This window comes from Pleurodeles waltl, chromosome 2_2 (assembly GCF_031143425.1).
Source record: "Pleurodeles waltl isolate 20211129_DDA chromosome 2_2, aPleWal1.hap1.20221129, whole genome shotgun sequence".
NCBI classification, from domain to species: domain Eukaryota; kingdom Metazoa; phylum Chordata; class Amphibia; order Caudata; family Salamandridae; genus Pleurodeles; species Pleurodeles waltl.
The window spans coordinates 572,550,260-573,126,975 of record NC_090439.1 but is presented as its reverse complement, the minus strand read 5'-3'; positions in this window follow the sequence as shown (position 1 = coordinate 573,126,975).

The following is a 576,716-nucleotide window of genomic DNA, read 5'->3' as shown; positions in this document are numbered from 1 at the left end:
TGACCCTAGTGAGGAATCCCAGGACAAGGGCAGAGGAACGCTACAATGAGGCACATGGGTGAACTAGGAGGATAATTGAGCGTACTTTCGGCCTCCTCAAGGCCAGGTTCCGGTGCCTCCATCTGACAGGTGGCTCCCTATACTACTCACCGAAGAAGGTGTGCCAGATCATCGTGGCATGCTGTATGTTGAACAACCAGGCTTTGCGACGCCAGGTGCCTTTTCTGCAGGAGGATGGGCCTGATGTTGGTCTTGTGGCAGCTGTGTAGCCTGTGGACAGTGAAGAAGAGGAGGCAGAAGAAGAAGAAGATATAGACAACCAAAACAACATCATCATGCAATACTTCCAGTGAGACACAGGTAAGAGACTGGCACTGCTCCTCTCATATCAGACTACTGTAGGACATTGCATGATTCTGCCTTTTTACCTCTGTGTATGGACCCTGACAGTTCACTTTGCCTTTACTTTTCACAGATATGGGTACCACATTCTGCCTTCTGCTATGTTTACTGCTTGCCAACAACTGTCAAACATTGGTATGTGAAAATGAACATTAACATAGATATTTGTCAGAGAGGTTGTAATAACACACTTGTGAAAGTACAGACTGACTCCAGATCGTTTTGTGATTCAAGGGTGTTTATTTAAGTGCTATTCAGTGGAGGGGTATGTGCAATGGGCTGGGGTGATGGTGGAGGAATGTCCATGGTGGAGTCCAGTCTCTTTCTATCACAGGTGCATTGTCCAAGGGGGCATAGGAAGTGGAGTAATGGCAGTTCAAGGTGGTCAGGGTGACAGAGTAGGACAGAAGGGTGACAATCTGGAGAGTCTTATTTCCTGGCAGGGGTCTTGGCAATGTTCTCTGTCTTGTGCTTGGATCGCAGAGACAGTTTGTGGGGTGGTTCTCCTTCTGCAGGGGGGGGGCACTGGTGGCCTGTTGGTCCTGTGGCGGGGCCTCCTGTCCACTAGCGCCGGTGGATGTGGAGGGCTGTTCATCGTTCAGGCTAGTGTCAGGGGCCCGTTGTTGTGCCACTGTCTCCCTCATGGTGTTGGCCATGTCTGCCAGCACCCCTGCAATGGTGACCAGGGTGGTGTTAATGGACTTCAAGTCCTCCCTGATCCCCAGGTACTGTTCCTCCTGCAGCCGCTGGGTCTCCTGAAGCTTGGCCAGTACCGTGCCCATGGTCTCCTGGGAATGGTGGTATGCTCCCATGATGTTGGAGAGTGCCTCGTGGAGAGTGGGTTCCCTGGGCCTGTCCTTCCCCTGTCGCACAGCAGTCCTCCCAGCTTCTCTGTTGTCCTGTGCCTCTGTCCCCTGAACCGTATGCCCACTGCCACTGACCCCAGGTTCCTGATTGTCTTGGGTTAGTGGGTTTGCCTGGGGTCCCTGTAGTGGTGGACACACTGCTGATTGACGTGTCTTGGAGACAGTGGCATGGACCCGCTGGGTGGGTGCTGTGGTGGTGTTTCCTGAGGGGGGGAGGTTCAGTGGTAGTTTATGACTGTGGCAGGGAAACCGACTGTCCAGAGGTCACTGATGGGCCGGGCTGGTCATCTTGATGTAGGCATGCAGAGCTGCTGTTGTCACTGTGGGCCTCTTCTGTGGGGGGACTGGATGTGGCTGGCACCTCCTGTCCGGTGACGTTGGATAGGGGTCCTGTTGGGGTGTGAGTGCATTGTTATTGTATCTGTGTGTGCCATCTTGTGCAATGGGGGAGTTACCCTCTACTCCTGTGTTTGCATTATTGCCTTGGCTCTTGTGTGATTGGTGATTTTGTGGCCTGGGTGAGTCTGTCTACTGGACATGCTTTGGTGATGGGTGTCCATGCATTGGTGTTACAAGCAGGGCTTAGTTTTGGGATGTGTGGCTTGTGATAGTGGGGTATCTGTGAGGTGTTGGGGTGATGGATGTGAGGGTAGGGGTAGTAGTTTGTGATGGCATGCAGGTAGGGGGGGTGTTAGTAATAAAGATTTGACTTACCAGATTCCAGTCCTCCTGCTACTCCTGCGAGGCCCTCAGGATGCATGATCGCCAAGACCTCCTCCTCCCATGTTAGTTGAGTGGAAGGAGGTGTGGATCCACCGCCAGTCCTCTGTACGGCTACCTGGTGTCTTGATACCACAGAACGCACCTTCCCCGTAGGTTGTTCCACCTCTTCCTGATGTCATCCCGTGTTCTTGGGTGCTGTCCCACTGCGTTGGCCCTGTCGACAATTCTCTGCCATAGATCCATCCTCCTTGCAATGGATGTCTGCTGCACCTGTGATCCAAATAGCTGTGGCTCTACGTGGATTTCCTCCACCATGACCCTGAGCTCCTCCTCAGAAAACCTGTGGTGTCTTTGAGTGCCATAATGTGGTGTGGGTGATGTGTGAGGTGATGTTTGTTGTGCTGTGTGAAGTGTTGTGTTGGTGTGTGTTCTTTGAGGTGCGTGGATGTGGTATGAGTGATGGTGTTGTGTGTCTGTGGATGCTGGTGTTGTGTTTGCTATTCTCTCTCTCTCTGCTTCTTCCAAAAATGTCATTGTAAGGGGTTGTGGGTAATGTGGGTGTGTGTTTAATAGTAGTGTGTATGTTTATCAGGTGTGTGTATTTTGAATTGTCCAAAGTGGTTGTGTTTTGTAAATTTGTGTGTATTTTGAATGCAGCGGTGTGTACTGCCAATGGATTACCGCGGTTGAAAGGCCGCTGCGTTGATTCGTGGGTTGTGATAGTGTGGGAGTATTCCTGTCGCCAGTTTATCACTGACCTTTGGTGTGGCGGACTTGTGTGGGTGTCTGCATTGTGGCGGATTACGAGATGTGGGTTGTAATACCTGTAGCGGATTTCCGCCGCAGCCACGGTATCTTGGCGGCCGTCAGCACGGCTGTAAGTAATGCCACGGCTGCCAGGGTTGTAATGAGGGCCTATATGTGCCCAGGGCCTGTAGATTAAATGCTACTAGTGGGCCTGCAGCACTGATTGTGCCACCCACTTAAGTAACCCCTTAACCTTGTCTCAGGCCTGCCATTGCCATGCCTGTGTGTGCACATTCACTGCCAATTTGACTTGGCATTTAAAAGTACTTGCCAAGCCTAAATCTCCCCTTTTTCTAGATATAAGACACCCCTAAGGTATGGCCTAGGTAACCCATAGGGCAAGCTTCTGTGTAGGCAAAGGCAGGACATGTACCTGTGTAGTTTACCTGTCCTGGTAGTGTAAAACTCCTAAAATCATTTTTACACTGCTTGAGGCTTACTCCCTTCATAGGCCAACATTGGGGCTGCCCTCATGCATTGTTTGAGTGGTAGCTGCTGATCTGAAATGAGTAGGAAGTCATATTTAGTATGGCCAGAATGGTGATACAAAATAATGCTGACTGGTAAAGTTGGATTTAATACTACTATTTTAGAAATGCCACTTTTAGAAAATGAGCATTTCTCTGCACTTAAATCTTTCTGTGCCTTGCAATCCATGTCTGGCTGGGTTTGGTTGACAGTTCCTTGTGAATTCACTCAGACACACCCCAAACACGGGACACTCAGTCTCACTTGCACACATCTGCATTTTGAATGGGTCTTCCTGGGCTGGGTGGGTGGAGGGCCTGCCCTCACACAAAGGACTGCCACACCTCCTACTGGGACCCTGGCAGACAGGATTGAACTGAAAGGGGACCCTGTGCACTTCTAAGCCACTCTTTGAAGTCTCCTTCACTTCAAATGCACTTTTGGGTATTTAAACAGGGCCTCTGCCCCTACCAACTCAGACACTTCCTGGAGAAGAAACTGGAACCAGAACCTGCATCCTGCCAAGAAGAACTGCCTGGCTGCCCAAAGGACTCATCTCACTGATTTCTGTGAAGAACTGCTGCCTTGCTGTTACCCTGCTGCCTTGCTGCTCTCTGGCTGTGGTGAGAAGTGCTCTCCAAGGGTTTGGATAGAGCTTGCCTCCTGTTCCCTGAAGTCTCAGGACCAAAAAGACTTCATCTCTACAAGAAGGACTCCTTATGTGGCAAATGCGACGCACAGCCTGCAAAAAACGACGCACAGCCTGCAGCGTGCAGAAAATTTCACTGCATGTCGATCCAGAATGACGCAGCCTGACTTCACAATAGGAGGATCCATGCAGCCCCAGCCCCAGCGCAGCAAATGAAAATTCAATGCACGGCCCACTGGATCAACGCATAGCCGAGCCAGAATGATGCAGCCCGACTTCCAGAGAGGAATCTACGTAACGCCTGCCGTGTGGTAGAAAATTCAACGCAACGCCCACCGGATCGACGCACTTCGTCCTGCCAGCGCAGGAAATCCATTCATCATCCCCGGGGCTTCTCAAAACCCCGCAACCCAAACAGGATCCATGACCGAGTGCCAGAAATCGTTGCACAGCCGATCCTGTGTGAAAACTAAATGACGCATCGCCGCGTGCGGCCCGAGAAATCAACGCACACCCCTTTGTTTCCACGCTGCTCTTCCTCTGCGGTTCTTTCCAGGGATTTTGCACATGAACCAGGTCGTTTGTGCTGGAAAGAGACTTTGTTTGCTTTGAAAAAGACTTAAGACACTTTGGGGGAAACCGCCCAAACACCACCCCGCGGTCAAATGACCGCGGGGAGCATTCCAACTTTCCCGCTGGGCCAGCGGGCGATCTTCAAAAGATCGCCCGCTGGCCCAGCGGGAAAGCCCCAGCAAAAATGAAGCCGGCTCTGAATGGAGCCGGCGGATTTGCTGGGGTGCGACGGGTGCAGTTGCACCCGTCGCGATTTTCAGTGTCTGCCAAGCAGACACTGAAAATCTTAATGGGGCCCTGTTAGGGGGCCCCTGCAGTGCCCATGCCAGTGGCATGGGCACTGCAGGGGCCCCCAGGGGCCCCACGACACCCGTTCCCGCCAGCCTCTTCCTGGCGGTGTAAACAGCCAGGAACAGGCTGGCGGGAAGGGGGTTGGAATCCCCATGGAAACCGCCGGTTCCCCTTTTCTGACCGCGGCTTTAACGCCGCGGTCAGAATTGCCCCGGAAGCACCGCCAGCCTGTTGGCGGTGCTTCCTCTGCCCTCTGCCCTGGCGGTTAGAAACCGCCAGGGTCAGAATGAGGGCCTTTATATCACTTTTCAATGATAGCTCAACCTTTACTTATTGCATTTTAATCATTTTGATCTGCATCTTATCAGATAAATATTATATATTATTCTAAACACTGTGTGGTGTATTTTTGTGGTGCTATATGGTGTTATTGTATGGTTTATGCACAAATACCTTACACATTGCCTTCTCAGTTAGGCCTGAATGCTCAGTGCCAAGCTACCAGAGGGTGGACACAGGATAATTTGGATTGTGTGTGACTTACCCTGACTAGAGTGTGGGTCCTTGCTTGGACAGGGGGTAACCTGACTGCAAACCTAATACCTAATTTCTAACAACCATGGCAATGTGTGTTTTTTCCGACCCCCAAAACTTTTTTTGCCTGTATCAAATTATTTTTTTAGATTTATGAGGGCCGTGCCATAGAAAAACACTGTGGCAAACTCAACTACGCCATGGAGATTGCCATCCTGCAAACTGGGAGTAGCAAGGAGACCACCACATAGGTAGCGAAAGAGGAGAGAGTGTGTATTTTCTTCCAGCAAATCTCCCTCATCAACCTCAGGGAAGATGAGGTGATAAAATTCTATAGGCTAAGGAAGGAGTCCATCATAGGTTTGTGGCAGAAGATTGGACCAAGCCCAGCAACATTCCTCCATAGATTAAACTAATGGCTGTCCTACACATGCTGGCCCCTGGGTCATTCCAGGTCACAGCAACAAGAGTGTCAGGAATATCACAGGCAGCCTTTGTCAGCCTTATTTCCCACTGTCCTAGATGCCATCATTCACCTCACACCACCATTATGGTAATAAGACTGCGCGTTTACGGCAGCAGCACAACCGAATGTGGGAGACTGAGTCCACTCCACACCGTTTGGAAGCTGTTGGCCTATCTCCTAGCTAGCCTGCCATGCCTCAACCAACCCTAGAAAGGAGAAGATGATTTGTGGCAACCTAAGCTAGACACTCTGGGGGTCATTCCGACCCCGGCGGGCAGCGGGCACCGCCCGCCGGGCGGAAACCGCCAAAAAAACGCACTGCGGTCAAATGACCGCGGCGGTCATTCTAACTTTCCCGCTGGGCCGGCGGGCGATCTCCAAAAGATCGCCCGCCGGCCCAGCGGGAAAGCCCCTGCAAAGAGGAAGCTGGCTCCGAATGGAGCCGGCGGATTTGCAGGGGTGCGACGGGTGCAGTGGCACCCGTCGCGATTTTCTGTGTCTGCAAAGCAGACACTGAAAATCTTTGTGGGGCCCTGTTAGGGGGCCCCTGCACTGCCCATGCCAGTGGCATGGGCAGTGCAGGGGCCCCCAAGGGCCCCACGACACCCGTTCCCACCAGCCTGGTTCTGGCGGTGTAAACCACCAGAAACAGGCTGGTGGGAAGGGGGTCGGAATCCCCATGGCAGCGCTGCAAGCAGCGCCGTCATGGAGGATTCCCTGGGCCAGGGGTAAACCGGCGGGAAACCGCCGGTTCCCCTTTTCTGACCGCGGCTTTACCACCGCGGTCAGAATGGCCCGGGAAGCACCGCCAGCCTGTTGGCGGTGCTTCCTCTGCCCTCCACCCTGGCGGTTTCAAACCGCCAGGGTCGGAATGAGGGCCTCTGACTCCTCAGGGAAGTCATGGAAACAGATCATATCCCTTTCGCCCAGTTACTCAGTGACTCACACCTGCCAAGGCAGAACACAAGATGCAAACTGACTTTCAATGTATTTATTGAAGCAGTTGCAATCCTAGCATGAAAAGCATGAACTGTGATAATTAGGCAGATGAAACAAAGTACGGTAATCATCATTACAACCAGTCTAAAGAGATAAACAGCCCAACCATTTTGTATGATTCCAGAGAGTCTAGAGATTCCTTCCCATACCCTATGTCTAGGTGTGCAAGCATAGTGGTCTGTACCCTTCTGCCGGTCCTGATCTAAGAGAGTAACCCGACCCCATACGTGAGTAGGATGAGAAGGGTCTGTCTGTTCTCTGAATGGCAATCCTCTTGGGAAGCTGAAGAGTCAGAGTCAAGATCAGCAAAGCTATGAGTGGAATAATCTGCGTCCCAGGACAGCCAGGACTGGAATTCCCTCTGCCCCCCTTTAGTCCTATGTGTTGTTTATACTTATACGGAGTCCTAAGAGCAGGCCTGACATACTGATGTGTCTAGGAAATGGGCACTGATTCCTGAGCTCTTGGAGTGGCAATACAAGTTTGAACAGGGCACAAAGCCTTGAACAGGACATAAAGTGCGATGTGTACAAATGGCTGATAAAATGTGCAGCGCGAACAACAATGTCTTCTTGGAAAGAAGCAGCTGATTAAAATAAAAAAATAACAAGCTAAAAGCTTGTTGTGCTAGAAAATGTGATATGAAATTAACAAAATGCAGACAAATATAAAAGATGCAGGCTATGGGCCTAATGCTAAGATAAGGGTGCTCAACCTAGGATCTAAAGGGACCTACAACACCTCCTCTTCTCCAAGACAACAACAACAGCTGGAGACCAAGTAAGGCTTTTATGCCATTGCAGGGTTTCCACATGTCTTGGCGGCTATGGACAGCACACCTGTTCGGCAATAGGAAACACACTTATTCTATCAACGTCTAGGCCATCGTGGATCTTCTGGGAAGGTTCACCGATGTGGTAGCAAATACCCGGGGGCACACATAATGCATACATCTTCAGGCACAGCATCATAAATGAGCGGTTCCAGAAAGGGTGACATGGGAATGGCCTAATTGCTTGTAAGTAAATTTAAACTATACAGTACAACTAAAATTGAAAAATGTATAACAGAATAGCCGTATCCATTTCTGTTGGCAGAGCTAGGTCCATATGTATGTGGGGTGTGCTTCCAGATTCCACCATGTATCATGGGACATAAGTAATGCATTTCTATAACTCTAATATGTCAAGGAACACAAAGCACCTTTGGGTAGTTTTCTGTGTCAAAGCATGCAACCTTTTGCAAAAAGCTGTGTTCCTACACTGTGTGCAAGGGGGATGTCCATTGTGTGTTGTGTTGGTGTTCCGTGAAACTGTCCTGGATGACAACATATGTCATCTATACCAAACAAGGGGAATCCGGGAACGTGTTCAATAAATATTCCTCACCAGCTGATGTTTAAGAAGGATCAATAACTGTAGTCGCTGAAATCACTACTGCTTATTATATTTGCTTCATTCTGTGACACACGTACATAGTTGACTATGCCTTTAAGGGTTATATATGTGCAAGAATGTGTCTTTTCATGCAGAAACAGCAATCTGCATGCAACATAGGCACCATGGTGCAAGGGTGCCTATGTTTGTGCTAGCCAGCCCATTGTAAGGCAGCACAGGTTGAAAGGACATGAAAGTGTTTTGTGGCCAAAATACTAGGCAACATTGCCCTTTCCCGGTGATGCAGTGCAGTATAGATATGTGACTTTATGAGCTTCACTGTGCCACCTTCCAACATTTCTGGCCCCTATTGTCATGTGTACATAATGGGAACAATGTACTGCAACATGTACCTAATGATGTCACCTACTGACTTTCCTACACTTATCTGTCTATGTCAGTAGCCACAGAACATCTGTGAGCAGTAATCTCTCACTCCACTCTGTGTGAGAGAATATAACCACATCATCTCTAGTGATTAACAAAACACGTCAAAACCTATGTGTAAGCCTGAGAATTCAACATGAAATCAAAGGCTATACAATTGATACTTGTGAGATAAGCATCTCCTTAGGGATGTGCCTACTCTCGGGATCAGTCAAATGTCCACATTGTGAATGGTGTGCTAACGAATACCGCTGTAATGAATAAGTGTGTCACATAGCAGAGTAAACATGTATGTTGTACAAAGTTACAGGACAAACATTGGAAGTAGTTTATGCAAAGAATATGTGCAGCATGCAATGTAATTGTAGGTCCCAGAAAGTATTTCAAGTCTACATTGTGTAACTTCTTGACCTCCACAGTACCAAGCAAATACATGTCTCGCCCGTACTGACAGTGTAGGTACACACATAAACATAGTTAATAAATCACATTTACATATGTAAGCAATGTGATAGTTCAGCAGTTTTGCGGTGTCATTGGCCCAAATGAAATGCTTATCAATACTGCAGTCTGAAACTCACAGAGTCCAACACAAGGCTGTGAAAAAGGTCAGACATCAGTCAAGAACATTGATTACAATACAACCTGTTCAAGACATTGGAGTGTACACATGATACCAATTTTAACATTCAGAGGTATCAGCAATTATGACAGAGTTAAGGCATAGAAGTATTGGTTGCCCTACAAGTTACAGTCATACACATACCTGTTAAAAACAAAATTATTGTTTCTCCTTTTTAATAAGACATGTTCTAGTAACTACATCAGTAACCACATAAAGATGGTCCATATTAGAAGACGTGTGTCAATCAAAGTGCACAATGAAACATTCAAAGTTAAAACAATAGCTGAAGCGTGACTTTAAATTGAATACAAATACATGTTACATGCTAGAATTGCGCCACATGTATGCATCTAATCACATGTGAAAGGAAGTGAACATATAAACAGCAGTGTCACTGTCATATAGGCCAGAGTCATCCTCAGTGGTTTTACATTGACATATGTATGAGTGAGTGTCTGATATGTTGTCCATGTCATTACCTACCTAGAATGGACAAATGTTTAAACAATCCGATCAATAATATGTCAATAAACACATGTGGTGAGTACATTTAACATGGAGTGAGCAAGAAATTCCCCAAGTACCCATCACAGTAAGATACCGGAGAAGCATGAAAGTCAGGATGTAGAAGTGTCTAAAGTATCCGGCCATGGTCATCATTCCAGAGAACAGGAATAGACGTGTGCAAAGCTTTATCAAAGGGTATATGTAATACCTAATGTAAAATACTGTACGAAATGTGTATGAGTAAATCTGTACACTATTGTACAGAAATGTTGCTGAAACAAATAGCAAAATCATTTACATATATCATGTCTTTTTCACTTTCAGCTGACCAAGGATTTGGTCTGTAGCCTTGGGTCATGACCCCAATTGCACATGACCCAGAACACAACTACAATCAGGCACTGATGAAGAACCACAATATAGTAAAATGCGCATTTGGTGTGCTAAAGTCCAGGATTAGATGCTTGGACATGTCACAAGGCAGATTGCTATACTCGCCCCCTGTGGTCTGCAAGATCATGCTAGTCTGTGCCATCCCACACAACATCTGCATAAGGACAGATGTCCTGTGGGACAATGAGCCAGATGATCAGGAGCAAATGGAGGAGTGTGAGGATAAGGAAGATGGAGGGGAGATAGAGCACACAATGGCTGGTAGTCGGTGACACAGCCAGATTGTGCAAATGTGTTTTGCTTAATAAACTACAACTGTTATAGTCAAGAACTGCTAAAAAATTAAAATGTTCATCATTAAAATAAATGTTTGATTCCAATATTTGTGTATGCTTTTATGTAACAGTCACAATAAACATTCAGGCACCCACAACTTTTCAACTGGAAATAGGGCTCAACAAGTTACAATCATGTCTTCAGACCTGTTGTGCAACATGGGTCATGCCTCTCTTTAATCCATTCCCTTCAAACAGAAATGGAATGTGATGCTGTGTGGAGCATTAAAGGGACAGGGCAGGCATTCCACATTACCAGAACATGCATTTCAACACACACTTGAGCAGGGGCAAGCTTCTCAGCTAGCATTCTTGCTGTGTTCTGTATCAGCAAAGTATGGTACATATGGCACACAGTGAAGTTTGGAACATGAACTAACAACTGCAATACCTTTGACAAATGTCACATTGTAGTGTGTTTCAGCAATGTGGTAGCATGCAAATGGCTGCATTTTCCCTAAGCAGATGTTTTTTCAGATACCATCAGATATAATGAGTGACAGTTGTCATGGACAAACAGGGCGGGCCTAAAATCTGATTGTCTAGAACAGCATCCTGGGTGGCCACTAGATTGTATGTTGTGTGGTGGGAGTAGGTGCGGTGTGATGACAGGAGGTGCGAGGAAGATGGGCAGGGATTTATGGTGGGTGAACAGTTAGACGGAGGTACATTAATGGATGATTTAAAAGTCTATAATGAGATGGAGACGACGAGGGATGAAAAAGCTGCTGCTACCATTACATTAAGTCATGCGGATCCCCAGTGTGTCCTTTGAATATTGGTGCCCCAGCCCTGGTCACAGCATCCCCATGGCCACACCTGGCATGGTTGACAAAGGCCTAGTGTCATCTGATGATGTAAAAAATATCACTTGTAAAGAAAGCATGCATGCATGTGGGCTTTCCTAAAAAAACAACACATGTGAGACAATTCCTGGTTACATTGTCACACATACCGCATCATGCTACATTACATAATTGACACAATATACAGGCATTGCACAGCAATGCAATTAGGAATGAAGATTATTTAAAACAATATGAGCTGATTACAATGTATAGTCAATAACTAGCCAGAGCAATACGAAATCGCAGATGTGTGATGCTAACATCTGAACATCTAAAGAAGGCTGAGATGTCAATAGTTTAATTTCACTTGGATCAAAAGTCAGACAAAACTGTCTGTGTATGCACATCCCAGTTTTTAAATGGTCACATTGACTGTTTTTGAGATGAGGTTACCTTTGCATGGCAATAGGCATTTACCTAAGAGCTGAGTGTACAAGTGTATAGTTGTGTCTTTCACAAATCATGTCTCATCCCCAATGGAAGATGTAAGTAGAGTGTGTGCCATTACATATGCCTGTGTGAGGCAATGCACTATCCTTGGACCACGAGACTCACACAAAGGTCTGCAGTCAGAGTAGAGGTACTGCTACTAAGGTTGACTGGAGTAAAACATAGATCATGTTGTTATGACTGCATTTTGTCATAGTAATCTCACCGGTTAATTTGACTGTTTGACCATGTAACACTGCAGTTATACTTAAGGGGTCAAAGTCCTATTAAAAAGGTCTGCTTGTGTGTGACACACTCACCTCTGACCCACACCATATTTCCAGAAACATAAGTTCAATGATGATACCATGTGCAAAACATGTGTACCTGTGGAAGTCATACACAAGATAAAGTGTGCAATGTGTAACAGTGCGCACATGCTGAGATTGTATGGGGTTCTCTGTGTGTTCAGCTTCAGGCCCTCTACCACAGCCCAATGGGAATGTAGTTACAAACAGTGTGCGATGACTTACTGTGCGAGCAGCACCTCATGATGTCTGTTTCTCTTTGACATGTATAGAATACAGTATAGTCTACAAATTGTCCTCTGAGTATAAGCAAATGGCCATATAATAGGCATGGCCACAAGGTGCTGCATATATTGTCTCCCTCTGTCTCAGCTATGTCTGAAGGCAAATTGCTAAAATAGCTACTGTATCTTTCTAAACACTTCAAAATCATACTTTTTGTCCAGTGTCAGGCCTGCATTGGTTGCTTAGGACAAATGCAGGTACACTTGCACCATGAGGAAAGGTTGCAACTGTAACATGCAGGAACATATGTGATATGATGTTGCATCTTTCTGCTAACCAATATATGCTGTGAGCCATCAATGTGTGCTGCTGTACATAGGATACAACAAAATGTAAAGTAGCAAGAACATGTTGAACCTAACTCCATGTAATGTCACTCCCGGCAAGTACTATGGGCCATATTTATACTTTTTGACGCAAAACTGCGCTAACGCAGTTTTACGTCAAAACAATTAGCGCCGGCTAACTGCTTGGTGTGCGTGAAAAAAAACGACATACACCAGGCAGCGACGGCGTAGGGGGATATGGAGCTTGGGCGCCAAAAAATGGGGCAAGTCAGGCTGAGGCAAATTTTTTGCCTCAACCCGATTTGCGCCATTTTTTTCAACTCCCAACCCCCATAGAAATGACTCCTGTCTTAGCAAAGACAGGAGTCATGGCCCCTTGCCCAATGGCCATGCCCAGGGGACTTCTGTCCCCTGGGCATGGTCATTGGGCATAGTGGCATGTAGGGGGGCACAAATCAGGCCCCCCTATGCCCCCCCAAAAAAGGGAAAAAAAACACTTACCTGAACTTACCTTAATGTCCCTGGGATGGGTCCCTCCATCCTTAGGCGTCCTCCTGGGGTGGGCAAGGGTGACAGGGGGGGTCCCTGGGGGCATGGGAGGGCACCTCTGGGCTCCTTCCGAGCCCACAGGTCCCTTAACGCCTGCCCTGAGCAGGCGCTAAAAAACGGCGCAAAAGCGGCCGTACGTAATTTTTTTTGACCCGCCCACTCCCGGGCGTGAATTTTGCCCGGGAGTGTAAATACGGCGCACATGCCTCGGAGTCAATTTTTTAGACGGGAACGCCTACCTTGCATATCATTAAGGCAAAGTAGGTGTCCACGCTAAAAAATGATGCAAACTCCATGGACTTTGCCGCTAGACGCGTCTAACGCCAAAGTATAAATATGGAGTTAGTTTTGCGTCGGAATTGCGTAAAAAAAACGACGCAATTCCGGCGCAAACAGAGTATAAATATGCCCCTATGTACTGAAGCATTTGCAGGTTTTGGTATTGTTTCTTAGCAATTTCATAGATTTCATTCTGATGTGAATGGCTAGGTACATGTAAAGGGAAAGAAAGCTCTTTCAGTTGCAAAGTAAGGCTATACAGTGATTTGGTATATATTGTGTCACGCTGAATCAATCACACTTGTCAGGGCTACTCAAGCTGGACTTATCATGCTCAAACTATAGGGAAACCGATATGTTAAACACATTTAGCAAGCAGCATTGTGCATGCCCCACACAAAATATACCAGATATATAGGACAGACTGCAGATGTGTCTACCCCACAACATTTCATGGTGGGATTGTTGACCTGTTTATTATGCAACTGAATGTCTTCCGGACATTCACAGGTGTCATAATGGTTTTACATTACATATATCATAATCTTAATCAGTCAGTTGGATGCCGCATACACTGTACATTAGCTGAGCCAGCCAGTGTCTGTGCTTCCCTGAATGTGTAATCCATCAGTGACACATCTTATGACAGGAATGCAGAGAAATGGTCTGAATGTAGGTATTGTACATAATAGGGAATACAATAGTTGTGATCATAGGCATAGTAATGTTATATTTCACACGAAAATCAGCAGTCTCTGCAGCTAAGTTCATCTAAGCATTCTGCAAATTGCCAATTACATATCTACACATCTCAATATGTATGTGTCATCGAAAAAATGACTTGGTTCAGCCAAAGGTCAACACTAATAAGGTTATCATTCACAAATAGGCACACTAAAACCACTGATACATCACATAATAGAAAATTAACCTGTCAGGAAAGAAAAGCGAGATCAATGTTTTATTTCCTGCACTGTACAATTCCCTACAGTGTATCCCAGGCAATATGCCACTTGCTTTGGTCAGAATCCACACATCAACCCATTTTCTTGTCGCATTGACCCTGTCGCATGGGTCGTGAACCATTCATCGGTCCCAGGGCATTGAAAAAGCATTGTGGCTAATGCATTGTCCATTAATCATGCTTTGGCAATTTCTGTACTGATGCATAAGAAAAAACGATGCATTGTAACAAATGGGCAGGATGCAGCCAGGAAGTGATGCAATGGGTGTGGTAGGCTGCAAGCTAGGAAGTGTGAAGTTACTTTCACTTTCTCTTACTCTCTGTTAGTCTGTGCTTGGTGTTGGAGGTGTTTAGAGAGTGTGCCAGTAAAAAAAAGTGGATTTTGGTCTTGTCAGTGTTAGGTGTATATTTTGTCTCTGTCTGTCATATGTTTGGTCAGTGTCATTGTCTGTTTACAATAATTGTATTTGTGTTGTTGGGAGCATGTTTTTGGGGGTTTTATTGTTGGGGTAGGTTTTGTTGGGGCATTAGTTTTGGGGGTAGTGTTTGTGGGAGGGTGTCCATAATGTCTAGAAGGGGAAGGAACCTTTGTAAGGTGGAGTTGTGGGGTTTGATATGGTTGATAGTCCATTACCTCCCAGGGATGCTTGCAGCTGGTTGCAGGGTGATCCAAGGCTACCCTGCCAAGGGGAAGAAAGACAGGTGGGAGTGCATGCGCTGGCACCATCTTAAGATTTTCTTAAGATTTTCTGAGTGGAACATACTACCGTCCAAACAAGGCATAGATGGGCAGATGTAATTTCCAGGGAAGCAGATGTTATAGACTACCTTGGACTACAGCTTGGTAGACCAGAAGGTATGTATATCTGTTTTATTTACCTTTTGTGATGTACCTTTACCAGTAATGCCCAACATAACTATGGAATGCTCCTCATTTGTGTGTTATGCAGTGTGGCAGTGTTCATGATTTATATGATGTAAACTATATATAAGGAGATGATGTAAAGTAATAGCACTTAGTGAAGATTAGAGTACCTACATCATTGAAACGTCAAACAAGCATATTGCACAATTCCCTTACCCTGCCACAAGTGCCAAATCAATAGTTAATGGGTTGTAGTATAGCTGAAAACCCAGAATTTAGGGCTGTGTCCTGGGGATGCAAAGAATGTTCCTGAACACACATAGTTGAAGGCTAAGCTGCAGATCTGTTTTGTCAATGCTTGTATGTGTACTCCTCAAAGTGTGCTGCATTGTGGTGCACATGTATTCAGATTGCTATGTCTCATGAATATCCACATGTGAAGCTCTCTGTGTTCTTCAGTCGAACATACAGCATTTTACATACTGAGAAGCCAATCAGCCTTACAAAAAGCTGGAATGTACAACAGCTCACTACAGCACTCAATACACCAGTACCAGTGCACACATCTATGCCTTCTATAACTGTATCAGAGCTGTATGTCTGTCCTTTTCCATCATAAAAACACTTGAGAAATCCTAGGGTCAAACATGTCCTCCATGTTTCATTGTACAGTGAAGTCTGGATTTATACTGCTCTGGGTGAGGACAATGCCTTCCAGGACCCCAGTCCCACCAATGTATATTCTAGGTACATGTATCTTCCATTTTGATGTCTGTGTGTGATCTTTGTAATATGTTATATTGTGATATGTTCTGAGAGATAACACTCAGCTACCACCAATCACCTGACAGTCTGTGAATCTGAACTGAACCTGCCCACAGATCTTTCAGTGATGATACGTGAGTAAAATATCTGATACTGTAATGTGTATGTAAGGAGGCCCACAGGAACTAAACATGTTGCTTTGGGCACATTGCCCATCATGTGGCACAAAGGGGGTCATTATGAACACGGCGGAAACAACCGCTGTGTTCATGCTGGCGGTCAAAACACTGACCACCAGCGACCCCGGAACCCCGGCGGCCACATTATGAACTTTTCTGTGAGCCGGCTTATTTGTGCCCGCCGGCTCACAGAAAGGCTTGGCCGGGACATTGACGGTGGCTCCACATGGAGCTGCTGTCGATGCCTCTGTGTGGCAGGTGCAGTTGCACCCGTCGCGCAGATCACTGCCCGAAAATCTGCCCATGCAAAGTGCATGGGCAGTGCAAGGGCCCTCAGGGGTGCCCCGTGGCACCCCCTCCGCCAGCCTTTTCCTGGCGGGATATCCCAGCAAGAAAAGGCTGGCGGGAAATGAAACATTATCCGCAGGGTAGCGCTGCTACCCTGGCGGATCTTGTTTCATCCCGCCGCCAGGCTGCCTGACGGCAGGAGCCTGGCAGTGGGTGGCGGCTGCCGCTGGCGACCGTCACCATGTTTATTATATGGCGGTTCGGCCCGCCTTGATAATAGTGAGGGCCAAAGTCTACATGTGTTTCATAGAAACATATAAAATCGTACAACAAATGGCAGATACCCAGTTATTCTGGAGTTACTATATGTGGAAGCACAGTGATTTTGGTTTTGCTAAGCAAGTGTGTTTAGGGATCATTTGTGGATGTCAAAATCTATGCATGACACAGGGCCATATGATGTGCTATATTCCTACACAGGCACTGTCCCCAAAACATGGACAGGATAGGTATCATGGAATCTGATTCAAACGCTGTGTGACTATGCAACATATGTAGCATGAACAGGCAGCATAATGGCTTCAGACATGCTGCATGCTTTTGTACTCTCCAGATAAGATATTTCAGTTATACAGGTTATAAGGGTGGATTAACATACCTGCTATGCTACACATAATGTGTTTTTACAGAACTGTCTCTGTATTAGTATGAAAAAACGAAATCAGAAATTTTAAACATATATGACCATGGCATCAGGGTTTCTATCACAGTCGAGGCAAATTTGGATATGGTTGTTGCAGCATGTGTTTTGCCGAAGGAGCAAAATATTCTTAAATAATGTCTTTGCCCCACCACAGACAAGACATGGCATACCTACATGTGTGCCTGTTCACCTGTTTGTTCATTATTGTATGGACATATAGTTTTTTGATGTGTTAGCCTACTCCCAAAGTATTTGTGTTCTAATCCAATCTCAGTGGTACTTGAGCCTCCCTCAAAGTTTTGATGCTAGGGTCTATGCATCACATGAAATCTCTTTTTTATATTGAGGAGTGCCACAACACACGCTACTGAAATATTATGTAGACTTAATGATGTAGTCATCTGAATGCAAACTTGTGGTAATGTGTGTACCTAGGCTTGTCTAAGTATGAAACCTAATGATTTTCCCTACAAGTCTGAAACTGGAGAAATGTGTTACATTTCTGTTCAATTGCCTGATCCTCAATGTTAGTAAGGTTACACTGTCATGGGGCCCGATTCACAAAGGTAAACTTAGCCCAGAAGTCTAAGTGTACGACATTCCGTATTCACAAAGGTACATTGTGAGTAGTATCTTTAAGTCCACACTCGGGGTAGACTCTCCGCCCCAAGCATGGAGATTCCGCTCATCACCTTGCATGGAATATCCACACCCAGAGTGGAAACTTCGCACGTGGAGTAGATCTCCACCCAAGTGCGTAGATTTTGCCCCAAGTGCATAACTTCTACCCTGAGTGTGGACATAAAGATACTTCTTGTAACTTACCTTTGTGAACACTGAAAAGAGGTAAGTTAGACTTTTTGTCTAAACGTAGACCAAAATCTAACTTTACATTTGTGAATCAGGCCCATCGTCTAGAGGAGGTGCATAACAACCCCCTATGCATCTATTATCTATCAGACACAGAGTAAGTGAAGGCAGCAATGTGTGCAGGCTTATCATACTCCACATGGGGTCTGTAAGACCAAACTAGAAAGCCTGGACTGTATCTCCTTATCCACTTTCACTTATATGGATGATCAATAATCATCACGTTTGCATGATGCAACTCTACATTCTATATATGGTAATACAGGCCCCTGAGTCCACAATTAAATATTGATTCCATCATGACTGTGAATTTTAGTCCTGTATGATATGGTATTTAAGTATTTGTGACTAATGTTACATTTTGTGCAACAATACAGATAGCGCCTGACTCAGTTTTCCTGGTTCATTTAGTGGATGTCCATGTAGTGAGAATATATTGTCCATTTATCCATATCTGTTGCTGGCGTTGGTTTGCTCACCGGCAGATGATTGTGTTACAATGTCAGACTTTTTCTCACACAGATCATGTACATGTACATCATATTCTAACTATTTTGAAATGTTTTCACTCTAGTTAATATGACAGGTGACAAAGCATGTACGTTCAGGATGAGGTGTGAGCGTTCCCAGCATAAGCGCAATATATCAAAGGCATAACGGGAGATGCATAAATTGTATGAACATTCAAAGGCTGTGGGGTCCCAGGATGTTGCGAGACCAATACCAACATCAATGCCAACGTCTGCCAGTGGCCAGGACATACCAGGGCCAAGCCAAATTACCTACACCTCAGCCACCTGTTCCACTGCCAACCCCTGCTACCACACAGCTGAGACAAACATGGGCAAGGAGGCCTCGCAAGAGGGAATTGGTATTCCACTACACCATTATTCATGAACTGAGAAGAGTGAACTGTAAATTGGACAGTATTTGGGAGAAACAGGCCAGCCTGCAGATGCACATGAGAAACCTAGACGAGGCAAGGGAACAGATTTCCTAACTGATTTGAAAATTTTTATTTTTCATGTTTTATCCAATATATTGTAGTGTTCTAGTTATTTAGATGTTAGTTAGTTAGTTAGTTGATAATATGGGTTTAGATAAGGTATGTTTTAGTTTTTTAAGATATTTTATAGGTTTTTGTTTTTATATTTATATGTTTATGAGGTTTTAGTGGGTGGGGGGATAATGTTTAGGCTTTTGAGACAATAAATCAAAACAAAAAAATCAAAATACCAATGTAAATATATATGTTCAGATTTTAATGTGTAGGTAGCTTATATACAGTTGTAGTTTATGTTTGTATTGTGTGACTCTGTGTGTTAAGAGGATTAGTGGGTTAATGTTTAACATGTCAATTGTGCCTAGTTGTTAAGTTAGTGTAAGATAAATTACATTAGAGTTAGGTAGTGTTTAGGATAGTTAGTTTAAGATCCATAGATGTTGTTAGATTAGGTTAAGTATAGTTATGTTTAGGTTGTTTTTAAGTTAGGTAAGGTAGTTTAGGTAGGTTTTGTCTTTTAACATAACGGTATATCTAGTACATATTTTTCTACTTTCAGAACCTTGTCATTAATGCATCATTGTGAGTTTCTGCCATTGACTATGTTGAGTTGAGTGCATGATGCTGCTATTGCCGTGCTGTTTTTATATGTATATGTGTTTTGTAAGACAATTGTGGTCTACATGTCTGTATATCACATTTGAGTCACCTAAGGACAATTTAGAAAATCTGAAAAAATTGTGAGTGGTCATTTTCATGTGATTTGACGCACAGGCCAGAAAAGGTTTTGTGGCAGCATATTATAGGATACAGGCTATGCTGGGACACACACTGGTGTAAGCCACTGACACACCCTTGCACAAATTAGCACTTAGGTACTGGTTGTTAGTTGGCTACAACTCATGTATGTGCCACCCAACCTGCCTGGAGAACATCAATAATTCTTGGCATTGTGTACTTGCTAAGTGTGGCACTACATGAAAGTGACCAGGTGCCCCAATTTGCAATGTATTTAACACATGTGTCTTCCATTTCTTCTTGGCCTGCAGAGGTTTTGCTTAGTTGCTGGGTCTGTGATGTGGCTCCAAATCAACCACAGGTGTGTATATTTTAAAAATGATGCAATGTGTGTTTACACTCACACTCAATACATGTGAGGCCTCTCAGGGACAGTGGGACACACAAATCCTACGTATCCCAGTGGGCATTTCAAAAGTAGTTATCATTACTAAATGGACCAGTAATAATGCATACTGACATCCAAGGTGTTTGGCTTACCTTGTATATCTTTGTGTAGCATAGATATGATGCTACATTGTAAGACATGTGGGCATGTGAACCTGCAAATTATCAGTGTTAGGATAATAACAGAGGTTTAGGGTCTCTTAAGTGTAAGCATTGAGGCTGTCATATGTGCTTGTTGAAGTTTACGTATTCCTACAGCTTGTACTTTGTGGATGAGTGGAAACATAATCATTGGCTGACATGGCTCACAGGCCCCATGTGAACCATGAACACATTTGTGTGTTTAGTCAGGCCTTTTTAATGTGGGTCAGTTCAGTGACAGAAGCTTAACTTCACACCATGACTTTGAATTTGTAGATAAGATGTTCTGCAAAATGCAATGGCAGTGGATATACATAATGGATAGGCAGGTACTCTAAGAGCAGGTGATAGTAAATGTAGCTCATTCTTTTTGAGATGCTAATATGTAGGTTCCGTATGTATAAATAAACCATGGTATAGATTCTCTTTTCTGAATGAGACAGCCAACATTTAGGTGTACAGTAGTGTATTTGTTCACATCTGTGGCTTGTTCACCATGTGAATATATACTTTGTTTGAGGCAACAACACAAAAATAGATAGTCAGCAAAGGATGTCTGACAGAGTCCATTTGAGAGATATGTCATGTGACATGTATAGGTGTTGATAATTTCAGCGAGGATAAACAAATTGTCATTAGAGAAGTTAGGCCATGTCCCAAGTCCCCAGGTGGATAAGATTAACAGGTGCACAAATAAAAAACCACAGTTCTCGGTAACAAAAGAGGTAGCATGATAATAGACACAGGACCAATGGAGAACTGTCTGGGGGGCACAGACAAATGTTACTTTGCAGTTTTCCTCCAGAAATTAGAGAAATCCACATCTTCATCCTCTGATGGGAGTTATGCCTCCCCTGCAGTTAGTGGTGTTTGTGTGTGGGAAGTCTAAGGCACAGACACACTAGAGGCAGAAGATATGGCTCCTCTGTCCCCAGCAGCATTTGCCTGAGCCATTGAGACAGCCAGTCAATTCCTGACAAGGGTCTGGTGGCTGGCCAACAAAGCAACAACTTTGCGATTGAGGTCACCCATTACTGTTTTTTAGGAGACCAACCTGCGCTCCATGGATTGCATGATGTTACGGATGGCCCCCAGCGTCATGGATAGTTCACTGATGTCAGAAGTAGAGGACTGATTTTGTTCTCTCTGACTCATGACATTAGCAATGTCAGCCATACTATGGAGGCAAGTGTAGGTGCCTTTTAAAACCTCAGATGTATCCTTATTTGGACTAAGGTACCTACAGGATCCTTATAGGGTGACCGCTTTGGTCTCCATCCCCTTGCGCACCTGATCAACCATCCGCTGCTGGACTCCTACCACTAGCCTTTGGAAGACAACTTGGGGCCCTGCGAGTCTACAGCTGTGCTTGGACTGGCAGATGGGGCATTTGCTGTGGGTGGTGGTTCATCTGGAGGCCCTGCAACTCTATCATCCCTTATCAGGTCCTGAGAAGGAGATTCTATGGAATGTAGGAGTTCCTGGAAGGTGTCATCATCCATGGGAGGCAGAAGCTCATCACCAACAGATGGGTCATCCAGGACAGGCTGATGTAAAGAAGCTGTTGTTTATCCATTTGCAAATAATGATATTGATTTTTTTAAAGTTGCTCTATTATATATGTAAACTATAGTATGTTGCAAATTGATTTTTTGAGTATGCATTGCTACAAATGAAGCCAACGCAACCAACCCAACCAACATTAGTTGGCATATTAAATAGCCCGTTGTGCTACCATTGCATCACTTTTTGTGAGGCAATGGCAGCTCTAAGCTCAAAATCATATCTATTAGGCCACACAAAGCCACTTTGTGTGGCTTTAAATGACCTCATAGATATGGAGTAAGGCAAGGCAGTGTAGGTTGCTGTGTTGCCTTAGTCTGCATTAGGGAGGCCTTCCATGGCCATTGCATTGGATGTTCCCACACAACACCCATGGATTTTGACACATCCCCAGATTTACAAGAACTTACAGACCTGCCAAAAACGTATGTCTCCCGAGGTGAGGGGCAACAAAGAGGGCCATATTTATACTTTTTGACGCACAACTGCGCCAACACAGTTGTTCGTCAAAAATATTACCGCCGGCTAACGCCATTCCAATGCGCCATGCGGGCGCCTTATTAATGGAATGACGTTAGCTGGCGCTGCGGACTGGTGTGCGTTAAAAAAAAAGACTCACACCAAGCAGCGCCGGCGTATGGGAAAATGGGGGTTGTGCATCAAAAAATGGTGCAAGTCAGGTCTGAGGCAAAATTCAGGCCTCAAACCGGATTTGTGCCATTTTTTTTTTACACCCAACCTCCATTGACAGGACTCCTGTCTTAGCAAAGACAGGAGTCATGCCCCCTTGCCCAATTGGTCATAGTGGCATGTAGGGGGGCCCAAATCAGGCCCCCCTATGCCACAAAAGAAATCGGAAAAAATACTTACCTGAACTTACCTTTACTTCCCTGGGATGGGTCCCTCCATCCTTGGGTGTCCTCCTGGGGTGGGCAAGGGTGGCAGGGGGTGTCCCTGGGGGCAGGGGAGTGCACCTCTGGGCTCCTTCCGAGCCCACAGGTCCCTTAACGCCTGCCCTGACCCAGGCGTTAAAAAACAGCACACATCAGGCTGTGCGCCGTTTTTTAAGGCCCACCCCCTCCTGTGCGTCAAAATGACGTCAGAGTATAAATAAGGGGCACAGGACTTAAAGTCATTTTTTGGAAGGGAACGCCTACCTTGCATATAATTAACGCAAGGCTGGTTCCCCCTTCCCAAAAATGACGCACATGGTGGAATTTTGACGCCCGCGGGATCGGGCGTCAATGTATAAATATGGGGCAGGGTTTGCGCCGATTGTGCGTCAAAATTTTGGACGCACATTCGGCGCAAACAGAGTATAAATATGCCCCTTATTTCTCTTTGTTTTGTCCTCTTTCCATGTGTGCTGCAGTCTGCAAGACAGATAGAAAGGATTGTTTTTGTGCTGGAAGAAGCCCCTTCCTGCTCACTAAATATTGAGGCCCATATTTATACTTTTTGACGCTAAACTGCACTAACGCTGCCTGGTGTGCGTGGAAAAAAACCACGTAGACCAGGCAGCGCCGGCGTTGGGAAAAAATGACGTAAGGGCGTCTTAAAATGGGGCAAGTCAGGTTGAGGCAAAAAAATCGCCTCAACCCGATTTGCGCCATTTTTTTACGACGCCCAGACGCCATTTCATGACTCCTGTCTTAGTAAAGACAGGAGTCATGCCCCCTTGCCCAATGGCCATGCCCAGGGGACTTGTGTCCCCTGGGCATGGTCATTGGGCATAGTGGCATGTAGGGGGGCACAAATAAGGCCCCCGTATGCCACCCCAAAAAAATAAAAAAATATAAAAAATTATACTTACCTGAACTCACCTGAATGTCCCTGGGGTGGGTCCCTCCATCCTTGGGTGTCCTCCTGGGGTGGGCAGGGGTGGCAGGGGGGGTCCCTGGGGGCAGGGGAGGGCACCTGTGGGCTCATTTTGAGCCCACAGGCCCCTTAACGCCTACCCTGACCCAGGCGTTAAATAGTGGCGCAAATGCGGGGTTTTTTGCCCCGCCCACTCCCGGGCGTGATTTTTGCCCAGGAGTATAAATACGACGCATTTGCGTCGCCGTCATTTTTTTAGACGGGAACGCCTTCCTTGCATCTCATTAACGCAAGGAAGGCGTTCACGCAAAAAAATGACGCTATTTGCCCATACTTTGGCGCTAGACGCGTCTAACGCCAAAGTATAAATATGGCGTTCGTTTTGCACCGAATTTGCGTCGAAAAAAACGACGCTAATTCGGCGCAAACGGAGTATAAATACGGGCCTGAGTATTCAATGTAGACATCCCTCGCACCGTGGGGCAAGTGCGCTTGCATTGGCACTAGGCAGTCCATTTTGCGCATGCACAGGAGGAAAGGACAGGAATGCTATGTATGCTATAGATACAGCACATTCTCCCCTTTCACTTTGACATAGGGCAGCGCAGCAACGTGACTTTCTGTGCTGGCCTGCGCCAAATCCCCATGAAAATGCCCTTAGGTACAAAATACATTTGACCAACATGCCTATCCTTTATGTCAGATCTAGGGCTCATGCCAAAGCTCACAAGAGAGTACTGATGAAAATCTGTGACATTTACCTACCCTGGTTGCCAACACGATTAGGCCCACACAGCTCATCCTCGACACATCCCCCAAACTGGACAACTGTCTCATCCTATCCCTTCACACTTCACTGTTTAACAGCCTCCTGCTTTGACATGGGCAGCATAGACAGACTTGTGTGCATACACCTCCCTCCTGACACCTGCAACATCTTCTGCCAGATCCACATCACATGTCAAATGTAGTGCACTAATGCCATCTACTGCATCCCTTCCCAGCTACTACACACATACAACACTATCAAAAAGAAGAAGTACATGACTTTCTCTCAGGCTACCTTGCCACACATACCTCACCCCTCTCCTCCTTGAGATCCAATGGCTCCACCTTAAGACCCACTGCAAGTTTAATGTGCTCTAGGGAACTACAATAACAGGGCCACAAGATCTAACATCATGTATGCTGCAGACAAACAATCATGGAGCACTGCTGAGCATCAGCTGGATTAACCGCCCCCCACAATATTAATTTGTAAACAACAGGTAGTAATGTTGAATCTATCATGGCATACAACATGTGTGAGATCTGAGCCAGGACATCAGGACAACTATGTGCATTGTGGGTTGATGCTATTGACTGTACACATGGCTGTTCTCATGATCCTACTTGGAGATTCTCGACATACTGAAGGCCTGAATCCCCTCTCAGGTGAAAAGTTGATTCTTTGGCATCTCCATTCCATTTGATTAGTTCACACTCTGCTTTTGACTGCACAGCCCCAAGACAAACACCTTTGCCTCATGGTGCAGGGGGCCTGTATTGTAACAGTCAGTCTGGGCATGTTTCTCATGTCCATGCATGAAGTGCTGCTCCATTACAGGTTTTTTGCTTTGCATTGTGGGAGTGGTAGTCCTGGTTGCTTGTGTCACTCATGTCTGAGCTGGACTGGACTGGACAAATTGTCACTTTTCAAATTGACTAACATTTCAGTAATGTATATGTGGACTTGTTGGGTGTTCCTGTCCTGTCCCTTGGGCACAATACAGTGCAGTGCAGTAACATGTTACTGCAGTGCACAACATGACACAACACATTTAAACATATTGTTCATTGTTGACTTGCACATCATCCTGGACCTTACCTGTGGCACTGCCCTGTCTAGCAACTCCTGCCACCAACTCTTTAGGGATAAGTGACACTACCTGTTCCTTCAATAGGTCTATTTCCTCCTGGTCATCTGGTTCTCCTGTGGTCTGCATGGCTGTTCTCAGGTTCTTTGGTAGTTTCTTCTTTGTTCTTTGCTTATAATCTTGCCTGTTAGACCTGACATCCTTGGTGTGGTTTCACCTACGTTTCTGCCCTCTGACCTCCTCTTTCTCTGACTCATTTTTGCTGACATTTAGGAATCTGTGCATTTTACTACTGCTGCCCAGTGCTAAAGTGCAGGTGCTCTGTACTCTAAAAAATGTTAACATTTGCTTATGAATATTTAATTTACTTGTAAGCCCCTAGTAAAGTGCACTAGATGTGCCCAAGGTCTGTATATTAAATGCTACTTGTGGACCTGCAGCACTGATTGTGCCTCCCACTACAGTAGCCCTTCAAACATGTCTCAGGCCTGTCACTGTAGAGCCTCTGTGGGCAGTTTCAACTACTGGAGTAAATGGAACTGAAGAATTTTTGTATCTGTAGCAGCGATTGCATATAATAATATATTGTGTATATCATGAATATGTCATGATTTGCCTATATGACAAATTTAAGACGAGAACTGTGTGGTAAATATATGAAAGAAAATATTTGTGAATGAACTGTGTGAATCTTCACTTTTGGTTGTGTACACTGGTTCCAAACCACTTGATGGGTTTGGCTCTTGGCAAGTACACCCTCTTGCCAGGTCCAAACCTTCCTTTTTATAACATGTAATGCACCCCTAAAGTAGGCCATGATTATCAGCAGGGGCAGGGTGCAGTATACTTAAAAAGGTGGACTTGTACTTTTAAGTTTGACAGGTACATGTATTGAAAACTATTAAATCCCTTTTTAAGACAAGACCTATCTCTCCCATAGGTTAACATAGGGGCGGCCTTGAAACAACCTTTAAGTGTAATTTCCCATTGGGAGCAGAGGGAAAATTGAAGTTTGGTATCTTTAGAATCACAATTTAAAAACACATATTTGATGCGACCTGCTCTGCTGTGCTGGCCTGCTGCCTCTGGTAGTGAGAAGGGCTGAAACCTACTCGACAACCTTTAAACCCTCAGTCGCTCCAAGGGCTCGTTGCTTGCATCCTGTTCTCAAAGTCTCAGCGCCATCAAAGACTTTGGTGGTCATTACAACCCTGGCGGACGGTGTTAAAGCTGCGGTAATACCGCAAACAGGCCGGCGGACAAAAAAAGGGAATCATGACCCTGGCAGAAACCGCCAACAAAGACAGCCACTTTAACACTCCGACCGCCACAGTGGTACAGACAAGCAGTGCGGCGGTTACCGCCAACAGACAGGCGGGAGACAATGTACCGCCCACACTATTACAACCTGCCAATCCGCCACCTTTTCCGGGGCGGATTCACCGCGGATAAAAACACGGCGGAAACAGCTTTTGCTATGGGAAAACGCTCACCTGAACACATCCCACGAGGAACGAGGACACCATGGAGCCGGAATTACAAATCCTACCTGCCCTTGTTTTTCTGCTCCTTTACGACCAACAGCTACGTAGGCGCAGAAGATACCGGTGAGTACTGCACCTACGACACGGGGAGGGGGAGGCAAAAGTTAGGGGGACACCCACCAAACACCCCCACCCTCGCATATCACAACATACACACCAATGCAGTCACAAAAATCACAGTAACAACCCACAATCTCCCCAGAAGAATGCAAAGACAATGCGAAATTCGGGCAAACATTGTAATGTGCCAATATACATGTCATAAAAAAATATACAGATATATATATCCCAAAATCACTCTTATTTACACATACAATCCGAGAAGTAGTGCAGATATGTACACAACAATGTCCGTGCACAAACAGTCCAAAAATGCATGGGCTTGGCCCACAATAGATACCTGACCAAAATCGGAGAGAACACTGCCGGGGCATCAGATAGAAACACTACAGGCACCTCAGGGGGAAGGGAAGGGGGGGCACCTAAGCCAGATGAATGCGAAGCCAGATCCACGACGGGGCTCCATGTCCACTGATGTATCCTGGGGAGTGCAAAGCCACAGTCTCTCAAGTCTCTACAGTGGGTGGTTTGCCCACTGTGCCATCCTGGGGAGTGCAAAGCCACAGTCTCTCAAGTCTCTACAGTGGGTGGCGTGCCCACTGTGCCATCCTGGGGAGTGCAAAGCCACAGTCTCTCAAGTCTCTACAGTGGGTGGCTTGCCCACTGTGCCATCCTGGGGAGTGCAAAGCCACAGTCTCTCAAGTCTCTACAGTGGGTGGTTTGCCCACTGGGCCATCCTGGGGAGTGCAAAGCCACAGTCTCTCAAGTCTCTACAGTGGGTGGTTTGCCCACTGTGCCATCCTGGGGAGTGCGAAGCCACAGTCTCTCAAGTAGATGCAGGTCTCCACTGGTTCTGGAGGGGGACTGGTGCCCAGACTGGATGAGTCTCCACGTGAAAGTACCTGTCCTGTCACTGTCCCAACATGGGATAAGGATGCCTGATGTGGCGGTCCATTAATTCCTACATGGTGCATGCCCTGTTCAGCGGTGCTTTGCCATGGCGGTTCTGGACTGTTCAGCGGTGCTTTGCCATGGCGGTCTTTGCCCTGTTCAGGGGTGCTTTGCCATGGCGGTTCTGGACTGTTCAGCGGTGCTTTGCCATGGCGGTCTTTGCCCTGTTCAGCGGTGCTTTGCCATGGCGGTTCTGGACTGTTCAGCGGTGCTTTGCCATGGCGGTCTTTGCCCTGTTCAGCGGTGCTTTGCCATGGCGGTCTTTGCCCTGTTCAGCGGTGCTTTGCCATGGCGGTCTTTGCCCTGTTCAGCAGTGCTTTGCCATGGCGGTTCTGGACTGTTCAGCGGTGCTTTGACATGGCGGTTCTGATACGGACATTGGTGTGTGGCATGATGATCTCTACACTGGGCATTGGTGTGTGGCATGACGATCTCTACAATGGGCATTGGTGTGTGGCATGACAATCTCTACAATGGGCATTGGTGTGTGGCATGACGTTCCATCATTGCCCAGCGGGGCTGTGGCATCCTGGCCCCTCATGGGCTGTGACTCCGGCGGTGGTCTCTGGACCAGTGACGATACTTGGGCCCTTCTGGGCTGTGACTCCGGCGGTGGTCTCTGGACCAGTGACGATACTTGGGCCCTCCTGGGCTTTGACTCTGGCGGTGGTCTCTGGACCAGTGACGATACTTGGGCCCTCCTGGGCTGTGACTCTGGTGGTGGTCTCTTGACCAGTGATGATACTTGGGCCCTCCTGGGCTGTGACTCTGGCGGTGGTCTCTGGACCAGTGACGATACTTGGGCCCTCCTGGGCTGTGACTCTGATGGTGGTCTCTGGACCAGTGACGATACTTGGGCCTTCCAGGGCTGTGACTGGCGGTGGTCTCTGGACCAGTGACGATACTTGGGCCCTCCTGGGCTGTGACTCTCGCGGTGGTTTCTGGACCATTGACGATACTTGGGCCCTCCTGGGCTGTGACTCTGACGGTGGTCTCTGGACCAGTGACGATACTTGGGCCCTCCTGTGCTGTGACTCTGGCGGTGGTCTCTGGACCAGTGACGATACTTGTGCTCTCCTGGGCTGTGACTCTGGCGGTGGTCTCTGGACCAGTGACAATACTTGTGCCCTCCTGGGCTGTGACTCTGGCGGTGGTTTCTGGACCAGTGACGATACTTGTGCCCTCCTGGGCTGTGACTCTTGCCGTGGTCTTTGGACCAGTGACGATACTCTGGCGGTGGTCTCTGGACCAGTGACGATACTTGGGCCCTCCTGGGCTGTGACTCCAGCGGTGGTTTCTGGACCAGTGACGACGGTGCTGGCGGTTGTGTCTGGACCACCGGAAATGATGGCACACTTCTCCGCCGTGACACTCACAACAGGCTGGGCAGACTTCCTCTGGACCTTCCCCACCTTTGTTGGAGTTACAGCTGACTCACCAATCGCCTTCGATCCCATGTCACTTGTTGTCCCACCAGGAGTCTTAAGATGGTCTCGTCATCCACTCTCCATTTTCAGAGCCTCTACAGGGGGTGGGCTGCCAGTGCCTTGGCTCCGGGTCCTACTGCCTGCCCTGGTGGCCGGTGCACTCCAAAAACCTGGAACACGCACCACTGGTACTGGAGGCTTTTTGGCTGAGGCGCTACGACGGGACTGATGTATTGGAGGGGGGAAGTGGGGGCAAAAAGGTCAATTTGACAGAGGGACAGTTTCTGAAGGACACTGGGATGGGTAGCTGGAGGGGGTCTGGGAGTGGAGGAAGAGGAGGTGGTTGTAGGAGGTGTCACTTTTGCTGTTTTGGGTGCAGGTGCAGGTACTGGAGGCTGTCGTGAGGTGGATGGATGTTGGGTGAGTGATTGCCGGCGTTTGTGTACTTTGGGAGGGGGTGTCACAGACACATTGGGAGAGGACACAGGGGACGTGTAAATGGCAGTGGAGGTGGTGAGTGCAGGTGAGCGGCTTGTGGTGCTGGGTGTCCTGGTGCGAGTCCTAGTGCCTGTAGATGTGGTGCATGCAGGTGTGTGTGTAGACGAGACTGGCAGGGAGGAGGGAGAAGAGGAGGAGGGGGACACAGGGAGACAGTGGATGTTGCTGTGTCTGTATGTGGGTGAGGCTTGCGTGAGTGCATGTGGTGTGTGTGGTGCCTATGTTTGCTTGAGCTACTTTTGTGTGTTGACTTGTGTGCATGCTGGTCTGTAGGTGTGCTTGGGATGGGCTGGGGTACAGGAGATTGGGTCTGGGTGGAGGAAGTTGGAGGGGGGAGGCTAGACACAGGGACAATGGCTGGCATCAGTGCTGAGGCCAGAGATTGCAGGGTTCGCTAAAGGACAGCTTGATCAGAATGAATGCTCTCCAGGAATGCATTACCGTGTTGCAACTCCCTTTCTACACCCTGGATGGCATTCACAATGGTAGACTGCCCAACAGTGAGTGACCTGAGGAGGTCAATGGCCTACTCACTGAGGGCAGCAGGGGTGACTGGGGCAGGGCCTGAGGTGCCTGGGGCGAAGGTGATGCCCACCCTCCTGGGTGAGCGGGCACGGGGCGAACGCGGAGGGGCTGCTGGGAGGGCGGTGCTGGTAGGGGGGGTGGCGGCTGTACCTGTAGAAGTGGGGCGCACAGGTGGTGCTGCCACCACAGGGGAGCTCCCATCGGCGTTCGAGTCTGTGTCGCTGGTTGGTGATCCGGTGGCCCACGTGAAGCTCCCCTCGCCCTCCGTCCCACTGGTGCATTCAGAGTCTGTGGTGTGGCCCTCCAGGGCCATGTGGGATGCAGCTCCCTCATGCTCCGGTGCCACTGTACCTCCTCCTGATGATGCTGATGTACAAAAGGACAGGGAGAGCAGGAAAAGGGTGGGAGACAGAACAAAGAGAGTTTTAGTGCATGGCATGCCGCTACCGTTGGCGGACAAGACAGACGCAGCAGCCCCCTGCATTACGCCGTGCTCCTGACCTCTGCACATGCAATTTCTGGGACATGGCCTACATGGCAATGGTGGAAATCTGCGCACATGGATGCCACAGGGGCAACTATAACTCAGCTTGGCACTCTGCTGAGGTGGGGTTGAGTGCCACATGGCCTACATTACGGAGGGGCCTTGCCTACCTAACTCGCCCTGGCCTAGGGACACCCACAGCCCACCTCCCCCACCCAGACCCCTCCACTGCACACAAAGTCTGCTGAATGAGGTTGTACTCACCCCCTTGTGTCTGCTGTGATGTCCTCAACCGCCCATCCAACTCCGGGTAGGCCACCGCCAGGATCCGGAACATCATGGGGGTCATGGTGCGACGGGCACCCCTCCCACGTTGGGAGGCCATCCCCAGCTGAGCCTCCGCCGTCTTCTTGCTGCAGCGGCGAATGTCCTCCCATCTCTTACGGCAGTGGGTGCCCCGTCTCTGGTGGGCCCCCAGGGTCCGGACCTCCTTGGCGATGGCACGCCAAATGTCCCTCTTCTGGTGGGCGCTGGCCTACATGACATGCACAAGGAAAGAGGAACAGTCATTAACAACTGCACCGTCAATGTGAGTGGCCCCCTCCCTACTCTGGCCATGTGGCCCATTCATTTCCATGCATAACTGTTCTATGTACTCTGCCCCCTTCCCTCTTCAACCCTGCCCTCTCCACCCAGGCCTAGCCCATACAACGTGCTCCCTGTGTACTAACCTGTTGGTCTGGAGGACCGTAGAGTAGCGTGTACTGGGGGAGGACCCCATCCACAAGTTTCTCCAACTCCTGTGCAGTGAAGGCAGGGACCCTTTCCCCAGACGCAGCAGCCATCATCGCTTCCAGACCGAGGTCACAGCAGCACTTGCAGTGTAGGTCCTCTCCTGTCGAAGGTCAGGTATCTAGTGATTGAAGAGATAGAAAATGGCGGTGACGTCCGCAGCGGTGACGTCCGCGGCGGTGAGTATCATCACCGCTGGCGCACCTGTTCATTGGCTCCAGGGACCCATAGGGTCCAATGTTAACCAATGCAGCATTGCGCCGCGGTCTACGACCGCCTACCGCGACGGTGTGCAACGCCAGCGCAGTTACCCCACAATCCCATTGTCCCAGTTTAGAGGTCAGGCAGCCGCCATTTCAGGGGCCTACATGGCTTCATTTACTACTGCGTCACGCATAGCTAGGCCTATACTCAACACACATACAGGAAGGGTATTTTGTCTGGTGTAGTCTTGTGTGTAACTGTGGGTACATACCTGGAGGAATAGTGACTGGTTCTTCGCTGTTGTCCTTCTTAGGCACCGTCAGCTGGGACATATGAGAAGATGGCGGAATCCTCCGGTGTACCGACCGCTGGTGGACTTGTTGACAATGGAAGAAAGACATTTAATCGTCACCTACCAGTTTGACCGTGCCACAATCCAGGAACTATGTACCCAGTTGTAGCCAGACCTGATGTCACCAATCCGCCATCCGACTGGAATCCCCCCTGACGTGCAGGTGCTGTCAGTGCTCCATTTCCTTGCAAGTGGGTCTTTTCAGACAACAGTGGCCATGGCATCAGGGATGTCCCAGCCTATGTTTTCCAACGTGCTGTCCAGAGTGTTGTCTGCCCTGCTGAAACACGTAAGGAGATACATCATTTTGCCTCAGGTGGAGGATTTGCCTACAGTGAAAGGTGACTTCTATGCCCTTGGACATATCCTGAACGTCATAGGTGCCATTGATGGGACCCATGTAGCTCTGGTCCCCCCCGCAGGAGTGAACAGGTGTACAGGAACAGGAAGAGTTAGCATTCGATGAATGTCCAGATGGTCTGTTTGGCAGACCAGTACATCTCGCAGGTAAATGCAATGTTCCCTGGCTCTGTGCATGACGCCTACATCCTGCGGAATAGCAGCATCCCTGATATGATGGGTCAACTCCAGAGGCACCGTGTATGGCTATTGGGGGACTCTGGTTACCCCAACCTTTCCTGGCTATTGACCCCAGTGAGGAATCCCAGGACCAGGGCAGAGGAACGGTACAATGATGCCCATGGGCGGACTAGGAGGGTAATCGAACGTACCTTCGGCCTTCTTAAGGCCAGGTTCAGGTGCCTCCATATGACAGGTGGATCCCTATTCTACTCACCGAAGAAGGTGTGCGGCATCATCATCGCCTGCTCCATGCTCCATAATTTGGCATTGCGACGACAGGTGCCTTTTCTGCAGGAGGATGATCCAGATGACGTTGTTGTGGCAGCTGTGGAGCCTGCAGAGTCTGTGGAGCCAGTGGACAGTGATGAGGATGAAGAAAACGACAACAGGGAGTCAGTCATACAGCAATATTTCCAGTGACACACAGGTGAGAACATTTTCTGGTTTAACATTACATTAACTTTCACACGTTTACCTCTATCCTGTACCTACATTTCACTCACTATTTGTTAATTGAGTTGTACCCTTCCATTTCAGTTTCACAAGTGTGTTAACCTACGTGTCAACTGCTTGCATCCTTGAAGGAGCATGTGATGTGTGACACTGGTATGTTAGCCTTACAATGGGTAACCCATTATGACACTGTAATTGATAATACAAAGTTCCAAATCATAGACTGACTCCAGATTCTTTTTGGCTTTCAAGGGTGTTTATTTAAGTGCTAAAAAAATCAAGGAAGGTTGTAAAATGGGGATGGGTGATGGTGGAGGAATGTCCATGTCAGAGTCCAGTCTATTAGTCTCACAGGTGCACTGCCCATCTGGGCATTGGAAGTGGAGCTGGGGCAGTTCCAATCTGGACAGGGTGACAAAGTGGGACAGTGGGGGGACAATCAGGGTTGTCTTATTTCCTGGCAGGGGTCTTGCCATCTTGCTCTGTCCTGTTCCTGGATCTCAGGGCCCGCTTGCGTGGTGGTTCTCCGTCTGCAGGGGATGGGGTGCTGGTGTGGTGGTCCTGTGGCAGAGGGTCCTGTCCACTAGCGCCGGCGGAGGTGGTGGGCAGTTCGTCGTCCTGGCTAGTGTCAAGGGCCCCTTGGAGTGCCACGGTGTCCCTCAAGGTCTTTTGAATGTCCGTCAGCACCCCTACGATGGTGCCCAGGGCGGAGCTGATGGTCCTGAGCTCCTCCCTGAACCACAAATACAGTTCGTCTTGCAGACGCAGGGTCTCCTGCAACTTGTCCAGGACTGTCGCCATCGTCTCCTGTGAGTGGTATGCTCCCATGATGGAGGATAGGGCCTCGTGGAGAGTTGGTTCCCTTGGCCTGTCCTCCCTCTGTCGCACAGCAGCCCTCCCAGTTCCCCGGTGTTCCTGTGCCTCCGTCCCCTGGACCGTGTGCCCACTACAACTGCCCCCGGGTCCCTGTTGTTGTTGGGGTGGTGGGTTAGCCTGGGTGCCCTGTAGTGGTGGACACACAGCTGATTGACCTGTCCTGGGTAGGAAGGTTTGGGCCCGCTGGGTGGGTGCTGTGCTGGTGTTACCAGAGGGTGGCAGCTCGGTGTTGGGCTGTGGCTGGGCAAGGGGAACCGACTGTCCTGAGGCCCACGATGGTCCGGGCTGGTCATCAGGATCCAGTGGGCAGAGCTGCTGTCGTCACTGTGGGCCTCTTCTGGGGGTGGAGTGGTGTTGTCTGGACCCTCTGGTGTGGTGACGTTCCTTCGGGTTCCTGCAGGGGTATAAGAACATGATTATTGCATGTGTGTGTGTAATGGTGTGCAATGGTTGGGTGTGCGTGATTCCCAGTGCAGGCATTCCTGTGTGGGGGCCTGTGTGGTGATGGTTAGGGGATGTTATGAGTATGTGCAGTGGGCATGCTTTAGTGAGGGGTGCCCATGCTTAGTTGTGTCATGCAGGGCTTGGTGTTGGGATGGGTGCTTGGTGTCATGGGTAGATTAGTGAGGATTTGGGGTGATAGGGGAGGGTGTGAGGGTGGGGGTGTGTGATAGCATGCAGGTATGGTGGGGGATGTGATAGTTAAGATTTGACTTACCAGTGTCCCATCCTCCACCGACTCCTCCGAGGCCCTCAGGATGCAAGATGGTCAGGACTTGCTCCTCCCATGTTGTTAGTTGTGGGGGTCCGCCGCCAGTCCGCTGCACCGCGATGTTGTGCCTGGAGACCGCTGAACGCACCTTCCCCCGTAGGTCGTTCCACCTCTTCCTGATGTCCTCCCTATTTCTTGGGTGCTGTCCCACGGCGTTGACCCTGTCCACTATTCTGCGCCATACCTCCATCTTCCTGGCTATTGCTGTGTGCTGTACCTGTGAGCCAAATAGCTGTGGCTCTACCCGTACGATTTCCTCCACCATGACCCTGAGCTCCTCCTCGGAGAAGCGGGGGTGTCTTTGGCGTGACATGGGGTGTTGTGTGTGATGTGTGGGGTGGTGTATGTGTTGATGAGTGTGGTGAGTGTAGTGGTATGTGGGGTTTTGTGTGTGGATGTTGTGTGGGTGAAGGTGTTGTGTGCCTCTGTGTGATGGGGTTGTCAATAGCTGTGCTCTCTCTCTGGCCTTCTCTTAGAATTTCTGATTGTATGGGTTTGTGGGTGATGTGGGTGTGTATTTTATATTGTGTTGGGTGTGTGGGAGTGGTGTGTGTATATGTATCAGGTGTGTGTATTTGTAATTGTCCAATGTGGCGGTGTTTTGGAGATGTGTGTGTATTTTGAGCGCGGCGGTGTGTACCGCCAATGGAATACTGCGGTTGAAAGACTGCCGCGTGGATTCGTGGGTCGTAATAGCATGGGCGTGTTTCTGTTGGCGTGGAGGTGGAGTATTTGTTTCCGCCAGTTTTTCGCTGACCTTTGGTGTGGCTGTGTTGTGTGGGTGTCTGAATTTCGGCGGATTCCGTGATGTGTGTCATAATAGCTGTGGCGGTCTACCGCGGCCGCGGCGGTGTATTGGCGGTCTTCTGCACGGCGGTAAGCGCCTTATACCGCCAATGTTGTAATGACCCCCTTTGTGTCCTCCTTTTTATTACTCTGCTGCAGGAGCGGTTCTACAAACCCCAGCGTGTTCCCAGTGCTTTGCTCTGCATAACGAAGCACTTTGCTGCAAGGATCGAGTACTACACTTTCACTGGAGACAGCACTTTCTTTTTAAGTTGCAATCAAGATCAGCGACACACAATTAAAATCAGCGCATTCTACCCTAGCCAATGCAGCAGGACTGGGGAAAGCCTCCCAGCACATCCCCTGCGTTGCAATAACAACCGGGTTTTCCCCATGAAGACACGTCAGCAGAGACCACACTATATGCACTAGAGTAGCGTGAACTTATCGAACCTTCTTTGACCTCCGAGGATAGCATTGCACGTCCTAACACCACACTGCTTGCAGCAGGAGGACCGCTCCTGCACCAAGAGGTTCTGTGGTCACCCCCCGCCCGCACGGCAGGCAAGTAACTTTCACCACCGGTCCAGAGGGACCTGTGGCTCATTTTTTATTTGGGTGCACCCATGAAGCTTGCTCAAATACAGCACACATACCAGTCGATCTCCCTGTGGGATCCCTGCCAATCACCCAAGCCTAGTGAGAACACAACAAGTCAGTGATCGCAAGTGCTTTTCTAGCATTCTCAGGAGCAAACAGATTTCTTTCAGTACTGTGATATTACATGCATACTTGAAAATGCTATAATTAGCAATATACTGGTTGGATCTTTATCGTTTTGGTCTTGCTTTAATCAGATAAATATTTTCTATTATGCTAAGCTGGTGTGGAGTCTTTTTCTGTTTCTTTTCACTGTGTTACTGTACTTACATGTTACACAAATATTTTACACATCGCCTCTTAAGTTAAGCCTGACTGCTCTATGCAAAGCTACCAGAGGGTATGCAAAGGTTGATTTAGGGAGTGTATCTGACTTAGCCTGACTAGGATTGTGGTCCCTACTTGAACAGGGTGCATATCTCTGGCAACTAGAGACCCAATTTCTAATATTGCAGTTTTTTCAGCTAAGACGCAGTCCTTTTTGTTTGACCAACACTGTTGATCTTCTCCACTATGAACTGCCAAATGGCATTCTTTTACTCTAATGGCAATTTCGAGGTGACAAAGAGAAGGTGTTTTTTTTTTTTTGCTATCTCAGATATTCATATTTTGTTGTCCTCCGCACTTAAATTGCTCTTCCTCTTCCCCTGAACATCTGTCTGGACATCTTGGCTGCCCATCAGGTTGTTTGCCTCACTGTTTGAGGTTGCTGCTCCCTCCATTTCTTGCATTTGTTGGTAGCAAAACATTTTTTGAGGGAATGCATTGTGTTTTTTAGGCTTTTCCAATGCTCGTCGCAGTCCAGTGTAAGCTTTGCATCACTTTTGGGGCACATGTGTTACAACACTATGCACAACCCTTCCCAGTGATGTGTCAAAATTTTTGATGCAACCTGGAACCTTCCAACATGGTGTAGCGTATTGTAAATACAGCAAAGCCTTGTTGCATGAAAGTGAGGCACCTAAGCGCAAGTTTTTCTGATGCATATCTGCAGCGATGTGTCCAATTTCATAAATCTGGGCCTCAGTATTTAAAAACACTGAGTCGCCCCAAGGGCCATGTGTTACAAAGATACTCCAATTAAACCATAAGTAACTTCACTCACCATGTGTGGTACATATTTTTACCATTATAATCATCTAGAGATGGCAGCTCTAAACCTTTCATCAGGGGACACAGCTTGTGCTGAGCATGTATATATTTTTTCACTGTGATGTGATTTAAAAAAATATGCTGGGCGTTGCTCTTGAAGCTGTGGGGTTGGGGATGCCTCCTCATTATGCCTCAGAGTTTCATTGGAGCAGCATTACATTCATGCCAGCATTATGGAAATTGACGAAGGATGCTGTGGTAGTCTCCAGAGTGCTGGTAGTAGAGAGGGTTCTTCCGCGTCAGAGTGGCAGGGATGGACGTGTGTGGTTACCATGGTTTGCGGGGGTTCGAGAATGAGGAGACGGGCGGTGGAGCTGGATGGGGGAGACGTTTGTACGGCGTTTCCTTTACCTAAAATAAACAGTCTTTAGTTACACAACTGCCTTGACGTTGGAGTAATTCCCCGGATTCTACACTGGCGACGAAGGGAACAACGTAAAACCCACTTCTGGGTCTCATCAACGTCTCAACAACACGCTCATATTGTCAAAGAGTGTCGTAACGGTATATGGATAAACCAATCGCTCTTTTGCTTCTTCTACGCTCTGTGAATATCAGAAAAGGAAAACGGGACACAGAATTTTCTTTCCCAGGCAGGTTACGACTTACTTGTAACGGTTTTCTTTCTGCACGCAAGTGTGCACGTGCCCCTTCAATTCCAGCTGCTCTCGCTTCTGGGCTTTCAAGAGCACGTATTTGACGGCGTTACCTGCTGTGCACTTGATATCATGGTAATGGTTGAAGGACTAGTCACTTGGCGGCATAAAAACAAATGAAGGACTAGTATCTCCTTTTTCAGTGTTGTTTTTCACTTATTTTCTTCTGCTTGCATTGCTTTTAAGGCATATTATAATTTTTTTTTCTTTTTGTTTTGTTTTTTGCTTACAGTGTAGAAATGTAATATTGTTTTAACACTATTTTTTTTAATACATTGAAAAATTAAAAGGAGAAAAAGGAGGAAAAAAGAGAGTAATAAGGAAGAATCATTCAAGAACTACAAGTTGGTCGAACTTATTTTCTTCCTTGTAATCTTTAGTTTTTCTAATGGTTTTCTTTCTGCATGCATGTGTCTTGCATTATGCCGAATGTTACGGCTCCTCCATTCTTCTTGGCACATCCAGGTGATCCTCCTATAAAGTGGGCAAAATAGAAAAAGGTATTTGAGAGATATTCTAGGGTCTGTGGCACCTCGTTGAGTGTGGAAAGAAGAACAGCTCTCTTACTTCACTGTCTTGGAGCTGAAGGTCAAGAAGTATTTGATAATCTCCCTGATGTACCTTATACTGAAGCAGTGAACTTGAATGAATATGAAATATGCTTGAGAAAGTTGGGCTTGCATTATTTGCCTAAAGTGAGTACCATTCTGGAAAGGTACTATTTTGGAAAGAGAGTTCAACGTGAGGATGAATCATTAGAACGTTATATCACTGACTTACGACGCCTAGCTTCTTTTGCAAATTTGGCAATCTGACTGATGGGAGACTAGGGGATCAATTTATGCTTGGTTGCAATATTGCAAAGGTTCGTGATGAACTCTGGTTAAGAGATGAACCATCATTAGAGGAGGTTCTTAATGTTGCCAGAAAGGTTGAACATTCATTAAAATGTGTGGAGGTAATGAGGAATTCTTCTGATAAAATGGGAAAAGAGCCTAACCAGGAGGTGTTGGTAATCAAACGGGAAAAGAAGAAAGATAAAAAATTCTTCCCCTTGCCGGACAAAAAGGGAGCGGCGAAGAGGTGTTTCATGGTGTGACCGGGAAGGACATTTTGCCAACGACAAGTGTTGTCCTGCCTTGAAAGGGATTTGATCGTTTTGTAAAAAGAAAGGTCACTTTTCAGCGGCCTGCAGGGTAAAGAAAACCAGGCAGGCGGTGAATGAGGTCGCTGTACATGACAGTGAGCAGGAGGATGACGCTGAACTGGGTTGTGGGCAAATAATATTGCAAGTGGGGACTGGGAAAGGTCCTTCTGATTTTATTGAAGTGGAAGGAAAGAAAACAAATGTTCTATTTGACTCTGCGCAAAGATTACTATCATTGCAAACAAGTTTTATCAAGATCAGTTGAAAGGAAAGGTCAACTTAATGAAGCCAGACATTAGGCCCTGTGCTTATGGCAGAGAGCCTATTGAACTCCATGGCTACTTCATAGGCCTTATTGAGTATGAAAGACGTTATACTACACGGAATGTTTATGTGTCAAAAAAAGGGGATAGCATAAAAAGCTGGATGCATCAGAAGGATTTGGGTGTAATGTTAGACCCCAATAGCTCTCCGCCTTTCATATTGAAAGAGAGGCTTGACGTTAAATTGGTAAAGGATGGGGAGGATGATGTGTCTCTGCGGGACAGATTAAAGGCAGAGGGGGTGATTCTCACCCTGGCGGTCGGTGTTAAAGCGGCGGCCAACCCGCCAACAGGCTGGCGTTAAAAAATATGGGATTCTGACCCTGGCGGGAACCGCCAACACAGACAGCCACTTTAACACTCCGACCGCCACGGCGGTACAAACAAACAGCGCGGCGGTCACCGCCAACAGCCAGGCGGCAGCCAATGTACCGCCCACACTATTCCAACTCACCAATCCGCTACCTTTTCCGGGGCGGGAGCACCGCTGAAAAAAACACGGCGGAAACAGACTACGGACGGGAAAACGCTCACCACTACGCACTCCAGGAGGAAGGAGGACAGCATGGAACCCGAATTAAACATCCTACCTGCTCTCGTCTACCTTCTCATCTACCACGAGTACGAAGTCCGGCGCAGACGACAACGGTGAGTACTGCACCTACGACACACGGGAGGGGGAGGACGAAAGGTTACGGGCACACACATATGCGACCCCCCCCCCCCCCAACTATGTACACACCAATGCAGAGCAACAAGTCACAGTGACACCACCCAAACACCCCTGAAAAATGCTAGGACATAATCAAATTTGGAATAAATATTTATGTACCAAAAAGCTCCAGAAAATTATCGTACAACCATGAAAGATATTCACAACAAAACTAATGACATACACATCAGTGTATAACTGAAGTACCAAGTCCTGCACATCCTACGAATTCATCATGTCCGTGGGCCAAAGTCTTGAGAAATAAGGGCAAAGCCCACACAGGAGACCTGAGTCCTTTGGAGAGAACACTGCAGGGGCATCAGATGTAAAAACTACAGGCACCTCAGGGGGAAGGGAAGGGAGGGGCACCACAGCCACATGAGTCCACGACGCCAGATCCACGAGGAGCCACCATGCCCACTGTACCATCCTGGGGAGTGCAAAGCCACAGTCCCTCAATGTCTTTACAGTGGGTGGGCTGCCCACTGTACCATCCTGGGGAGTGCAAAGCCACAGTCTCTCAATGTCTCTACAGTGGGTGGGCTGCCCACTGGACCATCCTGGGGAGTGCAAAGCTACAGTCTCTCAATGTCTCTACAGTGGGTGGGCTGCCCACTGGACCATCCTGGGGAGTGCAAAGCCACAGTCCATCAGGTGGATGACAGTCTCCACTGGTCAAGGAGGAGGCATGGTGGGCACAGTGAACCATAAACAGTGATTGAGACAGCGGTGCCCAGCGGAGCGGTGCTTGAGAAGAAGGGCCCAGCGGAGCGGTGCTTGAGACGGCGGTGCCCAGCGGAGCGGTGCATGACAGGAAGGGCCCAGCGGAGCGGTGCTTGAGATGAAGGGCCCAGCGGAGCGGTGCTTGAGACGGCGGTGCCCAGCGGAGCGGTGCATGACAGGAAGGGCCCAGCGGAGCGGTGCTTGAGATGAAGGGCCCAGCGGAGCGGTGCTTGAGATGAAGGGCCCAGCGGAGCGGTGCATGACAGGAAGGGCCCAGCGGAGCGGTGCTTGAGATGAAGGGCCCAGCGGAGCGGTGCTTGAGATGAAGGGCCCAGCGGAGCGGTGCATGACAGGAAGGGCCCAGCGGAGCGGTGCTTGAGATGAAAGGCCCAGCGGAGCGGTGCTTGAGATGAAGGGCCCAGCGGAGCGGTGGTTGAGACGGCGGGGCCCTGTTCAGCGGTGCTCTTCTGCACCGCGGGCCGTGTTCAGCGGTGCCTATCTCCACGGCGGGGCCCTGTTCAGCGGTGCTCTTCTGCACCGCGGGCCCTGTTCAGCGGTGCTCTTCTGCCCCGCGGGCCCTGTTCAGCGGTGCCTATCTCCACGGCGGGGCCCTGTTCAGCGGTGCTCTTCTGCACCGCGGGCCCTGTTCAGCGGTGCCTATCTCCACGGCGGGGCCCTGTTCAGCGGTGCTCTTCTGCCCCGCGGGCCCTGTTCAGCGGTGCTCTTCTGCACCGCGGGCCCTGTTCAGCGGTGCCTGTCTCCAGGGCGGGGCCCTGTTCAGCGGTGCTCTTCTGCACCGCGGGCCCTGTTCAGCGGTGCCTATCTCCACGGCGGGGCCCTGTTCAGCGGTGCTCTTCTGCCCCGCGGGCCCTGTTCAGCGGTGCTCTTCTGCACCGCGGGCCCAGTTCAGCGGTGCCTATCTCCACGGCGGGGCCCTGTTCAGCGGTGCTCTTCTGCCCCGCGGGCCCTGTTCAGCGGTGCTCTTCTGCACCGCGGGCCCTGTTCAGCAGTGCCTATCTCCACGGCGGGGCCCTGTTCAGCGGTGCTCTTCTGCACCGCGGGCCCTGTTCAGCGGTGCCTATCTCCACGGCGGGGCCCTGTTCAGCGGTGCTCTTCTGCCCCGCGGGCCCTGTTCAGCGGTGCTCTTCTGCACCGCGGGCCCTGTTCAGCGGTGCCTATCTCCACGGCGGGGCCCTGTTCAGCGGTGCTCTTCTGCACCGCGGGCCCTGTTCAGCGGTGCCTATCTCCACGGCGGGGCCCTGTTCAGCGGTGCTCTTCTGCCCCGCGGGCCCTGTTCAGCGGTGCTCTTCTGCACCGCGGGCCCTGTTCAGCGGTGCCTATCTCCACGGCAGGGCCCCGTTCAGCGGTGCTCTTCTGCCCCGCGGGCCCGGTTCAGCGGTGCTCATCCAGCAGGTCAAGGGAGCCAGACCTGGCCTGGACTCCCGGCTCAGTCGCCCTCGGACCGTGACGTTTCTGGACCCTTCGGGGACGGACTCCTGGCCTCCTTAGTGTCCTCCTTCCCAGCTGGGATGTGGCATGTGGGGTCCACCTTCTCCGCGCTCCTGCTGCCCTTCCGCTCCTTTGATGGGGCTCTCGGGCCCTTGCCTCCCCTAGATGGTGTGGGTGGTGAAGTGGCCGCACATTGCTCCTTGGGGGCAGCCCTGTCGGTCCTTGCACGGCGGCCCTTGTTTTTGCGGGTCCTCTTGCCGGGGGGGGGGGGGCTGGACGTGTCCTTGCTGCTGATGGATGTGTCACTGCTGGCAAAGGGTGGGCTCCAGAGCCCATGCACAACAGTGACACCCGAAGCTGGGCTGGTGGTGGCTGCGGTGCTCTTGGGACTCTTTGAAGATGGATGGGGGAGCTCATCTGGGGGAAAGAGGTCAAGGTTAGCCAGGAAAAGTTTTTTAGGGCCAAGGTAAAAGGTAGGAGAAGTGGAGATGGAAGTGGAGGTAGAGGAGGTGGTTGTAGGAGAGTCAGGTGTGCTGTCATTGGGTGAAGGTGCTGGTGCTGTAGGCTGTAGTGAGGTGGATGGCTGTTGGGTGGGTGGCTGCCTGCGTTTGTGTGTCTTGGAAGAGAGGGTGACAGACACAGTGGGAGAGGACACAGGGGACGTGTAAATGGCAGTGGGGGTGGTGACTGCACGAGTGTGGACTGTACTGGAGGGTGAGGTGGTGATGGAAGCACTGGCTGATGTTGGGGTGCATGCAGGTGTGAGTGTAGACGTCACAGGGAGGGAGGAGGGAGAAGAGGAGGAGGGGGATACAGGGGTGGCAGTGGCTGTTGGCATGTCTGCATCTGGGTGTTGCTTGGGTGAGTGTTTGTGGGATCTGTGGTGCTTGTGTTTGGATGAGCTGCTCTTGGGTGTTGAGGTGCGTGCAGGCTGGTCTGATGGTGTGGATGGGATAGGCTGAGGGACAGGAGACAGAGAAAGGCTGGAGGCAGTAAGAAGAGGGAGGCTGGAAACAGGGACAATGGCTGCCGTCAGTGCTGAGGCCAGAGCAGTGAACGCTCGTTGATGGGCAGCCTGACCCGAATGAATGCCCTCCAGGTACGCATTGCTCTGTTGCACCTCCCTTTGCACACCCTGGATGGCATTCAAAAGGGTCGTCTGCCCAACAATGAGCGTCCTTACCAGGTCAATGAGCTCCGCACTGAGGGCAGCAGGGGCAACAGGGGCAGGGGCTGAGGTGCCTGGGGCGAAAGAGACGCGCGCCTTCCTGGGCGAACCGGCACGGAGCAAAGACTGAGGGGCTGCTGGGAGGGCGGGGCTGGTGCGCTGGGTGGCGGCTGTACCTGTAGAGGCGGGGGGCACGGATGTTGCCGCCACCGCTAGGGAGCTCCTGTCCGAGGACGTGTCGCTTTCGCTGCTCTCACCAGCGGTCCCCGTCGTGGTGCTCCCCTCGCCCTCCGGATCACTGGTGCCCTCGGTGTCTGTTCCTGGGCCCACCGGGGCCTTGTGTCCTGCAGCTCCCTCGTGCTCCGATGCCAAATCTCCTCCGCCTGATGATGCTAATGCACACATGCACAAGAAGATGAAGAGAAAGGGTGGGGGGAGAAAAAAGAAGACCAGGTTGAGTGCATGCAATGTCAACACCGTTGGCGGAGAGGACAGACACAGGAGCCTAATGCACTAAGCCGCGCATTCGGGGTACACTACTCAGTACTACTGACTAGGACAACAGGCCAAGAGACGTCAAACGCGCACATGGGAGATGCAGGACCTTCAATGGCTGTACTTGTCACCCTACCGAGGTGGGGGCCGGGGGCACAGGGCCATGCCTAAGGGAGAGGACTACACTACAGAAAGTGCCCTGGCCTAATGTCACCCACAGCCCTCCTCCCCCACCCAGACGCCTCCACTGCGCAGAAAGATAGGAGAATGTGCTGATACTCACCCCCTTGTGTCTGCTGTGATGTCTTAAAGCGCCCATCCAATTCTGGGTAAGCCACCGCCAGGATCTGGGACATCAGGGGGGTCATGGTGCGACTGGCACCCCTCCTAGGTTGGGAGGCCATCCCCAGCAGTGTTTCTGCGGTCTTCCTTGTTCCGCGGCGGATGTCCTCCCACCTCTTGCGGCAGTGGGTGCCCCGTCTGTTGTGGACCCCCAAGTTCCGAACTTCCTTGGCGATGGCACGCCAAATCTCGATCTTCTGTTGGGCGCTGACCTATTTGACATGTACAGGGTGGAAAGGAGGAATTCATCAATGACCTGCATGTTAGATGTGATTGCCCCCCCCCACCAACTTTGCCATATGGCACATGCTCTCATGTGTCGGGCGTTGCACTCCTCATTCGCCCCCCACCCCACCAACTTACATCCACCCCAATCCACACAGGCATAGCCCATTCCATGTGCACCCGGTGTACTCACTTGTTGGTCTGGAGGACCGTAGAGTACCGCATACTGGGGGAGGACCCCATCCACGAGCTTCTCCAACTCTTCAGACGTGAAGGCAGGGGCCCTTTCCCCAGTCGCAGCAGCCATTGTATCTTCCAGACCGAGGTCACAGCAGCACTTGCAGTATAGGTCCTCTCCTGTGGATGATCAGGTCTCGAGTGATTAAGCAGATAGAAAATGGCGGTCACGCCCGCGGCGGTGCGTACCGCGACCGCCGGCGCACTTCGTCATTGGCTCCTGAAACCCATAGGCTTCAATGTTAACCAATGCGGCTTTGCGCCGCGGTCTTCGACCGCCTACCGCCACGGTGTGCCCCGCCAGCGCATTGACCTCACATCCCATTGTCCCACTTCACAGGTCAGGCAGCCGCCATTTCAAGGGCCTACATGGCTTAATTTTGAATGCGACACACAGGCCTAGGCCTTGCATTGCCACACATACACGCCTTTCAACCCATTGCCATTCTTTAACTGTGCAAGCTGTCTGTACGTACCTGTGGTTTGGCTGACTCTGTGCTCCATGTTGTCCTTCCCAGGCACCGTCCGCTGGGACTTGCGATGAGAAGGAGGAATCCTCGCGTGTACCGACCGCTGGTGGACCTGTCGACAATGGAAGAACGCCAAATCATACTACGATACCGACTTGACCGAGCCACTATCCATGAACTGTGTGCCCAGCTGGAGCCAGCCCTGATGTCCCCCAACCGCCAACCCACAGGGATTCCCCCTCTGGTGCAGGTTTTGTCAGTCCTCCATTTTTTGGCAAGTGGGTCATTCCAGACCACAGTGGCCATGTCATCTGGAATGTCTCAGCCTATGTTTTCAAAGATTTTGAGTAGAGTGTTGTCTGCCCTGATGAAACTCATGCAGAGCTACATCATTTTCCCAGAGGAGGGTGACTTGCCTACAGTGAAGGGTGATTTCTATGCCCTTGGACATATCCCCAACATCATTGGTGCCATTGATGGGACCCATGTGGCTTTGATACCCCCAAAAGACGATGAGCAGGTGTACCGAAACAGAAAAAGTTATCATTCGATGAATGTCCAGGTGGTCTGTTTGGCTGACCAGTACATCTCCCATGTAAATGCCAAGTTCCCAGGGTCAGTGCATGACGCGTATGTGATGCGAAATAGCAGCATCCCCTATGTGATGGAGCAGCTACAGAGACAACGTGTGTGGCTAATAGGTGACTCTGGTTACCCCAACCTGCCTTGGCTACTGACCCCAGTAAGGAATCCCCGGACCAGGGCAGAGGAACGGTACAATGAGGCCCATGGGCGAACTAGGAGGATCATCGAAAGGACCTTTGGCCTCCTGAAGGCCAGGTTTAGGTGCCTGCATATGACTGGGGATCCCTGATGTACTCACCAAAGAAGGTGTGCCACATCATCGTGGCCTGCTGTATGCTTCACAATCTGGCATTGCGACGTCAGGTCCCTTTCCTGCAGGAGGATGGTGCAGATGGTGGTGTTGAAGTAGCTGTGGAGCCTGCGGAGAGTGAAGAGGAGGAAGACTCAGAGGACGACACAGACAACAGGGACAGAGTAATAGCACAGTATTTCCAGTAGCACACAGGTAATGATCACCCATGCCATTTTACATTTCCTGAAAGCCTCCTGCATCTCAACTTTGTCGGTTTCCCCCCAGACCTATGGACATGATGTTTGAATTTCCCTTCCCTTTTCTGTGCTGTATGAGCCACTGCGTGACCTCGGCTTGGTTGGCCCATGGACTAATGCTAAGTTACCTCGGTATGTGTAATTCACAATGTTCACAATACGTAATTGATATGTAATGTGTCATACATTTGTAAATAAGACAGCCTGAGTCCTGATTGATTTCAGTGCAATGTGTGATTTATTATTAGTGCATAGATATTGGTACATGATGGTGAAACAGTGATGGGTGGGGGTGAAGTAATGTCCATGGCGGAGTCCAGTTCTCAGTCTCACAGGTGCATTGTCCATACGCCTGTGGCAGGATGGAGCAGGGGCAGTTCAAGGTTTGACAGGGTGGCCATGTGGGACAGTGGGAGGACTTCAGGGGGTATGTGATGCTGGCGGGGGACTTGACATCCTACTCTGTCGGTTTTTTTGATCTCAGGCTCCTTTTGCGGGGCGGTTGTTGTTCAGCAGGAGGTGGGGTTCTGGGGGGCTGTCGTTGTGGTGGGGCCTCCTGTCCACTAGCGCCGGCGGAGGTGGTAGGCTGTTCCTGTTCCTGGCTAGTGACAGGGGCCCTGTGTGATGCCACATGGTCCCGAAACGTGTCCTCTATGCGGTTCAGGGCCTGGACTATGCTCCCCATAGCGGTTGAGATGTTGGTTAGTTGGTGACTGAACCCCATGTAGCGTTGCTCCTGCTGTGCCTGGATCTCCTGGAACCTGGCCAGTACTGTCGCCATCGTCTCTTGTGAGTGGTGGTAGGCAGCCATGATGGTGGTGAGGGCCTCTTGGAGAGTGGGTTCCCTGGGCCTCTCCTCCCCCCCCTGTCGCACAGCAGCCCTCCGAGTTGCCCTGTTTCCCTGGGCCTCTGTCCCCTGGACGGTGTGCCCACTCCCACTGCCCCCAGGTCCCTGTTGTTGTTGGGTTGATGGGTTACCCTGGGGGCCCTGTAGTGGTAGACACACCGCTGCTTGACCTGTCCTAGAGACAGAGGCATGGGCCCGCTGGGTGGGAGCTGTGCGGTTGTTCCCAGAGGGGGTTGGGTCTGCAGTGGCCTGTGTCTGGGTGAGGGGAACCGACTGCCCAGAGGTCCCCGATGGTCCGGGCTGGTCGTCAGGTTCCAGGTCGACAGAGCTGCTGTCATCACTAGTGGCCTGTTCCGGGGGTGGGATGGACATTTCTGGTCCCTCCTGACCGGTGTGTTGTCGTTCGGGTCCTGCATGGGGTAAGAGGGTATGGTTATTGTTTCTGTGTGTGCATTAGCTTGCGTTTTATAGGTGCCCTTGTCCCTCAGTGCTGGCATTCCCTTGGGGGAGGTGTTGTGAGGGTGTTTTGTGGGGGGGGGGTGATAGGTATGTGCAGTGGTCATGCTTAGGTGATGGGTGTTCATAGTTTGGGGGTGGCATGCAGGGGTTGGTGTTGGGTGGGTTGTGCTGGGGAGACATTCTCAGGGAGGATGTGTGCTGGGGGTTGGGGGTGAGGGTGGGGGTTAGCATGCTGGGGGTGGGGTGAAGTGGTTGGCCTTGTACTTACCAGAGTCCATTCCTCCGTGTACTCCAGCGAGGCCATCAGGATGCAGGATGTTGAGTACCTCCTGCTCCCATGTTGTGAATTCGGGTGGAGTGGGTGGGGTCCCCCGCCAGTCTTCTGCACTGCGATGTTGTGTCGCGAGACCATCGAGCGCACCTTCCCCCGTAGGTCGTTCCATCGTTTGCGGATGTCCTCTCTATTTCTGGGATGCTGTCCCACCGCGTTGACCCTGTCCACGATCCGCTGCCAGAGCTCCGCCTTCCTCGCTATGGTGGTGTGCTGGACCTGTGAGCCGAAGAGCTGGGGTTCCACTCTTATGATCTCCTCCACCATGACCCGGAGTTCTTGGTCCGAAAAGCGTGGGTGCCTTTGTGGTGCCATGGGGTGGGGTGTATGAGGTGTGGGGTGGTGTATGTGATGATGTGTGTGTTGGTGTGTGGTGCTTTGTGCTTCTATGTGGTGTGTGTGATGTTGCGGTGTGCCTCTGTGTGTCTGGCTATCTATTCTCTGATGTGTGTCTCTCTCTCCTTCGTCTCTGGTTTTTGTTGGCAGGGGTTTGTGGGTGATGTGGGTGTGTGTTTTATATGGTATTGGATGTGTGGGAGTGGTGTGTGTATGTGTTTCAGGTGCCGCGGCGGGGTCTACCACCAATGGAATACCGCGGATGAATGACCGCCGCGTGGATTTGCGGGTCATAATGGGATGGGCGTATTTCTGTTGGCGTGGCGGTGGAGGTTTGGTCTTCTCCAGTTTACCGCTGGCCGCTGATGTGGTGGACTGCAGTGGAGGGCGGATTTTCGGAGGTTTTGCAGTTGTGGGTCAGAATGTCCGTGGCGGCTGACCGCGGCCGCGGCGGTATTGTGGCGGCCTTCTGACCGGCGGTAAGCGGCTTTTACCGCCGAGGTCAGAATGACCCCCAGAGTTTCCTGATGTTTTTAGCAATAAGCTAGGTTGTTTGAAAGGCTATAAACATAGGATTAAGTTATCCCAGCATGCTCCATCAGTATGTAGTAAACTGCAGAATATTCCCTTAGCGGTTAGGCAAGAAGGGAAATGTGAGTTGGAAAAACTCGAAGAACAAGGGGTCATTGAGAAAGTGGACGGTACACAGTGGTTAGCTCCAATCATAGTTGCCAGGAAAGCAAATGGGAGTGTGAGGTTGACCTCAGGCAACTTAACAAATGTGTGATTGTTGATAAGTATCCTCAACCTAATATTTCGGAAATGTTGATGACTTTAGGTGGGGTGAAAGTTTTTACCACTATTGATCTTGCCTCTGTCTACCACCAGATTCAGTTGGAAGAATCATCAAAAGATCTCACTGCCTTCGTCACTCCATTGAGTACTTTCAGATATAGAAGGCTACCTTTTGGGTTGGTTTCAGCGGCTTCAGTTTTCCAGCGTGTCATGGAAAACCTGCTTGGTGATATAAGTGGCATAGGGGGCGTATCAGGATGACATACTGGTGCAGGGTAAGGATGAGGTGGAACATGTGGAAAGAGTAAGGATGGTCCTTGGGAGGTTGCAAGAATACAACCTCACTGTTAAGATTGATAAGTGCAAGTTTGTTAGTCGCACTATTGATTACTTGGGCCACACTTTAACAGGGGGTGGACTAATGCCCAAAGCAGAGTTGGTGGGTACCATTCAGAACTTGGTGCCTCCTGTAAACAGAGAGGAACTTATGAGGTTTTTGGGAATGGGAGAGTATTACGGTAAGTTCATTAGAAATTTTGCTGATGTTACTGTAAATATACGACGCTTGTTGAAGAAAGGGGTTGAGTTTGAGTGGGATGTGGAGTGTGAGAAGGAGTTTATGGAACTGAAGAGCAGATTGTCGCTGGCTCCCAAGTTGAAAGACTTTGATTTTAAGAAATGCTCGATATTGACCATATATGCAAGTTTAAAGGGACTGGGGGCGGTGCTCCATCAAGAAGAATGGGAAGGTTGAGAATCGAATTGTGTTTATTTCAAGGAGTTTGAAAGGGGCTGAAGTGCGTTATTCTATCAAAGAAAGGGAGGCTTTGGCGGTGTACTGGGCCATCAGAAAACTCAAGAAGTTTCTGTGGGATAGGTCCTTTGTGGTACGGACGGGTCATGAACACCGGAGGTGTTTAAATCCAAAGGAATTGATGCTGTGTCCAGTAGAATTACTAGATGGATTGTTGCTTTGCAAGAGTATGATTTTGAGGTGAGATATATTCCGGGGGTGGACAATGTTTCTGTTGATGCTTTTTCCAGGTTGGTGTCTTCTGAATACATTGATACTCAAGAATGTTGTGATGAGTCTGATCAGGAGGACTGTGTTTGTGAGGTTGGATTTGAGTGTATATCTGAACAACGTTGGTGGGATGAACTCAATTCTGATAAAACCTTAAGCGCTTTGAGAGGTTTGCTTGAGTCTGGATGGAAACACAAGGGCCAGGGTGGTTTGGAATGTAAAAACTTTTTCACTGGTTAAAAATCAACTGGCGACTGAAAAGGATTTATTGTTCAGGGGTACTAGACTAATCCCTCCCACTAGCTTGAGAGGGGAGTTGTTAGAACAAGCACATAAATCTCATTCAGGAATTTCAAAAACTAAGGAAAGTTTGCGAGTGTTGTATTGGTGGCCTGGAATGGATATCCAGACCGAAAAGTTGGTAAGAAACTGTGTGCAGTTTTCTCTGAGTGATAGGTCTTTGAGGACTAGAGTCCAACCCATGGTGCTGAGGAAACATCATGTTGGTCCTTGGCAGGATATATCCTTAGACATTTTAGGGCCAATATGTAGCAGCAATTCTCAAGATTATGTGATTGTGGTAATGGATACCTATTCTGGATGGCCGGAGGTACATTTTGTGGGAGGTATTGAAACTAAGGCTGTCACCAAATTCTTGAAATACTTATTTTCAAGGGAAGGGATTCCTGAAACGTTGTTGACAGATAATGGTATGCAATTGGTGTCAAGGGAGATGGAAGAATTTTTGGTTGCTTGTGAAATTGTTCACAAAAAGTGTGCATTATATCATCCTGAGACTAATGGCATGGTGGAAAGGTTCAATCGAGTTGTGAAAGAAACTATGGCCCTCATTACAACATTGGTGGTAAAAGGCGCTTACCGCCGTGCAGAAGACCGCCAACACACCGCCGCGGCTGCGGGAGCCCGCCACAGCTATTATGACACACATCTCGGAATCCGCCGAAATTCAGACACCCACACAACACCGCCACACCAAAGGTCAGCGATAAACATGCGGAAACAAATCCTCCACCTCCACACCAACAGAAACACGCCCATGCCATTACGACCCACTAATCCACGCAGCGGTCTTTCAACCGCGGTATTCCATTGGCGGTACACACTGCCGCGCTCAAAATACACACACAGCTCCAAAACACTGCCACATTGGACAATTCAAAATCCACACACCTGATACACATACAAACAACACTCCCACACATCCAACACAATATAAAACACACACCCACATCACCCACAAACCCCTACGACCCAAAATTAGAGAGAACGCCATAGAGAGACAGCACAGAATAGAGAACCCCATCACACAGAGGCACACTACACCATCACCCACACAACATCCATGCACAAAACACCACATACCACTACACTCACCACACTCATCAACACATACACCACCCCACATCTCACCAACACCACCCCATGTCACGCCAAAGACACCCCCACTTCTCTGAGGAGGAGCTCAGGGTCATGGTGGAGGAAATCCTACAGGTAGAGCCACAGCTATTTGGCTCACAGGTACAGCACACATCCATAGCCAGGAAGATGGAGCTATGGCAAAGAATAGTGGACAGGGTCAACGCAGTGGGACAGCACCCAAGAAATAGGGAGGACATCAGGAAGAGGTGGAACGACCTACGGGGGAAGGTGCGTTCCACGGTATCCAGGCACCACATTGCGGTGCAGCGGACTGGCGGCGGACCCCCACCTCCTCCCGCACAACTAACAACATGGGAGGAGCAAGTCTTGACCATCTTGCATCCTGAGGGCCTCGCAGGAGTCGTTGGAGGAACGGACACTGGTAAGTCAAATCTTAACTTTCATATCCCCCACCTTACCTGCATGCAATCACACCCCCCACCCTCACACCCTCCCCTATCACCCTAACTCCTCACTAATGTACCCATAACACCAACCACCCATCCCAACCCCAAGACCTGCATGACACAACTAAGCATGGATACCCATCACTAAAGCATGCCCACTGCACATACCCAGAACACCCCCAACCATCAGCACACAAGCCCCCACACAGGAATGCCTGCACTGGGGTACACGCACTCCCAACCATTGCACACCATGAAGCACACACATGCAATAATCATGTACTTATACCCCTGCAGGAACCCGAAGGAACGTCACCACACCAGAGGGTCCAGACAACACCACTCCACCCCCAGAAGAGGCCCACAGTGACGACAGCAGCTCTGCCCTACTGGATCTTGATGACCAGCCCGGACCATCGTGGGCCTCAGGACAGTCGGTTCCCCTTGCCCAGCCACAGCCCAACACCGAACTACCACCATCTGGTAACACCAGCACAGCACCCACCCAGCGGGCCCATACCTCCCTACCCAGGACAGGTCAATTAGCGGTGTGTCCACCACTACAGGGCACCCAGGCTAACCCACTACCCCAACAACAACAGGGACCTGGGGGCAGTGGTAGTGGGCACACGGTCCAGGGAACGGAGGCACTGGAATACAGGGGAACTGGGAGGGCTGCTGTGCGACAGAGGGAGGACAGGCCAAGGGAACCTACTCTCAACGAGGCCCTCTCCTCCATCATGGGAGCATACCACCACTCCCAGGAGACGATGGCAACGGTCCTGGACAAGTTGCAGGAGACCCTGCGTCTGCAGGAGGAGCAGCATTTGGGGTTCAGGGAGGAGCTCAGGACCATCGCCTCCACCCTGGGCACCATTGTAGGGGTGCTGACGGATATTAAAAAGACCTTGAGGGACACCGTGGCACTCCAAGGGGCCCCTGACACTAGCCACGACGATGAAATGCCCACCACCACCGCCGGCACTAGTGGACATGACGCCCAGCCACAGGACCACCACACCAGCACCCCACTCCCTGCAGACGGACAACCACCACGAAAGCGGTCCCTGAGATCCAGGAACAGGACAGAGCATGATGGCAAGACCCCCTCCAGGAATTAAGACAACCCTGATTGTCCCCCCACTGTCCCACTTTGTCATCCTGTCCAGATTGGAACTGCCCCAGCTCCACTTCCAATGGCCAGATGGCCAATGTACCTGTGAGACTAATAGACTGGACTCTGCCATGGACATTCTTCCACCATAACCCATCCCGATTTCACAACCCCCCTTCATTTTTCTGCACTTAAATAAACACCCTTGAAACACTAATAAAACTGGAGTCAGTCTATGATTTTGAACTTTGTATTGTCAATTACAGTGTCAAAAAGGGTTACCCATTGGAAGGCCAACATACCAATGTCACACATCACAAGCCTTTCAAGGGTGCAAGCTGTTGACACGTAGGTTACCACATTTGTGAAACTGAAATGGAAGGAGACAACTCAATTAACAAATAGTGAGTGAAATGTAGGTACAGGATAGAGGTAGACGTGTGAAAGTTAATGTAATGTTAAACCTGAAAATGTACTCACCTGTGTCTCACTGGAAATATTGCTGTATGACTGACTCCCTGTTGTCGTTTTTGTCTTCCTCAGCTTCATCCTCATCACTGTCCACAGGCTCCACAGGCTTCACAGCTGCTACAACACCGTCATCTGAATCATCCTCCTGCAGAAAAGGCACCTGGCGTCGCAAGGCCAAATTATGGAGCATGGAGCAGGCGATGATGATGTCACACACCTTCTTCGGTGAGTAGAATAGGGACCCACCTGTCATATGGAGGCACCTGAACCTGGCCTTCAGGAGGCCGAAGGTGCGTTCGATCACCCTCCTAGTCCGCCCATGGGCCTCATTGTACCGTTCCTCTGCCCTGGTCCTGGGATTCCTCACTGGGATCAATAGCCACGAAAGGTTGGGGTAACCAGAGTCCCCCAATAGCCATACACGGTGTCTCTGGAGTTGACCCATCATATCAGGGATGCTGCTATTTCACAGGATGTAGGCGTCATGCACAGAGCCAGGGAACATAGCATTTACCTGCGCGATGTACTGGTCTGCCAAACAGACCATCTGCACATTCATCGAATGATAACTCTTCCTGTTCCTGTACACCTGTTCACTCCTCTGGGGGGGGACCAGAGCTACATGGGTCCCATCAATAGCACCTATGACGTTGGGGATATGTCCAAGGGCATAGAAGTCACCTTTAACTGTAGGCAAATCCTCCACCTCAGGGAAAATTATGTATCTCCTTACGTGTTTCAGCAGGGCAGACAACACTCTGGACAAAACGTTGGAAAACATATGCTGGGACATCCCTGATGCCATGGCCACAGTAGTCTGAAATGACCCACTTGCAAGGAAATGGAGCACTGACAGCACCTGCACCTCAGGGGGGATTCCAGTCGGATGGCGGATTGGTGACATTAGGTCTGGCTCCAACTGGCTACATAGTTCCTGGATTGTGGCACGGTCAAACCAGTAGGTCACGATCAAATGTCTTTCTTCCATTGTCAACAGGTCCACCAGCGATTGGTACACCGGAGGATTCCGCCATCTTCTCATATGTCCCAGCTGACAGTGCCTAAGAAGGACAACAGCGAAGAACCAGTCACTATTCCTCCAGGTATGTACCCACAGTTACACACAAGACTACACCACTCACAAAACCCCTTCCTGTATGTGTGTTGATTAAAGGCCTAGCTATGTGTGACGCAGTAGTAAATGAAGCCATGTGGGCCCCTGAAATGGCGGCTACCTGACCTCTAATATGGGACAATGGAATTGTGGGGTAACGGCGCTGGCGTTGGACACCGTTGCGGTAGGCGGTCGTAGAGCGTGGCGCAATGATGCATTGGTTAACATTGGACCCTATGGGTCCCAGGAGCCAATGAACAGGTGCGCCGGCGGGGATGATGCGCCCCGCCGCGGACGTCACCGCCATTTTCTATCTCTTCAATCACTAGATACCTGACCTTCGACAGGAGAAGACCTACACTGCTAGTGCTGCTGTGACCTCGGTCTGGAAGCGACGATGGCTGCTGCGTCTGGGGAAAGGGCCCCTGCCTTCACTGCACAGGAGTTGGAGAAACTTGTGGATGGGGTCCTCCCCCAGTACATGCTACTCTACGGTCCTCCAGACCAACAGGTCAGTACACAGGGAGCAAGTTGGATGGGCTATGCCTGGGTGGAGAGGGCTGGTTGGAAGAGAGAAGGGTGCAGAGTTCATCGAACATAAATGCATGGGAATGAATGGGCCACATGGCCAGAGTAGGGAGGGGGCCACTCACATTGATGGTGCAGTAGGTAATGACTGTTCCTCTTTCCTTGTGCATGTCATGTAGGTCAGCGCCCACCAGAAGAGGGACATTTGGCGTGCCATCGCCAAGGAAGTCCGGACCCTGGGGGCCCACCAGAGACGGGGCACCCACTGCCGTAAGAGATGGGAGGACATTCGCCGCTGCAGCAAGAAGGCGGCGGAGGCTCAGCTGGGGATGGCCTCCCAACGTGGGAGGGGTTCCCATCGCACCATGACCCCCCTGATGTTCTGGATCCTGGCGGTGGCCTACCCGGAGTTGAATGGGCGCTTAAGGACATCACAGCAGACACAAGGGGGTGAGTACAACCTCATTCTGTGGATTTTGCGTGCAGTGGAGGTGTCTGGGTGGGGGAGGTGGGCAGTGGGTTTCCCTATGCCAGGGCGAGTTAGGTAGGCAAGGCCCCTCCGTAATGTAGGGCATGTGGCACTCTACCCCAGCTCAGAACAGTGGCAAGTTGATGTATAGTTGCCCCTTTGGCATCCATGTGCGCAGATTTCTACCATTGCCATGTAGGCCATATCCCAGAAATTGCATGTGCAGAGGGCAGGAGCACAGCGTAATGCATGGGGCTGCTGCATCTGTCTTGTCCGCCAACGGCAGCGGTATGCCATGCACTAAAACTCTCTTTCTTCTGTCTCCCCCCCATTTCCTGCTCTCCCTGTCCTTTTGTACATCAGCATCATCAGTCGGAGGTACAGTGGCACCGGAGCACGAGGGAGCTGCATCCCACATGGCCATGGAGGGCCACACCACAGACTCTGAATGCACCAGTGGGACGGAGGGCGAGGGGAGCTTCACGTCGGCCATAGGATCACCAACCAGCGACACTGACTCGTCCGCCGATGTGAGCTCCCCTGTGGTGGCGGCACCATCTGTGCGCCCCACTTCTACAGGTACAGCTGCGACCTCCCCTACCAGCCCCGCCCTTCCAGCAGCCCCTCAGCGTTCGCCCCGTGCCCGCTCACCCAGGAGGGTGGGCATCACCTTCGCCCCAGCACCTCAGGCCCTGCCCCTGTCACCCCTGCTGCCCTCAGTGAGGAGGCCATTGACCTCCTCAGGTCACTCACTGTTGGGCATTCTACCATTGTGAATGCCATCCAGGGTGTAGAACGAGAGTTGCAACACGGTACTGCATTCCTGGAGGGCATTCATTCTGGTCAGGCTGTCCTTCAGCGAACCCTGCAATCTCTGGCCTCAGCACTGATGGCAGCCATTGTCCCAGTGTCCAGCCTCCCCCCTCCAACTTCCTCCACCCAGGCCCAATCCCCTGTACCCCAGCCCATCCCAAGCACACCTACAGACCAGCATGCACACAAGTCAACACCCAAAAGTAGCTCAAGCAAACATAGGCACCACAGGCACTCACACAAGCATCACACCCATACAGACACAGCAACATCCACTGTCTCCACTGTGTCCCCCTCCTCCTCTTGTCCCTCCTCCCTCCCAGTCTCGTCTACACACACACCTGCATGCACCACATCAACAGGCACTAGGACTCGCTCCAGGACACCCAGCACCACAAGCCGCTCACCTGCACTCACCACCCCCACTGCCATTTACACGTCCCCTGTGTCCTCTCCCAGTGTGTCTGTGACGCCCCCTCCCAAAGTACCCAAACGCCGGCAATCACTCACCCAACATCCATCCACCTCACGACAGCCTGCAGTACCTGCACTTGCACCCAAAACACCTAAAGTGACACCTCCTACAACCACCTCCTCTTCCTCCACTCCCAGACCCCCTCCAACTACCCATCCCAGTGTCTGTCAGAAACTGTCCCTATGTCAAATTGACCTTTTTGCCCCCCCCCTCTCCAATTCATCAGTCCCGTCGTAGCGCCTCAGCCAAAAAGCCTCCAGTACCAGTGGTGCGTGTTCCAGGTTTTTGGAGTGCACCGGCCACCAGGGCAGGCAGTAGGACCCGGAGCCAAGGCAGTGGCAGCCCACCCCTTGTAAAGGCTCTGAAATTGGAGAGTGGACGACGGGACCGTGTCAAGACTCCTGGTGGGACTACAACTGAAATGGGATCGAAGGCGATTGGTGAGTCAGCTGTAACTCCAAAAAAGGTGGGGAAGGTCCAGAGGAAGTCTCCCCAGCCTGTTGTGAGTGTCACGGCGGAGAAGTGCGCCATAATTTCCGGCGGTCCAGACACAACCGCCAGCACTGTCGTTACTGGTCAGGAGACCACCGCCAGAGTCACAGCCCAGGAGGGCCCAAGAATCGTCACTGGTCAGGAGACCACCGCCGGAGTCACATCCCAGGAGGGCCCAAGTATCGTCACTGGTCAGGAGACCACCGCCGGAGTCACAGCCCAGGAGGGCCCAAGTATCGTCACTGGTCAGGAGACCACCGCCGGAGTCACAGCCCAGGAGGTCCCAAGTATCGTCACTGTTCAGGAGACCACCGCCAGAGTCACAGTCCAGGAGGGGCCAGGATGCCACAGCCCCGCTGGGCAATGATGGAACGTCATGCCACACACCAATGTCCAGTGTGGAGATCGTCATGCCACACACCAATGTCCAGTGTGGAGATCGTCATGCCACACACCAATGTCCAGTGTGGAGATCGTCATGCCACACTCCAATGTCCAGTGTGGAGATCGTCATGCCACACACCAATGTCAGTATCAGAACCGCCATGTCAAAGCAATGATGAACAGTCCTGAACCGCCATTTCAAAGCACCGCTGAACAGGGCACAGACCGCCATGTCAAAGCACTGCTGAACAGGGCACAGATCGCCATGTCAAAGCACCGCTGAACAGGGCACAGACCGCCATGTCAAAGCACTGCTAAACAGGGCACAGACCGCCATGGCAAAGCACCGCTGAACAGGGCACAGACCGCCATGGCAAAGCACCGCTGAACAGGGCAAAGACCGCCATGGCAAAGCACCGCTGAACATAGCAAAGACTGTGTAGGTATGAATAGGCCGCCACATTAGGCATCCTTATCCCATGTGCAGCTGGGACAGTGACAGGACAGGAACTTTCACGGGGAGACTCATCCAGTCTGGGCACCAGTCCCACCCAGTACCAGTAGAGAACTACATCTACTTGAGAGACTGTGGCTTTGCACTCCCCAGGATGGCACAGTGGGCTAGCCACCCACTGTAGAGACTTGAGAGACTGTGGCTTTGCACTCCCCAGGATGGCCCAGTGGGCAACCCACCCACTGTAGAGACTTGAGAGACTGTGGCTTTGCACTCCCCAGGATACATCAATGGGCATGGAGCCCCGTCGTGGATCTGGCTTCACATTCATGTGGCTGAGGTGCCCCCCCTTCCCTTCCCCCTGAGGTGCCTGTAGTGTTTCTATCTGATGCCCCGGCAGTGTTCTCTCGGATTTTGGTCAGGTATCTATTGTGGGCCTCGCCCATGCATTTTTGGACTGTTGGTGCACGGACATTGTTGTGTACATATCTGCACTACTTCTCGTATTGTATATATAATTATGACAGATTTCGAGATATATATCAGTATATTTTTGTATGACATGTATATTGGCACATTACAATGTATGACCGCAATTCGCTTTGTCTTTGCATTCTTCCGGGGGGATTGTGGGTTGTTAATGTGATATTTTTGACTGCATTGGTGTGTATGTTGTGATATGCGAGGGTGGGGGTGGGGGTGTTTGGTGGGTGTCCCCCTAACTTTTGCCTCCCCCGTGTCGAAGGTGCTGTACTCACCGGTATCTTCGGCGCCTACATCACTGTTGGTCGAAGAGGAGCAGAAAGACAAGGGCAAGTAGTATATGGAGTTCCGGCTCCATGGAGTCGTCGTTCCTCGTGGAGTGTGTTCAGGTGAGCGTTTTCCCATAGCAGAAGCTGTTTCCGCCGTGTTTTTATCCGCGGTGAATCCGCCCCGGAAAAGGTGGCGGATTGGTGTGTTCTGATACTATGGGCGGTACATTGTCTCCCGCCTGTCTGTTGGCGGTGACCGCCGCGCTGCTTGTCTCTACCGCCGTGGCGGGCGGTGTGTTAAAGTGGCTGTCTTTGTTGGCGGTTTCCGCCAGGGTCATAATTCCCTTTTTTTGTCCGCCGGCCTGTTTGCGGTCTTACCGCCGCTTTAACACCGTCCGCCAGGGTTGTAATGACCCCCTATATCTCTGGCTAATGATAATCATGTACCTTGGAAGAAGGAGGTGATTGGGAAAGGTGCGTGAGTACAGGTTCACACCTCATACGGTCACAAAAGAAACTCCGTTTGTTCTGTTTAGGGGTAGGCAACCCAGTACCATTTTGGAACCATCTTGGGTTAATAGATACTTGAGTAATAGAGGGTAGAAGGTGATCTCCAAGGATTGGTGTGCTAAGGAGGAAGCTGTCCGAGAAGCTAGAAAGAGGCATTTTGATAAAAGGCAGGCTGTCAAGGTGACTGAGGTTGGTGTAGGTGACTGGGTTAAGATAAAATTACCAGGTGTGAAGGGAAGGGTGAGTAAGTGGTCGAGATGTATGAGAGTGATTAAAATGTTCAAAAATGCTGTGAAAACAAAAGATCATCGTATTGGGAATTTGAACAGAGTTGTGAATTGCAGCAGTTTGATGGGTCGAAGGAAAGATGGACTTTTGATGGAGCGAAGCACCTCTCCAGATAAAGGATTGGAGGTCATCAAAAGGAGCTCTGGAAGGATCAGTGGAAAACCAGCTCTTCCTAAGTACTATGGGCCTGATTCTAAGCTTGGCGGGCGGCGGGAGCCGCCCGCCAAGCTGGAACCGCCAGAAGACCGTACCGCGGTCAAAAGACCGCGGCGGTCATTCTGGGTTTCCCACTGGGCTGGCGGGCAACCGCCAAAAGTCCGCCCGCCAGCCCAGTGGGAAACACCCTTCCCACGAGGAAGCCGGCTCCGAATGGAGCCGGCGGAGTGGGAAGGTGCGACGGGTGCAGTTGCGCCCGTCGCGAATTTCAGTGTCTGCAAAGCAGACACTGAAATTCTTTGTGGGGCCCTCTTACGGGGGCCCCTGCAGTGCCCATGCCATTGGCATGGGCACTGCAGGGGCCCCCAGGGGCCCCACGACACCCCATACCGCCATCCTGTTCCTGGCGGGCGACCCCATGGCGGATTCCCATGGGCAGCGGAAAGTCGGCGGTACACCGCCGGCTTTCCACTTCTGGCCGCGGCTGTACCGCCACGGTCAGAATGCCCGGCGGAGCACCGCCAGCCTGTTGGCGGTGCTACCGCCGACCCCGGCCCTGGCGGTATTTACCGCCAGGGTCCGAATGACCCCCTATATTTTTACACAGAAGTTTGATAGTCTTAAAGTTTCCTTTTAGTAATTTATGTACAGTTCTTTTTATTGAAATTATATTTCTTATTGTGTGTGTTGAATGTTATGGAAGGGAGGTGTGTGGTAGTCTCCAGAGCGCTGGCATTAGAGAGGGCTCTGGCACGTGAGAGTGGCAGGGATGGACGTGTGTGGTTACCAGGGTTTGCGGCGGTTCGAGAATGCGGAGACGGCTGGTGGAGCTGGATGGGTGAGACATTTGTACGGCGTTTCCTTTACCTAAAATAAACTGTCTTTATTTACACAAATGCCTTGAAGTTGGAGTCATTCCCCAGATTCTACAGATTCTTTATGAGGGCAAAGGTGTACAATATAGGAATATACACTCCCTATGAATCTTCCTCATTAATCGGGACAGATGGCCTCCAGGATTTTAGTTGTGTTAATAGATGTTACAACGCTTCAGAAATTTCACACATTTTTTTGTAACTTTTATTTTTGTAAAACATTTCTTTGGAGTGAAAGCCTTCCTCATTACCACCTTTGCCTCATTAGTCGTTAGCTCTCTTCTGGTATAGTCAAGCTCCAAAGAGAGAAGGCATTGCGCACACGCCTCTGATAATTACCCAGCCCCGGAACGTGTTCCCAATTCTAGTGAACAAAACTGTGCTAGCCACATAGAGTAAACCTGAATTATGTTTGCTTCCAATTATTTGGACAGCTATGGTGCAGAATTTGAGACTGAACTGCAGATCGTTAATAAAAATAGAAAATACATAGTTCTGCCATAACCTTTGTAATTTTTGTTAAAAATTAGCAGGACTGGGAAATAAGTGACAGGGGAAACAAGAAATGGGGAAGTGATGATGAAATGAATCCATAGGGCGGGAGGGGAGGAAAAAAAGTACCTCAATCTGATAGTAAAAAATGAGTGGATCCTATTCGCTTTTTGTTTTTTTTGTTAAGGAAAGATTGCTGGAAGCGACAGCACGTGCACTGCCTCAGATGAGATCTGAAAATCAGTGCTTCTACACTTTTGCTCCGCTGTTGGAGGAACCCAGAAGCGTGTTAGTCTAAAGTAGCTCTGAGTTCATGGTTTCCTATTTCTGAAGTAAAACACAGAACTAGAAGTAGAAGCAAGCTGCAAAAAGAAAATATTCAAAATTGGGTTAATAGTAAAGTTGGATTTTAAGTCATAATTCTGATATCAGTTTTAGAAGGTTGTCATTGTCTTGTACTAACCATTCCATGCCAGCAACCTGTATCTTGGGTCACATGACGGGGTGTAGTTGGCCTTTGTGTATTTCTCCGAGACAGGCAAGCAATAGGGGACAGGATGCAGGCAAGATAAGCTATCATGACAGGATGGGGGGAGTGGAGCTGTGCACATCTCAACTAGCACTTCAAAGGTACTGCATCAGCTAACACACAAAGGGGGTCATTCTGACTTTGGCGGGCGGCGGAGGCCGCCCGCCAAAGTTCCCCCGACAGAATACCGCAGCGCGGTCAAAAGACCGCCGCGGTAATTCTGAGTTTCCCGCTGGGCTGGCGGGCGACCGCCAGAAGGCCGCCCGCCCGCCCAGCGGGAAACCCCCTTCCACGAGGATGCCGGCTCCGAATGGAGCCGGCGGAGTGGAAAGGGTGCGACGGGTGCAGTTGCACCCGTCGCGATTTTCAGTGTCTGCTATGCAGACACTGAAAATCTTTGTGGGGCCCTGTTAGGGGGCCCCTGCAGTGCCCATGCCATTGGCATGGGCACTGCAGGGGCCCCCAGGGGCCCCACGACACCCGTTCCCGCCAGCAAGGTTCTGGCGGTCAAAATCGCTAGAACCAGGCTGGCGGGAAGGGGGTCGGAATCCCCTGCAGTGCCGCCATGGAGGATTCCTCAGGCCAGGGGAAAACCGCCGGTTTCCCTTTTCTGACCGCGGCTTTACCGCCGCGGTCAGAATTGGCCTGGATGCACCGCCAGACTGTTGGCGGTGCATCCGCGGTCCCCGGCCCTGGCGGTCTATGACCGCCAGGGTCGGAATGACCCCCAAAGTACTTCACCATAGCCTTTTGTGATTCCAAGCATCCAGGGACCATGGCAGGAAGCATGAAATTCCAGACACTTCTGTGGCGGGGAAAACTCCAGAGGTTTCTTCCACTTCAAAGCTCACACCAAGTATAAAATTAGGACCATCCAACACACTCTTTTGTTCATCTTTTAAACTATGTCGAACTCTCAGAGAACTGCCCTGCTGCCTGTGGCCTTCTGTGTACTTCAGAAGACTGCTCTGTTGCACCAAGAGGACTGCCCTGCACCTGGTGATTGCCTTGCCACTTGAGACCTGCTTTTCCGCTTGAACCCAGGACTTCTGGAATTACTCCAAGGGCTAGTTGGCTGGCTTCCTGATCTGAGCCTTAGTGACGGAAATGTCCCCAACCATCTTGAACTCACACTTGGGATCAGCCTGAGTGAGTCCTGACCCCTCCAAGAAATCCCCTATAGTATGGGGCCCTAGTCTATTGGTGTTAAAGGTGATCAGATAGCCCAATCCAAAACTCAGGACACAAAATATTTTCAGTCAAAAAGTGCCCTGACAAACGAAAGGAGACTGTGACCTACCTGCTTGGCAAGGTGCCTCGCTGGTCGGCCTGACTTTGTGATAGCTGCCTTCTCCACAGCAGCAAATCATCTTCAGCAGCTCGTGGCAGAAAGGGTATGTGGTCTCCTGGTGCCCTTGTTGGCAGCAGTCTGCAGGCTCATCCAGCGGTTCCCATACAACAACATCTCCTGCTCAGATTTTCTATTCCCTCAACAGACTAGCAAAATTCTGAAGCATTTCAGCCGCACTCTTGAAAGACTTGAACATTTAGAGCTTGATTTAGACTTTGGCGGATGCAGGTACATTCATCAGTATGGCAGAGTACTTTACTTCCTCCATACCAAATGTCCTCTGCCTGGCAAATTTAGAGATATCCATGGGCCCATGGACATCTCTCAACATTGGCAGGATCCGCTGTGATTTTAGTTACTGTCAATATATTAAAAGTTTGACTTTTAACATATTTTTTTGTTTTCAAAAACAAATTCCCAATCCAAGAGCCCTTTCTCCACTGGGCTATTGGAGGAGTATGTCAGAGATGGAGATGGAGTAGTCTTTGTCACTAGTATAGTAATGATCTGCCCCTCTGTAAATCAGGTGGATGGACCTTCAGTTTGGCAATGGTGATAGAGCACCCTCTCCGCCAAACAGTAAATCAGGCACTTAGGCCCATGTTTAAGAAAAAATGGAGCATACGTTATGATGCACCACATTTCTTGCACTCCCCCACCAGCACTTAATGACACCATGGTTGAGCCGTATTTATAATACGGCGCAATATGGTGGTCGTTAGCACAATAGCATTAAAATGTTTGGCACTATATTGATGCTTTGCTACACTAGCATTACACATTTTGACTCTAGGTCAGCAAAGTGCATGGAGGCTCATGGGTTACTACAGGAGCATCGTTTTAATGCCTGCTTTGAGCACTCTTTAAAAATGATGCCAAAAATGGCACAGTGGAATCTTTTAAATGTCACTTCTCCATTTTTGCTGGCCTCCTAGTGCCAGAATGTCCCCCTTGCATACATTATGCCTGGCACAGGCATAATGTAGTCCAAGGGGTTACAAAGTGGTGCAATGCATGCATTGTGCCACTTTGTAAATATGGGGCGGCAGAAAAGCCACTTCAGCACCGCCTTAGCATCACAAAATTGATGCTATGTGGGCGCTAAGGTGGCACTAGAGCTCTAAATTATGCCGCTTAGTGTCATATTACCGGCTCCCTAAATTACTCAAGTGACGTCTTAATGTAATTTATATTTCCCCAGAACATTTAGGTAACTCCGACATGTAGTAAAAAACATATACTGGAACTGAATGGTGTCATTCTGGCTTACAATTACACCATTTTGATAAATTGATTTTGGCGCCGGGTTATTAATGGGTTTTATCTCCTGGCACAATCTTTAAAACTGGTGCTATTCCTTCTGATATCAGATTTTGATTGGAAATACATATGTACCTGTCATTTACAATCTCCCACAAGTATAGCTTCTTCTGTGTTATGTAAAAGTTCATGCTGGGCTTCCAATGACTTCTAATGGTAACATTATTTTCCTGTATGCACACACACAATTTGCTGGTATGTAGACCCAGACCTGGGTATATAATGCGTAGGCCTGTAATCTTGGTTTACATACTAATATTATAGTCAAAAGTAAATGCTCAGGTTAGCTTCCGCTACTTGAGCTGAGAGGCATGCGCCAACACGTGCAGCTGTGTGCGTGTATTCTGAAGGTGCCCCTCAATTCTCATCTACCTCTTTGTTCAGCTTCTCTTATTGTCCTGAGAGCCAGGATTCAAGGACTACAAAGCTGTGCCTACATTAATGACACACATTTGAATAATAGAAATCTACTCAAGGTTGTCTTCAGTTCTTTTGTGATTCATGACAACAACTATATATATATATATATATATATATATATATATATATTTTTTTTTTTATTATCTTTCTCCCAGCGAGAATGGAGTGCGGGACCTTTTCCACCCGTTCAACTATGGGAAGTTCTTGATACTCTAACATTTGCGATTCCAAATGCTCATTTTCCTCAACTATGCTAACGAGGAAGCGTCTTTCGTTCATTTCTTTATCGTTGTATTAAACAAAATGGATTGCAACGATTCACAAGGGTGAAACCATTACAACTTTACATACACAACATTAATACTGGCTGGTGCGAGATAATCCTTAGTAAATTATGACTTTAACAATCAATGAAAAGTATACTTTTCTGGAAAATAAAATCTGCATCAATCCCAATAGCAGTAGCTGATTCTTTTTATATCTAGGGTATGCAGAGGTAAATCACGAATTAAGCACACTAGCTCGGTTAACCAGTTACACCACTGTCCAACAGAAGAGTGGACAACTGGCTGCCTCGACCTGCTATCCTTCTCCCCCCGAGTCTGTGTTTCTTTCTGGGGTTTTTTAACATAATTTGCTGCTTTTGTGTTTCATTCTTTGAAACTTTCTATTTACGCACTCGACCGACTCCGTTTTGGGGCCTCTTTTATTTTTACTTGAAGCTTAGGTTGTTGGGGATAAAAGAAAGTGTTTTAGGGATGAGACTGTCTGACTGATCAAACTGTCCGCCAATACCATCTAAAGACAATTGACTGTGGATGAAGGGACCTGTCCCCCCTCTAAGAGGAATTCAGTATGAGCTAAAACAATGTGTACAGTATAGAGAAGAATTTGGACTGCCGCCTCCGTAAATCATGCGGGATCATTTTCTGTACAGAGAGGAGGATCCACTGGAAAGTCTTTCTGTGGAGATGGTACAAGACTCTCCTCTCACCTAAGGTAGTGATGAATGAGATAATTGAGAATTTGTCATCCTAAAGGAACATAGAAAATTAGAAGAATATGTATGTAACGTCTTTCATTTCAATTTCTTGTATATTCTAAAATAGAGCATTTGAAAATGAATGTGATGCACAGAGTATGATAACATGACTGATAGCTGTAGCAGACGTGATTTCAGTAGATACATTTAGTGAGTGCTGAGGAATTAGATCTCTGCGTATTCAACTACTTTGGTCCCCAAGAGTGATGCCACATGCATTGGCATCTGGTTAAGACACCAGAGTCTCCGACAGTTGGGTTGGCAAGAATTTTCTGAGCAGCTTTTGAAGATGCTCAGAAAATGGGTGGGCCGCATATAGAGCATAAGAGGTGCCATGCTTGAGAAAGGCATGTACGATGATTACCTCCATTTATTTTTGTGTGTGCTTGGTTCGGTTATGCAGTCAGTGAGGTGGGCACGGGTAGTCTTGTAGGTCAGGTGGAAAAGTAGAACAACATTTGTGTGTCACCTAAATATAAGTGGTAAGAAAAATCCAAATTGCCTGTAATGTTGGAGAACAAAGTTATACACAAGTAATATAGAAAAAAAGAGGTTATGAAGAAAGTATTGTGAGAGCTCCCCTGATAGAAGTGCTGTAGGGCCAGAAGTGTGTGGTGAAAAGCCAATAACCCTGGCTGCTGCTGAAACCCTCAAGGTCACCAAGTGTGACTCAGTATCCTAAACTTGGGCTGTTTGTGACATTTAGCCTAGGTTTAACGTATCTGACTGATAATATTTCAAAGTTGTAGAAATTGCACTAGGAGCTGGACCACATCAAATCATGATTGGTCCTCTTGAGGAGTGTGTTGAACTGGCTACCATAAATGTGTTAAATTACTCACTTCCCAATTTGTTTAGCATATGTCTCCCCAGTTGACATTTTTGACTCTCATTTTGTTTTGAGGTTTGACTTTGGTTTACCGTGAGGTAACAGTTTTTTTTTTCTCTACCCACAAATTAATGTGCAAAATTATATATGCATAATTTCCTATCTTGGTCTTCGCTATCTCTTAGGGGCTCAGTAGTCTGTGGCACATTGATAAGAATGCGGTGGAGTAGAAGAAATATGACACAAGGAAAACACATCGTAAGGCCTACATATGGAGCCTGACACCTGTAGCTTTCAAACTCGCAGACAAACGTGCAAAATAAACCTTTGGACAGGCTTGTTGACTAATTAGCATTGACGTGCCTGCAGATGGCCTGTCACTGCTGCTTTGATAGGGTGTGAACTACTGCTTTCAGAGCAGAAACACTGGCTTGGGAAGGAGTGGGACCCAGCTTAATCTAGGCAGAGAAGTGTCAGGAATTTCCCTAAATTAAAAGGGACCAGCAAAAAACACCAAAAGTCCAATCAGTAAAGCCGGAGATATGCAATTTTCAAGGTTTAGTTAAAAATAGTGTTGAAAAGCACAAAGAGCTAGAGGTTGTATTCTGGTTGTGCCTGATCAGGATACAGGCACAAGTTTAAGTCGACTGTGATGGAGTGTGGGCTTGATAGAAGGACCAAGATAGTTTCAAAGAGAAATACAATTTAAATCCAGGCTGTAGAGCATTGCACCGTGCAGTGGTGTTCCCGAGGAGTGATACGAGGGCCACATCAGGAATGTGTTGCAACCCAGCAGTTCCCATGAGCTGCGAGGGCTGTGATGTGGGCTTGTGTCAAGACTGTGTTGTGCTGCATTGGTTCCGATGAGGAGCTGTGAGGGCCGCATTGAGGATGGATCACACAGCTGTGGTTCAGATGAGGTGCGATGGCTGTGATGTAGGCTTGCATCGAGAATGCGTCGTGCTGCGTAGATTCCAATGAAGCACTGCAAAGGGCTGCTTTGGGATTGTTTTGCACTGTGTTGGTTCTGGTAGAGACCAAAGCTAGGCTTGAGAGCACCTTTAGCCCCATTTCCAAGAGTCCAGGACCAGAGGAGCACCACTTGGGGGGTTATGACCTACAGCAGGCAGATTTTAGGTGCAGTGGCCAAAATGGTAGGAGCCATTTCTGTCCCTGAGGCTCTGACCAGGAGGCCAGCCAACTCACCCTTAGAGTAGCAGGGCAGTCCTTCTTGAAGCAGAGCAGCAAAGCAGTCTTTCTTCTGAGTCTTCCACAGGTCCAGAAGTCTACTGAAGATTTGGGTCTGTGTGTCCAATATTTATACCCAGTGACAACTTTGAAGTTGGAGAAGCTTCTAGAGTGCTCACCTTACAGAGGTGTCTGGAGTTTCTTGCCTCCCTCCCCTTGTCCCAGCTTGTCTGGGGCACAAAAGACTAGCGTGAAACACTTTGTAAGTGTGCTAAGGCAGAGTTTTTGTGATGTGCAAGTGAGATAGGTGACAGTTCTTCCACCCATCAAGTCAGAGATGACTCATCCTGCCAACTCCTGATCCCCCTTTGTCTCACTGTCTGGGAGTAATACACAAAGAGCGACTGCCAGCTGCATCTAGTCATGTGACCAAGGATACAAGCTGAAGGCATCAAATGGTTGAGACAAGAAAACGCCAACTTTCTAAAAGTACTTTAATAGAAAAGGGGTATGGCCTATAAAACAGCAAAGCTATGTCAATCAAACTACACAAAAGAAACATGAGCCAACACTGTAATTAACTTGGAAAAAAATATTATTTACAATGAGAAGGCAAAACCATTTACCTCTCCCTAGCATTAATACATGACATTTATCCAGAACAATTGTAATTGAATAACATTCATTTCTAAAAGTGCCCTTTTTAGAATTGTGATTTAAAATCCAAGATTACTATTAAAGAGAGTTCTAAATTACAATTCTTTAGAGACCAAACTAGGCATTCCTATATGCTCCCAATGGAACGTTATCACTCAATAAATACAAACTCTCAAGCATACAACCACTTCCTCAGAGCCAGACCTATTATTTACAGGTACGCTGAACAAACAATAACTCAGGACTGCTATGGGCACTTTCTTCTTTCTCAAATTTGCAAACTTGTTTATAGGTTGGTGGGAGGAACAATTGTTTGAGGGCACCAGAACTACTGAAGAGATAGAACAAGCAGTGATGTGGTCGAGGTACATAAATTATTTGTTTATCATTTGGAAAGATTCAAGAGAGTCTGCAGAGGATTTATTTAAGAATTTGATCGGGAATAGTTACAACCACACTTTCATGCATACCATCAGCAGAGAGAGGATTTAATTTTTAGCTGTCAAGATTGAGATCAAGGATAACAAAATACAAACAAGCTTGTACAGGAAGCCTACAGTTGGCAACAGTTCCCTATATGCCCTCAGTGGCCAACCGGATACCTTGAAATGGAGAATTCCATACAGAGAAATGCTGAGGGCTAGAAGGAACTGTAATACTGAGGAAACATACAAAAGGGGAGAGAAGATTATGGGAGCCAGATTTAAAGAAAGAGGGTACCCGCAATGGGTCCTCAATAAGACCTTAACCAAAATAAAAAGCTTAAATAGGGAACACATTTTGTTCAATAACAGTAAGGAAGTAGATACTAAAAACCCAAGACCATGAGGATGATAATGACTTACAGTAATAGTTCCAAGAGAATACAGAGGATTATTTCTAATAAATTGGGATATTCTTAAGAGTGCATCCATTATTGGACACACAATCAATGAGAGGCCTAGCATAACATATGGCAAGGGGCACTCTCTCAGGGACAAGGTGGCACACAGCAACATTACCAACACCAAGCAGCAGAATAAAGTCTCCGTGTTTTTTCCCATGTGGTCACTGCAAAGCATGCAAAATCAGCAGCAGCAGAAGGGAATATGCCTCTCTACATAGGGGAATAACAGGGCTTTAACACAATTTCTGACCTGCAGTTCTCAGTTCATTCTATACATATTGGAATGCCCCTGTAAAGTCTGATATTTTGACAGTACCACACAAGCAGTAAAACAACTAATTCTGGGACATTTCATGGCTTTCTCTCACTGTGAACCCTATTATCCTGTGGCCAGACACTTTAAGGAGGCACATTATAGTGATCGTACTAAACTATTCTTCTTTGCCATCCAACAAATACCATGTATTTGGGGTGGCAACAGAACACTGATGTGAGGAGTTTAAGTACATTATTGATTTAGATACCAAAATCCCAGCAAGATTGAAGTTCGAAGAGGAATGCTGTGAACATTTATGGGATGGTTAATCAAATTCTGAATCACCTAAACAACCAAGTTCTGGTTTGAATTGTATATGCCCTCCTTTGTTCTATAATTCAGAATGTTAATCAAGGTTTTTTTAATGTTCAATTTTATACTATTTAATTGCAAGAGGAAAGGAAGGGGATATCTGGCTGCAGTGCATGAGTAGTTGGATGGGTCTCCCCTACCCTTTTCTTCATCTACACATGGCGGTGTAATGCAGCACCACACAGATAAGATTTAGTTTTTGGTTATAACATGGATGCTGCAACACTGTGTTGAAACTGTGCTATCCTAATGTTATAGTTGAACCAGTGAGTCACAATGATATTATCTGTGTATGATTCAGCTGTGAGACTTTTTTTCCAATCTTTCCCACCCGGGCATGTTTGTTCTGTTACCCTTTTTACATCTAAACATGCTAATGATGTGGCATTCGTGTCCACTTGGGCTTGACTGAACCGTTCGCTCATTTTACTGGGTTAACCTAACTTAGGGACCATTTTCTATTCTCTTGGATATTGTCTCGAAATTCTGGAGCTTTTCAGTCAACTACATGAAGCATCTTATGTGCATCATTTGCGGAGGAAGGGACGATTGCCAATTCATTGCATATTTTCTGTTGACTTTGAATATATTTCACATTGTATTCAAACAATGTCATTCAGGAATGCGAAACTGACTTATGTTTATCTTCTGGGACTAATCGCATATTGAAATATAGAAATTGAAGAGACAAAATTTCGTTTTTTTTTAAATAAAAGGGCTGCAGAAGAAGGCATGTTTTTTTACAACTGAAAATGGCGTCAACAAAGGGTTTGCGGTGCTAAAATCACCATCTTCCCAGCTTTCAGGAACAGGGAGACTTGAATCAGAAAGCCACATTTTCCAACACAATTCTGGCATTTTACTGGGACATACACCATTTTTATGATTTTTTGTGCTTTTAACCTAGTTCCAGTTAGTGACAGAAATGGGTGTGAAAACAATGCTGGATCCTGGAAAGCAAAACATTTCTGAAAAGTAGACAAAAGTCTGAATTCAACATTGGGTCATTTGTGTAGATCCTACAAGGTTTTCCTACAGAAAATAACAGCTGAAATAAAAACATATGGAAATTGAGCTGAAATAAACAGCCATTTTTCTCCATGTTTTACTCTGTAAATTTTTCCTCTGATGTCAGATTTGTGAAAGCAATATACCGTTACGTCTGCTGGACTCTTCTGGTTGTGGGGATATATAGGGATTGTAGGTTTATCAAGAACCCTAGGTACCCAGAGCCAATAAATGAGCTGCACCTTGCAATGGGGTTTCATTCTATACCGGGTGTACAGCAATTCATCTGGTGAAATATAAAGAGTGAAAAATAGGTATCAAGAAAACCTTTGTATTTCCAAAATGGGCACAAGATAAGGTGCTGAGAAGCAGTGCTTATTTGCACATCTCTGAATTCTGGGGTCCCCATACTAGCATGTGAATTACAGGGCATTTCTCAAATAGACATCTTATTTACACACTGTCTAACATTTGGAATTAAAAAATGTAGAGAGAGACAAGGGGCAATAACACTTTTTCTGCTATTCTGTATTCCCCCAAGTCTCCAAATAAAAATGGTACCTCACTTGTGTGGGTAGGCCTAACGCCCGCAACATGAAACTCAATATCGACACATCACATTTTTATATTGAAAACTGACGTGTTTTTCGGAAAGTGCCTACCTATGGATTTTGATCTCTAGCTCAGCCGGCACCTAGGGAAACCTTCCAAACCTGTGCATTTTTTAAAATAAGACACCTATGGGAATCCAAGATGGGGTGACTTGTGGGGCTCTCACCAGGTTCTGTTAGCCAGAATCTTTGGCAAACCTCAAAATTTGGCCAAAAACACTTTTTCCTCACATTTCGGTGACAGAAAGTTCTGGAATCTGAGAGGAGCCACAAATGTCCTTCCACCCAGCGTTCTCCCAAGTCTCCTGATAAAAATGGTACCTCACTTGTGTGGGTAGGCCTAGTGCTCGCGAGAGGAAATACCCCAAAACACAATAGAGACACATCACATTTTCCCAAAGAAAACAGAGCTGATTTTTTAAAAGTGCCAAGCTGTGGATTTTGGCCTTTAGCTCAGCCGGCACCTAGGGAAACCCACCAAACCTGTGCATTTTTTAAAACTAGACACTTAGCGGAATCCAAGATGGGGTGACTTGTGGGGCTCTCACCAGGTTCTGGTATTCAGAATCCTTTGCAAAGTTCTGGAATCTGAGAGGAGTCACAAATTTCCTTCTACCCAGCGTTCCCCCAAATCTCCCGATAAAAATGGTGCTTCACTTGTGTGGGTAAGCCAAGTGTCCGCAATAGGAAATGCCCCAAAACACAACGTGGACACATCACATTTTCCCAAAGAAAACTGAGCTTTTTTTGGGAAAGTGCCTATCTGTGGATTATGGCCTCTAGCTCAGCCGGCACCTAAGGAAACCTGCCAAACCTTTGCATTTGTGAAAGCTAGACACCAATGGGAACCTAAGATGGGGTGACTTGTGGGGCTCTCTCAAGGTTCTGTTACCCAGAAACCATTGCAAACCTCAAAATTTGTCCGAAAAAATGCTTTTTCCTCCTATTTCGGTGACAGAATGTTCTGGAATCTGAGAGGAGCCACAAATGTCCTTCCACTCAGCCTTCTCCCAAGTCTCCCGATAAAAATGGTACCTCACTTGAGTGGGTAGGCCTAGTGGTCGCGGGAGGAAATGCCCCAAAACACAATATGGACACATCATATTTTCCCAAAGAAAACAGCTATTTTTTGCAAAGTGCCAAGCTGTGGATTTTGGCCTCTAGCTCTGCCGGCACTTAGGGAAACCTACCAAGCCTATGCATTTTTTAAAACTAGACACCTAAGGCAATCCAAGATGGGGTGACTTGTGGGGCTCTCACCAGGTTCTGTTACCCAGAATCCTTTCTAAATCTCAAAATTTGGCAAAAAAACACTTTTCCTCACATCTCAGTGACAGAAAGTTCTGGAATCTGAGAGAAGCCACAAATTTCCTTCCACCCAGCGTTCCCCCAAGTCTCCCGATATAAATGGTACATCACTTGTGTGGGTAGGCCTAGAGCCTGCAACAGGAAGTGTCCCAAAATACAACGTGAACACATCACATTTTCACACAGAAAACAGAGCTGTTTTTTTAAAGGTGCCTAGCTGTGGATTTTGATCTCTAGCTCAGCCGGCACCTAGGGAAACCTACCAAAACCTGTGCATTTTTGAAAAACAGACACCTAGAGGAATCCAAGATGGAGTCACTTGTGGGGCTCTCACCAGGTTCTGTTACCCAGAATCCTTTGCAAATCTCAAAATTTGGCCAAAAAAACACTTTTTCCTCACATCTCAGTGACAGAAAGTTCTGGAATCTGAGAGGAGTCACAAATTTCCTTCCACACAGTGTTCCCTCAAGTCTCCCGATAAAAATGGTGCCTCACTTGTGTGGGTAGACCAAGCACCCGCAATAGGAAATGCCCTAAAACAAAATGTGGATGCATCGCTTTTCCCAAAGAAAACAGAGCTGTTTTTTGGAAAGTGCCTAGCTGTGGATTAAGGCCTCTAGCTCAGCCGGCACCTCAGGAAACCTACCAAACCTGGCATTTTTTAAAACTAGGCACCTATGGGAATCCAAGATGGGGTGACTTGTGGGTCTCTCACCAAGTTCTGTTACCCAGAATCCTTTGCAAACCTCAAAATGTGGCCAAAAAAACATTTTTTCCTCACATTTTGGTGACAGAAAGTTCTGGAATCTGAGAGGAGCCACAAATGTCCTTCCACCCAGCATTCTACCAAGTCTCCCGATAAAAATGGTACCTCACTTGTGTGGGTAGGCCTAGTGCTCACGACAGAAAATGCCCCAAAACACAACATGGACACATCACATTTTCCCAAAGAAAACAAAGCTGTTTTTTGCAAAGTGCCAAGCTGTGGATTTTGGCCTCTAGCTCTTCCGGCACCTAAGGAAACCTACCAAACCTGTGCATGTTTTAAAGCTAGACACCTAGGGGAATCCAAGATGGGGTGACTTGTGGGGCTCTCACCAGGTTCTGTTACACTGAATCTTGTGGAAACCTCAAAATTTGACCAAAAAAATACTGTTTCCTCACATTACAGTGACAGAAAGTTCTGGAATCTGAGAGGAGCCACAAATGTCCTTGCACCTAGCGTTCTCCCAAGTCTCCTGATAAAAATGGTACCTCACTTGTGTGGGTAGGCCTAGTGCTCACGAGAGGAAATGCCCCAAAACACAATATGGACGCATCATATTTTCCCAAAGAAAACAGAACTGTTTTTTGCAAAGTGCCTAGCTGTTGATTTTGCCTTCTATGTAAGAAGGCATCCTAGGGAAACCTACCAAATCTGTGCATTTTTGAAAACTAGACACATAGGGCAATCCAAACTGGGGTGACTTTTGGGGCTCTCACCAGGTTCTCTTACCCAGAATCCTTTGCAAACCTCACAATTTGGCCAAAAAACCCACTTTTTCCCTCACATTTCAGTGACAGAAGGTTTTGGAATCTAAGAGGAGCCACAAACTTCCTTCCACCCAGCATTCCCCCAAGTCTCCCGATAAAAATGGTACATCACTTGTGTGGGTAGGCCTAGCGACTGCAACAGGAAGTATCCCAAAATACAACGTGGACACATCACATTTTCCCAAAGAAAACAGAGCTGTTTTTTGGTAAGTGCCTAGCTGTGGATTTTGATCTCTAGCTCAGCCGGCACCTAGGAAAACCTACCAAACCTGTGCATTTTTAAAAACAGACACTTAGGGGAATCCAAGATGGGGTGACTTGTGGGGCTCTCACCAGGTTCTGTTACGCAGAATCCTTTGCAAACTTCGACCAAATATAACACTTTTTCCTCACATCTCAATGACAGAAAGTTCTGGAATCTGAGAGGAGTCCCAAATTTCCTTTCACCCAGTGTTCCCCCAAGTCTCCTGATAAAAATGGTGCATCACTTGTGTGGGTAGGCCAAGCACTCGCAATAGGAAATGCCCCAAAGCACAACGTGGACACATCGCATTTCCCAAAGAAAACAGCTGTTTTTTGGAAAGTGCCTAGCTGTGGCTTATGGCCTCTACCTCAGCCGGTACCTCAGGAAACCTACCAGACCTGGCATTTTTTAAAACTAGACACCTATGGGAATCCTAGATGGGGTGACCTCAAAATATAGCAAAAAAATAAAACATTTCCTCACATTTCAGTGACAGAAAGTTCTGGAATCTGAGAGGAGTCACACATTTCCTTCCACCCAGCGTTCTCCCAAGTCTCCCGATAAAAATGGTACCTCACTTGTGTGGGTAGGCCTAGTGCTCGCAACAGGAAATGCCCCAAAACACGACATGGACATATCACGTTTTCCCAAAGAAACAGAGCTGTTGTTTGCAAAGTGCCAAGCTGTGGAGTTTGGCCTCTAGCTCAGTTGGCACCTAGGCAAACCTACCAAACCTGTGACTTTTTTAAAACTAGACACCTAGGGAAATCCAAGATGGGGCAACTTGTGGGGCTCTCACCACATTCTTTTACCCAGAATCCTTTGCAAACCTCACAATTGGACCAAAAAAATACTTTTTCCTCACATTTCGGTGACAAAAAGTTCTGGAACCTGGGAGGAGCCACACATTTCTTTCTACCCAATATTCCCCCAGGTCTCCCGATAGAATTGGTACCTAACATGTTTGGGTAGAACTAGTGCCCGCGAAAGGAAATGGCCCAAAACATTATCTTGACATGTCTAAATTATCAAATATAAAACTACCTGTTTTTGAGGGAGGCACCTGAATTTTTGGTCCTGGGCTCCGCAGCTATACAGGGAAACCTGCCAAACCCAGACCTTTCTGAAAACTAGACACCTGAGGGAGTCCAGGGAGGTGTGACGCGTGGATCCCCCAGTGTTTTCTAACCTAAGAATCCTCAGCAAACCTCAAATTTAGCTAAAAATTAAATATTTCCCATAATTCTGTGTGGGATCACTGCACCGAGACAAATTTCCTACCACCCACATTCCCCTACTTGTGTAGGTGCGCCAAGTGCCTGTGGCAGGGAATAGCCAAAAACATGTTGAAATTGAGGGGGAACCAAAGCGGGTCCAAAAGGGCAGTTTTAAAAAAATATATTTTTAGGCTGACAAGTGGGGCCGAATTTGTATCTGTACAGATGAGACAATGCTGGGTGGTAGGAATTTTGTGGGTTCCTGCAGATTCCAGAAGGTTCCATCACAAAAATATGGAAAAAGTGTGTGATTTCCAGCAAAGTTGGAGATTGGCTGGGCATTGTGGGTACGAAAATGGTGCAGGGTGCATGTGAAGCACACCACCTTGGACTCACCCAAATGTTTAGTTTTCAGATGTGTCTAGGTCTTGTGGATTTTTCTACATTGCAGCGTCCCAAAGTCCAAAAACCGCAGCCCTCACCATACCAAGTGGGATGGTTTTGAGAGTTAGCCAAGCTCTAGTGGCCCAAATGTAAAACCAAAACCCCAAATAATCAAATGTCCTCTTGCTTGCCATGGGATAAGATGTTTTAGTGTGCGAGGGGAGAGCTGAAACACTGTTACCCACTTCAGTTGGAGTGGGGGCATAACCATGCCCATACTGGTTGGTAGCCACCACCACACTATTTTTTGCTTTTTTTTAATTCCCTGGCATCTAGTAGACTTTCTGCCCCCTCTCCCCGGGGTGTGGATTGGGGGGTAATTTAACCCATCTACCCACTGGTGGGCAGAACAACTTTGGCCCCATTTATTTGGGGTGGGGGTATGGCCATACCCCCGCCCTCTTATTTTGAAAAAAAAATCTTCCCTGGTCTCTGGTGGGCTTTCTGCCCCCCTTGGGGGCAGATGGGCCTTCCAAAAATAGGCTGATCTGCCACCAAGGGGGGCAAATATGGGCAACATTCATGTGCCCCCATGGGGAGCGACCCTTGCCAAAGGGGCTGCCCCCCAAACAAAACACACACATACCCACACACCAAACCCTGGTGCCTAAGTGGTTTCTGCCCCCCCTAGGGGCAGTTCAACCTAATAGAAATAGGTAGAAATGGCCTAAAATACATTTGCTCTCTAGGGGAACGACCTTTGCCTAAGGGGTCACTCCCCTTGTGTGAAATTGATGCAAAAAATGAAATTCCCTGGTGTCTGGTGGTTTCTGCCCCCCCTTGGGGGTAGATTGGCCTAATAAAAATAGGCCTATCTGCCCCCAAGGGGTGCAGAAATGGCTTAAAGATAATTTTGCCACCTGGGGAGCAACCCTTGCCTAAGGGGACGCTCCCCACATATAACAAAATATAAATAAATTCCTGGTGCCTAGAGGTTTGGGGGCAGAAACGGACTAGAACAAATTTTGCCCCCCCAAAGGAGAGACCCTTGCCTAAGGGGTCGCTCCCCACATAAAAAAAAATCCCTGGTGTCTAGGGGTTTCTGCCGTTTCTGCCTCCTGGGGGCAGATCGGCCTAATTATTATATATATATATATATATATATATATATATATATAGATATATATATATATACACACACACACACACACTAGTCCCACCATGCAATTGATTGGTAACCCAAATGGGAGCCTACTAGGGGGCATGAATGTTATTGTGCTGGTGACTATGTGTGCTTTAAATGGACTGCAATTATTTTTTCACCTGTGATCAAGTTGGTGATGAGTGAAATCCATCACTTTTGCTGCAATTAAGGTTGGAATGTTACCATCCTTGTGAGTGCAACTCCAGTTCCTGTGAAAAGGAAAACTGTGAAGATATATTGGCAGTTTGGTTCTGCCGCGGAGGAATCACCGCCAATAAAGAGAACCTAGGCTCTCATAAAAGAGGACCAATTTTGAAGACTTGTGAGAAATGATTTTGGAAAGACTGCCGCAGTGGATTTCTGCGGTTATGGATCCTTGCAGCATTGAAAATATGATTGGCGGAACAAGGACTGGTTTTAATTTAATTGAGATACCCACTGGGAGGTTTGAATGGATCCATGGAGGACTACTAGTCCCAGCATGCAATTGATTGGTAACCCAACTGGGAGCAAACTAGGGGGCGTGAATGTTATTGTGCAAATGGCTGATGACTATGTGTTGCTTTAAATGGACTGCAATAATTTTTAGAGGCGTGCTCAAAGCGATCCGTCCCTCTTCTAATCTCTATTTGGGGGATTTTAACCACACCCATGTTACGTCAGTCACTTTCATTGGTTCGTGGGCTTGCCTTTTAAAATCCACCTGTTTTAATTTGTGAAAGCATGCATACGTCATGCCTTTTCCAGTGTTTAGCCCTCCTCGAGAGCACCAGTAGACTACCAGAAACATATGAGGCTCCATGTTTTCCGTATGGTTTCCGGACTACTTTTTCTCTTTATTTCGCAGTGTTTTACATAGCGCAATTGTTTTTTTTTTCATTTAATGTGGCAAGAAAAGTCCGGTTAGGAGTGTACAATGCTAATAGCTCTAACTTGACTAATGCAAGACCTATTGCATTGCAAATGCTTGTTTAACCTGTGATCAAGCTCGTGATGAGCAAAGTGCGCCAGGTTGCCAGAATATGAATAAAGGTTCAAATGTTGCCATTTGCCATTTGCCATCCTTGTGAGTGCATCTCCTGTTCCTGTGAAAAGGTAAACTGTGTGTGTGTGTGTATATATATATATATGTATATATATATATATCTATATTTCTTATACTTTCTTCAAAATACCGCTCTGCCCGGCGTTCTCACACAGGCAGCAGAGACAAGGGTCGAGGAGCCCCTTATTGTAGACAAACACATTTCCACTTCAGGAAAAAAGTCTCTGCCACATACGATGTCCGAATCTTATTCTTTTATTTGGCAAACAGCAAAATTCAACGTGTTTCGGCAGTCCAGCTGCCTTCCTCACGAATAATCCTTACTTTTATTTCTACAGTATTCCTATATATTATTTTCTCATACCACAAACATAAAAAATTGACTACTTCCATTATTGCATCAACGGCGGCCATCTTTAACTTTCACATTAAACGGAATCAAACAAATAGTTGTAAGTTCATTTTTCAACTTATTTTTACAATGTTTTCTTTTATCACCCCTTAAATGGAGTTCTGCGTCATTTACCATTATAATCCAATTACATTTTTCATGACATCGTAATCCATAATCTTATCTTTATGTTACTTATATATTATCCAAATAAATACATACCCATATAAAACTATTCATACATCAGAAATTTGTTAATTGTACTTCACCTGTATCTTTTGTGATACAATAGCTCTTCTGCTTTTCTGGTTACTTATTCTATAGTTTTAAGATACAATAGCTCATCTGACTTTTCAATAGCTCATCTATAAAGACAATATAAAAGAGAAAAAATGAAAGAAAAGATTAGTATATATAATTAATTAACAAAGTGCCATGATATAACTAAAACAAAATTTACTGAAACCAGTTCTTTTTCAACAAGTTACTCTTTTTCAATGTCAGAAATAATTTCCTATTCTTATACCCCAATGGTTCATTGACTATTATTCTAATTAAGTAAGTGCACTGCTAATTCCTCATCCTTGTTAAGTCCTTCCGGTTCCATGGTGTTACAGTCAATAACGAGATTCTAATTTTCTCAACTCTAATGTTCTATTTACTCCTCTTCCATTTAACGTTATCCTATCTTATACCATGGATTTTAATTCACTCGCCCTGTTACCATGACACTCTTTAAAATGTCTGGCAACAGGGTAGGATCTGTCCTCATTCTTTATGGCCCTCATGTGTTCCAATACCCTCTTCTTGGCCATATGTATCGTACTGCCAATGTAAAATTTATCACATGGGCACTTTAGAGCATAAACACAGTAATCTGATTGACATGATAAATGATTCCTAATCTTAAATGGTTTCCACCTGCCCTTGAAAAAAAATTCTTTACAATTATTGCTATGTTTACATGCTTTACATTTCCCACAGACAAAAAAAATATATATATCTAGTTACAAAACCAAAGGTTACAAGCATATTATAGTTAGGAAATAGAATTTTAAAAAAACATTGAAATTCACTGAAAAAAACAAAGGTTACAGGAATTTTATAGATAGGCTTACATCTTAAATGTACACAACCAGTGAAATTCAGCAGCTATAGTTGCCTCAGCTACTATAACGTGCACCCCCGTAATGCACTGCTTATGACATCACATATTACATCACTCATGACATGGTCAATAACATCACTGATGACATCTTATTGGACATCAATGATGGCATCATCCACGAAAATGCTAATACATCCACTAATATCCCCAGTCAAAAAATAATACACCTCTCAAAGAGTCACTCTCTCACCTGTGCACCACTCATGCTTTCACTCACTCACCTATGTACACACTCATACCAACTCAATCTCCCAACTACCTCTCACACATTCAGTTGCTTACCCATACAAGCACTCAAACAAAAGTAGTTCTAACTCCTTATACACTGCTCTAGCTTGCATTTTATTCTCCTTTAATTTATTATAACAGTACTTAAATATAGCTTGTTTGCAACAATCAAAACATTCTTCTACAAATGAATAAGCTGCAAAATCTCACTATTTATCACTGTTGTGTGCTTCAGTTGAAGACACAATAACAGAACAAGTTTGAGCTTTGTAGTGAGTGCTTCTACAGCATATGCAAATACAGTCTGGTTTCTCCAGACTGTTTAAAACTTTCTAATTTCTTCACAAACATTATCCACAGTAATATATATTTCCGGTTCTGGTACACCTGCAGATTGCAATTGTTCATTTTCCATGCATTCCTCTTGAGGTCCAAAGAAATAGAAGTGCACATCATCACAAATATTTTCTAACTCTGCACTGTTCCATACAAAAGAACTCTGTTCATTTCCCCTAAACACACTGCAGGAGACTTCACATGGTAAAGTCTCCTAACTAGAGTATGCATGCATGACTGGTGTACAGCTAACATGTTAAAATGATGACAGGTGCTTTCACGAACTATTTTTTATAAACATGCTAGTGAATGTCCCTGTAGATTTGTATATTATGTATATTTTCTTACTTTACATGGAACTAGTCTTTGCATAAGTAAAATTTTCTGTTTAAGACTTTTGCATGGAAACTTTTGTAAGAAATTTCTGAGTATATCAATTGATTCCTGTCAAACAGAACAAATACTGCTACAATTCCACTTATACACAGGGCCTTGCGTATGTCTTCCCTTAACCCCATCAACTATGACTTGTTCTACATTTCTAGGAACCATTATCTGTTTATCAATAGGAGAACCATCTTTTATCTCATAACAGTGTTCAGATTCGTCAACTGCCTGCACTAGTCTGTTCTCTTGCAAGCAGCTTTCTTAATTAAAGAAAGGCTCAGTACTAGAAGTATGTATCCTTTCCCCAATAAAACCTTTGCAAAAGTTGGTTCTATTTATAAGTCTTTTCTTTAGAGTTTTTTTTTCTCATATTCAACACTATTTTATCTAGTGTTTTTATTCTATTCAAAATCAAGATAAATAGCTTTCTCTTCAGAGTAAATGCGTTATCAACTATACTCTCAACTTATTCCTCTTGTCTCACAGCTTCTCGCCTTCTTTTATACTTCTTCATACTTCTAATTAGATTGTTGATTACTCTACTACGAAACATTCTGATTCTTATTTCCCTTAACTGTTGTTGCCTTCTAGTTAAACTTTGTAGTTCAATGCAGGTTTTTTCACTTCTAACATTATGCCTGTTTACTCCTTTCTTATTTGATGTCAAACTTTGTTTCCTTTCCACTTCCTTTTGCTGGCTCTCAGGTTGACCATGTACTATTTTAAGAAATGTCTTTGTTCTCTTACCAGCAGCTTGTTTTACTTTCTGTACTTTTTTTTCATTTTGACCCTTTTGTTTCTCAGTTGTGTTGTTGTCTATGTTTCTTTCTTTTCTGAGTTTTTAATGGCATGGTAAGTATCTCCTATTAAGAAGGAATCAATATCTGCAAATAAAGAGAAAACATTGTATTTCTCTTAAATATCTAGAGTAATATATTCTATTAATTATGAACATTATATTTCTATCTGTTTCTCCTCAGAACTAACTTTCAGACAGCAGCTTCAGCAATGCATGAATATATCACAGTGAGCTACTATGGACCATGCCAAATAGGATACCCACAAGGTAGCCTAAAGGACACATAGTTGCATTTAAGTCACACATAGTTTAGAAAGGGGTTTTACGAGCCAATTTCAGTCACTAGTGAGAGAGCACAGAGAAAATATTCAGTAATAGGCCTGATCTGTGATTGAAGTCGTTTTTCTCTCCATATGTGAGTAGATAGTGTGAGTAAGTTTGTGTGAGCTATATTCTTTAGCTATGCAGCTCTAGGAGCACTATGAGATATTTTACTATATCTCCCGGTATGTGAGTGATTGTTTTAGTACCTATTCCACTCAGTTACTATCTCTCCATGACATCACTACCTGTGTTAGAGAATACAGAGCTATGTGACCGTCTGCCCAATTACCTTTGATCTTTCCGGATAGTCTCTGTTCCTGTTTTAGTACTGAAGTCACAGCATGCATGCTTTGAAACCATGAATGTCAGTTCCTTGGTGTATGTCAAAGGGTATGTAGTGCTTTACTTAGGAGTGTGAAAGTCCTCAACTAACCCTGTAAAAACGAAAAGTATGTTTGCCAGTCACTGATGTCTAATGCACCATGGTTAATGGCATAACTACAAATTATGACAGAAATGACATATTTCCAATTTAATGTGTTTGGCAGTTGAGAAAGAGGTTTTGCAAGGTAATTTCAGTTACCAGTGTCAAATGACAGAGAAAGTGTGGACGAATAAGCCTCATCCATGATTGAAGCAGCATTTCTCTGCAAACCCGGGTAGATCATATGAGTACGTGGCTACGTTTCTGAGTGAATGCAGGTGTCTACCTTTAGTAGTGCTTTGAGAAATGTTAGTGCATCTGCCAGCATGTGACTGCCTGATCTGAGTAATATGTTGTAGGTATGCCATTAAGCATGGTGCATTGTGCTTCAGTGATTTAGAAACATACTTTTCTGTTTAACAAGATTAATTGAGCACTTTCACACTATGAAGCCAAGCAGTACATACACTTTCCAAATGACCAAGAACCTGACATTTATGTTTCCAAAGCATATGTACTGTGCCTCCAGTAGTAAATCAGAAACAGACACACATCTTCATTTAGTGAGATACTTAGAAACTACTTAGATATGCAGCAATATCAAAGGTGATTGCAAACACATTCACATTGTCTTGTGTTATGGAAAAGAGGTACTGACGCATATGATCAGCATTTATGTACAGGTTTACAGAGTCATACTAGTCATAAAACAGGCGGTCAATGCCTCTGTTAGGGAAAAGAAGAATATGTGAGTGTGTTGTTTGCAATTGCCCTTCCTATTGCTTCTTATACAAGTGGTTTCTGAGTATATAAGTGACTGTAGAAGTGCTTCTGTTTCTCTGTCAGTGCTTGAAACACAGCATCCATACTCTGGAAACATGAATCTCAGTTCCTTGGTGAGTGGTATACTCTATGTAGTACTTGGGTTAGGGCTGTGAAAGTGCAAGAGTGGGTCTGTAAAACTGAAAAGTATATTTCCTAATCAGTTGCGTATATTGCAGCATGCATGATTGAATCCATACAGCATGTGAGAGAGCTGAGATATTTGTATTAAATGGTGAGTTTGTGACTTGGTAGAGCAGTTTTACAGGCCAACTTCAGTGGCCATTGAGATAGCACACACGAGGTCTGCAGTAGTAGGACTCACCCTTCAGAAAAATACTATTTGTCTGTATACATGAAAAGATTCTGTCAGTATTTGTCTATATATCTTAATGAACGTAGCTGTGTATCTCTAGAAACACAAACACATATTTTAGTATAGCTGCCAGTATGTGACTGTCTCCTTTAGTTCCTGTATGACTATCTAAATCTATACGTAACTGGCTCAACATAAAGCTTAGTGCCTTCATTGGGGAATAGAAGGGTATGTGAGTGTGTCTGCAATTGTCTTTGTTATTGTTGCTTATTTAAGTGCTTTGTGAGTATGTGACTGATGGTAGATTCTCTGTTTCTCTGTCAGTGGCTGAAGCACAATATCCATGGTGTGGAAACATGAATCTCAGTCCCTTGGATGAGTGGTATACTGTAAGTAGTGCTTGGCTAAAGGCTGTGAAAATGCAAGGGTAACTCTTTAAAACTGTAAACTATATTTTCTAAACACTTAAGCACATTGCAGCATGCTTGATGGAATATCTACTGTATTGCAGAGAGCTGAGATATTTGCAGTACAACTTGACATTGAGACTTGACAAAGCAGTTTTACAGGCCATCTTCACTGGCCACTGAGAAAGCACTCACAGGGTGGGCACTACTAGGCCTCAGCCTTTAGAAAAGCATTATTTACATGGATATATGAAAATATGCTGTCAGTACTTGTCTGTACATGTCAATGAATGTAGTTGTCTACCCCTAGTAGCGTAATGACATATTTTAGTACATCTACCAGTATGTAACTGCTGTTTTAGTTCCTGTATGACTCTCTAAATCTCTACAAAACTGGCTTAAAATATACCTCAATGCCTCTATTAGGGAATACGTATGAGTGTCTCGGCAGATTTCTTTCTTATTGCTCCTTATATTAGTGCTTTCTGAATATGTGAGTGACAGTACAAGTGTTCTGCTTCTGTCAGTGGCTTAAACATATCATCCATGTCCTGGAAACATGAACCTCAATACCTTTATGAATGCTATAGTCTATGAAGTGATTGACTTTGGACTATGAAAGTGCAAACATTGCTGAGACATTTCCAATAAAACATAAGTTTCAGACTTCACAAAACAGTTTTACAGGCAAACATCACTGGCCAGTAAGATGGCATACACAGGGTCTGCAGTAGTAGGTATCACTGTTCAGAAAAGCAGTATTTGATGGATACATGAAGCAATTCTGTCAGTACTTGCTTATATATCTCAGTGAATGTGACGGCCTACCTCTAGTAGCAGAATTAGTTTTTTTAATACACCTGTCAATATATGACTACCTTCCTCACTTCCTCACTGACTCTCTAAATCTGTACATAATTGACTGAAGATATAGCTCAGTGCCTCTTTCAGGGAAAAGAAGAGCGTGAGTGTGTTTGCAATTTTCTTTCTTATTTCTGCTTATATAAGTGCTTTCTGAGTATGTGAGTGACTGTAGAAATGTCTCTGTTTCTCTGTCACTGCCACACATTCATGGTGTGGAAACATGAATTTTAGTTCCTTGGTGAGTGGTATACTCTACATAGTGCTTGGCTGAGGGTTGTGAAAGCTCAAGAGTAAGTCTTTAACTACTTTCCACGTACATGCCTGATTGTTTATGTCAGTCACTTTCTGGGTGGCTTACTCTATGTACTACTTCCCATAGGACCCTACAACTGCATGAAAAACATATTCATCTCAAATGGACATCTCGCATATTTTAAGAACAAAGTACGATATGACATACCTACAGCATACCTCTGAAATGACTAATATCTACTAAAACATATGACTCCTTCTTTACTAATAGCCTGTACATGCCATAAGAAGGTGGCAGAGGAATACCATAAACAGAGTTTACACTAAGAAACATGACCTATATTCAAACATTACATATTTATCTACGTCTAGCACTCTCTACAACACATCTAACTGAATATTACATTAAACAAGATATTTTTTAATCTATTCGCATACAAACCTGCCATTCATATATAATTTTAGGTAATTTCATTACTTTTCCTTTAATACTGTGTTTAATGAATCTAAAAAAATGATGGCCCTCGTTACAACCAGGCGGTTGGTGATAAAGCGGCGGTAATACCGCAAACAGGTCGGCGGTAATAAATATGAAATTATGACAACAGCAGAAACCACTCAGACAGACAGCCACTTTAACACACCTACCGCCAGGGCGAAATCAACAGGCACTGTTCCGCCCACTGTATTAAGACACACCAATCAGCCACCTTTTCCGGGGCGGTACCAACGACATGAAAAGCCTGGTGGAAACACTGCACAGAAGGAAAACGACTCACCTCTGGAGACTCAAGGAAGAACCACGCCACCATGGAGCCCGAGTTGCATGTGTTCCCCATGCTCTTCTACGTTCTGCTCCACTACGAACACCAACGCCGGCGAGGACGACCACGGTGAGTAGTGCCACCTAGCACACGGGGAGGGGAGGAAAAAGAGAGTGACACACACACACACGCAACATGCAACACCCCAACACCATACACACAAGCAGATGCAATAACATTACATATTCACCCCGTACCCCTCAGTAATAATGCAAGGACAAAATTTATTGATTAAAATGAGTGTAATAAGATAAAGTAGGATAAATATGTGCATCCAAATCAACAAGTATATACACATTTACAGATGTAGGGACACTGCCCAGTCTTCAATGTCCATGGGCCACAGGGCCACATCACATAGTCCAAGGCCCCACCTCACTCCTGCAACAACATGGAGAGAACACTGCAGGGGCATCAGGACAAAAATAGCCAGGCACCTCAGGGGGACGGGGAATGTGGGGACACCTCAGCCGAAAGATGCTACAACTGGTTCTGGAGGGACCAACATGTCCATTACTCTGTCCTGGGGAGTGCAAGGCCACAGTCTCTCAAGTGGGTGACTTTCCCACTGGCTCTGGAGGGGGCATAATGCCCTGTGCTTGGTCCTGGGGAGTGCAAGGCCACAGTCTCTCAAGTGGATGGCTTCTTCCACTCGTTCTAGAGGGGGCATTGTGCCCAGTGAACTTCATCCTGTGGAGGATGGGGTGAGTGGATGGCTTCTCCACTGGTTCTGGAGGGGAAATTCAGCCTATTGAGCTTCATCCTGGGGAGGATGTGGTGAGTGGATGTCTTCTCCACTGGTTCTGAAGGGGGCATTGTGCCCAGTGAACTTCATCCTGTGGAGGATGGGGTGAGTGGATGGCTTATCCACTGGTTCTGGAAGGGGCATTGAGCCCTGTGATGCAGATCTTGGGGAGTGCAAGGTCACAATCTCTCACCTGGGTGTCAGACCCACAGGATTTGCTGGGGCTAGGCCGCACAACAGTGCATGGAGGCAGGACTACACACTGCCGGCGGTGACGGCTGCTCAGTGGTGACAGTGGTGGTGCTGCTGGTGGAGCTGGCAGTGGTGGGAGAAAGCTCCAGCCCAACTTATCAGCCTCAGATGGCTGCCCACTGGGGCTGCTGGCAGTGGTGCGGGTGGCACTGCTGGTGGCGGTGCTGGTGGCGGTGCAGGTGGCAGTGCTGGCAGTGGTGAGGGAAGGCTCTAGCCCATCCCCTGCAACCTTGGATGGCTCCCCACTGGGGCTCCTGCTGCTGGCAGTGGTGCTGGTGGCGGTGCAGGTGGCGGTGCTGGCAGTGGTGGGGGGAGGCTCCAGCCCTTCCCCTGCAGCCTCGGAGAGCTGCACCACCATGGTTGGTGGTGGGGGCTCTGACTGAGTCCCTGCACCAGGCCCCTTGTCTCTACTGCCTACTGTTGGAGGCTCCTTGCCCCTCCTTCCTGGAGCTGGGGCTGCCTCCTTGCCCTTCCGTCCTGCAGCTGGGGCTGGCTCCTTGTCCTTCTGTCCTGCAGCTGGGGCTGACTCCTTGCCCTTCCTCGACGCACTTGGGGCTGGCACCCTGTCCATCTGGCTGGCTGATGGCTGGGATCCTTTCCCACCTGGATTAGTTGGAGACTCTACTCTGCCCGTGGACTGGATGGCTGAGGTGCTTGCCTGGGTTTTGACCAGACGTTAGGGATGGAGGGGAGGGGTAGGGAAGAGGTCAATGGTGTAGAGGAAAGGCTTGGGGTTGAGGCGAATGGGATTGGGTTAGAGGATGTTGGAGGAGGGAGAGTGGAAACAGGGACAATGGCTGCCATTAGAGAGGAGGCCAGAGCCTGGATTGATCTCTGTTGGGCCACCAAGCCAGTGTGAATGCCCTCCAGGAATCGATTTGTCTGTTGCATTTGGGCTGCCAACCCCTGGATGGCATTCACAATGGTTGACTGCCCAACAAAGATGGATCGCAGGAGGTCAATAGCCTCCTCACTCAGGGTAGCAGGGCTAACTGGGGAAGGGCCTGAGGTGCTCAGGGCGAAGGAGATGCCCACCCTTCTGGGTGAGCAGGCACAGGACACTCGCTGAGGGTCTGCTGGGAAGGTGGTGCTGGTACGGGGGTGGCAGCTGTACTTTTAGCTGGGGTGGGCACAGAAGTGTCTGCCACCACCAGGGAGCTCCCATCAGAGAAGGTGTCCGTGTCCAAACTGTCCCCTCCTGTCTCCGCCGTGGTGCCCCCCTAGGCCTCCGTCCCACTGGTACCCTCACCGTCGGTGGATTCGGCCTCCTGGGTTCTGTGGGATACGGCTCCCTCCATCGCCGGTGCTTCTGCTCCTCCGCCAGATGATGCTAATGCACATTAGGGCAGGGTGACAAAACAAAAAGGGGGGGAAAGAGACAAGGTATGCACTTGGTCAATGGCGCCAACAACACCACGGTTGGTGTTCAGGACATACTCACACACACGGTACAGCCCTACGCACTAGGCAATGCACTACCATTCACAATGCTAGTCACCAGCCCATGGATAGGGACACCTAATGCCATTTGCAGCATACCTGAGACCCACAGACCCCTGCCCAGTAGTGGATGCCTACTAGCTTGGTTGTAGTACTTTCACATCAGAACCCTGCCCAACATGGGACCTACCTAGCAATGCCAGGCCTGGACTAGGGGCACACACAGGGCCCAAACCCCCACCCGGATACCACCCCACGAGGCACAAGTTGTATATTGGGGCACTATACTCACCCCCTTGTTGCTGCTGTGATGCCCCCAAGTTCCCATCCAGCTCCGGATAGGCCACTGCCAGTATGCAGGCCATCAGGGGGGTCAAGTGGGTCAGGGTTCGACGGACACCCCTTCCTCTTTGGGAGACCATCCCCAGCTGGACCTCCGTGGTCTTCCGTGCCCAGCGTCTCAGGTCATCCCACCGTTTCTGACTGTGGGTGCTCCACCAGCTGTAGACCCCAGGGTCCGCAAGTCGTTAGTGATGGCACACCATATACCCTTCTTTTGATGGGTGCTGACCTGCAGGGTAATAGGCACAGGGAAAGGTATTAGTCTGACCGTCCTGGCTGTTACACTCATGGCCCACCATGCCCTTTCCCATCCCCATTAGCACAGACATGGCCCACCATACATGCTGCACGCTGCCCAGGGCCCATCCACCACCCACCCCTACATGAGGCTTTCACACACAGCACTACATGCATTCACCCCCCATGCATCGTACTCATGGTGTACTCACCTGTTGGTCTGGAGGCCCATACAGCATTCGGTACTGGGGTAGGACCCTATCCACCTGTCGCTCCAACTCCACCAAGGTGAAGGCAGGGGCCCTTTCCCCAATCACACGAGCCATGGTGGTTTCCAGACACAGGTCACAGCAGCACATGCAGGGAAGGTCCTCTCCTGTTGAAGTCAGGTAGCAAGTGAGGAATTAAATAATAAATGGTGGTGACGTCTGCGACGGTGCATACCGTCACCGCCGGAGTACATCACCATTAGCCACTGTACCCCATAGGGTGCAATGTTAACCAATGAGGAGTTGCACAGCAGTTCTCGACCGCCTCCTGCAACGGCGCACAACATCAGCGGAATTACCTCATTTCCACCTGTACCTCCATACAGGACAGGCCATGGATCCTAACTGCGTCAAAGTACACAAATGCCCCATTTTGACATCTCCAACAAAATACTGTTACAATCACAACATGTATTGAACTGTAGTGGTTGGAACGTAGAGATAATGACCAGATGCTCATTATTTTACCCCATAGTTTGCAACTGCTGAGGATGAATAGGAGATGAAGACATCCCCTGTGTACAGACCCCTGGTGGACTTGACAACAATTGAGGACAGGCACATTATCCTCACCTATAGACTTGACAGGGCCACAATCACTGAGCTGTGTGCCCAATTGGAGCCTGACCTAATCTCTGCTATCCGTCACCCCACCGGGATCCCCCCTCTTGTGCAAGTGCTATCAGTGCTCCATTTCCTGGCAACTGGCTCATTCCAAGTGACAGTGGCCTTGGCAGCAGGGATGTCTCAGCCAATGTTATCAATAGTGCTGACCAGAGTGTTGTCTGCTCTTATTAAACACATGTGCAGCTACATCGTTTTCCCCCAGTTGGAGGGTCTGGCCACAATGAAAGTTGATTTCTATGCAATGGGAAATATCCCCAACATCTTTGGAGCTATTGATGGAACACATATTGCATTTGTCCACCCCCCCGACAAAATGAACAGGTGTTCAGAAATCGAAAGAGCTTTTACTCCATGAATGTGCAGATGGTGTCTTTTGCGGACCAGTACATATCCCACATCAATACAAAGTACCCTGGGTCTGTGCATGATGCCTTTATCCTGAGAAAAAGCAGCATCCCAAATGTGATGGCTCAACTCCAGAGGCACAGGGTGTGACTAATAGGTGAGCCTTGGTTACCAGCCAGTATATGTTGGTGTATGGGTATGGTGTGGGCCCTAAGGGTTAGTGTGTAGCTATCAGTTGTCCCTCGATATTTGCAGATGACTCTTGTTACCCCAACCTCTCATGGCTACTGACCCCTGTGAGGAATCCCAGGACTAGGGCAGAGGAACAATACAATGAGGCACATGTGCGAACAAGAAGAATTATAAAGAGGACCTATGGCTTCCTAAAAGCCAGGGTTCGTTGCCTCCACGTAACGGGTGGATTCCTGTGCTACTCACCCAAGAAGGTCTGCCAGATCATTGTGACACGCTGTATGTTGCACAACCTTGCCTTGCGTTGCCAGATGCCTTTTCTGCAGAAGGAGGAGGCTGTGTGGCAGTAGTGGACCCTGTGGACAGTGAAGATGAGGAGGCAGAGGATGAGGACAACAGAAGTACAATAATTTGTCAATACTTCCAATGACACACAGGTAAGACAGTGTAACTTCACATTTAAATGACGGTTTTGTGTTTGACATTGTCACTGGCAGGCTGTTTTTCCCACTTCTATGGCCACTCACAGTACTCTTTGGCATCTCTATTTGCAGCTATTGGTGCCCCACTATCACTCCTGGTGTGTTTACTGCAGCCAACTGCAGGTCTTTCCTTTGTATACATTACTGTACAGTTGAATTACAATGTTTAAACCTTGATAAACTAATACATACGTAAATCATTTGACATTCTCCATACTTGTATTTTTTCAAAGGGTGTTTATTTAAGTGCTAAGAAGTAGAGGGGGAAGTGCAATGGGCTGGGGTGATGATGGAGGAAAGTCCAGGATATAGTCCAGTCTATTTGTATCACAGGTGCATTGTCCAAGGAGGCATAGGAAGGGGAGCAATGGCAGTTCAAGGTGGACAGGGTGAAAGAGTGGGACACAAGGGTGACAATCAGGAGAGTCTTATTTTCTGGCGGGGGTCTTTGCAATAGTCTCTGGCTTCTGCCTGGATCGCAGAGAACGTTTGCGGGGTGGTTATCCTTCTGCAGGAGGAGGGGTGCTGTTGGCCTGTTGTTAGTTGTGGGGAATGGGGTGGTGGTCCACCGCCATTCCTCTGTACTGCGAGCTGGTGTCTTGCTGCCACGGAACGCACCTTCCCCCATAGGTTGTTCCACCTCTTCCTGATGTCATCTCTTGTTCTGGGATGCTGTCCCACGGCGTTGACCCTGTCCACAATTCTCCGCCATAGCTTCATCTTCTTAGCAATGGATGTCTGCGGCACCTGTGATCCAAAAAGCTGTGGCTCTACCCGGATGAATTCCTCCGCCATGACCCTCAGCTCCTCCTCTGAGAACCTGGGGTGTCATTGTGGTGCCATGGGTGTAGTGTAAGTGGTGTGGGTGAGGGTGTGTGTGGTAATGTGTTGGGGTGGGTGATGGAAGGTGCGTCAGTGCTATATTGGTGATGGTGTTATGTGGCCCTGGTTGTGTGGGTGCTCTTGCTGTATCTCTCCCTGTTAGCAGTTGTTTGTAGTCGTACAGGGTTGTGGGTAATGTGGGTGTGTGTTTTATAGTGGTGTGGGTTTGTGGGTGTGGTGTGCGTATGGGAGCCAGGTGTGTGTAGTTTGAATTGTCCAATGTGGTGTTGTTTTGTATGTGTGTGTATTTTGAGCGCGGCGGTATGTACCGCCAATGGTATTGAATGTCTGTCACAGTGATTTGTGGGTCATAATGTGATGGGCATTGTTCTGTTGGCGTAACGGTGTGGGTTTTGCTACTGCCAGTTTATCACTGCCCTTGGGCTTGCTGACTTGTGTGTGTGGCTGTATAGTGACGGATTGGTATGTGTGTGTCATAATATGATTGGCGGTCATCCGCCGCTGCGGCGTTATGTTGGGGGCAGAGGGCATGGCGGCAAGTGGGATTTACTGCGAATATCATAATGAGGGCCTATATTTTTTAACATTTGTTTTCTCATTTAAATACAATTTACATTCCTGAAATTAAGTACGCTGGTGATTTGTTTTCTCTTATATGATAGTTTCAATAATCCCAGCAATTGTGAAAACCAAGCATAAGAGCGGGTCAGCACCCAACAATAAATGGCAACCTTTTCATTTTTGCATCGTGTGATAATGAAGATGACAGCAAATAAAAGAATAAAACACTTTTTCTTTTCTTTTTGCAAGTCCACTTCTGAATGGTTACTATGGGGGTCATTCTGACCCTGGCGGTCCATGACCGCCATGGCGGAGGTCGGCGGAAGCACCGCCAACAGGCTGGCGGTGCTTCCTGGGCTATTCTGACCGCGGCGGTAAAGCCTCGGTCAGCAAAAGGGAACCAGCGGTTTCCCGCCGGTTTTCCCCTGGCCCAGGGAATCCGCCATGGCGGCGCTGCTTGCAGCTCCGCCATGGGGATTCCGACCCCCTTCCCGCCAGCCTGTCCACCGCCAGAACCAGGATGGCGGGAACGGGTGCCGTGGGGCCCCTGGGGGCCCTGCACTGCCCATGCCAGTGGCATGGGCAGTGCAGGGGCCCCCTAACAGGGCCCCATAAAGATTTTCAGTGTCTGCTTTGCAGACACTGAAAATCGCGACAGGTGCCACTGCACCCGTCGCACCCCTTCAACTCCGCCGGCACCATTCGGAGCCGGCATCATTGTTGAAGGGGCTTTCCCGCTGGGCCGGCCGGCGGTCTTCTGGCGGTCGCCCGCCGGCCCAGCGGGAAAGCCGGAATGGCTGCTGCGGTCTTTTGACCGCGGTGCGGTCTTTCGGCGGGAACCGCTTGGCGGGCGGCGACCGCCGACCGCCGCGGTCAGAATGACCGCCTATGTGTTAACCCTTCATGCACTTTTATAAAGAAGCCAAGTATGATATGCTTGTTTTCCGTAATCGAAGGATAATCGCCATCATTGAGATGAATTCGCAAAAAAAAAACAGGTGTCTAAAAACACATTTAGTTTGGTAGTATTGTCACTTCAAGAGAATAGTTCACATTATCAGCAATATCCCATTAGGAAAATAAATCATTTTCATAAAACAATCAGTATAAAACAGCGCTTTGAGACCCTATGGGTAATTAGCCACACTCTACAAATCTCAGATTGATTGATTGATAAACACTTTCAGTTTTTACAAAACTGTGTCTTTAAGACCTTCCCCCCAATACAGTCTTAGCACAGTCTGCATAGCAGTCCACTAGAACCAATAGATCACAAGTTCACAGCACGTTCTAGAAGAGGCATACTGGTCAAAAAATGAGCTTCAGTAGGTGTGGTGTACTGTACAGATAAAGCAGTATATGTAAGTTCAACAGAAGTTTTATTTTTACTACAGCCAATCAAAGAACTAGTCACTTATCCTTTCAATATACCACCTAATTGTACACCCCTGCATAGTCACAATATCCAGTCAAAATATTTTTTAAAGCAGGAGCACACCTCCATTTTAAATGCATGCCATTCCCGACAGTGACTCATTAAGATTCAGACTACTTCTGACTGCATCTACTGCCTTACTTCAAAATGGTTAGAGTGTACATTGTTGGACACAGCTACATGTTTTGGGCTACGGAGGCTGCTAGAAAGAGTGGCATTGACAGGTACTTGAGTTTGCCTAGTGTGGACATTAATTGGATTGGCCAGCGGATTGAAGTGGAGACAACTGCTGCCTTTGGTAAATAGCTTTAGAGAATGCCAACCCCCTCACCTCATGATTGTGCACTGTGGTGGTAATGAATGACTGTGGCAGGACTAGAATCCTAATGAAAAATACCTTTGCACAGTTGATGAAACTCTTTCCTCATACTTTTTCATCACACTGTCTTGGTATACTCCACCATATGCCAAAGGCAGAAATGGAACTCATCTAATCAATTCTGGTCACTGATTGGCAAATCCCGAAAACATGAATAAAACTGTTTTTGTATTCCTCAGGGACCATAACATGGGCTGTATATGCAACAACAACCTGCACTTTCACACTTTCACATACAGATGTGATGGTGTGCAATTCACAGACAAAGGCAACAGAGTTTTTGTTTCACACATGAAACTTTGCATCCGGACTTATAACTATCAGGTACTATCAATGACCACAAAGGCTCTTATCAGGGCTACCCTATTGCCCAAAATACTTGTTTATTTCCTATTTTGATCGTTGTGAAGATACCTTGATACTCGTGAATATTCAGTGAAAACGCAAAGCAAAATCAGGATTTCAATACACACCAACCCATTCAAGATGTATAAGTATGTTTTTGACCAGTTTTGAATATCAGACACCAAACATTGCTTTTGAAAGAAGTCCACAAACATATGTACAAGAATGTTTGTTACTCCACATATACAGTTTTGAAAGTCTTTCAGTGGTTTATCAATGGCTACATGAGGGTCTGAGTGGTCTGCAGATGGGTGCGTCGGGTGTGAGTTGGTCTGAGAATGAGTGTATCAGAGTCTGACTCGGTGTGTGACTGAGTGTATCAATGTGTGAGTAGGTGTGTGAATAGGTGCATCAGGGTGTACCTAGGTCTGTTAATGGGTGTATGAGGGCCTGACTGAGTCTCTGAATTGGTACATTAGGGTTTAAGTGCGTCTGTGAATGGGTTAATCAAAGTATAACTTCATTTGCGAGTGTGTTTTTCAGATTGTGACTAAGTCTGTGAATGGGTGATGAGGCTCTGACTGGGTCTGAAAATAAGTGCGTCAAGCTGTGAGTGGTTCTACCAATGGGCACATGAGGGTGTGACTGGGTCTGTGAATGGGTGCATGAGGATGTGATTAGGTCTGCGAATGGGTTTGTGAGAGTGTGACTGGGTCTGCAAATGGGTCCCTCACGGTGTCAGTGGATCTACAAACGGGTGTGTCAAGGTGTAAGTGGGTCCGTGGATAGGTCATCAAGTATGTGTGTCAGATTGTGACTAGGTATGTGAATGAGTGATAAGGTTCTGACTGGGTCTGTGAATGGGTACATCGAGCTGTGAATGATTCTGTGAATGGGCACACAAGGGTGTGACTGGATCTGTGAATGGGTGCATGAATATATAATTGGGTTTGTGAATGGGTGCATGAGGGTGTGATTAGGTCTGCGAATGGGTGTGTGAGAGTGCTACTAGGTCTGTAAATAGGTTCTTCACAATGAAAGTGGATCTGCCAATGGGTGCATCCGGGTCTGACTCTGTGTGCTGTTTCTACATGTGAGTGCATCAGTATATCATTACGGCTACCATTTCTGAATGAATTAATGTATAACAAAGTCTCTCAATTTTTTTGTTATTATCTGAGATATTCCCAAATGCATCTCAATGTTACACTGGGTGGGGGGGCATGCAGAGCATTGTGACTTATTCGCAAATATCGCTAGCTGTGAAAAAAACATTGTAAGTTCATGGTATGCCTTACGCACACTCTTACATGACACTCCTGCGGTCAGCGTAACTCCACCCCGACCCCCTAATGCCAATTTTCATGACATATTTCAGTCCCATGGACCATGGCTGTTCCCCTGAGTGGTGACCGCAACTTTCTAGTCAGGCTGCGGCCAGCAAATCACAGCATTTCTGTTGTCACATGCATTTGTGACTACGCTGCGATCATCGCAAAATGTTTGCAGACAGAGATATATAAATTTGTTTTCCCTTAAATTTCTCAAAAACTACTGAACCGGTTTACATAAAATAAATGAAAGCACAATGTGCATACTGACAGGTAGCTCTCTGCCAAATTTGGTGTAATTCCATCCAGTGGTTCGATCTGTAGCCCTGTTAAAAAATCCTACAGAAATTAACACGGGAAACGCAACTTTGATGGCCCCCTCCTTTTTCTCCCCACTTGATGGATCACCCTGAAACTTTCTGTGCGCAACAAGAATCACCAGGGCACATTTTTGGGAAAATTTTGTGACACATTTTTCTGTCAAATGGTGCCAAAGATTTAGGCAAGTCAAAAAACGCTTTTTCTATGGAAACATGGTCCTAACTATAATCACCGACAAGGTAATATACATACATATATATATATATATATATATATATATATATATATATATATATATATTCACTGAAAAATGAAAGGTTAAAGGGGAGTTATAGTTAAGTGAAAATGCCAGTTAAAACATTACATTTAAAACTCACAAAACAATGAAACTTCCACCCATAGAACATCTACTGCAACTAAATGTAATCAAGGCAGCACACACTGGTGATTTGCGTTACATTTCTTTACAAAATCAGGCAAGGCAGCGCAAATAGCCCCTTGCGCGTCAATGTAAATCTAATTTAAGGACTTGTGTTGCCTTGGAACAATTTGGGTTACGCAAGGTCAGTGCAAGTCCTTAACAAATCTGTCCCTTGACCTTGAGTGTCATCCTGGCTCAAGTCTATTTGATGCAACAAGAGAAAAGAAAATTGGTAGCGGTGTACAGTGTGTGATTGAAAAACAGTATCAGTTTTTCTACATAAGCTTTTTGAACCATAACTGCAGCTGTAAATGATTTGGAAAAAAAACACTACAATTAATTGTTTCTTGCTACTAATGAGCATTTGCATGCCCGTATTGAGGGTTAACGAGAAAGAAGGCACATACTTTCAATTAAAATAAAATTGGAAATGCAGTTTTCCATAAGGGTGGAGGAGCATGCGCAGTAGGCTCTCTCAAGCCTGGCAACTGTGTTGCCGGAATTGTGAGAGCCTGCACAGGCTCTCAGTCTGCCTGTAAACGCCCTGACTGGGTGCCGCCCCGCCCCAAGAATCCCTGCAAGCCGCGAATAATCGTAGGCGCACATTAATGTGTGTTAAAATCTCGACTTTGTAGATGAAAGTGACATATTCTATAGAATCGTCATTAAGGGCCAAATGTACGGACATTCTGTTTTGCAATTTCTTAATTGAGATTATCTTGCAGTTCACAATTAGGAAATCACAAAATGGAATGTACATATGGTTATGTATTCCTAAATGTGACTTGCAAATCATGTGAGTCGCAAATGTGAGGCTCGCACGTTGTGATTACCTAAACTGAGAATGGAATTGCTCATTGTGATTTCCAATTTGCAAATGTAGTCGCAAATTACACACGACCACGAAATTACGGAAAAGTACCTCCTAGTTCAGGTGAATGACCCTGAAACCAGGAATTACTCATCATTGTCATCCTGGAAAGCAGGCAGAGAGGAGGTGGTGCAGACCTCTGCTGAAATGTGTGTGTTTAGTGGCAATGGGGACAAATTATGGCAAAGCCAGGATGGTGGTAAGGAGGATGGGGGGGAGAAAAAGAAAAGTACAATTTTAAGAAAAGGCGCTAGAAATCCTTACAGAGGAAGCAGCAATGTCCATGACCAGCTGTCTGTCAAGGCCTCCAAGACTGCCCTGCGACCCAAATAAAAAAAAATTGGCTAAACATGCAGTCCCGAATAAATGCAGTTGTGACACAGCGGTCAGTGAATGAAATCTGTAAACATTGGTATGAGCTCAGGTTAAAGACAAAAGAAAAAGTGGCCACTCACCTGGCAAAGAGTCATGCCACAGGAGGATGACCTACCAGAATGGGCACACCAGTAGTGCTGTATGTACATCGGAGAGGAGGTTGCTGGCCAATCTCAGCCAATCATATACTACGCTCCTGTAGTGAGACCATGCCAGCAGCACATTTTGTAACATGGTTAAACACGTAGTAGACCAAGACCTGTGTTACAAACACTCTCATCCCATCCACAAGCAGTTGACGACACCCAAGTGCTAGGAGACATTGAGAACTCCATGTTACAGGTTCAATACCTGCAACAAAAACATATAAAATAATCAAAAGGAAGTTACAGAGCATGCAACAAACAATTTCCTTTAGATTTGCAAATGTGTCCAGACAATAGACAGAAAATCAAATGCAAATGGACATTAAGACGATCAGCACAACTGCAATAGAAAAGTGGTATGCCTGCTGGCAGACTCTGACCAAAACCAAAAACTCAGGGAGAAGAACAGTGCTACAAGAATGGATACTCTAAGCCGTTCAATAAGCAGATTGGCACATGCCACAACTACCCTTCATAGGAGGAGAGTAAATGTCCAAGTTGAAATGGAAAGGTGGTGCAGCTGGTGATGGTCAGGGAAGCAAATACCACTCTAGCATTAACAGCATGTCCACTATGGATACATTATCCCAAAGACGTTGCAGCAGCCGGACACATGGTGGCACACATCATGAGAGTGCACCAACAGGCCGCAGGGGCAAAAAGCATTGATGTGATTTTGTTTGTGTTTATACTATTTGATATTAGTCATATCTGGTGAAATAACTAATATTGCATAAGTTGCTGAATCTTTGTTTGTTAATGAAGAAATCAACATACAATACCAGCCATTAAAGAGACCTTGCTTTGAAGCATCAACAAGTTTCTGTTTTTTGTTAACATGATCAAATTCATTATAACTGTTGACTCACCTTCCCAAATATTTGTTGGCAATGTGGTCCCGTTGCCATCTTCCCTCCACTGGTCTCCTTTCTTCTGATCACTGCTGTGGTGGAGGTGTAATATCGTCATCTTCAGACTGAGAGTCTGACACTGTGATGTGTAGTCCTCTCCTGGGAGCAATGTTGTGCAGCATTGCACATTGTAATAATTTTGCATGATGTTTCTGGTGCTTACTGTAGTGCTCCTCCACTATGTAAACACACCGAAATCTGTTTTTCAACAGGCCAAATGTCTGCTCAATTACCCCTCTGGTGTATTTATGTGCAACATTGAAGTGCTGCTCAATGGGGTTATTTGGTGAAAGGTATGGTGTCGGTATCCAGGGTCATAAGGCATACACACTGTCACCTGTGGAAGACATGCACATGAGTGTCTAGTCACAACATGAATGCTGCACTACAATTCTTCACACATTGCAGTACACTGCATTACCTAAAAGATATCCATCATCAAAAATTACATGTTCTATCTGTCGGAGACGCCACTAAACTTGAACATAAAGGAACCGTGGGTGTTTTCAGGGTACTGGGAGACAATGTCAGTGATGATGTTGTGTGCATTACACACCACTTGTATGTTAAGTGAATGTGTGTATTTTTTTCCTGAAAATATATTCCAGGTTCGATGCGGAGGCATATGTCCATATGTGTATCACTCATGCACCCTACCACATGCGAAAAATTAGCAACCCTATAAAAATCAAATTTAGTTGTTTGAATTTCAGTGGCATTTCTGGGTGGGTAGATGTATTGATTGATATATGTTGACATAGCATCAAGGATTTTGAAAAAAAACATGACAATGCACTCTGACGCACACGACCAACAACAGCAATTACACCATGGTAACGACCAGATACTAACAGGTGTAGCGAGCACAGCACCTTCACAGTGTGTTGCTTTCAAGGTGTAGTCTCAGGAGTGCAATGATATCTAAAATAAAATTACAGCACTACTAAGCCTGTATTTGTAATAGATTCCCTCCTCTTTTTGGTTGAATATGGTCACCCTGACTCTAAATATCCTCTCCTGGCTCAGCCAAAGTTATCATTGCCCTTGCTATAAAGTACAATGCCACCATTTTGGAAAAACCCTGATGCATTTTGGGCCTTTTTTATAGGTTGTAGTCAGTTACAGCCTTTCCTAACTGTGCAAGTACTAATTTGCAAATATTTTCACAATCGTAAATTGCGACTGTCTTGAACATAACATTTGGGAATCGCTATTTGATATTTCCTAATAGCGATACCAAAAATCCAGTCGCAAAATGTAGGGAATCGCAAACTGTTAGAAATTGGGTCTCTAGTTGGCAGAGGTATGCACCTGGGACCACAATCCTAGTCAGTGTAAGTCACAACACAATCCAAATTATCCTGTGCTCACCCTCCGGTAGCTTGGCACAGAGCAGGCAGGCTTAATTTAGAAGGAAATTTGTAAAGTATTTGAGCAATACCTCATACAGTAACACATTGAAAACACCATGAAAAGTACTTCACACAAGTTTAGGAAAAGAGATAATATTTATCTGAATATAGTAATACCAAAATGTCTACAATTTAAGATACACAAGTAAAGTTATGAATTTTGCAAGATTAAATCCTATTATAGCGATTAGAAACACAATAGCTCCAACTGTGGCGATTACGACGTCATGACGGAGTCGTTCCCAATAGACCGACCCAAGTTTTGCGGTAGTGAGGGCTGTTTACGGACTCACACGGACTTCGAGCACAGTACCTTTGTTAAACGAGGAAACAAAAAAGTAGCAAGGAGTTGGGGAGATGAGGGCATTGCTGGGGCCGGTGTGGCGTCAGCTACTGACTGTGGCTGGGGAGGTGAAGTATGGTTTCTTTACTGCTGTGCAGGGGAGGAGAGGCATTGGTTATGTCCAGTTGCAGGAGAGGTCATGCGGCGTCGGTGGCCAGGCATCGGTTCCTTATGTCCCAGCGGGGTTGATGAGTACAGCAGGTCAGGATGCAGAGCACACCGCAGGACTTCAGCATCATTGCAGATACATCAGGCTTATGTTGGAGGCCGCGGTCATTGCATTCGACTAGGATCACGAAGCCAGAGCAGGCAGCGGTGTGGCACTGGGCAGCAGGGCCGGTTCTGGAGTCGCTGAAGTCAGAGAACTAGCTAGGAGCTAGTTGATGAAGTCTTTGTTGGTCCTGAGACTTCAGAACAAGTGGCAAGCTCAATCCAAGCCTTTGGAGAGCACTTGTGGGCAAGGAGGAGTCATTCCAGCAGAGTCAGCAGGCAGCAGGGCAACAAGCAGGGCAGCAGTCCTTCCAGCAAAACAGTCCAGATGAGACCTTTGGGTAGCCAGGCAGTCCCTCTGACAGAGTCCAGTTGAAGATCTAGAAGTGTCTGATTTTGGAGAGTCATAGACCCAGTATATATACCCCAAAATGCCTTTGAAGTGGGGGAAACTTTGAAAAGTGGTTTTGAATTGCAAATTTTCTCCTTTCAGCCCAGCCCTGTCAGCCAGGATCCCTGTGGGGGTTATCAGTCCTTTGTGTGGGGTCAGGCCACTGGCCTTTGAAGTGTAAGTGAGAGCCTTTCCATCCTTCCTGCCCAGGGAGACCCATTCAGTCATGCAATGAATACAGATGTGACTGAGTGGCCTTTGTTTATGGGTGACTGGGAGAATACACAAAGGGAGCTGTCAGCCAACACAGCCCAGACGTGGATTGGAGACAGGTTGTAAGGCACAGAAGGCAGTAAGTGCAGGGAAATGCCCACTTTCCAAAAGTGACATTTCTAAATATAGTAATACTAAATTCCGCTTCACCAGTAAGTAGGGTTTCCATTACCATTCTGACCATCTTAAAGATGACAGGGCCACACCTTTCAGATCAGAATCTACAATATAAAAGTATCTAATGCTGGCCTATGACAGGAGCAGGGATCACAGTAGCCAGGGTCCAAATCTCATTTTTTTTACCGCCGGCCTGTTGGCGGTATTACTGCCGCATTTTAACACCGACCGCCAGGGTTGTAATGAGGGCCATAATTACATGTCCTTTCTGTTACTTACATATCACCCTGCCCTATGGGTTACCTAGAGCCTAACTTAGGGGTGACCTATATGTATAAAAAGAGGAGTTTAAGGCTTGGCAATTAGTTTTAAATGCCAAGTCAAAGTGGCAGTGAAACTGCACACACAGGCCTTGCAGTGGCAGGCCTGAGACATGATTTAGGGGCCACTTAGGTGGGTGGCACAATCAGTGCTGCAGGACCACTAATAGCATTTAATTTACAGGCCCTCGGCACCCTAGTGCACTTTTCTAGGGACATGCAGGTAAGTTAAATATGCCAGTGCGGTAGGAGCCAATGTTACCATGTTTAGGGGAGAGAGCGCATGCACTTTAGAAGTGGTCAGGAGTGGTAGAGTGTACAGAGTCCTAAAACCAGCAAAAACAGGATCAGAAAAATTAAGGGAGTCAGGCAAAAAGTTGGGGCAAGACCACCCTAAGGGTGTCAAGTTTAACACAAACCATTTGCTTTGCTATTGAAAGGTTGTGAATGGGTTTCAAATATAACAAATACTCAAAATAGAGGTCACACACAACTTTGCGCACTGTTTGCGAGTCGCTAAAGCTACGTTTATCTGGCCAGTACGTTTCCTAAAGTGAAATCTGAGGTTCTTTGATTATTCAGAATGTTGCTTTTTTTAATAAAAAGATTTTATTGGATTTCTGAGAAGCAAGCAAGAACTAAAAAGAGGCAAAAACACCAATAATAAAGCTTCAAGCCAGTAGCCCCTACCCCATCGCCCCCCCCACACTTATTTTAAATTGCATGACTTGCCAAGGATTCCAGTGTGGAAGATAGTCCATACAATTCCCACCATTTACTCCAAATCTTAGAGAACTTTGTGCACCAGCCCATCCCAGCATGCCATTGCTTTATTGTTGGCAGGGAAGATCGTTGCCAAGCATGTGTAATGTCTCTTTTGTCTATCAAAGTTGCTAGTTCAATTAATATTCTATCTCCCTGAGGCCCACTCATTCCATCCAGCATGTCCAACAGTGCCACCTTAGTGGTAAATTGTACAGGGGAATCCAGGAACTAGGCATTGCCAATCTGGGACCAATGTTATGTAATATGTGGGCATTGACACACCATATGAAAGAAATTGACTTCTGAGGATTGACAATGAGCACATCTGGGATCTGTAATGATTTGTACATGGCCCAGTCTTTGGGGGGTCAAATAGGATTGGTGAAGATAATTCAATTGAATCTGCCACAGATGGACCAATATTGCCAGCTCCTTGGGAGTCATGCAGGCCTCTTGCTATTCAACCTCGTCTAACTCTCTGATCCAGACCGCCCATCGGAGACACAGCTAGTCTAAGGATCTTGGGGCATTGCTCACAAGTGCCCAATATAGTTGGAAAACTCACCTCTCGCTTATTCTCCAGAGCAATAGCCAGGCTTCAAAGTAATTCAAATCTGCATTGTAGGAGTCAAGAGTGTGACGCATCTGTAGGTAACAGTGGAATTGGGTGGAATTGGGTGTTGGATAAAAAAAGTTGTGCTTGAAGCTCGGCAAAGGATTACATAGTAGATCTGCACCAAACATTGGCTAAAGTAGAAATGCCAATGACATCCCATTGGTGGAATCCCTCAAGCCAGGTCAGCTGTTCTAGCCATCAGGCCCTCCATAGGGGAGTTTGCCCTGTGAATCTATGGGCCATAATAAAAGGATCACTTTAATCACCTCAGGTAGTGTAGAGGGAAGCAGAGACCCGTACAGGTATTGCATTACCTCGTTCAGCCCCAGGTCACCAAGTTGCAGTTGGTATGTCAGGTCATTCCAGCCCCTCATCAACCAATCGTCAATGACAAGAAGGTAGGATGCCCAATAATATAGGCGGATGTCCAATGCCTCAATTCCTCCCTCTTAAATGGAGCCACAACACATGTCCTGGGCAATTCAGGGCGGACGACCCTGTCAGAGGAGGTGTGAAGCAAAGATGCTATTTCCATGAACCAGGTATGACATACATACAGTGGGAAGTTCTGTAGTATATACAGAAAACTGGGAAGTATTATAATTTTTATTAGTGAGACTCTACCAAGGAGGTTCAGCGGAAGGCTGTGCCCCGCACAGTAAGGCTACTTTTATTGCTCTTGAGGAGGAGCGTCAAGTTAAGGGCTCGGGTAAGTTCTGGCACAGAGAGGAATGCTCGACCTCCAGCTGGTTGATGCAGTATCTCCTCGCAAAAGAACAGGAAGGGTTTTTGTTTTGTTAAGGCACAAGCCAGAGGCTTTTCCAAATAGGTGAAAGGCTTGCGATTGTCAGGTTTGCCAGGTAGTGGAGGGCGTCGTCTGCGTACAAGGCGATTCTCTCCTTGAAGTTGTTCGACCAACGCCATACTTCGATTCGTGCATCACAGTGGATCAACCATTCCTGGGGCTCGATGGCCAGGGCAAAAAGCAAGGGCAAAAGGGGGCAACCCTTTTGGGTGCCTCGTTCAATCATGAATTTGTCAGATAATGTCTCATTGATGCAAGCTTGAGTCATTGAGTGAGAGTATAAGTGGGAGGTCATCTCATTAAACCAGCATCCAAAGCCCTTGTGACATTGGGCTACCACTACGCAGTCCCAGTCGACAGTATCAAAGGCCTTTTCAAAGTCATCAAGGAATAATGATAAGTCCTCTGGCAGTTTCACCATGTGGGCAAGAGCTCAGTGTAGTCGCTGGATACAGTGCCGGGTGCTTCGGTTGGCAAAATGCTGCACTGATCGGGATGGATCAGGGCAGGGAGGATTGGATGGAGCCTGGGTGCCAAAATTTTGGTGTATATTTTAATACTCAGGGGGGAAGCTGTCCAGATCTGAGGTCTTTCCGGTGTTCAGATCTCTGATGGCATTTTGAATTACATCTTCTGTAATTGGTTTCTCTAGGTCTTTCCATTGGGCCACAGTCAAGGATGGCAAAGGGATGTCATTAAGGAACAGATGGATACACTCTATTTGGGGGTTATGGGTGTAAAGCCATTGGTAATAGGCTGTAAATGCTGCTGCAATGTCAGTCATCAGTCACGGCGAGCATAAAATGAGAAGCAATGTCATTATACACAAGTCTGTATAAAAGTGCCTTGTTTTTGTCACAGTGCTCATTATTGCATTGGGTGGTCATCCTCCAACACCAGCGCTCCTCGTAGGAGAGTCTATGTGAAGTAGGGTCCTGTCCATGTCCAGTTGGTGGGTGAGTGTCTCAGTGGCCACTCAGGCCAGTCTATTCTCATTGTCGAGGTTATGTGTCTCTAGCTCTACAATATCATGCTGTCTATATTTTTCTTTTTGAGATAGCTTTTTGTCCATCCCCACATTGTGGGTTTACTAGCCACCCATAGGGTGCCCGAGTCCCATACAGAGCCGGTGTCGGGGTCAATGTAGGATGTGAGCTCCTCGGCTACATATTCTACCAATCCCTCATCCATCAGGAGCCAAGTTTTGAGACGTCACATGAGCCGACCAGAGGGAGTTGGGTCTGCCAGTTGGAGGACCTGTGAGTAATGATTGGAAATGCCTTGGGGGAGCATCAACGTTTCCGTGGTGATGGGGATGTCTGTTGCCAACAGGAAGAGACAATAAATCCACAACAGGGACTGAGTGGAGGCAGACAAATGTGAGAAGGCTGTTATATGCGGATTGCAGACCCTCCAGGCATCACATAGGCCCAGTGAGGTCATCCAACCAGTCGGGGAACGTAATTGAGTCTGTCTGTCCTGGGAGATAGGGCGAGATATGTTTAGAAGTGGGTCCACCACTTCATTAAAGTCACCCCAAGGATTAAGGAGCCAGAGGGCAAGTCAGCCACAAGCTGTGCTATGTTCTGGAGTGTCTGTGTTTGCATGTGTGGAGGAACACAGATGCTAAAGACAGTGTATTGCCATCCTTCCAACACACCCACCACACCTACTCATCATCATCAAGGAATGTATGAGTTATCGCAAGAGGGAAATTTTTATGAAGAAGGATTGCCCTACCTCGTGAACCTCGAGCAAAGCCCACGTAATAGATTTGATTGTATCCAAGCCTGCACAGGAAGGGGCATTTGGAACCCATGAAGTGGTCTCTTGCAATAAGACAATATCTGGGTGGTGTCTGTGTAGAATTTTGAGGACCATTGTGCATATATGGTCTCGTTCACCATTAATGTTCCAGGAGGCGTCATGGGAACAGTCAAGCTGTGTTGTGTGCAGGGGTCAGAAGAAGAGCAGGTCGGGCCTCTAATGAGAATGGGCAGTAGCAAGAAGCAGAACATATAAGAAAACCAAAAGTTAAAAGACCATCGTGAAAAATTAAATCATAACCCACAACATTACCCCCAACTCCACCTCACCCTTCACCTCCACTCCGGAAGTACCTGCCACCCTAAAACAATCCCCAACAAACATTGAGTGTAGAACTGGGCATTCATAGAAGAAGACCTCCTCCATACAAACTTATGATATAAAGGATATTGATGTTAGTAGGCATCCTGGGTCAAAAGTGAGAACTGAACAGCAAAATCCTGGGTCCAAAGTGAGAACGGATCAGCAAATGAAGTCTGCCAGTTCAAGATGAGGTCATTAAGGATATTGTATTATCATGAACATCGACAAACCCCTGCACCTGCATGTCTCAAACTGGCAGAGGGACCAGTTAATCTCTCGGAAGGGGCTGTGACCCTGGATATTCAGAGTCAGACGATGCAGGGGAGGCTGTGGGCAGCCGCCCTGGCGGCTTTGGATATGCAGCTTTGGCGAGAATGGGAGGGAGCTACAATTGGTTGGGAGGTGGTCTAGGTCATCTTTCCCGTATGTCTGGAAAAGTCATGACTGTAAAGGGTCCGCTGTTCAGTCGCCCATTCCCAGGCTGCCTCCGGGGTATTGTAGAAATGAGGGCGAGAGCCATGCACCACTCTCAGCCTGGCGGAGAAGAGCAGCACATAGGGGGCGGACGTGGCCCTGAGCTTCTGCTTCATCACCTCAAAGGATTTGCATTATTGCTGGGTCCCCCTTGTGTAGTCAGGGAATATCATGATTTTTGAAGATTGATATGAGAGTGTTTCTCAGGTGCAGGCCCCACTCAAAATTGCGTCCCGGTCTCTGTAGTTGAGGATTCAAATGATCATTGGGAGTAGGTGGACACCTTCATCTTCAAGGGAGATAAGCGAGATTCTCTGTTACTGCCCATGCCACATTACAGAGGTCTTGCCACAACAAGACCACATCTACACCAATCTCCAAAATCTTGGTCTCCAGGATTTCTGTTGATGCTTGGATGGCTTGGAGAATATATGGAGCACCTCAAGGGAGACAAAGTCAGGCATGGAGGGTGCCCCCTCTCGATTTCTTCTATTGACTGACAGCAGAGGTGGCAAACTTTTTAATCTTAGATTAAGAGCTCAAGGTGGATTGTTTGTCTTTCTCCATCTTTGTCTTGCCCTACATACAGTGTGGGTTTATCCACCAGGTGGGTGACCACAAAGCAGGATGTATGTGGGGTGTACAGTGAGACCGTCAGTAGATGCTACTGTGTTTCCTTTGGCAGCAGATGATAACAGCGGAGAGGTATTAGATTATTCCCTGCAGCTAGCTTACCCCAAGCATCAGGTAGCATATGCAGCTGAGGCAAGGCCTGGAACTATATTGGGGTGATTAGGGAGGTTACTCCACTGGCAGTGAAACTCGGTCTGTGTATCGGAGAAGCTCTCACACCCAAAAGTGAATCATCGATGGAGAGGGAGGCAGCACAGCAGTTGATATGGACTGCACTTCCCCATTGTGTGCGAGAACCATGGCACTGCAGGTGGTAATCAAGGTAGGAGGCAGTTATGGGGCACTTGTTTCTTCAGTAAAATGCAGTTAATGAGCAGCAAATAAGATTGTTGGGCCCCAGGCCTTGGGAGCACCCTCTCTGCAGCTGATGCGCTGATGTACAGCTGCCCCTGGCTCACTTAATGATAGTGGGTTGTCATCAGGGCCCCTGGAAGGGGGTTACACACTCCAGGAAATTCATGCCAGGAGTGCAGGCCCCACAGCCCACAGGGTATCAAGCAGCACAACAGCTCCCATGGTAGTCCATGGCAGGTTGGGCCCCACATCAGACATGCGGCTCCCAATTAAAGTTTTTGTGCAATTCTTCATACCCCGAGGTTTAGCACCGGAAACTTTTATGAGAAAGAAACTGGGCCCACACATCCATGCATGTGATCAGAGGCCACACCCAGTTCATCAGTGGCAGAGGGCACAAGAGCCAGCCGCCACAACCACAGCCAGTCTTCAGGCAAGGAGTCCATGACCCAGGGGCAGCCTTCTGTGCAGCACCTCACCACCACCAGGATCTCGACACAGGTGGGGCCTTCACTATGGGCATACAAACCCAGCAAGCAACAAAGCACACCCCGCCACCCCTCCAGGCGCAATCTCTCAGAAGTGTCAGTGCTGTGGGCCACTGCACACAACTCCAGACAGCTTCCGCTCACAGTCCCACAGCAGTGGATTGTTCAGTACAGCTCAAGTTGCAAGAGGTCAAGGACACCATTGTCCCAGAAGCTAGCCCCACATAGTGAGTCCTTGAGTCAGGGTAGAGGTGACCCGGACTCCGTGAGCAGAGACAGTCCGCAAGTACACGTATCTCTCCCAGAGCTATAATGCATGGGCCGTTACCATGCTGCAGGAGATGAAGGCAAGCCTGTGCTGGGGGATATCTTCAGCTTTCTGTCCCTGAAGGGCATGGGAGGCAGAACAGCAGGGGCGGCTACTTCGCAATGGCGAAGGAGCATCACCCCACTGGCTGATAAATATATAATATTTTAATATTGTTTGATTATTCAGCTGCTGTCTCAGCCAGCAGGTGCAGGGAGGGGTGGGGCTGATCCATGGGAGAGGGGGAGGACGGGAGTGAAGTCAGTGTGCAAAACTGTGCATGTCAGTTTAGCCGACCGTCTCAGGCCGGCCAAACTGACACCCATACTTAGGTTTCTCCAACACGGCTGTGTTACAGCCAGGTTGGAGAAACTGCACAGACTTCAGGGTACTGTCTGAGCAACAGCACAAGAAGCTCAGACCAATACTGAGGCTGCTCTCACAACAGGATTGCTGAGGAGCCTGTGCTGGTGTCCCAGGGACCGCTGGGATACCAGCACAATAGCAGAAGGAGGATCGAGGATTCCGGTGGCAGCAGCAGGTACTCCCCTCCAACCTCTCCCTACCGCCTTTCCACTTGAGATTTTCAGTGGCCGCCACTGCAGAACAGGACAGTCGTGATGGCCCGGGGGGGCAACAAGAATGTCAGGATGTCATCAGGTGGACTCAGTGTGCCAGGATTGTTAAGGAATGTGGAGGAGGCTGTGAGAGTGTCTCTAAAATAAATCCTCCATCTTGGCTGCTTCAGCCACACCTCAGAGATTATCAGTTTTATGTTTTTTGAATTCCTTAAGCAATTATTCATTTTCTGTATTGGTGCACTACTAGTTGGTTTTTGATGTTTACAAACAAATTCCTGACCAGAGTGGCCACTTCACAATAGTTGCCTATATAGCTTCTCTCTTTAATGAAATAAGTTCACTTAACAGGGCTCAACAAAAGCTCCAATAAACCTTTTTAATAGAGGACCCTTGAGATCTCCGAATCACAAGGTCCTTTGCGGGCGGCCACTATAAAATCACTTCCATTGATGAGCTCTATAAAGACACTCGGACAGGCCCATGTCATGTGGCAGTTCCAGTCCAGACTTGTTGAGGAAGAGAAATAGTGAACCCACGAGAAGACTAAAACAATGTTCTTTGACCGAATTGCTGATCTGAGGAAGAGGACTGCCCTTTGAGACAGAAAATCTCATTTCTGAGCTGAAATGAGCTGAGACTAATCACTTTTTCACTAGAAGTAACTTCCAAACTTCCATCCATTTTTCCCCAGTCCGGGGATATAGCCAGTTTGCAGAGCACAATCTGACTCCATCAGCCTCAATCCGAGAGTACTGCTGGAACTCAGTCAGGATTAATGAACCTGAAACTAGTCCTAACATAGAAGTTCTACATTGCTGGCTGTGTCAGACCTGCACACTTCTTAAATCACAATTTTATCATAACCTGGACAGGTCAGCTGTGGAATGGTGAGACATGATGATATATTTATCCAAAATGCTCACCATATACAAAATGTGTTAATCAGGACATGGTGCACATCTTATTGCTAATGACAGCCTGGACTGTTATTCCTGAGAAGATATAACTTGCTGACTTTCAAAAAAGGTGAGTTCAGACATGGGACCACCATTGACTCTTTGGAATATGACACAACGTGAGTGACAGTGATTGCAAAAGGACTCTGGTACCTCAGAGTGATACTGCCACTTCCTGACAGGTGCCTAGTAGAAAATGACGCTACAATCCACCACCTTTTCCTGGGCGGTACCAACGCCTTTGCTAGTGCGCCTGGTCATTAGTAAGGAAAGTTACAAGGGGACGCGTATAGGCCGATTAACCTTTTGGATCGCATGGAGTATCCTAGCCATGTAGTGACCAATGTCATCAATAATCAATGTAAACACTCAATAACCACTAAGAGAATCATTAAACATTAGACAGTATATCAACATTTCATGAATACCCACAACTCAATAAACGTTTTAACAATTTTTATTTCCCTATTAGTTACAATTCTAAACCATTGGACTAATTCAATCTATATTCAATTATCTCCTAGTTAATCCATTAGTGACCACCAATAACATAATCTAATCTAATCAGAACTTGAGAAAACATATGCTCTAATGCTTAAGCGTAAACTAACAAAGATGAATATATTGACATTAATGGCAGAGTTCAGCAATCAGTTCGTCAATCATTTGTCACTGTCAACATCATCCAAAGAACCTTACCTAACCCAGACTAGCATTAGCATGTGGGACTTTATGCGAAAACAATTTAGAACACAAACTTAGAAAACATCTAGCTAAAAGAAAAACTATTTAAACAGCGCAGTTGGTACCTAGAAAGAAAGGCACAAAAAGTTAACAGTCACATTGTCATAGCTACCTATCCATGGTATGGATCAGAAACAAAGTTAGTCTCTGCCTTTAGGTCATCAATCGATCAGCAATGCATCAGGCTCTCAAGAGAATAAGCCCAGTGACAGAATCTCGAATCACGTCTTCCAACATCTAATATCTGCATCAGTTCTCCCCTCACATCTGCATCTCATCTAAGTTTTTGCCCTTTTTCATGACTTTTTATTATGGTTACCCAGTCCATCCCCCCAATTCTTAATTGGTTAGTCAATCACCAGTTATTACTCTACCCAGTTATCTTAATTTAGCAAATCTATGAATTCTAATATTACGCCGTTCCCAGTTCGTTGATTGGTTCACTGTACGATGTCCTCATCATCTGGCTCATCAGGTATCAAAAATGTTACATCTTCTTCTTCAGTCAGTGTCTCTATTGTTCGAGTCCTGGGAAAGTACATTGAGTCTGTCTTACACCAAATTTGTTACATGTCTAGTTCCATCATCTCCTGTCTGTCGGTACATTGCAGAAAATTCTAGCTAAGCAGATTTTATTAACATACGCAGTTCATGGTCAGTTGAATGCATCAGCTTCTCTATAGCGTGCTAGTAATTCAGCTTCTGCATGAGACCTGGCAACTAGGCCACAACTTTGGCTAAGTTAATTCTACAATATAATGCAAAACACACGTTATACATCTTAATATGACATACTACTACATTATTATTATGCATTTGCAAAATTTTATGCATTTTAAATAATTTTAGTACAAATTTATATAAACTGCCTGTCACTCTCTGTGGGCACATTTTAAAACGTGCACATTTATTTCTCTAAATTTAATATTTCTATCAACTTCTTGTTAATCAAAACACATAAACATTCATTAAAACTTTCTAATCAGCATATCTGCTTCAACACCATCAAAAGCCTGGCGGAACCAGAGCACAAAAGTCAAAGGACTCACCATTGGAGACACAGGGACGAACCACGCCGTCATGGAATCTGAAGTGCAAGTCTTTTCGATGATCTTCTACATCATGCTCCACCACAAACACCAACACTGGTGAAGACGACGATGGTGAGTACAGCTGCCTAACACACAAGGGATGGGGGAGGAAATTGACAGTGACACACACACGCACAACACACACCCCACACACACACACACACACACACATCATACACAGAACCAGCTGCACAGGATAACAATTTGTCCCAGTTAATTGGCTAAATAATACAAAGACAACAGGAACTGACTAAAGTGATTGTAATAAGATCAACATCAAAAATAGTAAGTCGATTTGGTAATGCAACAGATATGTACAAATGTACAAAAAAGGGACACACCCCAGTCCACAGTTCACAGGGGCCACATGGCCACAGAGCAAAGTCAAAGGCCCCACTCGATCCCTGCACCGGTATGGAGAGAACACTTCAGGGGCATCATTGGCAAATAGGCAGGTACCTCTGAGGGTGGGCACCTCACCCGGATGTGGGAACAAGACCACTGGTTCTGTAGGGTGCAACATTCCCTGTGCTTGGTCCTGGGGAGTGCAAGGCCACAGTCTCTGGAGTGGGTGTCTTTCCCACTGGTTCTGGAGGGGGCAAAATGCCCTGTGCTTGGTCCTGGGGAGTGCAAGGCCACAGTCTCTGAAGTGGGTGTCTTCCCCAGTGGTTCTGGAGGGTGCAACATGCCCTGTGCTTGGTCCTGGGGAGTGATGGGCCACAGTCTCTGGAGTGGATGTCTTTCCCACTGGTTCTGGAGGGGGCAAGTGGGTGTCTTTCCCACTGGTTCTGGAGGGGGCAACATGCCCTGTGCTTGGTCCCCCCGGGAAGTGTGGGCCAGAGTCTCTGGAGTAAGTGTCTTTCCCACTGGTTCTGGAGGGAGCAACATGCCCTGTGATTGGTCCTGGTGAGTGCAAGGCCACAGTTTCTGGGGTGGGTGTCTTCCCCAATGGTTCTGGAGGGAGCAACATGCCCTGTGCTTGGTCCCCCCGGGAAGTGTGGGCCAGAGTCTCTGGAGTGGGTATCTTCCCCACTGGTTCTGGAGGGGGAAACATGCCCTGTGCTTGGCCCTGGGGAGTGATGGGCCACAGTCTCTAGAGTGGGTGTCTTTCCCACGGGTTCTGGAGGGGGCAAGAGGGTGTCTTTCCCACTGGTTCTGGAGGGGGCAACATGCCCTGTGCCTGGTCCTGGGGAGTACAAAGCCACAGTATCTGAGGTCGGTGTCTTCCCCACTGGTTCTGGAGGGGGCAACATGTCCTATGCTTGGTCCTGGGGAGCGCAAGGCCACAGTCTCTGGAGTGAGTGTCTTCCCCACTGGTTCTGGTGGGGACAACACGCCCTGTGCTTGGTCCTGGGGAGTGATGGGCCAAAGTCTCTGGAGTGGGTGTCTTTCCCACTGGTTCTTAAGGGGGCAAGATGCCCTGTACTTGGTTTTGGGGAGTACAAGGCCACAGTCTCTGGAGTGGGTGTCTTCTCCACTGGTTCTGGAGGGGGCAACATGCCCTGTGCTTGGTCCTGGGGAGTGCAAGGCCACAGTCTCTGGAGTAGGTGTCTTCTCCACTGGTTCTGGAGAGGGCATCATGCCCTGTGCTTGATGTTGGTGAGTGATGGGCCACAGTCTCTGGAGTGGGTGTTTTCCCACTGGTTGTGGATGGGGCAACATACCCTGTGCTTGGTCCTGGGGAGTGCAAGGGCACAATCTCTGGGGAGGGTGTCTTCCCCACTGGCTCTGGAGGGGGCAACATGCCCTGTGCTTAGTCCTGGGGAGAGAAGGGCCACAGTCTCTGGAGTGGGTGTCTTCTCCACTGGTTCTGCAGGGGGACATCATGCCCTGTGCTTGGTCCTGGGGAGTGATGGGCCATTGTCTCCAGAGTGGGTGTCTTTCCCACTGGTTCTAGAGGTGGCGAGATGCCCTGTGTTTGGTCCTGGGGAGTGCAAGGCCACAGTCTCTGGAGTGGGTGTCTTTCCCACTGGTTCTGGAGGGGGCAGCAAGGCCTGTGCTTGGTCCTGGGGAGTGCAAGGCCACAGTATCTGGAGTGGGTGTCTTCCCCACTTGTTCTGGAGGGGGGCAACATGTCCGGTGCTTGGGAGTGATGGGCCACAGTCTCTGGAGTGGGTTTCTTTCCCACTGGTTCTGGAGGGGGCAAGTGGGTGTCTTTCCCACTGGTTCTGGAGGGGGCAGCATGCCCTGTGCTTGGTCCTGGGAAGTGATGGGCCACAGTTTCTAGAGTGTGTGTCTTCCCCACTGGGTCTGGAGGGGGCAACAAGGCCTGTGCTTGGTCCTCGGGAGTGCAAGCCACAGTATCTGGAGTGGGTGTCTTCCCCAGTGGTTCTGAAGGATGCAACATGTTCTGTGCTTGGTCCTGGGGAGTGATGGGCCACAGTCTCTGGAGTGGGAGTTTTTCCCACTGATTCTGGAGGAGGCAAGTGGGTGTGTTTCCCACTGGTTCTGGAGGGGGCAACATGCCCTGTGCTTGGTCCAGGGAAGTGATGGGCCACAATCTCTGGAGTGTGTGTCTTTCCCACTAGTACTGGACGGGGCAACATGTCCTGTACTTGGTCCTAGGGAGTGCAAGTCTACAGTATCTGGGGTGGGTGTCTTCCCCACTGGTTGTGGAGGGGGCAACATGCCCTTTGCTTGGTCATGGGGAGTGCAAGGCCACAGTTTCTGGAGTGAGTGTCTTCCCCACTGGGTCTGGAGGGGGCAACATGCCCTGTGATTGGTCCTGGGGAGTGATGGGCCATAGTCTCTGGAGTGGGTGTCTTTCCCAGTGGTTCTGGAGGGTGCAACATGCCCTGTGCTTGGTCCTGAGGAGAGAAGGGCCACAGTCTCTGGAGTGAGTGTCTTTCCACTGGTTCTACAGGGGGACATCATGCCCTGTGCTTGGTCCTGGGAAGTGATGGGCCATTGTTTCCGGAGTGGGTGTCTTTCCCACTGGTTCCAGAGGTGGCGACATGCCCTGTGTTTGGTCCTGGGGAGTGCAAGGCCACAGTCTCTGGAGTGGGTGTCTTCCCCACTGGTTCTGGAGGGGGCAACAATGCCTGTGCTTGGTCCTGGGGAGTGCAAGGCCAAAGTATCTGGAGTGGATGTCTTCCCCACTAGTTTTGGAGGGGGGCAACATGTCCGGGGGCTTGGTGCTTGGGAGTGATGGGCCACAGTCTCTGGAGTGGGTGTCTTTCCCACTGGTTCTGGAGGGGGCAGGTGGGTGTCTTTCCCACTGGTTCTGGAGGGGGCAATATGCTCTGTGCTTGGTCCTGGGAAGTGATGGACCACAGTCTCTGGAGTGGGTGTCTTTCCCACTGGGTCTGGAGGGGGAAACATCCCTGTGCTTGGTCCTGGGGAGTGCAAGGCCACAGTATCTGGGGTGGGTGTCTTCCCCACTGGTTCTGGAGGGGGCAACATTCCCTGTGATTGGAAATGGGGAGTGCAAGGCCACAGACACTGGAGTGGGTGTCTTCCCCACTGGTTCTGGAGGGGGCATCATGCCTTGTGCTTGGTGCTGGGGAGTGATGGGCCACAGTCTCTGGAGTAGGTGTCTTTCCCACGGGTTCTGGAGGGAGCAACATGCCCTGTGGTTGGTCCTGGGGCGTCCAAGGCCACAATCTCTGGGAAGGTTTCTTCCCCACTGTCTCTGGAAGGGGCAACATGCCCTGTGCTTAGTCCTGGGGAGTGATGGGCCACAGTCTCTAGAGTGGGTGTCTTTCCCACTAGTTCTGGAGGGGGCAAGTCGGGGTCTTTCCCACTGGTTCTGGAGGGGGCAACATGCCCTGTGCTTGGTTCTGGGGAGTGATGGTCCACAGTCTCTGGAGTGGGTGTCTTTCCCACTGGTTCTGGAGGGGGCAACATGCCCTGTGCTTGGTCCTGGGAAGTGCAAGGCCACAGTCTCTGGAGTGGGTGTCTTCTCCACTGGTTCTGGAGGGGGCATCATGCCTTGTGCTTGGTGCTGGGGAGTGATGGGCCACAGTCTCTGGAGTGGGTGTCTTTCCCACTGGTTCTGGAGGGAGCAACATGCCCTGCGCTTGGTCCTTGGGAGTGCAAGGCCACAATCTCTGGGGAGGGTGTCTTCCCCACTGGCTCTGGAAGGGGCAACATGCCCTGTGCTTAGTCCTGGGGAGTGATGGGCCACAGTCTCTGTAGTGGGTGTCTTTCCCTCAGGCTCTGGAGGGTGCAACAGGCCCTGTGCTTGGTCCTGGGGAGAGAAGGCCCACAGTCTCTGGAGTGGGTGTCTTTCCCACTGGTTCTAGAGGGGGGAACATGCCCTGTGTTTGGTCCTGGGGAGTGCAAGGCCAAAGTCTCTGGAGTGCGTGTCTTCCCTACTGGTTCTAGAGAGGGCAAAAAGGACTGTGCTTGGTCCTCAGGAGTGCAAGGCCACAGTATCTGGAGTGGGTGTCTTCCACAATTGTTCTGGAAGGGGGCAACATGTCCTGTGCTTGGTACTGGGGAGTGATGGGCCACAGTCTCTGGTGGGGGTCTTCCCCACTGGTTCTGGAGGGGGCAACATGCCCTGTGCTTGGTACTGGGGAGTGATGGACCACAGTCTCTGGAGTGGGTGTCTTTCCCACTGGTTCTGGAGGGCGCAACATGCCCTGTGCTTGGTCCTGGGAGTGCAAGGCCACAGTCTGTGGAGTTGGTGTCTTCCCCACTGGTTATGGAGGTGGCAACATTCCCTGTGCTTGGTCCTGGGGAGTGCAAGGCCACAGTCTCTGGAGTGGGTGTCTTCCCCTCTGGTTCTGTAGGGGGCAACATGTCCTGTGCTTGGTCCTGGGGAGTGCAAGGACACAGGGCCTCATCCTGACCATGGCGGGCGGCGGAGGCCGCCCGCCAAAGTACTGCCGTCAGAATACCGCTGCGCGGTCAAAAGACCGCCGCGGTAATTCTGAGTTTCCCGCTGGGCTGGTGGGCGACCGCCAGAAGGCCGCCCGCCAGCCCAGCGGGAAACCCCCTTCCACGAGGATGCCGGCTCCGAATGGAGCCGGCGGAGTGGAAAGGGTGCGACGGGTGCAGTTGCACCTGTCGCGATTTTCAGTGTCTGCTATGCAGACACTGAAAATCTTGGTGGGGCGCTGTTAGGGGGCCCCTGCAGTGCCCATGCCATTGGCATTGGCATGGGCACTGCAGGGGCCCCCAGGGGCCCCACGACACCCGTTACCGCCAACCAGGTTCTGGCGGTCAAAGCCGCCAGAACCAGGCTGGCGGTAGGGGGTCGGAATCCCCATGGCGGCGCTGCCTGCAGCGCCGCCATGGAGGATTCCTCAGGCCAGGGGAAAACCGGCGGGAAACCGCCGGTTTCCCTTTTCTGACCGCGGCTTTACCGCCGCGGTCAGAATTGGCCTAGATGCACCGCCAGCCTGTTGGCGGTGCATCCACGGTCCCCGGCCCTGGCGGTCCATGACCGCCAGGGTCGTAATGACCCCCACAGTCTCTGGCGTGGGTGTCTTTCCCACTGGTTCTGAAAGGGGCAAAATGCCCTATGCTTGGTCCTGTGGAGTGCATGACCACAGTCTCTGGAGTGAGTGTCTTCCCCACTGGTTCTGGAGGGGACAACATGCCCTGTGCTTGGTCCTGGGAAGTGATGGGCCACAGTCTCTGGAGTGGGTGTCTTCCCCACTGGTTCTGGAGGGGGTAACAAGGCCTGTGTTTGGTCCTGGGGAGTGCAAGGCCACAGTATCTGGAGTGGGTGTCTTCCCCAGTGGTTCTGGATGGTGCAGCATGCTGTGTGCTTGGTCCTGGGGAGTGATGGCCACAGTCTCTGGAGTGGGTGTCTTTCCCACTGGTTCTGAAGGGGGCAAGTGGGTGTCTTTCCCACTGGTTCTGGAGGGGGCAACCTACCCTGTGCTTGGTCCTGAGAAGTGATGGGCCACAGTCTCTGGAGTGGGTGTCTTTTCCACTGGTTCTGGAGGGGGCAACATGCCCTGTGCTTGGTCCTAGGGAGTACAAGGCCACAGTATCTGGGGTGGGTGTCTTCCCCGCTGGTTCTGGAGGGGGCAACATGCCCTGTGATTGGACCTGGGGAGTGCAAGGCCACAGTCTCTGGAGTAGGTGTCTTCCCCACTGGTTCTGGAGGGGGCAACATGCCCTGTGCTTGGTCCTGGGGAGTGTTGGGCCACAGTCTCTAGAGTGGGTATCTTTCCCAATAGTTCTGGAAGGGGCAAGTGAGTGTCTTTCCCACTGGTTCTGGAGGGGCAACATGCCCTGTGCTTGGTTCTGGGGAGTGATGTGCCACAGTCTCTGGAGTGGGTGTCTTTCCCACTGGTTCTGGAGGGGGCAACATGCCCTGGCTTGGTCCTGGGGAGTGCAAGGCCACAGTCTCTGGAGTGGGTGTCTTCTCCACTGGTTCTGGACTGGGCATCATGCCTTGTGCTTGGTGCTGGGGAGAGATGGGCCACAGTCTCTGGAGTGGGTGTCTTTCCCACTGGTTCTGGAGGGGGCAACATGCCCTGCGCTTGGTCCTGGGGAGTGCAAGGCCACAATCTCTAGGGAGGGTGTCTTCCCCACTGGCTCTGGAATGTGCAATATGCCCTTTGCTTAGTCCTGGGGAGTAATGGGCCACAGTCTCTGGAGTGGGTGTCTTTCCCTCTGGCTCTGGAGGGTGCAACAGGCCCTGTGCTTGGTCCTGGGGAGAGAAGGGCCACAGTCTTTGGAGTGGGTGTCTTTCCCACTGGTTCTAGAGGGGGCAACATGCCCTGTGTTTGGTCCTGGGGAGTGCAAGGCGTACAGTCTCTGAAATGCGTGTCTTCCCCACTGGTTCTAGAGGGGGCAACAAGGCCTGTGCTTGGTCCTGGGGAATGCAAGGCCACAGTATCTGGAGTGGGTTTCTTCCCCAATTGTTCAGGAGGGGGCAACATGTCCTGTGCTTGGTGATGGGTAGTGATGGACCCCAGTCTCTGGAGTGGGTGTCTTTCCCACTGGTTCAGCAGGGGGCAACATGACCTGTGCTTGGTCCTGGGGAGTGATGGGCCACAGTATTTGGAGTGGGTGTCTTTCCCACTGGCGCTGGAGGGGGCAATATGCCCTGTGCTTGGTTCTGGGGAGTACAAGGCCACAGTCACTGGAGTGGGTGTCTTCTCCACTGGTTCTGGAGGGGGCAACATGCCCTGGGATTGGTGCTGGGGAGGGATGGGCCGCAGTCTCTGGAGTGGGTGTTGTTCCCACTGGTTCTGGAAGGGGCAACATGCCCTGTGCTTGGTCCTGGGGAGTGCAAGGCCACAGTCTCTGGAGTGGGTGTCTTCTCCACTGGGTCTGGAGGGGGCATCATGCCCTGTGCTTGGTGCTGGGGAGTGATGGGCCACAGTCTCTGGAGTGGGTGTCTTTCCCACTGGTTCTGGAGGGTGCAACATGCCCTGTGCTTGGTCCAGGGGAGAGAAGGGCCAAAAACTCTGGAGCAGGTGTCTTTCCCACTGGTTCTGCAGGGGGGCAACATGCCCTGCGGTTGGTCCTGGGGAGTGATGGGCCACAGTCTCTGGAGTGGATGTCTTTCCCAATAGTTCTGAAGGGGACAGGAGGGTGTCTTTACCACTGGTTCTGGAGGGTCAACATGCCCTGTGCTTGGTCCTGTGGAGTGCAAGGCCACAATCTCTGGGGAGGTTGTCTTCCCCATTGGCTCTGGAGGGGGCAACATGCCATGTGCTTAGTCCTGGGGAGTGATGGGCCACAGTCTCTGGAGTAGGTGTCTTTCCCACTGGTTCTGGAGTATGCAACAGGCCCTGTGCTTGGTGCTGGGGAGAGCAAGGCCACAATCTCTGGAGTGGATGTCTTCCCCACTTGTTCTGGAGGGGGCAACATGTCCGGGGCCTTGGTGCTTGGGAGTGATGGGCTACAGTCTCTGGAGTGGATGTCTTCCCCACTTGTTCTGGAGGGGGCAACATGTCCGGGGCCTTGGTGCTTGGGAGTGATGGGCCACAGTCTCTGGAGTGGGTTTGTTTCCCACTGGTTCTGGAGGGGGCAAGTGGGTGTCTTTCCCACTGGTTCTGGAGGGGGAAATATGCTCTGTGCTTGGTCCTGGGAAGTGATGGACCACAGTTTCTAGAGTGGGTGTCTTCCCCACTGGGTCTGGAGGGGGAAACAAGGCCTGTGCTTGGTTCTGGGGAGTGCAAGGCCACAGTATCTGGAGTGGGTGTCTTCCCCAGTGGTTCTGAAGGATGCAACATGCCCTGTGCTTGGTCCAGGGGAGAGAAGGGCCAAAAACTCTGGAGCAGGTGTCTTTCCCACTGGTTCTGGAGTGTGCAACAGGCCCTGTGCTTGGTCCTGGGGAGTGATGGGCCACAGTCTCTGGAGTAGGTGTCTTTCCCACTGGTTCTGGAGTGTGCAACAGGCCCTGTGCTTGGTGCTGGGGAAAGAAGGGCCACAGTCTCTGGAGTGGGTGTCTTCGCCACTGGTTCTGGAGGGGGCAACAAGGCCTGTGCTTGGTCCTGGGGAGTGCAAGGCCACAGTATCTGGAGTGGATGTCTTCCCCACTTGTTCTGGAGGGGGCAACATGTCCGGGGCCTTGGTGCTTGGGAGTGATGGGCTACAGTCTCTGGAGTGGATGTCTTCCCCACTTGTTCTGGAGGGGGCAACATGTCCGGGGCCTTGGTGCTTGGGAGTGATGGGCCACAGTCTCTGGAGTGGGTTTGTTTCCCACTGGTTCTGGAGGGGGCAAGTGGGTGTCTTTCCCACTGGTTCTGGAGGGGGAAATATGCTCTGTGCTTGGTCCTGGGAAGTGATGGACCACAGTTTCTAGAGTGGGTGTCTTCCCCACTGGGTCTGGAGGGGGAAACAAGGCCTGTGCTTGGTTCTGGGGAGTGCAAGGCCACAGTATCTGGAGTGGGTGTCTTCCCCAGTGGTTCTGAAGGATGCAACATGCCCTGTGCTTGGTCCTGGGTAGTGATGGGCCACAGTCTCTGGAGTGGGAGTCTTTCCCACTGATTCTGGAGGGGGCAAGTGGGTGTCTTTCCCAATGGTTTTGGAGGGGGCAACATGTCCTGTGCTTGGTCCTGGGGAGTGCAAGGCCGGAGTATCTGGGGTGGGTGTCTTCCCCACTGGTTGTGGAGAGGGTAACATGCCCTTTGCTTGGTCCTGGGGAGAGCAAGGCCACAGTTTCTGGAGTGAGTGTCTACCCCACTAGGTCTGGAGGGGACAACATGCCCTGTGCTTGGTCCTGGGGAGCGATGGGCCACAGTCTCTAGAGTGGATGTCTTTCCCACTAGTTCCGGAGGGGGCAAGTGGGTGTCTTTCCCACTGGTTCTGGAGGGGGCACCATGCCCTGTGCTTGCTCCTGGGAAGTGATGGACCACAGTCTCTGGAGTGAGTGTCTTTTCCACTGGTTCTGGAGGGGGCAACATGCCCTGTGCCTGGTCCTGGGGAGTGCAATGCCACAGTCTCTGGAATGAGTGTCTTCCCCACTGGTTCTGGAGGGGGCAACATGCCCTGTCCTTGGTCCTGGGGAGTGACGGGCCACAGTCTCTGGAGTGGGTGTCTTTCCCAATGGTTCTGAAGGGGGCAACATGCCTTGTGCTTGGTCCTGGGGAGTGCAAGGCCACAGTCTCTGGAGTGGGTGTCTTCTCCACTGGTTCTGGAGGGGGCATCATGCCCTGTGCTTGGCGCTGGGGAGTGGTGGGCCACAGTCTCTGGAGTTGGTGTCTTTCCCACTGGTTCTGGAGGGTGCAACATGCCCTGTGCTTGGTCCCTGGGGAGAGAAGGGCCACAGTCTGTGGAGTGGGTGTGTTTTCCACTGGTTCTGCAGGGGGGCAACATGCCCTGTGCTTGGTCTTGGGAAGTGATGGGCCATTGTCTCTGGAGTGGGTGTCTTTCCCACGGGTTCTAGAGGGGGCAACATGCCCTGTGTTTGGTCCTGGGGAGTGCAAGGCCACAGACTCTGGAGTCTGTGTCTTTCCCACTGGTTCTGGAGGGAGCAGCAAGGCCTGTGCTTGGTCCTGGGGAGTGCAAGGCGACAGTATCTGGAGTGGGTGCCTTCCCCACTTGTTCTGGAGGGGGGCAACATGTCATGTGCTTGCTGCTGGAGAGTGATGGGCCACAGTCTCTGGAGTGGGTGTCTTTCCCACTGGTTCTGGAGGGGGCAAGTGGGTGTCTTTCCCACTGGTTCTGGAGGGGGCAACATGCCTTGTGCTTGGTCCTGGGGAGTGCAAGGCCACAGTCTCTGGAGTGGGTGTCTTCTCCACTGGTTCTGGAGGGGGCATCATGCCCTGTGCTTGGCGCTAGGGAGTGATGGGCCACAGTCTGTGGAGTGGGTGTGTTTTCCACTGGTTCTGCAGGGGGGCAACATGCCCTGTGCTTGGTCTTGGGAAGTGATGGGCCATTGTCTCTGGAGTGGGTGTCTTTCCCACTGGTTCTAGAGGGGGCAACATGCCCTGTGGTTGGTCCTGGGGAGTGCAAGGCCACAGACTCTGGAGTCTTTGTCATTCCCACTGGTTCTGGAGGGAGCAGCAAGGCATGTGCTTGGTCCTGGGGAGTGCAAGGAGACAGTATCTGGAGTGGGTGCCTTCCCCACTTGTTCTGGAGGGGGGCAACATGTCATGTGCTTGCTGCTGGGGAGTGATGGGCCACAGTCTCCAGAACCAGTGGGAAAGACACCAACTCCAGAGACTGTGACCCATCACTCCCCAGCGCCAAGCACAGGACATGATGCCCCCTCCAGAACCAGAAGAGAAGACACCCACTCCAGAGACTGTGGCCTTGCACTCCCCAGGACCAAGCACAAGCATGTTGCCCCCTCCAGAACCAGTGGGAAAGACACCCACTGCAGAGTGCAAGGAGACAGTATCTGGAGTGGGTGCCTTCCCCACTTGTTCTGGAGGGGGGCAACATGTCATGTGCTTGCTGCTGGGGAGTGATGGGCCACAGTCTCTGGAGTGGGTGTCTTTTCCCACTGGTTCTGGAGGGGGCAAGTGGGTGTCTTTCCCACTGGTTCTGGAGGGGGCAACCTGCCCTGTGCTTGGTTCTGGGAAGTGATGGGCCACATTCTCTGGAGTGGGTGTCTTTCCCGCTGGTTCTGGAGGGGGCAACATCCCTGGGCTTGGTCCTGGGGAGTGCAAGGCCATAGTATCTGGGGTGGGTGTCTTCCCCACTGGTGCTGGAGGGGGCAACATTCCCTGTGATTGGACCTGGGGAGTGCAAGGCCACAGACTCTGGAGTGGGTGTCTTCCCCACTGGTTCTGGAGGGGGCATCATGCCTTGTGCTTGGTGCCTGGGAGTGATGGGCCACAGTCCCTGGAGTAGGTGTCTTTCCCACTGGTTCTGGAGGGAGCAACATGCCCTGCGCTTGGTCCTGGGGAGTCCAATGCCACAATCTCTGGGAAGGTTTCTTCCCCACTGTCTCTGGAAGGGGCAACATGCCCTGTGCTTAGTCCTGGGGAGTGATGGGCCACAGTCTCTAGAGTGGGTGTCTCTCCCACTAGTTCTGGAGGGGGCAAGTCGGTGTCTTTCCCACTGGTTCTGGAGGGGGCAACAGGCCCTGTGCTTAGTCCTGGGGAGTGATGGTCCACAGTCTCTGGAATGGGTGTCTTTCCCACTGGTTCTGGAGGGGGCAACATGCCCTGTGCTTGGTCCTGGGAAGTGCAAGGCCATAGTCTCTGGAGTGGGTGTCTTCTCCACTGGTTCTGGAGGGGGCATCATGCCTTGTGATTGGTGCTGGGGAGTGATAGGCCACAGTCTCTGGAGTGGGTATCTTTCCCACTGGTTCTGAAGGGAGCAACATGCCCTATGCTTGGTCCTTGGGAGTGCAAGGCCACAATCTCTGGGGAGGATGTCTTCCCCACTGGCTCTGGAAGGGGCAACATGCCCTGTGCTTAGTCCTGGGGAGTGATGGGCCACAGTCTCTGTAGTGGGTGTCGTTCCCTCAGGCTCTGGAGGGTGCAACAGGCCCTGTGCTTGGTCCTGGGGAGTGCAAGGCCACAGTCTCTGGAGTGTGTGTCTTCCCCACTGCTTCTAGAGGGGGCAAAGAGGCCTGTGCTTGGTCCTGGGGACTGCAAGGCCACAGTATCTGGAGTGGGTGTCTTCCCCAATTGTTCTGGAAGGGGGCACCATATCCTGTGCTTGGTACTGGAGAGTGATGGGCCACAGTCTCTAGTGAGGGTCTTCCCCACTGGTTCTGGAGTGGGCATCATGCCCTGTGCTTGGTCCTGGGAGTGCAAGGCCACAGTCTCTGGAGTGGGTGTCTTCCTCACTGGTTCTGAAGGGGGCAACATGCCTTGTGCTTGGTCCTGGGGAGTGCAAGGCCACAGTCTCTGGAGTGGGTGTCTTCTCCACTGGTTCTGGAGGGGGCATCATGCCCTGTGCTTTGCGCTGGGGAGTGATGGGCCACAGTCTCTGGAGTTGGTGTCTTTCCCACTGGTTCTGGAGGGTGCAACATGCCCTGTGCTTGGTCCCTGGGGAGAGAAGGGCCACAGTCTGTGGAGTGGGTGTGTTTTCCACTGGTTCTGCAGGGGGGCAACATGCCCTGTGCTTGGTCTTGGGAAGTGATGGGCCATTGTCTCTGGAGTGGGTGTCTTTCCCACGGGTTCTAGAGGGGGCAACATGCCCTGTGTTTGGTCCTGGGGAGTGCAAGGCCACAGACTCTGGAGTCTGTGTCTTTCCCACTGGTTCTGGAGGGAGCAGCAAGGCCTGTGCTTGGTCCTGGGGAGTGCAAGGCGACAGTATCTGGAGTGGGTGCCTTCCCCACTTGTTCTGGAGGGGGGCAACATGTCATGTGCTTGCTGCTGGGGAGTGATGGGCCACAGTCTCTGGAGTGGGTGTCTTTCCCACTGGTTCTGGAGGGGGCAAGTGGGTGTCTTTCCCACTGGTTCTGGAGGGGGCAACATGCCTTGTGCTTGGTCCTGGGGAGTGCAAGGCCACAGTCTCTGGAGTGGGTGTCTTCTCCACTGGTTCTGGAGGGGGCATCATGCCCTGTGCTTGGCGCTAGGGAGTGATGGGCCACAGTCTGTGGAGTGGGTGTGTTTTCCACTGGTTCTGCAGGGGGCAACATGCCCTGTGCTTGGTCTTGGGAAGTGATGGGCCATTGTCTCTGGAGTGGGTGTCTTTCCCACTGGTTCTAGAGGGGGCAACATGCCCTGTGGTTGGTCCTGGGGAGTGCAAGGCCACAGACTCTGGAGTCTTTGTCATTCCCACTGGTTCTGGAGGGAGCAGCAAGGCATGTGCTTGGTCCTGGGGAGTGCAAGGAGACAGTATCTGGAGTGGGTGCCTTCCCCACTTGTTCTGGAGGGGGGCAACATGTCATGTGCTTGCTGCTGGGGAGTGATGGGCCACAGTCTCTGAAGTGGGTGTCTTTCCCACTGGTTCCCACTCCACAGACTGTGGCCCTTCTCTCCCCAGGACCAAGCACAGGGCATGTTGCACCCTCCAGAACCAGTGGGAAAGACACCAACTCCAGAGACTGTGACCCATCACTCCCCAGCGCCAAGCACAGGACATGATGCCCCCTCCAGAACCAGAAGAGAAGACACCCACTCCAGAGACTGTGTCCTTGCACTCCCCAGGACCAAGCACAAGCATGTTGCCCCCTCCAGAACCAGTGGGAAAGACACCCACTGCAGAGTTCAAGGAGACAGTATCTGGAGTGGGTGCCTTCCCCACTTGTTCTGGAGGGGGGCAACATGTCATGTGCTTGCTGCTGGGGAGTGATGGGCCACAGTCTCTGGAGTGGGTGTCTTTTCCCACTGGTTCTGGAGGGGGCAAGTGGGTGTCTTTCCCACTGGTTCTGGAGGGGGCAACCTGCCCTGTGCTTGGTTCTGGGAAGTGATGGGCCACATTCTCTGGAGTGGGTGTCTTTCCCGCTGGTTCTGGAGGGGGCAACATCCCTGGGCTTGGTCCTGGGGAGTGCAAGGCCATAGTATCTGGGGTGGGTGTCTTCCCCACTGGTGCTGGAGGGGGCAACATTCCCTGTGATTGGACCTGGGGAGTGCAAGGCCACAGACTCTGGAGTGGGTGTCTTCCCCACTGGTTCTGGAGGGGGCATCATGCCTTGTGCTTGGTGCTGGGGAGTGATGGGCCACAGTCCCTGGAGTAGGTGTCTTTCCCACTGGTTCTGGAGGGAGCAACATGCCCTGCGCTTGGTCCTGGGGAGTCCAAGGCCACAATCTCTGGGAAGGTTTCTTCCCCACTGTCTCTGGAAGGGGCAACATGCCCTGTGCTTAGTCCTGGGGAGTGATGGGCCACAGTCTCTAGAGTGGGTGTCTCTCCCACTAGTTCTGGAGGGGGCAAGTCGGTGTCTTTCCCACTGGTTCTGGAGGGGGCAACAGGCCCTGTGCTTAGTCCTGGGGAGTGATGGTCCACAGTCTCTGGAATGGGTGTCTTTCCCACTGGTTCTGGAGGGGGCAACATGCCCTGTGCTTGGTCCTGGGAAGTGCAAGGCCATAGTCTCTGGAGTGGGTGTCTTCTCCACTGGTTCTGGAGGGGGCATCATGCCTTGTGATTGGTGCTGGGGAGTGATAGGCCACAGTCTCTGGAGTGGGTATTATTTCCCACTGGTTCTGAAGGGAGCAACATGCCCTATGCTTGGTCCTTGGGAGTGCAAGGCCACAATCTCTGGGGAGGGTGTCTTCCCCACTGGCTCTGGAAGGGGCAACATGCCCTGTGCTTAGTCCTGGGGAGTGATGGGCCACAGTCTCTGTAGTGGGTGTCTTTCCCTCAGGCTCTGGAGGGTGCAACAGGCCCTGTGCTTGGTCCTGGGGAGTGCAAGGCCACAGTCTCTGGAGTGTGTGTCTTCCCCACTGCTTCTAGAGGGGGCAAAGAGGCCTGTGCTTGGTCCTGGGGACTGCAAGGCCACAGTATCTGGAGTGGGTGTCTTCCCCAATTGTTCTGGAAGGGGGCACCATATCCTGTGCTTGGTACTGGAGAGTGATGGGCCACAGTCTCTAGTGAGGGTCTTCCCCACTGGTTCTGGAGTGGGCATCATGCCCTGTGCTTGGTCCTGGGAGTGCAAGGCCACAGTCTCTGGAGTGGGTGTCTTCCTCACTGGTTATGGAGGGGGCAACATTCCATGTGCTTGGTCCTGGGGAGTGCAAGGCCACAGTCTCTGGAGTGGGTGTCTTCCCACTGGTTCTGTAGGGTGCAACATGTCCTGTGCTTGGTCCTGGGGAGTGCAAGGCCACAGTCTCTGGCGTGGGTGTCTTTCCCACTGGTTCTGAAGGGGGCAAAATGCCCTATGCTTGGTCCTGGGGAGTGCATGGCCACAGTCTCTGGAGTGAGTGTCTTCCCCACTAGTTCTGGAGGGGACAACATGCCCTGTGCTTGGTCTTGGGAAGTGATGGGCCACAGACTCTGGAGTGGGTGTCTTCACCACTGGTTCTGGAGGGGGCAACCAGGCCTGTGCTTGGTCCTGGGAAGTGCAAGGCCACAGTATCTGGAGTGGGTGTGTTCCCCAGTGGTTCTGGATGGTGCAGCATGCCCTGTGCTTGGTCCTGGGGAGTGATGGGCCACAGTCTCTGGAGTGGGTGTCTTTCCCACTGGTTCTGAAGGGGGCAAGTGGGTGTCTTTCCCACTGGTTCTAGAGGGGGCAACATGCCCTGTGCTTGGTCCTAGGGAGTGCAAGGCCACAGTATCTGGGGTGGGTGTCTTCCCCGCTGGTTCTGGAGGGGGCAACATGCCCAGTGCTTGGTGCTGGGGAGTGATGGGCCACAGTCTCTGGAGTGGGTGTCTTTCCCACTGGTTCTGAAGGGGGCAACATGCCCTGCGCTTGGTCCTGGGGAGGGCAAGGCCACAATCTCTGGGGAGGGTGTCTTCCCCACTGGCTCTGGAATGTGCAATATGCCCTTTGCTTAGTCCTGGGGAGTGATGGGCCACAGTCTCTGGAGTGGGTGTCTTTCACTCTGGCTCTGGAGGGTGCAACAGGCCCTGTGCTTGGTCCTGGGGAGAGAAGGGCCACAGTCTCTGGAGTGGGTGTCTTTCCCACTGGTTCTAGAGGGGGCAACATGCCCTGTGTTTGGTCCTGGGGAGTGCAAGGCCACAGTCTCTGAAATGCGTGTCTTCCCCACTGGTTCTAGAGGGGGCAACAAGTCCTGTGCTTGGTCCTGGGGAGTGCAAGGCCACAGTATCTGGAGTGGGTTTCTTCCCCAATTGTTCAGAAGGGGGCAACATGTCCTGTGCTTGGTGATGGGTAGTGATGGGCCACAGTCTCTAGTGGGTGTCTTCCCCACTGATTCCGGAGGGGGGCATCATGCCCTGTGCTTGATCCTGGGGAGTGATGGACCACAGTCTCTGAAGTGGGTGTCTTTCCCACTGGTTCAGCAGGGGGCAACATGCCCTGTGCTTGGTCTTGGGGAGTGATGGGCCGCAGTGTTTGGAGTGGGTGTCTTTCCCACTGGCGCTTGAGGGGGCAATATGCCCTGTGCTTGGTTCTTGGGAGTACAAGGCCACAGTCACTGGAGTGGGTGTCTTCTCCACTGGTTCTGGAGGGGGCAACATGCCCTGGGCTTGGTGCTGGGGAGTGATGGGCCACAGTCTCTGGAGTGGGTGTCTTCTCCACTGGTTCTGGAGGGGGCATCATGCCCTGTGCTTGGTGCTGGGGAGTGATGGGCCACAGTCTCTGGAGTGGGTGTCTTTCCCACTGGTTCTGAAGGGGGCAAGTGGGTGTCTTTCCCACTGGTTCTAGAGGGGGCAACATGCCCTGTGCTTGGTCCTAGGGAGTGCAAGGCCACAGTATCTGGGGTGGGTGTCTTCCCCGCTGGTTCTGGAGGGGGCAACATGCCCTGTGCTTGGTGCTGGGGAGTGATGGGCCACAGTCTCTGGAGTGGGTGTCTTTCCCACTGGTTCTGAAGGGGGCAACATGCCCTGCGCTTGGTCCTGGGGAGGGCAAGGCCACAATCTCTGGGGAGGGTGTCTTCCCCACTGGCTCTGGAATGTGCAATATGCCCTTTGCTTAGTCCTGGGGAGTGATGGGCCACAGTCTCTGAAGTGGGTGTCTTTCACTCTGGCTCTGGAGGGTGCAACAGGCCCTGTGCTTGGTCCTGGGGAGAGAAGGGCCACAGTCTCTGGAGTGGGTGTCTTTCCCACTGGTTCTAGAGGGGGCAACAAGCCCTGTGTTTGGTCCTAGGGAGTGCAAGGCCACAGTCTCTGAAATGCGTGTCTTCCCCACTGGTTCTAGAGGGGGCAACAAGTCCTGTGCTTGGTCCTGGGGAGTGCAAGGCCACAGTATCTGGAGTGGGTTTCTTCCCCAATTGTTCAGAAGGGGGCAACATGTCCTGTGCTTGGTGATGGGTAGTGATGGGCCACAGTCTCTAGTGGGTGTCTTCCCCACTGATTCCAGAGGGGGGCATCATGCCCTGTGCTTGATCCTGGGGAGTGATGGACCACAGTCTCTGAAGTGGGTGTCTTTCCCACTGGTTCAGCAGGGGGCAACATGCCCTGTGCTTGGTCTTGGGGAGTGATGGGCCGCAGTGTTTGGAGTGGGTGTCTTTCCCACTGGCGCTTGAGGGGGCAATATGCCCTGTGCTTGGTTCTTGGGAGTACAAGGCCACAGTCACTGGAGTGGGTGTCTTCTCCACTGGTTCTGGAGGGGGCAACATGCCCTGGGCTTGGTGCTGGGGAGAGATGCGCCGCAGTCTCTGGAGTGGGTGTCGTTCCCAGTGGTTCTGAAAGGGGCAACATGCCCTGTGCTTGGTCCTGGGGAGTGCAAGGCGACAGTCTCTGGAGTGGGTGTCTTCTCCACTGGTTCTGGAGGGGGCATCATGCCCTGTGCTTGGTGCTGGGGAGTGATGGGCCACAGTCTCTGGAGTAGGTTTCTTTCCCACTGGTTCTGGAGGGTGCAACATGCCCTGTGCTTGGTCTTGGGGAGAGAAGGGCCAAAAACTCTGGAGCAGGTGTCTTTCCCACTAGTTCTGCAGGGGGGCATCATGCCCTGCGCTTGGTCCTGGGGAGTGATGGGCCACAGTCTCTGGAGTGGGTGTCTTTCCCACTAGTTCTGAAGGGGCAGGTGGGTGTCTTTCCCACTGGTTCTGGAGGGTCAACATGCCCTGTGCTTGGTCCTGTGGAGTGCAAGGCCACAATCTCTGGGGAGGGTGTCTTCCCCACTGGCTCTGGAGGGGGCAATCTGCCATGTGCTTAGTCCTGGGAAGTGATGGGTCATTGTTTCCGGAGTGGGTGTCTTTCCCACTGGTTCCAGAGGTGGCGACATGCCCTGTGTTTGGTCCTGGGGAGTGCAAGGCCACAGTCTCTGGAGTGGGTGTCTTCCCCACTGGTTCTGGAGGGGGCAACAATGCCTGTGCTTGGTCCTGGGGAGTGCAAGGCCAAAGTATCTGGAGTGGATGTCTTCCCCACTTGTTTTGGAGAGGGGCAACATGTCCGGGGGCTTGGTGCTTGGGAGTGATGGGTCACAGTCTCTGGAGTGGGTGTCTTTCCCACTGGTTCTGGAGGGGGCAGGTGGGTGTCTTTCCCACTGGTTCTGGAGGGGGCAATATGCTCTGTGCTTGGTCCTGGGAAGTGATGGACCACAGTCTCTGGAGTGGGTGTCTTTCCCACTGGGTCTGGAGGGGGAAACATCCCTGTGCTTGGTCCTGGGGAGTGCTAGGCCACAGTACCTGGAGTGAGTGTCTTCCCCACTGGTTCTGGAGGGGGCAACATTCCCTGTGATTGGAAATGGGGAGTGCAAGGCCACAGACACTGGAGTGGGTGTCTTCCCCACTGGTTCTGGAGGGGGCATCATGCCTTGTTCTTGGTGCTGGGGAGTGATGGGCCACAGTCTCTGGAGTAGGTGTCTTTCCCACTGGTTCTGGAGGGAGCAACATGCCCTGCGCTTGGTCCTGGGGAGTCCAAGGCCACAATCTCTGGGAAGGTTTCTTCCCCACTGTCTCTGTAGTGGCAACATGACCTGTGCTTAGTCCTGGGGAGTTATGGGCCACAGTCTCTAGAGTGGGTGTCTTTCCCACTAGTTCTGGAGGGGGCAAGTCGGGGTCTTTCCCACTGGTTCTGGAGGGGGCAACATGCCCTGTGCTTGGTTCTGGGGAGTGATGGTCCACAGTCTCTGGAGTGGGTGTCTTTCCCACTGGTTCTGGAGGGGGCAACATGCCTTGTGCTTGGTCCTGGGAAGTGCAAGGCCACAGTCTCTGGAGTGGGTGTCTTCTCCACTGGTTCTGGAGGGGGCATCGTGCTTGGTGCTGGTGAGTGATGGGCCACAGTCTCTGGAGTGGGTGTCTTTCCCACTGGTTCTGGAGGGAGCAACATGCCCTGCGCTTGGTCCTTGGGACTGCAAGGCCACAATCTCTGGGGAGGGTGTCTTCCCCACTGGCTCTGGAAGGGGCAACATGCCCTGTGCTTAGTCCTGGGGAGTGATGGGCCACAGTCTCTGTAGTGGGTGTCTTTCCCTCAGGCTCTGGAGGATGCAACAGGCCCTGTGCTTGGTCCTGGTGAGAGAAGGGCCACAGTCTCTGGAGTGGGTGTCTTTCCCACTGGTTCTAGAGGGGGGAATATGCCCTGTGTTTGGTCCTGGGGAGTGCAAGGCCAAAGTCTCTGGAGTGCGTGTCTTCCCTACTGGTTCTAGAGGGGGCAAAAAGGACTGTGCTTGGTCCTCAGGAGTGCAAGGCCACAGTATCTGGAGTGGGTGTCTTCCCCAATTGTTCTGGAAGGGGGCAACATGTCCTGTGCTTGGTACTGGGGAGTGATGGGCCACAGTCTCTAGTGGGGGTCTTCCCCACTGGTTCTGGAGGGGGCAACATGCCCTGTGCTTGGTACTGGGGAGTGATGGACCACAGTCTCTGGAGTGGGTGTCTTTCCCACTGGTTCTGGAGGGGGCAACATGCCCTGTGCTTGGTCTTGGGAGTGCAAGGCCACAGTCTCTGGAGTTGGTGTCTTCCCCACTGGTTATGGAGGTGGCAACATTCCCTGTGCTTGGTCCTGGGGAGTGCAAGGCCACAGTCTCTGGAGTGGGTGTCTTCCCCTCTGGTTCTGTAGGGGGCAACATGTCCTGTGCTTGGTCCTGGGGAGTGCAAGGACACAGGGCCTCATCCTGACCTTGGCGGGCGCCGGAGGCCGCCCGCCAAAGTACCGCCGTCAGAATACCGCTACGCGGTCAAAAGACCGCCACGGTAATTCTGAGTTTCCCGCTGGACTGGCAGGCGACCGCCAGAAGGCCGCCCGCCAGCCCAGCGGGAAACCCCCTTCCACGAGGATGCCGGCTCCGAATGGAGCCGGCGGAGTGGAAAGGGTGCGACGGGTGCAGTTGCACCTGTCGCGATTTTCAGTGTCTGCTATGCAGACACTGAAAATCTTGGTGGGGCCCTGTTAGGGGGCCCCACGACACCCGTTACCGCCAACCAGGTTCTGGCGGTCAAAGCCGCCAGAACCAGGCTGGCGGTAAGGGGGTCGGAATCCCCATGGCGGCGCTGCCTGCAGCGCCGCCATGGAGGATTCCTCAGGCCAGGGGAAAACCGGTGGGAAACCGCCGGTTTCCCTTTTCTGACCGCGGCTTTACCGCCGCGGTCAGAATTGGCCTGGATGCACCGCCAGCCTGTTGGCGGTGCATCCGCGGTCCCCGGCCCTGGCGGTCCATGACCGCCAGGGTCGTAATGACCCCCACAGTCTCTGGCGTGGGTGTCTTTCCCACTGGTTCTGAAGGGGGCAAAATGCCCTATGCTTGGTCCTGTGGAGTGCATGACCACAGTCTCGGGAGTGAGTGTCTTCCCCACTGGTTCTGGAGGGGACAAGTGGGTGTCTTTCCCACTGGTTCTGGAGGGGGCAACCTACCCTGTGCTTGGTCCTGAGAAGCGATGGGCCACAGTCTCTGGAGTGGGTGTCTTTTCCACTGGTTCTGGAGGGGGCAACATGCCCTGTGCTTGGTCCTGGGGAGTACAAGGCCACAGTATCTGGGGTGGGTGTCTTCCCCGCTGGTTCTGGAGTGGGCAACATGCCCTGTGATTGGACCTGGGGAGTGCAAGGCCACAGTCTCTGGAGTAGGTGTCTTCCCCACTGGTTCTGGAGGGGGCAACATGCCCTGTGCTTGGTCCTGGGGAGTGTTGGGCCACAGTCTCTAGAGTGGGTATCTTTCCCAATAGTTCTGGAGGGGGCAAGTGAGTGTCTTTCCCACTGGTTCTGGAGGGGGCAACATGCCCTGTGCTTGGTTCTGGGGAGTGATGTGCCACAGTCTCTGGAGTGGGTGTCTTTCCCACTGGTTCTGGAGGGGGCAACGTGCCCTGCGCTTGGTCCTGGGGAGTGTAAGGCCACAGTCTCTGGAGTGGGTGTCTTCTCCACTGGTTCTGGACTGGGCTTCATGCCTTGTTCTTGGTGCTGGGGAGTGATGGGCCACAGTCTCTGGAGTGGGTGTCTTTCCCACTGGTTCTGGAGGGGGCAACATGCCCTGCGCTTGGTCCTGGGGAGTGCAAGGCCACAATCTCTGGGGAGGGTTTCTTCCCCACTGGCTCTGGAATGTGCAATATGCCCTTTGCTTAGTCCAGGGGAGTGATGGGCCACAGTCTCTGGAGTGGGTGTCTTTCCCTCTGGCTCTGGAGGGTGCAACAGGCCCTGTGCTTGGTCCTGGGGAGAGAAGGGCCACAGACTCTGGAGGGTGTCTTTCCCACTGGTTCTAGAGGGGGCAACATGCCCTGTGTTTGGTCCTGGGGAGTGCAAGGCGTACAGTCTCTGAAATGCGTGTCTTCCCCACTGGTTCTAGAGGGGGCAACAAGGCCTGTGCTTGGTCCTGGGGAATGCAAGGCCACAGTATCTGGAGTGGGTTTCTTCCCCAATTGTTCAGGAGGGGGCAACATGTCCTTTGCTTGGTGATGGGTAGTGATGGACCCCAGTCTCTGGAGTGGGTGTCTTTCCCACTGGTTCAGCAGGGGGCAACATGACCTGTGCTTGGTCCTGGGGAGTGATGGGCCACAGTATTTGGAGTGGGTGTCTTTCCCACTGGCGCTGGAGGGGGCAATATGCCCTGTGCTTGGTTCTGGGGAGTACAAGGCCACAGTCACTGGAGTGGGTGTCTTCTCCACTGGTTCTGGAGGGGGCAACATGCCCTGGGATTGGTGCTGGGGAGGGATGGACCGCAGTCTCTGGAGTGGGTGTCGTTCCCACTGGTCTGGAAGGGGCAACATGCCCTGTGCTTGGTCCTGGGGAGTGCAAGGCCACAGTCTCTGGAGTGGGTGTCTTCTCCACTGGGTCTGGAGGGTGCAACATGCCCTGTGCTTGGTCCAGGAGAGAGAAGGGCCAAAAATTCTGGAGCAGGTGTCTTTCCCACTGGTTCTGGAGTGTGCAACAGGCCCTGTGCTTGGTCCTGGGGAGTGATGGGCCACAGTCTCTGGAGTGGGTGTCTTTCCCACTAGTTCTGAAGGGGACAGGAGGGTGTCTTTACCACTGGTTCTGGAGGGTCAACATGCCCTGTGCTTGGTCCTGTGGAGTGCAAGGCCACAATCTCTGGGGAGGGTGTCTTCCCCACTGGCTCTGGAGGGGGCAACATGCCATGTGCTTAGTCCTGGGGAGTGATGGGCCACAGTCTCTGGAGTAGGTGTCTTTCCCACTGGTTCTGGAGTGTGCAACAGGCCCTGTGCTTGGTGCTGGGGAAAGAAGGGCCACAGTCTCTGGAGTGGGTGTCTTCGCCACTGGTTCTGGAGGGGGCAACAAGGCCTGTGCTTGGTCCTGGAAAGTGCAAGGCCACAGTATCTGGAGTGGATGTCTTCCCCACTTGTTCTGGAGGGGGCAACATGTCCGGGGCCTTGGTGCTTGGGAGTGATGGGACACAGTCTCTGGAGTGGATGTCTTCCCCACTTGTTCTGGAGGGGGCAACATGTCCGGGGCCTTTGTGCTTGGGAGTGATGGGCCACAGTCTCTGGAGTGGGTTTGTTTCCCACTGGTTCTGGAGGGGGCAAGTGGGTGTCTTTCCCACTGGTTCTGGAGGGGGAAATATGCTCTGTGCTTGGTCCTGGGAAGTGATGGACCACAGTTTCTAGAGTGGGTGTCTTCCCCACTGGGTCTGGAGGGGGAAACAAGGCCTGTGCTTGGTTCTGGGGAGTGCAAGGCCACAGTATCTGGAGTGGGTGTCTTCCCCAGTGGTTCTGAAGGATGCAACATGCCCTGTGCTTGGTCCTGGGTAGTGATGGGCCACAGTCTCTGGAGTGGGAGTCTTTCCCACTGATTCTGGAGGGGGCAAGTGGGTGTCTTTCCCAATGGTTTTGGAGGGGGCAACATGTCCTGTGCTTGGTCCTGGGGAGTGCAAGGCCGGAGTATCTGGGGTGGGTGTCTTCCCCACTGGTTGTGGAGAGGGCAACATGCCCTTTGCTTGGTCCTGGGGAGAGCAAGGCCACAGTTTCTGGAGTGAGTTTCTTCCCCACTAGGTCTGGAGGGGACAACATGCCCTGTGCTTGGTCCTGGGGAGCGATGGGCCACAGTCTCTAGAGTGGATGTCTTTCCCACTAGTTCCGGAGGGGGCAAGTGGGTGTCTTTCCCACTGGTTCTGGAGGGGGCACCATGCCCTGTGCTTGCTCCTGGGAAGTGATGGACCACAGTCTCTTGAGTGAGTGTCTTTTCCACTGGTTCTGGAGGGGGCAACATGCCATGTGCCTGGTCCTGGGGAGTGCAATGCCACAGTCTCTGGAATGAGTGTCTTCCCCACTGGGTCTGGAGGGGGCAACATGCCCTGTCCTTGGTCCTGGGGAGTGATGGGCCACAGTCTCTGGAGTGGGTGTCTTTCCCACTGGTTCTGAAGGGGGCAACATGCCTTGTGCTTGGTCCTGGGGAGTGCAAGGCCACAGTCTCTGGAGTGGGTGTCTTCTCCACTGGTTCTGGAGGGGGCATCATGCCCTGTGCTTGGCGCTGGGGAGTGATGGGCCACAGTCTCTGGAGTTGGTGTCTTTCCCACTGGTTCTGGAGGGTGCAACATGCCCTGTGCTTGGTCCCTGGGGAGAGAAGGGCCACAGTCTGTGGAGTGGGTGTGTTTTCCACTGGTTCTGCAGGGGGGCAACATGCCCTGTGCTTGGTCTTGGGAAGTGATGGGCCATTGTCTCTGGAGTGGGTGTCTTTCCCACGGGTTCTAGAGAGGGCAACATGCCCTGTTTTTGGTCCTGGGGAGTGCAAGGCCACAGACTCTGGAGTCTGTGTCTTTCCCACTGGTTCTGGAGGGAGCAGCAAGGCCTGTGCTTGGTCCTGGGGAGTGCAAGGCGACAGTATCTGGAGTGGGTGCCTTCCCCACTTGTTCTGGAGGGGGGCAACATGTCATGTGCTTGCTGCTGGGGCGTGATGGGCCACAGTCTCTGGAGTGGGTGTCTTTCCCACTGGTTCTGGAGGGGTCAAGTGGGTGTCTTTCCCACTGGTTCTGGAGGGGGCAACATGCATTGTGCTTGGTCCTGGGGAGTGCAAGGCCACAGTCTCTGGAGTCTGTGTCTTTCCCACTGGTTCTGGAGGGAGCAGCAAGGCCTGTGCTTCGTCCTGGGGAGTGCAAGGAGACAGTATCTGGAGTGGGCGCCTTCCCCACTTGTTCTGGAGGGGGGCAACATGTCATGTGCTTGCTGCTGGGGAGTGATGGGCCACAGTCTCTGGAGTCTGTGTCTTTCCCACTGGTTCCCACTCCACAGACTGTGGCCCTTCTCTCCCCAGGACCAAGCACAGGGCATGTTGCACCCTCCAGAACCAGTGGGAAAGACACCAACTCCAGAGACTGTGGCCCATCACTCCCCAGCGCCAAGCACAGGGCATGATGCCCCCTCCAGAACCAGTGGAGAAGACACCCACTCCAGAGACTGTGGCCTTGCACTCCCCAGGACCAAGCACAAGCATGTTGCCCCCTCCAGAACCAGTGGGAAAGACACCCACTGCAGAGTGCAAGGAGACAGTATCTGGAGTGGGTGCCTTCCCCACTTGTTCTGGAGGGGGGCAACATGTCATGTGCTTGCTGCTGGGGAGTGATGGGCCACAGTCTCTGGAGAGGGTGTCTTTTCCCACTGGTTCTGGAGGGGGCAAGTGGGTGTCTTTCCCACTGGTTCTGGAGGGGGCAACCTGCCCTGTGCTTGGTTCTGGAAAGTGATGGGCCACAGTCTCTGGAGTGGGTGTCTTTCCCACTGGTTCTGGAGGGGGCAACATCCCTGGGCTTGGTCCTGGGGAGTGCAAGGCCACAGTATCTGGGGTGGGTGTCTTCCCCACTGCTGCTGGAGGGGGCAACATTCCCTGTGATTGGACCTGGGGAGTGCAAGGCCACAGACTCTGGAGTGGGTGTCTTCCCCACTGGTTCTGGAGGGGGCATCATGCCTTGTGCTTGGTGCTGGGGAGTGATGGGCCACAGTCCCTGGAGTAGGTGTCTTTCCCACTGGTTCTGGAGGGAGCAACATGCCCTGCGCTTGGTCCTGGGGAGTCCAAGGCCACAATCTCTCGGAAGGTTTCTTCCCCACTGTCTCTGGAAGGGGCAACATGCCCTGTGCTTAGTCCTGGGGAGTGATGGGCCACAGTCTCTAGAGTGGGTGTCTCTCCCACTAGTTCTGGAGGGGGCAAGTCGGTGTCTTTCCCACTGGTTCTGGAGGGGGCAACAAGCCCTGTGCTTAGTCCTGGGGAGTGATGGTCCACAGTCTCTGGAGTGGGTGTCTTTCCCACTGGTTCTGGAGGGGGCAACATGCCCTGTGCTTGGTCCTGGGAAGTGCAAGGCCATAGTCTCTGGAGTGGGTGTCTTCTCCACTGGTTCTGGAGGGGGCATCATGCCTTGTGCTTGGTGCTGGGGAGTGATAGGCCACAGTCTCTGGAGTGGGTGTCTTTCCCACTGGTTCTGGAGGGAGCAACATGCCCTGCGCTTGGTCCTTGGGAGTGCCAGGCCACAATCTCTGGGGAGGGTGTCTTCCCCACTGGCTCTGGAAGGGGCAACATGCCCTGTGCTTAGTCCTGGGGAGTGATGTGCCACAGTCTCTGTAGTGGGTGTCTTTCCCTCAGGCTCTGGAGGGTGCAACAGGCCCTGTGCTTGGTCCTGGGGAGTGCAAGGCCACAGTCTCTGGAGTGTGTGTCTTCCCCACTGGTTCTAGAGGGGGCAAAGAGGCCTGTGCTTGGTCCTGGGGACTGCAAGGCCACAGTATCTGGAGTGGGTGTCTTCCCCAATTGTTCTGGAAGGGGGCACCATATCCTGTGCTTGGTACTGGAGAGTGATGGGCCACAGTCTCTAGTGAGGGTCTTCCCCACTGGTTCTGGAGTGGGCATCATGCCCTGTGCTTGGTCCTGGGAGTGCAAGGCCACAGTCTCTGGAGTGGGTGTCTTCCTCACTGGTTATGGAGGGGGCAACATTCCATGTGCTTGGTCCTGGGGAGTGCAAGGCCACAGACTCTGGAGTGGGTGTCTTCCCCACTGGTTCTGTAGGGTGCAACATGTCCTGTGCTTGGTCCTGGGGAGTGCAAGGCCACAGTCTCTGGCGTGGGTGTCTTTCCCACTGGTTCTGAAGGGGGCAAAATGCCCTATGCCTGGTCCTGGGGAGTGCATGGCCACAGTCTCTGAAGTGAGTGTCTTCCCCACTAGTTCTGGAGGGGACAACATGCCCTGTGCTTGGTCTTGGGAAGTGATGGGCCACAGACTCTGGAGTGGGTGTCTTCACCACTGGTTCTGGAGGGGGCAACCAGGCCTGTGCTTGGTCCTGGGAAGTGCAAGGCCACAGTATCTGGAGTGGGTGTGTTCCCCAGTGGTTCTGGTTGGTGCAGCATGCCCTGTGCTTGGTCCTGGGGAGTGATGGGCCACAGTCTCTGGAGTGGGTGTCTTTCCCACTGGTTCTGAAGGGGGCAAGTGGGTGTCTTTCCCACTGGTTCTAGAGGGGGCAACCTACCCTGTGCTTGGTCCTGAGAAGTGATGGGCCACAGTCTCTGGAGTGGGTGTCTTTCCCACTGGTTCTGGAGGGGGCAACATGCCCTGTGCTTGGTCCTAGGGAGTGCAAGGCCACAGTATCTGGGGTGGGTGTCTTCCCCGCTGGTTCTGGAGGGGGCAACATGCCCTGTGCTTGGTGCTGGGGAGTGATGGGCCACAGTCTATGGAGTGGGTGTCTTTCCCACTGGTTCTAGAGGGGGCAACCTACCCTGTGCTTGCTCCTGAGAAGTGATGGGCTACAGTCTCTGGAGTGGGTGTCTTTCCCACTGGTTCTGGAGGGGGCAACATGACCTACCCTTGGTCCTGGGGAGAGCAAGGCCACAATCTCTGGGGAGGGTGTCTTCCCCAATTGTTCAGGAGGGGGCAACATGTCCTGTGCTTGGTGATGGGTAGTGATAGGCCACAGTCTCTAGTGGGTGTCTTCCCCACTGATTCCCGAGGGGGGGGCATCATGCCCTGTGCTTGATCCTGGGGAGTGATGGACCACAGTCTCTGGAGTGGGTGTCTTTCCCACTGGTTCAGCAGGGGGCAACATGCCCTGTGCTTGGTCCTGGGGAGTGATGGGCCAGTGTTTGGAGTGGGTGTCTTTCCCACTGGCGCTTGAGGGGGCAATATGCCCTGTGCTTGGTTCTTGGGAGTACAAGGCCACAGTCACTGGAGTGGGTGTCTTCTCCACTGGTTCTGGAGGGGGCAACATGCCCTGGGATTGGTGCTGGGGAGAGATGGGCCGCAGTCTCCGGAGTGGGTGTCGTTCCCACTGGTTCTGGAAGGGGCAACATGCCCTGTGCTCGGTCCAGGGGAGTGCAAGGCCACAGTCTCTGGAGTGGGTGTCTTCTCCACTGGTTCTGGAGGGGGCATCATGCCCTGTGCTTGGTGCTGGGGAGTGATGGGCCACAGTCTCTGGAGTGGGTTTCATTCCCACTGGTTCTGGAGGGTGCAACATGCCCTGTGCTTGGTCTTCGGGAGAGAAGGGCCAAAAACTCTGGAGCAGGTGTCTTTCCCACTAGTTCTGCAGGGGGGCATCATGCCCTGCGCTTGGTCCTGGGGAGTGATGGGCCACAGTCTCTGGAGTGGGTGTCTTTCCCACTAGTTCTGAAGGGGACAGGTGGGTGTCTTTCCCACTGGTTCTGGAGGGTCAACATGCCCTGTGCTTGGACCTGTGGAGTGCAAGGCCACAATCTCTGGGGAGGGTGTCTTCCCCACTGGCTCTGGAGGGGGCAATCTGCCATGTGCTTAGTCCTGGGGAGTGATGGGCCACAGTCTCTGGAGTAGGTGTCTTTCCCACTGGTTCTGGAGGGTGCAACATGCCCTGTGCTTGGTCCTGGGGAATGATGGGCCACAGTCTCCGGAGTGGGTGTCTTTCCCACTAGTTATGAGGGGGACAGGTGGGTGTCTTTCCCACTGGTTGTGGAGGGGCAACAAGCCTGTGCTTGGTCCTGGGGAGTGCAAGGCCACAATCTCTGGGGAGGGTGTCTTTCCCACTGGCTCTCGAGGAGGAAACATGCCCTGTGCTTGGTCCTGGGAAGTGATGGGCCACAGTCTCTGGAGTGGGTGTCTTCCCCACTGGTTCTGGAGGGGGCAACAAAGCCTGTGCTTGGTCCTGGGGAGTGCAATTCCAAAGTATCTGGAGTAGGTGTCTTCTCCAGTGGTTCTGGAGGGTGCAGCATGCCCTGTGCTTGGTCCTGGGGAGTGATGGGCCACAGTTTCTGGAGTGGGTGTCTTTCCCACTAGTTCTGAAGGGGACAGGTGGGTGTCTTTCCCACTGGTTCTGGAGGGGCAACATGCCCTGTTCTTGGTCCTGGGAAGTGATGGGCCACAGTCTCTGGAGTGGGTGTCGTTCCCACTGGTTCTGGAGGGGGCAACATGCCCTGTGCTTGGTCCTGGGGAGTGCAAGGCCACAGTATCTGGGGTGGGTGTTTTCCCCCTTGGTTCTGGAGTGGGCAACATGCCCTGTGCTTGGTCCTGGGGAGTGATGGGCTACAGTCTCTATAGTGGGTGTCTTTCCCACTAGTTCAGAAGGGGGCAAGTGGATGTCTTTCCCACTGGTTCTGGAGGGGAACATGCCCTGTGCTTGGTCCTGGGGAGTGCAAGGCCACAATCTCTTGGAGGGTGTCTTCCCCACTGGCTCTGGAGGGGGAAACATGCCCTGTGCTTGGTCCTGGGAAGTGATGGGCCACAGTCTCTGGAGTGGGTGTCTTCCCCACTGGTTCTGGAGGGGGCAACAAGGCCTGTGCTTGGTCCTGGGGAGTGCAAGGCCACAGTATCTGGAGTAGGTGTCTTCCCCAGTGGTTCTGGAGGGTGCAGCATGCCCTGCGCTTGGTCCTGGGGAGTGATGGGCCACAGTGTCTGGGGTGGGTGTCTTTCCCACCAGTTCTGAAGGGGACAGGTGGGTGTCTTTCCCACTGGTTCTGGAGGGGCAACATGCCCTGTGCTTGGTCCTGGAAAGTCATGGGCCACAGTTTCTGGAGTGGGTGTCGTTCCCACTGGTTCTGGAGGGGGCAACATGCCCTGTGCTTTGTCCTGGGGAGTGCAAGGCCACAGTATCTGGGGTGGGTGTCTTTCCCACTGGTTCTGGAGGGGGCAACATGCCCTGTGATTGGACCTGGAGAGTGCAAGGCCACAGCCTCTGGAGTGGGTGTCTTCCCCACTGGTTCTGGAGGGGGCAACATGCCCTGTGCTTGGTCCTGGGGAGTGATGGGCTACAGTCTCTATAGTGGGTGTCTTTCCCACTAGTTCAGAAGGAGGCAAGTGAATGTCTTTCCCATGGGTTCTGGAGGGGGCAACATGCCCTGCGCTTGGTTCTGGGTAGTGATGGGCCACAGTCTCTGGAGTGGGTGTCTCCCATTGGTTCTGGAAGGGGGAAACATGCCCCGTGCTTAGTATTGGGTAGTGATGGGCCACAGTCTCTGGCGTGGCTGTCTTTCCCACTGGTTCTGGAGGGGGCAACATGCCCTGCGCTTAGTCCTAGAGAGTGCAAGGCCACAATCTCTGGGGAGGGTGTCTTCCCCACTGGCTCTGGAGGGAGCAAAATGCCCTGTGCTTAGTCCTGGTGAGTGATGGGCCACAGTCTCTGGAGTGGGTGTCTTTCCCACTGGTTCTGGAGTGTGCAACAGGCCCTGTGCTTGGTGCTAGGGAGAGAAGGGCCACAGTCTCTCGAGTGGTTGTCTTTCCCACTGGTTCTGGATTGTGCAACAGGCCCTGTGCTTTGTCGTGGGGAGAGAAGGGCCACAGTCTCTGCAGGGAGTGTCTTTCCCACTGGTTCTGCAGGGGGGCAACATGCCCTGTGCTTGGGCCCGGGGAGTGATGGGCAACAGTCTCTGGAGTGGGTGTCCTTCCTACTGGTTCTAGAGGGGGCAACATGCCCTGAGTTTTGTCCTGGGGAGTGCAAGGCCACAGTCTCTGGAGTGCGTGTCTTACTCCACTGGTTCTAGAGGGGGCAACAAGGCCTGTACTTGGTCCTGTGGAGTGCAAGGCCACAATCTCTGGGGAGAGTGTCTTCTCCACTGGTTCTGGAGGGGTCATCATGCCCTGTGCTTGGTGTTAGGGAGTGATGGGCCACAGTCCCTAGAGTGGGTGTCTTCCCACTGCCTCTGGAGGGAGCAACATGCCCTGTGCTTGGTCCTGGGGAGTGCAAAGCCACAATCTATTGGGAGGGTGTCTTCCCCACTGGCTCTGGAGGGGGCAACATGCCCTGCGGTTGGTCCTGGGGAGGGAAGGGCCTCAGTCTCTGGAGTGGGTGTCTTTCCCACTGGTTCCAGAAGGGGCAATATGCCCTGTGTTTGGCCCTGGGGAGTGCAAGGCCACAGTCTCTGGAGTGGGTGTCTTCCCCACTGGTTCTGGAGGGGGGAGCATGGCCTGTGATTGGTCCTGGGGCGTGGAAGGCCACAGTATTTGGAGTGGGTATCTTTCCCAGTAGTTCTGAAGGGGACAGGTGGTTGTCTTCCCCACTGGCTCTGGAGGGGGAAACATGCCCTGTGCTTGGTCCTGGGAAGTGATGGGCCACATTCTCCGAAGTGGGTGTCTTCCCCACTGGTTCTGGAGGGGGCAACAAGGCCTGTGCTTGGTCCTGGGGAGTGCAAGGCCACAGTATCTGGAGTAGGTGTCTTCCCCAGTGGTTCTGGAGGGTGCAGCATGCCCTGCTCTTGGTCCTGGGGAGTGATGGGCAACAGTCTCTGGAGTGGGTGTCTTTCCCACTAGTTCTGAAGGGGACAGGTGGGTGTCTTTCCCACTGGTTCTGGAGGGGCAACATGCCCTGTGCTTGGTCCTGGGAAGTCATGGGCCAGAGTCTCTGGAGTGGGTGTCGTTCCCACTGGTTCTGGAGGGGGCAACATGCCTTGTGCTTGGTCCTGGGGAGTGCAAGGCCTCAGTATCTGGGGTGGGTGTCTTCCCCACTGGTTCTGGAGGGGGCAACATGCCCTGTGATTGGACCTGCGGAGTGCAAGGCCACAGTCTCTGGAGTGGGGTCTTCCCCACTGGTTCTGGAGGGGGCAACATGCCCTGTGCTTGGTCCTGGGGAGTGATGGGCTACAGTCTCTATAGTGGGTGTCTTTCGCACTAGTTCAGAAGGAGGCAAGTGGATGTCTTTCCCACAGGTTCTGGAGGGGGCAACATGCCCTGCGCTTGGTTCTGGGGAGTGATCGGCCACAGTCTCTGGAGTGGGTGTCTTTCCCATTGGTTCTGGTTGGGTCAACATGCCCCGTGCTTGGTACTGGGTAGTGATGGGCCACAGTCTCTGGAGTGGCTGTCTTTCCCACTGGTTCTGTAGGGGCAACATGCCCTGTGCTTGGTCCTGGGGAGTGCAAGGCCACAATCTCTGGGAGGGTGTCTTCCCCACTGGCTATGGAGGGGGAAACATGCCCTGTGCTTGGTCCTGGGAAGTGATGGGCCACAGTCTCCGAAGTGGGTGTCTTCCCCACTGGTTCTGGAGGGGGCAACAAGGCCTGTGCTTGGTCCTAGGGAGTGCAAGGCCACAGTATCTGGAGTAGGTGTCTTCCCCAGTGGTTCTGGAGGGTGCAGCATGCCCTGCGCTTGGTCCTTCGGAGTGATGTGCAACAGTATCTGGGGTGGGTGTCTTTCCCACTAGTTCTGAAGGGGGCAACATGCCCTGTGATTGGACCTGGAGAGTGCAAGGCCACAGCCTCTGGAGTGGGTGTCTTCCCCACTGGTTCTGGAGGGGGCAACATGCCCTGTGCTTGGTCCTGGGGAGTGATGGGCTACAGTCTCTATAGTGGGTGTCTTTCCCACTAGTTCAGAAGGAGGCAAGTGAATGTCTTTCCCATGGGTTCTGGAGGGGGCAACATGCCCTGCGCTTGGTTCTGGGTAGTGATGGGCCACAGTCTCTGGAGTGGGTGTCTCCCATTGGTTCTGGAAGGGGGAAACATGCCCCGTGCTTAGTATTGGGTAGTGATGGGCCACAGTCTCTGGCGTGGCTGTCTTTCCCACTGGTTCTGGAGGGGGCAACATGCCCTGCGCTTAGTCCTAGAGAGTGCAAGGCCACAATCTCTGGGGAGGGTGTCTTCCCCACTGGCTCTGGAGGGAGCAAAATGCCCTGTGCTTAGTCCTGGTGAGTGATGGGCCACAGTCTCTGGAGTGGGTGTCTTTCCCACTGGTTCTGGAGTGTGCAACAGGCCCTGTGCTTGGTGCTAGGGAGAGAAGGGCCACAGTCTCTCGAGTGGTTGTCTTTCCCACTGGTTCTGGATTGTGCAACAGGCCCTGTGCTTTGTCGTGGGGAGAGAAGGGCCACAGTCTCTGCAGGGAGTGTCTTTCCCACTGGTTCTGCAGGGGGGCAACATGCCCTGTGCTTGGGCCCGGGGAGTGATGGGCAACAGTCTCTGGAGTGGGTGTCCTTCCTACTGGTTCTAGAGGGGGCAACATGCCCTGAGTTTTGTCCTGGGGAGTGCAAGGCCACAGTCTCTGGAGTGCGTGTCTTACTCCACTGGTTCTAGAGGGGGCAACAAGGCCTGTACTTGGTCCTGTGGAGTGCAAGGCCACAATCTCTGGGGAGAGTGTCTTCTCCACTGGTTCTGGAGGGGTCATCATGCCCTGTGCTTGGTGTTAGGGAGTGATGGGCCACAGTCCCTAGAGTGGGTGTCTTCCCACTGCCTCTGGAGGGAGCAACATGCCCTGTGCTTGGTCCTGGGGAGTGCAAAGCCACAATCTATGGGGAGGGTGTCTTCCCCACTGGCTCTGGAGGGGGCAACATGCCCTGCGGTTGGTCCTGGGGAGGGAAGGGCCTCAGTCTCTGGAGTGGGTGTCTTTCCCACTGGTTCCAGAAGGGGCAATATGCCCTGTGTTTGGCCCTGGGGAGTGCAAGGCCACAGTCTCTGGAGTGGGTGTCTTCCCCACTGGTTCTGGAGGGGGGAGCATGGCCTGTGATTGGTCCTGGGGCGTGGAAGGCCACAGTATTTGGAGTGGGTATCTTTCCCAGTAGTTCTGAAGGGGACAGGTGGTTGTCTTCCCCACTGGCTCTGGAGGGGGAAACATGCCCTGTGCTTGGTCCTGGGAAGTGATGGGCCACATTCTCCGAAGTGGGTGTCTTCCCCACTGGTTCTGGAGGGGGCAACAAGGCCTGTGCTTGGTCCTGGGGAGTGCAAGGCCACAGTATCTGGAGTAGGTGTCTTCCCCAGTGGTTCTGGAGGGTGCAGCATGCCCTGCTCTTGGTCCTGGGGAGTGATGGGCAACAGTCTCTGGAGTGGGTGTCTTTCCCACTAGTTCTGAAGGGGACAGGTGGGTGTCTTTCCCACTGGTTCTGGAGGGGCAACATGCCCTGTGCTTGGTCCTGGGAAGTCATGGGCCAGAGTCTCTGGAGTGGGTGTCGTTCCCACTGGTTCTGGAGGGGGCAACATGCCTTGTGCTTGGTCCTGGGGAGTGCAAGGCCTCAGTATCTGGGGTGGGTGTCTTCCCCACTGGTTCTGGAGGGGGCAACATGCCCTGTGATTGGACCTGCGGAGTGCAAGGCCACAGTCTCTGGAGTGGGGTCTTCCCCACTGGTTCTGGAGGGGGCAACATGCCCTGTGCTTGGTCCTGGGGAGTGATGGGCTACAGTCTCTATAGTGGGTGTCTTTCGCACTAGTTCAGAAGGAGGCAAGTGGATGTCTTTCCCACAGGTTCTGGAGGGGGCAACATGCCCTGCGCTTGGTTCTGGGGAGTGATCGGCCACAGTCTCTGGAGTGGGTGTCTTTCCCATTGGTTCTGGTTGGGTCAACATGCCCCGTGCTTGGTACTGGGTAGTGATGGGCCACAGTCTCTGGAGTGGCTGTCTTTCCCACTGGTTCTGTAGGGGCAACATGCCCTGTGCTTGGTCCTGGGGAGTGCAAGGCCACAATCTCTGGGAGGGTGTCTTCCCCACTGGCTATGGAGGGGGAAACATGCCCTGTGCTTGGTCCTGGGAAGTGATGGGCCACAGTCTCCGAAGTGGGTGTCTTCCCCACTGGTTCTGGAGGGGGCAACAAGGCCTGTGCTTGGTCCTAGGGAGTGCAAGGCCACAGTATCTGGAGTAGGTGTCTTCCCCAGTGGTTCTGGAGGGTGCAGCATGCCCTGCGCTTGGTCCTTCGGAGTGATGTGCAACAGTCTCTGGAGTGGGTGTCTTTCCCACTAGTTCTGAAGGGGACAGGTGGGTGTCTTTCCCACTGGTTCTGGAGGGGCAACATGCCCTGTGCTTGGTCCTGGGAAGTCATGGGCCAGAGTCTCTGGAGTGGGTGTCATTCCCACTGGTTCTGGAGGGGGCAACATGCCCTGTGCTTGGTCCTGGGGAGTGCAAGGCCACAGTATCTGGGGTGGGTGTCTTCCCCACTGGTTCTGGAGGGGGCAACATGCCCTGTGATTGGACCTGGGGAGTGCATGGCCACAGTCTCTGGAGTGGGTGTCTTTCCCACAGGTTCTGGAGGGGGCAACATGCCCTGCGCTTGGTTTTGGGGAGTGATCGGCCACAGTCTCTGTAGTGGGTGTCTTTCCCATTGGTTCTGGAGGGAGCAACATGCCCTGCGCTTGGTCCTAGGGAGTGCAAGGCCACAATCTCTGGGGAGGGTGTCTTACCCACTGGCTCTGGAGGGGACAACATGCCCTATGCTTGGTCCTGGGGAGTGCAAGGCCACAATCTCTGGGGAGGGTGTCTTCCCCACTGGCTCTGGAGGGGGCAACATGACCTCTGCTTAGTCCTGGGGAGTGACGGGCCAGAGTCTATGGACTGGGTGTCTTTCCCACTGGTTCTGGAGGGTGCAACATGCCCTGCGCTTGGTCCTGGGGAGTGAAGGGCCACAGTCTCTGGAGTGGGTGTCTTCCCCACTTGTTCTATAGGGGGGCAACATGTCCTGTGCTTGGTCCTTGGGAGTTGTGGGCCACAGTCTCTGGAGAGGGTGTCATTCCCACTGGTTCTGAAGGGGGCAAAATACCCTATGCTTGGTCCTGGGGAGTGATGGACCACAGTCTCTGGAGTGGGTGTCTTTCCCACTGGTTATGGAGCGGGCAACATTCCCTGTGCTTGGTCCTGGGCAGTGCAAGGCCACAATCTCTGGAGTGAGTGTCTTCCCCACTGGTTCTGGAGGGGGCAACATGATCTGTGCTTGGTCCTGGGGAGTGATGGGCGACAGTCTCTGGAGTGGGTGTCTTTCCCACTGGTTCTGGAGGGGTCAACATGCCCTTTGCTTGGTCCAGAGGAGAGCAAGGCCACAGTCTCCGGAATGGGTGTCTTCTCCAATGGTTCTGGAGGGGGCATCATCCTCTGTGCTTGGTCCTGGGGAGTGATGGGCCACAGTCTCTGGAGTGGGTGTCTTTCCCACTGGTTCTGGGGGGGCAACATGCCCTGTGCTTGGTCCTGGGGAGTGCAAGGCCACAATCTCTCGGGAGGGTGTCTTCTCAAGTGGTTCTGGAGGGGTCATCATGCCCTGTGCTTGGTGCTGGGGAGTGATGGGCTATAGTGTCTGGAGTGGTTGTCTTTCCCACTGGCTCTGGAGGGGGCAACATGCCCTGTGCTTGGTCCTGGGGAGTGCAAGGCCACAATTTCTGGGGAGGGAGTCTTCCCCACTGGCTCTGGAGGGGCAACATGACCTGTGCTTAGTCCTGGGGAGTGATGGGCCAGAGGCTCTGGAGTGGGTGTCTTTCCCACTGGTTCTGGAGGGTGCAACATGCCCTGTGGTTGGTCCTGGGGAGAGAAGGGCCACAGTCTCTGGAGTGGGTGTCTTTCCCACTGGTTCTGGAGTGGGCAAGTGGGTGTCTTTTCCACTGGTTCTGGAGGGGGCAACATGCCCTGTGCTGGTTCCTGGGGAGTGCAAGGCCACAATATCTGGTGTGGGTGTCTTCCCCACTGGTTCTGGAAGGGGCAACATGCCCTGTGATTAGTCCTGGGGAATTCAAGGCCACAGTCTCAGGAGTGGGTGTCTTCTCCACTGGTTCTGGAGGGGGCAACATGCCCTGGGCTTGGTGCTAGGGCGTGATTGGCCAAAGACTCTAGAGTGGGTGTCTTTCCCACTAGTTCTGGAGGGGGCAAGTGGGTGTCTTTCCCACTGGTTCTGGAGGGGGCAACATGCCCTGTGCTTGATTCTGGGGAGTGATGGGCAACAGTCTCTGGAGTGGGTGTCTTTCCCACTGGTTCTCGAATGTGGCAACATGCCCTGTGCTTGGTCCTGGGGAGTGCAAGGCCACAGTCTCTGGAGTGGGTTTCTTCTCCACTGGTTCTGGAGGGAGCAACATGCCATGTGCTTGGTCCTGGGGAATGATGGGCCACAGTCTCTAGAGAGGGTGTCTTTCCCATTAGTTCTGGAGGGGGCAAGTGGGTGTCTTTCCCACTGGTTCTGGAGGGGGCACCATGTCCTGTGCTTAGTTCTGGGTAGTGATGGGCCACAGTCTCTGGAGTGGGTGTGTTTCCCACTTGTTCCGGAGGGGGCAACATGCCCTGTGCTTTGTCCTGGGGAGTGCAAGGCCACAGTCTCTGGAGTGGGTTTCTTCTCCACTGGTTCTTGAATAGGCAACATGCCCTGTGCTTGGTCCTGGGGAGTGCAAGGCCACAATCGCTGGGGAGAGTGTCTTCCACACTGGCTCTGGAGGGGGCAACATGCCCTTTGTTTGGTTCTAGGGAGTGCAAGGCCACAGTCTGTGGAGTGGGTGTCTTTCCCACTGGTTCTGGAGGGGGCAGCAAGGCCTATGCTTGGTCCTGGGGAGTGCAAGGCCACAGTATCTGAAGTGGGTGTCTTCCCCACTTGTACTGGAGGGGGGCAACATGTCCTGTGGAGTGATGGGCCACAGTCTCTGGAGTGGGTGTCTTTCCCACTGGTTGTGGAGGGGGCAAGTGGGTATCTTTCCCACTGGTTTTGGAGGGGGCAACATGCCCCGTGCTTGGTCCTGGGAAGTGATGGGCCACAGTCTCTGGAGGGGGTGTCTTCCCCACTGGTTCTGGAGGGGGCAACAAGGCCTGTGCTTGGTCCTGGGGAGTGCAAGGCCACAGTATCTGGAGTAGGTGTCTTCTCCAGTGGTTCTGGAGGGTACAACATGCCCTGTGCTTGGCCTTGGGGAGTGATGGGCCACAGTCTCTGGAGTGGGTGCCTTTTCCAGTGGCTGTGAAGGGGGCAAGTGGGTGTCTTTCCCACTGGTTCTGGAGGGGGCAACCTGCCCTGTGCTTGGTCCTGGGAAGTGATGGGCCACAGTCTCTGCAGTGGGTGTCTTTCCCAATGGTTCTGGAGGGGGCAACATGCCCTGTGCTTGGTCCTGGGAGTGCAAGGCCACAGTATCTGGTGTGGGTGTCTTCCCCACTGGTTCTGGATGGGGCATAATTCCCTGTGATTGGACCTGGGGAGTGCAAGGCCACAAACTCTGGAGTGGGTATCTTCCCCACTGGTTATGGAGGGGGCATCATGCCTTGTGCTTGGTGCTGGGGAGTGATGTGCCAGAGTCTCTGGAGTGGGTGTCTTCCCCACTAGTTCTGAAGGGGGCAACATGCCCTGTGATTAGACCTGGGGAGTGCAAGGCCACAGTCCTTGGAGTGGGTGTTTTCCCCACTTGTTCTGGGGGGTTCAACATGCCCTGTGCTTGGTCCTGGGGAGTGATGGGCCACAGTCTCTAAAGTGGGTGTCTTTCCCAATAGTTCTGGAGGGGGCATGTGGGTGACTTCCCCACTGGTTCTGGAGGGGGCAACATGCCCTATGCTTGGTTCTGCTGAGAGATGGACCACAGTCTCAGGAGTGGGTGTCTTTCCCACGGGTTCCGTAGGGGGCAACATGAACTGTGCTTGGTCCTGGGGAGTGCAAGGCCACAGTCTCTGGAGTGGGTATTTTCTCCACTGGTTCATGAGGGGGCATCATGCCCTGTGCTTGGTTCTGGGGAGTGATGGGCCACAGTCTCTGGAGTGGGTGTCTTTCCCCCTGATTCTGGAGGGGGCAACATGCCCTGTGCTTGATACTGGGGAGTGCAAGGCCACAATCTCTGGGGAGGGTGTCTTCCCCACTGGTTCTGGAGGGGGCAAGTGGGTGTCTTTCCCACGGGTTCTGGAGGGGGGCAACATGCCCCGTGCTTGGTCCTGGGAAGTGGTGGGCCACAGTCTCTGGAGTCGCTGTCCTTCCCCTTGTTTCTGGGGAGTGTAAGGCCACAGTGTCTGGAGTGGGTGTCTTCGCCTGTGGTTCTGAAGGATGCAAATGCTCTGTGCTTGGTCCTGGGGAGTGATGGGCCACAGTCTCTGGAGTGGGAGTCTTTCCCACTGATTCTGGAGGGGGCAAGTGGGTGTCTTTCCCACTGGTTCTGGAGGGGGCAACATGTCCTGTGCTTGGTCCTGGGGAGTGCAAGGCCACAGTATCTGGGGTGGGTGTCATCCCCACTGCTTTTGGAGGGGGCAACATGCCCTTTGGTTGGTCCTGGGGACTGCAAGGCCACATTTTCTGGAGTGAGTGTCTTCCCCACTGGGTCTGGAGTGGGCAACATTCCCTGTGCTTGGTCCTGGGGAGTGATGGGCCACAGTCTCTAGAGTGGGTGTCTTTCCCACTAGTCCTGGAGGGGGCAAGTGGGTGTCTTTCCCACTAGTTCTGGAGGGGGCACCATGCCCTGTGCTTGGTCCTGGGAAGTGAGGGGCCACAGTCTCTGGAGTGAGTGTCTTTTCCACTGGTTCTGGAGGGGGCAACATGCCCCATGCCAGGTCCTGGGGAGTACAAGGTCACAGTCTCTGGAGTGGGTGTCTTCTCCACTGGTTCGGGGGGGGGGCAACATGCCCTGGGCTTGGTGCTGGGGAGTGATGGGCCACAGTCTCTGGAGTGGGTGTCTTTCCCACTTGTTCTGGAGGGGGCAACATGCTCTGTGCTAGGTCCTGGGGAGTGCAAGGCCACAGTCTCTGGAGTGGGTGTCTTCTCCACTGCTTCTGGAGGGGGCATCATGCCCTGTGCTTGTTGCTGGGGAGTGATGGGCCACAGTCTCTGGAGTTGGTGTCTTTCCCACTGGTTCTTGAGGGTGCAACATGCCCTGTGCTTGGTCCACGGGAGAGAAGGGCCACAGTCTCTGGAGAGGGTGTCTTTTCCACTGGTTCTGCAGGGGGGCAACATGCCCTGTGCTTGGTCCTGGGAAGTCATGGGCCATTGTCTCTGGAGTGGGTGTCTTTCCCACTGGTTCTAGAGGGGGCAACATGCCCTGTGTTTGGTCCTGGGGAGTGCAAGGCCACAGACTCTGGAGTCTGTGTCTTTCCCACTGGTTCTGGAGGGAGCAGCAAGGCCTGTGCTTGGTCCTGGGGAGTGCAAGGAGCCAGTATCTGGAGTGGGTGCCTTCCCCACTTGTTCTGGTGGGGGACAACATGTCCTGTGCTTGGTGCTGGGGAGTGATGGGCCGCAGTCTCTGGAGTGGGTGTCTTTCCCACTGGTTGTGGAGGGGGCAAGTGGGTGTCTTTCCCACTGGTTCTGGAGGGGGCAACATGCCCTGTGCTTGGTCCTGGGAAGTGATGGGCAACAGTCTCTGGAGGGGGTGTCTTCCCCACTGGTTCAGGAGGGGGCAACAAGGCCTGTGCTTGGTCCTGGGGAGTGCAAGGCCACAGTATCTGGAGTAGATGTCTTCTCCATTTGTTCTGGAGGGTAGAACATGCCCTGTGCTTGGCCTTGGGATGTGATGAGCCGCTGTCTCTGGAGTGGGTGCCTTTCCCACTGGCTGTGAAGGGGGCAAGTGGGTGTCTTCTCCAGTGGTTCTGGAGGGGGCAACAAGGCCTGTGCTTGGTCCTGGGGAGTGCAAGGCCACAGTATCTGGAGTAGGTGTCTTCTCCAGTGGTTCTGGAGGGTTCAACATGCCCTGTGCTTGGCCTTGGGGAGTGATGGCCCGCTGTCTCTGGAGTAGGTGTCTTCTCCAGTGGTTCTGGAGGGTACAACATGCCCTGTGCTTGGCCTTGGGGAGTGATGGCCCGCTGTCTCTGGAGTGGGTGCCTTTCCCACTGGCTGGGAAGTGGGCAAGTGGGTGTCTTTCCCACTGGTTCTGGAGGGGGCAACCTGCCCTGTGCTTGGTCCTGGGAAGTGATGGGCCACAGTCTCTGGAGTGGGCGTCTTTCCCACTGGTTCTGGAGGGGGCACCATTCCCTGTGATTGGACCTGGGGAGTGCAAGGCAACAGACTCTGGAGTGGGTGTCTTCCCCACTGGTTCTGGAGGGGGCATCATGCCTTGTGCTTGGTGCTGGGGAGTGATGTGCCACAGTCTCTGGAGTGGGTGTCTTTCCCACTGGTTCTGGAGGGAGCAACATGTCCTGCGCTTGGTCCTGGGGAGTACAAGGCCACAATCTCTGGGGAGGGTGTCTTCCCCACTGTCTCTGGAAGGGGCAACATGCCCTGTGCTTAGTACTGGGGAGTGGTGGGCCACAGTCTCTAGAGTGGGTGTCTTTCCCACTAGTTCTGGAGGGGGCAAGTGGGTGTCTTTCCCACTTGCTCTGGAGGGGGCAACATGCCCTGTGCTTGGTTACGGGGAGTGATGGTCCACAGTCTCTGGAGTGGGTGTCTTTCCCACTGGTTCTGGAGGGGGCAACGTGCCCTGTGTTTGGTCCTGAGAAGTGCAAGTACACAGTCTCTGGGGTGGGTGTCTTCTCCACTGGTTCTGGAGGGGGCATCATGCCTTGTGCTTGGTACTGGGGAGTGATGGACCACCGTCTCTGGAGTGGGTGTCTTTCCCACTGGTTCTGGAGGGAGCAACATGCCCTGCGCTTGGCCCTGGGGAGTGCAAGGCCACAATCTCTGGGGAGGGTGTCTTCCCCACTGGCTCTGGAAGGGGCAACATGCCCTGTGCTTTGTCCTGTGGAGTGATGGGCCACTGTCTCTGTAGTGGGTGTCTTTCCCTCTGGCTCTGGAGGGTGCAACAGGCCCTGTGCTTGGTCCTGGGGAGAGAAGGACCACAGTCTCTGGAGTGGGTGTCTTTCCCACTGGTTCTAGAGGGGGCAACATGCCCTGTGTTTGGTCCTGGGGAGTGCAAGGCCACAGTCTCTGGAGTGCGTGTCTTCCCCACTGGTTCTAGAGGGGGCAAAAAGGCCTGTGCTTGGTCCTGGGAGTGCAAGGCCACAGTATCTGGAGTGGGTGTCTTCCCCAATTGTTCTGGAGGGGGGCAACATGTCCTGTGCTTGGTGCTTGGGAGTGATGGGCCACAGTCTCTAGTAGGTGTCTTCCCCACTGGTTCTGGAGGGGGCATCATGCCCTGTGCTTGGTCCTGGGGAGTGATGGACCACAGTCTCTGGAGTGGGTGTCTTTCCCACTGGTTCTGGAGGGGGCAACATGCCCTGTGCTTGGTTCTGGGGAGTGATGGGCCGCAGCCTCTGGAGTGGGTTTCTTTCCTCTGGTTCTGGAGGGGTCAACATGCCCTGCGCTTGGTCCTGGGGAGTGGAAGGCCACAGTCTCTGGAGTGGGTGTCTTCTCCACTGGTTCTGGAGGGGGCATCATGCCTTGTGCTTGGTGCTGGGGAGTGATGGGCCACAGTCTCTGGAGTGGGTGTCTTTCCCACTGGTTCTGGAGGGAGCAACATGCCCTGCGCTTGGTCCTGGGGAGTACAAGGCCACAATCTCTGGGGAGGGTGTCTTCCCCACTGTCTCTGGAAGGGGCAACATGCCCTGTGCTTAGTCCTGGGGAGTGGTGGGCTACAGTCTCTAGAGTGGGTGTCTTTCCCACTAGTTCTGGAGGGGGCAAGTGGGTGTCTTTCCCATTTGTTCTGGAGGGGGCAACATGCCCTGTGCTTGGTTCTGGGGAGTGATGGTCCACAGTCTCTGGAGTGGGTGTCTTTCCCACTGGTTCTGGAGGGGGCAACGTGCCCTGTGTTTGGTCCTGAGAAGTGCAAGTACACAGTCTCTGGGGTGGGTGTCTTCTCCACTGGTTCTGGAGGGGGCATCATGCCTTGGGCTTGGTACTGGGGAGTGATGGACCACAGTCTTTGGAGTGGGTGTCTTTCCCACTGGTTCTGGAGGGAGCAACATGCCCTGCGCTTGGTCCTGGGGAGTGCAAGGCCACAATCTCTGGGGAGGGTGTCTTCCCCACTTGCTCTGGAAGGGGCAACATGCCCTGTGCTTTGTCCTGGGGAGTGATGGGCCACTGTCTCTGTAGTGTGTGTCTTTCCCTCTGGCTCTGGAGAGTGCAGCAGGCCCTGTGCTTGGTCCTGCGGAGAGAAGGACCACAGTCTCTGCAGTGGGTGTCTTTCCCACTGGTTCTAGAGGGGGCAAAATGCCCTGTGTTTGGTCCTGGGGAGTGCAAGGCCACAGTCTCTGGAGTGCGTGTCTTCCCCACTGGTTCTAGAGGGGGCAAAAAGGCCTGTGCTTGGTCCTGGGAGTGCAAGGCCACAGTATCTGGAGTGGGTGTCTTCCCCAATTGTTCTGGAGGGGGGCAACATGTCCTGTCCTTGGTGCTGGGGAGTGATGGGCCACAGTCTCTAGTGGGTGTCTTCCCCACTGGTTCTGGAGGGGGCATCTTGCCCTGTGCTTGGTCCTGGGGAGTGATGGACCACAGTCTCTGGAGTGGATGTCTTTCCCACTGGTTCTGGAGGGGGCAACATGCACTGTGCTTGGTTCTGGGGAGTGATGGGCCACAGCCTCTGGAGTTGGTTTCTTTCCCACTGGTTCTGGAGGGGGCAACATGCCCTGCGCTTGGTCCTGGGGAGTGCAAGGCCACAGTCTCTGGAGTGGGTGTCTTCTCCACTGGTTCTGGAGGGGGCATCATGCCTTGTGCTTGGTGCTGGGGAGTGATGGGCCACAGTCTCTGGAGTGGGTGTTTTTCCCACTGGTTCTGGAGGGGGCAGCAAGGCCTATGCTTGGTCCTGGGGAGTGCAAGGCCACAGTATCTGAAGTGGGTGTCTTCCCCACTTGTACTGGAGGGGGGCAAAATGACATGTGGAGTGATGGGCCACAGTCTCTGGAGTGGGTGTCTTTCCCACTGGTTCTGGAGGGGGCAAGTGGGTGTCTTTCCCACTGGTTGTGGAGGGGGCAGCATGCCCTGTGCTTGGTCCTGGAAGTGATGGGCCACAGTTTCTGGAGTGGGTGTCTTTCCCAATGGTTCTTGAGGGGGCAACATGCCCTGTGTTTGGTCCTGTGGAGTGCAAGGCCACAGACTGTGGAGTCTGTGTCTTTCCCACTGGTTCTGAAGGGAGCAGCAAGGCCTGTGCTTGGTCCTGGGGAGTGCAAGGAGACAGTATCTGGAATGGATGTCTTCCCCACTTGTTCTGGAGCGGGCCAACATGTCCAGTGCTTGGTGCTTCGGAGTGATGGGCGACAGTCTCTGGAATGGGTGTCTTTCCCACTGGTTCTGAAGTGGGCAAGAAGGCCTGTGCTTGGTCCTGGGGAGTGTAAGGCCACAGTATCTGGAATGGATGTCTTCCCCACTTGTTGTGGAGGGGGGCAACATGTCCAGTGCTTAGTGCTATGGAGTGATGGGCCACAGTCTCTGGAGTGGGTGTCTTTCCCACTGGTTCTGGAGGGGGCAAGTGGGTGTCTTTCCCACTGGTTCTGGAGGGGGCAACATGCCCTGTGCTTGGTCCTGGGAAGTGATGGGCCACAGTCTCTGGAGGGGGTGTCTTCCCCACTGGTTCTGGAGGGGGCAACAAGGCCTGTGCTTGGTCCTGGGGAGTGCAAGGCCACAGTATCTGGAGTAGGTGTCTTCTCCAGTGGTTCTGGAGGGTACAACATGCCCTGTGCTTGGCCTTGGGGAGTGATGGGCCACTGTCTCTGGAGTGGGAGCCTTTTCCACTGGCTGTGAAGGGGGCGAGTGGGTGTCTTTCCCACTGGTTCTGGAGGGGGCAACCTGCTCTGTGCTTGGTCCTGGGAAGTGATTGGCCACAGTCTCTGAAGTGGGTGTCTTTCCCAATGGATCTGGAGGGAGCAACATGCCCTGTGCTTTGTCCTGGGGAGTGATAGGCCACTGTCTTTGTAGTGGGTGTCTTTCCCTCTGGCTCTGGAGGGTGCAGCAGGCCCTGTGCTTGGTCCTGGGGAGAGAAGGACCACAGTCTCTGGAGTGGGTGTCTTTCCCACTGGTTCTAGAGGGGGCAACATGCCCTGTGTTTGGTCCTGGGGAGTGCAAGGCCACAGTCTCTGGAGTGCGTGTCTTCCCCACTGGTTCTAGAGGGGGCAAAAAGGCCTGTGCTTGGTCCTGGGAAGTGATGGTCCACAGTCTCTGGAGTGAGTGTCTTTCCCAAAGGTTCTGGAGGGGGCAACACGCCCTGTGCCTGGTCCTGGGGAGTACAAGGCCACAGTCTCTGGAGTAGGTGTCTTCTCCACTGGTTCTGGGGGGGGGTGGCTACATGCCCTGGGCTTGGTGCTGGGGAGTGATGGGCCACAGTCTCTGGAGTGGGTGTCTTTCCCACTTGTTCTGGAGGGGGCAACATGCCCTGTGCTAGGTCCTGGGAGTGCAAGGCCACAGTCTCTGGAGTGGGTGTCTTCTCCACTGGTTCTGGAGGGGGCATCATGCCCTGTGCTTGTTGCTGGGGAGTGATGGGCCACAGTCTCTGGAGTAGGTGTCTTTCCCACTGGTTCAGCAGGGGGCAACATGACCTGTGCTTGGTCCTGGGGAGTGATGGGCCACAGTATTTGGAGTGGGTGTCTTTCCCACTGGCGCTGGAGGGGGCAATATGCCCTGTGCTTGGTTCTGGGGAGTACAAGGCCACAGTCACTGGAGTGGGTGTCTTCTCCACTGGTTCTGGAGGGGGCAACATGCCCTGGGATTGGTGCTGGGGAGGGATGGACCGCAGTCTCTGGAGTGGGTGTCGTTCCCACTGGTCTGGAAGGGGCAACATGCCCTGTGCTTGGTCCTGGGGAGTGCAAGGCCACAGTCTCTGGAGTGGGTGTCTTCTCCACTGGGTCTGGAGGGTGCAACATGCCCTGTGCTTGGTCCAGGAGAGAGAAGGGCCAAAAATTCTGGAGCAGGTGTCTTTCCCACTGGTTCTGGAGTGTGCAACAGGCCCTGTGCTTGGTCCTGGGGAGTGATGGGCCACAGTCTCTGGAGTGGGTGTCTTTCCCACTAGTTCTGAAGGGGACCGGAGGGTGTCTTTACCACTGGTTCTGGAGGGTCAACATGCCCTGTGCTTGGTCCTGTGGAGTGCAAGGCCACAATCTCTGGGGAGGGTGTCTTCCCCACTGGCTCTGGAGGGGGCAACATGCCATGTGCTTAGTCCTGGGGAGTGATGGGCCACAGTCTCTGGAGTAGGTGTCTTTCCCACTGGTTCTGGAGTGTGCAACAGGCCCTGTGCTTGGTGCTGGGGAAAGAAGGGCCACAGTCTCTGGAGTGGGTGTCTTCGCCACTGGTTCTGGAGGGGGCAACAAGGCCTGTGCTTGGTCCTGGAAAGTGCAAGGCCACAGTATCTGGAGTGGATGTCTTCCCCACTTGTTCTGGAGGGGGCAACATGTCCGGGGCCTTGGTGCTTGGGAGTGATGGGACACAGTCTCTGGAGTGGATGTCTTCCCCACTTGTTCTGGAGGGGGCAACATGTCCGGGGCCTTGGTGCTTGGGAGTGATGGGCCACAGTCTCTGGAGTGGGTTTGTTTCCCACTGGTTCTGGAGGGGGCAAGTGGGTGTCTTTCCCACTGGTTCTGGAGGGGGAAATATGCTCTGTGCTTGGTCCTGGGAAGTGATGGACCACAGTTTCTAGAGTGGGTGTCTTCCCCACTGGGTCTGGAGGGGGAAACAAGGCCTGTGCTTGGTTCTGGGGAGTGCAAGGCCACAGTATCTGGAGTGGGTGTCTTCCCCAGTGGTTCTGAAGGATGCAACATGCCCTGTGCTTGGTCCTGGGTAGTGATGGGCCACAGTCTCTGGAGTGGGAGTCTTTCCCACTGATTCTGGAGGGGGCAAGTGGGTGTCTTTCCCAATGGTTTTGGAGGGGGCAACATGTCCTGTGCTTGGTCCTGGGGAGTGCAAGGCCGGAGTATCTGGGGTGGGTGTCTTCCCCACTGGTTGTGGAGAGGGCAACATGCCCTTTGCTTGGTCCTGGGGAGAGCAAGGCCACAGTTTCTGGAGTGAGTTTCTTCCCCACTAGGTCTGGAGGGGACAACATGCCCTGTGCTTGGTCCTGGGGAGCGATGGGCCACAGTCTCTAGAGTGGATGTCTTTCCCACTAGTTCCGGAGGGGGCAAGTGGGTGTCTTTCCCACTGGTTCTGGAGGGGGCACCATGCCCTGTGCTTGCTCCTGGGAAGTGATGGACCACAGTCTCTTGAGTGAGTGTCTTTTCCACTGGTTCTGGAGGGGGCAACATGCCATGTGCCTGGTCCTGGGGAGTGCAATGCCACAGTCTCTGGAATGAGTGTCTTCCCCACTGGGTCTGGAGGGGGCAACATGCCCTGTCCTTGGTCCTGGGGAGTGATGGGCCACAGTCTCTGGAGTGGGTGTCTTTCCCACTGGTTCTGAAGGGGGCAACATGCCTTGTGCTTGGTCCTGGGGAGTGCAAGGCCACAGTCTCTGGAGTGGGTGTCTTCTCCACTGGTTCTGGAGGGGGCATCATGCCCTGTGCTTGGCGCTGGGGAGTGATGGGCCACAGTCTCTGGAGTTGGTGTCTTTCCCACTGGTTCTGGAGGGTGCAACATGCCCTGTGCTTGGTCCCTGGGGAGAGAAGGGCCACAGTCTGTGGAGTGGGTGTGTTTTCCACTGGTTCTGCAGGGGGGCAACATGCCCTGTGCTTGGTCTTGGGAAGTGATGGGCCATTGTCTCTGGAGTGGGTGTCTTTCCCACGGGTTCTAGAGAGGGCAACATGCCCTGTTTTTGGTCCTGGGGAGTGCAAGGCCACAGACTCTGGAGTCTGTGTCTTTCCCACTGGTTCTGGAGGGAGCAGCAAGGCCTGTGCTTGGTCCTGGGGAGTGCAAGGCGACAGTATCTGGAGTGGGTGCCTTCCCCACTTGTTCTGGAGGGGGGCAACATGTCATGTGCTTGCTGCTGGGGCGTGATGGGCCACAGTCTCTGGAGTGGGTGTCTTTCCCACTGGTTCTGGAGGGGGCAAGTGGGTGTCTTTCCCACTGGTTCTGGAGGGGGCAACATGCATTGTGCTTGGTCCTGGGGAGTGCAAGGCCACAGTCTCTGGAGTCTGTGTCTTTCCCACTGGTTCTGGAGGGAGCAGCAAGGCCTGTGCTTGGTCCTGGGGAGTGCAAGGAGACAGTATCTGGAGTGGGCGCCTTCCCCACTTGTTCTGGAGGGGGGCAACATGTCATGTGCTTGCTGCTGGGGAGTGATGGGCCACAGTCTCTGGAGTGGGTGTCTTTCCCACTGGTTCCCACTCCACAGACTGTGGCCCTTCTCTCCCCAGGACCAAGCACAGGGCATGTTGCACCCTCCAGAACCAGTGGGAAAGACACCAACTCCAGAGACTGTGGCCCATCACTCCCCAGCGCCAAGCACAGGGCATGATGCCCCCTCCAGAACCAGTGGAGAAGACACCCACTCCAGAGACTGTGGCCTTGCACTCCCCAGGACCAAGCACAGGCATGTTGCCCCCTCCAGAACCAGTGGGAAAGACACCCACTGCAGAGTGCAAGGAGACAGTATCTGGAGTGGGTGCCTTCCCCACTTGTTCTGGAGGGGGGCAACATGTCATGTGCTTGCTGCTGGGGAGTGATGGGCCACAGTCTCTGGAGAGGGTGTCTTTTCCCACTGGTTCTGGAGGGGGCAAGTGGGTGTCTTTCCCACTGGTTCTGGAGGGGGCAACCTGCCCTGTGCTTGGTTCTGGAAAGTGATGGGCCACAGTCTCTGGAGTGGGTGTCTTTCCCACTGGTTCTGGAGGGGGCAACATCCCTGGGCTTGGTCCTGGGGAGTGCAAGGCCACAGTATCTGGGGTGGGTGTCTTCCCCACTGCTGCTGGAGGGGGCAACATTCCCTGTGATTGGACCTGGGGAGTGCAAGGCCACAGACTCTGGAGTGGGTGTCTTCCCCACTGGTTCTGGAGGGGGCATCATGCCTTGTGCTTGGTGCTGGGGAGTGATGGGCCACAGTCCCTGGAGTAGGTGTCTTTCCCACTGGTTCTGGAGGGAGCAACATGCCCTGCGCTTGGTCCTGGGGAGTCCAAGGCCACAATCTCTCGGAAGGTTTCTTCCCCACTGTCTCTGGAAGGGGCAACATGCCCTGTGCTTAGTCCTGGGGAGTGATGGGCCACAGTCTCTAGAGTGGGTGTCTCTCCCACTAGTTCTGGAGGGGGCAAGTCGGTGTCTTTCCCACTGGTTCTGGAGGGGGCAACAAGCCCTGTGCTTAGTCCTGGGGAGTGATGGTCCACAGTCTCTGGAGTGGGTGTCTTTCCCACTGGTTCTGGAGGGGGCAACATGCCCTGTGCTTGGTCCTGGGAAGTGCAAGGCCATAGTCTCTGGAGTGGGTGTCTTCTCCACTGGTTCTGGAGGGGGCATCATGCCTTGTGCTTGGTGCTGGGGAGTGATAGGCCACAGTCTCTGGAGTGGGTGTCTTTCCCACTGGTTCTGGAGGGAGCAACATGCCCTGCGCTTGGTCCTTGGGAGTGCCAGGCCACAATCTCTGGGGAGGGTGTCTTCCCCACTGGCTCTGGAAGGGGCAACATGCCCTGTGCTTAGTCCTGGGGAGTGATGTGCCACAGTCTCTGTAGTGGGTGTCTTTCCCTCAGGCTCTGGAGGGTGCAACAGGCCCTGTGCTTGGTCCTGGGGAGTGCAAGGCCACAGTCTCTGGAGTGTGTGTCTTCCCCACTGGTTCTAGAGGGGGCAAAGAGGCCTGTGCTTGGTCCTGGGGACTGCAAGGCCACAGTATCTGGAGTGGGTGTCTTCCCCAATTGTTCTGGAAGGGGGCACCATATCCTGTGCTTGGTACTGGAGAGTGATGGGCCACAGTCTCTAGTGAGGGTCTTCCCCACTGGTTCTGGAGTGGGCATCATGCCCTGTGCTTGGTCCTGGGAGTGCAAGGCCACAGTCTCTGGAGTGGGTGTCTTCCTCACTGGTTATGGAGGGGGCAACATTCCATGTGCTTGGTCCTGGGGAGTGCAAGGCCACAGACTCTGGAGTGGGTGTCTTCCCCACTGGTTCTGTAGGGTGCAACATGTCCTGTGCTTGGTCCTGGGGAGTGCAAGGCCACAGTCTCTGGCGTGGGTGTCTTTCCCACTGGTTCTGAAGGGGGCAAAATGCCCTATGCCTGGTCCTGGGGAGTGCATGGCCACAGTCTCTGGAGTGAGTGTCTTCCCCACTAGTTCTGGAGGGGACAACATGCCCTGTGCTTGGTCTTGGGAAGTGATGGGCCACAGACTCTGGAGTGGGTGTCTTCACCACTGGTTCTGGAGGGGGCAACCAGGCCTGTGCTTGGTCCTGGGAAGTGCAAGGCCACAGTATCTGGAGTGGGTGTGTTCCCCAGTGGTTCTGGTTGGTGCAGCATGCCCTGTGCTTGGTCCTGGGGAGTGATGGGCCACAGTCTCTGGAGTGGGTGTCTTTCCCACTGGTTCTGAAGGGGGCAAGTGGGTGTCTTTCCCACTGGTTCTAGAGGGGGCAACCTACCCTGTGCTTGGTCCTGAGAAGTGATGGGCCACAGTCTCTGGAGTGGGTGTCTTTCCCACTGGTTCTGGAGGGGGCAACATGCCCTGTGCTTGGTCCTAGGGAGTGCAAGGCCACAGTATCTGGGGTGGGTGTCTTCCCCGCTGGTTCTGGAGGGGGCAACATGCCCTGTGCTTGGTGCTGGGGAGTGATGGGCCACAGTCTATGGAGTGGGTGTCTTTCCCACTGGTTCTAGAGGGGGCAACCTACCCTGTGCTTGCTCCTGAGAAGTGATGGGCCACAGTCTCTGGAGTGGGTGTCTTTCCCACTGGTTCTGGAGGGGGCAACATGACCTACCCTTGGTCCTGGGGAGAGCAAGGCCACAATCTCTGGGGAGGGTGTCTTCCCCAATTGTTCAGGAGGGGGCAACATGTCCTGTGCTTGGTGATGGGTAGAGATAGGCCACAGTCTCTAGTGGGTGTCTTCCCCACTGATTCCCGAGGGGGGGGCATCATGCCCTGTGCTTGATCCTGGGGAGTGATGGACCACAGTCTCTGGAGTGGGTGTCTTTCCCACTGGTTCAGCAGGGGGCAACATGCCCTGTGCTTGGTCCTGGGGAGTGATGGGCCAGTGTTTGGAGTGGGTGTCTTTCCCACTGGCGCTTGAGGGGGCAATATGCCCTGTGCTTGGTTCTTGGGAGTACAAGGCCACAGTCACTGGAGTGGGTGTCTTCTCCACTGGTTCTGGAGGGGGCAACATGCCCTGGGATTGGTGCTGGGGAGAGATGGGCCGCAGTCTCCGGAGTGGGTGTCGTTCCCACTGGTTCTGGAAGGGGCAACATGCCCTGTGCTCGGTCCAGGGGAGTGCAAGGCCACAGTCTCTGGAGTGGGTGTCTTCTCCACTGGTTCTGGAGGGGGCATCATGCCCTGTGCTTGGTGCTGGGGAGTGATGGGCCACAGTCTCTGGAGTGGGTTTCATTCCCACTGGTTCTGGAGGGTGCAACATGCCCTGTGCTTGGTCTTCGGGAGAGAAGGGCCAAAAACTCTGGAGCAGGTGTCTTTCCCACTAGTTCTGCAGGGGGGCATCATGCCCTGCGCTTGGTCCTGGGGAGTGATGGGCCACAGTCTCTGGAGTGGGTGTCTTTCCCACTAGTTCTGAAGGGGACAGGTGGGTGTCTTTCCCACTGGTTCTGGAGGGTCAACATGCCCTGTGCTTGGACCTGTGGAGTGCAAGGCCACAATCTCTGGGGAGGGTGTCTTCCCCACTGGCTCTGGAGGGGGCAATCTGCCATGTGCTTAGTCCTGGGGAGTGATGGGCCACAGTCTCTGGAGTAGGTGTCTTTCCCACTGGTTCTGGAGGGTGCAACATGCCCTGTGCTTGGTCCTGGGGAATGATGGGCCACAGTCTCCGGAGTGGGTGTCTTTCCCACTAGTTATGAGGGGGACAGGTGGGTGTCTTTCCCACTGGTTGTGGAGGGGCAACAAGCCTGTGCTTGGTCCTGGGGAGTGCAAGGCCACAATCTCTGGGGAGGGTGTCTTTCCCACTGGCTCTCGAGGAGGAAACATGCCCTGTGCTTGGTCCTGGAAAGTGATGGGCCACAGTCTCTGGAGTGGGTGTCTTCCCCACTGGTTCTGGAGGGGGCAACAAAGCCTGTGCTTGGTCCTGGGGAGTGCAATTCCAAAGTATCTGGAGTAGGTGTCTTCTCCAGTGGTTCTGGAGGGTGCAGCATGCCCTGTGCTTGGTCCTGGGGAGTGATGGGCCACAGTTTCTGGAGTGGGTGTCTTTCCCACTAGTTCTGAAGGGGACAGGTGGGTGTCTTTCCCACTGGTTCTGGAGGGGCAACATGCCCTGTTCTTGGTCCTGGGAAGTGATGGGCCACAGTCTCTGGAGTGGGTGTCGTTCCCACTGGTTCTGGAGGGGGCAACATGCCCTGTGCTTGGTCCTGGGGAGTGCAAGGCCACAGTATCTGGGGTGGGTGTTTTCCCCCTTGGTTCTGGAGTGGGCAACATGCCCTGTGCTTGGTCCTGGGGAGTGATGGGCTACAGTCTCTATAGTGGGTGTCTTTCCCACTAGTTCAGAAGGGGGCAAGTGGATGTCTTTCCCACTGGTTCTGGAGGGGAACATGCCCTGTGCTTGGTCCTGGGGAGTGCAAGGCCACAATCTCTTGGAGGGTGTCTTCCCCACTGGCTCTGGAGGGGGAAACATGCCCTGTGCTTGGTCCTGGGAAGTGATGGGCCACAGTCTCTGGAGTGGGTGTCTTCCCCACTGGTTCTGGAGGGGGCAACAAGGCCTGTGCTTGGTCCTGGGGAGTGCAAGGCCACAGTATCTGGAGTAGGTGTCTTCCCCAGTGGTTCTGGAGGGTGCAGCATGCCCTGCGCTTGGTCCTGGGGAGTGATGGGCCACAGTGTCTGGGGTGGGTGTCTTTCCCACCAGTTCTGAAGGGGACAGGTGGGTGTCTTTCCCACTGGTTCTGGAGGGGCAACATGCCCTTTGCTTGGTCCTGGAAAGTCATGGGCCACAGTTTCTGGAGTGGGTGTCGTTCCCACTGGTTCTGGAGGGGGCAACATGCCCTGTGCTTTGTCCTGGGGAGTGCAAGGCCACAGTATCTGGGGTGGGTGTCTTTCCCACTGGTTCTGGAGGGGGCAACATGCCCTGTGATTGGACCTGGAGAGTGCAAGGCCACAGCCTCTGGAGTGGGTGTCTTCCCCACTGGTTCTGGAGGGGGCAACATGCCCTGTGCTTGGTCCTGGGGAGTGATGGGCTACAGTCTCTATAGTGGGTGTCTTTCCCACTAGTTCAGAAGGAGGCAAGTGAATGTCTTTCCCATGGGTTCTGGAGGGGGCAACATGCCCTGCGCTTGGTTCTGGGTAGTGATGGGCCACAGTCTCTGGAGTGGGTGTCTCCCATTGGTTCTGGAAGGGGGAAACATGCCCCGTGCTTGGTACTGGGTAGTGATGGGCCACAGTCTCTGGCGTGGCTGTCTTTCCCACTGGTTCTGGAGGGGGCAACATGCCCTGCGCTTAGTCCTAGAGAGTGCAAGGCCACAATCTCTGGGGAGGGTGTCTTCCCCACTGGCTCTGGAGGGAGCAAAATGCCCTGTGCTTAGTCCTGGTGAGTGATGGGCCACAGTCTCTGGAGTGGGTGTCTTTCCCACTGGTTCTGGAGTGTGCAACAGGCCCTGTGCTTGGTGCTAGGGAGAGAAGGGCCACAGTCTCTCGAGTGGTTGTCTTTCCCACTGGTTCTGGATTGTGCAACAGGCCCTGTGCTTTGTCGTGGGGAGAGAAGGGCCACAGTCTCTGCAGGGAGTGTCTTTCCCACTGGTTCTGCAGGGGGGCAACATGCCCTGTGCTTGGGCCCGGGGAGTGATGGGCAACAGTCTCTGGAGTGGGTGTCCTTCCTACTGGTTCTAGAGGGGGCAACATGCCCTGAGTTTTGTCCTGGGGAGTGCAAGGCCACAGTCTCTGGAGTGCGTGTCTTACTCCACTGGTTCTAGAGGGGGCAACAAGGCCTGTACTTGGTCCTGTGGAGTGCAAGGCCACAATCTCTGGGGAGAGTGTCTTCTCCACTGGTTCTGGAGGGGTCATCATGCCCTGTGCTTGGTGTTAGGGAGTGATGGGCCACAGTCCCTAGAGTGGGTGTCTTCCCACTGCCTCTGGAGGGAGCAACATGCCCTGTGCTTGGTCCTGGGGAGTGCAAAGCCACAATCTATGGGGAGGGTGTCTTCCCCACTGGCTCTGGAGGGGGCAACATGCCCTGCGGTTGGTCCTGGGGAGGGAAGGGCCTCAGTCTCTGGAGTGGGTGTCTTTCCCACTGGTTCCAGAAGGGGCAATATGCCCTGTGTTTGGCCCTGGGGAGTGCAAGGCCACAGTCTCTGGAGTGGGTGTCTTCCCCACTGGTTCTGGAGGGGGGAGCATGGCCTGTGATTGGTCCTGGGGCGTGGAAGGCCACAGTATTTGGAGTGGGTATCTTTCCCAGTAGTTCTGAAGGGGACAGGTGGTTGTCTTCCCCACTGGCTCTGGAGGGGGAAACATGCCCTGTGCTTGGTCCTGGGAAGTGATGGGCCACATTCTCCGAAGTGGGTGTCTTCCCCACTGGTTCTGGAGGGGGCAACAAGGCCTGTGCTTGGTCCTGGGGAGTGCAAGGCCACAGTATCTGGAGTAGGTGTCTTCCCCAGTGGTTCTGGAGGGTGCAGCATGCCCTGCTCTTGGTCCTGGGGAGTGATGGGCAACAGTCTCTGGAGTGGGTGTCTTTCCCACTAGTTCTGAAGGGGACAGGTGGGTGTCTTTCCCACTGGTTCTGGAGGGGCAACATGCCCTGTGCTTGGTCCTGGGAAGTCATGGGCCAGAGTCTCTGGAGTGGGTGTCGTTCCCACTGGTTCTGGAGGGGGCAACATGCCTTGTGCTTGGTCCTGGGGAGTGCAAGGCCTCAGTATCTGGGGTGGGTGTCTTCCCCACTGGTTCTGGAGGGGGCAACATGCCCTGTGATTGGACCTGCGGAGTGCAAGGCCACAGTCTCTGGAGTGGGGTCTTCCCCACTGGTTCTGGAGGGGGCAACATGCCCTGTGCTTGGTCCTGGGGAGTGATGGGCTACAGTCTCTATAGTGGGTGTCTTTCGCACTAGTTCAGAAGGAGGCAAGTGGATGTCTTTCCCACAGGTTCTGGAGGGGGCAACATGCCCTGCGCTTGGTTCTGGGGAGTGATCGGCCACAGTCTCTGGAGTGGGTGTCTTTCCCATTGGTTCTGGTTGGGTCAACATGCCCCGTGCTTGGTACTGGGTAGTGATGGGCCACAGTCTCTGGAGTGGCTGTCTTTCCCACTGGTTCTGTAGGGGCAACATGCCCTGTGCTTGGTCCTGGGGAGTGCAAGGCCACAATCTCTGGGAGGGTGTCTTCCCCACTGGCTATGGAGGGGGAAACATGCCCTGTGCTTGGTCCTGGGAAGTGATGGGCCACAGTCTCCGAAGTGGGTGTCTTCCCCACTGGTTCTGGAGGGGGCAACAAGGCCTGTGCTTGGTCCTAGGGAGTGCAAGGCCACAGTATCTGGAGTAGGTGTCTTCCCCAGTGGTTCTGGAGGGTGCAGCATGCCCTGCGCTTGGTCCTTCGGAGTGATGTGCAACAGTCTCTGGAGTGGGTGTCTTTCCCACTAGTTCTGAAGGGGACAGGTGGGTGTCTTTCCCACTGGTTCTGGAGGGGCAACATGCCCTGTGCTTGGTCCTGGGAAGTCATGGGCCAGAGTCTCTGGAGTGGGTGTCGTTCCCACTGGTTCTGGAGGGGGCAACATGCCCTGTGCTTGGTCCTGGGGAGTGCAAGGCCACAGTATCTGGGGTGGGTGTCTTCCCCACTGGTTCTGGAGGGGGCAACATGCCCTGTGATTGGACCTGGGGAGTGCATGGCCACAGTCTCTGGAGTGGGTGTCTTTCCCACAGGTTCTGGAGGGGGCAACATGCCCTGCGCTTGGTTTTGGGGAGTGATCGGCCACAGTCTCTGTAGTGGGTGTCTTTCCCATTGGTTCTGGAGGGAGCAACATGCCCTGCGCTTGGTCCTAGGGAGTGCAAGGCCACAATCTCTGGGGAGGGTGTCTTACCCACTGGCTCTGGAGGGGACAACATGCCCTATGCTTGGTCCTGGGGAGTGCAAGGCCACAATCTCTGGGGAGGGTGTCTTCCCCACTGGCTCTGGAGGGGGCAACATGACCTCTGCTTAGTCCTGGGGAGTGACGGGCCAGAGTCTATGGACTGGGTGTCTTTCCCACTGGTTCTGGAGGGTGCAACATGCCCTGCGCTTGGTCCTGGGGAGTGAAGGGCCACAGTCTCTGGAGTGGGTGTCTTCCCCACTTGTTCTATAGGGGGGCAACATGTCCTGTGCTTGGTCCTTGGGAGTTGTGGGCCACAGTCTCTGGAGAGGGTGTCATTCCCACTGGTTCTGAAGGGGGCAAAATACCCTATGCTTGGTCCTGGGGAGTGATGGACCACAGTCTCTGGAGTGGGTGTCTTTCCCACTGGTTATGGAGCGGGCAACATTCCCTGTGCTTGGTCCTGGGCAGTGCAAGGCCACAATCTCTGGAGTGAGTGTCTTCCCCACTGGTTCTGGAGGGGGCAACATGATCTGTGCTTGGTCCTGGGGAGTGATGGGCGACAGTCTCTGGAGTGGGTGTCTTTCCCACTGGTTCTGGAGGGGTCAACATGCCCTTTGCTTGGTCCAGAGGAGAGCAAGGCCACAGTCTCCGGAATGGGTGTCTTCTCCAATGGTTCTGGAGGGGGCATCATCCTCTGTGCTTGGTCCTGGGGAGTGATGGGCCACAGTCTCTGGAGTGGGTGTCTTTCCCACTGGTTCTGGGGGGGCAACATGCCCTGTGCTTGGTCCTGGGGAGTGCAAGGCCACAATCTCTCGGGAGGGTGTCTTCTCAAGTGGTTCTGGAGGGGTCATCATGCCCTGTGCTTGGTGCTGGGGAGTGATGGGCTATAGTGTCTGGAGTGGTTGTCTTTCCCACTGGCTCTGGAGGGGGCAACATGCCCTGTGCTTGGTCCTGGGGAGTGCAAGGCCACAATTTCTGGGGAGGGAGTCTTCCCCACTGGCTCTGGAGGGGCAACATGACCTGTGCTTAGTCCTGGGGAGTGATGGGCCAGAGGCTCTGGAGTGGGTGTCTTTCCCACTGGTTCTGGAGGGTGCAACATGCCCTGTGGTTGGTCCTGGGGAGAGAAGGGCCACAGTCTCTGGAGTGGGTGTCTTTCCCACTGGTTCTGGAGTGGGCAAGTGGGTGTCTTTTCCACTGGTTCTGGAGGGGGCAACATGCCCTGTGCTGGTTCCTGGGGAGTGCAAGGCCACAATATCTGGTGTGGGTGTCTTCCCCACTGGTTCTGGAAGGGGCAACATGCCCTGTGATTAGTCCTGGGGAATTCAAGGCCACAGTCTCAGGAGTGGGTGTCTTCTCCACTGGTTCTGGAGGGGGCAACATGCCCTGGGCTTGGTGCTAGGGCGTGATTGGCCAAAGACTCTAGAGTGGGTGTCTTTCCCACTAGTTCTGGAGGGGGCAAGTGGGTGTCTTTCCCACTGGTTCTGGAGGGGGCAACATGCCCTGTGCTTGATTCTGGGGAGTGATGGGCAACAGTCTCTGGAGTGGGTGTCTTTCCCACTGGTTCTCGAATGTGGCAACATGCCCTGTGCTTGGTCCTGGGGAGTGCAAGGCCACAGTCTCTGGAGTGGGTTTCTTCTCCACTGGTTCTGGAGGGAGCAACATGCCATGTGCTTGGTCCTGGGGAATGATGGGCCACAGTCTCTAGAGAGGGTGTCTTTCCCATTAGTTCTGGAGGGGGCAAGTGGGTGTCTTTCCCACTGGTTCTGGAGGGGGCACCATGTCCTGTGCTTAGTTCTGGGTAGTGATGGGCCACAGTCTCTGGAGTGGGTGTGTTTCCCACTTGTTCCGGAGGGGGCAACATGCCCTGTGCTTTGTCCTGGGGAGTGCAAGGCCACAGTCTCTGGAGTGGGTTTCTTCTCCACTGGTTCTTGAATAGGCAACATGCCCTGTGCTTGGTCCTGGGGAGTGCAAGGCCACAATCGCTGGGGAGAGTGTCTTCCACACTGGCTCTGGAGGGGGCAACATGCCCTTTGTTTGGTTCTAGGGAGTGCAAGGCCACAGTCTGTGGAGTGGGTGTCTTTCCCACTGGTTCTGGAGGGGGCAGCAAGGCCTATGCTTGGTCCTGGGGAGTGCAAGGCCACAGTATCTGAAGTGGGTGTCTTCCCCACTTGTACTGGAGGGGGGCAACATGTCCTGTGGAGTGATGGGCCACAGTCTCTGGAGTGGGTGTCTTTCCCACTGGTTGTGGAGGGGGCAAGTGGGTATCTTTCCCACTGGTTTTGGAGGGGGCAACATGCCCCGTGCTTGGTCCTGGGAAGTGATGGGCCACAGTCTCTGGAGGGGGTGTCTTCCCCACTGGTTCTGGAGGGGGCAACAAGGCCTGTGCTTGGTCCTGGGGAGTGCAAGGCCACAGTATCTGGAGTAGGTGTCTTCTCCAGTGGTTCTGGAGGGTACAACATGCCCTGTGCTTGGCCTTGGGGAGTGATGGGCCACAGTCTCTGGAGTGGGTGCCTTTTCCAGTGGCTGTGAAGGGGGCAAGTGGGTGGCTTTCCCACTGGTTCTGGAGGGGGCAACCTGCCCTGTGCTTGGTCCTGGGAAGTGATGGGCCACAGTCTCTGCAGTGGGTGTCTTTCCCAATGGTTCTGGAGGGGGCAACATGCCCTGTGCTTGGTCCTGGGAGTGCAAGGCCACAGTATCTGGTGTGGGTGTCTTCCCCACTGGTTCTGGATGGGGCATAATTCCCTGTGATTGGACCTGGGGAGTGCAAGGCCACAAACTCTGGAGTGGGTATCTTCCCCACTGGTTATGGAGGGGGCATCATGCCTTGTGCTTGGTGCTGGGGAGTGATGTGCCAGAGTCTCTGGAGTGGGTGTCTTCCCCACTAGTTCTGAAGGGGGCAACATGCCCTGTGATTAGACCTGGGGAGTGCAAGGCCACAGTCCTTGGAGTGGGTGTTTTCCCCACTTGTTCTGGGGGGTTCAACATGCCCTGTGCTTGGTCCTGGGGAGTGATGGGCCACAGTCTCTAAAGTGGGTGTCTTTCCCAATAGTTCTGGAGGGGGCATGTGGGTGACTTCCCCACTGGTTCTGGAGGGGGCAACATGCCCTATGCTTGGTTCTGCTGAGAGATGGACCACAGTCTCAGGAGTGGGTGTCTTTCCCACGGGTTCCGTAGGGGGCAACATGAACTGTGCTTGGTCCTGGGGAGTGCAAGGCCACAGTCTCTGGAGTGGGTATTTTCTCCACTGGTTCATGAGGGGGCATCATGCCCTGTGCTTGGTTCTGGGGAGTGATGGGCCACAGTCTCTGGAGTGGGTGTCTTTCCCCCTGATTCTGGAGGGGGCAACATGCCCTGTGCTTGATACTGGGGAGTGCAAGGCCACAATCTCTGGGGAGGGTGTCTTCCCCACTGGTTCTGGAGGGGGCAAGTGGGTGTCTTTCCCACGGGTTCTGGAGGGGGGCAACATGCCCCGTGCTTGGTCCTGGGAAGTGGTGGGCCACAGTCTCTGGAGTCGCTGTCCTTCCCCTTGTTTCTGGGGAGTGTAAGGCCACAGTGTCTGGAGTGGGTGTCTTCGCCTGTGGTTCTGAAGGATGCAAATGCTCTGTGCTTGGTCCTGGGGAGTGATGGGCCACAGTCTCTGGAGTGGGAGTCTTTCCCACTGATTCTGGAGGGGGCAAGTGGGTGTCTTTCCCACTGGTTCTGGAGGGGGCAACATGTCCTGTGCTTGGTCCTGGGGAGTGCAAGGCCACAGTATCTGGGGTGGGTGTCATCCCCACTGCTTTTGGAGGGGGCAACATGCCCTTTGGTTGGTCCTGGGGACTGCAAGGCCACATTTTCTGGAGTGAGTGTCTTCCCCACTGGGTCTGGAGTGGGCAACATTCCCTGTGCTTGGTCCTGGGGAGTGATGGGCCACAGTCTCTAGAGTGGGTGTCTTTCCCACTAGTCCTGGAGGGGGCAAGTGGGTGTCTTTCCCACTGGTTCTTGAGGGGGCACCATGCCCTGTGCTTGGTCCTGGGAAGTGAGGGGCCACAGTCTCTGGAGTGAGTGTCTTTTCCACTGGTTCTGGAGGGGGCAACATGCCCCATGCCAGGTCCTGGGGAGTACAAGGTCACAGTCTCTGGAGTGGGTGTCTTCTCCACTGGTTCGGGGGGGGGGCAACATGCCCTGGGCTTGGTGCTGGGGAGTGATGGGCCACAGTCTCTGGAGTGGGTGTCTTTCCCACTTGTTCTGGAGGGGGCAACATGCTCTGTGCTAGGTCCTGGGGAGTGCAAGGCCACAGTCTCTGGAGTGGGTGTCTTCTCCACTGCTTCTGGAGGGGGCATCATGCCCTGTGCTTGTTGCTGGGGAGTGATGGGCCACAGTCTCTGGAGTTGGTGTCTTTCCCACTGGTTCTTGAGGGTGCAACATGCCCTGTGCTTGGTCCACGGGAGAGAAGGGCCACAGTCTCTGGAGTGGGTGTCTTTTCCACTGGTTCTGCAGGGGGGCAACATGCCCTGTGCTTGGTCCTGGGAAGTCATGGGCCATTGTCTCTGGAGTGGGTGTCTTTCCCACTGGTTCTAGAGGGGGCAACATGCCCTGTGTTTGGTCCTGGGGAGTGCAAGGCCACAGACTCTGGAGTCTGTGTCTTTCCCACTGGTTCTGGAGGGAGCAGCAAGGCCTGTGCTTGGTCCTGGGGAGTGCAAGGAGCCAGTATCTGGAGTGGGTGCCTTCCCCACTTGTTCTGGTGGGGGACAACATGTCCTGTGCTTGGTGCTGGGGAGTGATGGGCCGCAGTCTCTGGAGTGGGTGTCTTTCCCACTGGTTGTGGAGGGGGCAAGTGGGTGTCTTTCCCACTGGTTCTGGAGGGGGCAACATGCCCTGTGCTTGGTCCTGGGAAGTGATGGGCAACAGTCTCTGGAGGGGGTGTCTTCCCCACTGGTTCCGGAGGGGGCAACAAGGCCTGTGCTTGGTCCTGGGGAGTGCAAGGCCACAGTATCTGGAGTAGATGTCTTCTCCATTTGTTCTGGAGGGTAGAACATGCCCTGTGCTTGGCCTTGGGATGTGATGAGCCGCTGTCTCTGGAGTGGGTGCCTTTCCCACTGGCTGTGAAGGGGGCAAGTGGGTGTCTTCTCCAGTGGTTCTGGAGGGGGCAACAAGGCCTGTGCTTGGTCCTGGGGAGTGCAAGGCCACAGTATCTGGAGTAGGTGTCTTCTCCAGTGGTTCTGGAGGGTACAACATGCCCTGTGCTTGGCCTTGGGGAGTGATGGCCCGCTGTCTCTGGAGTAGGTGTCTTCTCCAGTGGTTCTGGAGGGTACAACATGCCCTGTGCTTGGCCTTGGGGAGTGATGGCCCGCTGTCTCTGGAGTGGGTGCCTTTCCCACTGGCTGGGAAGTGGGCAAGTGGGTGTCTTTCCCACTGGTTTGGAGGGGGCAACCTGCCCTGTGCTTGGTCCTGGGAAGTGATGGGCCACAGTCTCTGGAGTGGGCGTCTTTCCCACTGGTTCTGGAGGGGGCACCATTCCCTGTGATTGGACCTGGGGAGTGCAAGGCAACAGACTCTGGAGTGGGTGTCTTCCCCACTGGTTCTGGAGGGGGCATCATGCCTTGTGCTTGGTGCTGGGGAGTGATGTGCCACAGTCTCTGGAGTGGGTGTCTTTCCCACTGGTTCTGGAGGGAGCAACATGTCCTGCGCTTGGTCCTGGGGAGTACAAGGCCACAATCTCTGGGGAGGGTGTCTTCCCCACTGTCTCTGGAAGGGGCAACATGCCCTGTGCTTAGTACTGGGGAGTGGTGGGCCACAGTCTCTAGAGTGGGTGTCTTTCCCACTAGTTCTGGAGGGGGCAAGTGGGTGTCTTTCCCACTTGCTCTGGAGGGGGCAACATGCCCTGTGCTTGGTTACGGGGAGTGATGGTCCACAGTCTCTGGAGTGGGTGTCTTTCCCACTGGTTCTGGAGGGGGCAACGTGCCCTGTGTTTGGTCCTGAGAAGTGCAAGTACACAGTCTCTGGGGTGGGTGTCTTCTCCACTGGTTCTGGAGGGGGCATCATGCCTTGTGCTTGGTACTGGGGAGTGATGGACCACCGTCTCTGGAGTGGGTGTCTTTCCCACTGGTTCTGGAGGGAGCAACATGCCCTGCGCTTGGCCCTGGGGAGTGCAAGGCCACAATCTCTGGGGAGGGTGTCTTCCCCACTGGCTCTGGAAGGGGCAACATGCCCTGTGCTTTGTCCTGTGGAGTGATGGGCCACTGTCTCTGTAGTGGGTGTCTTTCCCTCTGGCTCTGGAGGGTGCAACAGGCCCTGTGCTTGGTCCTGGGGAGAGAAGGACCACAGTCTCTGGAGTGGGTGTCTTTCCCACTGGTTCTAGAGGGGGCAACATGCCCTGTGTTTGGTCCTGGGGAGTGCAAGGCCACAGTCTCTGGAGTGCGTGTCTTCCCCACTGGTTCTAGAGGGGGCAAAAAGGCCTGTGCTTGGTCCTGGGAGTGCAAGGCCACAGTATCTGGAGTGGGTGTCTTCCCCAATTGTTCTGGAGGGGGGCAACATGTCCTGTGCTTGGTGCTTGGGAGTGATGGGCCACAGTCTCTAGTAGGTGTCTTCCCCACTGGTTCTGGAGGGGGCATCATGCCCTGTGCTTGGTCCTGGGGAGTGATGGACCACAGTCTCTGGAGTGGGTGTCTTTCCCACTGGTTCTGGAGGGGGCAACATGCCCTGTGCTTGGTTCTGGGGAGTGATGGGCCGCAGCCTCTGGAGTGGGTTTCTTTCCCACTGGTTCTGGAGGGGTCAACATGCCCTGCGCTTGGTCCTGGGGAGTGGAAGGCCACAGTCTCTGGAGTGGGTGTCTTCTCCACTGGTTCTGGAGGGGGCATCATGCCTTGTGCTTGGTGCTGGGGAGTGATGGGCCACAGTCTCTGGAGTGGGTGTCTTTCCCACTGGTTCTGGAGGGAGCAACATGCCCTGCGCTTGGTCCTGGGGAGTACAAGGCCACAATCTCTGGGGAGGGTGTCTTCCCCACTGTCTCTGGAAGGGGCAACATGCCCTGTGCTTAGTCCTGGGGAGTGGTGGGCTACAGTCTCTAGAGTGGGTGTCTTTCCCACTAGTTCTGGAGGGGGCAAGTGGGTGTCTTTCCCATTTGTTCTGGAGGGGGCAACATGCCCTGTGCTTGGTTCTGGGGAGTGATGGTCCACAGTCTCTGGAGTGGGTGTCTTTCCCACTGGTTCTGGAGGGGGCAACGTGCCCTGTGTTTGGTCCTGAGAAGTGCAAGTACACAGTCTCTGGGGTGGGTGTCTTCTCCACTGGTTCTGGAGGGGGCATCATGCCTTGGGCTTGGTACTGGGGAGTGATGGACCACAGTCTTTGGAGTGGGTGTCTTTCCCACTGGTTCTGGAGGGAGCAACATGCCCTGCGCTTGGTCCTGGGGAGTGCAAGGCCACAATCTCTGGGGAGGGTGTCTTCCCCACTTGCTCTGGAAGGGGCAACATGCCCTGTGCTTTGTCCTGGGGAGTGATGGGCCACTGTCTCTGTAGTGTGTGTCTTTCCCTCTGGCTCTGGAGAGTGCAGCAGGCCCTGTGCTTGGTCCTGCGGAGAGAAGGACCACAGTCTCTGCAGTGGGTGTCTTTCCCACTGGTTCTAGAGGGGGCAAAATGCCCTGTGTTTGGTCCTGGGGAGTGCAAGGCCACAGTCTCTGGAGTGCGTGTCTTCCCCACTGGTTCTAGAGGGGGCAAAAAGGCCTGTGCTTGGTCCTGGGAGTGCAAGGCCACAGTATCTGGAGTGGGTGTCTTCCCCAATTGTTCTGGAGGGGGGCAACATGTCCTGTCCTTGGTGCTGGGGAGTGATGGGCCACAGTCTCTAGTGGGTGTCTTCCCCACTGGTTCTGGAGGGGGCATCTTGCCCTGTGCTTGGTCCTGGGGAGTGATGGACCACAGTCTCTGGAGTGGATGTCTTTCCACTGGTTCTGGAGGGGGCAACATGCACTGTGCTTGGTTCTGGGGAGTGATGGGCCACAGCCTCTGGAGTTGGTTTCTTTCCCACTGGTTCTGGAAGGGGCAACATGCCCTGCGCTTGGTCCTGGGGAGTGCAAGGCCACAGTCTCTGGAGTGGGTGTCTTCTCCACTGGTTCTGGAGGGGGCATCATGCCTTGTGCTTGGTGCTGGGGAGTGATGGGCCACAGTCTCTGGAGTGGGTGTTTTTCCCACTGGTTCTGGAGGGGGCAGCAAGGCCTATGCTTGGTCCTGGGGAGTGCAAGGCCACAGTATCTGAAGTGGGTGTCTTCCCCACTTGTACTGGAGGGGGGCAAAATGACATGTGGAGTGATGGGCCACAGTCTCTGGAGTGGGTGTCTTTCCCACTGGTTCTGGAGGGGGCAAGTGGGTGTCTTTCCCACTGGTTGTGGAGGGGGCAGCATGCCCTGTGCTTGGTCCTGGAAGTGATGGGCCACAGTTTCTGGAGTGGGTGTCTTTCCCAATGGTTCTTGAGGGGGCAACATGCCCTGTGTTTGGTCCTGTGGAGTGCAAGGCCACAGACTGTGGAGTCTGTGTCTTTCCCACTGGTTCTGAAGGGAGCAGCAAGGCCTGTGCTTGGTCCTGGGGAGTGCAAGGAGACAGAATCTGGAATGGATGTCTTCCCCACTTGTTCTGGAGCGGGCCAACATGTCCAGTGCTTGGTGCTTCGGAGTGATGGGCGACAGTCTCTGGAATGGGTGTCTTTCCCACTGGTTCTGAAGTGGGCAAGAAGGCCTGTGCTTGGTCCTGGGGAGTGTAAGGCCACAGTATCTGGAATGGATGTCTTCCCCACTTGTTGTGGAGGGGGGCAACATGTCCAGTGCTTAGTGCTATGGAGTGATGGGCCACAGTCTCTGGAGTGGGTGTCTTTCCCACTGGTTCTGGAGGGGGCAAGTGGGTGTCTTTCCCACTGGTTCTGGAGGGGGCAACATGCCCTGTGCTTGGTCCTGGGAAGTGATGGGCCACAGTCTCTGGAGGGGGTGTCTTCCCCACTGGTTCTGGAGGGGGCAACAAGGCCTGTGCTTGGTCCTGGGGAGTGCAAGGCCACAGTATCTGGAGTAGGTGTCTTCTCCAGTGGTTCTGGAGGGTACAACATGCCCTGTGCTTGGCCTTGGGGAGTGATGGGCCACTGTCTCTGGAGTGGGAGCCTTTTCCACTGGCTGTGAAGGGGGCGAGTGGGTGTCTTTCCCACTGGTTCTGGAGGGGGCAACCTGCTCTGTGCTTGGTCCTGGGAAGTGATTGGCCACAGTCTCTGAAGTGGGTGTCTTTCCCAATGGATCTGGAGGGAGCAACATGCCCTGTGCTTTGTCCTGGGGAGTGATAGGCCACTGTCTTTGTAGTGGGTGTCTTTCCCTCTGGCTCTGGAGGGTGCAGCAGGCCCTGTGCTTGGTCCTGGGGAGAGAAGGACCACAGTCTCTGGAGTGGGTGTCTTTCCCACTGGTTCTAGAGGGGGCAACATGCCCTGTGTTTGGTCCTGGGGAGTGCAAGGCCACAGTCTCTGGAGTGCGTGTCTTCCCCACTGGTTCTAGAGGGGGCAAAAAGGCCTGTGCTTGGTCCTGGGAAGTGATGGTCCACAGTCTCTGGAGTGAGTGTCTTTCCCAAAGGTTCTGGAGGGGGCAACACGCCCTGTGCCTGGTCCTGGGGAGTACAAGGCCACAGTCTCTGGAGTAGGTGTCTTCTCCACTGGTTCTGGGGGGGGGTGGCTACATGCCCTGGGCTTGGTGCTGGGGAGTGATGGGCCACAGTCTCTGGAGTGGGTGTCTTTCCCACTTGTTCTGGAGGGGGCAACATGCCCTGTGCTAGGTCCTGGGAGTGCAAGGCCACAGTCTCTGGAGTGGGTGTCTTCTCCACTGGTTCTGGAGGGGGCATCATGCCCTGTGCTTGTTGCTGGGGAGTGATGGGCCACAGTCTCTGGAGTAGGTGTCTTTCCCACTGGTTCTGGAGGGTGCAACATGCCCTGTGCTTGGTCCTGGGGAGAGAAGGGCCACAGTCTCTGGAGTGGGAGTCTTTCCCACTGATTCTGGATGGGGCAAGTGGGTGTCTCTCCCACTGGTTCTGGAGGGGGCAACATGTCCTGTGCTTGGTCCTGGGGAGTGCAAGGCCACAGTTTCTGGAGTGAGTGTCTTCCCCACTGGGTCTGGAGTGGGCAACATGCCCTGTGCTTGGTCCTGTAGAGTGATGGGCAACAGTCTCTAGAGTGGGTGTCTTTCCACTAGTTCTGGAGGGGGCAAGTGGGTGTCTTTCCCACTGGTTCTGGAGGGGGCACCATGCCCAGTGCTTGGTCCTGGGAAGTGATGGGCCACAGTCTCTGGAGTGAGTGTCTTTTCCACTGGTTCTGGAGCGGGCAACATGCCCCGTGCCTGGACGTGGGGAGTACAAGGCCACAGTCTCTGGAGTGGGTGTCTTCTCCACTGGTTCTGGGGGGGGGGGGGCAACATGCCCTGGGCTTGGTGCTGGGGAGTGATGGGCCACAGTCTCTGGAGTGGGTGTCTTTCCCACTTGTTCTGGAGGGGGCAACATGCCCTGTCCTAGGTCCTGGGGAGTGCAAGGCCACAGTCTCTGGAGTGGGTGTCTTCTCCACTGGTTCTGGAGGGGGCATCATGCCTTGTGCTTGTTGCTGGGGAGTGATGGGCCACAGTCTCTTTAGTTGGTGTCTTTCCCACTGGTTCTGGAGGGTGCAACATGCCCTGTGCTTGGTTCTGGGGAGTGATGGGCCACAGCCTCTGGAGTGGGTTTCTTTCCCACTGGTTCTGGAGGGTGCAACATGCCCTGCGCTTGGTCCTGGGGAGTGCAAGGCCACAGTCTCTGGAGTGGGTGTCTTCTCCACTGGTTCTGGAGGGGGCATCATGCCTTGTGCTTGGTGCTGGGGAGTGATGGGCCACAGTCTCTGGAGTGGGTGTCTTTCCCACTGGTTCTGGAGGGGACAGCAAGGCCTATGCTTGGTCCTGGGGAGTGCAAGGCCACAGTATCTGAAGTGGGTGTCTTCCCCACTTGTACTGGAGGGGGGCAACATGTCATGTGGAGTGATGGGCCACAGTCTTTGGAGTGGGTGTCTTTCCCACTGGTTCTGGAGGGTGCAAATGGGTGTCTTTCCCACTGGTTCTGGAGGGGGCAACATGCCCTGTGCTTGGTCCTGGGAAGTGATGGGCCACAGTGTCTGGAGGGGGTGTCTTCCCCACTGGTTCTGGAGGGGGCAACAAGGCCTGTGCTTGGTCCTGGGGAGTGCAAGGCCACAGTATCTGGAGTAGGTGTCTTCTCCAGTGGTTCTGGAGGGTACAACATGCCCTGTGCTTGGCCTTGGGGAGTGATGGGCCACTGTCTCTGGAGTGGGAGCCTTTTCCACTGGCTGTGAAGGGGGCGAGTGGGTGTCTTTCCCACTGGTTCTGGATGGGGCAACCTGCCCTGTGCTTGGTCCTGGGAAGTGATTGGCCACAGTCTCTGAAGTGGGTGTCTTTCCCAATGGTTCTGGAGGGAGCAACATGCCCTGTGCTTTGTCCTGGGGAGTGATAGGCCACTGTCTTTGTAGTGGGTGTCTTTCCCTCTGGCTCTGGAGGGTGCATCAGGCCCTGTGCTTGGTCCTGGGGAGAGAAGGACCACAGTCTCTGGAGTGGGTGTCTTTCCACTGGTTCTAGAGGGGGCAACATGCCCTGTGTTTGGTCCTGGGGAGTGCAAGGACACAGTCTCTGGAGTGCGTGTCTTCCCCACTGGTTCTGGAGGGGGCGAAAAGGCCTGTGCTTGGTCCTGGGAGTGCAAGGCCACAGTATCTGGTGTGGGTGTCTTCCCCAATTGTTCTGGAGGGGGGCAACATGTCCTGTGCTTGGTGCTGGGGAGTGATGGGCCATAGTCTCTAGTGGGTGTCTTCCCCACTGGTTCTGGAGGGGGCATCTTGCCCTGTGCTTGGTCCTGGGGAGTGATGGACCACAGTCTCTGGAGTGTGCGTCTTTCCCACTGGTTCTGGAGGGGGCAACATGTCCTGTGCTTGGTCCTGAGGAGTGCAAGGCCACAGTCTCTGGAGTGGGTGTCTTTCCCACTGGTTCTGTAGGGGACAACATGCCCTCTGCTTGGTCCTGGGAAGTGATGGGCCACAGTCTCTGGAGTGGGTGTCTTCCCCACTGGTTCTGGAGGGGGCAACAAGGCCTGTGCTTGGTCCTGGGGAGTGCAAGTCCACAGTATCTGGAGTGGGTGTCTTCCCCAGTGGTTCTGGAGGTTGCAGCATGCCCGGTGCTTGGTCCTGGGGAGTGATGGGCCACAGTCTCTGGAGTGGGTGTCTTTCCCACTGGTTCTGAAGGGGGCAAGTGGGTGTCTTTCCCACTGGCTCTGGAGGGGGCAACCTGCCCTGTGCTTGGTCCTGGGAAGTGATGGGCCACAGTCTCTGGAGTGGGTGTCTTTCCAACTGGTTCTGGAGGGGGCAACATGCCCTGAGCTTGGTCCTAGGGAGTGCAAATCCACAGTATCTGGGGTGGGTGTCTTCCCCACTGGTTCTGGATGGGGCAACAGGCCCTGTGATTGGACCTGGGGAGTTCAAGGCCACAGTCTCTGTAGTGGGTGTCTTCCCCACTGGTTCTGGAGGGGGCAACATGCCCTGTGCTTGGTCCTGGGGAGTGATGGGCTACAGTCTCTAGAGTGGGCATCTTTCCCAATAGTTCTGGAGGGGGCAAGTAAGTGTCTTTCCCACTGGTTCTGGAGGGGGCAACATGCCCTGTGCTTGGTCCTGGGGAGTGCAAGTCCACAGTTCTGGAGTGGGTGTCTTCTCCACTGGTTCTGGAGGGTGTATCATGCCTTGTGCTTGGTGCTGGGGAGTGATGGGCCACAGTCTCTGGAGAGGGTTTCTTTCCCACTGGTTCTGGAGAGGGCAACATGCCCTGCGCTTGGTCCTGGGGAGTGCAAGGCCACAGTTCTGGAGTGGGTGTCTTCTCCACTGGTTCTGGAGGGTGTATCATGCCTTGTGCTTGGTGCTGCGGAGTGATGGGCCACAGTCTCTGGAGTGGGTGTCTTTCCCACTGGTTCTGGAGGGGGCAGCAGGGCCTATGCTTGGTCCTGGGGAGTGCAAGGCCACAGTATCTGAAGTGGGTGTCTTCCCCACTTGTACTGGACGGGGGCAACATGTCATGTGGAGTGATGGGCCACAGTCTATGGAGTGGGTTTCTTTCCCACTGGTTCTGGAGGGGGCAACATGCCCTGTGCTTGGTCCTGGGGAGTGCAAGGCCACAGTTCTGGAGTGGGTGTCTTCTCCACTGGTTCTGGAGGGTGTATCATGCCTTTTGCTTGGTGCTGGGGAGTGATGGGCCACAGTCTCTGGAGTGGGTGTCTTTCCCACTGGTTCTGGAGGGGGCAGCAAGGCCTATGCTTGGTCCTGGGGAGTGCAAGGCCACAGTATCTGAAGTGGGAGTCTTCCCCACTTGTACTGGACGGGGGCAACATGTCATGTGGAGTGATGGGCCACAGTCTCTAGTGGGTGTCTTCCCCACTGGTTCTGGAGGGGGCATCTTGCCCTGTGCTTGGTCCTGGGGAGTGCAAGGCCACAGTCTCTGGAGTGGGTGTCTTCCCCACTGGTTATGGAGGGGGCAACATTCCCTGTGCTTGGTCCTGGGGAGTGCAAGGCCACAGTCTCTGGAGAGGGTGTCTTCCCCACTGGTTCTGTAGGGGGCAACATGTCCTGTGCTTGGTCCTGAGGAGTGCAAGGCCACTGTCTCTGGAGTGGGTGTCTTTCCCACTGGTTCTGTAGGGGACAACATGCCCTCTGCTTGGTCCTGGGAAGTGATGGGCCACAGTCTCTGGAGTGGGTGTCTTCCCCACTGGTTCTGGAGGGGGCAACAAGGCCTGTGCTTGGTCCTGGGCAGTGCAAGTCCACAGTATCTGGAGTGGGTGTCTTCCCCAGTGGTTCTGGAGGGTGCAGCATGCCCGGTGCTTGGTCCTGGGGAGTGATGGGCCACAGTCTCTGGAGTGGGTGTCTTTCCCACTGGTTCTGAAGGGGGCAAGTGGGTGTCTTTCCCACTGGCTCTGGAGGGGGCAGCAAGGCCTATGCTTGGTCCTGGGGAGTGCAAGGCCACAGTATCTGAAGTGGGTGTCTTCCCCACTGGTTCTGGAGGGGGCAGCAAGGCCTATGCTTGGTCCTGGGGAGTGCAAGGCCACAGTATCTGAAGTGGGTGTCTTCCCCACTTGTACTGGACGGGGGCAACATGTCATGTGGAGTGATGGGCCACAGTCTCTAGTGGGTGTCTTCCCCACTGGTTCTGGAGGGGGCATCTTGCCCTGTGCTTGGTCCTGGGGAGTGCAAGGCCACAGTCTCTGGAGTGGGTGTCTTCCCCACTGGTTATGGAGGGGGCAACATTCCCTGTGCTTGGTCCTGGGGAGTGCAAGGCCACAGTCTCTGGAGAGGGTGTCTTCCCCACTGGTTATGTAGGGGGCAACATGTCCTGTGCTTGGTCCTGAGGAGTGCAAGGCCACAGTCTCTGGAGTGGGTGTCTTTCCCACTGGTTCTGTAGGGGACAACATGCCCTCTGCTTGGTCCTGGGAAGTGATGGGCCACAGTCTCTGGAGTGGGTGTCTTCCCCACTGGTTCTGGAGGGGGCAACAAGGCCTGTGCTTGGTCCTGGGCAGTGCAAGTCCACAGTATCTGGAGTGGGTGTCTTCCCCAGTGGTTCTGGAGGGTGCAGCATGCCCGGTGCTTGGTCCTGGGGAGTGATGGGCCACAGTCTCTGGAGTGGGTGTCTTTCCCACTGGTTCTGAAGGGGGCAAGTGGGTGTCTTTCCCACTGGCTCTGGAGGGGGCAACCTGCCCTGTGCTTGGTCCTGGGAAGTGATGGGCCACAGTCTCTGGAGTGGGTGTCTTTCCAACTGGTTCTGGAGGGGGCAACATGCCCTGAGCTTGGTCCTAGGGAGTGCAAATCCACAGTATCTGGGGTGGGTGTCTTCCCCACTGGTTCTGGATGGGGCAACAGGCCCTGTGATTGGACCTGGGGAGTTCAAGGCCACAGTCTCTGTAGTGGGTGTCTTCCCCACTGGTTCTGGAGGGGGCAACATGCCCTGTGCTTGGTCCTGGGGAGTGATGGGCTACAGTCTCTAGAGTGGGCATCTTTCCCCGTAGTTCTGGAGGGGGCAAGTAAGTGTCTTTCCCACTGGTTCTGGAGGGGGCAACATGCCCTGTGCTTGGTCCTGGGGAGTGCAAGGCCACAGTTCTGGAGTGGGTGTCTTCTCCACTGGTTCTGGAGGGTGTATCATGCCTTGTGCTTGGTGCTGGGGAGTGATGGGCCACAGTCTCTGGAGTGGGTTTCTTTCCCACTGGTTCTGGAGGGGGCAACATGCCCTGCGCTTGGTCCTGGGGAGTGCAAGGCCACAGTTCTGGAGTGGGTGTCTTCTCCACTGGTTCTGGAGGGTGTATCATGCATTGTGCTTGGTGCTGGGGAGTGATGGGCCACAGTCTCTGGAGTGGGTGTCTTTCCCACTGGTTCTGGAGGGGGCAGCAGGGCCTATGCTTGGTCCTGGGGAGTGCAAGGCCACAGTATCTGAAGTGGGTGTCTTCCCCACTTGTACTGGACGGGGGCAACATGTCATGTGGAGTGATGGGCCACAGTCTCTGGAGTGGGTCTCTTTCCCACTGGTTCTGGAGGGGGCAACATGCCCTGTGCTTGGTCCTGGGGAGTGCAAGGCCACAGTTCTGGAGTGGGTGTCTTCTCCACTGGTTCTGGAGGGTGTATCATGCCTTGTGCTTGGTGCTGGGGAGTGATGGGCCACAGTCTCTGGAGTGGGTGCCTTTCCCGCTGGTTCTGGAGGGGGCAGCAAGGCCTATGCTTGGTCCTGGGGAGTGCAAGGCCACAGTATCTGAAGTGGGTGTCTTCCCCACTTGTGCTGGACGGGGGCAACATGTCATGTGGAGTGATGGGCCACAGTCTCTAGTGGGTGTCTTCCCCACTGGTTCTGGAGGGGGCATCTTGCCCTGTGCTTGGTCCTGGGGAGTGCAAGGCCACAGTCTCTGGAGTGGGTGTCTTCCCCACTGGTTATGGAGGGGGCAACATTCCCTGTGCTTGGTCCTGGGGAGTGCAAGGCCACAGTCTCTGGGGTGGGTGTCTTTCCCACTGGTTCTGTAGGGGACAACATGCCCTCTGCTTGGTCCTGGGAAGTGATGGGCCACAGTCTCTGGAGTGGGTGTCTTCCCCACTGGTTCTGGAGGGGGCAACAAGGCCTGTGCTTGGTCCTGGGTTGTGCAAGTCCACAGTATCTGGAGTGGTTGTCTTCCCCAGTGGTTCTGGAGGGTGCAGCATGCCCTGTGCTTGGTTCTGGGGAGTGATGGGCCACAGCCTCTGGAGTGGGTTTCTTTCCCACTGGTTCTGGAGGGGGCAACATGCCCTGCGCTTTGTCCTGGGGAGTGCAAGGCCACAGTTCTGGAGTGGGTGTCTTCTTCACTGGTTCTGGAGGGGGCATCATGCCTTGTGCTTGGTGCTGGGGAGTGATGGGTCACAGTCTCTGGAGTGGGTGTATTTCCCACTGGTTCTGGAGGGGGCAGCAAGGCCTATGCTTGGTCCTGGGGATTGAAAGCCCACAGTATCTGAAGTGGGTGTCTTCCCCACTTGTACTGGAGGTGGGAAACATGTCATGTGGAGTGATGGGCCACAGTCTCTGGAGTGGGTGTTTTTCCCACTGGTTCTGGAGGGGGCAAGTGGGTGTCTTTCCCACTGGTTCTCGAGGGGGCAACATGCCCTGTGCTTGGTCCTGGGAAGTGATGGGCCACAGTCTCTGGAGGGGGTGTCTTCCCCACTGGTTCTGGAGGGGGCAACAAGGCCTGTGCTTGGTCCTGTGGAGTGCAAGGCCACAGTATCTGGAGTAGGTGTCTTCTCCAGTGGTTCTGGAGGGTACAATATGCCCAGTGATTAGCCTTTGGGGAGTGATATGCCACTGTCTCTAGAGTGGGTGCCTTTTCCACTGGCTGTGAAGGGGGCAAGCGGGTGTCTTTCCCACTGGTTCTGGAGGGGCAACCTGCCCTGTTCTTGGTCCTGGGAAGTGATGGGCCACAGTCTCTGAAGTGGGTGTCTTTCCCAATGGTTCTGAAGGGGGCAACATGCCCTGTGCTTGGTCCTGGGAGTGCAAGGCCATAGAATCTGGGGTGGGTGTCTTCCCCACTGGTTCTGGAGGGGGCACCATTCCCTGTGATTGGACCTGGGGAGTGCAAGGCCACAGACTCTGGAGTGGGTATCTTCCCCACTGGTTCTGGAGGGGGCATCATGCCTTGTGCTTGGTGTTGGGGAGTGATGTGCCAGAGTCTTTGGAGTGGGTGCCTTTCCCACTGGCTGGGAAGGGGGCAAGTGGGTGTCTTTCCCACTGGTTCTGGAGGGGGCAACCTGCCCTGTGCTTGGTCCTGGGAAGTGATGGGCCACAGTCTCTGGAGTGGGCGTCTTTCCCACTGGTTCTGGACGGGGCAACATGCCCTGTGCTTGGTCCTGGGGAGTGCAAGGCCACAGTATCTGGGGTGGTTGTCTTCCCCACTGGTTCTGGAGGGGGCACCATTCCCTGTGATTGGACCTGGGGAGTGCAAGGCGACAGACATTGGGGTGGGTGTCTTCCCCACTGCTTCTGGAGGGGGCATCATGCCTTGTGCTTGGTGCTGGGGAATGATGTGCCACAGTCCCTGGAGTGGGTGTCTTTCCCACTGGTTCTGGAGGGAGCAACATGCCCTGCGCTTGGTCCTGGGGAGTACAAGGCCACAATCTCTGGGGAGGGTGTCTTCCCCACTGTCTCTGGAAGGGGCAACATGCCCTGTGCTTTGTCCTGGGGAGTGGTGGGCCACAGTCTCTAAAGTGGGTGTCTTTCCCACTAGTTCTGGAGGGTGCAAGTGGGTGTCTTTCCCACTTGTTCTGGAGGGGGCAACATGCCCTGTGCTTGGTTGTGGCGAGTGATTTTCCACAGTCTCTGGAGTGGGTGTCTTTCCCACTGGTTCTGGAGGGTGCAACGTGCCCTGTGTTTGGTCCTGAGAAGTGCAAGTACACAGTCTCTGGGGTGGGTGTCTTTTCCACTGGTTCTGGAGGGGGCATCATGCCTTGTGCTTGGTACTGGGGAGTGATGGACCACAGTCTCTGGTTTGGGTGTCTTTCCCACTGGTTCTGGAGGGACCAACATGCCCTGCGCTTGGTCCTGGGGAGTGCAAGGCCACAATCTCTGGGGAGGGTGTCTTCCCCACTGGCTCTGGAAGGGGCAACATGCCCTGTGCTTTGTCCTGGGGAGTGATGGGCCACTGTCTCTGTAGTGGGTGTCTTTCCCTCTGGCTCTGGAGGGTGCAACAGGCCCTGTGCTTGGTCCTGGGGAGAGAAGGACCACAGTCTCTGCAGTGGGTGTCTTTCCCACTGGTTCTAGAGGGGGCAACATGCCCTGTGTTTGGTCCTGGGGAGTGCAAGGCCCAGTCTCTGGAGTGCGTGTCTTCCCCACTGGTTCTAGAGGGGCCAAAAAGGCCTGTGCTTGGTCCTGGGAGTGCAAGGCCACAGTATCTGGAGTGGGTGTCTTCCCCAATTGTTCTGGAGGGGGGCAACATGTCCTGTGCTTGGTGCTGGGGAGTGATGGGCCACAGTCTCTAGTGGGTGTCTTCCTCACTGGTTCTGGAGGGGGCATCTTGCCCTGTGCTTGGTCCTGGGGAGTGATGGACCACAGTCTCTGGAGTGGGTGTCTTTCTCACTGGTTCTGGAGGGGACAACATGCCCTGGGCTTCGTTCTGGGGAGTGATGGGCCACAGCCTCTGGAGTGGGTTTCATTCCCACTGGTTCTGGAGGGGGCAACATGCCCTGCGCTTGGTCCTGGGGAGTGCAAGGCCACAGTCTCTGGAGTGGGTGTCTTCTCCACTGGTTCTGGAGGGGGCATCATGCCTTGTGCTTGGTGCTGGGGAGTGATGGGCCACAGTCTCTGGAATGGGTGTCTTTCCCACTGGTTCTAGAGGGGGCAGCAAGGCCTATGCTTGGTCCTGGGGAGTGCAAGGCCACAGTATCTGAAGTGGGTGTCTTCCCCACTTGTACTGGAGGGGGGCAACATGTCATGTGGAGTGATGGGCCACAGTCTCTGGAATGGGTGTCTTTCCCACTGGTTCTGGAGGGGGCAACATGCCCTGTGCTTCGTCCTGGGAAGTGATGGGCCGCAGTCTCTGGAGGGGGTGTCTTCCCCACTGGTTGTGGAGGGGCAACAAGGCCTGTGCTTGGTCCTGGGGAGTGCAAGGCCACAGTATCTGGAGTAGGTGTCTTCTCCAGTGGTCCTGGAGGGTACAACATGCCCTGTGCTTGGCCTTGGGGAGTGATGGGCCACTGTCTCTGGAGTGGGTGCCTTTTCCACTGGCTGTAAAGGGGGCAAGTGGGTGTCTTTCCCACTGGTTCTGGAGAGGGCAACCTGCCCTGTGCTTCGTCCTGCGAAGTGATTGGCCACAGTCTCTGAAGTGGGTGTCTTTCCCAATGGTTCTGTAGGGGGCAACATGCCCTGTGCTTTGTCCTGGGGAGTGATGGGCCACTGTCTCTGTAGTGGGTGTCTTTCCCTCTGGCTCTGGAGGGTGCAACAGGCCCTGTGCTTGGTCCTGGGGAGAGACGACCACAGTCTCTGGAGTGGGTGTCTTTCCCACTGGTTCTAGAGGGGGCAACATGCCCTGTGTTTGGTCCTGGGGTGTGCAAGGCCACAGTCTCTGGAGTGCGTGTCTTCCCCACTGGTTCTAGAGGGGGCAAAAAGGCCTGTGCTTGGTCCTGGGGAGTGCAAGGCCACAGTCTCTGGAGTGGGTGTCTTCCCCACTGGCTATGGAGGGGGCAACATTCCTTGTGATTGGTCCTGGGGAGTGCAAGGCCACAGTCTCTTGGGAGGGTTTCTTCCCCACTGGTTCTGTAGGGGGCAACATTCCTTGTGATTGGTCCTGGGGAGTGCAAGACCACAGTCTCTGGAGAGGGTGTCTTCCCCACTGGTTCTGAAGGGGGCAACATGTCCTGTGCTTGGTCCTGGGGAGTGCAAGTCCACAGTCTCTGGAGTGGGTGTCTTTCCCACTGGTTCTGGAGGGGGCAACATGCCCTGTGCTTCGTCCTGGGAAGTGATGGGCCGCAGTCTCTGGAGGGGGTGTCTTCCCCACTGGTTGTGGAGGGGCAACAAGGCCTGTGCTTGGTCCTGGGGAGTGCAAGGCCACAGTATCTGGAGTAGGTGTCTTCTCCAGTGGTCCTGGAGGGTACAACATGCCCTGTGCTTGGCCTTGGGGAGTGATGGGCCACTGTCTCTGGAGTGGGTGCCTTTTCCACTGGCTGTAAAGGGGGCAAGTGGGTGTCTTTCCCACTGGTTCTGGAGAGGGCAACCTGCCCTGTGCTTGGTCCTGCGAAGTGATTGGCCACAGTCTCTGAAGTGGGTGTCTTTCCCAATGGTTCTGTAGGGGGCAACATGCCCTGTGCTTTGTCCTGGGGAGTGATGGGCCACTGTCTCTGTAGTGGGTGTCTTTCCCTCTGGCTCTGGAGGGTGCAACAGGCCCTGTGCTTGGTCCTGGGGAGAGACGACCACAGTCTCTGGAGTGGGTGTCTTTCCCACTGGTTCTAGAGGGGACAACATGCCCTGTGTTTGGTCCTGGGGTGTGCAAGGCCACAGTCTCTGGAGTGCGTGTCTTCCCCACTGGTTCTAGAGGGGGCAAAAAGGCCTGTGCTTGGTCCTGGGGAGTGCAAGGCCACAGTCTCTGGAGTGGGTGTCTTCCCCACTGGCTATGGAGGGGGCAACATTCCTTGTGATTGGTCCTGGGGAGTGCAAGGCCACAGTCTCTTGGGAGGGTTTCTTCCCCACTGGTTCTGTAGGGGGCAACATTCCTTGTGATTGGTCCTGGGGAGTGCAAGACCACAGTCTCTGGAGAGGGTGTCTTCCCCACTGGTTCTGAAGGGGGCAACATGTCCTGTGCTTGGTCCTGGGGAGTGCAAGTCCACAGTATCTGGAGTGGGTGTCTTCCCCAATTGTTCTGGAGGGGGGCAACACGTCCTGTGCTTGGTGCTGGGGAGTGATGGGCCACAGTCTCTAGTGGGTGTCTTCCCCACTGGTCCTGGAGGGGGCATCTTGCCCTGTGCTTGGTCCTGGGGAGTGATGGACCACAGTCTCTGGAGTGAGTGTCTTTCCCACTGGTTCTGGAGGGGGCAACATGCCCTGTGCTTGGTCCTGGGGAGTGCAAGGCCACAGTCTCTGGAGTGGGTGTCTTTCCCACTGGTTCTGTAGGGGACAACATGCCCTCTGCTTGGTTCTGGGAAGTGATGGGCCACAGTCTCTGGAGTGAGTGTCTTCCCCACTGGTTCTGGAGGGGACAACAAGGCCTGTGCTTGGTCCTGGGGAGTGCAAGTCCACATTATCTGGAGTGGGTGTCTTCCCCAGTGGTTCTGGAGGGTGCAGCATGCCCTATGCTTGGTCCTGGGGAGTGATGGGCCACAGTCTCTGGAGTGGGTGTCTTTCCCACTGGTTCTGGAGGGGACAACATGCCCTGGGCTTCGTTCTGGGGAGTGATGGGCCACAGCCTCTGGAGTGGGTTTCATTCCCACTGGTTCTGGAGGGGGCAACATGCCCTGCGCTTGGTCCTGGGGAGTGCAAGGCCACAGTCTCTGGAGTGGGTGTCTTCTCCACTGGTTCTGGAGGGGGCATCATGCCTTGTGCTTGGTGCTGGGGAGTGATGGGCCACAGTCTCTGGAATGGGTGTCTTTCCCACTGGTTCTAGAGGGGGCAGCAAGGCCTATGCTTGGTCCTGGGGAGTGCAAGGCCACAGTATCTGAAGTGGGTGTCTTCCCCACTTGTACTGGAGGGGGGCAACATGTCATGTGGAGTGATGGGCCACAGTCTCTGGAATGGGTGTCTTTCCCACTGGTTCTGGAGGGGGCAACATGCCCTGTGCTTCGTCCTGGGAAGTGATGGGCCGCAGTCTCTGGAGGGGGTGTCTTCCCCACTGGTTGTGGAGGGGCAACAAGGCCTGTGCTTGGTCCTGGGGAGTGCAAGGCCACAGTATCTGGAGTAGGTGTCTTCTCCAGTGGTCCTGGAGGGTACAACATGCCCTGTGCTTGGCCTTGGGGAGTGATGGGCCACTGTCTCTGGAGTGGGTGCCTTTTCCACTGGCTGTAAAGGGGGCAAGTGGGTGTCTTTCCCACTGGTTCTGGAGAGGGCAACCTGCCCTGTGCTTGGTCCTGCGAAGTGATTGGCCACAGTCTCTGAAGTGGGTGTCTTTCCCAATGGTTCTGTAGGGGGCAACATGCCCTGTGCTTTGTCCTGGGGAGTGATGGGCCACTGTCTCTGTAGTGGGTGTCTTTCCCTCTGGCTCTGGAGGGTGCAACAGGCCCTGTGCTTGGTCCTGGGGAGAGAAGGACCACAGTCTCTGGAGTGGGTGTCTTTCCCACTGGTTCTAGAGGGGGCAACATGCCCTGTGTTTGGTCCTGGGGTGTGCAAGGCCACAGTCTCTGGAGTGCGTGTCTTCCCCACTGGTTCTAGAGGGGGCAAAAAGGCCTGTGCTTGGTCCTGGGGAGTGCAAGGCCACAGTCTCTGGAGTGGGTGTCTTCCCCACTGGCTATGGAGGGGGCAACATTCCTTGTGATTGGTCCTGGGGAGTGCAAGGCCACAGTCTCTGGAGCGGGTTTCTTCCCCACTGGTTCTGTAGGGGGCAACATTCCTTGTCATTGGTCCTGGGGAGTGCAAGACCACAGTCTCTGGAGAGGGTGTCTTCCCCACTGGTTCTGTAGGGGGCAACATGTCCTGTGCTTGGTCCTGGGGAGTGCAAGTCCACAGTATCTGGAGTGGGTGTCTTCCCCAATTGTTCTGGAGGGGGGCAACACGTCCTGTGCTTGGTGCTGGGGAGTGATGGGCCACAGTCTCTAGTGGGTGTCTTCCCCACTGGTCCTGGAGGGGGCATCTTGCCCTGTGCTTGGTCCTGGGGAGTGATGGACCACAGTCTCTGGAGTGAGTGTCTTTCCCACTGGTTCTGGAGGGGGCAACATGCCCTGTGCTTGGTCCTGGGGAGTGCAAGGCCACAGTCTCTGGAGTGGGTGTCTTTCCCACTGGTTCTGTAGGGGACAACATGCCCTCTGCTTGGTTCTGGGAAGTGATGGGCCACAGTCTCTGGAGTGGGTGTCTTCCCCACTGGTTCTGGAGGGGACAACAAGGCCTGTGCTTGGTCCTGGGGAGTGCAAGTCCACATTATCTGGAGTGGGTGTCTTCCCCAGTGGTTCTGGAGGGTGCAGCATGCCCTATGCTTGGTCCTGGGGAGTGATGGGCCACAGTCTCTGGAGTGGGTGTCTTTCCCACTGGTTCTGAAGAGGGCAAGTGGGTGTCTTTCCCACTGGTTTTGGAGGGGGCAACCTGCCCTGTGCTTGGTCCTGGGAAGTGATGGGCCACAGTCTCTGGAGTGGGTGTCTTTCCCACTGGTTCTGGAGGGGGCAACCAACCCGGAGCTTGGTCCTAGGGAGTGCAAGGCCACAGTATCTGGGGTGGGTGTCTTCCCCACTGGTTCTGGATGGGGCAACATGCCCTGTGATTGGACCTGGGGAGTTCAAGGCCACAGTCTCTGGAGTGGGTGTCTTCCCCACTGGTTCTGGAGGGGGCAACATGCCCTGTGCTTGGTCCTGGGGAGTGATGGGCTACAGTCTCTATAGTGGGCATCTTTCCCAATAATTCTGGAGGGGGCAAGTGAGTGTCTTTCCCAGTGGTTCTGGAGGGGGCAACATGCCCTGCGCTTGGTCCTGGGGAGTGCAAGGCCACAGTTCTGGAGTGGGTGTCTTCTCCACTGGTTCTGGAGGGTGCAGCATGCCCTGTGCTTGGTCCTGGGGAGTGATGGGCCACAACTCTGGAGTGGGTGTCTTTCTCACTGGTTCTGAAGGGGGCAAGTGTGTGTCTTCCCCACTTGTACTGGCGGGGGGCAACATGTCATGTGGAGTGATGGGCCACAGTCTCTGGAGTGGGTGTCTTTCCCACTGGTTCTGGAGGGGGCAAGTGGGTGTCTTTCCCACTGGTTCCCGAGGGGGCAACATGCCCTGTGCTTGGTCCTGGGAAGTGATGGGCCACAGTCTCTGGAGGGGGTGTCTTCCCCACTGGTTCTGGAGGGGGCAACAAGGACTGTGCTTGGTCCTGGGGAGTGCAAGGCCACAGTATCTGGAGTAGGTGTCTTCTCCGGTGGTTCTGTAGGGTACAACATGCCCTGTGCTTAGCCTTGGGGAGTGATGGGCCACTGTCTCTGGAGTGGGTGCTTTTTCCACTGGCTGTGAAGGGGGCAAGTGGGTGTCTTTCCCACTGGTTCTGGAGGGGGCAACCTGCCCTGTGCTTGGTCCTGGTAAGTGATGGGCCACAGTCTCTGAAGTGGGTGTCTTTCCCAATGGTTCTGAAGGGAGCAACATGCCCTGTGCTTGGTCCTGGGAGGGCAAGGCCACAGTATCTGGGGTGGGTGTCTTCCCCACTGGTTCTGGAGGGGGCACCATTCCCTGTGATTGGACCTGGGGAGTGCAAGGCCACAGACTCTGGAGTGGGTATCTTCCCCACTGGTTCTGGAGGGGGCATCATGCCTTGTGCTTGGTGCTGGGGAGTGATGTGCCAGAGTCTCTGGAGTGGGTGTCTTCCCCACTGGTTCTGAAGGGGGCAACATGCCCTGTGATTAGACCTGGGGAGTGCAAGGCCACAGTCCTTGGAATGGGTGTTTTCCCCACTGGTTCTGGAGGGTTCAACATGCCCTGTGCTTGGTCCTGGGAGTGATGGGCCACAGTCTCTAGAGTGGGTGTCTTTGCCAATAGTTCTGGAGGGGGCATGTGGGTGTCTTTCCCACTGGTTCTGGAGGGGACAACATGCCCTATGCTTGGTTCTGGTGAGAGATGGACCACAGTCTCAGGAGTGGGTGTCTTTCCCACGGGTTCCGTAGGGGGCAACAAGCACTGTGCTTGGTCCTGGGGAGTGCAAGGCCACAGTCTCTGGAGTGGGTGTCTTCTCCACTGGTTCATGAGGGGGCATCATGCCCTGTGCTTGGTTCTGGGGAGTGATGGGCCACAGTCTCTGGAGTGGGTGTCTTTCCCCCTGATTCTGGAGGGGGCAACATGCCCTGCGCTTGATCCTGGGGAGTGCAAGGCCACAATCTCTGGTGAGGGTGTCTTCCCCACTGGTTCTGGAGGGGGCAAGTGGGTGTCTTTCCCACTGGCTCTGGAGGGGGGCAACATGCCCCGTGCTTTGTCCTGGGAAGTGGTGGGCCACATTCTCTGGAGTGGGTGTCTTTGCCCTTGGTTCTGGGGAGTGTAAGGCCACAGTATCTGGAGTGGGTGTCTTCGCCAGTGGTTCTGAAGGATGCAAATGCTCTGTGCTTGGTCCTGGGGAGTGATGGGCCACAGTCTCTGGAGTGGGAGTCTTTCCCACTGATTCTGGAGGGGGCAAGTGGGTGTCTTTCCCACTGGTTCTGGAGGGGGCAACATGTCCTGTGCTTGGTCCTGGGGATTGCAAGGCCACAGTATCTGGGGTGGGTGTCTTCTCCACTGGTTGTGGAGGGGGCAACATGCCCTTTGCTTGGTCCTGGGGACTGCAAGGCCACAGTTTCTGGAGTGAGTGTCATCCCCACTGGGTCTGGAGTGGGCAACATGCCCTGTGCTTGGTCCTGGGGAGTGATGGGCCACAGTCTCTAGAGTGGGTGTCTTTCCCACTAGTTCTGGAGGGGGCAAGTGGGTGTCTTTCCCACTGGTTCTGGAGGGGGCACCATGCCCTGTGCTTGGTCCTGGGAAGTGATGGTCCACAGTCTCTGGAGTGAGTTTCTTTTCGACTGGTTCTGGAGGAGGCAACATGCCCTGTGCCTGGTCCTGGGGAGTACAAGGCCACAGTCACTGGAGTGGGTGTCTTCTGCACTGGTTCTAGGGGGGGGGGCAACATGCCCTGGGCTTGGTGCTGGGGAGTGATGGGCCACAGTCTCTGGAGTGGGTGTCTTTCCCACTTGTTCTGGAGGGGGCAACATGCCCTGTGCTAGGTCCTGGGGAGTGCAAGGCCACAGTCTCTGGAGTGGGTGTCTTCTCCACTGGTTCTGGAGGGGGCATCATGCCCTGTGCTTGTTGCTGTGGAGTGATGGGCCACAGTCTCTGGAGTTGGTGTCTTTCCCACTGGTTCTGGAGGGTGCAACATGCCCTGTGCTTGGTCCTGAGGAGAGAAGGGCCACAGTCTCTGGAGTGGGAGTCTTTCCCACTGATTCTGGAGGGGGCAAGTGGGTGTCTTTCCCACTGGTTCTGGAGCGGGCAACATGTCCTGTGCTTGGTCCTGGGGAGTGCAAGGCCACAGTATCCAGGGTGGGTGTCTTCCCCACTGGTTGTGGAGGGAGCAACATGCCCTTTGCTTGGTCCTGGGGACTGCAAGGCCACAGTTTCTGGAGTGAGTGTCTTCCCCACTGGGCCTGGAGTGGGCAACATGCCCTGTGCTTGGCCCTGGGGAGTGATGGGCCACAGTCTCTAGAGTGGGTATCTTTCCCACTAGTTCTGGAGGGGGCAAGTGGTTGTCTTTCCCACTGGTTCTGGAGGGTGCACCATGCCCTGTGCTTGGTCCTGGGAAGTGATGGGCCCCAGTCTGTGGAGTGAGTGTCTTTTCCACTGGTTCTGGAGGGGGCAACATACCCCGTGCCTGGTCCTGGTGAGTAGAAGGCCACAGTCTCTGGAGTGGGTGTCTTCTCCACTGCTTCTGGGGGGGGGGGGCAACATGCCCTGGGCTTGGTGCTGGGGAGTGATGGGCACAGTCTCTGGAGTGGGTGTCTTTCCCACTTGTTCTGGAGGGGGCAACATGCCCTGTGCTTGTTGCTGGGGAGTGATGGGCCACAGTCTCTGGAGTTGGTGTCTTTCCCACTGGTTCTGGAGGATGCAACATGCCCTGTGCTTGGTTCTGGGGAGTGATGGGCCACAGCCTCTGGACTGGGTTTCTTTCCAACTGGTTCTAGAGGGGGCAACATGCCCTGTGTTTGGTCCTGGGAGTGCAAGGCCACAGTCTCTGGAGTGTGTGTCTTCTCCACTGGTTCTGGAGGGGGCATCATGCCTTGTGCTTGGTGCTGGGGAGTGATGGGCCACAGTCTCTGGAGTGGGTGTCTTTCCCACTGGTTCTGGAGGGGGCAGCAAGGCCTATGCTTGGTCCTGGGGAGTGCAAGGCCACAGTATCTGAAGTGGGTGTCTTCCCCACTTGTACTGGAGGGGGGCAACATGTCATGTGGAGTGATGGGCCACAGTCTCTGGAGTGGGTGTCTTTCCCACTGGTTCTGGAGGGGGCAAGTGGGTGTCTTTCCCACTGGTTCTGGAGGGGGCAACATGCCCTGTGCTTGGCCTTGGGGAGTGATGGGCCACTGTCTCTGGAGTGGGAGCCTTTTCCACTGGCTGTGAAGGGGGCAAGTGGGTGTCTTTCCCACTGGTTCTGGAGGGGGCAACCTGCCCTGTGCTTGGTCCTGAGAAGTGATTGGCCACAATCTCTGAAGTGGGTGTCTTTCCCAATGGTTCTGGAGGGAGCAACATGCCCTGTGCTTTGTCCTGGGTAGTGATAGGCCACTGTCTCTGTAGTGGGTGTCTTTCCCGCTGGCTGTGGAGGGTGCAACAGGCCCTGTGCTTGGTCCTGGGAGAGAAGGACCACAGTCTCTGGAGTGGGTGTCTTTCCCACTGGTTCTAGAGGGGGCAACATGCCCTGTGTTTGGTCCTGGGAGTGCAAGGCCACAGTCTCTGGAGTGCGTGTCTTCCCCACTGGTTCTAGAGGGGGCAAAAAGGCCTGTGCTTGGTCCTGAGAGTGCAAGGCCACAGTATCTGGAGTTGGTGTCTTCCCCAATTGTTCTGGAGGGGGGCAACATGTCCTGTGCTTGGTGCTGGGGAGTGATGGGCCACAGTCTCTAGTGGGTGTCTTCCCCACTGGTTCTGGAGGGGGCATCTTGCCCTGTGCTTGGTCCTGGGGAGTGATGGACCACAGTCTCTGGAGTGGGTGTCTTTCCCACTGGTTCTGGAGGGGGCAACATGCCCTGTGCTTGGTCCTGGGGAGTGCAAGGCCACAGTCTCTGGAATGGGTGTCTTCCCCACTGGTTATGGAGGGGACAACATTCCCTGTGCTTGGTCCTGGGGAGTGCAAGGCCACAGTCTCTGGAGAGGGTGTCTTCCCCACTGGTTCTGTAGGATGCAACATGTCCTGTGCTTGGTCCTGAGGAGTGCAAGGCCACAGTCTCTGGAGTGGGTGTCTTTCCCACTGGTTCTGTAGGGAACAACATGCCCTCTGCTTGGTTCTGGGAAGTGATGGGCCACAGTCTCTGGAGTGGGTGTCTTCCCCACTGGTTCTGGAGGGGGCAACAAGGCCTGTGCTTGGTCCTGGGGAGTGCAAGTCCACAGAATCTGTAGTGGGTGTCTTCCGCAGTGGTTCTAGAGGGTGCAGCATGCCCTGTGCTTGGTCCTGGGGAGTGATGGGCCACAGTCTCTGGAGTGGGTGTCTTTCCCACTGGTTCTGGAGGGGGCAACATGCCCTGAGCTTGGTCCTAGGGAGTGCAAGGCCACAGTATCTGGGGTGGGTGTCTTCCTCACTGATTCTGGATGGGGCAACATGCCCTGTGATTGGAACTGGGGAGTTCAAGGCCACAGTCTCTGGAGTGGGTGTCTTCCCCACTGGTTCTGGGGGGAGGGCAACATGCCCTGTGCTTGGTCCTGGGGAGTGATGGGCTACAGTCTCTAGAGTGAGCATCTTTCCCAATAGTTCTGGAGGGGGCAAGTGAGTGTCTTTCCCACTGATTATGGAGGGGGCAACATGCCCTGTGCTTGGTTCTGGGGAGTGATGGGCCACAGCCTCTGGAGTGGGTTTCTTTCCCACTGGTTCTGGAGGGGGCAATATGCCCTGCGCTTGGTCCTGGGGAGTGCAAGGCCACATTTCTGGAGTGGGTGTCTTCTCCACTGGTTCTGGAGGGTGTATCATGGCTTGTGCTTGGTGCTGGGGAGTGATGGGCCACAGTCTCTGGAGTGGGTGTCTTTCCCACTGGTTCTGTAGGGGGCAGCAAGGCCTATGCTTGGTCCTGGGGAGTGTAAGGCCACAGTATCTGAAGTGGGTGTCTTCTCCACTTGTACTGGAGGGGGGCAACATGTCATGTGGAGTGATGGGCCACAGTCTCTGGAGTGGGTGTCTTTCCCACTGGTTCTGGAGGGGGCAAGTGGGTGTCTTTCCCACTGGTTCTCGAGGGGGCAACATGCCCTGTGCTTGGTCCTGGGAAGTGATGGGCCACAGTCTCTGGAGGGGGTGTCTTCCCCACTGGTTATGGAGGGGGCAACAAGACCTGTGCTTGGTCCTGGGGAGTGCAAGGCCACAGTATCTGGTGTAGGTGTCTTCTCCAGTGGTTCTGGAGGGTACAACATGCCCTGTGCTTAGCCTTGGGGAGTGATGGGCCACTGTCTCTGGAGTGGGTGCCTTTTCCACTGTCTGTGAAGGGGGCAAGTGGGTGTCTTTCCCACTGGTTCTGGAGGGGGCAACCTGCCCTGTGCTTGGTCCTGAGAAGTGATGGGCCACAGTCTTTGAAGTGTGTGTCTTTCTCAATGGTTCTGAAGGGGGCAACATGCCCTGTGCTTGGTCCTGGGAGTGCAAGGCCACAGTATCTGGGGTGGGTGTCTTCCCCACTGGTTCTGGAGGGGGCACCATTCCCTGTGATTGGACCTGGGGAGTGCAAGGCCACAGACTCTGGAGTGGGTATCTTCCCCACTGGTTCTGGAGGGGGCATCATGCCTTGTGCTTGGTGCTGGGGAGTGATGTGCCAGAGTCTCTGGAGTGGGTGTCTTCCCCACTGGTTCTGAAGGGGGCAACATGCCCTGTGATTAGACCTGGGGAGTGCAAGGCCACAGTCCTTGGAGTGGGTGTTTTCCCCACTGGTTCTGGAGGGTCCAACATGCCCTCTGCTTGGTCCTGGGGAGTGATGGGCCACAGTCTCTAGAGTGGGTGTCTTTCCCACTAGTTCTGGAGGGGGCATGTGGGTGTCTTTCCCACTGGTTCTGGAGGGGACAACATGCCCTATGCTTGGTTCTGGGGAGAGATGGACCACAGTCTCAGGAGTAGGTGTCTTTCCCACGGGTTCCGTAGGGGGCAACATGCACTGTGCTTGGTCCTGGGGAGTGCAAGGCCACAGTCTCTGGAGTGGGTGTCTTCTCCACTGGTTCATGAGGGGGCATCATGCCCTGTGCTTGGTTCTGGGGAGTGATGGGCCACAGTCTCTGGAGTGGGTGTCTTTCCCCCTGATTCTGGAGGGGGCAACATGCCCTGCGCTTGATCCTGGGGAGTGCAAGGCCACAGTCTCTGGAGTGGGTGTCTTCTCCACTGGTTCATGAGGGGGCATCATGCCCTGTGCTTGGTTCGGGGGAGTGATGGGCCACAGTCTCTGGAGTGGGTGTCTTTCCCTCTGAATCTGGAGGGGGCAACATGCTCTGTGCTTGGTCCTGGGGAGTGATGGGCCACAGTCTCTGGAGTGGGAGTCTTTCCCACTGATTCTGGAGGGGGCAAGTGGGTGTCTTTCCCACTGGTTCTGAAGGGGGCAACATGTCCTGTGATTGGTCCTGGGAAGTGCAAGGCCACAGTATCTGGGTGGGTGTCTTCCCGACTGGTTGTGGAGGGGGCAACATGCCCTTTGCTTGGTCCTGTGGACTGCAAGGCCACAGTTTCTGGAGTGAGTGTCTTCCCCACTGGTTCTGGAGTGGGCAACATGCCCTGTGCTTGGTCCTGGGGAGTGATGGGAAACAGTCTCTAGAGTGGGTGTCTTTCCCACTAGTTCTGGAGGGGGCAAGTGGGTGTCTTTCCCACTGGTTCCGGAGGGGGCACCATGCCCTGTGCTTGGTCCTGGAAAGTGATGGTCCACAGTCTCTGGAGTGGGTGTCTTTCCCACTTGTTCTGGAGGGGGCAACATGCCCTGTGCTAGGTCCTGGGGAGTGCAAGGCCACAGTCTCTGGAGTGGGTGTCTTCTCCACTGGTTCTGGAGGGGGCATCATGCCCTGTGCTTGTTGCTGGGGAGTGATGGGCCACAGTCTCTGGAGTTGGTGTCTTTCCCACTGGTTCTGGAGGGTGCAACATGCCCTGTGCTTGGTCCTGGGGAGAGAAGGGCCACAGTCTCTAGAGTGGGAGTCTTTCCCATTGATTCTGGAGGGGGCAAGTGGGTGTCTTTCCCACTGGTTCTGGAGGGGGCAAAATGTCCTGTGCTTGATCCTGGGGAGTGCAAGGCCACAGTATCTGGGGTGGATGTCTTCCCCACTGGTTGTGGAGGGGGCAACATGCCCTTTGCTTGGTCCTGGGGACTGCAAGGCCACAGTTTCTGGAGTGAGTGTCTTCCCCACTGGGTCTGGATTGGGCAACATGCCCTGTGCTTGGTCCTGGGTAGTGATGGGCCACAGTCTCTAGAGTGGGTGTCTTTCCCACTGGTTCTGGAGGAGGCAAGTGGGTGTCTTTCCCACTGGTTCTGGAGGGGGCACCATGCCCTGTGCTTGGTCCTGGGAAGTGATGGGCCACAGTCTCTGGAGTGAGTGTCTTTTCCACTGGTTCTAGAGGGGGCAACATGCCCCGTGCCTGGTCCTGGGGAATACAAGGCCACAGTCTCTGGAGTGGGTGTCTTCTCCACTGGTTCTGGAGGGGGCATCATGCCCTGTGCTTGTTGCTGGGGAGTGATGAGCCACAGTCTCTGGAGTGGGTGTCTTTCCCACTGGTTCTGGAGGGAGCAACATGCCCTGCGCTTGGTCCTGGGGAGTACAAGGCCACAATCTCTGGGGAGGGTGTCTTCCCCACTGTCTCTGGAAGGGGCAACATGCCCTGTGCTTAGTCCTGGGGAGTGGTGGGCCACAGTCTCTAGAGTGGGTGTCTATCCCACTTATTCTGGAGGGAGCAACATGCCCTGCGCTTGGTCCTGGGGAGTACAAAGCCACAATCTCTGGGGAGGGTGTCTTCCCCACTGTCTCTGGAAGGGGCAACATGCCCTGTGCGTAGTCCTGGGGAGTGGTGGGCCACAGTCTCTAGAGTGGGTGTCTTTCCCACTAGTTCTGGAGAGGGCAAGTGGGTGTCTTTCCCACTTGTTCTGGAGGGGGCAACATGCCCTGTGATTGGTTCTGGGGAGTGATGGTCCACAGTCTCTGTAGTGGGTGTCTTTCCCACTGGTTCTGGAGGGGGCAACGTGCCCTGTGTTTGGTCCTTAGAAGTGCAAATACACAGTCTCTGGGGTGGGTGTCTTCTCCACTGGTTCTGGAGGGGGCATCATGCCTTGTGCTTGGTACTGGGGAGTGATGGACCACAGTCTCTGGAGTGGGTGTCTTTCCCACTGGTTCTGGAGGGGGCAACATGCCCTGAGCTTGGTCCTAGGGAGTGCAAGGCCACAGTATCTGGGGTGGGTGTCTTCCTCACTGATTCTGGATGGGGCAACATGCCCTGTGATTGGAACTGGGGAGTTCAAGGCCACAGTCTCTGGAGTGGGTGTCTTCCCCACTGGTTCTGGGGGGGGGGGCAACATGCCCTGTGCTTGGTCCTGGGGAGTGATGGGCTACAGTCTCTAGAGTGAGCATCTTTCCCAATAGTTCTGGAGGGGGCATGTGAGTGTCTTTCCCACTGATTATGGAGGGGGCAACATGCCCTGTGCTTGGTTCTCGGGAGTGATGGGCCACAGCCTCTGGAGTGGGTTTCTTTCCCACTGGTTCTGGAGGGGGCAATATGCCCTGCGCTTGGTCCTGGGGAGTGCAAGGCCACATTTCTGGAGTGGGTGTCTTCTCCACTGGTTCTGGAGGGTGTATCATGGCTTGTGCTTGGTGCTGGGGAGTGATGGGCCACAGTCTCTGGAGTGGGTGTCTTTCCCACTGGTTCTGTAGGGGGCAGCAAGGCCTATGCTTGGTCCTGGGGAGTGTAAGGCCACAGTATCTGAAGTGGGTGTCTTCTCCACTTGTACTGGAGGGGGGCAACATGTCATGTGGAGTGATGGGCCACAGTCTCTGGAGTGGGTGTCTTTCCCACTGGTTCTGGAGGGGGCAAGTGGGTGTCTTTCCCACTGGTTCTCGAGGGGGCAACATGCCCTGTGCTTGGTCCTGGGAAGTGATGGGCCACAGTCTCTGGAGGGGGTGTCTTCCCCACTGGTTATGGAGGGGGCAACAAGACCTGTGCTTGGTCCTGGGGAGTGCAAGGCCACAGTATCTGGTGTAGGTGTCTTCTCCAGTGGTTCTGGAGGGTACAACATGCCCTGTGCTTAGCCTTGGGGAGTGATGGGCCACTGTCTCTGGAGTGGGTGCCTTTTCCACTGTCTGTGAAGGGGGCAAGTGGGTGTCTTTCCCACTGGTTCTGGAGGGGGCAACCTGCCCTGTGCTTGGTCCTGAGAAGGGATGGGCCACAGTCTTTGAAGTGTGTGTCTTTCTCAATGGTTCTGAAGGTGGCAACATGCCCTGTGCTTGGTCCTGGGAGTGCAAGGCCACAGTATCTGGGGTGGGTGTCTTCCCCACTGGTTCTGGAGGGGGCACCATTCCCTGTGATTGGACCTGGGGAGTGCAAGGCCACAGACTCTGGAGTGGGTATCTTCCCCACTGGTTCTGGAGGGGGCATCATGCCTTGTGCTTGGTGCTGGGGAGTGATGTGCCAGAGTCTCTGGAGTGGGTGTCTTCCCCACTGGTTCTGAAGGGGGCAACATGCCCTGTGATTAGACCTGGGGAGTGCAAGGCCACAGTCCTTGGAGTGGGTGTTTTCCCCACTGGTTCTGGAGGGTCCAACATGCCCTCTGCTTGGTCCTGGGGAGTGATGGGCCACAGTCTCTAGAGTGGGTGTCTTTCCCACTAGTTCTGGAGGGGGCATGTGGGTGTCTTTCCCACTGGTTCTGGAGGGGACAACATGCCCTATGCTTGGTTCTGGGGAGAGATGGACCACAGTCTCAGGAGTAGGTGTCTTTCCCACGGGTTCCGTAGGGGGCAACATGCACTGTGCTTGGTCCTGGGGAGTGCAAGGCCACAGTCTCTGGAGTGGGTGTCTTCTCCACTGGTTCATGAGGGGGCATCATGCCCTGTGCTTGGTTCTGGGGAGTGATGGGCCACAGTCTCTGGAGTGGGTGTCTTTCCCCCTGATTCTGGAGGGGGCAACATGCCCTGCGCTTGATCCTGGGGAGTGCAAGGCCACAGTCTCTGGAGTGGGTGTCTTCTCCACTGGTTCATGAGGGGGCATCATGCCCTGTGCTTGGTTCGGGGGAGTGATGGGCCACAGTCTCTGGAGTGGGTGTCTTTCCCTCTGAATCTGGAGGGGGCAACATGCTCTGTGCTTGGTCCTGGGGAGTGATGGGCCACAGTCTCTGGAGTGGGAGTCTTTCCCACTGATTCTGGAGGGGGCAAGTGGGTGTCTTTCCCACTGGTTCTGAAGGGGGCAACATGTCCTGTGATTGGTCCTGGGAAGTGCAAGGCCACAGTATCTGGGTGGGTGTCTTCCCGACTGGTTGTGGAGGGGGCAACATGCCCTTTGCTTGGTCCTGTGGACTGCAAGGCCACAGTTTCTGGAGTGAGTGTCTTCCCCACTGGTTCTGGAGTGGGCAACATGCCCTGTGCTTGGTCCTGGGGAGTGATGGGAAACAGTCTCTAGAGTGGGTGTCTTTCCCACTAGTTCTGGAGGGGGCAAGTGGGTGTCTTTCCCACTGGTTCCGGAGGGGGCACCATGCCCTGTGCTTGGTCCTGGAAAGTGATGGTCCACAGTCTCTGGAGTGGGTGTCTTTCCCACTTGTTCTGGAGGGGGCAACATGCCCTGTGCTAGGTCCTGGGGAGTGCAAGGCCACAGTCTCTGGAGTGGGTGTCTTCTCCACTGGTTCTGGAGGGGGCATCATGCCCTGTGCTTGTTGCTGGGGAGTGATGGGCCACAGTCTCTGGAGTTGGTGTCTTTCCCACTGGTTCTGGAGGGTGCAACATGCCCTGTGCTTGGTCCTGGGGAGAGAAGGGCCACAGTCTCTAGAGTGGGAGTCTTTCCCATTGATTCTGGAGGGGGCAAGTGGGTGTCTTTCCCACTGGTTCTGGAGGGGGCAAAATGTCCTGTGCTTGATCCTGGGGAGTGCAAGGCCACAGTATCTGGGGTGGATGTCTTCCCCACTGGTTGTGGAGGGGGCAACATGCCCTTTGCTTGGTCCTGGGGACTGCAAGGCCACAGTTTCTGGAGTGAGTGTCTTCCCCACTGGGTCTGGATTGGGCAACATGCCCTGTGCTTGGTCCTGGGTAGTGATGGGCCACAGTCTCTAGAGTGGGTGTCTTTCCCACTGGTTCTGGAGGAGGCAAGTGGGTGTCTTTCCCACTGGTTCTGGAGGGGGCACCATGCCCTGTGCTTGGTCCTGGGAAGTGATGGGCCACAGTCTCTGGAGTGAGTGTCTTTTCCACTGGTTCTAGAGGGGGCAACATGCCCCGTGCCTGGTCCTGGGGAATACAAGGCCACAGTCTCTGGAGTGGGTGTCTTCTCCACTGGTTCTGGAGGGGGCATCATGCCCTGTGCTTGTTGCTGGGGAGTGATGGGCCACAGTCTCTGGAGTGGGTGTCTTTCCCACTGGTTCTGGAGGGAGCAACATGCCCTGCGCTTGGTCCTGGGGAGTACAAGGCCACAATCTCTGGGGAGGGTGTCTTCCCCACTGTCTCTGGAAGGGGCAACATGCCCTGTGCTTAGTCCTGGGGAGTGGTGGGCCACAGTCTCTAGAGTGGGTGTCTATCCCACTTATTCTGGAGGGAGCAACATGCCCTGCGCTTGGTCCTGGGGAGTACAAAGCCACAATCTCTGGGGAGGGTGTCTTCCCCACTGTCTCTGGAAGGGGCAACATGCCCTGTGCGTAGTCCTGGGGAGTGGTGGGCCACAGTCTCTAGAGTGGGTGTCTTTCCCACTAGTTCTGGAGAGGGCAAGTGGGTGTCTTTCCCACTTGTTCTGGAGGGGGCAACATGCCCTGTGATTGGTTCTGGGGAGTGATGGTCCACAGTCTCTGGAGTGGGTGTCTTTCCCACTGGTTCTGGAGGGGGCAACGTGCCCTGTGTTTGGTCCTTAGAAGTGCAAATACACAGTCTCTGGGGTGGGTGTCTTCTCCACTGGTTCTGGAGGGGGCATCATGCCTTGTGCTTGGTACTGGGGAGTGATGGACCACAGTCTCTGGAGTGGGTGTCTTTCCCACTGGTTCTGGAGGGGGCAACATGCCCTGAGCTTGGTCCTAGGGAGTGCAAGGCCACAGTATCTGGGGTGGGTGTCTTCCTCACTGATTCTGGATGGGGCAACATGCCCTGTGATTGGAACTGGGGAGTTCAAGGCCACAGTCTCTGGAGTGGGTGTCTTCCCCACTGGTTCTGGGGGGGGGGCAACATGCCCTGTGCTTTGTCCTGGGGAGTGATGGGCTACAGTCTCTAGAGTGAGCATCTTTCCCAATAGTTCTGGAGGGGGCAAGTGAGTGTCTTTCCCACTGATTATGGAGGGGGCAACATGCCCTGTGCTTGGTTCTGGGGAGTGATGGGCCACAGCCTCTGGAGTGGGTTTCTTTCCCACTGGTTCTGGAGGGGGCAATATGCCCTGCGCTTGGTCCTGGGGAGTGCAAGGCCACATTTCTGGAGTGGGTGTCTTCTCCACTGGTTCTGGAGGGTGTATCATGGCTTGTGCTTGGTGCTGGGGAGTGATGGGCCACAGTCTCTGGAGTGGGTGTCTTTCCCACTGGTTCTGTAGGGGGCAGCAAGGCCTATGCTTGGTCCTGGGGAGTGTAAGGCCACAGTATCTGAAGTGGGTGTCTTCTCCACTTGTACTGGAGGGGGGCAACATGTCATGTGGAGTGATGGGCCACAGTCTCTGGAGTGGGTGTCTTTCCCACTGGTTCTGGAGGGGGCAAGTGGGTGTCTTTCCCACTGGTTCTCGAGGGGGCAACATGCCCTGTGCTTGGTCCTGGGAAGTGATGGGCCACAGTCTCTGGAGGGGGTGTCTTCCCCACTGGTTATGGAGGGGGCAACAAGACCTGTGCTTGGTCCTGGGGAGTGCAAGGCCACAGTATCTGGTGTAGGTGTCTTCTCCAGTGGTTCTGGAGGGTACAACATGCCCTGTGCTTAGCCTTGGGGAGTGATGGGCCACTGTCTCTGGAGTGGGTGCCTTTTCCACTGTCTGTGAAGGGGGCAAGTGGGTGTCTTTCCCACTGGTTCTGGAGGGGGCAACCTGCCCTGTGCTTGGTCCTGAGAAGTGATGGGCCACAGTCTTTGAAGTGTGTGTCTTTCTCAATGGTTCTGAAGGGGGCAACATGCCCTGTGCTTGGTCCTGGGAGTGCAAGGCCACAGTATCTGGGGTGGGTGTCTTCCCCACTGGTTCTGGAGGGGGCACCATTCCCTGTGATTGGACCTGGGGAGTGCAAGGCCACAGACTCTGGAGTGGGTATCTTCCCCACTGGTTCTGGAGGGGGCATCATGCCTTGTGCTTGGTGCTGGGGAGTGATGTGCCAGAGTCTCTGGAGTGGGTGTCTTCCCCACTGGTTCTGAAGGGGGCAACATGCCCTGTGATTAGACCTGGGGAGTGCAAGGCCACAGTCCTTGGAGTGGGTGTTTTCCCCACTGGTTCTGGAGGGTCCAACATGCCCTCTGCTTGGTCCTGGGGAGTGATGGGCCACAGTCTCTAGAGTGGGTGTCTTTCCCACTAGTTCTGGAGGGGGCATGTGGGTGTCTTTCCCACTGGTTCTGGAGGGGACAACATGCCCTATGCTTGGTTCTGGGGAGAGATGGACCACAGTCTCAGGAGTAGGTGTCTTTCCCACGGGTTCCGTAGGGGGCAACATGCACTGTGCTTGGTCCTGGGGAGTGCAAGGCCACAGTCTCTGGAGTGGGTGTCTTCTCCACTGGTTCATGAGGGGGCATCATGCCCTGTGCTTGGTTCTGGGGAGTGATGGGCCACAGTCTCTGGAGTGGGTGTCTTTCCCCCTGATTCTGGAGGGGGCAACATGCCCTGCGCTTGATCCTGGGGAGTGCAAGGCCACAGTCTCTGGAGTGGGTGTCTTCTCCACTGGTTCATGAGGGGGCATCATGCCCTGTGCTTGGTTCGGGGGAGTGATGGGCCACAGTCTCTGGAGTGGGAGTCTTTCCCTCTGAATCTGGAGGGGGCAACATGCTCTGTGCTTGGTCCTGGGGAGTGATGGGCCACAGTCTCTGGAGTGGGAGTCTTTCCCACTGATTCTGGAGGGGGCAAGTGGGTGTCTTTCCCACTGGTTCTGAAGGGGGCAACATGTCCTGTGATTGGTCCTGGGAAGTGCAAGGCCACAGTATCTGGGTGGGTGTCTTCCCGACTGGTTGTGGAGGGGGCAACATGCCCTTTGCTTGGTCCTGTGGACTGCAAGGCCACAGTTTCTGGAGTGAGTGTCTTCCCCACTGGTTCTGGAGTGGGCAACATGCCCTGTGCTTGGTCCTGGGGAGTGATGGGAAACAGTCTCTAGAGTGGGTGTCTTTCCCACTAGTTCTGGAGGGGTCAAGTGGGTGTCTTTCCCACTGGTTCCGGAGGGGGCACCATGCCCTGTGCTTGGTCCTGGAAAGTGATGGTCCACAGTCTCTGGAGTGGGTGTCTTTCCCACTTGTTCTGGAGGGGGCAACATGCCCTGTGCTAGGTCCTGGGGAGTGCAAGGCCACAGTCTCTGGAGTGGGTGTCTTCTCCACTGGTTCTGGAGGGGGCATCATGCCCTGTGCTTGTTGCTGGGGAGTGATGGGCCACAGTCTCTGGAGTTGGTGTCTTTCCCACTGGTTCTGGAGGGTGCAACATGCCCTGTGCTTGGTCCTGGGGAGAGAAGGGCCACAGTCTCTAGAGTGGGAGTCTTTCCCATTGATTCTGGAGGGGGCAAGTGGGTGTCTTTCCTACTGGTTCTGGAGGGGGCAAAATGTCCTGTGCTTGATCCTGGGGAGTGCAAGGCCACAGTATCTGGGGTGGATGTCTTCCCCACTGGTTGTGGAGGGGGCAACATGCCCTTTGCTTGGTCCTGGGGACTGCAAGGCCACAGTTTCTGGAGTGAGTGTCTTCCCCACTGGGTCTGGATTGGGCAACATGCCCTGTGCTTGGTCCTGGGTAGTGATGGGCCACAGTCTCTAGAGTGGGTGTCTTTCCCACTGGTTCTGGAGGAGGCAAGTGGGTGTCTTTCCCACTGGTTCTGGAGGGGGCACCATGCCCTGTGCTTGGTCCTGGGAAGTGATGGGCCACAGTCTCTGGAGTGAGTGTCTTTTCCACTGGTTCTAGAGGGGGCAACATGCCCCGTGCCTGGTCCTGGGGAATACAAGGCCACAGTCTCTGGAGTGGGTGTCTTCTCCACTGGTTCTGGAGGGGGCATCATGCCCTGTGCTTGTTGCTGGGGAGTGATGGGCCACAGTCTCTGGAGTGGGTGTCTTTCCCACTGGTTCTGGAGGGAGCAACATGCCCTGCGCTTGGTCCTGGGGAGTACAAGGCCACAATCTCTGGGGAGGGTGTCTTCCCCACTGTCTCTGGAAGGGGCAACATGCCCTGTGCTTAGTCCTGGGGAGTGGTGGGCCACAGTCTCTAGAGTGGGTGTCTATCCCACTTATTCTGGAGGGAGCAACATGCCCTGCGCTTGGTCCTGGGGAGTACAAAGCCACAATCTCTGGGGAGGGTGTCTTCCCCACTGTCTCTGGAAGGGGCAACATGCCCTGTGCGTAGTCCTGGGGAGTGGTGGGCCACAGTCTCTAGAGTGGGTGTCTTTCCCACTAGTTCTGGAGAGGGCAAGTGGGTGTCTTTCCCACTTGTTCTGGAGGGGGCAACATGCCCTGTGATTGGTTCTGGGGAGTGATGGTCCACAGTCTCTGGAGTGGGTGTCTTTCCCACTGGTTCTGGAGGGGGCAACGTGCCCTGTGTTTGGTCCTTAGAAGTGCAAATACACAGTCTCTGGGGTGGGTGTCTTCTCCACTGGTTCTGGAGGGGGCATCATGCCTTGTGCTTGGTACTGGGGAGTGATGGACCACAGTCTCTGGAGTGGGTGTCTTTCCCACTGGTTCTGGAGGGAGCAACATGCCCTGCGCTTGGTCCTGGGGAGTGCAAGGCCACAATCTCTGGGGAGGGTCTCATACCCAATTGTTCTGGAGGGGGGCAACATGTCCTGTGCTTGGTGCTGGGGAGTGAATGGCCACAGTCTCTAGTGGGTGTCTTCCCCACTGGTTCTGGAGGGGGCATCTTGCCCTGTGCTTGGTCCTGGGGAGTGATGGACCACAGTCTCTGGAGTGGGTGTCTTTCCCACTGGTTCTGGAGGGGGAAACATGCCCTGTGCTTGGTCCTGGGGAGTGCAAGGCCACAGTCTCTGGAGTGGGTGTCTTCCCCACTGGTTATGGAGGGGGCAACATTCCCTGTGCCTGGTCCTGGGGAGTGCAAGGCCGCAGTCTCTGGAGAGGGTGTCTTCCCCACTGGTTCTGTAGGGGGCAACATGTCCTGTGCTTGGTCCTGGGGAGTGCAAGGCCATAGTCTCTGGAGTGGGTGTCTTTCCCACTGGTTCTGTAGGGGACAACATGCCCTCTGCTTCGTCCTGGGAAGTGCTGAGCCACAGTTTCTGGAGTGGGTGCCTTCCCCACTGGTTCTGGAGGGGGCAACAAGGCCTGTGCTTGGTCCTGGGGAGTGCAAGGCCACAGTATCTGGAGTGGGTGTCTTCCCCAGTGGTTCTGGAGGGTGCAGCATGCCCTGTGCTTTGTCCTGGGGAGTGATGGGCCACAGTCTCTGGAGTGGGTGTCTTTCCCACTGGTTCTGATTGGGGCAAGTGGGTGTCTTTCCCGCTGGTTCTGGAGGGGGCAACCTGCCCTGTGCTTGGTCCTGGGAAGTGATGGGCCACAGACTCTGGAGTGGGTGTCTTTCCCACTGGTTCTGGAGGGGGCAACATGCCCTGAGCTTGGTCCTAGGGAGTGCAAGGGCACAGTATCTGGGGTGGGTGTCTTCCCCACTGGTTCTGGATGGGGCAACATGCCCTGTGATTGGACCTGGAGAGTTCAAGGCCACAGTCTCTGGAGTGGGTGTGTTCCCCACTGGTTCTGGAGGGGGCAACATGCCCTGTGCTTAGTCCTGGGGAGTGATGGGCTACAGTCTCTAGAGTGGGCATCTTTCCCAATAGTTCTGGAGGTGGTAAGTGAGTGTCTTTCCCACTTGTTCTGGAGGGGGCAACATGCCCTGTGCTTGGTTCTGGGGAGTTGTAGGCCACAGTCTCTGGAGTGGGTTTCTTTCCCACTGGTTCTGGAGGGGGCAACATGCCCTGCGCTTGGTCCTGGGGAGTGCAAGGCCAGAGTCTCTGGAGTGGGTGTCTTCTCCACTGGTTCTGGAGGGGGCATCATGCCTTGTGCTTGGTGGTGGGGAGTGATGGGCCACAGTCTATGGAGTGGGTGTATTTCCCACTGGTTCTGGAGGGGGCAACATGCCCTGTGCTTGGTACTGGGGAGTTCAAGGCCACAATCTCTGGGGAGGGTGTCTTCCCCACTGGCTCTGGAAGGGGCAATATGCCCTTTGCTTAGTCCTGGGGAGTGATGGGCCACAGTCGCTGGAGTAGGTGTCTTTCCCTCTGGAGGGTGCAACAGGCCCTGTGCTTGGTCCTGGGGAGAGAAGGGCCACAGTCTCTGGAGTGGGTGTCTTTCCCACTGGAACTAGAGGGGGCAACATGCCCTGTGTTTGGTCCTGGGGAGTGCAAGGCCACAGTCTCTGGAGTGCGTATCTTCCCCACTAGTTCTGGAGGGGGCATCATGCCCTGTGCTTGGTGCTGGGGAGTGATGGGCCACAATCTCTGGAGTGGGTGTCTTTCCCACTGGTTCTGAAGGGTACAACATGCCCTGTGGTTGGTCCTGGGGAGAGAAGGGCCACAATCTCTGGAGCAGGTGTCTTTCCCACTGGTTCTGCGGGGGGGCATCATGCCCTGCGCTTGGTCCTGGGGAGTGATGGGCCACAGTCTCTGGAGTGGGTGTCTTTCCCACTAGTTCTGAAGGGGAAAGGTGGGTGTCTTTCCCACTGGTTCTGGAGGGGCAACATGCCCTGTGCTTGGTCCTGGGGAGTGCAAGGCCACAATCTCTGGGGAGGGTGTCTTCCCCACTGGCTCTGGAGGGGGAAACATGCCCTGTGCTTGGTCCTGGGAAGTGATGGGCCACAATCTCTGGAGTGGGTGTCTTCCCCACTGGTTCTGGAGGGGGCAACATGCCCTGTGCTTGGTCCTGGGGAGTGCAAGGCCACAGTATCTGGAGTGGGTGTCTTCCCCAGTGGTTCTGGAGGATGCAGCATGCCCTGTGCTTGGTCCTGGGGATTGATGGGCCACAGTCTCTGGAGTGGGTGTCTTTCCATCCAGTTCTGAAGGGGACAGGTGGGTGTCTTTCCAACTGGTTCTGGAGGGGCAACATGCCCTGTGCTTGGTCCTGCGGAGTACAAGTCCAAAGTATCTGGGGTGGGTGTCTTCCCCACTGGTTCTGGAGGGGGCAACATTCCCTGTGATTGGACCTGAGGAGTGCAAGGCCACAGTCTCTGGAGTGGGTGTCTTCCCCCCTGGTTCTGTAGGTGGCAGCATGCCCTGTGCTTGGTCGTGGGGAGTGATGGGCTACAGTCTCTATAGTGGGTATCTTTCCCACTAGATCAGAAGGGGGAAAGTGGGTGTCTTTCCCACTGGTTCTGGAGGGGGCAACATGCCCTGTGCTTGGTTCTAGGGAGTGATGGGCCACAGTCTCTGGAGTGGGTGTCTTTCCCACTGGTTCTGGAGGGGGCAACATGCCCCGTGCTTGGTACTGGGGAGTGATGGGCCACAATCTCTTGGGAGGGTGTCTTCCCCACTGGCTCTGGAGGGGGCAACAGGCCCTGTGCTTGGTCCTGGGGAGATAAGGGCCACAGTCTCTGGAGTGGGTGTCTTTCCCACTGGTTCTGGAGTGTGCAACAGGCCCTGTGCTTTGTTCTGGGGAGAGAAGGGACACAGTCTCTGGAGGGGGTGTCTTTCCCACTGGTTCTGCAGGGGGGCAACATGCCCTGTGCTTGGTCCTGGGGAGTGATGGGCCACAGTCTCTGGAGTGGGTGTCCTTCCTACTGGTTTTAGAGGGAGCAACATGCCCTGAGTTTGGTCCTGGGGAGTGCAAGGCTACAGTCTCTGGAGTGCGTGTCTTCCCCACTGGTTCTAGAGGGGGCAACAATGCCTGTACTTGGTCCTGTGGAGTGCAAGGCCACAATCTCTGGGGAGAGTGTCTTCTCCACTGGTTCTGGAGGGGTCATCATGCCCTTTGCTTGGTGCTGTGGAGTGATGGGCCACAGTCTCTAGAGTGGGTGTCTTTCTCACTGGTTCTGGAGGGTGCAACATGCCCTGCGCTTGGTCCTGGGGAGAGAAGGGCCACAGTCTCTGGAGTGGGTGTCTTTCCCACTGGTTCTAGAAGCGGCATTATGCCCTGTGTTTGGCCCTGGGGAGTGCAAGGTCACAGTCTCTGGAGTGGGTGTCTTCCCTACTGGTTCTGGAGGGGGGGAGCAAGGCCTGTGCTTGGTCCTGGGGAGTGCAAGGCCACAGTATCTGGAGTGGGTGTCTACCCCACTTGTTCTGGAGGGGGGCAACATGTCCTGTGCTTGGTCCTGGGGAGTTATGGGCCACAGTCTCTGGAGAGGGTGTCTTTCCCACTGGCTCTGAAGGGGCAAAATACCCTATGCTTCGTCCTGGGGAGTAATGGACCACAGTATCTGGAGTGGGTGTCTTTCCCACTGGTTATGGAGCGGGCAACATTCCCTGTGCTTGGTCCTGGGCAGTGTAAGGCACAGTCTCTAGAGTGAATGTCTTCCCCACTGGTTCTGGACGGGGCAACATGATCTGTGCTTGGTCCTGGGGAGTGATGGGCCACAGTCTCTGGAGTGGGTGTCTTTCCCATTGGTTCTGGAGGGGGCAACATGCCCTGTTCTTGGTCCTGAGGAGAGCAAGGCCACAGTCTCCGGAGTGGGTGTTTTCTCCAATGGTTCTGGAGGGGGCATCATGCACTGTGCTTGGTCCTGGGGAGTGATGGGCCACAGTCTCGGGAGTGGGTGTCTTTCCCACTGGTTCTGGGGGGGCAACATGCCCTGTGCTTGGTCCTGGTGAGTGCAAGGCCACATTCTCTGGAGAGGGTGTCTTCTCCAGTGGTTCTGGAGGGGTCATCATGCCCTGTGCTTGGTGCTGGGGAGTGATGGGCCACAGTGTCTGGAGTGGGTGTCTTTCCCTCTGGCTCTGGAGGGGGCAACATGCCCTGTGCTTGGTCCTGGAGAGTGCAAGGCCACAATCTCTGGGGAGGGAGTCTTCCTCACTCGCTCTGGAGGGGGCAACATGACCTGTGTTTAGTCCTGGGGAGTGATGGGCCAGAGGCTCTGGAGTGGGTGTCTTTCCCGCTGGTTCTGGAGGGTGCAACATGCCCTGTGCTTGGTCCTGGGGAGAGAAGGGCCACAGTCTCTGGAGTGGGTGTCTTCCCCACTGGTTCTGGAGGGGTGAGGAAGGCCTGTGCTTGGTCCTGGGGTGTGCAAGCCACAGTATCTGGAGTGGGTGTCTTCCCCAATTGTTCTGGAGGGGGGCTACTTGTCCAGTGGCCGGGTGCTGGGGAGTGATTGGCCACAGTCTCTGGAGTGGGTGTCTTTCCCACTGGTTCTGGAGGGGGCAAGTGGGTGTCTTTCCCACTGGTTCTGGAGGGGGCAACATGCCCTATGCTTCGTCCTGGGAAGTGGTGGGCCACATTCTCTGGAGTGGGTGTCTTCCCCACTGTTTCTGGAGGGGGCAACAAGGCCTGTGCTTGGTCCTGGGGAGTGCAAGGCCACAGTATCTGCAGTGGGTGTCTTCCCCAGTGGTTCTGTAGGGTGCAACATGCCCTGTGCTTGGTCCTGGGGAGTGATGGGCCACAGTTTCTGGATTGGGTGTCTTTCCCACTGGTTCTGGAGGGGGCAAGTGGGTGTCTCTCCCACTTGTTCTGGAGGGGGGAAACATGTCCTGTGCTTGGTGCTGGGGAGTGATGGGCCACAGTCCCTGGAGTGGGTGTCTTTCCCACTGGTTGTGAAGGGGGCAAGTGGGTGTCTTTCCCACTGGTTCTGGAGGGGGCAACATGCCCTGTGCTTGGTCCTGGGAAGTGATGGGCCACAGTCTCTGGAGGGGGTGTCTTCCCCACTGGTTCTGGAGGGGGCAACAAGGTCTGTGCTTGGTCCTGGGGAGTGTAAGTCCACAGTATGTGGAGTAGGTGTCTTCTCCAGTGCTTCTGAAGGGGAGAACATGCCCTGTGCTTGGCCTTGGGATGTAATGGGCCGCTGTCTCTGGAGTGGGTGCCTTTCCCACTGGCTGTGAAGGGGGCAAGTGGGTGTCTTATCCACTGGTTCTGGAGGGTGCAACATGCCCTGTGATTGGTCCTGGGGAGAGAAGGGCCACAGTATCTGGAGTAGGTGTCTTCTCCAGTGGTTCTGGAGGGTAGAACATGCCCTGTGCTTGGCCTTGGGATGTGATGGGCCGCTGTCTCTGGAGTGGGTGCCTTTCCCACTGGCTGTGAAGGGGGCAAGTGTGTGTCTTTCCCACTGGTTCTGGAGGGTGCAACATGCCCTGTGCTTGGTCCTGGGGAGTGAAGGGCCACAGTCTCTGGAGTGGGTGTCTTTTCCACTGGTTCTGCAGGGGGGCAACATGCCCTGTGGTTGGTGCTGGGGTGTGATGGGCCAAAGTCTCTGGAGTGGATGTCCTTCCCACGGGTTATGGAGGGGGCAACATGCCCTGTGCTTGGTCCTGGGGAGTGCAAGGACACAATCTCTGGGGAGGGTGTCTTCCACACTGGCTCTGAAGGGGGCAACATGCCCTTTGCTTAGTCCTGGGGAGTGATGGGCCACAGTCTTTGGAGTGGGTGTCTTTCCTACTGGTTCTGGAGGGTGCACCATGCCCTGTGCTTGCTCTTGGGGAGAGAAGGGCCACAGTCTCTTGAGTGGGTGTCTTTCCCACCGGTTTTGCAGGGGGGCAACATGCCCTGTGCTTGGTCGTCGGGAGTGAAGGGCCACAGTCTCTGGAGTGGGTGTCTTTCCTTTCCTACTGGTTTTAGAGGGGGCAACATGCCCTGTGTTTGGTCCTGGGGAGTGCAAGCCACAGTCTCTGGAGTGGGTGTCTTCCCCACTGGTTCTGGAGGGGGGCAACATGTCCTGTGCTTGGTGCTGGGGAGTGATGGGCCACAGTCTCTGGAGTGGGTGTCTTTCCCACTGGTTCTGGAGGGGGCAATTGGGTGTCTTTCCCACTGGTTCTGGAGGGGGCAACATGCCCTGTGCTTGCTCCTGGGAAGTGATAGGCCACAGTCTCTGGAGTGGGCGTTTTCTCCACTGGTTCTGGAGGGGACAACAATGCCTGTGCTTGGTCCTGGGGAGTGCAAGGCCTCAGTATCTGGAGTGGGTGTCTTCCCCAGTGGTTCTGGAGGGTGCAACATGCCCTGTGCTTGGTCCTGGGGAGTGATGGGCCATTGTCTCTGGACGGGTGTCTTTCCCACTGGTTCTAGAGGGAGCAGCATGCCCTGTGTTTGGTCCTGGGGAGTGCAAGGCCACAGTCTCTGGAGTGGATCCTGGGAAATGATGGGCCACAGTCTCTGGAGTGGATGTCTTACCCAGTGGTTCTGGAGGGTGCAACATGCCCTGTGCTTGGTCCTGGGGAGTGATGGGCCACAGTTTCTGGATTGGGTGTCTTTCCCACTGGTTCTGGAGGGGGCAAGTGGGTGTCTCTCCCACTTGTTCTGGAGGGGGGAAACATGTCCTGTGCTTGGTGCTGGGGAGTGATGGGCCACAGTCCCTGGAGTGGGTGTCTTTCCCACTGGTTGTGGAGGGGGCAAGTGGGTGTCTTTCCCACTGGTTCTGGAGGGGGCAACATGCCCTGTGCTTGGTCCTGGGAAGTGATGGGCCACAGTCTCTGGAGGGGGTGTCTTCCCCACTGGTTCTGGAGGGGGCAACAAGGTCTGTGCTTGGTCCTGGGGAGTGTAAGTCCACAGTACGTGGAGTAGGTGTCTTCTCCAGTGCTTCTGAAGGGGAGAACATGCCCTGTGCTTGGCCTTGGGATGTGATGGGCCGCTGTCTCTGGAGTGGGTGCCTTTCCCACTGGCTGTGAAGGGGGCAAGTGGGTGTCTTATCCACTGGTTCTGGAGGGTGCAACATGCCCTGTGCTTGGTCCTGGGGAGAGAAGGGCCACAGTATCTGGAGTAGGTATCTTCTCCAGTGGTTCTGGAGGGTAGAACATGCCCTGTGCTTGGCCTTGGGATGTGATGGGCCGCTGTCTCTGGAGTGGGTGCCTTTCCCACTGGCTGTGAAGGGGGCAAGTGTGTGTCTTGCCCACTGGTTCTGGAGGGTGCAACATGCCCTGTGCTTGGTCCTGGGGAGTGAAGGGCCACAGTCTCTGGAGTGGGTGTCTTTTCCACTGGTTCTGCAGGGGGGCAACATGCCCTGTGGTTGGTGCTGGGGTGTGATGGGCCAAAGTCTCTGGAGTGGATGTCCTTCCCACGGGTTATGGAGGGGGCAACATGCCCTGTGCTTGGTCCTGGGGAGTGCAAGGACACAATCTCTGGGGAGGGTGTCTTCCACACTGGCTCTGAAGGGGGCAACATGCCCTTTGCTTAGTCCTGGGGAGTGATGGGCCACAGTCTTTGGAGTGGGTGTCTTTCCTACTGGTTCTGGAGGGTGCACCATGCCCTGTGCTTGCTCTTGGGGAGAGAAGGGCCACAGTCTCTTGAGTGGGTGTCTTTCCCACCGGTTTTGCAGGGGGGCAACATGCCCTGTGCTTGGTCGTCGGGAGTGAAGGGCCACAGTCTCTGGAGTGGGTGTCTTTCCTTTCCTACTGGTTTTAGAGGGGGCAACATGCCCTGTGTTTGGTCCTGGGGAGTGCAAGCCACAGTCTCTGGAGTGGGTGTCTTCCCCACTGGTTCTGGAGGGGGGCAACATGTCCTGTGCTTGGTGCTGGGGAGTGATGGGCCACAGTCTCTGGAGTGGGTGTCTTTCCCACTGGTTCTGGAGGGGGCAATTGGGTGTCTTTCCCACTGGTTCTGGAGGGGGCAACATGCCCCGTGCTTGCTCCTGGGAAGTGATAGGCCACAGTCTCTGGAGTGGGCGTTTTCTCCACTGGTTCTGGAGGGGACAACAATGCCTGTGCTTGGTCATGGGGAGTGCAAGGCCTCAGTATCTGGAGTGGGTGTCTTCCCCAGTGGTTCTGGAGGGTGCAACATGCCCTGTGCTTGGTCCTGGGGAGTGATGGGCCATTGTCTCTGGACGGGTGTCTTTCCCACTGGTTCTAGAGGGAGCAGCATGCCCTGTGTTTGGTCCTGGGGAGTGCAAGGCCACAGTCTCTGGAGTGGATCCTGGGAAATGATGGGCCACAGTCTCTGGAGTGGATGTCTTACCCAGTGGTTCTGGAGGGGGCAACAAGGTCTGTGCTTGGTCCTGGGGAGTGTAAGTCCACAGTATGTGGAGTAGGTGTCTTCTCCAGTGCTTCTGAAGGGGAGAACATGCCCTGTGCTTGGCCTTGGGATGTGATGGGCCGCTGTCTCTGGAGTGGGTGCCTTTCCCACTGGCTGTGAAGGGGGCAAGTGGGTGTCTTATCCACTGGTTCTGGAGGGTGCAACATGCCCTGTGCTTGGTCCTGGGGAGAGAAGGGCCACAGTATCTGGAGTAGGTGTCTTCTCCAGTGGTTCTGGAGGGTAGAACATGCCCTGTGCTTGGCCTTGGGATGTGATGGGCCGCTGTCTCTGGAGTGGGTGCCTTTCCCACTGGCTGTGAAGGGGGCAAGTGTGTGTCTTTCCCACTGGTTCTGGAGGGTGCAACATGCCCTGTGCTTGGTCCTGGGGAGTGAAGGGCCACAGTCTCTGGAGTGGGTGTCTTTTCCACTGGTTCTGCAGGGGGGCAACATGCCCTGTGGTTGGTGCTGGGGTGTGATGGGCCAAAGTCTCTGGAGTGGATGTCCTTCCCACGGGTTATGGAGGGGGCAACATGCCCTGTGCTTGGTCCTGGGGAGTGCAAGGACACAATCTCTGGGGAGGGTGTCTTCCACACTGGCTCTGAAGGGGGCAACATGCCCTTTGCTTAGTCCTGGGGAGTGATGGGCCACAGTCTTTGGAGTGGGTGTCTTTCCTACTGGTTCTGGAGGGTGCACCATGCCCTGTGCTTGCTCTTGGGGAGAGAAGGGCCACAGTCTCTTGAGTGGGTGTCTTTCCCACCGGTTTTGCAGGGGGGCAACATGCCCTGTGCTTGGTCGTCGGGAGTGAAGGGCCACAGTCTCTGGAGTGGGTGTCTTTCCTTTCCTACTGGTTTTAGAGGGGGCAACATGCCCTGTGTTTGGTCCTGGGGAGTGCAAGCCACAGTCTCTGGAGTGGGTGTCTTCCCCACTGGTTCTGGAGGGGGGCAACATGTCCTGTGCTTGGTGCTGGGGAGTTTTGGGCCACAGTCTCTGGAGTGGGTGTCTTTCCCACTGGTTCTGGAGGGGGCAATTGGGTGTCTTTCCCACTGGTTCTGGAGGGGGCAACATGCTCTGTGCTTGCTCCTGGGAAGTGATAGGCCACAGTCTCTGGAGTGGGCGTCTTCTCCACTGGTTCTGGAGGGGACAACAATGCCTGTGCTTGGTCCTGGGGAGTGCAAGGCCTCAGTATCTGGAGTGGGTGTCTTCCCCAGTGGTTCTGGAGGGTGCAACATGCCCTGTGCTTGGTCCTGGGGAGTGATGGGCCATTGTCTCTGGACGGGTGTCTTTCCCACTGGTTCTAGAGGGGGCAGCATGCCCTGTGTTTGGTCCTGGGGAGTGCAAGGCCACAGTCTCTGGAGTGGATCCTGGGAAATGATGGGCCACAGTCTCTGGAGTGGATGTCTTACCCAGTGGTTCTGGAGGGGGAAACAAGGCCTGTGCTTGGTCCTGTGGAGTGCAAGGCCACAGTATCTGGGGTGGGTGTCTTCCCCACTGGTTCTGGATGGGGCAACATGCCCTGTGATTGGACCTGGGGAGTTCAAGGCCACAGTCTCTGGAGTAGGTGTCTTCCCCACTGGTTCTGGAGGGGGCAACATGCCCTGTGCTTGGTGCTGGGGAGTGATGGGCTACAGTCTCTAGAGTGGGCATCTTTCCCAATAGTTCTGGAGGGGGCAAGTGAGTGTCTTTCCCACTGGTTCTGGAGGGGGCAACATGCCCTGTGCTTGGTTCTGGGGAGTGATGGGCCACAGCCTCTGGAGTGGGTTTCTTTCCCACTGGTTCTGGAGGGGGCAACATGCCCTGCGCTTGGTCCTGGGGAGTGCAAGGCCACAGTTCTGGAGTGGGTGTCTTCTCCACTGGTTCTGGAGGGTGTATCATGCCTTGTGCTTGGTGCTGGGGAGTGATGGGCCACAGTCTCTGGAGTGGGTGTCTTTCCCACTGGTTCTGGAGGGGGCAGCAAGGCCTATGCTTGGTCCTGGGGAGTGCAAGGCCACAGTATCTGAAGTGGGTGTCTTCCCCACTTGTACTGGAGGGGGACAACATGTCATGTGGAGTGATGGGCCACAGTCTCTAGTGGGTGTCTTCCCCACTGGTTCTGGAGGGGGCAACATTCCCTGTGCTTGGTCCTGGGGAGTGCAAGGCCACAGTCTCTGGAGAGGGTGTCTTCCCCACTGGTTCTGTAGGGGGCAACATGTCCTGTGCTTGGTCCTGAGGAGTGCAAGGCCACATTCTCTGGGGTGGGTGTCTTTCCCACTGGTTCTGTAGGGGACAACATGCCCTCTGCTTGGTCCTGGGAAGTGATGGGCCACAGTCTCTGGAGTGGGTGTCTTCCCCACTGGTTCTGGAGGGGGCAACAAGGCCTGTGCTTGGTCCTGGGGAGTGCAAGTCCACAGTATCTGGAGTGGGTGTCTTCCCCAGTGGTTCTGGAGGGTGCAGCATGCCCTGTGCTTGGTTCTGGGGAGTGATGGGCCACAGCCTCTGGAGTGGGTTTCTTTCCCACTGGTTCTGGAGGGGGCAACATGCCCTGCGCTTGGTCCTGGGGAGTGCAAGGCCACAGTTCTGGAGTGGGTGTCTTCTCCACTGGTTCTGGAGGGGGCATCATGCCTTGTGCTTGGTGCTGGGGAGTGATGGGCCACAGTCTCTGGAGTGGGTGTCTTTCACACTGGTTCTGGAGGGGGCAGCAAGGCCTATGCTTGGTCCCGGGGAGTGCAAGGCCACAGCATCTGAAGTGGGTGTCTTCCCCACTTGTACTGGAGGGGGGCAACATGTCATGTATAGTGATGGGCCACAGTCTCTGGAGTGGGTGTCTTTCCCACTGGTTCTGGAGGGGGCAAGTGGGTGTCTTTCCCACTGGTTCTCGAGGGGGCAACATGCCCTGTGCTTGGTCCTGGGAAGTGATGGGCCACAGTCTCTGGAGGGGGTGTCTTCCCCACTGGTTCTGGAGGGTGCAACAAGGCCTGTGCTTGGTCCTGGGGAGTGCAAGGACACAGTATCTGGAGTAGGTGTCTTCTCTAGTGGTTCTGGAGGGTACAACGTGCCCTGTGATTAGCCTTGGGGAGTGATGGGCCACTGTTTCTGGAGTGGGTGCCTTTTCCACTGGCTGTGAAGGGGGCAAGTGGGTGTCTTTCCCACTGGTTCTGGAGGGGCAACCTGCCCTGTGCTTGGTCCTGGGAAGTGATGGGTCACAGTCTCTGAAGTGGGTGTCTTTCCCAATGGTTCTGAAGGGGGCAACATGCCCTGTGCTTGGTCCTGGGAGTGCAAGGCCACAGAATCTGGGGTGGGTGTCTTCCCCACTGGTTCTGGAGGGGGCACCATTCCCTGTGATTGGACCTGGGGAGTGCAAGGCCACAGACTCTGGAGTGGGTATCTTCCCCACTGGTTCTGGAGGGGGCATCATGCCTTGTGCTTCATGCTGGGGAGTGATGTGCCAGAGTCTCTGGAGTGGGTGCCTTTCCCACTGGCTGGGAAGGGGGCAAGTGGGTGTCTTTCCCACTGGTTCTGGAGGGGGCAACCTGCCCTGTGCTTGGTCCTGGGAAGTGATGGGCCACAGTCTGTGGAGTGAGCGTCTTTCCCACTGGTTCTGGACGGGGCAACATGCCCTGTGCTTGGTCCTGGGGAGTGCAAGGCCACAGTATCTGGGGTGGTTGTCTTCCCCACTGGTTCTGGAGGGGCACCATTCCCTGTGATTGGACCTGGGGAGTGCAAGGCGACAGACTCTGGAGTGGGTGTCTTCCCCACTGGTTCTGGAGGGGGCATCATGCCTTGTGCTTGGTGCTGGGGAATGATGTGCCACAGTCTCTGGGGTGGGTGTCTTTCCCACTGGTTCTGGAGGGAGCAACATGCCCTGCGCTTGGTCCTGGGGAGTACAAGGCTACAATCTCTGGGGAGGGTGTCTTCCCCACTATCTCTGGAAGGGGCAACATGCCCTGTGCTTAGTCCTGGGGAGTGGTGGGCCACAGTCTCTAGAGTGGGTGTCTTTCCCACTAGTTCTGGAGGGGGCAAGTGGGTGTCTTTCCCACTTGTTCTGGAGGGGGCAACATGCCCTGTGCTTGGTTCTGTGGAGTGATGGTCCACAGTCTCTGGAGTGGGTGTCTTTCCCACTGGTTCTGGAGGGGGCAACATGCCCTGTGTTTGGTCCTGAGAAGTGCAAATACACAGTCTCTGGGGTGGGTGTCTTCTCCACTGGTTCTGGAGGGGGCATCATGTCTTGTGCTTGGTACTGGGGAGTGATGGACCACAGTCTCTGGAGTGGGTATCTTTCCCACTGGTTCTGGAGGGACCAACATGCCCTGCGCTTGGTCCTGGGGAGTGCAAGGCCACAATCTCTGGGGAGGGTGTCTTCCCCACTGGCTCTGGAAGGGGCAACATGCCCTGTGCTTTGTCCTGGGGAGTGATGGGCCACTGTCTCTGTAGTGGGTGTCTTTCCCTCTGGCTCTGGAGGGTGCAACAGGCCCTGTGCTTGGTCCTGGGGAGAGAAGAACCACAGTCTCTGCAGTGGGTGTCTTTCCCACTGGTTCTAGAGGGGGCAACATGCCCTGTGTTTGGTCCTGGGGAGTGCAAGGCCCCAGTCTCTGGAGTGCGTGTCTTCCCCACTGGTTCTAGAGGGGCCAAAAAGGCCTGTGCTTGGTCCTGGGAGTGCAAGGCCACAGTATCTGGAGTGGGTGTCTTCCCCAATTGTTCTGGAGGGGGGCAACATGTCCTGTGCTTGGTGCTGGGGAGTGATGGGCCACAGTCTCCAGTGGGTGTCTTCCCCACTGGTTCTGGAGGGGGCATCTTGCCCTGTGCTTGGTCCTGGGGAGTGATGGACCACAGTCTCTGGAGTAGGTGTCTTTCTCACTGGTTCTGGAGGGGGCAACATGCCCTGTGCTTGGTTCTGGGGAGTGATGGGCCACAGCCTCTGGAGTGGGTTTCTTTCCCACTGGTTCTGGAGGGGGCAACATGCCCTGCGCTTGGTCCTGGGGAGTGCAAGGCCACATTCTCTGGAGTGGGTGTCTTCTCCACTGGTTCTGGAGGGGGCATCATGCCTTGTGCTTGGTGCTGGGGAGTGATGGGCCACAGTCTCTGGAGTGGGTGTCTTTCCCATGGGTTCTGGAGGGGGCAGAAAGGCCTATGCTTGGTCCTGGGGAGTGCAAGGCCACAGTATCTGAAGTGGGTGTCTTCCCCACTTGTACTGGAGGGGGGCAACATGTCATGTGGAGTGATGGGCCACAGTCTACGGAATGGGTGTCTTTCCCACTGGTTCTGGAGGGGGCAACATGCCCTGTGCTTGGTCCTGGGAAGTGATGGGCCACAGTCTCTGGAGGGGGTGTCTTCCCCACTGGTTCTGGAGGGGGCAACAAGGCCTGTGCTTGGTCCTGGGGAGTGCAAGGCCACAGTATCTGGAGTAGGTGTCTTCTCCAGTGGTGCTGGAGGGTACAACATGCCCTGTGCTTGGCCTTGGGGAGTGATGGGCCACTGTCTCTTTAGTGGGTGCCTTTTCCACTGGCTGTAAAGGGGGCAAGTGGGTGTCTTTCCCACTGGTTCTGGAGGGGGCAACCTGCCCTGTGCTTTGTCCTAGGGAGTGATGGGCCACTGTCTCTGTAGTGGGTGTCTTTCCCTCTGGCTCTGGAGGGTGCAACAGGCCCTGTGCTTGGTCCTGGGGAGAGAAGGACCACAGTCTCTGGAGTGGGTGTCTTTCCCACTGGTTCTAGAGGGGGCAACATGCCCTGTGTTTGGTCCTGGAGAGTGCAAGGCCACAGTCTCTGGAGTGCGTGTCTTCCCCACTGGTTCTAGGGGGGGCAAAAAGGCCTGTGCTTAGTCCTGGGAGTGCAAGTCCACAGTATCTGGAGTGGGTGTCTTCCCCAATTGTTCTGGAGGGGGGCAACATGTCCTGTGCTTGGTGCTGGGGAGTGATGGGCCACAGTCTCAAGTGGGTGTCTTCCCCACTGGTCCTGGAAGGTGGCATCTTGCCCTATGCTTGGTCCTGGGGAGTGATGGACCACAGTCTCTGGAGTGAGTGTCTTTCCCACTGGTTCTGGAGGGGGCAACATGCCCTGTGCTTGGTCCTGAGGAGTGCAAGGCCACAGTCTCTGGAGTGCGTGTCTTCCCCACTGGTTCTAGAGGGGGCAAAAAGGCCTGTGCTTAGTCCTGGGGAGTGCAAGTCCACAGTATCTGGAGTGGGTGTCTTCCCCAATTGTTCTGGAGGGGGGCAACATGTCCTGTGCTTGGTGCTGGGGAGTGATGGGCCACAGTCTCAAGTGGGTGTCTTCCCCACTGGTCCTGGAGGGGGCATCTTGCCCTGTGCTTGGTTCTGGGGAGTGATGGGCCACAGCCTCTGGAGTGGGTTTCTTTCCCACTGGTTCTGGAGGGGGCAACATGCCCTGCGCTTGGTCCTGGGGAGTGCAAGGCCACAGTTCTGGAGTGGGTTTCTTCTCCACTGGTTCTGGAGGGGGCAACAAGGCCTGTGCTTGGTCCTAGGGAGTGCAAGGCCACAGTATCTGGAGTAGGTGTCTTCTCCAGTGGTTCTGGAGGGTACAACATGCCCTGTGCTTAGCCTTGGGGAGTGATGGGCCACTGTCTCTGGAGTGGGTGCTTTTTCCACTGGCTGTGAAGGGGGCAAGTGGGTGTCTTTCCCACTGGTTCTGGAGGGGGCAACCTGCCCTGTGCTTGGTCCTGGGAAGTGATGGGCCACAGTCTCTGAAGTGGGTGTCTTTCCCAATGGTTCTGAAGGGGACAACATGCCCTGTGCTTGGTCCTGGGAGTGCAAGGCCACAGTATCTGGGGTGGGTGTCTTCCCCACTGGTTCTGGAGGGGGCACCATTCCCTGTGATTGGACGTGGGGAGTGCAAGGCCACAGACTCTGGAGTGGGTGTTTTCCCCACTGGTTCTGGAGGGTTCAACATGCCCTGTGCTTGGTCCTGGGGAGTGATGGGCCACAGTCTCTAGAGTGGGTGTCTTTGCCACTAGTTCTGGAGGGGGCATGTGGGTGTCTTTCCCACTGGTTCTGGAGGGGACAACATGCCCTATGCTTGGTTCTGGTGAGAGATGGACCACAGTCTCAGGAGTGGGTGTCTTTCCCACGGGTTCCGTAGGGGGCAACATGCACTGTGCTTGGTCCTGGGGAGTGCAAGGCCACAGTCTCTGGAGTGGGTGTCTTCTCCACTGGTTCATGAGGGGGCATCATGCCCTGTGCTTGGTTCTGGGGAGTGATGGGCCACAGTCTCTGGAGTGGGTGTCTTTCCCCCTGATTCTGGAGGGGGTAACATGCCCTGCGCTTGATCCTGGGGAGTGCAAGGCCACAATCTCTGGGGAGGGTGTCTTCCCCACTGGTTCTGGAGGGGGCAAGTGGGTGTCTTTCCCACTGGTTCTGGAGGGGGGCAACATGCCCTGTGCTTGGTCCTGGGAAGTTGTGGGCCACAGTCTCTGGAGTGGGTGTCTTTCCCCTTGGTTCTGGGGAGTGTAAGGCCACAGTATCTGGAGTGGGTCTCTTCGCCAGTGGTTCTGAAGGATGCAAATGCTCTGTGCTTGGTCCTGGGGAGTGATGGGCCACAGTCTCTGGAGTGGGAGTCTTTCCCTTTCCCACTGGTTCTGGAGGGGGCAACATGTCCTGTGCTTGGTCCTGGGGATTGCCAGGCCACAGTATCTGGGGTGAGTGTCTTTTCGACTGGTTCTGGAGGGGGCAACATGCCCTGTGCCTGGTCCTGGGGAGTACAAGGCCACAGTCTCTGGAGTGGGTGTCTTCTCCACTGGTTCTGGGGGGGGCAACATGCCCTGGGCTTGGTGCTGGGGAGTGAAGGGCCACAGTGTCTGGAGTGGGTGTCTTTCCCACTTGTTCTGGAGGGGGCAACATGCCCTGTGCTAGGTCCTGGGGAGTGCAAGGCCACAGTCTCTGGAGTTGTTGTCTTCTCCGCTGGTTCTGGAGGGGGCATCATGCCCTGTGCTTGTTGCTGTGGAGTGATGGGCCACAGTCTCTGGAGTTGGTGTCTTTCCCACTGGTTCTGGAGGGTGCAACATGCCCTGTGCTTGGTCCTGAGGAGAGAAGGGCCAGAGTGTCTGGAGTGGGAGTCTTTCCCACTGATTCTGGAGGGGGCAAGTGGGTGTCTTTCCCACTGGTTCTGGAGGGGGCAACATGTGCTGTGCTTGGTCCTGGGGAGTGCAAGGCCACAGTATCTGGGGTGGGTGTCTTCCCCACTGGTTGTGGAGGGGGCAACATGCCCTTTGCTTGGTCCTGGGGACTGCAAGGCCACAGTTTCTGGAGTGAGTGTCTTCCCCACTGGGTCTGGAGTGGGCAACATGCCCTGTGCTTGGTCCTGGGGAGTGATGGGCCACAGTATCTATAGTGGGTTTCTTTCCCACTAGTTCTGGAGGGGGCAAGTGGGTGTCTTTCCCACTGGTTCTGGAGGGGGCACAATGCCCTGTGCTTGGTCCTGGGAAGTGATGGGCCCCAGTCTCTGGAGTGAGTGTGTTTTGCACTGGTTCTGGAGGGGGCAACATACCCCGTGCCTGGTCCTGTGGAGTAGAAGGCCACATTCTCTGGAGTGGGTGTTTTCTCCACTGGTTCTGGGGGGGGCAACATGCCCTGGGCTTGGTGCTGGGGAGTGATGGGCCACAGTCTCTGGAGTTGGTGTCTTTCCCACTGGTTCTGGAGGATGCAACATGCCCTGTGCTTGGTTCTGGGGAGTGATGGGCCACAGCCTCTAGAGTGGGTTTCTTTCCCACTGGTTCTGGAGGGGGCAACATGCCCTGCGCTTGGTCCTAGGGAGTGCAGGCCACAGTCTCTGGAGTGGGTTTCTTCTCCACTGGTTCTGGAGGGGGGGTCATGCCTTGTGCTTGGTGCTGGGCAGGGATGGGCCACAGTCTCTGGAGTGGGTGTCTTTCCCACTGGTTCTGGAGGGGGCAACATGCCCTGTACTTGGTCCGGGGGAGTGCAAGGCCACAGTCTCTGGAGTGGGTGTCTTCTCCACTGGTTCTGGGGGGGCATCATGCCTTGTGCTTGGTGCTGGGGAGTGATGGGCCACAGTCTCTGGAGTAGGTGTCTTTCCCACTGGTTCTGGAGGGGGCAGCAAGGCCTATGCTTGGTCCTGGGGAGTGCAAGACCACAGTATCTGAAGTGGGTGTCTTCCCCACTTGTACTGGAGGGGGGCAACATGTCATGTGGAGTGATGGGCCACAGTCTGTGGAGTGGGTGTCTTTCCCACTGGTTCTGGAGGGGGCAAGTGGGTGTCTTTCCCACTGGTTCTGGAGGGGGCAACATGCCCTGTGCTTGGTCCTGGGAAGTGATGGGCCACAGTCTCTGGAAGGGGTGTCTTCCCCACTGGTTCTGGAGGGGGCAATAAGGTCTGTGCTTGGTCCTGGGGAGTGCAAGGCCACAGTATCTGGAGTGGGTGTCTTCCCCAGTGGTTCTGGAGGGTGCAGCATGCCCTGTGCTTGGTTCTGGGGAGTGATGGGCCACAGCCTCTGGAGTGGGTTTCTTTCCCACTGGTTCTGGAGGGGGCAACATGCCCTGCGCTTGGTCCTGGGGAGTGCAAGGCCACAGTTCTGGAGTGGGTGTCTTCTCCACTGGTTCTGGAGGGGGCATCATGCCTTGTGCTTGGTGCTGGGGAGTGATGGGCCACAGTCTCTGGAGTGGGTGTCTTTCACACTGGTTCTGGAGGGGGCAGCAAGGCCTATGCTTGGTCCCGGGGAGTGCAAGGCCACAGCATCTGAAGTGGGTGTCTTCCCCACTTGTACTGGAGGGGGGCAACATGTCATGTATAGTGATGGGCCACAGTCTCTGGAGTGGGTGTCTTTCCCACTGGTTCTGGAGGGGGCAAGTGGGTGTCTTTCCCACTGGTTCTCGAGGGGGCAACATGCCCTGTGCTTGGTCCTGGGAAGTGATGGGCCACAGTCTCTGGAGGGGGTGTCTTCCCCACTGGTTCTGGAGGGTGCAACAAGGCCTGTGCTTGGTCCTGGGGAGTGCAAGGACACAGTATCTGGAGTAGGTGTCTTCTCTAGTGGTTCTGGAGGGTACAACGTGCCCTGTGATTAGCCTTGGGGAGTGATGGGCCACTGTCTCTGGAGTGGGTGCCTTTTCCACTGGCTGTGAAGGGGGCAAGTGGGTGTCTTTCCCACTGGTTCTGGAGGGGCAACCTGCCCTGTGCTTGGTCCTGGGAAGTGATGGGTCACAGTCTCTGAAGTGGGTGTCTTTCCCAATGGTTCTGAAGGGGGCAACATGCCCTGTGCTTGGTCCTGGGAGTGCAAGGCCACAGAATCTGGGGTGGGTGTCTTCCCCACTGGTTCTGGAGGGGGCACCATTCCCTGTGATTGGACCTGGGGAGTGCAAGGCCACAGACTCTGGAGTGGGTATCTTCCCCACTGGTTCTGGAGGGGGCATCATGCCTTGTGCTTCATGCTGGGGAGTGATGTGCCAGAGTCTCTGGAGTGGGTGCCTTTCCCACTGGCTGGGAAGGGGGCAAGTGGGTGTCTTTCCCACTGGTTCTGGAGGGGGCAACCTGCCCTGTGCTTGGTCCTGGGAAGTGATGGGCCACAGTCTGTGGAGTGAGCGTCTTTCCCACTGGTTCTGGACGGGGCAACATGCCCTGTGCTTGGTCCTGGGGAGTGCAAGGCCACAGTATCTGGGGTGGTTGTCTTCCCCACTGGTTCTGGAGGGGCACCATTCCCTGTGATTGGACCTGGGGAGTGCAAGGCGACAGACTCTGGAGTGGGTGTCTTCCCCACTGGTTCTGGAGGGGGCATCATGCCTTGTGCTTGGTGCTGGGGAATGATGTGCCACAGTCTCTGGGGTGGGTGTCTTTCCCACTGGTTCTGGAGGGAGCAACATGCCCTGCGCTTGGTCCTGGGGAGTACAAGGCTACAATCTCTGGGGAGGGTGTCTTCCCCACTATCTCTGGAAGGGGCAACATGCCCTGTGCTTAGTCCTGGGGAGTGGTGGGCCACAGTCTCTAGAGTGGGTGTCTTTCCCACTAGTTCTGGAGGGGGCAAGTGGGTGTCTTTCCCACTTGTTCTGGAGGGGGCAACATGCCCTGTGCTTGGTTCTGTGGAGTGATGGTCCACAGTCTCTGGAGTGGGTGTCTTTCCCACTGGTTCTGGAGGGGGCAACATGCCCTGTGTTTGGTCCTGAGAAGTGCAAATACACAGTCTCTGGGGTGGGTGTCTTCTCCACTGGTTCTGGAGGGGGCATCATGTCTTGTGCTTGGTACTGGGGAGTGATGGACCACAGTCTCTGGAGTGGGTATCTTTCCCACTGGTTCTGGAGGGACCAACATGCCCTGTGCTTGGTCCTGGGGAGTGCAAGGCCACAATCTCTGGGGAGGGTGTCTTCCCCACTGGCTCTGGAAGGGGCAACATGCCCTGTGCTTTGTCCTGGGGAGTGATGGGCCACTGTCTCTGTAGTGGGTGTCTTTCCCTCTGGCTCTGGAGGGTGCAACAGGCCCTGTGCTTGGTCCTGGGGAGAGAAGAACCACAGTCTCTGCAGTGGGTGTCTTTCCCACTGGTTCTAGAGGGGGCAACATGCCCTGTGTTTGGTCCTGGGGAGTGCAAGGCCCCAGTCTCTGGAGTGCGTGTCTTCCCCACTGGTTCTAGAGGGGCCAAAAAGGCCTGTGCTTGGTCCTGGGAGTGCAAGGCCACAGTATCTGGAGTGGGTGTCTTCCCCAATTGTTCTGGAGGGGGGCAACATGTCCTGTGCTTGGTGCTGGGGAGTGATGGGCCACAGTCTCCAGTGGGTGTCTTCCCCACTGGTTCTGGAGGGGGCATCTTGCCCTGTGCTTGGTCCTGGGGAGTGATGGACCACAGTCTCTGGAGTAGGTGTCTTTCTCACTGATTCTGGAGGGGGCAACATGCCCTGTGCTTGGTTCTGGGGAGTGATGGGCCACAGCCTCTGGAGTGGGTTTCTTTCCCACTGGTTCTGGAGGGGGCAACATGCCCTGCGCTTGGTCCTGGGGAGTGCAAGGCCACATTCTCTGGAGTGGGTGTCTTCTCCACTGGTTCTGGAGGGGGCATCATGCCTTGTGCTTGGTGCTGGGGAGTGATGGGCCACAGTCTCTGGAGTGGGTGTCTTTCCCATGGGTTCTGGAGGGGGCAGAAAGGCCTATGCTTGGTCCTGGGGAGTGCAAGGCCACAGTATCTGAAGTGGGTGTCTTCCCCACTTGTACTGGAGGGGGGCAACATGTCATGTGGAGTGATGGGCCACAGTCTACGGAATGGGTGTCTTTCCCACTGGTTCTGGAGGGGGCAACATGCCCTGTGCTTGGTCCTGGGAAGTGATGGGCCACAGTCTCTGGAGGGGGTGTCTTCCCCACTGGTTCTGGAGGGGGCAACAAGGCCTGTGCTTGGTCCTGGGGAGTGCAAGGCCACAGTATCTGGAGTAGGTGTCTTCTCCAGTGGTGCTGGAGGGTACAACATGACCTGTGCTTGGCCTTGGGGAGTGATGGGCCACTGTCTCTTTAGTGGGTGCCTTTTCCACTGGCTGTAAAGGGGGCAAGTGGGTGTCTTTCCCACTGGTTCTGGAGGGGGCAACCTGCCCTGTGCTTTGTCCTAGGGAGTGATGGGCCACTGTCTCTGTAGTGGGTGTCTTTCCCTCTGGCTCTGGAGGGTGCAACAGGCCCTGTGCTTGGTCCTGGGGAGAGAAGGACCACAGTCTCTGGAGTGGGTGTCTTTCCCACTGGTTCTAGAGGGGGCAACATGCCCTGTGTTTGGTCCTGGAGAGTGCAAGGCCACAGTCTCTGGAGTGCGTGTCTTCCCCACTGGTTCTAGGGGGGGCAAAAAGGCCTGTGCTTAGTCCTGGGAGTGCAAGTCCACAGTATCTGGAGTGGGTGTCTTCCCCAATTGTTCTGGAGGGGGGCAACATGTCCTGTGCTTGGTGCTGGGGAGTGATGGGCCACAGTCTCAAGTGGGTGTCTTCCCCACTGGTCCTGGAAGGTGGCATCTTGCCCTATGCTTGGTCCTGGGGAGTGATGGACCACAGTCTCTGGAGTGAGTGTCTTTCCCACTGGTTCTGGAGGGGGCAACATGCCCTGTGCTTGGTCCTGAGGAGTGCAAGGCCACAGTCTCTGGAGTGCGTGTCTTCCCCACTGGTTCTAGAGGGGGCAAAAAGGCCTGTGCTTAGTCCTGGGAGTGCAAGTCCACAGTATCTGGAGTGGGTGTCTTCCCCAATTGTTCTGGAGGGGGGCAACATGTCCTGTGCTTGGTGCTGGGGAGTGATGGGCCACAGTCTCAAGTGGGTGTCTTCCCCACTGGTCCTGGAGGGGGCATCTTGCCCTGTGCTTGGTTCTGGGGAGTGATGGGCCACAGCCTCTGGAGTGGGTTTCTTTCCCACTGGTTCTGGAGGGGGCAACATGCCCTGCGCTTGGTCCTGGGGAGTGCAAGGCCACAGTTCTGGAGTGGGTTTCTTCTCCACTGGTTCTGGAGGGGGCAACAAGGCCTGTGCTTGGTCCTAGGGAGTGCAAGGCCACAGTATCTGGAGTAGGTGTCTTCTCCAGTGGTTCTGGAGGGTACAACATGCCCTGTGCTTAGCCTTGGGGAGTGATGGGCCACTGTCTCTGGAGTGGGTGCTTTTTCCACTGGCTGTGAAGGGGGCAAGTGGGTGTCTTTCCCACTGGTTCTGGAGGGGGCAACCTGCCCTGTGCTTGGTCCTGGGAAGTGATGGGCCACAGTCTCTGAAGTGGGTGTCTTTCCCAATGGTTCTGAAGGGGACAACATGCCCTGTGCTTGGTCCTGGGAGTGCAAGGCCACAGTATCTGGGGTGGGTGTCTTCCCCACTGGTTCTGGAGGGGGCACCATTCCCTGTGATTGGACGTGGGGAGTGCAAGGCCACAGACTCTGGAGTGGGTGTTTTCCCCACTGGTTCTGGAGGGTTCAACATGCCCTGTGCTTGGTCCTGGGGAGTGATGGGCCACAGTCTCTAGAGTGGGTGTCTTTGCCACTAGTTCTGGAGGGGGCATGTGGGTGTCTTTCCCACTGGTTCTGGAGGGGACAACATGCCCTATGCTTGGTTCTGGTGAGAGATGGACCACAGTCTCAGGAGTGGGTGTCTTTCCCACGGGTTCCGTAGGGGGCAACATGCACTGTGCTTGGTCCTGGGGAGTGCAAGGCCACAGTCTCTGGAGTGGGTGTCTTCTCCACTGGTTCATGAGGGGGCATCATGCCCTGTGCTTGGTTCTGGGGAGTGATGGGCCACAGTCTCTGGAGTGGGTGTCTTTCCCCCTGATTCTGGAGGGGGTAACATGCCCTGCGCTTGATCCTGGGGAGTGCAAGGCCACAATCTCTGGGGAGGGTGTCTTCCCCACTGGTTCTGGAGGGGGCAAGTGGGTGTCTTTCCCACTGGTTCTGGAGGGGGGCAACATGCCCTGTGCTTGGTCCTGGGAAGTTGTGGGCCACAGTCTCTGGAGTGGGTGTCTTTCCCCTTGGTTCTGGGGAGTGTAAGGCCACAGTATCTGGAGTGGGTCTCTTCGCCAGTGGTTCTGAAGGATGCAAATGCTCTGTGCTTGGTCCTGGGGAGTGATGGGCCACAGTCTCTGGAGTGGGAGTCTTTCCCTTTCCCACTGGTTCTGGAGGGGGCAACATGTCCTGTGCTTGGTCCTGGGGATTGCCAGGCCACAGTATCTGGGGTGGGTGTCTTACCCACTGGTTGTGGAGGGGGCAACATGCCCTTTGCTTGGTCCTGGGGACTGCAAGGCCACAGTTTCTGGAGTGAGTGTCTTCCCCACTGGGTTTGGAGTGGGCAACATGCCCTGGGCCTGGTCCTGGGGAGTGATGGGCCACAGTCTCTAGAGTGGGTGTCTTTCCCACTAGTTCTGGAGGGGGCAAGTGGGTGTCTTTCCCACTGGTTCTGGAGGGGGCACCATGCCCTGTACTTGGTCCTGGGAAGTGATGGTCCACAGTCTCTGGAGTGAGTGTCTTTTCGACTGGTTCTGGAGGGGGCAACATGCCCTGTGCCTGGTCCTGGGGAGTACAAGGCCACAGTCTCTGGAGTGGGTGTCTTCTCCACTGGTTCTGGGGGGGGCAACATGCCCTGGGCTTGGTGCTGGGGAGTGAAGGGCCACAGTGTCTGGAGTGGGTGTCTTTCCCACTTGTTCTGGAGGGGGCAACATGCCCTGTGCTAGGTCCTGGGGAGTGCAAGGCCACAGTCTCTGGAGTTGTTGTCTTCTCCGCTGGTTCTGGAGGGGGCATCATGCCCTGTGCTTGTTGCTGTGGAGTGATGGGCCACAGTCTCTGGAGTTGGTGTCTTTCCCACTGGTTCTGGAGGGTGCAACATGCCCTGTGCTTGGTCCTGAGGAGAGAAGGGCAAGAGTGTCTGGAGTGGGAGTCTTTCCCACTGATTCTGGAGGGGGCAAGTGGGTGTCTTTCCCACTGGTTCTGGAGGGGGCAACATGTGCTGTGCTTGGTCCTGGGGAGTGCAAGGCCACAGTATCTGGGGTGGGTGTCTTCCCCACTGGTTGTGGAGGGGGCAACATGCCCTTTGCTTGGTCCTGGGGACTGCAAGGCCACAGTTTCTGGAGTGAGTGTCTTCCCCACTGGGTCTGGAGTGGGCAACATGCCCTGTGCTTGGTCCTGGGGAGTGATGGGCCACAGTATCTATAGTGGGTTTCTTTCCCACTAGTTCTGGAGGGGGCAAGTGGGTGTCTTTCCCACTGGTTCTGGAGGGGGCACAATGCCCTGTGCTTGGTCCTGGGAAGTGATGGGCCCCAGTCTCTGGAGTGAGTGTGTTTTGCACTGGTTCTGGAGGGGGCAACATACCCCGTGCCTGGTCCTGTGGAGTAGAAGGCCACATTCTCTGGAGTGGGTGTTTTCTCCACTGGTTCTGGGGGGGGCAACATGCCCTGGGCTTGGTGCTGGGGAGTGATGGGCCACAGTCTCTGGAGTTGGTGTCTTTCCCACTGGTTCTGGAGGATGCAACATGCCCTGTGCTTGGTTCTGGGGAGTGATGGGCCACAGCCTCTGGAGTGGGTTTCTTTCCCACTGGTTCTGGAGGGGGCAACATGCCCTGCGCTTGGTCCTAGGGAGTGCAGGCCACAGTCTCTGGAGTGGGTTTCTTCTCCACTGGTTCTGGAGGGGGGGTCATGCCTTGTGCTTGGTGCTGGGCAGGGATGGGCCACAGTCTCTGGAGTGGGTGTCTTTCCCACTGGTTCTGGAGGGGGCAACATGCCCTGTACTTGGTCCGGGGGAGTGCAAGGCCACAGTCTCTGGAGTGGGTGTCTTCTCCACTGGTTCTGGGGGGGCATCATGCCTTGTGCTTGGTGCTGGGGAGTGATGGGCCACAGTCTCTGGAGTAGGTGTCTTTCCCACTGGTTCTGGAGGGGGCAGCAAGGCCTATGCTTGGTCCTGGGGAGTGCAAGACCACAGTATCTGAAGTGGGTGTCTTCCCCACTTGTACTGGAGGGGGGCAACATGTCATGTGGAGTGATGGGCCACAGTCTGTGGAGTGGGTGTCTTTCCCACTGGTTCTGGAGGGGGCAAGTGGGTGTCTTTCCCACTGGTTCTGGAGGGGGCAACATGCCCTGTGCTTGGTCCTGGGAAGTGATGGGCCACAGTCTCTGGAAGGGGTGTCTTCCCCACTGGTTCTGGAGGGGGCAATAAGGTCTGTGCTTGGTCCTGGGGAGTGCAAGGCCACAGTATCTGGAGTAGGTGTCTTCTCCAGTAGTTCTGGAGGGTACAACATGCCCTTTGCTTGGCCTTGGGGAGTTATGGGCCACTGTCTCTGGAGTGGGATCCTATTCCACTGGCTGTGAAGGGGGCGAGTGGGTGTCTTTCCCACTGGTTCTGGAGGGGGCAACCTGCCCTGTGCTTGGTCCTGGGAAGTGATTTGCCACAGTCTCTGAAGTGGGTGTCTTTCCCAATGGTTCTGGAGGGAGCAACATGCCCTGTGCTTTGTCCTGGGGAGTGATAGGCCACTGTCTCTGTAGTGGGTGTCTTTCCCTCTGGCTCTGGAGGGTGCAACAGGCCCTGTGCTTGGTCCTGGGGAGAGAAGGACCACAGTCTCTGGAGTGGGTGTCTTTCCCACTGCTTCTAGAGGGGGCAACGAGGCCTGTGCTTGGTCCTGGGGACTGCAAGGCCACAGTATCTGGAGTGGGTGTCTTCCCCAATTGTTCTGGAGGGGGGCAACATATCCTGTGCTTGGTGCTGGGGAGTGATGGGCCACAGTCTCTGGAGTGGGTGTCTTCCCCACTGGTTATGGAGGGGGCAACATTCCCTGTGCTTGGTCCTGGGGAGTGCAAGGCCACAGTCTCTGGAGAGGGTGTCTTCCCCACTGGTTCTGTAGGGGGCAACATGTCCTGTGCTTGGTCCTGAGGAGTGCAAGGCCACAGTCTCTGTAGTGGGTGTCTTTCCCACTGGTTCTGTAGGGGACAACACGCCCTCGGCTTGGTCCTGGGAAGTGATGGGCCACAGTCTCTGGAGTGGGTGTCTTCCCCACTGGTTCTGGAGGGGGCAACAAGGCCTGTGCTTGGTCCTGGGAAGTGCAAGTCCACAGAATCTGGAGTGGGTGTCTTCCCCAGTGGTTCTGGAGGGTGCAGCATTCCCTGTGCTTGGTCCTGGGGAGTGATGGGCCACAGTCTCTGTAGTGGGTGCCTTTCCCACTGGTTCTGGAGGGGGCAATATGCCCTGAGCTTGGTCATAGGGAGTGCAAGGCCACAGTATCTGGGGTGAGTGTCTTCCCCACTGGTTCTGGATAGGGCAACATGCCCTGTGATTGGACCTGGGGAGTTCGAGGCCACAGTCTCTGGAGTGGGTGTCTTCCCCACTGGTTCTGGAGGGGGCAACATGCCCTGTGCTTGGTCCTGTGGAGTGATGGGCTACAGTCTCTAGAGTGGGCATCTTTCCCAATAGTTCTGGAGGGGGCAAGTGAGTGTCTTTCCCACTGATTCTGGAGGGGGCAACATGCCCTGTGCTTGGTTCTGGGGAGTGATGGGCCACAGCCTCTGGAGTGGGTTTCTTTCCCACTGGTTCTGGAGGGGGCAACATGCCCTGCGCTTGGTCCTGGGGAGTGCAAGGCCACAGTTCTGGAGTGGGTGTCTTCTCCACTGTTTCTGGAGGGTGTATCATGGCTTGTGCTTGGTGCTGGGGAGTGATGGGCCACAGTCTCTGGAGTGGGTGTCTTTCCCACAGGTTCTGGAGGGGGCAGCAAGGCCTATGCTTGTTCCTGGGGAGTGTAAGGCCACAGTATCTGAAGTGGGTGTCTTCCCCACTTGTACTGGAGGGGGGCAACATGTCATGTGGAGTGATGGGCCACAGTCTCTGGAGTGGGTGTCTTTCCCACTGGTTCTGGAGGGGGCAAGTGGGTGTCTTTCCCACTGGTTCTCGAGGGGGCAACATGCCCTGTGCTAGGTCCTGGGAAGTGATGGGCCACAGTCTCTGGAGGGGGTGTCTTCCCCACTGGTTCTGGAGGGGGCAACAAGACCTGTGTTTGGTTCTGGGGAGTGCAAGGCCACAGTATCTGGTGTAGGTGTCTTCTCCAGTGGTTCTGGAGGGTACAACATGCCCTGTGCTTAGCCTAGGGGAGTGATGGGCCACTGTCTCTGGAGTGGGTGCCTTTCCCACTGTCTGTGAAGGGGGCAAGTGGGTGTCTTTCCCACTGGTTCTGGAGGGGGCAACCTGCCCTGTGCTTGGTCCTGGGAAGTGATGGGCCACAGTCTCTGAAGTGGGTGTCTTTCCCAATGGTTCTGAAGGGGGCAACATGCCCTGTGCTTGGTCCTGGGAGTGCAAGGCCACAGTATCTGGGGTGGGTGTCTTCCCCACTGGTTCTGGAGGGGGCACCATTCCCTGTGATTGGACCTGGGGAGTGCAAGGCCACAGACTCTGGAGTGGGTATCTTCCCCACTGGTTCTGGAGGGGGCATCATGCCTTGTGCTTGGTGCTGGGTAGTGATGTGCCAGAGTCTCTGGAGTGGGTGTCTTCTCCACTGGTTCTGAAGGGGGCAACATGCCCTGTGATTAGACCTGGGGAGTGCAAGGCCACAGTCCTTGGAGTGGGTGTTTTCCCCACTGGTTCTGGAGGGTCCAACATGGCCTCTGCTTGGTCCTGGGAGTGATGGGCCACAGTCTCTAGAGTGGGTGTCTTTCCCACTAGTTCTGGAGGGGGCATGTGGGTGTCTTTCCCACTGGTTCTGGAAGGGACAACATGCCCTATGCTTGGTTCTGGGGAGAGATGGACCACAGTCTCAGGAGTACGTGTCTTTCCCACAGGTTCCGTAGGGGGCAACATGCACTGTGCTTGGTCCTGGGGAGTGCAAGGCCACAGTCTCTGGAGTGGGTGTCTTCTCCACTGGTTCATGAGGGGGCATCATGCCCTGTGCTTGGTTCTGGGGAGTTGTAGGCCACAGTCTATGGAGTGGGTGTCTTTCCCCCTGATTCTGGATGGGGCAACATGCCCTGCGCTTGATCCTGGGGAGTGCAAGGCCACAGTCTCTGGAGTGGGTGTCTTCTCCACTGGTTCATGAGGGGGCATCATGCCCTGTGCTTGGTTCTGGGGAGTGATGGGCCACAGTCTCTGGAGTGGGTGTCTTTCCCCCTGATTCTGGAGGGGGCAACATGCCCTGCGCTTGATCCTGGGGAGTGCAAGGCCACAATCTCTGGGGAGGGTGTCTTCCCCACTGGTTCTGGAGGGGGCAAGTGGGTGTCTTTCCCACTGGTTCTGGAGGGGGGCAATATGCCCCGTGCTTGGTCCTGGGAAGTGGTGGGCGACAGTCTCTGGAGTGGGTGTCTTTCCCCTTGGTTCTGGGGAGTGTAAGGCCACAGTATCTGGAGTGGGTGTCTTCCCCAGTGGTTCTGAAGGATGCAAATGCTCTGTGCTTGGTCCTAGGGAGTGATGGGCCATAGTCTCTGGAGTGGGAGTCTTTCCCACTGATTCTGGAGGGGGCAACATGTCCTGTGCTTGGTCCTGGGGAGTGCAAGGCCACAGTATCTGGGGTGGGTGTCTTCCCTACTCGTTGTGGAGGGGGCAACATGCCCTTTGCTTGGTCCTGGGGACTGCAAGGCCACAGTTTCTGGAGTGAGTGTCTTCCCCACTGGGTCTGGAGTGGGCAACATGCCCTGTGCTTGGTCCTGGGGAGTGATGGGCCACAGTCTCTAGAGTGGGTGTCTTTCCCACTAGTTCTGGAGGGGGCAAGTGGGTGTCTTTCCCATTGGTTCCGGAGGGGGCACCATGCCCTGTGCTTGGTCCTGGAAAGTGATGGTCCACAGTCTCTGGAGTGAGTGTCTTTTCCACTGGGTCTGGAGGGGGCAACATGCCCCGTGCCTGGTCCTGGGGAGTACAAGGCCACAGTCTCTGGAGTGGGTGTCTTCTCCACTGGTTCTGGGGGGTGGGGGGAAACATGCCCTGGGCTTGGTGCTGGGGAGTGATGGGCCACAGTCTCTGGAGTGGGTGTCTTTCCCACTTGTTCTGGAGGGTGCAATATACCCTGTGCTAGGTCCTGGGGAGTGCAAGGCCACAGTCTCTGGAGTGGGTGTCTTCTCCACTGGTTCTGGAGGGGGCATCATGCCCTGTGCTTTTTGCTGGGGAGTGATGGGCCACAGTCTCTGGAGTTGGTGTCTTTCCCACTGGTTCTGGAGGGTGCAACATGCCCTGTGCTTGGTCCTAGGAAGAGAAGGGCCACAGTCTCTGGAGTGGGAGTCTTTCCCATTGATTCTGGAGGGGGCAAGTGGGTGTCTTTCCCACTGGTTCTGGAGGGGGCAAAATGTCCTGTGCTTGGTCCTGGGGAGTGCAAGGCCACAGTATCTGGGGTGGATGTCTTCCCCACTGGTTCTGGAGGGGGCAACATGCCCTTTGCTTGGTCCTGGGGACTGCAAGGCCACAGTTTCTGGAGTGAGTGTCTTCCCCACTGGGTCTGGAGGGGGCAACATGCCCCGTGCCTGGTCCTGGGGAGTACAAGGCCACAGTCTCTGGAGTGTCTTCTCCACTGGTTCTGGGGGGTGGGGGGAAACATGCCCTGGGCTTGGTGCTGGGGAGTGATGGGCCACAGTCTCTGGAGTGGGTGTCTTTCCCACTTGTTCTGGAGGGTGCAATATACCCTGTGCTAGGTCCTGGGGAGTGCAAGGCCACAGTCTCTGGAGTGGGTGTCTTCTCCACTGGTTCTGGAGGGGGCATCATGCCCTGTGCTTGTTGCTGGGGAGTGATGGGCCACAGTCTCTGGAGTTGGTGTCTTTCCCACTGGTTCTGGGGGGGGGCAACATGCCCTGGGCTTGGTGCTGGGGAGTGATGGGCCACAGTCTCTGGAGTGGGTGTCTTTCCCACTTGTTCTGGAGGGGGCAACATGCCCTGTGCTAGGTCCTGGGGAGTGCAAGGCCACAGTCTCTGGAGTGGGTGTCTTCTCCACTGGTTTTGGAGGGGGCATCATGCCCTGTGCTTGTTGCTGGGGAGTGATGGGCCACAGTCTCTGGAGTGGGTGTCTTTCTCACTGGTTCTGGAGGGAGCAACATGCCCTGCGCTTGGTCCTGGGGAGAGAAGGGCCACAGTCTCTGGAGTGGGAGTCTTTACCATTGATTCTGGAGGGGGCAAGTGGGTGTCTTTCCCACTGGTTCTGGAGGGGGCAAAATGTCCTGTGCTTGGTCCTGGGGAGTGCAAGGCCACAGTATCTGGGGTGGATGTCTTCCCCACTGGTTCTGGAGGGGGCAACATGCCCTTTGCTTGGTCCTGGGGACTGCAAGGCCACAGTTTCTGGAGTGAGTGTCTTCCCCACTGGGTCTGGAGTGGGCAACATGCCCTGTGCTTGGTCCTGGGGAGTGATGGGCCACAGTCGCTAGAGTGGGTGTCTTTCCCACTAGTTCTGGAGGGGGCAAGTGGGTGTCTTTCCCACTGGATCTGGAGGGGGCACCATGCCCTGTGCTTGGTCCTGGGAAGTGATGGGCCACAGTCTCTGGAGTGAGTGTCTTTTCCACTGGTTCAAGAGGGGGCAACATGCCCCGTGCCTGGTCCTGGGGAGTACAAGGCCACAGTCTCTGGAGTGGGTGTCTTCTCCACTGGTTCTGGGGGGGGGGCAACATGCCCTGGGCTTGGTGCTGGGGAGTGATGGGCCACAGTCTCTGGAGTGGGTGTCTTTCCCACTTGTTCTGGAGGGGGCAACATGCCCTGTGCTAGGTCCTGGGGAGTGCAAGGCCACAGTCTCTGGAGTGGGTGTCTTCTCCACTGGTTCTGGAGGGGGCATCATGCCCTGTGCTTGTTGCTGGGGACTGATGGGACACAGTCTCTAGAGTGGGTGTCTTTCCCACTGGTTCTGGAGGGAGCAACATGCCCTGCGCTTGGTCCTGGGGAGTACAAGGCCACAATCTCTGGGGAGGGTGTCTTCCCCACTGTCTCTGGAAGTGGCAACATGCCCTGTGCTTAGTCCTGGGGAGCGGTGGGCCACAGTCTCTAGAGTGGGTGTCTTTCCCACTTGTTCTTGAGGGAGCAACATGCCCTGCGTTTGGTCCTGGGGAGTACAAAGCCACAATCTCTGGGGAGGGTGTCTTCCCCACTGTCTCTGGAAGGGGCAACATGCCCTGTGCTTAGTCCTGGGGAGTGTTGGGCCACAGTCTCTAGAGTGGGTGTCTTTCCCACTAGTTCTGGAGGGGGCAAGTGGGTGTCTTTCCCACTTGTTCTGGAGGGGGCAACATGCCCTGTGCTTGGTTCTGGGAGTGATGGTCCACAGTCTCTGGAGTGGGTGTCTTTCCCACTGGTTCTGGAGGGGGCAACGTGCCCTGTGTTTGGTCCTGAGAAGTGCAAATACACAGTCTCTGGGGTGGGTGTCTTCTCCACTGGTTCTGGAGGGGGCATCATGCCTTGTGCTTGGTACTGGGGAGTGATGGACCACAGTCTCTGGAGTGGGTGTCTTTCCCCCTGGTTCTGGAGGGAGCAACATGCCCTGCGCTTGGTCCTGGGGAGTGCAAGGCCACAATCTCTGGGGAGGGTCTCTTCCCCAATTGTTCTGGAGGGGGGCCACATGTCCTGTGCTTGGTGCTGGGGAGTGAATGGGCACAGTCTCTAGTGGGTGTCTTCCCCACTGGTTCTGGAGGGGGCATCTTGCCCTGTGCTTGGTCCTGGGGAGTGATGGACCACAGTGTCTGGAGTGGGTGTCTTTCCCACTGGTTCTGGAGGGGGAAACATGCCCTGTGCTTGGTCCTGGGGAGTGCAAGGCCACAGTCTCTGGAGAGGGTGTCTTCCCCACTGGTTCTGTAGGGGCCAACATGTCCTGTGCTTGGTCCTGGGGAGTGCAAGGCCATAGTCTCTGGAGTGGGTGTCTTTCCCACTGGTTCTGTAGGGGACAACATGCCCTCTGCTTGGTCCTGGGAAGTGCTGCGCCACAGTTTCTGGAGTGGGTGCCTTCCCCACTGGTTCTGGAGGGGGCATCAAGGCCTGTGCTTGGTCCTGGGGAGTGCAAGGCCACAGTATCTGGAGTGGGTGTCTTCCCCAGTGGTTCTGAAGGGTGCAGCATGCCCTGTGCTTGGTCCTGGGGAGTGATGGGCCACAGTCTCTGGAGTGGGTGTCTTTCCCACTGGTTCTGAAGGGGGCAAGTGGGTGTCTTTCCCACTGGTTCTGGAGGGGGCAACCTGCCCTGTGCTTGGTCCTGGGAAGTGATGGGCCACAGACTCTGGAGTGGGTGTCTTTCCCACTGGTTCTGGAGGGGGCAACATGCCCTGAGCTTGGTCCTAGGGAGGGCAAGGCCACAGTATCTGGGGTGGGTGTCTTCCCCACTGGTTCTGGATGGGGCAACATGCCCTGTGATTGGACCTGGGGAGTTCAAGGCCACAGTCTCTGGAGTGGGTGTCTTCCCCACTGGTTCTGGAGGGGGCAACATGCCCTGTGCTTGGTCCTGGGGAGTGATGGGCTACAGTCTCTAGAGTGGGCATCTTTCCCAATAGTTCTGGAGGGGGCAAGTGAGTGTCTTTCCCACTGGTTCTGGAGGGGGCAACATGCCCGGTGCTTGGTTCTGGGGAGTTGTGGGCCACAGTCTCTGGAGTTGATCTCTTTCCCACTGGTTCTGGAGGGGGCAACATGCCCTCCGCTTGGTCCTGGGGAGTGCAAGGCCACAGTCTCTGGAGTGGGTTTCTTCTCCACTGGTTCTGGAGGGGGCATCATGCCTTGTGCTTGGTGCTGGGGAGTGATGGGCCACAGTCTCTGGAGTGGGTGTCTTTCCCTCTGGTTCTGGAGGGGGCAACATGCCCTGTGCTTGGTACTGGGGAGTGCAAGGCCACAATCTCTGGGGAGGGTGTCTTCCCCACTGGCTCTGGAAGGGGCAATATGCCCTTTGCTTAGTCCTGGGGAGTGATGGGCCACAGTCGCTGGAGTGGGTGTCTTTCCCTCTGGAGGGTGCAACAGACCCTGTGCTTGGTCCTGGGGAGAGAAGGGCCACAGTCTCTGGAGTGCGTATCTTCCCCACTAGTTCTGGAGGGGGCATCATGCCCTGTGCTTGGTGCTGGGGAGTGATGGGCCACAGTCTCTGGAGTGGGTGTCTTTCCTACTGGTTCTGGAGGGTGCAACATGCCCTGTGCTTGGTCCTGGGGAGAGAAGGGCCACAATCTCTGGAGCAGGTGTCTTTCCCACTGGTTCTGGAGGGGGGCATCATGCCCTGCGCTTGGTCCTGGGGAGTGATGGGCCACAGTCTCTGGAGTGGGTGTCTTTCCCACTAGTTCTGAAGGGGAAAGGTGGGTGTCTTTCCCACTGGTTCTGGAGGGGCAACATGCCCTGTGCTTGGTCCTGGGGAGTGCAAGGCCACCATCTCTGTGGAGGGTGTCTTCCCCACTGGCTCTGGAGGGGGAAACATGCACTGTGCTTGGTCTTGGGAAGTGATGGGCCACAATCTCTGGAGTGGGTGTATTCCCCACTGGTTCTGGAGGGGGCAACAAGGCCTGTGCTTGGTCCTGGGGAGTGCAAGGCCACAGTCTCTGGAGTGGGTGTCTTCCCCACTGGTTCTGGAGGGGGCAACATGCCCTGTGCTTAGTCCTGGGGAGTGATGGGCTACAGTCTATAGAGTGGGCATCTTTCCCAATAGTTCTGGAGGGGGCAAGTGAGTGTCTTTCCCACTGGTTCTGGAGGGGGCAACATGCCCTGTGCTTGGTTCTGGGGAGTTGTGGGCCACAGTCTCTGGAGTTGGTCTCTTTCCCACTGGTTCTGGAGGGGGCAACATGCCCTGCGCTTGGTCCTGGGGAGTGCAAGGCCACAGTCACTGGAGTGGGTTTCTTCTCCACTGGTTCTGGAGGGGGCATCATGCCTTGTGCTTGGTGCTGGGGAGTGATGGGCCACAGTCTCTGGAGTGGGTGTCTTTCCCACTGGTTCTGGAGGGGGCAACATGCCCTGTGCTTGGTACTGGGGAGTGCAAGGCCACAATCTCTGGGGAGGGTGTCTTCCCCACTGGCTCTGGAAGGGGCAATATGCCCTTTGCTTAGTCCTGGGGAGTGATGGGCCACAGTCGCTGGAGTGGGTGTCTTTCCCTCTGGAGGGTGCAACAGACCCTGTGCTTGGTCTTGGGGAGAGAAGGGCCACAGTCTCTGGAGTGGGTGTCTTTCCCACTGGTTCTAGAGGGGGCAACATGCCCTGTGTTTGGTCCTGGGGAGTGCAAGGCCACAGTCTCTGGAGTGCGTATCTTCCCCACTAGTTCTGGAGGGGGCATCAAGCCCTGTGCTTGGTGCTGGTGAGTGATGGGCCACAGTCTCTGGAGTGGGTGTCTTTCCCACTGGTTCTGGAGGGTGCAACATGCCCTGTGCTTGGTCCTGGGGAGAGAAGGGCCACAATCTCTGGAGCAGGTGTCTTTCCCACTGGTTCTGCAGGGGGGCATCATGCCCTGCGCTTGGTCCTGGGAAGTGATGGGCCAGAGTCTCTGGAGTGGGTGTCTTTCCCACTAGTTCTGAAGGGGAAAGGTGGGTGTCTTTCCCACTGGTTCTGGAGGGGCAACATGCCCTGTGCTTGGTCCTGGGGAGTGCAAGGCCACAATCTCTGTGGAGGGTGTCTTCCCCACTGGCTCTGGAAGGGGCAATATGCCCTTTGCTTAGTCCTGGGGAGTGATGGGCCACAGTCGCTGGAGTGGGTGTTTTTCCCTCTGGAGGGTGCAACAGACCCTATGCTTGGTCCTGGGGAGAGAAGGGCCACAGTCTCTGGAGTGCGTATCTTCCCCACTAGTTCTGGAGGGGGCATCATGCCCTGTGCTTGGTGCTGGGGAGTGATGGGCCACAGTCACTGGAGTTGTTGTCTTTCCCACTGGTTCTGAAGGGGGCAAGTGGGTGTCTTTCCCTCTGGTGCTGGAGGGGCAACATGCCCTGTGCTTGGTCCTGGGGAGTGCAAGGCCACAATCTCTGTGGAGGGTGTCTTCCCCACTGGCTCTGGAGGGTGCAACATGCCCTGTGCTTGGTCCAGGGGAGAGAAGGGCCACAATCTCTGGAGCAGGTGTCTTTCCCACTGGTTTTGGAGGGGGGCATCATGCCCTGCGCTTGGTCCTGGGGAGTGATAGGCCACAGTCTCTGGAGAGGGTGTCTTTCCCACTAGTTCTGAAGGGGAAAGGTGGGTGTCTTTCCCACTGGTTCTGGAGGGGCAACATGCCCTGTGCTTGGTCCTGGGGAGTGCAAGGCCACAATCTCTGTGGAGGGTGTCTTCCCCACTGGCTCTGGAGGGGGAAACATGCCCTGTGCTTGGTCCTGGGAAGTGATGGGCCACAATCTCTGGAGTGGGTGTATTCCCCACTGGTTCTGGAGGGGGCAACAAGGCCTGTGCTTGGTCCTGGGGAGTGCAAGGCCACAGTCTCTGGAGTGGGTGTCTTCCCCACTGGTTCTGGAGGGGGCAACATGCCCTGTGCTTAGTCCTGGGGAGTGATGGGCTACAGTCTCTAGAGTGGGCATCTTTCCCAATAGTTCTGGAGGGTGCAAGTGAGTGTCTTTCCCACTGGTTCTGGAGGGGGCAATATGCCCTGTGCTTGGTTCTGGGGAGTTGTGGGCCACAGTCTCTGGAGTTGGTCTCTTTCCCACTGGTTCTGGAGGGGGCAACATGCCCTGCGCTTGGTCCTGGGGAGTGCAAGGCCACAGTCTCTGGAGTGGGTTTCTTCTCCACTGGTTCTGGAGGGGGCATCATGCCTTGTGCTTGGTGCTGGGGAGTGATGGGCCACAGTCTCTGGAGTGGGTGTCTTTCCCACTGGTTCTGGAGGGGGCAACATGCCCTGTGCTTGGTACTGGGGAGTGCAAGGCCACAATCTCTGGGGAGGGTGTCTTCCCCACTGGCTCTGGAAGGGGCAATATGCCCTTTGCTTAGTCCTGGGGAGTGATGGGCCACAGTCGCTGGAGTGGGTGTCTTTCCCTCTGGAGGGTGCAACAGACCCTGTGCTTGGTCTTGGGGAGAGAAGGGCCACAGTCTCTGGAGTGGGTGTCTTCCCCACTGGTTCTGGAGGGGACAACATGCCCTGTGCTTAGTCCTGGGGAGTGATGGGCTACAGTCTCTAGAGTGGGCATCTTTCTCAATAGTTCTGGAGGGGGCAAGTGAGTGTCTTTCCCACTGGTTCTGGAGGGGGCAACATGCCCTGTGCTTGGTTCTGGGGAGTTGTGGGCCACAGTCTCTGGAGTGGGTGTCTTTCCCACTGGTTCTAGAGGGGGCAACATGCCCTGTGTTTGGTCCTGGGGAGTGCAAGGCCACAGTCTCTGGAGTGCGTATCTTCCCCACTAGTTCTGGAGGGGGCATCATGCCCTGTGCTTGGTACTGGGGAGTGATGGGCCACAGTCTCTGGAGTGGGTGTCTTTCCCACTGGTTCTGGAGGGTGCAACATGCCTTGTGCTTGGTCCTGGGGAGAGAAGGGCCACAATCTCTGGAGCAGGTGTCTTTCCCACTGGTTCTGCAGGGGGGCATCATGCCCTGCGCTTGGTCCGGGGAGTGATGGGCCACAGTCTCTGGAGTGGGTGTCTTTCCCACTAGTTCTGAAGGGGAAAGGTGGGTGTCTTTCCCACTGGTTCTGGAGGGGCAACATACCCTGTGCTTGGTCCTGGGGAGTGCAAGGCCACAATCTCTGTGGAGGGTGTCTTCCCCACTGGCTCTGGAGGGGGAAACATGCCCTGTGCTTGGTCCTGGGAAGTGATGGGCCACAATCTCTGGAGTGGGTGTCTTCCCCACTGGTTCTGGAGGGGGCAACAAGGCCTGTGCTTGGTCCTGGGGAGTGCAAGGCCACAGTATCTGGAGTGGGTGTCTTCCCCAGTGGTTCTGGAGGGTGCAGCATGCCCTGTGCTTGGTCCTGGGGATTGATGGGCCACAGTCTCTGGAGTGGGTGTCTTTCCCTCTGGTTCTGAAGGGGACAGGTGGGTGTCTTTCCAACTGGTTCTGAAGGGGCAACATGCCCTGTGCTTGGTCCTGCGGAGTAGAAGTCCAAAGTATCTGGGGTGGGTGTCTTCCCCACTGGTTCTGGAGGGGGCAACATTCCCTGTGATTGGACCTGAGGAGTGCAAGGCCACAGTCTCTGGAGTGGGTGTCTTCCCCACTGGTTCTGTAGGTGGCAGCATGCCCTGTGCTTGGTCGTGGGGAGTGACGGGCTACAGTCTCTATAGTGGGTATCTTTCCCACTAGATCAGAAGGGGGAAAGTGGGTGTCTTTCCCACTGGTTCTGGAGGGGGCAACATGCCCTGTGCTTGGTTCTAGGGAGTGATGGGCCACAGTCTCTGGAGTGGGTGTCTTTCCCACTGGTTCTGGAGGGGGCAACATGCCCCGTGCTTGGTACTGGGGAGTGATGGGCCATAATTTCTTGGGAGGGTGTCTTCCCCACTGGCTCTGGAGGGGGCAACATGCCCTGTGCTTAGTCCTGGTGAGTGATGGGCCACAGTCTCTGAAGTGGGTGTCTTTCCCACTGGTTCTGGAGTGTGCAACAGGCCCTGTGCTTGGTCCTGTGGAGATAAGGGCCACAGTCTCTGGAGTGGGTGTCTTTCCCACTGGTTCTGGAGTGTGCAACAGGCCCTGTGCTTTGTTCTGGGGAGAGAAGGGCCACAGTCTCTGGAGGGGGTGTCTTTCCCACTGGTTCTGCAGGGGGGCAACATGCCCTGTGCTTGGTCCTGGGAGTGATGGGCCACAGTCTCTGGAGTGGGTTTCCTTCCTACTGGTTTTAGAGGGAGCAACATGCCCTGAGTTTGGTCCTGGGGAGTGCAAGGCCACAGTCTCTGGAGTGCGTGTCTTCCCCACTGGTTCTAGAGGGGGCAACAATGCCTGTACTTGGTCCTGTGGAGTGGAAGGCCACAATCTCTGGGGAGAGTGTCTTCTCCACTGGTTCTGGAGGGGTCATCATGCGCTTTGCTTGGTGCTGTGGAGTGATGGGCCACAGTCTCTAGAGTGGGTGTCTTTCCCACTGGTTCTGGAGGGTGCAACATGCCCTGCGCTTGGTCCTGGGGAGAGAAGGGCCACAGTCTCTGGAGTGGGTGTCTTTCCCACTGGTTCTAGAGGGGGCAACATGCCCGGTGTTTGGTCCTGGGGAGTGCAAGGCCACAGTCTCTGGAGTGGGTGTCTTCCCCACTGGTTCTGGAGGGGTGAGGAAGGCCTGTGCTTGGTCCTGGGGTGTGCAAGCCACAGTATCTGGAGTGGGTGTCTTCCCCAATTGTTCTGGAGGGGGGCTACTTGTCCAGTGGCCGGGTGCTGGGGAGTGATTGGCCACAGTCTCTGGAGTGGGTGTCTTTCCCACTGGTTCTGGAGGGGGCAAGTGGGTGTCTTTCCCACTGGTTCTGGAGGGGGCAACATGCCCTATGCTTCGTCCTGGGAAGTGGTGGGCCACATTCTCTGGAGTGGGTGTCTTCCCCACTGGTTCTGGAGGGGGCAACAAGGCCTGTGCTTGGTCCTGGGGAGTGCAAGGCCACAGTATCTGCAGTGGGTGTCTTCCCCAGTGGTTCTGTAGGGTGCAACATGCCCTGTGCTTGGTCCTGGGGAGTGATGGGCCACAGTTTCTGGATTGGGTGTCTTTCCCACTGGTTCTGGAGGGGGCAAGTGGGTGTCTCTCCCACTTGTTCTGGAGGGGGGAAACATGTCCTGTGCTTGGTGCTGGGGAGTGATGGGCCACAGTCTCTGGAGTGGGTGTCTTTCCCACTGGTTGTGGAGGGGGCAAGTGGGTGTCTTTCCCACTGGTTCTGGAGGGGGCAACATGCCCTGTGCTTGGTCCTGGGAAGTGATGGGCCACAGTCTCTGGAGGGGGTGTCTTCCCCACTGGTTCTGGAGGGGTCAACAAGGTCTGTGCTTGGTCCTGGGGAGTGTAAGTCCACAGTATGTGGAGTAGGTGTCTTCTCCAGTGCTTTTGGAAGTGAGAACATGCCCTGTTCTTGGCCTTGGGATGTGATGGGCCGCTGTCTCTGGAGTGGGTGCCTTTCCCACTGGCTGTGAAGGGGGCAAGTGGGTGTCTTTCCCACTGGTTCTGGAGGGTGCAACATGCCCTGTGCTTGGTCCTGGGAGAGAAGGGCCACAGTATCTGGAGTAGGTGTCTTCTCCAGTGGTTCTGGAGGGTAGAACATGCCCTGTGCTTGGCCTTGGGATGTGATGGGCTGCTGTCTCTGGAGTGGGTGCCTTTCCCACTGGCTGTGAAGGGGGCAAGTGGGTGTCTTTCCCACTGGTTCTGGAGGGTGCAACATGCCCTGTGCTTGGTCCTGGGGAGAGAAGGGCCACAGTCTCTGAAGTGGGTGTCTTTTCCACTGGTTCTGCAGGGGGGCAACATGCCCTGTGCTTGGTCCTGGGAAGTGATGGGCCATTGTCTCTGGAGTGGGTGCCTTTCCCACTGGTTCTAGAGGGGGCAACATGCCCTGTGTTTGGTCCTGGGGAGTGCAAGGCCACAGACTCTGGAGTCTGTGTCTTTCCCACTGGTTCTGGAGGGAGCAGCAAGGCATGTGCTTGGTCCTGGGGAGTGTAAGGAGACAGTATCTGGAATGGATGTCTTCCCCACTTGTTCTGGAGGGGGCCAACATGTCCAGTGCTTGGTGCTTCGGAGTGATGGGCCACAGTCTCTGGAATGGGTGTCTTTCCCACTGGTTCTGAAGGGGGCAAAAAGGCCTGTGCTTGGTCCTGGGGAGTGCAAGGCCACAGTATCTGGAATGGATGTCTTCCCCACTTGTTCTGGAGGGGGGCAACATATCAAGTGCTTGGTGCTATGGAGTGATGGGCCACAGTCTCTGGAGTGGGTGTCTTTCCCACTGGTTCTAGAGGGGGCAAGTGGGTGTCTTTCCCACTGGTTCTGGAGGGGGCAACATGCCCTGTGCTTGGTCCTTGGAAGTGATGGGCCACAGTCTCTGGAGTGGGTGTCTTCCCCACTGGTTCTGGAGAGGGTAACAAGGCCTGTGCTTGGTCCTGGGAAGTGCAAGGTCACAGTATCTGGAGTAGGTGTCTTCTCCAGTGGTTCTGGAGGGTACAACATGCCCTGTGCTTGGCCTTGAGGAGTGATGGGCCGCTGTCTCTGGAGTGGGTGCCTTTCCCATTGGCTGGGAAGGGGGCAAGTGGGTGTCTTTCCCATTGGTTCTGGAGGGGGCAACCTGCCCTGTGCTTGGTCCTGGGAAGTGATGGGCCACAGTCTCTGGAGTGGGCGTCTTTCCCACTGGTTCTGGAGGGGGCAACATGCCCTGTGCTAGGTCACGGGGAGTGCAAGGCCACAGTATCTGGGGTGGTTGTCTTCCCCACTGGTCCTGGAGGGGGGCACCATTCCCTGTGATTGGACCTGGGGAGTGCAAGGCCACAGACTCTGGAGTGGGTGTCTTCTCCAGTGGTTCTGGAGGGTACAACATGCCCTGTGCTTGGCCTTGGGGAGTGATGGGCCGCTGTCTCTGCAGTGGGTGTCTTCCCCTCTGGTTCTGGAGGGGGCAGCAAGGCTTGTGCTTGGTCCTGGGGAGTGCAAGGCCACAGTATCTGAAGTGGATGTCTTTCCCACTGGTTCTGGAGGGGCCAAGTGGATGTCTTCCCCACTGGCTCTGGAGGGGGCAACATGCCCTGTGCTTAGGCCTGGGGAGTGATGGCCCACAGTCTCTGGAGTGGGTGTCTTCTCCACTGGTTCTGGAGGGGGCAACATGCCCTGTGCTTGGTCCTGGGGAGTGATGGGCCACAGTCTCTAGAGTAGGTGTGTTTCCCACTAGTTCTGGAGGGGGCAAGTGGGTGTCTTTCCCACTGGTTCTGGAGGGGGCAACATGCCCTGTGCTTTGTTATGGGGAGTGATGGGCCACAGTCTCTGGATTGGGTGTCTTCTCCACTGGTTCTTGAATGGGCAACATGCCCTGTGCTTGGTCCTGGGAAGTGCAAGGCCACAATCGCTGGGGAGGGTGTCTTCCCCACTGGCTCTGGAGGGGGCAACATGCCCTGTGCTTGGTCCTGGGGAGTGCAAGGCCACAATCGCTGGGGAGGGTGTCTTCTCCACTGGTTCTGAAGGGGGCAACATGCCCTGTGATTAGAACTGGGGAGTGATGGGCCACAGTATCTAGAGTGGGTATCTATCCCACTGGTTCTGGAGGGGGCATGTGGGTGTCTTTCCCACTGGTTCTGGAGGGGGCAACATGCCCTATGCTTGGTTCTGGGGAGAGATGGGCCACAGTCTCTGGAGTGGGCGTCTTTCCCACTGGTTTTGTAGGGGGCAACATGCCCTGTGCTTGGTCCTGGGGAGTGCAAGGCCACAGTCTCTGGAGTGGGTGTCTTCTCCACTGGTTCATGAGGGGGCATCATGCCCTGTGCTTGGTTCTGGGGAGTGATGGGCCACAGTCTCTGGAGAGGGTGTCTTTCCCCCTGATTCTGGAGGGGACAACATGCCCTGTGCTTGGTCCTGGGAAGTGATTGGCCACAGTCTCTGGAGTGGGTGTCATCCCCACTGGTTCTGGAGTGGGCAACAAGGTCTGTGCTTGGTCCTGGGGAGTGCAAGGCCACAGTATCCGTAGTGGGTTCCTCCAAAGTAGTTCTGGAGAGTGCAACATGCCCTGTGATTGGTCCTGGGGTGTGATGGGGCACAGTCTCTGGAGTGGGTGACTTTCCCACTGGTTCTGGAGGGGGCAAGTGGGTGTCTTTCCCACTGGTTCTGGAGGGGGCAACATGCCCTGTGCTTGGTCCTGGGGAGAGAAGGGCCACAGTCCCTGGAGTGGGTGTCTTTCCCACTGGTTCTGCAGGGGGGCAACATGCCATGTGCTTGGTCCTGGGGAGTGATGGGTCACAGTCTCTGGAGTGGGTGTCTTCCCCACTTGTTCTGGAGGGTGGCAACATGTCCTGTGCTTGGTGCCTGGGAGTGATGGGCCACAGTCTCTGGAGTGGGTGTCTTTCCCACTGGTTCTGGAGGGGGCAAGTGGGTGTCTTTCCCACTGGTTCTGGGGGGGGGGGCAACATGCCCTGTGCTTGGTCCTGGGAAATGATGGGCCACAGTCTCTGGAGTGGGTTTCTTCCCCATTGGGTCTGGAGGGGGGCAACAAGGTCTGTGCTTGGTCCTGGGGAGTGCAAGGCCACAGTATCTGGAGTGGGTGTCTTCCCCAGTGGTTCTGGAGGGTGCAACACACCCTGTGTTTGGTCCTGGGGAGTGATGGGCAACAGTCTCTGGAGTGGGTGTCTTTCCCCCGGGTTCTGGAGCGGGCAACATGCCCTGTGCTTGAACCTGGGGAGTTCAAGGCCACAGTCTCTGGAGTGGGTGTCTTCTCCACTGGTCCTGGAGGGAGCATCATGCCCTGTGGTTGGTGCTGGGGTGTGATGGGCCAAAGTCTCTGGAGTGGATGTCCTTCCCACAGGTTATGGAGGGGGCAACATGCCCTGTGCTAGGTCCTGGGGAGTGCAAGGACACAATCTCTGGGGAGGGTGTCTTCCACACTGGCTCTGAAGGGGGCAACATGCCCTTTGCTTAGTCCTGGGGAGTGATGGGCCACAGTCTTGGGAGTGGGTGTCTTTCCCACTGGTTCTGGAGGGTGCACCATGCCCTGTACTTGGTCCTGGGGAGAGAAGGGCCACAGTCTCTGGAGGGGTGTCTTTCCCACCGGTTCTGCAGGGGGGCAACATGCCCTGTGCTTGGTCCTGGGGAGTGAAGGGCCACAGTCTCTGGAGTGGGTGTCTTTCCTTTCCTACTGGTTTTAGAGGGGGCGACATGCCCTGTGTTTGGTCCTGGGGAGTGCAAGCCACAGTCTCTGGAGTGGGTGTCTTCCCCACTGGTTCTGGAGGGGGGCAACATGTCCTGTGCTTGGTGCTGGGGAGTGATGGGCCACAGTCTCTGGAGTGGGTGTCTTCCCCAGTGGTTCTGGAGGGTGCAACACACCCTGTGCTTGGTCCTGGGGAGTGATGGGCAACAGTCTCTGGAGTGGGTGTCTTTCCCCCGGGTTCTGGAGGGGGCAACATGCCCTGTGCTTGAACCTGGGGAGTTCAAGTCCACAGTCTCTGGAGTGGGTGTCTTCTCCACTGGTCCTGGAGGGAGCATCATGCCCTGTGGTTGGTGCTGGGGTGTTATGGGCCAAAGTCTCTGGAGTGGATGTCCTTCCCACGGGTTATGGAGGGGGCAACATGCCCTGTGCTTGGTCCTGGGGAGTGCAAGGACACAATCTCTGGGGAGGGTTTCTTCCACACTGGCTCTGAAGGGGGCAACATGCCCTTTGCTTAGTCCTGGGGAGTGATGGGCCACAGTCTTTGGAGTGGGTGTCTTTCCCACTGGTTCTGGAGGGTGGACCATGCCCTGTGCTTGGTCCTGGGGAGAGAAGGGCCACAGTCTCTGGAGTGGGTGTCTTTCCCACCGGTTCTGCAGGGGGGCAACATGCCCTGTGCTTGGTCCTGGGGAGTGAAGGGCCACAGTCTCTGGAGTGGGTGTCTTTCCTTTCGTACTAGTTTTAGAGGGGGGAACATGCCCTGTGTTTGGTCCTGGGGAGTGCAAGCCACAGTCTCTGGAGTGGGTGTCTTCCCCACTGGTTCTGGAGGGGGGCAACATGTCCTGTGCTTGGTGCTGGGGAGTGATGGGCCACAGTCCCTGGAGTGGGTGTCTTTCCCACTGGTTCTGGAGGGGGCAAGTGGGTGTCTTTCCCACTGGTTCTGGAGGGGGCAACATGCCCTGTGCTTGCTCCTGGGAAGTGATAGCCACAGTCTCTGGAGTGGGCGTCTTCCCCACTGGTTCTGGAGGGGACAACAATGCCTGTGCTTGGTCCTGGGGAGTGCAAGGCCACAGTATCTTGCTTGGGTGTCTTCCCCAGTGGTTCTGGAGGGTGCAGCATGCCCTGTGCTTGGTCCTGGGGAGCGATGGGCCATTGTCTCTGGACGGGTGTCTTTCCCACTGGTTCTAGAGGGGGCAGCATGCCCTGTGTTTGGTCCTGGGGAGTGCAAGGCCACAGTCTCTGGAGTGGATGTCTTTCCCACTGATTCTGGAGGGGGCAACAAGGCCTGTGCTTGGTCATGGGGAGTGCAAGACCACAGTACCTGCAGTGGGTATCTTCCCCAGTGGTTCTGGAGGGTGCAACATGCCCTGTGCTTGGTCCTGGGGAGTAATGGGCCACAGTTTCTGGAGTGGGTGTCTTTCCCACTGGTTCTGGAGGGGGCAAGTGGGTGTCTTTCCCACTTGTTCTGGAGGGGGAAACATGCCCTGTGGTTGGTCCTGTGAAGTGATGGGCCACAGTCTCTTGAGTGGGTGTCTTTCCCACTGGTTCTGGAGGGGGCAACATGCCCTGTGCTTGTTCCTGGGGAGTGCAAGGCCACAATATCTTGGGTGGGTGTCTTCCCCACTGGTTCTGGAGGGGGCAACATGCCCTGTGATTATACCTGGGGAATGCAAGGCCACAGTCTCTGGAGTGGGTGTCTTTCCCACTGGTTCTGGAATGTGGCAACATGCCCTGTTCTTTGTCCTGGGGAGTGATGGGCAATAGTCTCTAGAGTGGGTGTCTTTCCCATTAGTTCTGGAGGGGGCAAGTGGGTGTCTTTCCCACTGGTTCTGGAGGGGGCACCATGTCCTGTGCTTGGTTCTGGGTAGTGATGGGCCACAGTGTCTGGAGTGGGTGTCTTTCCCACTTGTTCTGGAGGGGGCAACATGCCCTGTGCTTTGTCCTGGGCAGTGCAAGGCCACAGTCTCTGGAGTGGGTTTCTTCTCCACTGGTTCTTGAATGGGCGACATGCCCTGTGCTTGGTCCTGGGGAGTGCAAGGCCACAATCGCTGGGGAGGGTCTCTTCCCCACTGGCTCTGGAGGGGGCAACATGCCCTGTGCTTAGGCCTGGGGAGTGATGGCCCACAGTCTCTGGAGTCGGTGTCTTTCCCACTGGTTCTGGAGAGTGCAACATGCCCTGTGCTTGGGCCTGGGGAGAGAAGGGCCACAGTATTTGGAGTGGGTGTGCTTTCCACTGGTTCTGCAGGGGGGCAACATGTCCTGTGCTTGGTCCTCAGGAGTGATGGGCCATTGTCTCTGGAGTGGATGTCTTTCCCACTGGTTCTAGAGGGGGCAACATACCCTGTGTTTGGTCCTGGGGAGTGCAAGGCCACAGTCTCTGGAGTGCGTGTCTTCCCCACTGGTTCTAGAGGGGGCAACCAGGCCTGTGCTTGGTCCTGGGGAGTGCAAGGCCACAGTATCTGGAGTTGGTGTCTTCCCCATTTGTTCTGGAGGGGGGCAACATGTCCTGTGCTTGGTGGTGGGGAGTGATGGGCCACAGTCTCTGGAGTGGGTGTGTTTCCCACTGGTTCTGGAGGGGGCATCATGCCCTGTGATTGGTCCTGGGAGTTATGGACCACAGTCTCTGGAGTGGGTGTCTTTCCCACTGGTTCTGGAGGGGGCAACATGCCCTGTGCTTGGTCGTGGGGAGTGCAAGGCCACAGTCTCTGGAGGGGGTGTCTTTCCCACTGGTTCTGGATGGCGCAGGATTCCGTGTGCTTGGTCCAGGGTAGTGCAAGGCCACAGTCTCTGGAGTGGGTGTCTTCCTCACTGGTTCTGGAGGGGGCAACATGTCCTGTGCTTGGTCTTGGGGAGTGATGGGCCACAGTCACTGGAGTGGGTGTCTTTCCCACTAGTTCTGAAGGGGGCAAAATGCCCTGTGCTTGGTCCTGGGGAGTGATGGACCACAGTCTCTGGTGTGGGTGTCTTTCGCACTGGTTATGGAGGGGCCAACATTCCCTGTGCTTTGTCCGGGGGAGTGCAAGGCCACAGTCTCTGGAGTGAGTGTCTCCCCCACTGGTTCTGGAGGGGGCAACATGCCCTGTGCTTGGTCCTGGGGAGTGATGGGCCACAGTCTCTGAAGTGGGTGTCTTTCCCACTGGTTCTGGAGGGGGCAACATGCCTTGTGCTTGTTCCTGGGGAGTGCAAGGCCATAGACTCTGGCGTGGGTGTCTTCTCCACTGGTTCTGGAGGGGGCATCATGCCCTGTGCTTGGTCCTGGGGAGTGATGGGCCACAGTCTCTGGAGTGGGTGTCTTACTCACTGGTTCTGGAGGGGGCAACATTCCCTGTGCTTGGTCCTGGGGAGTGCAAGTCCACAATCTCTGGAGTGAATGTCTTCTCCACTGGTTCTGGAGGGGGCAAATTGCCCTGGGCTTGGTGCTGGGGAGTGATGGGCCACAGTCTCTGGAGTGGGTGTCTTTTCCACTGGTTCTGGAGGGGGCAACATGCCCTGTGCTTGATCCTGGGGAGTGCAAGGCCACAGTCTCTGGAGTGGGTGTCTTCTCCACTGGCTCCTGAGGGGGCATCATGCCCTGTACTTGGTGCTGGGGAGTGATGGGCCACAGTCTCTAGAGTGGGTGTCTTTCCCACTGGTTCTGGAGGGGGCAACATGCCCTGTACTTGGTCCTGGGGAGTGCAAGGCCACAATCTCTGGGGAGGGTGTCTTCCCCACTGGCTCTGGAGTGTGAACATCAGGGCAGTGTGCGCTCTACAGGCGACTAGAATGCAAAAACCCAGCACTCTCAAGATAATGTAATTAATGCATTGTGCTGATATGCTGTTGTTTAACCTTTTGCATTGCATAGTTTAATCCTGAAGACTTATGTTCAAGGTGCATAGAAATACTGTTCATTTGCAATGTACTGCTGCAGGCTTTCAGAGTGTGTCAGGGTGTGGTCCCTTTCCAGGGCCTTCTAGAAGCTTTCCCTGCAGCATGCCTGGATGTGGTTTGTGGGCTGGGCCAAGACTCTATATAAGGGAGCCAGCCCAGCTCCACGTGCTCACTATTCAGAGGTCCCGGTGCAGAGCAGCAGCAACTTCCTCAGCTCCTGTTCCGGAGGCCTACTTTGATCTTCCAGGCCTCGCCCTTCCACTTTGTTCGGTGATTCTTGATCAGAGCGGTAAGACGGAGGTTGGGCTGAGCCCCCGATTCCGTTCTTGAAGGATTTCGAGTTCTTGGGCCTCATTAGCATTATAAATCTATTTTGCTCTTGTGCGTGTGAATGTGCGCTTGATGTTTAATGGCATTTACATGCTGGCATTCGAATCGGCTAGACGAGCGATTCTTTTCTCGTGTACAAATCTTGATATTCATTGTGCGTTGCCATCTCATGGCATTCACATGGTGGTATTCGCATCGGCAAGACGCACAATTCATTTCCTCTGCTTAATTCATGATATTCAGTGTGTACTATCATTTCTTGGCATTCACATGGTGGCCTGCGAATCGGCAAGACGCATGATTCATTCCTTGTGTTAAATTCATGACATTCAATGTGTGCCACCATTTCTTGGTATTCACTTGGTGGCCTTCGAATAGGCAGGACGCGCGATTTGTTTCTTGCGTTTAATTCATGATATTCATTGTGTGTTACCACTTCATGGCATTTACTTGGTGACCTTCGAATCGGCAAGACGCGCAATTTATTTCTCGTGCCTAACTCATGTTATTCATTGTATGCAATCATTTCATGGCATTTATAAACCTTTGTGGAAATCTGCAATGTGCGCAATTCATGTTCCTCCATTTTAAGAAAACTAAAGTGTTAGAATTCTAGATGTTATATTGTATGTGCATAATGAGTCCCTCAAGTACTAATCATATGGTGGTATAGAAATCTTTCAGATTATTTTCTGGTCCTCATGCAAAAGACTATTCTTGAATTTGAAAGCGTAATGCTAGAAGGCTCTGATGTTTCTAATCGAAGTGTAACATTTAATTGAGTGGTTCATTAGAAAGTGGTACTAATCTTTCTTGATTCCCTCACAGGTATTCAGACATCTTGAGGCCTAGTTATTTAAGTCCAGGCTTAAGTTATCCATGTTTTCCAGTATGACAATGCTTAGAGTCATAGCCTAGTAATGATTTATATGATATAATCTTGATGTTGTGTGTTTTAACCTTTTTGCTTCCTACAGGTCTCCTTCCCAGCAGTTCCCTTCCTAATCCCCTTTTCCCCACTTGGACTCTCTTAGACTCTGTGACATTCTAATCAGAGTGTTGGAGCTGTCTTGTGGTGGACGTGTTGGGAATGTGCACAGACCCCGAGGATCTGGTGACTCTGACATGGAGGGGGCAACATGCACTGTGCTTAGTCCTGGGGAGTGTTGGGCCACAGTCTCTGGAGTGGGTGTCTTTCCCACTGGTTCTGGAGGGTGCAACATGCCCTGTACTTGGTCCTGGGGAGTGAAGGGCCACAGTCTCTAGAGTGGGTATCTTTCCCACTGGTTCTAGAGGGGGCAACATGCCCTGTGTTTGGTCCTGGGGAGTGCAAGGCCACAGTCTCTGGAGTGGGTGTCTTCCCCACTGGTTCTAGAGGGGGCAGCAAGGCCTGTGCTTGGTCCTGGGGAGTGCAAGGCCACAGTATCTGGAGTGGGTGTCTTCCCCACTTGTTCTGGAGGGGGGCAACATGTCCTGTGATTGGTGCTGGGGAGTGATGGGCCATAGTCTCTGGAGTGGGTGTCTTTCCCACTAGTTCTGGAGGGGGCAACATGCCCTGTGCTTGGTCCTGGGAAGTGATGGGCCACAGTCTCTGGAGTGGGTGTCGTCCCCACTGGTTCTGGAGGGGGCAACGATGCCTATGCTTGGTCCTGGGGAGTGCAAGGCCACAGTCTCTGGAGTGGGTGTCTTCCCCACTAGTTCTGGAGGGGGCAACATGCCCTGTGCTTGGTGCTGGGGAGTGATGGGCCACAGTCTCTGGAGTGGGTGTCTTTCCCACTAGTTCTGGAGGGGGCAACATGCCCTGTGCTTGGTCCTGGGAAGTGATGGGCCACAGTCTCTGGAGTGGGTGTCTTTCTCACTGGTTCTGCAGGGGGGCAACATGCCCTGTATTTGGTCCTGGGGAGTGATGGGCCACAGTCTCTGGAGTGGGTTTGTTTCCCACTGGTTCTAGAGGGGGCAACATGCCCTGTGTTTGGTCCTGGAGAGTGCAAGGCCACAGTATCTGGGGTGGGTGTCTTCCCCACTGGTTCTGAAGGGGGCAACATGCCCTCTGATTAGACCTGGGGAGTGCAAGGCCACAGTCCCTGGAGTGGGTGTCTCCCCCACTGGTTCTGGAGAGGGCAGCATGCCCTGTGCTTGGTCCTGGGGTGTGATAGGCCACAGTCTCCAGAGTGGGTGTCTTTCCCACTGGTTCTGGAGGGGGCAAGTGGGTGTCTTTCCCACTGGTTCTGGAGGGGGCAACATGCCCTATGCTTGGTTCTGGGGAGAGATGGGCCACAGTCTCTGGAATGGGTGTCTTCTCCACTGGTTCTGGAGGGGGCATCATGCCCTGTGGTTGGTGCTGGGGAGTGATGGGCCACAGTCTCTGGAGTGGGTGTCTTTCCCCCTGGTTCTGTAGGGGGCAACATGCCCTGCGCTTGGTCCTGGGGAGTGCAAGTCCACAATCTCTGGGGAGGGTGTCTTCCCCACTGGTTCTGGAGCGTGCAAGTGGGTGTCTTTCCCACTGGTTCTGGAGGGGGGCAACATGCCCTGTGCTTGGTCCTGGGAAGTGATGGGCCATAGTCTCTGGAGTGGGTGTCTTTCCCACTGGTTCTCAAGGGGGCATCATGCCCTGTGCTTGGTCCTGGGAAGTGCAAGGCCACAGTCTCTGGAGTGGGTGTCTTCTCCACTGGTTCTGGAGGGGGCATCATGCCCTGTGCTTGGTGCAGGGGAGTGATGGGCCACAGTCTCTGGAGTGGGTGTCTTTCCCCCTGGTTCTGGAGGGGGCAACATGCCCTGCGCTTGGTCCTGGGGAGTGCAAGGCCACATTCTCTGGGGACGGTGTCTTCCCCACTTGCTCTTGAGGGGGCAACATGCCCTGTGCTTAGTTCTGGGGAGTGATGGGCCACAGTCTCTGAAAAGGGTGTCTTTCCCACTGGTTCTGGAGGGTGCAACAGGCCCTGTGTTTGGTCCTGGGGAGAGAAGGGCCACAGTCTCTGGAGTAGGTGTCTTTCCCACTGGTTCTAGAGGGGACAACATACCCTGTGTTTGGTCCTGGGGAGTGCAAGGCCCCAGTCTCTGGAGTGCGTGTCTTCCCCACTGGTTCTAGAGGGGGCAACAAGGCCTGTGCTTGGTCCTGGGGAGTGCAAGGCCACAGTATCTGGAGTGGGTGTCTTCCCCACTTGTTGTGGAGGGGGGCAACATGTCCTGTGGTTGGTGCTGGGGAGTTAGGGCCACAGTCTCTGGAGTGGGTGTGTTCCCCACTGGTTCTGGAGGGGGCATCATGACCTGTGCTTGGTCCTGGGAGTGATGGACCACAGTCTCTGGAGTGGGTGTCTTTCCCACTGGTTCTGTAGGGGGCAACATGCCCTGTGCTTGGTCCTGGGGAGTGCAAGGCCACAGTCTCTAGAGTGGGTGTCTTTCCCACTGGTTCTGGAGGGGGCAACATTCCCTGTGCTTGGTCCTGGGAAGTGCAAGGCGTCAGTCTCTGGAGTGGGTGTCTTCCCCACTGGTTCTGGAGGGGGCAACATGTCCTGTGCTTGGTCCTGGGGAGTGATGGGCCACAGTCTCTGGAGTGGGTGTCTTTCCCACTGGTTCTGAAGGGGGCAAAATGCCCTATGCTTTGTCCTGGGGAGTGATGGGCCACAGTCACTGGAGTGGGTGTCTTTCCCACTGGCTCTGGAGATGGCAACATGCCCTGTGCTTGGTCCTCGAGAGTGATGGGCCACAGTCTCTGGAGTGGGTGTCTTACCCACTGGTTCTGGTGGTGGCTGGCCGCACAGCAGACCATGGAGGCTGTATCATATGGCGTCTGCCGGCGGTGACGGCTGCATTGTGGTGGTGGTTGTGGGAGGCTCCTGCTTAGCACCTGCACCCTCTGATGGCTGCACTGTCGTGGTGGTTGGGGAGGCTCCTGCTCAGACCCTGCATTCTCTGATGGCTGCACAGCCATGGCTGGCAGTGGGGGCTCTGTGACAGCTGCTGGTGCAGGCCCTTTCCCCTTCTTGCTGGCTGGTGAAGGGTCTTTCGCCTTCTTGCTGGCTGGTGCAGGCTGCTTCCCCTTCTTGCTGGCTAGTGCAGGCTCCTTCCCCTTCAGTATTTGTGGCCTGGAATCCTTTCCACCAAAAGTAGGTGCTGCTGAAACTGGGCCTGTGGACTGTTTGGCTGAGGTGCTTGGCTGGGTCCTTGATACCCTTGCTATACGTGCAGGTCGGGGGAGGTGGAGGAAAGAGGTCAATCATAGAAAGGAAAAGTATTTTAGGGATATTAGGGTGGGAAGAAGGAGAAGTAATGGGAGTGGTTGTCGGAGTTGTTTGTCTGCTGGACTTGGGTGCAGGTGCATGGGTTGTATGCTGTTGTAAGGTGGATGGCTGTTGGGTGTCTGAGTGCTTGCGTTTGTGTCCTTTAGGAGGGGGGGACAGACATGGTGGGAGAGGACACAGGGAAAATGTGCATGGATGTTGTGGAGGTGTCTGCCAGAGAAGTATGGTTGTAACTGAGTGGGAGGTGGTGAAGGAGGAGGAGGGGGGAAACAGTGGAAATAGTGGATGTTGTTGTGTTGTCTGCAACTAAATGGTGTTTGTGTGAGTGCCTGTGGGATGAGGTGTGGTGCTTGTGCTTGCCTGTGACACACTTGGGTTTTGTCTGGTGTGCATGCTCGTCTGGCTGTGTGCTTGGGATGGGTTGGGGTTGAGGAGAATGGGACTGGGAAGTGGAAGTTGGATGGGAGACGGTAGAAACAGGAACAATGGTTGCCATCAGAGAGGAGGCCAGAGCCTGGATCGATCTTTCTTGGGCCGCCAATCCACTGTGAATGCCCTCTAGGAATACATAGATTGCTGCATCTGGGCTACCAGCCCCTGGATGGCATTCACAATGGTTGATTGCCCTACAGAGATGGATCTCAGAAGGTCAATAGCCTCCTCACTCAGGGCAGCAGGGCTCACTGGGGCAGGGCCATAGGTGCTTGGGGCGAAGGAGATGCCCACCCTCCTGGGTGAGCGTGCACGGGCAACTCGCTGAGGAGCTGCTGGGAGGGCGGTGCTGCTACGGGGTGGCGGCTGTACCTGTAGCTGGGGTGGTCACAGAAGTGTCCGTCACCACCAGGGAGCTTCCATCGGAGGAGGTGTCTGAGTCTGTATTGTCCCCTCCAGTCTCCTCCGTGGTGCTCCCCTCACCCTCTGTCCCACTGGTGCCCTCAGTGTCGGTGGACTCTGCCTCCTGGGTCCTTTTGGGATGCAGCTCCCTCTGTTGCCAGTGCCTCTGCTCCTCCGCCAGATGATGCTAATGCACATAAGGACAGGATGACAAAACAAGAAAAGGGGGGAGAGAGACATAGGATACACTGGGTCAATGACTGCACCAACACCACCGTTGGCGTACACAGCACCCTCACATACAGGGAACAGGCCTACACACTATACATTGCACTACCAGTGAAATGGATACTCAACAAGGAATGGGGGGGTACACACTGCCAACTGCAGCACACCTGGGACCCACGCAGCCCTGACCAGTAGTGGATCCTAACAAGCTAGGTAGGCAGTATTTCCCTTCAGACCCTTAGCCACCAGAGGACCTCCACTGCTATGTCTGGCCTGGCCTATGGGCACCCACTGCCACACACCCACCACCTGGATACCACCTCTCCAGCTGTTTACTTCAATGATGGCCACTGTACTCACCCCCTTGTGGCTGCAGTGATGCCTTCAAGCGCCCATCCAGCTTTGAATAGGCCACTGCCAGTATGCAGGCCATCAGGGGGGTCAGGGTCTGACGGGCACCCCTTCCTCATTGGGAGGTCATCCCCAGCTGGACCTCTGCGGTATTCCATGCCCAGCGTCTGAGGCCCTCCCACCGTTTCTGTCAGTGGGAGCTCCGCCTGCCATAGACCCCCAGGGTCTGCACCTCCTTGGCGATGGCACACTAGATATCCTTCTTTTGATGTGCGCTGACCCACAGAGGCAATACAGACAGGAGAACACCATCAGACGAACAGCCCAGCTTGTAACACAAGTGACCCACCATACCCGTTTCCATCACTATTGACACACACATAGCCCAGCTCTCAACGTGTACCCAGCCAAGAGGACATCTCTCCCTGTTAGTAGATGCCTTCACACACACCTCCAAGCATTCATGCCACATGCATTGTGCCAACAGTGAACTCCCTTGTTGGTCTGGAAGCCCATACAGCGTGTCAGTATTGGGGTAGGACTCCATCTACCAGTCTCTCCAATTCCTGTGGCGTGAAGACTGGGGCCCTTTCCCCGGTCACACGGGCCATGGTAGGTTGCAGACACAGTTTACTGCAGCACATGCAGTGTAGCTCCTCTCCTATGGAAGTTCAGGAAACAAGTGAGGAATCAGATAGAAAATGGCAGTCACGTTCGCGGCGGTGCATACCGTTACTGCCGGCATAGGTCCCCATTAGCCACTGTACCCCATAGGGCCCAATTATAACCAATGAAGAATTAGACGGCAGTTCACGACCACCTCCCGCCACGGTTCACAACGTCATCAGTATTACCTCACTACTACCTGTCCCTCCACACAGAAGATGTCATTTCGGGGGGGGGGGAGGCCTATGGAATAATGCTGAGTCACAGGATAAATAGGCACATACTTGACAAATTACACTGTTCCATATCATGTTTACAGATTGTGGACTACTGTTGTGGCTCCATTGTTCAGTTTGTGACAGCCTCCTCACTCTTTTGTCCCTTAGATACCTACCACTGTGGATGAATATTAGATGGAGACATAGGGGGTGATTCTAACCCTGACGGGCGGCGGAGGCCGCCCGCCAGAGTTCCCCCCTCCAGAACACCGCTCCGCGGTCATAAGACCGCTGCAGTGATTCTGGCTTTTGCACTGGGCTGGCGGGCGGCCGCCAAAAGGCCGCCCGCCAGCCCAGTGCAAAAGAGCCTTCCCACGAGGACGCCGGCTCAGAATTGAGCCGGCGGAGTGGGAAGGTGCGACGGGTGCAGTGGCACCCGTCGCGTATTTCAGTGTCTGCAAAGCAGACACTGAAATACAAAGTGGGGCCCTCTTACGGGGGCCCCTGCAGTGCCCATGCCATTGGCATGGGCACTGCAGGGGCCCCCAGGGGCCCCACGACAACCCATACCGCCATCCTGTTCCTGGCGGGAGAACCGCCAGGAACAGGATGGCGGTATGGGCTGTCAGAATCCCCATGGCGGCGCAGCGAGCTGCGCCACCATGGAGGATTCTAAAGGGCAGCGGAAAACCGGCGGGAAACCGCCGGTTTTCCGCATCTGACCGCGGCCAAACCGCTGCGGTCAGAATGCCCTGCGGGGCACCGCCAGCCTGTTGGCGGTGCTCCCACCAACCCTGGCCCCGGCGGTCCATGACCGCCGGGGTCAGAATGACCCCCATACCGCCATTTATAGACCCCTGGTGGACTTGACTACACCGGAGGATAGGCACATTATCCTCACCTATAGACTGGACAGGGCCACAATCACAGAGCTGTGTGCCCAATTGGAGTCTGACCTGATATCTGCTATCCATCAGCCCACTGGGATCCCTCCTCTTGTGCAAGTGCTATCAGTGCTCCATTTTCTGGCAACTGGTTCTTTCCAAGTGACAGTGGGCTTGGCAGTAGGAATGTCACAGCCAATGTTCTCAATAGTGCTGACAAGAGTGTTGTCTGCCCTGATAAAACACATGTGCAGCTACATTGCATTCCCCAGGTTGAGAATGTGGCCACTGTGAAGGCTGGGTTTTATGCAGTGGGACATATACCCAATATAATTGGTGCAATTGACGGAACACATGTTGCATTTGTCCCCCCCAGCCAGAATGAACTGGTGTTCAGGAATAGTAAGAGTTTCCACTCTATGAATGTGCAGATGGTGTGCTTGGTGGACCAGTATATCTCCCACGTCAATGCTAAGTATTCAGGGTCGGTGCATGATGCCTTTGTCCTGAGGAATAGCAGCATCCCAAATGTGATGGCCCAACTACAGCGGTACAGGGTGTGGCTAATATGTGAGCCCTGGTTCCAACCCAGTATATGTTGGTGTTTGCCTATGGTGTTGGCCATATAGGATAGTGTTTGGCTAAATGCTGTCCTTCAATATTTGCAGGTGACTCTGGTTACCCAAACTTATCATGGCTGCTGACCCCTGTGAGAAATGCCAAGAAAAAGGAAGAAGAACGTTATAATGAGGCACATGGGTGAACCAGAAGGATCATTGAAAGGTCCTTTGGCCTCCTGAAAGCCAGGTTCTGGTGCCTCAATCTGACAGGCGGATCCCTATGCTACTCACCCAAGAAGGTCAGCAAGAAAGTGGTGGCATGCTGCATGTTGCCCTCAGATGCCATGCCCCTTTTCTGCAGGAGGAGGAGACTGTAGATGTCCCTGTGGCAGCAGTGGACCCCGTGGGCAGTGAGGATGAGGAGGCAGAGGATGGGGTTGTGGACAACACAACATCTGTAATCCCTCAGTACTTCCAATGACACACAGGTGAGACAGTGCAACTTTACATTTTAATGACTTTGGTTGTATTTTGTGTGGCATTGGCATGCTGGTATTTCCCACTTCTATACCCACTTACTGTTACCTTTGGCTATTCATTTTGCAGATGTTGGTGATTTGACAAATACAGTTCATTTGCACTGGTTGTACCTGTTTCAATCAATACATATTTGAAATACATGACATACTCTAAATCTGTTTATATCAAAGGGTGTTTATTGTAGTGCTAATATATAGAGGAGGAAGTGCAATGGAATAGGGTGATGATGGAGGAAAGATCAGGGCATTGTTCTAGTGTGTTCCTAGCACATGTGATTTGTCCAATGGGACATAGGAAGGGGAGCGATGGCAGTTCAAGGTGAAAAGGGTAACTGAGTGGGACAAAAGGGAGACATCAGAAGAGTCTCATTTTCTGGTGGGGGTCTTGGCAAGTGTCTCTGGCTTCTGTCTGGATCACTAAGAACGTTTGTGGGGTGGTTTTCCTCCTGCAGCGGGTGAGGGGTGCTGGTGGCCTGTGAGTCTTGTGGTGGGGCCTCCTGGCTAGTAGTGGCAGCGGAAGTGGAAGGCTGTTCAGATTACTGGCTAGTGGCAGAGGCCCGCTGGTGTGACACTGCCTCCCTTATAATGTTGGCCATGTCTGCCCGCACCCCTGCTATGGAGATTGGGGTGTTGTGGATGGCCTGCAAGTCCTCCCTGATCCCCTTCTACTGTCCCTCCTGCAGCCACCTGTTCTCCTGCAAGTTGTCTAGGATCTGGCCCATTGTGTCCTGGGAATGTTTATAGGCTCCCAGGAGCTCAGAGAGCGCCTCCTGGAGAGTCGGTTCCCTGGTCCTGTCCTCTCCCTGGCGCACTGTAGTCCTCCAACTGTCCCTGTTGACCTGTGCCTCTGTCTCCTGAACAGTGTGTCCACTGCCACTGACCCCAGGTCCCTGATTGTCTTGTGTGTGAGGTGTGGCCTGGGGTCCCTGTACAGGTGGGAAAACTGCTGATTGACGTGTTCTGGGGACAAGGGGTTGGGTACGCTGGGTGGGTCCTGTGGTGTTGTTTCCTGATGGGGGAGGCTCTGTGGTGGTCTATGATTGGGTTTGGGAAAGGCTGTCCAGTGGTCCCTGATGGGCCAGGTAGATCATCCAGATCCTGAAGACCAGAGTTACTGTCATCACTGTGGGCCTCTTCGGTTGGGGGACTGAATAGTACTGGCACCTCCTCTCCGATGGCACTGGCTAGAGTACCTGTGGGGATGTAAATGATGTATTATGCTTCATGTGTATGACATATTGTACATCCCTGGCTTCCCCTCTATGGCTGGTGTTGCCCTGCCAGCTTTTTCTTGTGTATGTTGGTGTATGGTGGGATTGTTAGTTCTCTATGCTATGCTTTTGTGATGAGTGTCCATGCAGGGCTGTGATGGGTGTCCATGCATTGGTTCAGCATGCAGGGCTTGGCATTGGGATTAAAGAGATGTGACAGTGGAGTGTGTGGGATGTAGTGGAGTGATGGGAGTGAGGGTGAGGGTATGTGACGGCATGCAGGTAGGGGGTGTGATAATTGTTGTAAGTTGACTTACCAGAGTCCAGTCCTCCTCTGACTCCAGCCAGGCCCTCAGGATGCAGTATTGCCAAGACTTGCTCCTCCCATGCTGTGAGTTGTGGGGCAGGAGGTGGGGGTCCACCGCCAGGCTAGTGAGCTGGTGTCTTGCTGCTATGGAACGTACCTTCCCCCATAGGTCGTTCCACCTCTTCCTGATGTCTTCCCTTGTTCTTGGGTGCTGTCCCACAGCGTTGACCCTGTCCACAATTCTACGCCATAGCTCCATCTTCATGGCTATTGATATCTGCTGCACCTGTGCTCCAAATAGCTGTGGCTCTACCCTGACAATTTCCTCCACCATGACCCTTAACTCCTCCTTAGTGAAATGGGGGTGCCTTTGTGGTGCCATGGGTGTTATTTGATGTGTGTTAGTGAGGGTTGGTGAGGGTGTATTGGGTAATGTGTTGGGGTGTGTGAAGTGGGGTGTGTAAGGGATGTATGGGTGTATGTGGTGTGTGTATGTAGCTGTGGCAGTGGTCTCGGTGTCATTCTCGTACCAATGATTTCTAATCGTAAAGGATTGTGGGTAATGTGGGTGTGTGCTTTATAGTGGTGTGGGAGTGGTGTGTCGTGTGTGTATGGGTGTCAGGTGTGTGTTGTTTGAATTGTCCAATGTGGTGTTGTTTTGTCTGTGGATATCCATTGTGAGCGCAGCGGTATGTTCCGCCAATGGTTCACTGCCATTGAATGTCCACCATGGTGATTCGTAGGTCATAATGTGGTGGCCATTGTTCTGTTGGCTTAACGGTGTGGGTTTTGATACCGCCACTTTTTCACTGACCTTTGGTCTGGTGAATTTGTATCTGTGGCTGAATTCTGTCAGATTGGTGTGTCTGTGTCATAATATGGTGAACGGATTTCTGTGGCGGCAAGTTGGCGGCCATCAGCATGGCGGTAAGCGGGATTTACCGCCAGGCTCATAATGAGGGCCATAGTCATTCAATCATCTCCTCTTTTACAAAACAGCGTGGTTATTACCAATACTTTCCGTATAAATCCACGCAAAAGAGATCACTGCATTTTATAATCATCTCTGTATCAACCTTAGTTTTCATACACACTTCTAGCAAGAGGTGTTTTGGTTTTTCTTAATTTGTTTGTTTATTTGTATTTTGATGTATGTGTATAATATGTTTTACAATGTGTACAAGCTATTCTTATGTCTGAACAAAATGGAATGAATTAAGAATATGTAATTAAATTACAGTCTCAATGATTGATTGACAGTTTCATTTGTTTGAAAGTAGCAATTGTATTTTTCCCTACTTTTACCACTTGTTAACTTTCTGATTGACTTTACCCAGGTAGATTGTGGTCAATAGGATAGACTCCATTTTCTTTCATAGTGTAGAGTGCAGGATACTGAATTGTGTTCAAGCAAGATACTAATTTACCATCAAGTCAAATGGATGTCAAGCATGTTTGACATACTCATAATTTTTGTTAGAAGGGTCCACTCTGTGGACTTGCAGATGCCCCATCCTCAAGGACAGTATGGGATCTATTTGCGAAGATGGTTATGTGTCTGTACATCAGAGTGACTGACACAGAGATCGATAGTATCACTAAAGTCAAAGCTTCAACACTGATTTTGAGCAAGCCAAAATGAAACATTCTAGAATCACCATAATTGTGGGGTGAGTTGAGATTTGTCAAAGGCTCAAACATATTTATGATGCCCAAAGATGTTTTTCTTGCATTATTCTAATCCCAGTGCTTTGGTCTACAATACTACGCAGATACCTTCTTCTATTGTATTTCCTTTGATGTTTAGGGGTGGCAATCTGAAGGTGTCTGAGATTCATTAGGAGTGAGGGCCATGTTGCACCTGTCCCTCTTTCTGGTGACACCCCCATTACTATTGTTGTGTTCTCTTTGGCAAAAGCTAAGGTGGTTAGGACTGAGATCCCCAACAAAGGCCTTTTCCTGCTACTTGTTGGCCTTTCCAAGTTTATATTGTATGTTCCCTCAACTGCTTCACATGGAGATAGAATTGGCTGGCACCACCAACAGTTGTAGTAGTGGTAGTGAGCTGTCTCAGGAAGTAGAAGACAGGGGAACTTGTTTATTTCCTTTCACTGCTTTATGATATTGTGAGCTGTTTTGACTCCTTCATATTCTATTTTATTATTCTTGTGAGTGGATGAAAGAATTTGATAACAGGTTCCCGCCTTGTAACCAGCAGTATTTTAATTTAACTATTGAATTTAATAAGTTGTACAATTGTTGTAGAGATGAAGTTATCTCAATTGATCAATGAGTTGCTGTTGATTTTGTCCCAAATTGTGGATTGTCTCAGGAGATATGGGATTTGGGGAGCCAGTACCTTATCTGTAAATGTAAATGTCGTGTGCCACTGATCCCTTGTGCCCAACCACCAGTGACAGCAGCATCGAGCAAAAAACACACACTGCCCTTTCAGGCTGGGAATAGAGATGCTGTTCCTGTTTAACATTTCATGTTTTACTTACTCTTGCATTCCCTCAGAACATTTACTTTTTCCAGGATGGAGTGTTTCTTTAGGTTTTAATGCAGCATTTTACTTATGTATAGTGCGTAATGTGAAAAGAGTTTCTCCTGTATGTCTGTGAGTTCAGGCTGTGCATTTGCCATGCTTGAGAGCTGTGGCTTTCTGGCTGAAGGAAGTGTGAATTCCTCACAGTGCCCGTCCATGGGTCATAAAGGGGATTGGAATACATGCTCATCCAATCCTTGGCCTCTTTGCAAAGCGCACAGTGCATTAGTCAAGTGCAAGGTAATATGGAAAAGTATGCAAAGGAGGTGTAAAAGATTTTTAAAAATTAGCATTTTTTGGGTGACAAACGATTTGTGTGAATTAATAAATTTTATGATGCATTTAGTCATAACTAATAATAATGTAATTGAAACAATTTGATGATATTGCTTAGCGGTGCGATTAATAACATACGCCCTCATGATGAGTGTGTCAGTCTTAAGACTGCCACACTCGCGATGGTGGTCCGACCGCCCTTTTAGGGCCTTGGCAGAGCCGCCACAGTCCGACCGTCGACACTGCCAGGCAGCTGCCAGCCTGTAGGCTGGCGGTTGTGGTGGTAATAATCCCCCAGGGCTGCAAGCAGCGCTGCCCTGGAGGATTACGAATCCCCATACCTCTGGCCTTTCAATGGCGGTTATACTGCCATGGAAAGGCTGGCAGAATGGTGCCTCGGGGGGCCCCTGGAGGCCCCTGCACTGCCCCTGCACTTGGCATGGGCAGTGCCGGGGCCCCCATGCAGAGCCCCGTCACACATTCCACTGCCCGAATTAGTGTAGTAATGCCCAATTTTTCTATGAGACCATTATTTTAAAATGGATGTAGTTTTCTGGTGCTTTTGCTCATATTGCTGCTGCTCAATCCTCATCTCATTGAGTGACCTGCTGCAGGTCTTCTCTCCCCACAGTTGTTGTGGAGCACAGTGTGCTATGACACACAAATATTTTAATTAGAAAGCATGTATTGGGAATAAAGCTTTTCATCATGTTCCCTATGTGTCATTTTGAAGGACTTCTGCTGGGAGTTCCGCATGTACGCCTGCAGAAGACCATTATTGTAAAAGCCTTTGTTTGAAAATACCTCATATTGTATTTTGGATCACCAGACTGCAGTTGATGAGGGAGCAAATGGAGGAGTTATTTTACCTTAAGAGAAGGGTTAGCTATTATGATTTTGCTTCTGATCTGCCCAATGTGAGCTAACCATAATCATGTCATCCTGAATCTGCGGTTTTGCTAATTGTTTATGCATACAATGTGTTTACAAAACTCCTGGTTTTAAGGGTCAGTGGCAAATTCTCATTTTCCTCCTAAGACTGTCCGATTTACTTACGGCTTTTTTTTTTCTTTAAAATGTTGTCAGCACTCTATATTGGGATTCAGTAAATTCATGGTGTTCAGCTTTATCCGGCCTCTGACACTAGTTCTAATTTCTTGGGCCCGATTAATCTTTTTCCAAGTTCAGAGGGGTGAAAAGAAATTCATTAATCCATTCAACATAGAATTACAGTGAAACCCATTTGGTCACATACTGAATTTCAGAGGCAACTGAAAGTTTACAATTTATTTACAAATTCAAAGCCAGACCTACATAAATGAGTCTCAAAAATATGCTATACAAATATATAAGATTACCAAAGATGAATTAAAGCATCAACGAAGTTGAAATGCCTAACTATTGACCCTACATCTACCCAACTACCCTGATAAGCTACATGGAACCCTAAGATGATTTAAATTGCAATATTTGAAATAAAATTAAGTGTCAGCACTGCAGAAGCCTCAGTAGAAGTTTCAGCAAGAGAGATATGGATAGCATAAAACCACATTAGCCAAGCAATAAGGAAACAGAGGTCTGTACCTCTCTAAAGCCCTCATTATGACATTGGTGGTAAATCCCACTTACCGCCATGCCAACTGCCGCCAACATACTGCTGCCACGGCGGATAACTGACAACCATATTATGAAACACACATCCGTCACTATACAGCCACACACACAAGTCCGCCAGCCCAAAGGCCAGTGATAAACTGGCAGTAGCAAAACCCACACCGTTACGCCAACAGAACTACGCCCATCACATTATGACCCACAAATCACTGCTGCTAACATTCAATAGCGGTAAACCATTGGCGGTACATACCGCCATGCTCAAAATACACACACACACATACAAAACAACACCACATTGGTCAATTGTCAAGGAGACCAGATCCTTGGGGCTTGCACATGTTCTTAACATGTCCACCTCTTGGCAGCTCCAAACTCCACTAGTTACATAGCACAAAGTTAAAGAATGGCCAAGTGGGGGAATGGGTTTTGGGTTGGGAACATCGGGGAAGGAGACCTGTGAAAGCAAGAGTTAAACAACGCAATTACAAGATTAATCACAATGACTTTCAATAAGTTTTGTTTCAAATAAAACGCTTATGCTGAAAACATGAATGGCCTAAGGCTTCACTATAACTAGGCCTCAAGAATCTAGGTACCTGGAAATCAAGAAAGGTTATGCAAGGTTTTCACATGAGCATTCCAGAATTAGCATTTTATATTTTTGAACAATAAACTCTCTTCAAAATACTGCTTAGAACAATTTCTGCATTGTAGCACGAATCAAAGAGCACATGTTTTTTTTTCTCTACATTAATGAACTGTACAAATACCATGAATAACACTTCTACATCACTTTCTGATTAAGAGTTTCAAGACTTGAATGTTCAGGGAATATTATGCACTTTAATCAAAACTGCTCATCTAAGTTTCAATGTCTAGAAATGATTGCGCACTCCGCCGATCTGTATTTCAAAATTTAAACACCAGGAAAGAATTGCGCACTCTGTTGCCGATTCAAACATCTAGATTTTTATGCAATGAAATGATTGCGCACAACGCGGATCTATGATTCAAGATTCAAATGCAAGGAAAGAATCGCGCACACTGGTGCTGATTCAGAATTCATGATACAAATGTCATGAAATGATCGCGCACACTGCCGATCTGAATGCCACAAAGTAAATGCCTGGAAAGAATTGCGCACACTGTTGCCGATTCGGAATTCACAATGCAAATGCCATGAAATGATCGCGCACACTGCCGATCTGAATGCCAAGAAATAAATACCTGAAAAGAATCGCGCACACTGTTGCAGATTCGGTCTTCACGATTCAAAGGCCATGAAACGATCGCGCACACTGCCGATCTGAATGGCAAGAAATAAATGCCTGGAAGGAATCGCACACACTGTTGCCGATACGGACTTCACGATTCAAAGGCCATGAAACGATCACGCACACTGCTGATCCGAATGCCAAGAAATAAATGCCTTGAAAGAATCGCGTTCACTGTCGCCGATTCGGAATTCACAATGTCAATGCCATGAAATGATCGCACACACTGCTGATCTGGATACCAAGAATTAAATGCCTGGAAAGAATTGCGCACACTGTTGCCGATTCGTAATTCACAATGCAAATGCCATGAAATGATTGCACACACTGTCGATCTGAATGCCAAGAAATAAATGCCTGCAAAGAATCACGCACACTGATGCCGATTAGGAATTCACAATGCAAATGCCATGAAATGATCGCGAACACGCGATTTCAAGTTTAGACCCAAAACACAAATGTCACTGAAAAACGGAGTCAGGGCCTAACCCAACCTCTGCCTTACCGCCCTGCCTGAAGATCACCAAATAAGCTAGTGCAGGCCTGGAAATGACTGGATAGGCCTCTGGGACAAGAGCTCTGGAAAATGCTGCTGCTCTGCACCGGGGCCTCTGAATAGTGAGCATGTGGAGCTGGGCTGGCTCCCTTATATAGAGCCAAGCCCCGCCCACGAGCCACACCCAACCATGCTGCGTGAAAGGCTTCTAGAAAGTCTTAGAATAAAGGACCACACCCAGTAGTCCTGTAAACAAGCCTTGCAAATGAACAATGAATTACAAACAGCATTAATGACTTTTCAAGGTGAAAGTTCTGCAATGCAAAAGGTTAACATACTACATATAAACACAATGCATGAAATATGCCTCTGCATAAGGACTGGGGTTTTGCATTTACGTCGCCCGAAGAGCGCGCACTGTCCTGATGTTGACATCAATTCAAACTACACACACCTGAATCCCATACACACACCCACACCACTATAAAACACACACCCACATTACTTACAACCCTTTTACGACTACCAATAATTACCAACAGAGAGAGATACAGCAAGAGCACCCACACAACCAGAGCCACATAACACCATCACATGTAAACCACCCACGCACTTTACATCATACACCCTAACACATCAACCCACACACCTTCACCCACACCACTCACACTACACCCATGGCACCACAACAACACCCCAGGTTCTCAGAGGAGGAGCTATGGGTCATGGTGTAGGAAATCATCTGGGTAGAGCCACAGCTATTTGGATCACAGGTGTAGCAGAAATCCATTGCTAGGAAGATGGAGCCATGGAGGGGAATCGTGGACAGGGTTAACGCCATGGGACAGCACCCCAGAACAAGGGATGACATCAGGAAGAGGTGGAACGACCTACGGGGGAAGGTGCGTTCCGTGGCAGCAAGACACCAGCTTGCAGTACAGAGGTCTGGAGGTGGACCCCCACCTCCTACCCCACAACTTACAACATGAGAGGAACAACTCTTCACAATCATGCATCCTGAGGGCCTGGCATGAGTAGGAGGAGGACTGGACTCTGGTAAGTCAATTCTCTATTACTATCACCCCCCTACTTGCATGCCATCACAAACTTCCACCCTAACCCTCACTCCCATCACTCCACCACCTTCCACATACCCCACCATCACAATCCACTCATCCCAATAACAAGCCCTGCATGCAACACCAATATATGGACACCCCTCAAAGACCTGCATGGACACCTATCACCACTGCATGCACACTGGAGACAAACACCTAACCCACCAAATAACAACTCATACAAGGCAAATCTGCCAGGGCAATAACAACCATAGAGGGCAACACACCCATGCACAATATGTCACATGCAGAAACAATAACACTGCAATTACATCCCCACAGGTATCCCAGCCAATGTCACCGGAGAGGAGGTGCCAGCAACATCCAGTCCCCCCACAGAAGAGGCTCACAGTGATGACAGCAGCTCTGCTCGCCTGGATCTGGATGACCAACCTGGCCCATCAGGGATCTCCGGACAGTCGGTTGCCCAGGCACAGTCTCACACCACCACAGCGCCTCCCCCCTCAGGAAACACCACCACAGCACCCAGCCAGCGGACCCATACCTCGATCCGCAGGACACCTCAATCAGCAGTGTGTCCACCACTAGAGGGACCCCAGGGCACCCCACAAACACGGGACGATCAGGGACCTGGGGTCAGTGGCACTGGGCACACGATCAGGGGACAGAGGCACAGGAAAACAGGGAAGCTGGGAGGACTGCTGTGCGACAGGGTGAGGATAGGCCCAGGGAACCGACTCTCCAGGAGGCACTCACAGCAATCCTGGGAGCATACCAACATTCCTAGGATACGCTGGGCCAGATACTGGACAAGTTGCAGGAGAACATGCGGCTGCAGGAAGAACAGTACCTGGGGATCAGGGAGGACTTGAAGGACATCAGCACCGCCCTGGTTTCCATTGCAGGGGTGCTGGCAGACATGGCCAACACTATGAGGGAGGCAGTGGCACACCACCGGGCCCCTGAAACTAGCCAAACTGACAAACAGCCCTCCACCTACGCTGCTGCTAGTGGACAGGAGTCCCTGCAACAGGACCAATGGGCCACCAGCAACCCTCCCCCTGCAGAAGGAGAACCACCCGCATAAATTCCCTGCGATCGACGCAGAAGCCAGAGACTATTGCCAAGACCCCCGCCAGGAAATAAGACTCTCCTGATTGTAACTCTTGTGTCCCACTCTGTCACCCTGTCCACCTTAAACTGCCTTTGCTCCCCTTCCTATGCCTTCCTATGCCCCCTTGCACAATGCACCTGTGATAGAAATAGACTGGACTCTATCCTGGACTTTCCCCCATCATCACCCCATTGCACTTCCCCCTCTTCTTCTTAGCACTTAAACAAACACCCTTTGAAAAAATACAAGTATGGGGTATGTCAAATGATTTAAGTATGTATTAGTTTATCAAGGTTTAATTGCAATTCAACTGTACAGTAATGTATACATAGGATAGACCTGTAATTGGCTGCAGTGAACACACCAGGAGCGATAATGGGGCACCAGTATCTGCAAATAGAGATGCCAAAGGGTACAGTGAGTGGCCATAGAAGTGGGAAACACAGCCTGGCAGTGACAATGTCAAACACAAAACTGTCAATTAAATGTGAAGTTACACTGTCTTATCTGTGTGTCAGAATAATTGCACTTCTGTTGTCCTCATCCTCATCCTCTGCCTCCTCATCTTCACTGTCCACAGGGTCCACTGCTACCATACAGCCTCCTCCTCCTGCAGAAAAGGCACCTAGCAATGCAAGGCAAGGTTGTGCAACATACAGCATGTCACAATGATCTGGCAGACCTTCTTGGGTGAGTAGCACAGGGATCCACCTGTTAGATGGAGGCAATGAAACCTGGTCTTCAGGAGGCCAAAGGTCCTCTCTATATTTCTTCTTGTTCGCCCATGTGCCTTATTGTAATGTTCCTCTGCCCTTGTCCTGGGATTCCTCACAGGGGTCAGTAGCCATGAGAGGTTGAGGTAATCAGAGTCACCTGCAAATATCGAGGGACAACTGTTAAACACACACTAACCCTTAAGGCCCACACCATACCCATTCACCAACATATACTGGGTGGGAACCAGGGCTCACCTTTTAGCCACACCCTGTGCCTCTGGAGTTGAGCCATCACATTTGGGATGCTGCTATTCCTCAGAATAAAGGCATCATGCACAGACCCAGGATACTTTGCGTTGATGTGGGAGTTGTACTGGTCCGCCAAAGACACCATCTGCACATTCATGGAGTGAAAGCTCTTTCGATTTCTGAACACCTGTTCATTTCGCCGGGGGGGGGGACAAATGCAATATGTTTTCCATCAATAGCCCCAGTAATGTTGGGGATCTGTCCCATTGCATAGAAATCAGCTTTCACCGTGGCCAAATCCTCCACCTGGGGGAAAACGATGTAGCTGCACGTTTTTAATCTGGGCAGGCAACACTCTGGTCAACACTATTGAGAACATTGGCTGAGACATTCCTGCTGCCAAGCCCACTGCCACTTGGAAGGAGCCAGTTGCCAGGAAATGGAGCACTGATAGCACTTGCACAAGAGGGGGGATCCTGGTGGGGTGACGGATAGAAAAGATTAGGTCAGGCTCCAATTGGGCACACAGCTCCGTGATTGTGGCCCTGTCAAGTCTATAGGTGAGGATAATGTGCCTGTCCTCCATTGTTGCCAAGTCCACCATGGGTCTCTACATGGGGGATGTCTCCATCTCGCATTCATCCGCAGTGGTTGCAAACTATGGGGTAAAATAGTGAGCAGCTGGTCATTATCTCCTCATTCCGACCACTACAATTTGACACATCTTGTGACTGTAACAGTAATTTGTTGGAGATGTCCAAAAAGTGCATTTGTGTACTGTGACGCATTTATGATCCATGGCCTGCCCCCCCCCCGAAATGGCATTCGCCTGTCCTGTATGGAGCGACAGGTGGAAATGAGGTAATTCCGTAGACGTTGTGCATCGTTGCGGGAGGCAGTCGAGAACCACTGTGCAACTTCTCATTGTTAACATTGGGCACTATGGGGTACAGTGGCCAATGGTGATGTACGCCTGCGGTGACGGTATGCACCGCCGCGGATGGCACCGCCATTTTCTATCTAATTCCTCACTTGCTACCTGACCTTCAACAGGAGAGGACCTACACTGCATGTGGTGCTGTGACCTGTGTCTGGAACGGACCATGGCTCGGGTGACTGGGGAAAGGGCCCCGGCCTTCACCTCGGCAAAGATAGAGGGACTAGTGGATGGGGTCCTACCCCAGTACTGAATGCTGTATGGGCCTCCAGACCAACAGGTGAGTACACCGTGAGTACGATGAATGGGGTGTGAATGCATGGAGTGCTGTGTGTGAAGGCCTCATGTTGGGGGGGTGGATGGGCCCTGGGCAGCGTGCAGCATGTATGGTGGGCCATGTCTGTGCTAATGGGGACGGGAAGGGGCATCGTGGGCCATGAGTGTAACAGGCAGGACTGTCGGACTAATACCTTTCCCTGTGTCTATTTCCATCCAGGACAGTGCCCATCAAAAGAAGGGTCGATGGCATGCCATTGCCAAGGATGTGCGGACCCTGGGGGTCTACGGCAGGCGGAGCACCCACTGTCGGAAACAGTGGAATGACCTGAGATGCTGGCCACGAAAGACCGTAGAGGCCCAGCTGGGGATGGCCTCCCAACGAGGAAGGGGTGCCCATCGAACCCTGACCCCCCCGATGGCCCGCCTACTTGTGGTGGCCTATCCAGAGCTGGATGGGTGCTTGGGGGCATCACAGCAGCAACAAGGCAGTGAGTTCTGTGCCCCAATACACAACTTGCACCTGGTGGGGTGGTATCCGGGTGTGGGGTGTGGGCCCTGTGGGTGCTACTAGCCCAGGCCTGGCATTGCAGGGTAAGTCCCATGTTGGGCAGGGTTCTGATGTGAAAGTACTCCAACCAAGCTAGTAGGCATCCACTACTGGGCAGGGGTCTGTGGGTCTCAGGTATGCTGCAATTGGCATTAGGTGTCCCTTTCCATGAGTTGGTGACTAGCATTGTGACTGGTAGTGCATTGCCTAATCCGTAGGGCTGTTCCCTGTGTGTGAGTGTGTCGTGCACGCCAACGGTGGTGTTGTTGGTGCCATTGACCAAGTGTATCCTTTGTCTCCCCTCGCCTTTTGTTTTGTCACCCTGGCCTTATGTGCATTAGCATCATCTGGTGGAGGAGCAGAAGCACCGGCGACGGAGGGAGCTGCATCCCACAGGACCCAGGAGGCCGAATCCACTGACGGTGAGGGCACCAGTGGGATGGAGGTCGAGGGGAGTACCACAGCGGAGACAGGAGGGGAAAGTTCAGACACGGATACCTCCTCCGATGGGAGCTCCCTGGTGGTGGCGGACACATCTGTGCCCACCCCAGCTACAGGTACAGCCACCACCCCCGTACCAGCACCACCCTCCCAGTAGCCCCTCAGCGAGTTTCCCCTGCCCGTTCACCCAGGAGGGTGGGCATCTCCTTCGCCCCAGGCACCTCAGGCCCTGCCCCAGTTAGCCCTGCTGCCCTGAGTGAGGAGGCTATTGACTTCCTTAGATCAATCTCTGTTGGGCAGTCAACCATTGAAAATGCCATCCAGGGGCTGGCAGCCCAAATGCAACAGACAAATGCATTCCTGGAGGGCATTCACACTGGATTGGCTGCCCAGCATAGATCAATCCACGCTCTGGCCTCCTCTCTGATGGCAGCCATTGTCCCTGTTTCCAGCCTCCCAGCTCCAACTTCCTCTTCCCAATCCCATTCCACTCAACCCCAACCTATCCCAAGCACACAGTCAGACGAGCATGCACCCAGGACACGACACAAGAGTGGACATGGCAAACACAAGCACCACACTTCATCCCACAGGCATTCACACAAACACAATCCAGAAGCAGACATACCAACATCCACTGCCTCCACTGTGGCCCCCTCCTCCTCATCCTCCACCTTCCTCCCAGTTGTGTCTACACTCACACCTGCATGCACTACATCCTCAACCACTACCACCATCACCAGCACACGTAACAGTACACGCCCCTCACTGGCAGTCATCAACCCGACATCCATGCACATGTCCCCTGTGTCCTCTCTTACTGTGTCTGTGCCCCCTCCTCCCAAAGTACACAAACGCAAGCACTCAGACACCCAACAGCCATCCACCTCACGACAGCATCCAGCCCATGCACCTGCACCCAAACACAGCACACAGACACCTCCTACCACCACTCCCTCTTTCTCCACTCCCAAATCATGTCCCTCTTCCAGCCCCAATGTCCCTAGGAAGCTTTTCCTCTACACCATTGACCTCTTCCCTAACCCTCCACCCCTCGTCCCTCACATCAGGCCAGAGCAATCAAAACCCAATAAAGCACCTCAGCCACCCAGTCCACGGGCACAGTAGTGTCCCCAACTACTCCAGGTGGGAAAGGATCCCGACACCAGCCAGCCAGGCGGACAGGGTGCCAGCTCCAAGTGTGTCGAGGAAGGGCAAGGAGTCAGCCCTAGCTGCAGGACGGAAGGACAAAGAGGCAGCCCCAGCTGCAGAACGGAGCCTACAACAGCAGGTAGTAGAGACAAGGGGCCTGGTGCAGGAACTCAGTCAGAGCCCCCACCACCAACCATGGTGGTGCAGCCATCCAAGGCTGCAGGGGAAAGGCTGGAGCCTTCCCCCACCACTGCCAGCACCGCCACCAGCACCACTGCCAGCAGCAGCAGCCCCAGTAGGCAGCTGTCCGAGGCTGCAGGGGATGGGCTGGAGCCTCCCCCCACCACTGCCAGCACTGCCATCAGCACCAATGCCAGCAGCAGCAGCCCAGTGGGCAGCCGTCCGAGGCTGCAGGGGATGGGCTGGAGCCTCCCCCCACCACTGCCAGCACCGCCACCTGCACCGCCACCAGCACCACTTCCAGCAGCAGCAGCCCCAGTGGGCAGCTGTCCGAGGCTGTAGGGGATGGGCTGGAGCCTCCCCCCACCACTGCCAGCACCACCACCTGCACCGCCACCAGCACCGCCACCAACACCACTGCCAGCAGCAACATCCCCAGTTGGGAGCCGTCCGAGGCTGCAGGGGATGGGCTGGAGCCTCCCCACACCCCTGCCAGCACCGCCACCAGCACCCCAGCCAGCAGCAGCTGCCACAGTTGGCGGCTGTCCGAAGCTGCAGGGGATGGGCTGGAGCCTCCCCCCACCACTGCCAGCTCCACCAACAGCACCAACACTGCCACCACTGAGCAGCCATCACGCCGGCGGACAGAATGTAGTCCTGCGTCCATGGGCTGTTGTGCAGCCTGGCCCCAGCAAATCCTGTGGGTCTGACACCCAGGTGAGAGACTGTGACCTTGCACTCCCCAAGATCTGCATCACAGGGCTCAATGTCCCCCCCAGAACCAATGGAAGAAGCCATCCAGTCACCCCATTCTCCACAGGATGAAGCTCACTGGGCACAATGCCCCCTTCAGAACAAGTGGAGAAGCCATCCACTCACCCCATCCTTCACAGGATGAAGCTCACTGGGCACAATGCCCCCTCCAGAACGAGTGGAAGAACCCATCCACTCGCCCCATCCATCACAGAATAAAGCTCACTGGGCACAATGCCCCCTCCAGAACCAGTGGAAGAAGCCATCCACTCGCCCCATCCTCCACAGGATGAAGCTAAATGGGCACAATGCCCCTCCAGAACCGGTGGAGGAACCAACCACTCACCCCATTCTCCCCAGGATGAAGCTCACTGGGCACAATGCCCCCTCCAGAACCAGTGGAAGAAGCCATCCACTCGCCCCATCTTCCCCAGGATGAAGCTCACTGGGCACAATGCACCCTCCAGAACCAGAGGAGAAGCCATCCACTCGCCCCATCTTCCCCAGGATGAAGCTCACTTGGCACAATGCCCCCTCCAGAACCAGTGGAAGAAGCCATCCACTCGCCCCATCCTCCACAGGATGAAGCTAACTGGGCACAATGCCCCCTCCAGAACCAGTGGAGGAGCCATCCACTCACTCCATCATCCCCGGGGTGAAGCTCAATGGGCACAATGCCCCCTCCAGAACCAGTGGCTTCGCCATCCACTCACCTCATCCTCCACAGGATGAATCTCAATGGGCACAATGACCCCTCCAGTACCAGTGGAGAAGCCATCCACTCACCCGATCCTCCAGAACCAGTGGAGAAGCCATCCACTCACCCCATCCTCCCCAGGATGAAGCTCACTGGGCACAATGCCCCCTCCAGAACCAGTGGAAGAAGCCATCCACTCACCCCATCCTCCATAGGATCAAGCTCACTGGGCACAATGCCCCCTCTAGAACAAGTGGAGAAGTCATCCACTCACCCCATCCTTCCAAGGATGAAGCTCAGTGGGCACAATGCCCCCTCCAGAACCAGTGGAAGAAGCCATCCACTTGAGAGACTGTGTCCTTGCATTCCCCAGAGCCAAGCAAAGGACATGTTGCCCCCTCCAGAGCATGTGGCCAAGTCACCCACTTGAGAGACTGTGACCTTGCACTCTCCAGGAACAAGCAGTGGGCAAGTCACCCACTTGAAAGACTGTGGCATTGCACTCCCCATGATCAAGCACAGGGCATGTTGCCCCCTCCAGAGCCAGTGGGCAAGTCACCCACTTTAGAGACTGTGGCCTTGCACTCCCCAGGACAGAGTAATAGGCATGTTGGCCCCTCCATGAGCAGTGGCGTTGTGCCATCTTCTGGCTAAGGTGCCTCCCCATTCCCCGTCCCCTTGAGGTGCCTGGTTATTTTCGATCTAATACCCCTGCAGTGTTCTCTCCGTGTTGTTGCAGGAGTGAGGTGGGGCCTTGGACTATGTGATTTGGCCCTGTGGCCCCACGGACAATGAGGACTAGGCAGTGTCCCTACATTTGTAAATATGTATATACTTGTTGATTTTGATGCACATATTTATACTATTTTATCTTATTACACTCACTTTAATCAATTCATTTTGTCCTTGCATTATTCCTGAGGGGCACGGGGTGAATTTGTAATGTTATTGCATCTGGTTGTGTGTGTGGTGTTGGGGGTGAGGGTGTTGCATGTGTGTGCGTCACTGTTTTTTTCTCTCCCCCTCCCCTGTGTGTTTGGTGGCAGTACTCATTGTGGTCGTCTTTGCCGGTGTTGATGTTTGTAGTGGAGCAGAACGTAGAAGAGCATGGGGAACACATGCAACTCAGGCTCCATGGTGGCGTGGTTCTTCCTTGAGTCTCCAGAGGTGAGTCGTTTCCCTTCTGTGCAGTGTTTCTGGCAGGCTTTTGATGTTGTTGGTACCACCCCGGAAAAGGTCGTGGATTGGCATGTCTTAATACAGTGGGCGGAACATTGTCTTCCGCCTGACTGTAGGTGGTTTCCGTCATGGTGCCTGCTGATTTTGCCCTGGCGGTCGGTGTGTTATAGTGGTTGTCTGTCTGAGCAGTTTCCGTCGTGGTCATAATTTCATATTTATAACTGACGGCCTGTTCGCGGTATTACCGCCGCTTTATCACCAACTGCCAGGGTTGTAATGAGGGCCTAAGTTTCTAAAGGCCCACCCAAGTCGAGGGGCAAGAAGGGTCTAAATCTCTAACTAGTTAAAACACCCTTATCCTCTCAAGCTTCAGATAGTTGGTGTCTCTACCAATAACATTCCATAGCCTGTGCACAGTCGTGAATGGTATCCTTTAATTAGGCCTTCATCTCTTGGTTCAGCCACCGCAATGACCTTGAATTTGTTTTAGTCTTCATAAATCTGGAGGGGAGTTCTCCTGCACAGCTCCAATTTAATACTCCTGTCCTTTGCAACCTCTTTCCTCATACCCCCTTATCGATAACAAACAATAAGCTTTTCATTAAAAGCAGGCTTGTTGATGCACCTGCAAAAAAGAAATACACAGCAAAAGCAAACTTTCACATTGTAGGTGAAACACAAGAAAACATTTCCATGCCTCTTCCACAACTTATTTTGGCCTCACTCTCAATGTACATTCAAAATACATGGTTATGTGTGCATTTCTACTTAAAACATTATAAATGAGGAATAAGCTATGAAAATGTTGATTAACTAAAAATCATAAAATTGATTCTTGGAATAATATGGCTTACATGTGATTTGCATGTAATCATTCTACATCTCTACCTATATATGCATTTCAGTTCATGACTTTCAGTTTCATTGTTTACATAAATACATTTAAATGCACATTATATATTAAGTATCTCCTAGAATGCATAATGGCACGGCCAAGTTATGCTCTCTCACTCTCTCACAGAGGTAAGCAGCTGTCAAATATTAACAGCGAAAGTTAAATAAATTGCAGTGTACACAGGTGAGTGTGTGCTTTGGCTATGTGGGCAGGATTAGTGAAATGATTGAGATGCAAGGATATACATGCAGGACAGAGTGGAAACAGAGTGCTGAAAAAGAAAGAGATGACCTGTGAGATACACAGATCGAGTGTTTCAAGAAGATATGACCAGAAAAAGAGCATATATGTTCAACAGACTGACTACAGAAGAGAGTTGTGGAAACAGAAGAACCGGAGTGATTAAGAAACTCCAAATATGTTGCCCTTTTGACAGACCATAGTAAAGTTTAACACAGTCTGCTTAAAAAGTTTGAATTTCTTCATATGTGTGTGTTTGTATACGTGTACTCACTCACATCTAGAGACACCACTGTCTATAAATATGCAGTGCACAGTTGACGTGAAGAAGATTACAGATGAGTAGCGGTCTTGTTAACATATGATTACATATGTGACTAAATAAATGACAGCATGAATGTAGGTTGAATGAAGGTCACTCCTGATACACGATTCTCTTTTTGACCTGGTGTTAGCGCGGTCATGCCATACCGATGAATAGCTGTGTGAATATATGTAATTTCATGTTTCTATTTTACCATTTGACAGCACGTACATCATATTTTCAGCGAAACTGAGGTAATTTTTCATCATCTGAAATTTTGGTCAGACATGAAAGTCCTTGCCCTTCGGTTTGAGCCTCTCGCCTCATTTCAGCATTTTCAAGATGAACCTAAAAACTGTACGGTTCGGGTGACACTTTGTAAAGCAACTGTCTGCATACTCAACAATTTTCAGGGTTTTTCCTTTCCAAGCTGATCTACAATACCCATTTCTTCTAGACTGTTTCTTCTCCTTCTTCGCTACCTATCTATTCCCATCTTTGTTCTCTTCACGTTTTTCTATTCTTGACCAATTTCCTTACCATAGTCTCTCTATAGAAAAATAACATCTACTCTTCCAATTTACTTAATACACACAGAAATATGCAAGTACTGTAAACAGGGATTAGCCAGTAAACCTAATGAATGCACATGGACAAGTTTAGCATCATATGATGACTGTGCATGCCAATGCAGCCTGTCTGTCAAATGGCTGTAAGAATAATGCCCACTGTAATGTCAGCTATGCTGTGACCTGTCAAAATGTGTGGATTTGCATCAAATATGCATGGTTCTCCATGATTCCTGAAAAGCTGGTGCTGAGTGTTGAAGGTGATTATTCATGTGATTGGACAAAGTGGTTGTCGATATTTGTTTTTTATTTGTGTAGGTGAAAGAGTAACTGTGGGAGGAAAGTATGAGTGCGATAGGTTTTTGGGATGATTTGTTTCATGTTGAGAAATGTTTCTTCTCCTAAAGCTATCTCCTGCAGGAACACCACAGACCCACTGCAGTTCACACAAAAGCTTCGCCTGCAGAAAACAACCAAACTCTTGAGATGAATTACCAGGTGCAAAATAAATAATCATAGCAATAAGAATTACTGGGGTCCCTGAATAGTTCTCTACTTCTTAATGAACTCTCACAGTCTGACATGTAATACATACCCTGCCGTTGGAGTTACTGATGCCCCAGTATCTGTAGCTACATGGGGTAGAATTGCTGTATATGTCACTGCAGCTCTCATAATGTGTCTTTACCATATGAAATCTGTCCGGTATATGCTATCCTTTAACAGTGAGAATCCATTATTTGTCTCTGCATTTGAAAGGCCACATTCACCTACAGCATCTTGCCTGTCTCTTGTGGGAATGCAGCCACCATTGGAAACGAGGTGGTGTGCTGAAGGGGTCATCTTGACACTTTGACATTTCCCTGGAAGGCTATAGGCTAGATTGCTGCTTTGAGACCAACATAGGCTACCAAGACACATACATGCCTCTTGGCCCTACTCTACATGCAATACGTTTTCAGCCACAAAAATGTATGAATCAGTGGTCACAAATGAATATGGGAACAGAGTTCCTAATACATTCAGAATGCACTCTCATGACTGGCAGGCCATAAAAATGCCCAAAGACCCACAGCCAGCCTGCACGCTGAGTGAGTCTTGTTCAATGTGTATAATTCTGCACTAACCGCCGACATAGCCCCGATGATCGTCATAAACTATGCCCCGACCAGCTCACAGGGGCTTAGTGCTGCTGATGAGCTAGCCCACACACTCAAAGAAAACAAGTCACCTGCTCCGTCGTGATCATAAAGACCACGGATAATGAAAGTGAATTACACTGCATCCCTCAGCAGGTAGTAGCTCATACCGCGCCCCATCAGGATGCCATGCAACAGTGCAACCATGGCCGCCTTTAGCACTGGTGATGCCAGGTGGGACAGTCTTTTTTGGTGCCCTCCATATTCTCCTTCTCCATGAATTCCCTCACTGCAACTTTCCAACAGTGCTTCTCATCTTTCTACAGCCTCTAACATACATTTAATTTTTTTATAGTGATACTCATAGTTCACTCACACACAGTTCAAGTCTTGAAAAATGCAAAAGGAACTAAAAAGGACTCATCAATGAAGTCTTCACACCTCACACAAATACTCCCCCCACCCACCCCAAGCAAGATGGGACTGAGCCCCTTTATTAAGTGCTGCCCACACCTTTAGAAAAGCATGATTGAAGCCCACATTTATACATTTGGGCACATTTCTTCCGTTGAACAGTATCATCTAATACGTTGGGAGGGGACTTTAAGATAGAACCAACAGCTTTTACCTTGCAAGCACCGCAAAAAGAGTGCACGCGGCAAGCAAACACTGTGCAAAACAACTTCATTAAAGCAAACAAAAAAGGCAATCTTATGCCCTTTTTTCTTGATGTTTTAGATTTTCAGAAAATCTCAACACCTTTTATGTTACGAATGGAAAGCTCAAGTGACAGTAGCAATGGAAATGCTTACCAATTTCAGAACAATTCATGTCTGCAGTTGTTAGAGGAAAGAATACGAAGAGTTTAGTCATTTGAGTCAATTACTTTAGTTACATGTACTTGTCCTGACCTGCTTCTACAAATGGATTCTAGAACTGAACCTTTCATGTTTAGTAAAGACAAATAAAGCCTGTGCAACAATGTGTGTACCGTGATCTATTCCCAGGGAGCTCTGTGTAACCCACAGGCCAATAATCACAATCCTGACAAAACAGTAAGCTGTCTCTCCACTTCTAATAATAGCTACCATTCTAGCTCAGATATTCGGAGTAGACTGTTCCTTGTCACTTATTATAAAGTTCTAAGTAAGGTGTCTCCCAATATGGGGCCAGGATATGGTTGTAATTGTTAGCACGCCTGACCTTAATAAGTAAACTTACAAGGGGACGCAAATAGGTCAGTGAACCTTTTGACTCTCAACTAAGATGTTCTTACCATAGCTCCAGTACAAAATCAATAATCAATACACAATATCAATAAACAACAACCATCAATAACAGTAATAATCAATGGAGTCAGGAATTCTCACACATTATGACCTTTCAGTAATGAATAACCACAACTTTGAGTAAAAGTTAGAATATTTATTTCCCTATATTAACAATGCTAAGGTCATGTAGATTAATCTAAAAATCAAATGGAACACATGCAGAAAAAATACTGGCTGTCCAAAGCGGCAGACGAAACGTAATCTAATCAAAGCTTGAACTACAACACATTCTAGAGTTACAGTGCAAATTAATAACAGAGTCAGCTGTGTCAAAGTAATTACGTACATTTAAGTTCAGTAAAGAAATTAATCAAACATTATTTCCCTATTAGCACAATTTCATTAGTGAGAATCCTTAACTAACATCCGATTAGCACCAGCATGTTGAGTTTCATGCAAAACAATTTAGTAACACAAATTTGGAAAAACTTTTAACTATGGCTCTATCAAATTAGTGCAGTTGGTACCTAGAAAGAAAAAGCAAATGTGCATAATAATCAACAGTCTAATTCATAATACCTATCCTCAGTGTGGATCAGCAAGCAGAGTCAGTCTTCGTCCTCAGGATATCAGTCGATCAGCAAGGCATCAGGATTCAGAAAACACGAAGGGGGTGATTCTAACTTCGGCGGGCGGCGGAGGCCGCCCGCCAAAGTTCCCCCACCAAAATACCGCTCCGCGGTCGAAAGACCGCTGAGGGTATTTTGGGATTTGCCCTGGGCTGGCGGGCGGCCGCCAAAAGGCCGCCCGCCAGCCCAGGGCAAATCAACCTTCCCACGAGGACGCCGGCTCAGAATTGAGCCGGCGTAGTGGGAAGGTGCGACGGGTGCAGTGGCACCCGTCGCGTATTTCAGTGTCTGCATAGCAGACACTGAAATACTTTGTGGGGCCCTCTTACGGGGGCCCCTGCAGTGCACATGCCATTGGCATGGGCACTGCAGGGGCCCCCAGGGGCCCCGCGGCACTCCCTACCGCCATCCTGCTCCTGGCGGGAGACCCGCCAGGAACAGGATGGCGGTAGGGGGTGTCAGAATCCCCATGGCGGCGGAGCGCGCTCCGCCGCCATGGAGGATTCTGCAGGGCAGCGGGAAACCGGCGGGAGACCGCCGGTTTCCCGCATCTGACCGCGGCCGAACCGCCACGGTCAGAATGCCCTGCGGGGCACCGCCGACCCTGGCCCCGGCGGTCTCAGACCGCCGGGGTCAGAATGACCCCCGAAGTCTTTAAGCATTAAGGTTGAGCACGTATCTTGTCAAGACGCAAAATGGGCAAGATATTATTGACCTTTCGGCCAGCAAGAAGATGGGCAATGAACCTAATGGCAAAATGCAGAATGCTGTGTTCTTCTCAGCGCAGTGTTGTTAAATCAAAACTCCTACAAGTACTTCCCAAACCCCTATTGGTCAGTTAAGCACATGCTCACTCCAAATCTATGAATTCTACCATTAGTCCGTTCACATGTCGTTGATTGGTTTGTCCTGGAATGTCCTCATCATTCGGCTTGTCAGGTAACAATATTGTTGCAGCTTCCACTCCAGTCAGTATCTCCATTGTTCTTCTCCTGAGAAAGTCAGTCTCACACGCATTACACATAAAATGCTACATTAACAAGAACAGCATCGCCTAACAGTCGGTTCTCATGAGAAAACATCACAGCACATTTAAACAAGGCAAAATTAAATCGCAGTTTAACTCTCTAGGACAGCCATTTATTAAACGTTAAGAAATGCAGCTTTGACATGAGGCCTGGAAACTAGGCCAACACATTCGCTAAGTTAAGGCCTACAATTAATAAAGCTAGAGCATAATGAATAACCCTTAATATGGCATCCTACTACATTAGTCAAACATATATTCGACATTTCACAATATTAATTCACTAATAAGTACACTTTGTGAACATTGGCGGCCACTCTTCGTAATCACATTTTCAAATGCGTGCATTATTTTCTACGTTATTATATTTTCTTCACAAATCACTTATTCAGAATACATGAACACTCGTTAAAAATGTTTATTAAAACACCTGTGTTAGCATAACAATATATGTGAATTACATATTGTGTCCTAAATATCACTTACAAAAATATGTCCACTTTTTCAGGTAATAATTGAAAATCTTTACCGCGAGGGGCTACATTTTTGTAATCCTTATTTAGGACACACCATTTATGTCAGATGATATTTGAACATACAACATTCCTTTACCAATGAACAGGAGAACGAAATACTTGAATCTTTCATAGAGATGTAAGATGTTTAATTCTCCATTTCAATTGAACAGTTATGGAAAGTCAGGAAAAACACTCATTGATTTATAAATAATGTTGCATGGGAAATTCCCATATAACAGTTAGGTTTTTTAAATGAATGCTAACTGTCCCAGCCTCTTGAAGAACAATACAAGATGCCTGACACAGAATCCACAGCTCTCTACTGTTAGAAAAGGAGAATGCTGAACCTCCCAGGAGTGGGTTGCTCCTGTACCAATGCACCAGCTGCACTTGAATTTGGCAAGGAAGCAAAATATCATATGCTCTTGCATAATTATGTTGAATTTGGGGGGGGGGGGATTTGCATGGCATTACGTGCGATTAAGCAAAATCCATAATTTAGTGCCATAATTTAGCGTGGAATGCATCCTCAAACAATTTTTGATGCAAGGACGTATTTGTGATAAAAGATTAATTAAAAGAACACAAGAAGCAACATCCAATCCCAAACGTTATCTATCATTGAAATAAAACATGCACTGTGTGAACATACCATGTAGGCCATATTCCTATCCTGAAGGGTCGCCTCTACATAGTGGAGGGAAGCATGTGGGAATGAAGTGTCACCCAGCTCTGGAGGTATTCGATGGATCAGCAATTAAACCTAGGAAATGTGAAAGTACTCACATTGCCAAATGGCTATCTAATTTGGAAGACCATAATGTATAGGCTGAGGACAGTATATGTTGACATCGAGGGATGAGGTGAACGACCTCACTTTCATTCCACATCATCCCTTCTGGTACAACTACATGCCCATACACCACCAGACCAAGTGCAAAGTATGGAGTCAGACTTTTCAAATATTTCACAAATGAATGGCTGTTTCCTGGGATAGGGAACTGTGCCTTATCTCAGTATGACATTCTCAGTAAGGGCAACTGTGGTACCAAGAGCTACACATATTAAATAGCAAGGTATCAGCAATTTTAGTCAACACCAATAAGATATATAACTTTTTCCTTATGAAAGATAGTGGTGTTTTCCTAAATAAGATAGGCAGTGATATGATCATTGAAAACAATCTCTGGGCCAAAAAGTCCAGATGATAATGTATATGTTTACACATATGTAATAATGATAACAATCTACAAATTGAATCAAACACAGTTAAATGCAATATATATTAATAATTGAACGTTGATGACCTGCCAGCTTAATATTGTCATAGGAGAACATTTACATATATTACGTATGTGCTAATTGTAGGGTACTTTTACCACTTGTCTATCCTGACTATAAATGATGGTGGTGTTAAATGGAGCAGAAATCAAAGGACCACTGAAGATGAAAACTGGTTTGAGCTGGTGCTGAAGAGCTTGAATTACATGAAAAAAGGTTTATCTACTCAGCCAAAATGGGACACTGAATTAGTGGAGCACTAAGCATAATTATGCTAGTTATGTTCGATTTAGGCATGGTACCAGGATTATTCATTTTGTTCTTGTACAAGACTGTTATCCTCTTGAAACATGTTCTAATACAGTAAAACATCTACATTAAGTTCTACAATGAACATTGAGTGATACACACCGGAGAAAGAAGTGATAGGAAATGGAAGCTTTATGAGTTTAGTTTAGGCCTTGTGTGTCACCACATGCAGTAGGCTTAAGGAACCTCAGATGAAGAATAATAACCAAGTATGACCCATAATAATGCTCTTGTTTAGGAACCAAGACGACCTCTGGAGTAGGGTGGTGTTAGGTCTGCCCTGCACTCTTCATGACAATAATAGTGTGAAACAAAAAGCAAAGTATGGTGGGGTTACTCACTATGGCCTAAACCATATTTTTCAGAATTTGGACAAGCAGTAAAGCACATAAATATCACGCATTAAGGATGGGACATGAAGATGCAGCTTTCTAAAGTCAATGAATGGTGGCAATGGACAGAAGAATAAACTTTGCATTTGATTAAAACACCTTTCATTTGACATTGCTCTCTGTAGACTATTGTATTCCTGGTAAATAGAGGAGGAGCAATCCAGTTCCCATGAGGGCATCAAAAGCTAATTGACTGACAGAAGAAAGAAGTAGCAACAGGATGCAAAATGGTGGATTATTATATCTATAATAGTCCGTGCTCCTAGAGTAGGTTACCTTGTTCCTTTCCCACAGTCATTTACCTGCATCTATGCTGCTCATGCTGAGAATCTAGTGGATTTCTTGAACCTCTCTTTATGGGAAGTTCTGCTTTGATTACATATTGAATTTGAGCTGATACTTGGTGCTGAAGCTTTATGCTTATTGATCACTTTCTCTCTAATTAGAACACTTCATGGGTCTTTTATCCCCATTCCTAGCTTTTTTTTTCCTTTATGGAACATGCTTAATGCACTTATCAAGATTTATTGATTACTTATTTTTTATTATTGCCAAAACTAATGATTGATATGTATGATATTGATGACTTCATGTGCTGCTTATAATGAAGAGGAATTACTAAAAGATAAATGATCAATAAAACCCTAAAACTGACATCAACTCTCATGATTGACTGAAAATACAATTGAGAATGTGATGACAATTTATTTTGATGCACAGCTTCTGGTTAATCTTAACTAATGACAAAGATCCATTGGCCCACATTAAACAGTGGGGATTTCCCTCTGGATGAATGGCATTATTTATTTTCTAAGTTGATAATTTAACTAAGATCCCCACTCCAGCAAAGTTGGTAGCAGAGGATGGTTTATGTTATGAGAAAAAGGAGCTGTAATGAATTGCCCTGATTTAGAAAGATGCCCATGTCAGATACCCCATGTCCGAAATCCCAAAGCCCAAATTTGAAGATTGACAGAGTGCGGTCTCAAAGGCGATTTCAGAATTGGAGGTGTGAATATCAATAGGGCTATGCGTTGCAACTGTTTTGGTTATTAAAATGTTGTTCAAGTATTGGTGCATGTGCGTGGAATGAATTGGAGATGCTTATGTCCTTGTTGCAAAGATGATGAAGATGCTATCGGATGCTGAAGTAGTCTAAGACCCCCAGATGAATAAATAAGAGTTGATTTGTGGTTTTCTTGTCTGCTAAGGCTTTGTGATGCAGGTTGTAAGGTCCGTCGACTGCACAATCAAGACAGGGACTATAACAATTTGCTGCTATTGTACAAATATTGATCGATGTTAGGGGGACCTATTGTGCAAATGTGATGGTGCACTGACTAGGGTGATTTACAGCTGGTCAAGATTTCATTTGTGTGAATGAAAAATCTTTTTGAGTGAGAAAAGTCAAAGGCTGTGAAGACCTAAATATTCTGGCTGTTGAATTGCCTTTTTGTCTTCAATAGAGGTGGAAATAAAGAGTTTTTATTTTGTGTTCACTTGTAGTTGCAGAATTGTGTATATGAAAAAACTGTAAAGGAGGGTGAACTGCTAAAAGGAGTGAGTAGTTGTGCCATATTGTGCCTTGGAGAGATTGGTTAGTCGGCGTGAATTGCCACATAGTGATTGGATGGTCCGTGTGCAGAGCCACGCTAAAATTGAAAGATGGGCTTGCTAAGAAACTGAGATATATAGAATAGAATCAAAACACTGAACATTTGAATTACATGATTTAATGCAAAATCATGAAATGTTTTACAGCTTTTAAAAGTATTGTGAGAGGTGATGTGACAGTTCCTGTAGGGGAAGGTGAAGAGACTCCTCCAGAGAGTACACCAGCACTTTATTTGGCAACAAATATTGGGTTGCATACATGTTTGTGGCTTCGTCAATAGTGCAAGATTATTGAAAATGAGGGCCCTTTTAGTTTTCCAAAATATGATACATTTGAATTAAGAATCATAGAAAGAATGAGAGAACAGCTATGTGAAATTAAGTCGCCACCTAGATCTACATAGTATGAAGCATCAAATGCCTCAGAGAACACAGCACATGCTAAAGAGAGAGAAAAATATCAGCGTAAGGCTAAAAGAGCAGTGTATAAATATGCATAAAAATGAACAATAAGAGGTGGCTGAAATAAATGATCAGCCACAGCCAGGTCTCCGAGACAAAGGAGAGGTTTCGGCTTTTCCACCAAGAGAAATACCAGGTGGAAGGTATGTTCATGTACAATGGAGTTGAGGAGATCTTTCAGCATTTATGACTAATTTTCTGAAATGCAGAGAGAATCCGGGTCATGCTATATACATGTTGACAGATGTCAGAAGATTTCAAGTGCTGTGGACTGATCTCAATGCATTTATTGATATTGTAGTGCCAGGGGATTTGTGTGTAAAATTGCTGTACAAATGCTCCATACAGAACACCGAGAGATGCATGTACTAGTCCACCATCTCATGTAGTGATGAATAAAAATGATGGGGCGATTACTTCCTGAAAGGCACGGCTCCAGCAAAGGATATTAATTGGATAAAAATAATACAAATTTCACAATTGCCAATAATGATCAGTGTGTGACTATTATGAGCAATTGATGAAGGTGTTTAGACAACACATTGGTCAGGAGCATCTAGACAAGAGTGATATGGAGTTCTTTGTGTCACAGTTTGTTCTCAGGCTGAGACCAGAGATCAGTGTGCACATATAACAGATTTGCTGGCAGGCAAAATCATTAAATAAGATCCTGAAAGATGCGTGGTATTGTAGTGATGAACAGGAAATGGAGCGGAAAATACTTAAGGAGAAGTTTGTGCTTGTGCAAATGAAGTTGATGCAGAAAGGTTTTCAGAATCAGTCATTTGCAGGGAATTCTGGGGGAATGCAAGATGAGGGTTTCCAAGCTGGAGTCCAAGAATGTTCAGGGAGATATGATAGTTCCACTGGGTAGAGGAGAAGGACGTCTGGTTGATCTGAGTTCTTGTTTAGATATTGCACCGTTGACGAAAATGACTTCTTGTCATTTTTATAACAGAATCAGACATCAGAAGAGGGAGTGTAGGCTGAATCCAGATAGAATGAGTGGTAATGATCAAAAGCAAGGAGGATATCTAATGCAGATGCAGAATGTACCTGTTCAGAAAATGCAATTGCTAATGCAGACACAGCTTTCCACAAAGCATGTCCCGCAAGTCCAGGTGATCTCACAAAATATGGAAAAACCCTAAATTCAATATGAATCGGATGCCCAGAGCAAATTAAAACCTATTCCAGAATCAGAATCAGAACCCATTTCAACACTTCCCTATGTTGGACAGTGAGAGCTTTGGCTCTGACAATTCGCAGTGATGGTGTCTGAGAGGGGAGGAAGATTGCATACTTGGTGCAGTCTTAGAAGTAGATCAGAGTGAACCATTTGTAGAAGGTGAGGAAAATGGCCACCAAGTGACATTTCTTAACAACATCAGAGCTACCCATTCCATTGTTAGAACACCAAGAGTCCAGGAACTACCCCTCTTGGGAAAGACGATTCCAAGTTGTAGAAGTTGCAAATAAACAGATTTCAGATATAATTTCAGAAACGTGCCTGTAAAAATAGGTCCATTTGAATAAAATCACTAATTAGTAGTGTGTGATTTGAGTCCTGTTAACCTGCTAGCAAGAGATTTGTTGTGCAAGATAATTTGCACAATTTACTCTACACTGAATGGTGTTGAGTTTCAAACTCATGAGGAAGATGATGAATTCAAATTGGCCCAATAAGAAGTAGCTGTTGACCTGTGTCCAGTAAGAACAGTAAAAAAGTTACCCCCTGATTTGAGAGACAGTCAACTCAGAAGTAGGGGATCTTGCATTGAAAGATATTGGACTAATCAAAGGTGTAGAACCAGTCCACATTACAGTGAAGCACAATGCAGTTTTCCAACAACTCCACCATACAATTTGACCCCAGGGACTGTGACAGGAAAACATCAATAATTGAAGATATGTTGAGGAAAGAAATTATAAGAGAAATTGTTGGGGGCCCTTATAATTCACCTATCATGCGATTACAGAAGCCCAATGGAAAATACAGAATTGCTCAGGACCTCCCAAATTTTAACAATATTGCTGTGCCATGTTGCCCTGTGATACCGATTCTAGCCACCATCCTTTTCTAGATTCTGTGCACTGCAGGATGGTTTACCGTTGTCGATCTTTTTGGCATCCCATTGCATGAGGACAGTCAATTCTTGTTCTCTTTTGTGTTCCAAGAGAGAGTTTTGGCATGGTGCTGAGTTTCACAAGGGTATACTGAGGCTCCTTCCATACATAATCAAATACTGAAGAAATATCTTTAGTCTCTGCAGATGCCTTGTGATTCAGGTCTGGTTCAGTACATCAATGACCTACTTGTGGCAGTGAGAAACAGTATCAGATATGGAATCCATCAACACTACTACCCATTGTCTGAACATTATTTGAATGATGGAGAGGTAAAACATGTTTGTCTAGATGTCACAGATTTATGCACCAAGCCAAGGCCAAACATAAAAGATGAACCTTTGATTGAGCCTGATTATGTAATTTTTGTGGCTAGCTGATGTATGAGAACCAATGAAGGTGTCTTGAGAGCAGCTTATGCTGTCTGTACAATTCAAGAGTTTGTGGAAGCTTCAAGTCTTTGAGATGTTACTTCAGCACAAGTTGCAGGACTGATTAACCTTACAAGAGCTTGCCATCTATCAGCCCAGTTGAGAGTGACAATATATACAGATAGACAGAATTGTTTTTGTGTGGTCCATGCCTTTGGACAGCTATAGTCACAGCGAGGTTTCATGACCTCATCTGGCACTGTAATCAGAAACGGGGAACATGGGAGAAAGTTGCTTGACACATTGCAGATGCCAACTGCAGTTGTTAAATGTGAAGTTCATATAAGTGGCAATGGATATGTCACAATTGGAAACATATATGCTGATGAGGATTCATGGTACTGTGCAAATGTGGCCTGCATAATTAACAGGACTTTCACAAATTAATCTGAGAAGGACACTGCTTTTTCATGTTGTTGTTAGTGGCCATCACTAGGAACGGGCTCAAGAGATTACAGCAGGATGCTTCAGAACAGCAAGATTGGATCAGAGCAGGATGTGAGTAAAATGCAAATGACATTTGGATTTAAGCAGATGGAAGACCGGTGTTAGCTGACAGTTTGTTGATTTCCATGACGTGACATTTCCATCTAGGGAGATATGCAATGGTGAGTTTGTTCAGACCAAACTGGTGTATCCCTAGATTCAGGATGCTTGCAGAAGAGTTGTGCCATCCATATGTGAAATGTCATCAGATGAATGTAGGGAAAAGAACACCAGTTACACTAAGCCATGTAGGAATATTATGGACCTCATCATAAAGATGCCTATTTGTAATGGGCTAAGAAACATCCTAGGTATAGTGTGTATTTTCTCCCTAAGGGTGGTAGCCTACCCAACACGGAGAAATGACAGTGTCACTGAAGTTAAACTGGTATTGAGAGAGTTAATGACAAGGTAGAGAATGCTGGTTTCTCTGGAGTCAGACCGTGGCACTCATTGTAACATTGAAATCCTGAGGATGCTGAGTGCAGCTTTACAAGTAGAGTGGAAATTACATTGTAGTTATCATATAGAAGCTCTTGGGATTTTAGAGTAGCTTAATGAAACCATAAGGACTAGGTTGCCAATGTTTTGCTCATATACTTCACTGAAATGACATGATGCCTTGCCATTGGTGTGGATGAGTCTCCGAAGTACTTCTGACAGGATTGTTGCTACATCGAATTCTCTTGGGGCAAGCAATGAGATTGCCTGCTGTACTGGCACATGCACTTGTGAACATTATAGATGACAGAATGTGTGATTACTGCAAAGGATAGGCTCATGTGTAGCTTTCTGTTTCTCAACATGTTGAAGCTGTCATTGCAAATCCACATCAAGAGCAGTGCCACAACCTTAGTCCAGGTGGGTGGGTGCTGATCGAAAAGCATGTGAGAAAGTCGGTCTTTGAACCAAGATAGAAAGGCCCCTACCAGGTGATTTCAACAACGAATACTGTTGTTAAGTGTGCTTGAGTACCAGACTAGGTACATAAATCCCATACCCAGAGGAACCATACAAAAATAGTGTTCTGTGAGCTAAAACCAAGAGCTCTTGTGAAAGTACCTCTGCAAGCTCTACAACTGCAAGGAACAGAACCTCAAGAGGTACAACTATAGGATAGAAAAAGAGGTGTAGAACTACAGACAGTAATCCAAATTCCTGCGGTTTCACAAAGTGGCATTAAAGTTTCTGGTGAAGGAGAAGAAGAAAAAACTAGAGCTCAACCTGAGGGGACAGTTGAGACAACACCAGCAACAAGCAGAAGATCCATATGATGGGACAAGTACTGGAACAAGAAATGTTACTTTCATTGATGAATGGCCACAAACTATGGTCAGAAGAAACTGAGGCCAAGTGTGTCATTTGAATGCATACTACAAAAAAGTCCTGCGAAGACAGAATCAAGCAGTTTAAGTGACACAGAAGAAGGACATCAGCAGGCACCAAGGAGATCAAAAAGAACAAGAATACCTTGTTGGATGTATTCTGCACCTGAATGGACTTACTACATGAATGAAGTGCTAAATGTACCTGTTGGAAAGTGGATTATTGGTAAGGGCAGGTAGGTACCTACACTTAGCAATAGGCCACAAACCCCCACTAGGTCCAGTCAAGGTCTCAATAAATTTATTTTTGCTCATTCCTTGGTAGCTTGGCCCATGAACAGTTAGGTTTAACTTAGGAGACAGGTGTGTAAAGCATTTAATATCAACAAACAGTGAATAAGTAAAATACAACACACAATAACAATCCAACACCACTTTATAAGAATATAACATATTTTTATCTTTAAAATGACACCAAAATCAACATAGGCCTGCCTTTCAAATTACACCAGAGACCACTGCAATGCACCCAGGGGTACCCTATCTACCACGGGGTCCCTAAACTTAAAGGACCTAACATATAGGTTGTCAGAGCCAATTATAATTCTGACTAATTTGCAGAGGGCACTTGCCTTGGGAGTGGTTAGCAGTGCCCAGGGCAAAGTCAGAGTAAGAAAATACCAGTATCAGTTTCAAATGGGGGCTAAAAGTGGGGAGGGCTCTGCAATCAGCCCAGATTTCCCAAAATACCAATATCTGATTTGCTGATTTTGAATTCAATTCAGGACTGTTTGAACCCCCATGACATCACACAAAAACAGTATTAGGGAAAAAGCTGCTGAAGAAGATTTCTGAAGGAAATAAAAAGTTGTCTGAAAACTTTATTGAATAAAACAGAGGCTGAAAATAAAGACTGATAAGCTGATAAATAACAATAACTGAGATTTCTCTAGGCCCAAAGCTGCAGTAGAAGAGTAGAGATGACAATTTAAAAGAAAACGGAATAGGGTTAGAAAGAAAAAAATTGAAAGGCTGCTAAGTGCAAAAGTCTGAGAATGTACTGTTGACTTTTCTTGCTGCAATATTTTACTTAATGTTCTGACTTTAGACAGACTTGTTTTCTAACAAGAGCTAGGTACACGATTATTATTGGTATTACATTTTTAGAAACATTACTAGTAGTTATAGCATTATTATTAGTGTTCGACTTCACGCCAAAGTCAGAGAAATCTACATTTACATTTACTAACATGAAATCTGCACATGTCTTAGAGGAAGATAGACTGAAAGCTTAATTTGTGGATTACATGAAAGAAGTGACTGTTATGTGTCTGGGCCCTTACCTTTTTCAGCAGTAGAGGAGGTGGCATACCACCACATACCTTTGTTATATACAATCACATATAGGGGGTGATTCTGACCGCGGCGGACGGCGGTCGCCGCCCGCCACGCGGTTCCCGCCGAAAGACCGCGGCGGTCATTCTGGCTTTCCCACTGGGCTGGCGGGCGACCGCCGAAAGTCCGCCCGCCAGCCCAGCGGGAAACACCCTTCCCACGAGGACGCCGGCTCAGAATTGAGCCGGCGGTGTGGGAAGGTGCGACGGGTGCAGTTGCACCCGTCGCGAATTTCAGTGTCTGCTAGGCAGACACTGAAATTCCTTTTGGGGCCCTCTTACGGGGGCCCCTCGGCACCCCCTACCGCCATCCTGTTCCCGGCGGGAGAACCGCCAGGAACTGGATGGCGGTAGGGGGTGTCAGAATCCCCATGGCGGCGGAGGGTGCTCCGCCGCCATGGAGGATTCTCAAGGGCAGCGGAAAGTCGGCGGGACACCGCCGACTTTCCGTTTCTGGCCGCGGCTGAACCGCCGCGGTCAGAATGCCCAGCGGTGCACCGCCAGCCTGTTGGCGGTGCTACCGCCGACCTCCGCCATGGCGGTAATTACCGCCAGGGTCAGAATGACCCCCATAGTCATTTCCTTAGTATAGTATATAGTCAGGAACACTTTGAATATTATTATTCTAATTTTAACATGGTTCTTTCAAAAGTTCCATCACAGAAGACCATGAAGTTACATCCACAAGCAAAGAAAATTAAGACAGCTTTTCTATTTCAGACCATTCTTACCTATACAAGCTGTTAAGGCATATGAAAACAATTTGACTTGTCTGAAGATATCATTAGAGTAGACATTTACCATAATTTTAGAAGAAAGAAGGTAACACATTTCAATTAGCAAAAACAGAGATGTTTTGCAAAATGTTTGGAAAAAGGAGGAGGGTGATTTTGGAAGGAAAATGATTTACCCTAAATTAAAATTAAAAGGTATACAAAGGGAAACATATGTGTTTTCAGAAGAAGAACCCAACTTAGAATGAGACCTGTAGTGAATATGGACACAGATTTGAATTATAAGGAGCTTGATGGCAAATTTTACATGGGGTCTCTTGTTTGTGGACAAGATGCTTACTTTAATTTGCCCACTGATTGTCAGGTTATTGCTATTTAGCTTTGCTATTTCCCAATATGTATAATGTAATTATTATGGATTCATTGACAATAATAACCTCACACAGACCCACATGTAGTATAAGTAATGGAACACAATTATTTGGAGAAGTTTTTGGAGTAATCATCCCACTTGTGGGAGTTGCTTTAAATGATTAAAAGATTAGAAGGTTTTCAACAGTAGTGGACAAATTGGAACCAGTATTTCTTGATCGTTATCAGTCGTTAGCACAGAATTAGTGACAGTTAGGTCAATGTTTTTACAAAATCACTTTTACTCACAAAGAAAAGTGAAGTCTGCAAAATACTGAATGCTCAGCATTGCTGCACGTACATACCCAATGAGAGTAAGAAAACTTTGGAGTACACAAGGAATATTTCTACACTGAAACCTGAATTAAAATCACTAGAAGCCACTAGTGTTTTCATAGGTTTAGGTAAAGGGTTTTTTGCAATTGGCAACTTGTTTACAACAGCAGGAAGAGGTATTATCAAAGCAATTTTAGTACCTATACCATTTTTGGTGTTTACTTCATGTCTTCATTATTCTACAAAGGTATCAGATGCTATCTTGAGAAAAGGAAGAGCAGAGAGAAAAACAGACAGATATACAATTAGAATTGAATGACCACATCAATTGAGAATGGAAGAGATTTAAAGAATCTGAGAGTTTAAGGAGGAGGGGAAATGACTCAGCTGAGGATGAGAGTAAACTTTAAAGATTACTTTGTGGAGAAATTATGATAATTGATTACAAACAGACAGGGGAGGTTGCAAACATGTTTTAAATTTTATGAAAAATAGTGCAATAATGTAGAAAATTATTATGTAGGCTTTAATGAAAAATAAGTGCTTTTAAATGCAAAAAGTTTAGTAGGCAACCATATTTACACAAACTAGGCATGAATAGCTGAAGCAGCACTTTCTGATAAACTGACCTAGTTTAAGAATATGAAATGTTTATTTTTCTGACGTTCACATAGACATATTTTTCATAATGAATACTAGTTGCATAACATGTGTTTGTTTAACACTACAAATGTTTCTACTTACACAATAAACACTGTAAACTAATGTATGAGACACTTGTCTTTTAGTGACATAATTTAGAAGCTTAAACATGAAGATGCAGTTTTCTAAAGTCAATGAATGGCGTGAACCTACGGAAGAGTAAACTTTGTATTTGATAAAAATGGCTCATTCAACATTGCTGTCTGTGGACTATTGTACTCTTGGTAAGAAGAAGAGGAGCAATCCTGTTCACATGAGTGTATCAGAAAGGTGACCGGCTGATTTAAGAATGAAGCAACATGCAAAAGCTTAGATTATTATGTCTATTATAGTTTGTGTTCTTAGAGTCGGTTATTTTGATCCTTTTCCACAATCATTTGCATGGATCTATACTGCTTATGCTGAGACTCTACTGTGTTTCTTGAACTTCTCTTTATGAGAAGTTCTGCTTTGAGATTTGACTGATAAAACCCTTAAAACTCACATTTACTCTCATTATTGACTGAAAATACAATTGATATTGTGATGACAATTAAATGTGATGTACATATTCTGGTTAATATCAACTAATGACAAAGGTACATTGACCCATGAAAAGCTGTGATTTCTCTTCGGATGTATAGTGATATATTTCTTGTAAACAAATAATTTAACTGAGATTCTCCATTCCCAAATACTCATTGTCAACAGTAGTGTTGGTCCTAAATGCCCATAAGGTAGGGTGATTGTATAATAAGTAGGACAAGTATTATTTATGTTTTATGTCTTGGCATTAAAAACCCTACAAAGTTGCTTTTCATGACAACAAGTCTGGCGCTCCCATAGTTTAACAATAGCTTACACTATTCCCTTTAATAAGTGCTGAAATTCAGTTTGGGGATAGTTAGAAAAATTATTTAACTAATTTTATTAGTAATTTAAAATCCAACTTTATGGTTAGCTCAGGTTTCATATTGCTGTTTTGGAAATTACACTTTTAGAAAGTTGTAATTTTCCTGATTTCAACCAAAAGACTTCACTGCCAGTATTGAGCTGTCACCTTACCCCTGATTACTATCCTGTGGTGAGATGTCTATTTCTACCAGGCAGTGATCAAAGGCCCTTGGAGTGGGTTGGGTGATGCCTCCTTTGACAGGCTGGACTGGGGGCTGTGTCCAGCACCTTCTTGGGCTTCAAAGGATGTCAACAATGTCACTGACAGATGAAACCCATACCTAGGCCTGCCGTCCCTTTGTCTCCCTCATCAGGATGGTACCAAACCAAGTGAGGGTAGAGAAATAGCCCAGAACCGGTTTTGGGGGTGGACAAAGGCCTGCCTACCACCTGCAGACTGGCACCAGCCATAAAAGTGTACTTCACAGAACTATCCTTAGAACACTCCTTGACCTGTGAAGAATCAGATGGACTGTCCTGCACTCTGAAGGACCTGTAGGAAGACTGTATCCACTTGCCTTGACCCCAGTACCATAGAAGGGACTCTTTTATGAGTTTCAGGATCTCAACCAGCTTCCAGAGGCCCTTTCCCTACAACTGCCCAGCTGACCAGAGGCAACTGGAACTGCCCTGGTCCATGCTGCTGACCTCTGCTCAAGTGAGTTGTAACCCACAAGCTGTGCTCCACAGGTCCTGGACCATTGGCTGGTTTCTTAGTGTTCCCCTCCTGGCCCCAAACTGCAAGAATTGAGCTTAGAAACTTTTTGCCAACCTTCTGCCTGGAGAAACGATGGGATCAACATCAAATCTGAAGCCACTGTTCTTGATCTGTAGGTCAGCCTCAGCTTGCTGGTTTGCCCTGCTGAAGGAGCTCTGACTTCCAGAAAAGTCCGAATGTTGAGGGGTTCTTTGGGACAAACGCAGGATGTGATTGACATCATAGGCAAGGACTTCACCTTCTCTGAGCTTCCCTAACTTCATTGATGACCACACATGTATCCCAGGTGTTCAGCAACCCTCTATCATCAAGCCCCACTTCGAATCCAGCCTGCAGCTTGCCCTACAGACAACCTGTAAGTGACCAAGTTTTCTCTTTAAACGTTCCTAAGTAGGGAGCTAAACTTTACACTGCGATGAATCTAGTCTCTGTTTCCAAATTGCACTAGCAGACGGCCTTAACGTTTGACTTTGACCTGGTCTAGTGAGAACAGATAACCATGGTTGGTGTTTTTTGCTTTTTGGAGGTGTTTTGAATTTAAACTTTAGAAATTCATATCTCTGGTTCTACTCATTAATTTTTTAGGTTTTGGCATTTTGGTGTTATTTTATTTATTAAAATTTACTCCGCGCAGCAGCACAAACATCTGCTTTTTGGTTATATCCCCACATTGTTTAGCATTGGTTCCCTGTTATCACACCAGGTGTAAGGAAGGAGGGGCTCAACTTAGTGTCTGTTTGAAAGCTTGAAGATGAAATTGCTCATCTACATTGTTTCATGCAGCTCCCCACAATGTGTCAAAGTTTTGATACCCCTAAATATTTCCCCCAAGTCCTTTACCAAGATTTAACAGATGAATTGCCATCGTCTGAGGTTGGGATACTTAAAACTCTTGGTCAGAAGGCATGATGCAGTGTGCGCTTTGTGCATTTTGAGGCCAAGGCAGGCAACATTTTTAACCTGTGTCTCAACCTTATGACTTTTGGGACTACTTTTGTCATTCAAACGGTCTAATCAAGTGACTCATGCAGTGATTCCACCCACGCTTTCCTCATCTTGACGGCTCACAGTGTGAAGTACTGGGATTATCTTCTAAGGGTGACGAAGATTAGAGCTATTAGAAGCAGTTATTTACGTCACAACACAATTTAAGTGAATTGTGATACACACAATGCCTACACAATGTCGATATATTTCGGCTTCTTTTCCACCATATGAGTTCACATTATCAGATTATTATATGGAAGTTTAATTTTCAGCATATTACATTCCAATGAATTCAGTACTTGCTGGTAATTCTCATTACTCTGAATGCCCTGTTTCTCGTACCAATACTTACTTCAATGAGAGCCCATGTGTCCTAGCAAGATCCAATCAAAAGGTTTCACTTAGCACCTCCATCATCCACTTCCTATCCTCCAAGTACCCTATACACATATAAGAGCAAGGAGCCCAGAAAATGACCTGAACATCCCAAAGCAAAAGAACTGAACAGGAGTCAGGTTGTGAACTTGGAAGGAAAGGGGAGGGAGGGGCGTAAGTATTGGTACAAGAAACAGAGTATTTGGATTAATAAGAATTAATGGTAAGTAATCAATTCATTACTCCCACAACCCTAATTCTTCTACCTAAACTTACTTCAATGAGGATATACCAAAGCCAAACACAGAACAACCTGACTCCAAAAAGAAACAGCCACAAACCACTGGATAATGCAAACATCCTTAATGCACACCAGAAGGGCAGGAAAGAGGAGACCAAATTATTCTTGAAACAACAGCAGCCAATACCCGAGAGCCGAAGGCCTCGGAATCAAGGACATCCAACCTATAATGGTACACAAAAGTAGAAGGAGTGGCCCAAGTGGCTGTGTCACAAATGTCCAGAATGGAAACGCCCTGAGCTTCTGCCCAGGAAACCACCATGCCTCTCGTAGAACGCCCCTGGATAACACCTGGCAGAGGAACATGTTGCGAAGCATAAGTCAGGGAAATTAAAAAGTGAATCCAATGACTCAAAGTAGGAATAGAGGCTTTTAGTGCATGACGGAAGACACCAAAGTTCACAAACAGATTCTCACACTGGCAAAAAAACCTGAGTGGAAGAGAGATAAACAGACACTGCCCTGTCCCCATCTAAAGTGCAGAGTGACTCCTCCTCAGGAGTAGCAGGCTTTAGAAAAAATAGAAGGCAGAGTGATATCCTGGCACTGATGAAAAGAGAAAACCACCTTGGGAACAAAGCCAGGACCCAAACGCAAAACCAACCTATCAGAAAACAATTGAAAATAGGGGTGCCTGATATACAAAGAGGCCAGTTCAACCAAGCGAGGAGTCAATGTGATGGTTACCAGGAAGAACACCTTCAAAGAAAGATATTTCAAATCCACAACATCTAGAAGCTCAAAATGAGCACACTGAAAGGCCAGAAGAATGAAAGACAGATCTCATGCAGGAACAACAGAACAAACCCGAGGCTTCAACAAAGAAAAACCCTTAAAAAGACAGGGACCCAAAGACAGCATTTCAGGCATACCGAGCGGGGAATGAAGGGCCTTAAAAGCTGCCCACTGGACTTTCAAAGTAGCCACTGCCAGACACTTCTGAAACCCAACCTGCAGAATTGAAAAACCCCTAAAGTAGGTCGAGAGATAGGATCCAAAGAGTGAGTTGCATACCACTGAACAAAAGAAGACTAATGATAAGCATAGGCCTTTCTAGAAATCCTCTTATGAGAGTGCTGAATGGAAGCCTCCACAGGAGAGGCCTTGCAACCCCAAACTCCACCTTTCAAGAGCCAAACCATCAGACGCATCCATTGACAAGTGGCAGGTAGAAGAATTATTTTCTGGTGGGGACACAGATCAAATGGCAGAACCCACTCTGGTGCCATTGACATCAACTGCAACAGATGAAACCACCCCATCCGAGGCCAAAATGAGGCCACCAAAATGAAGTACACTGGTTCCCTCTGAAGTCTGGCCAAAAGTTTGGGCAGAAGAGGGAACAGAGGGAAGGCATACAGGAGAACAGGAGGCCAGGGAAGGGACAGAGTATCTACCACCCCACAGCCTGGTTCTGGGGACCTGTGGAAAAAGCTGGGAAGGAGAGAATTCTCGGCCAAAGCAAACAGGTCCACTAGAGGAGTGCCGAACCTGTGACACAGATGAGTGGAAATTCCTGGATCCAGACAGAATTTGAGAGGAGAAGGAAAAATACTGTGTAATCTGTCATACAGAACATTGTCTTTCCTGTGAATATGTGTTGCTGACAGGAGAGAAGGTGAGACTCTACCCAACACCTCACCTGAAAAGCCAGAGCGGCAAGGGAGCCTGATTAAGGGGGAAAAATGTAACAGAGCCAGATAAATTGCCTTTAGCTCTTTCCAATTCAAAGAAAACCTTCTCTTCTGAGGAGACCAAATCCCCTGGACCGACAGGGAGTCCAAAGTGACACCCCATTCTCTACTGCTGGCATCTGTAGTAATCACAGTCAGAGGAGGAAAGCTAGAAGGAAACCCCAGGGATCGCTCCACCACTGGAGCAAGTGCCAAATCTGAGAGGACATTGGGACCAGAGAGTCCAATGACTGAAGATGTGGGGTCCAATGAGAGAGCAGATGCCGGACCAGAGGACCCAGGTGCAGGCGTGCCCAGGGGACAACAAAGATGCAGGATGCCTGCAAGAAAAGAAACAACAACATGAACCAGGACAACCAAACCCAGACAGGAACAAAATAAAAAACACAATGCAGATTTCAAAGACAACATGTCACGTGACCTTGAACTTGCAGCCGTTCTCAAGCTGTTGCAGTACTCTTCCGACCCAGAGACCAGAGAAGCGTTCGCAACATCAGCGCACAGTCCCAAGGAAGACTGACTCTGCCCACATCCACCTGGAGACGAGCCTTGGTGAACTGGAGATCCTGTGATGGGTTCAGATGAGATTTCTCCCAATTCACCAGGAGGCCAAAGCACTCTAGGGTCTTGCACATCTGTACAATCTGGGATTGTAGCACAGACAGAAGAGGATGGTGGCTGAGGCAATCATTCAAATAGGGATTAATCATCACCACCAGTCCGTGAAGATGAGCCACAAGGGGGCCATGACCTTGGTGAACACCCTGGGCAAGGTGGCCAGACCGAAGGGAAGGACCTGTAACTACCAATGGACTCCATTCGCACACAAGTGGAGAAACTGTTGATGGAAACAAGCAATGGGAATGTGAAGATATGCGTCTCTTAAGTCCAAGGGGGCTAGCCATTCCCCTGGATGGTCCATTTTGAACCAAGTCTTCCTGAGGAACTGATTCAGTTGTTTTAGATTGAAAATGAGCCAATCCCTTCCCCTAAGTCTGGGAAACAGAAAGACCGATAAGTAAAACCCCTTCACTTGCTGCTCCTCTGGGACAGGGATCACAGCATGTTTTTTGACAATTTCTGCAATTTCTTGTGACAAAAGAGAAAAGGCGGAAGTGCTGGAAATGTATTTCACAGTGCCTAAAGGTGGAGGTAGGCTTTCAAAGTCCAGAGAATAGCCTTTGGAAATGATACGTAAAACCCAAGCATCTGAAATATGATTTTCCCAGGTAGGAAATAAAGTTGCCAGCTGACTTCCTACCGGAAGGGCAGAATATTCAGGAGCGTTTTCCAGGCTTGGGGGTGGAGAAGGTTTGGAGAAAGGACGAGCAAGAAAAGATGAAGACCGTTTAGACTTGGAGCAGAAATGTCCAAAGAACCCTCGAGAACACCTTTGTGAAGGAGCCTTCCTCTATGGTTCGATCTCGGAGCAAGACTGAAACAGTTGGGCATGGTTCTGGTTTTTAAATTTAAATGCTTAATAGAGCATAGGTTCTAAATCATCACCAAAAAGGTGACTGTCACTAAAGGGCATATGCAATAACCCTGACTTCTAGGCAGAATCCACCATCCAATCACACAGATACACATGTCAGCAGGCTAAACCAGAAGAAGCCATGGGAGAAGTTTTGGATACATCACAAGATACATCTGTCAGAAACTTGGCCTGAGTCTCCATCTGTGAAAACAAGGATGCACAATCAACAACACTCCTGCAAAGCCAGAGTTAGAGAATGGAATTCTTTGACCAAAGATTGTAAGGGGTACACCGTATAAATAGCAGCCCTAAGCGCCAGGTTCAAGCCCAAAAAGGACTTTTTCAAAGAGGCCTTCACTCTACGGTCTACAAAATTTGAAATGGGTACTTCTTCTGACAAAATAGATGGACGACTAGCTAAATGAGAAAGAAGGGGATCAATCTTTAAAGAAGAGGGGAACTCAAAATCACCCTTAGCCAGAGGATAAAAGCGGATCAAAAACCGAGGGAGGTATGCCTTCTCCTGGTCCTTCCATTCCCGCAGAATAGGATCCAACACCTCCTTGTTAACTGACAATGAAGTGGGAGGACAGGAATGAAACTGTTGGAAGAGACCAAAACTAGGTCCAGGAACATCATCTTCCATAGGAATACCCAGGTTGTCACCCAAATAGCGGAATAGGGCCAAATGATCCACCTTTTGAAGAAACGTGGAGCGAGGCATTGCCTCTGTCACTGGAGAGTCAACATCCTCATCATAGTCTGGAGAAGGCCAAGAAGAGGAAGAGGAAGGAGAGGACACTATAAAATAGGAGATCGAAGAGGTGGGCAAAGAAGGAGAATAAAGCATACCTCCAGAGTCTTTACACCTCAAAAAGGCATCAGGGAGAGAGGTCAGAAGCAGTTGAAATTGATCCTCTGAAAGACCCAGGCCATGGGACGAGCCAGTAAGCACCTCCTCAGACCGAGGATGCTTCTGCCTTTCCTGTGCTTCGCCAGAGGAATGGTGGTGCTTTGCTGACTTCTTCTTGTGATCCAGGATGAAAATGTCAGAGCAAGAGGGAACAAACCGCATATGAGGACAAAGAGGATCCCAGGTAGACCAGACCAAAGCCTGCACAAAAACCTTGCAAAAAAAAAACAGGCAAAGACAGTAAAGCACAAACATAACCCTTCAGCCCTTGCTTTATTTTTGCAATAGAGCTTCCCAGACAGGAAACAGAGAACATGATATGTTAAATAAAGACAATATATGTTGTTTTTTTTTAAAGCAAAACTACTGCAAAGGAACTAAAAGCCGATCACAGGAGACATTGAAAACTCATCGCATACCGCCTGAGGTAAAACCAAGCCCGAAAAAAAAACATATCTCGGGGACCCGATGAATAGTGGAGAAAATATCTAGGAGATTGGAGATGTCTGATTCAATAACAACCTTCTACCGCCCCCCTCATGGCCCCCTGGTGGAAGCCCCTGCCCCAAGCCCGCAGGGGAGTACAGGGCAGTCGCAAGGGAGATGGCCGGGTCGAGGCTCCAAATAAAACACTGCACAAAAGCCCAGAAAGTGTGTGGTGTGAACACACACCAAGAGAGAAGCATTGAAAAGGCAGCAGCGGTAGGTCCGAGGGCATCAAGTTAAGCCCAGCAAACCCAAGCACCTCCAGGTCACCAAACCCCAAAACCCCCTGCAAAGTGGCAAGCGCCATGCCAAGACAGGGCAACAAATGAAAGGGAACCAAAACAACCTCAAGAGGCCCAGCCTCCAAGAACTTACCTGACTGGAACAGCTCAGGGCCTGATCAGACATAAAAAAAGTTCGTTTTCTGGGATCCTTGCCCTTATATTGGTATAGGGTACTTGGAGGATAGTAAGTGGATGGGGAACGAGAGGGTGGTTAAATGGAACTTTTTGAGTGGCTCTGGCTTGGACACTTGGGCCTGGGTATAGGAGAAACACCTCATTGAAGTAAGTGTTTTACGAGAAATAGGGTTGAGGAGGTAATAGGGGAATTAGCTGCACCTCTACTATTCTTTATGCACCCATTGGAGTGCAACTAACCCAAGGAAATATAAATCACATGAGCAATTTAAGTAAACTTTTTAGCTGTCTCTTTAGCTAGCTATTCTATTTGAGTAATAAGTAATGCACAAGAAAGAGAGAGACAATAAGCATTGGCATAATCAATAAGCCTGGCTTTGCTGTATATTTTAAGGCATGCCTATTAATTTCGGCAAAGAATGTTTGCTGCAAAAGTAAGAAAGACAATAAACATTTGCATAACCAATAAGCATGGCTTGATTCTATATTATAAGCAATGCATATTGAATTCGGCAACGCTTGTTTTTTTCTTGAACCACCAACGGAGTCTCCAACCTGCTTTACAAAAAAATGGCTGTAGTTTAAATGAACTGGTACTTTACTATGGTCATGTGAATGCTGGGAAATCGAGAATACAAAAGTCAAAATGGTAACCCTTTTAGAGTGTAGTTGTATTTTTCGGGAAAGGCGAATGAACGATAGTCACTACCTCATGTTAAAAAAATAAACAGATTGTGTCCATACAGAAAATTATAAAAATGCAGTAAAATGTGCCTAAAGCACCTGTCCCAGACTAGTGATGAATAATTCCACACATTATGTATCAAACAAATAAGCTAAAACGTTACCTGATATGGCATGGCCTAACATGGCACAAGGTAACATTAAATGAAATTCCATCTGCAACACAACACAACCTAACAGAGCATCACAGAAGATACTGTAACATAATATGACTTAAAAAGTATAAATCAGGGCCTTAATCTGGCCAGTGGACAATGACAGTACTTGCAAACAAAAAACATGGTCTTTAGTTGCTAATACTTCTTGTGCTCATAAGATATAGCTTGTTCTCCCACTCTGTAATGGGTCAACCAAACACCCGCCTGAAAGACGATGGGACTACTTACCTCCCTTACCCGATTCCTATGATCAAATCTTAATCACAAAACATGCGTCTCATGTCTGTACAAATAACATTATCAATAATCTCCCACATCCATTTCTAATCTTAGGATGGGGCTTATAATGCTACCAAGTAATGGCCAATTCACAGTAAGTCATCCCATATGGAAATGAGAACATTCATATTGCACTAATCCGATAATTGTAGGATGGTTCTTATAACGCTACCAGGTAACAGGCAATCCATAGTAACTCATCCCCTATGTAAGTGACAATACTCATATTGCACCAGTTCCATAATCAAACTCTTCATTCATCAGATTCAATTAAAAAAAAATCTCATATACTCAACCCACACAAGCAATGCACCTGTAAACCCCTATGCACTACCCAAACAATCAAAAGTACAAATAAAAATAACACACTTGTATGAAAAACATTCAAATCACATTACCTATTTAATCACTAAAAACAAAACAACTACACCTCTTATTCCCTAATAACACCCAACTTATTAAACATTAACGGGAATCCTTCAGCAGGTCTCCATTCAAATCACCAAGAATGTTAAACAAGCCATTCCCAACCATGTCAACCAACAAGCATCGCAAAACTCTCCCACAATCCTTACTGTCAAAGAATACTCTCTCCATTTGCATGCTAACCCCATTTTTCTGTAGCCAAGACAAAGAGCCGTAATTTATGCCTTGACTTTTAAACACATCCTCATCAAATCCTAACCTCAAAAATTCAAATTCCATCAATCCAGATGCTTCTCTCTTATTGTGTGAAAGCAAACTCCTCCTGACCAGGCAACTGCTTGCAACTAAAGATATCATCCATTGGTGAGCACTTAAAACCAATGAAAACCCTGCTATACCTGGTCCGCCCAATCAAAACTAACTTTGCCCATCTACTGTGGATGGTATCTTATTTGGAAATCACATGTCCACACTCGTTCATTAGGTACCCAATCAGAGTCATGAGCCAGCACAACTCAGAAAAAGGAACCATTTCACCCCACCCTCAAAAAACTCCTCAAGATGAGCAAATCACACTTAACTAAAGTCATCATCCATTGGTGAGCTCTCCAACCAATGATGGCTCTGCTATACTTGGTTCACCCAATGAAAACAATACCATCCAATTTCTTAGTGAAGGCGTCAAAGATTTTCCCATTGGTCCAATGGACCTTTGTACGTTGATGTGAAGAACTGTTAAAGAGTAGGCATTACCAATTCATTTCAGACTTCTGAAGCCAATATGTCTCTACAATGAAGACCACGAAACTCTTGTTGTTGGTAAATGTGATTTATTTCAGGACATTAGTCAATCCAGCATACAAGTCAATGAGCCATAAATTCACATGATACAATAATGATGTTAGCAAGCTGAAGTATATCAATAAGTGGTTGCATAAGAAGATGAGGTACACAACAATGCAGAAACAAGGAATAGTAAATAAATGTTCCATAAAGAAACTCCCCCTTTCTCTCCTAAACATAGTATGGCAAGAGTTCTAATTATAGAGTGTGACAGATCGAACACTATACCAATGATGACGAGATATGCGTTTTAGTTTTCGTTGAAGTTTATTCTAAGGTTAAGGTGGAATAAAGAAAATACTAAAGCTAAGTAATCAAGTGTCCGGGTTTTCTTTAGGGGTTGCGGTACAGTTCCTGTAGTGTCGATCTAGTTGATATAGTTGCAATGGTTCTTTTCCTGGGAGACGTCTGGCGGTTCCCTCAGGTGGAATCTCAGTACCGGAAAACATAAGAAAAGAAAAGGACACAACACCCGGGTAAATAAGGGGGTTTTACCAAACGGATTATTTCATACGTTCTCTGTATTCCTGTCTGGGTGTGGGTAGGAACGGTAAGGAGGGTGTCTGTGAGGAAGAAAACTAAGGGTTATAGGTGCTCTCACTCTTCTTATGATAGATTTTGTGGTGTGCCCGAATGTGCTTGTTACCGTGCCCTCTTATCCCTTCCCTTTACGTTGTGATATTCCCTCCCTTAGTCTACAGTGGACTTGGTTTTGGTCCACAAGGACCGTACCTTGGTAAGCCACGTCCCTCCTGGGTCGTGGCTGGCGTTGTAGCGTTCCTCTGATGGGGTCTCTTCTCCTTCCGTCTCTTGCGGGGTCTCCTTCTCCTGGTCTCTCCTCTCCTTCTCCTGGGCTCTCCTCTCCTTCTCCTGGGCTCTCCTCTCCTTCTCCTGGGCTCTCCTCTCCTTCTCCTGGGCTCTCCTCTCCTGCTCCTGCTCCTCCTGGTCTCTCCTCTCCTTCTCCTGGGCTCTCCTCTCCTTCTCCTGGGCTCTCCTCTCCTGCTCCTGCTCCTCCTGGTCTCTCCTCTCCTGCTCCTCCTGGGTCTCCTCAGGGCTCCTGTTCTCCACGTCCTCCTCCTGCCTCTCCTCCTCGGCGTTGTACTCCTTCGTCTCCGCTCTCCTCCTCTCTTCCCCTCTGTCGGTGCCGTCCTCCCTTTTAAATTCGCCGCGCCGGGAAATCCATCCGGTTTCCCGGGCAACGGCCTGCCCCCTGCCTCGGTCGGAGCGCGTTGCCCCGACAACGGGGAGACGCGGACATGACGCATCGGCCTGCTCCGATGCGTCATGTCGAGCTGTGGCGGCGGTGTACGCCCTGCTACACACCCCTTCCCAAGAACGGTCCTGATCGAGGACCGAGGTAGAGTTCGGGTACCTGGAGAGGTAATCAGCCGGGATCTGTTGGGGACCAGGGATGTGACGGACCTGAAATGAAAAGGGTTGGAGTTCAAGGAACCACCTCAAGATCCGTGAATTCGTATCTTTATGAGCCGACAGCCAAGTGAGGGGAGCATGATCCGTATAGAGGATAAAAGGGCGACCCAACAGGTAATACTGTAAGGTGTCTACCGCCCATTTTATGGCCAAGCATTCTTTTTCAATCGTGGGGTAATGGCGTTCCCGAGGAAACAGTTTCCTACTAATGTATACTATCGGATGATCCCTCCCCTCCCCATCGGGCTGGGTTAGTACCCCTCCTAGTCCGACATCAGAGGCGTCTGTATAGAGATGGAATGGCATCGAGAAATCGGGACATCGTAGGATGGGCTCTCTAGTCAGAAAGATTTTTAACTGTTCGAAACTAGTCTCCTGTTGAACCGAGAAAGGGGCTAATTGATTAGGACGAGATTTAGCCAGAAGATCTGTAAGGGGGGCGGCTAGGGTGGAATAATTGGGAATGAATCTTCGATAGTAGCCGACCAATCCTAGGAAGGAACGCAAATCTTTCTTTGTTGCAGGGTTAGGTGCATTAAGAATAGCCTCTACCTTTTTAGATTGTGGCTGGAGGTTCCCTTGACCGATTTTGTATCCTAAGTACAATATGTCAGGCTGGCCGATAACACATTTTTTTGGATTGGCAGTTAACCCTGCCTGTCTCAGAGTGTGGAATATCTGTTGCAAATGTAGTAGATGATCATTCCATGTTTCACTGAAAATAACTACGTCATCTAAATAAGCAGCCGAAAAGTGTCGAAAGGGTTTTAGGAGGCTATCCATTAGCCGTTGAAATGTGGCCGGGGCTCCATGTAGTCCGAATGGCAACACTGTGAAATGATACAAGCCTGACTGCGTGGCAAAGGCTGTTTTCTCTTTATCTTCTGGGGCTAGTGGAATCTGCCAATATCCTTTAGTTAAATCTAGGGTGGACATGAATTTTGCTTTTCCTAGTTTTTCTAATACATCATCCACCCTGGGAATCGGATAAGTATCGAACATGGAATGTTCGTTGAGTTTCCTGAAATCGATGCAGAACCTGATAGTACCATCAGGTTTTGGTACCAGGACAACTGGGGAGCACCAGGGACTAGTAGAAGGCTCTATTACTCCTAACTCTAGCATCTTTTGGACCTCATCCTCCATAATCTGTTTCCTGGCCTCTGGTATACGGTATGGTCGTAACCGGACAATTGTACCTGGGGCAGTCCGTATTTCATGGGTGATCAATGAGGTTTTGCCTGGCACTATGGAGAAAAATGATCTGAAGTGTTCTAGTAGGCTGAATACCTGTTCCCTCTCTAATTTTGTTAATGAGGAGTTCACTGTGGGTAGATTCTCCCCAATAGTGGCCTCGGTCGGGCAAAATTCAATTTGAACCCTCCCATTGGGACATAGGAACCGGCCCACGGCTACGGTCGAGTTAGGGCCCTCGGGTTTTTCCCATTTTTTTAATAGATTTATGTGATAAATCTGGGTTTTCTGTGGAGTGGTCGAGATTTCAATTAGGTAAGTGACTGGGGTAACGGCTCGTAATACTTTATGTGGACCCTGCCATTTTGCCACCAATTTGCGTTCAGACGTGGGGCGCATTATAAGTACCTGGTCCCCTGGCAGTAGAACTCTTAATTTACTCCCTCGATCGTAATATTGTTTTTGGTTCTGTTGGGCCTGTTCCATATTTACTCGAACTGTATCCCATAACCCTTGTAACTGAGATCGTAAGTCGTGGGCATATTCTAACAAGGGTTTCCCCCCTTCTTCTGCCTCTTCTTCCCAAGTTTCTATAGCCATGTCTAGTAGGGAACGGGGCTGTCTCCCGAACACGAGTTCGAAAGGACTGTGTCCAGTAGACGCCTGTTCATGGGAACGTATGGCATACAATACCAAGGGCAATTTTTGATCCCAGTTTCTTCCTGACTCCTCTACTACTTTTCTCAGCAGGGTCTTTATGGTACGGTTGTACCGTTCTACCAGGCCATCGGTCTGTGGATGGTACACTGAGGTGCGAATTTGGGAAATGCCTAACGTTTTGCACACTTGTTTCATGAGGGTAGACATGAAAGGGGTTCCCTGATCAGTGAGTATTTCATGAGGAAATCCTACTCGAGAAAATACATTAATCATTGCTTGGGCTACTGTTTTGGTTGTCATACTTTTCAAGGGAATGGCCTCTGGATATCGGGTGGCATAATCCACCATGACTAGGATATAGGTGTGTCCTTTCGTGGAAGGTACTATGGGACCTATCAAGTCCATCCCCATTCTACTAAATGGAACGTCTATTATGGGTAATGGTATAAGAGGTGCTTTTCTAGGTCTACCGGGTTCGGTAAGTTGGCACCTGGAACATTGAGAGCAAAATTTTCGGATGTGGGCAAAAACCCCCGGCCAATAGAACCGCCGGAGGAGATACTCTTCTGTTTTTTCCCTCCCGAAATGACCTCCTCCGGGTTGACAGTGGGCTAGGGTTAAAACATGTTCTCTATAGTGCTCGGGGACTAACAACTGTTGCTTACGGTCCCCGGAGCGAGTAGTGGTTATGCGGTATAAGAGGTTCTTTTTAATTAAGAAGTAGGGACCCACCTCTTCGGTTTCTTCTGCTTTGGCTGACTTCCAAGCTTGAGCGAGAGAAGGATCTTCTCTTTGTCTTTGGGGAAACCCGACAGGTACTTCATGTGTCTCGGCAATCAGACCTGAGGGGGTGCTATGTGCCTCGTTCTCTCGGTGGGTTGCTTTTCCAACACGTTTCTCTCTACGTGATAGTTTCCTTCGGTTAGGGGGGGGCTCTATGTCGCTGTCCGAAAAGGGGGCACCCTTCCACCAATCCTGGGTCAGGATTGGTTGTCGAACGTGATCCAGGATCTCCTGAAAATGTTCATAATCTGTCCCAATAATACATTCCTCTATCAGGTCGGAGATTATACCCATCGGAAGGCTATCCCTGTAGTTCCTCCACTCTACGGTCAGGGCCTGTAAGGGGTATCTCTCCTTATCCCCATGGATGCAGCAAATAGTTACCCAATGTTCGACTTCTTGGTCTGCTAGGGCTAGGAAATCCCTCCTTATCACGGATTGACTGCATCCGGAATCTATAAGGGCGTAAACCATACGACCATTGACATTTAAGGAATGTTTAAACTTGGGGTTGCCCTGACCTGTACACAGCACCCGTCGTCGGGTAACTCCAATCTCCATGGGTTCACTAGTGTCTTGTTTCCGGGGACACATACGGGCAATGTGTCCCCATTCTCCACAGTTATAACACTGGGGACCCGGTACTGGTGGATGCTCGTAGGTTCTGCGAGGGACAGTTTCTTCGGGAAGGACTCTGGGAGTGCTTTTGGGGTTGAGGAGGCCTGACTTTATGATGGGGCGGGTGGGCATATTTCGTACATCCGCCGAACGGTGGTATGCACAGGCTAAGTCAATGGCTGTCTCCGTATTCACTTTGGGATGTTGACGGATCCAGTGTTTTGTGGCCGTAGGCAAGGCATCTAAATATTGTTCGAGAACAATGGTTTGGATTACTTCTTCCCGGCTATTCCCTGACAGACCCAACCATTTTAAAGCTAAATCGTTTACCCGATAGTAAAAGGTTCGGGGATCCTCATTCGGTCCCCACTTGATTTTCCTGAATTTGATCCTATAATATTCCGTGTCATGTCCCACCCGCTCTAATATACTAGTTTTTATTTCGGAATATGGGGTTGTTCCCCCGGGATTCGCAGCTTGGTAGGCGGCTTGTAGGATTCCTGTAAGTAATGGGGCGATATACTGGCCCCATCTATCTTCTGGCCATTGTGCGGTTGAGGCCACCCTTTCAAAATTAGTGAAAAAGGAATCGGGATCATCCCCTTCTTGATATTTTTGTAGGACGGAGCTTGGGACATTAGGATGTACCTTAGTGGTAGCGATTGTCTCGGTTAGCTTTTTCATGGCCGTCTCATGGACTAGTTGATTATTGGCCAGTATGGTTGCCTGACTTTTCAAAGCCGACTGTAAGGCCTCACGGTCCTCCTTAGCCTCCCTCTGGTGGGCCTCCCACACCAACTGTAGGTGGCGTTGGCCTTCGGCCAACTGTTTTATCATGTCTTCCAGCGTGGGGTTGTCACTCATTGTGTATACCGTTCGATTGTCGAGGAGGATCCAGAGTTTGAACCCACTTCTGACACCACTGTGACAGATCGAACACTATACCAATGATGACGAGATATGCGTTTTAGTTTTCGTTGAAGTTTATTCTAAGGTTAAGGTGGAATAAAGAAAATACTAAAGCTAAGTAATCAAGTGTCCGGGTTTTCTTTAGGGGTTGCGGTACAGTTCCTGTAGTGTCGATCTAGTTGATATAGTTGCAATGGTTCTTTTCCTGGGAGACGTCTGGCGGTTCCCTCAGGTGGAATCTCAGTACCGGAAAACATAAGAAAAGAAAAGGACACAACACCCGGGTAAATAAGGGGGTTTTACCAAACGGATTATTTCATACGTTCTCTGTATTCCTGTCTGGGTGTGGGTAGGAACGGTAAGGAGGGTGTCTGTGAGGAAGAAAACTAAGGGTTATAGGTGCTCTCACTCTTCTTATGATAGATTTTGTGGTGTGCCCGAATGTGCTTGTTACCGTGCCCTCTTATCCCTTCCCTTTACGTTGTGATATTCCCTCCCTTAGTCTACAGTGGACTTGGTTTTGGTCCACAAGGACCGTACCTTGGTAAGCCACGTCCCTCCTGGGTCGTGGCTGGCGTTGTAGCGTTCCTCTGATGGGGTCTCTTCTCCTTCCGTCTCTTGCGGGGTCTCCTTCTCCTGGTCTCTCCTCTCCTTCTCCTGGGCTCTCCTCTCCTTCTCCTGGGCTCTCCTCTCCTTCTCCTGGGCTCTCCTCTCCTTCTCCTGGGCTCTCCTCTCCTGCTCCTGCTCCTCCTGGTCTCTCCTCTCCTTCTCCTGGGCTCTCCTCTCCTTCTCCTGGGCTCTCCTCTCCTGCTCCTGCTCCTCCTGGTCTCTCCTCTCCTGCTCCTCCTGGGTCTCCTCAGGGCTCCTGTTCTCCACGTCCTCCTCCTGCCTCTCCTCCTCGGCGTTGTACTCCTTCGTCTCCGCTCTCCTCCTCTCTTCCCCTCTGTCGGTGCCGTCCTCCCTTTTAAATTCGCCGCGCCGGGAAATCCATCCGGTTTCCCGGGCAACGGCCTGCCCCCTGCCTCGGTCGGAGCGCGTTGCCCCGACAACGGGGAGACGCGGACATGACGCATCGGCCTGCTCCGATGCGTCATGTCGAGCTGTGGCGGCGGTGTACGCCCTGCTACATAGAGTTAGGAAGGTATCAGCATAACAAAGACTCTGGTTTAGCATGAAGCTTCACACAAATACAAAATGGCAGTACCTCTCACAGTCTAAAGCAAATGTGTCTACCAACTAACTGTAAACACCAGTTCAAATCATAGCAGTTTCAGCAACATCTTTATGTTTTCTGACACCACCGGGAACCAAGTATTTGCAACATCCCTTAGGTTTCCCGTTGCATCAAAACTGAGATTGTAACTGCAACCTCAAACATCTTGCAATCCTCGTACATGATGAACAGAAGGCTTCTTCTGACCATTAAGTATTCACACTCATTGCCAAGTTCTTCTCTTCAGGTCCCACTATCAGCAGCCTTATACAACAATACATCTTTCTCTAGGTAACGAAACTCATGATAATGCTCCTGCAAAGATAAAAAGAACACTCTGGCATAGCTATCTGCATTTCAATTGAGGCCTACAATTAAGCTAAGTTAAACTTACAGTTAACATTAATTCGAATGCATGATTATTCATACACAAGTGTAATTTTCTGAATAAATGCTAAATGTGAACAAGAAACACCAGGAGCATGTGTTTGTCTAAACCTTAGTGTATTCATGTATAAACCTCTAATCTCTACAATGATTATATTTCATGAATACATATAAATGCTTCACACACATTAATAGACTTGAGGCAAACAGTGAGTATAATGTTAAATGCAAATTTATAACTACATATTTTCAGGGCGGAGCCTATATTGCACTGCTCTAATCCCTCCTTTGATGGCGATGTTAGCAATCACAATAACACATAGATCTTATCTCATGAGACTAAATCAAAACCTCAATGTTTTCAATATTTTACATCTGGAATTTACCAAGTGTGTCATCTCATCAAAGAATCTACATTGACTTCACTCTAACTAATTCTATATCTTTTCTCCTTCTTTTTTACCCTTTTCTACTTTGCTTCTTCTTTCTCTTTTTTATACACTTGTACCCCTTAAAGATTACAAGCAAAGTGCACAAATTGCAATGACTACAAGAGGTCTCAAAATAGAATCCACTATTCCACTCCCCAAATTTTCAAAACATTTGCCAACTGCAGCACATTCACTTCCAATAGCTTACCAAGCACCTGTAGCTTCCAACTCCAACTTTTAAAATCCATACTATTCCTAATATATTTCTTTATCTCCTCACTCTTATTAGCAATATAGGTGCAGCACCGCTGAACATTAAACATTTTACAAACATCACCTATCTTTGCAAAAAGGATGTCTAACGCAAGGCAGTTCTGCATTTCCTTAGATCTTATAGCTAAGCCTGACTCTTGGTATTTTAATTCTTCTTTAGCCCCTTTGCCCTTATATCTTTCATCCCACCCTGTTTTCCCTCTCATATCTACTCCTCTCCTCCTGTCTTCTACCACAAACGTTCTTCTCATCCTCAGTTAATGGACAACTCAAATTAGGTATATGAGCATTAGCAGCATCAATGTCCTGATAGATTTCAGGAAACTATCAGCTGTTTTCATTGTTTTAGCATTGGTATGGAGATTCAAATGTGTAAACATAGGGAGTTCATAAATAACTAAATCATCATTTGAAAAATAATACTGGAAATTACCTTGCCTATGTAAAAGGATATTTAAAAGGCTACTTGTAACACCGTACATACAAGGAATATGGTGTCAGGAAATCCCTTCTGCAGCTTAAGAAGGTAACAGTGTACATATGTAGCAGTCCTTAGCATTCATAGTGTCAATGTATTCATTAGCAACTTAAAATGAGCTTTGGGAGAGAAATATACATGCAGTCCCTTAAAATCAAACATATGCAAACTATCATTGAACAAATTTGGAGTTTTAGGAGTGATGTTAGGTTTAAGCTCAGTTATTGTGGGTGAATATAAGCCTAAAAGCAAAACAATCAGTCTCACAATAATAACCATTAATACTCAAACTAATATAATATACATCTATTATGATTTCTAGTTTCCATGACATCACTAAAATCAGATCCTTAAGTAAGAAGTAGCAGCAAACAGATTTCGTCTGTGCATCTTTTCCCACGCAAATGGCATAACCAAGTTTGTGAACTGCACAACAAAGTTATTTACAAAATCTTTGTGTGACTTCCTAAACCCACCTTTACGCTCCTTCAACATCTTTGGGTCTAGGGATTATTATTAATTCTTTTTAAAAGAGTCCAATTCATTTCTGTATTGAAAACACAGGTCAAAGTTCAATTCAAACATTATGTCAGTGGCAACTTGTGTCAGTTCATTCAATGATAATAGCATATTAAAAACATAGTTCAGTAGCAAACTTAAATTCACTGATGTTCAACTGGAATTTTACTATAGTCCTCCAAATCACAAAATCCACTTCCACATTTATTAGCTGCAAAGCATGCGCTTTTAGGGGATGAGTACCTCCAACAAGGTACCCTAGTTCTCTTTGATTTTCTGAGAGTAGGCAGTTCATTGTCACTGTTGCTCAGTCCATAGTCCTCAGTATCTTCTGGGAGTACTCAGTACACATTCTGCAGGCAAACTCTGTCTCTCTCTTGCTTTCTCTCCAACTGTCTCCAGTCTCCACTCACCTTCACACAGCAATAGGCCCTTTGTAAGGGTCTGAGTCTGGCTCAGTAAGCGTCACAGACCAAGGCTCTTCACATGTCAGCTCATCAAGACCCCCATCATGCTGAGGATGTGAGGTTATTGGCTTTCGCTGAGTTTCAGGACCATGTGCAACCTCTTCCTGCTGCCTTTAAGTTGGGGTTTGCACTTTAGGGATGGGTACTGCCACATCATCAAAAGGATACGTCACTCTACGAGTATGGGAAGTGTGAACCCAATTAGGAAGATTTCCACAGTTAACAGTAGTATTCGTCACAAAAACCACTTGCAACTGTCCCTTCCATCAGGGTTCCAGGCACGTCTTCTGAACGTGTTTCTTCACCAGGACACTATCCCAAGGACTGAGGCCATGACACTGCTCCAAACATGGAGAGGTAGTAGCAGCTTCAACCTGGTGGGACACATAATGGACCACACCAGCTATTCTCTTGCAATACTCAAGAACTATGGCATCCGTAATATTATTGAACGCATTTGCAGGCACTGCAGGTAGCCTTGTTGCTCGTCTCATGATGATCTCATGTCATGTAGAGACAGTCCAGTTCTATGATTAGGTATGCTGCAAAGACTCATTAACACAAGAGGCAAAGCATCAAGCCTTTTCAGAGACATTGACTCACACATCTTGGCGAGTCTGGGTGTCAACATGCCATTCACTTGTTCCACAATGCCTAAAGCCTCAACCCGATAAGTGCAATGCAGTCTTTAGTCCACTTATAATGCTGCACCCAACATTTTCAGGGCATCATTAATGGAATGAGTTCCTCGATCTGACTCCAGCAAAGTTGAGAAACTGAATCTGGGGATTGGTTCCCTCAACAACAGCTGAGCTACTCTGAGTCTATTATTTCTCCTAGTCAGGTAAGCTTGCCCCTTCACCAGAAGATGCACACAGTCATTAGGACATATCTAAGCCTGTTAATCACAGGCATCTAGATGATGTCCAGTTGCATCCTTTTGAATGGCCCTCCTGATCTCCCTATAGGTCTTAATGTAACTGGGGTTCTTTACCCTACATTTATCTGTGGATGAACAACAGCACATCTGTGACATAATTCTTCAGCCACCAACCTAAATTGAGGGTTGAACTATTGTTGTCGTAACAAACTGACCATTAAATCCCTCCCTAGCCACTGGGGACAGCAGGCTACCTGGTAATATTGGACTTTCATCTACAGAGACCCAGATATCCTCATCTCTCTTTACACAACCTGCCCTCTCCCAACTCTGCTGTTATGCTTCTGGTACTCCTTTGTGCAGTCTCTTCACTTCTTCCCAAGTATCGCTTGTTGACAACAAAAGGTTGTAATTGGTCTCATTCTAAAATTCATTTACATATTGTCCAATAAATGTTTGGGACCCATGATCACGTATTGATTGACAACTGTTACATAGTCATCTACGCTTTTATGTGCCAAACACTTTACAACAGCAATGTTTGCATGTAGCTTTAATGACTAACAATCTCATGACATGTTCCCTAAGTATGGGGAATCCAGATGATGTAATTATCCACCTTTGTGACCATACGCTCTCTGAAATCATGAACCACACCAAAGCCATACTGACTAGATATAAAAATAATCACTATCAGCTGAATAAAAACATAGCAAGCTCGAGTAAGAGCAATCTGTTCAGCTACTTGTGCTGAAAATGCCCCTTTATGCCAGGAGGCTTTGAATACGCCTGTAACTTTGCAGACTTTATATGCAGCTCTTAGCGTTCCCTCATTGTCTCTGAGGCAAGACCCACCTACAAACAGTATGTAATCAGACTCTGGCAATGGCTTATCTTGAATATCTGGTCTTGGCTTGGTGCATAGTTCTGTGACATTGAGACAGTCATGCTCTACCTTCCCACCATCATTTTACTTCTCAGCCAAAGATAACAAGGTAGCAGGGTTCAATGAAGCACATCACTTCAGGGTGACATTCTCTGTGGCAAGAATGATCTCTTCATATTTGGTCAATTGGCTGTTGGTCAAGTGCTAAGTGCATGTACATGTCAGCAATATTTCCACTGAGTGGGGCAACAAATCAACAAGTGGGTGCCTCGTGACAATGCTCTCACACCTTCAATGCTGAAACTTACTGCTGCTATAGCTTTAAGGAATTTGGACAGTCCTGAAGCTACAAGATCAGGAGTAGCAGAAGAATAAGGCACAGGTCTTTGTGTATTCCCATGCACTTGTGTAAGCACTGAGAGTGTGAAGCCCTCTCTCTCACTGCAGAAAGTGTAAAAGCTTCATTATAATCAGGAATTTCTAGTGCTGGGCCATGACAGTGGCTTTCTCCCAGCTCCAGGACGGCAGCCAAGCAATTGTTATCCCATGGTACTGTATCCAACGCATCCTTGTGCGTCAGCCTTTGGAAGGGCTTGGCAACTAGGGTAATGTTGCGTAGTCACTGTCAACAGTATCCTGCCATTCTCAAGAACATTCTTACTTCTCTATGAGTGGTTGGCGGATTTGTCTTAATAATCACCTAAATTCTTGCAACACCGTCCTTGTTCCCTTCTCAATGTGACGTCAGAGATATAGGACTCCTCTTTGGCAATAATGCAACTTGCTTGAGGACACCTTGGGGCATATTTATACTCCTTTTGCGCCGGAATTGCGTCGTTTTTTTTGACGCAATTTCGACGCAAAACTAACTCAGAAGTCCCCTGGGCATGGCCATTGGGCAAGGGGGCATGACTCCTGTCTTTGCTAAGACAGGAGTCATTTCTATGGGGGTTGGGAGTCGTAAAAAATGGCGCAAATTGCGTTGAGGCGAAAAAATTGCCTCAACCTGACTTGCCCCATTTCTTGACGCCCAAGCCCCATATCCCCCTACGCCGACGCTGCCTGGTGTACGTCGTTTTTTTTAACGCACACCAGACGGCGCCGGCGGCTAACGCCGGCTAACGTCATTCAATAAATACGGCGCCCGCATGGTGCTTCAGAATGGCGTTAGCCGGCGCTAATTTTTTTGACGCAAAACTGCGTTGGCGCAGTTTTGCGTCAAAAAGTATAAATATGGGCCCTTACATTTATTCTCAGCAAAATGGATCAGTAACACAATGGTGTCTTGTTTACAAGCTTCCGGTGTATCTGATGAAACTAGTAAGGTATGTACCATACTGTAGTAAGCCAGAATAACAAAGCATTGTGATGGACTCAAGTTTTTTTTAAATGATCATATGAAAGATTGAGGGACTCTGAAACAGTCTCAAAGCTGGATTTGGCACCACAGGACAACAAGGAACAGCAATGCTATTAATCTTTCTCAGTTCCTGCATGATGTGGTATTTACCAGCTAGGCTTTTGCAGGCCTATGATGTGTGAGTTATATGGACTCCCCATTATCTCTTTCAAAATGTCCCGCTGTATCATTGATTCAATCATCAGAGTAATCCCAGCTATTAATTCTGGAGTCAAATTATACTGAGAAGTTTGCAGATATTTAACACTAGGTTTAATGTTCATATGGACAGGCTCAGCACTGTTTATGCGATTCATGTACGAAGTCCCAGACTTTTATCTCGGAGATCTGGTGGCAAATCCTAAGTCATCATAAAAAGGGTTCAATCCAATATTTGACCCTTGAATCACCAATTTGAAATCAACATCCTCGTCATGAGTTTGAAACTCCAACCCTTTCAGCGTGCAATAAATGGTATAATTCAACTAACACAATAAATCATGTCCCAGAAGATAGACGGGACTCGAATCACACACCACAAACTGGTGGCTCTCTACAAACACTCCTCTTTTAGACATTTGTCTTCTTGTAGGGTTTGTCATTTGTTTATTTGGAACTCCTTCGACTTGGATTCTTTCTCCCAAGATGGGTAGGTTTGGAACTTCCAGTGTTCTAACATTGGAACGGTTCGCCCTAGTGTTGACCAAAAATGCCTTGGGGTGGCCCTTCATTTAACGTTCCACAAATGGACCGCTCAGGTCTACCTCTAAGATTACACCAAATACACTATCTTCCTCCCCATCAGGCACCATCATTGTGACAGGTCAGAGCTATATCTCAAGTGAGTCCAACAACGGAAACCATTGAAATGGTTTTTGATTTTTTTAAACACTTTTCATTGAAAGTGAAAAACATCATACAGCATCAAATGTAAGAGACTCAGGGCCAGATTTATAATTTTTCACGGAAAACTGCATTAGCGCAGTTTTGCATGAAAAAGTATAGCGCTGGCTAGCGTCATTCCAAGATGCCAGCCAGGCGCCATGTTTATGGAATGGCGTTAGCTGGCGCTAATGCCCTGTTAGCGTCCTTGGAAAGGACGTTAGCAGGATGGGGTAGGAGTAGGGGGAACCGAGGCTTGTGCATCGAATTATGGCGCTACACTGTTTAGTTGCAGAAAAATGCCTCTAAGTAGTGTAGCGCCATTTTCTGGCGCACAACCCCCATGGACATGGCTCCTGTCTTAGTAAAGACCACCCCAATTGCCATTGGCCCATTGGGGCCAGCGCAGTGCAGGTGGCCCCAAGTCAGGACCCCCAAGTGTAGGAAAATAAAAAATAAAAAATACTTGCCGGGACTTACCTGGGATGAGTCCCCTATCCTGCTGGTGTGGGTGGGGGTGTCCCTGGGACCAAGGAAGGGCACCTGTGGGCACTTTCCATGGTCTCTGACCATGGAAATATGCCTACAGGTCCCCTTACGCCTGACCATATCCAGGCGTTAAATAATGGCGCAAAGCCAGCTTAGCGCCATTATTTAAGACCCCCATCCCCGTGCTGGATTTTAGCACAGGAGGATAAATATGGCGCAAAGGCCATATCGTCCTTTTCTGGACGGGAATGCCCACCTTGCATCTCATTGACGCAAGGCCAGTTTTCACGTCCAAAAAACAACGTTACCTCCATAACTTTGGCGCTAGACGTGTCTAGCCCCAAAGTATAAATATAGAGTTAGGTTTGCACTGAATTAGCGTTAAAAAAATTATGGTAATTCAGCGCAAACTGAGTATAAATATGGGCCTCAGAGTCATTTTGTAGTGAGAGATCAATGACTTATTACAACGCAGAGTGAATAATAACTATGATATCGAGAGTGGCACTTTTAGGACTCAACATGTTATGAACATCCTCAACTTTATCACTTACCCCAGAGACCCCCAGTTGCCCTTTTCAAAGCACCTCCTCTCAACAACCCCTGTACTCGCACCAAGCCCCCCACACTTTTACCCATTTTTTTTAGCATTCTCCCATTGCTCATACAGCCTTCTGAGGTTTTCCAGTAAGCCCAAGCTGCTGACACCTCACAGACAGGTTTCTGCCCTCCTGTTGCCCGAGCAGCTCAAGCCCAGGAAGGCAGGACAAAGGATTTCCTTTGGGAGAGGGTTGTTACACACTTTCCCTTTGGAAATAGGTGTTACAGGGCTTGGGAGGTGCAGCCTTCACATGCCACTGGCATGCCTTGAAGGGCACATTTGGTTCCCTCCATGCATAACCCAGTCTACACCAGTTCAGGGACCTCCAGTCCCTGCTCTGGCGTGAAACTGGACAATGGAAATGGGAGTGACCCCTCCCTTGTCCATCATCACCCCAGGGGTGGAGCCCAGAGCAACACCTTAGGGTCCCTGGGTCTTGCCATCTAGAATCCAAGGTTGGCAGTGAACTCTGGGAACATCTGAGTGGCCAGGTCAGGCAGGTGACGTCAGAGCCCCCTCCTGATAGGTGGTCACACAGCTAGGTGACAAATCCCCCTTTCAGGGCTATTTAGGGTCTCTCTTTTGGGTGGTTCCTCAGATTCGGCTTGCAAGAATCCACTAGGATTTCTCTGCTACCTCCACTTTGATTTCTGACCAAAAAAACTGCATCTGGACTCTCCAGGACCCGCCAATCTGTAATAAAGACGAAGACTTTGCATGCAGCATTCTTTTCACAGCTCCTTCTAGCTTCTGCAACATTTCCCCAGTCGTGCATCCTCTGAGGACAGCCTGTCTTTAGTCTGCACATGAAAGAAGAAGGAATCTTCCTTGGAGTGAAGCAGTCACTCCCCTGTATCTACATGCACCAACAGCAATGAAGACCGGCTGCGTGGATCCCTTCTCCTGCTAAGCTGTGTGGATCTTGCATCACGGGTGGTGGTCGGAAGTGGTCCCGTTGGTCCTCTCTACCAGCTGTCCAACTTGGGTGGAGGTAAGCCCTTGTCTTCGCATGCAGGACAGTACCCCCATGCACCACGTCTTTTGCAGCTGCCAAGGCTTGCTGGAACTTCTTCCAAGGGGTCTTCAGGCATCGTGTAGCTCCAGCCCCTAGCGCTCCTTCCTGTGACGCACAGCTCCCTGAGTAGCTCTCCTACGGCATGGGTCTCCTTTTCGTAGTGCTGCATCGGCTCCATTTACAACTTCTGTGTCCCCATCCTGTGGGACTCCTGTGAGTGCTGCATGTGCTTCTGTAGGCTCTCTGCAATGCTGAGGGCTCCCTTGGGTTCTTGCAGTCAACTCTGTGTTTTTCAATTCTCTTCTTCTCTTCTAAATGGGTGTTTTTGGAAAATTCTAGTGATTTACTCCTGCTTTCCTGGTCGTTGGGGGGTATTGTGGTACTTACCTTCATGCTTTCCTGGTACCCCCAGGGCCCCTTTACACACTCCACTTACCTAGGTGGGGGTCCAACTCTTGCATTCCTTTTTTTCAGTATATGGTTTGTGCTCCCCCTAGGGTTGCTATTCTCCATTGTGTTTTACACTGTTTTGCTCTGTTTTGCAACTATTCTTCTTCCTATTTCTGACAATTAGTGTCTATATTTTGTGTATTACTTACCTTCTAAGGGAGTATTGCCTCTTTAGTATTTTTGGTGCTGTGTTACCATAATAAAGTACCTTTATTTTTGTAACAGTGAGTGTTTTCTTCCATGTGTGTAGGTGCTGTGTGACTACAGTGATATTGCATGAGCTTTGAATGTCTCCTAGATAAGCCTTGGCTGCTCATTCTCAGCTACCTCTAGAGAGACTGGCTTCTAGACACCGCCTACACTACGCTAATAGGGGATACCTGGACCTGATATAATGTGTCAGTACCTTAGGTACCCACCACACACCAGGCCAGCTTCCTACAGTCTTTTATTTAAAGTACCCTGGAGCGCTCTACAGTATATCCCTCTTCTCTAACCAGGCTAACAACTTAGCGTCCTTATCTCCCACATCGTACAGGTGGCGTGGAATCGCTAATGCCTGTGCTTGCACATAGTTTTCAGCCAGGAATGCAGGTTATGTTGGTGAAGTTGCAATTGGTGGCAATGTTAAACTGGGTTAGTGACCTGGGCCTTCACCTTCAGTCCAGCGATGTCTTTTTCAATAGCAGCGTATTGAAACCTAGTGTCTGTCTTTTTCCCACTACTGGATTCTGGGCCTGACACCTTATTTAGCATCTTGAATGCCTTCCAGAGGGTAAGTATTGATGCACCTGACACCTGATTTTCTTTAAAGTAGAGGTCTGCCCCTTCCTTCATTTTATCTTGTGTTGCCCTTTCGTGCAGGCTGTTCTAGCTGGCAGCTCAGGTTAGACCCTTTAATAGGATCTCGACCAGGGAGTGGTCAGATACTCCTCTTGCATGGTGAACCTCAGACCTAAATTTAGAGGCATGGACACGTTGTTTAAAGATGTAGCCTAAGCTGGAAAAACTCCTGTGCATGGGTAAGAAATATGTGTAGTAACTGGGAACCCATTGAAAAACCTAATCAAATCAACCAGCTCCTGTGAATTAACACCATGTTGGACTCCTGAGGCATTAGACACTATTCTTTCTTAGGAACCTCTGTTTGAAATACACTGAGGTGAATTCTAAATGGACAACAGATGAAAGTTTTCTGACCTCTGAGCTGGTTCCTCTACAGGGGTCCGTCCTGCTGCTGATACAGGTGTGACATATGATGGTGTCACTATATTCTGTAGTACAATCCACATGCTCCCATAGATCAATTGCCTCATACTGTGCGGGTCTAGGAGGTGGCTTCTTTTTGTACAGTACCCATCTCAGATTTTCAATAATTCTCAAATTAGATGTGTCGTAAGGAAGGAAATCTCCAAGCACCTTCACTTTCAGTGATCTTATGCCATTGACTCAGCCACTTGCACGTATGGAGCCCCACATAATGGCTTAATAATGGTGGTGCCTCCTCTCCTCACACTGGGTCTCTCACATCCCCCTCTAATCAAATCTAAGATCATTCTGAACTGTTAGACCTGACAGCCTTAGGGTGGTCACCCCTAACGTTTTGCCTGCCTCCCTCCACTTTTGGACACAGTTTTTGCTGGTTTTTAGACACTGAACACTTTACCACTGCTAACCAGTGCTAAAGTGCATATGCTCTCTCCCTTTAAACATGGTAACATTGGATCATACCCAATTGGACTATTTAATTTACTTATAAGTCCCTAGTAGAGTGTACTATATGTGCCCAGGGCCTGTAGATTAAATGCTACTAGTGGGCCTGCAGCACTGATTGTGACACCCACTTAAGTAGCCCCTTAACCTTGTCTCAGGCCTGCCATTGCAAGGCCTGTGTGTGCAGTTTTACTGCCAATTCGACTTGGCATTTAAAAGTACTTGCCAAGCCTAAAACACCCCTTTTCCTACATATAAACCACCCCTAAGGTATGCCCCAGGCAACCCATAGGGCAGGATGTTGTGTAGGCAAAAGGCCGGACATGTACCTATGTAGTTTACATGTCCTGGTAGTGTAAAACTCCTAAATTCGTTTTTACACTGCTGTGAGGCCTGCTCCCTTCACATGCTAACATTGGAGCTGCCCTCATACATTGTTTGAGTGGTAGCTGCTGATCTGAAAGGATTAGGAAGATCATATTTAGTATGGCCAGAATGGTGATAGAAAATCCTGCTGACTGGTGAAGTTGGATTTAATATTACTGTTTTAGAAATGGCACATTTAGAAAGTGAGCATTTCGCTGCACTTAAATCTTTCTGTGCCTTACAGTCCACGTCTGGCTGATTTTGGTTGACAGCTCCTTGTGCATTCACTCAGACACACCCCAAACACAGTATACTCAGCCTATCTTGCATACATCTGCATTTTGGATGGGTCTTCCTGGTCTGGGAGGGTGGATGGCATGCTCTCACACAAAGGACTGCCACACCCCCTACTGGGACCCTGGCAGATAGGATTGAACTGAAAGGGGACCTGGTGCACTTCTAAGCCACTCTTTGAACTCTCCCCCACTTCAAAGGCACATTTGGGTACATAAACCGGGCCTCTGCCCCTTCCAACTCAGACACTTCCTGGATAAGAAACTTGTAACCAGAACCTGTATCCTGCCAAGAAGAACTGCCTGGCTGCCCAAAGGACTCACCTGACTGCTTTCTGTGAAAAGCTTTCTGCCTTGCTGTTGCCCTGCTGCCTTGCTGCTCTCTGGCTGTGGTGGAGAAGTGCTCTCCAGGGGCTTAGATAGAGCTTGCCTCCTGTTCCCTGAAGTCTCAGGACCAAAAAGACTTCATCTCTTCAAGAAGGACTCCATGTGCAGAGAAATTAGACGCACAGCCTTTCGAAACAACGCATAGACTGCACCGCAGTGAAATTTCACTGCCTGCTGAACCAGAATGACGCAGCCCAACTTCGCAACGAGAAGACCGATGCAGCACCAGCGTAGCGACTGGAAATCCAACGCACAGCCCACTGGATAGACGCATAGCCGTGCCAGAATGACGCAGTCCGACTTCAAGAGAGGAATCGACACAGCACCTGTTGAGCGGTAGACAATTCGACACCACGCCCACCGGATCGACGCAGCTCCTGTGACTTCGTCCTGCCAGCGCATGAAAGCCACGCACCGTCCCTGGGGTGTCTGAAAACCCCGCAACCTGAAGAGGATCCACTGCGTGAAAACTAAACGACGCATCGCCGTGTGCGGCCCGAGAAATCTATGCACACCCCTTTGTTTCCATGCTTCTCCTCCTCTGGGGCCGTTGCAGAGATTTTTCATTCAAACCAGATACGTTGTGCTTGAAAGAGACTTTGTTTGCTTTAAAAAGACTTAAGACACTTTGGGGGTCATTCTGACCCTGGCGGTAGACTACCGCCAGGCCAACGACCGCGGATGCACCGCCAACAGGCTGGCAGTGCATCCATGGGCATTCTGACCGCGGCGGTACCGCCGCGGTCAGAAATGGAAAACCGGCGGTGTCCCGCCGGTTTCCCGCTGCCCTGGGGAATCCTCCATGGCGGCGCTGCAGGCAGCGCCGCCATGGGGATTCCGACCCCCTTACCGCCAGCCTGGCTCTGGCGGTTTTGACCGCAAGAACCTGGCTGGCGGTAACGGGTGTCGCGAGGACCCTGGGGGCCCCTGCAGTGCCCATGCCACTGGCATGGGCACTGCAGGGGCCCCCTAACAGGGCCCCACCAAGATTTTCAGTGTCTGCCAAGCAGACACTGAAAATCACGACGGGTGCAACTGCACCCGTCGCACCCCTTCCACTCCGCCGGCTCCATTCGGAGCCGGCATCCTCATGGAAGGGGGTTTCCCGCTGGGCTGGCGGGCGGCCTTCTGGCGGTCGCCCGCCAGCCCAGCGGGAAACTCAGAATTACCGCAGCGGTCTTTTGACCGAGCAGCGGTATTCTGACGGCGGTACTTTGTGCGGGCGGCCTCCGCCGCCTGCCAAAGTCAGAATGAGGCCCTTTATGTCACTTTTCAGTGATGTCTCTACATTTAGTTATTGCTTCTTTGAACATTTTGACCTGCATTTAACCAGATAAATATTATATATTTTTCTAAACACTGTGTGGGGTATTTTTGTGGTGCTATATGGTGTTATTGCATGATTTATTGAACACATTTTTACACATTGCCTTCTAAGTTAAGCCTGACTGCTCAGTGCCAAGCTACCAGAGGGTGGGCATAGGATAATTTGGATTGTGTGTGACTTACCCTGACCAGAGTTAGGGTCCTTGCTTTGACAGGGGGTAACCTGACTGCCAACCAAAGACCCAATTTCTAACATGAACCATTTCATTTTTCAACAGTAATATAAACATTCACAAATACATTTAGCTTCAAACGGGAAAACATTATTTACTCAGAACTATTGTTTGCATCGACAGCCAATCTCCAAGCAAACCTTTTGTTCTGATCTATCACAGTGAAGCGCTCTACAATGTAATCAACTGTCAACATCAGGGCAGTGCGCGCTCTACAGGCGACTGGAATACAAAAACACAGCACTTATGAGATAACGTAATTCATGCATTATGCTGATATGCTGTTGTTCAACCTTTTGCATTACTGAGTTTAATCCTGAAGACTTATTTTCAAGGTGCTTATGAATACTGTTCATTTGCAATGTATTGCTGCAGGCTTTCAGAGTGTGTCAGGGTGTGGTCCCTTTCCAGGACTTTCTAGAAGCTTTCTCTCCAGCATGACTGGGTGTGGTTTGTGGGCTGGGCCAGACTCTACATAAGGGAGCCAGCCCAGCTCCGTGTGCTCACTATTCAGAGGTCCCGGTGCAGAGCAGCAGCAACTTCCTGAGCTCCTGTTCCGGAGGCCTACTTTGATCTTCCAGACCTTTCATTAGATTGGTGATCCTTGATCAGGGCGGTAAGGCGGAGGTCAGGCTGGGCCCGATCCCGTTTTCGAAGGCAATCGAGTTCTTGGTCCTAATTTTCCTGTTGAAAGATTTTACCTTGTGCGTGTGAATGTGCTCTTAGTTTTTCTGGCATTTACTTGTTGATATTCGAATCGGCAAGACGTGCAATTCATTCCTCGTGTTTAACTCTTGATATTCATTGTGCGCTACCATTTCTTGTCAGTTACATGGTGGTATTTGAATCAGCAAGACGCGTGATTCATTCCTCGTGTTTAACTCTTGATATTCATTGTGCGCTACCATTTCTTGTCAGTTACATGGTGGTATTTGAATCAGCAAGACGCGTGATTCATTCCTCGTGTTTAACTCTTGATATTCATTGTGCGCTACCATTTCTTGTCAGTTACATGGTGGCGTTTGAATCGGCAAGACACGCAATTCATTCCCCATATTTAACTCTTCATATTCATTGTGCGCTACCATTTCTTGGCAGTTACATGGTGGCGTTCGAAACGGCCCACCAGGGGAAGTGGATGTTGTCGTGTGTGCCTTTGTATGTTGGCTGTGGGTATGCCTGTGGTGGGAAGTGTGGTGCTTGTGTTTCTCTGTATGTTTTTTGTATGTTGAGGTATGTGCATGGCTGCCTGAACGTGTGCTTGGGGTGAGTGAAGGGAGTGGGGTGCTGGAAGGGGTAGAGATAGTTGGAGGGGGGACGGAAAGGCCAGGGACACTGGTTGCCGTCAAAGAGGAGGACAGAGCCTGAAAAGATCTCTGTAGGCCAGACATGTGAATGCCTTTCAGGTATGCATTGCACTGCTGCATCTGGGATGCTAACCTATGGATGGCATTCATGATGGTTGTCTGCCCTACAGAGATGGTCCTCAGGAGGTCAATGACCTCCTCAGTGAGGGCAGCAGGGCTGACTGGGGCAGGGGATGAGGTGCCTGGGGCGAAGGAGATGCCCACACTTCTGGGTGAGCAGGCACGGGCAACTGGGCGGGGAGCAACTGGGAGAGCGGTGATGGTAAGGGGGTGGTGGAAGATGTCAAAGAACGGGTGGGCCCACTAGGGTCCACCACAACCAGGGAGCTCCCATCAGAGGAGGTGTCAGAGTCACTACCCCGTGGTAATCCCCTCGCCCTCCAACCCACTGGTCCCCTTGGCGTCAGTAGACTCTGCCTTCTTGGAACCATGGGCTGCTGCCTTCCCACTTGCTGGTGCCACTGCTCCCTCGCCAGATGACACTGATGTATACAGACAACACAAGAGTACAGGGGTGGGGAGACAAAACAGGAGAGATAAATGTTAACACCTGAATGGATGTACATATTTGGTTCACTCATACTCCCACGCAGCTTATACACCAACACGCAGCACCTACAGCTATAGTCATGCCTATGCCCCTGACTAGTGGCCACAACCCTAGCATACAACCATCACCCACAAGACACAAGGACCTGAGGAATTGCAGACCTGCCCCTAATTATCTCACTGCCCATGGGTCCCGGATTGCTGGAAGACACCAGTCAAAGTCCCTGGCACTAGACAGCATACATCCTACAGCACCCCCAGACATCCATCAAAGAGGCATGATATGGTGTTGGTACTCACCCCCTTGTGGCTGCTGTGCAGCCTGCAAGCGCCCATCCAAGTCTAGATATGCCACTGCCAGAATGCAGCGCACTAGGGGGGTCAGTGGCCGACGGGCACCCCTTCCTCCTTGGGAGGACCTCCCTAGCTGGGCCTTGCAGGTCTTCCTGGCCCAGCACCGCAGGTCCTCCCACAGCTTCCTGCAGTGGGTGCTCCACCATTTGTATACCCCCAGGGTCTGCACCACCCTGGCGATGGCCTGCCAGAGTGCCCTCTTCTGATGGGGGCTGACCTGTAGGGGACACACAGAAAAGTAACACAGATGTCAGAAAATGGCCATGTGATACCGCTGGCTATACGTCGCCTATGGGACGGACACTTCACAACATCATTTCACCACCTCACTCACGGTACTTGCTAAACATTCAACGCCTGTGCAGGTACATACTGACCACACATGAATACAGGCATCTACCACTATCCATGTATGTCATCTGCCTACTCACCTGCACCTCTGGTCCCCCATATACCTTGGCATACAGGGGTAGGACCCTGTTCACCAGCTTCTCCACCTCCTCTGTGATGAAGGCCGGGGCCCTTACCCCTGTGACTCATGCCATTTGAGTAACCAGAGACAGGACACAGCAGCACACTCAGTGGAGTATTTCCATACACGGGATCTGGGAGTCAAGTGAACCTGGGGTGACAACATGGCATACGCTCTGCGGTGGTGTGCACCGTCACCGCCGGCGGTGATCATGATAGGCCCAGATTGCCCATTGGCAACCGTGTTAACCAATGAATGGGTGTACGGCGGTGAACACCGCCTTACGCCATAACAACAACCACCAGCGGAATGAGGTCACTTCCACTGCCAAATATCTGGATGGCAGGGGGCTGCCATTTTGCCAGTACTATGCTGATATTTCCTAGTCATGGGCCCCATGCAGGCCATATGGACCCCAGCCCTCAGTTGCATGCCCACATGACTCTTTTCTGCCCACAACAGTCCAGACGTATCAGTTCATACATGTCCCTACAGTTGTACATCGTACAATGCTGGTGTGTAACCTGCATGTTGTACAGCAGTCATTCATACACAACATGTTGTGCAAATGTATGTGTATCCCTCACATGTGTTCTCCACTCCTCCTAGGTACAGACCCTTGTGGCGAGGGAGGGCCTCATCTGTGTACAGACCTCTTGTTGATTTGGAGACCATGGTGGAATGTCACATCATTATCAACTGCAGACTCACTCGTGCTACTATCCATGAGCTTTGTGCATTACTGGATCCAGTCGAGACCGGAAAATCGGAATCAGCATGCCATCCCTACTGAACTCTGTACTCCATTTCCTGGCCACAGGCTCATTTCAGTTGACAGTGGGCATGCGTGCAGGGTTCAGACAATGTTTAGCCTTATCCTGTCCAAATTCCTGAATGCATTTGTACAACACCTGCAGACATATGTAAGGTTTCCCTAAAGGGCTGAACTCCCTGCCATTAACTCAGACTTCTATGCCTTTGCTAACATTCCCCATGTGATAGGTGCCATCGATGGCACCCACATAGCTCTCATCCCCCCAAGAGTAAATGAACAGGGGTACAGAAACAGGAAGAACTTACACTCAATGAACATACAATTGGTGTGTACCGCAGATCAGTGCATTTCACATGTGAATGCCAAGTTTCCTGCATTTGTCCATGATTCATTTGTCCTGAGGAACAGCAGTGTACCACACATGATGGATCAAATACAATGGGACAGAGGATGGCTCAAAGGTGAGTGTGTATGATACTGTTTCTGTACATAGCTGACAGACAGGCTGTCTGCAAGTAATGTCAGTTTGTTAAAGTCCTGTTTCAACTGCTTTTGCAGGTGATTCTGGCTATCCCAACATGCATTGGCTCCTGACACCAGTGAGAAATCCTAGGACAGATGCAGAGAGGAATTACAATGAGGCCCATGGACGTACTAGGAGGGTGATAGAGAGCACTATAGGTCTCCTGAAGGCTAGATTCTGTTGCCTCCATCTATCTGGGGGTTCCCTGTGCTATGGACATGAGAAGGTGTGTAGAATAGTGGTGGCCTGCTGCATGCTGCACAACATGGCTGTGAGGAAATCTATCTCCCTACTGGAGGAGGAGGGTGCTGTATATCCAGACCTGCTTTCTCTGAGAGGGAATGAGAGTGATGGTGAGGATGAAGAGGGGGAAGATGTCCACTTCAGGAACCAACTGATCCAACTATACTTCCAGTGACTATGAGGTACTGTTCACTGATGATGTTGTCTGCACTGCATAATGTCTGTCTGACTTATTCACTATGGGGATGTGGGGCCTGTAGTCATTAACACTGTTACCTGAATTTAAGGTGCCATGTGCCATGAAAACCAACATGGTGTACATTTCTGTTTACTCCACATAATGCTGTGCGTGGGGTGCCATTCCTGCAATAAAGGTCTGATAATGGAATTGACTGGCAAATGCATTCACACTTACAATTGATTCAACATAATGACAGGGGACATAGGAATTGGTGTACATGTGTTTTATTCGGTGTCAGGAATGCATTGGTGCACTTTACAGTGATAGGGAGTGGGCTAATGGTGGATGTCCATACGAGGTACATGGGCTCAGCGATTGGTGGCAGTGGGTATAGATCCATCTGTCCCTTGCAAGTTGCTGAGTTGCTATTGGCAGGTGAGGATGGTAGCACAGTGGCACACTTGGGAGACAGTTCAGGTCAAAGTCACTTCTTTGAGGGTGCCTTGGTCTTGGCAGGTGTTCCTGTGCCATATCTGGGTCTGAGGGACCGTTTGAGTGTCTGGTACTGGGCTGCACGGGTAAGGGTGCTGGTCTCCTGTGTGTCCTTTGCCAGTGCCACCAGTCCAGTTGCTTCTGCTGATGTTGATGGTTGGTCTGTGTCCTGGGCAGTGGTATGGGCTTCCTGGTTTGTGGGGTCTCAGGCTGGGTTGGGTGGTGGTGCTGCAGCACCCCTGCTATAGTGGCCAGGGTGGCATTGAGTTGTTTCCACTGCTCCATGGTCTCTTGATGTTGGGCTATCTGCAACCTTTGACTCTGTTCCAGGGTGGCCAGGATCTGGCCAATCCTGTCCTGGGTATGGTGGTAAGCTTGCAGGACCTCAGAGATCACCTCCTGGGCTGCAGCATCCATCCTTTGCCTCCCCCCTGGGCCACTGATACCTTCCCACTGGGACTAGACCCCTGTGCCTGTGTCTCCTGCACAGGTCTGGCGGTACCACTTGTACTGGGGCCATCGTCATCCTGCCTGTTAGTAGGTGGAGACTCTGCCCTCTGTACTTGTTTTCCACCAGTCTGTGGCCTGGATACACTGGTGTTGGGTCGTTTGGCATGTGCTGATGTTGGTGGCTGGGTGGTAGGGGTGTCAGTGGTGTCCTGGGTAGGGCTGCTGGGCGGTGACAGTCCGAGACTTTGTAACAGGCCAGGTTATTCCTCACTGTCCACACTTCCCTCTTCAGTGTCCTGAGAGGGGCCTCTGTTTCCATGTGGGGCCCTGGCATTCCTTGGCCTTTCCGCCAGGGTGGCATGGGTGGTGGTGCCTGTGGAGGAAATGGACATGTATGTTACACTTACTAATTCGGATGAGGATGCACAGCTCTGGCCTATTTTATGCAGTTACTTCCCCTGTTGGGCCATGCAGGGACCTTTTGTGGGGTTGTCAATTATTTTGCATGGGATGTGGAGGTGCATTGTGGGTGGTGTAGTGCCATTGTGATAACTTGCAGGGGTGGGTGGCTGTGCACAGGGGGAGGGATGTGGGTCTGTTGGTGGGTTTGTGGGCATGCAAGGTGACTGGATGTAGTGATTGTGGCCAGGGTGGGGTGTGGTCCTGGTGGTAGTTGTAGGGGTGAGGTAGTGCATGCATTCAAGTTGTGGTGGATATGGGGTAATTGTAGGCAACTTTCCCGAGTCCATTCCTCCAGTGAGTCCAGTGAGGCCCTCAGGGTGCAGGATGGCCAGTACCTTTTCCTCCCAGTCAGTGTATTCAGGGGGTGTAGTTAGGGGTCCTCCCCCAGTCTTCAGGACCGCAATGTTGTGCCTCGATGCCATGGACCTCACCTTCCCGCACAGTTTGTTCCATTTCTTGCGGATATCGTCCCTCTTGCATGGATGGTTTCCCACTGAGTTGACCTTGTTCACTATAGTCTGCCATGACTCCATCTTCCTGGTGATGGGTGTGTGCTGAACCTGTGCCCCAAAGATTTGTGGCTCATCCTCCATTGTTCTTAGCTCTCTGTCTGTGAAGTGTGGTGCTTAGGGGCTGCCATGGTGTGTGTTGTGGGTGGGGTGTTGTATGGATATTGGCGAGGTGCTGTTGTGTGGTTGGGTGTGTGAGTTGTGTGTAGTTGTGTTCACTGTCTGCGTGTTGTATTGTCAGTCTCAGTTATCCTATTGGTGATGCAAAGGATTGGGGGTGTGTCTGTGAGTGTTTTATAGTGTTGTGGATGTGTGTCAGGTGTGAGGGTTTCAAACATGCCAATGTGTGTATTGCTTGCTGTTGGGTCCACTTGCTGGCCTTGGCGGTCTGTACCGCCAATGGTCGTTCGACATCCACTAACCGCCAGGGTGATTTGTGCATAATTATTAGGAGGGTGGGGGATTTGTCTGCTTGGTGGTGGCGGGGTGGGATGTACAGCCTTTCTGCCGACAAGGCCCTGGCAGTGGCTGGTGGTAGCAGAGTTTTTGGCGGTTTCTGTTTTTGGCATCATTACATGGCGGTCTTCTGTTCACCGTCGCCACTGCGGCCGGCGGTGTTTGCCACCATGTTCATAATGACCACCCAAGTGATTTCAGAAAACAGCTTTTGTCTGCTCCACTAAAGAATTGAAAGCATTCAGTCACACAAGGTGGCTGGTGATATTTGAAATTGGTTTGGTATAAATAGTCTGTCTAAATACCAATGCATACTTACACTTTTCTTAAAGTGCTTCATGGCACACTTCTGCTGTGTAAGCACTTTAAATAAAAGTTGCTACTATTACCCAGTTTGACTGTACTCAATTCACTGACCTCAGAAAATATATAAGATTGAATCTTGAGTCAACCTTGCTGGGATTTAAACTTGTCACCCGCAGCTCCCTGCATACAACAATAGTTAAATAGTTAACCATAACCTCACTGAGTCATCCTGCCAGTATAAGCAAGAGAAGCGGCACAAGCCTACTTCTTCATTTTGAAAAATATTGCATTTAAAGCATCATAATTTAAATACCTTTATTAACACATAGCTGGCTTAGAGACAGCTCTGAATGCATACCTATGATTTAGCGAAAGTGGTAGACCTGGGAATGTGCCAAAATGCTACACCTTCCCAGGTGAGGCATAACGAGGAGAAATATCTTTACTTCTCCTCATTACATCCTCTTTCCATGTGTGCTGCATATTACATACTGCAGCACACATAGAAAGAGGAATATGCCTCAGAGGATTGTTTTTCTGCAGGTAGGTGCACCTTCCTGCACAAAAACAATCCTCTTTTCAATGCAGCCCACCGTGCAGCAGCCAAAACGGCGCCAGTACAGAGACAAAGGCAGGAATGTGCTGTATTCTTTTAAATATGGTGCATTCCTGCCCTTTCCCTGTCTTGCAGCACAGCAAGGTGACGTGCTGCATTGCATGACTTTCAATAAAATATGGATTTGAGCTCCTGGTGTGAATGACGTTAATCCTGTGTGATTGTGTTGGGTAGTTTGATTTATATGACAATATACCCTGGCATTCCATTGATGTTAACTTCGGCAATAAGCCCAAAATGTTTAGCTGAACACCATTCATTCGTTATAGTAATGTTCAGCAGCTATAACTCGGGTCCTTGCCATGCACAGTTTTCTTATCAATAATTTTACTGCAAATGTTGCAGTAATAATATTAAAGATGCCATACAAGATTTCATACATTTTATAATATGTGGAGTAATGAACTGTGCTTGGTGAAGACGCAAGTTATAGTTACCTTAGGGTGGCTCCCGCAGGAGGTGGGGATCCGGCTGGGACTGTGGGGGCCTTCAGGCTCCCCTCAGTCCAGTTACAGGGACGTTATAGTTAAGTTCTGAATTTATTTGCACAAAACCAGAGAAATTCAGCAATTGGAGTTATTTCAAGTAACTATGACTCGTGGACTAAGGTAACTATAGCTTGTGCCCCCACTATGCACATTTGTTTCTTCAATAATTTGATTACTAATGTTTCATTAATATTTTTATTGACGTTATAAAAGTTGTCATGAGTACTGTAATATCTGTGGTAATTGGCAAGGGCGTGAGTTATAGTTACCTTAAGGCTCATTCATTCTATGTTTGCCGTGTGGTGGTGGTGGTCCCCAGGGCTGTGGGGGGGCCGAACAGCCCCTGTACACATAATTTGTTTGGCCCCATGGAGATGGTGGTCCCAGGGGCTGCAGGGGGTTGCATGGCCCCAGCATGTATTTCAATATTTGCCTCAGGGAGGTGGCGGTCCCCGAGTCTGAGACGGGTCTGCATGGCCCCTCTGTGTAAATTTAATCTTTAGCCTGGGGAAGGTGGCAGACCCCGGGTCTATGGGGGATGCCATATGGGCCTCTCCCATACCAAATTATAGTTTTGCCCTGGGAAGATGATGGTCCTCTGGATGCAGGGGGGGCTTGTGGCCCTCCGCAAGTTAGTCTCTGATCACTCCAAAGAGGTGATTGTCCCTGGGGCAAATTTAACCTATAGGAGCAGGACCCCATATATCCCCTTCCTCTTTTAAAGCCCACAATCGCCCCAGGACTTGGCCCACCCGGGGGCAAATAAAAAAAATGGTGCCAGACTGCCCTTTAAAAATAAAAAATTCTGGAAAATATGCGGATCTGGATTTTTCCGTCATTTAAAAAAAAAAGCTTTTTAGTCCTGGCGGGGTCTGTAAGGGACCCCTAGACCAAGGCTAGGAACTTAGGTTGACCCTACCCTGGCCCCTTTTTTCCACTTTTGTTATGGGACTCAGCTGAAACTGAGTCCAAGATGGCTGCCAACACTTCCTTGTTCAAGTGTTGGCAGCCAATCAGATATTAGCACAGGGCCAGTTGGATCTGCGGAGTATCCGCGTGCCCGGATATCTATATTTTTTGCCCTTTAATATCTCTAAAACCACTGACTGAATTTACACCAAATCACAAAAGTGTGCTTTTTGGACCAAGAGCTAGGTTTCTGCCAAATTTGGTGTAATTCTGTCCAGCGGTTCGGACTGTTGTTGTGTTAAAAATCCCTATGGAAAAATGCTTGGAGAAAACGTGCTTTGGGACCCCCATTTTTCTCGGCCCCTGCTTGATAGATCACCCTGAAACCTTGAGGTCAGCAGCTGAACTAACCAAAGTATACATATTGAAAATTTCGTGCTCTTCCTTTGCAAACTGGGTGGTTCACAAGTTTAGTTGGAGAGCATCTCCAGTATAGAGCACCCTTTTTTAGAAAAGTGCCATCCATGCTGAGTTGAAAAATGACAAAGTCTTTTGCCTTTTAAAATGAGGTTTTGTTTTGGGTGCTCCCTTGTATCTGGACAAATCTAAACATCTCTTAAGAACTCTAATGATAATGAAACACATGTTAGGGGTTGCTTTTGCTCATTCAAGATTGACTTGGTGTTATTTTACCAATTCAAAGCTGTAATACTGTGCCCAGAGTGGTGAAAGGCTTTTGTCATTCACAGCTCGGCAAAGATAGTACTGTGCTAATCCTGTGCTTAGACTTTGCTGTATAAATGGCAAAAGATATTGTCATTTTCTAGCTTGACGTGGATGGCACTGTGCTAATCCCATGCTTTAAAACTTTGCTAGGTAAACTGATATTTGAGGAGAGCAAATCTAGAATATTGTTGGTGTTGTAGGGAGGAAGGGGATGTGTGACACCTCAGCGGGGTGGAAACATCTAGAAGCTTTCTCCACTTCAATGTGGGAAGCAGATATAAATGTTGTACCCTTATACCCACCACTTGAGTGCATTCCTGAACATGTGGGCTCTGCCAGGAAGGACTGCTGTACTGCTAAAAGGATTGCCACTCTGCTGGACTGCTGTTATGAAGTACTGCTGCCCTGCTGTACTGACCTGCTTTCCTGCTGCCCTTTTGCCTGGGTGAGAAGGACTGGACCTGCTGCTCTAAAATAGGGGTGGGTAGAGATTGCGGAGTTGTACTCTGTGGAATTTCGCAGAGTTTTCTAAAAACTCAGTGAAATCTGCAGAGATCCATGTGCTGCAGAATGCCGCTCGGTTCTACTCCTTCACCAACTGCCCTCCTTCATAAACTTGCTACAGATGGCCAAGCACACCTTGCTTCGTTGGCACTTGAATAAAGCCTCAGACTGCCCTTTCTTCAGGGCCTAGCACTAGTAGCAAGCAGCAAACCAGCTCAATGTCAGCAGCCTGCCATTTTCACAAAGTGCTAGCCTTCTTTCCCACTGGGCTTTTAGGCACTCTTTCAGGTCACACATATCTCTGTTTGGCGGGGGCTGCCGGACTAACAATCAGGAGCTGATGCTCACTGTGTCTCTAGCTATCCCTGCTGGCTGCAGCACTGCCCCCATAACACCACTTCCTTTCGCAAGGAGTCTAGGCAGACACGTTCTTTTCAACGAAGCTCTGACTGCAAGATTCCTTTTTTCTGAGCACAAACATCCCCTCTCCCATATGCAGGCCCAGTTTCCCTGCCCCTGTGCCCATAGAAAAGAAACTGAGACAAGGTTCTGAATTCTTTTTGGGTCCAGGGTCCCCCTTGCCAGTGGCCTGGCTCTGTGCCTCCCTCTGCCCCCTGCTCCTGGGCTGTTGAGGACAGTAAAAGGAGGGAGGCCTGAAAACTGAGCTGGCACTGCTGCAGCCACTTATCAGCAGGAGCTTGCAGTAGCAGCCTGCAGCTGCAGTTCAACAACATCCGACAGAAAGCAAAGCCTTAGTCAGAGTCCCTAAGGAGTCCCCTTGGCTGTTGTAGGGCTAATGGTGTCTTCATTTTGGACTGAGTGTAACATGCAGGCCGGTTTTCAGATTTCCTTTGGAAAGTTATGGGCCACATGTATTTAGATGTTATTGCTGTTTTTAATGTATTCTGTCAGAAAGGGAAAAAATAAATAAAAAATTAAAAGTGTAATTAGCAAGGAAACTGTGTAATTGAGCCACTTTCAAATGCTGTCCCGGGCCGCTTACGGTGACATATAATTTTTGCTCTGGAGATGCGCATACCAGCTGTGAGGAGGAGTGTTTGTGACTAACATTTAAAAGCAGAGAACCCAGAGCCTCTAGATGAAGTGTCAGTGGAAACATAGCCTGACGAGCGAGCTGCATGTTATTTTAAAAGTTCATTGTGCATGTCTGCTGCTCGCAGTTGCCTAGTTCACAAACGCCACTTGAGACTCTCAAGTGGCATTTGTGAAATAGGCCACTGCGAGCAGACATCCACAATGAACTTTTAAAATAACACACAGCTCGGGTATTTTTAGCCTTTTTTATGACTCCCCAATCTTATTCATATACCATCATAGTGGATTACATAATAGGTGGTCCCACATAATACGTTAGGTACAGCATGCTTCGTTCCACAGCTGAACTGAATGGACCCGATAATGAAGCATGACACCAAGGGGTAAACCTGGAGGATGAAGGTTTTTAATGGAAACTAAACAGTTTCCAAGTCCTTTTGGAGAGTTAGCCTTGTAGGTTATGGAAGGGCTTCTGTTAAGTTTACATGTCACCCCCCTCAAACAGTAGCCTAATTTCCAGCACAAGAAATTTAGTAGAATTAGAGACTCCCTGATGATCAAACTCATCTGTTGCAAAGAATTCCATTATTTGGGCAAGATTGCACAAGAAACTCGTCTGTTGAAGGTAGAGTATCTGCTTTTCTCTTTCCCATAATTATATTGCCATTTATGGGAGTAAAGAACAAAATTGCCAAATGCAATGACACAAAGAAAGCTAAAAAACTATGGAGCAAAACATCTATCATTTAAATGCACTTCTTAGTAAATAATGGTGTTAATACGTGTCAAGAAATACAAAGGCAACAAAAGTTGTATGGGTCACAGTACCTTGTACATCACAAAGGAGCCAAAGGAAATAGATAGGAACTAACTTGCATTCTCTGGGCTTCCTTGGGCATGGATGAGCCCCCCTTGACCCAGTCCAAGGCCACAGTGTGTCCTGCAACTTTTGAAGATGGAGGCCCTAGTTCTAGTTGGATATAGGGAAAGCCACCAGACTCGGTTCGCACTTGCAACCTGGAAACTTCTAGGACTTTGAGTGAGGAAACACTGGTTCCTCTCAACCCACACAGCACAGCACCTGGACTTTCTAGCTGACAAATGAGGTAGCAGTAGCCAAGCTGGAAAAGAAGATACATGCTGGTCCCATGGCCATCAGAACTGCGATGGGCTGGGGGTCTACAGAATAGAACTCAAGAGTGCAAGAGTTGCATGAATCGCAGATGGGTTTTGTAGATGGTAATCCTGCACATATCCAGAAACGGGGTGGCTGACAGCCCCAGTCGGCACAGAAAAGTTGAAGACTTCTGGGACTTTCAGTCCAGAAATATTGATTCCTCTCGATCCACATAGTATAGCACGCACACTCACAATGACAACAGAGCTACACAGGAGGGTAGCTTGGGTAGAGGATGCTCCCCGAACTTGTGGGTTTCAGAGCTTCTGAGTGGGCCTATTGGTTGATGTCCTTAGATGGTATGCCAAACAAATATGCCACTCCTAAGGGGTTTAAGGGTAGAGATTCACCACATAAGAAGCTTTGAAAGCATGGTAGCGAAAGAATGAATGTTTCTCTAAGATTCCCTAAAATAAATGGTAAAAAACTCAGGTTTTACAGGACAATTCAAATAATGTAGATATGCAATGGGCAATGGACTTTAAACATGCATGTAACAGACCTGATACTCAAAGGAACGTAGACATCTGCAACATTAGGTCTCTTCCCTCACATCCATGAGCTTCTGGATTTCACAAACGTTTTCCAGGTTATGCCTGGAAACATGTGACTGTTGCAGATTTCCATATGTACCTCTCAAAAACCTTTGTGAGTTTCAAATTCTTATGCAAAAACACACAATGTATATTTTTACAGGATAACGTCAGCCCCAAAAATGTGTGTTACCTTTCCTTCCACAGGTAAAATACTTTTTCCTGTGGAGGAATTTCTTACCTTATGCTCCATCAATTTTGCAATTTTGAGGATCCTCACTTCCCACACTGAAAAAGGATATTAGTTAAATTCAAATTTAAATGTATCATGCATAGTTAATTAAAATCATTTGTTCCTACTAAAACACATTAAAAACAGTACCATGTAACATACAATTAAGTCAAGGTGAACCAGGCAACAATTAAAACAAAGTCATGTCAGGATCAGTCAGAATGAGCTGAGCACAAGAATAAAATTAGTCAAAATAAATATTGAAAATCTAAGGAGCCAGCTTGAATAAAATGTCCTTACGCTTTCTCTCCTGAAGGACATATATCTTTAGACCTATTCAGGCAGCAAAGTGTTTATCATACTGAACAATCCTCATGCATTAAAGTGTCTACTGCACAGCTGTTGTGATACCTCCCAGGTGAGCGTGCACTCTTTTATGCCAACCGTCAGGCTATGATTGAGTTATTCGCTGGCATATCCATTAAAGTTGCATTTTCTAAGAAACTTTCCCAACCAACTAAAAAGTGCTTGTCATAATACTCCCTCCAATGTATGTTGTGCACACTCAAGCTGTAGATGCCTTAGGTCTTCATTATGATACTGGTGGTGAGTGATAAAGTGGTGGAAATACCGCCAACAGGCCAGCGGTAATTATCACCAAATTATGACTATGGCGGTGACTACTCCCATAGACAGTCAATGCACCACACCATCCGCCAGGGCATTAACACCACACACCACGGCGGCAGCCATCAGCAGCTAGATGGAAGACAAAGTACCGCCTACCATATTATTACACAGCACACCGCCATGATTTCCATGGTGGTGGCAACGCTATCAAAAGCCTGGTGGAAACTGAACACAGAAAACAAAAGACTAACCAACAAGTACACAGAGGACTCCGCTGCTGCCATGGACCAGAACTGCAAGTCTTCCCGATTGCTCTTCTAAACTATGATCCACCTGGAACACCAACGTCGACAAAGACGACGAAGGTGAGTACAGCTCCCTAGCACACAAGGGTGGGAGGGAGGGAAGAAAACGAGAGTGACACACACACCAGACACACACCAAACACACAACCAGCTGCAGACATAAACCAATCACACACGACACACGGCACAATAAAACATGAACCAGATTTCGTAAGTACAGAAAATATATTAGTAAAGGAAAAGCCACCACATGAACATGGTATGTACAATTGTCAACAAAGGGCCAATGCCCAGTACAAAGGGCCCACATAGCCACAGGGCACAGTCCAAGGCCCAACTTGTCGCCTGACAGCAACTGCACAGAACTGCAGGGGCATCATGTTGTAAGTGGGCAGGCACCTCAGGGGGAAGGGAGATGGGGGGCACCTCTGCTGGGATGGGGCACTTGCCCACTGGTTCTGGAGGTGGCTCCATGCCCACTTCTCTGTGCTGGGGAGTGCAAGGTCACGGTCTCTTGGGTGGGTGACTTTCCCATTGGTTCTAGAGGGGGCTCCATGCCCATTTCTCTGTGCTGGGGAGTGCAAGGCCACAGTCTCTCAGGTGGGTGACTTTCCCACTGGTTCTGGAGGGGGATCCATGCCCATTTCTCTGTGCTGGGGAGTGCAAGGCCACAGTCTCTCAGGTGGGTGACTTTCCCACTGGTTCTGGAGGGGGCTCCATGCCCATTTCTCTGTGCTGAGGAGTGCAAGGCCACAGTCTCTCAGGTGGGTGACCTTCCCACTGGTTCTGGAGGGGGATCCATGCCCATTTCTCTGTGCTGGGGAGTGCAAGGCCACAGTCTCTCAGATGGGTGACTTGCCCACTGGTTCTAGAGGGGGCTCCATGCCCATTTCTCTGTGCTGGGGAGTGCAAGGCCACAGGCTCTCGGGTGGGTGACCTGCCCACTGGTTCTAGAGGGGGCTCCATGCCCATTTCTCTGTGCTGGGGAGTGCAAGGCCACAGTCTCTCGAGTGGGTGACTTTCCCACTGGTTCTGTAGGGGGCTCGTTGTACAGCAGTCGCAGGAGTGTAGCCTACATGACCTCTGCTCGAGGTGAGGGCTGCACTGTCTCATCTGGAGGTGAGGGTTGCACTGCCTCAGCTGGAGGTGAGGGCTCTGAGACCACTGGTGGTGGTGGTGTCACCCTGCCACCCTCTGCTGAAGTTGAGGGCTTCTTCCCCTTTATGGCAGATGTCAAGGGCTTCTTCACCTTCATGGCAGGAGGTGCAGGCTCCTTCCCCTTTATGACAGGAGTCGAGGACTTCTTCCACTTCATGGCAGAAGTCAAGGGCTTCTTCACCTTCATGGCAGGAGGTGCTGACTCCTTCCCCTTCTTGGCAGGAGTTGAGGGCTTTTTCCCCTTCATGGCAGTGGCTGTGGGATCCTTACCTTTCCTGGCTGGTGGTGCGGGAACCATCACTGTCTTGCCTCCACAACTAGAAGGTGCCTCCACTGTCCACGTGGACTGTTTGGCTGAGGTGCTGGGCAGGCTTGTTGGGACCCTGCTCTTACGGGCAGGATGGGTGAGAGGGGGAAGGTAGAGGTCAAGGTGGGCAAGGAAAAGCTTTTTAGGGATGTAGGGTGGGAAGAGGGAGGAGGGATGGGAGTGGAGGTTGAGGGAGTGGTTGTTGGAGGAATACGTCTGCTGGACTTGGATGCAAGTGCATGGGGAGTGTGCTGATGTGAGGTGGATGGCTGTTGGGTGTCTGAGTACTTGCGTTTGTGTGCTTTAGGAGGGGAAAACACACAGGTTTGGAGAGGACACAGGGGACGCGTGCATGGATGTTGTGGAGGTGTCTGCTAGTGAGGTGTGTGTGCTGCATGGTGTGGTGATGCTGGTGGTTGCAGTTGAAGCAGTGCATGCAGGTGTGAGTCTGGACATGACTGTGAGGGAGAAGGAAGAGGAGGAGGGGGAAACAGTGGATGTTGTTGAGTCTTCAAAAGTCTGGTGTTTGCGTGAGTGCTTGTGTGTTGAAATGGGGTGCCTGTGTTTGACTGTGCTACTCTTGTGTGTTGTTTTGTGTGTATGCTCATATGTATGTGTGCATGGGATGAGCTGGGGTTGAGGAGACTGGGACTGGGAAGTGGTAGTTGGAGGGGGACATTAGGGACAGGGACAATGGCTGCCATCAGAGAGGAGGCCAGAGCCTGAATCGATCTCTGATGGGCCGTCAATCCACTGTGGATGCCCTCCAGGAATGCACTACATTGCTGCATTTGGGGTGCCAGCCCCTTGATGGCAGTCACAATAGTTGACTACCCTACAGAGATGGATCTCAGGAGGTAACTAGCCTCCTCACTCAGGGCAGCAGGGCTCACTGGGGCAGGGCCTGAGGTGCCTGGGGTGAAGGAGATGCCCACCCTCCTGGGTGAGCGGGCACTGACAACTCGCTGAGGGGCTACTGAGAGGGCGGTGCTGGCATAGGGGTGGTGGCTGTACCTGCAGCTGGGGCGGTCACAGAGGTGTCCGCCGCCACCAGGGAGCTTCCATCGAAGGAGGTATCTGAGACTGTGTTATCACCTCCTGCCTCTGCCCTGGTGCTCCCCTCGCTCTCCGTCCCACTGGTTCTCTCGGCATTGGAGGCCTCTGCCTCCTGTGGGATGCAGCTCCCTCTGTCACTCGTGCCCCTGCTCCTCCGCCAGATGATGCTAATGTAGACATGCACAGGATGACAGAAGATAAAGGAGGGGAGAGAGAAAGAGAACACAGGGTCAATTACTGCACCAACACCACTGTTGGCATACACAGCACCGTAACACACAGGGATCAGAATTAAGCACTCTGCATTGCACTGCCATTGATTTGGCTAGATGCCACAGCAAGATGAGGGCTAAACACCACACCACCAACTGCATGCCTCCTGGGACCGTCTAAGCCCTGTCTGACATGGAATGCAACCTAGGTAGGTTACCTTTTTTCCCTTTTAACCATTACCCTTTGGCTGGATCATGCTGCAATGTCTGTCTTGGCATTAAAGGGCACCCAGTAAATGACACCCACCACCAGGATCCCATGCCACCTACCAATTATTGTAGTAATGCCCACTGTACTCACCCCCTTGTGGCTGCTGTGATGCCCTCAAGCGCCCATCCAGCTCTGGGTAGGCCACCGCCAGTATGCGGGCCATCAGGGTGTCAGGTTCCGCCGGGCACCCCTTCCTCATTGGGAGACCATACCCAGCTGGGCCTCCGCACTCTTCCGTGCCCAATGTCTCAGGTCCTCCCACAGTTTCCGACAGTGTCTGCTCCTCCTGTCATAGACCACCAGGGTCCGCACATCCTTGGCAATTGCACGCCATATTCCCTTCTTTTGATGGGCGCTGACATACAGAGGCGATACAGACAGCAGTACACCATAACACATACAATCCAGCATGTCACACATATGGCCCTCCAATCTCATTTCCGTCACCATTGGCACACACATCGGCCAGCACACACAATGTACACCACCACATTACATCCCCCATGACACGAAGCTTGCACACACACATCTCCATGCATCCTTCCCACATGCATCGTGCCCAAAATGTACTCACCTGTAGGTCTGGAGGCCAATACAGCAGTCCATAATGGGGTAGGACCCCATCCACCAATCATTACAACTCCTCTGAAGTGAAGGTAGTAGCTCTTTCCCTGATCACACGGGCCATGGTAGGTTCCAGACACAGGTCACAGCACCACACACAGTGTAGGTGATCTCCTGTTGAAGGTCAGGAAACAAGTGAGGAATCAGATAAAAAATGGCGGTCACGTCCGCGGCGGTGTACACCGTCACTGCTGGCGCAGATCCCCATTGGCCACTGTACTCCATAGAGCCCAATATTATCTAATGAGGAATTTCACAGCAGTGCAGGACTGCCTTCCGCCATGACGCCCAATGTTGGTGGAGTTACCTCATTTCCACCTGTCCCTACACACAGGACAGGTGGACGTCATGTCATGGAGATGGCCAACCATAAGATTAACCTTTACTGCGTCACTGCCTAGATTTGCACATACCTGTCATTACCACTGTCCCATCACATAAATGCAACATGTACACTGAGGTAGTGGTTCCATTGTTCAAATTGTGGCAGCCTACTCACTGTTGTGACCCTTAGATACCTACCTCTGCGGATGAATGGGAGGAGAAGACAAACCCCCGTGTACAGACCCCTTGTGGACTTGGCTACATGGGAGGACAGGCACATTATACTCACCTATAGACTGGATAGGGCCACAATCACAGAACTGTGTGCCCAATTGGAGCCTGAGCTGATATCAGCTATCCCTCATCCCACTGGGATCCCCCCTCTTGTGCAAGTGCTATCTGTGCTCCATTTCCTGGCAACAGGTTCTTTCCAAGTGACAGTGGGCTTGGCAGCTGGAATGTCACAGCCAATGTTTTCTATTGTGCTGGCAAGGGTCTTGTCTGCCATGGTGAAACACATGTACAGATACATTGCTTTCCCCAAGGTGGAAGATTTGGCCACTGTAAAGGCAGGATTCAATGCAATGGGCCATATCCCCAATATAACTGGTGCAATTGATGGTACATGTATTGCGTTAGCCCCACCGCCAGAATGAACAGGTGTTCAGGAATCGGAAGAGTTTCCATTCACTGAATGTGCAAATGGTTTGCCTGGCGGACTAGCACATCTGCCACGTCACTGCCAGGTATCCTGGGTCGGTGCATGATGCCTTCTTCCTGAGGAATAGCAGCATCCCAAATGTGATGGCCCAACTACAGAGGCACAGGGTGCGGCTAATAGGTGAGCCAGATCCCCCCCACTGTATCTTAGTGTATGCCTTCAGGTGTTCTCCCCATAGGATTGTGTAAGGCTAAATGTTGTCCCTCAATACTTGCAGGTGACTCTGGCTACCCAAACCTATCGTGGCTGCTGACCCCTGAGAGGAATAGCAGGAAAGGGGCTGAGGAACGTTATAATGAGGTACATGGGGTAACCAGGAGAAACATTGAAAGGACCTTAGGCCTCCTGAAGGCCAGGTTCAGGTGCCTCCATCTGACAGGCGGATCACTGTGCTACTCACCCAGAAATGTCTGCCAGATAGTAGCGGCATGCTGCATGTTGCACAACCTGGCCCTCAGATGACATGTGCCTTTTCTGCTGGAGGAGGGAACTGGAGATGACCCTGTGGCAGCCGTGGACCCTGAGGACAGTGAGGATGAGGAGGCAGAGGATGAGGACAACAGAACATCAGTTATACGACAATACTTCCAATGACAAACAGGTGAGACAGTGGAACTGACCATTACTCTGATTATTGATTTATCTGTGTACCTGTGGCATGATGGCATTCACTTCCTTTGCATCTCAACTTATTGTCACCTATGGCTTCTCATTTTCTAGATGTTGGTGATATGACAACATTGTCCTGATGTGATCACTACAGACTGTTCCAGGTCATTATTTGTTAGCTATCACAGTGTTCAGATCATTTGCACCCAATGTGACTGTTCCCACAAATGCACATTAAAGACACATAAAACAGTGTTACTCAAATTGTGTTCAAAGGTGCTTATTGTAGTGCTATATAATTGAGGAAAAAGTGCAATGAAATAGAGTGATGGTGGAAGAAAGTCCAGGGTATTGTTCCAGTCTGTTTGTAGCACAGGTCCAGTGTCCAAGGGGTCATAGGAAGGGGAGCCATGGCAGTTCAAAGTGGACAAGGTGATAGGGTAGGACACAAGGGGGGATAATCAGGAGAGTCTCATTTCCTGGCGGTGGCTGTGGTACTGGCAAGTGTCTCTGGCTTCTTTCTGGTTCCCAGGGAACGTTTGGGGGGCGGTTCACCTTCTGCAGGGGGAGGGGTGCTGGTGGCCTGTGGGTCCTGTGGCGGGGCCTCCTGTCCACTAGCTGCAGCGGAAGTGAAGTGCTGGTCAATAGACTGGCTAGTCGTAGGGGCCCGCAGGTGTACTGCCCATTCCCTCATGATGTTGGCAATGTCTGCCAGCACCCTTGCTATGGAGATCATGGTGGTGTTGAGTGCCTAAAAGTCCTCCCTAATCTCCTGATGGTGTTCCTCCTGAAGCCGCCTGTTCTCCTGCATGTTGGTAAGGACCTGGCCCATCATGTTCTGGGATTGTTGGTAGGCACCCAGGGCATTGGTGAGTGCCTCCTGAAGAGTCGGTTCCCTGGAACTGCCCTCCCCGGCGCACGGCGGTCCTCCCAGTGTCCCTGTTGCCCTGTGCTCCTTTCCTCTGAACGGTGTGCCCACTGACCCCAGGTCCCTGATTATCTTGGGTATGAGGTGTGGAGTGGGGTCCATGTAAAGGTGCTGATTGACGTGTCCTGGGGACAGAGGTGTGGATATGCTGGGTGGGTGCTGTGGTCTTGGTAACCAATGAGGGAAGCTCTGTGGTGGATTGTGAGTGGGCTGGGGTGACCAACTGTCCAGTGGTCCCTGATGGGCCAGGTTGTTGATCCAGATCCTGGAGTCCAGAGTTACTGTCATCACTGGGGGCATCTTCTGTTGGGGGACTGGATAGTTGTGGCACCTCCTCTCTACTGAGACTGGCTGGGGCACCTTTGGGTATGTAAGAGATGTATTATGCTTCACACCTGTGATAGGTTGTACATGCCTATCCTCCCCTCTATGGTTGCTTTTGCCCTGGCACCTTTGATTGTGTATGGTGATGTATTGTGGGATTGTTAGTTCCCCTATGCAGTGCATGCTTTGGTAATGGGTGTCCATGCAGGGCTGGAAGGGCTGTCCGTGCATTGGTATGGCATGCAGGGCTTGGCATTAGGGTTAGTCATATATGTAGGTGCAGTGTGTGGGATGGAGTGGAGTGATGGGAGTGAGGTTAAGGGTGTGAGATGGCATGCAGGTATGGGGGGTTAAATGTTGACTTACCAGTGTCCAGTCCTCAAGCTATTCCAGCGAGTCCCTCAGTATGCAGTAATGCCAAGACTTACTCCTCCCATGCTGTGAGCTGTGCGGGGGAGATGGGGGTCCACCATCAGTCCTCTGAATGGCGAGCTGGTGCCTTGCTGCCATGGAACGTACCTTCCCCCCTAGATCGTTCCACCTCTTCCTGATGTCGTCCCTTGTTCTTGGATGCTGACCCTCGGCGTTCACCTTGTCCACGATTCTCCGCCATAGCTCCATCTTCCTTGCAATGGATATCTGCTGGACCTGTGCTCCAAACAGCTGTGGCTCTACCCTGGCTACTTCCTCCATCATGATCCTCAACTCTTCATCTGTGAAACGGGGGTGTCTTTGTGGGGACATGGGTGTTGTGTGAGTGTGTGGGTGTTGGGTGGTGTTATTTGGTGGGAGAAGTGGAGTACATGAGGGATGTATGGGTGTGTGTGTATTTGTCGCAGTGGTCTTGATGTCTGTCTGGTGCCAAGGATTTGTATACGTAAAGGGTTGTGGGTAATGTGGGTGTGTGGTTTATAGTGGCATGAGTGGGTGAGTCTGGTATGTGTATGGGGGTCAGGTGTGTGTTGTTTGAATTGGCCAATGTTGTGAAGTTTAGTATGTGGGTGTCCATTCTGAGCGTGGCGATGTTTACCGCCAATGGTTTACCGCCGTTGAATGTCCGCCATGGTGACTCGTGAGTCATGATGTGTTGGGTGTTGTTCTGTTGGCATAATGGTATGGGTGTTGGGATCGCCACTTTATCACTGACCTTTGGGCTGGCGGATTTGTGTTTGTGGCTGTAATCTGTCGGTTTGGTGTGTGTGTGTGTCATAATATGCAGAACGGTTATCTGCCACCACGGCGGTATGTTGGCGGCCGCCAGAGTGGCGGTAAGCAGGATTTACTGCCAATGTCCTGGTAAGGGCTATTGTCCTAAGACGAATACAATCTTAGACAGTCCTCATGAGGTAACACTTTGTCTGATGGATGCATCAGAGTATGGAGTAAAATAATATGCTGAATGCAAAATTGTGATGTACGTAAGATAAAAACAAACATTTTCCCATGAGAGTCTTATAAACCCTAATAAGCTATACCAGAGCAGGTTGTAGGTGCTAGTATGCTAATTGATAGCTCTCATTGGCATGAAGAAAAATGAACTTATAAACAGGAAACACTTCTAATTATTTGGGCAGCCAGATGTTTTCAGGCTCTTGACAACAATAGATTATTTGGTTTTAATCTGTTCTGAAAACACTAGTAATTTTACAAAGCCTAAATTCAATGTTGTGTTGGGGGATTTCAAGCACTCAGTAAGTGCATGTCTACATGTATGAAGCCCCATCTTAATTAAGGGCTTCCAGAGGTACTATCATTGTGCAGCTTGAAGGTTAGGACAAATACATAGAGTATGTGTTAATGTTTCCTTAGCCTTTCCTTAGCCTTACCACAAAGACTACAATTGAAATCTCCTGGGGCCTTGGACCATGGTGGGAGTCTGTGCAAAGATGGTAGGGCCCTCAAATGATATTGTAAAAAAAATACTATTTAAAAACTGTGAATAGCGCTTGGACAGATAAGCCAGTGGGCTGAGGGGAGGAATTATCTGCCATGAATTTGTGAGTTTGGCCATATCACTTTTATTCTCTACCGTCTACTTATTTATCACCCTTTTACATGCAGCTCCTGTACACGGAACAGCCAACACATCTGAGGTTTGCAACTACTGGAAGGAGGATACCATATAATCTCTGTATGCCGAGGAACCGGTAGGAGAACTTAAATCTTGCCACATCAAGTTATCCAGTGAACCTGGGTGATCATTTTTAAAAAGGTGAGAAATGCTCCAAGTCTGGCTAGGCTTTGTTTTACATGGGTGAACTCCAGACGCACTTGAGAATAAGGAGCAAATATTGGGAAACCAAGGGTCAGTAGATTTTAGAGATCAGTTTATCTAATAAGACAAAACCCTTCCCTCTCATTATTTCACTCCCATATGGAATGGTAGGGATCAGTTTGGCATTAAGAATTTTAAGCAAGGCGAGTAAGTCTCACCTTGAAAGACTTGAGATTAGATCAAATCAAAAAACTAAGAGACCCTACTTTGGCCATCACCTGTAGCTTGTGCAGTATCTAGGTGTGTCTGAGGTCAACAGTGACCCCAGGATATTTTTTACTCAGATTCAGCAGTTAAGGGTGTGAGAGTGTGAATTTTCTAACATGATTATTAATGATTTTAATGAACTAAATGTATGATGCATTAGCGAGTAAAGCAAGTGATTTTTGAGAAGTTCACCATCATTTATTTTCTATCTCTAACTGAGTAAAACTCTAACTAAATGATGTGTTATTTTCCATGATTCAATGCTTACATAAAATGCATTTGGAGTTTAAATAGATGTGTCCACAGCTAGTGGGTTGCTGCATTATGTCTTGCAAGGTCATGTTTTAACCGAGCATTGCAGAAGTTGAATGTCCTATTGTTTGAGAATGTTACTAATATGTGATTTTTTCTCGAGGATGAAAGCAGAGTAGCAACTGTGAAGGTTTCTTCCTGAGAAGAGGTGTTCGAACAGAGATGGAACAATGGGGCTACAGACAAGATGGAAGAGGAAATAGATTATATCAAAGACAATGTTTTAGTTAATGTCGAATTTTAGGTTATCTGTTTAGTTGTTGATTGGCTGAAGCATAACCACCCCATAAACTGACCAATCATAAGCTTTTTAGAGTTTAGTGTAACAAGATAGATAGGGTTAGAGGAGCTAGAGCGATCGATGATGAGAGTCAGATGCAGCAGGAGGCTAACAAGTGTTCCTGTAGCAGAGGGTTTAGCTATCGTTCGGCCCGAATTTCCAAAGACATAACTGATGGTGTTCATTGGCTGAAGTAGACTGCTTGTTGGTGTTACTATTATTTGAGTAACGTATGTTATTGAGATGTTATGTGTTTCTATTTGTTTTTCAGGTACCAGCTGCAAGATGTGATATGATTGCTGCATAATAATAAAAATATTTTTTCCTTTATTAATCCAAGTTAAGAGTTTTTCTAAATTTGTGTTACTAAATTCTTTTTACATGAAGCCCAACATGTTAATGCTAATTTGTGGTTAGTAAGGGTCTAACTTAGAATGCACATGGTTTTTATTGACATCATTTGAGTGCTGTACTAATGTATACATTGCCATTATTACCTGTTTTGGTATTATTAATGAATGTTGTTCTTTTGGAGATAATTTGTATGGTTGTGTTAATCAAATTAAGATACATTAGACACTTTAATCAACCATTATTGATCCTTTATGCTTATCCTTTGTATCTGAGAGTTATTTTCATGGCGTTAGCATTCTTAATAAGAGGAAATACATTTTATAATTCTTCTTAATAAACTGGTGTGGTTATTTACTAAGATTTGATTTTGATAGATGATTGATTACTTTTGGTTTTCACACTCCTCATTGATGACATCCCCTCAAACCTATGTTGCTTCAATCCATTATCCTCTAGCGCAGAATCCACTATTTGTGTGAGCTATTGCTAGGATTCCGTGGTGCGCTAGCAAGGGTTTCCAGTTTATATTCCAGGTTCCTGGTTTGTTGATCTTCCTGACTATTTTGAATACTTTACTTTTATTCAAGATTCTGATCAACCTATTTGTGCTTGTATAAATTAGTGTACAGAACATGTATTGCCATAAGTAATAAGTACCCCAATCATCTAGCTTCTGCCACACTATCAAAAGTAGATTTAAAGTCAACAAAACACACAGATAGAGTAGTTTTAGTAGAGAAAGACTTCCCCATACACCACAAAAGCACCATAAGGTTTAACAGTGTGCCGGATTCAGCACGAAAGCCTGCTTGATTTTAAGGAACTGGTTGAGTGGGGATCTTAGTTATTGGTTTATGATGTAAGGCTTACCAACTCATCAGGGTACAAATACCTGCATCACAGGCCAAAGGACCTTATACGTTGTTGAGATTATCCAGGAGCTGCACACCAGTTAAACAATCTTCACAATTTTGGTTATTATTTTCAGTCAATGATAAGAGTTAGTTTGAGTTCAAAAGCTTTATTTATATGACTTTTTAATTGCTCAACTCGTTATTGAAAGCAGCATAGAATGTCATCACTCTCAATCAATAGTTAGTGAATCATAATGATCAACCAATATCAGAATAAACGTATTAAGCGTGTTCCATGAAGGAAAAAGCCACTATTCTAAATCTGAGGATGGATTTGGGAAGATCGAGAAAAAGGTGTCAGTCAGAATCCATAAAGAGCTCCACATAGAGAGGTTAAAGTATAAAGCTTCAGAATCAAATATCTATTATAAACCAAAACGGAAGTTCCCATAAAGAGATGTTCAAGAAACTCAGATGAGTCTCAGAGCAGGAAAGAGTCGGGCAGGAAAAGTGATAGTCTGGGGAGAATATCCACAGAGAGACTGTCTGGACCTACTCCAGGAACACGCACTATTATGAAACAACATATCTAGACTTTTGGAACATGTTTTTAATTCTTCCTCCAATCAACCAATCCAATCTTAGTGTCTTCATGAAGACATTCAGGAACATTTCGTCATCATCGCACGGTGAAAAAAATAGTACTTAGGCAGCAGTGTTTTAGTGGGTCATTTTAATCAAATTCTTTGTATAATTTCATAAGGGATCTCATCATTCACTTTGCTTGAGGAAAATGCAGTCTCATGGTCAGACTTCAAAATCATTCTATTAAAGCACAAGCTACCTGTTCATGCAATGTAACAACCCTTTGTGTGATTCAAAATATTTTCAGAGTTAAACTAAACATATTAATACATTATTGTATTCTATGAAAAACATGTTTATGGGAAGGTCAAAACTAACTTCTTTTACATTGTCATCGTTTTCACAGCATGTCAGCTTGTAAAAAATCTAAGGTCACATTGTTAACCTAGATCAACTTTGCAAGAAAATGTGATTTCAACCATTCGAGCCTAATATGTGTAAATGCGACAGCCTACTACTTTTACTTGAATTAAAAGGCTTTGCATTTCGACTGAGGCCTACACGTTAATTCTACACGTTATTGCAGTAACTTTCATTATTCTAAAAGGCTTCTGCAGAAACTTCTCATGATCGGTAGTCCATTTTAACAGATCTTGCAGGAGTAGTCTAGCAAAATACTTGGCTTCATTTTCCAAAAGAGCTACAAGACAGTAGTTACCTGGGCAGCTCGTCACCTCTTTCGAGTATAGTGTTGGATTCTAATGTCCCTTTAAGTGATTGTTCAATTAGGGAATGGCGGGAAAAAAACTGAGCAAATCGGATTCTAATGTAGGCAGTTGGGCGTGAAGTGCTGTGGGCCCTACTGATTTGACTTGATCTACAATCCATTCTAATAAATTGTTCCTGCTGGGATTTTTAACTTCTTTTACTGACCACGAGCAAATGTGGATTCAAGACCCGCATTCTAGTCACCCAAGAGGGACTTTGTTAATGGTTGACAATAACGGACAGCAAAAAGGAAGATTTAAACTCATCTTTTACCTTCATGTTGATGCGTGCATTAGTAATACTCTCATACTATAATTAACTGTCACTGCTTATAAATCAGGCATCTAGAATTTACAACTTACTTTTGTGTTTTTGAGTGCGCTTAGTGCATTCCGTTCTGATTGTCAGAGCAGTTCTAAAGCAAACATTGCTCGAGTGCCCTTATGGATTCTATTTCAATAATAAACATTGCTAGAGCAGAAAGCAATTAATCACAAAGACTGTCATCGAGTTCATTTTATGAACAAACATTGCCAAAGAAGAAAAGTCTCCATCACGTGCTGTCAGGGACTGCTGCTTTGACTGAGTGCATCACCAGTAACCACTTCGAGCGTCTTGCCTCAGAGATTCATTGTCTGAAGAGTAAATGTTATTAAACTGCCAACTTGCCTGATTAACATGTCCCATACACAAGCCACATATTTTTGTGTTGAAAACTTCCTATTGTATGGTATTAAAATGACGAGACTCTAAAAGGCATTCATGCCATAACAAGCTCAGTATATTTCATTCCATGAGTATAAAAGTAGGACTACTTCAGGAGAAGAAATAAATGAATAATTTGGTTTACTGGTTATTACAGTAAGATGTTTGAGTCAGCAATAGAAAGACAGAAATACATTAATATGAAAGAAACTTAGACCGCTAGTGCACCACTGCACATTCCAAGTTCCAGACCACTGACTGCAGTGACCCCTTTAATTGTTTTAACTTATTATTTGACTACAGTAACTACTTTATTTGTTTTAACGTATTATTTTCTTCTCTAGTTCTATATTACAATGTCATTCATCACTGCCTACCCCTCCAATGTCCAATGTTTCTACAACATCCTGGTGAGCCAGCAATGTTGTGGGAAAATTGGAGAGAGACATTTGAAATCTATTTAGAAGCCATCAGTGAGGATGCTTATGTCGCTGAAAGAAATGAACTATTTTAAAATATAATTTGGGGGTAAAGGGGAGTAAAATAGCCTAGAGGATGATGATATGAGTCTGGAAAATAATGATGGCTATGAATGTCCAATGAGAATTCTGCAAAAAAACTATGCAAAGAAATTGAATGTTGCCTAAGAAAGGCATCTATTTTTTCAAGGGCACAACTTCCTGGCAAAAGTGTGGAACAATATTTTAGTTGTTTGTTAATACCCATAGCTACTTGTAGATTTTAGGAGCTGCTACTTGTAGATTTTAGGAGCTGAAAGATAAAATAGTAAGGGATCAATTAGTGAGCTGTACTAACAATATGCAAATTCAGGAAAATTAGGAAAAGGAAATAATGACTGCAAAAAGAGTATATCTCAGCCTACCATAATGTGCCTAATCCAAAAGCTAGCAGTGCTGCTGTTAGAAAATTACTGATAACATTTTGTGATCAACTGAAAGAAAAAAGTGCATTTAAAAGTGCAACGCTGAAATGAAAATGAGGCCTACACTGATAATTGACAGGTATTTCGAAAATGAAAACAAATCACTGTCTAATTAAGTGTATTTTATGTTTTACTAACTGAGACTAATGAAATAATATTAATTACATGGTCAGAAAATAAATAGTTTTAGTATTATGAAATTTTGTACACTGCACATTTTACTGCCTCTTGAAAAGGCTTATATTAAGCGAATTCAGAGTGAATGTGATGCTTAGAAAGTTTTTTGTGCTTTCTGAAACATCCTGTGTGATGATCTAATGTCCAAGAGAAATGTTCTCCTGCTGTATTTTGAAATGTTTGTTTAGTTCCTGCCAGATAATGTTCCACAGAAAACAATGGCTTTCAGTAGTTTTATGTAGTTTTGCTGAAGCAGCTGTCTTAATTGAAAATTCTAAATGCATATTTATGTATTTTGAGTAATGAATTATGTAGAAAATGAATAACGTAGAAAAATAATGTGCACGTTTGAAATTGTGACCTCGAAGAATGGCCACCAGGGTTCACGAAATGTACTAAATAAATGACAAATACTTATGAAATATTTAAAATGTCTTAGATTAATGTAGTAATATGTCATTCTGAGAGTTATGAAATATGTTCCTGCTTATTAATTGTAGGCCTTAACTTAGCGAGTGTCTTGGCCTAGTTTATGCCAGGCCTCATGCAGAAGCTGTATTTCTTAACGGTTTAATAGAAAATGCTGACAGAGCGAACTAACTGTGAAATGCTCATTGTTTTAATAAAATGCTTAGCAGAAGCTTTCCATGAGAACCAACTAACAGGAGACAGTATTCTTAAAATGTATCATACTGTATGTAATGTATGCTAGATGTACTTTACCAGGACGCGAACAATGATGACACTGACTGGAGAGGAAGATGCAACAAAATTTATACCTGATAAGCCAGATGATGAGAACATTGTAAGGCAAACCAATCAACATCATGAGTAAGAAGAAATATTAGAATTCATGGATTTGGGATAGTTAAATTATTGAATAGAGATTTACGATTAATTGACCAATTGGAAATTAGGGGATAGTTTGGGTGACTTTGATACAACAACATGACAGAGGGAATAAACTCAGACTTGAGCGAGATGTTAGGAAAAAGAACAGACTAGAGAGCAAACCTTATTCCGATGAGATATTGGAAAAAAGAAGAGATTTGAGATTCTGTCATTCGGCTCACACTCTCTGACTGAGAGCCTGATGTGTTGCTGATTGATTGATGACATCAGAACGAAGCCTGATTCTGATTGCTGACCCATACCGTGGATAGGTAGATTTGACAATATGACTGAATTGCATTTTTGTGCCTTTTCTTTCTAGGTACCAACTGCGCTGTCTTAATTTTCCTTAGCTAGATGTTTTCTAAATTCACGTTCTAAATTGTTTTGCATGAAGCCCCACATGCTGATGCTAATCTGGGTTAGTTAAAATCTACTGCATGATGACTGCCAGATTACAGAGAAAATTTTGCTGACAAACTACTTTGCTGAACTTTATGGATTGTGTTGCAATATTGAAGCTGACTTTATTAACGATTTGCACTGAAGCTTTGGAATGTGTAGTTATTCAAGCTTTGATTAATTTATGTTTCTTGCGTCTTTTGGCAATTTAATACTGTTCTCATATGAGTTTGAATTGCTTTTGAGATCAATTCACATGACATTAGTATTGTTAGTATTGGGAAATACAAATTATTAAACTTTTACTGGAGGTGTGGTTATTCATGGCTGACAAGTAATGGTGTGTGACAACTACTGACTCTATTGATTATTGATTATTGATTTGACTAATGATTATTGTGAATTGATTATTCTTTCCTATACTGGAGCTATTGTAAGATCATTTTAAACGAGTAAAAAGGTTAATCGACCTATACGCGTCCCCTTGCAAGTTTACTTATTAAGGACTGACGCGTTAACAGTTTGAAACATTTTATTTCTGTGATGGAAACTGGTGATGGCAGTGAAAGGAGCTGAACCAATGAGGGAGAAAAGAACACAAGAAGTGCAACATGAAGAAACGTGCTATATTTGTAATTGGTTCTGTCCAAAACCACCCTATAGTCTGACCAATGGCAGAGTATCTAGTTATTTTTTGGGACTTTAATAATGTGATGTTAGCTCAGACTTTGAGGAGATTTTGTATCTGTCCTTTGCTGTGATTAGTCTTATGCAGAATTCTTCCCTGCTCATTAGAGTGCATTTCTTCCCTGTTCCTGGCTGTGTTCAAATTTGCTTTTCTTTCTGCTAGTGAAATAATGTGCTATGTGCCACTGGCAGTTCAGATGCATTAGGGTCAAACTTTACTAAATTGTTTCCCATACATGTCACTGTCCACGAAGATGCTCCACTGAAGAAGACTTTGCGGCCTGCTGAACCCATTTAGGAAAGGTATAATAAAAATTGTGCATTTGTCTTTCTTGCAGGTTTTCATGTTGTCCTCTTCTAGAAACCCAACTGCTATTTTTGCTAGTGCCATATATAGTTGTTTTACAAATTCGCTTTTGTCTTCTTTTCCTTTTTGCATGAAGTCCAACATGCTTAATCTAATTAGGGTAATAGTTAGAATGCCACATTCAGAATTTGGCTGTGCAAAACAAATGATTGTGAATAATACATCGGCTAATGTATTTAATCTCAACTGTGCATCTGATATTGCTGTTATTCTGTATGGTGATTGATTCTTGAGTGCCTAATGATTCATATTCTGTCAAAGCTGAGTTTCTATGGAAGGTTTGGTCAACCTCTGCATTTCATATATCTTTATAATTTGGTTTTGTGCTTGGTTTACGTGATATTAGCATTGTTAATCTAAAGGGCAATACATGTTTGAACTTTACTAAACTGGTGTGGTGAATCATGGCCAAATAGATTATGGTGTGTTTAAATTACTGACTCTAATGTTGATTAATGAGGGTATTGTTTGGTTTTGTTTATTGTTGACTTTGTTTTGTTCAGAGTCAAACACTCACACCTATGTGAGTCCAAAGGTTCATTGGACCTCATGAGGGTAGATGGTTAGTTACCCTTATGTGTCCCCTTATAAAATAAATTATCAAAACAAATATAAGGTAGGACGCATCAACACTGCATGTGTAGGTAAGAAAACAAGCAATATAATCTGTGCTGTAGCTGTGGGAATGTTTAACAACTTGCTTCTTCAACAAATTGCTGAGAGTAGCGACTACAAAACTTATAAACTAGGTAAATGTGTGTAACTGGTGGAACCAGAACTAGTGAGGAGGATGATGTTCTTGTTGTAATTAAAGATGATGAGGTGATTGTCAGCGTTGCTGGTGGGAATGACTATAAAGTTTTGAATGTTTAGAACCCTGTAATCTACCCAGATGCAGTGTATCTGTCCATAGGGTGATTGTGGGGATGCTGTAAGATTTGTTTTCTCCTTGTACTATAATTGACAGGAAGACATGGAAGATGTTGGAGAATATTGAATTGCAAAAATCTGATGTGAGCCTGGTTGGATATTTTGAAGTGAAGTTGCCAATAGTGGGGTATTTTGAAACTGTTTTGTTGTTCAAAGGAAGTAGTACTGATGGAAAAGTGTATGTAGTGTGGAAGGGCAGATTATTGCTAGGGTTGAGATAACAGAAGGGTTTGGGAATAAACTTGGATCCAAACCATTCAGAGGACCTTGTGGTTATGGAAATAGCGGAGAATGATGAAGCAGAATTTCCAGAGGTGTCAGTAGTGGTTTGGGAAAATTTAAGGTGATTCCCCAGGGTGTAATACTGAAGCAAGGATCAGTGCCTAAAGTCCACAAGTTGAGTGGAGTACCTCTGTCCTTGAGAGCAGCATTGAAATCTGAATGAAAAGAATTGTGTTGAGATGGAGTGATAGAACCAATAGATGCTTCCGATTGGTTAAGTCCCATTGTGTTAGCTGAAAAGCCTGAATGAAAAATACACGTGCATAGACTTACACAATCTAAATACTGCATTTGAGTTAACCGGCACTTGATGCCACACACCAATGAAATGTTGAGCACTTTAGTACAAGGAAAAGTGTTTTCCACCATTGACTTGTCTAGGGCTTATCATCGAATCATACTTCATCCTGATTCAAGACATCTAACATCTTTTGTGATGCCTGAGGGTGCTTACAGGTATTCAAGAATGCCTTTTGGGCTCTACTACCAAGTCTGCAGTATTTCAGCAAATAACAGAGAAAGTATTAGCAGATATTAAGCATGTAGTTGTGTTTCAAGATGACATTTTGTTGAGTGGGAAGGACAACCTGGAACATGATGAATTATTTCAACAAGTGCTATGTTGCCTGAGTGATTTTGTTATGACAACTGGAGTTGAAAAGTGCAAATTTGCAGTCCCTGAAATGGAGCATTTGGAACATGTGGTAGGAGAAGATGGAGTACGACCCAAAATAAAATTGCTAAAAACAAAAAAGGATGATCAAGTCCCAATAATAAGGAATACTTTCAGTCATTCCTAGGTCTTGCTGAATACTAAAGATTTCTCTGAATGTACCAATGCGATAAGGCAGTTATTAAAGAAAATATGAAGTATGAATGGATGAGAGAGTGTGAAGAATATTTTTTAAAAGTAGTGTTCCTTAGCTACTCCTCCACTTTTAAGCCATTTGACTCTCACTATAAAACAGTTGTGATGACTGATGCCAGTGCTTATGAGTAGGGGCCATTTTGATGCAATTAGATCATATTAAGGAATGAATAGTGGCATTTGCATCGTGGACATTGAGAGGTGCAGACAGAGCATATTCTTTCATTGAAAAGGAAGCTCTTGCTTGTTGCTGAGGGATACAGCACTTCCGTACTTATCTTTGGTGAATGAATTTTGAACTATGCACTGATCACAAGATACTCATTGATATTTTCACAACTAAAAGAGCGGGAAGAGTTACTCCATGGGTGGCCAAATGAATCTACAGGTTGTAGGATTATTTGTTTGAAGTGAAGTGTGTTCCAGGTGTGAGAAACATTACAGCCGATTGTCCAGACTTCCAGCAGATGGTGACCAAGATTTTTTTAAGGAGAATTAGCTAGTTACAAGTGTGGAGGAGGTGTCTGAGGGAATTGTAAGAGAAGATGCATGAAAGTATGGTATAATTGAGGATGAAGGTTTTGTTGGGAGTAAGGAACAACATTTCTAAAGCCTGGATGAAGAAGTTCGTAAAAGATGAAAAGATGAGTAGATAAAAGTTGTTCACATTACTTGTTCACAATCCATAACACAGACGTATACTACACAATAACTGCTGGCGTTTTTCCCAGTTTTACAAGTCTCTATTTCAGATGCTTTTTGTTTGCTTCCCTTTATAAACTTGATATTTTAAATCTCTACAGAGTCTAGACCATATTCAATTACAGTTTTTTCTATATATTCTTTAGATGTACAACATTCCCATACACATCCTCAAGTTTGACATATTATTGTGTTTTTCCACAGGCGTGAGATGTACCATGGTCTCATACAACTTTGATCCTTTTTTAGTACTACTATGAACGAGTGACTCAATACACTTCTTAGACTTACTGCGCCTACCTTGGTTATTTATCTGGAATTTCTCAAATCGTGCTTACTCCCAGAGGTATGCTTTCTCTATTTATCTGTCTCAGTAATAGATCACCATTCCTTTATAGCTCCTTGTTTGTATTTAGCACATAACTAGCACGAACAATGGTGACGGGCATCAACATAACACTTTACTCACTGTATGTTTTAGTGCCATCACTATTGTTTCCACAATCCTTTTTTCTCTGGTTGTTTTTACTCATTGATACAGGGGCACACTTATCACTTTTTTATCCTTGTGGACGCATGCTTCATCATTTTGCCCTTATACTACATTGACCATGTTATCATCCTTGAACGTTTCGTGATAGGGATTGATCACCATAACTGTCGTATATACCTTACAGCCTTGAAAAAGTCACCCGTGACAAAACACGTGTTGGCTTGCTTATGCAATGATTTTCATCCATTTGAATACTGTGGCTGTGGTTATGGAATGATCATCATTCGATGGACTCCATATCTGAATGGATTTTGGGTGGACCTTGAGTTAGAAAGATGTGTAATAGAGTTTTAGACCTGCCAGCCTTAGGGTGGTCTTTCCTCAAACCTTTTTGCCTACTTGCCTCATATTTTCTGCTAATTCTTTTTGTTGGCCTTAGGACTCTGAGCACTTTACCATTACTGACAAGTACTAAAGTGAATGTGCTTCTCTTCTAATAATGGTGACATTGGTGTATACACAATTGGCATATTTAATTTACTTGTAAATTCCTTGTAAACTGGTACACCATTTACCCAGACCCTGTAAATTAAAAGCTGCTAGTGGGCCTGCAGCACTGATTGTGCCACCTATTAAGCAGCACTTTAAACATATCTCAGGCCCACCACTGCAGAACCTGTGTGTGCAGTTTCACTGCCACTTTGACTTGGCATTTAAAACCCCTTTCCAAGCCTTATGCTCAACTTTTATTACATTTAAGTCGCCCAAGGGGTAGGCTATAGGTAGCCCATAGGGCAGGCTGCTATGTAACCAAAAGGTAGGACATGTAGGTTGAAGTTTTGTATGTCCTAGTAGTGAAACACTCCAAAAGTTGTTTCTCACTACTGTGAGGCCCACCCCTCTCATAGGTTAATATTCCTTATTACACGTATAAGCTATTATTCCTGATTGAGAAAGAGTAGCTATGTCATGTTTCATATAATTGGAATGGTAACATTAAATCCTCTTTACGGGAAAAAACTGATTTAACATTACTATTTTAGAAATGCCACTTTTGGAAAATGTGGGCATTTCTCTGCTCTGTCTGCAGCCTGCCTCCAATGCACACCTGGGTGGGTGGCAGCTACACTTTGTGCATTCTCTCTAGGCAGCCACGAACACAGGAAGGTTAGGTGTGTCTGAGTGCCCATCTGCATTCTTCAGCATTCTGATGGCTCTTTCTGAGCAGGAAGGGAAGTTGGGATTGACCCTTGCACCTGAACAGACAGTGTCTGTCCACACACAAAGGGTTTATTACCCCCTACAGATAGTCTGGCACCAGGACTGAGGAAGAAAGGATACATGTGCACTTCAAAGACCCTTTTTTGAAGTCACCACCACTTCAAAGGCACATTTAGGTATAAGTACTGAGTCTCTGACCCCACCAAACCAGACTTTTCTGGATCTACAACTGGACTCTGTCACAAGAACTACCTTGCTGCATAAAGGACTGTCATCCTGTTGGACTACTAACCTGGAAGAACTGATGTTCTGCTACACTGCCCATCTGCTCTCTGACCTTGCTGAGGGAGAGCTGGACTTTGCCCTACACCCCAAAGTGATCTCCAAGGGCTTGCTGGCTTGCCTCCTGTTGCTAGAGAGTCAGGGATATCAAAATCTCTACCCCTGATCCTGTGTCTGGTTCATTGGAAGTGGACCCAGATACTTGCACCGGTGAAATCGACTCATCTCCTGCCTGCTGGAAGCAGCAACTGATGCATCAACCATGTTACATGAGTAAAACTGGACCATCACACTTGGTGCACAAGCAGCACTTCCAGAACCACCGCATTGAAAACAGCATTCCCTGCCTGCTGGAAGCAGCACCGGGCACATTGGCATCAATGTGAAACTGAAACCACAGCATTGCAGTCATCACTGAAGGGTGATCCACACATCCCTTTAACAGCAAGGATAAACCCTGTGCATCAGCTTCAGAATTAATGCATTGCAGCTTTGACCGTGGTCTTTGGAAACCAGCGCATCACCATCAATTTGTGGGAAAAATCATCGCATCCCTTGGCTGGGGGAGTGACATTGACGCATCTACCCTACATCTTATGCTTGCGACTAGGATTAAGGTAATCTGTTCCCCGTCCTGCATGGCTACTGTTCCCGGATCATGCTCCATCACAGTCGGCCTAGACCTTTGACTGTGCCCTGGTCCAGCGTGACCTCAAGTATCCCCTAAATCGCTATTTGCTTCTAAGTGCTCGAACTCTTGTATTCTTCTAAAATTCATATCGCAACTTCTACTCATTGGATTTTTGTCATTTTGGTCTTGAATTATTTATAAAATTATAATCTATTTTTCTAACCTGGTATGGAGTGTTCTTTGTGGTGTTATCATTGTGTTGCTCTATGTATGTGTTGCACAAATACTTTACACATTGCTTCTTGAGTTCCTCTTGAGATAACCCTGACTGCTCTGTGCCAAGCTATCACAGGGTATGCACAGGTTATCTTCTAGTGCTGGAAGCAGCAGTGGTTCCCAGAGCAAGAAGCAGTGTCTCCTCCAAGAGCCTGTCCCCAGAGGAGCTGGAAGACAGGAAGGAAAAAAGGAAGCTCAAATTGGAGCTTACAAAGTTGAAACTGGCTGTTAAGGAGAAAGAATTGGCACATGAGCTCAGTTTGAAGGAGCTGAACATAAGAGCCCAGGAAGCGGGAGGCAGCAATAATATGGGCAGCATACCTGCAGTGTCCTTTGGTGAGTCAGGAGTCTGGATACCCAAGCACTTGATGCCCAGTTATGTGTAGGGGGATGACAAAGATAAATGATTTGCAGTCCATGAAGTGGCTCTAAGAGTGCACAAAGTCCCAGAGGAGTTCTGGGGTGATACATGCATACCCTCAGTGGAGAGGGATGCACTTCTCACATTAGAGGTTGGGGATGTTAGTGCGTCGGTCCTTAATAAGTAAACTTACAAGTTATAGAAATATAGGTTGATAAATCTTTTAATTCGCATGGATTATCCTAGCTACAGTGTGACAAATGTCCACAATAATCAATGTTCAGCTACAATAACATTAGTCAAGGCATTAAACAGTTAATCGAGAACACCAAAATGATAGACACAGCATGACTTTTCAGCCATGAATAACCACACCTCAAATATACGTTTAGTAGTCTTATTGCCCTTTTTGTTACAATAGTAAGTCATGAGATTAGTTCGAAACTCGATTCAATTCAATAAACCACGATTAGTTAATCAAAAGATGCCATGAGCATAATCTAATCAAAGCTTTCATCAAGATACATTCTAGGGCATTTGCACAAATCAATAAGAAGATCAATCCTAATAACCCAGTTAGTGGCATAAGTTCAGCAGAATTGTCAGTCAATCAATTGTCAGATAGTCATGTCAAGTACTATCATGTACAAGAAACTTTATCTAACCAGATCAGCATTAGCATGTGGGGCGTCATGCGAAAACAATTTAGAACATGAATTTGAAGAAAAACATCTAACAAGGATACTATATAGACAGCACAGTTGATACCTAGAAAGGAAAAGCAATGCAATACAGTCACATGGTCATAACTACCTATCCTCGGTATGGGTCAGCAACAGAATCAGTCTTCGTCCTCAGGTCATCAGTCGAACAGCATCACATCAGGCTCTCAGTCAGAGAGTTGAGCCCAATGACAGAATCTCAAGTCACCTTTGCAATTTCGATAAAGGTCTGCTCTCGCAAACTCTCCCCTAATATCTCTGAAACTCTTTCCTCTGTCACGTTGTTATATCAAAGTCACCCAGACCATCCCCTAATTCCTAATTGGTCAGTTAGTTGTACGTTATTTATTTGGCCAATAGAATAAACACATCAAACCTACAGATTCTAATATTTCATAGTTCATATGCAGTTGATTGGTTCGTCTTGCGATGTTCTCATCATCCGGCTCGTCAGGTATCAAAAATGTTGCATCTTCTTCTCCAGACAGTGTCTTCATTGTTCGAGTCCTGGGAAAGTACACTCAGTGCGCTTTACACGACATTTGCTGCAATTCTGATTCTACAGTCTCCTGTCTGTCAGTTCATGTGGATGTTTTCAGCTAAGCAAATTCATTAAACAATGAGCAGTTCACGGTTAGTTTAACACGTCAGCATTTTCCGTTTACCGTTAGAAACACAGCTTCTGCTTGAGGCCTGGTAAGACTAGGTCAAGACATTCGCTAAGTTAAGGCCTACAAATAATAAAACATAGGTTATATCTTTCAATATGTCACATTACTACAGTGATTCAATACATTTTCATTATTTACGTATAAGTTAGTCTTCTTCATAATACTTTTTGTGAATACTGATGGCCACCCTCAGAGGTCACAATTTGAAACGTGCACATTATTTTTTACATTATTAATTTTTCTTCTTATTTCATTATTCAAAATACATAAACTTTCATTAATAATTTCTAATCTATACATTTATATTAACAGGGACAAGACACATTACACTACTATGAAGACCATCCTAGTCAACAACTTTCAGCTGACACCTCAGACATACTGACAGATGTTTACGGCCAGTCACTCAATAGCATCATAGAGCTGGGTGGACTGTTTAGAACATGCTAGCAAGGCACTGAAGGGCTGGATGAGGGGCAGCACAGCAGAACATTATACAGGGCTGTACAACTTAATTTTGAAGGAGCACATGCTTGATCTTTGTTGTACAGAGCTATGCCAACACCTACTGGATAGTAAGTTTTCTGACCCCCGGAAGCTTGGTAAGGAGGTTGACATCTGTGTCAGCACAAGAGTGTCCAAACACATATCTGAGAGAGACTCCCAAAAGGGTGGTCAGGGTTCCCACCAGAAGAAAGACGGGGGAGCTAAAAAGACAGAGTTCTCTAAAGACCTCAAAACAACTGACATGAGAAAAGGTCCAGTTCTCATTCCCAATCTGCCCACCAGAAGAACAAATACCCTCACAAAAGTCAGCAGCTCAAAACTCCCATGTGCTATGAATGCTTTGGGTATGGACACTACAAAGGGGATTTCAAGATTCCAAAAAGAGCACAGCCTTCCGTTGGAGGAAATGTCCTGGGTGGTGAGTGTAGTGCTGGGGGAGCTGTTTGCCCCAGTTAATGGGGAGAGGTTAGTGAGGTTACCCTAGTGTCTCTGGGTGAAAGTAACATGGTTCCTAAGATCCATGTGCCCTTTAATACTACCAGGTATGGGCAATGGGTCACCATCAATGGAAAGGTGATGAGGCACGAGGATTTCGCGTATCGGACGGGTGCTCCTTAAACTCCTCAGGACTTATCTTGGTCTCGCAACATTCCTACTTCTGATGTTCTTCCTATCTTATACTTGAGATGTCTTACCCTGTCTCAATGACTCACCAGAAGTTATGACTCACTTGGAACATTTATATATCATACTTCTTCGACTTTATACTTGGACACAGCTTTCTTGCACTATTGATTTAGCCAGATACAGATACAGTCTGTTGACATTCTAGCCTTGAAAAAGTCACTGTGTGACAAAACATTGGCTGTATATGAATATATTTATGATCAAAGTACTGTTTATTGCACAGGAACGATCCGACTATACGGAGCCACTTTTGATGGAAATAAAAAAACATTCTGGAACACAGAAAAGATTACTGCATTATTTAAAGACTGACACTGATCTTTCTATACTTTAATGTTTTGCATCGAAATATTTGCGTTATGAGTGCTATGGTCTTAGTTGCATATAAGGTGATGAGGCTCTGAGGGTCACAGCTGCCAGCATGACCAAGGTGAGGAGTCAGCTGGTGTTCCCAGGGCAGGTGATACCCAATGCATTCCAGCAAGTTATGGTGGCTAACAGCAGAGAGAGTCACTACCCAGTGCCTCTTGTTCCATTTGAGTGGTGGGGGTAGGTTCAGGTTTTCAGAATGCTGCAGTGAGCCCTGCCATGCCTGTGCACTGTTCGTTAGGTAATGACCTTGAGCACACTACATGTAAGGAAGCAAAGCTCAAGGCTCATGATGAGATGTTGGGGTTACCTGAATGGATCTGTGCATGACAAGGTCCATGGCTGCCCAGGATGGAAGTCGAAAAGGGCTGGAATCTGGAGGAAAAATGGCCCAGCCAGCTTCTAAAAAGAAGAAAGGCAGAAGGCGTGGTAAACCAGCCCCTGAATTCCCTCAGAGCACCTATGGTGGCTGCCTCCAAGTCCACTGAGGAGGACATTGATCCCCTTGAAGGCCTGCCATAGCTTGCTGGACGGCATGTGGTAAGAGGACCCACCAAAAAAGAGTTCTGTAGGGCACAGTGGGAGTGCCCAACCCTTGAGGGAATGATTCAACAGTCTGAAGCCCAAGCAGCAGGTGATGCCTCTGGTAGTCATCACATTTACTGGGCAAACAACCTCCTTTAGAGAGAGCCTAAGGCACCTGTACTTGGGACAACAAAGGGCTGGGTGGTCCCCCAATGCTACAGGGCCTTCTTAATGGTGTTGGCTCACTAACCGCCCTGGGCTGGACACCTAGGCCAAGACAAAACCTTTGAAAGGCTTGTTTACCACTTTTATTGGCCCAGGATCAAGAATGCCTCAGGTGCATTCTGAAATCCCAAGACTGCTTCAAGCAACAAGTTTATCCTGGTTCTGGTGGATCATGCCACTAGGTACTCAGTGGCAATCCCTTTGAGAACCGCAACTGCTCCTGCAGTGGCAAATGACCCAATGGGGATTTTTACCCAAGTAGGTCTCTCCAGGGAAGTGGTGTCTGACATGGGCACTAACTTCATGTCTGCTTCTATGTGGTCAGTGTGGAAGGAGTGTGAGGTAGCCTACAAGTTCTCCAGCCCCATACAATTTACAAACCAATAGGCTTGATAAGAGGTTCCACACGACCTTGAAGGGCATGATGAAAGGCCTGCCTGAAGCCTTGAGGTGGAAGTGGGATGTCCTGCTGCATGCTTTCTCTTTGCCAACAGGGAGATACCACAGAAGGGAGTGGGCTTTAGTCCCTTTGCGCTTCAGTATGGGCATCCTGTCAGAGGACCTCTAGGTTTGGTGAAAGAGGGGTGGAGGTAGGCATCTAGATAGATTCCCCAGGATGTAGTTACCTACATCCTGATCTTCAGAAGCGAAATGGCTAAGTTGCGGAAGCAAGCTTCAGACAATTTAGAGGCCAATCAGGCTGTGATGAAATTGTCATATGACCACAATTCTACTACTGTCAACCTGTGGCACCCAGAGCCCTCCAGGACAGTTGGACTAGGCCTTATGAGGTGATTGAGGGACAGGGTGAGACCACCTACCTGGTGGGCCCCAAGACCCCTAGGCAGCCCTACAGAATGCTGTATGTCAATTGTCTCAAACTCCACTTTGAGAGGCCTGAGCTCACCCTACTGTTGGTGATAAATGGAGACGAGAGTGAACCTCTCCCTGACCTCTTGGACTTCAAGGAGAAAGATGGATCTTTGGAGGATTAAATCCTTTCCCCTAGTCTAACTCACGAACAACAGAGAGACCTCCACCAGTTATTGGGACAGTACGCCTACCTGTTTTTCCTCACCCTTGGGAGCATTTTTGGGTCTCTATGGGCATTACAGGAGGTGTGTCAAGGGGTATGGCTCAATTGTTGCCTCCTTGACTGAGATGACTTCTAAGAAGCATCCCAGAAATGTGATTTGGACAGAGGCATGCCAAAACACATTTGACTCCCTTAAAGCAGGCCATGTGCACAGCCCAAGTGCTCAAGGCCTCAGACTCCTCCAAGGAGTTTATCGTTCAGACAGATGCCTCAGAGCTTGCTACTTACTTCCTGATTCAGATTGACCGCAGGCTCTTCACGTGGCTCATGCAAATGAGGGGTGAGAATCCAAAACTGTTGAGGGCGTCCATTTCTCTACAGTGTATCGACTTTAGAGTGGAACACATACCATGGGTAGACCAAGCCAATGCTAATGGTCTATCTAGGGTTTTCCGCATTAGTGATGAGAACTCCCTAGAGGCTGGGTAGCTCTCCCCACTTTCAGTTTAGGGGACACTTGTTAGACCTGGCAGCCTCAGGGTGGTTTTCCTCCAAGCGTTTTTGCCTGTTTGCCTCATAGTTTTTTTATTCTTTTTGTTGGCCTTAGGACTTTACCTCTGCTGACCAGTTATAAAGTGCACATGTTTCTCCCCTAAACATTGTATCATTGTTGTATACACAATTGGCATATTTAATTTAAGCCCCTTGTAAAGTGGTATACCATATAACCAGGGCACTAATTGTGCCACCCACTTAAGTAGCCCTTCAAACATTTCTCAGGCCTGCCACTGAAGAGCCTATGGGGGTCATTACAACCCTGGCGGATAGCGGAGAACCGGCGGTAAGACCGCCAACAGGCTGGCGGTCTAACCTAGGTGAATTATGACCATGGCGGTTACCGCCATGGTCATCCGCCGGTTCTCCGTCCCGCCCGCCAGGGCGGAAACGACCGACGGGCTGGAGACCTGGGTCTCCAGCCCTGCGGCCATCAGTATACCGCCGGCAGTATTTGGACCCGGCTTACCACCGTGGATTTCCTGCGGTTTGAACCGCCATGAAATCCATGGCGGTAAGCACTGTCAGTGCCAGGGAATTCCTTCCCTGGCACTGATAGGGATCTCCAACACCCCCCACCCCCACCCCAACTCCCTCCCCTACACCCCCCACCACCCCTGCCACCCCCCAAAGGTGGCAGGGCCCCCCTCCCCACCCCGACCCCCAACATAACATTACTGACACACACCCTAAACGCATGCAGGCACCACCAACACACACACACACACCCCCCGACATACATGCCCACAGCCACACACACAGTCAGGCACGCACACCCACATTCAAACATACACGCACACATCCATACAGACATACCCACAGACATACAAGCACTCATTCCCATACACACAACACCTCCGCAAGCATACCCTCACTCACACCCCCCCTACATACACACATGCACACCCCCATGCACGCACACAACACACAACACCCCCCCAACCCCCTCCCCTAACGGACGATCAACTTACCTGTTCCGTCGATCCTCCGGGAGGGGACGGGAGCCATGGGGGCAGCTCCGCCGACACCGCCACGCCAACAGAACACAGCCACAGCGAATCACAGGACGTGATTCGCTGGGTGGTGTTCTGTTGGCGTGGCGGTGGAGCAACCTCCACTTCCCCGCCGCCCGCAAGTATGGCTGTTGGCGGCTCTCCATCGGAATACCGACGGAGAGCAGCCAACAGTCATAATACGCCGAGCGGCAAACCGCCTGCAAAGGCGGTCTTCCGCACGGCGGTCCCTCGGCGGTCTTGCAAAAAGACCGCCGAGGTCGTAATGACCCCCTATGTGTGCAGTTTCACTGCCACTTTGACTTGGTGTTTAAAACCGTTGCCAAGTCCCAAACTCCCCTTTTTTACATATGTCACCCCTAAGCTCTGCCTTAGGTAGCTCATGGGACAGGCAGTTATATAACTAAAAGGTAGGACATGTAGTTTTAGGTTTTTTATATCCTGGTAGTAAAAAACTCCCCACAGTTGTTTTTCACCACTGTGAGGCCTACCCCTCTCACAGGTTAACATTGGGAATTGCTTATTACACTTATAAACTGTAATTCCTGATTGAGAAGCATTAGCTGTTTCATGTTTCATATAAGTTGAATAGTAATGGTATAACCTTTAACTGGTAAAGTCACATTAACATTATTGTTTAGAAATGCCACTTTTAGTTTGTGCATAAAGAACAGATGGACAGAATGCTGAACAATGTCAAATGTTCACCTCCAGTCACAGATCAGGACCTAAATGCATTGTTTTTTCTGCTCACCACCCCATTCCAGTTTCAGCTATATGCAAATCAGTCTTGACCCTGCTCCCCATGGGAACAGTCCTGCCCGGACTGCAAAGAATCATCCTGGGACCAGTTTCAGGTTATCACTTCTCATCAGCCAGGCTAGTGTTAATCCAGTGGTATACCAAGCACAGGACCTCCATCTGGGCCTACTTTTCTGACTTAGGACACCTGTAGCAACACAAAAAGATGATGAACATAATGCTGAACATTGATAAACACTCACCCCAGTCACAGATCTGGGTTAAGTTCATGGTTGTTTTGCTCACCATGCCACCCCAGTTAGACCTAGCCATATGCAAATCAGTCTTGGCCCCGATCCCCATGAGAAAATTATAGCCCAAAATACCAGGCCAGGTTCTCCAGGACTGGAAGCAAGCATCCTAGAACCGATTTCAGGGTATCACCCCTCATCACCCAGCCTAGATTGACTCTAGTGGCACAGTGAGCACGGGACCCACATCTGGGCATACCCTTCCCACTTAGGGCAACTATAGCAACACACAAAGATGCTGGACGAAATGCCGAATTGTCAAACATTCACCCCCAGGAACAGGTCTAGGCCTAAATCCATCTTTCATTTGCTCACCACGCCATTTCATTTTGGACCCAGCCATACACAAATCTGTCTTCACCCTGCTCCTCATGTGAATAGTCCAGCCCAAACTGACACCATGTTCTGTATGCTTTTGCAAATAACAAATGTGTGTGTGGTAGTACACTGCCGTTTCAGGTGTGAGTGTCAGCAAATAATAAAGTATGTCTTGTTGTAAGTCCTTGTGCTTAGATTCCTAAATAGTGGCACTCTTTTCTTCTTTCTCCTTTTTTTTACTTAGCTGTATTGTGATAGGTGCATTTGTGGTGCCCTTTGTGTCTCGCCTTGCCCTGTTACTCGTGATGCCTGCAGCTGATTCAGCAGGTACTGCAGCCTCTTTAACTGATCACCTAGTGGATAGAGTGTCAGTCACCAGTTGAAAAGGTTTGTCAATGACTGAATTACTATCAGATAGGCAAGACTTGTCTTCCTTGCACGGTGTTTCAAAAATAGACTTTCAGCGAGGATAGCTTCATCGCCAAAGATGTAGCAGCAAATTTGGGTTGCCACCCTTTGTGCTGTCTCTTTCAGGCTCTTTTTGAGATTTGAGATATTTTCTGTTTATAGGTGCTTTCACTACTGTATGACAATCTTCTTTGTTTCCCGCTGCCAAGACGCTGACACGTTCCCTTACTTGATAATCAACTATTTGTATTTCATCTGCCACTGATGCAGGTATAAAACAGGAGTTACCAATCTTTGAGACCATACTGGCAGGCAGTTTGGAGCGATCTATGAGCACTGTAGTTTTTTCCATTCCAATCATATCATATTGGTGGGCCCATCCAATGAGAGTCTGGGAAGGGCCTAGCTCACTCACATTTATTTAATCCCCTCCTTTCCAGTCTCTGGGCTGGTGCATTTAAACTTGTTCAAATTAATACCTTTTGATCTTAGAGGCAATGTGTAATACCTTTTGATCTTAGAGGCAATGTGTAAAGTATCTGTACACACAGCAAGACCGTGAAAACACCGCAAAAGTATTCCACACCCATTTAGAGAAATAGCTGATATTTATCTGAATAAAACAAGACCAAAAAAACAAAAATCCAACATACACAAGCAAAGATATACATTTCCAAAGATTAAACCCCAATAAAACGCTTAGAAACACAAAAGCTCCAACTGGGGCTGTCACAACATCATTGACTGAGTCATTCCCAACAGTCAGTTGGGCCTGGTAAGTGGGTGTACTTACCAGATCGAACTGGTTTAAAACTGCACACACAGACACTGCAGTGGCAGGTCTGAGACATGATTACAGAGCTACTAATGTGGGTGGCACAATCAGTTCTGCAGGCCCACTAGGAGCATTTGATTTACAGCCCCTGGCACCTCTAGTGCACTTTACTAGGGACTTACTAGTAAATCAAACATGCCAATCATGGATAAAACAATTACATACAATTTACACAGAGGGCATATGCACTTTAGCACTGGTTAGCAGTGGTAAAGTGCTCAGAGTTCAAAAAGCCAACAGCAACAGGTCAGAAAAAATAGGAGGCAGGAGGCAAAAAGATTGGGGATGACCCTGCATAAGCAAAAAAAAGTCCAACAGTGGGCCTCAGTAAAACAAAGTGCTACCACAGTGTCACACACACACACAACGTTAATACGTTGATACTTTCCCACTTTCTCAGTAGATGATGAAGGGCTCCACCAATAAGTCAAAAGAACAGGAGGACAAGGACACCACATCATATTTACCATAGAATTAGAACCAAGCCATTCTGCAGCACGGGCAGCACAAGAGATATGTAGTTATTTTTCACTTTGTACGGTTCCTCTCTTCCGACAAACCTAACTACATGTTCAGAGAGACACAGCATTAACAACCCCTGCTACCTTGATGGGTTTGTCTGTAGCCACTGGAACTCAGTGATTCCATGTCTGTGACAAGTTGGGACAGAGTGAAGGCAAAGGCAGGGCTGAGACTGTGATCTCTTACTACCTCATTCAGGACTGTACAGTCAGCCACATGAAATGGGTAATTCTCAGCCTTATCCATGCAGCCCTTCAGTGGGATTCTTCTCTCTAAATATGGGTAGTGGGACACTCTGTAGGCAGGCCCAGATAAAAGCAGTGCAGACGTTCGGATAAGCTGCTTGAATGCATGGCTGTATTGTTTAATAAACCAAAGAAGCTGTGAAAAAGGAACTACCTGTGGGTCAAGAATAAGCAGATCAATGTGGGAGAACTCTATAGGAAAAGTGCAATCTGGAATGATAGGCCACATCCCAATTCACAAATAAAAAAGCAGCTCCATGCAAAGTTCTACCAAGTAGTGCTTTATCAGCGAGGTGCAGCTTGAGTCCCTATGAGATATGTGGGTGAAGGCTGATTTGCATATTGTTGTTCCAGTCTCTCATATAAAAAAGAAAACAACGCCGGCGTTGAATTTCTCCCGATTAATTACCTGTGGGCTAGATTAATCAAAGCATTCCATCAAGCCCCTTTTTCTTTTTAACCGGGATGCACGATTGAAACAATTTGTATTAAGCATTCAAAATGTTCTTTATTAAATAATGATGGGGACGCTTCGCTTGTTTACGTAGATGAAGAGATAACGCTTCAAACTAAGGCCCATATTTATACTTTTTGACGCACAACTGCGCCAACGCAGTTGTGCGTCAAAAATTTTAACGCTGGCTAACGTCATTCCAAAGCGCCATGCGGGCGCCTTATTTATTGAATGACGTTAGCCGGCGCTGCGGACTGGTGTGCGTCAAAACAAATGACTCACACCAGGCAGCGCCGGCGTAGGGGAAAATGGAGCTTGGGCGTCAAAAAATGGGGCAAGTCAGGTCTGAGGCAAAATTTTGGCCTCAACCCGATTTGCGCCATTTTATTTGATGCCCAACCCCCATTGAAATGACTCCTGTCTTAGCAAAGACAGGAGTCATGCCCCCTTGCCCAAAGGCCATGCCCAGGGGACTTATTTCCCCTGGGCATGGTCATTGGGCATAGTGGCATGTAGGGGGGCACAAATCAGGCCCCCCTATGCCACAAAAAAAACTTTAAAAAATACTTACCTGAATCTACCTCAACTTCCCTGGGATGGGTCCATCCTTGGGTGTCCTCCTGGGGTGGGCAAGGGTGGCAGGGGGTGTCCCTGGGGGCATGGGAGGGCACCTCTGGGCTCCTTCTGAGCCCACAGGTCCCTTAACGCCTGCCCTGACCCAGGCGTTAAAAAACAGCGCCCATCGGGCTGGGCGCCATATTTTAAGGCCTGCTCAAAATGACGTCACAGTATAAATAAGGCGCACAGGACTTAAAGTCATTTTTTGGAAGGGAACGCCTACCTTGCATATAATTAACGCAAGGCAGGTTCCCCCTTCCAAAAAATGGCGCACATGGTGGAACTTTGACGCCCGCTGCGTCGGACGTCAAAGTATAAATATGGGGCAGGGTTTGCGCCGAATGTGCGTCTAAATGCTGTTTACCATCTCAGCCTTGTTAGATGTTGCTTTAACTGATGTAAATCTCCTAATACTGAACAAATCCTCGTCCTTGTTCAATATAGATTTTATTTCAGTAATGTGAGGATGTGGCCAGATGTTTCTCTCTTCACTCATTTTAGACATTAATCCTACACAGTTCAATGGAGACACACTGCAAACTGACTGAATTTGATGCCTTTTGCTACTGTATGATGTATGCTGTTTTACAGAGGCAACATGAACGTCATTTAGGGGTCTCCAGGGGTCGCAGCTACGACCTTGGCTTGCCCTTTGCTGCCCCTAACACTGCCTTTGCGACCCTTGGCCTCCGAGGTGGCAAATTAAGGGCCAGGAACACAGGGGCAGCGCGTCCATATTGACGAGCGTTGGGGTTCTACTCTGTTTTCTAGCAAATTGTTATTACACTAATAGTAAATGATAAGATATTCATTCACTGTTAGTGTAATAAAAATTGAGTACAATTAGCTGGAATATGCCCTTCCATGGCAGCTAAGTGAAAAATACTTTTAAATAAATGTGTGCATGCTTGCGTGTGAGAGTTTGTTTATGTGAGAGAGAGTGTATGTAAGTGTGAATTTGTGAGTATGTATAAGTATGTGTGAGTAAAATTGATGTCAATTCCGCTACCTGTGGCATTTCGGTGAATTGATGTCTGTGGAAAGCATGTCGGAATGTTTTAAAGAGTAGAAGAACAGCAACATGTTTTATTCAGTCTGTGGTACACGCCGCAATGGAGGAGACGTGAAGGTGTACCTGTTTTTATTTTAGGGTATATTTTTAGGCATGTTTCAAAGCAAAGTCATTTTAAGCGAAACGAACCATTTATCTCTGACACATTTTGTAAAATGTTTTGAAACATATCCTGGAAATATAGGTTTAGAGAAAGTTAGGAGGAAACAAATACAGACACATTCTTGAATGGTATACACTTTAAATTTCGAATCAGAAAGCAGAATTGCACATTAGTCAGAGAGGCAGGTCATAGTTTTGTGTAAAAATGCAATACATTTTGCACACCCCGAAAGAGAAGAGAGCTTATCCCAATCATTACGTTTTTTAAATATCTATTTAAAAAAGCATTATGTTTTTTACATATCTCGCAATCGTCAAACAAAATGTATTTTTCCTCTGTGGAGGAGCTATCTATATGATAAAGTATAGGAAAACTAAAAAATAATTTACTAAACCTGAAACAAATTAAAACATTATTTCTGTGTTAAATATTAACATAAAGTCCTGCGTTATATTAATTTTAAACGTAGAACAAAAATATTTTGAATATATTAAAATTAAAGTTATTTACTGAGAATCTTTTTTAAAAATCCACCTACAGGAAAAATATACATTTGTATTATGTATTAAAATATTTAAAGTGATCTGCAGAAATAATTACAAATAATGTAATTATATTTTGATATAATTTGATTAGTCAGTAAGGAGGTAAAACAGCTTTCCCAACAGGCATTGGAAAAGCCAATAGATCTTGCCTTTGGGACCTATAGGCATTTCCTATGATTTTCAGCTATGTTGCAAAGATCCCCATATTAAGCAGCATGGCTAAAGAGGAAACTAAAAAACATAAAAGTGATATGATGCGACCCAGTTTATTGTGAGCCTACAAAATGGCGTGGGTGTTTTTTTAAATTAACCAATCCAAGTTAGACTGGTAAATTAAAAAAAGCATGTAAACTTTTTTTTGTAAAGAATGTGAGGGCATGGGTGCGGGAGAAAAGAAAAAACACAGAGGATGAGGTGGCAAAAGTAACTCAGAGGCTCAGATCTTGGAAGCAATACATAAGGCGGGCAGAAGCAACATGCAGGATGCAGTAAGTAATACGTCACACGGGCAGGAGAAAGCAACATAGCCTACGGGAGGTAAGTGAATCACTTGAGAGATAGAGACAACCGTGGTGGATGGTGTGAAAAACAACATGAGCGAGAAAGCAATGCGGGAATGGGAAAAGCACACAACGTGAGCATTACACAGAGTGGGCAGGGAGAAGTACAAAGGTGAGAGAGAGAGCAACACGGAGTTCAGGGGTAAAGAGAAGTACACAAGTAGGATAGATGGAAGACACAGGCACTCTCATGGAGTGCTCACCAAAAATAAAAATATAGGGCCTGAAAAGCAGTGGAAGGACACAAGTAATGAGGTTATGCCCCAGGAAGGGACAAACACAAGAAGAGGAAGGAACCTCACACGAACTGGTAAATAAAAAGCATGCAAAAGAGATTGACAATGAAGCAAACTAATGGTAAACAATGATTAGGCTCTAAGCCCACTAAGCTGACAATAGGTCTTTCCCTCACCAGTAAACCGTCTGGTGGGCAAGACCTCAAAAACGTGGCTTTCAGGTTTCAATGCATTTAGATCAAGGAACATTATTAGCCTCTTTCACAGGCCTTGTAGAACCTATAGCATGTATTTGTACCACACAGTCGGTGATCCTATGATCCTTCCTAGTTGTTGATATTCTATTCAGGGAGAAACATTAAAAGTCTGAATGTATTGTACCAGACTTAACTCCAGTATCAAGTCAGCTTGGTACTGGAGTTTCATTCATTTAAGTCAGCATTACTATACCAATTTCTATTTTTCTATTTTTTGCACACTAAAGCACATCTCCTTAGTGTTCTGACCATCATGAGAGGTCTCGTTTTAGTTGTTTTTCGCTGTTGTGTCAACCCGTAGGCCCTCCTTACAAATTAATAATTGTGATATGTATTGTGATAAGGAGTTTGGAGGCTAACACCTGACCCCTACATTTTTCCAACAATAACTCTGAGCAGGTCAAATCTGCAGAAATGTATTAGGTGAAAAATGCCAAGTAATTATTGAGACAAATGTAATATGATGCATTAGGCACCAACATCTGAACTCCTATTTGGGATCTATTTATCGAACTAGAGAAATTTCTACCCAGCAGAGTTGGATTTTGTTGGGCCTAAAAAAGATATACCCAACAGGTAGGCTACTTGCAATGAGGGCCTTAGTGATTATGCTAGCGAGACACTTGTTCCATGTCTCAGTCGGCAGAGCACAACATCATGAATTCACATAATTTCAAAGCGAGGGAAGTCTTTAATACTTCATTCTTAGCACCTCTCTCTGCTCTGAATGTAAAATATGCTCAGACCAACATGCACATTTGTAGTGCTCTATAACCTGAACCTCAAAGTGCTAATCATAACATATGTTAGCTGGTTGCACTGAGTAATACACAGAAAAGGTATTGATGAGTGAGTCAATTTATTAAAATTCTCCTACAAGTAGATGTTTAATTAGCCAAAAGTACCCTTTGACCTCAAAAATACGATCGTCAAATGATGCCACACATGTTTGTCATTTTTATCTTCCGTCAGTCAGCTTTCCCCGCCGACCTATCTGATTTATTTGTTCTCTCTCATGGGTGTGCAAGCCTTCACTCACAAGTGAGGTGTGGGTCACTCCACTTATGGAATTCTTCTATTTCAAGAATGTAGAGCCAGTCAACGTGCCCAGAATCAAGATATTGCATTGATATTGCTCTACATGGCCTCTGAGCTTCCATCCAAAAGATTACTATTAAAAATAAACATTGTTGTGCCAACATTTAATTGACACTTAATTAACACACCAATATCTCTGATTACATCCCGGAGAAAACATATCATTCATTGCTTATGAGATAAAAATACACTAACATTTTCTTGTAATTAATTTTGAAATCCATCAACATCCCTTAACCCGCAAACACATGCAATTAAGCTGTCTCTCAATCACGTTGTTAATCAGACTAATAACGTGCATTTATGCTATTTGGATATGCTCAGGTCTTGAAAAAATAATATTTCCTATAATAATCTTTTGTTGCATACATACTGAAACTAGTCACACGTTTACCTGGCGGTACAGCTGTGCAAGGTTGGACTGGCCTATAGGGCAATCAGGCAGCGCCTGATGGACTGGTCTAACAGGTCAATGTATGGGCTGTTTTTTTGGCTGTTTGTGGATCACTTTTTATAGTTTCATGGGTCGCTTTTTACTATTAATTTCTCTGATTTTAAAATAAACATTGCCTAAAGTTCAAATCATTGCAGTCGTCCACACCTTGCAAATCTCTAATACAGCGAGTCTTTTCAAGTTCAAAGCTGCCCCGATTTGCACACATGTGCCACTATTTTTTTAGATATCCAATTCACTAATTGGAGCCCAGTTTTATTTTGGTGCCCAGTCATATTTTCTGTTCCAGGACAACATTGCAACTTAGTTTACTTCTCCAAATGAGGTAATTTGTATTTCTGGGTCTTGCTCTTGGTGGCCCTTCTAAGTCCTGATAATAACCCTAAATGTTGCCACACTGCTGACCTCGGGGGCGGGGGTGGGGGTCCTTTAGAGCCAGGGTGCTCTAGGCTGTCCTTACTGTACGGTATAGTGACACAGACTGGTTGGTGTAAGGACATGGCATCACAAACTGTGCTGACTGGATGGTATGGCATTTCATACACAGACTCTGGTTGCTGTAAAGCCAGGATTACCGACTCCTGACTGTATGTGTGGCATTTCTTTCACAGACTATGGCTGCTGTAAAGCCAGGGTACCACAGACTGTCCTGACAGTAGAGTATGACAGCTTTTACAGGCTCTATTTGTTGTAAAGGCAGGGTGCTACAGACAGACCAGGGCGGGCGCACCCTGCACATAGCAGAGGTGTGCAGTTAGTCGTGCCACAGGCCATCACCACACGAGCCTATCTACAGAGGTCAGGGAAGATTTGGCCATTTGGAAGGAGTTTCTAGAGAACTTTAATGGTGCACTTATGTGGGGTCAGCAGACACAATCCAACTCAGATTTGGCCCTCTATGCAGACACAGCAGGGAGTGTGGATTTCGGGGCTGTGTTTTTCACCAAGTGGTGCATGCATGGAACACTGGCCAGTAGAGTAGGTCATGTCTGGCTTACCCAGGAATATCACATTCCTTGAGATATTCCCAACTGTGGTCTCACTGCACATCTGGGGCTGCTCCTGGCCAACAAGGAGGATAATCATTTGGTCTGATAGCATGTCAGTGATAGCAGCTATCAACAATCAAAGTGCTAATTGTCCATTTGTACTGAGGGCTCTCAAGCCCCTGATCCAGTGCTGCCTTGCTGAATATGTGTATTTCACTGCTACGTATGTCCCTGAGGTGCAGAACATGGTAGCTGTTGGTTGCCTTGTCCTTTTTTAATTTGTTAGAGTTCAGAGAACAATGGCTGGAATCAGGCAAAGTGATGACGGAATCTCTTCAAGACTTGTGGAAGCTTGGTGTCCCTTTGTCTCAGACCTGACTGTGGCTTTTTCCTCCCTGAGAATGAAGTGTAAGTATGAGGAAGCTTGGCGACCTTACAACCCTGCTTTTGAAGCAGGTGATAGATTCAAATGCTTCCGCATGGAAGGTATGAGAGAGTGTAGCTTATATCATCAATATTAACATAAAATGTTTATGAACTAATGTACAATAATGCCGCATAGAAACTGTATTAATATGTTTTGCTAAAACGTGCGTTTGAAATGTGCCCACCGGGAGTGGCCGCTAATGTATACGGAAACTGATGAAAATGACTAATGTTGATGCATTATTACAGAAAAAGATGGTTTTACACTAATTATTAATGGTTATGTTGCTAAAGTTTTGCTAATAAATCATTAGGCTTTAGTCAGCATGAGTTGAGGCCTAGCTGCCTGACTCTCATATTAAATGTGTTTTCTAACGTGCAGTGTGCTGACTTGCTAAAGGGCATGAACTCTCTCCAAACTAGAAGCTGAATGTAACTGTCGATCCGTTCTCATGAAATTCATCTTGCTTGTGGAAACATTTTAGCTGAATGCAACACTGTAGATTTCTTGTAGGTACAAGGTCGCCTGAACCGGTGCAGACAATAGAGCCACTGACTGAAGATGTGCAAAGAATCACAAGAGAATGAAATCATACCGGACATTCTACCTCTAAAGACGTCAATCATAAGGACCAATAAAATGCATGAGAACTGTTATGGGGTGACAAATTTGATGAGCTAATTTGAAGTTAATTGGATAGAGATAGTGGGGTGCAACCCCTTGTCCAACCAAAATTTAGGGGAATGTACAACGAAAAGGGGATAAAAACCCTTGACCCCAGGAAGTAAATCAGAACTAGAGAGACCAGAGACAAGAGACTAGGGGAGACGCTGATGCGATTTGCTCGGATCTAGACACTTTGAGGGTCATTTTGACCCTGGCGGGCGGCGGGAGCCGCCCGCCTGGCGGGAACCGCCAAATGGCCGCTCCGCGGTCAGAAAACCACAGATGCCATTCTGGCTTTCCCACTGGGCCGGCGGGCGACCGCCAAAAGAGCGCCCGCCGGCCCAGCGGGAAAGGCCCTGCAACAAGGAAGCCGGCTCCGAATGGAGCCGGCGGAGTTGCAGGGGTGCGACGGGTGCAGTTGCACCCGTCGCGATTTTCACTGTCTGCTAAGCAGACAATGAAAATCCTTATGGGGCCCTGTTAGGGGGCCCCTGCACTGCCCATGCCAGTGGCATGGGCAGCGCAGGGGCCCCCAGGGGCCCCACGACACCCGTTCCCGCCATCCTGTTTCTGGCGGTGAAAACCGCCAGAAACAGGCTGGCGGGAAGGGGGTCGGAATCCCCATGGCGGCGCTGCAAGCAGCGCCGCCATGGAGGATTCCCCCAGCCGGGGAAATCCGGCGGTAACCGCCGGATCCGGCTGGGCGACCGCGGCTGTCGGAATTCAAAATGAAGCACCGCCAGCCTGTTGGCAGTGCTTCAGCCGGCCTCCACCCTGGCGGTCATAGACCGCCAGGGTCAGAATGAGGCCCTTTGTCATTTTGCTTAGTGACTTGATAATTTTAGTTAGAACCATCCTTGTCCTTAGATTGCCTGTTTATACTTTACCTCCTTATGAGGGAAGTACCACTTTGCCCTTCCTGCCTGAGCTGAGTTCCTGACTGATGGCGAACCAACTGATGTCCTGAGGATGAAGACAGAACCTGAGTGCTGACCCAAAGACGGAGGGTAACTATATGACAATGGAATTGTAATTTTCTGTTTGCTTTTCCTTTCTAGGTACCAACTGTTTCTTTTGACAGAGACCAAGTTAGATGTTTTCCAAATTGGTGTTGCTAAATTGTTTTGCATGAAGCCCAACATGCCGATGCTAATTCGAGGTTAGGACAGGTGTTCACTAAAACTGGCGTAAATAGACAAATGACTGAATCTATGCTTTGTTGAATAATGCACCAATGATACTCTGCTAAAGATAACTTATGTTCATGCCTTGCTATATTCTAATTATCGTGATTCTTGCTTTGATGAAATCTTATCAGAGTTGCCATATTGTGACTATGCTAATGTTCTTCTTGGTTTTGAGATTAATAAACTTGCTAGTAGAATTGTAATCAATAGGGAATAAATATCACAAAATCATACTAAACTGGTGTGGTTATTCATGACTGAAAGGTCATGGTGGTGTTCTGAGTTTCATTAAATGTCTTTGACTAAGGTGAATTGCAATGTTATCATAAATATTAATGACATTATTGGCATATTGATTGACATGTTGATTAGCTATCTCGTCCTAAGGTGTCTTCAATCAGGGTCAAAAGATTTATTGGCCTAAAACAAGTCCCAGAGTATATAAATTAGTCATAAAGGGACGCGTTAACAGGTATATTACAGTTCCTAGCTAAACAGAGGGGTCTCTGCAAATCAGCCAATTTAATAAAGAGACAGTTGTCGGCTATCGCTTCCTTTGCAGGCTTGGAGGTTGTGAGGGATCCAACTAAGGATTTTAGAGTTCGGAGCTCAAGGAAAGTTTAGGAGCGCCTGGCCCCAGTGGCAAAGGACAATAGCAGGCCAATAGATGCAGCGGGATTGGCATGCATCATTACTGCAATGTGTAGTGTATGCTCATCGCATTATGAAACCCTCCTATTCAGCTGTGCTTACTCCCTGGCATTTTTTGCAGCTCTCGGAATTTCTGAAATAGTCGCCATGTCCAAGTCCGATCTTGCTATGAGCGTTGCCTCTTCAAGCATGAGCCTAACTGTGAATTCCTTACAAATTAGGATGAGGAGGTCCAAAATAGACTAAGGGGCATATTTATACTCCGTTTGCGCCGGAATTGCGTTGTTTTTTTTGACGCAATTTCGACGCAAAACTAACTCCATATTTATACTTTGGCGTTAGACGCGTGTAGCGCCAAAGTCCATGGAGTTTGCGTCATTTTTTAGCGTGAACACATACTTTGCGTTAATGAGATGCAAGGTAGGCGTTTACGTCTAAAAAATCGACTCCGAGGCATGTGCGTTGGATTTATACTCCCGGGCAAAATTCACGCCCGGGAGTGGGCGGGTCAAAAAAAATGACGTACGGCTGCTTTTGCGCCGTTTTTTAGCGCCTGCAAAAGGCAGGCGTTAAGGGACCTGTGGGCTCTGAAGGAGCCCAGAGGTGCCCTCCCATGCCCCCAGGGACACCCCCTGTCACCCTTGCCCACCCCAGGAGGACACCCAAGGCTGGAGGGACCCATCCCAGGGACATTAAGGTAAGTTCAGGTAAGTGTTTTTTTTGTTTTTTTTGTGGCATAGGGGGGCCTGATTTGTGCCCCCCTACATGCCACTATGCCCAATGACCATGCCCAGGGGACCTAAGTCCCCTGGGCATGGCCATTGGGCAAGGGGGCATGACTCCTGTCTTTGCTAAGACAGGAGTCATTTCTATGGGGGTTGGGAGTGAAAAAAAATGGCGCAAATCGGGTTGAGGTGAAAAAATTGCCTCAACCTGACTTGCCCCATTTCTTGACGCCCAAGCTCCATTTTCCCCTACGCCGGTGCTGCCTGGTGTACGTCGTTTTTTTAACGCACACCAGACGGCGCCGCCTGCTAACGCCGGCTAACATCATTAAATAAATACGGCGCCCGCATGGCGCTTCAGATTGGCGTTAGCCGGCGCTAATTTTTTTGACGCAAAACTGCGTTAGCGCAGTTTTGCGTCAAAAAGTATAAATAGCGGCCTAAATGTAGAAAAGGGATGTGGGGCCATCTCTGCAGTACCGGGCACTACATGTTGTCCAGTGCCCTGATGCAGGAATACCTTCACGACAGGCCCTGAGCAGGCATAGTACCTTATTGGTGTATGAGGATGGCTACCCACTCATGCACTTTCAATTTCTGTGGGTGTGTAGGCATATTTTCCCTGCAGCCCCCTGTCAAAGCCTGGTCAACATTCACTGGTACAGGCATTCTTTATCCATAGAGTGGGCAAGCTCTTCATCAGTTCCAGCTTGGAGAGAATGCAGTTGGCTGTGGATCGAAAGCAGGACTAAGTGGGCAATGGGGGGCTCAGACTGGAGAACCTAACTGGCCATTTACTCATGGGACTGGACCCAGGAGCTATTGAGCTACCAGATGTTTTGGTCATCCTTGTGAGGGGTAATGACATGGTCCTCTTGGGACAGCGTGCAGTGAGGGAACTGCTGTTCTCAGCCCTTTCCAAGGTGAGAAGGAGGCTCCCAGGAGCCACGATATTGTGGTCCGAGGCCATACCCTGGGCAGTATGGTCAGGGGTGCCAGTCAGCACGCTGAAGGAGTCAGTAAGGAATCTCAACCACTGTGTTAAAAAATTATGTTAGGCTCGTTCATGAGCACTATAAGGCTTAACTTATTTCAGCTCTCTAGGATGGAGCTCTTTCACAGAGGTGGGGTACATCTGTCTCACAGAGGCCACAAGGTCTTCATTAGACAGTATTAGGGCCTATCACTGAGGCTGTTCAGCACTGTAAGGGGGGTGAATTTGCCAGTAACATCATCATCCTGTGGCGGAATTGTTAAGCAGAACAATACGTAGGCTACACAATAATTGAACTGGATTGAGGATTTTGGCTCCTGGTTGGGATGTAATGATCTTTTTGTGCAGGGGGCTGGTAGGGCCCATCTTCAGTTGCCTCGATTTGATGATTGAAGGGAACTTCACTTGATGATAGATGACTCGACAGTGACGGTGCATTATGCAATGCCCTGGTGGTATGTATTCAGGATCAAATTGCATGTATTTCACATTCCTTTGTGAGACAAAGGAGAAACTTGCATTCAATGCATGTTATAACATGTTTTCTTAGGTACCCTTGGAAGGGGATGTTTATTGTTGGCACCACGTGCTTGCCCTAGAGGGGGTGTATATATTTGAAATAATTGGTTTGACATGACTGCATTTTGGGGCAAATGTGTATCTTACAATGTGTAATTCAAGAGACAATTGCTATACAGCTGGTAGGCTGCTTTACCTTAAATTCTCCCTTTATGCTCATATCCAACATTTACCTAACGGCTGCTTTCCTTCCTGCTTCTGATGTTGTGTATTAAAGAGCTACGCATTGATAGAACCATATAATAATGTCTTCCTCTCTCCTGGGAGAGAGAGAGGGATGCATAGGATGATTCTGTTCAGATCTGATGCACGGGACTTGCACGCTGTCAGTGCACTATGGGTGGCACACCCTTGACGTAGCAAAGGTGCACCATCAGTCGCACCATTTACATGTGCATCTTGGAGGCAGGCAATAGTAGTGGCTCCTGTGAGATGTGAGTGACATCATCACAGTGCACCATGGACAAGGGGGCTTTTAAGCCGGAGCATACAAGGGATCAGTCTTGTCATCCCTCAACCATACACGGAGCAACTCAACACCTTGCGGACTTGTGAACCACTGGCAGGAGCCGTATTTCGAAGCAAACTCACCTACCCTCTCCTACAACAAAGCAGAAAAGAGGAATTGTTAAGCAGAAGCAAATGTGGGCTACACAAAGATTGGATTTTGTCCCCAGGTTGGGGTGCATTGATCATTTGAGGTATGAGGCTGGCAGGAGAGGGGTCTGACCTGCTGGTGGTCCTGAAACTTTCTGTTCGGATTTGACTTCTCCTGGTGACAGATGCCCAGGCATGGATGGTGCGTTATTCGATGTCCGGTGTTGTGTGTTTAAGATCAAACTGATGTACTTTTCATTCCTTTGTGAGACAGAGGGGAAGCTTGCATTCAATGTGTGTTATGATATTTTTCTCAGATACTATTGGGTGGGGGGGATGCTTATTGTTCGCACCACTTGCTTGTCCCTGAAGGTGATGTTTGTATTTGAAACAACTCGTTTGACATGATTATTTTGGGGGCAAATGTGCTCTGTACAGTGTCTAATTCGAGAGACAATTGCTATAAAGCCAGTAGGCGGCTTTATCTTATATTCTTCCTTTATACTCACATCTAACGTCTACCTTACTGCAGCTTTCCATTTCTGATTGTGATGCTGTGCATTAAAGAGCTACATCTTGATAGAACCACATAATGGCGCCTTTCTCACTCCTTGGAGAGAAAGGGGAGAAGGGTAGAGGATGTTGCTGTTGAGATCTGTTGCATTGGGGCTTGCTCGTTGTGAGCGCACTATGACTGTACAGTATGGCACTTTTTACAGACTCTGTTTGCTGTAAAGCCCGGGCACAATGGACTGTCCTGACTTTACAGCATGGCTTTTCTTGCAAGCCTCTGGTTGCTGTAAATCCAGGGTGCCACAGACTGTCCTCAATGTATGGTATAGCGTTTCCTACACTGACACTGGTTGGTGATGTGAACAGCGGCTGTTCCTCCACTAAGGCGTAGGAGCATCGCCCACTGTGCCAAAAATAAAAAATAAAATGATAATGATATGTTATTATCATTTTACTTTTCACTGAGAGCCAGGTTAGGGCGGAGAGGGGCTGGGCTGGGCTGTAGGAGGAGTGGAGTGCACCATAAGTGCACATGACACTTTGGCTGTCTGTCTTGGACCAGCCAAACAGACATGCGCACTTAGCATTTCTCTACTGGGCTGTATTGCACAGCCGGATGGAGAACGTGCAGAGACTCCCACTTCTTGACTGAGCACCAAAGCAGGATGCTCAGACCAATCACAACGCTGCTGTCATGCTGGTGACAGCAGCGTTGTGATTAGCTTAGGGGAGTCTGGAAGCCTGTGTGCTTCCGTGCTGCCAGGAAGAGAAGAAGACGGAGGAGAGGCAGAGGCTTTTTACAGGTAAGTGAACTTTTATTTTATTCATTCATTTTTAATCAAGCCCCCCCTACACTTCCCCTCTTCCTACCACTACTTTTACAAATCAGCCGCCACTGGATGTGAATCCAGAGTAATGCGCTTGCAGCTTTATCCAAGGGCGTAGCTATCATCAGTTTTGCTGGTGCAGTGAGGTGGGGCCTGCACAGTCATGTGAATGTCCCACTCCACTTCTATTATGACTATTAGTTGGAATGCTGGGGTGAAGGTGCACATGTGCATTGCTTGCATTATGGCCATGGCACCTTTTGCTATACCAGTGGCTTTATCCGTGCTTTTATTGAAAAAAAATATGCCTGCATGTGTGGACGCTGTGGTTTTTGAGGGTGCATTGAGGCGAGTCCTTTTACATAGATCACATTGAATATTTTGTCACAATGCTCGCTAGGGTGTTTAATATTAATTCAGTGACTGCAGACAGATATGGGAAGTATTATACCATGTACAAGAATTTTGAAAATATGTCAGCAATGAAAAGTGTTGTAAATCTGCTGCCCTATTAAGTGGGGCAAATCTTTCCAATTCAGTGCTGGGACTGTATCTCCTCTGGAGGAGGTGCTTTGTTGTGCATCTGTGCGGGAGTGCATCCTTGGCACACACCACTTCATCTCAATCGACTGTGGGGTTCACCGTTTAAACTGCAGTAGTTTACATGAACACGAATGAACAAATAGTCTGAAGAAGGAGGCTACATTTCTTAATGTTTTTCACTGGGTTAATTCAGTTTTCTATTATTTTAGGACAGTCAGCTTAACTGATCTATGTCATTGTGCAAAGCCACAGTTTGAGGGCCTGTGAAGTGAGAATGAAATAGGTAATATTATTGAAATATTGCTATTATTATCTGTATTATTAAGCTTTGTGTTCTTGAAAGGGTCACATCAGGTGAATTATTATTATTATTATTGATGTTGTTATTTTTATATTATAGTTATACAGTAATAAAAAATACTAATACTAATAACAATAATACATATTAGTAGTAGTAGTAGTATCAGCATTAGTATTATTGTTATTATTATTATTATTATTGTTAATTGAAGTTACAGTTAACCTTAACAGCTGACCAGCTCGCCATTTATTATGTGCTTCCTCTTCAATTACTCTTTTAAACAATCTACAGAGGTCTTTATCCTTTTTGTTTGTTTAAACACAAGCGTGTGAAGATGATACTGTCAACACCTTCATGCACATGGACTCCTTTGAATACTATAGGCTGAAGAGAGCATAAAGATCCGAAAGTATACAGTGGACACCAGCTGAGGATCTTCTGCCACAACACCATCACTCACACCTAAAGTGCTGCTAAGCTCGGATGGCAAATGCCTGCCCCAAGCTAAGGCCAATGCAAGGATGGCTCACAGCAATGACCCTAGATAGATTAAGCTGCTTGCTCACTGGCATCCCAAACACTCATCGCACACCACTGAAAAGTGCCCTTCACAAATCCAAGATGATCAAAGGCCCAAGAAAACTTGACAGGTTAATACTCAATGCTTCAGCTACTCCAGTAACCTCCCTTTCCTCGTGCACTTCCTTTCAAGATGTGCTGTTTTGTCTTCAAGACCTAGCCAACTAGGCAGATCCCTGGTGAGGAATTCAGCACCTGCATCCTGGAATCCGTTAGGCTTGAAATCCAGGAAATCTGGAAGTGAAGACTAGAAGACTGGCATTGAATGACTATGCTGCAATGATTAGGGATACCATCCTTACGCAGACGCAGCAGGTGCTTGCACTTGTCTTCTGGAAGCTGCTGAAGACTCATCTTTCGTCTCCACCACCCTGAACGCAAGGTGTACTTACAGTATCTTATTCTGTGCTCATATAATTCCCCAACTGGTTTGAGCTTACAACTACTATTACATGTGTAGATACATATAAAAGGTAGATGAATCATGGCTGTTGGGGTATTTTGGCTCCAGTCCTTGACTAGAACATTATTGCCCTTAGAAGATGTTTCAATGCCCTTGGGGTTCTCTGAAAAGAGGGTGATTAACTGAGGGACATCTTAGGTCACAACCTAGTTGCTTCCATGTTAAATTAAAAGCTACAGTTATGTTTATGGACATATCTCAGCCTCCCAATGTGGCAGGACCTTTTGATTGTTTCAATCACTATTTTCACTGTTCTATCATGTCCTATTGATTTTCAGAAAACAATGCTCTGCCCTCGATTTTGATGTTTATTAAGTGTCCCATTTCTTTATCAGGCTCCATTAACATTCCATATGTTCAGCCCTGAGTAAATCTTGACTGCTTGATCGACTGCTTTTGGAGAGTCAAAGGTTGAAAGGTACTTAGCCAATCTGCAACAGTATCCAGGGGGCTAGGATTGGCAAGTGACAGTAGCTACCTAGCGTACTGATCAGTAATCTCCAGCTGTCCCAGGGCCAGGGACGCCTCAAGTAGCAACGTTTTCACTCTGCAACTTTGTGAAGCTATTTTCTTTACTTCTTAGTTTTTGCGAGCCTCACAAAGTGTAATAAAAGCACACATAGCAAAGGTAAACATGAAATAAATACAGGCTCGAAGGAGGACTACATATTTAGCAGGATACATCTCTTGCAAAATCGTTTTTGCACGCAAACTGTCACAAAAACCTTATTTCCCACAAAGTTGGGCGAAGTTGGCAAACAACAAACATTACAAACTGCACTACATATGAAGTTTCTCAACTACACACAAATTCCATGGTGAGGGTTAAAATATCATCCACTCTTACCCAATACCGGAACAAAATGCTTCACATTAGGGGCCGCCCATGTGTATTCAGTTTCAGATGTTCATGATGTCCAGTACATCTACAAGTAGACGGGCAGTTAAAAGATTGTTTTAAGCTGTTGGAGGAGCAACTGTAGAAGGTCAGAACTATATTAGATCTTTACTCTGAGTTAAGAATAACTCCAAAGAAACTCATCTTTGTACAAGCTTTGCTACAAAGATAAGTTATCTCCAGAGTTGACAGGCAGCGCTAGAAACTCAGGATGCTGGGACTAGTGAGGAAAAGACTGAGGCCCTCATTCTGACCTTGGCGGGCGGCGGAGGCCGCCCGCCAAAGTCCCGCCGTCAGATTACCGTTCCGCGGTCGAAAGACCGCAGCGGTAATTCTGACTTTCCCGCTGGGCTGGCGGGCGGTCGCCTTCAGACCGCCCGCCAGCCCAGCGGGAAAGAGGCTTCCACGATGAAGCCGGCTCGGAATCGAGCCGGCGGAGTGGAAGCTGTGCGACGGGTGCAGTTGCACCCGTCGCGTATTTCACTGTCTGCACAGCAGACAGTGAAATACATGTAGGGGCCCTCTTATGGGGGCCCCTGCAATGCCCATGCCAGTGGCATGGGCACTGCAGGGGCCCCCAGGGGCCCCGCGACCCCCCCTACCGCCATCCGGATCCCGGCGGTCGGACCGCCGGGATCTGGATGGCGGTAGGGGGGGTCAGAATCCCCGCGGCGGTGCAGCAAGCTGCGCCGCCGTGGAGGATTCAATGGGGCGGCGGTACACTGGCGGGAGCCCGCCAGTGGTGCCGGTCCGACCGCGGCTTTACCGCCGCGGTCGGAATCCCCATTGGAGCACCGCCGGCCTGTCGGCGGTGCTCCCGCGGTCCTCCGCCCTGGCGGTCAAAGACCGCCAGGGTCAGAATGACCGCCTGAGTGTGAAAAAGAGGGCTGTGGTAAGAACATCAAAAGATACTGTGGCTTCCCCTTAGGATTCTGCCTGACTCACCTCACCTCGATTACCACTATGATGCTTCCCGGGTCATTTTGCCTTTCGACAAACTGACAGCACGGCTATCACACTGCCACTTCTTACGTGTTCTTAAGCATGTTAAGTCTGTTGTTTCATTTCCCGTTTACAAATGACGAGAAGAAAGGGCTAGGAGCTAGGGGTTGGATGGGAGTGAAACATCTGTGCTTCCATTCACTTCAAACTACGCGTCTCTCATTCCTTAGAGTTAACATAATGGCTGTAATCAGTGCTGCTTCCTAGTAAGCATCTGATTGAAGTCCAGAATATTCTAAAACTTCGTTCCATTGTTGTGGCACTGGTTTTGGTATCATTCCCATCCTATCTAAAAATGATTAACAGCATGTTAATAACTCGTGTTGATCATTTGCCTGGTGAAAATAGTTATCAATAGTAAAGAGTAAATGCAATTCGGGATAATTTTGATATTGTGCTATTTTTACCAGCGTTTTCTAATGCCATCGATGTACTTCTGTAGTTTTCTATACCTTTTGCAATAATGATATTTTTAGCATTTCCACTGTGCAGATCTGAAGTGAAGAGAAATTAACATTTTAGATTGAGCCTAGGCCAGTGTGGCTGGATTGATACCGCAATTGAAAACTGGTTTTACCTTGTCTTTCCTACCATGCTACATCAATGCCCACCTGTCTCCCTCGCAGCCGCTCTGGCTTCTGGTAGCACCCCTGACTGCCTGAATCACTGAGCCATTCTTCAGGAATCCAGCACAAAGCAAGATCTGGTGACCTGAGCATAAGTTTACTGCCCCCCCTGAATAGATTATGGCAATTCTCAGGTCTCGTCTTAGTTTTAAGGTGTTCTTTCTGAGGCAACCCCTGCTAGGGGGGCTATATTTGGGGGTGACCACAAAAAAACCTGATAGCTTTTGATCACTCTGCCCCATCACATAACATTCCAGCCCAGGGGCACTTCAGGAATACCCATCACTCTTCTGGTCCAACACTCCTGACAACCATGGTAGAGAACAGGAGCATGCAAGCAGAACATTCAGCATCCTAATAATGACAACCACTCCCGGTACATTGTCATTACGTTCCCCTTGCCATTTATTCCTTAGGAAGACTCCCCTGTAGAGAGATAGTGGTGAGTACTTTACCATTGGAGTGTCAGACATCGCTCCCAATACATTCCCACAAGCAGTGTAGAATCAGTTCAGAATTTTAACCAACAGTTTTAACTGTAGTCTTGGGAGCCAGAGGATTCCCAAGATCTCAAATAATGTAAACTGGGGTTGTGCCAAACAAGAAGTTAATGAGCGGCATACATTTGAAAAGGAATATATATTTCACATCTAAGCTTTTGTAATCTGAAGATTAGATCACTCATAACCAGAGCACTGATACACATTTGCATCAAACACAAAGAACCAGCACAAACCCTTACCTAACTTTCCAACCCTATAAGGTGACAGACAGAATATGCTTTTGTCCAAGTAAAACAGCCAATGGAATGTTGGTATCTTGATCTACAGATTCACTAAGGTGTAGTAGGTTATGTTGGAATAAGGCAGGGAACAAAGATGCAATGCCTTCAATTGAGGGTTATGCATGTCAACGGCCAATACTTACTGTTATACTGGTGATAGCCTACTGCATTATTTACTAGAGCGATAATATCTCTCCTCACGTACTTGTCCTGATAGTGGGCGTGGGATGTTCTGTGGTCAGCGCCGGTGCTTGAGTGTCACAGAGAGTTCTGCATGTGCGCAGTTTCTTTGCTCTCTCTTCCCCTGCAGTGCCTGACCATGGTCATGCTGTGTCTTACTTTGAAAACGTGGTTGCCATCTTTGTTTTTTTTCAAGGAAGTCTTGGGCTCTGAGGGTTGGCGGTGGTCTTGTAGGGGCAGGGTGGGCCATGCTGAGATGTTTCTTAGGGGGTGGGCAGTGAACTTCGCTCATGGAGTTTGCAGAGTTTTTCCCATTTCGTGCTCCACTTAGAGCATGGATTTGCGAAAAACTCTATGTTGTGGAGTTTTTCCCTCGTTTGCACTCGTCAATATCAAATTGGCCACAGAGTGAGAAAAATCTTACACCAGACCAGCTCTCTGTGAGATTTCCCAACGTGGGGGGTTATGGATGGTCGCTACCGATTGCATTGAGAAACCTTCCGTTCATGTTGAGGAAGCTGCCGCCCAAGTAGAAAATCTATACAATTTTGAGTGGCAGAAAAGAAACAGCACCTTTTTGAGCTGCGCATGGTGCCATTTGTGCAGATTTTACAGCACATGACGAATCCGGCACTAAAAATCAACGTGAACGGCATGACCTAATGCACTCTGCCACTTGCGGAACTCCATGTATCACAGCAGAGTTTTTTGGTTGCTTCGTGGAGTTCTGGTATGCAAAACTCTGCAAACTCCACCCATGCCTAATGCTTCAGACAATCTAGCCTCACACATTTTTTGGCATCATAATAGAAAGTGAACCTGACCAATCCAAGATGGCATAAATTCCTCTATTTTTAGGCCTGTGTTCCTGTTTCCTGTTCTTTCCACATCTAATCTGAGTTGCATGCAGTGTCCTTTGAAGGTTCATTGCCAGTTAGATTATTTTGATTTTGGAACCTTGCTGCTTCTGAGGATAATTTGGTCTGTTAAGCTAGGTGACTGATTCTTCCTCGGTGCCTTGCCTGTCTGTTCAGCTTACTTCTCTTTCACATCTTCATCACCTGGAGATGATTTTTTTCCTTTAGGGTTCTTTCTGCTTTCAGGGAGTTCATCTCTCCAGAAACCTATTTCTTAAATGTAATCAGTATTGTGTAGGAGTATGGTGGCTACTGGGAGGCATCATCCCTACAATGGGGAACTCAGAACTCAACAATTGAAGAGCTCACGGCATTCAACTGTTAACAGGTTGCAACCCCATCTTCGTGGATATAAATACGGGATGGGCATCAATCCATGTAGCATAATAATGTGGAATTACCTAAGATTTCCACGGGATTACACTTGAAGCATGCCAGAAGAGTAATTCATCTTTTAGCACTATTTCTTAGCACAAAAATGCCCTCTCACATCCAAAATGGATGTCAGGATGCACTTTGTGCTAAGAAATAGCGCTAGATGCAGCATACCAAAAGTAGCACGAGTACACAACTACACATGCTTGCTAAATGTGGGCTTGGGGTAGGATTTTTCCTCATGTTACTACAGGCATTTAGCACTATTTTGTCAGCACAATATGCACCTTCACATCCAAAATGAACACCTAGATGCATTTTGGCCTATGTAACAATGTTAAATGCAGCAGAACATGAATAGCTAGTGTGATCAATGCTCACACTTGATAACTGTGCTCTTAGGTTAGGATTTTCCCCCCAAATTACTCCTAATCGCATAAGGGGTAGTACTCAAGTAATTATCAGCAATTCCACAGCAAAGAGTAATGTAGAATTACCAAAATCACTCCGACTACTTCAGCATAGTTAAAATTCAACCCAGGACTAATCCAAACGCAGATATGGCTACAGTCTTGCAACAGCAAGCACAGCAGTTGGTTTAAATAAAGTATTAGAATGCCCTATTATACAAAGCTTTGATAAACTTAGCTCAGGATGTTCTGATTGTCAGTGATAGCACTTCCAAGTTCACTGGAGACTTAAGTAGGTTGAAGGAGTTACCTGATGGGTCCATGGTACACTTTGCATTTCATCCTTGTCAATTTTTCAAGGAACGTGCAAGCTTGAATTTTTGGTTAGTTCTCTGAATAGAGCATGGCAACATCACTGGTGTCCGTAGATGACTCTAGTCTTAACAACTACGCCAACTTTTTTATGCTTTTCAAGAGAAAGTTTGAATTGCCAAACCAAGAATTGTCAGTCGAATGGGCACTCTGTGCTATTACCCAAGGAATATGGAAGTTCTCTCTAAATTGACTTAGTTTCAAGGATGGAATACCAAATTAATTTAGGCTGAAAGAACCGATATGACAGAGGACTAAAGGAAGTGATTAAGGATGAACGAATACATTCTTGTAAATGTTCCATCCCCCAACAACTCATTCAGCTGTCCCTATTATTCAATATCGTCTACAAGAAAGAACAGTGAAGAAGTGAAAAAATAGAGGTTCAAGTGTGAACTCTGTCTTCAGTTCTTTCTTTGCTAGAAGAGCAGAACTAATTTCTGAGACTTGAGCAAAATCACAAGAAGAGCCAATGCAAACTGGTACTACACGAAGGTCATTACCTGACTCTGAGAAGGATCAGCATAGGAAATTGGGCCCATGTCTATATTGTACTGATCTTGCAGGCTTGGCTAGGAATTGTCCTGTGAGATCAACAAGATCTTAAAGAAATACCAGAATCCTTCTTCTGTGGTGGAGAGCATGACAGGTCCTGATCAATTCCCAGAGGTGATTTCTTCAAAACCGCTATAGCCGATCTAAGACAATTTGTGTTACCTGTTCCATTATACTCAGAAAAAGGGGTTAATCTACTTTATTGGCAGCCTATCTCAACCCTAAAGAAATCTTTTCCAGAAAAGGTGCAAAGAGTTGTGTAATCTCCATTATCATATTTTGACCGAATTACATCACCATTAATTATATCAATGGGATCACATTAAGAGATTTTGGACATTCTCGTAACCAGGTGGTTTTTCTTGGCCTTTCTTGATTAATATGTTACAATTCATGCATCCATTGGCTTACTCACATTGTATCTGTAGCCTCAAAATGTAGTCAAGACTACTGCTAAACTATTGGTGATTATAGGCTCTACAGTTATGGACAGACTACCAACCAACATGGAATTAAGTTGGTTGGCACACTGTATCTGATGCCTACTTGGCACCATAAATTTGCACATGCCTTTAAGATGTCTTCCACTGTGCCACCCAGGAAGTTTGATTGTGCTTCTTCTTCAGTTCGAGGACATATCATACCATTTAGGAGAATATATTCTTGGTCACTTATGGAAGGAGAAGTCTTGAGGGAATACTTGAAAATCAACAGGAGGTATTCATTGCATGCCCTATTTCTCCAGCTAGAGCTCCTTTGCTAGGAGCCCCTTTGTTTTTTGCACCAGGGGAAACAGGAGATCTTAGACCATTTATAGCTGATCATGAATTAAGGAATGTTACAGTAAAGGACAGGTATGCACTTTCTTTTATTAAAGGCATTGTGGATGCAATCTGTGGGGCCACTGTGTTCACAAAATAGATCTGATAGGGACTTACCCCTACTTCTCATAAAGGAAGGAGATGGGTTGTAGACCACCTTTCATAAGTGTTTTATGCATTTTGAGTAGAAGGCAATGGCTTTAGGCCTATATAATGAAGATGCTGTTTCCCAGCGATCTATTTATTAATGATGTGTTTTCTGACTTTTTCCTCCAATTTGTAGTGGTCTATTTGTATGAAATCCTAATAATATCCAAGAATATTCTTGAACATAAAAGTCATGGCTCTCTGGTTCTCACCAGACTGAGCTGAAGCCAGTTATCATTGAAGTCAGAAAAGTAAGATTTTAAAAGGAGGATGTTGAATATCAGGGCTATAAGATACATTTGAACGGTTTGCTATGAAGTCCAAAAAAGTATCTCATATTCTTGACTGGCCATCCACCAAATTATGTCAAGCAGACTCAATGTTTCCTGGGGCACACAATTTGTTATCATCAGTTTATAGAGGGTTTCAGCTGGACTGAAGAAGCAGAAACAGCCTTCCACGGCCTTAAGAAAAGTTTCACTCAACCTTGTGTCAGCCAGACTCCAGTAAGAATGTTTGGGCATAAACAGTTGCTTGGGGTAAGGCAGTAGTGCAGGAGACTGCCATGTTTTGTAGTGGGTACCTTGGGTACTTACACCTTATACCAGGTCCAGTTATCCCTTATTAGTGAAGTAGTAGTGTTCTGCCAGCTTAGGCTGATAGAGGTAGCTGTAGCAGAGCAGCTTAGGCTGAACTAGGAGACATGCAAAGCTCATGCAATGCCACTTATAGTTGCACAGTACTTATACACAAGTAAAGACAATACTCAGTGTTACCAAAAATGAAGGTATTTATTTGGATGACACAGTACCAAAAATATCTTAGAGACAATATTCCTCCTGGAGGTAAATATTATACACAATATATACACTAGACACCAAAATTAGACAAGTAAATAGTTATAGAACAATGCAAACAGTAGGACATCCTATAGAATGCAATAGGAGATAATAGGTCTGGGGGCAACACAAACCATATACTAAAAAAGTGGAGTGTGAATCACAAATTCCCCCCTAGACAAGTGTAGGGTGTACAGAATCGCTGGGAGAGTAAGAATACAGTAAAGGTTAGTAAATTACCCCACCCCAGAGCCCAGAGAAGCAGGAGTAAAGTAATGCACGTTTCCTTAGGACACACTACACCTCGTTTTTGGGATTTTGCAGCAGCCAACTAAGTCTGCAAAGAACAACTGCTGGATTATTAGACCTGAAGACCTGCAAAGGAAGGGGACCAAGTCCAGAAGTCAAAAGAAGTTCCAGGAAGGACAGGAGCTCGTGCCAACCCAGAAGAGAGTGCAAAAGAAAAGTCCCCAGTTAGTCAAAGACTGCAGAAATGCACCCTAGGAAGATGCCAGCAGATTCCTGCAAGTTGCAAAAGATGTCCCACGGTGTGAAGATTGTTGCAGACAAGATTTTGTATTGGAAGGTGCCAACAAGCCTTGGCTACGGCAAAAGTGCATTTTTCATAATGATGGCACTGAATGGACCCAGGAGGAATCTGGGGGCCTCAATTCTGTGTGAAGAGAAAGAGGGGGCTCTCGGCACTTTAGAGAGCCCTCAGGATGCCAGCCAGCACCCCCAGAAGCTGCAGTATCTGGGTTCAAAGGAGGTACAAAATGCAGTTGATGCAGCACAAAAAAAGAAGGAGCCACGCTGCTGGAGAACAACTCAGCGAGTTGAGCGTCACAGGGTGGAGTACTGGGGACCTGGGCCAGGCTGTGCATGAAGGAATTTTGCACAGAGGCCTCAGGAGGCGAAGAAGACACAATGCACAAGAGTACCGTTGTTCTCGGGGAAGGCAAGGTCTTACTGCCTCCAAATTGTGTCAGCAGGACCTCAGGACAGTCTATGTTGATGATGCCCACACTTTGTGTCCTTCGGAGCATGCTCATTGCCGTGAGAGGAGTCCCAGGGGACCAATCATTGCCTTGGAAGGTGCCTGCTTGGAGCAGGGGAGTTACTCAGTCACTTTACGGGAGATTTCTTCGGTCCAGAGCATGCACACCGTGGAAACTGTTGCAGTTACTGACTTGGAGCTGAGGTTGCTGAAGAAAAGTGTCTCTTGTAGACACATTGTTGCAGTTACAGCGTTTCTTGGAGCAGGCTGCGGATGATCCAAGGTCAGAAGAGTCTGAAGTTGTTGCAGAGGATTCCTGAAGGAAACTTGCAAGCAGAATCTGAAGGGAACCCACAGGGGAGACCCTAAATAGCCCTGAGAGGGGATTGTCTACATTATCAGGTGTGGACCTATCAGGAGGGGTCTCTGATGTCAATTGCTGGCACTGGCCACTCAGAGCCCTCCAGAGTGCAAAGCAAGATGGCTGAAGTCTGGGACACACTGGAGGAGCTCTGGGAACCACCCCTGGGGTGGTGATGGACAGGGGAGTGGCCACTCACCTTCTTTTGTCCAGTTTCCCACCAGAGCAGGGTAGAAGGGGTCCCTGAACTGGTGTATACTGGTTTATGCAAGGAGGGCACCACCTGTGCCCTTCAAAGCATTTCCAGAGGCTGGGGGAGGCTACCCCTCCCCAGCCTGTAACACCTATTTCCAAAGGGAGAGGGTGAAACACCCTGCTCTCAGAGGAAATGCTTTGTTCCGCCTTCCTCGGCCTGGGCTGTCCAGACCCCAGGAGGGCAGAACCCCGTCTGTGAGGTGGCAGCAGCTGTAGCTGCAGTGCAAGCCTCAGAGAGCTGGTTTGGCAGTACTTGCGGTCCATGGTGGAGCTCCCAGGATGCGTGGAATTGGCTCCCCAATACTAGATTTGGAATGGGGGGGCAATTCCATGATCTTAGACATGTTACATGGCCATATTCGGAGTTACCATTGTGAAGCTACATATAGGTATTGACCTATATGTAGTGCACGTGTGTGATGGTGTCCCCGCACTCACAAAGTCCGGGGAAATGGTCCTGAACTATGTGGGGACACCTTTGCTAATGCAAGGGTGTCCTCACTCTTAGTACTTTGCTCCTAACCTTCAGCAAGTGTAGGTTAGACATATAGGTGACTTATAACTTACTCAAGTGCAGTGAAAATGGCTGTGAAATAGTGTGTGCACTATTTCACGCAGGCTGCAATGGCAGTCCTGTGTAAGGGTTTGTCTGAGCTCCCTATGGGTGGCAAAAGAAATGCTGCAGCCCATATGGATCTCCTGGAACCCCAATGCCCTTGGTACCTAGGTACATTATACTAGGGACTTATAAAGGGGGTCCAGTATGCCAATTGAAATTGGTAAATGAAGTCACTGGCCTACAGTGACAAATTTAAAAGCAGAGAGAGCATAAGCACTGAGGTTCTGATTAGCAGAGCCTCAGTGACACAGTTAAGCACTACTGACAACACACACATTAGGCCACAAAGTATGAGCACTGGGGTCCTGGCTAGCAGGATCCCAGTGAGACAGGCAAAACACACTGACACACACTCACAAACAGGCCAAATGTGGGGGGTAATCATGCTAGAAAGAGGCTACTTTCCTACAAGTAGGGGTGGTGTTGTTGCAATGCCAAGCTAATGATAATTTGGAACATCCCATTTTTTGTCCTATTTGTTAAATCTATGTAAAGAAAGTTTTCATTTTCTGGAAAAATAGTGATTGGCAATGAAATATGCATGTCAAGGGTTGAGATAACTTTTAATAGGGACTTGTGAGATTAGACCGGATTGGACCTGATCATCACAATTTACAATTTCCACAGTGTTAGAAATTGGGTCTTTGGTTGACAGTCAGGTTACCCCCTGTTCAAGCAAGGACCCTCACTCTAGTCAGGGTAAAAGAGAATCACCCTCAGCTAACCCCTGCTTACCCCCTTGGTAGCTTGGCAGAGCAGTAGGCTTAACTTCAGAGTGCTAGGTGTAAAGTATTTGCACCAACACACATAGTAACTTAATGAAAACACTACAAAATGACACAACACAGGTTTAGAAAAATAGGAAATATCTATCTAAACAAAACAAGACCAAAACGACAAAAATCCACCACACACAAGTCAAGTTATCAATAAAAATGCAAAAAGAGTCTTTAAGTAGTTTTAAACACACACTAGCGCTGCTAGAGTGAAAATGTACCTGGTGTGCGTCAAAAATAACCCCTCACGGGCACGTGTGCGTCAAAAATAACTCTGCACGGTGGTACTTGAGTCAAAAATCCAGCCACACGATGATCCGAAAATCCCGCAGCGCAGGTTATGATCTCCCAGCCTCCGTCAGCGATGCTGCACGTCGTTTCTCCTGCTCCGTGCGTTGATTTTTCGGTTGCGTTTCCTGCGAGCGTCGTTTCTCAGCTGCGGAGCCGGAGGCGCATCATTTTTTTCAGTCGCAGATCGGATTTGCGTCAATCTTTTCCCCGCACGGCGCTCTGTGCGTGGATTTTCTTGTCTTTAGGCTGCCAGCTTCTCCTTTCAGGGTCCCAGGAACTGGATGGGCACCACAGGGAAGAGTAGGAGTCTCTCCAGAGACTCCATGTGCTGGCAGAGGGAAGTCTTTGCTGTCCCTGAGACTTCAAACAACAGGAGACAAGCTCTAGATCAAGCCCTTGGAGATTTCTTCTCAAGATGGAAGGCACACAAAGTCCAGTCTTTGCCCTCTTACTCTGGCAGAAGCAGCAACTGCAGGATAGCTCCACAAAGCACAGTCACAGGCAGGGCAGCTCTTCTTCCTCAGCTATTCAGCTCTTCTCCAGGCAGAGGTTCCTCTTGGTTCCAGAAGTGTTTCTAAAGTCTGTGGTTTTGGGTGCCCTTCTTATACCCAATTTCTCCTTTGAAGTAGGCCTACTTCAAAGTAAAGTCTCTTTGGAATGTGAAATCCTGCCTTGCCCAGCCCAGGCCCCAGACACTCACCAGGGGGTTGGAGACTGCATTGTGTGAGGGCAGGCACAGCCCTTTTTAGGTGTGAATGACCACTCGTCCCCTCCCTCCTAGCACAGATGGCTCATCAGGATATGCAGGCTACACCCCAGCTCCCCTTGTGTCACTGTAAAGTGTGAGGTGCAACCAGCCCAACTGTCAAACTGACCCAGACAGGGAATCCACAAACAGGCAGAGTCACAGAAATGGTATAATCAAGAAAATGCTCACTTTCTTAAAGTGGCATTTTCAAACACACAATCTTAAAATCTACTTTACTAAAAGATGTATTTTTAAATTGTGAGCTCAGAGACCCCATACTCCACATGTCCATCCGCTCCCAAAGGGAATCTACACTTTAATCAGATTTAAAGGTAGCCCCCATCTTAACCTATGAGAGGGACAGGCCTTGCAACAGTGAAAAACGAATTTAGCAATACTTCACTGTCAGGACATATAAAACACATTATTATATGTCCTACCTTAACCATACACTGCACCCTGCCCTTGGGGCTACCTAGGGCCTACCTAAGGGGTGTCTTACATGTAAGAAAAGGGAAGGTTTAGGCCTGGCAAGTGGGTACACTTGCCAAGTCGAATTTACAGTTAAAACTGCACACACAGACACTGCAGTGGCAGGTCTGAGACATGATTACAGAGCTACTTATGTGGGTGGCACAACCAGTGCTGCAGGCCCACTAGTAGCATTTGATTTACAGGCCCTGGGCACCTTTAGTGCACTGTACTAGGGACTTACTAATAAATCAAATATGCCAATCATGGATAAACCAATCACATACACATTTTGTAAAGGAGCACTTGCACTTTAGCACTGGTTAGCAGTGGTAAAGTGCCCAGAGTAACAAAAACAGTAAAATCAGAGTCCAGCACACATCAACAGCCTGGGGAACAGAGGCAAAACGTTAAGGGAGACCACGGCAAGGATGAAAAGTCTAACACACAGTATCGGCAATGCAGGAAGAGTTGGAAGCTTAACAAGTTTTTATCTTGCTCAATAGATCATCGACTGCATGATTTCGCCAAGGTAACATCTAAAATGTGGTAAGGATTATGAGACAAGGGTCCTATTGTGAATTTAAATCCATGGAATAGAGGTCTGTTGTCCCATGCAGATTTCCATCACAGCATAACTATTTTACACCGGTGGTTCAATGCGAGTCATGAGTTTAGCAGACTGCAATTTTGTACAAAATCACCCTTTTCTGTGCAGGGTCTTTAAACATTCAGTCCACAATGCAAAAACTGTGCTGGGCCATCACCAGCGTTCTTTTGAGCATTAGGTAAATGATATTTATTAGCATTACTATTAGTATATTTCTATTTTTCCCATCTTTATGATATTTTAATAATAAAGTGTGCTGTTGCCCAATAAAGTTATCCACTTGCTAGTAAAAGTCATTTGCTAATTGGATTGACGTAAGTGGTAATTGGGAGAACTAAGACTGAGAAGCCATGCTAAGAAGATATGTTTTCAGAAGCTAGGGGCCATATGTAATAACCACCAGTTGCAAAATCATGGTCACAATTTTGACCAGTATTTTTGCGACAAGTGTGTTATATCATTAACCGATTTATGTACTAATAGGTCGGCTCACAAAATACACAATAATAGTGGGGCGCAATTCGACCTATCTCATGAATATTAATGAGATAGTTTGCAAATTGGGACCTACTGTGATTTTCTTCCATCACAGGGACTGTGACCCGCTAGAGTCATCAGACAATCATATCTGTGATTGCTTTTAATTTAAGCAACTTTTTATGTAGTCCATTTTCCTTAAAGGGAAATGGGAATGCAGTAAAAAAACGTTTTACAAACATTTTTAAAAACTTGGTGGTGGTCCATGGGTCCAATGCCTACTCGTAAAAACTGGTTTGTCAACACTCACAAAGAGAAACCTGTCCCTTGGGGACACTTTTCCATTTGTGAAAGGACTACCCCTGCTTTTGTGTAGTCAGTAAAATATTAATCATGCATACACACATTTTGTTTATTTAAGGTTTAACCCCTTAAAAAAAAAACATATAAACACATATAAATTCATCTACAATATACAACCAAAAAATTTATTTGGCAGAATATAGAATGCATTTAAAATCAGTTATTATATACAAATAATTAAAATCTAAAGATGTGGTCCCTGGCTAATCTTCCTCAACTTTGGAATCCCTTCCTCATGATCCATACAGTGTATAGGAACTTTGAAATGCTGCGGACAGTAACTTTGCTGGTGTTGGATATAAGAATGCTCAATGCTGTCGCATATTGTCTTGCCGTGAGTGACCTACAAAAAGGCAGTATCCATTTTTTGCAGAGGGCTCATACGCTTTACAGAAAAATGGTAAGTAAGCCTCAGGTTCCTGTTTCCCTTTGCAGGCTAGACATACATCAACTGTCATACTCAAATTGTGCCATTTTGAACAAAAAGCTATTTGTAAGGAGTATCCAATATCTGAATTTAATATACAATTGCCTAGAAGCAAAAGGGGTGATGTCGTCCTAAAAGGGTTCCAGTTGGTATCTCATTTTGAAATCTAAAAAGGCACCCTAAGTGAGCCATGAGAGGCTTTGATATATTAATTTCAAAGGCAAAAGCCAATACTTATCTGTTAGCAATCTTTTCAAAAGAGTTCGCACATCGCCCCAATTGTCTCGTAGCTCACTCAAAGCCAAGGGAAATAGTATTAAGCGAACATTTTTAATTTAATGGTGTAATGAAGGATTTCCAAGGCTATATATAACCTCCTCAAAGACTAGTCTGTACTCTAATAGTTCTTCAGTGTTCCACAGTCTCCTCCAATACACCAACACCTTCAGGTCAGCCTTTAGGGCAATTGGTTTTACTCCTATGCCGATATGCAAGGGTAGTGTCAGGGTGCTCAGTGCCACACCTACTAAGCCTTTCATTAATGTATTTTCTACTATTGATAGCTGATTCATTTTCTTAGGTGTCCACAGCTCTGAACCGTAGAGAGTTCCTCCCAGGGTCTGAATATTATAAATTCGTTGGGCTGGTGAAAGAGACTTGGAAGAAGTAAATTTAAAGAATCGAAGGCCCATATTTACACTTTTTTAGCGCCACATTTGCATGATTTTTTGACACCAAAGCGGCGCAAGCTTGCAAAATATAATTGTATTTTGTAAGTTTGCGCTGTTTTTGCGTCAAAAAGCGGCGCAAACGCTGCACTAAAAAAGTATAACTATGGGCCGAAGTATATCTGAAGAGCTCTGCTGTAATTTGAGTGCCTACTTTATGAATTGCTTGGTTCAATCCAGATTATGGGTAATTTTAACCCTCAAGTAGTCAAAGTCTGTTCCTTTTTCAAGTCTAAAATCTCCCAAAGTAACCCCGCCTTGAACCGGAATCAACTTGCAAAAATGTCATACATCCCATTCCAAATCACTATGTAGAAGTGGTATCCTAAACACAATTCTTCCAAATACCAACTCGGTATGTAAATAGATACCCACATTGTGATTCAGTAACATGTTACTAAATCGCAATTTGGGTTTGGAACATACCAAAAGTTATTTTTGCAGTCGTAAACGGTCTGATTTTGTGACTTGGATCCTTTGCAACCTTAAAAGCCCTTAGTAAAATCTGGTTCTACATGATTATAGTACATGCAAGCCGCAAGGTTCGACATTCCAATTTTTAGCCACAGCAAAATGAAAATTAACAACCATGTAAGTGAGCCAAAGAGGAGAAGATCTTAGAGACCAAGACACCTTGCTCGAGCAAAACTTCTGCTGAAGGTACAAAAGACCTGTGTGATGAATGGACAAGATATATAGCTTTACATTTTATATGGAGAAGAACTGGGAGCCAGTGAAAAGGAACAAAGAGGGAAAAAGATGGGACCAAAAACGGAGTTGGAAAATGACCAGCACCACAGCTTTTTTGAATCTGAGGAAATTGAGTGTGTGAGGCCGTGGTTAGGTCAAAATACAGTGTATTACAGTAATTCAAGCAGGAAAAGATGACCCCCTGGACAACTGACAGTCAAGCCAAAAAGACAGAAATGAAGTAACTGTTATCAACAAACAAATAGGACAGAAGCAAGCTGAAGAATGTTCATCTGCGGGGAGTGAGTTGTAAGAGAGAAGGCCCAGAATTCTAAGAGAACAAACTGGATGTGGAGCAGAGAAATGGGTGCAGGCCACCATTTTGATGTCCAGATCTGTAGAGAAATTCCTATAATCAAGATCTCTGTTTTGTCAGTATTTATTTTCAGAGACTTGAAACAAAATCTAACAAGGATTGCTCGAGCCACCGTTACTGCTGAGCCAAGACCAAACCAGACTCTGTGCATCATCAGCAAAAGTCATGAGCGTCAGGCCAAATTCACGGATGAGCTTTGCCAGTGGAGCAACATGGATCTCACACAAGGGAATTCTGAATTCAAGTTTACCTTAAGTTTTTACCCAAGTATTTAGACGTGGTTTTCCATTATATAGGGGGTCATTCTGACTTCGGCGGTAAAAGCCGCTTACCGCCGGTCAGAAGGCCGCCACAATACCGCCGCGGCCGTGGTCAGCCGCCACGGACATTCTGACCCACAACTGCAAAACCTCCGAAAATCCGCCCTCCACTGCAGTCCGCCACATCAGCGGCCAGCGGTAAACTGGAGAAGACCAAACCTCCACCGCCACGCCAACAGAAATACGCCCATCCCATTATGACCCGCAAATCGACGCGGTGGTCATTCAACCGCGGTATTCCATTGGCGGTAGTCCCCGCCGCGGTCAAAATACACACACCTTTACAAACCCCTACCACATTGGACAATTTGAAAGGCACACACCTGAAACCCATACACACACCACTCCCACACATCCAATACCATATAAAACACACACCCACATCACCCACAAACCCCTACCAACAAAAACCAGAGACGAAGGAGTGAGAGAGACACATCAGAGAATAGATAGCCAGACACACAGAGGCACACCGCAACATCACACACACCACATAGAAGCACAAAGCACCACACACCAACACACACATCATCACATACACCACCGCACACCTCATACACTCCACCCCATGGCACCACAAAGGCACCCACGCTTTTCGGACCAAGAACTCCGGGTCATGGTGGAGGAGATCATAAGAGTGGAACCCCAGCTCTTCGGCTCACAGGTCCAGCACACCACCATAGCGAGGAAGGCGGAGCTCTGGCAGCGGATCGTGGACAGGGTCAACGCGGTGGGACAGCATCCCAGAAATAGAGAGGACATCCGCAAACGATGGAACGACCTACGGGGGAAGGTGCGCTCGATGGTCTCGCGACACAACATCACAGTGCAGAAGACTGGCGGGGGACCCCCACCCACTCCACCCGAATTCACAACATGGGAGCAGGAGGTACTCAACATCCTGCATCCTGATGGCCTCGCTGGAGTACACAGAGGAATGGACTCTGGTAAGTACAAGGCCAACCACTTCACCCCACCCCCAGCATGCTAACCCCCACCCTCACCCCCAACCCCCCAGCACACATCCTCCCTGAGAATGTCTCCCCAGCACAACCCACCCAACACCAACCCCTGCATGCCACCCCCAAACTATGGACACCCATCACCTAAGCATGACCACTGCACATACCCATCACCCCCCCCCCCACAAAACACCCTCACAACACCTCCCCCAAGGGAATGCCAGCACTGGGGGACAAGGGCACCTATAAAACGCAAGCTAATGCACACACAGAAACAATAACCATACCCTCTTACCCCATGCAGGACCCGAACGACAACACACCGGTCAGGAGGGACCAGAAATGTCCATCCCACCCCCAGAACAGGCCACTAGTGATGACAGCAGCTCTGTCGACCTGGAACCTGACGACCAGCCCGGACCATCGGGGACCTCTGGGCAGTCGGTTCCCCTCACCCAGACACAGGCCACTGCAGACCCAACCCCCTCTGGGAACAACCGCACAGCTCCCACCCAGCGGGCCCATGCCTCTGTCTCTAGGACAGGTCAAGCAGCGGTGTGTCTACCACTACAGGGCCCCCAGGGTAACCCACCAACCCAACAACAACAGGGACCTGGGGGCAGTGGGAGTGGGCACACCGTCCAGGGGACAGAGGCCCAGGGAAACAGGGCAACTCGGAGGGCTGCTGTGCGACAGGGGGGGGAGGAGAGGCCCAGGGAACCCACTCTCCAAGAGGCCCTCACCACCATCATGGCTGCCTACCACCACTCACAAGAGACGATGGCGATGGTACTGGCCAGGTTCCAGGAGATCCAGGCACAGCAGGAGCAACGCTACATGGGGTTCAGCGACCAACTAACCAACATCTCAACCGCTATGGGGAGCATAGTCCAGGCCCTGAACCGCATAGAGGACACGTTTCGGGACCATGTGGCATCACACAGGACCCCTGTCACTAGCCAGGAACAGGAACAGCCTACCACCTCTGCCGGCGCTAGTGGACAGGAGGCCCCACCACAACGACAGCCCCCCAGAACCCCACCTCCTGCTGAACAACAACCGCCCCGCAAAAGGAGCCTGAGATAAAAAAAAACGACAGAGTAGGATGTCAAGTCCCCCGCCAGCATCACATACCCCCTGAAGTCCTCCCACTGTCCCACATTGCCACCCTGTCAAACCTTGAACTGCCCCTGCTCCATCCTGCCACAGGCGTATGGACAATGCACCTGTGAGACTGAGAACTGGACTCCGCCATGGACATTACTCCACCCCCACCCATCACTGTTTCACCATCATGTACCAATATCTATGCACTAATAATAAATCACACATTGCACTGAAATCAATCAGGACTCAGGCTGTCTTATTTACAAATGTATAACACATTACATATCAATTACGTATTGTGAACATTGTGAATTACACATACCGAGGTAACTTAGCATTAGTCCATGGGCCAACCAAGCCGAGGTCACGCAGTGGCTCATACAGCACAGAAAAGGGAAGGGAAATTCAAACATCATGTCCATAGGTCTGGGGGGAAACCGACAAAGTTGAGATGCAGGAGGCTTTCAGGAAATGTAAAATGGCATGGGTGATCATTACCTGTGTGCTACTGGAAATACTGTGCTATTACTCTGTCCCTGTTGTCTGTGTCGTCCTCTGAGTCTTCCTCCTCTTCACTCTCCGCAGGCTCCACAGCTACTTCAACACCACCATCTGCACCATCCTCCTGCAGGAAAGGGACCTGACGTCGCAATGCCAGATTGTGAAGCATACAGCAGGCCACGATGATGTGGCACACCTTCTTTGGTGAGTACATCAGGGATCCCCCAGTCATATGCAGGCACCTAAACCTGGCCTTCAGGAGGCCAAAGGTCCTTTCGATGATCCTCCTAGTTCGCCCATGGGCCTCATTGTACCGTTCCTCTGCCCTTGTCCGGGGATTCCTTACTGGGGTCAGTAGCCAAGGCAGGTTGGGGTAACCAGAATCACCTATTAGCCACACACGTTGTCTCTGTAGCTGCTCCATCACATAGGGGATGCTGCTATTTCGCATCACATACGCGTCATGCACTGACCCTGGGAACTTGGCATTTACATGGGAGATGTACTGGTCAGCCAAACAGACCACCTGGACATTCATCGAATGATAACTTTTTCTGTTTCGGTACACCTGCTCATCGTCTTTTGGGGGTACCAAAGCCACATGGGTCCCATCAATGGCACCAATGATGTTGGGGATATGTCCAAGGGCATAGAAATCACCCTTCACTGTAGGCAAGTCACCCTCCTCTGGGAAAATGATGTAGCTCCGCATGAGTTTCATCAGGGCAGACAACACTCTACTCAAAATCTTTGAAAACATAGGCTGAGACATTCCAGATGACATGGCCACTGTGGTCTGGAATGACCCACTTGCCAAAAAATGGAGGACTGACAAAACCTGCACCAGAGGGGGAATCCCTGTGGGTTGGCGGATTGGGGACATCAGGGCTGGCTCCAGCTGGGCACACAGTTCATGGATAGTGGCATGGTCAAGTCTGTATCGAAGTATTATATGGCGTTCTTCCATTGTCGACAGGTCCACCAGCGGTCGGTACACGCGAGGATTCCTCCTTCTCATCGCAAGCCCCAGCGGAAGGTGCCTAGGAAGGACAACATGGAGCACAGAGTCAGCCAAACCACAGGTACGTACAGACAGCTTGCACAGTTAAAGAATGGCAATGGGTTGAAAGGCGTGTATGTGTGGCAATGCAAGGCCTAGGCCTGTGTGTCGCAGTCAAAATTAAGCCATGTAGGCCCTTGAAATGGCGGCTGCCTGACCTGTGAAGTGGGACAATGGGATGTGAGGTCAATGCGCTGGCGGGGCACACCGTGGCGGTAGGCGGTCGAAGACCGCGGCGCAAAGCCGCATTGGTTAACATTGAAGCCTATGGGTTTCAGGAGCCAATGACGAAGTGCGCCGGCGGTCGCGGGACGCACCGCCGCGGGCGTGACCGCCATTTTCTATCTGCTTAATCACTCGAGACCTGATCATCCACAGGAGAGGACCTATACTGCAAGTGCTGCTGTGACCTCGGTCTGGAAGATACAATGGCTGCTGCGACTGGGGAAAGGGCCCCTGCCTTCACGTCTGAAGAGTTGGAGAAGCTCGTGGATGGGGTCCTCCCCCAGTATGCGCTACTCTACGGTCCTCCAGACCAACAAGTGAGTACACCGGGTGCACATGGAATGGGCTATGCCTGTGTGGATTGGGGTGGATGTAAGTTGGTGGGGTGGGGGGCGAATGAGGAGTGCAACGCCCGACACATGAGAGCATGTGCCATATGGCAAAGTTGGTTGGGGGGGCCAATCACATCTAACATGCAGGTCATTGATGATTTCCTCCTTTCCACCCTGTACATGTCAAATAGGTCAGCGCCCATCAGAAGATCGAGATTTGGCGTGCCATCGCCAAGGAAGTCCGGAACTTGGGGGTCCACAACAGACGGGGCACCCACTGCCGCAAGAGGTGGGAGGACATCCGCCGCGGAACAAGGAAGACCGCAGAAACACTGCTGGGGATGGCCTCCCAACCTAGGAGGGGTGCCAGTCGCACCATGACCCCCCTGATGTCCCGGATCCTGGCGGTGGCTTACCCAGAATTTGATGGGCGCTTTAAGACATCACAGCAGACACAAGGGGGTGAGTATCAGCACATTCTCCTATCTTTCTGCGCAGTGGAGGCGTCTGGGTGGGGGAGGAGGGCTGTGGGTGACATTAGGCCAGGGCGCTTTCTGTAGTGTAGTCCTCTCCCTTAGGCATGGCCCTGTGCCCCCGGCCCCCACCTCGGTAGGGTGACAAGTACAGCCATTGAAGGTCCAGCATCTCCCATGTGCGCGTTTGACGTCTCTTGGCCTGTTGTCCTAGTCAGTAGTACTGAGTAGTGTACCCCGAATGCGCGGCTTAGTGCATTAGGCTCCTGTGTCTGTCCTCTCCGCCAACGGTGTTGACATTGCATGCACTCAACCTGGTCTTCTTTTTTCTCCCCCACCCTTTCTCTTCATCTTCTTGTGCATGTGTGCATTAGCATCATCAGGCGGAGGAGATTTGGCATCGGAGCACGAGGGAGCTGCAGGACACAAGGCCCCGGTGGGCCCAGGAACAGACACCGAGGGCACCAGTGATCCGGAGGGCGAGGGGAGCACCACGACGGGGACCGCTGGTGAGAGCAGCGAAAGCGACACGTCCTCGGATGGGAGCTCCCTAGCGGTGGCGGCAACATCCGTGCCCCCGCCTCTACAGGTACAGCCGCCACCCAGCGCACCAGCCCCGCCCTCCCAGAAGCCCCTCAGTCTTCGCTCCGTGCCGGTTCGCCCAGGAAGGCGCGCGTCTCCTTCGCCCCAGGCACCTCAGCCCCTGCCCCTGTTGCCCCTGCTGCCCTCAGTGCGGAGCTCATTGACCTGGTAAGGACGCTCATTGTTGGGCAGACGACCCTTTTGAATGCCATCCAGGGTGTGCAAAGGGAGGTGCAACAGAGCAATGCGTACCTGGAGGGCATTCATTCGGGTCAGGCTGCCCATCAACGAGCGTTCACTGCTCTGGCCTCAGCACTGACGGCAGCCATTGTCCCTGTTTCCAGCCTCCCTCTTCTTACTGCCTCCAGCCTTTCTCTGTCTCCTGTTCCTCAGCCTATCCCATCCACACCATCAGACCAGCCTGCACACACCTCAACACCCAAGAGCAGCTCATCCAAACACAAGCACCACAGATCCCACAAACACTCACCCAAGCAACACCCAGATGCAGACATGCCAACAGCCACTGCCACCCCTGTGTCCCCCTCCTCCTCGTCTCCCTCCTCCCTCCCTGTGACGTCTACACTCACACCTGCATGCACCCCAACATCAGCCAGTGCTTCCATCACCACCTCACCCTCCAGTACAGTCCACACTCGTGCAGTCACCACCCCCACTGCCATTTACACGTCCCCTGTGTCCTCTCCCACTGTGTCTGTCACCCCCTCTTCCAAGACACACAAACGCAGGCAGCCACCCACCCAACAGCCATCCACCTCACGACAGCCTACAGCACCAGCACCTTCACCCAATGACAGCACACCTGACTCTCCTACAACCACCTCCTCTACCTCCACTTCCATCTCCACTTCTCCTACCCTTTACCTTGGCCCTAAAAAACTTTTCCTGGCTAACCTTGACCTCTTTCCCCCCAATGAGCTCCCCCATCCATCTTCAAAGAGTCCCAAGAGCACCGCAGCCACCACCAGCCCAGCTTCGGGTGTCACTGTTGTGCATGGGTTCTGGAGCCCACCCTTTGCCAACAGTGACACATCGATCAGCAGCAAGGACACGTCCAGCCCCCCCCCCCGGCAAGAGGACCCGCAAAAACAAGGGCCGCCGTGCGAGGACCGACAGGGCTGCCCCCAAGGAGCAATGTGCGGCCACTTCACCACCCACACCATCTAGGGGAGGCAAGGGCCCGAGAGCCCCATCAAAGGAGCGGAAGGGCAGCAGGAGCGCGGAGAAGGTGGACCCCACATGCCACATCCCAGCTGGGAAGGAGGACACTAAGGAGGCCAGGAGTCCGTCCCCGAAGGGTCCAGAAAGGTCACGGTCCGAGGGCGACTGAGCCGGGAGTCCAGGCCAGGTCTGGCTCCCTTGACCTGCTGGATGAGCACCGCTGAACAGGGCCCGTGGGGCAGAAGAGCACCACTGAACAGGGCCCCGCCGTGGAGATAGGCACCGCTGAACAGGGCCCGCGGTGCAGAAGAGCACCGCTGAACAGGGCCCGCGGTGCAGAGGAGCACCGCTGAACAGGGCCCCGCCGTGGAGATAGGCACCGCTGAACAGGGCCCGCGGTGCAGAAGAGCACCGCTGAACAGGGCCCGCGGTGCAGAAGAGCACCGCTGAACAGGGCCCCGCCGTGGAGATAGGCACCGCTGAACAGGGCCCGCCATGGAGAAGAGCACCGCTGAACAGGGCCCGCGGGGCAGAAGAGCACCGCTGAACAGGGCCCGCGGTGCAGAAGAGCACCGCTGAACAGGGCCCCGCCGTGGAGATAGGCACCGCTGAACAGGGCCCGCGGTGCAGAAGAGCACCGCTGAACAGGGCCCTGCCGTGGAGATAGGCACCGCTGAACAGGGCCCGCGGTGCAGAAGAGCACCGCTGAACAGGGCCCTGCCGTGGAGATAGGCACCGCTGAACAGGGCCCGCGGTGCAGAAGAGCACCGCTGAACAGGGCCCGCGGTGCAGAAGAGCACTGCTGAACAGGGCCCCGCCGTGGAGAAGAGCACCACTGAACAGGGCCCGCGGTGCAGAAGAGCACTGCTGAACAGGGCCCGCGGTGCAGAAGAGCACCGCTGAACAGGGCCCCGCCGTGGAGATAGGCACCGCTGAACAGGGCCCGCGGTGCAGAAGAGCACCGCTGAACAGGGCCCCGCCGTCTCAAGCACCGCTCTGCTGGGCCCTTCATCTCAAGCACCGCTCCGCTGGGCCCTTCCTGTCAAGCACCGCTCCGCTGGGCCCTTCATCTCAAGCACCGCTCCGCTGGGCACTTCATCTCAATCACCGCTCCGCTGGGCACCGCTGTCTCTCCACTGCTCCGCTGGGCCCTTCATCTCAAGCACCGCTCCGCTGGGCCCTTCCTGTCAAGCACCGCTCCGCTGGGCCCTTCATCTCAAGCACCGCTCCGCTGGGCCCTTCATCTCAAGCACCGCTCCGCTGGGCACCGCTGTCTCTCCACCGCTCCGCTGGGCCCTTCATCTCAAGCACCGCTCCGCTGGGCCCTTCATCTCAAGCACCGCTCCGCTGGGCCCTTCATCTCAAGCACCGCTCCGCTGGGCACCGCTGTCTCTCCACCGCTCCGCTGGGCCCTTCATCTCAAGCACCGCTCCGCTGGGCCCTTCATCTCAAGCACCGCTCCGCTGGGCCCTTCATCTCAAGCACCGCTCCGCTGGGCACCGCTGTCTCTCCACCGCTCCGCTGGGCCCCTTCATCTCAAGCACCGCTCCGCTGGGCCCTTCATCTCAAGCACCACTCCGCTGGGCCCTTCCTGTCAAGCACCGCTCCGCTGGGCCCTTCATCTCAAGCACCGCTCCGCTGGGCCCTTCATCTCAAGCACCGCTCCGCTGGGCACCGCTGTCTCTCCACCGCTCCGCTGGGCCCTTCATCTCAAGCACCGCTCCGCTGGGCCCTTCATCTCAAGCACCGCTCCGCTGGGCACCGCTGTCTCTCCACCGCTCCGCTGGGCCCTTCATCTCAAGCACCGCTCTGCTGGGCCCTTCATCTCAAGCACCGCTCCGCTGGGCCCTTCATCTCAAGCACCGCTCCGCTGGGCCCTTCATCTCAAGCACCGCTCCGCTGGGCCCTTCATCTCAAGCCCCGCTCCGCTGGGCCCTTCTTCTCAAGCACCGCTCCGCTGGGCACCGCTGTCTCAATCACTGTTTATGGTTCACTGGGCCCACCATGCCTCCTCCTTGACCAGTGGAGACTGTCATCCACCTGATGGACTGTGGCTTTGCACTCCCCAGGATGGTCCAGTGGGCAGCCCACCCACTGTAGAGACATTGAGAGACTGTGGCTTTGCACTCCCCAGGATGGTCCAGTGGGCAGCCCACCCACTGTAGAGACATTGAGAGACTGTGGCTTTGCACTCCCCAGGATGGTACAGTGGGCAGCCCACCCACTGTAGAGACATTGAGAGACTGTGGCTTTGCACTCCCCAGGATGGTACAGTGGGCATGGTGGCTCCTCGTGGATCTGGCGTCGTGGACTCATGTGGCTGTGGTGCCCCCCCCTTCCCTTCCCCCTGAGGTGCCTGTAGTTTTTACATCTGATGCCCCTGCAGTGTTCTCTCCAAAGGACTCAGGTCTCCTGTGTGGGCTTTGCCCTTGTTTCTCAAAACTTTGGCCCACGGACATGATGAATTCGTAGGATGTGCAGGACTTGTTACTTCAGTTATACACTGATGTGTATGTCATTAGTTTTGTTGTGAATATCTTTCATGGTTGTACGATAATTTTCAGGAGCTTTTTGGTACATAAATATTTATTCCAAATTTGATTATGTCCTAGCATTTTTCAGGGGTGTTTGGGTGGTGTCACTGTGACTTGTTGCTCTGCATTGGTGTGTACATAGTTGGGGGGGGGGGTCGCATATGTGTGTGCCCGTAACCTTTCGTCCTCCCCCTCCCGTGTGTCGTAGGTGCAGTACTCACCGTTGTCGTCTGCGCCGGACTTCGTACTCGTGGTAGATGAGAAGGTAGACGAGAGCAGGTAGGATGTTTAATTCGGGTTCCATGCTGTCCTCTTTCCTCCTGGAGTGCGTAGTGGTGAGCGTTTTCCCGTCCGTAGTCTGTTTCCGCCGTGTTTTTATCGGCGGTGCTCCCGCCCCGGAAAAGGTGGCGGATTGGTGAGTTGTGATAGGGTGGGCGGTACATTGGCTGCCGCCTGGCTGTTGGCGGTGACCGCCGCGCTGTTTGTTTGTACCGCCGTGGCGGTCGGAGTGTTAAAGTGGCTGTCTGTGTTGGCGGTTCCCGCCAGGGTCAGAATCCCATATTTTTTACCGCGAGCCTGTTGGCGGGTTGGCCGCTGCTTTAACACCGACCGCCAGGGTTAGAATCACCCCCATAGTGTCTGCATCATAAATGTAAGCTTTTTGTTGCTGTCAGTTGTCTCACAATTTTAATAGGATCGAGGCACATGCATATCTGTATGCAAGGACATTTTTCTACCTTTGTTAGTATCAGTTTTATGATTTTTCAGAGCATCTGATTTTTTAAAATAGATTAAAACACTTGCAGTGCTGTACATTCAGGCAAATAGCTCTTTACATTTCAAATCATTGTTATTTCTTTTTTAAAACAAGAGCAACGTAAAAAAAACAGATGACAGACAGATGTCTCCTTCTGAAGTCTCTTGTCCCATGCGATAGTGGCAGTTGGGCACGGTCACAATTAAATGTCCGTTTGAACAATACGCGCATAATACTTTTTCGTGCCGAAAATCATTCATATTTACTTCTTTGCGCAAATAAATAGTGTAACGTAATGTTCCTTTTATTGTATTTGATATATTATATTTTTCTTACTTAAATATTGCTCTAAAATTGTTTTGTTCTTGTTTTGGTCCGGCACGGATATGAAGCTTTCTGGCGGTGGCATTAGGCTAGTGAAATTCAATTACGGCTTCTTCCAAATGGGAATACCTGTCCATGCCCTCTTCTCCCAGTGCAGTACATAATATCTTGTCTTGCCTCTGCTATTGAACGCGTTTGCCAAAGACTAACAATAGCTAAGCTGTCACATTTATTGTAGTCTAATGCAGTGTTTCCCAAACTGTGGGTCCATACACAAATGTGGGTCCATTTTTGGTGAATTGTGTAAGGTTAAGCAATAAATAAAGATGCATTTACATTCTGTATTTATATTGTCACATTTGCACTTCAAAGACAGAGATCAAATGTCAGGCTATATCTTCTGACAAATGGCTGCTTATTTTGTCAACATGGGGATTGGTGTTTACAAACTACTTCCACTTTGTAGTCAGAAAAAGAAAGTTACAATTAATTATGTGACAATTTTGCTGGTGTGCAGGGAGTGTGAAAGGAGAATTTGTAGGATGCAATTTTTTTGTAAAACAAGAAAATATAAACAGCTGTAAATGAACTGTACACATTCAGCAGTTGGTAGAGCAAAAATTGTGCACTTTTTTGTTAATTCTGAAGGTTGATAGAATCAAAGAATTTAATAGGATCGAAACAAATCAGGACACTTTGTGATGCACAAGTGATACATGTTCACTGAAACCCGATTTCCACATAATGGGGGTGATTCTAACCCCGGCGGTCTTAGACCGCCGGGGCCAGGGTCGGCGGGAGCACCGCCGACAGACCGGCGGTGCCCCGCAGGGCATTCTGACTGCGGCGCTTTGGCCGCGGTCAGTGCAGGAAAACCGGCGGTCTCCCGCCGGTTTTCCGCTGCCCCTTGGAATCCTCCAAGGCGGCGCAGCTTGCTGCGCCGCCGAGGGGATTCCGACCCCCCCTACCGCCATCCAGTTCCCGGCGGTCCGCCCGCCGGGAACCGGATGGCGGTAGGGGGGGTCGCGGGGCCCCTGGGGGCCCCTGCAGTGCCCATGCCACTGGCATGGGCACTGCAGGGGCCCCCATAAGAGGGCCCCTAAATGTATTTCACTGTCTGCTGCGCACCCGTCGCACAGCTTCCACTCCGCCGGCTCGATTCCGAGCCGGCTTCATCGTGGAAGCCTCTTTCCCGCTGGGCTGGCGGGCGGCCTGAAGGCGGCCGCCCGCCAGCCCAGCGGGAATGTCAGAATTACCGCTGCGGTCTTTCGACCGCGGAACGGTAACCTGACGGCGGGACTTTGGCGGGCGGCCTCCGCCGCCCGCCAAGGTCAGGATGAGGGCCAATATCTTTTATGTGCAGTATCTTTTTATCAGTAGAAATGTATGTCTTTGCTAATTTGGTGCCCATTTCAATGGAAAAAGTGTTCTCCGTAAATGAAAAAAACTCTAGGACAAAATGCTCTAGTTACCTTTAAAAATCACTGGCCTCATGCCCATTGACAGGTGGGACAAAAGTTAGTTCTTAAAATTGTACCTGCTTCTTAAAAGTATAGAAAGCACTCATTGGCCTAATGAAATTCAAGACATCTTTCCTTGTAACATTAAAATCTGGTTTGAAATTATGGAAAAGGTAGTGTGCAAGAAGATGACCTGAGGCATTTCTCTCTCCTCCTACCAGGCAAGGGGCAGTGACGTGAGCAGAACTGACTAGTAAGAACTCAACTCAAAGAAACTTTATCCGATCTCCAAAGATCATAACAGCACACATATGAAAAAGATCACATATAAAGTAATCCGATGCAAGTCCATAAATAGCATACAAATTAAAAACCTTGAAAGTACACATATCATACTCATGGATCTAGTGTAATTCATACAAAACTTAATGGAAGCCCCCAAATTTCCCCTATCGCAAACTGTAGGACCCATATAGTTTTATAGGGTTGATACCTACATCACCTATGGTCTGCGTAAAGATATGGGAACACAATAGTGGTGTAAAGTGACTTTGTGCAACAAATATCAATAAACTGGATTGAAACACAAATAAGTCCAGAATTTAAAACCATTAAATGGGCAGATAGATACAACATTTAAAATTCATAATAATCACCAAGGAACATAGCAGCATGTGATACAAAGTATGAGAGGATGTTTTGCACCAGGCCTTCCCACATAGCTTGGATACATTTTGAGCATCAAATGCAAGCAGCCATAAGGAATCTTGAAAATGCAAAAACCAAACCACCATAGCGCCTTCAGTTCTTAAGATCCTAAAGGCCTCCATGTGCTTTCTAATGCCCAAGTTACTGCAAAAAGGCAATAGCCATTTTTCCTTCTGCTGGCCGTAGGCAGGGCAGAAAAACAAAATGTGGGGGATGGTCTCCGTGCATCTTCTGCTTGCCGGACACTTATCTCCCCCATGTCGCACGCTAGCCCACTTTGTGCAGAATGTTTGGGTGAGAAGGGACTGGTACTAAAACTGTAAAAATACTTTTTGTGAAAGTGGAGGTGTAATTTCATCAATCTCCTTGTCATACCCAGGAAGCATTTTAAAGTAGAGAAATTCTGTGGTTAGGGCACCTTTCCTCTGTGTAAGGTCTCCACAGATGCAAACTCCCACTAGGCAGATTTGATCGCCATTTTGGAGGCGGAGCTAGATTCCGTCAGCCTACCCCATATAATTTCCAACCCCAGCTTCCTTTGTAAGGTTCTAACTAATATTAGCCATGTAGGCTTGTAGGCACCTCGGGTGGCCAAAAGATCCCTAAAACATTGCCTATAGACTCCTAGAACAGGGGAAGTCCAATGTCTATGCCAGTAGAGCAAAGGTCTGGACTCTGCCTTCCAGGAGATCTTCCTGAAGGCCAGATAAATAAAAAATAGAATCAAAGTTCTACTTTTTGGAAGAGCAAAGGGAGACTTTGTAAGTTCTCAGAGCCATGTAAAACAGCACCCAGAGCCTTTACATTGTAAATGTCAAGTGCTGGGGCAATTCTGTTTGAGCAGTTTATATTAAAAATCTTTGCCAATCTTGTAATTTAGCATAGCAGTGAGCAGTAAGATATTTGGACCTGCATTGACCCATCCAGGTTTGATGAGAGCCTTATCCCTAGTTAATCAGAACGGAAAACCTATTCAATCGGGTCGATTTTAGCATACAGATTGCACCTGTAACCTTTATTCTTTGCAGGATCAAAAGACATAAACTTTGTTCAGTTGCTGTTTAGCTCCAGTCAACGCTCATTGCAAAAATCTATAAAATCACTCAGAAGCTGTGGCAGGCATCTGAGCGATTTAGAGGATAACAGGGTGTCATCTGCAAAAAGCAGAGCAGGTACTCTCTTGCCTGTCACTTTGGGTGAGTTGCAACCATCTCTGTCAAGCCTGTCCATCACATTGTTTATATACAATGAAAATAATATGGGGGCCAGGACACAACCCTGGCTGGCTCCCAGCATGATTGTTATAGGGTTGGTAAGTTGCCCCAACCCCCCCACCCAACACTTGCATTATTGCTTTCATGCAACTGGACAAGTATTGCCAGTAAATTGTATGGAATGCCCATCTTCTCCAAAGCCCACCCAAACATTGCCCTGGAAACTTCTAATTCGAAGGCCTCACACAAGTCAGCAAAGGCGACAAAAAATCAACCACTGATGACTGCTGCAGTCTTCCAATACAGACAGTTGAAACAAAAAATCTGATTGATCATGCTAGGACACTTCTAGAACCTGCCTGGAATTCTGATATTACATTCCTGTCTTTGATCCAGCCCCGGAGATGCACTAGGACTTGCCTACAGAAAGACTTCTGTGAGGAATCAATCAAACTAATCGGGCTGTAGTTGCTTTGAATACTGTGCTGGCCCTTCTTATGGATCAGCACAATTTCTGCAGTGCACCAGGTGACAGGAATCTTCATCCCACTTAGAATAGAATTTGAAAGATGATTTATGTATGGGCCTCAGACTTCCAGGTTTGCATGAAAAGCTCTTTTTGAATCTGGATCGGGGCATGGAGCTTTGGCTAGAAGACTGGACCTAATTGCCTCAGTTGTCTCCCTAGGGGTGAAAACCAGAGAGTTTTAGTTTTTTAGCCTCGCCAAAGCTCACCCTCTCACCGTCTTCACTGCAGGAATATAAGTTGCTGAAATGAAGAACCCAATCCTGGGGCTTCACAAAGTATTCCCCTGCCTTTTTGCCACCATTTGCCCTTGTTGTAAGGGTGTTTTAAAACCTTGCATTATCATTGATGCTTATAGCACCGGATGATTCCTTCCTCAGGGTATTTTCCCAGTCCCTCTTAGCGGTTGGCAGTTTTTTTTTTGATTTTGCCCTACTCAGGGCAAGCTGGGGTTGATCTTTGGATTTGGTGGCTACCAAGAGCTCTCTTTTGGCCACCCTCAAGTCTTTTGTGTACCATGAAGCTACCTTCTGATTTGGAAAGATGTGCTTCCTATCCTAGGACAAGAGCTCATTTATGCTGGTAAGCAACGCATCATGACTTTTTTCTATAATTGAGTCTCTCTCCTCTGGAGTCAGGGTATATACAATCTCTACCTGCTTTATAATCTTGTTGGTCACTTGCCCCAAAACCTCTGGGTGCTTCACCACCCAGCCCCACCTAATGGCTTTCCTATTGGATGTGATTTTAAAGTCCCCAACTTGGGTGGGACTTTGCCTGTGGGGAGCATTGTGTAGGGTACCCAACAGCGACAAGCTAAGGGCATTATGGTCCCTGTCGGCCCTTTGGATGACCATCATATTCTGCACAGATGATCATCTCTTCAGGCTTATTATAAAGTAGTCAATTCGACTAGTAAAACCAGATCTGTGAAAGGTGTGTCTGCCATCTACATCTGATAAAGTTCTTCCATTTGCCACTCTAAGATCAAATTTTAAGGTTAAAACAAGCAGCTGAGCTGCCCTGGATGATCATCTCACTAAGGGAAGGTCCAAGGGGTGAATAGCCCATCTTGCATCCTGCTCTACAGTTACATTTGGGCCCATGGACACAAGCAGTTCAAATGGGTCATTTTGGTTGTGACTACCAACCCAAGTATACACATTAAGTAGCAGCAGGGAAGCACCACTACAAAAGTTCATCCTTAAAATCAATAGATCCACGGATCCTTATGAAGCATTGCAGTTCTAACTGTACCCATATTACCAGCCCCCCCTTATGAGGCACCCCCTTTCGGGATGGGAAGCATGTACATAATAGCAGGAGTGCCCATTTCTAATGACTGGGGTAGTACTTCAAGTCGCCTGAAATAGACAAATGCTGTGCATGTTGAAAAAACTTCCCCAGTCCTCTTCCCCCCATCTTGGACACAATCCCAACCACGTTCCAAGACAGGATTTTGATTGGTTTCTTGTGGCACTCCAAGAGTGCTGCTTTAGTGACGTGGGGTAAACTCCCTCCAAGATACCAGGCCTGACTGTGACAACAGGAGTTGGGGAAGAACTTGTCACTGTGGAATTGGTAGTTCTTAAACTATTTACATTTAGCCCTTCCTTAATCATTAGAATGCTTACTCTGGCTCCAGCCTTTACTAATGAGTCGTACTTCTTTTGACTGCCTAGCTGCAGGCTCATCCCAAGTAGCAGATTCACTTAGTCAATCCACGTCTCCCAACCTGTTTTGCTATTGAGAACCCTGGGCTGGGGCTCTTAACTCAAACAGGGTAACTGCGCCACTTCTGAATGTGTGTGCGCACTAAAAATCCTATGTGCATCCATGGACAGAAGTCCATCAACCAAACCCTGGCACTTCAGGACCACTTTCACCATATCACAATGGTTACCTGGGGTCACAATCCTCTCTACTCTTGTAGAGGATTTTGGCAGGTTTGAGGAGAGGGAGGAGGAGACAGGAGCGCATTTTCAGAGTGCGCATTACCCTTTTTGACCAGACTGAGGAGGAGATGTATGAGAAGTACAGGTTGAGCTCATCCATGATACTGGACCTCATAGCTTAACTACAACCCATACTGCGGCGCACAACACATAGGACTAATAGCATACCCACCCATGTGCAGGTATTATGCTCCTTCCACCTACTCGCCTCAGGGAGCTATCAAGGGGTCATAGCAGCAGCTGGAGGAGTATCTCAGAGTGCCCTCCAGATTTGTCAATACATTTATCAACGTCATGCTGAGTAGCATACACCAGTACATCAGATTCCCCCACACCACACAGGAAATACAGCAGACAAAAATTGATTTCTACTAGATAGCACAGTTCCCCCACGTCCTAGGTGCCATAGATGGGACACATGTTGCAATCTGTCCACCATCGTCCACAGCGTATGTGTACCGCAACTGTAAATACCAACATTCAATGAATATACAGGTGATATGCAATGCCTCCTACATCATAACTGATCTAGTGGCCAGGTACCCAGGGAGCACACATGATTCATACATCTTTCGCCACAGCGGGATTCACACAAGACTGCTAGCTGGGGAGTTTGGTGAAGGATATCTACTAGGTATTGTCCCTCTGTACACTGGCGCATTGATGCCGCAGTGACGTCAGATGGCTCACTTACTCATTATACCCTCTGTTCCTTCCAGGAGACAGTGCCTACGCAGTGCGCACCTACATGATGACGCCCTACCTCAATCCTACAACACGAGCAGAACAGAGCACACAGGGCAACCCGCAATGTGGTGGAGCGCACCTTTGGGCTGCTGAAGAGTCGGTTCTGGTGCATCCACAAAGGTGGAGGCGCACTACAGTACAGCCCGGAGACGACATGTAGAATGGTGGCCACATGTGCGATCTTGCACAATATAGCTACCACCAGGGACATACCTGTAGAAATATCTGATTCAGACTCTGATGAGGATGATGATCCCATACCCCCCTACAGCCAGCAGACAGGACCAGTGCAGCAGAGGGCAGGCAAAGGCGTGCTGTCATCACGCACAACCATTTCAGATGTAATTAATGACAACACAACTTCGCTGATATGTGTACTGGTAGTTAGAATATTTATTACCTTAACGTCAGGTAACATAAGTTTCACTAGCAGAAAAAATAAAATAATATGTGTCTTAAAAATAAGATGATAACAGTATCTCACTATTGAATCATAGTTTACTGCATCACACAATAACCAAACAGTTCCCTGTGGCCATTACAGTCACTTTCTACGGCCACACAAGCCACTCGAGTGCACAGTGGCCTCACTGGCACCTCTGTTATCGGCCTCAGTGGCAGTGCTGTGCCTGGCACTGCGACGCCTAGCATCAGTGGTGGGCACTGCTACGCTGCTGAGGCTAGATGTGTCCTCAGTCGCCCCTAGTCCCAGTTCGCTGGGTGTAGTGGAGCGGTTACCCAGCATATTGTCCAGCACATTAGTGATCTGAACCAGTCCCTGTGCCACATCCCTACTGCTGTGCGCTGCCTCCACCTGTGCGGCCACAGCACGCCGCAATATGAGGGCTGTTGAAGTAGCGCACGATTGACCGAGCAACAGAATCCACCAAACATGCCCATAAAACGCCTCTCCTGCCTGCGGTGGCTGACTCTGTCGTGCCGCAGCTCTGTGCACAGTTCCCTCACTGCAATTGTCAGCTCCCTGGTGTTCTCAAAAGCTAGGATCTGTCCCTCATGCAGATTTGTGATGTTTGAATTAAGGCACTCCAACTGCCGATGCAGCCCCCTATGTTGGCATTGTGTGCCTGCATCTGCCTTTGTATTAATGATATTTCCTGTTTTGCAGGCACTGCTGTTTCAACATAGTGGTTTCCAGGCCACCAAAGACTGATGGCCCCTCTCCTGCTTCCATGTGCTGTGCCTCTGCATACTGAGGCCTCCTGCTGGGTGTTGAGCTAAGCTGGGGCTGGTACTCCTGCATAACAGTGGATCTGCCATCTGGGGAAGGTGTGTGGCCGTCATCTCGCATGTCATCAGGGTCCTGGCTCAATTTGAGTAGCGGTACAGCCCTAGCCCTGCGTCTGATAGGCGCAATATTCACTGGTGTTTGAGTCTGATGCAGGGTGGGTTTCAGTATTCCCCACAACGGCACTTGCAGATGCTGCTGGGCCTGGGCCACCTGCAATGACAATGTGCAGCATGTCAGTTATGTATGTATAACCAAAGGTTACACAATGGTAATAAATGTACTGTTACATCATATCACTATGTAGTGGGTGTTGTGTTCTTCTGGGAGTCGCTCTGCCTCATTACATTCTATGTGCTACTTTCAGCTCTGGGTTGTGGACTACCACTCCCATAAGGCATTGTTGTGCCGCTTCTAAGATGTGAAATGGACTACTTCTCACAATGCTTTGCACTACTTGCTAATTCCTAAGGGGCATTTGCACATACACATATGGGGTTACATTTCAATATTGCACTTACCTTTACTAGTGCTTGGTATGCCGGATGTGTCGATGTCACTGACCCCACTGACAGCTTCTGGGAGGAGTGTCAACTCCACCAGGTCTTCCATTGGGGTGGAGGGTGTCTCGGTGGATGGTTCACCTCCTGTGCTCCTTGCCTCCTGTAGTCGTCTTGCCACCCTCTCCTTCTCACGGGAACGCAGGTCGTACCACCACTTTTTGATCTACTCCACTGAGCGCTGCGCAACTCCCACAGCGCAGATTTTTGTTTGAATGTCCACCCAGAGTCTGTGCTTCTCACTCTCAGGTACCTGGAGTGAGCTCTTTCCAAACAGTTGGTCATGGCTCCTCGCCACCTCCTCAGTGAGCACCTCCAGTTCCTGCTCACTAAACTTGAGTTTCCTTTTCCTCTCTCCCTTCTCCTTTCCCTGTGCAGAGGTGTCCATGGTGATGTGCAGTCCTGCCTTGTTCACAGACTTGCTCCCTGTGGCTGGGCTGTGTCTCTCTCAGTGCTCCTTTGGGTGTGGCACCTGTAAACTGCCTGGGATGACTCACTTCCTGCTTGTGATGTCATCAGGCTCTGCCGGGTGTGCGTTCTCGCAATTTGCGATTTTCAATTACCGAATCACAAATTGCGATTCAGTATTTTTGCCCCGCAAACCACAAATAGTGATTTTTAAGAAATCGCTAATTCCAAATCTCAAATATGTTACATAGCATATTGCGACTCGGAAATAGCAATTTCTTAAAAATCGCTATTTGCGATCCGCAGAGGGCTTTCTTGATACATCTGGCCCTTGCTTCCTTACTTACAATTTTTGCTGGAGTTTTGCTTTTGTTTGTCTCAGGACTCTGAACCCTTTACCACTGCAATCTAGTGCTAAACTGCTTGAGCTCGCTCCCCTAAACATGGTTTGATTGGTGTACACCTAGTTAGCATGTAATTTTTGCACACCATTGCACTTTTGGAGCATGCGCCACCTGCACCATTTTTAATTGTATACAATAGATCATACCTAGAGAATAGAACTGGAACTTGATTTGGATGTGGAAAGAAAGTGCTACATTACTCACATAACCAAAAGTGTGCCATGGAACCATCTGTTTTATTTCTCACCAGTTGTGCTGCAGTACCTATTGTGCCATTCACTTAAGTAGCATTTTAAAACATGTCCCAGGCCTGCTATTACAGCCTAAATGCACTATGACACTGCCATGTCGATTTGCCATATAAATCCCTTGCCAAGTCTTCTACTCTAGGTAGCCCATAGGACAGGATGCTGTGTAATTAAAAAAAATACTTTGGGGATTCCTTATTACATTTAATAAGCTGTAATTCCTAAATGAGACGAGGTGGATATTTCATGTTTGACATCTGTGAAATTGTAATGATAAATGCTTTCTAATCGTAAAGTCAGATTTTTCATTACAATTTTGAAAAAGCCACTTTTAGAAAGGTGGCATTTTCCTGCCCTAAGCCCCTTTGTGCGTGTAGCCTGGCCTGGGACATATGACTGGAAGTAGCTGACATTTCGACTTTGTGAATTCCTCCCAGACAGTCTAACAATAGAAGGATTAGGTGTCCCTGAATGGGACACTGCTGGCATGATAGGGGTGGAGCTGAGCACAGCCCCATTTATACCTGAATAACTTGTATTTTGCCTCCACCCAAAGAGCCTAATGACCCTGTATTGTCACTGCAGCCAGCATGGAGCCAGTGCAGGGGAGTCAGGAAGTTCTGTGCACTTCAAAGAACCTTTCCAGAAGCCTCTCCCACCTTCAAGGAGAAGGGAACCAGGGTATCATATTAAGATCTTTAGACCCACTCTTCACTTCACTGCTAGACCTGTCGAAAGACTCTCAGAGGTCTGCCTTCTGCTGTGACTTACTGTGCACTTTGCCAGACTGCTGCCGTACCCGGCAAGACTGCTTTGCTCCCTGGAGCCTGCCTTGAACCCTCACAAGGCAGGCCTGATGTTGAGCCCTGCATCTATGCCTGCACCCAGGACTTTCAGAAGAGAATCCAAGAGCTAGTTTTTTGGCCTACTATTCAGAGCCACAGGGACCTAACCGGTTCCTACCATCTTGAACCTGCACCTCGGCCCAGTCTGAGTGAGTCCTGAACCCCCAAGAGGTGTTCCATCAGTTCTGGACCCTTGGTTGTGTTGCTAAGTGTGTCCAGATGGCCATTTTCCAAAACTGAGAACTTGGACAAAACTTGGCCACAAAGTACTCTAAGAACCAGGAGAACACCAGGGCCAAACTGCTTGCCTACCCATCTGAGGTGGATCAGCAGTTGAGTTGACTTCCCTATTTCTCCCACTACATTCTTCTCCATAGCAGCAAAATCCATTTCAGTGATTCTTCACCAAATGGGTATCCAACCTCGTGGGGCTGTCTTCTGCTGCAGCCTTCTGCCTCGTCCCCCTGGATTTTTTCAACCATCATTTTGGTGCCTAAATCTGAACCTAGAAATGTTCACTGCAGCTTTTACCTTAGACCTTCCAATGATGAAGCTCCCTCCTCGGACACTTCCTTCAGCCTTGCCTGGCTGAACATTACCTGCTCAGACACTTTTCTTCAGAAACTTTTCTAAGTCCAAAGGTAGGCGCTGACTGGCCCCAAACCATTTCTTTTATCCGAACCTTGTTCCATCTCAGTCAGCCTTAACTTTAGACTCAGACTCAGTCTTGCGCAACGAGATGTCCTTGGTTGATACTTTGATCTTTCAGGTGCTATTTTGAACCTTAAACTTTAAAAACTCATAACTCCAGTTCAACTGATTGGGTTTATTATTGGGTTTATTGTTGTTTTGGTGTTAAATAATGTATTAACATGTTCTCTGTTTTTCTAAATTGGTTTGAGATTTTTCATGTGCTGTGTTTTCACTTTATTACTGTTTGAGTGCTGCATAAATACTTTACACATTGCCTCTAAGTTAAGCCTGGCTGCTTTTTGTGCCAAGCTACACAGTGACTTTTTGGGATCCATGGCTGGGACTTATCAAAAAATTCCAAGCCAGTGTTCACAGTAGAAGTTGAATGTTCACAATTTACCAAATAGCTTTGAAAAGTATCAACATATTAGTACCAGGTAAGATATATTTAATATTGATACATTGCTTTCAAATTTGCAAGGAAAGATACAAACATTGCTTCATGAACAACAAATCAATGAGTTTGGTTGAATGTTCAATAATAACTGCTGTGGATGGTTCTTCGAATGCTCCAAATTTAAAAAAAACATAGCATGCTGCCCAATGCATTTTGGTACATTATGTCCCTTCTTCGGGGTAATGCTGCTTCAATGATAAATGTGAAGAGGAAAAAAAACAATAAAAGGGACATAAGATAAAAGGGAAGAACAGAGAAAAAGCATGAGATAAAAAGGAATAAAAAAGGCTGTTAGTCTGATAATTAATAATAACCTCTTTCATCCTACAACTCAGCGAAGAACTGCATTCCAAAACAACATCATGCTCATACTAGACTTACAAATTGAACCAATATGCATGAGGCAAGCAGGCACATGTACCCTTCAAGTGTAGAGGTATATGCGCAGTGACGGAATGTGAAGAAACATGCTGCATTATTTGAAGAGAGTATGGTTTCTGATAAGGATGTAGCTCCCACTCCCCAACCAGTGCGTAGCAGCCTTACAACTTAAGATCAACTGTCCAGACCGGCATCATCCCATGATTCCAGTTGGCCTGGTTCTTCTTGTTTGGCCATAAGACCAGCAGCCAACCAACTACCAGATTCAGGTGGAGAAAAACCTGCAAAACCTGCAGCAGACACAGTAAAGGACATGGACCGCAGGATGAACCTGAGGAGCCACAACAAGGTTTAGTCACTAGATTTCGTCCACAAAACTTTCTACTAAACAACTAGCAGTGCTTGATAAAGGTATGTCTTTTGTTCCCACCTACAACACCAAGCTGCTGGAAACTTAAATGTCTTTTTTCAAATTCATGAGGAAACTGCCTTTAGGACACTTTTTCGATAATGTTATAACACCATTGATTACTTAATCAGACACAATGTAACAAGAATTAAAATCTAAGTCCACAGTCATTGTTCCTGTTTCATATAAAATCTTGGATACTTTTGAAACATTGGTCAACCAAGATTTACAGCACATTAATTTTCAAGTGCATAAACGTGGCAACCTGATGATCAGTGAATGGGGGATTTCAAAAACGTCATCCCCTGATTCATGGCTTACATCCCATACAGCAGAAAAAGGTAGTGCACTGGTTGTGATGGACACTAGCTACTATAAGACTCAAGTTCTGGAACATGTCTCTGATGATACCACACATATGGAACTAGAACAAGATCCGACACTGGCGTTCACTGCAACTTTTCCCAACATTTTGGAAAAAGTCATCTCTTTAGAGTGATCAGGGAATAAATCATAAAATATTTAACTACGGCCTTTCCACGCAGACCGAGGTTATACATGTTGCCAAAAATACATAAGCATCCTACAGACCCGCCATTCAGACCAATTGACTCGGGTTGCGGCTCATTACATGAACCACTTAAGAAAGTATTTGGATACTCTCTTACAACCTTTTGTTCAGCAGTGGCGAACATATTTTTAGGGTACTACAGATTTTTTCAGAAAATTGCGGGGACTTTGTTGTGACGACATCACTTTCGTGCGGTTGTGTACAATTGATGTCACTCCTCTATACACCTCAATACCACATCAGGAAAGCATTGAAGCGGTTGGATGGGAATTGTTGCAATTACCAGATGTGCGAGCCAATAAGGTTGGAGATTCTCCATTTCGGTTAATATCACAATTACTTCCAGTGAGCTGAAAGGTTTTGTTTACAAAGAACAGGGACCGCCATGGGCTTTTCTGGTGCTCCATCATATGCTAAAATCTACATGTCAAAATTTGAGGAGGAATTCATTCTCACTGATGCATCATGAAGTGACAATGTGACAATATGGTATGTTCGGTACATTGATGACATCTTTTTAATATGTGCAACAAATAAACTCTTGAAAACATGATAGCCATGTTGAATTCAAGGAATCCCGAAATTCAATTCACACACAACATCAGCAAAAGTAGTATTTCATTTTTGGATCTTTGTTAAAACTAGATAAGTTTGGTCTTAGTACCAGCATTTACAGGAAACCCACAAACCGGAAAAATACTTTGCTATTTCATGGTTTCATCCATTTTCTCTCATCAGTCATGTGCCTTATTCTCAATTCTTAAGAATCAAAAGGATAACATCTGACACTGTTGCATGTACCACAACTTTGGATGAATACAAATCATCCTATTTAGCGCAAGGCTATCCCAGAGGTGTTTTCAACAATATGGTAACTATAGTCAACATGGTAGAACCCCAAGCTTATTTGCAAAGAATGACAGTTTCAAGCACCAGCAGAAACATTTTTGTATTGACATTTTCTACAAAATCACCAATGATAAAAAGGATAATATGCCAAAGATTGGAGATACGACAAACGGAACCCGACTTTAAAGGCATTTTTTAAGATAAACCGTTGTTCCCATTCACCAGATCTGAAAATTTGAAAGAAATTATTTCATTTCCAACAAATAACTCCACCACCAAATGGCTCAGGACGAGAAAGTGTCATATTTCTATTTATTGCAATAACGCAGATATCGGGAATACCATCAACGATCCTATAGCAGGGAAGGCTATGAAATTAGAACGTTCCACTAATTGCACTTCATCTGTTCTGATATATTTATCACATGTGGACTGGCATACATTGTAAAACAGAGAGAAAGATAAAAACTTGCATTACATAGCATAAAAGCATGATTCGTAACAGAAACATTTCTTCATATTTAGCAGTACATTGGGTTGAGTCCAAACACAGCATAGCCCAGTTATGTTTCCAGGGCTTAGAGTTGGTGAAAACCAGTCCTGAAATGAATTCCACAAGAAGGTTACTAAAGCGGGACTCTTATTGGATAAGACAGTTTGAGACATTGACCACCCCATCCCCGGCGGGCTCAATGACATATTAGAACTGACATATTTTCTCTGAAACTACTATTATTGACAGAGTCACCCTCTCTTTCTCCCATGGAATACATGTTCATGAATCTTCTTCATCACTGCTTACCCAATAGTTCTGCCAGTATAGATGGTGTTTTGTTGTAATTTTTAAGAAATATGGTAGTATTTGGTTGTTTTTCATGGTTTTGAAGACAGTGTTTAACATCACTATAATAGTGATCTACACATGTAGTTTTGCTTTACAACATTGTTGCATTTTTTCTATTGTATTTTTTCAATGGTATCTCTTCAGTTAAATTTTTGTGATCCTTTCATGTGTTCATTGTCATTTTCTCTGTAGTTTTTCATTACTAACCCTCTATTTTCAGCCGTGGTGCATAAGTTGGTAAATGAGTCACTTGTATCATGCAGTTCGTGTTCTAGAGGTCAGATTTAAGACTGGACTCTCGACCTCACTTTTCACTTATTTTTTAACCTATAGGATCCTCTGGCGACCAGTAGTTGTTAAATGTAGAGCCAGATGCACAGTCTTTGATGGCTGCTTCCCTGTTCCAGTCAGAGCAGGATTGCACAAATTGATGACTTTGCGAGTTCGGTAAGCTCTGAATCGGTTTTACATCGGTTGTGTTTGAGGAAGTTCAGCTTCGAGCTCTGAAAAATGGGTTTATTATTTTAACTGCAACATAGTTATTTCAAACTCCTTGTCTAATAACACAGCAGCTCCTGTCCATTTTGTGGTGGTTATATTTGGTTTGAATCTTGGCATGAACAAGTGTCTAGCTGTCACTCAAGGTATCTTGTACATTTCAGAAGCCATTATGACTTTGGGAAGAAGTTAAACCAGGGAGGCGCCTCCGTTAGAGTGGAGGAGCATCGCCCCCCACCAGCAGCAGAAGCTGCAAATCTTTCAGAATGAAACTATGTTTAGCATCCTTTCGTTATGAAAGGGGTGGGGCAATGCGATGATGAGCCCTAAGGGGAGTGCACAGAGCACTCCACTCAGTGCACATGTATATTTGTCCGGCCGTCTCGGGCCGGCCAAGCACACATGCGAAGTAGGCTCTCTCCAGCCCTGCCCTTAATGTTCAGATTGTCCCTTTTTTCATTCTGCATTTTCTCTGTTCTTGCCTTTTATCTTCTGTCCTTTTTCTTGCTCTTTTGTGTTTTTCCTCTACACAGTTATCATTGAAGCAGTGTAACCCCTGAAGAAGGGACATAGGGGGTGATTCTGACCGCGGCGGACGGCGGTCGCCGCCCGCCACGCAGTTCCCGCCGAAAGACCGCTCCGCGGTCAAAAGACCACGGCGGTCATTCTGGCTTTCCCACTGGGCTGGCGGGCGACCGCCGAAAGTCCGCCCGCCAGCCCAGCGGGAAACACCCTTCCCACGAGGACGCCGGCTCAGAATTGAGCCGGCGGTGTGGGAAGGTGCGACGGGTGCAGTTGCACCCGTCGCGAATTTCAGTGTCTGCTAGGCAGACACTGAAGTTCTTTTTGGGGCCCTCTTACGGGGGCCCCTGCGGCACCCCCTACCGCCATCCTGTTCCCGGCGGGAGAACCGCCAGGAACTGGATGGCGGTAGGGGGTGTCAGAATCCCCATGGCGGCGGAGCGCCATGGAGGATTCTCAAGGGCAGCGGAAAGTCGGCGGGACACCGCCGACTTTCCGTTTCTGGCTGCGGCTGAACCACCGCGGTCAGAATACCCAGCGGTGCACCGCCAGCCTGTTGGCGGTGCTACCGCCGACCTCCGCCATGGCGGTAATTACCGCCAGGGTCAGAATGACCCCCATAATGTCCCGATATGCATTGGGCAGTATACTGCGTTTTTTAATTTGGCTCATTTGAAGAAACGTCCACAACATTTATTATTGGAAGGCTGGTAACAAATCTTCAAGCATCTCTTCCTCCCTTGCTAATGGGTGGCTTTCCTTGCTGATGGGTGGCTACCTGACACACCTTATGTAATCTGACATGTGGCCCATCTATGGAAGATACGGTTGAAAGGGTGATATCAAGCGCTCCATTCCATGCAGAGCTCAGCATCTGGATATTATAGCCCTTCTACAAAATCGAGGACTATGGGCCCCATTATGACCCTGGCGGCCAGCGGTAAGCTGGCGGTAACACCGCCAACAGGCTGGCAGTGTTCCGCCAGCTCTTATGACCGTGGTGCAATAGCCACGGCCATACCGCCGGCCCCTCCACTATACCGCATAATCCCTGGGGATTATGAGTCCTGGACTGCCATGGAAAGGCTGGCGGTAAGGGGGACTTGGGGTGCTCCTGGGGGCCCCTGCACTGCCCATGCACTTGGCATGGTCAGTGCAGGGGCCCCCAGGCATAGCCTGTCACGCATTTCACTGCCTGAATTTCGGGCTGAGAAATGCAGGACGGGTGCTACTGCACCCGCTGCACATCAGCATTGCCGCCGGCTCTATTACGAGCCAGCAGCAATGTTGATGTGACTTTTCCGCTGGGCCAGGGGACGGTAACACTGTAACCGTCCGCTGGCCCAGCGGAAAAGTCGTAATAGGGAGCCAGAAATACCACCAGCACTGGCAGTATTCTGGCGCCCGCAGCCTTGGCGGTCTTTGGAAAAGACCGACGAGGTTGTAATGAGGGCTATATGTCACTGCAGAGATGGAGGGAGGAGGGAATGCCTTATGCTAGGTGATCTTTACCCAGAAGGTCGCTTCATAATGTATGCTGAAGAGGTGGAGTCATTTACTCTGGGTCCAGGTCAATTCTTACAGTACCAGAAGCTCTCCATCATAGCCCAAGGAATTTGGCAGACATTTCCAGCTGCCTCAACATGTTCCACCATTCTTGCCACTCTATTTGACATGGCCAAAGTCCGTCATTTGATATCAGATTTATACAGAGCATTACACACGACTTCCCATGACAACCTCTCCCGGTCCAGACTAGATGAAACGAACTACTCCCAGACCAGCTGACTCCTAGCGACTGGAAACACATCCATGAAGGGGTACACATAGTCACTTGAAATGCACGGTTTAAATGTATGCAATACTATTTCATTCACCAAACATATCTTTCCCCTTCCACATTAAGCAGAATTTATCCCACAGGCTCGGACAGATGCCCTTACTGCTATACCCTGAAAGTGGACTTTGTTCATAGGTCCTAGACGTGTGTGAATGTTTCCTCATTTTGGCATCAGGTCCTCACTAATCTGAATAGAGTCTCTAGTTGCGTGCTTACGCTACAACCTGCACAGACATCACTGGGCCTCATCCCTTCCCCTCCCCAAATGAAACTTAGTAGGAGGTTCATCCTGCTGGGCCTAACGCTAGCGACATGACATATTGCCATAAGGTGAACAGATGAAAAACTGGAAGAGAATCAGCAAGCCTTGGTGGCTCTGCTCTCTGACCTTAAAACAATCCCACCAAAGGATAGTGTGGTATAAATATCTGGTGTCACCCACACTTACACCCACAAGTAGCTATGTATGTCTTGAAGGTGAGATTGACTGATTATTGTATTCTGTAGAATTCGCTGACTAAAATGTTTCCACAAGAGCTGTTGGGGAGGAGAGAGGGATAGTGTATGTTGTTAAGACGATATGCTTGGAAGCTGTGAGAATTAATGAATAACCATGTTCATTTTCAAGAATTTATTCTGCTTCTAAAAACCAATAACAACTCTTTAAAAAAAGCAGTTATTATTGGACAATCAAGCAAACTCATTGATTTGTTGTCGGTAAAGCAATATTTGTACTTGCACACTTGAAAGCAATCTGTGAATATTAAATATATCTCACCTGGCACTAATATGGTAATGCTTCTCAAAGCTATTTGGTACAATTGTGAACATTCCACTTCTGCTGTGCACACAGTGTCCCAGCTATGTTGGTGGCTTGGAATTTTGATATGTTTTGTTGATTTGTGCATTAGGCAGTGCACGTCCCAGTGTAGCACACAACATTTTGACAAATTTGTACAAACATAATATTGTTTTTGATTTAAGGTGCACAAGATTCATTGTTTTTCCCATTGCAGAGACTGCCATGAATGGTTATGTTGAAGTGCATGAACCTGCTAAGCGTTCAACAAAGGGTAGGTCAATGGTGGGGATGTTAGTTTGGTTTCAAGTAAATTAAAATCACAGCAAGTTAATGCAGGCCATATAAATATATTTTACATGTGAGGCTTTTGAATGGTAGCAATGAGGTTGAAAGTATATATCCCCCCTGGGGTGGTCTTCAGCGGTCCAACGAGTATGAAAGAGTTTAGAGTGTTATATGGACCACATTAGAGAGAATGATCTGAGCAATGGTAGTCAAATGTTAATAATCAGTGGAGATTTAAACACCGATAGCGAGATTCTTGAAGGAGAACTGTGGAGGGGCATACTGAAACCTGCCATGAATTTGAAAGATGATCAGGAGGGGTAAAGCATTCATAACTTTCCCCACAAATTATGTGCTACAATCCTTGAATGTTCAAACCATCTTGGATTCCCCAGCAAAAAATGCAGTCAGTTGTGGTCATCAATTATATCTTGATTAATGTGGAATGCTCAAAGAATGTGGTACACATGAAGATTGAGAGGAGGGTTGAAACTGGTGACGACCTCCTTATCATGAAATTAAATAAGCATGAGGAATTTTGCCTGGAAACTGCTCCTTTGAATATTGGGAGAGCAATATGCTGGAACTATGTGAATTACTATACAGGACTCTGATTATTTCATTGTGTACTGCAGGAATTTACTCTGCTTATTCTTGACAAATCTAGGTATGAGCATGACATAATTCTGGCCTCATTCCATCTAACGGTAGATAACATAAAAGTGCTGTGGTCTCAATCAACGCAACAGAATAATTAAAAATGCAATGCCTCCAAAAAATACATGTGGTATGATGCAGAATGTTATGATTTGAAGTGAAAGATTTCATCAGCGCTATTAACTTGTCACCTTAGTCAGTCAAAAGAGGTGTTCTTCCAACCCTGCAGGAAAGACTATAAGAACCTAATAAAGAGGAAAAAGCTTGAAGCTCAGCATAGATTGTGGACTGAGTTAAAAATTGCAGTGAGTAGGAAGGACTCCAAAGGATTCTGGAGGGGGTGCCACTTATTTAAAGAAGGGGATAGCAAATTAACCAGAATGCCATATAGGAGCAGGAGAATGGCTAATCATTTCAGGAAGCTGTATGGAGCAGACATTCTGGGCAGGGGTAGTGACATTATAAGGGGTGAGAGTACCTTTAGGAAAAGTTCCCCATTGAATATTCTGACACCGGAGGTGGAAAGAGTTCTTTGAGAAATAATGCTACTGGCCTCAATGTAGTTCCAAAAGACCTTTAGTAGATGAATTACAAATTCTGGTCTGACATCCGTGCAAAGGTCTTTAATGCTGTTGTAATACATGATAATATATCCCCATCATGTGCTCAGTGGATATTGTACCACTATTTAAGAAAGGTAGTCATGGTAATCCATCAACCTACCAAACAATATCACTATTAGATGGGGCTGGGAAGATTTTTGGGAACATTTTGCTCAACGTACCGCAGGAATGGGCAGATGTTAAAATATTTAGGCTGAGGTCGCAGCCTGCTTTAGATCACAATTTGGAACAGTGGATCAACCTACATATTTATACATGACTTGCCACCAGTACACAGCATTAAAGAAGTCCTCATTGTATCTTATGTTTGTTGACTCAAAGTAAGCATTTGACTTCGTCAATCACAAAAAACTCTGGCTCTCTCTTTAAGCATTAAGGGTGGAGAACACGATTTTCCTAGCAGTAATGGGTCTGTATACTAGCAACATAATTAAAGTCTGTTGTGTGACCCAGGGTGAATGTGGTGATCCATTCCCAATTAGTAAAGGAGTCAGGCAGGGCTGTGTATTGGTCCCACTGCTTTTCAGACTGTTTATAAATGATGTAGAAGATTACCTGTTGGACGCTGCTACTGATGTCCCAGTTGTTGCTTATCACAATGTCCTAATTCTCATCTTTGTGGATGAGAAATTGTTGGGTTGGTTTGTAGAATGATGTATAGTGAATGACTTTCCTATTAACATGAAGAAAACAAAGGTTATGGTAACGAAGCCTTCAGCTCCCCTGAAGAGAAAACCCAAGGTCTGTGGTGAGGAGATAGAGTGTGACGTGCATTTTGATTATCATGGTATTAGTTTTGGGAGAAAGTGAAAGGAACAAATTAGCAAAGCAAGCACCACATTATTACAAACCTTTAAGGCCATGCTTAAATTCAAACAAAAAGCAGGCTGCCAGTCCATAAGTATAATATTCCAGATATACAAACATAAAGTGGTAGCTGCTGCCTTATATTGATCTGAAATATGGGGCCAAGGTAATCTAAGGGAACTACAAATAATAGAGAATAATTTCTTGAGGTCCTTGCTAAAGCTAGGCCCAGGGACTTTTCTGGTGCCAATTTTATCAGAGTTGTGTATTACTTCCATTCCAGATTTGGCTGTACTAAGGCAAGTTGTACTGGCAAAACCTATAGAAATATCCCAATGCTGCATTATATTTACAATTCGTAATAGAAATGAAGAACTTTAGTTGTGTCGGCAAAGCTAGCTGGGTTGCATATGTTAAAAAATTACTAATAGAGATGCAGCTAGTGAAGCTTTTGAAGGATCTTCACTTAATTAGTCCTGACAGTGTGATAATCCTCAAAGGCCTCTACCAACATTTTGAGTTCGAGATAAACACATCAAAGATACAACCAAGTTGCATGCAGGAAGGTTGTTTCACTATTAAGACAGAAAAAGAGTTTGAAAAGTCCCTCAACCGGATTTACCTTTAATTGAAACATACTCGATAGAGAGTCTTTAATGAGAATAAACACATTAGACATTAACCTGTACAAAAGAATTGTAGGCCTCATTTAGGGCCTAATTAAACTGTGTTTTAAATGTAAATGTTAAATGTTGCATCCAAAGCTTACATGACAACATGCACTTGACAGACAATTTAAATGTTAGCAAATTCTTATTTCCTTCGTTCTTTCTCTTTTGTTAATTTTGATCTCTGTCAGGGCCATAAATATGACATTTCATCAGGCAAATGTGCTATGGTAACAAGTGAATGCATATAGAGAATCTTAGTGCATTGGTTTTTGACCATTTAACCTGAGAAAAAAAAATGAGTCCTGTGTTAGATTAGTCTTTAACATGTTTCTATAAGAATGGGGCTTTGCAAAAGAGATGTCTGAGAACGGGAATGATTTCATCCGAAAAATATAATGAACTCACATAACTGTTCTCCTCCCCCCATGGACATGAACTGGTGTGAATAACATCACATGTTTCATTGCTGTTTACAAAACAGTTACATGTATTTAAAATGTTCTTTGTTAAAACTTGCCTTCTTGGCAGAGGCTGTCCTGTTCACGCAAAGATCTCAGATTCCCATTGGTGGAGAACAAAGATTATCTACATGACTCTTATGTTTTGCTTCAATGTAAAATGCCGATAAATGTGTGTTCCCAGGAAAAAGCGAGTAGACATAGACCCATTAGATGCAGACCATGACGCATAGACAGACTCCCCACTCTTTGCAAATGATTGCTCTTTGAGGGCTCTCTGACTCTGATACTTTTTTATTTATTCTACTTTCCAAACCAGCTTGAATTTATTACTGAGAGATTCCACTGAAACTCTTAGAGAACTTTATTATACATTTCTACATTCAAGACCAGAACTCTTTATGTGTTTTCTGCTAAACCTTATTTTCTTGAACCTAGATTAGAATTTGCACTGACTTTGACTGATTTACTAATAAAGATATTGATGAACTAAATTATTAATACTACTCTTAAAAATAGAACCCAGACTCTCATTATTAACTCTATAAATAAATGTCATTGAAGAACTGATTAACTTAAATGTTTTCATTTGCAGCTTCTTCCCTACTCACTTATCTCCACGATTCATTGCCTTACTGTTCAGTAATAAACAGAGATTATTAAATATTTATTTTGAGTCGCCACTCTTCCATACTCAATACCACGACTTTAGACTGGGAATGTTTCCGACTAGTGAACAGTTAGTGAGATGTGATAGGCTTAACAAAGGAGAAGAATATTGTGATTTTTTTTTTTGGTGGGAGAGATAACATCATACTCTTTCGGCTATTTTGCACAAAATTGACCAATGCTCTCAAACACTAGCTACTTCCTTTGGTTAAATTGTCTGACATTAGGATGAGTTCTGATACACTAGCACTTTGTTTGAAGGCAGCTGATGAAAAATTACATGCTGCTACATTTCCAGGCAAAAGAAGCATATACCTTCAAAAGTTCTGTGACATGCAACGATTAACCACTGTCTAAGGTGGTAAAATAGCGTTGTTCGAGCTCTTCAACTGTTTAAGCCACTAGGCAGTCTAAAGCGGTGTCAAAGGCCTGTCTTAAAATAGCAAAGCAAGCGCCCACTTAATGTGATAGAGCTCCTGTTTTTTAATGCCAGCCTCCCCATTTTGACAAACTGTGTGCCCTTGAGCAATCAGTATTTGAACCTACGCCTCTGCTTCTATTTTTGCTGAGTGTGGGAGTAGGGAAGAAGCTCTGTTAAAAAATTGGAACTGCTGGAGTAAGTTTCTGAATTTTCAAATTATTGTTTGTGAATATGATCTTGTTTGTTTGTCGGAGAATTTAAAAAATGCACATGCAAAGCGTATACGTTGGCCATAATTATGAAAGAGATATTGTGCTCACAAGAAACCTGTACATGTGTTTGGGTGCGCGAATGGTGGCAGCACGGAACATGCGTTTGAAAAAAATCATGCACCAGTGTCTAAACAACAGAGATTAAAATGCTTTGCTTTCACCTGGCACTTCTGCCTGCAGCGGTTTGCAACACGTGAAAATTCAGTTTATTTTATGGGGCGTCTGACGCTTCATCTGTGCTCGTTGCCATAATACGGGCAATGACTGCATTTACAAACCGTTATTTCATAAGTAGATTTAACCTACTCCTTGAAACTCACGAGTATATCAGGAATAATTCACACATGCTCACAGAAAGATCTGTGAGAATTGGGCAGGCAATATGCTACTCTAACAAAAAACAGGAGGACAATGACCTTTGACACACCACAGATGTGCTGACACAATATCCGCGTGCACTGAAGAAAATTTCCAACTACACCTTGGAATTCTATAGCTGCGTGCAAAAAACATATTTCTGGAGGCCCACAGCTCTTGGGACTGATGGATGGATGGATGGGTGAACAGAATGAAGAATGGAGAAAATGCAGAAAGGAAGTAAAGAAAACATACTGAAAGGAAGATAGAAAGAAGACACAAGGAAATTGAGCAGGAGAAAAAAATGGGGCAAAAAGCAGAAAAGAACAAAGGCATAGAAGGAATGGTGTAAAGGAGAAAGTTATTTTGGAAACAAATGGAAAAACAGAAATAAAGGAGGCACTAAGCATAGAAAGGAAGACGGAAGATAAAAAATAAGTAATAGAAAAATTAAAAGAAGAATGGAAAGGAAGTAAGTAAATTAGAAACAAGATGGACAGAAGGTAGAAATGGAAGATAGTTTGGAAGATGGAAATAAGGACAGACCCGAAAAGGAATGCAAACTGAAAGAAAAATGGCTAGAAGTAAAGGAAATGGAAAGAAGAAAACAAAAGAAAATGAAAGATGAAAAAGAAAGAAGGAAGAAATGGGAAGAAGAAAAGAGATGGAAAGAAATATATGAAAAATGAAGAAGAAACGAGAGATGGAGAACCTCTTCTCCTGATGTCTCTGGAGTGGCTAGAGATTTTCTTAACCTTGAGGGACACTTCTTGCCTGTAAAACCTATGCCATTTTTAGAAATTGTATCTGAATATGTTTTTGTGAAATGCTCAATGTACCCCATGTATTCAAAAATGTCTACAGAAGGAGTGACTCATCAACATCTCTGAGGAAGGTGATCCAAGTAGGCAACCCCTGGTGAATGTGATTGCTTTATAAGTACCCTTAAAGATTGTCCAGGAAATCCTCTGCTTTTTAGGTCAATTTATTTGCGAATTAATGTGTAAAATGAACCATTTGGCCACATTGGTATTAGATTTTACTCAGAGGAATGAATGGGGGAACGACCCACCTGAGCACGTCCTGGCTGGCAACCCACCTGAAGAAGTGCTAGACTTGCTTCTGTCAATTGCTCACTAAATGCCATTTGGAATATGGTTTGAAGTGGGGGCATATCGATTTTTGTCTACTTCTTTAGGAGAACGTTTAGGATATGAAACAAGAGAAGGTTGAGTTAATATGAATGGGTATTGGTGGATTGGAAGCGACTTGTGTAAATAACTGCAAACCAAAAGTGTTTAAGTAAGACACACCAATCATTGGCTTGATGACCAGTGTGAGAATTGATGTGTCTATTTTGTGTGCAGAATCAGCTGGGCAGATGCTGAAAAGAGAACGTAGGAATGGTGCAAGAGAAATAAACAAGCGTGTCGGCAACGAGGAAGAGAACATTCCAAATGAGAAAAAGGAATGATCTAATCTAACAGTTTTTTGCCATATTTTTCTCATGTTGAGAAAAGAAAAGTAAGTGGCTTGGAAGTAGAATTAATGAAGGAAGCTAAGTGCATACAGCAGTCAAAGTGGGTCCTGGGGTATCTGACTATTGGTGTGGGGCCTAAGAGATCAATTTAAATTGAAATGTCAGTGGGTTGGAGATGAGGGGTAAAATAATGTGCATTGTCAGTGAATAGGGGATATTTTAGCCAGAGTAAGAAAAGAGGATATAGCTCCCCTATAGCAATGGTTCATTTAAGAAGATTAATGTACCCAGCACTGGCTCATTTCGGGACACCGAAAGTGAGAAGGTGGTTAGAGATTTGGAGGAAAACCTGTCCACAATGTAAGATCAATCTGTGCGGTAGAAAGTTAAATCATAAGGGCTTGTGCCAGAGATGCCTAAAATACACATGGCAGTAAGTGAGATGCATGGCCATCTAAACTAAAGACAGCAGTCCGAGATCAGATAGTTGAGAATGGAGAAACTATGGTTGTGGTGAACTTCGGCGAGGACGCTATAAACAAGATTGAAAGCAGTGTCGGTTCACTGCAGTCAAAGCAGACCTAACCGTAAAGACTGGAAATGCTATGTGTGGAACTGTAGGCTTCGATTTTTTTTACAATCCAGTCTTCCTTGTATTATAGAGGGATGTAATTGGAGAGGATGTTTGGATGGAAAAAAACTTTCTAAAACAGTAGAGGATAATATGTATTGTTTTAAAAAAGGGATAATTGTCTGTAGTTGGTAGTGACTGATCACATAAATGAGAGAGGTGATTAAATACTTGAAAAGAGAGACTTTTTTAACCCGGGCGACAATGATGTCAGATGAATTGCAATGTGAGTATGTTGAGTAGCGGGCTGGGCAAGGGCCTCTGCCATGGACAGAGGTAATATATATGCTCATATAAAAAAAACTGAGATGCCGTTGGAAAGACAAGTTTAGGGGAAGATGGTGGCAGGGACAAAAAGGAAGATGACTCAGCTGAATCACTGAAAAACATTTATTAATATGGATGGGGACTCTTTGTGGACCAAGTTTTTTGGCTGGACATCTACACTGCTAATCAGGTGTGGCTGGGACTGTTGCAGTAAAGAGATGTGGTGAGGGATCAACGAAATAGGAAGTGGTGAGAGATTAGGTTTTAAGGGTAGAAGATTAGCGTTGAAAGACAGTGAGCAGCATGGATAAAATAATTGAAAGGGTGGACATTGACTGTGAGGTTTTAAGGTAGCTGTGGACAGCAAACAAGTGACTTATGGAAGTGGTTGCTGGCATCCAGGTAGAAGACACTGGTACCAGGATGTAAATAGGTGATGGAAGCAAGCTGATGGTCACTAGAGAAAGCTTAAGGAGTTGGTACCGGAGAATAATTCATTTTTGATTTGAGGTACTACACATTGATGGTGATTGTTTTTAAATGAGATCTGAATGGAAAGTCCTCTTTTCCTAGCTCTTTAATACTGCAGCCCAATCCTTTCTACAGCTAGAAAAAATACTTAGTCCTGCTAATTCTGGATGAATTTCTGATGTCGATAAAATGTGACTTTTTACCATCAAAATCCATCCAATAATGGGAAAATCCCTCACGCAGTGATTGAGTGCATGTTGCAGATGACTCGCCGTCTCTAAAAAAATGAATATTGGATTAAAACCCTTACACCTTGTAGAGGGAACCAAAAGTTAAATTGGGAGTATGCAGTAGTACATTTTTTAGAGACGTGTGTCAGATGCTAACAGCGTCCCCTCCTCCACCTTGACACCAATCTGTACAGCCAGTAAGAAGATGCTGATGTAGCAGGCTTGAGTACAATGGGTAGAAAAGCCAATTACTGCACATCCATAGAAGCACCTGTCCTTGCCAAGTCTAATGATTGGCACCTGAAGTGATTAGCCCCATTACCATGTTTTTCCACATGAAATAAAGTGACAGCGCCAGAGACGTTTTAAAGCATGGGCAAAGTTGGCTCCGGCCCAGGGCCACATCATTTGGGGGGGGGGAGAGGGGGGGGGGGGGCAGCGGGTTGATAACCTTGAATGATTCTTAAAAATAGATTGTTTTAAATACCGTTTAACTTAAACTCGTTTTCGGTTTTGCAGAGAAATGTTTGTTTTTTAACACCTTACAACATCTATAAAAAAGATTTTTGTAGATTAGAATCATATTTACACTGACGTTAACTACTTTATCGGCTCAGACTGGCAATGTAGCCACATGGAGCCACATCGGGCTCACTGTCAAGGACATTTTTTAGGCACATGTGAATCAAATGATTGTTCCATGTACATATAGGTATGGATTATTTTTTTACATTGGCAATAAAGATAGGACACCGATTTGCCAGCATTCTTTTTCCATATTAAATGAACGAATATATTGTTGCCCGTCCCAATGCTGTAGGGATGGAATCATATAATAGCACTATTTTTAAGTTGCTTATTTATTCATTGTACTATTTGATTCGATTCCATTCTCATTATCTTGTGAAGCGAATCAACAGGATTTAGCAAATGTATATTTTATGTGAATTCTGTTCACTGTGCTACATTTCGTGATTTGTTGCGGTATTTTACAAATTCAAGTATGTAAACGATTATTATTATTAATTATGTGCTAGGTAACTCTATGAAGTGGGCTTTGAAAAAATAAACCAATGTGTCTGTTGCCTCTTAGGCATTTCAGATGCCACGACTATTGTCAGAAAGAAATGTGTCAATTAAAAATATGTAATTTTGATATTTTACCATACATATACTTCTATCAGGTTATAAATTACGCTGCCATAATCACCCGTAATTTCAGTAATTTGGTGTTACGCCTATTATGCAAAATATCAAAATTATGCAATTACACCGCTTTGTATAATTGTGTACTGCTCAAAATTTAGAATAAGCGTGCATGAAAAATGTAAATGAGTAGAACGTAAGTGGCTGACATTGTGACTATGGTTTTTGCACTTTTTTTGCACGAAAGGCCAGTGTTCCAGGTAACGCCAGAAAGTGTTACTGAAATGTCACCTAACTGAGTAAATGCACGCTCAGCGAATTTCGCATACCGCTCTTAAAAATAAAAAAAATTATTGCGTCTGCTTTGACGAATGTTTTTTTTAATGAATTCCTTCTAACATTAATATTGGTAAATCCATTTAAAATGTAGTTTATTTTTTATCGCGCTTCCAAAGCTATAAGTGCAGATGTCTCTCTCTCCCTCTGTTGTTGTCCTTACTGAGGTACCAAGGGCAGATCGATTGCCGGAGTCACCTAGCCGCTGCTGCCTATAATAAGGTAGAGTTTACCATCTCTCCCTTCAGAAGAGGCACTTAGGCCCATATTTATACTTTTTTAGCGCCGCATTTGCGTCGCTTTTTGACGCAAAATCGGCGCAAACTTACAAAATACAATTGCATTTTGTAAGTTTGCGCCACTTTTGCGCCAAAAAATGAGACAAATGCGGAGCTAAAAAAGTATAAATATGGGCCTTAGTAAGCTGGACATTGCATGGAGTGCCGTGTGAGTGTTCATACCCTTCAAACTGTCAACTCCAGACGGAGATTAAAGTCCAATGTCTTATTGACGATTTGATGATGATTCCATTGAACTCAGTGGAGCGGAACACTGTTTTGGATGATAATGAGAATTTGCATGTAGGGTAATGGAGTTAAGGTTAATCCTCTTCGGAGGATCGGGCGGCGTGCTCCTCAAGGATGTTGAGAGGTATGCCATGCAAATGCCAGGAAACCCCAACTAGACACCAGGGTTTTCACTTGGGGGGTCGGCAAACGGGCTGGCCTTCCCCCCTGGGGGGGCGCAATCGGGCATGTAACCATTTAGAAAAAAGAAAAATGAAATGGACAGGGGGTCGCATGGTCGCAATAATTTTTTTTAACAGCTGTATGGTTTCCCAGTGAGCCACTATGGCCTCCAAGGAAACCACATAGCTGTTAGAAAAATATATAGATACATCTATGTAGATATATCTATTTATATATAGATATACCTATCTATATAGATAGATGTATCTATATATAGATATATGTATGTATACATATATATATATATATGTATATATATATATATATATATATATATATATATATATATATATATATATATATATCCCTTTGTCAACATGTGTGGATTCCCTGGGGGCTGTGACTAGCCCCCAGGAATACCACACTCAAATATAAAAGTGATCTCTTTATATATATATATCATATATATATATTCACCTCCAGTTCTCTTGCAGTTGCAGCTTGCATCTTCAAAGCAATGCACATACTTCAAATAACATGTTTCAACTGTAGCTTTTAGGCAGCAAGACAAAAAGTCAAGTAACTCTCGTGATTATTCTTCTGCTAGAAAAGGATCTTTTCTCTAGTGGTAGTTTTGATGCCATAAAGTAGCGCAGAAGGTTTATATTTCTACTTAAAGGATCAAAACTGTATTATATGTTAATAGCTGAGTGGATTAGTAAAGCCAGGCATTACCTGCGTTATAATGCAAATGAAATGTATGTGTGGGGGGCTATGAAGAGATGAAGGACACTTTTGCTAGGTGTTAGTGAGGGAATCCGAGGAGGAGGTCAACGGAGTGGGAGCACCAGTAATTATTGTTGGACTGGGCGCTAGAGGCACTAAAGACTGTGACAATGGGTATGTGAGAAGGTGAAGTAATATTGTGCCTTTTTTGTTTTTTTTAGTGTCTTGAGAGAACATGCTGATTGAGGGAAAAGCAAAGGTGAGGTGACCTCTACTGTTGCAGGTATCACACACACCCACCAGCAATTTTGTGACTGTCTACATAGGCTATTGTTTTAGAGCGACAGTTTAGCCAGTAGCAGAGATGGCATCTCGTTGGATGACTGCTGCTCAAGCCCTAACTCGGGTCATAGAGGACAGCTCTGACGCAGGATCTGAGACTGAGATAGCTGATACGGAGACAGCATCTGAGGGATAGGGCAATGGCGCAGACTCTGAGAGTGATTTTTCAGTCAGAGGAGTCCCATTCGATAACTCCTCTTCCTGTGATTATGAGGGAGATGATGAGGACAGTCCTGCTGTCCCTTCCAAACTACAGGTATATGCTGGGATCCACACAATTCCTACCACCCAGTGTTTCCCCTTCTGTTCTGACAAAAAAACGCTACCCCACTTGAGTGCCTGTGCCTAGTGCCTGCATCAGGAATGGATCACCCATGGTCAACAGTTGCCCTCATGTAAGGGCCAGCATTGACCTTTGTGTGATCTATTCCTGTCGTCGGCACTAGGCCTACCTACACAAGTTAGGTACCATTTTTATCAGGAGGACTGGGGGAATGGTGGGTGGAAGGAAATTTGTGGCTCCTCCCAGATTCCAGAACTTTCTATCACCGAAATGTGAGGAAAAAGTGTATTTTTGACCAAATTTTGAGGTTTGCAAAGGATTCTGGGTAACATAACCTGGTGAAAGACCCACAAGTCACCCCATCTTGGATTCTCCTAGGTGTCTAGTTTTAAAAAATGCACAGGTTTGGTAGGTTTCCTTAGGTGCCGGCTGAGCTAGAGGCCAAAATCCACAGCTAGGCACTTTCCAAAAAACACGTCAGTTTTCAATGTAAAAATGTGATGTGTCCATGTTGCATTTCCTGTTGCTGGCATTATGCCTACCCACGCAAGTGAGGTACCATTTTTATCAGGAGACTTGGGGGAACACGGAATAGCAGAACAACTGTGATTGCCCCTTGTCTTTCTCTACATTTTTTCCTTCCAAATGTAAGACAGTGTGTAAAAAAGATGTCTGTTTGAGAAATGCCTTGTAATTCACATGCTAGTATGGGCACCCCAGAATTCAGAGATGTGCAAATAACCACTGCTTCTCAACACCTTATCTTGTGCCCATTTTGGAAATACAAAGGTTTTCTTGATACCTATTTTTCACTATTTATATTTCAGCAAATGAATTGCTATATACCCGGTATAGAATAAAACCCCACTGCAAGGTGCAGCTCATTTATTGGCTCTGGGTACCTAGAGTTCTTGACAAACCTACAAGCCCCGCAACCAGAAGAGTCCAGCAGATGTAACGGTATATTGCTTTAAAAAATCTGACATCGCAGGAAAAAGTTACAGAGTAAAACATGGAGGAAAATGGCTGTTTTTTTTTTACCTCAATTTCAATATTTATTTATTTCAGCTGTTATTTTCGGTAGGAAAACCTTGTAGGATCTACACAAATGACCACTTAGTGAATTCAGAATTTTGTCTACTTTTCAGAAATGCTTAGATGTCTGGACCCAGCATTGATTTCACACCCATTTCTGTCACTAACTGGAAGGAGGCTGAAAGCAGACAAAATGGTAAAAATGGGGTATGTCCCAGTAAAATGCCAAAACTGTGTTGAAAAATGTTGTTTTCTGATTCAAGTTTGCCTGTTCCTAAAAGCTGGGAAGATGGTGATTTTAGCACCGCAAACCTTTTGTTGATGCTATTTTCAGGGGATAAAACACAAGCCTTCTTCGTCAGCCCTTTTTTCCCATTAAAAAAAAAAAAAAAAAACACATTTTTCGGTGTATTTTGGCTAATTTGTTGGTCTCCTACAGGGGAATCCACAAACTCTGGGTACCTTTAGAAGCCCTAGGATGGTGGAAAAAAGGATGCAAATTTGGCTTCAATAGCTTATGTGGACAACAAGTTATGAAAGCCTAAGTGCGAACTACCCAAATAGCCAAAAAAGGCTCTGCACGAGGGAGGTCCAGCAGCCAAGGGGTTAAAACAATGTAACTTTCAATAAAAACACTATGCTAAGATCATTTTAAAGGTAAAAATGCTACATAGCTGCATAGAATTTAATTAAAAATCTATATTTGCTTCGAACACACAAGCACTCCAAATTTTAGTTATGCAGGAGGCTGACAACTTCAAAGATTGATGCCAGTTATTTCACAGGTAACAACCAATATTCTCTATCAAATTGCATTATTGAAGCCATCACCAAACATCTCATATGTCAACAACAAGGAAACAATCTTCAAATTAGATATGTCCGTTAACTCATTAAGAAGCAATCATTTTCTTCAGAGCACATTTGTTAGACAGCTTTCTGACACAGTTTTTGCTGGTTTTAGGACTCTGCACACTTCACCACTGCTAACCAGTGCTAAAGTGCATATGCTCTCTCCCTTCAAACATGGTAACATTGGCTAACACCCAACTCGTATATTTAATTTACTCGTAAGTCCCTAGTAAAGTGCACTACACGTGCCCATGGCCTGTAAATGAAATGCTACTAGTGGGCCTGCAGCACTGATTATGCCATCCACATAAGTAGCCCCCTAATCATGTCTCAGGCCTGCCTTTGCAAGGCCTGTGTGTGCAGTTTCACTGTCACTTCGACTTGCCAAGCCTTAAACTCCCCTTTTTCTACATATAAGTCACCCTAAGGTAGACGACCCTATGTAACCCATAGGGCAGAGTGCTATGTAGGTAGAAGGCAGGACATATACAGGTGTGGTTAATATGTCCTGGGAGTGGAAAACCCCTAAATTTGTTTTCCACTACTATGAGGCCTTCTTCTTTCATAGGCTAGCACAAGGTGTGCCCTCATGTAGTGTTTGAGTGGTAGATTCTGATCAGAAAGGGGTAAATAGGTCATGTTTAGTATGGCCAGAATGGTAATAGAAAATCCTGCTTATTGGTGAGGTTGGATTTTATATTACTATTTTAGAAATGCCACTTTTTGAAAGTGAGCATTTCTCTGCACATAAAATCCATCTGTGCCTTACAGACTGTCTCCAATCAACATCTGGTCAGGGCTGGTTGACAGCTCCCTTGTGCATTCCACCCAGACAAGAACAAACACAGGACACTCAGACACATCTACATTCATCTGCATGCTGAATGGGTCTTCCTGGGCTGGAAGGGTGGAGGGCCTGACACTTACCTTTCAAAGGCCAGTGGACTGCCCCCACACAATGGACTGCCAAACCCCCTTCTGGGACCCTGGCAGACAGACCTGTACTGAAAGGGGACCTTGTGCACTTCAAATCCACTCTTGAAGTCTCCCTCACTTCAGAAGCATTTTTAGGTATATAAACTGGGTCTCTGACCCCACTGAATCAAACACTTCTGGACATGAACCTGCAACCTGTCAAGAGGAACTGCCTGGCTACCCAAAGGACTCACCTGGACTACTTTGCTGTGAAGGACTGCTGCCTTGCTGTTGCCCTGTTGCATTTCCGGCCTCTGACGTTGCTGAGAAGCGTTCTCCAACGGCCTGGATTGAGCTTGCCTTCTGTTTTCTGAAGTCTCATGGCCAAAATGATTCCAGCTCTTCAAGGAAATTCCTTGTGTGTCAAAAATCGATGCACAGCCATCCGGAAACGATGCACAGCCTGCCCTGCAATGAGAAAATCACAGCACAGCCAAACCAGAACGATGCAGCATGACTTTCTGAGCGAAGATTGATGCAGCGCCTGCATTGTGACCGGAAATTCGATGCACAGCCCTACTGGATCTACGCACAGCCGAGTCAGAATGACGCAGCCCGACTTCCTGAGTGAAGACTCGATGCAGCACCTGCCGTGCGACAGAAAATTCTACACATTGCCTACCGGATCGACGCAATGCCTGTGACTTTGTCACACACGCCCCGGGTTTCCCCTCATCTTCCCTGGGCGTCAAAAGATCCCCGCATAGCAGTGAGGAACCAAAACTGCGTGGCAGAAATCGACACATAGCCCCTTACAGCGTGGAAAGATACAACGCATCATCTGTGCTGCGTCGGAAAATCCGATGCACACCTTATTTTTCCATGCATCTCCTCTCAGGGTGTGATAATGTTGACGCAAACCAGGTACTTTGCACACACAAGAGACAACCATTGATTTTTAAGATTTAAGACTGTTTTTAATCTTGCAAAAGTGATATTTCAACTTGCTCTTATTGAATCTTTATCGGTTTTACCTTAATTTAACTAGATAAATATCATATTTTTTTTCAACCTTTGTGGTGTATTTTTGAGGTGTTTTCACTGTGCTATTTCATGATTTATTGCACAAATACTTTACACATTGTCTTAAGTTAAGCCTGACTGCTCAGTGCCAAGCTACCAGAGGGTGGGCATCGGATAATTTGGATTGTGTTTGTCTTACCCTGACTAGGATTGTGGTCCCTATTTGGACAGACATGTATACCTCTGTCAACTGGAGACCCCCATTCCTAAGAACATACAAAAAACATTATCCACAAGAAAAGATCAAATATTATAGGGAAATACTGGGAGACAGAATAAAGAGAATTTTAACATTGGTGCTGTTTAGTAGAAGTCAAAAATGAAATCTCGCCGAACAGCACAGAAAGAATGCTGCAATTTGTTTTGAGTTTAAAATGGTTTTAAGATTGTCTTAGATTAGGAATCTTGAACCTGGTATACTAAGAATATTCTTGCCTTAAAAAACAATGATGTATACCAAAGAGATAACCATAAGACTGTTGTATGCCAGGAAGGGTCTTCATTTTTCTTCTTTTTGTTTTGAACATTTTTTATTGAAAGAAACTAGGGTAATACAAGATGAGAGCCTATAATATCCACATGCATAACAAAATAGAATATGACCACAAGCAAAAGGTAAAGCAGAGCTACAGTATAAACTACCTGAGGGGTCAAGGGGCTTGGGCAGGAGTGAATCCAGCAGGAGGGACCTCTGTAAGCGTCAGGGCGGTCTGTCTTGGCCCAGGAACAAGATGACATATGACTCGTTTAGTTCTTGGACAGCCAGATTGGGGGATTGGTCAGGTGGGGGGATGGGTGGGAGGGAGGCTCCAAAGGGAGTGGGCCAGGAGGAATGAGAGGACATGGGACAGGGAACCAAAATGGCAGTCTGACTGGGCATCAAGAAGGGTGGGAGGAGGCAGCAAGGGAAGGACCAAGCATTCCACGTCAGGACAACTCATCTTTAAGGGAGATGAGGCTGGGCAAGCAGTGGGCCGGGAAGCAACCAATTGGCGCGAGTACAGGGAGGGCAGGCAAGGAGACGGGGCAGGCAAAGGAGGAAGTGTGAATCAGAGATCTTGGAGAAAGCTCTCTACATGTCCAGGGATCTATTTTAATGGCCAGTGAGTCTAACAATGATCCACTCAAAAGCAGCCCCTTTAGCCAGTCCTCTGGCGTCAAACATGCAGCCGATCTCTAAAGTCTCAGGATGCCAATTTTGGCGATGGGCAGGGCCGCAGCCAGCCACCTCGACTGCTGGTTTGTGATGGCTGGACATTGAGCAAAGTCATGGAGGAGGGCAGTCTGTACAAGCAATCTCCAGCAAGAGGCACTGTCTGCTAATTGTCATGGTGACTGAGGACCAATAGGCCTTCAGGGTGGGGCAGTGCCAGAGGAGGTGAAAAATGTCCCCCTCCTGGGAGCTGCACTTCCAACATGTTGGAGACGGGAGAAGGGAGCACCTATGGAGCCAAAGAGGCGACCAATGCCAGCAATGAAGAACCATGATGTAGCTGAATTTGAGACCGACCTCTCTGAGGCACCTATCATGGCCAGCAAGCAGATCTCCCCAATCAACCTTTGAGTACGTAACCTGCGACCTGTTTGTTCACCATTCCGGCAGGGACCAGTGGGATAGAGTGTAGACTGTCCACCAAGATTTGGTACAACCTGGATACCATCACATAATAGGTGCCCCACTTTTGTAGATAGTCCATCGGTGGGGAAGAAGGCAAGTCTCGCGGGGGAGACCAAGGTGTGACAAAGGCAGCACTGCAAGCATTGGTGGTACCAAAAGTGGCTCACAAGGAGGGCCCATGTTCCTGAGCCTCTGCAAAGGATTTATTTTTCCCATCCTTGACAAGGTCAGAGAGATGGTGGAGACCCTTGGAGTCGTATGTCAACCAGATGGGCTCCGATCCCCGAACAACAAAAAAGCGCTACATTACAGAGGAGCCTGGCAATGTACCTTGGGGCTGATCCTCAGCAATTTGTATGTCTTCTGCAATGTCTGCATCATGGTGGCCAGAACTGAGTGTGACTAAATCAGTTCAGGTGCACCTCCAGTGTGCAACACTTTGACACCCCTGCGAATATCCAGGAGAGATGACTCCAGCCTAGCTCAACTGGGTTTGTCCAGAGTGGTGTGCATAATATATTTAACAGGTGCCAACTGGGATGTCAACCAATAGCAACGGATATTTGGTAGACGCATACCACCCCACCGCAGTGTAGAAGTTCTTCAGCTTCAGTTATGGCTTCCAGCCACCCCACAGAAATGTTTTCACGGTTTTCTTCAGAGCATCCATCAATCTGGCCAGGATGCAAAGTGGGAGCATGGTAAACACATGGTTCAATCGGGACATCATATTAATCTTGAGTATTTGCATGTTCCCCCAGAGGGTGAGATTAACCTGTGACCTACGAGCAATATCAGCCTTTATGTTTGTGTGAAGGGAGTCTAGTTTGCGTTACACCATGCCACGAAGGCCAGGGGTGACTTCAGTTCCGTGGTATCTCATGAATGAGGAGGACCATTGAAAAGGCAGGCATGCAGTGACAGTCAGAGGTGTGTGGTCTGTGAAGTTTATTTTATATCCAGAAACAGAAGAAAGATGTGTGATCAGAGTCGTGAGGGCCTGCATGAGGTGGTGGGTTGAGTGTGGTTGGCTAGAATATCATCTGCACACAGCAAGTTTGCGCTTCCCATCAGGTAGGGGAATGCCTTGAATGTCAGGTGAAGTGCATATGGCAATTGCCTGGGGTTCCAGGGCCAAATTAATAAGAAGACAAAGCGCAATCCTGTCAAGTACCCCTATGAACCTCAAAGGGGGTGGAGGCATGGCCATTGCAGGTAACTATGGCCATGGGCTGGTAGTACAACCTCTGGACCTGGTTCAGAAACACTGGAACAACCCACAGATCTGCAGCACTTGAAAAAGGTAAACCCATTCAAACCAGTTGAAAGCTTTTCTTCATCCAGAGATACTGCAGGCTTTTCATTGTCATCATGCCAAACTCTCCAGAGGTTGTGTGACAGAAGATGAAGGTGGGACACTGACATGTGATGGGGACCAACCTGACCTCGTCATTGTGTATCAAGTAGGGGATAATCCGGTTGAGCCTGTTGGCCAACACTTACTATTTTTGTGTCAACGTTTAACAACAAGATCAGGTGGTAGCTGGAACAATGCAACGACCTTGCCAGGTTCAGGAAAAAGGGTAATGGAAGCCCCGTTAGCTTCAGCAAGAGTGTTATGTGGGAAGACCTGAGACGCTGGGAAAGGAAGATGGCGGAGAACCAGCTGGGGATGGCCTCCCAACGAGGAAGGGGTGCCCGTCGAACCCTGACCCCACTGATGGCCTGCATACTGACTGCGGCCTATCAGGAGCTAGATGGGCGCTTGAGGGCATCACATCAGCCACAAGGGGGTGAGTACAGTTTCCCAATATACTACTTGCGCGTGGTGGGGTGGTCTCCGGGTGGGGGATGTGGGCCTGTGGTTGCCCCTAGGCCAGTTCGGATATTGCAGGGTAGGTCCCATGTTGAGCAGGGGCTGATGAACACCACCACCTCCTACCAAGCTAGAAGGCATCCACTACTGGGCAGGGGTCTGTGGGTGTCAGGTAGGCTGCTATGGGCGTTAGGTATTCCTGTCCTTGGGCTGGTGACTAGCATTGTGACTGGTAGTGCTTTGCCTAGTGTGTAGGGCTGTTCCCTGTGTGTGTGTGTGTGTCATATTACTCCAACAGTGGTGTTGTTGCTACTACTGACCAGTGTATCCTTTGTCTCTCCCCCCCTTTTTGTTTTGTCACCCTGTCCTTGTGTGCATTAGCATCATTTAGCGGAGGAGCAGAGGCACTGGCGACTGAGGGAGCTGCATCCCACATGGCCCAGGAGGCCGAATCCACCGACAGTGAGGGCACCAGTGGGACAGAGGGCGAGGGAAGCACAACGGCGGAGACAGGAGGGTACAGTTCGGACAATGATACCTCCTCCGATGAAAGCTCCCTGCTGGTGACGGACACCTCTGTGCCCACCCCAACTACAGGTACAGCTGCCACCCCCGTACCAGCACCGCCATCCCAGCAGCTCCTCAGCGAGTTACCCCTGCCTTCTCACCCAGCAGGGTGGGCATCTCCTTTGCTCCATGCACCTCTGCCCCTGCACCAGTTAGCCCTGCTGCCCTGAGTGAGGATGCTATTGACCTTCTGTGATCCATCTCTGTTGGGCAGTCAACCATTGTGAATGCCATCCAGGGGCTGGCAGCCCATTTGCAACAAACAAATGCATTTCTGGAGGGCATTCACTCTGGCATGGCGGCCCAACAGAGATCAATCTAGGCCCTGGCCTCCTCCCTGATGGCAGCCATTGTCCCTGTCTCTAGCCTCCCCCACCAACTTCCTCTGCCCAGTCCCATTCCCCTCAACCCCAACCTATCCCAAGCACACATTCAGACCAGCATCCACCCAAGACAACACACAGGAGTGTTTCAGGCAAACATAAGCACCACACATCATCCCACAGGCACTCACACAAACACCATCCAGATGCAGACATACCAACATCCACTGCCTCCACTGTGTCCCCCTCCTCCTCGTCATTCACCACCCTTTCAGTATCGTCTCCATTCACACCTGCATGCACTACATCCTCATCCACTACTCCCACCACCATCACGCCTATCACTACACACACATCACTGGCAGTCACCACCCCCACATTTATGCACACATCCCCTGTATCCTCTCCCACGCTGTCTGTGCCCCCTCCTCCCAAAGTACACAAATGCAAGCACTCAGACACCCAACAGCCATCCACCTCACAACAGCATCCATCACATGCACCTGCACCCAAACACAGCAGACACCTCCTACAACCACTACCTCTTCCTCCACTCCCAAACCTTCCCCCTCTTCCCATCCCAGTGTCCCTATGAAGCTTTTCCTCTCCGCCGTTAACCTCTTCCCTACCCCTCCCCCCATCCTTTACGTCAGGTCAGGGTGGTCAGAACCCAGGCGAGCACCTCAGCCACCTAGCCCATGGCCACAGTAGTGTTGGCAGCTACTGCAGGTGGGAGAGGCTCCAGGACCACAGCCATCAGCACTGACAGTGTGCCTGCACCAGCTGCCAAAGGGAAGGGCAAGGAGGCACCACCAGCTGCCAAGGGGAAGGGCAAGGAGGCACCAACAGCTACCAAGGAGAAGGGCAAGGAGGCACCACTAGCTGCGAAAGGGAAGGGCAAGGGGCCTGCAGGCAGGACGGACAGGAGGCCTGGTGCTGGGACTGATTCTGAGCCCCCACCACGAACAATAGCAGTTCAGCTGTCCATGGCTGCAGGGGAAGGGCTGGAGCCTCCCCCCACCACTGGCATTCCTGACACCAGCACCACCACCAGCACCACTGCCAGCACCACTGCCAGCACCACTACTGCCAGCAGCAGCAGCCCCAGTGGGCAGCGGTCTGAGGCTGCATGGGAAGGGCTGGAGCCTCCCCCCACCACTGCCTGCACCACCACCAGCAGCAGCAGCCCCAGTGGGCAGCTGTCCGAGGCTGCAGGGGAAGGGCTGGAGCCTCCCCCACCACTACCTGCACCACCACCAGCAGCAGCAGCCCCAGTGGGGAGCCATCCGAGGCTACAGGGGAAGGGCTGGAGCCTCCCCCCACCACGGCCTGCACCGCCACCAGTTCTGCCACCAGCAGCAGCAGCCCCAGTGGGCAGCCATCCAAGGCTGCAGGGGAAGGGCTGGAGCCTCCCCCTACATCTGGCATCCCCGACACCAGCACCGCCACTGCCACTACTGAGCAGCTGTCACCGCCGGCGGGCAGTGTGTAGTCCTGCCTCTATGGGCTGTAGAGCATCCTGGACCCTGCAAATCCTGTAGGTGTGACACCCATGTGAGAGACTGTGACCTTGCACTCCCCAAGTGCTGCATCACAGGGCACAAGGACCCCTCCAGAGCCAATGGAAGTAAGCCATCCACTCACCCCCTCCTTGCAAGGATGAAGCATACTGGGCACAATGCCCCCTCCACAGCCAGTAGAAGAAGCCATCCACTCACCCCCTCCTTGCCAGGATGAAGCACACTGGACACAAGGCCCCCTCCAGAACCAGTGGAAGTAAGACATCCACTCACTCCCTCCTTGCCAGGATGAAGCACACTGGGCACAAGGCTCCCTCCAGAACCAGTGGCCTTGCAGTCCCCAGGACCAAGCAGTGGGCACACCACCCACTAGACAGACTGTGGCTTTGCACTCCCCAGGACCAAGCAGTGGGCAAACCACCCACTTGAGAGACTGTGGCTTTGTACTCCCCAGGACCAAGTAGTGGGCAAACCACCCACTTGAGAGACTGTGGCCTTGCACTCCCCAGGACCAAGCAGTGGGCAAATCACCCACTTGAGAGACTGTGGCTTTGCACTCCCAAGGACCAAGTAGTTGGCAAACCACCCACTTGAGAGAATGTGTCCTTGCACTTCCCAGGACCAAGCAGTGGGCAAACCACCCACTTGAGAGACTGTGGCTTTGCACTCCCCAGGACCAAGCAGTGGGCAAACCACCCACTTAAGAGACTGTGGCCTTGCACTCCCCAGGACCAAGCAGTGGGCAAACCACCCACTTGAGAGACTGTGGTCTTGCACTCCCCAGGACAGAGTGATGGGCATGTTGCCCCCTACAAGACCAGTGGTGTTGTACCATCTTCCGACTGAGGTGCCCCTCGTTCCCCATCCCCCTGAGGTGCCTGTGTATTTTCGACCTGATGCCCCTGCAGTGTTCTCTCCGTGTTGTTGCAGGAGTCAAGTGGGGCCTTGTGATGTGGCCATGTGGCCCATGGACATTGAGGGCTGGACAGTGTCCCTCCATTTGTGTATATGTATATACTGTTTTAATTTTGAAGCACAAATTTCTACTGTTTTATCTTATTACACTCACTTTAATCAATTCCTTTTGTCCTTGCATTATTCCTGAAGGGTACGGGGTAGGTATGTGATGTTATTACATCTGTTTGTGTGTACAGTATGGTGTTTGGGGTGTTGCGTGTTGCGTGAGTGTGTCACTCTCTTTTTCCTCCCCCCTCCCTTGTGTGCTAGGCGGCAGTACTCACCATGGCCGTCTTCGCCGGTGTTGGTGTTCATAGTGAAGAAGAAGATAGACAAGCATGGGGAACACCTGCAACTCGGGTTCCATGGTGGTGTGGTTCTTCCTTGAGTCTCCAGAGGTTAGTCCTTTGCATTCTGAGATCTGTTTCCGCCGTGCTTTTGTTTTGTTGGTACCACCCCGGAAAAGGTGGTGGATAGGCCTGTTGTAGTACTGTGGGCAGTACAATGTCTTCCGCCTGGCTGTTGGCAGTTACCGCCACGGTGCTTGTTGCTACTGCCGTGGCGGTAGGTGTGTTGAAGTGGCTGTCTGTGTGGGCGGTTTCCGCCGTGGTCATAATTCACTTTTTTTTTACTGCCGGCCTTTTAGCGATATTACCTCCACTTTATCACCGACCGCCAGGGTTGTAATGAGGGCCTTAATGTCTAAGTTACCACTTATACCACCTACTTCTCCCATCAGCCCATCAAAAGACTGATTTAGCTAGGGAAAGACAGATACCCATCACTTTTCCCATCAACTGTCTGTAGATCATCTTTACTAAAAAGAAAATGTTTTTACATTAAGCAAAATTTAATCAGGGCCTGGCCCACAATGTGGGTGCCAGTGTGTGATCTTCAATCCTGCCGCCACTGCATTGCTATAATCCATCAGTCCAGTTTTGGCATATAATCCAAACTAGAAACAAACACTTCTAGGCAACTAGAAAGGCACTACTCCATTGTGAAAAGCTGAGAGAACTAGGACCATGGAATGGCTTGCAGAGAAGCTGGAGGTCAGCACTGTGTAACAGCAGCAAAGCCAACCAATGGAATCCATGGCATGTACAATATGGTGTAACGCTCCTAAAGAGGGCACTTTATATTGATCAACTAATTAAGACCCAAATAGAAGTGAGGGTGCTGGGGATGAGATTGGGTCACAGCAGATGTCTACCATGACGTGAGTATGTAGAGGCCATGATGCTGTCATGTGGCAAGGGGAAAGTGGCCCTGCTCCCTACCTATGAAACATCTTCCATGTCTTTGAACGATAGTGGCCTGTGCTGCCATTGACCTAGAACTGTGGGAACGGGGGGGAAGAGGAAGAGCTTGGAGAGTGGGCTCCCCCAGAACACACCTCGGTCCTGAAAAATATCTGGGGCTGAGCCTCAAGAGACTTTTGCCCTGAGAAGATGCAGCATGCAGAGGTAACAATGACTCAAAACCGAAATTGACAGTGTGGCACTTGATGTGGGTCTTTTATGTACTGAATGCTTTAAAATCTCACACATGGTTGGAGGAAAACTGTAAAGCTTAGGAATGGAAAGTCCATTGCTGTGCCTGGGGATGATAGAAATATGTCCTACCATCAACTCAATGCCAAGGACAAAATTGGAATTTAAGTATTAGAAGGAGCCTTATCAAGCCCCAACAGTGTCCTGAACTGCTCATTTGCTTACTCTACCTTTTAAAATGACACTGATGTGGTAGAGTTCCACAGGAGTGGAGATGTGGATAGGCACACATCACAGCTGGCCTTCCTCTGGTCCTAATATCTATTGTGAGTGTTACATCGCTACATTGTTTGAGCAAAATCTGATTTATTGGCCTTTTTCCGTGTTTCCCTCTCCCCAATCTCACACATGGTTTTCTGTGAGAAACCATACACATTTTAAAAATAAATTTAGAGCTAAAGACGTGGAAAGCCATGCTCACATAAGTAACATCCACATAACAGTACTACCAGAATGTACAGAAGTTCTAGAATTCCTGGAAAGTTGGATCACACTGACGTTTGCCCTGCAAGGTCTCTCTAAATTGTGTGCTATTCCAAGAGCTTGAAGAAGTGCACCCCCTACCCTTATGATCACCAAACTGCTGCAATACTGATACTGAGATGTCAGCTTAATCTCCATCACATGGTCATTTTAAAGTGAACCACTCTAACATACTGGTAATTCCAGATTACACATTCCAATCCAGAAGTGTTCATTCCTGGATGATAATAAAAGGCTCCTATTTCCATCCAACCTGCAGGTAATACATGAGGGCAAATCTCAATTTTTCACAGAGAAGTCGGTGTCATGGAGGTAGATGAAAAACATGAATAGACATAGGGTAGATGATCATGGACCATTATGATTCAATCCAGAGTAATGAAGGAGGTATAGGAAGCATAACAAGAAACCATGTTGACCCTCATGGGATCAAATATTGGTAAGCCAAACTCGAGTGACTGTGGTGGCTATGTTAGAGGCCTTGTGGCATTCAGAATTCTCCTCAGGAGTAACTGACTCCAGTGACATTACCTTTTCACATGGTTTTGACTCCAATGAACAGCCAGGCTCAAGTGTCACAGGACATTTGGTCACCCCAGTGATTGCATGCCATTTAATGGTGATGAACATGTTATGATAAGTAGATTGCTTGAGTAATATTTAAATTGATGACCAGGGAGGAGGGATAGCGCTGTCTAAGGGGATGTTATGGAGAAAACACCTTTCTACTGACAATACAGTACACTACACGAGGGATGGAGGTGTCAGGACAGACAAGACTACACAACCCAATAATAATAAATTATTTTTATAGGGTGTATCAGTACGGAGGGCTACTATAACCAATGGTAGGTATTTAACACTGAATAGGTTCCTCATATAAGGAATGGCTGGCTGGTATATTTTTGATATATATATATATATATATATATACACATTCACTGAAAAGTCAAGGTTACAGGGATGTTGTAGTTAAGTTATGAATTTGCTCATACAAAACCATAGAAATTCAGGAGTTATGCCCCATAGGAAAGCAAGATGGCGGCCGCGTAATTCTGCCGCGAACGTCTACTCCGGCCGGAACCCTCCAGTGCGGGGGAAGCCCTCCTGCGAGCCGGAGGCTCTCTTGGAGGCGATGGCGTCCTCGCATGTCCTCGCATCGGATACAATGTAGCGGCTTCACTTCTGGCGGTCATACTGGATACTTTATAACGGCAGCTTGTTGCCTTTGGAAAAATTACAGATACTGCTGCTAACGTTAAAGGATTACACACTACCTGCATGAGAAGTGCTCTAGCTCGCTCTGCTCTGCTCCTGGTCTTGCTTGAGGGCAATAAAACAACGTGGATATTGCTGGCGGAGTCAAAGGATTGTACACCGCCTCCGTGGAATGCGTTCTGGTTCCCTCCTGCTTCTGCCTGAGGGCAATGTCTGGTTCGCGCTCCTGGATGCCAATTGAGGAAATCTTCAGACTTGGATCCAGAAAACGGTCAGAACCTCTTTTCTTTATTACAGACGCTTGGCATTTGGTATATATTACAATCACGCGTTTTTGCTTCAGAAAGCAAAGAAAGTAAAAATGCTGCCAAAAGGGGCGAAAAAAATGACTTTGTCTGGACGGGGTAAACCGTTAAGGGTTAGTTTGTCAATTCGGCAGGGGGGGACAATGGATACGAAGTATGGCTCGGGGGAGAAGATTGTCTCTAAAATTAAGAATGCCTCGTTGGACAGGTTTCTTGAGAGAGGGAAGGACATACCGGCGGGGGGTACAGATACCCCCCTCCGTTGTGGTGGTGGCCGATCAACTAGCAACCATTGAGATGGCAGCTGCGGAAGGACCCCCCCCACAGGAAGATGGGGGGAGGCAGAGAGATGGTTTAGATGTGAAGGCCTTAGAAAATCAAGTTACTGGAAGTCAGGCGGAGCAGAGGAAGAGCTTTCAAGGTGACATGATACTGCCACAGGGAGATGTTGGAAGTCAACAACAACCACAACAAGAACTCCCCAGCAGTAACGGAGATTCATCACATTTTGCCGGAATAAGTCTGTTAAAGCAGGGGCCTATGATGTTACGTGATAATGAGACAATTCAAGGGGATACGTTTTTTTCATTATCGGATCATTCAATTTGGTCAAGCAATGAGCAGTTGGACTTAGAGGCGGATAAGACTTCTTCAGAGTTTGATTCCGAGGTGTCCTCCTTGGCACTGGGGAGGGAATCACATGAAAGTAGTAAGAATGCCACGGTTAGGAAAAAACAGAGGAAGAGAAGCGAGCAAGTAGGGCCTAACAAGCACTCTAATAACTCGCTGGACACTAAGGGTCTTCAGGGTCTTCAGTGGGAGTATTGTAAGGATGACTTAACTCTATATGACAATGTTGAAAAACAGCCTAATCCAGTGTCGCTGGAAACCATATATCAAAGTATTATGGAACATCGAGAAGAATCTAAATCTGAGAGCCGTAAGACTCAATTAGCTTGCCGTAAGATGCAAATCCAAATTCGTCGGGTGGCGAAGACAGGTTCGGAGATTGCTACACAGATGGAAGAAGTGGAGACTTGTATTTCTCATCTGGAGGATGAGGCCGGATCTCACCAAGTGACTCGAGAAGCTATGGAGAAACATCTTGAGGACACTCAGTGGAAATTGACAGATTTAGAGGATAGATTAAGGAGGAATAATTTGCGCGTACTGGGTATACCAGAGGGACTTGAAGGATCAGATACACATAGCTTTATGGTCGCACTTTTTAAGGAGGCCTTTCCGGACTTATATCAGTGGGATTGGGACAGAGAGATTCAAAGAGCCCACCGATTTCCCTTTAGCAGAGCAGGGTCTAACTCAGTAAGAGGAAGTGGGAGACCCAGAGCAATGTTAATCTCTCTGCTTAATTTTCAGGCAAGACAGGCTATATACGATCGAGCTCGACCCAATTCTAGAAGTACGGCTAAGGGTTGTGAGTTTTTTGTGAGACCAGATTTCTGCCACACTACCGTTGAAAAAAGGTGGAGGCTCCGTCAGTTAATTCAACCACTCCAAAATAAGGGGGCACAGGCTTTTTTATTAAACCCAGCTAAACTGAAAGTAGTAATGGATAATAGGACCCAGTACTTCACGTCAGAGGTGAAAGCAAGAGCTTTTTTGGGTGGACTCAGTGGTCCGGAAGATGAGGTAGCGGTAAACAACCCCTTTATGTTCCCTCCTCAGGATTAATTCCTTTTTTTTAAAAAAAATCAGACAAAATAGCAATCAGATAGATAGAGATAGAGATAAAGAAAGGGGAAAAAAAAAAGAGAGAAAAGGCCTAAAAAACAGGCACTGGGTGGGACGGTCGGAGCGGATGTTCTATCATCATTAGGGATAGTGGGATCCCATACTTTCCATAAACTGGGTGTAAGGGTAAGTGTAGGGGAATGGGGGGGTGTAGATGGGCGGGGGGTGCGGTTGGTAGTAGGGTTGGGTGGCAAGGGGTGGGTAGGTGGGAGAGGGGTGGTAGGGACCGGGGGGGTGCTAATATAGGCAGGAATGTTCAGAATAAGTTAATGAAGACATGTCAGAGGAAGAGGATTTATATGGTTCAAAGTCAACAAGTAGGTTTGCTTAGAGGAAGAAGCAGTGAAGTAAGATTGGTACAACAAACTGAGCGATATGGCAAATAGATTAAGGATATGTACGCTGAATATTTGTGGTCTTAATAGCCATCAAAAAAGGAAAAGAGTGGCAGCTGGGCTTAAACTAATTAAATCAGACTTATACTGCTTACAAGAAACACACATTGCATGGAGCAAGCGAGAGCTCATGCGAGAGCTTGGGTTAACGCCTCTGGTTTGTACCCGGCAGGAGGTGTCGACACGTGGTGTGGTGATCTTTGCTAGAATGAGTAATGTTCGTGTTTGTCGATCTCGAACAAGCAGTGATGGGCGTTGGGCTCTCGCAGAGCTATCCGTGAACACATTTAAATTTACCCTTTGCACTAGATATGGATCAGTTTTTGACGAGGTTGAGCCTCTGGACACATTGAATGTAGAACTAGCCGGATGGCCCTTACCAATAATTGTATGTGGTGATTTAAATATTCATTTAGAGGTAGGTAGTAATAGTATGGGCGCTCAGAGCTTATATCAGGGCCGAAAGCCCAAAGTATGGAAAGCTTTAAGGAGGTTAGTGATGGATCATGGGCTGATGGATGTTTGGGAAAATACTAAAACTTCAAATCCAGGGTATACCTATTACTCTTTCCCACACGCGAAATTAGGAAGGTTGGATTACTTTTTTATATCACAAAGTTTAATTCGAGGGGCCGAAATAGAATGTAAGCCTAGATTTTTATCAGATCATAATCCGTTAATCTTGTCTATAGTAGTAAGGGGGCCATCTAGTCCACGGCGCGCGTGGACATTTGATAGGAAATTGTTGGTTGACCCAGGATATATATCCTACATGATGAAGTGTGGATTCACCAATTTTTTTTAATTAATAGGAATACGGCAGATCCGGGGATGGTATGGGACTCATTTAAAGCTGCGGTAAGAGGTGAAACCCTCAGTTATAGTTTGGGAGTGCAGACAGCGAGGGGGAAGGAAATCGCAGAGCTTCAGCAAAGATTAATAACAAATGATAGGGAATTAGCCCTTAAAATCGTTAGTAAGGAAGATGTTGCTCTCACTCAGACCCAGACGATGATTCTTAAGGCTAAAATAAATGCTTACCTGAACAAAACAGTTGCAGCTGATTATCAAAGTCATCGATCTGAACATTATGAATATGGTGAAACAACAGGAAAAGACCTAGCTAGGCGGGTTAGACAAAAGGCTGTTAAGCAGAATATTTTGAATATAACTGATAGTAACGGGCAGAAACATGCAGAGTTAGAAGGAATTCTAGAGGTTTTCAAGGGCTACTATCAGGATTTGTATAGAGAGGATATAATGCACTCTGAACAGCTTCAAAAAGAGGTCAGTGGATTTTTGGGGGAATTAAAAGGTACAAGGCTCTCTCCTGAGGAACAAATTACATTAGATGCACCAATTCAGATTGAAGAGATAATTGGGGCAGTGAGTTCCCTGGCAACAAGGAAAGCCGCTGGGCCAAACGCTATACCACTCGAATTCTATAAGTTTTTTTTAGCAGACATAAAAAGGGACATACATAATATTTTTTGTATAGCGCAGACAGGCCATGCCCCCCCATCGTGGTAATGCGCAAGTATTATAGTGTTAAAAAAAAAGGATAAACCAGCAGAGCGCCCCAGTTAGTATAGACCTATCTCCTTGTTGAATGTAGATGGAAAGATTTATGCAAAGGTTCTGGCTAGTAAATTGGCAAATGTAATAGTCAGTCCGGTAAGGAAACAACAACATGGATTTATTCCTGGCAGAGATTCAATTGATCATATAAGAAGAATAATATCCATGTTTGATTTTGCAGAATTGCATCAAACAACTCTTGGGCTATTACTTTTAGACGCTGAGAAGGCATTCGACCATGTATCATGGAAGTTTTTATGGGAAACTATGCGGTGGAAGGGCATAGGGAGCGGGTATATCACAGCCATAAAAGCCTTATATGCAGCCCCAAAAGCTAGAATATGCATCGCAGATTTGGAATCATGTATTATTTCAATTTCAAGGGGGACTAGGCAGGGATGTCCCTGCTCCCCCTTGCTCTTTGCTTTATACATTGACTCTTTCTTGTTAAGGTTAGAAGAATGCAAAAATATTAAACCTCTATTATATCATGGAGAAGCATATAAGGTGTTTGCGTATGCTGATGATGTAGCTATAGTGACAAGCAACCCGGAGGAAGCTATTAAGGCAGTAGAAATAGAGGCAAGAGAGTTTGGAAGATACTCTGGATACAAGCTGAATTCTGATAAGACACAGATAGTATGTTCTGAGCATGTTTCTTTAATAGACAGGCGGCTGGTATCTGAAGCGGTGTATCTGGGGGTTAAAATCACTCCTGTGGTTAATCGTCTGGTGGAAGTTAATTTCGTTCCACTGTTAAGCAGAATAAAGAAGGATTTAGATAGAATGCATAATTTGCACTTATCATTAGAGGGTCGCTGCAATGTATTGAAAATGCTAGTTCTTCCGAAAATTCTATACTTATTTCGGGCCATTCCCCTCGAGGTTACCAAAAAGTGGCTTAAGAGATTGGAAAAAATGGGGAATAACTTCTTATGGGGATATGCTAAAACGAGAAGGGCTATGAAGTATATGACACTTCCCAAGGACCGTGGTGGCTGGTCAGTCCCTAATTTCACACTGTACTATTATCAATCAACCAATCACATTTATAAAGCGCGCTACTCACCCATAAGGGTCTCAAGGCGCTGGGGGGGAGGGGGTCAGTGCTCGAAGAGCCAGGTCTTGAGCTGCCTTCTGAAGGGGAGGTGTTCGGGTATGGCGCGAAGGTGACTGGGCAGGGAGTTCCAGGTCTTCGCTGCCAGAAAAGAGAAGGATTTTCCTCCGGCGGTGGTTTTGCGGATGCGGGGAATGGCTGCCAAGGCCTGACCAGTGGAGCGCAGAGTGCGCGGAGGGGTGTAGAAGGAGACGCGGGAGTTGATGAGTTTGGGTCCGAGGTTGTAGAGGGCTTTGTGTGCGTCGGTGAGGAGTCTGAAGGTGATCCTCTTGTTGACCGGGAGCCAGTGGAGTTTTCTCAGGTGTCCGGAGATGTGGTGGTGGCGAGGTATGTCCAGGATGAGTCGTGCTGCGGCGTTCTGGATCCGTTGAAGTTTCCTCTGCAGCTTGGTGGTGATGCCGGCGTACAGAGTGTTCCCGTAGTCCAGGCGGCTGGTGACGAGGGCGTGGGTGACGGTCTTCCTGGTGTCGATGGGGATCCAGCGGAAGATCTTGCGGAGCATGCGGAGGGTGTTGAAGCACGCTGAGGTCACCGAGTTGACCTGTCTGGTCATCGAGAGGGAGGAGTCCAGGATGAAGCCGAGGTTGCGTGCGTGGTTGGTCGGTTGGGGAGTGCTGCCTAGGGCGGGGGGCCACCAGGAGTCGTCCCATGCGGAGGGGGTAGGGCCGAGGATGAGGACCTCCGTTTTATCTGTGTTCAGTTTCAGTCGGCTGTCTGTCATCCAGGTCGCTACTTCCTTCATGCCGTCGTGCAGTCTGGTCCTTGCTGATGTGGGGTTGTTGGTGAGGGATAAGATGAGCTGGGTGTCGTCGGCGTAGGATATGATGTCAAGTCCGTGTTTGCATGCGATGTTTGCCAGGGGGGTCATGTAGACGTTGAATAGGGTGGGGCTGAGGGAGGATCCTTGGGGTACGCCGCAGATGATCTCCGTGGCTGCGGATCTGAAGAGGGGGAGGCTGACTCTCTGGGTCCTTCCGGAGAGGAAGGAGATGACCCATTCCAGGGCCTTGCCTCTGATGCGGCGCTGCAGAGGCGGTCTATCAGGGTGCGGTGGCAGACCGTGTCGAAGGCTGCAGAGAGATCCAGGAGAATGAGGGCCACGGTTTCACCCTTGTCGGTCAGGGCTCGGATGTCGTCCGTGGCTGCGATGAGGGCGGTTTCGGTGCTGTGGTTGGCCCTGAATCCGAACTGAGTGGAGTCGAGGGAGTCGGAGGTTTCCAGGGCGGCGGTGAGTTGAGCGTTGACGATTTTCTCAATCACTTTGGCGGGGAACGGTAGGAGGGAGATAGGCCGGAAGTTTTTGAGTTCGGTGGGGTCTGCTGTAGGTTTCTTTAAGAGGGCGTTGAGTTCTGCGTGTTTCCAGCTTTCAGGGAAGGTAGCAGTGGTGAGGGAGGCGTTGATGACGTCTCGGAGGTGGGGTGCGATGATGTTGTCGGCCTTGTTGTAAATGTGGTGAGGACAGGGGTCGGAGGGTGATCCCGAGTGGATCGAGTTCATGACGCGGGTGGTTTCCTCGGTGGTGGTAGGGTTCCAGGCGAGGATGGTGGAGATGTCGTTTGCGGCTTCCGGGGGCGGGTTCATGTTGGTGGTCGTGAAGCTGTTGTAGATGTCGGCAATCTTACGGTGGAAGAAGGTCGCGAGGGAGTCGCAGAGGTCCTGTGAGGGAGGGATGGGGTTGGTTTCTGCGTCCGGGTTGGAGAGCTCTTTGACGATGCCAAATAGTTCCTTGCTGTTGTGGGCGTTGTTGTCAAGTCTGTTCTGGTAGGCTGTTTTTCGTGCGGTGCGGAGGCGTTGGTGGTGTTGGCGGGTGGTGTCCTTGAGAGCTGTCAGGTTTTCCTCTGTTGGGTTGAGGCGCCATGTCTTCTCACGGAGGCGGCATTCTTTCTTGGAGTTTTTGAGTTCGGTGGTGAACCAGGAGTTTTTCTTGTGGTTGTTGGTGTTGGTTTGGGTCTTCAGAGGGGCCAGGAGGTTGGCGCAGTCGGAGATCCAGTTGGTGAGGTTGTTGGCGGCCTCGTTGGGGTTGCTGGTGCTGGTGGGTTGGTTCAGGGAGAGCGTTGCTGCGAGTTGTTCTGTGGTGATTCGGTTCCAGTATCTTTTTGGTGGTTGCCGGGTGTGGTGATGCACGGTGGTTTTCTTGAAGCTGAAGTGGACGCAGCTGTGGTCCGACCATGTGAGTTCGGTGGTGTGGCTGAAGGTGATGTGTTTGCTTGAGGAGAAGATGGGGTCGAGCGTGTGTCCGGCGTAGTGGGTGGGGGTGTTGACCAGTTGTTTCAGTCCCAGGTTGGCGAGGTTGTCTAGAACGGCGGTGGTGTTGTTGTCGGTGTGGTTCTCCAGGTGAAAGTTGAGGTCTCCTAGGAGGATGTAGTCGGTGGATGAGAGTGCGTGGGGGTTGACGAAGTCTGCGATGTCTTCGCTGAACTTGGTGCGGGGTCCTGGTGGTCTGTACATGAGGGTGCCTCTTAGGGTTGTCTTGGGGTCGATGTGGATCGCGAAGTGGAGGTGTTCGGCGTCGGGAAGTGAGTTGTCGGTGTGGGTCGAGATGCTGATGGAGCTTTTGTGTGCGATGGCGATGCCTCCTCCGGTGCGGTTGAAGCGGTCTCTCCGGATGATTTTGTAGCCGTCGGGGATGGCTATGGCGATGTCGGGTGCCGAGGAGGGGTTCATCCAGGTCTCGGTGAGGAAGGCGATGTCTGGGTTCGTTGAGTTGATGAGGTTCCACAGTTCGATGGCGTGCCTGTGGACGGAGCGGGTGTTGACCAGGATGCATTCGAGGTTGCTTCCGGGGGCGTCGTTCTTGGTGGTGGCGGTGTGGGTCCGTAGGCAGGTGAAGCGGCAGTTGCTGCAGGTGAAGGGTCCGTGGGTACGTTTGGGGGTGGCGTGGTAGCAGCCCGGCGCGCGGGCCGGGGTTGAGGTTGGCGAGGGTGGCGGAGTCATAGGTCAAGCGGGGGGCGCGGGGGCCAGGGGTTCAGGCACTAGGCGCGGTCCAGGCGCGGACGGGCGCAGACGGGCTTGCCTTAGGCTCGCCTTCGGCGCGCCAGCGGCGCGCCCGCTGCGCGCGGCCGCCATTTAAGGGGTAGGTGGGGAGGCGGGGTCAGCTGGGAGGCGGGAGGTGGGCGGGCATGGGAGCTGGAAGCTGCAAAAAAGAGCGGCAAAAAAGAGCGGCAAAAAAGAGCGGCAAAAAACGGCGGGAAAAGCGCGGTAGGAGCGGCGGGAAAAGCGGCAAGACGGCGAAAAGGGAACAAGAGCCTACTAAAATCTACTAAAAAGGAGGGGCTGAGAGGGGAGGACGGCGCACGGCACTCGGGGGCACACGCACGGGATACAAGGAGAGAAAGGGGAATTTCAGTCACTCGGGGGCACACGCATGGGATACAAGGAGAGAAAAGGGATTTCAGTCAGCACCAGCACAAGCTCAAGCTCAAGCACTCGGGGTACCCGGGCAAGAAGGGGGGAGCACACTCACAGGAGAGGAAGGCAGTCAGGGACTGGAGGCGCTGCGTGAGCAGGGGAGCGACCTACCCGAGGGTCAGTGGTCGCTGACCCTCGGGTAACCCTTATGCTTGCTGTCTTCAACACATGGATGAACTTATAAGGGGAAGCTCCAGTGGAGATGTAGAAGTAAATCAAACCCCTATCTATGTTATGATGGCGGGTGGGGAGGCAAGTGGATGGCTATCGAAATTTGAGGAACCAAGCTATTTCAAAAAAGTAAGATTCAAGCCTTTCTTAGCCGCCTTCAAGGTTTGGGCTCAGATAAAACGGAGCATGGGATTGGGAAAGATTACGGCTTACACACCAATGAATTTTCGGCTATCCCGAATTATATCTTTAGGGATCCCATACTAGAGTTTTGGCGTTCTAGGGGAATAAACAAAGTTGGAGACTTGTATTGTAAATCCGGATGTAAATCTTTTATGGAGTTGCAGTCCCAATATAGTTTACCTAGGATCCATTTCTTTAAGTTTTTGCAAATACGAAATTTTCTTCATTCTCAGAAGTATGATAGGTCAGGAATGAGGGAGATTCCAATAGTTGAGGCTGTTAAAAGTGGCACAAATATTGGCAAGTTATATACTTTACTAACTGCGTTACAATCAGATGATATTGCACATCAGAATGAGTGATGGACTGTACGGTTTGGTTTGGCTGGGAAATGGATGGACCAATCTTTAGTTATGGCTGATACAACACTTCTCTCAGCTAATCTGAAAACCCAGCATTTCAAGACATTGATGGACCTATATTACACTCCTGCAAAGTTGAAAAAGTGGGGGAAATCCTCTGGAATCTGCACTCGTTGCGGGGAAGCTGAAGCTGAGATAACGCATATGTTTTTTGCATGTCCATTGCTGTGGGGAATTTTGAATGAGATAGAGGTATTCCTCAAGAAGACTACGGGTTGCAATGTTCAGGTAACTGTTATGCTGGTAGTACTTGGGGTTATGGACTCATCTGAAAATATGGAGCCTGCACTGTATAAAATAAGGCGTTTTTTATTTTTAACAATGGCAATATATCGTCTTTGTATTGCTACAGACTGGATTAAAAAAGAACCCCCCACATTTGAGGGATGGTGCTCTAGATTACTCACCATCTATAATATTGAATTAAGTCTTTACAAACTAAAGGGTCATAAGAAGAGGCATAGGGGGGAACGAATATGGGCACCACTGACTAAATGGCTGGAAAATCAAGATATATTGTAAAAGATGTTAGCTGTTTTGATATGCGATGTATATAACTGTCTTCTTCCAGGTCCTCTTTCTTTTTCTTTGCTTCTTTTTTTCTCATGGATATATTATGTCTTCTTTTTTTTTGTATAGTCCTCCCCCTCTGACATATTAAAATAAAAAAAGAAAAAAAAGAAAAAAAAAAAAAGAAATTCAGGAGTTATATTTACAGTTCTTTCAAGTAACTCCCGCCCTAAGGTAACTGTAACGCACACCCTTGCCATGCACAGTTTTCTCATCAATAATTTTACTGCAAATGTTGCAGTGATAGTATCAAAAATGCCATACAAGATCTTATCAGTGATATAATATGTGGAGTAATCAGCTGTGCACGGCGAATAGTTGTCTAATGGAGGGAGTTATAGTTAGTTGAAAGAACTCTAACTATAACTGCTGACTTTCTGTGGTTTTGTACGAGTAAATTCAGAACTTAACTATAACATCCCTGTAACCTTTGGTATTTTCAGTAAATTTCTATGGTGTTTTAACGGAGAGTAATTTTAATTACTTAGCTTTATTCCAACCCCAGCAGTGCAAGGCTGGAAGGCTGTGTGAGGCACGGGTTGGTTTCAAGGCCTGGTATGGAGCTAGACCTTGCAGTCAAGCCCATATAACCATCTAACCCCACGCCACACATAGCCTTTGGCCATGGTTGGCCACAGGGCCTGTCTCTGTCAGTGGATCTGTGAGTGGGTGAATGAGTGTCTGAGTGGGTCTGAAAGTGAGTGTGTAAGTCTATGAGTGGGTCTGAGTTGGTGCATGAGTGTCTGAATGGGTGTGTGAGTGGGTGCATAGGTCTCAGAGTGCATGTCTGAGTGAATTAATCAGTGTATGAATGAGTCTGTGGTTTTTCTTTCAAATTTTTCCATAATCGCGAATATTTTGCGAATAATTTGCTAAATTTGCAAAAATTCATGAATTTTCATAAATACTGCACATGATGATGCAAAATTATTTTAAACCCAAATTTGCCCCTAAAACACACCTATATCACGCCCATGGGGTCAGGGTACCTTCAACACGACCTCTTATGTCACTTTCAATTAGGATTTTCACCCCCGGGGACCATGTCCAACAAATAAAATGGCGACTGCAACTTTCGGTCGGCCAATTACAATGCTTCTTTTCGCATGCACATTCGCAAAAATTCACAAATCTTTGCTAATATCGCAAATATGCTGCGGCCGGAGATATCTACATTTATTTTCCCTTTAATATATACAAAACTACTTAACATATTTACGCCAAATAGGTGAAAGCACAATCTGCATACCGAAAGCTAGCTTTCTGCTGAATTTGGTGTAATTTCATCCAGCGGTTTGGGCTGTAGTCCTGTCTAACGGTCCTATGGGAATTACCATGGGAAATGCAACTTTTTGGACCACCCTCTTTTTTTGGCTCCCGCTTGACCAATTACCCCGAAACTGCACAACAAAAATCACAAGGTGACATTTTCTCTATGGAAACATGGTCCTAACTATAACTACCTAGATTTGTCAAATGGTGCCAAAGTTATTTGCAAAACAAAAATGATCTCCCAATGGAAACTAGGTCCTGACTGTACCTACCCACTGCTGACCGCCAGTAGTATATTTACATATATGCATATATATATATATATCTATATACATATAGATATATGCATTTTATTGAGTTACCTTGTTGAAAAGTTTAAAATGGGCCCTGTACTTGGGGAGCTGTAGCTAGGGGTGGGTGAATAATTCTGCTCCATTGGCAGAGCTGGCCAAATTTAGAACACTCTGCATGCCACCTGTAACACAGAGTTCCAATCAAAGTTAACCAACCACCCCGTAGTTGGGGGGGGGGTTCACAAGCAGCTCACCAACAATACATCTGTAAGGGTAAGCAAGATTTGGCATCCCCAAGAGCAATTTTGGTCACTTGAAGGGCACCTGGCAAGATTTTCCAGCAACATTTTCCCCAATGATGGTTGTTGCAACTATTCATAGTCAGAAAACTGCCTATCGAGTCAAAAATCTAGTAGAGCAACAGCAAAATCAACTCCAGAAGCAGCGACCTCTGACACACCGTGGGGTGTTGTTTACGGCTCAAACGTTCGGTGTTACAAAGAACTCAGCTGAATCTCCCAGAATTTTCATGTAACTCTGTGGAGTGAATCCCTTTGAGTTGTGCCTACCTTGGGAGAAGAGACTTGGGAAGTGTTGACATCTCACACCCCACACAGGGATGTATAACATAGGATCCAGCAGGGCAGATTAAGGATGCAGAGTGCTACACATGAGTTACACTGTGTGGATTGACTAGCAGATATATTGCTTTTACACATGGCATTCCTACCTTGACCAACCAACATCAATTTCTTCTGCACCCTCCCCCAAAGTGAGGGGGCACTGTGATTTAATACTCCATTAGTGTGCATATGACCTTTTGGAAAAACTACATGCTAATGTCATGAAGTACCCTACATGAAATGTCTGGGGCAAGGCATCAATTGTCACTGTAACACTATAAAGTGTTCTCCTCCCGATTACAGAGAGGTGCACATATAGCGGTTCTCCACAAGACAGAGGTAGAAGATATCCAAGGTTAAAAGGTGACAAAACAAATGGATAAGCATACTATTTGTAACTATTTCTTCTCCTATGTCCATGGAATCCTGATTTGGATGACTCCGAGGTTCCCTTGGAAGAAGATAGAGAAATTGTGTCTGAAGAGGGCACATATGTCATCAATGATCAATTGGATACACTCACTTCTATTAGTATGTATATATGCTCCCATTAGTATCCTATGAATAGGTTTCTTACATAATATGGTACATGTCCTGTCAGCTGTCTTTACTATCTAAGGCAGTGACTTTAATTGTGTTACTGATGTTATTAATATCAATATATACAGATCATACCCTTCACTCTGCTTTACTGTCAGTGTAATGAATGCTGTGGCATTTTCTGAGTGAATGAATAATTGTCATTTGCGAGACACATGGCACCTCCAACATCTCAGCTCAAGGGAAGAATTTTTTTATTTCCCAATATACAAATTAAACTCCAGTATTGACAGGTTCCTGAAGAAATCAGAGATGACAAACAGACCATAACCCATTTTTAATTATGATATATTGAGGCAGACTGCTTCCTGACATTCCTTAATGGAAAATGCAAGCACATTGTTACAAGACGTTTTGTGGGGACGTAGGGGAGTCAATTGATCACTCTTTTACAGAGAATGAAGGGTCTGTGGGAGACAGAGGGATGGGATGGAGGGCATTTAAAGTGGTAATTTCAGGAAAGGCATAGAGAGACATAAGATACACTGTGATTATCAAAAAAGAAGTGAAACAACTGGAATTAGACTAGAGTCTAGATCAATCTAATGAACAGAGACTGGGAAAAGCAGCCAAAATTTGGCCACCCTGTTAGAGTGCTTTTAATGTTTTGGCTACAAAACACATAACAAAAGAATGCAGTCAGATGGAGACAAAGCGTGACTTAACTTGCTGCTCTAATTGTGACTGAACAAACTAGACCTGAATTAAGATCCATTAAATTCATATGAGGAATAAAGTACGGTGTGAAGCTCAAATAAAAGATGTGTTCAGAGAATGTAAGAAATTGTTGTACACTCAACTACTCCTTTCAGATACAGCGGGGATAAGGGAATATTTGGAATCAACAGGTCTGGGCTAACTAACTCAGAAGTGGAATGAAACACTAGAACAACCTATAACCATGACACATAAGGGAAGTCATTCAAGCCATGGAAACCGTGATACTACAGATTGCCTATAGAATTCTACAACCAAATTGTGCCTTAAATTGCTTGCACTTTATAATTGCAGAAAATAACCACAGTGCTGCACCCAAATACTACTATGAAAGAAGTGATGGAATGGCTACCAAAACCAGAAAAGGACAAACTTGGAGAGACCTCATACCGTACATTATCACTTATAAATATAGATTAGAAAATCCTGAACACACTACTTTCCAACAGACTGATACTGATGCCACTTAAACTGGGGTACCCTTACCAAAGTGGGATTGAACCTGGCCACAATACCCTCTCCCAATTTTAGATGACTCTTCCATGTGCTTGCCTTGGTGCACTCTTAATTACCCTTGGGCATAGATCAAGATCCTAGATAAGTAGAAAGCTTTTGATTCACTGATCTGGCCCTGTTTACATGCCATGTTAGAAAAACATAGGATTTGGCCCTGGAATGTTGGATTGGATCAGATTGCTGCAATCACATCTAGTGTTGAGAGTGAAAATTGGTCCTGTTTCTTTTCCTATATGGAACATTGAGAGGGGCACTACACAGTGGTGTTGCTTCTCACCTATATTGTTTGTGTTAGCTATTTTCTCCCTTATAATAGGGATCCGCCCATGCAAATGCTGGAAGTGACTAAGAAGTTGCATGTGTATGGTTCTCTCTAGGGATTAACTATAAAGTGTGAGAAATCATGTTTATAAAACCTGCACTGAAATGCACTAGAAATTCACCCAAATTTCGACACATCCTTATTGCTGGTAGCAATACTAGGGCCCAATTCGCACACTGCATTTTGTAGTAATCAAACGAGTATTACAGTAGTACTACTTGTTTACTACAAAATGCAATTCACAAATGTACATGTGTAAATCTCAAGCTGTACCTTTCCCTTATTTCTTATGGAGAAGATCCTCCTACATGTAAGTGTATTTCTTAGCAGTAAATTTAGTAGGGACGAGGGGGGGTGGCTAGAAAAAGGGGCATTGTTATCACTACATTTAAGGGCTTTAGAAGGGGGAAGGAATGGTTCAGGGAGGGGGTTATGGTAGAAATACATCCACCAATGGGATAGTAAGTACATTGATATTTACAAACTGCAGTTCTAAAGTTACTGTACTAGGAATTAGTGAGATCCCACTTGAACAATATAAAAATACAAGTTCATCAAGTAGTTTATTTGTGAAATGAAAAGCTGTAGAGTAAACACACGAATCGTCGTATAGTCTTGGATTCTGAGTTCATAGAAGTATCAGCCTTAATCAACGAAATCAAAGGCTGTAGAATGTTTTACAAGTTCATCAAGTAGTTAATTTGTGAAATGAAGAGCTGTAGAGTAAACACACGAATCGTCGTATAGTCTTGGATTCAGAGTTCATAAAAGTATCAGCCTTAATCAACGAAACCAAAGGATGTAGAATAATCATACGAATCGTGATATAGTCTTAGTTTCAAAGTTCATTGAAGAGTCAGCCGACACGTGTTTCGCCCTTTGTTGCATGTACGCCAGGGCTTTTTCAAGGCTGTAAAAATATACATTCAAAAGTATGATGAAACACTGAGTAGAACGATTGTGATCAGCGGTGCTACCAAAAACCGTGAGTGGTGTATGTACATGCTGAAAACCCCAATATAATTACACTTTTAGTGCTTCCCATATGGTGAAAAAAAAAGTGCTAGTCACTAAGAAAAGCTCATATTAGAGACTGGAGAAGCCCATACAAGAAATGAAAAAATGTGCATTATAAGTGAATATATTTATAAGAAAAAATTTAACACCGTGGTTTGAACTCCGGATGAGTTTTTTTAAAAGAAGAAGTGAATTAAGAGTATAGGTACTAAGTCTTGCAAAGAAAGATACATCTTGACACACTCATAATTTATCAGTTAAAAGGTAAGTGTTATATCTCAATATAGCAAGAAGTGATGTAGGCAGTTCTAAAGTTACTATATCCAAATACACCACTCACACACTCCACATCACACACCCCAAAACATTACCCAACACACCCTCACCAACACATCTCACATAACACCCATGGCACCACAAAGACAACCTATTTCACAGAGGAGGAGTTAAGGGTCATGGTGGAGGAAATTATCAGGGTAGACCCACAGTTATCTGGAGCACAATGCAGCAAATATCTATAGCTAGGAACATGGAGCTATAGCGGAGAATTGTGGGGAGGGTCAATGCCGTGGGACAGCACCCCAGAACAAGGGACGACATCAGCAAAAGGTGGAATGACCTATGAGGGAAGGTACGTTCCATAGCAACAAGACACCACCTCGCTATACAGAGGACTGGCAGTGGGCCCCCACCTCCTCCCCCACAACTCACAACATGGGAGGAGCAAGTCTTGGCAATACTGCATCCTGAGGGCCTGGCCGGAGTTGGTGGAGGACTGGATTCTGATGAGTCAACTCTCTACTATTATCACCCCCCTACTTGCATGCCATCAAATACCCTCTCCCTCACTCCCATCACTCCACTGCATCCCACACACTCCACCATCACATCTCACTAATCCCAATGCCAAACCCTGCATGCTGTACCAATGCATAGACACCCCTCACAGCCCTCAGTGGACACTCTTCACTAAAGCAAGCACAGCACAGAGAACTAACAATCCCACCATACACCAACATACACAAGTAAAAGCTAGCAGGGCAACACCAGCCATACAAGGGCGGCCAGGGATGTACAATATGTCATACACATGAATCACAATACATCATTCACATCCCCACAGGTACCTCAGCCAATGTCACTGGAGAGGGGGTGCCAGCACTATCCAGTCCCTCAACTGAACAGGCCCACAGTAATGACAGTAACCCTGGTCTTCAGGATCTGGACTATCTACCTGGCCCATCAAGCACCACTGGACAGCCGGTTACCCAAGCCTGATCACAGACCACCACAGAGCCTCTCCCATGAGGAAACACCACCACAGCACCCACCCACCGTACCCACACTTCTGTCCCCAGGACACGTCAATCAGCAGTGTGTCCACCTGTACAGGGACCCCAGGCCACACCCCAAACCCAAGACAATCAGGGACCTGGGGTCAATGGCAGTGGGCACACAGTTCAGGGGACAGAGGCACAGGCCAATAGGGACACTAGGAGGACTGCTGTGCAACTTGAACTGCCATTGCTCCCCTAGGACAAAGCACCTGTGCTACAAATAGACTGGAACAATACCCTGGACTTTTCTCCATCATCACCCCATTCCATTGCACTTTCTCCCTATGTGTTAGCACTTCAATAAACATCCTTTGAAAGAAATCAAGTATGTCATGTATATCAAATATGTATTGTATGAAACAGGTACAACAATTGCAAATGAACTGTACATAGAATGAGCATAGATTAATGACCTGTAGCTGGCTGTAGTGATCACACCAGGAATATTTCTCAAATCATCAACATCTGCAAAATGAATAGCCAGAGATACCAGTAAGTGGCCATTGGATTGGGAATTACCAACATACCAATGCCACACAGAATACAACCAAAGTCATTGAAATGTAAAGTAACACTGTCTTACCTGTGTGTCATTGGAAGTACTGACAGATCACAGATATTCTGTTCTCATCCTCATCCTCTGCCTCCTCATCCTCACTGTCCACAGGGTCAACTGCTGCCACAGGGGAATCTCCAGTCTCCTCCTCCTGCAGAAAAGGGACATGGCATCTGAGGGTCAGGTTGTGCAACATGCAGCATGTCACTACTATCTGGCAGACCTTCTTGGGTGAGTAGCACAGGGATCCACCTGTTAAATGGGGGCACCGAAGCCTGGCCTTCAGGAGGCCAAAAGTTCTCTCAATTATCCTTCTGGTTCACCCATGTGCCTCATTATAACGTTCTTCTGCCCTTGTCCTGCCATTCCTCACAGGGGTCAGCAGCCATGATAGGTTTGGGTAACCAGAGCCTGCAATTATTGAGGTACAACATTTTGCCACACACTATCCTATATGGCCCACACCATACCCATACACCAAAATATACTGGATGGGAACCAGGGCTCACCTATTAGCCACACCCTGTGCCTCTGTAGTTGGGCCATCACATTTGAGATGCTGCTATTCCTCAGGAAAAAGGCATCGTGCACCAACCTAGGATACTTAGCATTGATGTGGGAGATGTACTGGTCCACCAAGCACACCATCTGCACATTCATGGAGTGGAAACTCTTACGATTCCTGAACACCTGTTCATTCTGGTGGGCGGGGGGTAAAAATGCAATATGTGCTCTGTCAATCGACCCAATTATATTGGAGATATGTCCCATTGCATAAAACTCGGCCAAATCCTCAACCTGGGGTAATGCAATATAGCTGCTCATGTGTTTTTTCAGGGCACATAATACTCTAGTCAGCACTATTGAGAACATTGGCTGTGACATTCCTGCTGCCAAGCCCACTGTCACTTGGAGAAACCAGTTGCCAGGAAATAGAGTACTGATAGCACTTGCACAAGAGGGGGGATCCCAGTGGGGTGACGGAGAACAGATATCAGTTCAGGTTCCAATTAAGCACACAGCTCTGTGATTGTGGCCCTGTCCAGTCTATGGGTGAGTATTATGTGCCTATCCTCCAGTGTAGCCAAGTCTACCAGTAGTCTGTACACGGGGGTATGTCTCCATCTCCTATTTATTCACAGCAGTAGGAATCTATGGAACAAAAGATTGAGGAGCCTGTCACAAACTGAACAATGGAGCCACAACAGTAGTTTGCATTCTGTAAACATGTAATGGGTCAGTGTGATTTGTCCAGTATGTGCCTATTTCTCCTGTGATGCAACATTATTTCATAGGGCTGCCCCCCTGAAATGGCATCCGCCTGTCCTGTGTGGAGGGACATGTGGAAGTATGGTAATTTCGCTGACGTTGTGCGCCATGGTGGGAGGCGGTCGGGAACCTCCATGCAAATCCTCATTGGTTCATATTAGACCCTATGGGGTACAGTGGTGAATGGTGATCTATTCCGGCGGTGACGGTATTCACTGACGTGGACATGACCGCCATTTTCTATCTGATTCTTCACTTGTTAGTTGACCTTCCATAGGGGAGGACCTACACTGCATGTGCTGCTGTGACCTGTGTCTGGAACCTACCATGGCCCATGTGACCGGGGAAAGCGCCCCAGCCTTCACTGCGGAGGAGTTGGAAAGACTGGTGGATGGGGTCCTACCCCAGTACGGACTGCTGTATGGGCCTCCAGACCAACAGGTGAGTATGCTGTGGGCACGATGCATTTGGCATGAGGTGTGTGTGAAGGCATTGTCTAAGGGGGAGGGACGTCCTCCTGGATCGGTACACATTGTGTGCTGGGCTATGTGTGTGCCAATAGTGTTGTAAACGGGTTTGGTGGGCCATATGTGTAACTGGCTGGACTGTTTGTCGAATGGTGTTCTCCGGTCTGCATTGCTTCTGCAGGTCAGTGCCCATCAAAAGAAGGGTATATGGCATGCCATCACCAAGGACATGCAGACCCTGGGGGTCCATGGCAGATGGAGCACCCACTGTTGCAAACGGTGGGACGACCTGAGACACTGGGCACGGAAGACCGTGGAGGCCTAGCTGGGGATGGCCTCCAAAACGAGGAAGGGGTGCCCGTCGAACCCTGACCCTCCTGATGGCCCGCACACTGGTGGTGGCCTATCCAGAGTTAGATGGGGGCTTGAGGGCAACACAGCAGCCACAAGGGGATGAGTACAGTGGCTATCATTACAACTTACGCCTGGTGGGGTGGTATCTGGGTGGTGGTTGTAGGTCCTTGGGTGCACATAGGCGAGGCCAGACATAGCTGCGTAGGTACTCTGGTGGCTAGTGGTCGGAGGGGAAAATTATGCCTACCTTGCTTGTTAGCATCCACTACTGGACAGGGCTTTGTGGGTCCCTGGTGTGCTGCAGTTGGCGGTGTGTGCCCTTCCTCCTTGGTGGCTAGTAATATCACTGGTTGTGCAATGCATAGTGCGTAGTCCTGTTCCCTGTGTATGAGAGTGAAGTGTACCCCAACGGTGGTGTTGGTGCAGTCACTACCCAGTGTATCCTTTGTCTCTCTCCCCCCCTTTTGTGTTTTGTCATCATGTCCTTATGTGCATTAGCATCATCTGGTAGAGTAGCAGAGGCACCGGCGACGGAGGGAGCTGCATCCCACAGGACCCTGGAGGCAGTGTCCACCGACGCTGAGGGCACCAGTGGGACGGAGGGCGAGGGGAGCACCATGGCGGAGATTGGAGGTAACAACACAGACTCTGATACCTCTTCTGATGGGAGCTCTCTGGTGGTGGCGGTCACCTCTGTGACCACCCCAGCTACAGGTACAGCCACCACTCCCGTACCAGCAGCCCCTCCTAGCAGCCCCTCGGCGAGTTGCCCATGCCCACTCACCCTGGAGAGTGGGCATCTCCTTTGCCCCAGGCACCTCAGACCCTGCCCCAGGAAGCCCTGTTGCCCTGAGTGAGTAGGCTATTGACCTCCTGAAATCCATCTCTCTAGGGCAGCCAACCATTTTGAATGCCATCCAGGGGCTGGCAGCCCAGATGCAACAATGCAGTGCATTCCTGGAGGGCATTCACACTGGATTGGCAGCCCAACAGAGATCGACCCAAGCTCTGGCCTACTCTCTGATGGTAGCCATTGTCCCTGTTTCTACCATTCCCCCCTCCAACTTCCACTTCCCAGTCCCATTGTCCTCAACCCCAACCCATCCCAAGCACACAGACTGACAAGCATGCACACAGGACAACACCCAAGAGTGTCACAGGCAAACACAAGCAACACATTTCATCACACAAGCACTCACACAAACACCATTAAGTTGCAGACACAACAACATCCACTATTTCCACAGTCTCCCACTCTTCCTCCTCCTCCACGTCCCACCCAGTTACGTCCACACTCACACCTGCATGCACTACATCATCATCCACTACCTGCATCATCACCACACCAAGCAGAATACACACCTAACTGGCAGACACCTCCACAACATCCATGCTCATGTCCCTTGTGTCCTATCCTACAGTGCCTGCCCCCTCCAAAGTACACAAACACAAGCACTCAGACACCCAACAGCCATCCGCTTCACAACAGCATACAACCCACGCACCAGCAAACACCTCCAATAACCACTCCCTCATCCTCCACTCCCATTACTTCTCCCTCTTCCAGCCCCAATGTCCCTAAAAGGCTTTTTTTTTCCACAATTGATCTCTTCCTTCCCCCTACCCCCTGTCTTACACATATGGCCAGGGTATCAAGAAACCAGCCAAGCACTTCAGCCACACAGTCCACTGGCCTAGTTCCATCCACACTTACTCGTGGTGGAAAGGATTCCAGTCCAAAAATGCTGAAGGGGAAGGAGCCTGCACCAGCCATCAAACAGGGGAAGGAGCCTGCACCAGCCGGCAGAAAGGGGAAGGAGCCTACACCAGCCAGCAGAAAGGGGAAGGAGCCTGCACCAGCAAGCAAGAAGGGGAAGGAGCCAGCACCAGCAAGCAAGAAGGGGAAGGAGCCTGCACCAGCAGCTGCCACAGACCCCCCACCACCAACCGTGGTTGTGCAGCCTTCAGTAAGTGCAGGGGCTGAGCAGGAGCCTCTCACTACCACCACCACAGTGCAGCCATCGCAGGTTGCAGGGGCTAAGCAGGAGCCTCCCACTACCACCACCACCACCACAGTGCAGCCGTCACTGCTGGCTAACACAATGTGATCCAGCCTCCATGGGCTGCTGTGGACCTGTCCCCTCGAGAGCCAGTGGGCAAGTCGCCCATTCAAAAGACTGTGGCCTTGCACTCCCCAGGACCAAGAACAGGGCATGTTGCCCCCTCTAGAAGCAGTGTGGGAGACACCACTTGAGAGAATGTGACATTGCACTCCCCAGGACTAAGAGCAAGGGTCATGTTGGCCCCTCCAGAACCAGTGGGCAAGTCACCCACTTAAGAGACTGTGGCCTTGCACTCCCCAGGACCAAGCACAGGGCATGTTGCCTCCTCCAGAACCAGTGTGGGAGACACCCACTTGAGAGACTGTGGCCTCGCACTCTCCAGGACCAAGCACAGAGCATGTTGCCCCCTCCAGAACCAGTGAGCAAGTCACCCACTCAAGAGACTGTGGCCTTGCACTCCCCAGGACCAAGCTTAGAGCATGTTGCCCCCTCCAGAACCAGTGTGGGAGATACCCACTAGAGAGACTGTGGCCTTGCACTCTCTAGGACTAAGAGCAATGGGCATTTGTTGCCCCCTCCAGAATCACTGGGGTATTCACCCACTCGAGAGACTGTGGCGTTGCACTCCCCAGGACCAAGCACAGGGCATGTTGCCCCCTCCAGAACCAATGGGCAAGTCATCCACTTGAGAGACTGTGGCCTTGCTCTCCCCAGGACCTAGCACAGGGCATGTTGCCCCCTCTAGAACCAGTGGTCTTGTTTCCGCATCCTGCTGAGGTGCCCCCTCCTTCCCCCTGAGGTGCCTGCCTATTTCCCAACTGATGCCCCTGCAGTGTTCTCTCCGTATTAATGCAGGTAACGAGTGGGGCCTTCGACTTTGCCCTGTGGCCATGTGGGCCCTATGAACTGAGGACTGGGCAGTGCCCCTTTTTTGTATTTTTTTACATATCTGTTGCATTGGCAAAATTATTATTAATGTTGTGTTGATCTTATTACAATCACTTTAGTAAATTCCTGTTGTCCTTGCATTATTCAGCCGATTTACGGGGATAAATTCTTTTCTTGGGCAGCTGGTTGTGTGTATGGTTTGCGTGTGTGTCGGGTGTGTATTGTGCCTGTGTGTGTCACTCTTGTTTTTCTCCCACCCTCCCTTGTGTGCTAGGCAGCTGTACTCACCGTCGTCGTCTTCGCCGGCGCTGGTGTTCGTGGTGGAGCATAATGTAGAATATCATCGGAACTACTTGCAGTTCTGGTTCCATGGCGGCTTGGTTCTTCCCTGTGTCTCCAATGGTGAGTCCTTTCACTTCTGTAAAGTGTTTCCACCAGGCTTTTGATGGTTTTGGTACCGCCCCCGGAAAAGGTGTCGGATTGTGCTGTCATAATATGGTGGGTGGAACTTTGACTTCCGCCTAGAAGTAGGCAGCCTCCGCTGTGGTGACTGTTGTTTCCATCCTGGCGGTCGGTGGGGTATATTGGCTGTCTTTCGGAGATCTTTCCGCCAAAGTCATAATTTGGCGGTAGTTAACACCAGACTGTTGGCGGTATTACTACCACTTTATCACCGACTGCCCGGGCCATAATGAGGGCCATAGTGTGCTAAACAGAGGCTGAAGTAGATAATACTAATGCTCTCTTTTGTGGTAGTGTGGTCAAGTAGTTAGACTTATCAGAGGGTAGTGCAAAGCATTGTTGTACACACACAGACAATAAAAGAAGCACACACTCAATGACTTAACTCCAGACCAATGGTTTTTATGTATCAAAAATAACTTTTCTTAATTTATTTTTAGAACCACAAGATTCATGCTGCAGGTAAGTACTTCAATAGATTTGTATTTCATACATGTATCTACAGTACTTTGTTTGAAATCGATAAGTTATACAGTTTTGGAATTGTTGGCAATAATCCTTTTTAAAAATGGACACTGCAATTTTCAGAGACAGTTCCTGGGGGGAAGAAATGTTAGATCGTTTTACAGGTAAGTACAGCACATACACAGTTTCAATCTCCGGGTTTTAGGAAGTCCACCGTTGGGTTTCAAGTTAACACCAGACACCCACCACAAGCAACACTGGGCCGATAGGGTGCAGAGGTCAAAGTTGAACAAATTTAACGTGGGCTCCTATGGAAACAGGGGTACTCGGAATCAGGCCTGCCTGCTGGTAAGTACTGACGGCATGGAGGGCAGACCAGGGGGGATTAGAAGAGCACTGAAGGGGCCACAAGTAGGCACCAAACACACACCCTCAGCGGCACAGGGGCAGCCAAGTGCAGGGTGCAAACAGGACATTGGGTTTTCAATGCTGGCCTATGAGGAGACCCCAGGGGTCACTCAGAGGTTGCAGGCGAGGTCCAGGGGGGCGTCTCGGGCACACCACCGGTCGGACAGAGAGGAGGGCCGTCTGCTGGACGATGTGGCACCGGGGATCGGTTTTTCTAAGGCCTGGGGGTTGCTGGCGCAGTGTGTTCCTAGGCATCTGATATTTTCGTCGATCAGGGGGGTCCCTGGGATTCCCTCTGCAGGCGTCGTCATGGAGGGGTGTAGAGGTCAACCCTGGGTGGGCACTTTCTCGCAATCACCTGAGGATCCTCTCTTGCTGGATGGACCACCTGGACAGGGACCGTGGGCGTCGAGTGCACAGGGGTCAAGACTCACGCATCTGGAGTGAGGTGGGAGTTCTTTTTTGTAGACTTTCTTAGACAAGGGCCGCTGTCCTCTGGAGTTCTTGGTCCTTTTGGGTGCAGGGCTGTCCACTGGAGTTGGCAGAGGTAACTGGTCCTGCTGGATGCATTGCTGGTCTTTTACAGGTTCTTTGAAGCAGGAGACAGGCCGGTAGGCCTGGGGCCAAAGCAGTTGTTCTCTTCTTTCTTCTCTGCTGTGGGTTCCAGCTAAGCAGTCCTTCTTCTTCTTGTAGGTTGCCAGGAATCTGGGGGCACATTCCTATCCCTATTGGTCCCTGTCTTCCAAACCAAGATGGAGGATTCTGCAGGGAAGGGGTCACCTCAGCTGTGGACACCCTAGGGGTGGTCCTGGCTGGGGTGGTCACTCCCTGTATTCCCTAATTTTCCCGCCGGAGTTGCCCCCAAAAGTAGGGCTTTCTCTGGTTGGCGGGCATCTTCACTAGCTGGAGTGCCGTAGGGTACTGTAACCCAAGGCTTGAGCCTTTGAGGCTCACCATCAGGTGTTACAGTTCCCGTAGGGAGAGGTGTGAATCACCTCCACCCAGGACACGCTTTGTTTCTGACCACAGAGTGCACAGAGGCACTCACCCCATGGGGTCAGAAACTTGTCTGAAAGTGGCAGGCTGGCCCAGACCGGTCAGTCCTACACTAGAAGTTTGGCTAACATACAGGGGGCTTCTCCAAGATGCCCTCTGTGTGCATTTTTCAATAAATCCAACACTGGCATCAGTGTGGTTTTACTGTGCTGAGAAGTATGATACCAAACTTCCCAGTATTCAGTGAAGCCATTATGGTGCTGTGGAGTTCTTAATGACAAACTCCCAGAGCATATACTCAATATGCCTACACTGCACTTACAATGTCTAAGATTGGATTTAGACACTGTAGGGGCATATTGCTCATGTAGCTGGGTATAGTGCACCCTGCCTTAGGTTTGTAAGGCCTGCTAGAGGGGTAACTTACCTATGACACAGGCAGTGTTTTGTGGGCATGGCACCCTGAAAGGGGTGTCATATCGACTTTGTCTTTTTCTCTTCACTCACACACACAAGCTGCAAGGCAGTGTGTATGTGTTTGGTGATGGGTAATCTAAGCTGGCATAATACATGCTACAGCCCTTAGAGACCTTCCCTGTCCACAGGGCCCTTTGTAACATGGTTGTGCCAATTGTGGAAACAAAGGTACAGTTTTAGAGAAAGAACACTGAGGCTGGGGCCTGGTTAGCAGGGTCCCCGCCCACTTTCAATCAAAGTTGGCATCGACACTAGGTAAAATGTGGGGGTAACCGTGCCAACAGTGAACCTTTGCTACATATATATATGTATATATATATGTCCAACAAAATTTCCCGAAATATCGATGCTCCAACGTAGCTGTCTTGACATGGGAACGGGAATCCCATAAACATGCTACACGTATTTTCTTCTCCAATATAAAGAAAAGTCAAGACACAAGTGATCAGTTGCAAAATATAATAACAAAACAGAAAGGGTCTTCCTCCCAACGCGTTTCAGCTGTAGGCTACGGCTGCTGAAATGCGTTGGGAGGAATACCCTTTCTGTTTTGTTAATATATTTTGCAACTTATCGCTTGTGTCTTGACTTTTCTTTATATTGGAGAAGAAAATACGTGTAGCATATGTATATATACATATATATATATATATATATATATATATATATATATATATAAATATATAAAACAAAGGTTACAGGGGCATTATAGTTAGGAAATAGAATTTAAAAAGAAACTGAGAAATTAACTGAAGAAAATGAAAGGTTATGGCACATTAAAGTTAGGCTCACAGTTTTTTTGTCAAACAATTTACTACATATATTACATTGATATAATCAATGATGTAATAAAAAATGTCATAAGTACCATAGTTTGTGGGTAATTACCAGTGCATGGTGAGGGACACGAGTTATATTTTCCTTAGAGCATGAGTTATAGTTAGTTGAGATAACTATAACTGGTGAATTTCTGAGGTTTTGTACATTTAAAATGTGAGCCTAACTACAATGTCCTTGTAACCTTTGTTTTTTTCAGTGAAGTTCTGTTTTTTTAAATTCTATTTTTAACTATAACGTCCCTGTAACATTTGTTTTTTTTCCAGTGAATGTCTATGTTTTTTTAACGTATAGTAATTTTCATTATAGGTTAGTACAACCACCGCCGCGCACGGCCTTTGACCGTGAGCAACGGCTGTTTGCCACAAGGCCTGGCTTCCGGCCTCACCTTGTGGCCAACCCCCTATAGGCACCCAACCTTACACCATGCATGGCCTTCATTCATATGCATCAGAGGTTGCCCACAAGAGCTGGCCTGCACCCAGACCCTGTGGCCAACCTCCCTAACCACCCAATCCCATGCTGCGCATTGCCCTTTGGTTGTGCATGCCGGCATTGTCCACAGCTTTTCTGGGTGTGACAATAGGTGTGACAGGGTGTATCTGGGTTGAGAGTGGATGTCAGATTGTCTGTCTGGGTGTGAGAGTGTGTACATCAGTGTTTTAGTGGGTGCATCATTGTGTGTGTGGACCTGTGAGTGGGTGCATGAGGGTGTCAGTGGGTCTGTAAGTGGGGTTGTGACGGTCTGAGTGGGTGTGTGAGTGGGTGCGTAACTATCTAGGTGGGTCTGAGTGGGTGTGTGAGGTTCTGACTGGGGCTCTGAGTGAGTGCATGAGCATCTGAGTGGGTCTGTGAGTGGGTCTGTGAGTGCCTGAGTCGATCTGTAAGTGGGTACGTAAGTGTCTGAGTGGGTGTGTGAGTGGGAGAATTGATTGAGAGACAGAGAGAGTGAAAGAAAGTGAGAGGGAGGGAGAGAGAAAGAGGTTTTTATTCTGTGATGTCTGATATACTTAGAATGAGATATTTAATTCCAAGTTAAAATAAAAAATGTTTTTAAAAATATTATATATTATTTTTTCATTGAAAAAAAATGTTAATGAGTCCAGCTGGACTCGAATCCCCAAAGTTTAGTGCGACCTTCACACTGAGCTACGGGGATTTTCTTAAATTTGTTTAGCCATTTATGGGTTTTCTGGGACTGCAAAGGAGCCCATAAGGGCTCCCCCTCAGTCCATCCTATATATTTATTTAAAAAATGTAATACATTTTTATTTATATTAAAATGCCCTTGCAGGCTACCTGGCTCTTCAGGATATGCCCTAATGCTTCTCATTCAGTGCCATTGCGTCAGCAAGCATGGAGCCTTTTTTGACAGCAGCTCTGTGCTTGCTGAAGCATTTCCATGTCCACTGCATGCATGCATTCACGGCCCTGCACATCAATTGTAAGCCCCGGGGAGCTGTTAATCCCAGAGATAACGGGAGGGGGCCGGGAGGTCCTTGATTTACAAACAAATGCCCCTGGGACTTAGCCCACCCTTTATTATTTTTTAGTTCATCGTGGATCCACGGATCTGATCGTAAAATTTAAAAAAATGCTTTTTAGCCCTGGTGGGGTCCCTAAGGGACCCCAGCACCAGGGCAAATGCATATGGGTGACTTTACCCTGGCCCCTCTTTATTTATTTATTTTTGTCTTTTTGTCTGGAACTTGGCTTCAGTAAAGTCCCAAGATGGCTGCCAACACTTCCTTGCTGAAGTGTTGGCAGGCAATCAGATATCAGCTCGGGGACATTTGAATCCGAGGAGGATCCGCGTCTCTATATATTTATATTTTTTGGCCTTAAATTTCTCCAAAACTTCTGAACAAATTCACATCAAATCACAAAAAGCTTGATCTGCGTTACAGAATCTAGCTTTGTACCAAATTTTGTGTAATTCCGTTCAGTGGTTCAGCTGTAGGTGTGTCTAAGTATCCTATTTAAAATTGAATGGGGAAAACACATTTTGAGACCCCTCCTTCTCCTGAGCCCCGACTTCACAGATCACCCCAACACTTTCAACACAGAAGCCGAACTTAGCAAAGTATACGTTATGAAAACTTCGTGAAGATTTGTCTACCGGCGCCAAAGTTATAGGCAAAACAAAAAACGCTCTTTCTAGAGAAACTAGGTCCTAACTATAACTACCTTTTGGTGACCGCCCTAGGTAATACATATCTCTCTCTCTCTCTCTATATATATATATATATATATATATATACAATATATATATTTATATATATGTATTCACTGAAACAACCAAAGGTTGCAGGGACTTTACAGTTTCTTCAGACAAGTATAACTATATGCATAACTATAACTGCTGAAATTCAATGGTTTTGTGTGGGTAAAACAAGAACCTAACTATAAGGTCCCTGTAACCTTTGGATGCTTCAGTGAATTTCTATGGTTTTGTTAAATAAAAAGACGTGAAAGTATATATATATATATATATATGTATATATATATATATATATATATATATACACCGTACATTAATACAACTGCAGATGTGCACGTTAACCCCCCACATGCACCCAAGCCCACGTGGCACTGGTATGGTGTGTGTGTGAGTGAGTTTTGCACAGGACTGGGTGCCAACCCCCACCGTGCATGGCTAAAGGACATGCATGGCGGGGGTTGGATTAGTGTAAGGTAATTATATTTTACTTAATGTTTAAAAAAAACTAGAAATTCACTGAAATAACAAAGGTTATGAGGACGTTATAATTAGGAAATAGAAATAAATAAAACCTTAGAAATTCAGCAAAAAACTTAGGGCTAGAGGTACATTATATTTAGGTTCAGATTTTACATGCACAAAATCATAGAAATTCAACAGTTAGATTTATACTTGTCCCAAGACACTATAACCCACGTCCTTGCCATAGAATTGCTGATGAGAAAACTGTGCATGGCAGGAGTGTGAGTTTATTGGCACTAGCCAATGAACATGTTATGGAATGCGTCAGCCAGTGCCACAATGAAAAAATCACCTTATCTGTTTTTGAGAAATTAGGGCTAAAAACATAGAAGTATCTGGGCAGAAGCCTATGTACTCTGATTGGCTACTTTAAAATGTACCAGACAATTCTCATTGGTCACAACCTGAAGGGAATGTAGGGACATGATCCCTGTGTTCTGCAAATTAATTAGAAATATATCAGGGCCCTCGCATGAGCACAGCCTGACGCCAAAGACGATCAGAAGGGTCCCAAATAAACCCCTCTGATTAACTGACCACAACATGGACAACATGTTGTGGCTGCCATTTCAGGACTCTGGAACATGGTCCCCATTGAGATGTATTGTTGAGAACATCTGTTTTTGAGAGACACAAAAAGGAGTACCTATAAAGGGTGATAACAAATGTTAGTCACACTGTAATCATTTGTTGGTGGTACCATACAAATTGTAATAATTGTGGTGTATCCTAAAACGATTTTACCATGTGTAAAATAGTGATACTCTGGTAGGGTATGATGAATCATGTGAGAGAAAAAAACTGTTTTCTCTCATACTTTTTTCATAGAGGTTTCAAAAGAAGCTGAAATAAGACACTATGGTGGTCATTCTGACCCTGGCGGTCTTTGACCGCCAGGGCGGAGGACCGCGGGAGCACCGCCGACAGGCCGGCGGTGCTCCAATGGGGATTCCGACCGCAGCGGTAAAGCCGCGGTCGGACCGGCACCACTGGCGGGGTCCCGCCAGTGTACCGCCGCCCCATTGAATCCTCCACGGCGGCGCAGCTTGCTGCACCGCCGCGGGGATTCCGACCCCCCCTACCGCCATCCAGATCCCGATGGCGGTAGGGGGGGTCGCGGGGCCCCTGGGGGCCCCTGCAGTGCCCATGCCACTGGCATGGGCATTGCAGGGGCCCCCGTAAGAGGGCCCCTACATGTATTTCACTGTCTGCTGCGCAGACAGTGAAATACGCGACGGGTGCAACTGCACCCGTCGCACAGCTTCCACTCCGCCGGCTCGATTCCGAGCCGGCTTCATCGTGGAAGCCTCTTTCCCGCTGGGCTGGCGGGCGGTCTGAAGGCGACCGCCCGCCAGCCCAGCGGGAAAGTCAGAATTACCGCCGCGGTCTTTCGACCGCGGAACGGTAATCTGACGGCGGGACTTTGGCGGGCGGCCTCCGCCGCCCGCCAAGGTCAGAATGAGGGCCTATTTTTTGTGAATTGTCAATGTAGTCCTTAGCCATGTGAGAACATAGTCTGACATACTGAGTAAAACATATACTCACAACAGAAGCAGCAACCACTAATTTGATTCCTCTGAACCTGATTCACAAACTTAAACGTACATGATTGTGTAAGTTTACTCATCTTTAGTAGTCATAAAACTAAACTGCTATTTAATAATACATTTATGACTGTGGGGATGCTGCAATCGGAGTGAAGCACTCCACACACAAAAAGATAGGCCTTACCAGGTCTAAACCTTTCTTTTGGATACTTATAAGTCACCCCTAAATTATACCTGTAATGCCTCAAAAAGTTTGACATGTATATTTTATGTTTTACACATCCTGGCAGTGAAAAATTGGCAAAAAGCACAAAGAGCCAACTGTGGTTATATGGTTGTGCCGGACTGGGACATAGTCACAGGTTCAGGTTAACCACAGTGAAGCGTGACTTGGCAAGAAGGCCCTGGTTAGTCCCGCTGAACAAAGTACCTTAAATTCTGGTTTGTAGAGCATTGTGAAGATCGGGTCAAAGATGCATTTTACAGTTGAAGCTATGCAGCAGTTCTGAGATGCAGCAAGACTGCGATGGGAGGGCCTGCATTGCCATTGAGGGTCCCTTTGATTGGGATTGTAATGGCAAGTTCAGCGTGGAGGTTGCAACATGCAGTTACGCTGGTATGTCATTTCTGAGAAACTGTGAGGCTGTGATGCAGAGCCCAGAGTCATTGTCGAGGCTGCTGTCAGCAAGGTATGTGAGCACCTGTGCTGAGTCATGCAGTGGTGGCTCCAAAGGCATTGTGGGGTAAGGTGGGGATGGGGGTTTTTGTGATGGGTCCAAACCACATGACTCCACAGATATGCCAATTGTGCTTGGGGATGCTCCATGCAATAGATGAGGTGCATCAGTTCTGATTCCTGGCAGGGCACCTTAGGCCCCTTACCAAGGGTCCTGGGGCCCGGACTTGGGAGGCACCACTTGGCAGAGTAGATTCACAAATAGCAGAGTCAAGGTGCAGGCGCAAGGTGGGTGGATGCATGTTATGCCCCTTAGAATTCAGACCAGAAGGGCAGCTAACTAGCCCTTGGAGTCACTCTGGGTTCTGGATTCAAGAGATGCAGGAACGGTCCTTCTCACCCAGGCAAGAGGGCAGCAGGTCATCATAGCAGGGCAACAGTTGTTCAGAGTAGCAGTCAAACAGAGTGGCAGTCCTTTCAGCAGTACAGCAGTGCTTCCTCTTGAAAGGTTAACAACAGGTTCAGAAGTGTACGGACGTGTTGGTGTCTGAGGTCCAGTATTTATAAAGTTGTGACTTTGAAGTGAGGAGAAGCATCTAGAGGCATGCCCCTGAAGCGCAGAGGTGTCCTGCCTTCCTGGCCCTGGCTCAGAACTAACTATAGGGGGCATGCAGCCCTTTGTGTGAAGAAAGGGTGCATCCTATTCAAGTGTAGGTAGGGCTGGACTCAGCTGTGAGTGATGGCCCTTCCAGTCACCCCTAAGCTTTTCCTTGTTTGTGGCTGTCTAGGAGGAATACACAATGTCCAACTGTCAACTTCACCCAGTCATGTTCCCTAGAGACAGGCTGCAGGCACCAAAAGGCTAAGGAAACAAGGCCCATATTTATACTTTTTGACGCTAAACTGCGCTAACGCAGTTTAGCGTCAAAAAATTTTGCGCCGTCTATCGCCATTCTGAAGCGCCATGCGGGCGCCGTATTTATGGAATGGCGTTAGACGGCGCAATCAGACCGGCGCTGCCTGGTGTGCGTGGAAAAAAACCACGTAGACCAGGCAGCTCCGGCGTTGGGAAAAATGACGTTAGGGCGTCTTAAAATGGCGCAAGTCCGGTTGACGCTAAAAAATCGTCTTAACCCGACTTGCGCCATTTTTTATCGACGCCCATCCCCCATCAACATGACTCCTATCATTGTAAAGATAGGAGTCATGCCCCCTTGCCCAATGGCCATGCCCAGGGGACTTCTGTCCCCTGGGCATGGTCATTGGGCATAGTGGCATGTAGGGGGGCACAAATCAGGCCCCTCTATGCCACAAAAAAAAAAAAAAAAAAAACTTACCTGAACTTACCTTAATGTCCATGGGATGGGTCCCTCCGTCCTTGGGTGTCCTCCTGGGGTGGGCAAGGGTGGCAGGGGGGGTCCCTGGGGGCAGGGGAGGGCACTCTGGGCTCATTTTGAGCCCACTTGTCCCTTAACGCCATGCCTGACCCAGGCGTTAAAAAGCGGCGCAAATGCGCCGTTTTTGGCCACGCCCACTCCCGGGCGTCATTTTTGCCCGGGAGTATAAATACCACGTAAAGGCCTGGGAGTCATTTTTTAAGACGGGAACGCCTCCCTTGCATATCATTAACGCAAGGAAGGGGTTCACGCTAAAAAATGACGCACACTCCGGGCACTTTGGCGCCCGAACCGTCTAACGCCATAGTATAAATATGGCGTTAGTTGGCGTTAGTTTAGCGTCGAATTTGCGTCGAAAAAAACGACGCAAATTCGGCGCAACCAGAGTATAAATACGGCCCAAAGGCCCATATTTATACTTTTTGACGCTAAACTGCGCTAACGCAGTTTAGCGTAAAAAAAATTTGCGCCGTCTAACGCCATTCTGAAGCGCCATGCGGGCGCCGTATTTATGGAATGGCGTTAGACGGCGCAATCAGACCGGCGCTGCCTGGTGTGCGTGGAAAAAAACCACGTAGACCAGGCAGCTCCGGCGTTGGGAAAAAATGACGTTAGGGCGTCTTAAAATGGCGCAAGTCCGGTTGACGCTAAAAAATCGTCTTAACCCGACTTGCGCCATTTTTTATCGACGCCCATCCCCCATCAACATGACTCCTATCATTGTAAAGATAGGAGTCATGCCCCCTTGCCCAATGGCCATGCCCAGGGGACTTCTGTCCCCTGGGCATGGTCATTGGGCATAGTGGCATGTAGGGGGGCACAAATCAGGCCCCCCTATGCCACAAAAAAAAAAAAAAAAAAAACTTACCTGAACTTACCTTAATGTCCATGGGATGGGTCCCTCCGTCCTTGGGTGTCCTCCTGGGGTGGGCAAGGGTGGCAGGGGGGGTCCCTGGGGGCAGGGGAGGGCACTCTGGGCTCATTTTGAGCCCACTTGTCCCTTAACGCCATGCCTGACCCAGGCGTTAAAAAGCGGCGCAAATGCGCCGTTTTTGGCCACGCCCACTCCCGGGCGTCATTTTTGCCCGGGAGTATAAATACCACGTAAAGGCCTGGGAGTCATTTTTTAAGACGGGAACGCCTCCCTTGCATATCATTAACGCAAGGAAGGGGTTCACGCTAAAAAATGACGCACACTCCGGGCACTTTGGCGCCCGAACCGTCTAACGCCATAGTATAAATATGGCGGTAGTTGGCGTTAGTTTAGCGTCGAATTTGCGTCGAAAAAAACGACGCAAATTCGGCGCAACCAGAGTATAAATACGGCCCAAAATGTCAACTTTCATAATGTGGCATTTTTTAAATTGTAATTTAAAATCTGACTTTACCATAAGTTAGGGTTTTTACAATCCCAGAGACATCAAACATGAATGGTTACGTGGTCCCATTTGGAAATTACATTTATAAAATGTTATAAGGTAAATCCAATGTTATCCTATGGGAGAGGTTTGCCTTGCAGTAGTGAAAAACTAATTTAAGAATTGTCATTACCAGAAGCGTTAAACATAACAGTACCTTCCTACTTTTACAAATACATTGCACCCTGCTCTCAGGGCTTTCCAGTGCCTTTCCTAGGGGTGACATATGAATTACAAAGGAAGGTTTGGGCCTGGAAAAAGGTTTATGTTGCCCTGTCATAATGGTAGGTTGGAACTGCATACACACAGGATGCAATGGCAGGCATGAGACGCACTCAAAGTACTACTTAAGTGGGTGGCAAAATTGGTGCTGCAGGCCCACTAGTAATATGTACTTTACTGGCCCCGGGCACCGGTTGTACCACTTTACTAAGGATTTACAAGTAAATTAAATATGCCAGTTGGGTATAAACCTATATAGTATGTGTTAAGGAGAGAGCACATCACATTAGCACTTGTTAGCAGTGGCAAAGTTTGCAGAGTCATAAGGCCAGCAAAACCAAATTCAGTAAATATAGTAGTGAAGGCAGGAAATTGGGAGGTGATGCTGCAGAAAGGGCCAACTCCAACAGATAACTTATTATACTCTTCATTATGTAGGAAGTTAACTGCTGGCAACAGCATCTTACATGCCAAAAAGTGACATCCATTATTTGTGAAACAGAATTTACCTTATGGTTAATGATCAGAATACAAAGATCTTCCAGTGTGCCCGACCTATGACACAGCAAAAAAGGAGTTGTTGCTGAGGTTTAAGGCAAGAGGATACCCTCCAGAGTGTTGAAGGTGGTGGTACTGATTGCACAAAATCTTAATAGGGGGGAGTTATTCTTTAGACCTAACAAAGAATGGAACCTTATATTAAAACACATAGAATAGAACTGACATAGATTCATTACATCTTTTTGAGGACAATCAAATTGGATACACAAAATGATGGCCAAACACTGGGACATATCATTGAGTGACTAGACCCTATGTTCTCATTTAAAGGCAACTCTACTTATATCTTATTGCAAGGCAGGAAATATTAGGGACTTAGGGAAACAGGTAGAAATGTTGGAAATGAAAAATTCCTGATCCTGATTAGGAAAATGCAATTTCAAGTGTATGAAACTTTGTTGAGGTTCATTTGCAATTCCCAGTAGGTCGCAAATAGGCCTACCTCATTTATATTCCTGCGGTATGTCTCGCTTTGCTTCCTTTCAGAATCACAAAAATCATGGGGATGGTGGCCTGCTGGGGTCAGCAGACCACCATGTCTGTGAATGCATTTAAATAAAGCATTTTTAAGGAAAATGGGATGTGTTTAAAAGAGAAAATGAAAAGATTTTTTTTCATTTTTAAAGAGTAGGCCGTGGTCCGTGGACCACAACCTCTATCCGTGCACTGAGAGGGGATGGTGTATGAGTGGATTTTATTTTTGCATTGTGGCTCATATCTGCGGATCTCTCATAAAGATACACTGGTGGGGCTGAGCTGGGTACCCTGGTGGATCCACAGATTGGCCCAAACTAAAACTATGGGCTTTTTGGCCCATGAGGGGTACCTCAGTGACTCCTCCATCTCTCCTACGGAGTCTGGATACTATAACATTACTTTATCCTTTTAGTTTTTTTTTTTATGGAAAGTAATATTGTAGTACCATACATAAAGCCAAATCAACACCATGCGCAGCCTTCTGCCATGCACCAGCCCCAGCAGCCAACCCTTCACTGTTGGACTACCCCACACAGACAGCAAAACCCATGCTACCCACACCTTTTGGCTGTGTGCAGCAAGGAGCTGATTGCTAGGCCCTGTGTACAACCCATTGACTCTGGCCTCCTTCCCAAACCACTTTAGACCCTGGGGCCTCATCCCTTAGACCATTTTCTTAAGGGGTAGTGGATGTGCTGCCCCCTCAAATGTATATTGAAATCATTCACACAATGTAATGGTCATGAACATTGTTTATTATAAAAATGTTTGAAGCATTTTCAATTTTAAAAAGTTTATGACTTTTCCTTTTTATGTAGTTTTTATTTTTTATAATTACATTTCTTGGGTTGCAAATGTCAAAACCAAAAATCAGAGACATTTAAAAAAGTAAAAATAAAAAACATGCCTCTGAGTCTTTCTTTTACCATATGTTGGCCCAGAAAATACAGTGATTAAAAACAATCATAGGAGAAGCCAGCGGAAGGATTTAGAGCTCCAGGGAGGAGTTTTAAAAAAAACATGGTGACTGGCCTCTCCCCAAGCCTTTGGAGGCCTTTGGGACCTCATTGCCCAGAGCTGTATTTTTTAAATAAAGGGACAGGGCACAGAGCCCCCTCTCTGTGATATGAGGGGCCCTCATTCCATGGGGCTGTACTTTTTAATAAGGGGGAGGAGCAGTGTGGCTCGCCCTTCCCAAGATAATAGGGGTTTCGGGGTCTCCATCCCAGTGTGCCAATTATTTTTAAGTAAAGTGAGGAGACACACAGCCCCCTCCCTGCACCTTTAAGGCCCTGGGGATCCCAAGCTTTTACAGCCTGAGGATCCCGTCCTCCAGGGCCTCTATTGGGTGCCCTAGTCCTAGCCCTTGCACCCACAATACACAATACACTGGGGACTGCAGGGAGAGCCTTAGGGCCCCCACAACCCCAGCTGACTCCCCAGCCAGCACCATACTGGGTGCTTGTGGGAGCTGGCACCTTTTCTGTGTTCCTGACAGGCAAAGTGGCATTGTTTTTACTGCTCCAGCTGGGTGGGAGCAAAGTGGAGTTCCTTGCCCGGGAGCATGCAGTCAGGGTATGCCAGCACTCTCCTGTGCTTGAATTGGCAGTGCTCCAGGAGTGGGCTCCCTCGGACACTGAATCAGCAGTGTTCCAGGGGTGGGCTCCCTGGGACACTGTGTACTATCATGCCCCTGGGTTAGGGTCTCCAGGGTGGATCCCACCACAAGGAGGAGGACCTCATTCCCTTTCCTTATTTTTGTCCCCCCGAGTAATAGGGTGCCCAGTGACCAAAAGAGGCTTGTAGAGTGAAGCCACTCGTCCCTCCCTTTTTTAATCATTTTGGCCCTGGGGATATAAGTCCCCAAGGCCCATTTTTGGCTCAAAGAGGGGACAACATGACTCCAAAAGATTTGACCTTAGGAGATGGGGTCCCTGTGACTCTGTGTGGCTTGGAGTTAGGGAACCCATGCACACTCCAAATATTTGTTATATATTGGAAAACCCTTGGCTTACCCTGGGGTCAAATTTTGTAATTGAAAACACTGGTGGGCATCTGCTTTGCAATTGCAGGAAAGTCCTGTAAGGGATCCGCAGGGTCACAACTTAAAAAAAAAAAAAAAAATGTCACCCCAGGGGGTTCCTAGAGGGACTCTCCCACAAGGCCTGTGATGGCAGGGTATCCCTACCTTATCTTTTTATATTTGTAAAACATGTAAAATCAGAACAGGGGACGAAATCCCTGAGTCCTAAAATTGCTGCGGGAAACATTTTTCTTCATGTTGCAGGCAGCCAATCAGAGTGCTAACTCCTGTGGGAGCGAACTGAGGAAAAAAGTACCCTGTCCATTCAGAACACTCCGGTCCATATTTATACTTTTTCACACAAAACTGTGCTAACGCAGTTTTGTGTGAAAAAGTTTACCTCCGGCTAGCGCCATTCCAAAACGCCGGCCGGGCGTCTTATTTATGGAATGAAATAATCCGGAGCAAAAAGTGGGCTAAGGTCATGGAAAATGACATTAGCCGGGTGGGGGTGGCGGTATGGGAGAAGAGGGTTTCACACCAAAAAATGACGTTAGGCTGGTTAGAATAAAAAAAGATGACTCTAACCAGCCCAGCTCATTTCTTGATGCTAAACCTTCCATACCACATGATGCCTGTCTTGTAAAAGACAGGAGTCATGCTCACCACCCTAATGGCCAGCACAGGGGACAAGGGTCGCCTGGGCATGGCCATTGCACCCAGTGCCATGTATGGGGCCTATTTCAGGGTCCCAATAGGCACTTAAAAAAATAAAATACTTACCTAAACCTACCTGGGATGGGGTCCCCCATCCCCTGGTGTCCCTCTGGTGTGGGGGTGGGTGACTCTGGGGCCTGGGAGGGCACCTGTGGACTTACTCCATAGTGTTCCACCATAGAAATAGGCCCACAGGTCCCCTAAAGCCTGCCCTGACCCAGGAGTTAAATATTGGCGCTAAGCAAACTCGGTGCCATTATTTAGCCCCGGCTCCCTCCTGTGCACCATTTTTGCAAGGGAGGATAAATAGGGCGTCTGGGCCTTAGAGTCATTTTTTACCTGGAACTCTTATTGACGCAAGGTAGGTTCACGCAAGCAAAAAATTACTTTAACTCCAATATTTTGGTGCTAGATTGTCTAGCGTCAAAATATAAATATGAAGGTAAGTTTGCGCTAAATTAGTGTAAACAAAATTACGCTAATTCAGCACATTTAGAGTATAAATCTTGGCCTCCATTTTTTAAAATTGAGTTTGAGAGACTCTCACAGAGGCACTTTTCCAGATTTACAAATATTTTTGTTACCTGATTTATCAAAAACTACTGAATGGATTTACACCAAAAAGACTAGAAGCACACTCTATGGACCAATATCAAGCTTCCTACCAAATTTGGTATAACTCCATTCAGCAGTTTTTGTGGTAGTGCTTCTTAAAAAGTCTAAGGAACATGCATGGGAACTTTCTGATTTAGGATCCCCTTTTTCTTGGCTCCCACTTGATTGATCACACTAAATCAAACAAGGTAAAGGAAATAAACATATTACAAATTTAGTGTAGATTCGTCAAATGGCCCCAAAGTTATTAGCAAAACAAAAATGGCATTTCCTATGGAAGACTATCCTTACTATAACTATCCAGTGGTGCTGAATTTACAGAAAGTAACTTTTTCTATGGAACTAACATGATCCTAGTGTCTGGCCCAGGCTCCATTGTGGTCGACCTGGACTTCTGACTTCCTACCCATCTAGCACTACCAGATGACTGCAAGTGGCGCTTTGTGCTTTAGGTGCTGTGATAACCTAATCTACCTCCTGTCCTACTGATTGGCTTTTTGTTATTTTGGTCTAAAAAAATTTATTAGATTTTACTCTACTTTCCTAAATTGGTGTGAGATTTTTCTTGAGTTGTGTTTTCACTTTATGACTATTTGGTGCTCTATAAATACTTAGCAAATTGCTTCTAAGTTTAGCCTGATTGCTTTTGTGCCAAGCTATGAGAAGGTTAAGTACAGGTTAATTTAGTGACTTTTGTGGTTCACACTGACAGGTTCTGCTTGAGAAGGGTTCTCAGCCTTCTCAAAATAAAATCTCAATTTACTACAACATCCATTGCTGCTGACGCACGGTTTTGCAGAAGCAAGGGAAAAGCACAATGACTCAGGCTGTCATTACCAGTGGGTTTTTAATTCTGATAAGACTGGTGAGAGAGCGTAGTTTAAATAATATATATACTAAAATAAAAATGCTTAACGATGCTACATAGAAAACGACAATAATAGCGGTTTTACTTAAACGTGCACTTGAATTGTGACCACAGTGTGTGGCCACCAATGTATACGCAAACTAATAATGATGAGTAAAATTGTTCATGTTATGATTAATCAAGTTTATATTAACATTTATGTTATTACATTTATATCAAAAATCTTATAGGCCTTAAGTTAGCGTGAGCTGTGGGTTTTTAGCTGCCTAGCTCTCATATTAAATGCATTTTTCTGTTTTTCCAGTGTGCTGACTCGCAAAGGGCCATGACCCTGCAAATGTTCTTTTTCTTCAACTTGGAAGATGATTCTGTGTACTGACCTAATCCTTGGAGGGTAATTATGAAAATGCAATCTGTAATTTTTCTGTTTGCTTTTCCTTTCTAGGTATCAACTGCTCATTTTGATAGAGACCATAGTTAGATGTTTTCCAAATTGGTGTTCTAAATTGTTTCCATGAAGCCCAACATGCTAATGCTAATCAGTGGTTAAGACAGGGTTTCACTTAAACTGACGCAAATAGACAAACGACTGACATTATGCTATGCTGAACTGACGCGTATTTGACACCTGCTGTATTCTGATCTATGTTTACGTCGTGCTATGTTCTGATGTTTGTGATTCTTGCATTAATGAAATCTTATCACAGTTGCCATATCGTGACTATGTTATTCTGCTTCTTGATATTGAAATTAACTCTTTTGCTCGTAGATTGTAACCAATAGGGAATACAATTCATAAAATTCTATTAAAAGGTGTGGTTATTCATGGCTGAAAGGTCATGATTGCGTCGTCAACTATGATTAATGTCTTTAACCAAAGTAAAGTGCATTGTTGTGATAAATATTGATGACATTATTGATATATTGCTTGACATATTGATTAGCTATCTCGTCCTACGGTGTCTCTCAACTGAATCACAAGATTCATTGGCCTAAAACGATTCCTAATGTGTAATAAATCAACATAAAAGGACGCGTTAGCAGTTCTGGTAGCAGAGCGAAGGTTTGGCCCTTTGGGGCCGTAGGACGGAGAATCATTGTTTAATTTGTTTTTCTGAAATAATGCAAATTGGAGATATGATGTGTTTCTAAATTCACCATGACTTTCCCGGGATCTCAGAGCCTGCTTAAGTGAGTTGGGAATGTTCTCGGCGTTATAATGTGTGTGTTATAGGATTTTTTTTTGCGCTTGCTCAGCTTACACCTTTTTGCAGGTGATTATGAAATTTGTGTGTATCTAGGTCAAGTAAATGTTGTCTTAGTAGGAGTGGGCGTACTCCGCAGTATGAGAGTAGGGAAGTCGGCGTACTTTATATGAGTGTGGCGCTTGGTACTCAAAATTATCCACGTGGTTGGTTGTTTATGTACGGACCTGTCGTGGTCTAAGACTCCGGAGTATGTTGACAAGTGTAGGAGACACTTGGGTTTATGTTGTAATCTGTGCGGTTTAAAAGGTCAATCAGGCGTGGGTGACAAGTCAAGTTTGAGTCGAAACGTATGTGTGAGACCTTCGATGGAGATTTGGCAAATTCTAAAGTGCACTAGGACGAGCCATTGACAAGTCGAGAGTAGAATTTGCGGGTCGAATTCTGCTTGCGTATGCGGGAGCTGATAAGGAGAAAGTAGCAGCTGAGGCTTCAAGTGAAATCTCTGTAAAGTTCTGAAGCAAATGTGTTACCCTTCCTGTAGTAAACCGGTAGATTTGTGTTTTCATTTAAGGTGCTCGCAATAATTTTGCATTAGTCTGCGTGGATTCAGTGAGAGGCGGACAAGCTGCAAGAATTTGTCAGCTGCAGTGTGTGAGTGTGACGTCAGTGGTGCCGTGCTGAGATAGGTCAGTTGTCGAGAGGGGTCGTGCACGGATTGGCTGCCGTCCGTGAGGGGCAAGAGGTTGAGAAAAGTGGGTGAAGAGTGTCCTGGGAACCAAGTCACTTTCTGATTAAATACAAATAAAAGAAAATCGCAAAATGAATTTTGTCAAAGCATTCAGGAGCGCTCTGAAAGGAGATGCATATATTATGGCAACTGACGGGGAGCCTACACTGCCCGAGGGTACTCCATCTTACATGGTTATGGAAGAGAAAGGTGTTGCGCCATGTTTATGGAGGAAACAGTGGCGCATATTAACAGAGAAGGAGGGATGTTTAGCGTTCCCAGAGCATGGGACATTCAATCCGAAGGCGCTGGAGAACTTAAGGTGGATGTTAAGTACACAAAAACCACCTCCAAGGCCAGCTCAATATGAGGCTTTAGCGATTTGGGACTTGATGGCTCTTAAACATAGACAAGAAAGGTTTCAGAGAAGACTGAATAGGGCAGAAAAATCCTGTACAGAGGCTAGGTGGGATAACCAGAACAAAATGTGGAGACGGGGAATTGTAGACGGATTAAAACTGTTCCCAGCGATAGCACAGGCAGAAGAGACACAGGGAAAGAAAGCTTCCTGTAAAACAGATAAAGACTCTGATAAATCTAAAGAAAATAAAAGACCTTGGGAAGAGGAAGATTATTCAGATGATGAGGAATTCATGAACAGATTATTACATGATCGCCCACCACCCTATGCGGTGAGCGATAGTGCTCCAAGCACCAGCATGGATCCTGGGAACCAGACGCAGGAGAAGGGAGTTGCTGATACGGTACAGACTAGTGATACGACTTCGATACAGAATGGTGTCAGTGTACCCACTGCACCAGACATGCCGATACAGTTGCAACCTTCACTGCAGATACAGAGAATCTACCCAGACGTTCCATTACTTGAGACTACTATAAATCTGATAGTGCCACCAGACTCGATATATACAAAATCAAAGTTAGTGCAAATTGAGTCAACTCCGAAATTGCTGTCCCAGCCGCAACCACAACTGATACCCGGGTACTTTGGAACAGACCTTACTGTTCCACGGAGTTTGGGACCAGGTCAGACACCTGCCGCCATATCGTTGCCAATTACTGTCGGTCCACCAGTGCCATTGTATGCTCAAGGCAAAACTGGCGTATGTGATCAGGGAGTAATGATCCAAGATATGATAAGAGGAGGGTCTATAGGAACTCCCCAGATAATGGCCCCAGGAGAACAAGCAGTTGAAAAGCCAAGGTCTTTAATAGACCTTAGCCCAGTGGGAGCACCCATAGAAGCAATGCGTCAGGCAGGACTAGGGGTTTTAACTCCACAGACGATGTGTACGAATGCCTCACAGTCACCAATGATACATGCAGGGAACATTTTGCTGCAGGGTTTTACAGTGCAACAGCTAAACGAATGGCTAGAAAAGACTTATACTTCGCAAAAGACTACAGTGACTGCAGTGGAACCGGAAAAGGAAAGGCAAGATTACTACCTAAATCTTGTAAAACTGGGGGCAGAAGCTGCTGAATTAGTGGAAGGTACGATGGGAGTAAATAGATTGGAGTCATACACGGAAGAAGAATTGAGATTCCTGTGCCCCAAGATTACCAAAGAAGTAGGCAAGGTGCATCAGAGATTAGCGAACCTGGCAGATAAATATAATATTGATATTGAAAATACTAAACATTTGAAAAGAAGCTACAGATTAGATTTTGACTCAAAAGAATTTGAGCACATGAGGTCTGCTGGAATGAAGGCGCATTTAAAAGAATTGTTGCAGAGTGCGCAGGTCTGGGGTGCATTAGAAAAATGGGAAGGCACATGGTCAAAGAAAAGAGATAAGGAAAAGGGTGACAGTCCATGGTCGAATCAAGCCAAAACCTCACCCGATACAGAATCAGTGAAAATACTACCCATGAGAGAAACAGATGGTGGTGTCTTAGTCCATGTACCGTGGTCCAGAGGAGACATCCTATCCTTTACTAATGATTATCCCAGACTGAGGGAGAAACCGATCGAGTGGTATTAGCAGACAGACAGGTTTGTGAAACTTGCGAAGTGTCTCTGGGAAGACTTGAATACCTTGTTTGAGAGCATTGTCCCGCCTGATTTGTGGCTCGAGTGCAAGAGAGGGGTAGATTGGCCGACGAAGGAGCCGGCAAGGGATAAGGTGACCAGAGCACCCTTGAAGAGGTGATGAAGTATTTTCAAAAGGTGATTGAGTTTTTGAAACAAAAGGTGTTGCCAAAGGTGACTGATTGGCAGAAAATTGACTGCACCTCTCAAGAGGTTAAAGAATCAATACATGCTTACTATGAGAGATTGTTAAAGGCATTCAAACACTACAGTGGTACTGAGACTATTGAACCAAAGGACATGAACCATCTTGTGTTTAGATTTGTTGAAGGGCTGAGACCAGAAGTTAGCCAGATGATTAAGAATCATTTGATTTGTTGGCAAGCGAAGCCGATTGATGAAGTGTTGCAGTATGCGAAATACTGTAGTGATGAGATTGAGCTGAAGCAGAAAAAACTGAAAGAGAAAGTGATGGTGATGCAGATAAGGGCTGCACAGGCAGGAATACAGGGAAATGGAGTTCAACAGATGATACAGCAACAACCACAAATTAATGGTGTGTTTCAGGCACAGCCGAGAGGCCGAGGGTTTGTGAATCACGGTCCAGACTTGAATACCGTTGTGGTTCAAAATGACATAGAAGGGGTAAAAAAGATATCACCATGTCACGTGTGCGGGGGCGTGGGGCACTGGAAACGGGAGTGCCCGAATGTGGTGCAGGATGGTGTTGTTCAGCAAAGCACTAATGTCGGTACATTGCAAAATTTAAGAGTCCCAAAACTGAGACATCAAAACCCGAATTTTCAAAATAACCTGGTGCAGATGCAAGGGGTAAAGCCCATGCAGTAGATGCAAATGCTGCGTTTTCAGCCAGCGCAAATGCAACCAGTACAACAGCAGGATCCCATGGTACCTAGACAGCAAATGCAATTACCAAAGGCTCTGATGGGACAGCAACAGGTGATGCTTCCTCAACCAGTCACAGGCCAGGTAATGAATCAAAACAATACAGTGCAGCAATTCCCATTACGAGGTGAAAATGGCGTGAATGAAGAATGGTCAGATGACAGCTCAGATAGCAAAGAGTGCAGGCTTGCAGCATCCTTAGAGGTGCATCAGAGGGTTCCCTATGTGGAAGGAAAGGTGATGGGCTACAAAGTCTCGTTTTTGGTTTATACTGGAGCTACACACTCTACAGTCAGAAGTGCGGAGGTTCCAAAACTACCACTTTCAGGGCGTACCATAAGGGTAGTCGGAGTAGCAAACCAATATCTGACAAACCCGATTACAAATCCAGTACAGGTTGAGATCGGCAACTTCCAGGGCCTACATAGGTTTGTAGTCTGTGATTCAAGTCCAGTATCCCTACTGGGAAGGGACTTACTGTGCAAGACAAAATGTTCGATTACCTGTTCCAATGACGGAATCGAAGTGCAGACAAATAGTGAAGATGAAGGAGATGAAGGACAGTTTTCAGAGGAAGAGACAGGGACGGCAAATGAGGATTATCCTTTAATTACCTTGTTCCCGATGCTTACCATGATTGATCTACCTGTCGAGTTACAGGGGACGGTGACAAAGAAAGTGTGGGATCTGACAGGAAAAGAAGTGGGACTAATAAAAGGCACGGAACCAGTTAAAGTACAGGTAGAGCCGAATGCAGTGTTTCCTCAGGTGCCACAATATCATATGGCACAAGATGTTCTTATTGAAGTGTCACAGATAATTGCAGATTTTCTGAGACAGGGAGTCCTGAAAGAGGTTTTGAGCAGTCCATGTAACTCTCCCATAATGGGTTTGAAAATGCCTTGTGGGAAAGTCCGAATTGTGCAGGATTTGAGAAAAATAAATGAGATTGTGGTAAAATGTTGCCCCATAGTACCCAATCCAGCAGTAATCATGTTTCAGGTTCCATGCGATGCTGAGTGGTTTACCGTTATAGACCTGCCACAAGGTTTCTTTTCGATACCTCTTCATGAGGACAGTCAATTTTTGTTCAGTTTCAAATTCCTGGATAAGGTGTACAGTTGGTGCAGAATTCCTCAAGGGTTTTCTGAATCACCGTCCATCTTTAATCAGATATTGAAAAAGGATTTGGAATCCTTATTACTGCCTTTCAACTCAACTTTAGTGCAGTATATCGATGATTTGCTGATTGCATCCAAAACAAGGGATAACTGTAAATACAATACCATTGCCCTACTGAATAATTTAGGAAAGAATGGACACACGGTGTCACCTAAGAAGCTGCAATACTGTCAGAAAGAGGTGAAATACCTAGGGCATCTAATCGAAAGAGGGTCTAGGAGAATATCGAAAGAAAGAATAACAGCCATTTTGCAAATGAACCCTCCAACGACAAAAAGGGATGTCAGGATGTTTTTGGGAATGGTGGGCTACTGTCGCCAGTGGATACCCAACTTCTCGATCATCTCAAAACCGTTGATAAAACTGACAGGCAAAGAGATCAAGGATGAGCCATATACCATAGCCTTGTCCAAAGAAGAGCTTGAGTCATTTATGGAATTGAGAGAGTGCATGTGTAGGGCACCAGCATTTGGTATGCCTGATTATACGAAGCCTTTTCTACTGTTTTGTCATGAACGTGATGCTTGTTCTTTGTCTGTCTTGACACAGGTCCATGGAGGTGCAAATCGCCCTGTAGCATATTTTTCAGCTACCTTGGACCCCGTCGCAGCAGCCTTACCGGGTTGTTTGCGCGCAGTTGCAGCAGTTGGTCAGAGCCTAACGCAGTGTGAAGGCATAGTCATGGGATACCCCCTAACAGTAATGGTTCCGCATTCAGTTGAGATTTTGCTGACTCGAACCAAAACTCAGCACATGACAAATGCTCGTCTTACTAAGTATGAGACAATCATACTGGGGTCACCGAATGTTTCGCTAAAACGATGTACTGTATTGAACCCGGCAACTTTATTTCCTGCTGAAAATACTGAAATTAACAATGAGGAAGAATTCGAACATGACTGTCTTGAGGTAACGGAATTGTGTACCAAACCACGACCAGATATTCAGGACACACAGCTGAAAGAAAATGACTGAATCATGTTTGTCGATGGGTCCTGTTTAAGAGATTCTATTGGAACACTGAGAGCTGGTTATGCTGTATGTACCATAGCTGGAATCATTGAAGCTTCCTGGCTCGAGAGAGTATTTTCCGCACAAGTGGCAGAATTAATTGCCCTTACTAAGGCATGCCACGCAGCTGTGAATCTGAGAGTCACTATCTATACTGACAGCAGATATGGATTCGGGATTGTACATGATTTTGGCCAACTATGGTCACAGAGAGGTTTCATGACCTCTTCTGGTTCTCCTGTGAAAAATAGTGAACAAATAAAGGATTTGTTACATGCAATTCATTTACCTCTTGAAATTGCCGTGGTGAATTGCAATGCTCATATTAAGTCACAAGACTGTGTGTCCATGGGAAACGGTTATGCAGATCAAGTCGCAAGGTTTTGCGCATTGAACTGTATATCGTTTAAGGAACAGTGGGAATTGTTACCGCAATCTGAAAATGACACATGTTTGAACCTCGCATTAAGGGTGGTCGATACCCTAGATGAGTTAAAAACATTACAAGGTCGGGCTAGCAAAGAGGAAAAACGATCCTGGCAAAGAATGCAATTTGTACAGAGGGCTGATGATTTGTGGGTCTCAGAAGAAGGGAAATTAGTCTTGCCAAACAGCCTTCTGTCCCAGTTTGCCAGGCTATACCATGGACAGGCTCACCTTGGGAGGGATGCGATGATCAGGTCATTTAAAATCGATTGGTTTAACCCAAAGTTCAGACATGCCGCAGAGGTTACCTGTCACAGGTGCATCATCTGTCAACAGATGAATGCTGGAAAAGGAACTGTGGTAACTTTGAGTCACATTGGGAGAGCTGGTGGTCCGTTCAGCAAAATGCAAATGGACTTCATTGAAATGCCTGTTTGTGGAGGACTGAAATACGTGTTAGTGATTGTGTGTGTTTTCAGTCATTGGATTGAAGCCTACCCTACGCGTAGGAATGACAGTCTCACAGTTGTAAAGCTGCTACTTAGGGAACTAATACCAAGGTTCGGATTTCCGGTCTCTATAGAGTCAGATAGGGGCAGACACTTCGACAATGAGGTGATTAAACTCCTGTGTGCCGCACTAGACATCGAACAAAAGCTGCATTGTAGCTACCGCCCTGAAGCATCAGGACTAGTAGAGCAAATGAATGGTACTCTGAAATCGAGAATGGCAAAAATGTGCGCAGCTACCAATATGAAATGGCCAGATGCGTTGCCCTTAGTGCTGATGTCAATGAGGAACACCTCTGACAAGAAAACAGGACTGTCCCCCCATGAGATCCTCATGGGCAGAGCTATGAGGTTGCCAGCAGTACCTGCAAATGCTCTAGTGAATATCACAGATGATATGGTGTTGGACTACTGCAAAGGCTTGGCTGATGTGATTCGCTCTTTCTCTCACCAGGTAGATGCTAACACATTGCCACCGATTGGGGATCCAGGCCACACACTACAAGCCAGTGACTGGGTGGTTGTCAAGAAGCACGTGAGAAAGTCGTATTTGGAGCCACGCTGGAAAGGGCTGTATCAAGTCATCTTGACAACAATCACTGCCGTGAAGTGTGCAGGAGTTCCAAATTGGATACATGCCAGTCACACAAAGAAGGTAACGTGTCCAGCTGATGAGGAACTTGAAGTTTCCGGTACAACAGCTCCAGGAAGAGAAGTCTCAGGGCCAGAAAACAGCCAAGAAGAAACTGAAACTGCAGGAGAGCCCACTGAGAACAGCCTTGTCCCTCAAACAGTGAATGAGTTCGAGAGAGGTGACAGAGTGTCTATCTCAGTAGAGGCAGCAGGAGAACTAAGTCAAGGAGAGGTTCTCCCAGAAGTAGACGGATATGGGTTAGAACTTGAATCCGTTACAGATCAAGAAGAAGAAGAAGGAGAAATAATAGAAAGAGATCAGAGTGTGCCAGCATCCCCTGAGCCAGTTGCAGGTCCATCAAGTGAAAACATCATATCACAAGAGGAGGGTGCTGTCCAACGTCCTGAAAAGACACATCGAAAGAAGACGCATAAGGGTGATAACTGGTCAGAGAAACCACTCTTAAGAATAAGAAGCATACCAGATGAAACAATAATAGAGGAGACCAATACATCCCGAGTGGAAGACCTAAGTGAAGGAGAACAGCAAGGTGAATGAAGGTTGAAAAGAAAAAGAGTTGCAAACAGAAGATATACAGGTCCTGAGTGGGCATATGCTACAACATCCGAATGGCGACAAGAATTCCTAGCATTCTGTTTTGATCGAGAAGTTCCAGGCCAATATTACGGTACCTGAACTAATTCAAAGGAAAGACTTGGTTAAAATTGAAAATTGGAAACTGAGAAAAGAAACTTATAAATTACCGAATGTGACATCAGAACCGGATTCAACTTTGAGAAACATGATTATGACAAGCTGCTAACCTGATTTGACAAAGTGGTCCTGGTGCGAGTGAAAACGCTGTAAATACACACAAAGAGCAAGAGAAAAGTTCTAAATCATCCTCAAGTTGATTGTTATTCTGCTATCTGATTCTATACAGACATGGCTTATAATAGAAGTAGTAACAAGGGGAGTAGGATGTGTTGTTATATAATAGGTATTGTGTGTGCAATAATAATTGTGGGAGTGATTGTGGGAATGCCATGGATAGAGAAAAAGGCTATTAACGCTACTTCAGAACCTGAAACTACAACACTAACACTGTTGGAAAGATTTGAGCAGGATGCAAGACACTTGCATGAGGGAGCTAATTCAAAGGGGGAACATTCTACTAATGTCTTCTATCGCTTGCTGAATGAGTATGTGGAGACCATGGATGCAAAAGACTGTTGTGTGTGCACCAAGATTCCTTCATCTGTGCAAGAAGGGGTTACCTACTGTAGCCTTCCTTTAACCTACGGGATTAGCTGTAGTTTACTACTAACCAGATTCTATAATCAAGAGCATGTGCAATACTTTTATTCAAATCTGGATGTTGTGTGTTCTTTTGTGCCTGTAATTGAATTCCTGAACAAGTTAGCTAAGGAACATGATTTAAAAATAGTTAGAGGATTCTTTGAGCCGACGCTTACGTTTGGAACTGCTTATGCACATCGCAATAATTTGACTTGCTTACTATCACCTGTAGAGAAAAGCTTTTTAGATCACACCAATGATAGACGCAAAGCATTGAAAGAAAGATTAGAAAAAGGATTAGAGAAACGCACATATGCAAATGATTATGCTTACACCGCAATCAAAACACAAGGCAAACTAGCTATATATGCATTACATGTAGGCAGGCTTTGTATATATAGGCCAAAATCTGAACAGGACAATTTGTTTGTGGGAACGAGTGAATGCAGACATGTGTTTTTATTTCAGAGTAAGTGGACATTTATGTTGAATGGACACGATCCAGCGATCCCTGGGATCTATTACATCTATGGACTTAATGCTTATTACCGTCTCCCTAAGGGATGGTATGGGACATGTTATTTGGGAATAGTTTTCTCAAAGATTTACCAGATTGATGACTTAAAGCAAATACCTAAAACGTCTGAATTACAACATGCTAGACAAAAACGAGAATCAGTGGCTGCTGTCATTGGTGATATATTTGGAGCTATAATCCCTTTAGTAGGGGTTATCTTGAATTCTATGAAGATTCAAAAGTTGTCTACTATTGAGGATAACATGCTGACAAATTTCACAGGGGCTATACTCTTGATGGATACTGAACTTGCTGCAGAAAGAGCTATGACTCTTCAAAATCGGCTTGCTTTAGACATTCTTTTAGCAAAGAGTGGAGGGGTCTGTAAGATGCTCAATGAGCGTCATTGATGCTCGTTCATTACGGACAATAGTAAAAAGATTAGAGGCATGCTTACTAACCTAACTAGAGATAGTGCAAATTTGAAAGATTTGAAGGGACCTGGAGTTTGGGAAAAAATTGGAAAAGGAATTGCCAGAGTAGGGAGCTGGTTTACCAACATTTGGAATGGGGTACTTGCAAAAATACTAATGGGTCTATTAATTGTTCTGGCCTGTCTATTAGGATTATGGGGGGCATGCAAAATCAATGATAAAATTAAGAGAAATTGGACCAGAAGGATTAGAAGAAATGAAGAAAGTGAAAGAGAGAAAATGTTCAATGAAATCTGGGAGAGTTCACATAAGGGACAAGATGTTGAAATGCGCATTTTGCGTAAAGTGAAAAATAAAAAAAATGAAAGGTTGAAGGGAAAGGTTTGTGTGATGACGAGCATCATCAGAGGAGGGACTGAGAGAGCGTAGTTTAAATAATATATATACTAAAATAAAATGCTTAACGATGCTACATAGAAAACAACAATAATAGCGGTTTTACTTAAACATGCACTTGAATTGAGACCCCGGTGTGTGGCCACCAATGTATACGCAAACTAATAATGATGAGTAAAATTGTTCATGTTATGATTAATCAAGTTTATATTAACATTTATGTTATTACATTTATATCGAAAAATCTTATAGGCCTTAAGTTGGCGTGAGCTGTGGGTTTTTAGCTGCCTAGCTCTCATATTAAATGTATTTTTCTGTTTTTCCAGTGTGCTGACTCGGAAAGGGCCATGACCCTGCAAATGTTCTTTTTCTTCAACTTGGAAGATGAATGTATCTATGTGATTCCGTTCCCAAGCGCATATTTGGTGCCTTGGTTTAAGATTTGTATACAAATTGAAACAAATGTAGATGAATGTAATGTACAAGGTCATTTAAACCGATGGACAATGGATCTGCTGACCCGAAAAGACGTGCCAAAGTGTGAAGTAATATCGGACGTGCCACCTCCGAAGACGTCAATTATGAAGACCAATCAAAATGTTATGAATAAATGTGGGGTGACAATTGGGATTACCTAATGTTTAATTTGATAGGTTAAAGATAGTGGGGTATAGTAAATGTCCAATAGAATTTTAGGGGAATGTACTACGAAAAAGGGATAAAAACACATGTCACAGAAGGGTCATTAGAACTAGGTTGGGAATGCTATTTATTTTATCCAGAAACTCTGTAAGTGTCACTATGTCCTTTTAGTTGAGCTTAGACTGATGGCGTGTTGACTGGTGTCTGAAGACGAAGACTGATCCTGTATGCTGACCTAATCCTTGGAGGGTAAATATGACAATGCAATCTGTAATTTGTCTGTTTGCTTTTCCTTTCTAGGTACCAACTGCTCATTTTGATAGAGATAGAGACCATAGTTAGATGTTTTCCAAATTGGTGTTCTAAATTGTTTGCATGAAGCCCAACATGCTAATGCTAATCAGTGGTTAGGACAGGGGTTCACTTAAACTGACGCAAATAGACAAACGACTGACATTATGCTATGCTGAACTGACGCGTATTTGACACCTGCTGTATTCTGATCTATGTTTACGTCGTGCTATGTTCTGATGTTTGTGATTCTTGCATTAATGAAATCTTATCACAGTTGCCATATCGTGACTATGTTATTCTGCTTCTTGATATTGAAATTAACTCTTTTGCTCGTAGATTGTAACCAATAGGGAATAAAATTCATAAAATTCTATTAAAAGGTGTGGTTATTCATGGCTGAAAGGTCATGATTGCGTCGTCAACTTTGATTAATGTCTTTAACCAAAGTAAAGTGCATTGTTGTGATAAATATTGATGACATTATTGATATATTGCTTGACATATTGATTAGCTATCTCGTCCTACGGTGTCTCTCAACTGGGTCACAAGATTCATTGGCCTAAAACGAGTCCTAATGTGTAATAAATCAACATAAAAGGACGCGTTAGCACTGGTAACAGCAGTTACTAGTTCCATCGAAATTATAGTTTTGTTTGTTTTCGTACAGCGATTTTGACTGCTGAAAATGGCCTAAATCTTTCTGTGATCGTCTTGAGAAAATGAGGGTCACAGGGGGAATCAGAGCACTACGGGGTCATTACAACCCTGGCGGACGGTGTTTAAGCGGCGGTAATACCGCAAACAGGCCGACGAAAAAAAAAGGGAATTTTGACCGTGGTGGAAACCGCCAACATAGACAGCCACTTTAACACTCCGACCGCCACGGCGGTACAGACAAGCAGGGCGGCGGTCACCGCCAACAGACAGGCGGAAGACAAAGTACCGCCTACAGTATTACAACAGGCCAATCCGCCACCTTTTCCGGGGCGGATTCACCGTGGATAAAAACACGGCGGAAACAGCTTTTGCAATGGGAAAACGCTCACCTTAACACACTCTACGAGGAAGGAGGGCACCATGGAGCCGGAACTCCAAATACTCCCTGCGATAGTGTTCCTGCTCCTCTACGAACATCAGCAACGCCGGCGCCGAAGATAACGGTGAGTACTGCACCTACGACATAGGGGAGGGGGAGGCAAAAGTCAGGGACACACACATGCAACACCCCCACCCCCACCCCGACCCTCGCACACTACAACACACACACCAATGCATTTCCAAACATCACAGTAACAACCCCCCCGGAAGAATGCAAAGACAAAAGGAAATGAGTACAACCATTGTAATGTATCAAAATACAGTAAGCTAATATATACAGAAATATATACACATTCCCAAAAAATACATCACGATTAGTAGTGCAGGTATGCACCATTCAATGTCCGTGGACCACTGGGCCCAAAATGCATGGGCGAGGCCCACACACGATACCTGTCCAGAAACGGAGAGAACACTGCAGGGGCATCAGATAGTAATACAACAGGCACCTCAGGGGGAAGGGAAGGGGGGGCACCTCAGCCGGATGACAGCACTATGCCAGATCCACGACGGGGCTCCATGCCCATTGATGTATCCTGGGGAGTGCAAAGCCACAGTCTCACAAGTCTTTGCAGTGGGTGGATTGCCCACTGTACCATCCTGGGGAGTGCAAAGCCACAGTCTCACAAGTCTTTTCAGTGGGTGGTTTGCCCACTGTACCATCCTGGGGAGTGCAAAGCCACAGTCTCACAAGTTTTTTCAGTGGGTGGGTTGGCCACTGTCCCATCCTGGGGAGTGCAAAGCCACAGTCTCACAAGTCTTTGCAGTGGGTGGTTTGCCCACTGTACCATCCTGGGGAGTGCAAAGCCACAGACTCACGAGTCTTTTCAGTGGGTGGTTTGCCCACTGTACCATCCTGGGGAGTGCAAAGCCACAGTCTCACGAGTCTTTTCAGTGGGTGGGTTGCCCACTGTACCATCCTGGGGAGTGCAAAGCCGCAGTCTCACAAGTCTTTGCAGTGGGTGGTTTGCCCACTGTACCATCCTGGGGAGTGCAAAGCCACAGTCTCACAAGTCTTTTCAGTGTGTGGTTTGCCCACTGTACCATCCTGGGGAGTGCAAAGCCACAGTCTCACAAGTTTTTTCAGTGGGTGGGTTGGCCACTGTACCATCCTGGGGAGTGTAAAGCCACAGTCTCACAAGTCTTTGCAGTGGGTGGTTTGCCCACTGTACCATCCTGGGGAGTGCAAAGCCACAGACTCACAAGTCTTTTCAGTGGGTGGTTTGCCCACTGTACCATCCTGGGGAGTGCAAAGCCACAGTCTCACAAGTCTTTGCAGTGGGTGGTTTGCCCACTGTACCATCCTGGGGAGTGCAAAGCCACAGTCTCACACGTCTTTGCAGTGGGTGGTTTGCCCACTGTACCATCCTGGGGAGTGTAAAGCCACAGACTCTCAAGTGGATAACAGTCTCCACTGGTTCTGGAGGGGGCTTTGTGCCCAGAGTGCTTCATCCTGTTAAGGACTCAGGTAGTGGATGCTGTTCTCCACTGGTTCTGAATGGGGACTGGTGCCCAGAGTGCTTCATCCTGTTAAGGACTGAGGTAGTGGATGCTGTTCTCCACTGGTTCTGGAGGGGGACTGGTGCCCAGAGTGCATCACGCTCCCCGTGACGGTCCCAGTTCCGTCACTGCCCCTGCCGCACATGGGCTAATGATGCTTGAGTTGGCGGTGCTTGCCCTGTTCAGCGGTGATTGCCATGGCGGTCTTTGCCCTGTTCAGCGGTGCTTGCCCTGTTCAGCGGTGCTTGCCCTGTTAAGCGGTGCTTGCCATGGCGGTCTTTGTCCTGTTCAGCGGTGCTTGACTTTGCAATTTCTGACCTGTTCAGCGGTGCTTGCCATGGCGGTCTTTGCCCTGTTCAGCGGTGCTTGACTTTGCAGTTTCTGACCTGTTCAGCGGTGCTTGACTTTCCAGTTTCTGACCTGTTCAGCGGTACTTGCCATGGAGGTCTTTGCCCTGTTCAGCGGTGCTTGACTTTGCTGTCTCTGACCTGTGCAGCGGTGTGTGCCATGGCGGTCCCTCATTGCCCAGTGGGGCTGTGGCTGCCGGGGCCCTCCTGGGCGCTGACTCTGGCAGTGGTCTCCGGACCAGTGACGATTGTGCTGCCCTCCTGGGCACTGACTCTGGCGGTGGTCTCCTGACCAGTGACAATTGGGCTGCCCTCCTGGGCACTGACTCTGGCAGTGGTCTCCTGACCAGTGACGATTGTGCTGCCCTCCTGGGCACTGACTCTGGCGGTGGTCTCCTGACCAGTGACGATTGTGCTGCCCTCCTGGGCACTTACTCTGGCAGTGGTCTCCGGACCAGTGACGATTGTGCTGCCCTCCTGGGCACTGACTCTGGCGGTGGTCTCCGTACCAGTGACGATTGTGTTTCCCTCCTGGGCACTGACTCTGGCGGTGGTCTCCTGACCAGTGACGATTGTGCTGCCCTCCTGGGCACTGACTCTGGCGGTGGTCTCCGGACCAGTGACGATTGTGCTGCCCTCCTGGACACTGACTCTGGCGGTGGTCTCCTGACCAGTGACGATTGTGCTGCCCTCCTGGGCACTGACTCTGGCGGTGGTCTCCGGACCAGTGACGATTGTGCTGCCCTCCTGGGCACTGACTCTGGCGGTGGTCTCCTGACCAGTGAAGATTGTGCTGCCCTCCTGGGCACTGACTCTGGCGGTGGTCTCCGGACCAGTGACGATTGTGCTGCCCTCCTGGGCACTGACTCTGGCGGTGGTCTCCGGACCAGTGACGACGGGGCTGGCGGTGGCATCCTGGGCAGCGGGGATGATGGCGGCCTTCTCCACCGTGCTGCTCTTCCCAGACTTTGGCGACTTCTTCTGCCCCTTCCCCACCTTGGGAGGAGTCACAGCTGACTCGACACTCCCCCCGTGACCCTTGTGAGCGGCTTTGCCGGCAGGAGTCCTCACCCTCTCCCGTCGGGTACTGTCCAACTTCTGGTGCTTCACAGGGGGGCGGACTGGCTCTGCTTTGGCTCTGTGTCACACTGGCTGCCCTGGTGCCCGGTGCACTCCACATATCTCTAACAGGCACCACTGGTACCGGGCTTTTTTTGGCTGAGGTGCTACTACGGGACCTATGAATTGGAGGGGGGGGTGGGAAAGAGGTCAACGTTGCTCAGGAAAAGTTTCTGACGAACACTGGGACGGGTAGCTGGAGGGGGTCTGGGAGTGGAGGAAGAGGAGGTGGTTGTAGGAGGTGTAACTTTTGATGATTTGGGTGCAGGTGCATGTTCTGGAGGCTGTCGTGAGGTGGATGGATGTTGGGTGTGTGTGTGCCCGCGTTTGTGTACTTTGGGAGGGGGCGTCACAGACACACTGGGAGAGGACACAGGGGACGTGTAAATGGTAGTGGGGGTGGTGAGTGCAGGTGAGCGGGGTGTGGTGCTGGGTGTTCTGGTGCGAGTCCTAGTGGCTTTAGTGGTAGTGCATGCAGGTGAGAGTGTAGACGAGACTGGGAGGGAGGAGGGAGACGACGAGGAGGGGGACACAGTGGAGGCAGTGGATGTTGCTGTGTCTGTATGTGGGTAATGCTTGTGTGAGTGCCTGTGGGATGTGTGGTGCCTATGTTTGCCTGAGCTGCCCTTGTGTGTTCATGTGTGTGCAGGCTGGTCTGATGGTGTGCTTGGGATAGGCTGAGGTACAGGGGATTGGGTCTGGGTGGAGGAAGTTGGAGGGGGGAGGCTAGACACAGGGACAATGGCTGCCATCAGTGCTGAGGCCAGAGATTGCAGGGTTCGATGATGGGCAGCCTGACCAGAATGAATGCCCTCCAGGAATGCATTAGCTCCCTTTCTACACCCTGGATGGCATTCACAATGGTAGACTGCCCAACAGTGAGTGACCTGAGGAGGTCAATGGCCTCCTCACTGAGGGCAGCAGGGGTGACAGGGGCAGGGGCTGAGGTGCCTCTGGCGAAGGTGATGCCCACCCTCCTGGATGAGCGGGCACGGGGCGAAGGCTGAGGGGCTGCTGGGAGGGCGGTGCTGGTAGGGGGGGTGGCGGCTGTACCTGTAGAAGTGGGGGGCACAGATGGTGCCACCACCACAAGGGAGCTCCCATCGGAGGACGAGTCTGTGTCGCTGGTTGCTGATCCGGTGACCGCCGTGAAGCTTCCCTCGCCCTCCATCCCACTGGTGTATTCTGAGTCTGTGGTGTGGCCCTCCATGGCCATGTGGGATGCAGCCCCCTCATGCTCCGGTGCCACTGTACCTCCGCCTGATGATGCTGATGCCCAAAAGAACAGGGAGAGCACAAAAAGGGGTGGGGAAACAGAAGAAAGACAGGTTGAGTGCATGGCTTCCCGCTACCATTGGCGGACAGTACTGACACAGCAGCCCCCTGCACTATGCCGTGCTCTTGGATTCTACAGATGCAGTTCCTGGGATATGGCCTGCATGGCTATGGTGGACATCTGCACACATAGATGACACAGGGGCATGTATACCTGTACTTGGCACTCTACAGAGGTGGGGTGGAGTGGCACATGGCCTGCATTACGGAGGGGCCTAGCCTACGGAACACGCCCTGGCCTAGGGAAACCCACAGCCCTCCTCCACCACCAAGACCCCTCCACTGCGTGCAAAGTCAGCAGAATGTGAGTGTACTCACCCCCTTGTGTCTGCTGTGATGCCCTCATGCGCCCATCCAACTCAGGGTAGGCCACTGCCAGGATCCGGAACATCAGGGGGGTCATGGTGCGACGGGCACCCCTCCCACGTTGGGAGGCCATCCCCAGCTGAGCCTCCGCCGTCTTCTTGCTCCAGCGGCGAATGTCCTCCCATCTTTTACGGCAGTGGGTGCTCCGTCTCTGGTAGACCCCCAGGGTCCGGACGTCCTTGGCGATGGCACGCCAAATATCCTTCTTCTGGTGGGCGCTGACCTACATGACATGTACAGGGGAAGAAGAGAAGTCATTACCAACTGCACCGTCGAAATGAGTGGCCCACATCCCTGCCCTTGCCATGTGGCACATGCATTCACAGTCCTTCATGCTCGCAGAACTCTGCCCCCTTCCTTCTTACATCCAGCCCTTTCCACCCAGGCATAGCCCATACAACTTGCACCCTATGTACTCACCTGTTGATCTGGAGGACCGTAGAGTAGCGTGTACTGGGGGAGGACCCCGTCCATGAGCTTCTCCAACTCCTGTGCAGTGAAGGCAGGGGCCCTTTCCCCAGACACACGTGCCATTGTCTCTTCCAGACCGAGGTCACAGCAGCACTTGCAGTGTAGGTCCTCTTCTGTCGAAGATCAGGTATCGAGTGATTGCGTATCATCACCGCCGGCGCACTTCGTCATTGGCTCCTGGGACCCATAGGGTCCAATGTTAACCAATGCAGCATTGCGCCACGGTCTACGACCGCCTACCGCGACGGTGTACAACACAAGTGCAGTTACCTCACATCCCATTGTCCCAGTTTAGAGGTCAGGCATCCGCCATTTCAGGTGCCCACATGGCTTCATTTTCAACTGTGTCACACATACCTAGGCCTGGACTCAACACACATACAGACAACTTTTTGGATTTTGTTTCGTGTTCTGTGTAGCTGTGGGTACATACCTCTGAATTGCTTGACTCTGTGGTCGCTGTTGTCCTTCCTAGGCACCGTCAGCTGGGACATGTGAGGAGATGGCGGAATCCTCCGGTGTACCGACCGCTGGTGGACCTGTTGACAATGGAGGAGCAACATTTAATCATCACATACAGGTTTGACCGTGCCACAATCCAAGAACTGTGTACCCAGTTGGAGCCAGACCTTATGTCACCAATCCGCCATCCCACAGGAATCCCCCTCAAGTGCAGGTGCTATCAGTGCTCCATTTCCTAGCAAGTGGGTCATTTCAAACAACAGTGGCCTTGGCATCAGGGATGTCCCAGCCTATGTTTTCCAACGTGTTGTCCAGAGTGTTGTCTGCCCTGCTGAAACACATGAGGAGCTGCATCGTTTTCCCTCAGGTGGAGGATTTGGCTACAGTTAAAGGTGACTTCTATGCCCTGGGACATATCCCTAACATCATAGGTGCCATTGATAGGACCCATGTAGCTCTTGTCCCCCCCCACAGGAGTGAACAGGTGTACAGGAACCGGAAGAGTTATCATTCGATGAATGTACAGATGGTGTGTTTGGCAGACCAGTACATCTCGCAGGTAAATGCTATGTTCCCTGGCTCAGTGCATGACGCCTACATCCTGCGGAATAGCAGCATCCCTTATGTGATGGGTCAACTCCAGAGGCACCGGGTGTGGCTATTATGGGACTCTGGTTACCCCAACCTATCATGGCTATTGACCCCAGTGAGGAATCCCAGGACCAGGGCAGAGGAACGCTACAATGAGGCCCATGGGTGGACTAGGAGGGTGATCGACCGCACCTTCGGCCTCCTGAAGGCCAGGTTCAGGTGCCTCCATATGACAGGTGGTTCCCTATTCTACTCACCAAGGAAGTTGTGCCAGATCATCATAGCCTGCTCTATGCTTCACAATCTTGCTTTGCGACGCAAGGTGCCTTTTCTGCAGGAGGATGGTCCAGATGACGGTGTTGTGGTAGCTGTGGAGCCTGTGGACAGTGATGAGGAGGAAGCAGAGGAAGAAGACATTGACAACAGGGACTTAGTCATACAGCAATATTTCCAGTGACACACAGGTGAGAACACTTTCTTTACTAGTACATTTACTTTCACACTTGTACCTCTATCCTGTCTGTCAATTTGAAGCAGTATTTGGTGACTGAGTTGTACATTTCCATTACGGTTTCACAGGTGTGGTTACCAACGTGTGTCATCTGCTTCCATCCTTCATGGACTTGTGATGTGTGACATAGGTATGTTGACATTACATTTTCGAACGGATTTTGTCATTGTCATAGATAATACACATTTTCAAAATCACAGACTGACTCCAGATTGTTTTGTGGTTCAAGGGTGTTTATTGAAGTGCTAATTATTGGAGGGGGTGGCAAAATGGTGATGGGTGATGGTGGAGGAATGTCCATGGCAGAGTTCAGTCTATTAGTCTCACAGGTGCACTGCCCATATGGGCATAGGAAGTGGAGCTGGGGCAGTTCCAATATGGACAGGGTAACAAAGTGGGACAGTGGGATGACACTCAGGGTGGTCTCATTTCTTGGCGGGGGTCTTGCCATCGTGCTCTGTCCTGTTCCTGGATCTCAGGGACCTCTTGCGTGGTGGTTCTCCATCTGCAGGGGGTGGGGTGCTGGTGTGGTGGTCCTGTGGCGGGGCGTCCTGTCCACTAGCGCCGGCAGAGGTGGTGGGCAGTTCATCGTCCAAGCTAGTGTCAGGGGCCCCTTGGAGTGCCACGGTGTCCCTCATGGTGTTCTGTATGTCCTTCAGCACCCCTACGATGGTGCCCAGGGCGGAGCTGATTATTCTGAGTTCCTCCCTGAACCCCAAATACTGTTCCTCCTGCAGACGCTGGGTCTCCTGAAACTTGGCCAGGACCGTAGCCATCATCTCCTGGGAGTGGTGGCATGCTTCCATGATGGAGGAGAGGGCCTTGTGGAGTGTGGGTTCCCTTGGCCTGTCCGCCCCCTGTCGCACAGCAGCCCTCCCAGTTCCCCTGTGTTCCTGGGCCTCCGTCCCCTGGACCGTGTGCCCACTACCACTGCCCCCAGTTCCCTGTTGTTGTTGGGGTGGTGGGTTATCCTGGGTTCCCTGTAGTGGTGGACACACAGCTGATTGACGTATCCTGGGGACGGAGGTATGGGCCCGCTGGGTGGGTGCTGTGCTGGTGTTACCAGAGGGTGGAAGGTCAGTGTTGGGGTGTGCGAGGGGAACCGACTGTCCCGAGGCCCACGATGGTCCGGGCTGGTCATCTGGATCCAGTTGGCCAGAGCTGCTGTCATCACTGTGGGCCTCTTCTGTGGGTGGGGTAGAGATGTCTGGACCATCCTGTCTGGTGACGTTAGGTAGTGGTCCTGCAGGGGTATAAAAGCATGATTATTGCATCTGTGTGTGTCATGGTGTGCAATGGGTGGGTGAACGTGTACCCCAGTGCTAGCATTCCTGTGTAGGGGCTTGTGTGGTGATGGTTAGGGGTTGTTATGGGTATGTGCAGTGGGCATGCTTTAGTGATGGGTGTCCATGCTTTGTTGTGTCATGCAGGGCTTGGTGTTGGGATGGGTGGTTTATGTTATTAGTACATTAGTGAGGAGTTGGAGTGATAGGGGAGGGGGTGAGGGTGGGGGTGTGTGATAGCATGCAGGTAGGGTGGGGGATATGATAATTAAGATTTGACTTACCAGTGCCCATTCCTCCACCGACTCCTCCGAGGCCCTCAGGATGCATAATGGTCAAGACCTGCTCCTCCCATGTTGTTAGTTGTGGGGGAGGAGGTGGGGGTCCGCCGCCAGTCTGCTGAACCGCGATGTTGTGCCTGGAGACCACGGAATGCACCTTCCCCCGTAGGTCGTTCCACCTCTTCCTGATGTCCTCCCGATTTCTTGGGTGCTGTCCCACTGCGTTGACCCTGTCCAAGATTCTTCGCCATAGCTCCATCTTCCTAGCTATAGAGGTGTGCTGCACCTGTGATCCAAATAGCTGTGGCTCTACCCGGACGGTTTCCTCCACCATAACCCTGAGCTCCTCCTCCGAAAACCTGGGGTGTCTTTGGCGTGCCATGGGGTGGTGTAGGTGATGTGTGGGGTGGTGTATGTGGTGATGAGTGTGGTGATGTGTAGTGGTGTGGGGTGTTTTGTGCGTGGATGTTGTGTGGGTGATGGTGTTGTGTGCCTCTGTGTGGTGGGGTTGTCTATTGCTGTGCTCTTTCTGTCGCCTTCGTTTCAAATTTTTGGTCGTAGGAGTTTGTGGGTGATGTGGGTGTGTGTTTTATATTGTGTTGGGTGTGTGGGAGTGGTGTTTGTATAGGTATCAGGTGTGTGTATTTTGAATTGTCCAATGTGGCGGTGTTTTGGAGATGTGTGTGTATTTTGAGCGCGGCAGTGTGTACCACCAATGGAATACCGCGGTTGAAAGACCGCCGCCTGGATTTGTGGGTCGTAATAGCATGGGCGTGTTTCTGTTGGCGTGACAGTGGAGGATTTGTTTTCGCCAGTTTATCACTGACCTTTGTTGTGGCGGACTTGTGTGGGTGTCTGAATTTCGGCGGATTCCGAGATGTGGGTCATAATAGATGTGGCAGATTTCCACGGCCGCGGCGGTGTATTGGCGGTCTTCTGCACAGCGGTAAGCGGCTTTTACCGCCAATGTTGTAATGACCCCCTATGTCCCCGTACCAGGAAGGAAGGACGAGGTAATCAGGTATGCCTGAAGCTAAGCTCAGAGTGAGCGACATTGTTTGCAGTGATGAGATCAGTGTGCGCCTGTAAGGATGGGTTGATGAGAGCAAATATGCAAGGTCTGGAAGCTTCTTTAAAATTAGTTGCCCTCTGGCTATATAGCTTGAAGCAAGAAGCTTGCAAACTACGTGCCCATGGAAGTGACAACTTACATCTTTTTTACAGTGCAAGTTATTCTATAAATCAATAGCAACCATTCCTGACTTAGAAACGGATTCAGTTCAAAATGATATAATGGAAACCAGCACTCAGTATGAAGAAATGCTAAGACTCAGACACAACCTTTAGCACAAATTGATTAACCTAGAAAATAAATGGGTTGTCCTGCAGCTGTATATAAGAAAGAACTTGACAGCGCCTAGAGGCAAGCGTCGAAAAAAGAGGATGTTTGCTCCCTGGAAAAGACCAAAAATGTTTCTTGATTATACATGACGTGACAAGTCAATTTCTGCTGTACACAGAGAGATATCTGATAAAGTATTAAAAAAATATATATAACACCTATTGCTGGATGTTAATGTTTTAAGGAAAATAATTATAATGCATCTTACCATCCCATTAAGGAATGATTTACAAAACACCTAGAGCCTGATTACAACTTTGGAGGACGGTGTTAAACCGTCCCAAAAGTGGAGGATATACCACCTACCGTATTACGAGTCCATTATATCCTATGGAACTCGTAATACGGTAGGTGGTATATCCGCCACTTTTGGGACGGTTTAACACCGTCCTCCAAAGTTGTAATCAGGCCCCTGGTGTGAAGAAAACAGGACATTAACTCTAGAACTTTTTCAAATGCTTTCTTAAAAACGGAGGACCTCATTCACAAAGGTAAACATACACTTTTGTGTAAGTTTACAATTGTTTGCCATTCAGAAAGCAATTTCAGAGTGGTATCTTCAGGACAGCTTATCGTTTTATGTGCGGAGTCCAGGCCGCCAATAGGGAGACTCTGCAGTCGTGCAGATACTACTCATAAAATGATTTTGTAAATTGCAAAAAATCGTAAACTAACACAAAAGTGTCATTTTACATTTGGGAACCAGGTCCATTATACTTAACATTTGATGTTGTCTATGTGACAAGCTGGATTAGGAGTCCAAACCGTACTAAAGTACCCCTTGTATCATCTCTGCAAGCTCATTATAAATAGTGGCTCTAGCAAGGTTTACATAGTTGGGAGTAGCAGGCCTTGGTGGACAAATAGAAAGAACATTCGATGACAATTAAAAAGTGCTGTACAGTAAAAATAAACTCATCAATGTGATTAGTCGTTTTGGAATTGATCTGATACGCAAAAGGTACAGGGCTGTTATCATTGTGTGAAATTATGTAGATTTTAGCCTTCAGGGTTGAACCATGGGCCTCATTTACAATAAATCATGCACAATTGCGCTAGGGCAGAGGTGCATCAAAAAATGGTACGCCGCACTGCGTTCTTCCTGCCATGTGTGCACCGTATTTACAAAACAGCGCATCATGTTGTAGGAACAGGCTGGCGTAAAAAAAAAAAAATGATGCTAGCTTTTGCAACATGTCTAAAAAAAAATGATGCTAGTGCAGCAAAAGTAGCGTTAGTATCACTGGCAGCACAAATTTTGATGCTAGCTATGCTAGAACCACTTTTGCATCTAAAAGCGTAAAAAAGCCCATGAAAAGCAAAACAAACACACCAAAAAAAAAAAAAAAACTGGAGGCATTGCATGACAAATGGAGAATCCAGGATAGCAATGACCCCAGGAGGACGCCAATGACCCCAGTACCAGCCAGGATGTCCAGGCAGACTCCCATGACAAGGGGAAGAGTAAGAGTAAGTGCAGGTTTAGTGAGGGGGAGAACCAGATCCTGATCACTGAGGAGATGGAGCATCAACAACAGCTCTTCATCACCTCAAAATTGTCATTAGGGATGAAAGAGGCTATACGGCACTGATTGTAAAAAGTGCTTGCTTGATTGCAAATGCAGAACAAAGAAGAAACTGGCCAGCAACCGCAAGGCAGCATTGCAGATCAGAGTTGGAAGTCATGCAACCCAGGAGGAGCTAGATGGCCTGGAGGAGATGGTGGTAGCCGTCATCCCTGAGGAGTTGGTAGCAGGAGTCCAGGGGCAGGACAGCGCAGCATACAACAAACAACAACAACCACAGGGTAAGTTGCAGCAGGGGCCAAAATGGTAACTAACAAATACCATAAGAAGGAGGCAACTAGGTCCCAGAGATAAAATGCACTATATGCATGCTAAAGGGGTGCATGTAGGCACACTAATGGATAAATACCATACATGTGTAATGCACACTGACCCCCCCACTGTATGCACAGACCAGTCCACAACCATCACCCTACTCCCTTCACTGTGTCTACTGTAGCATCTGTTCACATTTAACTCTCATTGGGCATCATGTATGAGGCCTGTTGTGCAGGGTGGGGCCGCAAGTGACGGGATGTGCCTCCCTGCATGACTGAAAAATGGTACAAATGCAACGTACACACAAGATACAGGGCATTTCTTTCTTTTACCTCTGCGCTGGCGCATAATTTGCTGTGATGTGACAATCAAGGCACACCTGTACCATCGTGTATGGGTACCTGTGTTGCAGGCATGATTGCACATATGTAGGAAGGGACACATCCTGCAACATGAACAATCAGGAAGGCTGTCAACCACTTCCAGTGTGTGCTGCTGAATGCAACACACGTTGAAAGATGTAAAAATATGTTGCAAAACTGTGTAGCCATTTCTTACACCATTACAATGCCAAAGCTAAGGTGAGGTAGCAATCTGACGCTTTCCCACATTTACAGTTTTGGGAAGTGTCAGATTCCTATGCCACCCCACGTGTGTTGTGAGTGTCCACATTCCTCCTCCTTATCCACTTTTGCTTTGTGTGTCGTATCATGCAACACACATAGATAGATCGAATCTCATTCTGTGTTTGTGTCTGTGCATGAAGGTGTCCCTTCCTGCACAAAATCACTCAGCTCTGCAACGCAGGCACCCTTGCACCCATGGTGCAAGGATGCCTATGTTGCAGGGCTGACACCTTCAGGCACAGACAAATATCAGCCTAAAATTCCCTAAACTAATTAACCTAACTATACTAACCTGTCTTTTCCAAACATAAACCTACAACTAACTTAGCTTATCTTAACTTATCCTATACATTTAACGCCACATGATAAACATCAATCACCTCAGCCCCCTTAAAACACGTTTGTACAGAAAGAAAACAGTAACTACAGCTAAACATTAACTAATTAAACATATAGCCTAAACAAATATATATTTTTGGGAAAAAAAATATTTTTTTTGTTTTTAATTTTTTTTAAAACAACACACATACCCACAACATCACCCACCACCCTAGAAACACCAAAGAAACAGATAACCTCAAAAAGCTATCTCCTAAGAAAAACTACTATGTACCAAAACTAATCTGCACTACGCTAACTAATTTAACCCAAACTATCTAAATACCCCAATTATGAATAATAAAACTATATACAAGGGGAATCGAAGTAGTGTCCATCAGGCCTGTTGTCTTTCTCAGCGCCTGGTCCCTGCTGACTTAAAGTCTCTAAGCAAAACCAGCATCTGGTCTGTCTCATGATCCAGTTTAGGAATTCGAAATTTCAGGTCTGCCATCTCATTTTCTGATGAAATTCTCACCCATTGACTGAAAGAACAGCCTTGAACATTGATGGGACAGCTGATGTCGATGGTCCAGCACCTGCAGACCCAGTCCTGTCTGTATCCAAAGACTTGCCTGATGTGTGGGTGCTGGAGGTGGATGGTCCTTTGGGTGGTCCCCCTTGTGGAAAGGCCCTCCAGGACCCCCATGCTAGTTCCCTTTCATACAGCCTCCCATCCTCCAGAAGCCATTCTGTACCTGACGGATGTGGCAGTAGCATTTGGCCCACTTCTCAAAGTCCTGCTTCTGGATTGAGATCATGTTGGCTGCTGAAACCTGAATGAGACATGTAATTGAAGTGTATATTAGACAAATGAACAACAAGCATGTAATGTAATTACCATCCGCAGACATCACACGTTGGCTAGCACAAATCACAAATGACATCTTGAAGAGCAAGGTTAACACACATCTGCACAACAATCATCATCTCCATATTGCTCATGTCCAAGGTATCAAGGCTAACTAATGTTGCACAATACCATTGAACCATCTTGGATCATCTTCAAAGGACTATGGCGGTCATTACAACAGTGGCGGTAAAAGCCACGTACCGCCGTGCAGAAGACCGCCAACACACCGCCGCACCGCTGAAATCCGCCACAGCTATTATGACCCACAGCTCGGAATCCACCAAAATCTCGACACCCACACAAGTCCCCCACACCAAAGGTCAGTGATAAACTGGTGAAAACAAAACCTCCACCGTCACACCAACAGAAATACGCCCACACTATCACGATCCCACGAATCCACGCGGCGGTCTTTCAACCGCGATATTCCATTGGCGGTACACACTGCAGTGCTCAAAATACACACACATTTACAAAACACAGCCACATTGGACAATTCCAAATACACACACCTGATGCACATACACACACCACTCCCACACACCCAATACAATATAAAACACACACCCACATCACCCACAAACCCTTACGACCACAAATCACGAATGCAGGCCAGAGAGAGACACCACCATCAACAACACTAGCATCCACAGGCACACAACACCATCACCCACATAACTTCCACGCACCGCACTCTACACACCACTACATATCAGCACACTTATCACCCCACACACCACCCCACACATCACTTACACCACCCCACGGCACGGCAAAGAAACCCCAGGTTCTCAGAGGACGAGCTCAGGGTCATGGTGGAGGAAATTGTCCGGGTAGAGCCACAGCTATTCGGATCACAGGTGCAGCACACCTCAATTGCAAGGAAGATGGAGCTATGATGAAGAATAGTGGACAGGGTCAACGCAGGAGGACATCAGGAAGAGGTGGAACGACCTACGGGGAAAGGTGCATTCTGTGGTCTCCAGACACCACCTGGTGTTCAGTGGACTGGCGGCGGACCCCCACCTCCTCCCCCACAACTAACAACATGGGAGGAGCAGGTCTTGGCGATTCTGCATCCTGAGGGCCTCGCAGGAGTAGGTGGAGGAATGGACTCTGGTAAGTCAAATCTTAACTATTACATCCCCTACCTGCATGCCAGCACATACCCCCACCCTCACCCCATCACTCTAACTCCTCACAAATGTCCCAAAATCACAAACCACACATCCTAACACCAAGCCCTGCATGCAACAACAAAGCATGGGCACCCATCACCAAAGCATGTCCACTGCACAGACCCATACACCCCCCTAAACCATCATCACACAAGGTCCCACACAGGAATGCTAGTACTGGAGTACACGGTCACCCACCCATTGCACACCATGACACACACAGATGTAATAACCATCCTTTTATACCCCTGCAGGACCCCTACCCAACGTCACCAGACAGGAGGGTCCACACATGTCCACACCACCAGCAGAAGAGGCCCACAGTGATGGCAGCACCTCTGTCGAACTGGATCTAGATGACCAGCCCGTCCCATCGGGGACCTCGGGACAGTCGGTTCCCCACACCCAGTCACAGGCCACCACAGAGCTTCCCCCCTCTGGAAATACCAGCACAGCACCCACCCAGCGGGCCCATACCTCCGTCCCCAGGACACGTCAATCAGCTGTGTGTCCACCACTACAGGGAACCCAGGCTAACCCACCACCCCAACAACAACAGGGACCTGGGGGCAGTGGTAGTGGGCACACGGTCCAGGGGACGGAGGCCCAGGAACACAGGGGAACTGGGAGGGCTGCTGTGCGACAGGGGGCGGACAGGCCCAGGAACCCACTCTCCACGAGGCCCTCTCCTCCATCATGGGAGCCTACCACCACTCCCAGGAGACGATGGCAACGGTACTGGCCAAGTTTCAGGAGACCCAGCGCCTGCTGGAGGAACAGTATATGGGCTTCAGGGAGGAACTCAGAACCATCAATTCCACCCTGGGCACCATCGTAGGGGTGCTGAAGGAAGTACTCAACACCAGGAGGGACACTGTGGCACTACAAAGGGCCCCTGACACTAGCCAGGATGATAAACTGGCCACCACTTCCGCCGGCGCTAGTGGACAGGAGGCACCGCCACAGGACCACCACACCAGCACCCCACCCCCTGCAGAGAGAGAACCACCTCGCAAACGGTCCCTGAGATCCAGGACAAAGACAGAGAACGATGCCAAGACCACCGCCAAGAAATGAGACCACCCTGATAGTCATCCTACTGTCCCTCTTTGTCACCCTGTCCATCCTTAAACTGCCCCAGCTCCACTTCCTATGCCCATATGGGCAATGCACCTGTGAGACTAATAGACTGGACTCTGCCATGGACATTCCTCCGCCATCACCCCTCACCATTTTACAACCCCCTCCAATATTGAGCACTTAAATAAACACCCTTAAAGCACAAAACAATCTGGAGTCTGACTGTGATTTCGGAATACTGTATTAGCAATAACTGTGGCAAAAGCTTTTTCATTGGTAATGTCAACATTCCTATGTCACACAGCTCTAGTCCATGAGTAATCAAAGCAGATGTCACACAGTGGGTCCCACATCTGTGAAATCGTAAGGGAAAGTGACAACTCAGTGACCACACACTGGGTGAAAACGACAGACAGTAGAGAGGTAGAGAGGTAGTAGTTTCTTGTTTCTTTGACTTTGTTGTTCAATACTAACTGTAACGATACGGAGGTGCGGCACCTTGACCGCCACTACCCTTTTTCGCTGTGTATTTACTTGGTTTTGTCCAAAAGGTGGTCGGCTGCACTCCGTTTACTGTGATATTTGTCATACTGTATATTCTATTTTGTACATTATTTGTTTATTCCTTATCAGATTTCCAGGCATGGCTTCTTTTGATGACAATAGGGATATCCTAGCTGCAGAATTATTCTCCAAGAAATCGCTGACTGCACATACTCTGAACTCCATACCACCCAAGGAAGGGCTTAAGCATAAATTTATTAAACTAGAACGCCTAAAAAAACAGGAGTTAGCTCGTTGGTGGGACATCACGACCCTCAAAAGATATCTGGAACTCAAACAGATCCCTAGGGGGTTACGGGTCATAATATTTCCCTCATTTGAAGACCTTGACCCGGACTTACTTGGGGAGTGGGAACACCTTATCTCCTCTACGTCATTCGGCATGATTAACATTCTCATCAAACATGCCGATAGGAAACGTAACAAACTACTTTTGGATATAGCTTCTCTAGAGGAAGAAATCAAGAGTCTAAACCTAACGGAAGCTACCGACAAAAACTACACCATAATGAGGGACATACTAAATGGATACCAACTTTATGTAAAAGACAAGAAGATGAGAAAGCTCATCAGGGACGAAAATGACTACAGTAGCGGCAGAATTTACACCTTTGCACGCAAATTCGATCAGATAAATAGAGACACCAATAAGCCCAACTCTAATGCCACTCCGACGAGTGCCATTTCAGACAGCCTATCTGATATTTCCAATCTTTCCAGTGACGGCACAGACACTTCCGTGAATAGACCCATTGAAAACATAACCCCCACCAATGCCTCTCTCCAAACGAATTCTTTTTTAGAGGAATTAGGACGATACAGAAGAGGGATACGGCAGGGTTTCAACAAACCAGGCATAAACCGAAACCCACCCGGAGGGGAGGGCTCAAACACAACAAACTACACAAGGGGGGCGTTTCAACACGATCCACCACGAGGAATCAGCAGTCCTAACAAGCATAACAGACCGTGCTACTGTTAAAGCAATTGATGACTCAGTGCAAATCATTAACCTTTCAAGTTCTTGTTTGTCCACCAATGAAAGAAAGGTCCTACAAAAAGGTCTGGGCTTCTGTCCTACTTCAATGCCTAATTACACCAACATTCACATCGACCTATTCAAATTTGTACGTAACCTTAAACTGAAAAAATTCTTTCACAATAAAATTGGCACCACCAAAGATTCACCCGTACATACACCTACCAGCAACAAATCCATTAAGGATCTGCAAGACATACAGACAATACTCTCACTGGACGACCCCTCTCTTTCATCCTTACGCCTCGAGGAACTACTAGTCCATCTTGACATCCCTTCTAACTTAGATCTGGACAGTGGTCTTAAACCTAAATCTTCCTTTGTCCCAACTTTATCTCCAGATAACTGCATTGATGTTTTTTACAAAGCAGTAAGCACGGAACTTTTCCAAATTGAGGACAGACTTGGGACACGTCCACATAGACATAAGAAAAATCTGACACATAGTGAATGTATGGCTTTGCAGGAACTTTCCAGACGCACAGATCTAGTTATCAAAGAAGCGGACAAAGGGGGCAATGTAGTAGTCATGGATAGATCAGACTACATCTTAGAAATCGACAGACAACTGAGTGACACACAGGCTTACATTGCTGTCCAGTCTAACCCCCTTCCTGACATCTCAAACTTAATAGAAAACAAACTTACCCATTGGAAGAATCTGTGTCTCTTATCTGACCTCGAATATAGGTACTTGCGAGTTACAGCACCTCGAGCACCCTGTATTTACATCCTACCCAAGGTACACAAAACAGACGGATTTCCACCTGGCAGGCCCATTATCTCAGGACTTGGGTCTCCCACTGAACACATCTCTGAATACATTGATTCGTTTCTCCAACCCTTGGTGCGTAACCTTCCTTCCTACATCCAGGACACTAGGGATCTGCTTTGCAAACTGGAGGACATTGAATGGACAGAAGAATGTACATTTGTCTGCCTAGATGTTAGCTCGTTATACACAACCATTCCACTCGAAAAGGGGCTTGAGATGCTTTCCAAGACTCTCAGCTTACGGGATGCCACCCTATGGGAACACACCTGTATGCCTCTTGACCTGACACGCTTGGTACTTGAGAATAACGTCTTTCTACACAATGGTAACTGGTACCGCCAGTGCCAGGGTGTAGCTATGGGTGCAAAATTTTCTCCATCATATGCCAATCTGTATATGGGACAGTTTTAATTAACACATCTGTGGTCCAAATGCCCAAAACACATCACCCAGCACATTCTCTACTGGGGCAGATACATTGACGACATTTTAGTTATCTGGACGGGTAACGCCTCTGACCTCGACACACTAATCCAACATCTTAACACCAATGATTTCAACTTAAAATTCACACACAAGGTGGACCGCACCCAAATCGATTTCCTAGACCTTCTCCTCTATATCACCAATCATAGGATCACCTCTAGACTATACAGGAAACCAACTGCGTGTAACTCTATCCTACATGCGCAGAGCGCTCACCCACTGACACAAATCAGAGCCATTCCCAATGGGGAAATGATCAGAGTTCGACGCAACTGTACTGACCCTGACATCTTCAAACAAGAACTCAACATACTGACACATCGCTTCCAAGCCCGTGGGTATACCAAGGAACTAATTTCCACGGGAATTAAACGCATTTCTTCCAAAGCCCAACACTCGCTTCTCATCAGGGGCTCCAAGAGACCACCCAGAATACCCAACAAACGTCCTATCTCCTTCATCACTCAATATAGTCCCGCCAGTAAAACCATACTCCGTGTCCTTAGGAAACATTGGCATCTACTACTACTGGACTCCTGTCTTAAGAGCTATATCAACAACTCTCCAACCATGACTCACAGCAGGAGACGCACACTCAGAAACATACTGTGCCCCAGTTTTCTTATGCCCCTCACACAGACACACTCCTCCACTTGGATGCCTAGTAAACCAAAGGGTTTCTTTAAATGTGGGAACTGCATTTCGTGCCAACTGGCTCTCAACAAGATCACTTCGTTCACATACAATACGAGCGTTACTCATAAAATCATGAGCTTTATTAACTGTAACACGAGATTTTCTGTCTACTGTTTGATTTGTGTGTGTGGACTGATTTACGTTGGCAGCACGATACGCCCTTTGAAGGAACGGATACAAGAACACGTGAGAGCTATCAGGAACTTCAACAGCACATACCCAATGGCCGTCCATTTTAACACTATGCATGGCGAGAGGGATTTGATTAACATTAGGTTTCACGGTATCGCCCAGGTCACTGGCTCACCCAGACTGGGGGATAGAACCAGGGACTTACGGAGATGTGAGGCTGGTTGGATTCTTAAACTCCGTGCAGTAGAGCATGGACTAAACACTGACCATGAACTGCATTTCTTCCTCACCTAGCTTCTTGATGCATGCCTTTTAGCTCCACGCTTATTCAATGTATTTGAGCGTAACTACTCAGTTCATATGGAACATGCATATCAATGCGTATCAAACTACTGCTGTATGTACCTTGTACATGTAACCACATTTCCACATTTACCTATTATCCTTATATGATTATGTGTGTCCAAGGAGGTTTTCAATTACGCCTACATTGTATTATGCAAAATGTTATTACGTAAGTTCTGCTTATATTGTTTTTTCAGTATAGCTGTCAACCCTCACTCCGGTGACGCTCTTGCTACATTATTTGAAGCAGGATATTTTAGCTTACATAGACTGGTGTATCACAACTCACTTATAATCAGTGAGTTAGCCTTTCTTCACTTTCTGGGTTTCTTTTTTCTCTGTTCACATAGGGATTTAGGGCTAACAAATTCCGTGAACTCTTGAGCACTCCTGTGACACGGCCAAACTTTCTGCACTCCTTTGACTGCTTTCGACCCCACCATTACATAATGGCCGCCATTATCTTCCATACACCCGGCATCTACTTGGGACGTTATGTCCGCTGAGTCCTCCCTTCATTTTTCTGACACGCTTTTCACATTCACTACGTGCGGAGCACGGAGACCACAGACATATGTTTTTCGAACAGAATACGAACTAAGCACTCCGCTCAATATACCGCTTGTTTTACTAGCGTTACAAACTTTGTTTTCAGTTTACTTCCATCACTATTAGATGGCCGCTTCCATTTTCCACAACATCGGCTTTCACTTGGGACATCTATTCAGCTTAGTCCTCCCTCTATGTCAATGACACGCTCTCACATAAACATGCGGGACGCTCAAGACGGCAGACGTTTCACTTCGCACAACAGACGAACCGAGCACTATCTATAAGATATTTTCGCTCTTTCACTAGCTTCTCAGACTCTAATGGCTTTCTACTTGCCCCCCTTGATTCGCGTTCACCATTTCGGCGTGTTTACGAACTCGGTTGCTTAATGTTTACTCGTTATTGGCACTTCTTTGGATCTCCTATACGAACCTTAGATCCTCTCATCTCCGTCTTTTTCCTCTATATTTACCACCCGGCACCCTACACCTGAGTGTGTACAGCTCAGTGCAGTTACTTGTAACATGTGGTGTGCTCATGCCTTCTCAATTTCTAAACTGACTACGGGTCCCAAGCTGGGTAACCCTACTGGCAGAACTCACTTTAGTTCGCACTATTGGTTCTCCGATACTTTTTTCATTTTTCTCCGGACATCCTGGTTATCAACTAACGCACGCCACATTTCTCCGCCCCTCCTATCTGTAATCACACACTTGTTCCTTACCACTGAGTGACCTACTCCTTCTTGGAGCATTTTTGGTTTATGCCGCCCTGCGCCTTTCCTCATTCAACTTGCGTCATCTCTGACCTATGGTTAAGTGCTTATTACTTCCAACATCCCTCTACTAGGCCCCGTTTCCCTTCCCCCCCCCCCTTTGGTGTTTTAGTGATACTGACTTGTAGGTTCTCTGCATGATTGTTACTGTTTATACCTTCTGTATATACTCCACCTCAGACTGCTTCATTTTTTAGGGATTCGTTTGGAGGCTTATCAGGGCTTCCTCGCCTCCCTTCTTCGACGACTGGAGATATTACACTCAACTTACCTGATCCAGTTCTTTCTCACCTACTTATCTACATACCAACCACGTTCGTACTTTCCCTGGCCGTACTGGCCCAGGTATGTTACCGAGTGCAGGGACTCATAGTGGGTTTCACCAACCACCGCCCTACACGGTATTTTCTTTTCCTACCAGCTCCAGTTACTTAGATGTCACGTCTCTTGCCGTCTTAACAACCGCGGTGTGTTTTTTTCACTATACATCGCCTGGGATATTTTGTACTACAACTTAACACGTAACTGTTTGTACTTTTTATGTTTTCTATTTTTCACTGGGTGACTTTGGATGTCCCATTCACTTCCTCCTCTTTCCCCTCTCACCTCGATTTTGTTAGAAGACATACTTTGAACATATAGGCCCTCATTACAACTTTGACGGGCGGCGGAGGCCGCCCGCCAAAGTTGCGCCGCAGGAATACCGCACCGCGGTCTGAAGACCGCGGCCGGCATTCTGAGTTTCCCGCTGGGCAGGCGGGCGGCCGCCTTAAGGCCGCCCGCCAGCCCAGCGGGAAACAACCTTCCCACGAGGACGCCGGCTCGGAATCGAGCCGGCGGAGTGGGAAGGTGCGACGGGTGCTACTGCACCCGTCGCGTATTTCACTGTCTGCTATGCAGACAGTGAAATACAAGCGGGGCCCTCTTACGGGGGCCCCTGCAGTGCCCATGCCAGTGGCATGGGCACTGCAGGGGCCCCCAGGGGCCCCGCGACACCCCCTACCGCCATCCTGTTCCTGGCGGGCGAACCGCCAGGAACAGGATGGCGGTAGGGGGTGTCAGAATCCCCAAGGCGGCGCAGCATGCTGCGCCGCCTTGGAGGATTCTGACGGGCAGCGGAAAACCGGCGGGAGACCGCCGGTTTTCCTGCACTGACCGCGGCCAAAGCGCCGCGGTCAGAATGCCCTAAGGGGCACCGCCAGGCTGTCGGCGGTGCTCCCGCCAACCGCGAGCCTGGCGGTCACAGACCGCCAGGCTCGTAATGAGGGCCATAGTTTGCCATGCCAATCACTGTCTGCTCACTAGCGTGTGCATGCTCACATATTTTATTATTAGCGGAGCACGAGCACAACTTATTTCTCGTACTTGTATATACGCTAAGTAGTATACGACACTCAGTATTGATTATTGTTTTACAGCCTTGATAAAGTCACTTGTGTGACGAAACACGTGTTGGCTGTCTCTCTGCATAAATAAAAAACTCATCTATGACAAACGCTGTCTAAAGGATTAAAGACTTTGATCAACACCAACTTGGAATCAGTGTTTTCTTCTCCGCTTCTGGATCCACATTACCTAGGGATACATTTTCCCACTGATCTAACCGGATTGTACTCCTCTGAGTGCCTGGTCAATCTGCAGCAATTATCATTGTGTATCTGGATACACAACTTTCAGTGCCCATTGGGTAGTGGGGCACTTCGACCAACTTGGCACCAGTTTCTTGTTTCTTTGACTTTGTTGTTCAATACTAACTGTAACGATACGGAGGTGCGGCACCTTGACCGCCACTACCCTTTTTCGCAGAGAGGTAGTAGTGTTTAAGTACATGTAGTAGGCAGGTTTGTATTCTTACCTGTGTCTCACTGGAAATATTGCTGGATCACTCAGTCCCTGTTGTTCATGACTTCTTCCTCTGCTTCCTCGTCTTCACTGTCCACAGGCTTCACAACTGCAACAACACCGCCATCTGGACCATCCTCCTGCAGAAAAGGCACCTGTCGTTGCAAAGCCAAGTTGTGGAGCATACAGCAGGCCACGATGATCTGGCACACCTTCTTTGGTGAGTAGAATAGGGATCCACCTTTCATATGGAGGCACCTGAACCTGGCCTTTAGGAGGCCAAAGGTCCGCTCGATCACCCTCCTAGTTCACCTATGGGCCTCATTGTAGCGTTCCTCTGCCCTTGTCCTGGGATTCCTCACTGGGGTCAGTAGCCATGACAGGTTGGGGTAACCAGAGTCACCTGCAAATGGCGAGGGACAACTGTTAGACACACACTAACCTGGAGGGATCACCCCAGACCCACACAACCATTCCCACTGACTAGCTTCCAGGTGCTCACCTAATAGCCACACACGGTGCCTCTGGAGTTGACCCATCACATAAGGGATGCTGCTATTCTGCAGGATGTAAGCGTCATGCACTGAGCCAGGGAACATGGCATTCACATCCGAGATGTACTGGTCTGCCAAACATACCCTCTGTACATTCATTGAATGATGACTCTTCCGGTTTCTGTACACCTGTTCACTCCTGTGGGGGGGTACCAAAGACACATGTGTCCCATCAATGGCACCTATGATGTTGGGGATATGTCCCAGGGCATAGAAATCACCTTTCACTGTAGGCAAATCCTCCACCTGAGGGAAAACGATGTAGCTCTGCATGTGTTTCAGAAGGGCAGACAACACTCTGGACAACACGTTGAAAAACATAGGCTGGGACATCCCTGATGCTATGGCCACTGTTGTTTGAAATGACCCACTTGCAAGGAAAGGGAGCACTGACAGCACCTGCACTTGATGGGGGATTCCTGTGGGATGGCGGATAGCTGACATCAGGTCTGGCTCCAACTGGGTACACAGTTCCTGGATTGTGGCATGGTCAAGCCTGTATGTGATTATCACATGTCTTTCCTCCATTGTTGACAGGTCCACCAACGGTCGGTACACCAGAGGATGCCGCCATCTCCTCACATGTCCCAGCGAACGGTGCCTATGAAGGACAACAGCGAGCACAGAGTCAAATAACTCAGAGGTACGTACCCACAGCTTACACAAAACACCATTCATAATCTAAAAAGTGGCCTGTATGTGTGTTGAGTCTAGGCCTAGGTGTGTGTGACGCAGTTGAAAATGAAGACATGTGGGCCCCTGAAATGGCGGCTGCCTGACCTGTAAAGTGGGACAATGGATGTGAGGTAACTGTGCTGGTGTTGTACTCTGTAGCGGTAGGCGGTCGAAGACCGCGGCGCAATGCTGCATTGGTTAACATTGGACCCTATGGGTCCCAGGAGCCAATGACGATGTACGCCTGTGGCGACGGTACGCACCGCTGCGGACGTGACCGCCATTTTCTATCTGTTCAATCACTCGATACCTGATCTTCGACAGGAGAGGACCAACACTGCAAGTGCTGCCCTGACCTCGGTCTGGAAGAGACAATGGCTCGAGTGTCTGGGGAAAGGGCCCTTGCCTTCACATCGGAGAAGTTGGAGAAACTCGTGGACGGGGTCTTCCCCCAGTACACCCTACTCTACATTCCTCCAGACAAACAGGTAAGTACACTAGGAGCATGCTGTATGGGCTATGCCTGTGTGGAGGGGTGGATGTAAGAAGGAAGTGGGGAGAGTGCGGCGTGCATGAAACGACAGTGAGTGCATGTGCCACATGCCAAGGGTCGGGATGGGGGCCAATCACTTTGACAGTGCAGTTGGTAATTACTTTCTCTTCCCCCTGTACAAATCATGTAGGTCAGCGCTCACCATGAAAAAAATCATATTTGGCATGCCATCGCCAAGGACGTCCGGACCCTGGGAGTCTACCACAGACAGAGCACCCACTGCCGGAAAAGATGGGAGGACATTCGCCGATGGAGCATGAAGATGGCGGAGGCTCAGCTGGGGATGGCCTCCCAACGTGGGAGGGGTGCCCGTCGCACCATGACCCCCCTGATGTTCAGGATCCTGGCGGTGGCCTACCTGGAGTTGGATGGGCGCTTGAGGGCATCACAGCAGCCACAAGGGGATGAGTGCACTCGCATTCTGCTGATTTTACGCGCAGTGGAGGTGTCTGGGTGGGGGAGGTGGACTGTGGGTTTCCCTAGGCCAGGGCGAGTTATGTAGGCAAGGTCTCTCCGTAAGGCAGGCAATGTGGCACCCCACCACACCTCTGTAGAGTGCCAACTACACAGTCATGCCCCTGTGTCATCCATGTGTGCAGATGTTGTCCATAGCCTATTAGGCCATTTCCCAGGAATTGAACAGTGGAGCCCAAGAGCGCGGCATAGTGCAGGGGGCTTCTGTGTCTGTCGTGTCCTCCAACGGTAGCGGTAATGCATGCACTCAACATGTCTTTCTTCTGTCGTCCCCCCCCCATTTTGCGGTCTCCCTGTTCTTGTGTGCATTAGCATCATCAGGCAGAGGAGCAGTGGCACCTGAGCACGAGGGGGCTGCATCCCACATGGCCATGGAGGGCCACACTACGGAATCGGACTTCACCAGTGGGACGGAGGTCGAGGGGAGCTCCACGTCGGGGACAGGAGCTGAGACCAGTGACACGGACTCGTCCTCTGATGGGAGCTCCCTTATGGTGGTGGGCCCCTCTGTGCCACCCCCATCTACAGGTACATCCGCCTCCATCCCTTCCAGCACCACCCTCCCAGCCGCCCCTCAGCCTTTGCCCAGTACCCGCTCATGCAGGAGGGTAGGCATCTCCTTCGCCCCAGGCTCCTCAGGCCTTGCCCCAGTCACCCCTGCTGCCCTCAGTGAGGAGGCTATTGACCTCCTCATGTCCCTCACTCCTCACTGTTGGGCAGTCTACCATTTTAAATGCCATCCAGGGTGTAAAAAGGCAGTTGCAACAAACAAATGCATTCCTGGAGGGCCTTCATTCTGGTCAGGCGGCTCTTCAGCGAGCTGTTCAGACTCTGGCCTCAGCACTGATGGCAGCCATTGTCCCTGTGTCTAGACTCCCCCCTCCAACTTCCTCCACCCCGACACAATCCCCTGTACCTCAGCCTATCCCAAGCACAATCCCCTGTACCTCAGCCTATCCCAAGCACACCTACAGACCAGCAAGCACACAAGTCAACACACAAGGGAAGCTCAGGCAAACATAAGCACCACACATCCCACAGGCACTCACGCAAGCATCACACACCTGCAGACATAGCAACATCCACTGCCTCCACTGTGTCCCACTCCTCCTCGTCTCCCTCCTCCCTCCCTGTCTCGTCTACACTCACACCTGCATGCACTACCTCTACAGCCACTACTACCATCACCAGCACACCCACCACCACATCCCGCTCACGTGCAGTCACCACCCCCACTACCATTCACACGTCCTCTGTGTCCTCTCCCAGTGTGTCTGTGATGCCCACTCCCAAGATACACAAACGCAGGCACACACCCACCCAACAGCCATCCATCTCACGACAGCCTCCAGCACATGCACCTTCACCCAAAGTCAGCAAACAAACACCTCCTACAACCACAACCTCTTCCTCCACTCCCAAACCCCCTCCAGCTACCCGTCCCAGTGTGTCCAAAAACTTGTCCTGTCCAACCTTGACCACACCTCCCCCACCCCGTCCGGCTCATAGGTCCCAAACTAGCATCTCAGCCACAACATCTCCGGGACCAGTGGTGCCTGTAGTCACCGGAATGTGGAGTGCACCGGCCACCAGGGCAGCCAGTGTGGCACGGAGCCACAGTACAGACAGTCCACAACCTGTGAAGCATCAGAAGTTGGCCACTGCCCGGCGGGAGAGGGGGAAGACTCCAGCCACCAAAGCCGCTCCCAGGGGTAGAGGTGGGAGTGTGGAGTCAGCTGCGACACCTTCCAAGGTGGGGAAGGGCCACAAGAAAGTCAGCAAGTCTGGGAAGAGCAGCACGGTGGAGAAAACCGCCATCATCCCAGCTGCCCAGGAGGCCACCGCCAGCACCAGCCCAGCTGCCCAGGAGGCCACCGCCAGTACCAGCTGCCCAGGAGGCCACCGCCAGCACCACCCCAGCTGCCCAGGAGGCCACTGCCAGCACCAGCCCAGCTGCCCAGGAGGCCACCGCCAGCACCAGCCCAGCTGCCCAGGAGGCCACCACCAGCACCAGCCCAGCTGCCCAGGAGGCCACCGCCAGCACAAGCCCAGCTGCCCAGGAGGCCACCACCAGCACCAGCCCCGCTGGGCCATGAAAGACCGCCAGCAAAAGCCCTGCTGGGCCATGAAGGACCACCAGCAAAAGCCCTGCTGGGCCATGAAGGACCGCCAGCAGCTGAGTCACTGCAATGGAGACCGCCGCTCCAAGCACCGCTGAACAGGGCACCGCTGTCTCATGCACCGCTGAACAGAGCACCACGTCTCAAGAACCGCTGAACAGGGCACCGCTGTCTCATGCACTGCTGAACAGGGCACCGCCGCCTCAAGAACCACTGAACAGGGCACCGCCGTCTCATGCACCGCTGAACAGAGCACCGCCGTCTCAAGAACCGCTGAACAGGTCACCGCCGTCTCATGCATCGCTGAACAGGGCACCGCCGCCTCAAGAACAGCTGGTCCATGAGCGCCAAGGGCACTGACGCTACTGAGTCCGTCACAGGGAGAATGAAGCACTCTGGGCACCATGCCCCCTCCAGAACCAGTGGAGAGATCCATCCACTACCTCTGTCCTTAGCAGGATGAAGCAATCTGGGCACCATGCCCCCTCCACAACCAGTGGAGACTGTTATCCACTTGAGAGACTGTGGCTTTGCACTCCCCAGGATGGAGCAGTGGGCAACCCACCCACTGTATAGACTTGAGAGACTGTGGCTTTGCACTCCCCAGGATGGAACAGTGGGCAACCCACCCACTGTATAGACTTGAGAGACTGTGGCTTTGCACTCCCCTAGATGGAACAGTGGGCAACCCACCCACTGTATAGACTTGAGAGACTGTGGCTTTGCACTTCCCAGGATTGAACAGTGGGCATGTGGCCCCCTCGTGGATTTGGCGTTGTGCACTCAAGCGGCTGAGGTGCCCCCCTTTTCCCTCCCCCTGAGGTGCCTGTTTTGTTACTCTCTGATGCCCCTGCAGTGTTCTCTCCATCATGGTCGGGGATCTTGTGTGGGCCTCGCCCATACCGTGTGGGCCCAGTGTTCCACGGACTTAATTGGAGCACTACCTGGACTACTATGCTTGGTATATATTTTGCACATGGTGTATATATATATTTTTGCCTACTTGATTTTAATACATTACAAGGGCTACACTCATTTTCTATTGTCTTTGCATTCTTCCAGGGGGGTTGAGGGGTGTAACTGTGATATATCAATATGTATTAGTGTGTGTGTTGTAGTGGGTGGGGGTGGGGGTGTTGCGTGGGTGTGTCCCTGTTTTTTCCCTCCCCCCACCCCTGTGTCGTAGGTGCAGTACTCACCGTGGTCTTCGCTGCCGGCATTTGTGCTCCTGGTAGAGGAGCAGGAAGACTATCGCAGGGAGGATTTGGAGTTCCAGGTCCATGGTGTCCTCATTCCTCGTGGGGTGTGAGGAGGTGAGGGTTTTCCCTTCGGAATCCTGCTTCCGACGTGTTTTTATCTGCAGTGAATCCGCCCCGGAAAAGGTGGCGGATTGGTGGGTTGTAATAGTGTGGGCGGTACATTGTCTCCCGCCTGTCTGTTGGCGGAGACCGCCTCGCTGTTTGTTTATACCGCCGTGGCGGTCGGAGTGTTAAAGTGGCTGTCTTTGTTGGCGGTTTCTTCCACGGTCATAATTGCAAATTTTTTACCGCCGGCCTGTTGGCGGTCTTACCGCCGCATTAACAACGTCCGCCAGGGTTGCAATGACCACCTATGTCACCATTGACTATACTCATCATAAACATCAGTTATGTGACCATGATAGGTCACACTCATCATGTTGGATTGCTCATCAATGTCCCTTCTGCATAAGCCATTGCCTTTAGATCTGTTGGCATGTACCAAACTCATCTGGACAAGGACTGCAAGTTAAATGTAGTCCCACAAAAGTATGTGCCTGATTTGGCTAGGACAGATGTCTGGAAACACTGCTACATGGAATACATAGATGTGACAGGTATCATATGTGAGAATGGAGGGTGGATGACTCATTCATGTCACACAGAGATGCATGAAACGACCTCCATATCCACTCAGGTCACTACATGGAGAGGTGTGCCATGGTTTCATGAATGGTCCCAGAGTAACTTGATGTGTCCTACAATACTGCCCATTGCCTGTATGTGTGTCTGAAATTCTGGTCAGCATGTTGCACAGCGTTACTCAGCACCCCCATCTCACCTCAATATTATTTGCAAAGGGATCCTGGAACATCACTGGCTGATGCTGTTCACTGTGTGACACTGTTTGCATGACATCATGGACACTATCAGGACCAGCACTATCTGAAGATGTTTTGCGTAATGGCATGTTCAATGACAATATTATATGAATATCCCTCAGGCCAAACACACATGTCAAGATCTGAGAGGATAACAGGGGTTGACAATGTTGCTGCATACAACACAGAGTATGGAGCATTATGCCACATGGGTGGGCAATTCTACTGCATTTTCAAGTGTGGTATTTTGACCACTGTCCTGCTAATCTTAGGGACCTAGTCACACGGTCATTAATCCTAACATGACCTGAGTTACTGTGTGCTACGTGTGGCACACAGAGCAGGAACATGTTTTGTGAACACCAAATGGCCACCGTGCATACCTTTATAGGACCTTCTGGCACATGTCCTTACTTTCATCACTGTGTTTGGACTCATACACCATGTCCAACATTTACAAGGATCTTACAGCACACGTTCCCACCAGGGCATCACTTTTTTGGGATGCACAACCTGGACACAACATCGACCATCCTGTCCATATCCATGTACTGCATTTGGTGTCTGAATTAGCATGCATGCACTTGGTACATGGCGTTGCACACAGCATACATCACCCACAATACTTGCACTACACATTACACATACAGGATGACACTCACTGGTATCATCGGGGTCTGCAAAGCTTGCCACCTCTCCAATGGTATATGGCTTGGGTCCACCTGCAAGAAATAACATGAGATAGCACTGTGAATGTTGAACAATGAACACTATGGACAACTATTGCTCATTACACATGATTTGCTAATGGACATAGGATACTTAGGTTAGAGACTACTCAAATAGGCCATTTGACATGTCTCAGTGACATACTTTGGTAGGCCAGGCTGAGATGTACACATATGTGCTAGTACCATACATACATGTACACGTTGTTCACGTTTTGAAGATGAATTTCACCTTAAACATTTTTCAAGAAGAGCTAAGTGTAATGGCACTTTGCACTTACATGACTCACAGAACATACTCAGCCATGACTCCTTTAACCCCTCCATCACTTTCATCATTACATGTACATGACTATGCAACATACAACAGTAGTCAGACCCTTAATGGGCATTGGAACTTGTCCCTAGTAACCATGCACCCTTGCACCATGACACAAGTGTGTCGACATTGGTGCCCATTAACATTTTGTGGCTAGGAACCGGTGACAAGGACAGGAATATGTCATGTGTCTTATTGATGCTGCTGTCATGGATGCTGGGGGGCGCAGACACACTACTCGCAGCCCTGCCCTTTGTCATAATTGATAAAGGAGGCCCCATGGCCAACAGACATGTGATTGCGAATGCAAAACAAGAATCAGCCACATAGATGGTGTACTTACTCAGAGTTCCACCGACTTCGATTCCCAGCTGGTCAAGATGGTCCTGGGCAGTGAGGTCTGCCCAGTGTCTTTTTAATAGTGGTCCGTGTGCTCAACCTCAAATGTACCCGTCATGTGGTACAGGACCTACCCCTCTGCAGCTTGTGTGCCTCCATCGTGTATCCCAGGATGACTTGCCCCCAATGGCCACCATATTAGGGAGGTAGTGTGTCACTAGCCAGATGAATCCTCCCAACTCATCCGCACTCAGATGATGGGCCCTTCTCTTCCCCAACATGTCCCAAACTAAACCCATGGTATCCCTATCAAAAAAAAAAAAAACTATCCCCAATTACCCCAACAAACTTAACTACCCTAGAGACAGACACCTGATAATACACACTTACATACAACACAATATGACAATAAACACAACAAAAAATCTTTATGGACCCAACACAGGCAGCAGACAGCACAAAAGACACGCAAACACCACTCCTCACACCAGCACCACATAATCTCTCCCAAGCACAGACTAACAGACTGTGAAAGAAAAAGAAAGTGAAAGTAACTTCACAGTTCAGCAAAGATGTATAACTTCATTACTTCCTGGGTGTATGCATCATGTTTTGAGGCAATGCATCATTTTTTTTTTATCCATGACAACCATGCGTGTATTTTTCATGGAAGGCTGACAAAGCACGCTGATGAGATTTTGACGCGCAGGTATGATGCGTAATTTTTTTACTTCAACAATGGTTGAAAATGACAGAATGCATTCTTTTTTTGATGCAAGGTGTGAAATGTGTGTATTACTGTATGTTGTTATGTGGGATGCCAGGAAGAAGTCATATGTATTGCAATTGTGCATGTGAGCAGTTCTGTTTACTAACTTCCTGTCTTTCTATGTGTACTATGTGTGTTCTGTGAGTGTATACATATGAGGGTAAATACATCAGTGGGAACACACTACGCAGATGGCACATTTCCTCTGTTTGTTCAACCACACAGCTTAGGATAGCTGCTCTGTGCAGAAAATATGTTTTTGCACATGGTACCCTTTCTAAGTGAACATGCAGGGATGCTGGTGACCTGGCCTGGAATGTGGTCACCCACCCACCTGTATGAAGTGCATGCATGTGACAATCTATGGTGTGTCCCAAAGGGCAGACACCAGGCTGTCATGCAAAATCTATAACTTACAGTTCCCCTTGCAGGCAAATGTTTGGATGTGTTGTACAGACATTTGTCATGGATGTATTTAGTTAGACATACAAGTGAGTGGTATGTGTTCTTCATGTGTGAATTGTTCTGCCTACTACAGTGGCACGTTTCGGGATGTCACTTCAAGAATCTTTTGAGTTCTTTCATGACTCATAGCGCTCCTTCAGAGCTATGTATTTGCTTATATCAGTGATTCACTTTTTTACCCTATGTAGGTACATTTCTATGGTATCTAAACGTTTAGAGGTGCAGTTTTCCAAACACCAAGCCCTATGATGCATCATTGTATTTGTCCCTGCTCAAAGGTATGGGCCACTCAAACCCTGGGGCACTTAGGAGGAACATTAAGGGTGAAATTTGTGTCAATGTTCTTTGAACCTACACTTTTATGTAGAATTCCTCACCATGTAGTTTAGCACACGTGTTATTTTGGCACACAGTCTGCCTGGCAGGGCTGCAGTCAGAGAGGGAGGGCAGGCAACAGCAGTGCACAGTCAAGTGCAGGAATCCTACTGTACATCTAAAGTGCCCTGCCCTATTCCCCTACTAGGGACTTGCAGGTTGATTTTGTCAGACTTGACCTATTATCAACTAGGGGCTAACAGGTTGTTTGTGGCAATCCTACCCTATTATCTACTAGGGACCTAGAGGTATTTGGATTCAACCTTGTCCTAGTATCTACTAGGGACTTAGAGGTATTTTGATTTAGCCTTGCCCTGTTATCTACCAGGGACCTACAGAAGTCTGCCTTTGGGAATTGTGCTTGTGCCAAGGTAGCAAATGCCTTTTATTCTGAGTAGTGGTCCTAGGCCTGGTTAGCAGCCAGGGTCCTTCAACACTATTTTCTGTGACTTAAATTTTGTAGTATATTCAAATTGAATTATTTTTCACACTTTACCAGGCAGTTAATTTGTCTAAAACTGGTTGTGATGTAATGTGTTATCTTACATAGGCATGCTCGTTCATGTTCTCACGCTCTTCTAACATTATGTGAGTCAATCACACATGTACCTCGCACATGACTAGTTTTTGTAACCTCAACAATGTAGATGCCATTTATGTTACATTTTGTGCTTGCTCCCCATCTTCCACATACTCATTGTTCAGCTCTTCCTGCTCATCATTTTCATTGGGCCATGGGAGATTATGGCCTGCACATGGGTTCTACAATGTGCAGCACAGTAGTATTGGTTTAGTTGCTATTGGTGGTGATGGAGCAGATATGCTAATTGAAGAAATTTCTAATGATTAATGTGTGATTATTAATGAGAAAAATGCATAGAGAAATTAATACTAGAAAATAATGTGTATAATCGAAAATGTGCCCACGGAGAGTGGTCACCATGTGTATTAACAGATGCTAATTAATGGGAAAAATCTATATGAAACATAATAAGATATCATAACTGGATGTAAAACCTATGTTTTGTGTTAATTCATATTCCTAACTTAGTTGGACTAAAGGCCTGGTTTCACTGGGCCTTACTTGCTCATAACGTGGAGACTTTGAAAAGCTTTGCGGGGACTGGTAACTGGAAGAAAGGACCTTGAACTGTTCATAGTTCGGATGGCTCAGCTAGAACATTCTGCAATGTACCAGCAGACTGGAGATGATGAAGACAATTTGATACAATTATGCGTAGTGTTGGCTAAATGTACTTTCCCAGGACTTGAACAATAGAGGCACTGACTAAAGACTTGTATGGAACAATTTCATTACCTGAAGAGCCGGATGATGTTCTCATCACAAGAAGGACCAATCAAATTTATGGGACATGATGGCTATGCAAAAATAGAGATTCAGTAAACAAAAACTATAGGTTAAAGTCATAACTTCTGACGGACTGACCAATTAGCAATTAGTGGGATGGACTGGGAGACCCTAATAAAAAGTCATGAAAAGGGGAGCGAAATCAGAACTGCGGGGAAAGAGTGATGACATCAGGAGACGCTGTCCGAAGTGCTGATAATTTGGCTTATACTCTGTGAGCCTGATATGTAGCTGACCACTGATGACCTGGGGACGAAGACTGACTCGTGGCTGATCCATCCTGGATAGGTAGCTATGAAATATGACTGACAATTCTGTGGCTTTCTTGCTAGGTGACATCTACACTGTTTCAGAATGGATTTTCTCTCTTTAGATAGATTTTTTTCTCCAAATTAATGTTTCACCTAAATTGTTTTCGCATGAAGACCCACATGCTGATGCTAATCTTGGTTAGGTAGGCTGACAGGTGAGACGTTGACATTGACAAATGACTGACGGATTGAATTGATGAATTACTCCATTAATGCTGATATTCATTGACTTATGATTGCATTGTTGCTTATGTTTGGCTTTGGAGAGGGTACTGTTTTCTTTGATTAATTAATAAAAAGTGATTAATAAAGGCTGAATTAATATTTGATTCGAATTGTAATCAATAGGGAATAAAAATGATTAACCTTTTCCTTGAGTGATGGTTATTTCTGATTAGTATGGGTTTCCTTTGGAGTTCTTAAGGGGCATATTTATACTCCGTTTGCGCCGGAATTGCGTCGTTTTTTTTTACGCAATTTCGACGCAAAACTAACTCCATATTTATACTTTGGCGTTAGACGCGTCTAGCGCCAAAGTCCATGGAGTTTGCGTCATTTTTTTGCGTGGACACCTACTTTGCGTTAATGAGATGCAAGGTAGGCGTTCACGTCTAAAAAATCGACTCCGAGGCATGTGCGTCGGATTTATACTCCCGGGCAAAAATCACGCCCGGGAGTGGGCGGGTCAAAAAAAAATGACGTACGGCCACTTTTGCGCCGTTTTTTAGCGCCTGCAAAAGGCAGGCGTTAAGGGACCTGTGGGCTCTGAAGGAGCCCAGAGGTGCCCTCCCATGCCCCCAGGAACACCCCCTGTCACCCTTGCCCACCCCAGGAGGACACCCAAGGCTGGAGGGACCCATCCCAGGGACATTAAGGTAAGTTCAGGTAAGTGTTTTTTTTTTTTTTTTTGGTGGCATAGGGGGGCCTGATTTGTGCCCCCCTACATGCCACTATGCCCAATGACCATGCCCAGGGGACAGAAGTCCCCTGGGCATGGCCATTGGGCAAGGGGGCATGACTCCTGTCTTTGCTAAGACAGGAGTCATTTCTATGGGGGTTGGGAGTGAAAAAAAATGGCGCAAATCGGGTTGAGGCGAAAAAATTGCCTCAACCTGACTTGCCCCATTTCTTGACGCCCAAGCTCCATTTTCCCCTACGCCGGCGCTGCCTGGTGTACGTCGTTTTTTTAACGCACACCAGACGGCGCCGGCGGCTAACGCCGGCTAACGTCATTCAATAAATACGGCGCCCGCATGGCGCTTCAGAATGGCGTTAGCCGGCGCTAATTTTTTTGACGCAAAACTGCGTTAGCGCAGTTTTGCGTCAAAAAGTATAAATATGGGCCTAAGTGTTTGATATTGGTCTATTAATGTTGATTATTGGTTCAGTAAACACTGCATGATTTGGATACTCCATGCGATTCAAAAGGTTCATCGACCAATACGCTTCCCCCTGTAAGTTTACTTACTAATTACCAGGCGCGCTAGCAGTGAGGAGTAGGTTAAATCTTCCCAAAGCCTATCCTGACTCCATGAGTGATACTGGTGTACTCTGTCTCCTCCACAATGTAGCAGGTCCTGTTTATGGCATGATTTTGACTCTGCTGGGCTTCCATATAGGTGTGTTTGTGAGGGGTAGTGACCCACCGTTACAGACTATCTCCTTTGTCAGATGTACAGTGCGTAGGGGTGGTTGGGAGGAATGGTCTTTGCAGCTAATGGTCCCACACCTATATGAATCATTCTGTGTCCTAATGTACTCAAACATATTTCCAGCAGCATGAGACGTGCAATGACATTGATTGGCATACATGCAAGATGATAACTGAGTTGTTGGACACTGTGCTGCACATACAGATGTACTGTCCTCTGTGATACACTTACAATTTGTCAGACATGTGCGTGTAAAAGATGTGGATGTTGTGATTTCTCAGCAGTGTTATGAATCTTTCACCCATTGACTTGACACATATCTCACACTGATCAACTATTGCTGTTCCGACAACTATTTACAGAGCTTGGAATACAGTGTTGACTTGATGCATCACGTAGTGATTCCTATCTATCTGTTTTCCATTTGGAACAAGAGTTCAATGGCAGATATGAGTGTTCTCAAGTGAAGATATTTTGGCAGGCAATGCAAACATTGCACACCACATTTTTCAGACCTCAGTGCATTGTGTCTGGTACTTTGAGGATGACAATGGTGTTCAAACTATAATGATAACTCTTTGGACCTACTCATGGTTTCATGGATGTTGTCTATTTAGGAAATATGACTGTGACAAACACTCCAAGACATATATTGTAGCGCTTAGTCCATTAGCATGCTTTGCAGTCATGTCTTACTCCACAAGTTTGTCAAGAAAAGAAATGCTGCACAATGTGGTCACGTCGCCGTGCACTGGCAGCAGTGTTGTGTAGATATGGATGATTTAGGATTTCATACTCATCCTCTTCCCAGTGAGTTTCCTGCTTTTCATTCCAAGGTTCATTGGTTTCTACGCAGATACTGTACAATATGGAACATGCCAGGTTAATCTTGCAGGCTATGGGTGGAATACAGCAGTAGTTCAATTGATACATCAAGGCAGTGAAAGCAGGCTGTTAGCAAGCCAAAGGTCCTCTCCACAATGTTTCTGGCTTGAACATGTACCTGGTTATAGGCCCTCTCAACGTCTGTTTGTGGGTTCGCAAAAGGTGTCATAACCCATGGCTGGATGCCGTAACCTTGGTCAGCTGAAAAGTTAAAGGAAAGAAAAGTGTCATTGCTTAGGATTACTGCCTTTGCATACATCCTGGCCATGTGTGTCATGTGTATTGGTATTGTCATGCACTTCTCCCAATTATGAACACATGGTCTGCCAATCATGCCAGTGTGGTGCCATTTTCATGGGCCTGTTCGCACACTGTATGTGATGTCAAATGCAATGCATGCGATACATCATACGATTCAACTTCCTCACTAGCCTATTTGTGCAGCAGGTTTGGCTGGTGGCTGATTCCCATCACTCTAGTCCACTCAATATTTTGTGTTGCCACTATACATGTAGTGAGACAGAATGGGGCTGTGTATCTTTTTTGTAGGTCCAGGTTAGATTGTTGGTGACATACCAGACATGGCTGATACAGACACGTATATAGGTCCAGGCTCCTCCCCAGATGTTGGTGTTGCCCTACATTACATTTGGCAATTCCTTGGAACACCTTCCTGCACATAAAAGCATCACAAGAGGTGTTTCCGTCTTAGTATGTGTGCTGCAAAATGCAGCACACATGGGAAGGGGAAGATACGGGAGTGCTACAGCTATTTCTCCCCATTGCATCACTCTTATACCCCCCTTGAGATGGTGTACACTTGTGCCACATTTGCAGCCTTGTAAATCTGTGGATACATCTGATACTTTCAAGTTCTTTGAATGCTGCATGAGTACACCCCAAGTAACACCCCTGGAACTCTTCTTTCGCACAGTGTCATGTGTATACGTTGTTCATATTTACAAGGCCATGAAAAGGCACGCAAGGTGGCTTTGCATGGCCTTTTAAATGTGGAGTGCTACACTGTGCCATTGGAGCATCCATAATATTTTGCTCGAGTGGCACAGAGTGGCGCAAGGTCCTGGTTACAGAGGCCCCTAGTCTGTGATGTATGGGCCATGACACAGCTGATGTCCCATGTGTGTCACATGTGACCATTCCCTAGTATAGATGTTACACCTTCTTTGCACATGTAAAATGTAAATTAGCACTTGTATAGCGCACTACTTACCTGTTAGGGTCTCAAGGCGCTGTACTCATACCGCTATGGAACCCCTCCTGGCTTTTCCCTGTGAGGTGCCCACTCCTGAGCACCCCCAGGGTGAAGCCAGGCATCCAAGCGCTGTTGGGGCCATTGTGGAGATTAAGCAAGTTATTGCCCAGAGTGGGACCCATGAATTAGATTAGGCACCGAGGCGAGAATTATCTGGTCAAGGGGAATTGAGCCCAAGACCTGCCGAAGCGGGACTTGAACCCTGGTCTTGAGCCAGATCTCTGCTTCAGGGTCTGCCACTCTAACCATTGAGCCACACTTCTCCACATAGAGATGTAGAGCAGAGTTCCTGTCTGCCATGCCATCACATCATGCAACATGTGCAATAGTGGCTTAATATGTGTTCACCTGTATGTCAGAATGATTTGCATTTGATATGTGTACAGAGGCATGGTGCATGTACGTGTGGCAGGCCTCATCATGCAGGCAGAGAGTTGTCTGTGTATTGTGTCCCCCATATCTATTTGTTAGTGTGTGTTAGTTACTTGCTGTTTACTTACCTACAAGCAAGCTATTTCCATATTGTTCATTCTGGAGCCTCTGGTTAATGATTGACTGACGGAAGATAAAAGCATCATGGCCGCTGCCTGGGTATTTGGCCAGCTAATTGATCAACAACACACGATGGTCCACGATGGCTTGCACATTCATTGAGTGGGTGTGTGTCCTGTGTTATATGTTCCATTACAGCAGGAGGTACAAGTTGCACATGTGTGCAGTCTGTGTCTCAGGGCACATGGGGAAACCCAGCAATGGCATAAAAACCCTGTTTAATTTCCTGCTGCATTTTCTGGGTGTTAGAAATGGGGTTTCTGGTTGGCTAGGGTATGAACCTCAGCCAGGCAGAACTTACCCACTCTAGTCAGGGCAAGGGAGTTACACGTCCAAGATAACCCCTGCTCACCCCCTTGGTAGCTTGGCACGAGCAGTCAGGCTTAACCTGGAGGCAATGTGTAAAGCGTTTGCACAACACACACACACATGTGACGCAATATCCCCACCACAAAGGAAACACAACACCAGATAATATGAAAATATACTGTATTGTACACAACGCAATTATCAGACCAAACATCACATATCAGTACTATCCTGCTACCTTATCAGTTGTCAGAACGTTACACATTAGTTACTCTGCAAATTAGCAGTAGTCACACATAACACACAGGTTACTCAGTATTCTGCAACATAAGCAGTAGTCAGGAAACACGTTATCACATTAGAACACTTGTCATAAGAATATCATAAAACGCCCATAGTAGGAACATTAGAAACATATGGCAAGTCATAGGAATACATATCAGCAAGCATGTCCATAAAAGGAACATTGGCATACACATATGTAAAAACATCAAACGCAGGTAGGTAATATATGAATCAAACAAAAGTCTGTAGAAAGAACTTTGGATTGCAACTATATTGGTCCTTTAAACAGTACCTGGTTGGATGAAGGCACCTCCAGTGCCTAGAAGGCGAACAATGGGGCCCCTGGTGCTCCTATGCGCAAAATGGGGGCCTCCCTTATACTCTGGGGTCAGAGGAGGGTGACATGCACCTCCTCTCTTTTACAGACAGGCCCCTCCGGGCGCTTCTCCGCCTTACTGGGAGAAGCACCCCTCGTGAAGAAATGGATGCAGGGGTCAGGGGCCACAGCACCCTGCCCCTGGGGAGCAGAATCTTAAGACAAGGTCCTCAGGTGGAGGGCCCAGCTACAGGCCAGCACAAGGGAAAGGCAGCAAGTGGCAAGTCCTTCACAGTGACCAGGCAAGTCACAGGTCAGCACAGCACAGCAGTGAGACACCAAGTTAGGCTGTTTGTCACTACTAGGACAGGCCATGCAATATGGCACATGTCCTGCCTTTCTACATACATGGCACCCTGCCCATAGGGCTAGCTAGGGCGTACCTTAGGGGTGACTTACATGTAGTAAAAGGGGAGTTCTGGGCCTGGCAAGTAAGTTTAGATGCCAGGTCCCTGTGGCAGAAAACTGCGCACACAGGCCCTGCGCTAGCAGACCTGAGACAGGTTTTGAAAGTCTACTTCAGTGGGTGGCGCAAGCAGCGCTGCAGGCCCACTAGTAGTATTTAATTTACAGGCCCTGGGTATAGAGATACCACTGCACAAGGGACTTATAGGTAAATTAAATATGCCAATTAGGTATAAGCCAATCATACCAACTTTAGATGGGAGAGCACCTGCACTTTAGCACTGGTCAGCAGTGATAAAGTGCTCAGAGTCCTAGAGCCGACAGCGAGAGGTCAGAAAAACCAGGAGGAAGGAGGCAAAAAGACAGGGGATGACCATGCGTAAGGCAAAAAGTCCAACACTGGGTGTTGGGGTAGAAGATGTAGTGGGGTGTGAGGCGGATGATCGCATCTAAGTCAGAGGGCAGGAATGCAGACAGTGATGCCTGTGATACTTCAGCCACTCATGCTACAGTAGTCTGAAAGGATCCAGACACAAGCAGATGGAGCACAGCCAAAAGCTTGGTCAGCAGTGGGATGGTGGTGTCCCTCTCAACCATTGCCTGTAGTTGAGGCGCAATGAGGCGGAGCAGTTGTACAATGGACTCCTTGCGCAGCCAGTAGAAGGTGATAACCTCCTCTTCCCTGAGGGCAATCAAGAATGCCTACTGGCGATAGATGCATTTTTTTCTCCTGTAGTGCCTCTGTGCTGTGGGTAGTGGTGACTGTAGCGGTGCTGGTGGATGTGGCAGTGATGGTAGGGGTTGCACTGGTCTCCTTGATGCCCCAAGTTGTAGCAAGAGTAGATCCATTGTGTACTCCAGGTTGCCAGAGTGTTTTGGATGTGTTCTCCTTATATGCCAGTACCTAAGTGTCATTTTAATGCCTGGTCTGATTCGGCATTAGCATTTTGACACTAGTCAGTTAGCTAGACTTTTCCTAGGCATGCGTCATTTTTCAGAAGGCTGGTAAATATGCCACTGGTGGCCCAGAGTAATTTTTAAAGAGGGAACGCTTACCTTGCATATCATTGTCAGGATCTGACCAAGTCAATCAAATGCTAAGGAAAAATAACGCACACCAAGAAAAAGTGGCATTAGACAGTTCTACCACCACTCTGTAAATATAGCTTTAAGTTAGCACTACCGCTGCATAAAAAAATGATGCTACAACAGTGCTAAATCCTTGTAAACGAGGCCCAATATGTGCAAGGAACTTGAATGGAGTTACACAAACTGTAAGCATAAGTCCTGTAAATTTTTTTCAGTAAAAATACACACTTTGGGGCATGTTTGAGAGCCCCTAGCGCCACCAAAGCATCACTTTTAGTGCGCTTCGGTGGTGCCCTGCACTGCACCATATATACAAGGTGGCGTTTAGCTAATATTTGTGGCTGAATGCCACCTTGTAAATACGGCCCCTTCACAGGCAGCACTTTGCATGGAAGGGGCGTGCAATGGGCGTTGCTGTGTGCGTGCCATAGCAACACCCATTGCATTTTGACTTTGCCCCGGACTTACAAGTTTTCGTAAACCTGAGGCAGCACCAAAATCTAACACCACCCCAGGGGTGGCGTTAGAGTGCCACAACAAGGAGAAAGCAAATCGCCATTGAAGATAGTTTTTTTGGAGGAAGGTGTTCCCTACTGCACAAAAGCAATCTCCTCCTCAACACAGCCATCCTTGCACTTTGGTGCAAGGGTGGTTGCATTGGCGCACAGCAGGAAATTTTGTGCCAACGCAGGGGGAAACACAGGGGTTCATTGTAAATACGGCGCATACCTGCATTTTGAAAATGATGGTGCGCGATGCAGTTAAATTTGGCACAGCGAGACACAAACTGTCATTTTCACCTAATCTGACCCTTTCACTCTTAGTAACAGCTAATGAAAAATATTGTTGAAAACACGTTTTCATTTTAAAATAATGCTATGAATCACTTATTCGGCCCGAACGTGTTTTTGAATATTTTTCTATTTTGGTAAATACTCAACTGGTTGTAAAATATCTGCATCAGTACAAAACTTAATCGCGTTTCCAGAATTTTCACAATGAGTCATAAATCAATGGCACATTTCAAAAAGCATTTATGACTCCATGCTGCGTTTTAGAAGGCTCCTTCGAATTGTCAAATATTTCTAAACGTAGAGCAGGGCTTGCCTTCTGTTGTGAAGCTGTATAAGCAGTCCTGGGTACAATGCACTTGCTTCCAGGCTAAAAATGACAGCCACAGCGCGCAGCCATGGTCCCGGCAGCACCAGTGAGGGAAACTCAGTACACAGATAAAGCACAAGGTGGATTACCTTTAAAGAACAGAAGAAAGAATATTTATTTAAATCATTCAAACATATTTAACATGAGCACAGCAAGAGCACAGGAAATTCTGTCTACACTGTTTGAACATTGATTCCTTGATATGCTTGTTTGGACAGTGCCCAAATTAAGGTCAGGACAGCCAACCCGTAAAGTAAAATTTCAGTCCTTGCTGCATTTTTGTGTTACGGGTTTCTGCCAGGGGACAGCTGTATTGGCAGGAGGAAGGTCACGACCAACCTTCTGCCATCTTTTCCTTCAAGTGACTGATGAGATGAGCATGTTGCTGATTAAAGATCCCAAGATATTATTTCCTAATGTGTCTGGATGTTTGGATTGCTCCTTGTGTCCCTGGAGTTGAATAGGTATGTGTTTATTGAAGGAGCACATGCTCTACAGTACAGGCCTGCTAATCACCCTTTGTGCTAACTACCCTGGTTCTAACATCACACATCATCTGGAATTGCAGATTCTCCTATATTGAAGGAGAGGCCTGATTTTACTAAAGACTAAGGAGGTGAATATTATTCAGTCTCTCTTCATACGGTATTTTGAAAATCACTTAAAAGAACACTTTGGCCCTCATTCTGACCCTGGCGGTCGGCGGAGAGACGGCGGTCGGACCGCGAACAGACCAGCGGTATTAAAAATGGCATTCTGACCGCGGCGGTCCCCGCCGCGACCGACCGCTACTTCTCCACTCCGACCGCCACGGCGGTCATGACCGCGGGGCTGGAGTTTGCGCACTCCGGCCCGGCGGTCGTCCCAAGACCGCCAAGGGTATTATGACCCTGCCTACCGCCGCAGTTTCTTGCGGGCGGGAACCGCCGTGCGAACCATGGCGGTAAGCACTATCGGGGCCAGGGAATTCCTTCCCTGGCACTGATAGGGGTCTCCCCCACCCCCCACTACCCACCCGAGTCCTCACCCCACACCCTCCACCCCCCTGCCACCCCCCAGAGGTGGTACGAACCCCCTCCCCACCCCCACCCCGACATGCACATACATGTACCCCGACATGCACACACCCCCAACATGCACATATACACACCCCCTACACACACATACACAACGGGGACACATACCCGCACACATACATGCCGACATGCGCACCTGCCGAACAGCACACATTACCCATAGACACAGCACCACCCCCCGCCCGCATACACGCACTCACACACCCCCTCTACACACTCACACGCACACCCCCATGCACGCCCACATCACACAACACCCCCCCACCCCCTCTCCTCACGGACGATCAACTTACCTTGTGCGTTGGTCCTCCGGGAGGCGACGGGAGCCATAGGGACGTGACCGCCAACAGAAGACCGCCAACAGAAGACCGCCACACAGAAATGTGGGTCGTAATTCTGTGGGCGGTGTTCTGCTGGCGTGGCGGTGGAGGTTGACCAGTCTCCACTTTCCCGCCGACCGCCAGTGTGGCTGCTGGCGGTTTTCCGGCGGAACGCCCCCAGCGGTCAGAATGCGCACAGCGGCACACCGCCGCGGTCGGCGGTCTTCACCGCGGCGGTAACTCAGCGGTCTTGCGAAAAGACCGCCAAGGTCAGAATGAGGGCCTATGACTCCTGAATAAGGGTAGTAGAAGACACAGGCCTAAAAGGCTTGTGCAACGATATCAAAAGCTGGCAATCAAATGTTCTCGCACTCTGTTATATATATATGTGTATATATATGTGCTGCTTAAGACATCTGACCACACACAACTTAGGTTGTAGAGGAAAGACAGGGAACTCAATGGAAGTAGAGGCATTTTTGGTACGTCTTGATATGAAAAAATTAACCCTAATCAGTAAAAAATGTATGGAAGAAATATCTAGCACTCCAACATGATGTACCCTTTGAAAAGAAATCAAAAACAACAACTTCAAGGATAACATGTAGTTGTCCTCCTATGATAGAAAAATTAGCTGGGTGCATATACCTGATACTCTTCAATAATTTACAAACCAGCAAGTGCTCCCCAGCCGGTTTACCTCCAGCGCTCTGCTGTCTTGTTGATATAGCTGATCTGTATCCATTAACAGTACAATACATTTTGTTTCCCTCTTCTAAGGAAGAATATTAGGACCGATATCCATTGCCAGACACCAGCTACTCCATATATTCAATGCTGATTTATAAGCTCTTGCGATAAAGAGATTTTAGAGAAATCTCCTGAACTGAGGCCGAGATCAAGCCCATCAGCCTCACCCACAGGCAGAGAGAAATATGATGCTATTACAATGTTACCCTCAACTCCTTCCTTGTCACCTTTAATGTTGCTTCTGGCAACAGAAGGACTTCCTTTTCTGACATGTGTAACGGGCTACCCAAGGGTAGGTCGCTCCCCCTGCCGCTGCAGCTCCTCCAGCCCAGGTTCCTGAGACCTCCTAGCAAGCCCAGCTACCTTGCAGTAAGTACCCCCCCACCACCCAGCCCCTCGCCCTGCCCGCGCTACTCACCCTCTCTCCTGCTTCTCTTCTTCTTCTCTGTTCTTCCTCTGCGCTCTTCTTCTGTAGTCTTCCTCTGTACTCTTCTTTCCCTCCTGCTCCCCGTCTTCTCTCTTCATCTGTGTGCTTCTCTCTCTCTCTTTTGCACCGCGACCTGCATGTGCCTCTTCTTCTCTGTCCCTCTTCTTAGCTCTTTCCTCTGCTGCTCGTCGCCCCTCTTCTTCTTCACCTTCTTCTGTATTTTTCTGTCTTCTGCGCTCCTCTTCTTCACCTTCTTCTGTATTTTTCTGTCTTCTGCGCTCCTCTTCTTCACCTTCTTCTGTATTTTTCTGTCTTCTGCGCTCCTCTTCTTCTTTACCTTCTTCTGGGTCTTCTGTTCTTTGGCTCCTCTTCTTCTGTACCTTCTTCTGTGGTCTTCTGTCTTCTGTTCTTCGGCTCCTCTTCTTCTGTGGTCTTCTGTTCTTCGGCTCCTCTTCCTCTGTTACCTGCTCCCTGGTTCTTCCCGCGCCTGTCCTCCTGCTCCTGTCTCGTCTCTCTCCCTCACTCGCCTCCCACTCTGTATCACCCCTATTTACCCCTATCTCTATCTGTCTCCCTCACTCACCACCTCCTCCTATCTACCTATCTCTGTATCTGTCTCCCTCACTCGCCACCCCCTCTGTAACCACCCCTATCTTCCTATCCTTTCACTCTACCTCTCACCCTCACCCTCACCCACCTCTACAACCCCCCTCCCCTATCTTCCCAACCTTCCTCCTGTCTCTCTCCCTAATCTCCTAAACTTCCTAAACTCACCCCCCCACTGCCCTTAACCCCCCCTCCCCCATCTCTTCTCCCCTCTACCTGTCCCCCCTCCCTCCGCTTTCCCGCCGCCACCTCTTGCACGCCCCGCCCCCCAGCTCCCATTTGTCGCCCCACTCCCGTCCCCCGCCCCCAGCTGACCCCTCCTCCCTCTTATGGCGGCGGCTGCGCGACAGTGGTAGCGACCCTTGACCCAAGGGTAGGTCGCTCCCCCTGCCGCTGCAGCTCCTCCAGCCCAGGTTCCTGAGACCTTCTAGCAAGCCCAGCTACCTCGCAGTAAGTACCCCCCCCACCACCCAGCCCCTCGCCCTGCCCCGCGCTACTCACCCTCTCTCCTGCATCTCTTCTTCTTCTCTGTTCTTCCTCTGCGCTCTTCTTCTGTAGTCTTCCTCTGTACTCTTCTTTCCCCCCTGCTCCCCGTCTTCTCTCTTCATCTGTGTGCTTCTCTCTCTCTCCTTTGCACCGCGACCTGCGTGTGCCTCTTCTTCTCTGTCCCTCTTCTTGGCTCTTTCCTCTGCTGCTCGTCGCCCCTCTTCTTCTTCACCTTCTTCTGTATTTTTCTGTCTTCTGCGCTCCTCTTCTTCACCTTCTTCTGTATTTTTCTGTCTTCTGCGCTCCTCTTCTTCACCTTCTTCTGTATTTTTCTGTCTTCTGCGCTCCTCTACTTCTTTACCTTCTTCTGTGGTCTTCTGTCTTCTGTTCTTCGGCTCCTCTTCTTCTGTGGTCTTCTGTCTTCTGTTCTTCGGCTCCTCTTCGGCTCCTCTTCCTCTGTTACCTGCTCCCTGGTTCTTCCCGCCCCAGTCCTCCTGCTCCTGTCTCGTCTCTCTCCCTCACTCGCCTCCCCCTCTGTATCACCCCTATCTACCCCTATCTCTATCTGTCTCCCTCACTCACCACCTCCTCCTATCTACCTATCTCTCTATCTCTCTATCTGTCTCCCTCACTCGCCACCCCCTCTCTAACCACCCCTATCTTCCTATCCTTTCACTCTACCTCTCACCCTCACCCACCTCTACAACCCCCCCTCCCCTATCGTCCCAACCTTCCTCCTATCTCTCTCCCTAAACTCCTAAACTTCCTAAACTCACCCCCCACCACCCTTAACCCCCCCTCCCCCATCTCTTCTCCCCTCTACCTGTCCCCCCCTCCCTCCGCTTTCCCGCCGCCACCTCCTGCACGCCCCCGCCCCCCAGTTTCCATTCGTCGCCCCACTCCCGTCCCCCGCCCCCAGCTGACCCCTCCCCCCCATCTCCCTCTTATGGCGCCTGCTGCGCGACCGCGCCGCTGGCGCGCCAAAGGCAAGCCTGTCTGCGCCTGGCCCGCGCCCAGCGCCACGACCCCTGGTCCTCAGCAATCCCAAACACCGCTGCTCCGCTACGACCCCACCACCCTCCACGCCCTCAACCCAGGGCGCTCCAGCACCTGCTTCCATGCTAACCCGAAACGTACCCATGGATCTTTCGCATGTCACACCTGCAAACGTATCTTCCACCACAAAACTACCACGACCACCAGCCCACGCGCCATCAACCACCTCAAATGCATCCTGGTGAACGCTCGTTCCGTCCACAAGCACGCCATTGAACTCTGGGACCTCCTGGACTCCACAGCACCGGACGTCGCCTTCATCACGGAGACCTGGATGAACGCCGCTTCGGCCCCAGACATCGCCATAGCCATCCCCGAAGGCTACAAGATTTCCAGGAAAGACCGCACCAACCAAGTAGGAGGAGGAATCGCCATCGTCTTCAAAGACTCCATCAGCGTCACCACCTCCACCGAAGACACCCCCCTCGCCGCAGAGCACCTGCACTTCCAGATCCGCACCGACCCCAGGACCACCCTCAGAGGATCACTCATCTACCGCCCCCCCGGACCGCGCGCCCTTTTCAGCGACTCCATCACCGACTTCATCTCCCTGCACGCCCTCGCCTCGCCAGACTACATCCTCCTCGGCGACCTCAACTTCCATCTAGAACAGAACAACGACCCCAACACCACCGCCCTGCTCGACAACCTCGCCAACCTCGGGCTCAAGCAACTGGTGAACACCCCCACCCACATCGCCGGACACACGCTTGACCCCATCTTCTCCGCCAGCAAACATGTTTCCTTCAGCCACGCCTCCGCTCTACACTGGACCGACCACAGCTGTGTCCACTTCACCTTCCGACGCGAGACCCGCCACCTCCGCACTCAACCCATCCCTCGTCGACAGTGGAACAAAATCCCCGAAGAACAGCTCTTCTCCACGTTCATCGACAACCAACCTACCTTCACCACCGACCCCAACGACGCAGCCCTCAGCCTCACGAACTGGATCACCAACTGCGCAGACAACCTTGCTCCTCTCAGACGCCCTCCAAGACAGGCCAACACCAAAAAACCTCTCTGGTTCTCTGACACCCTTAAGGAATCAAAGAAAACCTGTCGCGCCCTCGAGAAAGACTGGCGTAAGGACCACACCGCTGACAACATGACCGCCCTCAAGAACGCTACCCGCGATCACCACCACCTGATCCGCGCAGCCAAAAGGAATTTCTTCACTGATAGACTGGACAAAAACAGCCACAACAGCAGAGAACTCTTCAGCATCGTAAAAGAGTTCTCCAACCCCAACGCCAACGCCATCACGCCCTCACAAGACCTGTGCAACTCCCTCACCACCTTCTTCCATTGTAAGATTACCGACCTCCACTACAGCTTCGGACACCAGACCCAGCCGATCAACACTGAACCCACACACCCAGCCATCACCCTCAACGCCTGGACCCACATCAACACTGAAGAGACCAAAACCACCATGAACTCAATCCACTCCGGCGCCCCCTCGGACCTCTGCCCACACTTCATCTTCAATAAAGCCGACGACATCATCGCCCTTCACCTCCAGACCATCATCAACTCCTCTTTTTCATCTGCTACCTTCCCCGAAAGCTGGAAACACGCCAAAGTCAACGCCCTACTAAAGAAACCTACGGCTGACCCAAGAGACCTGAAGAACTTCCGCCCCATCTCGCTCCTCCCCTTTCCTGCCAAAGTCATAGAGAAGACCGTCAACAAACAGCTTACCAACTTCCTTGAAGACAACAACCTTCTCGACCCCTCACAATCCGGATTCCGAGCCAACCACAGCACTGAAACCGCCCTCATCTCAGTCACAGACGACATCAGAACCCTGATGGACAACGGTGAAACAGTCGCCCTCATCCTCCTCGACCTCTCGGCTGCCTTCGACACCGTCTGTCACCGCACCGTAATAGCCCGCCTCCGCTCCACCGGGATCCAAGGCCAGGCCCTGGACTGGATCGCCTCCTTCCTCTCCAACCGCTCTCCAAGAGTCTACCTCCCTCCTTTTCGCTCAGACCCCACCGAGATCATCTGCGGCGTCCCTCAAGGCTCATCGCTCAGCCCGACACTCTTCAATGTCTACATGAGCCCCCTCGCCGACATCGTACGCAAGCACAGCATCATCATCACCTCCTACGCCGACGACACTCAACTTATACTTTCCCTCACCAAGGACCCCGCCAGCGCAAAGACCAACCTGCAAGATGGTATGAAGGACGTCGCAGACTGGATGAGGCTCAGCCGCCTGAATCTGAACTCAGACAAAACGGAAGTCCTCATCCTCGGCAACACCCCGACCGCATGGGACGACTCCTGGTGGCCCACGGCCCTTGGCACCGCACCGACCCCCTCAGACCACACCCGCAACCTTGGCTTCATCTTGGACCCTCTTCTCACCATGACCAAACAAGTCAACGCCGTGTCCTCCTCCTGCTTCCTCACCCTCCGCATGCTCCGCAAGATCTTCCGCTGGATCCCCGCCGACACCAGAAAGACCGTGACCCACGCCCTCGTCACTAGCCGCCTGGATTACGGCAACACCCTTTATGCTGGGACCACCGCAAAACTCCAGAAACGTCTGCAACGTATTCAAAACGCCTCCGCCCGCCTCATCCTCGACATACCCCGCAACAGCCACATCTCCGCCCACCTGAGACACCTGCATTGGCTCCCAGTCAGCAAAAGGATCACCTTCCGACTTCTCACCCACGCACACAAAGCCCTCCACAACAAGGGACCAGAATACCTCAACCAATGCCTCAACTTCTACGCCCCCACCCATCTCCTCCGTTCCACCAGCCTCGCTCTCGCCGCCGGCCCTCGCATCCGCCGCTCCACAGCGGGTGGGAGGTCCTTCTCCTACCTGGCGGCCAAGACTTGGAACACCCTCCCCACCAGCCTCAGGACCACCCAGGACCACTCCGTACTCCGGAGACTCCTCAAGACCTGGCTCTTCGAGCAGCAGTAGCCCCCTTCCCCCTAGCGCCTTGAACCCCGCACGGGTGAGTAGCGCGCTTTATAAATGTTAATGATTTGATTTACATAAGTGGGTGGTACAACCACTGCTACAGGCCTACTTATAGTGTTTAATTTACAGCCCTGGACACATGTAGTACCGCTACTAGGGGCTTACAAGAATTACATCTGCCAGTTGGGGATAAGCCAATGTTACCATGTTTTAAGGAAAGAGCACACACACTCTAGCACTGGTTAGCAGAGATTAAGTGTCCATAGTGCTAAGCCCAGCCAAAATGAGATGAGCAAAAAGATGAGCGGCAGGAAAGCAAAACGTTTGGGGGAAGACCATCTGGTCTGGCTGACAGATGAAGAAAAGCCCACCAAATTCATCTCTCCCATAGCCATGAGGGGAAACATACATTTTCTTAATCGTTCTTTTACCACCACAGCTACATAATTCCCCTTGCTGGTAATGTGATCTGCCGTCCACAGGACCCGACAAAGGGCTTCCAATAGCATTCATCACAGAATTTTCTATATCATTGGTCTTACTTCTTAGTGACGAAGAGGCTGTTTTATGAATCGATTTATAAATTGAATTGACCAAAAATTCACAAAGGTTTTTCTTAGAAACCTCATGTTCCTCATTGTTAGTCGTGCGATCAACCATTTCAGTCAGCAAACAACTGGGATTTGAACCCAGACAATATTTCCTCTGAACAAGTTATATATTAAAACAAGTTCACAGAAAAAAGGTTGTGCAACTAAATGGCAATCATACAAGACAGCTACTTGCATAAAAAAAACGACTCCAGGGAAGGGGCGGCCTTGCAACCAATAAGACTATGTTTCTCACCACAAAATAAATGTAGGCAAACTGCAGACAAACTCATCTTAAACAAAACAGCCCAGCACTGACACAAAGTAACAATTTCACAAGCAGACCTTGAAAAGCAGGTTTTCATGTGAAATCAACCCAAATCTAATACATCTATAGTAAATTGCAATGCTAACAAATAGCACTGATCTCTAGCAGCAACAACAGTGGAAATTGTTTATGGGAGTACTGCTATCTCTAGGTGGAACTGTCCTTTGGGTTGATAACTTCTTGTCCAGGGGAGGGGGATTATGGAAGTTGAAGTGGTCTTTTAAGTGCTGTACAAAATAAAGAAAGAAGAGAGACTGCATAATAGAGCCCCTAATCTTATAATACAATTGTAATGCTTCTTCTATTCTGACAGCATTACAACATAACCAAAATGATTTGTTTCTGAATATTAAATTTACTATAACGTGTTATTTGTAAAATTGCATGCAAAAATCTCATATGCAGCTATTCTCACACATGACCAGAGGGAGATGCAAGATATAAGGAGGCACATGTGAATTTCCCAACATTGTTAAGAGAACTTTCAGATTCACCTAAAGCAGATTTCGGTGCATTGCGTTCCAAGAGACACAAAATACTAAGTAGTAAATGCTTGCTACATTATAATGATAAGCTGAATGCTTCACAAGGTGTCTATTCAGCAGAACATAACATGCCAGTTTAAAAATGTTGATGACATGGAATGTGACGCTGACATAGAAGACCAATGGAACGTTTGCAAATATGTTGTGGTCTGTGACAAAGTAATAGAGGTCTGCTGTGATTTGGTGAACATTTCTTTTAATTCAGAACATGTGGTGAATATGAATGATCATCTGTTTGTGGCCATAGTTAACTTACTGAAAACACAATCATGTGGCTGACTGAACAAAATGAAAACGTGCATAAGATACACAAATGAGAAGTTTCTGCTTTTCATTACTGCATGCTCTGATTTTCAATTTCACTCACTGAAATGATTTTTGATTGCCTATTGTGGTAACCACCTTTAATATATTCACAAAAAAATGATCTTGCAATTACATGTAGGCAAATGCCTTGTTTCCTCTTACTGAAAGCATCATTACTTTGCAGCTTATGTCTTCCTTGGCCTCATCATGGTTAACTGAATGGGGGTATTGCTTCGGCATAAATATGCTAGAGGAAGATGCTGCAGCCATCATCCTGCTCTCCTTCGAATTGTCTTTGTGAGCCTAGTAGTTGACTGATAGATACCTCGAGTGGTGCGTGCATTACTTCTACAGGCCCCAAACGCAAAATTATCCAGAGGTTCGGTTTTCTCAGAGTGGTTTCCCACTGCAGAAACCATGACCCCTACAACAATAGTAAAACCCCTATCTCTGTGACCTAAAGCTTGCACGACTTTTCTGTGTCATGCTGATTTTGCAAACTGAAGATTCCACTAATTGACACCAGCTTTGTGTCCCTTGTAGCAGGCAGCTTGCAGTCTAGCAGAGGATGGTGGTGAGGGTAATTTTCCATTTAGAGGGACACTCGGATTTAACTTGGTCACTGAGGGTAAAATCAAGTGGCTTGTAATTTCCTACACTGCCTCTCCAGGGAGGGTATACATCTCTCTGCTTTCCTACTTTTAATTATTCATGTGACTGCAGCATTTCTTTCTACCCCCACTGTATATGCAACTGTAGTTTGTTCCATAGATCCTTCATCCGCCAATAAAATACGATATGACTGCACTTTAACTTCGTTAGATGGAAAGGTCCAACTATGATTCCAACCATATATGCCCTTGCATTAAAGAACGCACATGCAGCACTACCCTCTACTTTCGGAAGTGGTATCAACTTCATCAATCGCTTCTATTCTACCGGTGCCTATTATTGCTCTTTTCGTTTTTTCTTGAGTTCAAGGTCTAGGGTTCGATAAATGCGTGTGCCTTGGCTATGCTATGTGGACCCTATTGTTTTGTCCTTTTCACGTCATAACACGTCTTCCACTTCTCCGTCCATCTTATTCATATAACTGCCGTTACTAGTGCAAGTATTGTGCTTCATATCTCATCTTTCACAGATGTTGTCGACTGTAGCCTAAAAGGTGGGACTCATATAGTTTGATGATTTTCACAATCTCTCCCAGCTGTAGTCTTGCAAGCAGCCTTACTTATACAATCTGTCATGTTGACCTTTGTATGAGGCACACAGGAACGCCAACCTCTGCATGGATGTTGAAAAATACACGATGCAGGATGTGTTAGGTAGGTGTTTCTTCTGCGTTATTAGAGATTATTTTTTATGTTTAGGTTGTCACACACCTACCCTTTTTTCTGTTTATATTTGTAGGCGCAGTTTGAGAGTGAAACCTGAAATGTAAGTACCACTTTTATCAGGACTGCTAATTTTACTTTCCCTACCCCTTTTAGTCACGTGTACCACGCAACAGGGTTCCAGGAAACAAATGAATAAATACATAAATCAAAACATAACCACCTAGTGTGTTAATGGACTTTAACCCAGTCTGTATGTATGAAAAAACGGATGTTCTAAGGAACCGGAAGTCCATTGCGCAGTTTTTCAAAATGATTACATTTTTGGAAATCCACAAATGCAATAACAAACTGAAAATTAGTTTCCACATTCACGTCATTCTCTTCTCATGTGTAAGTGCCGACCGAGAGACATCTTGAAAGTATAGCTGCAGTGATATTTCACCTATATTACACCTGTTTAAAAATATTTAAACTCTTTTTAAAAAAAAAACAATATGAGCCTTATCTGTAGTTTGGGGGACGGGTTACACCATCACATCATGACGAATATCCCTTCCACCTTAATACAAGTACATATTGGTGGTCATTAGGACTTCTGTAGTCTTTTTCCAAGACCATCGAAGCCGCTGCCACCAACAGACCACCAGTGCTGGCGGTCCGAAGACTGCCATATTTTGACTTAAGAAGGTTTTCCACCTGTTTATTGGTGGAAATCCGACCCCGTCGGCCTAGCCGATGGAGGAAGGGAGGCAGTTCCACCACCAGCACCGCCATGCTAACAAGTCTCCACCCACTGCATTACGATACACAATATGGCGTGAAGGAGTCCTGTCATTGGTGCGGTGCTGGCTGTGGAAAATGCCAGGACACATCCCCTCCCGGATGACCACCTTGCCAGATAAGGTAAGTTGATCGTCTGAAAGGGGGCGGGGTGTTGGGTGCATGGGGGTGTGTGTGCGTGTATGTGTGTGAATGGTGGTGTCTGGGTGCGTGTATGTGTGTGAATGGGGGTGTCTGGGTGCGTGTATGTGTGCAAATGGGGGTGTCTGAGTGCGTGTATGTGTGCGAATGGGGGTGTCTGGGTGCGTGAATGAATGCGGTGTCTGGGTGTGCGCATGAATGCAGAGAGGGGGAGGGCATGAATGTATGCAGTGTCTGGATGTGTGCATGAATGCGGAGACGGGGAATGCATGAATGGATGTGGTGGGAGTGTGCATGATTGCGGAGGGAGGGTGCATATGTGTGAGTGCGAGTGGGGGTGTGTGTATGATTGTGTGCAGTTGGGTGGAGAGGGTGCGTGCATGTCCGTGGAAGTGAGGGGAAGGTTGTTTGCATGTGCGTGGAAGTGGGGGGAGGGTGTTTGCATGTGCATGGAAGTGGGAGGAGGGTGCGTGCATGTGCATGAAAGTGGGGGGAGGGTGTTTGCATGTGCGTGGAAGTGGGGGATGGTGTTTGCATGTTCGTAGAAGTGGGAGAGGGTGCATGCATGTGCGTGGAAGTGGGGGGAGGTGGTGCCGGTAACAGAAATGGGGATTCCTGTTGGCGGGTGCGTTACTGCCAGGGTTTTCGTGGCGGTGTGACCGCCACAGAAAGACTGGCAGTCTGCCGGGTTATTATACCGCCGGCTGTCTCGCGTCTTCTGCCGGGCCAGAGGTCCTCACCTTCGGCCTGGCGGTCCAACCGCACTGGGGGTACTGGCAGTGATGTGCCTGTGTTTGGGTCGGTTCACAGCATGGTCGTCATATGGCGGTCTTCACCGCCGACCTGGCGGCGGACCGACTGCCACTGCCGCCATAGCAGTCAGGTGACCGCCAAAAGCATAATGACCACCTATATTTGTTTATATATTGTTGAGTCATATAATAATTCAACCCAATTTAAAAATAAATGACTGTCCTTGTCTTCTCACTTCTGTAAGGGCTGTTTCTTGGCTTCCTTTACTGCCAATAGAAACACTAAATCTTATTAACGGGTCTGATTACCGGCACCCCAGTTAATTGAGATATGCGTGGTAATACACACATAACTCAATTGTGGATTTTGTGTTAAATAGCAGCAAATAAAACCTGCCTACATTATTTGGCAGACAAAATGCAGGATATTTACCAGGACATTGAGATTTTGGTGTGTTAAGCACAAAAATCTGTACTATTTGCCAAAAAGTAGGAACTGGATGTTATTTGTCACACATGATAAATTCTGTCTCAGTGTAGTCAGAGTTTTTAATGTGTGATAAATATTGCTGTATTTACAAGGTCACTCATAATGATCGCCTTAAAGTTTCCTTATGTTTGGTCAGATTCCTTCTTTCTACCTACATTTTTATTTTTGATACTTAAGGGCAGATTTATCATTATTTCACGCAACGCACCCAGAAAGTCACCTTGCTGCACTGCATTGTGTGAAAGGGTAGAAATCCCCTGTTTTTTTACATGGTACGGAACTTTCCTGTCCTTTCTTTGCACTGGGGCACAATGTGCTGCTGTGGGCGAATGCATGCACCCTTGCACCAAGGTTACTGGCTGGGCTGATTTTGTGCAGGAAGGGGCACCTTCCTGCACAAAAATAATCCTGAAAGGCATTTTACTCAAGTGGGCTGCAGAATACAGGAATAAACAAGGAGGAGAAATGAAGATATTTCTCCTTGTTGGTACTCCTCTTGAAAGATGTAGCATTTGGACTCATTCAATTTATTACCAGTGTTGGTAAATCTGGGAATGCACCAAAATCCATGGGTCCATGCTCCACCCATGGCATGCTTGTCAGTAGCAGAGTAATGCAAGGCAGAGTTTTTCACTACTTTGCGTTACTCCAGATTTATCAATCCACTCAGGGCCATGCAAGGAGTCCTTGATAAATCTGACTTAGGTTTTGTGTCTCCTTTGCGCTTCCTTGCATGGCACAAGGATGATGCAAAACCATGATAAACATGCCCCTTAATATGACATTATGTATACCCATTTACAATGCTTATAGTGCTGTATGTAGACCTGGCATCCTTGGCGTGGTTACCCTCTGACTTTTTGCCTTCTGACCTCCTGTTTTGTTGACTTCGTTTTTGCAGTTGTTAGGACTCTGGGCACTTTACCACTGCTGACCAGTCCTAAAGTGCAAGTGCTCTTTCAATAAAATATGCTACCATTGACTTATTGACAATTGGCATATTTAATTTACTTTAAAGTGCACTACCTGTGCACAGAGCCTGTAAATGAAATGCTACTGGAGGGCCTGCAGCACTGATTGTGCCACTGACATTAGTAGCCTTTAAAACTCATCTCAGGCCTGCCATTGCAGTGCCTGTGTGTGCAGTTTTAAACTGCCATGTCTACCTGGCCAGTTAACCCTCTTGCCAGGCCCAAACCTTCCTTTTTAATGCATATACATAACCACTAATGTAGGCCCTGGACAGTCCCATGAGCAGGGTGCAGTGTATTTAAAATGCTGGACATGCACTTTTAAGTTTTACATGTCCAGGTATTGAAAAATGCCTAAATTCGTTTATCACTACTGCAAGGTATATCTCTCCGATAAGTTAAAGTTGGGATTGCCTTATTACATTTTATAAATATAAATTCTAATTCGGAACAAATAAGTATTCTGACTTTGCTCTGTCTGGACTCACAATTGAAAACCATAAATTATGGTAAAGTCGGATTTTAAATTGCAAGTCTGAAAATGCCACTTTCAGAAAGTTGGGATTTTCTTGCTTTAACCATTCTCTGCCTCTGCCTGCCACTGAATACACATCTAGGTATGTGCCAGCTGGGCTCTTGTGCATTTCTGCTAGACAGCATATACAAAGGGAGCATAGGTGTGTTTGATGGGGGATCCACATCCTGATGGGTCATTAACATCTTGATGGGCAATCCTTGGGAGGATGGGAGGGAGGAGTTCACATGTCTGAATAGTCTGGGTCTTGAGCCCTCACAAAGGGCTGCATTGCCCCCTGTAGTGTGTCTGGATCCAGGAAAGAAAGGGCAGGGGTTTTGTGCACTTCAACGTCCTCTCTTTGAAGTCTCCCCCACTTCAATGGCACAACTGGTTAAAAGTACTGGACCACAAACCCCAACAAATGAGCACACTTCTGGACCTTAGGACATTCTGCCAGGAAGAAGGACTGCTGTGATGCTGATGGGACTGTCACTCTGCTGGAACTCTTCTGGACTTTGCTAGACTCCTGCTTTGGTGTGACTGCCCTGCTGCCTGCTGCTCTCCTTGACTGGGAGTGCGAAGGACTGGACCTGAATCTTTATATCACCAGAACCAAAGTGGCTCCGAGGGCTTGTTGGCTTGCCTCCTGTTCTGAAGTCTTAGGGATATCAAATACTTCACTCACCACTGCTACAGCTTCTGGACTCTGCCAACTGTGAATCCTACCTTGCCATGTGGTGCCAATCCAGGCCTGGGCCCTTAGAAGTTGGTTCTACAGCTGTGTTCTGAGAAAATACACGCATTGCCATCACTGCACTGAACGGAACCACCACATCTCTCATCAATGCCAGTGCATTGCTGCTGCCACTGAGGATGAGAACATTGCATCTTGACTGTGCTGCTCAGGTTTGACGCATCACCCTCATCCCCAGCACACTGGCTTCACATTGCCGGCTGCGCAGCCCAACGACGATGCATTGCATTCACTACAAATGGCTCGATGACACACCTTGGGGACACTGCATCAATGACTGAGTCGCTTGAGGACGACGCATCCGTAGCTACATGGATCAGAACTGATGCGTCACCTTTGCATCAGCCCCATTGCTTCTCATATTGGACCCTCAATGTCGATGTAACCGTCTACACAAGGTACTGTTTGAGTGGGACAAGGCTGGTCCCTGTAAACAGCCCGCGCTCCATCATGGTCAGCCTGAACTTTGAACTTGCACTGGTCTAGCGTGACCACACAGTCCCAGTTGGCACTTTAAGCTTTTAAGCACTACATTTTTAGATATTCTTTAAAAACATATATCTCAACTACTACTTATTAGATTTTTGTCATTTTGGTCTTGTTTTGTTCTTTACATCAAGATATATTTGTGCAGTGTTTTCACTGTAATTTTTATTCTGGACTAAACAAGGGATCGAGGTAGAAATATAAAATTACCTAAAGGTGACCCTAGGAGTTCCCTTTGTTTGTGGGTACCTTTGGTATGGTTATTTTGTAATGGTTCATCAGTCTACTTTTTATGCCTTTTTGTGCTGCTTACAAATCAATTTACCTTTCTTTCACTCAACAAATGTGTAAATTTATCTAAAAGATAGAAGTGATGGAATCCTTTTTCTTTTCATGTAAGCTACAACCTATCAACATTTTAAAATGTGCAGATAAATATAAGGAAAATTAAACAATTGTCATAATTTAGAATTCTGAGAGAGTGATTAAGGTGCATTGTAATCAAGATAAATAAAGGATTAGTGGCATTGTTTTAAGTAGGATGATGCCCGCTCATCACTTAGCTCCTGTAATTGGCACTGAGGGTGAGGGGGTGAGAATGGAACTCACAAAATTTGACTCCATGGAGTTCCTCGAAGTTACACAAAAACTATGTGAGATTTCATGGAGTTCCACCAACATTCAGATATAGGCACATCACACTGCTCATGCTGATTTAGTACCAGGAGAGTGTTCCGCAATGAAAAATCAGCGCGAATGGCACCATGTGGTGCGTCACAGGGCACAGTTCCTCAGCTTGATTTTGCTGCCACTAGAGCACATTCTCTACTCGAGTGGGAACCTTCTGACCGCTTATGGTTGTACCCGTGCATGTTGGAAAAATCTTGCTGGATGTCCTTCTAGCGACCCAAAATCATGCTAGGGGATGCCAAATCTCTCTTGCACTTGCCAGCTTACTGTCTTCTAGCCCTGCGTAAGAAGAAAATTCACCAGGTGGTGATTGGCAGAATTCGTCTGGAACTCCGTGTTACAAGAGTAATGCAGAGTCACAGAAATTCTGCTAATTCTGCCATGGAGCAGATTATTTTGCCCACCTCTAATGACACCCAAAATAGTACAGTTACCCTTCCAAGGACAGCCCTCCTAAAACTGAGTCTTCAACAACACAAGCACAGACCTGTGCCTCATCAGCAAGACCGGGTCAAGGAAAGTCGAAAACTTAGGTTTATTACCAGTCCTACCACTGCCATCAGACAGTGCCCTCAAGGATAGCAGTCAATACCTCAAGGACTAGGTACATGCAGTGACATGTACCTGTGCGCAACAAAGGAATAGAGCACCCACCATGCACCACTGGGAAAATCAGAAATGAGACTCTTGCATGTCCATGGGGAAAGCTGTGTAGCTGAGGAAGGAAGAAAGAGCGCTTCATCCTTTGAAATTGGGTTCTCACTCTGAACTCCAGTCAGTAACAGTGATAAACAAGACTTTTTGTCACCCAGAGTGGCATCAACAGTTTCAACAACAAACTGGGATTGCACACTGGTATCAGGCAGATGGGGAAACAACAACTATTTATTTAAATGGTATCTGTTCTGTCAGTGTGGCCCAACCACAGGCATGTGTACCAATTTGTTTTTGCATCTTGTTCACAGAGATATTGCTGTTATGAGCTCATCTTCGGTAGGTGCTAGTTACACAGCCAGAAAGGACTGCTTTACTATTGCCAACTATTGCCATGATTGTCTTTCATTGACATGGGAACGCCTTTTGGTCAAGTAACCATTTGACAGGAGTGAAGCTATTTACCATCATCTCCTGGGGTTGTTTGTACTATACAACTAACTTATTGATACCTACACCCAGCAATAAAAAAATATTTTTCATACATAAAAAACACAAAAATCTTTTCAAAGAAATTAAATGATATATTAGTTTAAGAGCATCTCTTATTGCAGCAATGGATGTAAGAAGCCTCTAAATTTTATACAAAAAGAACATATGATGACTGGAATGCAGAGCAAATCAAACATTCACCTCCAGTCACAGATCTAGGTCCAATCCATCAGTTATTTTGCTCGCCATGTCAATCCAGTTTGGACCCAGCCATATACAAATCAGTCTTGACCCTGTTCCCCATGGGAACAGTCCAGCCCAAACTGCCAGGCCAGGTCCTCCATGAACAAGAAACAAGGATCCTGGGACTGGTTTCAGGGTATCACCCTCCATCAACCGGGCCGGTTTGAATCAGTGGTGTAGCAAGCACGGGACCCATGTCTTGGCATACCCTTCCCACTTGGGGTGACAAATGCAAAAACAACAGATGATGGATGGAATGCAGAGTACATCAAACGTTCACTCCCAGTCACAGATCTGGGTTTAATCAATCAGTTTTTTTTGTTTGCCATGCCATTCCTGTTTGGACCCAGCCACATGCAAATCAGTCTAGTCCAGGCCGAACTGCCAGACCAGGCCCTCCCTGAACCAGAAACAAGCATCCTGGGACTGGTTTCAGGGGATCACCCTTCATCAGCTAGGCTAGCTTGGTGCAGCTAGGCTAGTGGCGCAGTGAGCACGGGACCCACAGCTTGACATACCCTTCCCACTTGGGACGACAAATGCAAAAAGAACCGATGATGGACAGAATGCTGAACAATGTAAACATCCAACCTCAATCACAAAGATTTGGGTTTAATCTATCGGCGTGCTGAGGATCAGTTGAAGAGCCAGGTCTTGAAGTTGTCCCTGAATAGTGACAGGGTGGGGGACTGCCTGAGGTGGATGGGGAGGGTGTTCCAGGTCTTGGCGGCGATGTGGGAGAAGGATCTTCCTCCAGCTGTGGTTTTCCGGATGCGGGGGATGTTGGTGATGGCCTGGTCGGCGGAGCGGAGTTGTCTGGCGGTACTGTAGAAGGAGAGTCTGTCCATCATCTGTTCTTTTTGAATAATATTATACTGCACGGAGAATTTAAAGTAACAAAATATTCTTGATGCAACTTTTAAAAACGGTGTTGCCATACAATATTTTTAGGAGGAAAGATAAATTCTCTCTACAAGTTACAGGAGTGGCAATAGGATCAAATGCAGCCCGCCTGTACTTTGCTCAAAGACAAAGGAGAAACTTGAGAGCAATATAACATGTACAAACAAAATTCCAACAAAAATATGGTTCACCAAACATACACAGGAAAAGGCAGTTAGATTCTTTGATATCCTGTTCACTGAAAACAATGGCCAAATGGAAAATATAGTTACTAAATCCAGGTGAATCTTGCTTAATTTCCTTACTGGAAATTTCATGAAAAGTCTGAAAATTAATTGTTGTGTGAAATGGCATTCTACAATCCTTTTTCAAACAGGATGCTAGAATGCATTCTGTACTGAAAAACGGTGAAATGGCACATGCAAGTGGCCGTTGTAATGTCTGTGGTACTCCACATTCCAGCCTGCTCTTGCTTGCCTGCTTCCTACCCATCCTAGTCCAGTGTGACAATTTTCCAATCCACCCTCTCATGTTTTAAATTTTATGTTAAAATTTTGTCTAGTTTCCTACTGCTGTGCTTCCTTGCATGTCTGCTTTTTCCCAATCTCGATACTCCAGTCATGGCAGATACAGGCTACTGGTCCTGCTCCAGAAGGTGCCACAGGATCATGACTCTGTACATATTTTTTTCTCAGGAGGAGGAGGAGGCCGAAAAATGATTTTATGCGCCATGCCACCTCCTCTTTATGTTGGCAGCAGGCATGGAAAGGGGTTTAAACTGATCAAGCCTTTGCTGTGCTTGAGGCAACTGCAGCTCAGCATGCACCACTGCATCTGAATCAGCCGTACCCATTGGCAGGTCCTGCACCACTGGCTCAACGTGATGGACAAAGAGCAGGACTTGCTTGACCAGCTTGGCATAGAGGTGGCTATAACAGATAAGTGATTCTTAACATTTTTAAATGTATATTTTTATTACTTTACAGGAGACATTAAATTAGAGGTAGGTGTGAGTTTATACATTGGTTTTTTTTCAGAGACCTTCCATGGTTTTTTAAAGATGTAAAGTAAGATGTTATGCAAATTCCTAGCTATCACATCACCAGGGCCTGATAACAGCACTGTCCTGGGGTCTCCATCCCTTGGGAAACTGATGTTCTAGGCTCACAAGAGAGAAGGCTGGGTAAACTTCATAGGGACCCTGGGGCCATGTCATAGCTTGGGGAATTGGGCTGCAGCCCCCTGCATAAAACACAATTGGCCAAGGGGGTTAGGTCCCTGGGGCATTAAATTGGCTCAGGGAGGTGGTTGTGCATCCCCTTCCCATTAAAGTGAAAGTGGCCCCGGGAATAGGGTGCCGGAGGCCTTAAAATCAATCAGGCATGCCCCGTCTCCCCCCAAAAAATGCTTCTGCCAAACCCCAGGCCCTACACCACTCCAAGGAACTTATATTTTAGACTGCCCTTTTGTCATGCAAATCGTGGATCTGCAGTACTGTTAGAAAATTACATATTTTTGTCTCAGTGGGCCTCTGGGACCCCTCCACCAGGCTTAGTTGAGCAGAGTATCCCTACCTTGTCCCCCACATGTTATATCAAGGAAGGGGACTGACCGTGCAAGTTCTAATGTGGCTGCTACCACATCTTTGATGATGTGGTGGTAACTAATCAGAGCTTATCTTTATATCTGTCAGTGCCACAGATCCTTAATTTCGAAAATGGCCAGGCCCTGTAGCTTAAACCCCACATGCAGCCAAACCCACACTGTGCATGGACTTTGCCTGTGGCACCCCCACTCACCGAATGCAGCCGATTGCACACTGTGGGTCTGTGAGTGGGTGTGTGAGTGGGTGTTAGGGAGTGTAAGTGGGTGTGTGAGCATGTGAGTGGGTGTGTGAGTGGATGTGCGAGTGGCTGTGTGAATCTGTGACTGGGTGTGGTAGTGGTTTTGTGGGTGTGTGAGTGGCAGTATGGGTGTGC